The sequence below is a fragment of the Hippocampus bargibanti genome, linkage group LG02, assembly GCF_051943395.1.
Source record: "Hippocampus bargibanti isolate YZ-2025 linkage group LG02, ASM5194339v1, whole genome shotgun sequence".
NCBI classification, from domain to species: domain Eukaryota; kingdom Metazoa; phylum Chordata; class Actinopteri; order Syngnathiformes; family Syngnathidae; genus Hippocampus; species Hippocampus bargibanti.
In genome coordinates, this window is record NC_142735.1 from 15,326,966 (window position 1) to 15,903,681 (window position 576,716).

The following is a 576,716-nucleotide window of genomic DNA, read 5'->3' on the forward strand; positions in this document are numbered from 1 at the left end:
TTTTTGAACGTGGGAGGAAACCATGCAGAGTACCTGGAGAAAAATCACACAGGTGTGCAGAGAACCAGTGGCGGGCCGTGGATTTCATCGCGAGGCCTTCAGTAGTGCTACGTCTGAATCAATCCAGACTGAGAAAAAGTGTGGCGGAATTTACTACAAGTCTACTAGAGGGTAATCATTAGCCAGGAGATAACTGATCGACCTTTCTTAATGATGTCCATTTTTTATTGAAAAGTTCGTCTCCAAAATGCTTGAACAGTCAATCGCCAACCAAATCAATTTCTTCTCCTCCTTTAGACATTGTGGGTTGCAAGACTGCTATTAAATCAACAAAATATATTTGCTTATGCAGCTCGCTACCAATTGTGTGCGAGCTCTGGCCAGTATGCGCTTATCACTGGCGGCTAGTGATACCTTTAGTTGCCAACTCAAAATCTGATTGTTTAAAGCAACGGTTTCATCGCCATTGATTTTTATGCTCCAGAGCCTGCAAAACTGATTGTGAAGGCGTCCAGGTTAGATTTCTGACCCTGGTAACAATTGATGGCTGAAATGTGATTGGTTAAATGCTTAAACACGAAACGATACATCTGGAATCAGCGCAACAGTGGAAAAGTAATGAAAGAAAGCGGAAAAGCAATTTTGAATTAATAAGAATTCATGGACAAATACAATTAACAACAGTCAGTGATTCAGTTATGTTTAGGTCAGCAGAGAAGTCTTTGCAGACTTTGATGGTCCACCACTGCGGAGAACACACAAACTCCACACAAGGAAGACTAGAGAGCCCAGATTTGAATCTCTGGTCTTTGAACTGGGAAGCGAATGAGCTAACCAGTCTGAATCAGTGCCAGCGTTTTTGAATTAGCTTACCATGGGTAGCATTTTCCTCACCAAATATTGACGTTTTTATTGTGCTCTCTCTATTGTTTATTACAGTTTTAAATGTTCAATTTCTTCTCATTCGTAACAAGCAGGTAAATGCATGCTCATCCACGTATTGCCCCTGATTTTTGCTGTTTTGGGCTATCTCGCTGCATTTTTTAAATATCTCCCAATCAGTTTGAGTGCATCTTTTACAACATTGGCAGACAAAATGATGTCTAAGTTCATTTTACTGCTGAGGTCGTGTGTTGCATCAGTGAAGATTAATGACCCCATTCCAGAAAAAGCCTACGGAAGCCGGAAATATGACATTAGCTTTGTTTTGTGTGTTTTTGGGGATCATGAGAAGATCCTTACTTCCCACAAAATCATTCCATCTTTTGTAATCATCTTTGTTTCATCTGTTCCTGAATTTATTGAACATATTCAAGCTGCGTTTTCCTATTCTATGAGTGTTCATCTATTCAAGAAGTCTTCTGTAAGCAGCAGATTATGATGTCTGCCATCTGGAGGTTGCTGCAATAGCTGATGACACCCCACCATTCTGGTGTTTTCTTTTATAGCACTCCAAATATTTCTGCTGCTGTTTTCCGTGGTTTACCCATTTGACATCTGTTGCTTGCGACACTTGTGGTTTTCAATCTTGAGGACATTCCAAATGAATGAATGATTTTGCCAATATTTAAAAAGCATCCAATTGATTTTGCATCGCTGAGCTTCACAATTCCTTGTTTTTCACTCATTCACCCAAACACGTGGCTTTCATGTCGGTTACAGATTTCAACATCTCTCTCTCACACACACACGCACACATATGTAAGCCAGGTGCAGCGCCACGTGTTTAAACTGTTTGTGCTCCAATCATTTAACCTTTACTCCTGTAAGACAGGGGCCTGTCAGGGACCACATGCCAATGCACCTCTCTCCACAGACAACTCCCTCCCCCCGCCTACACACACCCTACTTGCTGACACTTTACTAGGAGCATGCATACTCCTTTCTCATGCAACATGACAATTTCTACCTATTGCTCTAAGAACACCCGCCAATGAAGATGTATGAGTCTGCGATCAGCGTTAACCAGCTACACTAAGTAACAGCTTAAAAGATAGCACCCACCAATAGAAAGTGGAGCGGAGGCAAAAGAATCTCACTATCCTGGAGGAGTATGTCTGTTTGATTGGTCTCTGGAAGAGAACTTAATAACTGTTAAACTGCCGTTGCTTTTCACATTACTCACTTAGTGTAATTCAATTTCAACCACAGCTGTTTTCACTCGAAACGTAACAGCTGATGTCAGTCACGTTCAATAATCCGACCCAATAAATAACAAGTTTTTATTAAGTTTGTCGAAAAAAGAGTATCCAGTGTAAACAAGATTCAGAGAGCCAATTATACAAGGCACGCATGTGTAAATCCAAGTGCTCGTGAGACACTAAACAGCAGCTATTATTAGAAGATGACTTTCATGCATGTGGCGTGTGTGTATGAGCAAAATGTATGTTAATCTAATGAAGGCAGAGTATATTTACACTTGCAGACTCGCTTCTCCCATTTCAGGATGCCATTTCACATGATTGGAAGCAAATGACTTCTGGGTTAAATTTCTCTCCTTTCACTCCTTGTCAATCAGACAACAGAAGTCCAGGAACCTCCTACCCGGTCTTGTTGCAAAGTTGAATCAGAATAGTTTGCTGATTGTTTTCGCCACCACCTTCAAGAATATCACAAAGACATGATTACAAGCAAATTACTCAGAGGGGTCAATTCTTCATACAAATAGAACATTTTAAAATGCCTTCACGAGGTAATTTTTACTTTCTTTTCACATTAAATCCATTTTACTTGTCAGAATTTCATATTTGCGGGTTAAAATAAACACACATCCGGCTGACGTTGAGAGTTGCCAAGCTTATTGCAGCATGAAGGAGAAAATGGAATCTAAATTAAGAATGGTCTTAAATGACAGAGATACTGTTTTTGCATGAACTCCTTTTATTAACAGAATGCAGGTTTTGTTCAATAACAAGGCCTTTACTATATTGCTCAATGTATTATCTTCATATCAAAAGCACCATTTACATGTAAGTGTGAAAGAAAAGGCAAGTCAATGTATTTATTTGTCTTTTTACCTCGTGAAAGAAAATGTCTCAACAACACATTCAGTACTAAAGACGCTTTATGACTGTGTATGTGAGCATGCGCTCTCGCATGTATTGAAAGGCAGGTGCAAAGTTCAACTCTGCCGATATGAAAGCAATTTGTCTAATTGAAAAATCAGGAATTAGTCGGGAGTTAAAACTGATTGTCCAGCATAGGCAAACGACAGACAGTATCAAATAGCAGCCCAGATTATGTGTGTCTGCAGACAAAGGGCAGGCTGTTTGATAGCAACGCACCTGACCACTCACTCAAACCCAGGCAATCCCCTTGCCTGAGTTCTTCAATTAACTTCTTCCTGCTATTTCCACGTCCAGCAAGCATTAGCTCACTGTCATGCTTGGCCGTGACAAGGTAATTGCTGTTTGGCTTTGAGCGTTTGTCGGGAAACAGGTCATTTCCCATGCTTTGCCCAAATCGGAGGGGCGCAAGTCTTGAGATTGATCGGGGAATTGTCACATCAGCGACAGACTATTTAAGATCTTGTTCTGAAAGTGTCAGAATTATTCATTTACTGACCGTTCTAAGTGGAGTAGTTTTCTAATAGTTTTTTGAAATCTTTTTTTTTTATTATTGAGGGGAAAGAAAGTATTGAAAGCTATCGGTTTTGTGTGATACAGAATGTGCCGCCTAAATTTAAGATTTGGTTGAACACCGTCAGCAGCCACAGCTGAAATCAAGACTTTTCTTGATCTGACAATGAGTCTTTCTCCGCAGAGATATTTTTCTCTACTCTTCCCTGCAGAATTGTTAAGCTTTTCAAGATCACGCCACTGCATTTCAAGCGGACTCAAGTTTGACAGGGCCATTCCAAAACCTTCATTTTGATGGTCTAAGACAGGGGTGCTCAATACATCGATCGCGATCGACCAGTCGATCACCAAGGCACTATTGGTAGATTGCATAACAAGGTAATGTGACATTGTCGTGAACAATACAAATGAAGTTGTCTAGACGTCAGCCTGTACAGCCATCCCATCATTTGATTGATACACCGGACAACCAATCAGATGACATTATGAGATACACAGCATGCTCAAACTGCGCCCGTGGGCTTTGCAAAGTTAACAAGCTAGCCGTTCGTTACATTCTAATTTTTCGCTTGTTTTTTTTCCCTCTTGAACATAAGATAGGGTATAAAAACGAGTGGGGGAGCTGTACCAAGTAAGAAGAAAAAAACATATCCCTTTCATAAGGAATGGGAGGACTTTTTTTTTCACGATGATATTTTCAAAGTGGGTTTGTCTCGTCTGCCAGTTATCAGGGTGAACTCAAGTAAGGGCAAATAATTTACACAACTATATTGTGTTGTGCGACATCCTCAATATTTTTGTCAATAAACATAAAGGGTAGATCATTTTGACTTGGTCATTTCAAAAGTAGCTCTCATGCTGAAAAAAGTGTGAGCACCCCTGGTCTAAGACATTCAGAAGTTCAATTGCTGATGTTTTTTCATTGCCCTTCTCCAAAATCTATCAAGATCTATTCAGTATCTGATCATAAACTGATGGCCAAACATTCTCCTTGAGCATTTTCCGGTATAGAGTTAAAGGACAACTGACATCAGAAAAACGTTTTATAGCATCTAAAATACCCAAAACGTGCAGTATGATATTTTTATTCAAATGCAAAACACCAATAAAAATGACTTAAAGTGTCAAAAATCTGCAAAAAATTGAGCTGCGAATTGGGCATTTTCAGAAAGTCCCGCCCCCAAAAAAAGGATTGCATTGAGTTTTGGCTTGGAACTTTGCCATGGATGTTATTTTTGCCCAGTCTCTTCCTTGTTTTTGAGTTTTGAACACTACTTTAACTGGGTGAGGGCAGGGAGGACTGTAGTTCTTTAGCTAATGTCTTGGTTTCCTTTGTAACTTCCTGTGTGAATCATCATTGTGATCTCAGAGGAAACTCTATCGGCCAGTCACTGTTGAGGTGGTTCAGCACTTTTCCATATTTCCTTCTATTTCTAACTAATCGCTCTCACCATGGCACTTCTGAAATTTCAACAATGGTTTGGTAACTCTTTCCGAATGGACAGATGTTGATTACTTAATTTCTCATCTGTTGTTTAATACCTTTGAATCATGGCAATAGATTGCTGATTTTTTTTTCCATTTTACTGATTTGTTGACTGAACATGTCTGTGGTTAATCAGGATTCGGTGTGGTTGGTGAAACCAATGCGATTAGCCACGGTTAATTTGTGATTTGCAATAGCAGTCATTTCATTTTTTTTCACTGGAACACCTTGCTTAGAATAATTTTTCAATTCATAAATAAAATCACAAAACTGCAATTTAAGTTTGATTGGGTTATCACTGTTAGAAATTAACATTTGTAAATTATATTAAAAATGTAAGTGTGGAATCTCCACAAAGGCAAAATAAAATGAGAAGAGGCAGAATTTTTTTTGCAATGTAGTTCTGCAAACTGATGTTGATGCTAGAGCGTTTCCTTTCATGACGTATTATAAACAAGAGAATTATTGAAACAGACGATTGGCCGAGAAAAATGTAAAGGTGCAAATAATTCCTTCAGTGACAGCACAGTTTTAACTCCTTCTGCTGTTTATCCCACCATATAGATGTAGCACGTTGGGCTTGTGACTCTCCTCGAGCTGGAGATGTCAGAGACGGCGGTTGCTGGCCAGATGCCATGAAGATTGCCATAGTAGGGCCTCTACGTTGTCTTCAGCTAATTTGGCATGTCGGGAAACAGTTGCAAGTTGAGGGTTCAAGGGGAAGCTATAGTGGTAAAGACAATATGGGCCAGGACTTTGTGAGAGGTGAGGCATTAACGAGGAAGCAGATCCTTGAGGGTTGTGGATTGGTATCAAGCATGAAGGGCTCGATTGAGAACGACCTGGATCCCGACAGTTGGAAGGTTTCTTTCCCTGCAGCAGAGAGAAGAGTGGGGTATCTGTAAGTGGAGACACTGGCGGAAGGTCTCCGAGTCTGTTGGCTGCCATGGCGGAGAAGGCTTTGCTAGCCAATGTGGGACTCGTTGAAGTTTTTCCATAGAAAGGAAGTGCAAGAGTGTGAAGAGCTGTGTCCTGGCAGGTGAGCGAAAGAAGTGATGATGATGTTGAGAGGGGCAGCAGACTCTTCGGCGGGGAGACAGCGCTGGTTGGGGACCCCAAACTCCCTGTTGATAAATTGCCCGACAACATGAATGAGAATAGCTTTGAAGAATGGAACAGACGCAATAATGCAAGCTGCAGTCATGGATACCTTGAAGCTGTATGGCAAATGGCTTAAAGTCCAAGCTGAGAGGGGACCTCCAGGGGTAAGATTCCAGAAAACCATCCAACACTCCTCTTTCCACACAAAGATAAACAGATAAAACTTGTAAAAAATATTCATATCAAGTATTTACATTGCGGCTGTGTGAGGTGCAACCTCCTGCGCTGCCCATGCCAAGAGTTTCATCTCCAATCTAACCATCTGGTTTCAGTGAACGTCTCTCTTGGCCCTAGTAGTGAAGTATTTTCTGCATCTACACTTAAGAAATGTTGATATTATCCAAAGCCTTCCGTACCTATTCCTTCCTGGATCCCTGAAGCCCTTGGCAAACGGGTTCCTGTCAATCTTCAGTTTTGTGATCTTGCAAAGAAAGTAATGAGGAAATGTGTTAGTTTGGGTAAATAGGAGGCTCGAAGTAAAATCAGCTTTACAAGAAGACAGCCCGCAGCACGCAAGACCCTCCGGCTGAAGTACGACATCTCCCAACAGCGTCGAAAGTGACCTATCGTCATGTCGTATATGCTTCTCGGGTAGATTTTTTTCACTGCCTTAATAGCCTTTGGACCCGAACAAGCAATCCAGTCATAGTTTTCTATTTAGTGTATGTCATAATACCGCCACTGATCGTAAATGTGAAACCTAATGAAAAGGCTTGGAACTGGTCGCGCTCGTGCTAGATGCACGTTGCGAAAGAAGAACAGTAACCAGCAACATGGTCGGCCGCATTTCACAACGGCACACAAACACACACTCTCACTATGGGCAACAAGTGCCACTGGAAACCAGGACATTTTATGATGTTACGACACGAACATGGACCTCATCACCTTCAAGATGTGGAGATTTTTTTCTTTTTTACGTCAGACAGACTGAAGCTAGTGACCGAATCAGCGAAATAATCATTTCACATCAGCGTTTGGGACAGATTTGGCATGGGAAGAATGGAGATTTTCTTTATTTTTTAAATTTCTAATTAATTGGCAAACTGGGTTGCTGAAAACCTGTTACATTTAATGAGCGTGCAGACCATTTGAGCATGGAATCGAGTAATGCTGTTTCAGCTAGCGTTACCTGTTGATTCTGATAGGCTGTGACAGTGGTGAACTCGGTTTCTGGAAAGGAGAAGCTGAACACACCCTCGGCGGGCAGCGACTGGATCTGGGACAAGTCCATCTTAGGGTCATGTAGGATGATGTGCACACGGGGCTTGTATTTATGCATGGACTGGAGAATTATCTGGATTGAGAAACGTTGCTATTATACAGTAGCTCCATTTTGCTGTGACTCAAATTTAACATTGCAAATTAGAATGCAAATAAACACGCGGAACTGGGTAAAGCAATGTTTCAAAAAAGAGCGGAGAAAAAAAAGTCTAATTTCCTTAAATACGTGATGTCAGCAGCCATTTAGCCAACAGTCCAAACATGTCATTTTAAAAAAGGAAATACAGAAAAGAGAAAGTTAATTGAAAAAGAAAATTTAGTTGTTTCCACGGGACACCAAACACAACTATATAGTAAAGACAAGACTACAAGAATTAAATGTGCAAAAATGCATTGTTACCAAAATAAACCCTCTGAGCCAAACAATTTCATGAATCTGTCTTAAATGTCTTCTGACATTCGACTTGGTATTCAGTGTACCATAGAAATTCATAAATATGATGTTTATTCGTCACCCTGATCTTTTTAGTTCAAAGATTGTAAAACAACAATGTTTTCCTTCTGCATTTGATGCTGAAAATGTCAAATTGAAAATGTTAAATTGAAATAGTTATTTTCATGCATCATAAATTCATGCATTACAATGACATTTGAAAAAGTATGATAAAATAACACCTAATGTTAGAAAATCTTTGCCTGAACAATCTTATAAACATGTATTTCATATTTTTTAAGTTGAAATTTCATGCTCATATTAAAAAAAACAATTTGCCGGTTTTTGTTTTAAACGTGCACATGGAGGGATCATGAAATAAGCACCAGGTTTTTTTCTTAAAGTGTGAAAGAAAAATGGCCATGGACATAAAATTCAAAATATGATAAAATGCCAATGCAAAATAAAATTATACTGACATTTTTAAGAATGTTTGACCTCAATTAAAAAAACTCAAAGTTTTTAACTCGTGATTGAATCAAAATTATACTGAGCGGTCTTAATAATCAATTTTTTGATTGTTTGGCGAATCAAAATTATACTGAGCGGTTTTAATAATCCAGTTTTTGATTGTTTGGTAACCAAAAAAAAAGAACCACATGATTTATTCATCTCGATTCATAAAACTATACAGGCCAGAGCAGGTTTGCCCACTGGTTCTTGTGGTTTGAATGACTGTTTACTTACATGTCCCTTGTCATCCATCTCGTTGTTGGTAAGTTTCACCCGGTCAAAGCTGATGACCTGACGCATCCAAGTCTCTCCCGCGCACGGCGAGTCTGCGTGCACGTAGAGCCTTGGTGAGATGCAAGAATGGTCGGTGTTGCCCGCCACCATCCACTGTGAACTGTGGTAAACATACCTGCGACATATTTCAAATGAATACCTTTGCTTTATTTCAAGAAACCACCGTGTTGCTTGGCATATCAAAGTTCAGACAAATTATTGACTGACAACTTTGCATTTGTTTTGCGTCCCACACTGAAATAAATCAACTTCTACAATGTAGATTGTACGATATTTCTGTGGATGTTTTTTTCTCTCTCTCGCGCGCGCAAACACGCACACACACACACAAACACACACACGCACACACACGCACACACACACACACACACACACACACACACACACACACACACACACACACACGCGCGCGCGCACGCACACACACGCACACACACACACACACACACACACACACACGCACGCACACACGCACACACACACGCACACACAAACACAGGGGCACACACACACACACACACACACACACACACACATTTATGGAAACGTTGTACACATGAAATAATGCTTGGTATCATCAAATATAAATAGACACACCTATATCGTTTCGAGTCTACGGGCATGACGTCCATTGCGATGTAATACTGCTGGCATGGATCCAGATTCCGCACTTTGACGCGGACGGATGGGAACATCCTCCTAGATGTGTGTGGGTGGCAAATGCAATTTCAATACAATGCAACTTTTCACGCGGATATATATATATATATATATATAATATTAATTAATAATATATATTATATATATATTAATAATATATATTATATATATATATTAATAATATATATTTGCAAAACGTTTTTCCTATGTTACGGACAAGTTTAGATCATAGGTTATTATCTGAGGCCTGGTGTGGGACATCAGCACTTGCAAGATTTATGACCTGTTTTCTTCTCGGTAATTAAATTAAACAAACGGAAGCCAGATTTCAGTGAGTTAACGACGCACTCAGTCTTTTCGCTGGAAATAAAATACATGTATGTTCAAAATTGAAACTGCAGATGCCGTTTGTCGTCCGTTATGCATTTCATAAAATGTGTTTGAAAATATGTTTTTAAATTAGGTAAATTTAAAATTAAATTTGACGCGTTGCTTTACCCCAAAGCAATTGCGATTTTAAATTCGCCAAAGTCGGTTTAGAACATACTACGGGATGAATTTTTTAGCTTGTATCATATATTTCGCCGTATTCGTTTTGCGTCCTGCACATTTACTTCTCTTTTAACTACGATGTACGGTCGCTAACACCGAGTTGTCTGCATTTTTTTTTTTTATGTAGATCATGCACCTGAAGCAATTTGAACGTCCTTTTTGTCATTTGTATTTTCGGGAGACCTTTCAAATATGGAATAGACAGAATATTACATTATATTCTATTATTTTACATTTTGGCTCGGCGTATATTATTTTTCACCATACGTTAATTTAAATAAATGATGTAAGTTACTCTATGCACATGCTTTCGAAAATGGATTTGTAAAAGCAGATTACCTTCCCGCTTTGGTGATGATCATTTCGGTGCCGATTTCAAAGAATCTCTTCCACAGCTCGGAGCCCTGCAACTCGACCTGCACTTCTCTCCGCGGAGTGCATTCGCTCTGTTTGGGCTTGCTCGATAACTCGACCGCTTCGGCCTCCAGGCCCTGAAAATCCTCTTTATGCCTTTGGATGAGCCGGCTCTCCAACGATTCTGAACAACGAAACAATTTAGTCCTCATTTTACTCGGATGCTTTAAACAACTATTTTGGGGGAAATAGTGATTTAAAATACCACTGTAAAATAGTTATGGGTGATTTGACAAGATTGAACCTTGTTTTTCTTCACTTTCCCGGTTGCAGTCATTTAAAAAAATATATTCGTTCTTTTAGGTTCCTCACCAGTGAAGATGCTTGCATTCCTGTCAGTGTGCCCACGTGAACTTGAAATCTGTTTCTCCGACACCTTCATCCTCTTGCAGGGTTTCCCCACCAGCGCTTCGACGGAAAAGGCGTGAGCTCTTGAGCTCAGACCTTGCATTTTAGCCGACGACATCCCGAAAGTTTTTTTTTTTTTCCAGCATTAACCTTGCACCTAGCTGGTTTCGGTATCCCAGCTCATAAAAAAATCCCAGCCGGACTTCAGCACCGCAGGGAGCTACTTCCCCACTCTCGCTTCGGGTCCTTGACGCTTCGTAATTAATCCGAGTCCATTCCACGAGTTCGCCAAGATGTTCCCTCGCATCCAAGTTTCTGATTGTTGACACGCCTCCCCTTTGCTCACGACGTTATCCCCCTCTCTAGTTCACTCGTTTCAGAGGTCCCCTTTCCACTGCCCCGGTGGGCTTGTTCTGTTCTGTGTTTCTCAGAAGAGAGAGAGAGAGAGAGAGAGAGAGAGAGAGAGAGAGAGAGAGAGAGAGAGAGAGAGAGAGAGAGAGAGAGAGAGAGAGAGAGAGAGAGAGAGAGAGAGAGAGAGAGAGAGAGAGAGAGAGCGGCGGTAGCGCACGTTCCCCTCCTGCGCATCTATTGTACATCGTTCAGAATTAGTTCCATTCGTCCAAAACAAATGTAAAGTCACAAATCTTAATCATCATATACATTAAACATTTTGGGTCACTGTATTTTCAGATTTCATCATCACCAATCAACAGGTTTTAATTTTTATTTGGGTGACTCGTTTGTTTTCTTTTTGCTTGTTCAATTCGAATTGAAAGGAAAATCAAGTTATTCATTAATACATCGTTTTATTATCGACAATCGTGGGAATGTGTGCACATGTGATAGAGTAGCACAATGTAACCGAAACGTTTGTAAACAAACAAACAAAGTACCCAACGGGACTTTAAAATGCCAACTAGCTTCTGGAGCAAAAATTGGAGCCTCTTGAGGCCACACTTGTGAGTTGGATTGAATTAAATGTTCCGATATGTTTTGTTTTAACTTGAATACTGTCGAATGCTTTTCCGTTGCATTTAGGCGCAAGCATAAATAAAGACAACATTTAGGAGCACTAATGGTTAATTAGCGGTCCACATATTTTTGTCTGTTTATTCGGGCCATCTGGAAGGTGGAAATATCATCACATTTCTTTCGAAGCAAACATTTCCGATATTCATTTGAATACTGCGTGGACCTGGATCGCGTGCCCCGTTTCCGTCGTGTAAAAAGTTGCTTTCTTTTTGACTTTTCGCTCTTGTCCGTAGCGGCCGGTGATTTTGTGAGACCGTCTGGTTCTCATAAAAGCGGAAATCAGATGGAGTTTGGCGCACTGGGGGAACTGGGTCGTAATGACAGCTCGGGATTATTACATTACTGCTCGACATGAAATAGATCCGCGTTACACAAATAAAACTCGGCGCGGGCTCTATTTAAAATGTTTTAAATCACATGATATAATTGCTCTGAGGAGAAAACAAATGAGCGCTGTGTTTACAGCATGGTTGGTTTGGTTAGTGATGGAAATCTCCAACAACAGCCGGGAAATGGAGAACTATGACCAACAGAAATCACATGTTCTCAGTCATCATAACCCTGTTTCGGACCGCAGCGTCGATTTATGTTTATTCACTTCCAGTTTGTCCCTCGCGCGCTCTATGAAATAACTCTACGGAGGCCCATCATGAACGAGTGTTTGGGTGTGCGTGCGTGAGTGTGTGTGTGTGTGTGTGTGTGTGTGTGTGTGTGTGTGTGTGTGTGTGTGTGTGTGTGTGTGTGTGTGTGTGTGTGAGTGAGTGTGTGTCTGTATGTATGTACAGTAGTTATGTATGTATGTATGTATGTATGTATGTATGTATGGATGGATGGATGGATGTATGTACGTATGTATGTATGTATGTATGTATCAGTGACGTGCAGTGAGGTTCATGGCTGGTGAGGCACTGACGTCACCGCTCGTCTCTACTTAGTATTTGAACGGTAAATTCAGCGATTTTGAAAAAAATCCTAAAACGGAGTTAAATGGACAAGAACTTTAAAGTACAAATCACTAAATACATCTCATCTCATTTTCCGTACCGCTTATTCCTCATTAGGGTCGCGGGGGTTGCTGGAGCCTATCTCAGCTGTCTTCGGGCATGAGGCGGGGGACACCCTGAATTGGTTGCCAGCCAATCGCAGGGCACACAAAGACGTACAACAGTCACTCTCACACTCACACCTAGGGACAATTTGGAGTGGTCAATCTGCCTGCCATGCATGTTTTTGGAGTGTGGGAGGAAACCGGAGGACCCGGAGAAAACCCACGCGGGTCCGGGGAGAACATGCAAACTCCACACAGGGAGGCCGGACCGGGACGCGAACCGGCGACCTCTGCACTGTGAAGCCGGTGTGCTAACCACTCGACTACCGGGCCGCCCTACCACTAAATACATCTAACTGTTTAATTTATTTTTTCATTTGATATTTCCATGACAGCTTTCCATGATGACAGGTGAGGCACTGCCTCACCTGCCTCCACTGACTGCACGTCACTGGTATGTATGTATGTATGTATGTATGTATGTATGTATGTATGTATGTATGTATGTATGTATGTATGTATGTATGTCATTCTTTAGACATTTTTAGCTCTTAATAAATGCAATACACAGTGTCGAATAGCATGAGGCTCAAATCCAATTTAACACAGACCTCCGATCGGCCACTAATACGGAAATAGTCTTACTTGAGCAATTTTGCATAGATAAACTGTATATTCTAACGTGTATAAATCAACATGGTTTGAATGCTTCTGGCCTTTCCAGACATGTCGCCTGATAGTAATGAAGACGTTACTGGATATTGGATATTGGATATGCCTTTATTAGTCTCACAGTGGAGAAATTTACATTTCACAGCAGCAAAGTGATGAAAGGAATACACATGCATTTATTGCAGTGTGTTTTATTCCATGAACAAATCAATTATGTCAATGCAGTACTTTGTAAATTGTGTTTCATTACGTTTTAATGATTTGCTGTACATGTGATTTGCAATATTTTGGCCAGTGTGCTTGGGAATTGATATCACTTCAATATGTGTAACAGTTAAAACTCATTAATGAGTCAAAAGTCATTAATGATGGGACGTTCTCCGCATGACTTGAGTGATTAGAAGTGAGTGCAAGGAACGGGCACTATTGCCAAACAGAATAAAAAAAATGTTTCAAATTAGGATTAAGAGGGCATTTATCTAATTATATTAATAATAATAACAACAACAATATCTGTATTATTCGAATGGTTGTTTGTCTCTGTGTGCCCTGCAATTAGCTGGCAACCAATTCAGGGTGTGTCCCCCCTGGTGCCCGAAGACGGCTAGGATAGGCTTCAGCTGCCCCCCAGCATTAATGAGGATGGAACGGTCTGGAAATTGGATGGATGGATATTAATTATAATAATACATTCATTTGCACAGTTCTTCAAGGACCATGTCAATCACAAATTGCCTTCATGCAGATTCTTTCATTTTCTTTCATATTTCATTCCCTTATTATTTTAACCATTTTGAACAGGAACAACAACTTTGACAATAAAGCTGACTTTGACTTTAAAAGTGAGTTTCCTTTTTGATCCCATTTTGAGCAGGCTCAATGGTCCTTTTCGAAAAAGTCTGTCATTAAATAAGATTGAGATTTAACATCTGAGATGTGTAAAAAGGGCAATGTAACACAAAATTATTACAAATCACTCAATGAAGCCCCCCCCCCCCACCCGGAATGATAATTTATACTAACATTGCAAGACTCCTAGATGAAAGAAGGGTGTCAGTACTGTATTTGTTTAAATCACATTATTTCACCTTCATCAGCAAAGCAATAAATGAGTGTTGTTTCATTAACATGGCAAGCGGTTCATGAATCTATTTGATTCACTGAGTGAGGCTGGACAGCACCGCTTGCGGGTCTGCTTATGTGTGGGAGCTGCGGTGCCAGGCAGTAATCACAAGCAACCTGGCACCCACAACAGGCGTCTTTCTGCACTTTTAGCGAGCACATGCGCACCGAAATAATACGTGAATGCGAGCGTATAAACAGGTCTGTCTGTCTGTTGCTAAGTGCTGAGTGGATGTGACGGGACCTCCTGATGGTTTGTTTTAACTTAGGTCCTGATGCTGAGCAGCTAGTATGTGTTTGTGTGTTGGAGAGTGGGTGGGTTATTCTGGGCATGGGCTACAGGAGCGGATGCCAGCTCGCTGCCAAATGTCAAACTTCCAGCAACCGTCAGCTGTGAAATATGCGGAGTGGTTTGAGTATTAAAATGCTGTGCGCACTTAGAGCATTGCAGCAAAAACAGGTCTGCACCGGGCACAACATTTCTAACTTAATTTCTCCTACTCCTTTTTCAACACAAGAAATGTGTTCAAGGGTGACATTTATTGCCCTTTCTTTTCTTTCATCTATCTTTCAAGTTCATTTGTTCCAATATCGCAATCAATCAGTCAATCATTTCGAGCTCATTTGGTGCGCACTTTATATGTTGCTCTCATTGTTTTCAACAGTTGTTCCGTCAGCCAACAAATTCAGTGTTTGTTATTCATTCTGGCACTCAGAGAGTACAGGAGAGTGTGCCAAAACCTCCAGAGTAGATGTGGAAGAATGATGAAATCAAGAGGATAGCACATGCAGTAAAATCTTCCTACATGACTGATTAGGGTGACAAATTCTTCTGACCATAACATTTCATCAGTTGCATGCATGTGTGTAATGTCCCATCTGTAACTCATCAACCCCTTCTTGTCCCTTGCTCGCTGGAAAGCCGTCTGCACAATTTCTTGACACGATGCAGTGGCTTGACAAAGAGTCAGTGGAAGCGTGGTCATTTGGTGCACTGAGGGGTTGGTTGACCCTTGATTTTCTGTAAAATATTATCAAATTCTCAGGCCTGAGGATCTCTCCTTTGAATGAAAAAAAATAAATTACACCACCAAAACATGACCGCTGCTGTAAACTGCTTCATGATAAAGACACCAACATGAAATGAATATTCCCCTTGAAGACTTTTTAAGAATATTTTGGATGCTTTCTGTGAACACATTTGTCTGTGGATTCGGATGTCATAAATGTTGGACCTAAACACCTGACTGACAAATGACTTGATGTTTACAAATTTTATATGAAGATGGATTCATAATCGGTCCCCTTTTATCTTGATTCACTGTTGTCTTTGGGAATGAATACTGTATAGATATATACTTTTGGGATTGACCAGAGTGGTCATCCAGTTGGATTTGGATTGGATTAGCCTTTATTAGTCTCGCAGTGAAGAAATGTACATTTCACAGCAAAAAAAAAAATGATGACAATAATAGAAAAGGAAAGGAAGAAGTAGAAAAGCAAAAATACAGCATCTGCTGTAAAGGCAGCCACTCTCGAGGCGCCATTTTGATGAAGAAAAAAAAGAATAATATGTATTGTATTTATAAATGTATTTTCTTTATTATTGTATCTATGCTTGGCTGTGACTGTAAAGTGTCCTTGAGAGCTTTGTGTGTGTATATAAAGATATATATATATATATGCTTGCACGAATATTGGGATGTACGTGGCCGCAAATGCATTTAATTCAGGAGAGTGAAGCTTGAATGAAATTGTGTTTATTTTCTAAAATACCCGTTCACCTCTTGCCCCCTTCCTCATCATCTTACTCTGGCTGGGTCTTTCATATTGGCACGAGATATGATTTCTTGTCAAATGTAAGAAAACCACAGCATAGTGTGTCGTTCAATATCCTAAAGACCAATTTTAAAAAATCACAAGGTTTCTGTTATTTCAATTAAGCAACCTCTTCTTTTCTGTCGTTCAACCACATGGAAACATTAAATGCCTGCCATAATCCTTTGATATGACTACACTGTTTCTACATTTTTAACTCTTTGAAGACTTCAGATTTATGGTTTAGTTTATTTTTTGGAGAATTACCCAGAATCGCTGGAGTCATCCTCCCTTAAGACTTCACATGTGTTGTCTATACTTTTAAAGTACCACCTCTGTGCTCCGACTTCAGTCCTGTGCGCAACCAGCTTGTACGAGCTTTCCCCTTTCTCACAGTTTGGGGAGATTAAATGGCTCATATGCCAGGGCATTCAGCCTTTACTGGTCGTGTCTATCTCACCTTGGCCTCAGGAATAAAGAGCCACGAGGGTAAGAGGAATAGAGGAGAAGAACCTCTCTGCCTCAACACAGTGTGTTGTGAATTATCCTAACCCTCTTTTGTCTCTTTCTTCAAAGCTTGTCACCATGCCTTGCTCACCCTCCTCTATTTTGACGCATATAGATCAGCGTCCAGCCGCAACACTTTCTCATCCTCTCCCCGGCTGCACGTTCTTCTTTTTCGGTTTGATTGCTAATTGTTTTTGAAGAAAATGGCTTTTTCTCCCCCCCGTCGCCCGACTGGCAGAGACCGTGATGTAAACGATTGTGGTTCAAAGAAAGAAAAACAGACGTAATTGTTAATGAAAGTCAGACACTGGATCTCAGTGGTGAGGCTTTCCTTTCGGGGCTGTTGCTAGCGAAAACGAAAACGGTCGGGTCTGCCATCCCAGATTCTAATGGAAAAGGGCACAAGGATTTGGATGGTAAGGAATGGATTCCTGGGAACGTGGATGCTGATAGTTGCCTCCAGATTAATGTGAGCGGGTGGATTAGCAAACCGCAGGGTGTTAGAGTATAATTTCCTAATGCCATAACGTAAAACCTGTATGATCGATTGCGCCATTTGGATGAAACCATTTCCAAACAATTTTGGCACCGTAATGTAAACGCACTTGCAAGTTGTTAGCAGACCTAAGCGGGATTTCCAAGCGCTACTTTGCATGCATGCGTGATTGCTCATTTAGGAGGAAATCGACTATGTTTTGCGTGCGTATGCATGTGTGGTAGGAAGTTGTTGTCGAACATAATGTCACAGACATCTTGGTATGTTTTCCTTCGACTGCGGGCAATCATTCTGAACCCTTTTTATGTTTTTATATATATATATATATATATATATATTTTTTTTATTGTAGCGTCACATTTTTAGATTGGTCCGATAAATGACGGGTTTCATATATCTGGATGTGGCTGGGTGGAGAAGTGAAAATTTCACAGAATAGAAAGCCAGCTGAGCCGCAAGCTCTTTCCAAACAACATGTGAAAAATCAGCAGTTCTTTAAAAGTTAGCATGTCATTTTTATTTGACTCTTCAAATGGTCACAGCGGTTGTCTTTCAGGCCGTGGCTGCTTGGATTGGCTTTTGGCAGAAAGACACAGGCCTGGCCCCGGTTAGCACACTTATTATCATCATCACCACACACTGTAATTCACATGTCAATCATGGTTGTGAGCAAAGCAGACCCGAGGCGAGATGAGCTGCTTAGAAGGGGCCACTGTCTGAGCTGAAGGGCTGGGAGGGGCAGGGGCTGCCCTTTGAATACTTCCAGCAGGTCCTAATCAAAACTTTCATAGCTGCGTCTCTGTGAAATGGTATTATAGGCTATGATTTGTTTGATACAGGGATGCTCGGAGTTGATTCGGAGCCGGACTGAATCTTGTATATGGAGGAGTGACCTCTTGGGAGAGGTTCAACTGTCAAAATGTGGAGGAGATTCTGGTCATGGGTTACAATTTGGATGTTGTGCACTAAGCATACAATTGGACTCGGGAAATACCAACCGTAGAGCAACGTTTTTTCTTTTGGAGCCAGGAGTATCCACTTTCAAGAAACCCTATCTGGTAACTGAAATTAAATGTGATTTTGTTACCCCTTCCTCTTTCAATCAGTAAAATTTGCATCGGTACTCCATCATTATGAATATTGCGATTATTATCTTTTTAAAAGATTGGATTTTGAGGGGTGCCCTATAAATGGGTATAACTATGTTAATTGGGAATTCAAATAAAGCATGACTGTGCACATATTCCCACAAACTCCAACCAGAAAAATAAAAGCTGCAGTTGAAGAAACCTGCATTGTCCACTGACTAACCCAACTGAACCTCTGTGCGGCGTGTAGGGTTCGCTAATTACTTTTTCTCATTAATACCGAAGTGTAAAATCTCAAACGAGCCTGAAAGCAAAGCATGTGGGGTCTCTGACATCAAAATGCACATGTGCATTCAGTGAATAAGGGGTATTTGATCACTGCCAACAGCCTCTCAAAATATTCACTTCACTTATTTGTGGTTATCCACCGTTGCTTGCCAGTCGCCCCATAACACTTCCTACTGTAATATAGTAATAATATAAAATTGCCTGGGGAGTTTCAAAACCTGAAATTGGCCGCAGTATTTCCATTGCAGATCATTGTTTGATGTGTGATGCTAAATTGCTTTCTGTCATATGTTCATATTTTTCTTGACAATCCATCACGTGTGTTGATTTTGTGATTTCATGAAACACAACAAAAAAGTTCAGTCGTGTTCAACTGTGTCGCTTGATGTGCTGCAGGCCAAACACTATTTTTGAAATTGATACAATCTACTTGTAAAACGTGTATAATATATATTCATGCTGAAACCTAGGGCATCCTGTTAAAATGAAAAATAGAATTCCAGAAGGTACCAGAAACATCCAGCCATTTATTATACAACATAGAGGGCAGCACTTTGCTGCTATGTTGCCCCCATTTTTTTTTTAATGATAAGGGTGGAGACTTATTTTTGTTGAGTAAATTTAAAGCTCATAAACACACACACACACACGCACACACGCACACACACACACACACACACACACACACACACACACACACACACACACACACACACACACACACACACACACAAAGACACACACACGCACACACACATTCTCTCTCTGTCTCTCTTTCTCTGTATCTCTCTCACTCTATCTCTCTTTTTCTCTCTCTTTGTCATTAATCTATCAGCGGCTATGAGTGTTAGTGGTGTCCTGATTGGAACCATAAGGGGACAAAATGATGTCACATACATGCACTTAACTGCCGGAGTGCTCATGTGTCGTTCTTCTCATTCGCATCATTACGCAGACGTGCATGGACGCACACACACTCACATGCATTGGGCTTTGTTCACTTAATTGAAAAAGTGAGGAAGGCCTGGGATACTTTTCATGGACTTCAAGAGCCCATAATAGTGAAATGTTTACTTTTATGATTAATAGAGAGGCTTAAGAGTTACTTTGACAGAAAAGAAAGGCTTACTACAGTATAGAAACTTACAAGCTTACAATATACATGTTTTTACTCCAATATACAGAACACAAGCCACATCTTAAGGTATTTTTTCGCAATTACAGTAATCCATGAGTATGGGCAATGACTTGAAACAGAGTGGATATCTTTATGAACACTGACAGAAGCTTATTATCTTTAAATTAAGGCGGGAACCACTAATAAATCATTTTAAAATCCTGATAGAGCACAAACCACATGGCATTTAGGCATCATGGACACTAACCACATATTGGCAGGCAAGCGGCATGCGTATGTGTGCGTGTGCATTTGTGTGTGTGTGTATGTGTGTATGTGTGTGCGTGTGTGTGCGCGTGTGTGCGTGTGTGTGCGTGTGTGTGTGTGTGCGAGCGTGTGTGTCTGTGCGTATGGTAGGCAAAGTGTAAGAGACATTTTGTTTCACTGTGATTTGGCAAACGGCATCAGCTGAACGTTTGATTGAGACATCCTGATTTTGTTCAATCATGTTCCCTTTTCTTCAACGCATAATTTACAGTTTTTCTACAGGGCTAAAGAAAGTCTGAATTACTTTCATCTATATGTGACGAGATTGTGGACACAATTTCAGAGATCTGAGTGCATTCTTAATGTACATTTAATATCAATCATTTCTACAGTGTCTCGTTGTGATTTTTATGATGCTTTAATGATTAAATGTTTTTATGAACTTATTCATGTGCTGTGCAAAAAAAGTCGGACAATGTAGAAAATGAAATCCAGATTTTGTGTGTGTGTGTGTGTGTGTGTGTGTGTGTGTGTGTGTGTGTGTGTGGTGTGTGTGGGCGTGTGTGTGTGTGTGTGTGTTTGCGTGCGCACGTGTGTGCGTGTATGTTTTGTGGGGTCCACAAAAAGTCTGTAATCAAACTTCTCGCAAATTAGCGCAACAAAACTACATCCTGAATGAGGCTTAGACTTCTGAAAGGCAGGAAAGTCCTGACGGACAATCAAGCACATGTGTGCTCACACATGCATGAGCAGGCTATCACTTTCTTTCATCTCATCACATTTATCATCTTTTGTAGCATGATGAAATTTGACACGGGGAGAAATACCTGGCATTCTAGATGTCACATGAGCGGTAGCCTCCATGCGTTATGATACTCCATTTGAACAAATATTTTCTTTAGGGCCATGTGGGTGTGTCATATTTTAGTTATTTCTTTTAATTGGAATATTTCAAGTAATATCAATTCAACCACAGAGTGTTGATTATACAACAAGGCGTCTTTAGATTATAGGTTCATGGCAGGTACCCATCCATTTAATTCTGTCTATTTTGCTTGTTATCTTCAACCTGTGTTTTCTGTACCCGTGCCCCTGGTACAGTATTTGTGACTCATCCAATTTTGGCTGAATGGAGCACCTACCTCAGGCACAAGTTCAAATTAATGAAACAATGCTGGAAATTCACATTTATGGAGCTGCATTAGCTAGCCTGGTAGCTAACTTGGGAAAAAAAGGTTGAAATTTGGGTGGAATTCTTTCATCTTGCTTCATGTACAGTACATTTTTGTATTAGAATTGTGCAACACATTGTCATTGGGAGACAGATCAGGACTGCTGGCAGGAAAGTAGTCAAAACACAGAATACCACATTGTTGTAATGCGGCTCAGCATTGAAGTCCAAGATGGCGCCCGAGCAGGCAGCCATCAGCAAGTGCTCTCTTGAGCCTTGCTTTTTTGTTGTTTTTGTGTTTTCTTTTGTCATTTTATGTTGATGTGCGCCGTGTGCAACAGATATGGATTGGTTTTTAGCATTTTTGGCCACCACATTCATCAAGGAGGAGACTGGGTGGATGGATGGATGGATAGATAGATTTGTACGTTTTATTGCCAATGATTTTTCTTTATGACTTCCAAATACCGACTCACAATTGCAATTTAAAAATATATATTTAACAAGTAATTAAGTCAACTCTGACATGGCTGATTTTAGGAAGTTAGATTTTTTTCCCTTGCTTAATCATTTTAAACTGGACAGGTCAACATATGTTTCCGAGACTGATTAGTTCAAGTCTAAACTATAGTTTTTCGACATATCTCAGCTTTTTGTGCTGCACCACGTCCACTGGCAATTCATCCATTTCAGACTAATTTAGGAAGGACTTCACACAAACATCCAGAAAGTCGCTGCAACCGAATCCTGATCTGCATGCCGACATCCTGCCCTCCCGACCACCACCCCCAGTTCTCTTTCAGTTGGGGATTATTTTGTTTCCCGGAGGGGTGTCAAACACTGAAGATAAAAAGGAAAGTAGAAGACAAGCGGGGATACGCAAGAGCGAAGGTAGCTTTAGAAGCTGATACTTACGGAAAGCCTCATTTGTCACCCTTGTCTGAGAGCCATATGTGATGACCAAGACTGTGGATGTGGGGCATGGATCATGTGAGTATGATCCAGGAAGGTTTGTCTTTTAAGCATCACTATTCGCCACCACATGTGCACAAGGATTAATAGTCTTGTGCTCCGTGCAACCACAGCATCTCCTGCATAAAAACACATGGAGCTAATAGTGGTTCCACATGAAGAAATGTCAGCAATGTTATTAAGCTCAAAGCGGTACCGAAACAATTTGGCCCATGCTCATATTTTAGTGTGTTCTTGTGTGTGCTCATCTGACACACGCAGACTCACATGTCGAGCAATAAAATAGATGATGGATGTGTGCACATGGAAAAAAATAAAAGTACATGACTGAAGTGTCAGTTGGACATGATTAAAATGTGGTCAACTGATGCCACTTTTTCTAAAAAATATTCAAGTGGTATATGTCAGGGAAACACATTTTAATTATGCGCAATCGGTGTTTTCGTCCAAATTAAGTACCAATGGTGTGTGTGTGTGTGTGTGTGTGTGTGTGTGTGTGTGTGTGTGTGTGTGTGTGTGTGTGTGTGTGTGTGTGTGTGTTTGTTTGCCTGGTGAGTGATGTCATAGTCAATATAATCTTTTTTCCCACTTTATGCAGCAAGCTACACACTGTCAGACGTTTGTAGGTTGATGACAAAGTGAGTATGAAGTTTGTCTGTGTGTGCGTGCAAGTGAGTCTATACAAATGCCAAACCAGATGTGTATGAGATGAGACATCCTTTATTCGTCTCAGATTGGAGAAATTTGAATTTTATTTTTATTTTTTTTAGAGCAGGCAAGAATGACATTTCACAGTGACATATTGGTATTTGGTACACAGTTGTATGACGTCCAAGGCAATGTGTACGCATCTTATTTTGGTCTGAAAAGCAAAATAAAAAACATTACCTGATATAAATTCCATGGATGAAGAGTTTAATCAATTTGTAAAAAAACTCCTTCAATGATCATGCTATTGTCTGTGCTATGGCACCTTGTGGATTTCTTTGATGTTCTCATCTTTACCACCACCTTTGTACAGGAGTTTTATCGGGGGGCCTGCAAAGGGGTGGCAAGAGGTTCAGTTGGGAGGGTGGAGGTTAGTTATAACACTCCAAACACACAAACAAACACACACAAAATCTGGATTTCATGTTTTCCATTGTCTGATTTTTTTACATGTCACATGAATAAGATGGTCAAATGTTAATTATTCATCCAGTCTGTGTCATAGTTATTTTTTTTTATTTAATTTTTTGATATTTTTATTTATTTATATTTTGCCATTTTGATAGCACAAAGCACTCAAATTCAGACCACTGGATAGGGGGCAGGATTATCTTTTTGAATTTCGTCAGGTTGGGAGCGTCTGCCTCAAAATTAGTTAAATCATTTTAACACATTCACTGCCAGACATGTGCAAAAATGTGTAACTCCAGTGCCAGGGTTTTTGTCATTGTCACTCAAATTCCAGAACACACAGAAAATTGAGTTTTAGGACTACATCAACATTCAATACAGTGTCAGAAACCTTAGACTCTCTTCTTTCATCGGAAAAAAAAGAGTCAATTCCTAAATTATGTGGGCTGGAGTCATATGAGCTTGAAATCATGTAATACATACATATTGGTTTATATTGCGCTTTAACAACGGCTGAAGCTGGAACAAAGCGCTAACATGGAAAAAATGGAAATGCTGCCCCTTTGTGAAAGGGAAAAACATTGCCAGAGATCTGGCCAGCGTTTTATCGGCCCCTTAGCAAGAAAAACCAAAACCGGACAAATTTGGGAATGGCACTCGACGGTCATTTTTCCTATTCCCGAATGGCGGTGAATGAGTTAATGTGTGTAGGCTGTTTATACTATTATTGTTAATGTTGGCTCTTTGTTTCACGGTGAGGTTGAGTATGTGTGCATGTGTCCATGCATCCATGTGTGGGCAAGTTTTCAGATCAAACACAGCGTAAGACGAGCCCATAAACAAGCCTTCGGGACCATTTAGGATTAGTGGAGAGCGTGCTGGGGGCTAAGAGCATTGGGACTTGGGTACAGAAATCAGTTGCTCTGTTTATGTACCTTTCAGTGGTGATTACCGGTCCAATCTTTCTGTTGAATGGAGGAAATATTATAACCTGGTGGCATGCATGCATTTGTGGGATGGAGAGATTCGTGTAGTTGCTTTATATACTGTATATGAGACCTGGAAATATGCCACAAATTTGCAAGGAGTTGGAGCAGTCGGTACAGCAGTAAGTGTTTATTTATTCATATGTAGAAGCACAACTAAGCCTAGAGAGTGAAAGCATTGGACCACCACAGACTGCGGAATTGAGGAGATGTGTCAGACTAAATTTAGTGCCATAACTCCAGCCAGTGGTTCCATACAGTGCAGTGAAAGCTGTTTCTTTGGGCAGCAAGAACACTGACAAGTTGTGGCCAGCTTGTGGAAGACAGCACTTTTGCAGGGTCAATTTACAGAGTGGTGTATTCATAGTGATGAATAGGTAGTATTATTCTCACAGTGGTTGTTTACATTCATTACAGTGCTCGATTAAGTCTTTTTTTCTTGTTTCAATGCATGAGGGAAACACATATTGGAATTATAGTAGTAGTTGCAGGTTCAACAGCATCATGTAAGGATGCTGTGTCCGACTTAATGGTTTTAAAAATTGGTTTATCTACAATATGAGTTTCGAAAAAATTGACTATTTATCATTTATTTTTGTTTCAGTCGCTGCAATGGCAAATCATGGGAGTCCTAACTTCTATGTGGAACTATTATTAATAGTAATAATATTAATTATTATTACAGAAGTCCAAGATGGCACCCGAGTAGGCAGCCATCAAGAAGTGCTCTCACGAGCCTTGCTTTTTTTTTTTTTTTTTGTTTGTTTTTGTGACTTTGAGTTGTTGTGCGTCGTGAGAAAAGGATACGGATTGTTTTTCAGCATTTTTTGGCCACGATATTTATCAAGGAGAAGACTGCTGAGCGGTTGCACCTTTTCAGCAGCACGAATATGCCAGCTCTGTTTTTGATTTTGGAGGAATGTTGGTGCCATTTGACTGTCATCGCTGGACAGCTGTGGAGCAATTGTGCTTTTTTTGCGCATGTAATGGGCAGTCACAGCGAGGGCAGGTCTGCCTATTTTTTTTCCCTTTTTTAGGTTTTCACTCGTAGCCACGTGATGGCGCCAGAGGCCACATCCCAAAATTCAACCCATAATACTGTAATAATACGGTACATAAAACACAACAAACGAGGCAAATGGAAGCATTTTGCTGGTTCGACGAACAATACCACGAAAACTCTGGAAATTTGCACCACACTGATTGTATGTATGTTTGTATTGCGAAATTAAAAGGGATCGCTTTCGACGCCATTTTTAATCCCACGGCCACCGGAAGTGCTCGATAAATCCTGCCTCAGTCTTGAAAGTGCGTCACTATCAGAGCTGCTGAGAATTAACGCTCAAATTCAACCATTCGGCACAGGCGCTCGACACAAATTTCTTTGTTCTTTTTGGAATCCAACGGGCTTGTGGCGCGATGGTAAAGATCGCTTTCAACCCGGCTTTGGCGCAGAAATCTCTCGTCAAGGAGCCTATTGTGAAGGTGAGTTATAGTTCATGCGTAGTAAATACACTGTTAGCAGGCCTGCACCTACCTCTTAATGCACTGGACCCGTTGCCTTTCTCGTCATTTGCTAACGTTAGTAGCGTTGCAGCTGCAAACGCGTTTTTGCACCCAGTGCATTTCGTCCTTGTAGAAGAGAGGGCAGTGTTTTCGTCCATGCGTGCGTTGTTGCATGTGGCGTTGCACAACGAATAACATGCGCGCCCGGTTCCGTGTGTGAAGGATCCCGAGCTCGCCGCTGCTCCGGTGGGCATCGCAGGCTCCACAGGTCGTTGTTTGGTCACGCTCCTGGGTGTCGCCTTCATCCTCAGTGGACTCATCGTCGGGGGAGCATGTCTCTATCGCTATTTCACTCCGAAGGTATCTCAATCGTTCTATTTATCTATCTGTCTGTGTCTTATTACTGTGCGCTGGTCATTTGCGTGTAATACAGCAAGAATGCTGCGCCACATTCGTGTCGTTTGGTGTGCGGTTATATTTTTCGTATGTTGGATATGTGCCGAGACTCTGACGTTTGGTAAACAGACGTACACAAAAATGCGCTCATTTTAACGCTACTGTGTGTGCTTTGGCTCCATCTGGTATCAAATTAGGAAAGAGCACACTATGAAGGCTGCAGTGAAATAAATATATTAAAGGTACAATTTTAGTCGAATAAAGTTATATATTTTCGAGATTAAAATTGTTTTTGCAAAAGGGCCGATCTATACAAATGACCATTTATCATATTATAATCATGTATTTTCATGACGCATTCCGCTAAATGATTATTTCATTTTTAGCATTGTTCTGTATGACTAAAGACTTGTATAAAATGTTTCTTCTCTGTAGTTATTATATTAAAAACGGCAATGTAAACATTATGGCTGAAGTATTGCTTAATTGTACTTAATATACTAAAGAACACAAGGCTGTTGCCTAATAATGTTCCTGCCAGTGGGGAAAAAATCATGCTGGAGTCTGCCCTTTTTTTGCCCTTCATTAGTTTCCCCCTCACTCACTAAAAATGATACACATCAGACATCAGTTTCAATACATTCAGGTGGCAAGACTAATTTTGTTCAGCGTAATCACCCACTGCTGCTACTGACGTTAACAACACTCATTTTGAAGGTTATAGAGGAGCAGTTAACTGGACAAAAGACTGTACAAGCCTACACAGCCCCTCTATCAGATACTTTGTCAAGATCTTAATCAGCATCTTGTAATTAAGGCGTGTTCTACCGGAGACAAATTCATTGTGTGTTCTACATACTTGGCAATAAAGATGATTCTGATTCTGATATCTTCTGTGCACCGTAAAGCTGAATTTTGTGCTTCGCTGTGTCGTTCCAGAGGCTGTATCACGGTACCATGCAGTTCAGCGACATGTCAACCATTGGTGATGGAGAGAAACAGCCTTATTATCTCCCACGGGTGGAGGAAGAGGTCGAAATTACAGACAGCATGGCTGTCATCAGCGTCCCACCTCCTCGTTTCAGGCCTGGGGAATCCGCTTACATCCTCCATGACTTCAACAGGGTCAGCAGTGGTACAACTCATGCATGGGTTGTGGTTGCATTTTACACTCTGTTTTGATGTGAGTGTGTGTGTGTGAACAGAAACTTACTGCATATTTGGATTTGAATCTGGAGACTTGCTTTGTGATTCCGCTGAACACGTCGGTGGTGCTGCCTCCTCAAGACCTCATGGACCTATTCTCACTGCTGATGGTGAGTCTCATTGCGAACAAATGACAACAAATTGTACTGACTGCCTCACAGTAAAAAAAAGAAAAGGATAATCCAGGGATTAAGAATTAGATTGCATGCCTATTTAAAAAAAAGGCACATGGTGTGCTGCTGTATATACGTGTTTAGGCTTGAATGTGTTTTTGTTATTTGTTTTACTTCACTGGATTTATTCATTCCTGAATGCGTGTGTGTATTTTATATAATTGTTAACTAATTTTTAGTGTTAATTTTAAAAAGTGGTGTGCTCTATATATTCAGATTGTGTGGTATGCGTGCGAAGTTAATCCAATTTCCTGTGATTGTGTCTCAGTCTGGCTCATACAGCAGCTACCTGGTGCAAGAGGACCTTGTGGTGACCGAGCGCATTGATGACATCAAGCCCCTTGGCTTCTACATCCGCAGACTGTGCGCTGGCAAAGAAACCTATAGAATGGAGCGCCGTGACAACCTGCCAGGTCTGCCCCTTTCACAACCACTGCAGCTGTCACAAGACAGTTTAAAATGCTATGTTTAAAAATCTGAAGATGGATTCATAAATAAGGCAAATCTAACGATAAGGCGCAGTTTGGCATAATTTTTGTACGCTTTTCACAAATGTGTCGGTAACATAGAGGAAGGAAGATTTGCAGCATGTCTAACTACACGTCACTCTGAAGGTGACATAAAAAGAAGGGATTAATTTCTTTGTTTCTGCCAGGTGGAGGCATCCAGAAACGCTCAGCCGAGGAGTGTCTCACCTTCCATCACTTTGAAAACAAGTTTGTCACGGAGACCCGGATCTGCAAGGCTTGATGGGAACGTGGTCCAAATGCGATGGCAATAAACCCGAGTGACGGAGGCAGAGAGGACTTGGTTGGAGTCGGCGGCAGAGGAAACCAAGTTCAACTGAAAAGTTACAGTCGTTATTCAAGTGCAGCCCAAGATTTTGGTTTGCAGTCCTCTGTGATGTGTTTTCGTCTCCTCTGCTACGTTCCCTTCAACATTTTATTGGTCTTATCTTTCAGCTATTAGCCTGCAGTGTTGTGCTACAAAAAAGGAAAAACCGCATCTTCCAGTTAACTGAAGAGTTACAAAATCTTTGATTCCTCTCTTTAGTGTCTGTAGCTATCTCCAAGCTCCTTGTTAGGCTTCTTATTTTCAACATGTGCATCATACATACAATTACTGTGTTTTCCGGTGTATAAGGTGCACCGAAGTATAAGGCGCACCCCCAATGAATGGTGTATTTTCAAACTTTTTCCATACATAAGGCGCGCCGGACTATACGACGCACTTTCAATGAATGAAAGAAGTTTTCCAAATATAATATATAAATACATACAAGTTTTCCAAATATAAGACACACCAACATTATAAGGCGCTGCAGTAGAGGCTGGGGTTACGCACTAATTGTTCTCAAGTGAATGGAGTCGGTGGCTGCTGACAGTCGTTGCGAGACCTATTGTGGCTCAAAATTACCTGCATTTAAGGCACAGGTTCATCTTTTGAAGATAACGTACTACATTATCTTCAAAAGATGACCCAAAGCCTACATTATTAATGTAGGCTTTGGGGTGCTCCTTATACACCAGAAAATCCAGTACCTGCTGGCTTGCAACTCCATTGTTGCAGACATTCAGAAAGAGTCATCAAACAGCTTTGTCTACTAATGAGATGTACAGTATAGTGTTGTGGATTATGTTCTCTTGTGGTGTGATAGCACTCATGACCTTGGAAATGCTGCAGTGGAGGCCATCTTTACTTGGAAGCACAAACCCAGAACCCGCTTCCCTACAGTCCTTGTTGTCCTGCTTATTTAATGATAACGTATCTGAGAACAGTGTAGCTCTCTTATGTGCCCTGTGTGTTTCACCTCATTTTATGTTTCAAGTCCTCAACATTCAAGTATATAGTTTGCTATTGTGATAATTTAGTTCTTATTTGTATTGTAAAATGTGAAACATTTTTCCCCCCAAATTTTTTTTTTGAATTTTCAAACAAATATATGTATATTTTTAATAACAATTCTGCTTATTGCTGTTTCACTGGAGTGTGAGTATTGATTTTCAAACAATGGTGTCCTAATATGATGCCCATCCATCAAGACAATCAAACATGATGTGTGCTCGTTAATGTTTGCCCATGTTTTTAACACAATACATGAAAATTCGATCCACATGTTCAGTCATTAACTGATCTCAATTTGTTTGCTGATTAAAGATGAATTGAACATTCATTTTATGTTTACTTGTCATCGTTGTGCAAATTAAAGCAGCATCGTGTGTTTGTTTTATACCGTATTTCATTTATGAGCGAGGCCAGTTTGAGGTGCTTGCATCTATTTTCTGACAGCTGTTGGAAAGATATGGTAGCCTTGTTAGGGTCATGGTTAATGAAGCAGGAATCAAAAGTAAAAACAAAAAGATTCCTTAATCTTTGGGACGGCACAAAATGTAACAGCCCACTCCAGAGGGGCAGACGGCACAGGGAGAACGAAAGGGAAAGAGCTGCTTGGGAGAGCTTTTATAAAGTCGGACAGGATGTGACTTCATGACAGGAAGTCCAAGAAAAACTAAAGACAGACAGAATGTGATTTTCCAAAGTAGACGGACAGAACCTCAGCCTCAGAAGAAAGATTCAAAAGAAGCTAACAAAATTTATGACGCTGCAAAACGTAAATTATCCCGTGACTGTTTGAAAGGCGCTTAGAAATTACATGTATTATTCTTATTATTAAAAGCATCGTGGAAAGAGGAGTTCACGTGGTTTGTAGCAGACAACGCAAACATTGCATTGTGCTACATGACAAAAAGTGTATGGACGCGCCACATTCGTGTCGTTTGGTGTGCGGTTATATTTTTCGTATGTTGGATATGTGCCGAGACTCTGACGTTTGGTAAACAGACGTACACGAAAATGCGCTCATTTTAACGCTACTGTGTGTGCTTTGGCTCCATCTGGTATCAAATTAGGAAAGAGCACACTATGAAGGCTGCAGTGAAATAAATATATTAAAGGTACAATTTTAGTCGAATAAAGTTATATATTTTCGAGATTAAAATTGTTTTTGCAAAAGGGCCGATCTATACAAATGACCATTTATCATATTATAATCATGTATTTTCATGACGCATTCCGCTAAATGATTATTTCATTTTTAGCATTGTTCTGTATGACTAAAGACTTGTATAAAATGTTTCTTCTCTGTAGTTATTATATTAAAAACGGCAATGTAAACATTATGGCTGAAGTATTGCTTAATTGTACTTAATATACTAAAGAACACAAGGCTGTTGCCTAATAATGTTCCTGCCAGTGGGGAAAAAATCATGCTGGAGTCTGCCCTTTTTTTGCCCTTCATTAGTTTCCCCCTCACTCACTAAAAATGATACACATCAGACATCAGTTTCAATACATTCAGGTGGCAAGACTAATTTTGTTCAGCGTAATCACCCACTGCTGCTACTGACGTTAACAACACTCATTTTGAAGGTTATAGAGGAGCAGTTAACTGGACAAAAGACTGTACAAGCCTACACAGCCCCTCTATCAGATACTTTGTCAAGATCTTAATCAGCATCTTGTAATTAAGGCGTGTTCTACCGGAGACAAATTCATTGTGTGTTCTACATACTTGGCAATAAAGATGATTCTGATTCTGATATCTTCTGTGCACCGTAAAGCTGAATTTTGTGCTTCGCTGTGTCGTTCCAGAGGCTGTATCACGGTACCATGCAGTTCAGCGACATGTCAACCATTGGTGATGGAGAGAAACAGCCTTATTATCTCCCACGGGTGGAGGAAGAGGTCGAAATTACAGACAGCATGGCTGTCATCAGCGTCCCACCTCCTCGTTTCAGGCCTGGGGAATCCGCTTACATCCTCCATGACTTCAACAGGGTCAGCAGTGGTACAACTCATGCATGGGTTGTGGTTGCATTTTACACTCTGTTTTGATGTGAGTGTGTGTGTGAACAGAAACTTACTGCATATTTGGATTTGAATCTGGAGACTTGCTTTGTGATTCCGCTGAACACGTCGGTGGTGCTGCCTCCTCAAGACCTCATGGACCTATTCTCACTGCTGATGGTGAGTCTCATTGCGAACAAATGACAACAAATTGTACTGACTGCCTCACAGTAAAAAAAAGAAAAGGATAATCCAGGGATTAAGAATTAGATTGCATGCCTATTTAAAAAAAAGGCACATGGTGTGCTGCTGTATATACGTGTTTAGGCTTGAATGTGTTTTTGTTATTTGTTTTACTTCACTGGATTTATTCATTCCTGAATGCGTGTGTGTATTTTATATAATTGTTAACTAATTTTTAGTGTTAATTTTAAAAAGTGGTGTGCTCTATATATTCAGATTGTGTGGTATGCGTGCGAAGTTAATCCAATTTCCTGTGATTGTGTCTCAGTCTGGCTCATACAGCAGCTACCTGGTGCAAGAGGACCTTGTGGTGACCGAGCGCATTGATGACATCAAGCCCCTTGGCTTCTACATCCGCAGACTGTGCGCTGGCAAAGAAACCTATAGAATGGAGCGCCGTGACAACCTGCCAGGTCTGCCCCTTTCACAACCACTGCAGCTGTCACAAGACAGTTTAAAATGCTATGTTCAAAAATCTGAAGATGGATTCATAAATAAGGCAAATCTAACGATAAGGCGCAGTTTGGCATAATTTTTGTACGCTTTTCACAAATGTGTCGGTAACATAGAGGAAGGAAGATTTGCAGCATGTCTAACTACACGTCACTCTGAAGGTGACATAAAAAGAAGGGATTAATTTCTTTGTTTCTGCCAGGTGGAGGCATCCAGAAACGCTCAGCCGAGGAGTGTCTCACCTTCCATCACTTTGAAAACAAGTTTGTCACGGAGACCCGGATCTGCAAGGCTTGATGGGAACGTGGTCCAAATGCGATGGCAATAAACCCGAGTGACGGAGGCAGAGAGGACTTGGTTGGAGTCGGCGGCAGAGGAAACCAAGTTCAACTGAAAAGTTACAGTCGTTATTCAAGTGCAGCCAAAGATTTTGGTTTGCAGTCCTCTGTGATGTGTTTTCGTCTCCTCTGCTACGTTCCCTTCAACATTTTATTGGTCTTATCTTTCAGCTATTAGCCTGCAGTGTTGTGCTACAAAAAAGGAAAAACCGCATCTTCCAGTTAACTGAAGAGTTACAAAATCTTTGATTCCTCTCTTTAGTGTCTGTAGCTATCTCCAAGCTCCTTGTTAGGCTTCTTATTTTCAACATGTGCATCATACCATACAATTACTGTGTTTTCCGGTGTATAAGGTGCACCGAAGTATAAGGCGCACCCCCAATGAATGGTGTATTTTCAAACTTTTTCCATACATAAGGCGCGCCGGACTATACGACGCACTTTCAATGAATGAAAGAAGTTTTCCAAATATAATATATAAATACATACAAGTTTTCCAAATATAAGACACACCAACATTATAAGGCGCTGCAGTAGAGGCTGGGGTTACGCACTAATTGTTCTCAAGTGAATGGAGTCGGTGGCTGCTGACAGTCGTTGCGAGACCTATTGTGGCTCAAAATTACCTGCATTTAAGGCACAGGTTCATCTTTTGAAGATAACGTACTACATTATCTTCAAAAGATGACCCAAAGCCTACATTATTAATGTAGGCTTTGGGGTGCTCCTTATACACCAGAAAATCCAGTACCTGCTGGCTTGCAACTCCATTGTTGCAGACATTCAGAAAGAGTCATCAAACAGCTTTGTCTACTAATGAGATGTACAGTATAGTGTTGTGGATTATGTTCTCTTGTGGTGTGATAGCACTCATGACCTTGGAAATGCTGCAGTGGAGGCCATCTTTACTTGGAAGCACAAACCCAGAACCCGCTTCCCTACAGTCCTTGTTGTCCTGCTTATTTAATGATAACGTATCTGAGAACAGTGTAGCTCTCTTATGTGCCCTGTGTGTTTCACCTCATTTTATGTTTCAAGTCCTCAACATTCAAGTATATAGTTTGCTATTGTGATAATTTAGTTCTTATTTGTATTGTAAAATGTGAAACATTTTTCCCCCCAAATTTTTTTTTTGAATTTTCAAACAAATATATGTATATTTTTAATAACAATTCTGCTTATTGCTGTTTCACTGGAGTGTGAGAGTATTGATTTTCAAACAATGGTGTCCTAATATGATGCCCATCCATCAAGACAATCAAACATGATGTGTGCTCGTTAATGTTTGCCCATGTTTTTAACACAATACATGAAAATTCGATCCACATGTTCAGTCATTAACTGATCTCAATTTGTTTGCTGATTAAAGATGAATTGAACATTCATTTTATGTTTACTTGTCATCGTTGTGCAAATTAAAGCAGCATCGTGTGTTTGTTTTATACCGTATTTCATTTATGAGCGAGGCCAGTTTGAGGTGCTTGCATCTATTTTCTGACAGCTGACTATTACAGCATTACATAAAATGAGGATACAATCTAACTTTCTCAACATTATTTCTAAATTAATTTAAAATTTGATAGAGAAGAAGAAAGGTAAAGAAATCATGATCTATAAAAAGAACAGTACCTGCATCATGTCTGCCACAGCCAGATTCATCATAAACACCACTGCCTTGTTTGTTTCTCTAATGTAAACCCTGAACACACATAATGCTAGTATATTCCCCAGCAAGCCTGTCACAATGATGACACTGTACATCACTGCATACACACGGTGCTGGTACAGTCACAGTTTCCCAAAAATTTGACAACTGCCGTTCATTCTTCTTCTCATTGTTATCTTATTCCCTACAGTAACAACAGGGCTTGTACTAGGCACGTTGGCCATCATCGTACGCTGATAGGTGGGTCCATGGCAATTATCATTTTGAGGAGTTCCTCTGACTTGGAGCCACAAGTCCAGTCCTCAGATGAATCACAGGGAGAAAAAAAAATCAGCATTCCAAAAGCAATCGTGGGAGAAAAGACAAATCTACTTCAGTTTGGTTTAACCATGTGATGATTGAAGGAAGCAAATTTCTCCTGCCGCTTCATTGAGACAAAACAGCCATCAGCATCATGCATTTGAGTGGATGTGACTTACTTATATCCGAAAGCTTGAAAACATGTTGCATACATCTGTCAGTCAACTTACCGGTTGCACTGAAGATACCCTGTTGATTCAAAAAGAAACTGATTTCATCGCTGTAAATACACCAGCACATTCACACCCACCTCAGTCTACATGCAAAACACTTGTGTTAACATTTGCGGTGATTATTTACAATGTTTGCAAATCCACCGACATTTCGACTCTTCGTACACCTATATTAAACGCTAGAGCAAAACGCAGCATGTCCGCTAGCGAAAACAGTTGGTGACGAACAGAGCGATACACCCGTGCGCCGCTCAGCTCCCCACCCTCGCGTATGCACTCATGCGTCGTATTGGCGTTCGAACACCGATTTGTTCGAACTGTGAGGCGTTCGAGAACCGAGGGACCACTGTATCTCTATTCCAAGTCAAAGTCACCTTTATTGTCAAATATGCATGACATACAGCACATATGAAATTACTGTCCTCTCAGACCCAGCGTGTAAGGCACTTTAACAAACATAATAAACACGAAAACGGCAATTTGCCGGGAGAGAGAGGGGAGCCGCTCCGTGTTCACGCGAAACCATCTTGAGCGGAACAAAATATTAAAAAAAACATAATATGACAACACAAAGACACAGAGAGTCATTCATTCTTCAGGACTTGCTGTACCCTCTCAATGAAAGAGAAGAGTATCAAAGCATCCTTTTCAGCAGTGGATCAGGGACGTCATGGTGGAATGTGCACGTCTACTACAAGCTAAATGTTGAAAGCAAATTGTCCCTAGTGCCCCTGAGTGCGGATGGTTTTTCCAACACCTAGCATAGGCTCCAGCATGCCCTTGTGAGGACACTTGTGAGGATGAAGCAGATAAGCAAATAAATGGATGGATGGATGGATGGATGGGAAGAATAAATGAACACCCTTGTCGTTCCGTGTGTACTGTGCCAATTAATGGCAGTGACACAAGACTGTGTTTAGTTAGCATGTGCACGGTGACATTCAGAGCAAGTGTGGAAAAAAATGTATACGCACGCACGCACACACACACACACACGCACACACACACACACACACACACACACGCACGCACGCGCGCGCACACACACACACACACACACACACACAGCCACTCTACATAACTGACATTCCTTGGAGAAACAAACATTTCTTCGTAAGAGCCAAATTCCAAGAATCCGGATGTTGTCAACTCCAAACAGCTTTTCTTCAGGAAGAGTTGGTTCATTAAAACATTTACAATACCTAACCTCTGTCTGCCTTCCATTTTGAGGGCCTGAAGCATCACGAGGTGGGGAAGTAGAAGGTCTTAACCATCACTCATCCCATCCGTTCTCCTTACTATATTACTCACTTTCCATCTTTGGTTCCATTCTTCATGCTTTGTTCTGAAGCTTGTTTTTGTTAAGATATCACTATTTCCTGTTGCTCTGATCGAACCATGTCCTTTTACGTCTCAGTGCCTTTGTCTCGCTTGCCTGCCTGCCCCAGAAGCCTTTTCGGTCCACACAGGGTTTCCTGTGAGTGAAGGACAGGGTGTGGTTTATAAGAATTCGCAAAACACATTGTCTGTTCAGGGGCACGTTGAAAACAAAAACAATTTGATGGATTCTTCAACCCCAGAAAAATGGAAATTGAAAATAAAATGAGATTATCTGTTTTTTGTTTTGAAATAGAAAGCATCTCACTATAAAATGCTGCAAAATAATTGAATGAGGACCATTTCTGATGCAATCCGAAATGCATGCACCATGCGTTGCATTTGACTCTATTCAATTGGTCCCAGTCTTTAACTTGTTGAAAGCGAATTTCAAAATATGTTGCTTGATGGGGTTGAGCAATTTTCACCAACTTGCATAACAGGAAGTAAACAGTTTAGATTGCCCTGACAGTAAAATTGCATTTCTTTACTGACTGCCGACAGCATTCCCACCATCTTTGACAATCGAACGAGATTAAATTAAAGAACTGTGTTCAAGGATGAGGCTCGATGGACACGGATGAGAGTTATTATTGAATAATGTGGTTATTGATGTGGTTGCGGTTTACAGTGGTACAGCAACACAGTTTCAAATATTTTAAGTTTTATTTGTATCCATTTGTGTATTGAACTTCATATTAAAAGTCTCAGAGTGCTCAAACCACGCCATCTCATTCTGCTCAGCGCAGACCATTTTATACATTTCTAATGTTGCATTTCTTGTCAGTCAACCATTACACAATGAAATAGCTGTTATGTCTGTGTGACTGGAAAAGCGGGATAACATTTTCATAGATGGCTGGTGGGCAACTGGTTAGCTGCGTTAGCACATCAGCCTCACATTGCAGAGGTGTTTCATTACTTTTCCCCTGTTGCGCTGCTTTCAGTTGTGTGTTTTTGTAAGCATTTAACCAATCACATTTCTCCCATCATTTGTTACCGGGGTCAGAAATCTAACTGGGCACCTTCACAATCAGTTCTGCGGGTCCTGTCGAATCAAATGTGTTGATCAAACTGTTGCTCAAACCAATCAGATTTCAAGTTGGCAACCCAAAAGAGGCACCAACGTCTTCTTGAAGGTGCTGGTCAACGTCAGAGTTTTCGCAAACCTTGATTGGCTAGTCACTAGCCCATCATAATTTGCAAGAAACCTCTGATTACAAGCCACTGGTGACAAGAACATATTGGCCAGAGCTAGTACATTGTATCGGTAGCGAGCTGCGTAAGAAAATATATTGTGTTGATTTAACAGCGGTAAGCCACAATGGTTGAAGGACTAGAAGAAATGGATTGGGTTTGGAGATTTATTGCCATTTTCAAGACGGAATTTTCAAGTAAAAATGGACAGTCGGGATTGATTCAGACGTAGGCCTGAAGGCCTAGCAATGAAATCCACGGCCCGCCACTGGTACATATATATGTTTTCATTTTTACTCTGACAAGATGTTTGAAATGAACTCGGTCACTCTCCTCTCATTTGGAAGAGCTACTCTCAAAGCTTAACAATCTGTGCATTACAGGATGCTGAGAGCTGACCAAAGCGGAAGCGAAAGAGGAGGTTTGCCGACTGAGGTGCAACCTGAATTCAGCTGTTAGGAAGTAGTAGAGCAATGGGTTAAGGCAACAACTCAGGCTGGCCAAGCACAAGGACACAGGGTGGAACTGGCGCACGGCCAACTGGGTGGCACACTCAGATACTAAGTTTTGCTGCACCATCAGATACAGGAGAAAATTAATGTGGTACGGGGCAAAGCACAGCAGGAAGACAAAGGTGCAACTCAGCACCATCCGCAGTGCGCGCTGTTTCTCCCCGCTGGGTTGTTTTGTCTCATCTTTCTTATCGGCGCGGGTGAAAGCGGAGGGTCGACTTCGACATAAAGTCCGGTTATTTTTCTGGTAAAGGGAGCAGCTGATGCAGATGGAGCTCCAACTGATGCAAGCCAGAGGAATCACAAAGCCAAACAACTCGGCGAGCACCATTAAGGTCACCGCCAGAGCGAAAGGCACGTGACGTATGGGCAAGTCTTTAAAACAGGGGACTTGAGTTCCATTCATTAATTCGCCGAGACTGGAGGTCAAAGACGTCACGTTGAGTGTTCTGTAAGATGAGGGCTGCCGGGTAACAGTGACGTTGAGAAAAGATGACTTGTTAAATATGAGAGGTGAGTGAGAAATGTTGCTGCTTGCACGCATGAGGATGAAGGGTGAGCAGGCCAGGGCAACGACTAGCCACACCAAAATACTGATCATGAGGTCATTGCGGCTCTTCCACTTTCGAGTAGAGAAGGGGTCAAGCAGGAAGATACACCTCTGTACGCTGATACACACCTGAGGTCAAAAGAAAGACAAAAAAAAATCATCAATTTTCTGATCTTCCGGACCGCGTTGTCCTAACAAGGGTCGCGAGGGGTGCTGGAAGCCATCCCAGCTGGTTTCGGACACTCGGCGGGGGACACCCTAACACATAAACAAACAATCATCCGCACCTATACGCCACACCTCGGGACAATTTTCAATGTTCAATCAGCCTGCCAAGAATGTTTTTGGAATGTGGGAGGAAACTGGAGGAACCGGAGAAAACTCACGCGAGCCGAGGCGGAACATGCAAACTCCACACAGGGAGGCCAGACCGGGTCTTGAACTCAGGACTTTTGCGCTGCATGCTATCCACTCAACTTCTGGACCACCCTATGCTGATAATATCTTTTATAAAAGTGATATATTGCTTCCCCATGACAACATCCATGTGGTCAAACTGACCTTGCGGATGATGATCGTGGGTCACTGCAAAATGCAGTAAGCCAATTCCCATCCCAGCCCTCAATGCTTGACTGCAGTATCAACTTTCCACCAGTAAAGGGAGTTAGTGGACTTTGAAATGTTCATTGGCAGTTTGGAAGCCGTTCACAATCTAGACTGAAAATGTCAATGTGGAAGATGGCCAAAAATCTGGTGCAGGCATTTCGTCAAGGCAGATTCGATGTCGAAATGTTTTTTATTACCCATCTTTACAGGGTCTTGTATTCTTGTATTTACGTGTACAAAGTACAAAGAAAAATCAGCTTCTGACTGGCTATTTTCAGGCGCCGTGTACGATTGCATTGCTTAATATATATGTGTTATCTGCCCATTTCTAAAACTGTGTCTGTGAGCAACCCATTTTCCACTTGTACCACATTGTTCCATAAAAACGGGGGACAGTTACACTGGATAAGTGCATTCATGTCCCCTAGTCAGCGAGTGGCAGCTTTGTGTTTTTGTTCCTCTACTTAGGCCGACAATTTTTAGGGGACAGAATAAGTAAATGCTCTTCCGCTAGACGGCGGAAAGTACAATTAATCTGTCACCATCTATTGCCTTCATACAACAGACTGGTAGCTTGAATTTGTTCAATTAAACAGGTCAATATTTCACACTTAGTACCATTTAGCCAAGATCATTATGTCACTTTCTTTTGGTATTTATTTATGTGGTTCTATGCTGTAAGATTTTTCTTTTGTAATAATTACCTAGGCTAAATAAAGTCTCAGAACTGCTGCTTTAAGTGAAACACACACGAACACGCACACGCACTTTAAGAAAGTATCATAAAATGATGTAATTCCTCAAATAAAGGTAATTAACTACAGGTTCTTAAAAAAATGTGCATGATGATCAATTCTCACAGCTTCTGCATACCAAGAATCCGATGGCTGCATACATGTTGAGATACTTAAGGTAGAAGCAGAGCAAGCAGATACTGTGTCCAAAAGGCCACGTGTGCGTGAAATAATAATAAATCCTTAAAGGCAGAGACAGGATGTGAACTAGATCTGCTAATGCCAGATTTATCATGAAGATCACCGTCTTGGTCTTCTTCCTGACATGCAGAAAAAACAAACATAAGATAAGTGTATTGTCCAACATGTACTTTGGGCTGTGTGTGCGTGGGGCGGGGTATACCTAATGTGTCTGCAGAGGACCCACAGTGCCATGGTGTTGAGGAGCAGCCCTGGGATGAATAGCAACAGGTAAAAGTATGTATACAACTTGTTCATGAGCTCTTCCCATTCAGCCATGTTTTGGCCACATGATAAATTCCCTTGGGATGAAGGCCCTGGTTGGGATGTATTGATCTTCATTCCCACTGTCACATAAACAAATATATTTTTAAAGCATTATGAATGAATAAGCATTATAAATATTGTTTTCAGTTGTATACAATGTACTGACAGGAAAACTGAAGAAAAAAAAAATCTCATTTTGGGTGTTAATTATAAACATAAGAAGACCTTTATTTGGCCCACAATGGAGAAATGTGTTCCTAACCCGAAAAAAAAAAACAAAAAAAGAATAGGCTGAACCAACAGGCTTATTATAATACCATCCCATAAATCTCCTTGAAATTCAATAAATCCAAAGGAAATCATTATAATGTCAAAAACATCACAGTCTTCGACTGTTTTACATTTTTTTCAGTGGCACGATGACGAAGATTTATTTTACGTTTTATTTTATTTTTTATCCACAAGAAAAAAAAAAAAAAAACGAAAACCTTCAACATATATATATCAAGTCCCTTCCACATCTGTTTTGTGTAATCTACACATTACATGAATATTTTGTATAATCTCCACATCACATGAATACAAATAAACCTCTGGAATTATAGTTTCATTGTCTTAATTTGAAAAAAAAGATGAAAAAATAGTTTCAAATATAGGTAAACGGGTCAATGACACAATTAATAGTTTCTTTTATGATCATCATATATCAATATTCAACACCCTGGATTGGTCGCCCTGGACTAGTTCGCCTGCCAATCGTCATGGACATAACTGATATAAATGATTATCTCCAAATTCTCCTTTAAGCATCATTTGTAAATTGTAAATAAAGAACACTAATATAAAATGTTATCATTCAGAAGCCTTGATTGCAATGATTACAGCAGGAAACCACAGAGCAGATCCACACATCATCCTTCCTCCTGCCATCAAGCCGAGACACCTCCCTTCCTCTTTGGACCCAAAGAGGAGAGGGCAGGCTGCACTCGATGTCAGATGGTGACCCTTATTTTCATGTACTCTTATGTTTTATGCCCTTTTATATTGGACAGTTTCCCAGTCAAGATTGCTTCACGCAAAGAGAGAATGCAGTCTTTGTCTGAATTGTTGTAATCACGTTTGCTTGTATGCTACCAAATGAAAATCAAATATCACTTGGAAATAATCTGATGGATCACGATGACAGTTGCACAGGTCTCAAATGTGTACAGCATCTTGAAGAGAGAACAGTGAGAGTGCCATTACCTTGTTTTTTGTCTTCTCCCTCGATGCTCCATGCAGCAGTGATGGCTTCACTGTCCTCTAGAAATGATAGACTGACACACGATGGTACTTTGTGTGGCAGGTGCCCGCCTTCTTACAGTTGTAGAAACCCGTCACGTGGGCATACGCGTTGCATTTGAATGTATGCCTCTCTCCAGCTGAGTATGATTTGTGTTTTTACACTACAAGAAGGGGAAGTGGCTACCTCGTGCTTTCATGTAATGCCACTGCAAATGCCACCCGGAACTTGCACAAAACTGTGAAATCTTATCGGTGTCAAAGCACATTGGCTCATTGCTGGGGAGAAATGTTTGTTTGATATGAACACTAATCTTGCATCAAAACATGCTCACAAATAGGAAGTCAACCTAGAAATGACTGCACTTTCTCTCTAATCTCTATCTTTCTTTCTGATCTCTATCTTTATTTCTGATCTCTCTCTCACTGTGTCCCCCTCTATATCCATCCATCCATGGATGGGTGGATGATCGATGATACATTTTTCAGATTGAAGAATGAACACATTTCTGTCAACAAGTCAACATTTTGAACCAGGTTTGACACTGTAATTAGCTCACTAACTTGTCATTGTCGGCTGTTGTATTGTGACAGGATGTGACGTGCTGTGGGCAAATTATCAAAGTCGTCCTTATTTTCTTTTATGTGTAATTTTAGCCATGTGATGAATGATGATTAGTGCCATTCCATGTGGATGTAATTCCGTTACATATATTTTTTTTTTTTTCAGAAAATCCCCAAGAGGTTAGCACTGGACAGCATCGCTCACGACCACGTACCTACTTGGAATTAGCCAAGTTTAACACACAGTGTTGTCCTCAGCAGATTTGATTTGGGCTCACCTGCCAATCGTACGTGTATGTGCGGCAGCCCTAAATTTGAACAACCTGACCCCTACTGTGAAACCAGGCTTTCCAACTGCAGTTGCTCATAGGGGGATAGATGGTGCTGTAGCTCCCCCTGTTATATAAATACAGTACAATATATTGTATGAACATATCGAGGCGGCCCCGATGGTCGTCCTGTTAGAAAGTCAGCCTTACAGTGCGTCAGTGCAGGGTTTGATTCAGACTCCAACCCTCCTGTGTTTGCATGTTCCCCCTGTATGTGTTTTTTTTTTGGTAATCTGGTTTTCTCCCACATTTCATAAATATGCATGATGAGTTAATGGAACACTAACTTGTCCCTGGGTGTGAGTGTGCGTGAATGGTTGTATGTCTGTGGGGCGGTTCAGGGTCCAGCACACCTCGTGATCCTTATGAGGATAAACAGATCAGAAAATTGATGGGTGGATCTATGATGATATTAATAGTGACATTGAAATATATTAATAGTGACATTGAAAATTACTATGGATTTCAAAATCCAGTTGTCCCCAGTGGCTTCTATAACTAAATAAAGATAGGAAAGGAAATAGACAAAAGGCAGCTGTCCAAAATACAGTAGCTCTTTGCAATGACATCATTATCAACCTGCTAACACGAGAGTTCAAAGTAACACCCCACAGCTTGTGTGCACATCCTTGCCTGTGGTTGAGCCAAGCCACATAATTCACATTGAAAAAAAATCCCATTGACACAAAAGCAAACAATTATATCGAGGTGTGTTTTTCGTGGACCACAAAGGCTTTCTTCTTTTTTATAAATGACATCAGGTACTCAGATTAAATTGTACCCTGTGCCATCATGCGGAAGAACATTTTTGATTTTCCTACCAGTATGACATTGACATAGATAACATTAGTTGGAGTAAATAAATCATTTTTAAGCCAATTAGATAATTTCCTGTGACATGCTTGATGAACCAAACAGGGGTTACTAACATGTGGCACAACGGTTAGAAAATATGTGCTATACTTTATTAATTTGGCTGGATTCAGACCGGATGCATGTTGACTATACTCTTGTTTCTAATAAAGAGCTAATTGGCTTGCAAGCGACTAAAGGATTTGTTTCTACCATCAAAACACCCACTTTTCTGTCTCAAGGAGGTCAATATTCCTGTCTGCTGGCAACCTATGAGGGAACTTGCCACTAATTCGATTCACTTTTGTCATATACGTATGTTTCAAAACCATTGTAAAGGTAGTAGAATCATCATCACGACCCAAACTCTGTCTGTGCAAGAGCAAAGTCAATCGCTGATATCTGCTGACTCATGTCTGATTCACTGTATTTGCACCCTGTTATTTGTGCTTCGGGGTGATTATTTAGTCGACGGTGTTTAGCCGTACTTTGGAGTGTGTACACATTGCTGTGAGACTTTGAGCAGATCTACAGTCTCAAGCCAGATTAGGACTGAGCGACCTCATTCAGAAGTGAACAATGGACCATTACTTGAGCCATCATAAGCATTTGGCCTGTGACACAGCACACAGGCCAGAGTCCTCCAGTGGATCCCAACTGCCTCTTGCACCTACAACGAGAACATGCTGGCTGCCTGCTGAAAACAGCTTCGGACACACTGCTATGTGAGTTCAAATATCCAACCATGCTGTTCGAGGCCAGTCTGCACTAGGATTGACCAAAATAACAAACTAAGAGGCATGGGACTGAAATAATAAACACAGCAATGAGAGCAAATCAAAACATTTTTCCTTTTCATTTAATGGCCCTGAACATGGCCCTGAACTTGACACAACACTTTCCTCTCTCCAAATTATCTATCATAATAACAATGAGCCTAATCTGTGTCTTTACTACAAAAACCTGAATTTAAAACAATAAATCATATGTATGGTTTTAGTGCGTTATAAAAGTCATTAATATCAAATCTGAAAATCCAGTGCATGAGAGTGCATATTAATGTCTGAGTCATTTGAGGTTCAAGTGTCTCTGTGTCACAACGACGATCACTGTTGTCCTGGCGTGGCTGATTCTCTGCGCAATAAACACATACATTCTTGGGCACCCAAACGGTGGATTAATTGGTAAAGCCCAGACCATAGTTTAGGATTTACAAGTGTACTAATCTGCCGAGTTATGCATTTGCCACTTTGAGGACCAAACATCTTACATTTCAAATCCAGCGTCACTGATACCAACTTGTCCTTATCATTTTGTCAAAATTGAGTCTCGGCGACTTTTGTGTCTTTTCCATTCCTCTCCAAAGTGTGTGTGTCCCTTGGTAGAGTGTTTGCTGCGTCGTGTGTCTCAGTATCGCTTCGGGGAATGCTCTCTGGCCGAGAGCCAGATCCTTTACTCCCCAAGGTCAAACTCTTTTGGAAGCTCTCGGAAGTGAAGTAGTAGACCACAGGATCGAGGCAGCAGTTGAGACTTGCCAGGCACAGCGTGATAGGGTACAAGGTCCGTGCAAAACGTTCCACGGAGCAGTTAGCCAAGGCTTGGGTCCTCACCAGGGCATACAGAAAGAGAATTGAGTTATAAGGGACGAAGCAGATAATGAAGATGCCGAGATGGACGAGAATCATCCTCAAAACGCGTCTCTTGCTGTCACAGCCATGGCCAATTGTCACTGGGCGACGTAGTGTCCTTAGAACCATCGAAGAACATACCAAGTTGGCCAGGAGGGGAAGTAGAAAACCCACAATCTAAAAAGACAAGAAACATGGAAGTGTTTTCTTTTATAAGTTTCTTTCATTTTTTAAGGGGTCATACAGGGCACTCATACATACATAGAAATTAAAAAAAAAATGACCGCAGACAAATCATTTTGTATTTTATACATGGTTTATACCAGCCTCGGTCGAAACCACAGTTAAGACACCCAGACAAAAACAAAACACACAAGCATAATTCAACGCTATGTTTCAAGTGTCTTGTTGGTTTGTTGTTTTGCTCTCAGCACAGCTGTAAATTAGTGGAGGATTTAGCACTTAACTGTGCAAAAATCAGCAGATCATTTGTGTGGTTTTTATACTGAGGGCATACAAGTGGTTTTTCTCATCACTTTTCACGACATGAAATAGTTCTGCTTTGACGTTGAAACAAATAAAAGTCATTTCAGTGGGACCGCTCTAATTTAAAAAAAAAGTCAACATACATGAACGTGTGGATTTTGCAAAACAAAATCACACAATGTGTTTTGAGTTTGAACCACCATCTTTCATGGTGGCAGAATACCAGGTCTCATTTAGAAGATGAATAACGTGTGTGTTCTTTTCTACTTTGAATAATTGTGGCTCCAACCCCTCCCCTTTTTTTAACGACCCCATAAAAAACCCAAGCGTGGGTTGTTCAAATAAAACAGTGAGAGAAAAATATAGCAGAGACTATGTGAAATAAATGTACTTCCAGTCAAGTGTTTCCATATACGTAGAGTACATCAGTTAATTTCAAAGTTAAGATGGAGGTTTTATTGTTTTGACATGTAAATATGTTTTGGTCCTTTTAGAAGACCGCGAGAAAAGAGTTTCATTGTTTTTAAATTTTCTTTCTTTATGTCTAGATAATCCATTTACAAGGTGTGTAAGATGTTTCGGGACTGGTGTTGCAAAAGATATATTTCAGATCCAAACTGTAAGAATTTCCCCTTCGACAGACCTTCCAAGCAAGCTCTGGCACACTTTAATGCACTCCCAGGACGTTTACTCTGAGATCCTTCATAGCATGACGTCACGGCTGTCTTGATGTTGTCCATATCTTCTACATTTGACTGGGAAATAGGAGGCGATTGCTCTTGCACAGAAACGTTGGCCAGGAATTGTCAGGAAATTGCAGGCATGATGCTCTTGTGATGTGGCCGTGAGTGGTCTGGCCACTTCTGGCTCATTTAACAAAGCAAGCGCAGCGGGATCTTTTTGTATACATGATGGTTAATCATTTGGCCCACATTTATGGTGAAAAGTCTTAGTTTGGGTTTCAAATGTAATGTGGGGCACCACTCCGGGAACTGTTCTAACACATCTTGGAATTATGGGCTGAGCCTACCTCCAAAGATGCGAGTGCCATCTACTAAAACGAAGGATCTCTAAAAATACACATTTTATTTTTGTTATTTAATTTTATCATCCATTGAAAAAAATTAAGTGTGTTCATCCATCCATCCATTTTCTGATCCGCTTAATCCTCACAAGGGCCACAGGGGGTGCTGGAGCCTATCCCAGCCGGCATCGGGTAGCAGGAGGGAGGCGAGGGACACCCTGATCTGGTTGCCAGGCCATCGCGGGGAATATATGTTAGTGTTTAATCAGCCGACAATGCATGCTTTCGGAAATGTGGGAGGAAACCAGAGTACCCAGAGAAAACCCACGCAGGCCCAGGGAGAACACTCCACACGGGAAGACCGGAGCCAGGATCTAACCCACTCCCTCTGCACTAACCACTGGGCAACCAGGGTGCCCTCCATTCTTCCAATATGTTGTGGTTGTACAAAGGAGGTAGACAGGGTGCACACTTCCACAAAATGACTGTCTCCATAAACTGAGTAAACAGGGTAGCATTGGTTCAGAGAAGCAGCCACGAGGCCAATAGTCACTCTGGAGGACCAGCAGTTTTAGTCAAATGAAACCATTTTTGGGACCAAAATACAAACAGTAATAATCACGCTAAACACACCCTTCTCCACTATGCAATATTGTGGTGACAATGTCACGCTGCTGGGTTGCATTTCCTCAGAAAGGATTAAGAAGCTAGTCACAATTGATGGGAAGATGGATATGCAACATACAGGATACAGACATGGAGGAAAACCTGTCAGAGGCTAGAGAAGATCTGAGATTGGCAAGGAGATTCATATTTCAACAAGACAACAACCTAAAACAAGAAGCCAAATCTATAATGAATAATTTAGATCAAATAATATCAATGTTTTAGAATGGCCCAGATAAAGTCGACACCTAAACCTCATTACACATTTGTGGAAGAACCTAAAAACTGCGGCTCCATCCACTGTCTGACCTTGAGCTTTTTTACCAATTAGAAGGGGAAAAAATGTCAGCGTCAAGTTGTGCTAGGTGAAATACAACAAAAGCCTCGCAGCTGTCACTGCAGAATACAAATAGGTGTACTGTACACACAACATTTTTCCGATTTTTATTGATCTAAAATTTAGAAATCTATTTATCAATTTCATGTAACTTTACAATCATCTGCTTCTTTGTCGTGTGCAGATCATTGAACATTTCAATAATTGTAGATGTAAGGAGGCACAATGGGAAAAAGTCCAAAGTCCTTTTTGAAAGCATAGACTCTAAAATAAAGAAATAAAATAAAAAATAAACATGCTAAAAAGGTTATTATAGTGATATGAGAACCCTACCTCAATAAAGATGGTGATTTTGGAAAGGTACGTCCTCCAGGTACTCTTGGAGAAGCCTTCAAAACAGGCCGTGGCTCTATTTGTGCTGTTGATGGTAGAGAAGAAGGTGACTGATATCCCTCCTCCCACAATGGTCAGCCACACAGCTGCACACACCATCGCGGCGTTCCTGCGCGTGCGGATGGAGCGGGAGCGAAAAGGGTAGACTATCGCCAGGAAGCGGTCGACACTGATGCAGGTGAGGAAGAGCATGCTGCCGTAGATGTTAGTGATGAAGGCTGTTCCTGAAACTTTACACAGTCCATCTCCAAAAGGCCAGTGGCGGTTAACGTTGTAGAAGACTTTAAAGGGCAACGTAAAAACAAACACTAAATCGGACAGCGCCAAATTTGTCATAAACATTGTGGTCTCGTTACGCATTTTCATGCGAAAGCAGAAGACAAAGAGTGCAGCACAGTTGGTGATGAGGCCCAAGACAAAGACCACACTGTAGACCACGGAATATAAATTGTACTTGAAGGAGTCGTCAATGCCGCAGTCCTCCATCCCACTCTCATTGAGCGCCAAACTCGCCATGGTGACGGTGTGGAGGACTCAGTGGAACGGACTCAGAATATTGTTGGAAGGGCGAAAAGGCGCCGATATGTGTGGATTTGAGGTGTCAGCCGGAGATCCCCCGGTCAAATCTTCTCCGTGCCATTATGGACAAAAACAAGAGTGGGGACAGGATGCTGGGTTCTCCTGTGGAGAGAAGAGAAAGAAATTGTCACAGGTCCCTCACAGTAATTATTCATAAAGCCAAGAGGTATCAAAGCTCTCTACACAAACACCCTGGGGATAAAGTTTTGCATAGTCCAAGTCGTTACATAGCTGCATATTATGGGTGTGTGTGTGTGTGTGTGTGTCGCACCGGTGTATTCACACAGATGCGAGAATGTAGCACACACAATACTTTTTACGCTCTTTCATCAGAAGTGAGAAAGGGAAAGAGCAGTTATGAGAGGACAGAGGTTTAACACACTGAAACGATGTCCACTCATGTGCAAACTCGGCTCAATCTAAATCCACTCACAACCATAAAAGTACATACGGAGAGAGGCTTGAAAAAAGGGAGCTTCAACTGGCATTGAAACCAAACGAGTGATTATGCTCTGACCACAACGAGAACTAGTGAGACATCTTCGAATTGACATGCTGCTCAGCTGTTCAATTTATTCAAGTTTTGCCTGAAAACCTACATGTCATTTTGCTGCTGTAGATTGCAAATTTCCCCATTGTTAAAGGCTTTCTGATTCTGACTCAGAGTCTGAAACCACAAAATAAATCTATGCTGTAATTTCGAAAAAGAATACACATTTGCATAAACTACCACCCCTATCAAGACACACACACGCACACACGCACACACACGCACGCACACGCACACGCACACACACACACACACACACACACACACACACACCTCTGCCCTCTGTTATTCAGCGCAAAACCTTGGTATGAATAGTTAAACTTGGATTCATTGACTCATTGCCACTCCAAGTAGGAGGCGTATCTCAGACGTTTCTCCATCATCGCTTTACGCCTCCGGAAGGACACACCACCTATTCAACAAATCACCAAAACCCCTTTGCTGTTTTCCACAGCGAGCACATGACACAAATAAGCTAGTATGAATATTTCAACATAGTAAATGGTCTGTCGCTTGCAGAGCGCTGTTCTATCTACACTTTCCACTGTGACCCGATTCACAGACCGATGACGCTGCACCAGGAATAACTGGGGCTTCAGTATCCTGGACCTCAAACAGCGGAAATCTACACATGATTGACGGCATTGGCTGGTAACCAATTCAATGTGCCCCGCAGACTGCCCAAAGATGGCTGGCATACGCTCTAGGATGCACATACCACTTGTGGGGATAAAGCATGTCATGGATGGGTTTTTTTTAAAGCTTGATAAGACAAGATGTGGATAAACCCCCTAAAATGAGGATGACATGCTCACTAGATAGCTAGATGGGTAGATAGATAGATAGATAGATAGATAGATAGATAGATAGATAGATAGATAGATAGATAGATAGATAGATAGATAGATAGATAGATAGATAGATAGATAGATAGATAGATAGATAGATAGATAGATAGATAGATAGATAGATAGATAGATAGATAGATAGATAGATAGATAGATAGATAGATAGATAGATAGATAGATAGAATGGATGGAAGAATGGATGGATGGACAGACAGGCACTTGACGTTTTTTTCCACAACTGATAATGAGGTGACGATTAATGTAAATAATGTTTAGCTGTTGTTAAAGTGCTATATTAACCAATATGTATGTATTGCATTGTATTTTGGACAGCCACCCTCATTTCCAGCTCACATACCTCAAGACCCATTAAATTAAGGAATTAACTCTTTTTTTTCTACCGAAAGAAGAGAGTTTAAGGTTAAGGTTGCATATTAGCATATTTGACAATAAAGCTGACTTTGACTTTGACTTTTTCTAATGCTATATTGAATGTTTATGTAGTCCTAAAACTCAATATTCTGTGGGTCCTGGAATTCAAGTGATAATGACAAAAACCCTGGTACTGGAGTGGACACATTTTTGCACATGCCTGGCAGTGAATGAGTTATTGACTTTCAGGCTTCCTCAGAGGCGCGCTCTCTCGAGTAAAAACCCAAAGTTAAAAAAAAAACTATTTGGACAATCTTTTTGATATTTTCAAAAGTTCAAACGTGCACGAGAAGAGATCTGCACATGAATGTTGATGATGATTAGTTGTAGCTGTGGAACATAAAGTGACCTAAAGCTAGAGAAAAAGGCTGAAAGTCATTGAAATGAAAAACAATTGCTGTTTGTTGGAATTGGATTCTGGTGAACTATTGACATCATTTTTAAGTCCAGAAATATAAAACAAGTACCAATGTCCAGACCACGAAAGAATACAAAACAGAGTAGAGACCCTTCTAATGTGTGGAGAAAGCTCAAATGTGAGTTTGGATGTGATTCACTCAATGTACACCATTCGGTAAATGCTGTGAGCTTGCGCAGTCCATTAGCAGTGTTCGGTGCCAGCAGCAGTGACATCTTTACGGTGTTTTCACATGCCTCTTTCAAAGTCTCAGCCGATGTTCACAATACCCTCACTGTGCCCGTCTCCACCAAACAACATAGTCTCAAGCAGGCAAACACGGACATGTGTCAGTCCTCACAAAAACACACACACACACACGCACGCACGCACGCACGCACGCACGCACGCACGCACGCACGCACGCACGCACGCACGCACGCACGCACACACACACACACACACACACACACACACACACACACACACACACACACACACACACACACACACACACACACACACACACACACACACACACACACACACACACACACAAACACAAACTCGGGAAGCCTGGCAGCAGCAGTTTCAATGACTGCTATGCATGAGAGAGCTACAGATGGACATCTCAGCATGCTGTGGTTTATGTTGGCCAAAAGATTACAGTCTCTAACATGTGCGTTTGGTTTCATGTACAGGTCAGGGACAGCTGCACTTGCAAGAACCCCCTCATCTGCAATGGTGACAAAAGAAGGCCTCTGGGATCTGCTGATCTCGGTGGCTTGAGTTCAGCTCGTACATCCAGCTGTTGCCTTCCCTCACTCACGTGGTTGGGTCAACGATACATTCAAGAATATCTTTCAGGAGAGCAAAGACTTCTCAGTAGTCATCGATATGATCTGCAGCTGCCACTTCATTGTGGCTATTTATTTCATATTGCTCAATCTTGAAAATGTGGAAATGTTTTATATTCTTTTTATATTCTCAGTTTTGTGTTGCTCCAATCTGTTCGCTTTTGTAAAATTTGATCCTTGATTTTGAGATATAATTGGACCTGATCTATTTTTTTTGTTATATTGAAAATGGAATTATTGGAACAGTTTGGACTGTAGCAGTGTCTAAAATGTATTTTGAAACATTATATAATCTTCTGCTGGTTACATTGATGGGTTGTGATAGAACACAGTAATTCATCAAACACATATTGACACTTGAAACCAACTGGACATGAAACAAACTACTTTCCACTGTAAACGCTAACCAATCACAAGTGCCTTCAGACGACTGTTGGATGAGTATCTGAGAGGCCCCAGTTACTGTGGTGCAGTCAGGGACTTGTAGTATTCACAGTGCATGTGTTTGATTTACAATGATTTACAATCTTTTTGGGTCACCATTTACATATCCACTGTGGGAATTAGTGATCCGGGACTGTGATGGTACACTGTGATGCAATAACCATGAGTATATTCCATGCATTTCTATGACTTCTATGACTCATTTAGTTCGCAGATGAGCCGAAGCCTGCCTCAACTGATTTTGATTCACAAGAGGCTGAGTACACACTGGATTGGAAGGAATGAGCCAGTCAACCACTGGGTTGGGTCTCATTTATGTTCATAGATTTCAGCTTGTCGTTTCAGAGGGAATTGCAAATGTTGGGAAAATAAACTAAAAAAAAATAAGCGATCAAGGAAAAAAATCGATATTAATTTTATGATGATGTTGTGAGTTCTGGCTATAATTCAGATAGCATTGACATATTGTGACGCCCGGTGCTTGTGATTTGCGTGTAAATGTAATGCCCCTCAGCGTGACAATATTTTATATGAACTTTTGACTTCATTGCTTTGTTTGCACACAGCATGTCTTTTTCAATGTATTCAAGTGACGATGTTCAAATACTGCACCGAAGTCACCGAATTGTTTTTGGCATCTGTTCTGGACTCATTATTTTTCAGAGAATTTCAAGTGAATCGATCATCGTGTGACACGCAACAGTGGAACTCTGGCGTGTTAACATAAACCACCCTCGTGCTGTATTCGGACACGTACAAACACAATCGAGAGCAGACTCACTGTAATGAAGGGATGGTGACAGCTCTCCTCTTTGGTAGCTGTGTAATATAAAGCAGCTGTCACAAGATAAACTCCATACTTGGCACTTCTTTCTCACTGCATCTGGCCGAGTGTCTGACACTTGACTTCCACGTAAAGTGGGATTCTTGTTTTCTTTGTTTGACACCTCGGGGAGCTTCTTTTACGGGAATCTTTTCAGCTGCGTGTGTTTTCTGCTTGTGGCGTCTACCGGGATCGCGTCTCTTGTTCAATCCGAGTGCGCGTGCGCGTGTGAGCAAGCCAAACTTCCACGGCCACAGGAAGCCAGACAATGGCACCTCGGTCAGGCCGCAGGGAGAGAAGGAGGAGGAAGGATAGAGGAGGGGGACTTGGGGGCGTTCAGTGACCAGGCTTGCTACGCTGTTTTAACTGTGCACAACCACCTTTATTGCCCACGACTGGTAGCGACGTTAACATTTCAAAGTCCAATATCAGGTACTTTTACTAAATGTGTCTGTGTAAGCTCTCAGTCGTACAGGAGTGGTCAATCAATGAAAATGTTTCTTCGGCCGTCATCTGTACTTCTTTGAAGGTGTCGGACGTTTCGCTTGTTATCCAAGAAACTTCGTCAGCAAACTAAAGTCTTACTGGTAGTTTAGGCCCTATATATATATATATATATATATAGGGCCCTATATATATATAGGGCTTTGCTGGAGATGAGTAGATTTATCTCGTATGCGAGACCCCGCATACATATATAGGGCCCTATATATATATGTAACGGAGTTGTGCGCTTAGATTATTAAATTATGAAGGAAGTGACGCAACGGCGCACAGTGTGGCACTATGTCCCGCCCATAGTTTCCAGAACAATCTCGAGGAGATTCAGGGTGAGTCGCAATTTTCTGTTGGTCTCGATTAACGCGCATTTTCATGACAATATCTTATTTTGTTTCCCCTTTTGTACTGTCTAGTGTTATCTAATTAGTTCCCTTATTCATTTCGAGTCCAGATTACTTTTTGTGTCATTATTTACTTCACGTTTTGTCGAGTGGAACTTTGGAGCGCATGTGCTTCATAGTGCTTTTCTATTGCTCAGTTAATCACAAGACGAAACCCATGCGACTTCACCCATCCCTTCTGCCATACTGTGTTGCAGGTAATAATTGTTTCATTTCGTTTTTATTGAACAATATTTAGTTTCTTGTGTCGTGTCTCATTTGCCCGTGAGTGTCCGTGGCTGGTTGAACTGTGCGCCAGCCATTACAAGCGCACCGCGTGTTCTGCTGAGTCTCCGCCCATGATGCGTTCAGGGACATCTTGTAAATAACAGTGAACTTGTGTTGTATTCTCTTTTTCTGTAAATAACCACTATACGATCACACGTTGTTAATTCTGTTTTGTTATCTACAATGTTTTGCATTTGAGAACAATCTCGAGGAGATTCAGGTTAATCACAAGACGAAACCCATGCGACTTCACCCATCCCTTCTGCCATACTGTGTTGCAGAAATAAAGGAAATGAAAAGACACATCCACGCGTCTCGTCTTCATTAATACAGCAGCATCGTGGAGATGAAGACAGTCACTGTTGTGACACCCGTCACATTGGTGCCGTGACCCGGATCACAAGTGACTCTCCACTTCGGACCGGGACCGCGATGCTGCACAAGGAAGACGCTGTGCAGTCCCATCACTCGGTGGACGGTGTGTCGACCCCCGTTTTGAAAATACATGTAGTGTGTTAATTGTCTGACCTGCTGTTTTGCAATTAGTGTGCTTTTTTTTTTTCATGTATGTGTTTTCATGTGTTAAGTCTAAGAATGAGCTCCTTACAAGTAACAAGTAGCACACCTTTGAATGAGTGTGTTGCTAGAAGTAGAGGCTTCCCAACCGTGTAACAGTTGTGTAGTGCAATCCAGAGTGGTGTAGGTTGTACAGAGGGGAATGGGCAGGTTCAAGCTGAGGCCACTTATGTTAGTGGGGACAGAGTTCCTTCCCAGACCCAGTGCAGTGCATCTACGACGAGCGCACAGACAACTGATACACCAGCAACAGATACCTTTCTCCAGTCTGTCACAGTTATGTAGTGCTATGCAGGGTGATGTAGTTTGTACAGAGGGGAATGGGCAGGTGCGAGCTGAGGCCACTTATGTTAGTGGGGACAGAGTTCCTTCCCAGACCCAGTACAGTGCATCTCCGACGAGCACACAGACCCTGACACACCGGCGACAGATCCCTTACTCCAGTCACCTGACGTAGTTGGTCAGATGAGTGACATAATTAGACAGCATTTTTGTACATCCTTGCCCGATAACCTTGTCTATTTTGCCTGTTGGTCTTTCTGTTGTCTTCCGTGTGTATGTTGCCTCACTTCTGCATAATTTAAGGGGGGTGTATGTAACGGAGTTGTGCGCTTAGATTATTAAATTATGAAGGAAGTGACGCAACGGCGCACAGTGTGGCACTATGTCCCGCCCATAGTTTCCAGAACAATCTCGAGGAGATTCAGGGTGAGTCGCAATTTTCTGTTGGTCTCGATTAACGCGCATTTTCATGACAATATCTTATTTTGTTTCCCCTTTTGTACTGTCTAGTGTTATCTAATTAGTTCCCTTATTCATTTCGAGTCCAGATTACTTTTTGTGTCATTATTTACTTCACGTTTTGTCGAGTGGAACTTTGGAGCGCATGTGCTTCATAGTGCTTTTCTATTGCTCAGTTAATCACAAGACGAAACCCATGCGACTTCACCCATCCCTTCTGCCATACTGTGTTGCAGGTAATAATTGTTTCATTTCGTTTTTATTGAACAATATTTAGTTTCTTGTGTCGTGTCTCATTTGCCCGTGAGTGTCCGTGGCTGGTTGAACTGTGCGCCAGCCATTACAAGCGCACCGCGTGTTCTGCTGAGTCTCCGCCCATGATGCGTTCAGGGACATCTTGTAAATAACAGTGAACTTGTGTTGTATTCTCTTTTTCTGTAAATAACCACTATACGATCACACGTTGTTAATTCTGTTTTGTTATCTACAATGTTTTGCATTTGAGAACAATCTCGAGGAGATTCAGGTTAATCACAAGACGAAACCCATGCGACTTCACCCATCCCTTCTGCCATACTGTGTTGCAGAAATAAAGGAAATGAAAAGACACATCCACGCGTCTCGTCTTCATTAATACAGCAGCATCGTGGAGATGAAGACAGTCACTGTTGTGACACCCGTCACATATATATATATATATATATATATATATATATATATATATATATATATATATATATATATATATATATATATATATATATATATATAGGGCCTAAACTACCAGTAAGATTTTAGTTTGCTGACGAAGTTTCTTGGATAAGAAGCGAAACGTCCGACACCTTCAAAGAAGTACAGATGACAGCCGAAGAAAGCTTTTCATCGTTTTACTAAATGTGTTCCATGCTTTGCTGGAGATGAGTAGATTTATCTCGTATGCGAGACCCCGCATACTCGCGGTTCGGGCACCGTGTATTCGAGTAGTCACATATCACTCATCGTCATATTTACTTTCTTGAAACCATATTCCGTTTAATACTGACAAACTACAAAAAAAATCATCAATTCTTGGGATTCTAGACTAAATCAAATTAGCTGAGTGACATCTTTGAGCAAGGTCTGTTTGGCAATGAATGACGGTTTGACACCTGTTATCATTTCACTCCCGACACTCTGAACATATTCTGTCTTTTTGATGTATTTTTCTTCTAGCCGAATATGAAAATGCAAAATGCCAATAAAGTACAATTGAAATGAGATTAGTTTTTCTTAAATACACTTTATACATTTGCCATGCCACAAAATGGGCTAGGAGGGTGTGTGATTGCAGATGTGCAAAATTTAGAGCAGAAGCACTGCTCCTTTGAGTCACATTCAGCCTGTTATACTGTACTTGTACAACAGTATATCCTTCACTACTTTAAACTACCTGATGTGTCAGGCCTCTCACAGTTTGTTGAAGAACCGATCATTTGAATACAGTATGTTGGAGCAGGGAGGAATCTAAAATAGGCAGGATGCGGCTCTCGAAGAACCGGAGTTTCGTAACCCTGGCTGAGAGGCAACATTGCAGAGAGAGTGTCACATTGGCTAAGGCCGGATCTGTATGCATGTGTATGTGTACTATGTACTGTATGTAGAAACCTAATTCCACTGAAGTTGGGACATTGTGTAAAATGTAAAGACAAATAAACTGTATTCCTATACAACCTACACATTTGGACAACGATTGTTGGTGATTACTCATCACAGAAAAAAATAATAATGATAACAACAGCAGCAACATTAACAATAACCATCATAGTAATAATAATAGTAATCATAATGATAATATGTTAAAAAAGAAAGAACATGAAACAATAAAAACAAATACAGTAAAGTCTCGTTATATCGATATTCAAGGGAGTCCGAAAAAATATCGATATAACCGGGACTATCGATATATCCGACCCTGATTGCATGTAATTTTCTCCGTGCGTGCATAGAAATAGTATCGATATAACCGGGACTATCGATATATCCGATATCGATATAACGAGACTTTACTGTATTACTTTTGCATAGTGGCTCGACAACCACAGCACACAGGACTGGATAAAAATGAGGGTACCCTTAACTTAGTAGTCTGTTGCATAATGTCCCATGACAATGATACAAATTTTTAAAAATAAACTTCCAGGGTAACTTGTACACCTCTCAGCAGGTATTTTAAGTTACCTCCACTGTTAAAAGACTCATGACCTGTGACTGAGACCAAGCCCAACAACAGTTCTTTTTCTGCAATACATTGACAGTTTTGCGGTATCATTCAAAAAGTGTTTGGGAATTTAAGAACATCAAGGCTACAAATTCCACAGTCACAAGCACTCGGCGTAAAATCAAGCGCATCCAGCTGACTGTGTTTGAGAATTTCGCATATCGCACTACGCTTCGCTGAACGTCCAGACAGACCCAGGGTGTTTTCACTTAAATGCCCCCGGCGCACCTGATTTGCAGATCTTATCTGTGCATGCATGAAAAGCCAATGAAAATAATAAGGCTACCAAATAACAAGCAGGTTTGTATGAAGTCTAGGTCTAAGTGCACACTTTAAAGCTTGTAGGTCTTCTGTAAGAAAACCAAAGGGACACTTTTTGGCTATTTTTCACAACTGTAAATGGAATTTGGTGAAAAAAAATCAAACAAAAGAGGAAAACAAATAAAGCATTATAAAGCTCTGTTCATTCTTCATAATTTCTTAACATAAAATACATCTTGACATAAATTACTTGACCATAAATATTTTCTTAGCCCTCATGGTATGTTAAAGGGTCAATTTCACCCTTTTCCATTTTTCTCTTGACTAAAGCACTGGATAGATATCCTTTCCTTTTCCTTTGTTCAAAACACTTCTAAAGTATCGCAATGGGATAGAAAATATGTTGTCTCTATTTTCAAGTATGCTTAAAACATCTCAGAAACAGTTGTTGCTGACGTCACCTATTATTTGACTGTTTTGTGTGGATTTTTACATACGGGTAAAAATAACCACAACATAATCAACATGATTTTTTTTCGACATAATATGAGGGTTAATGTCCTGAAACCATTTCTGGAAGAGACAGACAAACTATTTAGGGTAAGCAAGCTACCTGACAGCAAAACTATATTGAGACAAGAATCGCAAACTGTCACTGTCGCTATTTAAAATGAAAAAAAAAAAAAAACATTTCCACATTTTGTTGCTGGAAAATATTATTGTGGCATCATATTGGCAATTCATGACGCTTCCTCAAATCACATCACTCATGTCATGTTCAAAAAAATGTGTTTTGCTGGCAGTGTTGAGAGTTGCAACGTATTACAAAAGCCATTTGACTTTAATGCTCGCATGACCATGCTTGGATACTATAATGATACATCTGCAATAATAAATCATGTAATCATCAAATAATCATTGTAAAAAAAGAGTTTAATTGTATCATTTATACATGGCAGTCATTATATACGGTAAAATATTTTTTTCTTTCATGTGTGAACAAGTGATTACGTATACAAGCAGGAGCTGCATTTTTCTTCTCAACTTGACATCTAATGCCCATCTTTCTTTGATTAAGAACTTCCCATATAACAACCATGCACATACAGCATTTGTAACCACGCTTAGTCTGTGTGAAGCTTTTGTAAAATGCTGTAGCTACTGTATGTTAAAGAAGCCCGACAATGTCCTTTTCGCTCAGTGTTTTTTTTTTTCTTCTGATTTACCTGGTCGGAGTTCTTAATAACTCATTGTTCCTCAATGTTTATGTCATTGCTGGCCACATAAGTTATTTTTAGCGAACTGATAGGGTGGTGCTGGACAGGTTCCCATTGTGCTAAGGCTGGCATGAGATTGTGCATGTGTGGCTGAGATTGTGCATGTGCAAGGGAATATGTGTGTGTGTGTGTGTGTGTGTGTGTGTTAGAGAGAGAGAGAGCAAGAGAGAGCAAGAGAGAGAGAGAGAGAGAGAGAGAGAGAGAGAGAGAGAGAGAGAGAGAGAGAGAGAGAGAGAGAGAGAGAGAGACAAAGAAAGAGGGAAATTTAACTGAGGGGAAATGGTTTTGGGGGTAGCGTCTGGCTAAACCACAATAGCAGCAGGGAGGACAGGATATCCTGCTTACTGCATAAGCTGAAGTCACGCACACGTGCACACACATGCTCACACACTTTCGAAGTACAATACCCTCCATCAGATGTTTCACATCTCCATTGTTGAAGTTGCCTTCAGTGTGCAAGATGAGTCATGAAAATGTCATTGGGGGTACATCTCGTCTCACCAATGAAACACTTGCATTTCATCATATGATTTGTGTGCTCATCACACAGTTCAATCTTTATTGAACAATTTGGGCACCGGCAGCATAGAATGGATTGTGTTTAACATCATAAGTTTCTTCCAAGTTCTTCCAAGACAAACCGACATTCTCAATAGCATCACACAGTATTTTTAAATATGTCCTTATCAGTGGTCTGCCCGTGCATTGGAATTACTGTGAGCAACTCCTCCATCACTTCAAAATTGTCATCAACACCATGGACAGTAGACCTCTTCAAAATTGACCTTTTTCTTCAAACATATGGAAACTTCTATTATTCCCATTCTCCAAGGTCTACATTAGCTAAATATACCTGTTATTGTGATCTTGGACCTTGGCTATGCCTGCCTCAAGAGCCATGTAATTTTATTGTTGACGTTTTTCAAAAATGCTGCAAAATTTGGGATATTATGTCCTTATTTTCATTGTAGCTTTCCAGGGGTTGACGCTATAGCATTGAAAGTGGTACCAAATGAACCTAATAATTTTTTCTTGAATATGGTGGTAAGCACAATAAAACACATGAAAACCTGTGTAAATTTTAGCTAATTTTAATGCACAAACAGCTGGGACACTACAAAAAAAATCAGTTTGGTAGTATGATAGCACTGCACTGACACATATATTGCATAAGAAACTGTCAGATAGGATGTTACTAATACATGTATGTTCACTTGTTCAATGTGGCTTTCTTGAAACTGTCAATTTTTTCCTGTGGTACTCCACAACTTGTAGTAAGCGGTTTCTTTGCTCTGGGTCAGTTGTGATCTGAGTTGCAAAGTCACTCATTAGTTTCACACCTCTCTCAGCCACATCATTGGTCACTTTCACTGACCTCACAAACTTCTGCGCATTCCTGTAGCTGTCATTGTCCTCCCAGGTGTCAGCAGGAGTAGTAAGCCAGTCACATTTCACTCGAAGAGCATCAAACAGAAAGTGAGACTCTGGCCCTACCAGGTTTGTGAGAACTGTAGCTGCCTTGATGACAGGAAACACTGGCTTGCCTTTCCTGTAACTCTCAGGTTTCTCCGTTTCTGACAGCTTGACTGCAAGCTTCTCTTTTGCAGACTTGGTCATGCTGGCATGTGAACTGAACAAGGTTTCCTTGTGCACCGCAACTTTTTCAGTACAGATAAGACACGTCGTGTGCCCCTGTGCTCAACAAAGAAATATTGCACTCCCCACTTTGCCTGAAATTGTCTGTGCTCATCACCGACCTTTCTCTTTACCGGAGGCTTTGAAAAAGACATCCTTGGGGCTCTGTAATATGTGATTCCACTCGGTGTTAGTCTCGAGTTAAACTTAAACTTTCAGTTTGCGGGGCTGTGGCGCATGCGCACGTTCAATCTATGATGTTATTAAACATCAGATTATTAAAAAGGCGTATACATGGCAGAAAGATCCGGATAGCTAACGCAGTTATTTTCTCTAATCGTATCGGATAACGACAATTATCCGAATCTCTCAAGCGCCGGGTAAACACACTTACTGTTAAGTTTCAGTTTCACTCGCAACGTGCCTATAATAAGTAAGAACAAACACACAGCAGCTCTCTAAGCGCGATCGGCCAGGATGGACATGGCTACTAACACGGCACAGGCCGGATCATAAATCACAGCACCTTCTTCATTTCTGATCTGAGAGCAGTGGAGGACTATAGGAGCTGAGTGGAGTCGGCGGCTTCACAGTTTCTCCTCCGCCCAGCTGACTGGAGGAATGAATGAATGACAGCTTGACCGATGTGCCACCCTTCAGAACCTTTTACCTTACCGTGGTTTGTTCAGCTCCACACACTAGTTTCATTCATATCAATCATGTGGGCCACACTAACATTAATCTTTCATATCAAGGTGGGCCGCAAAATATTCTTTCGGGGGCCGGAGTTGGCCCGCAGGTTTGAGACCCCTCAAAGAAACCCATCTGGGAAAAATGAGAAACCTTGAGAAGCTGCCGTAGATGTGAGAATCCTCCTTACAAGCTGACTGGGCTGCAATGGATGCCAAGTGAGCAACGTTTGACACAAAATTGGCACACAAAGATAGAAGAATATCAAGATGAAAACACTGCAGAGTCCACCTTTGGGTAAGTGGGTCCCTCCTCTGAACCCAGCATAGTTGGTCAACAAATCAGAATCAGAATCAGAATCAGAATCATCTTTATTGCCAAGTATGTAGAACACACAAGGAATTTGTTTCCGGTAGAACACGCTGCACTAGTATCGTCGTCAAAAAAAAAACTGCTAATTGGCACTATACAGTTCCATTTTGGCTACTGTTGAAAGAGTTCAAAGAGTTCAAAGAGTTAATGGCTTGGGGGAAGACGCTGTTTAAATGTCTGCTGGATTTGGTGCGCATGGATCGGTAGCGCCTGCCTGAGGGGAGTAGCTGGAAAAGGTGGTGGGCAGGGTGCGGAGGGTCCAGTAGGATTTTCCGCGCCCTAGTTTGGATTCTTGCAGTGTGCAAGTCCTCGAGAGTGGGTAGGGCGGTGCCAATGATTTTTTTCCGCCGTCCTAACTGTCCGTTGAAGTCGGATTTTGTCCATTTTTGTGGCGGCCCCGAACCAAACGGTGATGGAAGAACACAGGATGGATTCGATGACAGCCGTGTAGAAATGTTGCAGCACCTCCTGTGGCAGGCCATGCTTCTTTAGCAGCCTCAGGAAGTACATTCTCTGTTGGGCCTTTTTCAGGATAGAGTTGGTGTTGACCTCCCACTTCATGTCCTGGGAGACTGTGATTCCCAGGAACTTGAAGGACTCAACGGTTGACACAAGGCAGTTGGATAGTGTGAGGGGTAGCTGTGGTGATGGATGTTATAAATAAATAAATAAATAAATAAATAAATAAATGCAGATTAAAGACCAGCACGATGTCAACAAAGAATTTTCAGTGGAACACGTATTGTCACTCAGTCTAAGAGATAGGAAGGTGCCATTCACACTTTACAAATCAGTAGGAAAACCTAAAATGCCACGATTGGACAAATGCTCCAATGAGGGGTCCTTGCTTTGACTGGAGGAGGACCGTAGCATCAGGCTCACACACATAACTTTCCTCGCACTCTTTTTCTGTGTTTGGTAACGGTAACTAAGCTATGTTGCCCCAACTAAGGCTTTGTGAATCACACCAATTACAACAAAGACTCTTTTGCAGCACCCTGCTCAGTACCCTCCTTCAGTCTCCCCTCTACTTCAAACCTGCCTTCATTTAATGAAATGATGAGTTTACTTCCTTTACTTTTCTGCCCTTGCCTGCGTCCATCTTCTCATTCATGTGCTCCAGGAGGCTTTCGCGGCAACCCCATCATGCCATGCATACCTCTGCCCTGACAACAGCAGTAGACAAAGCCAGCGAGGCGCTACATCTGAGGAGACTTGAGTTTTACTCGCTTTATGGACTAACTGACAGGACATGACTTATACTGAAGCCCGCAAATGGGGTTTGTCATGATGCTAAAAGAAATGTTAAATAATTTTGTGTGTTCTGGATTTTGGATGGGAGAAAGGTGCACATTTCTCCCCATCCAAAACAGTAGAGTTGGGCGACCACTAATTGATTTAGACTGATTGAGAAGGTGATTGCAACCACCTGGGAATGGCCAATTGCCGCTGGGACCTGATTGGCCAGAAGCTCAGGTGAAGCACCTTTAAAACTAGACTGAGCCAGTCACTTCGAGGAGGAAGAAGTGGGACAAAGGACAACCTGGAGAGCGGTGTTACCTGGGGTCTGCCGAAAACTGATATCAACTTCAAATCAAGAAAACTCACAATACCCTTCCTGCATCTGGGTGAGTGAACTTTTATCAACTTTCCACCTGCCTGCTGTCTCGCCGCACGACAATTGGTGGCAGTGGTGGGATGGTTTCACCCTGCATGAAGAAGGTGGGATCGCTACGCCTTGCTGAAGTGGAAAAGATAAGAGGAAGCCGAGAGGAAGAAGGTGGGACGAGTAAGAAGTTGTGTAGCACGGGCCAACCAAACTGGACTGAAGAGTTCTGAAGGGGATCAAGGAAACCAGAAGCTTGAGTTGCCCCAAGAAGATGCCGTTCTTCTTTTCCATGAGGCGTCTGACAGTTGCCAAGCCAAGGATGGAACTGAGCAGAGTGAGATGGAACCAGTGGTGAAGCCTAAGACTCAGACAAGAGGTGATGTTGATTGAACAGATCTAGAGATCAGATGCACCCAACAAGTAAGAATGGACATTTGACAGTCGATCTAGTTAACATTATCCTCCTCTGGGACCGCAGCCCCGGGGCGCTGACTCTCGAACAGCCAGGCCAACGAACCTTCGTCCCGCACAAGAAACTCCCAAGTTGGGTTACTTAACATGCCCAACCTCCACAGTTTCATCATCTAAGACAAGCTGCAATTCCCATGGTTTCTGAACCCAGAATTCCAGAAAGAAGCGGAAGATGCAGAACGTCAGAAGCTGGAAGAGGATCTCCAGCGAGAATAACGGCAAGAATTTATCAGGGAGAGATTGGCACCCTGGACAGAAGGTGTTAATATTGTTGCATATGGGATCAAGTAAGCTACTGGCAAAGTGGCAGGGCCCATACGCTGTGACTAGGAGAATAGGACCTGTCACATATGACTTTCTCTGCCCTGACAACAAATGTTATTGCTGATTATTTGACAAGAATGTCTGAACTCTGAGGAGAGGGGGTGAATGATGTCATGATGCTAAAAGAAATGTTAAATAATTTTGTGTGTTCTGGATTTTGGATGGGAGAAAGGTGCACATTTCTCCCCATCCAAAACAGTAGAGTTGGGCGACCACTAATTGATTTAGACTGATTGAGAAGGTGATTGCAACCACCTGGGAATGGCCAATTGCCGCTGGGACCTGATTGGCCAGAAGCTCAGGTGAAGCACCTTTAAAGCCAGCCTGAGCCAGTCTCTTGGAGGAGGAAGAAGAGGGACAAAGGACAAGCTGGAGAGCGGTGTTACCTGTGGTCTGTTGAAAGCTGATATCAACTTCAAATAAAGAAAACTCACGATACCCTTCCTGCATCTAGCTGAGTGAACATTTATCCTCTTTCCACCTGCTTGCTGTCTCGCCGCACGACAGGGTTGTGTGGTGTTTGTATGTGTTTGTCGACAACAGACCCTGTGAGCCCCTTATGAGCATTTATTAAACTCCGACCCCAACCCTCAAGGCTGCTGATTGTGGATCTCTCGATTTTGCCAAAACTGAACAAGTTCTTACCTCACATCACCGACATATGACGAACTAATGCCCATGGGTGAGCACTAAATGTGGCAACAGCAAGACTGACCGCGTCATCACCATGTGCAAGCACCTTCCATTATTGTAACTTTTAGCCACATGCATGGCAACATAAAGGTATGAAGAATTTTTTGTGGAAACAGCTGCACGCCAATGTGACCTTGGTGAACAGGCATCCAACTCGTGGGGATGCATCTTGCGTCCTAATGAAAAATTTGAAGTTCATATTGAAAATTCGATCTACTCCGTTTGTTCTTGGTGACAAATTTCGAAAATGATATTGTTAATTGGGTATTCACGAAGTAAAGCAGTGGGTGATTTGTGATGGGAATTAATGAAGCAATGACTCACAAACATAAAACTAGCTTGCTAGCTCTATACCACAGGTGTCAAAGTCAAGGCCCGCGGGCCAAATCCGGTCCGCCACATCATTTTTTTCGGCCCGCGAAAGCAAATCAAACTTGTTAAATTCCATGATGATTGCTAAAATCTGAGCCAAAATTTCATATTTTTGGATGTCAACCACAATAAGTCATTATTCTTGACTTCAGATTTGAAAACGAGCTATTCATTAATTTGCTGTGTGCTCTATATGTAATATTTGAAGGGATTTAAACATTCTAATGGGTTCCCCAAATTCATAACAGCCCTCGAGAGGAAACCATAACTACAATGTGGCCCGCGGCAAAAAATGACTTTGACACCCCTGCTCTATACCAATGGTGTCAAACTCATTTTTTTATGTGGGCTACATTTTTGTTACGGTTTCCTTTCGGGGCTGTTACGAATATGGGGAAGCCAATAGAATGTTTAATCCACTCCACATATTACATATAGAGCGCACAACAAATAAATGAAGAACTAGGTTTCAAATTTGAAGTAAAAAATAATGACTGTTATTGTGGTTTACATGGGACAATTCGAAATTTTGGTTCAGACCATAGCAAGTATAATGGCACTTGACATTCTCGATTTGCTTTCGCGGGCCAATTAAAATGATGTGACGGGCCAAGTTTGGCCCCCGGGGCTTGAATTTGACACCGATGCTCGAAATGCTCTTCCGTGGTAGCCAGTAATTGGGATGATTTTGACTTTCTTTGTTAAAACAAACCATTAATAATAAATAAATGCACCACAAAATGTGAAACCCGTTCCCGTTCATTTTGGAACTGAAACCAACACATAACCAGTGACGTGTGTCTTTGGAATGTCTAATAGCAATCCATTATGCTATATTTTGAACAGTTATCTTCTTAATTCCAGGATGACCAACGAGACTTGACTGTGGTGTCTCTCCATGCATTAAAAATGGAGTTTTGAATAAATGTGCCTATAATGTAATTATATATTTTTTCTGTAAGTGTCTTGGCAAACTACAAAGATGGCTGAAGCTGTAGTCCAAAGATGGGTGTCTTGGTAAAAAACTACAAATATGGCCGAAGCTGTAGTCCAAAGATGTGTGGCACCATTTTCCCCCAGAGGAGAGAGCTGAAATGAAGGCAGGTGTGCCAGCAGCTGAAATCTATTCAGTAATTAGGAAGGCTCTCAACAGAACAAACCGCTCCTTTAAAACAGTCAGTTTTCTACACTGCTCGGCGTTCGGTTCAAGTACTGCTCTAGGAGTTTACCAAAACAGTGGAGTTCAACTGTGTAAAGACCAGGGTGACTGACGGTGAGAGAATTTGTTATTGCGATTGTTTATTTGATTTGGCGGTTTAATGTCAAAACCAGCCTGTTAATCAAATGTAAACCTAATTGTTGTTTTGTTTTACCTTCTTCAAAGGTTTTTCACCTTGAAATCAGCTTGCAATCTTGCAACCTGAAATTGTCTTTTCAATGAGAAAAGAGACGATTAAGTCCAAAATAAAAGGAAAAAGAAAGGAGAAATCTGTCTCATCATTGGAGTCAAAGAGTGAAGTCCCAGTGTAACCCCGGTCAACACAGCCAAAACCCCTTTTCAAGTTGGGGGAGAACTCAAAAAAACAACATAACTTGACAGTAAGTGTAAGGGATTTTTTTCTATCCACAATATGTATGTACATGTATTCCATTATGCCCCAAGCCTGGGTATAAATTATTGTTTTTTTATCCCACCATCCCCAAATTTGTGTGCATTTGGCAGAGACATCACAACCACAAAAATGCAACTTGTGTTTCAACCAGTTGTTTGATTTTGAGCGTCAAATGATTAGTGACACTCCATTTTTCCTTCCTCACTCACACACTCAACAGCAATAATCGCCTTATTTTTTTCTACTCTGCCGGTTTGTATCAGGCGAGTTGCAACATCCAGGAAACCTGCTCTGGAGGAACGTAATTGAAGACACCGATTGTCGTGGTCATATTACGTCACTCAGAAGAAGATTCTCTCGACTACCTCCCTCTGCTGGACATATTAGTTTTAGCAACAAGAGAAGATACTATACACAAAACAACACGTCTCTATTTATATAGCGCTTTCACAGCAGCTCAACCAGAAACGAAACACTTCACATATCATATATCCTATATAATGCTAGGGTGCCTTGACACGTACGGATGAAAATTATAAAGATTTTTCCCCCATGGTTTTTTATAATGTACAGTTCCTCCACTGAGGCCTTCAAAAGAGTCATCCGAGAGCAAGGATTGTGGCATATGGCGCATGCCTACAGACCTCCTGTCCTCATGTATCATTACTTCAAACAAACATTGCAATTCAAGAATGACAGCTGTGGCTGGTGTGTGGCCTAAAGCTCTTTGTTGGTCGCTTAAGTCTGGTGTCATTTGCTTGACCCATGTTTAATTCATCATAGCAGGAAATATTTCTCTATAACATGCATGTGAAGCATATGTCTATTGTTAATTAAATGGTTGGATGGAAGACATTAGGCAAATTAAGATGGCGTCATTGCCATCAAGTGAGAGAAACGTTTTCCTGGCAAGTTCCACCAGCCAATAATGATTCAAATATTTCTTTGAAATGTAAAACAGAGGGGATTTTAAACAGGGTGTGTAAGCTGCAGTTTGACCAATATAGGCAACCCACGTCCACGCTTATGAAGGCCCTCAATCAAGGCCTTCCCCACTAGACGTCAGACATTTGTAACAGAAAAAGTGTGACGATCATAGAAAAAATGTTTTCCAGAAAGCCACACATAACCAAATAACCCTTTTGAGGTTCTTTACAGAAAAATGTCAGGAAACAAATAATAACACTATTAATGAAATAAATAATAACAAAATAACTCTCTCTTGGTTCTTCATTCAAAAAAACAGGAAATAAATAACACTATGAAATAGATACTAACTAAATAACTATCTTTGGGTTCTTCATAAAAAAAGCCATGGAACATTAACTTTCTGTTGTGCCATGCACAATCTTAACAGATAAAAGTTCAGCTCAGTTGTCAGAGCAGAATCTCTCTGACATTAAAGTTCTTGTGTTCCTTCCTCATAATGCTTTTGTAGCTTCCAGTAGGCTTGTAGACAATGCTGTTTACAGCTCTCTCTCTCATCAACTTCCCTGTGAAAACCACAAAGGAAGCAGGTTGAGAAAGTGAACTAAGTGATACAGCACAATATATTTCACTACCAGTATGGCTGTAAAGATGGATTTTATCCCAATAGATTCTATTATGATTATATTTGTTTATACTCAGAATGACTCATTCAAGTCAGAAAAGTAATCTTACTTATGTATGTTCGTCAGTGTGACCTGTGGGTCTGCATCTGGTTGGTGAGAAGTTGAATATCCGGTTCCATTCTATAGTTACAAGCACTGATGCATATGTTCATCTGTCAATCTTGATCTCATCGTTGATTTTAGCAGTTTCATGCGAGAAAAGCTTTTCTCGCAGATATACGTGCTCCCAAAAACTGGACATTTTCATTGCGTGTTTTTTGATGTTTGGATATGTGTCGTTTGGGACGGCGGCATCGAAGTCAATGAGACTGTTGGGCTTCAATGCGTCTTTCAGAACATCACAGTTCTGTAACTCAGGTCCAACTAATTCATGGTTTGGTACACTTGGTCAAAAATATCCTCTCCCGTGGTAGTCCCTTTGAGACTTTGGAGGACTGGCAGCTCCTCGCATATCTCAAAGTTTACGCTAACTCCACGAATTAAAATGGGCAGTTGCGCTGTGTCATGCACGTACGTGCTCTCGTCCAGTGCTAATGAAAAAAAAAGTCAAATCCTTTCGTCTTCTGCTGCAGCTGGGCATATACATTAATCCCGATTTCTTCACCGCGTCTGGTGATTGTACTCGCCGACAGATTTACGGCATTATATGCTTCTTTCTTCTCGGGAGACAACTCCTGCGCTACAGCATCCATACATTTCTTAAACTCTCCGTCCGTGAAAGGCTTGCCGCTGCCGTTTAGCAACCCGAAAGCTGTCCCGAACGGATGCCTTCTTCAGCTGAGCATGGCGTACAAATGTATTCTGCTGAGATAGTAGTTCACTTTTTCGCTTTGAGAGTTTGTCTGCTCGTATTTGGCCTTGCAAGCTATCGTACTTGTCTTTGCGACGGGATTCATAGTGTCGGCGAGGATTATATTCTTTGAATACCGCCACCGCCTCTTGACAGATAAGACAAACAGCCTTTTCTTTGCATTGAACATAAAAATAATCGTTTTTCCACTGCAGGTTAAATACCCTGCATTCTGAATCAATTTTTCTCTTACCTAACCTTTTTGCCATTATTCCGTTCTCTCTTTGACAGGTAGGTTTACAAAAGAAAATGGGTCGGGGACCAAATTTAGCACAAAACTGAGCGCACCTGAATGTACCACCGGACTCCCCTCCACTTCCTTATACGTCACTTTCTGGAGTCGTTTCGCATTATGACCGACTCCTTTAGCGCTCTGTTGTGAGCAGGCGTTTGTATTGTTCAATCACGATTATAAAAAAACATACATTGATTACATTGATTAAAATAGGAACAGATAATGATCGAAAACCGACCTTTGATTTGTGCAAAGTTGCTTACTGAGTCACACTGGGAGGGAAACGGAGCCAGAGGGCTTCCCTACATCACTCACATAACTTTAAACTTGTGCCTTTGTTCCACTCTGCCGACTGCCAGAAGAGTGCTTTGCAAATGTGCATGAGCAAGCTTTATTTGCCGGTGAGTCCTGGTAATCTATCGCTAATAACGGTGGCTCAGTTTTAAAAGGTTTCTTCAGCTGTCATCTTTTGACATCTCATGACTTTTTGCTTCTTATCCAAGAAACTTCGTCAGCAAACTAAAGTCTTACTGGTAGTTTAGGCCCTATATATATATCCCTACTGTCCAGACATGGCGGTGCCGGACTCTGCTATGATAGGTCCCTGCTCTCAGGTTGGGGGGAGCAGAGGACTACTCCCTGCCACTGCACTGATTGTTCCTATTGTCTGACTAACGACTGGCCTGAATGCCCCACTTCCACCGGTATCACCTCATCAGTATTCCTAAGCCTATTTTGCCTAAGTAGGCTGTTGTACGAACGATCCAAATTGAACCTCACCCCACCAAACCGGTTTAATGACGGATTTAGTTGTTTTATGAAAATTGCTCATTTTACTTCCCTTTCAAACCATCTATGTTCTTTCGCCAAGATTTTAACCTCATTGTTGTCAAATGAGTGGTTGCTAGCTTTTAGGTGCATATGTACTGCTGATTGAGGCCCACTAGTATTATCCCGCGATGTTGATAGTCTTTTTTTGAGAATTTGTTTAGTCTCCCCAATGTACTGCTCTTTACAATTTTCATTCTTACAATGTATTGAATAAACTACATTACTGTTTTTCATTTGGCGGCCTCTCTTTTGGATGCACTAATTTCTGCCTTAAAGTGTTTATCGGTTTGAAATAAGTAGGAATTTTGTGTTGCCAAAGGACTGTTTGAAGTTTTTCAGAAACTCCTGCAATGTAAAGTACTGCTATTCCTCTCCTTTTTGTGTCTTCAGAATTTTTGGTTTCATTCCCTATTCTTTCCTTCTGACATTTGTTAAATGACCACTGAGGGTACCCACAGTTTGTGAGTGCTCTCCTGATACTTTTTGACTCCTTTTCTCTACCTTCAACGAACACCTTCAAAGAAACACAGATGACGGCTGAAGAAACCTTTTCATCGATGGACCACTCCTGTATGACTGAGAGCTTACATAGACGTAATTTGAGAACATGTTTTCAATTTCAGCATATGAGCTTGTCAATTTTCAAAGTGTTACTGGTGTTGTTGATTTGTGTTTTACGTGAATTGCAAAATTAGTCTGCAGTAAATGGTCCGAGCATCTATCACTGTCAAAGCCAAAAGCCATCTTCTGCCATACTGTATGTGCGAACCAGCCAGGACATCTGCGCATAACAGGATAGCAGTGATGCCGGCATTAATGTTGAGGGTTGCGTGCAATGTTTGTATACATTTTATCACATACTAAAATGATCAGCTTGGATTGTTTCCTTCAAGTCATAATACAGACGCATATTATTCATGTTTGGCTCCAACATTCATTGGCTTGACTTCTTATGTCTCTACACCAACAAAGAAAATGGTTGATTTTATGTATATTTTCATGAAATGCATGCTGTGTGTATAACCCATCGCTCAGCTGCAGGCACACAGTATTTCTAATACTGGATGACTTTCTGTTAATTTTGCATTCTAAGGGGAGCACATGTACAACGCCAAAATTGTCTTTTCAAACGACTCTCAGATTAATTTGTCACTGGAATCTTGTCACAGATTTAAATTCTTCTGCTTGTTTGTACAGCTGCCAACAACGCAAGACGTCCCAAGGCGTGCAAGACAGTTTTCCATACAATGAGGGTTAATGATTGTTTAGAATTAGGGGTGGAAAAATATTACACCAAAAAGTCACATGTAATCTTATTTCTCCTCAAGAATAACCTTGGATTGTCTGGCTTAGTTTTCATAAAAAGAAAATAATCCAACATACTGCCAATTTTTTTAAAATGTACCTGTGATCTGATGATGTGGAATTTATTTTGTAACTGCAACGGATTACCTCATTTTTTTTTTCAATCCTTGATATGCAATGTCAGGAAAAAGCATTTAATGCTGCTGCAATTGCATTTAAAATATGTGAGGCCACCATGAAATTGAAAATTCTGTCAACTTGTGAGTTGACATTATCTGATCTGTGGGAAGTTGTCTGATTGAATAGATTATGCTTGTGTGCAAATGTTTTTGATTTTTACTGTCAATGTAGTTTTGGGTCCATGTGTGAGCCAGACTACAAGTTGTTTTTGGTGATCATGGCCCATGACAAATGTACTATGCATACAAAAACGCAGTCCCAGCAAGATTTTTTTGCTAACATAGGGAGACGGACTGCGTTTAGTGTCTCATAACTTACTACGATTCCTTACCAGAAACATGCATTTGTACCTTCTGACATACTCTTTAGTCCAGAGAAAAGAGGTGAGTAGCTAAGAATTTCTACATTTTTCAGTTGACGTGTTTGTGATCGGATTACTATGTTCGATTTGTCGGCTGATTAAACTGCGGAGCCAAGAGTATTTCAGAGATAACATGACCCATATAAATAGTTTCTTCTGCAGAGTATTGCCTGAACGTTCTGCATGTAAAATGAAACATTCAAAATGTTTCCTTGTATGTTTGATTGTCAGCAGGCCACCCAAAGAATTTATTGAGCGTCACTTCCTCAAAACAATTTTCAAACTGCACTTGGCAGTCAGTCATGTGTAAAAGTGAATACAAGATTGCAAAAATAGTCATGTCCAGGAATGAAAGAAGTCTCCACAAATGAGATCAGATGCTCTCACTTCCATGTATGGAGCCGCTGCTGTTGGCTCAAATACGATGACGAACATCGAGTAAACGCACAAGATCACATTCCTGTCCACGTGTATACAAAACACACACGCACACACACACGTGTTACAGTGCATGTGCAGTCATAAACTGTAGCTTGAAGACCTGTGCACCGTGGCCAATCCAAAGGCTAAAACAGCCTCTCCACATCTGAAGCTCTGAATCAACATAGCTCATAAAACAAATTACATACAGTGAGACCTCAACTTACGAACTTAATTGGTTCCCAGACAGAGTGTGTAAGGCGAAAAGTGTGTATCTCAAAAAAAATTCCCATAGGAAACCATTAAAATGGGAATAATCCGTTCCCGGGTTTCCATAAAATATACTTTTCAACTAAATGAGCCTTAAAACTACACACAAAATACCTTGTTCTATGTATAATAAATGTTCTATTGTATTGTAATGAAAGAAATACACTGCATTGTATCATAAAGTCACTTTATTTACATTTGTGATGGTCATTGATGGCTCGATGGAATGGCGTTGGAGGTCCGAGGTCAAAGGGAATTGCTGTTTGGAAAGAGTCACATTCTATAAGGACTGTAATTAAAGAAATAAACTGTGCTATAAAATAAAGTCGTTTTATTTACCTTTTTGATGGTCGTTGATGGCTTATGGAAGGACAGTCACCTTCCATAAGGACTGTTGGTAACTTAACCTCTGGTGTGGCTTCTCTTCTTTTTCTTTGGAGACTCCTCATTTTTGCTGATTAAAAACCTCTTAATTGACACCTGTTGCTTTCTGACTTGTAAGGTCTTACGAAGCTGAGGCATCACATTATTGTTTATCATGTTGATGATTGTCATAGCCACAGTCTTTTCTGTATGGAACTGTTCGGTAAAAGCCTGCACATAATTCCACTTTGCCAACATTGCCTTTATGAGCTCACTTGATGCTGCAGCCATCTCCTCCTCAGATGTTCTGTTACTGGCTTTAAAATCCTCAATAAGCGCCGAACTTCCAGGTTGGCGCATGGCGATATTGGCGTGAATTAGCCGTGCTTTCTCGCAAAAAATAGCTTTACTCACGTTGTCGCCGGATAGCTGCTTTTCGTGAATCCAAATTAACTTAGCATAGCCATGCTTGGGCACTCAATATCACAAACGCACACCTCGTTCGTGTTTTTCAATTATCTCCTTCTTCTCAGCGACTTTTTGTCTTCTTGGGCTGAACACGAGCCTGTGATGGTTTTTTTTTTCGGTCCCATCATAGTAAAATTATCAGCAAAAAGCTCCAAGTAGGCGATCAAGGTGTGGAAAGTAGCGCCGGCTGGAGCGCTATTCGGTCGTGTGCTTCCGCCGAAGATCACTCTGCCAGATCCGAAGGTCGTGTGCTTGATGGACCAGCCGTGATGGGTCTGTAATATGAAAATAATGCTTATTAAAAGTTTTAAATTTGACGTTCGTAAGATGAAAAGTTCGTAATATAAGGTGTTCGTAAGTTGAGGTCTCACTATACTACCTACAAAGCGAAAGCTTTAGTCATTTAAGTTCACTTTTGGAAAGCCTCTCACATACAATGTGTATCTGAAGACTTGGGTGGACCAAGTGTGGCCCGGGGGCTCACACACAACTTTCTTTGTACTTCAATCTGGCCCACTCACCTTAAGTTTTAGAATCCTTTATTTGTTCAATTTATTGAGCTGCTAAAAAAACAATAAACAAAAAAAACAAAGGTTTATTCAACGTTTGTTTTTATTTTATGTTGTTTTCATGCCTTTGTCATTAAATTATTGGCTATTTTCTGTCATACAAATATGAATCATCAAAACATTTATCCTTTAACAATGAAAAATGAAATAAAAAATATCGAACAATGAATTTATTTTTATATTTTTATCATTTACTAATATTATAATTGATCAATAAAAAAAAAGAAAATGCAAAAAGCCCTGCAAAAAATATTCTCGAACACTAAGTGAATGTGTCGCATTCTTTGTTTTTTATCAGGTAATTGGCAAATTAATTATAATATATTATAGAAAATATGGCTGAAATAGCAACAGACATTACTGTTTCTAATATTTAAATGATATATCCACATTATAAGAACTTATTGCGCATATTTGCATGACTGAGCTCATCTGGCGGATTTAAAGATCAAATAGTTGAAGAGCACTGAAGTCTCGCGGAAGGAATTCAAACACCTCTTGTGAGCAGGCAAATAGCACAAGACTTCAGTTTGAACACCACATGTACATTTTGAAACGTAAGCGCAACAAGGGAGTGTAAGTCAAACTTTCTTCACGTTGACTGAACAAACCCCTTGAGGTGTTGTAATTGGAGCATTTCCTGCTGCATTCAACTCAGTGCAAGTTACACAACTCCAACAGTGGTGATGGACATACTAAAAGGAAAAAATCATCGTCCACTGAATTGGACATCCAAAGATTTTATTCATAGTTTAAACAATTGTACACCCTGTGTAAATTGTAAGTAAAATGCTAAATGACACATAGAAGGAGTAAATGTAAAAAATGTGAAAATGTGATAAAGCTTTGTACAATACAACCCAGCCAATGGTTCGTCACTTTGAATAGTGGATTAATATGGTATCAACCTTTTCAGCCATGCAGTGTTTGAAAAGTTGATTCATTCATTCATTCATTCATTCATTCATTCATTCATTCATCATCTCTTTTCGTCAATGGATGCTACAGCTTCATGTTTGCTTACAACATTTAGCTTGTATAGCAGACGTGCACATTTCACCATGATGTGTCTGATCCACTGGTGAAAAGAACACTTTGATCCTCTCCTTTTTCATCTAGATCTGCTTCATACAACAAAGAGGGTGCAGAAAGTGCTTAAGATTGAATGACGGTCTATGTCCTTTGTGTGGTGTCAAATTATTTGTTCTTTCGTTGTTGTTTTTTTTTTTTGTTATTTTCACCTCAAGATGGCACTGTGAGTGCGGCTGCCAGGACAGCAGGTCCTGTATTTTGTTTTTCTACTTCTTCCTTTCCTTTCCACTTATTTTGCAGTAAAATGTATATTTATCCACTGCGAGACTAATAAAGACTAATCCAATAAATAAATAAATTCATTCATTCATTCATTCGGTTCATTTGTCCGTTCATTCATTCATTCAGTTATTTTTTTTAAATTTTAATTCAATTTAACCCTGTACCTCTGCACTGTGAAGTCTGGGTGCTAACACTCCACTCCTGGGTCGCCTTGTTTTAAAAATGTATACACAAAACAAACGTCTCTCACTACTATATAAAAATTAGGTGGAATGTTCTGTGAGTGTTTAAAACTCAGTTTTTGTGGTTCCTCACTCTAAAAATTTTGGTTCAATATTCAGTTTGGCTCGTGTGTAATGACTTTGTGAGCAGAATTGGTTGGCCCAGTCACCACCCAGGCCTGTCAAATGTGAATAGGAGTACAGTATATTCATTTCTACAGAGGCATCCGGACTTAATTTGCTAACCATAAAGCAAGGTCATTAAGAACTTCCAAAGGAAATGCTGCGGAAACAACCCACATCCTCAATAATCGTTGACAAGGAATCACTTTATTTCATCTAGTGTTCACCTTTTCTTAATTGCTTTTTCCTAATTCCCTAAAAAGATGGGGGGGGTATTATGTGATCTTCTGGTATTCATTTTACCTCTTGCGTTAGTTAGATGGGGAAAATAAATAAATAAATAAATAAATAAATAAATAAAAAATAAATAGATACATGCCTGTCCTCTCCTTATTCGATTCTTGCCAGGTAAAATCATCAGCGGCCCGACCTCAGTACAGTATTGCCGTTGGGAGGTCCAGCCATAATCAAAACTACTCCCTTCAGCGAATTCCAAGAGATTCTCAAAGGGTTGCATTTAGTGGATGATTGTTTCCACATTGTCCTCACTGTTTTGTGATGCAGGGACATATAGGGTATTACTCATGAATAAATACTGTTCACTTAGTCTCACAAAAGTTGCTAAAGTCTTGGGAAATTCACTCGATTGGGGTCAGGACAGATTATTGTCCTCCAGATGATGACATCACCAGCGATGATACACACTGGTCATGAAGTCCCTCCTTCAACAGATTCAAACTAGATGAAGCTGCGCAGAAGCAGCCACCTGCAGGAGCATTCTCCTTCAATCAAGGTTCTGACATCAGGGCATTCACAGAAGTGAAGAGCAAGCATTGTAAGGCATTGGTGAGCATTCAGATTCAAACACAATTCAAATGGCTTGTTTTGTTTTGTTACAGGAAAGTGAGAGTCCAAAATCCACAGGCAAAATGTTCTGATGATGTAATGCATGGTTCTTTTGTGTAGGTGTTTGTTTTAAATGGGGTAACCTCAGCGCAATGGGGTGCAACGGAATGGATGAAAATAATGATTTAATTCCAGGGCACTTAAAAGTGGTCTACTGCATAATATGACAAAAACTGTAGATGAATGATTTTTTAGCTGCATGAAGTCCCCCTCAATGGGATGCTGTGTGAAATCACAATTACGATGAAGAGCGGTCTGCTCTTATGGATCTCATCAATATGTGCAAATGTAGTGAGTTGAGATGTCTAGATTAAGATTGACTTTCCGATGTAGTGATCGGCTTTTGGTGAAAACACCCTTTGCTCAGGCTGAAAGTTACTCCAGAGAGCTCCACTTATGGATAGTTTGTAACCCAACTCCACCACTTGAAAAAAAATATTGGACGTTTTTACATTTATGTGACAGGAAACGTGTCCATAATGGTCAACATATTCATCCGCTTCTTCCTGTCTGAACGCAAAGTGAAAATCTGTCATCTAATCTGCCAACTGTGACTTCTTGTGGTGTTTTACAGCTGCAGATGGAACATGTTAATGAGCTGCGCAGTACAGACAGCAACTCTACTGTCTGTCCATCCATCGATGACTTCCGTAATCAGGTTTACTCCACGTCCTACTCCCTCATCACGGTGTTAGGACTGGCTGGAAATGGTTTCGCCTTGGTGGTGCTGATCCGTACATATCTACCTAGTTCTCCTTTCCAAGTCTACATGCTCAATCTGGCTGTTTCCGACCTACTGTGCGTCAGTACTCTGCCAATGCGAGTTGTTTATTATGTCAAAAAAGGAGAGTGGAAACAGGGAGATTTCCTATGCCGCATCACCACCTGCGCCCTGTATGTCAACCTTTACTGCAGCATTTACTTCATGGCGGCCATGTCTGTAACACGTTTCTTGGCCATTGTTTTCCCTGTGCAGAACCGACTTTTGGTGACAGTGAAACGTGCTCGCCTGGTGTGTGTAGGCATTTGGATTTTCATCTGTCTAGCTTCTTCCCCTTTCCTGATGTTTGGCCAGAAATTTGATCCTGCCACAAATAAAACAAAGTGCTTCGAGCCTCCAACGGGTGGAGATGTGTCCAAAGTCGTCATGTTCAACAATTTATCTTTGGTGCTGGGATTTCTCCTCCCTTTCCTCATCATACTTCTTTGCTATGCTGGCATTATCCACGCACTGTTGTCCCGCACTGCGGGTACGAGACGTCAGCAGCACACGGGTCCTAAAGCCATTCGGATGATCATCATTGTCCTATTGACCTTCTTAGTTAGCTTCATGCCATATCATGTGCAACGCTCCATCCACATCCACTCCTTGTACCGGACTGACACGTCCTGTTCTGAAAAAATTGCGATGCAAAAGTCAGTTGTTGTGACATTGTGTCTCGCCGCAGCCAATTCATGCTTTGACCCTTTGCTTTACTTTTTCTCTGGAGAGAGTTTTCTCAGCCGTCTTTCCTCCTTGCGCCAGTCACGATCGACTTGCGCCTTTCATAATTCGGTTCGGCTAAATGTTACGAGTACGGAGGGCGGTGTCAAAAGGCAGCTCAATGCCACTTCCTTTGTCCCCAACACAAATGTTCTCCATTAAAAGGGCATGACATTTTTTTTCAAAAGTTGATGATTCCCAAACAAAAGCTGCCTGTTTCAACAAGTACTATTTTCCATTTGTCAACCAAAATTTAAAGAGTGAATATTTCCCAAATGTTTCCGTACAAACTTTTCGAAATGTCACCACAAAAAATCAGCGAAATAAACAAAGGAAGTATTGGCAGTTTACTGTTTTTACTGTTTAAGTTTTACTTATCATGAAAAGTGTTGCATAAAATAAATATGTTATGTACCAATAAAAATTGTAACCATTTGGGTGAACTTGCAAGGCTCAGAAGCATTTGTTGTCTTATATTTTGACTGTGTAACAAACCTGACTTTAGGTGGAAAAGCGGTGGGTGTTTCTGTATACTTGCTAACCTTTTCTCCCATTATTTTCATTGAACTGAGAATAAAGCGCAAACAATCATGTTTAAAGATATTGTGTACAAGCACATTTATTTTGAATGACTGCAATATGATTTTTTTTTCTTCTGTTTTTTGTTGTTGTTGTTGTTGTGTTTTTCATGCATGCGCAAGGCCAGGAAAGCAATTAACATGTTGAGTACCCCATGCCTGTACTTGTAGTGAGTGTGTTTCCATAGACTTGGGTCTGGGTCACATGGCTGAATCTATAGCGCAAAAGGTCACCATTAGAGCCCACAAACAGCAGGCAGCCCATTAGGACCACATGAGTTGCCAGAGGCCTCTTCTAAAAAGTGCTTCTTGAGTTTTGTGACAGGCGCATTTCATCCTGATTGCCGGACAAGTTACAACTTGTGTCCACTAGGTGTTACACCAGCACAGATATCCTTGCTCTTCAAACCTCTGCCATGACTATTTTCCAACTTGTTTAAATTGAAATGAAATGACTTGAGGCGGTAAACTAACATTTGTAGCAACAACACTTTTTAAGTTATTGATTAAAACCTGTAGGCGACGGAGTGAGTGTTGTGCTCCATCTGTAAGTATGAAGGCTGGTGGCGCCAGAGTTAGTAACATATCTATAGGTTTGTAAAGAGACCACAAAAAAACAACAACATAGATTTAGACCTCAGAACATAAATGACATTGAAATCTGACTGCTGCGATCGACCATGGCTATGAGCACATAGAAGGCCACTGTTGTCCTGCTTCACAACAGATTATATCAAGCACATGATTAACTCCCGCCTCCGTTTGAACAAAAAGATGTTTGTTTTGTATCGGAAAGCACAGAAATGGACCGTGCTTACATTGTAAGCTCGGTTACTCCATCACCTGGCATTTAGAATCCATGGAAAGTACCTCAAAAACTGTTTTGCATGCACTGAAAAATCATTTGTTAATTCAACATCATCATGTGTTAATTTTCACACCAGCAAAGTTACTGTATGCATCCACACTATCTGATTGTAAAGTAACATTGACTTGTGTTTCGGGTTCGACACCGGATGGTGTTTTGGAACAGCAAAATACTGTATAGCAGTGACCCAATTATGAACGATTGAGAGTTCATGCAAACACTATACATTGTGGGAAGAAAACAAACCACTTCAAATAAAACACAAAGCAAACTGTTCAATTCCAAACATTTTGATGAAATCCATTCGTGACAGTTCAAAGAAAACAGCAGAAGGGTTCAATGTACAATGTACGGTATTTTATTTCATCATTTCCATGTGCAAACTTCCCAGTATTAAGTACAATTGTTGTATTATTATTAATATGAAATGAGTTGCGAAACATCAAATCATCCGGCCTTTTAAATCCATACAGGTAATCATCAAACCCTAATGAGTAACAGTTGACATTTGTGATCAAAACAATTGACTCACAGTCCTAAAGAAATATGTGAACATGTTTTTCCTTTTCAGCACCCGCACATGCCAACATTTCATTCTAGCATTCAGTTCCATCGTTTTTCACCCCGGGGGGAGTGGCAAGATTTGAAGTACAGTAAAGTCTCGTTATATCGATATTCTCGGGAGTCGAAAAAAATATCGTTATAACCGGGACTATCGATATATCCGACCCTGTTTGCATGTAATTTTCTCCGTGCGTGCATAGAAATAGTATCGATATAACCGGGACTATCGATATATCCGATATCGATATAACGAGACTTTACTGTATATATATATATATATATATATTACTCGCGACTTCTCCTAAAGGGGAAATGTCATCAGTGTCTTCTCACCTGTTGTGGCTCAATATTACTTCTCATATAAGGTGCACCTACGTATAAGGTGCAGGATAATCTTTTGAGGGAAATCAAGGCCTTTGGGTGCACCGTATACACCGGTAAATTATATATATATATATATATATATATATATATATATATATATATATATATGAATGGTGTATATATATATATATATATATATATATATATATATATATATATATGAATGGTGTATTTTTAATATATATATATATATATATGAATGGTGTATTTATAATATATATATATATGAATGGTGTATTTTTAATATATATATATATATATATATATATATATATATATATATATATATATATATATATATATATATATATATATATAATTTACCGGTGTATACGGTGCACCCAAAGGCCTTGATTTCCCTCAAAAGATTATCCTGCACCATACGTAGGTGCACCTTATATGAGAAGTAATATTGAGCCACAACAGGTGAGAAGACACTGATGACATTTCCCCTTTAGGAGAAGTCGCGAGTAACCCGCGCTTTACTGGAGCACCTTATAATGTGTGTGCCTTATATTTGGAAAAATCTGGTCTATTTATACTGTACATGATATTTGTAAAACGTTTCTCATTCTTTGAAGGTGTGCCTTATAGTCTGGTGTGCTTTATATGTGGTAAATTTTGAAAATACACCATTCATTGGGTGTGCGCCTTATACTCCGGTGCACCTTTTACACCAGAAAATACGGTACTTTGTGGCCAAAAATATGGACACAGTCGGACATAGACGCTTTGGGAACTCTGCAACAGCAACAATAACCTGTGTGATAGGATATTGTAAAGTGAAAGGTTAGTCTGTTATTGGAAAAAGAAATCCTGCTTCAGAGTCAGACATTAACAAATGTCATGCCACATGATTCGTATGCACGTCACTGAACAGAACCTTAATTGTCTTGATGTTATGTCATAAGTGTGGATGCAATACAGATGTCACTTGAAACAAAGAACTGATTAGAACATTTGAAAATGTCTAGGTGCATAAGAAAAAGGTGCTTTATGATTCTATTCACAATCACACAATGTTTCCTTGGCTGATTTCTCTCACTCTGACTTCCATTTCATACATTTTCTGTTCCCCTTATGAGTGGCACGACTGAGCTGAGCCTATCCCAGCTAGCTTCGGGCAGAGATGGGGTACCTTTTGGAATGGTTGCAAGGAAATTACGTAGCTCATTTAATGAAAATAAATACACTTTTTCAAAATCTTTTCAATATCAATATGACTTTCTTGATACTTGCACTATGTACAGTTTTTTTATGAAACAGTTTTGCACATTTACAGTACACAGTTGACATTTTTATTTTACTATGCCTAGAATATCTTGTTTCTATCCTTTCATCCCCCCACCCTATCGCCCTTTCAAATTGCTGCTGTGGACTGCAAATTTCCCCAGGGTTTTCTGATTCTGAAAACAATTCATAATCATTCGTAATGTCCAGAAGATTCAGTGTAGGCAAATTCATACTGACGTCAACACTGAGAGTGTGTGGCTAGTATTGTTGCAAATGTATTCTTTATTCAGCCTCAGTAAATGAGTGAGACATGTGTTTTCTTTATCCCTTTACTGACCACAAAGGTCGGTGCCTTAGGACAATAAAGCGAGATCACGGGTTCTATCTCAAGTTTTGAATGTCACAGCACTTGTGTGCATTTTCACAGTGCGACCACACGTTCTAACTACGCAATCCAAAGGCATGCACAAATTCAAACAAATAATTCATGCTTCGGAAAACTGATTGTGATTAGCTATATTCATAGTCAGATATCCCCAAATACTGTAAAAGAACTTAAAATGCTTACAAATTGGATTCGATTGGTTTGGATTTACCTTTATTAGTCGCGCAGTGGAGAAACTTACATTTCACAGCAGCAAAGTTATGAAAGGAAGATGTAAGGAATGAAAGAAGTAGAAAATATGTATATTATAAAATATATTCAAGCCTTCCTTGTACCCGATAGAATACAAGTAAAGAGCTGACAGATACGTACACTCAAACACAATATACACAAAAGTGACAAGCGTTACAAATACTGACTTGGAAATCTCAGAACACAACCTCATTCTGTCTGTAACATAATGTTCTGGACATTAAAGTGAAATAAATAAATCATTAATTCATAAATAAATCATAAATAAACATTGCTCAAATAGGTTGAAAAGCAGCAAAAATACAACTGTTGATGTTTGACATCACAGCACTTCTGCTCTTTGTTCCTGTGAAGTGATATATTGCATAAGCTAGCTTGCAAGTCATAGTTATTTGTTAATGCAATACAAGTGTGTAGTTCATGCTACTGGAGTTAAATGCCTTTTGTGTTTTATATGTTTGTCCCATAAAGATGATTCTGGTTCTCAGCGATGCAAACACACCTCATACATCCATGTAGTCACCTCCAAAGTAGGAAGATGAAAGCTACATACCAAATACTGCTAGTTAAGACATGCAATGGTCTGCATGTGCGCATGCATGTGTTGCATATACTTCAAATATGTTCACAGAATTTCAAAGGAACAATTCCCTTTGGAATTTATTTAATTTTAGTGTGCAAACTTAAAGGACATGACGACAGGTGGTGGTCATTGGGAGTTGATGCAGATAACATGGTTCTTTGCAGCTGGAGGTGGCGTCATTACACTCCAGCTGGTTTGAGCGTATGGATTCAATGAGCGAGCCAGAAATCTATTTACAGGGCAACAGGGCTAGTTAATAATACAGTTAATAATACAGCAATTATCATGGTTCATTTATGAGAATATCACATTCATGATCCTCAAGTAACTGTTAGGCTCTTCTATTGGTTCTGAATGGGGGCATGGGAATCGGCGGCTGTTCCGTGCTGAGCTGGATTTGGTGGCTGAAAGTAGACTTAACGATCGGCCTGCTGGAAACAGATCTAAGTTTTGGAAGGTCTGCTTGCACAGTACGTTATAAATGCATTTCAGTCTCCTGCTTGGACTTCAGGTCATCAGTTTCTGCATCTGTTTTGTTAACGACTGTGACTCTTACTCACTGATTTTAATAATACTGAAAATAATAGTAATACATTCAAAGAATTGAATTCCAACTGAATTCTAAAATGATTCAGACGGTTCTATGCCTGTTGCCATTTTTACGTAGACCATACAAATCCACTGAGCTCCGAATCCCCCTGCATGCACTTCGATCAAGTGCTCCCAAATTGTGTTAGCACCAACTGTGCCAAAATTTAGACTTACTTCCGTCAAGCATGAAAGTTTAGTCTCCATTTATCTCCCTTGGGCACGTTGTCTAGTGCACTGGGTGAACTGAAGAGAAAATGTCCTCTGTCATCTGCCAAATTCCCAAACAGCTAAATGAGACTTGCCCATGAATGAAAATCAACATGTGCCTGTTTTTTTCTTTTTTAAATGCCAAAGTACACAAGAACTGTTTGGCAGCATGTTTACACCAGTATCGTGCAACGTCATGAGGGCGTTTCCAATCAATTCCATTATTTTTTTTCTTTAAATTGGCAGACAAATTATGTTAGAAGACACTTAATTTCCATTTATTGTTGTCATGGGTTGCATCACTAAAGGTAATTGAGCAGTTGGCAAGGTTGTGCCTCTGGTGGTTGTTTTCTTTGAAACGGATGTCAAAATGTTTCAACTGCTCTTCCAGTGGTCCTCAAATGACTTACAAACAATATGAATGAATTTAAGGAAGTCTTCATTAAATTTTCGTGTGTGGTTACATTGGTAGTAATAAATTGTGTGCATAAAGGCAGCAAAATACATTTCTGTATTGAGATTTGTAACTTTTATGGCTATATTTTCAAAACACTGCTCCCGTATTTGATTATTATTGATTAAGGCGCACCCAAAATTTGTTTCGAAGGCATAAAAACACCCACCAAATAGAATAGGACAAAAAAATATTGTCACGTGCTATGATGCAGATGCAACAAAACTGAGAACATATGAAAACATCAATGACAATTAAAAATAATCATTACGACAGGAGTTGACTAAAAAATTGAAGAATGAAGATACATATTCCCAGACGGCTTCAAGACTGAGTGGCCAGCATCACCTCTCTTTGGCTGTGGACTGCAAATTTCCCCATTGTGGGACGAATAAAGGTATTCTGATTCTGATTCTGATTACCTTGCATTGAGGGACAACTCATGTTAGAGGCTTTGGAGAGAAAGTCAGAGAAGCCAGACTGAGATGGTTTGGACATGTCCAGAGGAGAGAGGGTGACTATATCGGGAGAAGGATGCTGAGCCTTGAACTGCCAGGCAGGAGACCGAGAGGAAGACCGAAGAGGAGGTTTATGGATGTGGTCAGAGGACATGAAGGTAGCTGGTGTGAGGGAAGAGGATGCACACAACCGGGATAGATGGAGGACATTGATTTGCTGTGGCGACCCCTAAAGGGATAAGCCGAAAGAAAAGAAGAAGAAGAAGAAAAGAAGAAGAAGAAGAAGAACTGCGGGGGAGGATAGGGAGAGAGCAGCTTCATCGTTCCATGGGGATCTGAGCAATTAAAAAAAACAAAGCTGGGCATGCTGACTTTGTCAATTCAATGTTGCAATGGGTCGTGACGTTGTTGTTTAACTTGAAATTGTGCCTTTTACCACAAGAGGGCTACGATGGGACAATTTACAGTATTTAAAGTACAGTAAAGTCTCGTTATATCGATATCGGATATATCGATAGTCCCGGTTATATCGATACTATGTATATGCACGCACGGAGAAAATTACATGCAAACAGGGTCGGATATATCGATAGTCCCGGTTATATCGATATTTTTTCGGACTCCCTTGAATATCGATATAACGAGACTTTACTGTACTTGAAATTTGTGTGTCCAACAAACAATTGAACCCCATCTCAATCAAATACATCAATCTCCATGTATTGATTGACACGTGATGGAGAATGTAAACTGCAGATCGAAATTGACACACCGACAGGTGACACAAAATTTTCTTTTGCAATGCCAAATAAAAAGCCTCCATGTTAATGCAGCTATTGCCTACCTGTACGATGCCTTCCCCTTGGGACAGATGATCGTGGCATACCCATTATTAGATTCGATTTGGGGTCGGATTTCCAACGGAGTTGCAGTTACAGACGTGTGTGACAAAAGATGCAGAGTTAATTGTTGTTGTGTTATTGTTGTGTTTGCTGTTATTTGCAACATAGAGAAAGACAATTGCTGGTATACGATATTTACTCACAGTATACATTTACCATTTCTGTACATGGTTCTACTCCAAGTGGAGGGCCTCCTTCACTGTGACCGCGTTGATGACAACGTAGTTTAAATGGCGGAGGAATGAGAAATATAAAGCAGATGTGCAGCAATAATAGCATTTTGGGCTATGTCAATTCTGACAGAATTCCGCAGTCATGGCCAGGATGGACTCAAAACATTTCTTTTTAAGTGGATCTGTTGAGCAGACTCATTGGTGGAACAACTCATCTCAAACGAGGAAAGCTTCAATTGAAAGTGAAGCGTCCAGAGCTTTAAATCCAGTTTTCAAATGCATTCCACAAATAGGAATGTTCGACTGTCAATTTGAGATCTCATTGCAAATTACCTTCCTGCCGCCAGATAAAATGTCATAAGCGTTTAAACGAGATTTAGATTGAATGCCATTCCTTCTATCAGTATGTCATGAAGCCAAACTCGCCTGTGACTCCGATGTAGCATAAAATAATAAACCGGATCTAATATCACAGTCACAGATGTTGACATTATGCCGATCAGGGACAAACCACGAGCGGCTTTGCGTCTTCAATTACACCGTGTCTACCAGTAATGCAAAACATGAGAACTTCATTAGGTCAGCGATGAGAAGCTCTTCTTCGAAATGACCTAAAGATTCTATGTACACAAACACACCGCAAACAAACAGAAGTGGACAAACTCATTCTCTCAAAACAAATACTTAACATTCTTGACAGGGGGCCCACACACATACTGACATGTCCTCCCACTGCGGTTGGCCATCATTCAAAGACCCTATCTCTCGAAAGTGGAGGGTGGACAACATTGTTGTCTGTGAGTAAGAAAGAAAATGTGACTTCAAACTGACTCCATGTCAGATAACAGGACTCCTGCACTTACCCCCGAATGGAGCAGGGGTTTTAACTATAACCTTCCTCTAACATACCTTACTTCACTTGAACTTTCACTTAAAAAAACTTTGGTAACCCTGTTGTTTTCAGGGCGTTTTTCACATGTCTCAGTTTGAGATTTAACATAACAGTCCACGTGTTTGCTGGTAAAGTCATAAGAATTGAAGTTTTTATCCTGACGGGAAATGTAAGGATTTAGTGTCCCAAAAACATTTTTTTGAGTCGGCTGAGATCATTTGAGGAAAAATTTCAGGATAATTTGTTTGGGTCCGATGTTGTGCTCAGTAACCATGTTTTTTCAACCCCAAACTCTTCCATGTCTTTATGGCCAAAGCACCTTGACAGAAAATAACCTTCCTGATACATCTGGATGAACAATGAAAAAAATCACATTTCTTATGAGGGTTTAATTAATGTTTTTTTTCATTTATAGAACAGAAGAACCTTGAGTAATTGGAGCAAATGCACCATGATGAAGATGGGTGGAACCCTTCAGGCACACTGCCAGATGCAGCTTGCATTCCAGCCTGGTATTTTTCTTAAAGCAGAGCAAACACCAACACACGTACAATGTGGTCGCGGATCCGTATCAATGGACCCCTAGGAAAAACTGTACAGATCAAAACACAGATTTCCAAAGTCTAAAGCATATGGTGGACATTTGACCCAACCCATTTGTGTTTGAATTTACGAAGATGATGCAGATCAAGATGCAGTCTTCCATCAAGCTTGCAAATTGAAACTGGGTAATATATTGATAGACACAAACATTTAAGACATCGGAAACTCAGATCCGATCAGTTGCCGATTTTGCACGGAGGCGGGTCATGCAACAGGTTAGGCCAACCAACCACATAACTCTTTTCAAGATTGGGGTTGATCGAGAGTTAGGGTTATCTGAGGGCAATCATCTGTTGCAAGGAGAGTGAGTGAGATTCCCCTGTGCAGCGTCAATCCATACAAATCCATATGGTACATATGCAGTATTTTACTTCATTTTGTACAACTACAACAACTTATCCATTCATCAATCAATTTTATAATCCGCTTATCCTGACGAGGGTTTTTTTGTGCTTGCGGCTATCCCATCTCAATTTGTGTTGTAGGCAAGGGACAACCTGATCTGGTTGCTAACCAATCGCAGGGCACACATTCACAAACAGCCGATCACATTTATAATCACATTTAGGGACTATATAGGGCAAGGGTTGGGAACCTTTTTGACTAAGAGAGCCATAAAAGTAAAATATTTAGAAATGTTTTTCAGTGAGAGCCACACTCACTCACACACACACATACGCATGCACACACACGCGTGCACGCAAACACGTACGATTTCAACAAAATGTCAGAATATATTATTTAAAATAACGTTGTGATAATACTCAACATATGAATATGAATAGTTCTCCGTTCCTCATGATTGGTAAAAAAAATTCGGAATGAAAGTCAACTTGCCGGGTGCTTTGGCGAAGCTACTGCTAGCTAGCCTGCACCCTGCTCATTAGCTTGAATGCTTGCTTTCTGCTGTCTCTCACAGAAGTATATTGATGCTAACGGCCATAGGTCAGTATCATCCAATCAAAATTGCGCTTTCTGCCAACTGTGGCACAAACAGGAAATGAACAGTGAAAAATATGTATTTAGTCTCTGTGTGCCCTGCAATTGGCTGGCAACAAATTCAGGGTGTCCCCTGTGTTGCTTTGAGTAAGCGGGTTCGGTAAATGATACAACTTCAGGATAGAGTTGAGGTTCTTTATTAGGACACTGTGTTGGTTGGAGGGAGAAGGCAATTGACGTGTGTGGCTCTCGTAGGCTCTCATCAGACTGACCTGCAGCAGAGCGTATGCTCCTTTGGTCTATAGCCAGGCATCACTAGTTGAACATGCAAATACGATTTCCTCATATCATTACATCCCTCACCTAGTGCTTGAAGACGGCTGGGATAGGCTCCAGCACCCCCGCGACCCTAACGAGGAATAAGCGGTACGGAAAATGAATTGATGGATGTATTTAGTTTTAGTTTAGAGCCAGATGCAATCATGAAAAGAGCCATAGGTTCCCGACACCTGCCATACGGTGTCCAATGAACCTATCACGCGTGTTTTTAGAATGTGGGAGGAAACAAGAGTACAAAACTTCAATACTTGTCATTTCAGACCTGTATGGAGTCTCTCACCTTTTAATATATTCACCCTATCCTCATCATTGTCGCCCACTACCCGTTCAGTTGCAGTGTCCATACATTAAGGTGTGGGAATGAGAAGCCAACTGTTATTTTTTGCGATTGTTTGGTTCAATTCAGGTTCAAAAGAATCATACCCAGAGCGGCAGGCCTACGTACTCAAGCCAAGTATTGTAGTAATCCACAAATCCGTGGACAAATTGATTGAAAACTATGCATCCATGGAGGCAATACATTTGTGTGAACATTTCCTCACATTGAATTGGGAAGGGAAATAGATCGATAGCTCAAAACAATAAAATAACTTGTTTGTTTTTTTGTCATTGTTTTTGGATTGGTGAGGTGAGGGATAGTGGGGTTGAATGTGCACCACAAGCGCTCATTGTGTATGAGCAGTTTCCTGCACAGAGACAGAGTAAAGAGGAAGCACCCCACATATCCTAATTCCTTTATGTTTATCCTGAGGCTGAATAGAGCACAGACCTTGTTGGCAAACCAAGCAATTTGTCTCCTTCCAAACATATGTTGGCCAATAATAAACCAGATGTATTCAAGTTTCAATTTGGAGATGTTTTTCTTGGGACGTCACCATTCCTGTTCTCCTGGCAGCACAGCCACATGGTTGGCTCAATTATTTATTTTTATACGTGTGGTAGTTGTTCAAGTTGTTAACACTTGAGATCGGTCTTGCTCTGATGACCGCATCTTGTTCTCAGTCTTGAAATGGCTGGACATTGAATTTTGGAGAGTGTGATAAATTGATTAATGTGATAATATGCAGACACACTTCATAAAACAATAAATGCCTTCAATTCATGTTTCTGGTTTATTGGAGGGAGCTAATTTTCCTGGAGCAGATATTTGCACAAGGCCGAACAATACAGAACTGCGTTAATTGTAATGATGCTAAAATAAAATAATACTAATCAATACTGATAAAAGTAGCCCATTGTCAGTTTGTTTGACGTGTTCCTGCCCTGCTTTTTCCACTTTTATAGACTTGTGACATCTGTTAAGTACCATTGTAGAGTCAGTGCTTTTTTTTAGGTCTGTGTTGATTTTGATCATCCATCAAACGATCAGTTTAATAAAATACCTGCGGCATGTGCTGGAAGGTTACGGGGGGAGGAGGTAACTTACATATCCTGCTTTTTTAGCTTTTCTGATGTCGTGTATACCGCTTCTTGAGAAACACGAAAACAATTGCAAAATGAACACATACATTAATAATAATAATACATTTTATTTCAAGCGCCTTTCAAAACACCCAAGGACACTTTACAATAAAAACAATAAAACAAAGCACATAACAATAAAACCATAAGTAAAATGATACATAATAAAATAGCAGATAGAACTATACATTGTATCATATAATACCATAGCTCTTCAAAAAAATACAAAACAAAATTGACAGGTAACTTTCTGGGGAAAATTTCATGTGAACAGTTTGTGGTTAATTGTGCAGTCGATTTATAGTGTGTAAAATGGAAGCCATATTTACCACCATGCCTGAAATGTTGTAGATCTGTCATCGCTGACTACCATACAAAAATATATCCATAAACCCATAAATAAATAAACAAATAAAATTACCAGAATTTAATTCAGCAATAGATGTCAACTAAATGAGTATTTATGATTTTTCATGAGCTATTAAGAGGAAACGGAATAATTGGACATCCTGCCAAGTCAACCAATCGACGACTCTGAAAGTAAGATAATTTGAGGAATGTCACGGTAAATTCAACATTGCAACATCTGGAACATTCCAAAACAGTGTATGAGGAGGAAAAGGGAAATTTTGGCATTGTGGAAGAATCCATAAATCATAATACACATTTCCACCTTCTTTAATGGCCATAGCACGAAGACTCAACCATTTTCAAATCAAGATAAGACATGCCATGATCAGTTAATGATGAATACAGTAAATCTTCCAATAAATTATTTGCAGAACAAATGTTATGCTTTCGTCATAGTTTTGTTGTTTGCTTGTTTGTTGGTGTACTGTCTTTTTTACTTTGATCCAAATCCAATGTTGGCTGCACGATTTTGTTTGATTTTAATACTAATAAAATTAGTGCCCAGACCAGTTAGTGGCCACAGCATTAGGTACATTGGCGATATTTATGAAGGGTTTGGCTCAGGGATTTTTTTTTTCATTTCAGGTGCTACGAAATCATCTGTGATTTATTTTTCTCATTCCACATTTGTTTTAATTATTTTTTTCCCCTCTTTCTTGGTTGGACTAACTGCTTTTTTGTCCATTCACTCCATTGAATGTCGCAACCGAATTTGCTATGATACACACATACACACATATGCAGACACACGCACACGGATGCACACACACACACACACACACACACACACACACACACACACACACACACACACACACACACACACACACACACACACACACACACACACACATTAATACCCACACACATTGTGGGCAAATAATCAGTGTGACTACAGCGCTTACTCCTTGGTGATTTATACTATCTTTGTGACTGCTTTATTTCCTGTGTATGATAGCTGTCCGTGTTAAGTGCTTTCTTACTGCTTCAAATTTTTTAAAAGCACTATAATAATCAATATGTATGTATAGTATTGTATCATTCCAGCCTCTTTGAGAATAGTTATATAAAAAGCCTTTCATGTTTGTGATTGCCACCCAAATATTTGCTTTTCCATTGCCATGACAACATTTAAAACCAAGCGAGACATTATGCGATTGACATGCTGTGTGTGTTGTTAAAAAAAACCCTCTGGTGCATTTTAGGTCTCACTCGACTTATGTTAAATAAGATGTAAGAAAAGTCATGGGCTAATCTGAAATGTTCATTGCATTGTTTTGACTCGGTACTTCGAATCAGGTGGCAGCCATGGCCTGATTTTAACCCTCCTTCTCGGTAGCTTCAATCCCTCTGCTGAATGCATATTTGAGATACAACTGAAAAATTGAAAGATGCTGGAAGAACAAGTGTGACGGATGTCAGACTTTCTACATGTGTTGTTTGCAAACTCAGGTGATGCTAAAGCATATCTCATAAGATAGACAAGGTTCTTTCATCACGTTTTCTTCTTCTTTTCCTTTCGGCTTTTCCCTTCAATGGGCCGCCACAGCAAATCAGTGTCCTCCATCTTTAGAGGATTGATCCGCATGTTTGTTTTGGCCAAGTCGGATGCCCTTCCTGACACAACACTCTGTATTTATCCGGGCTTGGGACTGGCACAAGAAGACTTATGTCCCTTTGTGGCTACAGAACAAGCAACTCACTCAGTAAAAGGCTCCCAAACACAAAATGGTCATCGGCACAGCAACATTCAAAAAAGCAAAGACTATACTCACCATTTGATGACAATGCTCTGGGTCTGTCATCCTATAAATGATTCATTCTCATTTTTTAAAGGAAATAAACCCCATTGTGGGACGAATAAAGGTTTTCTGATTCTGATTCTACCCAGGAATTGAGATATGCGAGTAAACAATCAGCCTTTTTTTTTCAACAAGATCACAGCAGTGATACTATCACTCAACCACAGTCATGTCTCATCTTCAAAGAAGCATCCTCTACCCATTCCCTATTATTCTTTGTCTCTCTAGAAATTGCACCCTTGTCTGCTGCTGATCAGCTATAAATACATGATCTGTTATCCGTGTCTTTATGATTACATCCTCATGTTCGGGGTTGTTTTTTTCCCATCAGTTGACATTTTGGTGAGAAAACAAGTGTTCATTTGAATGGCATCTACTGTCCAGACTGTCAAGTTGAGGACAAGCACATTTCCCGAATGAGAGAATGCAGAAAACTTGTGAAGAGTTGACGATTTACAACTTAACCACACATTAATTGTCCAATGTGATCCTTCTGCCCAGCTCACATGAATGAAGTAGGACAACGTGATGTTCTTTCCTGTTGCAGTACTCTATGACAACCTCACGCAACCAAGGGATTGTATTTATTTATTTTGCATTGAGACTTTAAAGGACAACACAGTGTTAATGACCAAAATAATTGACCAAGAACGGTCATTTCCTAAAATAGTTCATTAAAAAGAGAATACAAATGAGGCTTTTATGTGGTGTGGTAATATTCATCGCTGCTATTCATAAGGAAGCTGAGTCATGACTAATGTGTGGGATGTTTTCATGGATGTATTTTTGTGTGTGTGCTTGTGTTTGTGTGTGGGACCTCAAGAGGTGAGAAATGAACACAATTCATTTTTTCGTCATCAATCATATTCACACAAAATAATATATATATATATATATATATATATATATATATATATATATATATATATATATATATATATATATATATATATATATATATATATATATATATAAGGCAGTGGCTGGACTGACGAGTGGTTAGCACACCGGCTTCACAGTGCAGAGGTCGCCGGTGCGCATCCCGGTCCGGCCTCCCTGTGTGGAGTTTGCATGTTCTCCCCGGGCCCGCGTTGGTTTTCTCCAGGTCCTCCGGTTTCCTCCCACACTCCAAAAACATGCATGGCAGGCAGATTGACCACTCCAAATTGTCCCAAGGTGTGAGTGTGAGAGTGACTGTTGTATGTCTTTGTGTGCCCTGCGATTGGCTGGCAACCAATTCAGGGTGTCCCCCGCCTCGTGCCTGAAGACAGCTGAGATAGGCTCCAGCAACCCTAATGAGGAATAAGCGGTACGGAAAATGAGATGAGATGAGAGGTTCTATTGTTGTTGTTTTTTCAATTACAACCTCATGAATCAAATGTTGCTCATGACTCTTAGTGGAATAACCAAACTTACAATTGCAAAAAAAAAGACTAGAACAAAGGCCTTGTTTACCAAGTACGACAGCATAGTCATGTCAACACTACAAGGGACTTTGTTTGAATTGAAAACCATTGACCAAGAGGGTGAATTGCTCCCACGATAGATGTTTTACAAAACAACAGAACAAACTCTTCTTTCATCTCTCATTGCAGTGACTGGCGCACCATAACTGGAAGTGAGATATGATTCTGAAAAAGTAACAGCTGCAGCTGTTGTTAAAGTGTTATATAGATCAATATGTATTGTATGTGTTTTATGTATCGTATAAAAGCACAACATTCCAATACTAGACATACACAAAACAATAATGGAAGTAATGATACTTTAGCAAAGTTTAAAAACATGTATAGTAGTGGCCATAATTTTCCAAGAGTCCGTAAAAAATAGCTTAATCAAAATCTAAATTTTACCAAAAAAATAATATGTTGTGCTCTTGTATTTTTTTGTTTTTTTGTTTGTGCATTGGTGTATTTTACTGCATTGTACAAAAAGTGATATTATATCTTCGGTACCGCAAGAGCGTAATTTAATATTCATAGCAGGAAGATAGAAGTTCACTACATCTGTACAACGACAAAATGCGCAAAATACAATTTCGATAACATAATCTGGAAATTAAATTTTTGAAATAAATGTTTATGCTGAATGTTTTCATTGGCTTCTGAAGAAGGCATATCAATAAAGAAACACAGAAATATGTATGTTTTTGCAACATTTATAATATTGAACGTAAATAAAATCTTACCCCGCATTTCTATTGTACTTTTATCGATCGATCCATAGCTGAAGAGTTTATACATCAGAATACAAACAAAGGAAAAAACATTATGGATATTTCGTAACAAACAAACGATATAAAACCGAGCAAAATAATTTGCACTCACTTGGACGCCTGGGGTAATTCTGATGCAATCATGTGTTGATAGCCGGAAAAAAATGCTACATGTCGCTCGATATCGGAAAAATGGTATACTAACTCGTACCGACCGCAAATTTGGGAAGAAACTTACTCTACTTTGTTTTCTACGATAAACGTTTACGGCGGTACTCATTTGTACCATCAGTATCCCAAGGGTTATCAAAGTAATACTTTACAGTACAATCGAGGCTTATCCTCAATTCAGAAAATACTTTCTGATTGCTGTGACATAGCTCCTGATGCTCACGACAGGTGTCCCAAGTGTGGCTTTATAAACGAATGTACAGTATTGAGGACGATAGCATAAATTAAATCAAATGACCAAAACAGCATTTCTACGTGTACAAGTGATGGAGAAAAAAAATAAACGCGGTACACGAAGCTTCTAAAGGCTCACATCGGGTCACGTGACTGTTAGTGTGATTGCCGCTTATAAAGCCGCGCATTGTGCTCCTGAGCGACAGAGGAGCTCGCACAAGCAAGAGTGAAAACGAGCCAAACACCACGAGAACGTCCCGGACCCGACGCTCAAGACCCTGACACGTTTGATTCGTCAGACATTGATTGGAAAATATGGTGCAACATGAGGAAACTTAAACTGTGACTGCAACTCCCTGTATTTTGGTTATCCGGTAAGTTATTCAGCTGGTTTGGACGAAATACCCGCTCATTATAATAATGAACAAGAGAAATTGGGCACATTGGTAACACCACCTCTCGACAGGTTTGAGACAGATTCATAGTTTGTATTGAGGTGGCTGGCAAGGAAATGCACTTTATAAAACGTTAATCAGACGAGCCAAGTATCTGTTTTGGAAGTTACAGTGCAAAACAAATTAACGGTACTAGACCAAGACACAAGATAATAATGACCTACTTTTGCCTAAATGATTTATCTATTAATGACCTATTTTTCCATTGATTATTAACTGTCTGTCTGTCTGTCTGTCTGTCTGTCTGTCTGTCTGTCTGTCTGCCTGCCTGCCTGCCTGCCTACCCTATCTATCTATCTATCTATCTATCTATCTATCTATCTATCTATCTATCTATCTATCTATCTATCTATCTATCTATCTATCTATCTATCTATCTATCTATCTATCTATCTATCTATCTATCATCCACCCACCCCACCCATCCATCCATCCATCCATCCATCCATCCGTCTTTCTGTCTACAGGTATCTATCTATCCATATGTCTGTCTGTCTGTCTGTCTGTCTAGTTGTTACTCACATTGTCCCTCAAATTGCCATTCCTGTTAATTTCTGTCATGCGTGTGAGTTCATGCATATGATTTTTTCCCTCATTGCTATTTGACGGATCTTCTGCCTTTAATTTTTGGAGCCACCCCAGCAAATGGTTAGAGGGTTTTAGATGTAAAATCTGTAGGTTTAAGAAGTTCTTTCCAATCAAAACTCGCATCATACCAAATTGTTCTTTCTTTTTCTTTTTGCTCTTGAAGACCATGCCTTCAAATTGTTCTTTCTTTTTTTTTTTGCTCTTGAAGACCATGCCTCTTAAATAAAACAAGCCACCTCAAATCCGCTGAAGAAAGTAGTGGGTGCAATTTTTTTTGGGGGGGGTTGTTAAATGTGTGCAGGGGTGTGGTAGCCATTGGGAATATCAGTATGTTCTTGAGTGGCCAGTCCATTTCAGGAACTGTCCCCCTCCTGCAACCACTGTAGTACGTTTCGATGCATGACATTCCCCACGGCTACCCCCCATGTGGACGATACAGTATCATGATTTGGCAATTGCTCCATAACCGTTGATATACATTCCTGGGCTGGATTTTGTTCCGAGTACTTTGCTCATGCGCGTGAGTTCATCAATATGATTTTATCATTTTGTGTGGAAATACAACAAGCCTCTGTGTTTGCACAGCCATCAATGCGAGCATTGATTTGTAGGCTGTTCATGTGCACAAAGGTACTGCGTGTACATTTAACTACCAGATTATAATATAAAACAGTCTTGAAATCATTTGGTGATATACTGTGCCAGTATATGCCTGATATATATGTAATTATTGTCCTGTGAGACCTCATCGGCAAAGCCTTCTATCGATTTACAGAACAGAAAACATCAGTTTGAGTTGTTACAGGGACTTCAGTCGTAGTACAATAGAAATTCAGTTGTGTAGTGGTTTACATACTGAAGGTGGCATGGGATGAATGCTGAAACAATGAACACTTCAGAATTCCTCTACATGTGAGTGATTGCTGAGCAGTCTGGGGTGGATTCCACCCATCACTCTGTTTAAAATCATCTTTATTGTTCTGACCTTGTCACATGCATTTAACTGCGCTTCAGTTCAGCAATTTGGGGCCTTAAATGTCATGAATGTGAGGGTGCCCTCGGTGGCACTTTATATTCATAATCGCTCTGTCACAGTTGCTCCATAAATATTCCAGTGATTTGGGGTAGACCGTTTTTTATGAACCTGCAGAAGATTGACAATTAAAACCAAAAACATTGATTATGTTAAGGTCTGAGACACAATACTTAGCAACTATACATTTAAATTTGAAATGGCTAATAAATTCACACTGTGGTGAAACGTTCAGGCTATTCATGCAATAATTTTGCAAGGTTGTTTGAAAGCTCGCCTTTAAACAGAGGTATTTTTCGGCTTGTCCTGCATAATGATTTGTATATTTTCTCCGCAGGACACAAACATCTTGGGAAAGGGATCCAGACCAAAAGCATGTATGTTTGATTGTGTACGTTAAGACTGCCTTTGACTGAGGAAACGCCTCCCTGTGCAAAAAAGAAAAAAACAACTCCCTTGCTTCACAATGAAGGCCTTCGCTTTACTGTGCTTCCTGATGGTTGTGGAAGTTGAGGCCTCTCGGTTCATCCGGGACTCCCCGACTGTGCCTGACACGTCTGAAGTCTTCAAGAATAATACGTCCGTCTCACGCCAACCCCCACAGCCAGCCCGACCGAGGGGTTCCTTCCCCCCAATGTGCTTAAAACCCACAGAGATTAAGCACGCCTTCAAGTATGTGAACACCATTGTGTCTTGCCTGATCTTTGTGGTCGGGATCATTGGGAACTCCACGCTGCTCAGAATTATATACAAGAACAAGTGCATGAGGAATGGACCCAACGTCCTGATTGGCAGCCTGGCACTGGGGGACCTACTTTATATCATAATCGCCATCCCCATCAATGTCTATAAGGTAAAGAAAAAGCGGATTCATTGAGATTGCTTTCTGTTGTGTTCATCTGAGGTGGAGGAATGCAACCTGTCCCATTGCGCAGATACTTTACACTGTGAGGTGCTCACAAGCTAAGCAATACAATAAATAGTAGTATGGGTATTCATCAACATGTCATTAGCACTTTGACTTTAGCTTCTCTTACACTTTAAAATGTTATAATTAAGGGGGTGGGAGGTGGGGGCGGGGGGTTAATGTGCCGAATGGCAAGTTCCTGAAGTGGTGAAAGTAACCCGAATACACCACATTGTTGTCTTAGCATGCACTTTAGCTGCTTAATGGGACCCTCTGTGGAGTTCACTGTAAAACTAAACACGCAATAAACAGATTTACATGCATTGTAAATTTAATTACAAGACACACTTTTGAAAATAAAACTCACTAAAAATGATGTTGGAAGAGAGCACTTTTTTCAACTTAAAACTGTAAGAACTTTGATTCAATAGATTACATTTTAGCCAAAGTTTTGTCTGTGATGAAGGTAACTCAATTATGGACCATGTTAAATTCCAAAGATTTTCCTCACAGCTAATGGGCAGAGCCTCGTGGGGAGCTGTGGCCTCTGTTGTTGCAAATTAAATTGTCATAACTCAACTGCAAATTCTCATCCAAACTTTGTAATGAGTCATGACGAGAACCAATTTCTCTTGACGGGATGGTAATCTTCCCACCGCCCCAAGATGCACCTACCCGCAGTAAAAAGTATATCCGTCCCAACATGTACATAGACTCTATTTTACCGGTTTCATCTTAATTGATACCTAAAAGATCTAGAATATGTCATTTTGTTTGGCAACAATGGAGTACTTTTTTATATCACATAAGGCTTCTTCAACAGCTCACCTAATGTATTACACTAACCCAGTGGTCAGGAACCTATGGCTCTTGAGCCATATACATGTATAGCTCTTTTGATGATTGCATCTGGCTCGCAGATAAAACAAAATGTTCCCGCTTTTGGGCTGCTCATTTACTATTTAGGCTACAGTGGGCTGAAAGAGCAATTTTGATTACATGATACTGACCTCTGTTGCCTTTTGAATAGGCCCACTTGGTCATTAGCTCAAAGTAAATTATAACAAATAAAATGGTGAAAAGAAAAACACCCAGTAAGCTGACTTTCATTCTGATAGTTTGGCTGGTTTTCTTTACTAATCACGAGGAACGGAAAACCATTCACATTATTGGTGAGTATTATCACAAAATTATTTTAAAGATTAAATTCTTACGTTTTGTTAGAATAAATTGTATATTTTTTTTTTATTACATACCATTACTCCACTGAAAAAAACATTTTAAAATATTTTGCTTTTATGGCTTTCTTAGTCAAAAAAGTTCCCGACCCCCACACTAAAAGATCGCATTCAAGTTAATGATACATCCTCAAACCAGTGTTTGGTTCATTTTGAAACCGGTTTCCCTCCATGGAGTTCTAGTTTGGCGCATTGTGTGTGGTTTTGTGGCACTTGTATAATGAGCACTGGCAGCAATTGTATCAAAAATAAATTAAAACAGTTGTCTTGTATTAAGTGCAAGGGAAAGAATGGTGAGGTATGCCAATCTCCCAAAGTCCAAGTCAATACGTTTGGCCTTGTCAACAAAGCAAATTTGAAAAGAAATGTCTGTTGTTTCTGAGAGGCGCAACTTAGTCTTTAAAATTGAAATGTAATTTTTTTTTATTATTATCATCAACTGTCAGTATGTGTTAAAAAGACCACTGGGGTTGAAAAGTGATTTTTTTTTCTCGTTATCTTCTTTAAACACAATAACTTGAGACATTGCCCTGATGCTGAACTGATTTGATCGGCCCCTGGGAGAAATAGTTTATCTGAAAGGAGACACACTGCAGTATTCGTTTTGGCTTTACAGTCATCCAAGAAAAATAAAACCGACAAAGACAATTGAACCTCAATGCAAAATACTGTGTCCTAACTTCAAATTTCTCTTTTCTTTATTATTATCTCCAGCTCATAGCAGAGGACTGGCCATTCGGAGTATATGTCTGCAAGACGATCCCATTCATTCAAAAAGCTTCAGTGGGCATCACTGTTCTCAGCCTGTGTGCTCTAAGCGTGGACCGGTGTGTATGCTTGTAATCCACAAACAGCAGTGTAGAACCGTAGTGGTCAAATTGGCTAAAACTACCATATATGTATGCACTGCTTGTGCAGCTACCACGCAGTGACGTCATGGAGCAGGGTGAAGGGGATGGGCATCCCTGTTTGGAAAGCAGTGGAGGTGACACTCATTTGGGTGATTGCATTGCTACTAGCAGTCCCTGAGGTGCTTGCGTTTGACATGCTGGAGATGCCGTACAGAGGCAACAAGCTGCGTGTGTGTCTGCTGCATCCAGAGCAGAGCTCCAACTTTATAAAGGTAGCAGATATTAATGAATCAGGGGGTCACCAACTCAGCCCTCCAGGGCCTCCTCTGCATGCTTTCAATGTGTGCCTCCTCCAACATACCGAAATGAGCAGCTCATCAGTCAGATCTGTAGAAGCCCAAGAACAATCCTGATCATTTCCATTAGATGTGTTTTAGGAGGAAAACATCTAAAGCAAGCAGGATCAGGGCCCGCAGGGACTGAGGTGGTGATCACTATTTTATATACAATAAATCGTTGCATTTGCAGAAAAAAGCAAGTGGTCTAGAATTTACTTCAAGTTTAATAAAGGCCCGTTGTTATTTTAATTTATTATGCATACAGTTGTGCTCATTCAGTTCACATTCAAGTTCACATCCTTTGGGGAAGAGTGTCCAACTACAGTCCTTGAGGGCCCCTATCCAGCAAGTTTCAGATAACTCCCTCCTTCAACACACCTAATTCAAATGATCCGTATCATTATCATGCCTCCCCAGAGTTTGCTGTAGATCTGATCATTCAAACCAGGTGTGTTGGCATTGGAGAAATCAAAAACATGCCGGATAAGGGGTTCACAAGGACCGGACACACCTGCCGTAGGGTATGTGAACTAATGCACTAATGCATTTACTGTAATGCTCCTAGTAAAAAAAAACTAAAAATGAAAACGTCTGGAGTCCTGTTCCAAAAATTTAGGAACTTTCTGTTGCTCATGCTTAACAGTTTGATAATATCTGAGGCTGTTTTCCTCTGTCCAGTTCTACCAAGATGCAAAGGACTGGTGGCTGTTTGGATTCTACTTCTGCCTTCCACTTGCCTGCACAGGAATCTTTTATACTCTCATGTCCTGCGAGATGCTGAACCAAAAGAAAGGCATGAGAATTGCACTCAATGACCACATGAAACAGGTATGACTGCAATAATTGCAGTGAACTGTGGTTGTTCAGGGTGGTTGAAAAATAATGAAATGTTTGATGTGTTGCACGATTGAATATGAATTGCTCACTACATTGAAATAATTGATTATAAAAATAATGTCATACTTGCTAGCAAAACTTTGGGCTTGGTGAGGTCCGGGAACTCTGCAACCAAGTGTTGAGACAAATCCATTGTAGTGAGTGTTTGACTGGCAGTGTGCCAGTGTCTACCGGCTGTAACTGCAGGATGATTCACTGTATGATGGAATTCTGCGGATATATATTGGATTGGATTAGCCTTTATTAGTGTCGCAGTGATGAAAATTTACATTTCTCAGCAGCAAAGTTGTGAAAGGAAGAGAAAAGGAAAGAAAGAAGTCAAAAAACAAAATACAGGAGCTGCTGGAAAGGCAGCCACTCTTGCGGCGCCATCTTAAAGGCAAAAGAACAAAAAATAAATAATAACATGACAACACAAAGATGCAGACAATCAATCTTAAACACTTCCTGCACCCTCTTTGTTGCATGACGCAGTTCCAGATGAACGAGGATCAAAGCGTCCTTTTTACCAGTGGATCAGGGATCTCATGCTGTGAAAATACTGCCCATTACAGGGGCAGAAAAGCACAATCGTCCCAGAGCTGTCCAGCGATGACAGTCGGGTGACACAGACATTCCTCCCAATCAAAAACAATGCTGGCATATTCGTGCTGCCGAAACGGCGCAAATGCTCATCACAGTCTCTTCTTTGATGAATGTCGTGTCCAAAAATGCTGAAAAACAATCTGTGTACATTCCACACAACACACAACATCACAAAGTGACAAAAGAAAACACAAAAACAACAACAAAAAAAGCATATAGCTGCGAATGAGTACTTACGCTTGTACTTTGCTTTCCCCGGAAGACTAAAGGGCTTGTGACACTGCTTGCCCGAAGATAAACTGAGCTTTTGGTGGCGGTGCTGTTATAGTGTGATCAATTTGATCTAGTCAGTCCAGAACTGCCCTGCACTCAGTGAATGGTACTACTACTACAGGTATTACCTGATAAACATTATTTATACAGTGATCGTTACTCTACATGAGCAACATGGGACTAAATTTCATCTAAATGGATGGTCGATGAAAAGGTTTCTTCAGCCGTCATCTGTACTTCTTTGAAGGTGTCGGACGTTTCGCTTCTTATCCAAGAAGTTTCGTCAGCAAACTAAAGTCTTACTGGTAGTTTCGGCCCTAAATATATCCCTACTGTCCAGACGTGGCGGTGCTGGACTCTGCTATGATTGGTCTCTGCTCTCAGGTTGAGTAGAGCAGAGGGCTAATCCCTGCGGCTCCACTGATTGCTTCTATTGTCCTGACTGACGACTGGCCTGATTGGTCAATTTGCCCTGGTATCAAACCTGGTTTGGTTTGGTTTGCCCTGGTATCAAACCTGGTTTGGTTTGATACCAGGGCAAATTGGGCAATCAGCCCAGTTGTCAGTCAGGAAAATAGAAGCAATCAGTGGAGCCGCAGGGAGTAGTCCTCTGCCCCCCCCCCAACCTGAGAGCAGGGACCTATTATATGTCCACGTCTGGACAGTAGGGATATATATATAGTGCCGAAACTACCAGTAAGACTTTAGTTTGCTGACGAAGCTTCTTGGATAAGAAGCGACATGTCCGATACCTTCAAAGAAGTACAGATGACGGCTGAAGAAACCTTTTCATCGATGGACCATTCCTGTACGACTGAGAGCTTACACAGACGTATCTTCATGGATGACAAATCTCCAGCTCATTGAGGCCACATGATCAGGAAACGGCTGTTGAAAACGGGTGTACGTCCATTGGAATGGCCCTGCATTTTCTCATTTTCCCTGAGTTAGCCCCACAGCCTGGAAGCTCAATGATCACCGAAAAGAGTTGAATGTCATGCCGCAGCAAACAATATGTCAGTTTGTGGAAAGCATGAGACCTTGTTGTCATGCAGCTATTGATGTTGAAGGGCTCATGATGTTGTGTGTGATTTTTTTAAACGATACAATACAAACTGAAACGAAACATAGCCTTACCAATTATGCTGAAAGATTTATACCCCTTGTGTGTGGTCAAGCGGACAGCCCCAAAACTTGAGCATCATTTTGTCTTTGTGTAGAGGAGGGAAGTGGCTCAGACCGTTTTCTGCCTTGTGCTGGTTTTTGCTCTCTGCTGGCTGCCACTTCACCTCAGCCGCATTCTGAAGAAAACAGTTTATAACCAAGATGACCCCAACCGCTGTGAACTCCTCAGGTAGGCGTAAACATCGGCAAATAAACTGCACGCGTCATGAGAACACATTGTTCTGTGACTTGTGACTTCCTGTCGAATTCACCATGAACGCCTGTCACCACCCTCTTTCAGCTTCCTTTTAGTGATGGATTACATTGGCATCAACATGGCTTCCCTGAACTCCTGCATTAACCCCATTGCCCTCTATTTTGTCAGTCGCAAGTTTAAAAACTGCTTTCAGGTAAGATTCCCGAGACTGTCAAGCTCGATACAATTCAACAGAAACGATATATGTCAAACACATGTTTATTACATAAATAATTACATTCACAATTTATTTCTAAACTTAAAAAAGCACAGCAACTTTGTGCACAAACAAGTCACTGGTGGTTTGGTGCTTCAATTGCCCGACTCGTGAAGCCAGTGTGAGCTCATTTTCACATCAGGCACGTTGTGAATGTGAGTAAAATTTGTCAGTCTCAAAATGTGCCTTTTGCTTGACTGATTACTAGCCTAGGGTGGATTCTTTCAGAGTGTGACCTTTTTTGCAGGAACAGGATAAGCACTGTAGAAAATCGATTAAAAGATGACCCAGATTCACACACACGCACACATTCGCGCACGCGCACACACACACACACACACACACACACACACATAAAATGCTGGCATAAAACAGTATTTTTTTTTCTTACTTGATTGTGATTTCAACGCTATACAAAATCAAAGGTTTGGAGCTAGCATGTCATTGAATGGGAGCTAACTCCTTTACTTCTCATTCATGCGTTCATGATTAAAAAGTACTGTACGGTCAACTCATTGCTTCCCTGCTGATGAGCTCTTTCCTGGATGTGAAAACCCTAACCACTTTGTTATTGCAGTCTTGCCTGTGCTGCTGGTGTTATGGAGTATCGACATTGGATGAACGAGGTTCCATCCCAGGTTGGAAGGGTTCCTGTCACGGCAATGGAATAGATAGTTCCAGCTCCCGCTCCAGTCAAAAATACACAAGCGCCTCATAAATTTACAGTACATGCACACTTTGCCTGCTCTTATTTTCATACAAATCGATGGACTTGATATCGGCGCTAGATAAGAAGTCTTCAAAGACGAGAAGTTTAAGTTGGCCTGAAAGATATCAAAGGATGAGCCCAAACTGAACTGAACCTGCACAGGGACGACACCAATGCTTCATGCATTGGGACACATATATATATATATATACACAGTAAAGTCTCGTTATATCGATAGTACCGCTTATTACGATACTATTTCTATGAACGCAAGGAGAAAATTACATGCGCGCATATCGATATTTTTTCAGACTCCCGAGAATATCGATATAACGAGACTTTACTGTATATATATATATATATATATATACATATATATATATATATATACAGTAAAGTCTCGTTATATCGATATTCTCGGGAGTCTGAAAAAATACGCTGATATACCTAAATAAATACCCTATATATATATATATATATATATATATATATATATTCTGTAATTTGTAATGTATATTCTGGAGAGAGAGAGAGAGAGAGAGAGAGAGAGAGAGAGAGAGAGAGAGAGAGAGAGAGAGAGAGAGAGAGAGAGAGAGAGAGAGAGAGAGAGAGAGAGAGAGAGAGAGAATTGAATAAGGGAACACTAAAATAACACGTTATTAAAAGCATTTTTCTTTACAAAGTTGAATGTTCCGACAACAAAATCACACAAAATTATCAATTGAAATCAAATTCATTAACCCACGGAAAGCTGTATTCTGAGTCATACTCAAACTAAAAAACACTCGACAGGCTGATCCAACTATGATGTAATGTTCTTAAAACAAGGCTCATGAGTGTGTGTGTGTGGGCTCCACCTGTCTGGATAATTTCTGCACAACACCTGGGCCCTGATGAGGTGGCATTTTTATCAACTGAACGATGGCCGCCAGTCCCCCCAGACTTGGACTAAAGCATCTGCCAACTCCTGTAGTGCAGCCACAGTGTGGCATTGTTGGATCGAGCAAAGCATGAGATCCCTGATGCTCTCAAATTGATTCATGTCTGATGAAGGAGGAGTCCAGCCCTTCGGATCAATGCCTTCGTCTGCTAACACATTCTAACCACATGAGGTCTAGCATTGTCTTGCAGTCGAGGACCCTGGGGCCAACCGCACCGTATGATCTCACATGGCAAGCACATGGAAGACTATACGACAGCCCTAAAAGAAATGTCAACCCCAACCCAACCTGACCCACTGCCAAACTGGTCATGCTGGATGAAGTTACAGGCAGCAGAAAGTTTTCCACAGTGTCTGTCACACACGTGACAGACACTCAGAGTGTACCCGTTTTTATCTGTAAAGAGCACAAGGCGCTAGCGGCAAATTTGCCAGTTTTATGTTCTGTGGCGAATGGATTGGATTGGATTGGATATGCCTTTCTTTGTCTCACAGTGGAGAAATTTACATTTCACAGCAGCAAAGCAATGCCAAACATGCTGCACAATGTTGAGGTGTGAGCACAACCTCTCTTGCCACGGTTCACATTGATGTGCCATCTTGGATGAGCTGCACTTTCTGAGCCATGATAGTTTCGACCTGTTGTCTATTTCATTTGCATGAGAGCAAGAGAAATTGACATGCGAATCAAACCTCTGAAGATGGAGGACACTGATTCGCTTGAAGCTAAAAGCGGAAAGGAAAAGAAAAATTTGCTTCATGAGTGAACATTTTGATTTCACAAAAGTGACTTGGAGCTACATCATGTTGTTTAAGTGTTCCCTTTTATTGGTGTGTGTGTGTTTATAATATATATATATATATATATATATATATATATATATATATATATATATATATATATATATATATATATATATATATATATATATATATATATATATATAGTAAAGTCTCGTTATATCGATATTCAAGGGAGTCCGAAAAAATATCGATATAACCGGGACTATCGATATATCCGACCCTGTTTGTATGTAATTTTCTCCGTGCGTGCATAGAAATAGTATCGATATAACCGGGACTATCGATATATCCGATATCGATATAACGAGACTTTACTGTATGTGTGTATATATATATATATATATATATATATATATATATATATATATATATATATATATATATATATATATATATATATATACTGTATATCAATACTGTTAAAATATCTCGCTTAATATAGCCTTAGTACAGAAACAATACTGAAGTGTGCATCACCTCAGAGAGAAGGCAAAGTGGGGAAAGATTACCACGAGAGTCATTGCTTTATAAAAGCAAACCCTGCTTCTGTATATGAATAGAATCAGTATGTAAAAACTGAGCATTGTTAATGTCGGTGTGCCTTCAACATTATGCCTGAGAAATTGGGATTTCATGCAGTCAAGGGCAGCTGTTTTGAATGTACGTATTTTTATGTAATCAGATGGAAGAGGTTATAATGGTCACCATTATTTCATTATTTCTGCTTGTTATTGGTTTTTCTAACGGTGTATCACAACTTGTCTGAGGGTAGATGACAAAATTACGATGGTATACCTCTGTCGCAGTGTGGTAACTGTTGCAACTGTGGGCTCAGCCCATCAGTCACAACGGAACATCACTTGCATTTATTGTTTTATTATCTACTCGGACTACTATCGGACTGTGCTGTTTTTAAAAAGCACTTTTTTGCTCATGTTTATATTTCTTTACGAAACATTTTTATAAAACTCATTCTATTCAATGTGTTGTGTGGACGAGAAGTCAACCTTTAAAATCTTCATTTGTCAATGATAGATCATAGGATGTGAATTCAATTCACTTCAACTTTATTCGTGTCGCACCTGATCAGACACAATGCAACTCAAAGTGCTTCACAGTAACATAAAACCGCAAAACAAAGACCCCAGCAAATCCCTCGCTCAAGGCTCCCCAGTGAAGAGCAGTGGAGTTGAAACAAGGTAAAATGCGATCATACAAAATAAAACTGAGGAAAATGAATACATTAAATATATGAATGAACACAAATGTGAAAAAAGTCAATCAAAAACAAAAAACATGAATCAGCCAAACTCTGAACTAAAAAATATATATATATCTTGTGCCTCTCTAAAATATTGACAGCCCAGGAGGTCGTTTGGCGAGCCATTCCACAAATGCGGGTAGAGACTTGTGTTTTTGTTTGTTTGTCTCCACCTGTTCTTGTCATCCGTGAACATCGGGTTTAACCCACCAGCTCGCTCAAACCTTTGTGTCTTGTCCAGGTGTTTGTCATTCACCCGTCACCTGATTGTATTTAGTTCCCTGGCTTCATTGTGAGTGAAAATTATATTTTCAACCTAATCATGAATATAATTTTAAAAAAAAAACAATGTTTGTAACAAAATTGAAGATTTGTAATTAATTTCTTCCAATTTTAATTATTCAAATTTGTTTTTAATTTCAATTAAAAACCATCCTTTGATGCAATAAATGTGTTTTCAGAAATAAAACTCATACATTTAGTTCTAAAAAATTACAGCATATTGTTTTTTTAGTTGAGTCCAGCGGGGAAGAAAAAAATCAGGGAGGGTGCCAGTAGCATATAGATTTGGGGCTTGTTGATTGAACAAAACACATCTTACATGTAGTATGTAAATTAATTTGTATGACCCTTCCACAAGGCTTTGAATGCCATCACTTCAAACTTAATTTTGCCTTTGTCCTGCTCTCCCAAATTGGATGTGATGAAAACTATCAGAGCCAGCTATGGCCCAAAGTGTTTTCAATGCTTTCAAATCTGCTGCCAATTGTGCTGCGATCTTAGATCGTACTACATCACTCACCAACAGCACACGGAATCAGTTACGAGTTAGCACAGACATTTACATTGTGATTCTGATATAAGGGTTCCTGGACCCTGAGGCATTTGCAAGTTGTAACTTAATCCAAAAATAAATTGAAAAATAATAATGCATCACTTGAGAACAATGAATAATGTATAGGGGTCAGGTCAATGTGCCCATAGAACAAAACCAACTGCTTCTCCCTCCCTATCTGAGTTTTGGACCAGTTAAACCCTCTGATATGATTGACATCATTTATTGGATTCACTTGCTTTTTTTCAAAAGCAGTCGCAAGCGTGCCAAGTCACTAAATATAGTGAACACTTAGCCAAGTTGGCAAAACTGACTGTACTTTTGGCAAATAGTTCTGCTCGCACCCGTGTTGTTCGTGATGACTATAAGATATTATGTTTGTTATTTGAAGCATCGGAAAGAATAACTGTGATAATATCCTTAGATCGTACTACATCACACACTCCACTCACAAATAGTACACTGAATCAGTTACGAGTTTGCACAGACAATCCTGAAAAAACCTGGCTCAGATCCCAACGATTTCAATAACCTACGTCCAATTTCTCATCTTCCATTAATCGCGAAAATTCTTGAAAAATGTGTTGCCTCCTAGCTTCACTCTCACCTCACTCACAATAACCTCTACGAACAATTCCAGTCTGGTTTCCGTCCCCGTCAGAGCACGGAATCGACCCTCATAAAAATCACTAATGATCTCCTCATAGCAGCAGATGCCGGTTCCCTCTCTATTCTCATTCTTCTCGACCTGTCCGCAGCGTTAACACAATTTCTCCCCCCATCCTGCTCAACAGACTTTCACACACCCTACTTAGCTGGTTTCACTCCTATCACTGGCCGCTCACAGTTTATCCAAATTAACTCCTTCACTTCACTGTCCTCTCCTGTGTCTTCTGGTGTGCCCCAAGGGTCTGTCCTTTGGGCCCCTTCTCTTTATTACGTACCTTCTTCCCCTTGGCGATATTTTCCGCAATTTTGGCATTCACTTTCACTGCTTCGCGGATGACACCCAACTCTAGCTCTCCAGTAAACCCGACCCCTCTCTTCCACCTGTATCCCTTACACTTTGCCTCTCAGAAATTAAATTCTTGTTTTCCCATAACTTCCTCAAACTAAACGGCGAAAAAAGTGAACTTCTCCTTGTCGGTACTAAATCCACAATTCACAAAGCAAAGTTTCTCTCTCACCATTGACAGTTCGACCGCGTCCCCCACCCTTCAGGTCAAAAGCCTGGGTGTCAACCTCGATAGCTCACTATCTTTCCACTCCCATATAAATAACATAACTCAGTCTGCATATCGTCTCCGTCCCTCTCTCACCCCTCACACCACTGCTATCCTTATCCAGTCTCGTCACCTGCCGTATCGATTATTGTAACTCACTTCTTTTCGGTGTTCATTAAAAAAAAAATTCTCCATAAGCTCCAACTAGTCCAAAATTCCTCAGCCCTGATCATCACTAAATCCCCCTCCTTTCACCACATCACTCCTGTCCTCCAGCAGCTCCACTGGCTCCCTGTTAAACTTCGTATTGAATTCAAACTACTTCTGTTTACATTTGAATCCATCATAACCTTGCCCCCCCCCCTCTCCCCATCTGTCTGACCTACTTCAATTTTCCGGTCCCTCAGATCCTCATCCTCCCTCCACCTCTGTGTGCCCTCTGCCCACCTCACCGCAATGGGGTGCAGAGCTTTCAGCCACTCTGCTCCCAAACTCTGGAACTCACTTCCACCCAACATCCGTAATATGGACTCCCTTTCTACTTTCAAATCCCACCTCAAAACCCACCTGTTTACACTTGCATTGATGGTCTGGTTTAATCAGCTATTTTATTATGTATCATTTTATTCATGGTTTTATTGTTCTATGTATTGTTGTTTTATTGTAGTGTCCTTGTTCAGAAAGGCGCTTGTAAATTAAATGTATTATTATTATCGTTACAAGCAACATGGGGGCAGTTTGTCGCGAATAGCTACGCTGTAGAAGCTGTCCATCAATAAAATGACTTTCTAATTTTTTAATGTCTTCTGAATCTCTCAGTGGGGTAGACCTCAGATGAAAACACAAGAGAATGTGTTGCAGCATATACATTCAGACATTACATGTCTGAACAATTCCCAAAGCTGTCAAGCACAAATGCAGCCATGCGTCTTACATGCAACTGACGTATGGATCCGATTAACCCCAAAAAACGCAGATGCCATTATTTAGACGATAGCGTGCTCTTTTTTTCTGCATCTGTTTCGGCAACAAAGCGTAAAGTAACGAAGAGCGCATTCTTTGGCTAATTATGAAAACTTCAGAGCCAAAGTTTCCTTCAGAAATCAAAGACCTCTTCAAACGGACAGATGCAAACAATTTTGTGTTCCAAGAATGACATCAATGCTTTGAAAACCTTTGAAGGGGTGATACGCAAGCAGTTATGTCAATACTGTACAGATAGCACAGAAAAATCTTGTCGTGAGAGACTCAAGAATGGCAAATAAGGAAAAACGATTTTACACTGAACATTTGTTTTCTGAAGTTTAATGTTTTCACCCCTCATAGCAACAATTTAGGAAATGTGGTATGGAAAAGAAAAACAAACACAAATCAAAATGCCATTGCATTTCTGCACATGAACAACCTAGGTATGAAATAATACTATACAAATAATACAATAAGACATATTGTATATGCAGGAAAATATGTTATGTCATTTCACTTGACGGTCTTCATTCCATAGGTTGCTCCTGCTCCTGTTTGAACTCTGCCACTTTCGCCTGGAACAGTAGAACAGATAATTCAGCTTGAGTTGAGACATTGACACGACGGCTTGATACAAAAAAAGTGTATTCAGAAAAAAAGTAGTTAGGATTACATGACTGTTTTTGTCTGATGTGTTGTATTATTTTATCATTTTAGGTTCATTGTTCTGTTGAAAGTGGTGCGGGCACAGCGGCTCCTCTCTCTCCTGTGGTTAAGAGGAAATACATTTCACCTGTGCTCTAGGTTCCACATAGAGCACATTTGACAATTAATTCAGTTAAATTTGAACAATTACTAAAGTTGCGCAGCCCTGCTTTGAATTTCAAAGTGATTGCTTTTCACTTTGGCAGTGTTTCCAGAAAATGTTAGCTGACAGGCCAATGGCATCATTTCGAGGATTTTTAACTGCTGAGTTTCCACTTCGCTTCATTGAACATGCATGAGTATGTTTCTTTTGAAAACTACTCCAATGTAGACACTGGTAAACACAAGTGGTTTATATCTCATTGGCTTGTCCTAACTGAGCATGGTTAAACAAAGGCGCTCCTTGTTTTCCAAGAGAACTTCATTCTTGAGGTCGGGCAGTGAATATCATCACCATTTTGTGACTTATCCCAGCTTCGTCAAAGTACAACTCATGATTAACCGAACAACATCAAAGCTTTTCTTTACATATATTGAGCATGTGGTGTGACATGTTCCCAAGCCACAGCAAATCTCTCTCAGCTCTGAAGATTTTCTCACATTTTGGATCAGACTCTTGGTATCAGAAAAAAGAGGCTGTCACGACCAGCTGAGTAGTGGAACAGATTGTTGGAGCTGCAGGGCGTGAGAATGGCATGTGCCCAGGATATTGCTAACTAGATTAAGAAGCTGTCCATTTTGTTGGAATACCGCTTGTCCTGTTCAAGGTTGTCGAGAACTGGAGCCTGATCCGGCTGACTTGAAATGAAAGGGAATTTACACCTTCAACTGGTCGCCAGTCAGTCACACGGCACACAGAGTTAGAAATGGTTCCACCGCATATTGACACTGGCACAAAGAGGGAATTCATCATGCGCTGCTAACATCTAAGACGGTTGAATGAACCATTGTAGGCAGTCATGACTCATCCAGGAAATTATAAACAGTACATGAGTTCCTAAACTGCTTTTTTTCGACCCAAAACAAAAGTAAACCAAAGCAGCCAGTCTTACAGAGATTAAATCTGGTAACGCTTACCTCAAAGGTATTGAGAACATGCTGACAAACATTCCGGAGCTCATTCAGGCCTCTTCTCAGAGGTTCAATAGCAGGCGTTCCATCTGGATCAAAATGGAAAAAAAAATACAGCAGAAACTTATGAAAGAAGAGCCCAACACAACTCTAAAACAGCAATGAGCAATTTTAATGCTGAAATGTCAGTTCTAAAAATGCTCCCAAAAATGTCGACAACAACAAGAGCTGGACCCACATTTGTATTTTTCAACTGTTTTTTTAAGGTACTGATTGAGGCTGTTGGACAGGCAACATGAGATCAATTTCTTTGCAGCCACGCTGACATTTTTTTTTTTTTTGTTCATCAAAGCCTTATGTCATCACTTAGAGTACTGGATACGGGACTTGGAGATGCACCAAAATGAAAATTCTTGGGCAAAATGGACAAGTGAAACTGAGATCAATGCCAAAACCAAAACGGTGAAAGAAATTATAAGACACTTTAAAATGGTTTGTTTTTTTTTCTTACTCTGCCGGATGATTTTCTGCACTATTCCAAAATCGTTTTATGATGGATCATATTTTTTCCAAGTCAATTTGTGGATACAAAGTGGATATGTATCCAATGCAACTCAAGGGCCAAAAGCATAAAAGTAAATTATGTGTATTATTTTTAGGTTTCTTGCTAAAACGTGATACACGCTTGCTTGCGCGAACACGCAGTGGCTCCCCTCCCCCGGCAAATTGGCGTTTTCATGTTTATTATGTTTGTTAAAGTCATTATAAGTGCCTTGCATGCTGGGTCCGAGAGGACAGTAATTTCATCTGTGCTGTATGTCATGCATATTAGCATATTTGACAATAAAGTTGACTTTGACTTTTGACTAAAACACATAAATTGCAAATTGTCATTTTTAAACATGTTCAGATATTGCAAGCATTTTATGGTTTACTATCCCTCTGTTAAAGTGTAACATTTGAATAAACTGTCCTATGATTTCTAAACTACTTATTTATCAATTTGTTGTGCATTGTATATGCAATAGAGTGACCCTGTTACTTATTTTCACAGCTCAAGGTCTCTTGCAACTTGTATGGCATTTTTCAATAGTTTAATCAAATTCATCGATCTTGGGTTTGTGAAGATGAGTTCACTATGTTGCAAAATTGTAACATGGCATGATTTTGAATCCTCCTTATTGTCATCTTTCCAAAGCCCCCATTTTGTGATGCACCCAAAATGCATTGCACAACAAACGGAAGCAAAACTCGACCAAATAATATCAATTTTTAAAATACAGTAAAGTCTCGTTATATCGATATTGGTTATATCGATAGTACCGCTTATTACGATACTATTTCCATGAACGCAAGGAGAAAATTACATGCGCGCAGGATCGGATATATCGATAGTCGCGGTTATATCGATATTTTTTCCAACTCCCAAGAATATCGATATAACGAGACTTTACTGTATTTGATAACGATCGAGATCAACGAATATTTTTAAAAAATCAGCATTCATTTGTAAAAGCAAAAGCAGTAATGTAAAAGACTAAAAAGGGGCAGGTGGCCCAAATTGACCACATTTCTGTGTCACATTATGATAGGACTATTTTATAAATGCACATTCTAAAACATTCAATATTTATTATAAACCGCTCATTTATGTGTCAAAGTTTAATCTGGGTTGTTGTATATATGTATATGTGTGGTTTGCCTTATGGCTTCATGTGTTTGTGGTGTACACACTCATATCATGTTTCAGTCTAATGTTCCACGCCTTAAGTCACAGCCGATTGGTTCCCTTTGAAATGAGGTCATTCCCGCTAAGCCTTAGCGGGAATATTTATACTTTAGCGGCTAAGGTATAAATAACATCTGTTGGGGGAACAGCCCCCCCGCCCCCTTCTTCACTGGTCCCTTTGTCTCTCTCTTGCTCGGTGCTCTGGCTGAATAATAAATATTATTTTTTGTATATCACCTTACTTCCTGCTGATTGAATATTTTGACGACACAAATGAAGAACTGAACCGGAAGAAGAACAAGATTTAATCTGAAAAGATTCATAATCTTACACATTACAAAAATAATGTGCACTAGATAAGGCACATGTTTCCTGCTCCGGAAGAGATCATTATTTAGTAGGTCACGAGTTTGAGGCCCAAGGATATTTCAAGAATCCCTTCCTTAGGCCAAAGACAACAAGTTGTCTCCATTGTGCGTAGTTTATTCATGTGATAAAACCACAGTTGAAAAACACATTTTCTTCTAGTAAGTGCAGTCATTGCTTTCTTTCATCAAAAGGGAATGCGTAGGTTACTAAAACATCACGGGACATTTCCTTCTGGATCAAGTCACATTTAATATGCTACAGGAAAAGAAAATGGCTACTCCCTTGTTCTGTTTCACAGTTCTGTTCCAGCCAACATTAATGTTGGAAGACAAAATTAGAATCTCAATACAGAAGGATTTCACAATGAATCCATAAAAAAAATATTGGTTTGACCAATAGTTTTGCATTTGCACTCATGGGTGTAAACTGGGAAGAGCAAGTTTTCCCTTGTCATCCTTGCTACTCTACCACATGGTTGTATACAAAGACAAACAAAAAATGATTTGCAACTTTTATTTTATTTTTTTATCTCGTAAATGTAATGATTAAATAAAAGCCTTTTTCAACATTATGTCCTCAGTTGGGCTGGATGGTATGCTATAAAACAGTTTCCAATATGAGAATTTCCTAGCAGTTAAAACTGATAAGTACTGATTGACATGTTTTTAAGCGATGTGAAATAAGAAAAGCAATTACTTTGATTGAAAATCAAATTTAAACACAATTAAATGAAAGATAAACTTAAATAAGGCACAACTATTAAGAGAAACAAATAGTATTCAAAATATCAGTAGTAAAATACATTTATAACAAATGCACATTGTTTTTGCATTCATTGTAATTGTTTGTGTATGTTGTAGTGTAAAGCCTGTCTTTTGAGACTCATCACATTCAATCACAGGCATGCATTTACATATTTATCATTGTTTTCAAAACTTAATGTATAAAAAGGGGTCTGATAATAACCTTAGAAGCATAGCATCAATGTTATTATATTCACAAGGTTTTTCATCAAAGCGGGGTATCTGTTTCTGTAAGCCTGTGCCATAATGTTTTACCGCAGAGCTGAAGAAAATGGCGAGCCACTTGCTAAATTTCACATTTCTGGTCCAAAAAAAAATATGTATTAAAAAACAACTGTTGTGTCCTTTACCTCGTGTCTGAATGCGAAAGTTTATCTTGCTCTCTGATGGATGGGTGATGGTGTAGCCACAAAACTCGACAGACTCGCTGGGGAATATAAAGAAAGCAAAAGCATAATTATTGTGAATTGGGCAGGCCTGTCAAAAGCACTTCATGTAAACTAGTTTAACGTCTATTAATACAATAAAAACAGCATTCAATTGTTACAAAAATTCACATGCAAATCTTCTGCCCACATTAAAGTCAGAAAATATAATAATAATAATAATAATGCTAAAATTTTATTTTAAGTGCCTTTCAAAGGTCTCCAGGACACTTTACAGTGACAGAAAAGCATAGATACCATAATAAATAAAATACAATTATAAATAGAAAACAATAAATAAAATACAATTATAAATGCCTTTCCAGCAGCTCCTGTGTTTTGCTTTTCTACTTTCATTTCTTTCATAACTTTGCTGCTGTGAAATGTAAATTTCTCCACTGCGAGACTAATAAAGGCAAATCCAATCCAATCCAATCCAAATAGAAACAAGAGATAGAGCTACATAGAAAATGCGATTTGAAATAGGTGGGTTTTGAGGTGGGATGTGAAGGTGGGAAGAGAATCGATGTTACGAATGTTGGGAGGAAATGAGTTTGGGGGCAGAGCAGCTGAAAGCTCTGTCCCCCATCGTGCTGAGATAGGCAGGGGGGCCAACCCGTTACAAAATTCCCATACACACATCAAATATCAAAACGGACTGACCATTATTTGAGATTGTATGGACATTGACGACTTGGTCACTTAAGTTTAATGTCACTTAAAGGACAACCGACATCACTTTTTTGTTTACTACCTGACATCAGAAAACCGTTTTATAGCATCTAAAATACCCAAAACACGCAGTATGATATTTTTAGTCAAATGCAAAACACCAATAAAAATGACTTAAAGGGTCCAAAATCTGCAAAATATGAGTCCGGAAGTGGCCAGTTTCAGAAGGTCCCGCCCCCTTCTTCGTGGTGTCACCCCCAGACGTCTTGCCTTGCTGGAGAATCAAAACAATGGCTTCAGATTCTGAGAATATGCTTTCTTGTTACTCATCCAGTTATGAATATGATTCAAATAGTTCTGAAGAGGAAAGCATACATGTTTGCAATTGATTAAAGAATTTATTCTGTGCCATTTTGAGGCAATAGGGGGGGATGTATCACCAAAAAAGAGGCAGAAAATGGCGACAAAGCTCCGTGTATGGAATTAATCAGCCAGTTTCCAAGACTTCCGGAATATTCAGTGAGAGTCTTAAAACGTAAAATATAGCTATATGCGGTGGAATCTTTGTAAAATACGCTCAGGCGAAGTCATTTGAAGCCATTTTACAAATTAGGGACACAACTTGTCCGGACACGTCGGTTGTTCTTTAAGGAAACACTTAATGCAAATGAAATGTAAATTTCTACACTGCAAGATTAATAAAGGCAAATCCAAATCCAAACATCCAAACGACTGATGGGATTGTTTTGATCGTTTCAGAAATTGGTGTGGGCATTGGCAGAGATATGAATGTTTGATGATTGCTCATAGTTTTGTAACATTAAACCTTGTTACCTTTTCACTCTTGTGAATTTCTATTGGGATAAAAAAAAAACCTTAACGCTCATAAAATCCCAAATACTGGCGGTTTTGTGGATGTTTCCAGCGGTTGAAATGGCCAGAGGTGGTGCATGTAAAATCTTGGTTCTATTTTTCTATCATCAAACTACGTTGGAGCTTTTTACACACCCATTAAGCGCTTGAGACAACAACAAAACACTACTTTATCCAACTTGATCAAAATACACTGACTCTTTCATGATCATATATCGGAGCGAGTTCCCCAATGTATGGTCTTCATCATGCATCACAAATGTCACACTCCCATCATCCGAACCATCGGCTTGGACCTAAAAGGCACAGTAGAAAAAAATACATAGTTCAACTTCGAGGCAGTCATCAAACGTCCATCTAACAACAGCGCTCCCTCGTGGATCGCACGTCACTTGTTGTCGGGCTAAATTATAAAACGTAAACGAAGGAGTTTCTGTTACATTCTAGAGTAACAAATATTCAAGACAACCAATAATATGAAAATTGTTAATTTAAAAAATGTGTTGATCAAAGATAGTTTGATCATGAATGTTTCGGTGAAGGCAGGTAGCAATTTGATTTGATAGCCGCCAGAGATGCTAGTGTCGACAGTATTTTCGTGTGTTATGAACAGTTAAGGGCTAAGGGCATCGGTTGCCGAAGGAGCAGTCTGGTATTTCTCAAAATTACATGTGAAATTTTAAAAAAATTGTTGTGCGATGGATAAGCTCTTTACCATTTCCAGAATTCGTTTGTTCTCGCCTTCAGTAGCCATGCTGTAGGACAACTCTTGCAGTTGTAATACGAATACTCTCACCCGTATTTTGTCTGACAGGCAAAATTACACCTAGAATTTGTTTTACGATGTCACATATATGTTGTTTCATAATACTACATTTCTGTAGTCTTTATATTGGTGTTTATGTTATGAATATAATGTGGATGTAGAAGAATGTATCTTCAAAAAAACCTGTAAGAATAGATTGGGGGAGTATGGAGTATTTGACGACATATTCCTGCGTCATTCGAACGCTTACAAAACAACAAAGTAAGTGTAGTCCAAAATGTCACCAGTTACGCGGACCTTGCCCTTACGAAATGTAAAATGGACTTCATTACCCACCAACCGAGTAAACTGGGTTCCGGTCTGAATGTCCGGCTACCGTTTACAAAGCAGAAGTCACTCAAAGGGGATTTACTAGGTTTGGAAGTCTTGTGAGATTTTGGACATTTTTGTAAATGTGCATTTTTGAAGGCCACTTATTTTCAAGGTTTTGGAGTAAGCGTTGTATGTGACATTATACTGCTATTTCCGTTTATTTGTATCAGTATTTAATGTGTCGTGCCGAATGTTGTCTACATTGGCGAAAACGAACCAAAAAACCGTCAGTTGAGGCATAGTTTGTGATTGGGGGTGTTTTGTGTAGCTTGCGCGAGTAAATCTCCTCGAGTTGTTTAGGAATATTTCCGATTTGATGTGACACAGACATATTCATGAATTTTTACCATTAAAAGCGTTCAACTGGGAGTTTCAGATTAGCTTCCCTCGATTCTACAGTTATATTCTTCTGTTGACAGATCTGTGCCAGCTGTGGCCATGGCAATTCTCTTTGCCGTGGTGGCTCGTGGAACAACCATCCTAGCCAAGCATGCATGGTGTGGCGGCAACTTCCTCGAAGTGACTGAACAGATCTTAGCCAAAATACCATCCGAGAATAACAAGTTGACATACAGCCATGGAAAGTAGGTGTGCATTTGCTCCACCTACATGTTCTACGCTATCAACCTCAACCATTATTCCCACATGGGGCTTTGCATGTATTACTCGATAAATACAGTACTGTACTTTGACGAACATCCGACTCGTTTGCTGCAGTGTAGTGAAATACCATGTAATTAGTGCAACGTTTGTAAAATGTAAATTGATAGTTAGTAATTTCCTCCTCTCGCAAATTATTAAAATATTCTGTTCCTATTGCGTTTGTAAACAGGGAGATAGTTTTGATGGTAGTTTTGTTTATTTATTAATAAAACAAATATATTGTTTTTATTCTATTTTTGGCCGATGAGCACAAAGTAGGTCAATGGAATGACACAACATCTGCATGATTGTCAAACCGAAAATAATAGCTTCTTGACTAAACTTGAATAAAGAGTAGTGTTTACACACTGCACTCACATTCAAACACTGTAAAGGAAAGAGAGGCTTTTATTTTCTGACTGTAGGGAAAAAAGACCAGCTCTTGTTTTCACCTGTGTGTTCGTAAACATTGGGTATGTGAGAAAATATGAAATATAATCTTTGAAACACTCTTATCTTTCAGCTATCTCTTTCATTACATCTGCCATGACAGAATCATATACTTGTGTATCACTGATGATGTAAGTATTTGTTCACGTCATCATTTAATATTCTCTATGAGCTTTTTGACATCTTAGTGACTTTGAAACCTGCTTTCCAAAAAAACAAATGCATCGACTGTAATGTGTTTTGGCAGCACTCATTTGAACTTCAGACTTGTGTATGTGTTAATTGATATTATTCTTTTGTGTTTGTGTGCGCATGTGTGTGCACAAAAGGACTTTGAAAGGTCTCGTGCATTCAGCTTTCTCAGTGAGATCAAGAGGCGCTTCCAGACCACGTATGGTTCACGAGCACAAACAGCTCTGCCGTACGCCATGAACAGCGAGTTCTCATCAACGCTGGCTGCTCAGATGGTGTTTTTTATTTAGCAAACAAAAATGTTTATTCAAGAAACTTCAGTATGCGTGCTCTCATTTTACTTGCACTTTTCCTTGCAGAAACATCATTCAGATCCTTGGGCATCTGATCGGCTTACTGAAACACAGATGCAAGTGGATGATCTCAAAGGCATTATGGTTCGCAACATAGGTGTGTGTCTTATTAAAATTGATTATATAATTTTTACTTATAGTTCTAATCACCAATTTTTTTTGAATTATAGAAAAAAATAGCAAATTATTATCAATAATGTTCTTATATTTTTGTTGTTGTTGGAATAGTTTAATTCCTTTGGTGTGAGGTTCAGTGTTTGTTAAGAATGAATTAGTTTACTTTATTGTTTGTTATTAATAATGACTACATCCAGAATTCTAAGGCTTATACAAATAAATATTATTGTGCCTGAGATCCACAAAGTGCTGCTCTTACCGCTGGTCACCCGCAGAAAAAATATCCCGTGACTGTAGTGTCCTTCCTTGAGAGTTTTGAAAGGCACTTATAAATGAAATAGATAATGATTTATTATTATTATTATTATTATTATTATTATTATTATTATTATTATTATTATTATTATTATTATTATTATTATTATTATAGCTGAAGTTATTTTAGCTTTGTATTGCTTTTAGTGTAGGTGCATAACACAACCACAGCTACTATTGTACTTTCTATTCTATGCACCTCGAACTGTGGTGCACCCTATACAGCAGGGGTGTCAAAGTCATTTTGTCATTTTTATTTGAATGAGGAATATCAGGTGTAAATTATTGCCGTCTGGGTTTACGCATACAAAAGGCTTTATTTGTGAGGTTAAGTATTATGTGCATGTCTATGCATTTCAGATTTGGTTGCTCAGAGAGGGGAGAAACTGGAGTTGCTAATTGACAAGACAGAAAATCTGGTTGATTCCGTGAGTGTTTTGTCCATTTTTTCAATCTATACTTGATAAGAGCTGCCTATTTATGTAAAATTACTGAAACTCCTTTTCTGTTTTCAATTTAGTCTGTCACGTTTAAAACCACCAGTCGCAATCTGGCCAGAGCTATGTGTATGAAAAACCTCAAGTTGACCTTTGTTGTTGTTCTGGTGTGCCTGGTGAGTAACTATGTCTCATTTGTTGTTTATAATAAGAGCATCATTCATTAATTTTGTTCAAATAAAAAATGTTTATCTTGTAGGAATGCGACAAATATAATATTTGTAATAATAGTTGTTACAATTGATAACATTTTGTTATTGTACTCTGCCAGAGTTAAGTGCCATTAGAAATTGTTTCTGTAGACAATGCTATCGAGATACAATGTACATTATGGGACTTTGTTGTCAGAAAGTAACTTCTTTCTGTGCGTTTAAGGTAATCATTTACATCATTGTCTCTGCTTCCTGTGGTGGCCTTACCTGGCCTTCTTGTCTCAAATGAGGACACCGTCGGCATAACAAGACTGATGCGGAAGAAGAGGGGAGAAGCCACCGATTCAACCATGGTTGCCAGTGGACAGAAAAAAAGGACAATACTGTAATTACTTTTTTGTTTTGCCTCAGTTTGCCTGAAAGACAGTTCCTCCCACTGCTGTTGCTTTGATCATGTACATTTTCCCCCAACAGAGGACCCCTCCATTGCGGCAAGATGACGACACAGTAATCTTGTCTAAAACTATTCTATCTGATTTATGGCACTTTCACTGTATATCTGTATTCCATATGTTCCAACTGAAAACAAAATTAACCAAAAGAGGACTTTCTTTACATGCATGTTCATTAATGTGCACTGATGAACCTTGACGTGGAAACTAGAAGCTTCAGAAATGTAGAGATCAATACACTGTCCCTGGTCCCTTAACTGAGTACTATTGGACAAAAATACATGGAACAATAATATAGGAATACAGTGCTAAGAATATCAAATGCAGATATTGTTAATGTTTTGTGTTGTCTTATCGACCATGGTATATCATGCAGTAAATTATGTAAATCAAATTTATTAGACAAAAATATAATGTACATCTGAATGATAATGTGAATTCATATTAAATATTTGGCACGTGACTGATGACTGGCTGTAATTACTAATAGAAAATGTATTTTATTTTTCTGAATCCTGCATTCTTGACAAGTACAACACTATTTTAAGTTCTTATTCTTGAGAATCATTCATTCAATAATTCATTCATTTTCTGGACCACTTTATCCGCGGAGATGCTGGACGAGAGTCCAGCTGTCTTCTGGCGTAAGGTGGGGGACACCTTGAATTGGTTGCCTCCCAGTATGCTGGGAACACAGACAAGCAACCAGTAAAAACACTCACACAGAGGCTCAATTTCTATCAAGTGTTCAATCAGTCTACCATGCACGTTTTTTGGAATGTGTGTGGAAACCGGAGGACCCGGAAAAAACCCACATGCATCTGTGGAGCAGCAAACACCACACAGGGAGGCCGGAGCAGGACTGAATTTGCGACCTCGAAGCCGACCTGCTAACCACTTGATACCGGGCCGCCCATCAGGTTTATATGAATTACATTTTCCATGTAAAATATGCAACTACAATATCTTCAAAGCACATTGAAGACAGATTTAAAAAAAGTGAAACAAAAAAACGTTTTTTTTTCCCTTCCGCGCTGTTGTAATTGGATAGACGTAATTGTAACCGATCAGGCATTTCCTCAATGTGGAGAGGGTCAAAGTGCACGCAAGCCAAAACCAACTGTGTCTCGCGTGTGCAAATGAGTGTTTGAACATGCGCATCTCCATATGGGCATATGGGAGTTTTCACACACCTCATATTTCTCGCTTGTAGGGCTCGTTCACCGTGTTTGTGCACGCTCCTGCTGACAGGTACGCTCTTTGTACACTAGTGCAACACTCAACTAGTGCTTTGTTTTAGTTTCAATGCGTTTATTATATACCACTCAATGGTTGACTCCTTTAATCGTCACTTATAAAGTGCCCTTGCCACTCATTTTACCCGCGTTAATAATAAAAATAGGTTTTAAGGTGCATAATTTAATCGACATCAACGTGTTCTCTTGACTGCTAGCTGGTTATGTCACCAAGCTAATTGGTGCCTCTTATTTATCGGAAATGTAATTATAGAAGCTGTTTAAATAATTGAACCAATGATTGTGAGGCTTCAAAATCAAAAACCTCTGGCGTGTTGTGGCACTAAGTTGATTCCATTTTTGTTTTAGATAAAGTTCGTCACGCTTTAAATTAGCAGTTCACGTAAACTTTGTTTTGTGGGCTTGTATCAAGAACGTTTATCAGATATTTGTCGGTACACGACACGCCAGTCCTGATCCGTACACCGAGACCACTTGGAGGATAATCCCCCTCACTCTGTTATGCATATCTGGCAATCGCCTCGTGTGTGGAAGTAGGTGATTTTCAATAAGCGATATTGGAAATAAACCCGATAACATTGATCCAGATTTTGCTCGTTTAGTGACATTCATAGGCTACTGCTACGACTAAAAATGCCAGTGTCAATACCCAAAGTCCCATAGTCAATAATTTTTGGGGGATTTTTTTCCCCCTGATCTACCGCTAATCAGAAATCATTACTGTACAATTATTTAATGTACGGTTAATTGCCCATGTGCGAACGGTGCATTGCTGTTAAGTCAAACACTCAAATTAAAATGCCTTACAGGTCAGATAGTTTCAGAGCATCTCTAAATGTTGGTGAAGGGGCACCAATGTTTCTAACAGTTGGCATCTGGGAGCAACTATCATATTACTCAGTAGATGGTTCGGTGACATTAAATACCCCTGGGCATATCTGCACCTGCCATGTTGAAGACTGACATTTTGTTTCGCCGGTATTAAATTTGATAGCCTATATGAGTAAATAGTGAATAACTATACAACGTTTGCAACAATACAAGTGAGAGCTGCAAGGAAAATAGTTTTTTTTTTTTTTGCATTCGTGAATCAGCACTGCTGTTTACTTGGATCATTTATTCAGTCCATACCTATGTCCTGACTTTGTTCAAGGTAAGCTGTCACAGGTGTCAAAGTCAAAGCCCGGGGGCCAGATCTGCCCCGCCACATTATGTTATTAGGCCCGCGAAAGCAAAGTGTCAAGTCCCATGATGCTTGCTAAAGTTTGAAGCTAAATTTCAAATTGTCTCATGTAAACCACAATAGCAGTCATTATTCTTGACTTCTGATTTGGAAAGGAGTCATTCATCAATTTGTTGTCTGAAATCACGTCAATGCTTTTTTGGTCTGAAAATCTTCTGTTGCACCAGAAAGAGCCAGAAGAGGGCGTCCAAGCTCCATGGAAGGAATTTATCAGCCTGTGGAAACGGGCTGATTCATTCCTCACAACAGCTCGGTGGCCATTTTCTGCCTCTATTTGGGTGAGGCATTTACCCCCAATGTTGCCTCAAAATGGCACGGAATAAATTATTTAATCGATTGCAAACACGTATGCTTTCATCTTCAGAACTATTTGAATCATATTCATAACTGGATGTGTCACAAGAAAGCATATTCTCTGAATCTGAAGCCATTGTTTTGATTCTCCAGCAATGCAAGATGTCTTGGCGTGACGTCACGAACTGGGGGCGGGACTTTCTGAAAATGCCCAATTCGCAGCTCAATTTTTTTGCAGATTTTGGACACTTTAAGTCATTTTTATTGGTGTTTTGCATTTGAATAAAAATATACTGCGTGTTTTGGGTATTATAGATTCTATAAAATGTTTTTCTGACAAAAAAGTGACGTCGGTTGTCCTTTAAGAGTTTTAGACTGGTGACATACTTCGCCTCTAAGTGTGGAGATCAAATGCCAAGCCATGTGTGGCTGTCATCAGAACGTCACGTTTCAGTGCAAGATCATTTCTTGTGTTTTGTCACCAGGAGTCCCCGTAGGCTTACCTGCAATGCCCGTAGGCTTCCTGATCCATTCTCCCATAAAAGAAAAGCTTTGGGTGCTTAGCAACAGTCAATGGCATCTAAGCCTGACAGTTGACGGCCACTTTTTTACACTATGTACCCCCCCCAAAAAAAAAAAAAAATAAAATAAAAATAAATTGGCTCCCGAATTCCTCCCTTGAATGACTTGTTATTGTGATGTGTCATTGACCTATGCGTTCATCATAAACAAGATATAGATTTTATTGCCAATCGTGTCCACTGGGATTTTCACCCATAATGCTGAATTATTTTACAACTATTGAATAAGAAATGATTATTATTTATGCTGTGGAACTTTGCATTAATGGTTATTTAAAATGTCTTGTAATTTTTTGTTTTCCTCATTTACAGATGTTGATGCCGGATCAACTCCTTTGATCGATTAGTGCTGCTAAACGAAAAACAACGAAAAACTATTACATTGGCCAAACGTCTAAATGTCTAATTCAAGGCAATCCAGACACAATGGCCCAAAGATTTATTAAGACCAAGAGGAAAGGAAATAACAGAATTGTGACATCTCCTGACTCTACTGCTGAAGGCAAACTGAGTTTATGTGAAGCCTCTCAAAGAGGATCGACTGAGAATGATAGTTGCTCCATGAGTTCTGATGAAATGGTGTTCAGAAGCAGCAGTTTTTCTTTGGTGGACCAGAACCTCTCAGTATTTTCTTCCCTTGATGAGTCACCCAACTCAACATCTGCCGGGCATGCAGAATCGCATAATGAATCAAACATACTGACCATGCCCACTCTTTCAGATGTGTGTGAAAAAATGACTGAGAACACAGGGCATCCATACCTTGGCAAGACTTTCACACTCCCTGAAAGCTGCGAGCTGACCACCAAGGAAGATGATTTGAGTTTTCTTACCTCTATGGTTATACCAAATGCAAATCATGGGGCTCTTCAGATGACCTTTGTCTGTGATGACTCTCCAGATCATAAAAAATGGTTAACTTGTGTTGAATCAAAGCCATTGGTATATTCTTCCGAGCCCTATACACCAGATAAATATATTTTTATGCCTTCTCGACCAACTATACAGGACATGGATAAGGATAAACAGACTTCTACACCACTATCAATAATGGGGAACCAAATGCTTCCCTCCCTTTTCGAATCTCCTTGCACCGAAAATGTAGGCAGTCCAATATTTTACCCAACTGAACAGCAGCAAGCACTTGCTACGGCTATAAAACACAGTGCTGCGGGACTAACTCTCTCAACGAGAAAAATAAAGACAATGGAGATGAAATGTCCAAAATCAGACTTGAGTAATGACAACTCTCAAGTTGTAACGAGAACTATGACGGGAACAATGGTGTCTGGATCTCCACAGCATAACCAACCCCAATCAAAAGTGCTTGGTAAATGTGGAGAACGCCCCGAAGGAACAAGTAGGATTGTTTCAACTAAAGGAAGGAATAACAATGCATATGTTCCCGTTATGCCAGAAAGAGCCAATGGTGCTCAGAGAAGAGTAAAACCAAGGCCTGCTCACCTGGGTTTCACAGTCACACAGTCACCCGAGAACAATATGGGCAATGCAAAGTCTAATCGTAGCACGTCCACTACAGCAATTAATTCTCCTGTAGCCCAATGCACCAAGGCCTGGATGGAGACAAAGCAAAGCACTTTAAGTGAGAATTCTCCAGCTCAGGCTACTGTTAACCAGACTTTCTGCTTATTATCCCCTGATAAAAGTTTGCAGAAAGATCTAAAACCAACACGGAAAAATGCACCACACAAAATGGAGGTCAAATCATCCTCAGCGTCGCGTCAGGTCAAGACAAGGCCTCGGTGTTCAATGGAGACTTTGCCTTCTTCACCTCAGCCCCCCAAGCAAAGGAAAATCATTTCAAAGTCTTTGTCTAGTGTTACAATTCCAAGACAAGAGAATCAAATTAAACAAGCAACCCGACGCACCTCTTCCCAGAGTAAATTGGCCTTCCATAGAGAGGTTTTCAAAAAACCAGCTGCAAACCAGATTCCTAGAGAGAGTAATAAGATCAGCATAGTCGTAAGTGGATGTCATAAAAATCCAATGAAAATCAATGATCCATATATTTCAAAGTGCCATTTGTATGAATGTAGCTTGTAAGAATTGCTAATGGTCTTTCTCTAATGTATTGGTCTCAACAGAAAAAAAAGTAAAAGCTGGAAATATTACACCAAACTCTTTGCAGACAGAATCCGGCCTGGAGGGAGCAGCTTCTTCCGAGAACAGCAGAACCCAAAGACAAACATTTCCAAACCAACCACAACGGACGAATCTCACGCAACATGTCGCCAGTCACAGACCTGCTCAGTCTATCAGACAGCGACCAGAAGATATTAGGGGTGAAGCCACCCTGCAGTCAAAGCAGAATACGAGTATAGGTAAGACAATGACTACAATGCAGGTACATTTTAAAGGTGCTGTGGAAATCTAATTTACAACAGATTATTTTATTACAGACAGTGTTTTTTAGGTGTTCAATTACCTGACATGTTTCGGCGTATTCTTCCGCCTTCGTCAGTGTCACGCACTTGGAATGGAAAACCCGCTAAACTCACCAAACAATTGTAGCGACCTAGTCAATAGTTTATCATTTCCACAGCACAGTAGTTGTGTTAAATTCATCCTGTCAACTTGATATCTAATTTACAACAGATTATTTTCTTACAGTGTTTTTTAGGTGTTCAAATACCTGACATGTTTCGGCGTATACTTCCCGCCTTCGTCAGAGTGTCACACACTTGGACACTCTGACGAAGTGTGTGTAATTGAACACCTAAAAATCACTGTAAGAAAATAATCTGTTGTAAATTAGATATCAAGTTTACAGGATGAACTTAATACAACTACTGTGTTGTAGAAATGATAAACTATTTACTCGGTCGCTACAATAGTTTAAGTTTAGCGGGTTTTGCATTCCAGGGTGATCGTTACCAGTTTGGAAATCAGGGATAGGGACTTTCAAATAAAATCTAATTTCTGATTTCTTTATGCAATATTTATGTTATTTGTAGAGAACTTCTCATGCACTACATGACAGTGCTTTACACATTTAAAAACTATGGTGGGAGATTTTTATGTTTTTGTTTTTAACAAGTGCATTTATTATGACTTTTTTGTAAATATTTACTTCTGTCTGTATAGTGCTGAATTCATGACTGCAGACCCAATAACACCAATAATTACTAAAGCAAGGTTGATTTCCTTAATTTTTGAATAAAGTGGCATTGACTAAATGCTGAAAACATAAAAATGACCATACTTGTACATGCAAAAGTGATATACAAGTATGGTCATATATCATTTGAGAGCTGTTTAAACAAATGCTTTTACTGGTGCATTTTGTTATAGAATCTGCAGTTTTTAAGTCCTGAGGAATCCACTACAAGGTTTTCTGTTTCCATCCTAACAATATCTTCCTCATTCAATGTGACAGCGCGGAGCAGAAGGAATGGGGCAACAAGAGACTCATCCTTTGAACCAGCCTCAGCTGAAACGGTCAAGCCCCAACTGAATGTTTCCCAAACTTTCGCAACTCCCATGCGTCCCTCTTTAGTGCACCATACCTCCACTCCGGCTTCTAGACTACCGTGCAAGACCCCAGTGTCATCCAAGAGCCTCCACCGAGGAAGCATTCAAAATGATCAGAAGAAAGGTGCAGCACGTTTACAAGGTGAATCCAGCAAGGTTTTTACATTGAGGATGCCATGGTCTGGGTGTGATAATTGTATTTTGAAATGAGAATTTTGCTGATTGTATTCAAGGATCGGATCAAATTTGTAATTTGGACACGTTGTGAAGGAGAGGGGCCTTAAGAGTGACCCACTTCAAGGCATAGCCATGGCAAAAATCCCCTGCTGGCAAATTTTGCTCAGATTTAATAGGTCCGCATTTGCTCAGATGCTGAAGCTTAGCCCCATGAAAAAAAGCAAACATATTTAAAATCCCTTTTAATGATCTGAATCAAAGGACGCAAAGCAACCACTTACTGAGCCAAACAGAGACTATCACTGGCAAAGTGGTACACTCACATTAATTGACCTCAATATTCAATGCTAGTTAGTAAAGTTGTTGCATTGCAAGGACTTGTGGCGTTGCTGTCACGTGTTTCCCACTTGAGAACCGCTTACCTATGCTTGCTTGACAGTTTCAGGAGTGTCTGCACGTAAACAACCCCCTGCTAAAACTGTTGCACTGAAAGCAAGACTTGTACCAACCCCTGGGAGGAGGACTGCACCAGGTAAGATCACACTAATTTTTGCATTTTGTGAGATGTGTGATTCTGATTGGAATATTTCAAGTCATTTAAACATTTATCCCTAATACAGCACATCACTTTTTTGTCTAGACTTTCTGATGAGAAATCATTTTTTTTTACTTTTGCCTCCAAGATCACTCATAGAACTTGTATGTGTCCATCACAGTTGTTATCCCAACTACAAATACATCCACCTGTACCAACAGAGGCGCTTGTATTTCTCCTTTGGGACCTCCAAAAAGAACTCTGTCTTCTAAATGTGTTGGTTTAACACCAAACAAATCAGGTAACAGTATTTTCCATTTCTTTAACAGAGGTCACCGCAGTGAGCAATACTTAATCTGGATATGAATTACTAGTTTTCCATCGTGCCTTTCCTATCTCCCCCACCTCTTAAGTGACACTTTATCCATTTTGGTGAGGCCAGCTTTGTCATCATTTTAGCAAGACTGCTTTCAGTCAGCAAATAGTGACAACTTTGCCGAAAGCTGCTCTGTGATCTCTCTGCTCATCTCACTTTGCAACAGAAGTGAAGCAATGAGAAAGGGATTAATTCTGTGAGATCATGAATAGTGCAATTCCTATTGGCCACAGAATTCCTGCTTTCTCCTCCCATCACCACTGTTCCCCTGCGCCTGCCCCTACCTCTTCAACGCGCGCATGCACACAGACACACGCACACCTTCTGAGTATTATTTCTTTGATGCGGGTGAAGTACAGCTCTCCCCTTGCAGAATTTTCGTGGGTTACATTACAACAAAGAAATCTTTGTCTTCCAAATAATTTATATGTACACTGAGGTTTTCTACCTTGATTACCAAGAGATGTTATGGGCGCCAAAGCTATCACCCTCAAACATCCATGTGCGTCTGACTGCCAAAGGTTTACTACGAAACATTCAGCTACTATCAGGATTCTGGAAACACGGTGGTTTTCCAAGCAGGTTAGTCAACCTCATTTTGTTATATTGAAATTGGCATGGTTATCTGGCCTCGGGTTAGTTACATTTGCCAACATCTTGTTATTGAGAGGACATGAGCTGTGCCGTAAACTGTGTGTCTCTATGTTTAGCATGGCTGTGTACTTGTCTCTTAAGCAAGAGGTTCAGCTTTCTTCGAACTAGTGTCATTCCACACAGGCCAGTGTACTGCTGGAAGGCAAATGAGATTAGAATTTTACATTGCTTTTGATATAGATGTTCGATATTGCATACATGCATTGTTTTTTGTAAATTGTACAAAACTCGAATTACAGCAAGAAAGGCAGACACCAAAAGGACCTTTCCTCTTGACATGGAGAGAGAGCAACTGATCTGGTTTCATTCTGAAATGAACCAAATTTATTTAGGGTTATATTTAGAGCCCCAGTGAGTGGACATCAGTATTGTGGGAGAACGTATTTGGTTTTCCTTAAACATGGAATGCTTTAATTGCCATTTTGGTCTTTGATAATAGAAGGACACTGAAGTATTGCACTTCTTTTCATGGTATTCAATTCTTTAAACTAATTGAAGTACAAATATAATTTGGCTTGTGGCCCAACAATGAACTTGTATCGTTTCCCATGAGATATCAAGGAGTATGACGGAACAGAAATGTCTATAATGTGCGAACGAGGAACTCAAAGGAGCGGATTGTGATGTGAGGAATCACGCAATTCATCATTAGTTCTATGCTGTGAGGTCCCATGAGATGCCAACAAAATCCCTCAGTAACTATTATCAAGTCATTGATTTTTTTCCTTTGACATCTATGGTCAGAGCAAGAGGAATGGGCTGTATTATTTTGCTGGTTCGCATTTCTCTTGAGTCCCTAAAATGACTATGCACACAACTGGTGTGAAAAAAAGTTATCCAAAATGACAAAATATTTTTGTCAAGACAATACTGTAATCATGATAAATGATGGGTAAAAGATGCTATGGAAAGTGCTTTGCTCAAGGAAGTGTTGCGCTCTCCACTATAGTAAGGGAGATACGGTGTTGTGGGATCCAGAAAAAAAACACAAGACAAGCAATGTGATACGTCTTGACTCAACAGTGGTTTACTTCGAATGCCCCGATCTAATGCAAACGTACGCGCACAACAATTTCCGGTCCAACGATCTAAAGCGGTCCGACACGAAACACGAACCGAAGCAGGCGTTCCATGTTTAAATAAACATTTTCGATATATATCATTTGTAAACCAATAGAACTACGCGAATGTAACCAAAATAGGAAATACGATAATTTACAACCTGTCACATACTCCCCCTCAAAATAGATGTTGTCCCCAACATATGTACTAGTAAATACATAAATACGCTGGACGACGTGCCCAAAACAATGACGCACGGTATTATGAACTGCATCCAAATATGAACTATAATAATGAACAGTTTACAGACTGGAACTCTTTTCATACATTCTGTTTACATTATAACAATCAACAATTCACAGACTGGAACTCTTTTCATACATTCCGTTTTACTTATACAGGGCTCATCGGGGTCTTCTTGTTTCCATCTCACTGTTCTATTAAACCGAAGTGTCGATTAACCATTTCTGTAGTATTTCGTGGCATAATAGGGGTGTGCGCCATACATCCAAGGCATTGTCTGTTCACCATGATATGGTACTGTCCCTACATTGTAGCAAGATGGCGAACCAAGGCAATCATACGTGAATACCTTGGGTCTCCTGTGTTCTCGTCGTGGCCGTTGATTTCCCCCAATATCAGGATTACTGGGGGGTGGCTGGGGAAAAGGGGGACACACTGTCACAGGTGGATCATTTTCCGGACCAATGCTGCCCTCCTGAGATTGGTCAACTTCCGCAGCTCCCGGCTCCGTCCCCGGCAGTTCATTCCCCAGTTGATTGTCATCATGGTGGGTTGTCTCCACAAAGCTCACGTCCCGCGGTTCTGGTGAGTCTGGTCGGGTGCTCTGGCGATGCAACACTGGATAATACTCATCCTCCTCATCATCCTCTTCCGGATCCATTTCCGGCATCTTGTTCGGTCGTTGCCGAGTGGACTTTTCCTTGGACTGGGACTGTAGTGAAGTCTCTAATGGCAAATGATCACATGGCAGCAAGAGATTGCGGTGGAGTATCCTAGATCTGCCCTTCCCCCTCTCAGGTTTCAGCTCATAAACTGGAATGTCTTGGCTGACTTGACGAACCACTGTATGAACAACATCCTCCCAGTGGTTTCTCAGTTTGCCTGAACCTCCACGTGGGGTTAAGTTTCGAACCAGAACACGATCACCGGGCAACAGGGTAGAATACTTTAGTTTACTGTCATATAGTCTCTTACTCCTGGCAGCAGCTTTGTTGTTATTTTCTTGCGTGATCGCATACGCTTCCTCCATGCCCTGTTTCCACTTCTTCACATAGTCCTTCTGGTTGGTTTCACCCTGGTTAGAGTCTGGATTCAAACTAAACAACATATCAACTGGCAAACGTGGTGAACGTCCATAAAGTAAGTAAAAAGGTGAGAACCCTGTCACCTCACTTTTGGTACAGTTGTAAGCATAAACGAGTTTGTTTAGTGAGTCTTTCCAGTTACTCTTTTGTTTCTCTGTCAGTGTCTTTAACATCTGGATCAGTGTTCGATTAAATCGTTCAACCTGTCCATTTCCCTGTGGATGGTAGGGGGTTGTCCTTGAACCCGCAACCCCACAATATTCCTTCAGTTGAGCAAAAAGTTGATTTTCAAATTCACCACCCTGATCATGGTGAATTCGAAGGGGGAACCCAAACTTTAAAGCATAGTCATTAAAGATTTTGTTTGCCGCTGTTTTGCCAGATTTGGACGTTGTAGCATAAACTTGAGCGAAACGTGTAAAATGGTCTACTAGCACAAGCACGTATTCATAACCACCCTTACATTTGTCAAGATGCAAAAAGTCAACGGAGACAAGTTCAAAAGGCTGAGTAGTCACAATATTAGTGAGAGGGGCTCTGGTCTCACGGTTGGGCTTTTTGTGTTTTAGGCACACACACTCTCTCAGTACATAGTCCTCTATTTCTTTTTGCATAAAGGGCCAGTAAAAACGATCCCTTACAAGGGAAAGAGTCCTTTCTACACCATGGTGGCCCATTTCATCATGCAGCTCTTTTAACACTGTCACCTTGTGTTTTTCAGGAAGCAGTAGTTGGGTTCTGTTTGCCGTTTTTCTGTACAAAACACCTCTGTCATTAAAGTGTAGCTTGTCCCATTCCCTCACAAGACAAACAACTTGAGGACAATGCTTTCTTAGTTCAGTACCTAGCGGTTTCGTCTCCGCCAGTTTGTATCTAATAATATGTCCTATAATGGGGTCAGTCTCTTGATCGAGCTTGATCTGTCCAACAGTCAATGGGGCTATCGGTGTGTTTAGTGACACCTCGGCACACGTAGCTGAGATTCCCATAGACCAAGCTGCACTAGACTCGTTCTGTTGGTCAACCGCTTGTACGGCAGCACTCACAGCATCATATGACATTTCTTTTGTACATCCTTCCATATATGTTACCATATCAAGGGGCATCCTAGATAAACTGTCTGCATCAACATTTTCCTTACCGGGACGATATTTAACAGTAAAATTAAAATCAGAAAGTTCTGCGACCCACCTGCACCCAGTTGCATTTAACTTAGCAGTCGACAGTACATAAGTGAGTGGATTATTGTCACTATACACAGTGAAGAATGGTGCATAGTACAAATAATCACGAAACTTGTCTGTGATCGCCCACTTAAGCGCCAAAAATTCCAACTTGCCCGAGTGTAAGTTATAATTCTTCTCAGCTGCAGTTAATGTCCGAGAGCCATAGGCTATCACGCGAAGTTTGCCATTTTGTCTTTGGTACAACACAGCACCTAAACCCCGGTTAGAGGCATCTGTATGCAAAATGAAAGGATGCGCGAAGTCAGGAAAACCTAAAACTGGTGGTTGAACTAAACAGTCTATTAGCTGCTCTAACACTGACTGATGCTCATCACTCCACTCAATACGTGTGTTGGAAGACACACTGTTATGTCTCACTTTCCATTTTTGTCTTTGATGCTGCTGAGTCTCAACATTCAGAGGGGCTTTAAGCAAAGCATACAAGGAACTAGCGATACAAGAGAAATCTTTGATGTATTGCCTATAATAGCTTAATAGTCCCAAAATGGCTCGAAGCTCACCGACAGTGCCTGGCTGCTTGTTTTTCAGGGCACGCACTGCTGCTGTATCTGCCGGGTCCATTCGGCTCCCCTCAGCAGAGACAATCCTGCCGAGGTACCTCACTTCCGGCTTGAAGAGGTCACACTTTCGGGCTTTGAGTTTTATTCCATTTTCCCTGAGACGTCGCAACACTCGTCTGACGTCCTCAACGTGGTTGTCAAATGTCCCGCTGAAAACAAGAATGTCATCAAGATAGGGGACACATATTTCGTCCCGTAACCCCTCCAGACATTGTTCCATACACCGCTGGAACGCTGCTGGTGCATTCATGAGTCCAAACGGAATTCGAATCCATTCATAAAGGCCCCAAGGGGTCACGAAGGCAGTCAGGTGTCGGCTCCCTTTGGACATGAACCCCTGGTGGTATGCTTTGCCTTGGTCCAGCAGCGAGAAGATGGTGTTACCCCCAAGGCTATCCACCACGTCCTGTACCCGTGGGATGGGGTGCCGGTCAGGGTGTGTTTTCCGGTTCAGCTCTCTGTAATCAATACATAAGCGCAGTGTACCATCTTTTTTCCTGACACAGGCGACAGGGGATGAGTAGGACGAAGTGGACTTTTCCACCCACCCCTGCGCTATCAAGTCCTGTAAATAATCTTTCACCTCTATGTAAATTGGCTTTGGAACAGACATATATGTCTTTGAAACGGGCTCAGTGTCTTTCAACAAAATGTCCATTTGTAGGTTTTCCACACACCCTATGTCGTCGTCCGATTTTGAAAATGATGCCGATTCCTCTCTCAACATCTGCTGAACGGTCTTTCTTTTATCTTCGTCCAAATGAGAAAGGTCAATTGGGGGGTCCCACTGCTCACTGAGAGCGATGGTGGTATTCTGGACATGGACCTCATTGACAACCGCTGAAGGAAGGTCCCTTTTAAATATGTTAGCTGGGTAGACAGACCCTACTGACTGCACTGTACCAATAATAGCCTTTACTGGAAACCTAATATCATGATTAGTAGGGTTCTGGACACTAACAACTATCCTAGGGATGGAACCTGCCTTTGCTGAGACCAACGAGTCACAAAGCTCGAGGCCATCTGGCCACTGTGGGTTTTCACTTGGCTCAAAAACCAATGTAACATCTTCCTTAAAGGGCTTAGCCTGTACTTTGCATGGAATAATAAGTGAGCTATGCCTGGCTATAGTGAATCTCTCATTTGTTGTTTTTACACGGTACTCATGTGCTTGTCCCAGACTAACTGCTTTTATGAAAGTGGCAGCTTTATTGCGCTTAAGGTGGGGAAAAGCTAGTCTAACCGATTTCAAGAGCTTTTCTGTATCCCCTGTTTGTGACTCATTAGAGAGTCTATCTAACACAAGACGCTCAATGACATTAAACCCTATGATAGGACACTGTTGCTGGTCACCTTTTAGTACTAATACTGGTACAAGTAGCCCTGGATCATTAGCACCAAGTTTAAATGGTATCTCAAGCCATCCTACATAAGGCATATCCGTTCCATTAGCTGCCACAATATTGAGAGTGTTATCAGGGTCAATAAGTTCATTCACATTTTTCAATGACACGTCAGGTAAGTTTGTTTGTTTCCATAACTCATCTACAGCACACACCTGGGACCCCGAGTCCCAGAGTGCTTCAACCCTTTTGTTACCCAAAAAGCACCGAATAAGACATTTCTTTCCCACTAACTCCCTGACCGAAGGTAATTTGCCACACTGTTTCTTATCTGTACGCTCGACAAATGACTGCTTATGTCTCTTCTGAACGGGGCCACATGTGTGGGGCTTACATTCCATTTTCATAGCACCACTGTAATACTGGGACCTATCTGTCTCTGTGGTCACACCATGTCCCACTGGGGTAACCCTTTCTAGTTTAAAGCGTGGTTCCTAGCTGAGTTCTGTGCTTTGCAGCCTGCTCTGAAATGTTCACTACTTCCACATTTAAAACAGTGCTGACAATATTCTTCACCTCTCTGAATACAAGAATAACACCTGGGCTGAGGGCGACGGGGCATGTAGTACTGCTGAGGGGCGAACCGCTGCTGGAACTGTGCTGCCCCCCTCATCGGCCTGGGGCCTGGTGCTGGGTGGTACTGCTGAAGAGCTGATGGGGAGTGCTGGGTGTAGTAGTGCCTGGCTGGTGGATCTACCTGATATTGTGAAGGTGGAATGAAGGCGACCTGTTCAGGGTAGTGGTCAGGCAGGCGTTCAGGTCCTCCGCTGGTGGGCTGAGAAGTGGCTGTTGGTTTCTGAATAGTCTCTTTGATCTGGGACACTTCTGCACGCAGCTCTTTTAACAGCATCATCTCTGACCTCATCTCTTTGATCTCTGAAAGGAGTTCATTCGGCACAGTAACAGTATTCTGCTTTAAGACTGTCTTCTTCCCAATCGGGACTGGTGTGTCATCTAACTGGACAGTGTTCAGCGTTGTCACCCGTGCAGCAGCATTTTTCTTTTTTTCCTGTCGCTCTTTTTCATTTGCACATGCCATGTTTAATTTTTCTAACAGTACTTCATCTGATGTGGTGGTTAGCAGGAGGAAAGGTTGCATGTCACTCTTTACATTGTCACTGTAACCCCGTCAGAACTGTGTGCAGGAATAAACTCTGGACCAACGTGGGATCATACTTCACCCCTGATTCGGCTTCTTGAGATGCAAAAAGAATCCTTTGACGAAGATCCATTGCACGCAGTAGAAATTTCTGTGGGGACTCTTTATTAGTCTGCACTTCCGATGAGAGCTGCTTGTACAACTCAGTGGCTCCTCTCTCTTGATAGTGAGATCGGAGAATCCTTCGTAAAGAAGTTAGGGTAAGATTTTCTTTCCCTTCGAGGTAGCTTCTCAACTGCAGACCTGGTGTTATGGCACGAACCACTGCATCGATGATCTCATCCCCCTGGTAGCCTTTACTGAGCCCACTTTCTATCTGTCTGACCAAATTAGGAAATGTGAGTTTATCTTTTTGTCCGAGTTCCCCTATTTGTCCAGATATTTTGAAATCTTTGCGCCAGGGGGCAGTGTCTGGGGGCACTATGCTTCTCTTTCGCACTGCATCCCGACCTTTTTCACTTGGGTTGGCTATTCCTAGTTCAAAATCTTTTATACTTTCAATCAAGTCCTTTACACGTAGCAAATCTGACATTCCTCCATCTTCTAGCTCTAATTCAGCTCTTTCAATGTAGGTTGACACAATATTAATTAGTTGGCCTCGAGTCTTTCCTGTAAGTTGCTCTCTTTCCAGTCCAGATATTTGGATTTCAGCACATAACTCTGACAACTGTCGAAAATTCAGTCCAAATAACTTGCCTTTGATGTCCAACTGTAATTCCTCCAACGCCATTTTCGAGAGGGTAGACGCAGTTCAGCTGGCCGGATTCACTTCAAAGTCTTCCAGTGCCCTCTAGTGGTGGCTGTACGCACAGAGATGCAACTAGAGCACATGTAGAAACAAACCAGTAAACGGCGACGCCACTCCGACTGGGTTGATTGGGGATATTCGGCGCGAGCTTCTACCCACGGCGAGTAGACAACACTCGAACGCAAATATCCCAGCGGTGCCTCCAAAATGTTGCGCTCTCCACTATAGTAAGGGAGATACGGTGTTGTGGGATCCAGAAAAAAACCACAAGACAAGCAATGTGATACGTCTTGACTCAACAGTGGTTTACTTCGAATGCCCCGATCTAATGCAAACGTACGCGCACAACAATTTCCGGTCCAACGATCTAAATCGGTCCGACACGAAACACGAACCGAAGCAGGCGTTCCATGTTTAAATAAACATTTTCGATATATATCATTTGTAAACCAATAGAACTACGCGAATGTAACCAAAATAGGAAATACGATAATTTACAACCTGTCACAGAAGCAGCTTTATTAAAAAAAGGTCATTGCCGTAGTCCAATAGGTCATTGCCGTAGTCCAATCATGCTGCCTGTCCAGTTATTCAAATGAGTGAAAGCTTCAATGTTTAAAATGCAGTAGATATCTGTTGTTGTTGGTGTTTTAATGGCTATGTATTAAGGAACTATTATTTAGGTTTAAATCTGTACAAATTCAATTTTGCTTGTTTCAGAAAATGCTTTTTATGCTCCATTTCCTCATCCTACTCCACCCCAAAACCACAGGGTATACAAACATGGATTCATCTTAGTTGCTGATGTTTGAAAGTGACGGTTCTTGTGTCTGTGTAAACTCCCAGTCCTACAGGAGTGGTCCATCGTGTGGAAAAGGTTTCTTCGGCGTTCATCTGTTCTTCTTTGAAGGTGTGGGACGTTTCGCTTCGTATCCAAGAAATTTCGTCAGCAAACTAAAGTCTTACAGGTAGTTTAGGCCCTATATATATATATATATATATATATATATATATATATATATATATGATTCAGCCATAACTGAAAACTGATGATCAGGTTTCTTCGGCGGTCATCTATATAGTTATATATATATATATAATATATATATATATATATATATATATATGTATGTATGTATATACAGTAAAGTCTCGTTATATCGATATTCAAGGGAGTCCGAAAAAATATCGATATAACCGGGACTATCGATATATCCGACCCTGTTTGCATGTAATTTTCTCAGTGCGTGCATAGAAATAGTATCGATATAACCGGGACTATCGATATATCCGATATCGATATAACGAGACTTTATATATATATATATATATATCCCTACTGTTCAGACGTGGCGGTGCCGGAATCTGCTATGATAGGTCCCTGCTCTTAGGCTGGGGGGAGCAGAGGACTACTCCCTGTGGCTCCACTGATTGTTCCTATTGTCCTAACTAACGACCTTCCTGATTGCCCCACTTCCTCCGGTATCACCTCATCAGTATTACTAATCCTATGTTGCTTAATCAGGCTGTTGTACAAACGATCCAAATTGAACCTCACCCCACCATATCGGTTTAATGAAGGATTTAGCTGTTTTATGAAAATCGCTTCTTTTACATCTAAGTTCTTTCGCTAAGATTTTAACCTCATTGTCGTCAATTGAGTGGTTGCGAGCTTTTAGGTGCAAATGTACTCCTAAGCAATTGTGAGTTTTGTGTTCATGGGATTGTCTCTTATTTGATAGTTTTATTGTTCATTGTGTGTGTGCGCATGTGCACACGTGCGTGCGTTGAGTGATGTAAATCGAGACAGCACGAGCAGGACATGCTGGCCTTGGTGACCAGGTCCACAGGGCTTTCAATAGAATTAGGAAATGGAAAAGCAATTTTATTTGGAGGATCCATTCTTATGCTGGAAGCAGCACTGGAAATTGTCAGTGCACTTGATTGGCCAGTGCATCTGCGGATGGGAGAACGATGCACAACTGTAACAGTGGAGCTTGCTGCATCTTTTGGGTTGGGGGTGGTTTTACTGGCCTATATACTGTAGTGCACTTATGGAAAGGGGATTGATGATGATCATGAACGTTGTCACGATCCCCAATGCATATTATTTTACAGTACACAAGACCAAGACTTGCTCTCGGCAGCAAGCGTCGACAGCCCAAACAATACCGAATCATGGACCTTATAAAATGGTGCCACCCAGCACTCCATGGGATGACAGAAGTGATCAGAGGTTCCAGAATCTCGGGGAACTGCTTGCCACTTCTAACTGCAGATTTGAAGCCGTTAGTATCGTCTTGCAGCAAGCTTTGGCTGAGGTAATATTTTTTACTTTTGTTAACTTGTTTACTTTTTTAAAGTTCCTAAGAATGAAACAAATATGTGCAGTTGTTGTGAGAAAAACGGTCAATTCCATAGATAAAATTGAATTCAATTATTTATTTTTTTAATTACTGTGCATATTTCATTGAAATAGGACATTTTTGATCGTATCGCCGTTGGTAGATTCACTAATGTAACTCAACACAAGTCATTGACAAAAACTAATAATGCAATCCAAATGCCCTTTAACTTTACGGTACCGATATTATCACCTTATCTTTTTTTATTTTGTTGTATTTTTTTAAACATGGATATTTAACTCATTCACTGCTAGACGTAGAAAAATGTGTCCACTCCAGTGCCAGGGTTTTTGTCATTTTCACTCGAATTCCAGGACCCACAGAATATTGAGTTTTAGGACTACATAAACTTTCAATGCAGTGTAAGAAACCTGAGACTCTTCTTTCATCACAAAAAAGTGAATTCCCGAGTTATATGGGTCTGTAGTTATTTATATGAGCTTGAAATGAGGGTGGTTGTCCAAAATACAATGCAATACATACATATTGGTCTATATTGCGCTTTAACAGCAGCTGAAGCTGGAACAAAGCGCTAACATGGAAAAAAATGGGAAATTCTGCCCCATTGTAGAAGGGAAATCATTGCCAGAGGCCATGGCCGCCGCTTTATCAGCACCCAAACAAAAAACCAAAACCCGAACAAATTTGGGAATGGCAATGAATGACTTAAACACCTTGTTTGAATATGGTGTATCACGCAGTGTCATGTGACTTGCTTCCTGGAACCAGGTACCTCCGGGAATTATTCTTGTGTTATGTCAGAACACAGCTTAACACCAGTCACCATGCTTCCTCATTTTATTGTTCACTCAAAAATATGCCTTGTGAAAGTAGACTGTCATTATCTCTGGTTACATATGCGTTTTACTTTTTTTTTCTCTCATATGTATGAGCTTCTTGTGAGAGGGCAAAACTAAGGGGCTTTCCCCCTCATAAAAAAGTCTGAAAGTGACAATTGGTCTTCTGAATTAAATAATGAAAAGGTTTCTTCAGCCATCATGTGTACTTCTTTGAAGGTGTCGGACGTTTCGCTTCTTATCCAAGATTCTTCTTCAGCGAACTAAAGTCTTGCTGGTAGTATCGGCTATATATATATATATAATATATATATATATATATATATATATAAATAAATAAATCCGCGTCTCACACACCATGGGTGGTGTCTTCCCCCATTTTAGCTTGGGTCCTCGACCAGAGGCCAGGAAGCTTGAGGGTTCTGCGCAGTATCCGTGCTGTTCCTAGCAGTGCGCTTTTCTGGACCGAGATATCTGATGTTGTTCCCGGGATCTGTTGCAACCACTCGTCGAGTTTGGGGGTCACTGCCCCGAGTGCTCCGACCACCACAGGCACGACTGTCACCTTTACCTTCCAGGCTCTCTCCAGCTCCTCTCTGAGCACTTGGTATTTCTCGATTTTCTCACGTTCCTTCTTTCTGATGTTTCCATGACTCGGGACCGCTACATCCACAACAACGGCTTTCCTTTGCCCTTTTTCTATGACCACGATATCTGGTTGGTTGGCCATTACCATCTTGTCAGTCTGTATCTGGAAGTCCTACAGGATCTTTGCTTGGGCATTCTCTACTACCTTGGGAGGTGTTTCCCATTTTGACCTTGGGGTTTCCAGTGCATACTCCGCAGAGATGTTTCGGTAGACTATGCCAGCCACCTGGTTATGGTGCTCCATGTAGGCTTTCCCTGCCAGCATCTTACACCCTGCAGTTATGTGTTGGATTGTTTCAGGTGCCTCTTTGCACAACCTGCACCTTGGGTCTTGCCTGGTGTGGTATATCCCTGCCTCTATGGCTCTGGTGTTCAGGGCCTACTCTTGAGCAGCCAGGACGAGTGCCTCTGTGCTGTCCTTTAGGCCAGCCCTCTCTAGCCACTGATAGGACTTCTTGAGATCAGCCACTTCAGTTATGGCTGAATAATATATATATCTATAATGTACAGTAAAGTCTCGTTATATCGATATTCAAGGGAGTCCGAAAAAATATCGATATAACCGGGATTATCGATATATCCGACCCTGTTTGCATGTAATTTTCTCCGTGCGTGCATAGAAATAGTATCGATATAACCGGGACTATCGATATATCCGATATCGATATAACGAGACTTTACTGTATATGTATGGATGTATGTATGTATGTATGTATGTATGTATGTATGTATGTATGTATGTGTGTATATATATATATATATATATATATATATATATCCCTACTGTTCAGACGTGGCGGTGCCGGACACTGCTATGATAGATCCCTGCTCTCAGGTCGGGGTGTGCAGAGGACTAATCCCTGCAGCTCCACTGATTCTATTGTTCTGACTGACGACTGGCCTGATTGCCCAATTGGCCCTGGTATCACCTCATCAGCATGACTCATCCTATGTTGCCTAAACAGTCTATTGTACGAACGATCCAAATTGAACCTCACCCCACCATTACGGTTAAGGGAAGGATTTGCTGTTTTATGAAAATGGCTTCTTTTACTCCCATTTCAAACCATCTGTTTTCTTTTGCTAAGATTTTAACCTCATTGTCGTCAAATGAGTGGTTGCTAGCTTTTAGGGCAATATGTACTGCCGATTGAGGCCCACTAGTATTATCCCTGTGATGTTGATCGTCTTTTTTTTTAAATTTGTCTAGTCTCCCCTATGTACTGCTCTTTACAATTTTCATTCTTACAATGAATGTATTGAATAAACTACATTACTTTGTTTTTCATTTGGCAGCCTATCTTTTGGATGCACTAATTTTTGCCTTAAAGTGTTTATCGGTTTGAAATAAGTAGGAATTTTGTGTTGCCAAAGGACTCTGTAGTTTTTCAGAAACTCCTGAAATGTAAGGTACTGCTACTTCTCTCCTTTTAGTATCTTCAGAATTGTTGGTTTCATTCCCTATTCTTACCTTTTGACATTTGTTAAAAGACCACTGAGGGTAACCGCAGTTTGTGAGTGCTCTCCTGATATGTTTTGACTCCTTTTCTCTACAGTGTGTAGAGAAAAGGAGTCAAAACAGTCTCTACAGGGTGTAGAGAAAAGGAGCTGAAGAAGCATCTTGGATAAGAAGCGAAACGTCCGACACCTTCAAAGAAGTACAGATGACGGCTGAAGAAACCTTTTCATCGATGGACCACTCCTGTACGACTGAGAGCTTACACAGACGTCTGAATTAAATGCATACCATAAAATTTAAAATTTTTCTATGTCTGTATTTTTGTAAAATAGGTTACTGATTCGCTGTGGCGACCCCTTGAAGGGAAAAGCCGAAAAGAAGAAGATTTGAAAAACACATCATAGGTGGTGTTATGATAAATATGAATTTTAAAAAATTGGGTGTGCCCTGCGATTGCCTGTCAACCAGTTCAGGGTACCCAAAGACAGTTGGCCTTTGAGGATCAAGTGGCTTGGAAAATGGATGTATATGTGCACTCCACCACTAGGTCTTTGTCGCACCACTCCAGTGGTGTGGCACCAATTTGAAGCAAGGGGGGGACAGAGACTGTTTTACAAAGTGAAACGTTCACTGATCAGCGTTTATTCCCCCTAACTAGAAGCCAAATATTTTTTCTGCTTTGCCGTGTGACGCTGTTCTGCATAGTTACATTTGCATAATTTAGGCATCCAATCAAGCGAACTTCAAATTGGTTTTACAACAAAGACTACTTTGTTGTCAAAGCTCCCTGTGTTGAAGCTGTTCTGTTTACAGTACATTGTCCTGATGATATGTTTGACCCAATCACTGAACCCCACTGCTTTGTCCTTATACTTTGCAAGGTTGAGAGGTCGATTGCATCAATAAGTGCAAGACAATGAGCAGACCCTAAGTTGCTGTACTTCATGAAAATTCCATGAAGAGCATTGTGACATGAGGGATACTTCTGATTGGGACGGTTATTGTGTGCCAATAGTGCTCAGTGTAAACTAATGGTCATTCAAAGGCCCAAGAATAGATGGCTCTCCCTCACAGTGAGAACAACCCAGCTGTTGGTTTGATATGTTCAAATGAACTTGTGGCCATACCACTTAGCCAGCAACCCACATTGGTTCTTATCTTCTGTTTGGATGGTGTGATTATGGAGCGGACAACTGGGTGTAAAATGGCAGGCAGATGCAAATAACTTTAAAGTACTTGTCGACTTTGCCGTTCAAAATATTCGACAGAAATTATAACTTGATCTGAATTATTTATTAAATGGCAATTTAGTGCTATTCTGTGCCTAATGTGCATCATCGTTATGTACAGAGAAGACAATATTAAAAATAAAACATTAAGAGATCTTATAATGTTCTGTCAATGTCTTTTATGTGTATTTATGAAGTAATAAATGTCTAGAGTTTCATGGAAAACACGGGGGCTGTCCACACCAAAAAAATGTCACTCTCCACTGACATCAACCTTTGTTAGTTCTTCTCCCTGAAAGAGTGAGAGCATATTTTCCCTCACTTTGGTCTACAACCTGCATGTCATCATTGCCTGAGATTAGTTGCTATCAAGTGCAACTGGGCATCTGATCTGTCGCTGTCAGGAAAGGGTGTGTAAACAGTGGAATTGTGAGTGTAAGGTCCATCGAGGGAATGTTGCCAAGGTTTAAGGAATATTTTATTGCTGGTTTGGATGAGAATGGGTGGGATAGGAGTTAGTGAAAGGCTCTCTCCATATCCCAATGGGGAGGACACTTTGCATTTTAAGGTCTGCTTCGTCATCTCTCCAAATGATTCGGTTGCTCCATTGTGACAGCTTGCATGTGCTGTCTTAAAGTGACCTCACCTTAGTGGGGAGGAGCCTGTTCTTCCTTTTGGAAGCCTGCCCCTTAGTGTGTGTGTGTGTGTGTGTGTGTGTGTGTGTGTGCGCGTGTGCGATGCTCTTAGCAGTCAGTTAGCTCAGCTGCAAAAGCAGCTTGTCATGCAGGACAATATGAGTGGAGGTGGTCCGCCCACCTGGACAGCTGTTTGCCCTGGCTGACTTGGTAAGCCCAAACCCCAGCGGGGGACTTGAGTACCCAGAGATCAAAGGCTGATGCCATGGGTTGCACAGGCAGCAGAGCATGCCACATTGCTCCCTGTGCGGCAAAGCAGGTAAACTTACACTGACACCTCATTTTTTAAGGCATTGTTGTACATTGTAGATGAAAGGCGTTTCGACGTGTTATTTTATTGGAGAGTGATGTTTGGCTGACCTTTTGTTTGTATTTTTTTTAGTGTATGCTTCTCTTGGAACATCTACATTTATGATTGTGTGCACGATGGCATGTGTTTAGTGTTTCATAATAAGGGAGCTGTAGAGCAGCTGTAGATTAAGCATGAACAGTGAATGTGTTATCTGGAAACTTTCAAGAGCACTGCAGTAAGTGCTGCTTCCCCAATAGGATAGAGATAAAGAAACTATGCCAGCAAAAATGATTAGCTCACGCCAAACAAGTTGACGATCAAGTTTGACTTTTATCTCCTCCCCTTATTCCTGATGTTTACTTTTGACAGGAACTGCAGTGGTGAGCCTCTACTTTTATAAATTGCATTCATCAAACATTTGAATGATATCCTTGTCTTGTCTTCTCATTTTATTTTAGTATTCCAGGGTTTGCTGACCTATGAGAAGCTGAGAGCTAATTTTCGGCTACTGATGAGTGCAAAGAGCTACCACTTTGAAGGACTTTTCTGAAATAACAAATTTGCTCAAATTACATTTAATTTGATGTTATTGTTATTAGAACGACAAGGGGAAAATGAAGTCAGTCGAGCACATACATTGGTCTACAGTCATGTCTTCCTCAAAATGGGGTGTGAATTACCTCGATAATCACTTCTCGAAATATTTGCTTCAGATAGCCAAAGTTAAGAGGAATATTTCATTTATTTGAAGGCACTGATCATGTTGATTTCTCACAATGCTTGTTTGCCTATATGAATGATCACTGTTACACCGTTCTTAGAAAGTCACAATGCCCAATCACTATTGAGCTATTTATTTATTAGTGTTTGTTTATTGTTTGTTTATTTTTTGGACGGGCCTGCAGGCTACAGGTGTTCCTCAAGGGCTGACCCGGTGACTGCCGACACATCGGTGACTCCTGGTGTATTCAATAATACGGATGTTGCTTTATTGTGTTTAGAGATCGAAACCATGCTAAACATTTGTCGGATTTTATTCAAATTTGCCTCGACCTGACGTGTCTTGTGTTTTAATTTCTGTGCAGCGTGATGAAGTCACGGGTCAATGCAGAGAACTCTCTCAGCAGTTGGTCAACCTCCGAGGAGAGCTTGGTAAGTTGACACTTGCCATGCACTTGGCAAATATACACACCTATGGCACTTGTCTCATAATTTAAATGTTGTGTTTTATAACTGTCAACCTATCAATTGAGAAGGGGTTCAAAGTAGGGGTGTGCATCTCTCCAATAAAAGACGAGTGGATATGTTTGGTACAATACAAGTGCGTAATAATACATTTTCAAATCTACCGATTCAGTGAGGCTCTGATTCATGATGGTACGGTTGTAGCTTTTTCTTTTGGTTATCTAGATGTGACGGCAGGTAGCAGCTCTCCAAAGCCCACCCTACTCAAGTAATTTCAGTTCAAAGAAACAATACATCAGCAGCAGCATCTGACCAATTGATGTTGATTCATACCAGGGATGCATTTCTCATGAATGACAATTCGATCCTTTTCTCAACACATGGAGTGTGATACCAATGCAAGCACAGTATCCTGTTTCTGTTAAATGAAATCACCTTTCCAATTGAAATGAGGTTTCATTGCACCCTGAGTAGTAAGGCCCAAATGTCATGTTTTGTTTTGAGCAGCATTTTTAATCTGTTTTTTTCAGCTTTGAGCAGAACATGCACAAGCAAGACATTAAGTAGGTAGCCCTTCCACACCAAATGTTCTTTTTTTAACCACACCCATCACAGAACAACCACTAAAATTAGCTAATTTAAAGCAGATTCTTTACTTGCTGACAGTGTATTGTAGGTGTTCAAATACCTGACGAAGGGGGAAGTATACGCCGAAACATGTCAGGTATTTGAACACCTACAATACACTCTCTGTAAGTAAAGAAGTAAGTAAAGAATCTGCTTTAAATTAGATATCAAGTAGACAGGATGAACTTAGTACAACCACTAAAATTAGCCTTTTGTTCATTTAGCCATTGTCATTTACCGTTTTGGGGGAAGACCATACCTGTCACCCCATCTACCATGAGTGCCAATGTATCCTTGGTTTACTGTTCAGGAACATCAAGGAATTAGCCATATTTTGAAGTGTTGTATGTTCAAAGATCTGCATGTTGAGGATGGCTTTTGAACATCGGTGTTTGGCTGAGCTCTTATGTCCCATCATCGGCGTTTATTCCGTTTATCAGTGGGCACCTGGGTGAATGAGGTGAAAGCGAAATTGTGCATTGAGTATCTAGAATCTAGATACTCAACCTTCTAGATTGTAGAAGGTTTAAAAAAAATTCAAGTGAACCCCAATCGGTACTGAAGTCTCACTGTACTATATCTTAATATAATTTGGAAGTAACCCAACGGTGGTTTGGTAATGACAGCATTTTCATTTCAAAAGGCATCGATGTTTTGAAGGTGAATAGCTCAAATTCTGTCAATTCTGGTTTACAAGCTTTGACTAAAGAAAGGCTAATCTTTCAAAGCAGTTATCTATCAACTTACTTGAGCCTTCTGATAAAACCAACCTGCCCAAATTTATTGTCGTTAATCGTATTTTCTGTTCATGTTATGTACACACACACCTCAGCACAGCTCATTACAAGTGACGCGGGACTTACACATGACTGCTATTAAGTTTTGAGCACTGTTCTAACACATTGTTTTGTTGAATGTCATCTATCTTGACTGCTACTTGACCTTGCTATACGTACTGTAGCAACAACTGTTTGAAGCCTGCAGGTTAGCGCCAACACTTTCAAAGTCCTCCTAAAGAAATCCATTGATGTCTCCAGCTAGTAGCGCCATACCGTCAGTGCCACGCTTCACTCAATATGCCACACATTGCATCCACCCTTTCTGTAACTGTTGCTCTCTAAGGTCCATCCCATGTTTCGCTGCAGGCCAGAGCCTCTAACTTTAGTTCTGGGACAAAATAGACCTGCAGTCATCATATGAGCCAAACAGTGTTTGTTGCAAGGGGCGGTTTAAAGGCTCATGTGACCAGATCACAGTTACACATGGTTGCGGAATGCAACTTCTTGGCCTCTGAATGCCAGAGCCTGATACCTGGTCCCACTGTTGGTTTTGCCTACGCTCCTGGATCTGCTATGGTTATTCCACTTTTGCGGGGTTGATGCTTCATACTCCAACCGTCCTGTGTTTTTTACCTCTGCAGCACTGTCTTGGATTGGATTGGATTGGATTGGCCTTTATTAGTCTCGCAGTGGAGAAATTTACATTTCACAGCAGTAAAGTTATGAAAGAAACTGTACGTGTCTTCGCGTACAGTTGAAACAGTCACACTCAGACATCAGTGTGAATGACATACAAATGATGAAAACTGTATTATTGATTTATAATAATAATAATACATTTCATTTATGAGCGCCTTTCAAAACTCTCAAGGACACTTTACAGTCACATGATATTTTTCCTGTGAGTGAGCAGCGGCAGCCACACCCCAAAAAAAACACCATGCATAGTAAGCGGTTTTTGACCGGAAAAAAAAAAAAAAAACGTTTTTGGGCAGAAAAAAACGACCATGTATAGTAAGGCATTTTTGGCAGATCTATGTATCCACTATATGTATCTATCCGTCCACCCATCAGCTAGCGAGAGAGTACATATCAGCTAGCTAGCTGATACGTCAGCTAGCTATCTATGTATAAGCTAGCTAGCCAGATATTGATCTATCAGCAAGCTTTGTAACCGCTGACATATTTAGCTAGCTAGCTAGTCGATATATACTGTATATCTACTGATATATCAGCTAACTAGCTAGCCATCTATCAGCTAGCTTTATATTGGCTGATATATCAGCCAGCCAGCTAGCTAGCTAGTTGATATATACAATAGAGAGCTGATATATCGGCTAACTAGCTAGTCTAATTTACTGTAGTTACTCGCTATTGAGCAACTTGTTAAGACACCCTGACCTGAAATCTTTGACCCATGGTCCAGTTTCCCTAATGAGAAAATATGCAACTTGTGGCCGTTAATAACTTTGCCACAGTTGGCCGCTGTAGTTAAGCATGGACAATGCCACTTTTGTGTTTCCATGACATGAAAGAAAAAGTGCCACTTTTTTTATAATGGATTCCGTTTTAATTACAACGGTGCAATTATTACAACTTTTCTCATGAAAGTTGGCACACATCTACATAACCTCACCGGTCATTGTGGATATTAAAATAAGTCCTAAAATGCATGTTACAATTTGCAGAGTGCTCCGTCAATTCATCTGAACGGTTGGAAAAGGAAAAGCAAAACTTGCAGGATGCTCTGGAGCATGCAATGCGGGGACTGCAGGAGCAGCACCAGAAGGACCTAGAAGAGATGGAGCAGAGACTGCAGGCCTTCTATCAGGCTGAACGTGATAAGGTCCACCTCACCTACCAAGGGGAGGCAGACAAGTGCAAAGCACTGCTACAAAAGCAGGTTTGTCCACTTTCACACCCATTGAGTCTTGAGGCATCAGTGTGCGCTCATTGACAGTCAATTGCAAGCTTTCGTTAGAAACGTGAATGCACATCGACTTATTATTAAGTCATTCACTGCCAGTCACAAATTTATTCAGGAATTGAAAATATGACGTGGAGCGCCATTCCCGAATTTGTTTGGGTTTTGTTTGTTCATGCTTGGGTGCCGATAAAACGCTGGCCATGGCCTCTGGCAATATTTATCTTTTCCACAAGGGGCAGCATTATCCTATTTTGCATGTTAGCACTTTGTTCCAGCTTCAGCTATTGTTAAAGCGCTACATAAACTAATATGTATGTATTGCATTGTATTTTGGACAGCCACTCTCATTTCAAGCTCGTATAACTCCAGACACATATAATTCAGGAATTAACTCTTTTTCTGATGAAAGAAGAGAGTCTAAGGTTTCTCACTCTGTATTGAATGTTTTTGTAGTCCTAAAACTCAATATTCTGTGGGTCCTGGAATTCAAGTGACAATGACAAAAACCCTACCCTTGGAGTGAACACATGTTTGCACGTCTTGCAGTGAATGAGTTAATACTCAGATGTCATTGAAGTGTTTTGCACGTGTCTCGAAAAGATGGAACAACTCGAAGTCAGTCATGATGCCATGAAGCTGGAATTGGAGCAAAGCCATGAAGAGCAGCTGCAGTGTGTTAAACAACAACATGAATGGTCATTGGAAGGTGAGTAGAAACTTGCTTTTTAAACCTGCATGTAATTTCTTTTTTAATTTCACACCACATAATTAACTGGAGCTAATTGTTTGAATGGAATTTTTACCCCCTTTTTTCCTCTACAGAGCTCAACAAAATCCACACTCAGCAACTGGAATCTTTGGACGCAAGTGTGAAGGATGCAGAAACAGCACTCGCTGTCAGTTTTGTCTCACAACACAAATTTGTCATCACGTCCCGTCTTCCAGAAAGTACTAGTTTTTTTTTTCCCTGCAATTCTGTAGGCACAGATTGAAACGCTGACTCAGGAAAATGCTGATTTGATTGAAAGGCTAACGACAGAGGAGAACAAAAGGAGAGAGCTGGCAGGAAGTCAGGTACTTTTCTCCATGACTTGGTGTGAAAATGATCAACCAAGCCATGGCTTGCATCATAATCTTCATTGGGACAATATACGAGTATACTAAAAAAGCTGTCATTAAAAAAAAGGAATCTCTTCTATATGCATTGTTAAAATGAGCCTGTTTCTGATAAGATTGATTCAGAACCCACTCAGCATTCCGCCATTGTAGAACTCCATTAAACCCCTCCCACCATAGAATTGCTCTCTGGAATTAAATTGTGCGATCAGCAGAGGCAAAAAGTGGACCATATGTAGAAATTAAACAATACGGTTGCATAATTATCACTTGAGTGTTAATGATTTACCGGAGTCCAGGTTTTTTTTAACACCCACCATGTAGAATGACCCTCATACTGTGTATCTGAGACAAGAGCTGGAAAGCCTAAAGGTGGTGCTGGATATCAAAACCAAACAATTACACCAACAGGAGAAGAAAATGATTGAAATTGATGAACTGGTAAGATCTGAAACAAAGATAAGGGACTGCATATTAAATACAAATTAAATGTGTGATCTTTTCAAGAGTTGCATTGTTCACTTGTTTTGTCCGTCAGCTTGAGAAAAATGTGAAGTTAGACGAGAGACTTAACAAGGTCCAACAGGAGAATGAGGACCTCAAAGCTCGCATAGAGAAATATGCCACTCTTACAAGGTAAGTCGCTAACAGTCATGTTCCTGGAGGTTTTTCATCAGCAGTCGGCACATTGGTCTGTCAGTCACCATTCCGTCGTGAGGCTGTATGTCGTTCTGGACAGCCATTTAGCATTGAGAATGTACTCAAAGTGGACGCATCACAAGCAGACTCTCAACTAAATGGTTAAAACGATATCAAGTATACCTTTCAATGCCATTTACTATATTGTTCATTATTCCTTTTACCAATCGCTACATATTTTTTTCCACTTGGGTCTGTGTTCTGCTTGTGCTGAACCTGCATATGACGTTGTCTGCACAGTTTTCGTCTGTCACCATTCATTTCCTGTTGTGTTCATAGACGTATGTATTTGGTTGTCGAAGGTAATGTGTTTAACTCGCAGGCAACTGTCGACAGAGCAGGCTGTGCTGCAAGAATCCCTCCAGAAGGAGTCAAATGTGAACAAGCGTTTGTCAATGGAGAATGAAGAGCTGCTCTGGAAACTCAACGGGGAAACAAGCGGTGCGCGGAAGGCCTCGCCCAGCTCCACGTCTTCATCCGACTCCTTCATCTTGCAGTCACCTCGCAATTCCGGGGCCTGCTCGACCTTCCCTCTCTTGCCCAGATAACGACTGCCCCGACTGCTTCTGGGAAGCAGACAGACTTTTTGAAGGCGTCCGTTGTAAATGTCACCTTGTTGACCTATTGGTGCAGCACTGTTATCAGTTTGTGGGGGGTGGTTCGTACTTTTCAGATTAACTCTGAAATGATCTGTAATGATGCACACAAGCACTTAATAAGCGCGGCGACACTGTTCTTTGTCTATACAAAGATTTGTGTGAAGGGGGGTGTCAAACAATCTCAGTATCTGTCAGTCATGATATGGGATTTTTCTTGAAGCCACAGGATGCTTATTTGTTTTGAGGCTCAGCACGTGCATTGCATGCAGGTGGATGCACATATCTAGCCCTGCCATCATCAGGCTATGGATTTGTGCACCTTATGTCACATTTGAGGGTTTGACAAGCAGCTCTTTTCGAACCAGTTTCAGCAAGACAACAGGTCCATTATCCCACTCAGGTGTGTCACTCTTCCTTTTGCGCACGGGACCAATCCCAATTTTGAGTGTTTTTAGGCATCACATTCAACTTCTAGTCCCTCAAGGAATCCTAATGGCTTTAAACAATGGGGATGGCTAGCAGGAAGCTTTGCTTTTGCATGTCATCTTGGATGTATTGCACATCATCTTGAATGTAAATCCTATTTCTTGCGTGTTGGCGCTGTTTGAAATATGCAATGTTTGAAATATTAATAAACACATTTTAAACCTGTTTCATAGGCTACTTTAAAACAGTTGGCTATATTCTATTCATAAAGATTTGCACAAACTTCTTTATGCATGTGAAACTGTTTAACGTTGCAGTACTATGTGCACCGCAGTACTATGCACAACTTGCTATTCTCGAACAAAGACAACTTTGGTGAAATTCACAAGAGGTTTTCTATCCATGTAACTTGATGGTTCTGTTCAAATTGGCGATTCAACATCATGAAATCAAGACATCTGCCAATTAATCAACAGTACCTTGCTTAGTGTGGTATCAAAAGCGATATATGAGAGAGAGATAGAAATAGAGGGTGGGGTGGAAGAGACATTAGCAGGCATGGAAAGTCCCACAGAGGATCAACAGATGGCAATAGATTACGGCAGAGAGAATAGAAGAGTAATCCAAGGACATCCACCTCAAAAAAACAAAACATTAAGTGTCTCGTAGGACAGTGACAATTTTGTGTGCATGTTCATCTAAAAGTAACAACATTCACCTGTAGTGCATTTTACATCCATGCTGAACTTTATGCTGTAGATCAAGTAGCCCCAACATTTTCTGTGCGATATTTATCAACAATAAAATTACCTTTTTTAGGGCCCATAAATTAAGAAATACTGTACAAAGAAGTATTATGCTGTTTAATGATAGATGAAGAAGGTTACGCCTGAGAGTTTTATGTCCGTTGTTTTAGCAAAAAGCTCATCTGTTTGTCTTGACAAGTTCTGAGCTTTCTGCAGAAACTTCCCATTTAGAAAGCAACACTAAATCAAAACACGTTCTGGGCATGTGTAACACATTCCACATATGGAGCACATTAAAATATAAGCCTGGCAAAGTTTTCAACTTCTGCTCGTGACAAGCCACGAAGCCACGGCAAAGATCCTCATGCTGTCGTCTTCTTTTCCGGTGTCAAGCTTTCAGTATGAAAAAGAGCTGCAGAAAAGTCTGTCGGAACATTGCAGGAGATTAGACGCCATGTTGTCTTCTTGATTTGACTCATAATGTAGTCATTCAACTGTTGTGATTGTTAAAAACACCGAAGGGTTTAGCTTCTTTGGGTGCGCTATCAATATTCCAACTTAAACTGAACAGGGGCTATTTGGACATGATGCTGGTCATCACAAGTGTCTCGCCGCGTGGGTTCTTGGCTTTACAGGTGTACTTTCCAAAATCGATAGTTTCCATGTCCTCCACGCTGAGGACGCTTTGTGTGATACGTGTCGTCTGACCGCGGCCTCGATTGACGAGCCTCCATGTCGTTTGGATGTGAACGGGGCGCTGGCCCTGAAACAAAACAATGAATCATTCAGACCGTTAAAACAATTACAATTTGTATTTTTAAAACACTAATTGTGTTTGGAATAACTAAAATATAAATGATTGACCTTGGTGAAAACGCCATGAGTTAGAAAAAAAAAACTAATGAGTGAACTGCAATCAAAATGAAATCATAGTTCACTTTCCCTAAGCGACTGCAAAAATGTCAGCCTTGTATTTGTCTGGACTATTTCCTTTCAGATGGACAAAGAAGATGACCACAATGTTTTTTTTTTCATTTTCCATTTCTATGATATTGCTGGCATCTGTCCCAGTACTATCTGCTAGTCTTTTGGAGATTCTTAGAGCCAAAAGAGCTCCATTACTCAGTTTTGTCCAACCTGCAGAAATGAAAGCTGCTCCTCAATAGGCCTGTTTTACTACCACTTCCCCTCTCTGGCCCCTTCCTCTCTTGCTTGGAGAGGGGCCGGATTATGATGATAGAATCTGATGCGGGTGTCAAATAGATTTTGCACAACCTGGCCAGAAGTGGGCCACTTCTGCAGCGCCATTCCTATAGACAATTTTACAACGACAGATAGGGCTGAGTCTTGAAGGAGAACCATTTCCCCGACGGTGTCTTCTGGTGGGTGTCACCTCATGTCATATGATATTGTTCTCTTGAATAACTCCAGATTGCCTACGTTTGTGTAAGATATCAGTCGTACAAGCGTGGTCCATCGATGAATAGGTTTCTTCAGCCGTCATCTGGAACTTCTTTGAAGGTGTCAGACGTTTTGTTTCTTGTCCAAGAAACTTCGTCAGCAAACTAAAGTCTTACTGGTAGTTTAGGCCCTATATATATATATATCCCTACTGTCCAGACATGGCGGTGCCGGAATCTGCTATGATAGGTCCCTGCTCTCAGGTTGGGCGGAGCAGAGGACTACTCCCTGCAGCTGCTCCACTGATAGTTCCTATCGTTCTGACTAACAACTGGCCTGATTGCCCCACTTCGACCGGTATCACCTCTTCAGTATTACTGACCAGATTGCCTATTAAATGTCACCCACTCTGTAGCTCACATATTGTTCCTTAGCCAGGTGAGGGAATTTAGAACACCTTACCTACTGATGTCCTGGTCCAGGATAAATGTCCTCAAAATTCAACTGGCTGCTAAATTTGTTTTTTCAAGCAAAATGTTCCTCTCACCTCTCCGGGATAAGACCAGGTGAAGCTTACGTCGATGTCCGGCTCCCCTATCACGCTGCACGTCACGTTGACGTTGTCACCTCCACTGACCAGCTCGGAAGAAGCATGCAAGCTCACAAAAGGTGGACTACTGGGGACTGGACAGCAGAAAGTATCCAAGAATAGTCAAGTCCAGTGTGCTTGACCTTAGTTGAACCACTAAACAAGAGTTAACAGGCATAAGTAAAAGCGGCTTGACCTTCTACATAGAGCAGCTGATATTTAGTCGAGATTTGCGGTGTTCCTTGCGCCACGGCCTTGCAGTAGAACACCCCCTGATACTCGAGGCCGGGTGTTTGTAGGACAAAACCCTTGGCGGGATCATAGTTGACCAAGGTCTCATTGGCTTTGATCTCCTCAGGCGGTACTTCTCTGTGCAGCGACACTTTGGACTGCGGAGTGGTCACGCGACACGGTACCACAGCTGGCTTGTCCGGACGCAGGTATACAATCTGGAAGTAAATATCTGATGGGACAAAGAGGTTGTCCTTGTCTGGAAAAGATTTTGAGCACTGATTAGTCTTTTAATTTTACAATGAAAGTAAATATGACCGATAAAGCTTGTAACAAAAAATAACCCCATAATTAATAAATACAATATATTTTATTATTAGTGCTATTATTTTTAATTTTTTATTATTATTATTATAGCATCTGAATAATAATAATAGCTAATGTGCTTGAGAAAATTATGAACTTTGGCAAATTCGAAATCAATGCAGAAAATATCTTGAAGATTTTTACTGCCATCAACTGATTTCAAAAAGTGCCGTATTTTCCATTGCCGCATTCCAGTGATGCCATGTTTAGATGGGTTAAATCCATCCAAATATGCCTTCATTATTTGAAGCATACGAGTTGAGAAAAGAAAGTGCCCCTAATTTTAAAAGCCGTTTGTTCATTCACCTGCAAAATAGATGTTGGAAGAGTACACATGTTCGTGGTCCTTTTCACAGTCACGACCATCGCACACGATCACCCAGCAACTGTACTGTCCTGTATCGGCAGCTGAGGGTGACGTCAGGGTGAGCTGACTATACTTGTCACTTTGTACGATGCTGAAGGTGGAAAGGAGAAGAGTATGGGAAGCCATTTGAGTGTTATTATGATAGTAAACGATTTTTTATGTATAGATGCATTCTCAAGCCAAAGCTGACAATGATTGCGCTTGCTGGTCACCTGAGCCGAGAGTCGTTGAAGGTGTCCAGGTAGGCGGGGTAAGACCACCCGATGTTTTTGCCTTTGCAGCGCAGCTCCATATTATTCCCCGGGGCCAGAACCGTGCTTTGGCCCAGACGCAGGAAACGCCCTTTTTCCAACACCTGCGTCAGTAGGCTGTGACCTCTCCCACCTCCTTCCTTCACTTTGGGTTGACGTATCTTTCCTCGTTTCCCTCCTGGTCTAATGCGGTTCTCCCCTGAATCCTTTCTTCTCTTGGCTTGCTGGCAGTTAGCTGCAAAAGCATTAGCGAATAGATGACTCAATGACCCCATCGCGATTTAACTGATTTATTTCTTAATATAGTACTGTATTTAAATACACCACACATGCGTACCCTTTTTGGTACTCCTCTGTTAATGAAAGATGCACTGGGGTCCTGCACCAAACTACCACCGTGCAAAATTGACATAATTCTTTGAGAAAGAAAGTTGAGGTTTGTCAAAATCATGTAACTTTGAACTACAGACTCAGAAAACCACTTATGTGATTGTGCAAATGTGCCAACAAGGCAATAATCTACTTCAGTCTTTCAAGATTTCTGAGGTCATGGGTGGGATGTGGCCCACCTATGTCATTGGGCTAAATGCGAAGGGTATTAGGAAAACAATCACCTCCGCTCGCCGAGAATATTTTCGAGTTGATTGACCCATAACGCATGTTTTGGGAATATGGGAGGAAGCTGCTGCAGGACCCGTGGATTAAAAAAGGAGGAGAACATGCCAACTACTACTACAACTACTTTCATTCCTTTCATCACTTTGCTGCTGTGAAATGTAAATTTCTCCACTGTGAGACTAATAAAGGCAATCCAATCCAATCCAATCCAAAACTCCACAAAGCAGGCTTTGACCCAACAAACCTTTGAAACTTCAGGTAAAATGCGACATCATCATGCTCACACCAGTTCCTCATCAATACACAAATACGCCCAAGTTAATTGCATTGTGACAAATGTTGTTACAGACTCACCATGTTGAAGCGCCACCCAAAACAGTGCCAGGAAAAGCACAACACGGAGCTTCATGCTGTCCCAAGGATATGCAGGGCAACTGACCTCTCAAGAGGAGGCTTTAGAGTGTGAATGGAGGTCGGATTCTGATTTTTGCTCAAACTCAGCAAGCTCTGGCTGTACTCTTCAACTTTCCAGTTACAGAGGGATCGGAAAAAGGGGAGGGGGATTGAGTTTCCTCCCTCTGATGGCTTGGATTTGCTAAATCAAATGTTCTTTGACGCTCTCTGCTGCCCAACAGCAGTCATGACACCTGCCAGCTGTGCTATTCACTTTTTACTTCTTACCTAAATTGTCTTGGACATGGCACAGAGGTGAGATCTATGTCTGGTGAGTGATCTTTATCACACAGTGTACTGCTCTATGTGCCATTAAATTAGCAGCTTTTTCTTGTTTTCTTTTGCATATACTTTCAAGCCTTCAATAATAATCATCATAATAATCACAATACATTTCATTCATAAGAACCTTTCAAAACTCTCAAGGTCACTTTATAGTCACAAGATAAGTTTTTCTGTTGATGAGCAGCGGCAGTCACACTCGCCAGTGTTCACTCAACCCAGAAGTGACTCAAATAAATAGAAAGCTAATAGATAGCCAATAGATAACCAGCTCTATCGCTAATAGACAGCCATCTAATTAGCTCACCCGCCAGATAGCAAACAGCTAGTTATCTATATTCGAATAGAACGTTTAAATGTGACTCACATTACAGTTGGACTTGTCATTTAAGTCCTTTTAAACAATGCCTACAGCATTTTACTTCTTTAATTGAAAATATCAATGAGCAATCATTTATTTGGTAGCCTTGTTTTAAAACTCGATCCTCAAGCATGCGCAGATAAGATTAGCGAACCACTTGTGGAGTCGTTGGTTGTAGGACAGTATTGTAATTTTACCAATATATAGTCCTGTTGCTACGTGTCTTCACTGGGTTTAAACTCGGCCTAGCCTCCATCCCATGACAATACATCATTGTCTTAAAAAAAACGTTTTTCTTAAAGGTGTATGGAGCTTCGCATATACTGTACCGTTCAATACACACTGACATTGTACAGCTACGGGGTTCTATGGATTGTTTCAAAACTTGCAATTTTGTGCAAGTCACTGTCAATACAGTGACACAGAACTCTAAAATCCAAGTGGAAAGCATGTACGGTATGAACCCTGAATCCATCTTCACACCAGGAAGCGACACAGCCAGCATAAAGACAACACATTCCACATTTTTAGAAAATGTAATACATCTTAAAGGCTGCATGAGTATTGTACACCTTTAAAACCCAGTTTGCGATAATGTAATAATCAAAATTCAATATACACAATTACTGAAAGTATTTAGAATCAAATCACATATTCATTCAGACTGTAACACTATAGATGCATACAGAAAGGATACTACACAAGACCCTTGCTGACAGCAGCAGAGAATAAAAAGACAATTGTCATACAACACGAAGATAAAACATTTAAAACGATTAAAGCAACAATTAGGCACCTTATAAAATAAGACTGCACATTAAACTACACATTTGTTTTTTTGTCAAAGCATTATTGTAACATGATACAATCGTGGAGAAAATAAATTGAAGGACATCTTGAGCATTGTGCAAGAGAAAAGAAAAAAAGTCCTTTCAACAACACTCAGTGTTTACAACCTCGGGTATGCCCCGGACAAATGAATATGTAATGCAAGACGTGTAAAATAATGTGAAAGATAAACAAGTGTCCCTTTAATGTCTTTTTTTTACATTGTGTACGTAAAGTTGTGCCAGATAGCACAAAAGTGATGTATCAAAAACCTAATAACATACTTGCCTGATTCAAGGAATGGAGGAATTTTTAAAAATACAAAGGCAACCTGCTTATCATAAAAAGCTCTCACGTTCATTCTAAAATCGTCGCAGTCTTGCCATGACTACATGGATCTCAGAGAACTAAATCTCCAGTGTGTTACCTGTCCCTTCCATTGTGCACAAAACACAACTTTTCATGCAGTGTGTGTGGTTTGTCACCGTGAAAGAGGTCAGATGAGAGCAGCCCCTTGTAGTGTGACTACTGACCCAAAATACTGACATGGCTTTTATGGAGGCCCTGTGGGTCAAGCTGGTGATACAAGCTCTTGAAGTCATGTGCGTCGTACAAGCGTTTCACACTAAAACTGTTTTAACACTAAAACTAAGACTAACTCTAAAACTGACTGGTCTTCTCCGGGCAGATACATTGCTCCAGTTGCTTTTCTATTGCAGGTGACGTGGTCTGCTTGGCGTTGCTGCTCTTGCCCCGAAGAAAGCGCAGACGCTCCACACTGTGCCATATTCCGTAACCAAAGTAGATCAAGAAGCCTGAGAGAAAGTTTATGGAAGGAGACAATTAAAACGATTTAGTTGGTCGAGACAAAAAATGAGATCAGCATTTGCTGATCAATTGCTCAGTCAAGACGATTGACAAATGAAAGAACAGGGAGAAGTCAGATCTTGATCCCGCCTTAATGTTGTTCCCTTTTTATTTTTGAAATAGCATTGAGGGAGAAAACAGTCTCATTAAAAGTGTTTAGATTAAGGTATTGTGCTCTTTTTTTAACTGAAGCTTTTTGTGCAGTTTTGGACCAGATTTTAAACCTCATAATCATATGTAGTTTTTTTTGCACATACACACAGCAGATTTATACTCGAAGGAAAAATTGGAATTCATGTAAAATCATCTTTTTAAAAAAAGTCTATTTTGATTGAAAGGCTCTTATACAGCATTTGCTTCAGTTGATCATTGAATACAAATCTGTAAAATACAACTTTTGGACAAAGCAGTCAAAAGTGCATGAGCTTTATAGACACCTCTCTTTTCCCTCTTGTCCTTCAAAAGGGATACACTTTTCATGCCCTTGCACATTCATGCTCTGATGGTGGTAAACTACTTTTTGTAGCCTCAACTACCATAGTGCAGGCTGATGGAAGCGTGCCAGTTGTACGCCTATGGCCCCTACAGATACCACCAAACATTTAAAAACGAGTTATTCAATTTTTGTGCTCTGTATGTATTATGTGGAGGGGATTAAACATTCTAAAGTCATCCACAAATTCATAACGGCCCCCGAAAAGAAACCGTAACTACAATGTGGCCCATGGCAAAAAATTAGTTTGACACCCTTGCTCAAGGACATGATGAGACATGAGTTGAACATAGCGGAATTTGAACAGTCAAGCCTTTGTTTTTTCGATGGCACACTCTCCCTCCTAAAATGCAATTTCATACATTCTTAATTGCATACATGTACACATAAATATGTAACTTTCGGGTTGAGTGAACGCTGGCGCGTGTGGCTGCCGCTTCTCACCAGCGGAAAAAGTATCCTGTGACTGTAAAGTGTCCTTAAGAGTTTTGAAAGGCGCTTATAAATGAAGTTTCTTATTCTTATTCTTATTCTTATTCTTATTCTTATTCTTATTCTTATTCTTATTCTTATTCTTATTCTTATTCTTATTCTTATTCTTATTCTTATTCTTATTCTTATTCTTATTAAATTACGTTTTCATTTGTTAGGGCGGCCCGGTAGTCGAGTGGTTAGCACACCGGCTTCACAGTGCAGAGGTTTGCGTCCCGGGCCGGCCTCCCTGTGTGGAGTTTGCATGTTCTCCCCGGGCCCGCGTGGGTTTTCTCCGGGTCCTCTGGGTTCCTCCCACACTCCAAAAACATGCATGGCAGGCAGATTGACCACTCCAAATTGTCCCTAGGTGTGAGTGTGAGTGTGAGAGTGACTGTTGTATGTCTTTGTGTGCCCTGCGATTGGCTGGCAACCAATTCAGGGTGTCCCCCGCCCCGTGCTCGAAGACAGCTGAGATAGGCTCCAGCACCCCCCGCGACCCTAATGAGGAATAAGCGCTACGGAAAATGGATGGATGGATGGTTTTCCTTTGTTAAAAATCATGTTCATTTATTTTTCAAAATTTCTTATTGCATTTGTTTTCCATTTATAATTTTGGGTATTTTGTTAGTTTTTGTTGATGATAACAGCCTTGCTTATGACAAAGAGACTTACCTATTGCCATCCAAACAGAGAAACGTATCCAGGTGTCGCCACTCAACTGAAGCATGAGGTAAATGTTAACAAATATGCTGAGAACAGGTAGAAATGGCAAAAAGGGAACCTGTTGGAACAGACACATTGTTACCCACAACAATAATTAGCTTTTAGGTTCAACAACCAGAAATTTTAAATCCAGTGGTGTGGAAAATACCATGAAGGAAACCCTGTGAGTGCTCTGTGGTTGTCTGCAGATTACAACAACGCAACCGACAAAGATGAGAAGGCACACAGACAGGAATGCCAGGATCCATTCTTCTTGACCAGTGATGGAGTCAAAGTGGTAAGTGGTCAGGTAGCTGATCACACACACGAGCAGCACTGGGTTTGGACCAAAGAAATACAGGCCAATACTTTATTCAGGCTCATGACAATATCGCTTCAGTTGATGAAAAATGAGTCCGGCAAATGCACTAATTGTACTATTTCTTCTGGATGCCCTGTTAAAACATCAACATAGAACATCAAATTAATAACACATGCCTCACCTAGCACACAAATGAAAATGTTGACTGTGCTGGATGAATGCTCAGAGGGGGACACAGGTGGGTGCACTATCGCCTGCAGAACTGAGCCTTCTGCTTTTAGCGTGTTGAGGTGGGACTCTGATTCAGTCAGTTCAGATTCACCCTCCTCAGACGACAGATCGTCCCTTTTACAGTCACCCCTCTGTTGCTGCTCCAAACTGCTATCAGGCTGATACCTGGTGGTGAAAGCTGTTAGATCTGACAAAAGCCTTGATAACATTTATACTTCGCATAGAAGATATATGCCATATTCTCCAAACTAATAATGTCTGCTGACCAGACATTAGAAATACCAAGAACTAAACAGAGGTTCAGAGGGGATCGAGCCTTTTCCGTTGCTGATACCTCTCTTCTGGAATGAACTGCCACTGAACATTCGGCAGACCCCCTCGCTGCTTAGCTTTAAATCCTACTTCAAAACTCAGTTGTACTCTTTGGCATTTGACTTAGCATGAACAGACTTGGTCTTAGTTTAACTCAGAATCAGAATCAGAATCATCTTTATTGCCAAGTATGTAGAACACACAAGGAATTTGTTTCCGGTAGAACACGCTGCACTAGTATCGTTGTCAAAAAAACTGCTAAGTGGCACTATACAGTTCCATTTTGGCTACTGTTGAAAGAGTTCAAAGAGTTAATGGCTTGGGGGAAGAAGCTGTTTAAACTCCCTGGTGATTTCTACTGTCTTTGTGACGGATTTATTGCTTTATTGTAGAGTGAACACTGGCGCGAATGGCTGCCGCTGCACAAAAAATAATAAAAAAGAAAAATCACGTGACTGTAAAGTGACCTTGAGAGTTTTGAAAGGCGCTTAAAGTGACCTTGAGAGTTTTGAAAGGCGCTTAGAAATGAAATGGACAGTATTATTATTTATGTATTAGTTGATCCATGTACATCAGTTTGTATGCAGCAATGGCTGGTGTAAAGTGCTTTGTAATTACAGTTGAGTAGTTTTGAAGAAAAAAAAGGTTAAAAATGCTCAATTTTAATCAAAGTATAAGAAAATGAGGAATATATTGTCGATACTTGTACACAAAGTAAACTTACAGTGTTTCTTCATATTTATACAACAGTTACATTTACAGATCGTATATCACACTTCAAATGGGTAATCATTCCTGTGGCTTGCCATGTAGAAAAAGAAACTCATGTTCCAAAAACAAGTTTGTTGTTATTTCCAGTTTAAATGTACCCACCTCAGAATCAGTACACACACAGCAACCAGTGAGTAGGCCAGCAGGGTCCCAATAGACATCATGTCAACCAAAGCTTTGAGGTCAAACAGGAAAGCCATGATAGCTATATAGCAAGCAAAGACAACACAATTAGCGCATGTTATGTAAAAGGCATCCATATGAACGCATACCAAAATACATACACAAATAGACACGAACACTTTTGCAAATTGAATCATTTCCCGCAAATAGACTTGACCAGATTATACCAAGCACTTTAATCCAACAAAACTGTATTCCATTGCAAGCACAATTCCACACAAAAACAAGACATATTTTCCTTTCATTTTATTAACCAGCAAGCATCAACTCCATACTAAGTTTTCATATGATGTGGCACCGCGGTCCTGCTTACAGCTCCATCTCTAGTGTCCCAGGAGATGAACCCGGTATTGAGTTGATAGTCCATGCATTTCTGGTGCTTTTGCAACATTGTGTGTTTGATACCATAAAACTATAATTAAAATTTGTTTTATATCCCATGATGTCACAGTTATGTATGGTGCATCTGCCACACCAAAAACACATTTGTCACAAGTTGAAATAGAAGCATCTTAAATAAATGACAGCAGTTTTACGATAAAAAAATAGCAAAATATAATTAGGATGCAAGGTAGCAGTTTTGTGTAAAAAACGAATACGTGTCCCAGCAATAAAGGCAAAACATAAATAAATAGAATACAAGCAACAACGAATTTACAGTGCTGCTGTTATTACTACTTGACCTTGTTTAAGTAACCACAATAACTTTACAAATGTATTTTTAGAGCGTGTTCATAAACTAACTAAAAAGTGACTGTGATGGGTAATTCTGTTCATTTTTATTTGACAAATTTGACACATTATGACTTATGATAATTATTATTCTAATCATCTTTTATTTTACAATGACACCCACGGCTACTGCAAAGTTGTGACTCTGCGGGTGGCTACATCGAGGATCAGGGTGAAAGTGTTCTCCAAGTCTTCTGTGATCGCCTGTGATCGCCCTGGTCAACATTACATCATCCGAAAGTAAACGTTCACTTGCACTCATCAACATACTTTGTGTTCATATGTCAATCTCCTGCATGGAATACAGTAAATCAGTCTATGTTCCCTCCATGAAAAGTATCGTGCACCTCCCATTGATTTTAAACAGAATGGAAGGAGCCAGTTCTTTTGACTGTAAATCAAGTCAGTTATGTTCGCACCCATTATGGCGCAAGATTACCATTTGTTCAAATTAGCCCAGCCTGCATGTGTGCTATGAAATTCGTCGGCCCCATATATGGAGCATTGATAGCAAAAAAAGAAAATACAAGACAACTTTTGTCATGGGGGGGTCTAATCCAGGTTTAGAAAGTAAACTTCAGCTTTAGCCAAAGGTGCTTCTCCTCCCAGAGAGTTCCTTTAGTCGAAGCACCTGCGGCCGAAGCCAAATTTGGCAGGGTTTTGAATTTCCAAACCTGGGTTTGATACCTCTGTAAAAAAGTAGCAACTCTTATGATATTGCAACACTCCATGTTGTTTGACTGAATAGACACAATCTTCTCAATTTGTAGGCTATTTGAGTGACAATCGTATTATGTCCAAAGATAATGATGTATATTTACCCACCCATCATCAATATTGCTAATACTGAATAAGTTGCAGGTGAGCTGGAGAATATGGATAGTGATTAGCTAGTGCAAGATCACAATGGTCATTTGTTGGCCAGCGGACTTGATTAAAAAAAAAGGTTTGGGTAAAAATTTACTCATCTTTAAAAAATAATAATAATAAAAGGGGGTTTCACATGCTCTTCTGAGTACAATCACAAATTTCAACATGCAGCCATCACCACTGACACCGATTAAAAGCCAAACCAAGTCCACACCACAAGGCTGTACAATAGGCTGTTCCTTGACTTGGCTGCTTACCCGCGATGGTACCTGCCGCCATGGTGGCAGCCACAGGCGACTGCCGCTTACTCACTTTGGACAAAAATTTGAACAGAATGCCATCTCGTGCCATGGCAAAGAGAATGCGTGGTAGGGGGAACATGGCGCCCAACAGGCTACGGAGAAGAGGGCTCATGGTTAAGTGGAGAACACTCTGAAATTTTCGGACACATTTCACCTGCACAACTGTGAAAGCACACACTGCAAGGAGGGATAATGGACATGATGGCCAATGACTTTAATCAGATACAGTGCGAATGGCTAGTTAGGAGTTTTTGTTGTTGGGGAGTGTCTTTCATAGTCAACTGGTGGAAAAGCTTGACGGTCCCCAGCTCTCACCTGCTACTACACCGGAGCTCATAGTGGCAATAAGGGGGGTCTTCGTCTTAGGATTGATTTGGGCTAAGGCTTTGAAAAGCACCCCATCCTCTGCCATAGCATAGATTACACGAGGCATAGGGAAAATGGAGCCCAGCAGACTGCATGAGACAGCAGAAACATGCAAGATCAACACATTAGTCAAGACGCCCAAAAGCAAACACCAGGACACACAGCAAACACAATCATCTTCATCTTAAAGGTTTGACAAGTGAGAGGGATGTGCCTTTCTTTTCTGATGGGATGCAGAAATAACACCAATTGGATTATATTTTATTGAATATGATTTGATCCTCCAAGGGAAGCATTCCTTGGTTCTATTTGTCAAATGTTATTTGAGATGTTGCGGCAACAGCAACTAGCAATCATTTAAAACAGTTAAACAAAATACGAAAAAAAAATTGGTGTACTGTAAAATCAGCAAGAGCCAGAATTGCCCACAATCATTAATAGCATACAATGGGAAAAAAATAACCCATCAACCTTAGTTAAACTTAATTTTTTGGGGGTCAAATGTCATTGAGCAGCTTTATGTTCACTTCAAGAAATATGATGAGAAATATGAAAGAATGACTTAAAAGTAATAAACCATCAGCAAAGAAAGTCACAGTGGGCTTCAGACCTGTGTTTTACATTTTAGTGCAGATTATTTAGTTACCCTTGTGTTCTTTTACACTTATCTGATCTGATGAATTTGAAATATATATTCAGATGAGAAACACGGTCTGGAGCTGGAGCCGTCCAACCATGTGACATTTATATTTCCACCACCCACTTTCAATGCAATGTGGATATTTGGAAAAAAAGAAGCCCTTCACCCACATTATCCCATTTGGCGGCACATATCACTCCAATAGCAAGACAGGCAGCATGCACCATTAGAAAAATTTGTGTTCACTGCCAAGTGGATTCAAATAATCATACTGTAATTCATCTTCATCTACAAAACAATCAGTTGGTTACCTGGTGGACAGGGCACACAGTGAACCGACAGCAACAACATATTTGGCAGGGTTCCATCCCACATATTGAAAAGCCATGGGAAGAGGGCTTTTCTCATCCAAAAGGTAGTAAGGCATCATGAGCGTCAGTGCGGCAGAAACACCAAAGTACGCCAGGAAACACACAGTCAGTGACACCACAATGCCAATGGGAATGGCCCTCTGCGGGTTCCTCACCTCCTCACCTGCAGTAGTTAATTCACGTTACTTTTTTTGTTGCAATTTCTATTTCAAAGTCATCAAGAATCGTGGGACAAATACATTTTTGTGCTGAACTTTCACAAATGATCTGTATGAAATGTGGTCAACATATCAAAAAAAAAAACCATCTAGCAACCAACTCAACACAATTGAACTTGAAACCAACAACTTACAACCATAAAGCCAAGCTCATACCTGTCGTCGCGATGCAATCAAAGCCCACAAAAGCATAGAAGCATGTGGCGGCTCCAGCTAATGTCCCACTGAAACCGTATGGCATGAATCCTCCAACTCCATAATCACTGCTCACATTGCCCACGGTTGAAAAGTTCCTAAGACAACGATACAAGAATGTCATCATGGATTGTAAAATGGACAAAGTACAGTGGGGCCTCGGTTTACGAACACCTTGCCTTACGAAATTTTCGGTTTACGAACGTTAAATTTATGAAAATTAAACCTTGGATTAAGCACTACTTTTCGGGATACACAATGAGCGCCGCTCCACCACGGCTGGCGGAGTAATCTTTGGCGGAAGAACACCAAAGCACACGATCGAACAGCGCCCCAGCCGCCCTACCTTTCCACACCCCCTTTATCTGAATGCACACGTCGATCGTCTTCAAGGATACTTTTGCTGTTATGGGACCGAAAAAGACCCCACCACAGACTCGTGTTCAGCCAAAGAAGACACAAAACAAAATTCCAGTCGAGGAGAAGTAGGAGATCATTGAGAAACACGAACGAGGTGTGCGTTTGTCTGATTTAGCGGCTTAGCGGATATGCTAAATCCACCATTGCTACCATCCTTCGCCTAAAAGCGTTACACAAAGACTTTATTTACTCGATGCTTTCACGTGACTAATGATACCGAACTATCCCTTCGGGCAGGGGTGCTCTATTCGTCGATCGTGATCAACCTGACGATCTCCAAGGTACAATTGGTAATGTCACATTGTCATGAACTGACGCTATACAAATAAAGTTGAGTTGTTTAAAAAAACATGATGTCAGCTTATCAGACATCCCTTAACTTGATTGACACACCGGACAACCAATCGGATGACATCTCATTATTAGGTACACTGCGTTCTCAAACAACGCAAAGTTAACAAGCTAGTCATTAGTTACATGTTAATTTTTCACTTGTTTTTTTTTTCCTATTAAACGTTAAATATGGTATAAAAATAAGTGGGGGAGCTGGAACATGTAAGAAGAAAAAAAGTATCCTTTTCATATGGAATGGGAGGAGGACTTTTTTTTCACGATGCCCTTTTCGTAGTGCATTTGTATCGTCTGCCAGTTATCACAGTGAACTCAGGTAATGGCAAAAATGGACATCATTATGTTGTGTTATGCAACATAGCGGTTATACATCAATATATGTAAGTTGCAAGAATCCTAGATAGTTTTCTCAATAAATAAAATGTGTCGATCATTTTGACGTGGTATTTCAAAAGTAGCTCGCATGATGAAAAAGTATGAACACCCCTGCCTTAGGGATTATTGGACGGACCATTTCAATGTGTATCTGTCACGTGCGAGTTGACAGCTGGGGCGGGGCCGCCGCTCCAAACCTCCGCCAGCTGCTGTCAATCCCCAATCACCGATACTGGGACATTAAAACTAGTGTCTCGGACTTTTGCCAGTACGAGGATTTTGCCATTTTATTTTCCGAGCTTGTTAGCCTGGACGGTTCACCCCCGCCCGCCTAATCGATGTACCCCTTTTTGTGGTTTATTTTGTCACATTATTCCGGGTCCGTGGAGTCATCGGACCCGCTCTTTTTGTTGTAATAAATCTCTGCCAGCACCTACGTCTGATCTACGAATGATAATATGATGCCTCAGTTTCGTAAGACCTTACAAGTCAGAAAGCAACAGGTGTCAATTAAGAGCCATCAACGACCATCACAAATGTAAATAAAGTGACTTTATTACACAGTGCAGTGTATTTCCTTCATTACAATACAATAGCACATTTATTATCCATAGAATAAGGTATGTTGTGTGTTGTTTTAAGGCTTATTTAGTTGAAAATTATATTTTATGGAGACCTGGGAACAGATTATTCTCATTTCAATGGTTCCCTATGGGAAATTAATTTTTGGGATACACACTTTTTGCCTTACACTCTGTCTGGGAACCAATTAAGTTCGTAAGCCAAGGCCTCACTGTACTGCATTATATTTTTATTTGTTTCAAAATAATTACCTGATGACGATGGTGACGTTGACCAGAGATTCCTCACTTATCTGCCAGTTATTTGTGTCTCCTTTCACAAAGCCCGAGATGATGACAAAGAGGAGTACAAGCACATTGACAGAAGTGAAGACTTTATTGACCCAAGCTGACTCTTTCACTCCAAATGACAATAGTCCTGCAGGAGCACAAAAACTGTAAATCTTAATAAAAATGTAGCAATATGGCTTTGCATCGAATGGGAATGCACTTGGGTTTGACCAGTGGTTCTTAACCTGGATTCGATTGAACCCGAGGAGTTTGGTGAATTGGTCTCAGCAATTTGATCGAGCTGTGGAGATGAAGACATGCCCGATTCAACATCTCATCACTGGTTGCAGATGATCACATTACATTTCCTGTCCAATCAGTGCAGCGGGAAATGTAGTTCTCTTAGTAGTCGACGTGTGACCGTTGTAATATTTCATCGCGTTAAAAAAACCTTATACTTATGCCTTCAAATTTGTATTTACTTATTTTAATACATGTGTTTTTATGCCTTTAATTTTGAAAAAGTCTTATTTCAGTTTTTCACAAATGAAGGGTTCCATGAATGTGCATGTGAACTAGTTGGGTTGAGTACCTCTTACAAGATTAAGAACCACTGAGTTGTTGATACTATCACCCAAACAGCACGTTATCCTTGATTGCAATAAGGGGGAGCAGGCATGTAGAAACTAGTTGTTTTCCTTTTTTTTGACTTCTTACCAGACAGCAGTAGAATCAGGCAGACTGCAAAGAAGTCAGGGTACTGAGCCAGACCAGGAGAGTTCATGCTGAAGTAAGTTTTGCAGAATAATTCAATATGTCCCCCTGTCATTTCATCAAATGTTCCGCTCCATGCCCGAGCTACTGAGGAGGTACCTGGGGCAGAAGATAATCGGAAATTGGGCTCGACACACCAATATGGATCAGTTAGTTTGCAGTTTGTAACTCACCAATCACATAGGAGAGTATCAGGTTCCAGCCAGTGATAAAGGCCCATATCTCCCCTACGGTTACATAACTATAAAGGTAAGCAGACCCCGTTTTTGGGACACGAGCTCCAAACTCGGCGTAACAAAGGCCAGCCATGACAGAAGCAAGGGCAGCAATGAGGAAGGAGATGACTATGCTGGGTCCAGAATCTCCTTTGGCAACTTCTCCAGCCAAGACGTAGACACCTGCACCCAGAGTGCTGCCCACGCCGAGGGCGATCAGGTCCGCAGTTCCCAAGCAACGACAAAGCTTGGACTCCTCCAAACTGCTCATATCAACTATCTTTCGCCTCACCAAGGAACGGCCGAATGATAGAACCTGCTCTAACATCTTGTCTCCTGTTAACACAGAGAAAAAAAACATCTGAAACTGTGCAAGCATGAATTATTGCACAATGCAATTCAGCACGTTGAAAAACTTGAGCATCTCTGATGCTGAAAGTTTCATCCCAAAACATATCAAGATGGAAACATAGGGAGGAACAAGCTATTGAGGGATTTCACTCGAAATGGCGAGCAGTTAAGGAATGCCTTCAAGGTGTGTCTTGGAAAAAACATTCAATCAATTGTTTGGCGTTACAGCGCAGATCTGACCATATTCACAAATTGAGCATGGATGCATCACAGTGACCCAGAAAAAAAGAAGAACCTGCAGACTCTTCTTCTTTTCTTACCAAACCACAGAAAAACTGTAAAAATACAACAATAACCCGCTTCATTTTTTTTCTCGTGTTCTAATTCGTCTTTAGGCATAAAACAAGAATGAAAGTGTTCAAATAAATACATTCGTCAATACAATACAAAACCAGCAACTACATCTCCTTTCTATTTAAAAGAATGGTTTTGCTTTAGCTCATTAAAAGTTTTTGAACCAACATTTGGAATGCTGTATTCACAAATTCACCCCGATGACTACCTGAATGCACATTTATCCCCATTAGAGAGACATCAGAACTTATTTTTTGTACGGAAACATGATGATTGAATGCAATCTAGTTCACGAAAAATGGAGACCATAAAGCCCCAACTAAGTCTTTTAATCTTTGGTTTTACAATATTTTAGTTTTTTTCACTTATCTTTCTGATCTCCCATTGGATTTCAACACACTCACACAAAAGTAAACCGAAGGCAAAATGAACTTGTTTGAATAATTTATAATCATAGAACGTCATAAATAAGGTCCTACCTGTGAATATGATTCAACGAGGATAGTCCAAAAGTGTGACGAAAAACCAACAAGTATCAGGATGCTTCTGCACGGAGTATTTGTGGGTCCCTAAACGTCAGACCTGCAATCCTTGAGTTCTGACTGAACACTGGGTTTCACATTAAAACCTCCCCAACTGTGCAAACTGCTGAGCAGGATTTTTACTCCTCCCCTTTGTGCTCAATATTGCTTTGTAGTTTCTGCCTGGCTTTGCCTGTGGGCAGAGGCCCGAGTCTCATTTATATTCTTGTCATTTGAAATATTACCATAATGCAACAAAAGTTGCCGTAATGATCATGATGGAGCAGCAAAAAAAGCAAACAGAGTCAACACTGTTGTAATGGATATAATGGTTGTTACAGCCACTTGAGGCCAAAGCAGGTCTACAGCAGATGTTTAGTAAGGACTGATAAGTAGTTAAGCAACTGGCGTTGACAAACAATGTGTCACACACTTCTGTTTACCCAGTGCAGGCAAGAGGAGTGCTGCTAAAAGCATACCTGCTGATTGGTCACTGAAGGATGGATGCACAATAGCAAAAGGGGTTAGTTGCCCTGCTCGTGGATTGTGGGTATTGCTCAATGTCCGATGAGGTACTGGAGCCATATGACGATCTGTTATGATTGTATGTATGTATGACAGCATTGTCGAATGTTTGATGAAATGTGTGTTGATTAATTACTTTTTTGATTAAAGTTGCAGTTGTTGTAAAAACATAACATGAATTAAAAAAAAAGATTGTCTTGCATGGATGCGAATCGATATTCTGGACCACTTTTGTTCACTGAGGTCACATGAAGGTACTGTATTTTCTGGTATTTAAGGCGCACCGGAGAATAAGGCACACGCCCAATGAGTGGTGTATTTTCAAAGTTTTTCCAAACACATGCATAAGGCGCACTGGACTATACTCCGCAGAGATGTTTCGGTAGACTATGCCAGCCACCTGGTTATGGTGCTCCATGTAGGCTTTCCCTGCCAGCATCTTACACCCTGCAGTTATGTGTTGGATTGTCTCATGTGCCTATTTGCACAACCTACACCTTGAGTCTTGACTGGTGTGGTATATCCGTGCCTCTATGGCTCTTGAGCAGCCAGGATGAGTGCCTCTGTGCTGTCATTTAGGCCAGCCCTCTCTAGCCACTGATAGGACTTCTTGAGATTAGCCACTTCAGTTATGGTTCAGTGGTACATCCCATCAGCTCATTGGTTTCCGTGATCGTTCCGGTCAGGATCGCTCTCAGTACTGCATTCACAGTTTCCATGAGACTTTCAGGTGACATAGCCGTCGTAATCGGTTTCTTGGTTGCCCAGTTTTCATTCATGCCATGACCTCTCGGGTCAGTTGCTGCTTCGCTCAGCATTTCATTCATTGAGTGTTCTCATCATTCATTGGGCCTTGCCTCCCAATCTCTGGTCTAACCTCTTCCTCTGATGTGGCAGCCTGGGGCTCTTTACCACAGAATTCGTGTTGTACCTCATCAATCTCACGTTGTCTGGCAACTGCCACAAATGTTATCGCATCCCGTCCATCTCCGCTTTGTTCCAGTAGCCCATTTTTCATCAAGGTGCTCTGAGCCGGCATGTCATTCGATTTATTGTCTCTCATCATTGTATGAGGTAGGATGTTTTGTGCAATTTTTTTCTCTGACCCAAGCGGGATTCGAACCCTCGTCTCGCGTATGCCAATTCGATGCCTTATCAACTGAGCTATCCAGCAATCCATATACCATATATATATATATATACAGTAAAGTCTCGTTATATCGATATTCAAGGGAGTCCGAAAAAATATCGATATAACCGGGACTATCGATATATCCGACCCTGTTTGCATGTAATTTTCTCCGTGCGTGCATAGAAATAGTATCGATATAACCGGGACTATCGATATATCCGATATCGATATAACGAGACTTTACTGTATATATATATATATATATATATATATATATATATATCGATAGTCCCGTTATATCAATATTTTTTCAGACTCCAGAGAATATCGATATAACGAGACTTTACTGTATATATATACATATATATATATAGAAATCTTCTGACTGTAAAGCGACCTTGAGTGTTTTGAAAGGCGATATCCGATATCGATATAACGAGACTTTACTGTATATATATATATATATATATATATATATATATATATATATATATATATATATATATATATATATATATATATATATATATATATATATATATATATATATATATATATATATATTGTGATGTCACGAGAGGCTGTGTCCTGGAGGGCAAATACATCCCCCTAAGTTGGCTCCACCCAGAGAGAGTCTTGGCCCCACCTGGTGGATGGCAGTATTTAAACCCACACACCTGCAGCTGATCGGGGCTTGATTGGAAAGCAGGGCTCTTAAGGCAGAGAGCCTCTGAGTGTGCAGCTTGCGGAAAGACAAGCTCGATTGCTGTGCTCTGTGGAGAAGTTGATTGCTGCGTGGAACTCATTGCCAGTTGGGACCCCACGACTGGACACTGGATTTGAACCTAGCTAAGGTGGCTAGGCTACATGACGAGGACGTCAAAAGGGGTGAGGCCTAGAGACTCTTGTAAAGAACTCCGTCTTCAGTTTTACCTCCGACGAGACTTTATTTGGATTTAAGTAGCAGAAGAGACTTTATTTGGATTTAAGTTGCAGAAGAGACTTTATTTTGATAAGTATTGGAAGAGACACTATTCAAACCTTTGTTGCTTGTGAATTCCCCCTGGAACCCTTGATTAATACCTTTTTCTTTGCATCCAAACCTGTCGTCCATCGCACCTCTTGTCCCGTCCCGCTGAGATCAAGCCTCTCATGATATCACATATATATATATATATATATATATATATATATATATATATATATACACAATAGAAAAGCCTGTAATGGTTCCCCACAGTAAGACTGTTACCAGGGAACCCTTGGAAAGTCACCCGTTGCTCCTCCTATCTCCTTGTTGACTTGCACTAATTGTGTGAAGCCAATTGAATTCATTTGCCCACCAATGGCTGAGTGACCTGACTTCAAAAACCTAGATATGCTCAACAGATTGAGCAGTGTTTGTCTTGGGCCGCCGGTCTGCTCGCTCCAGTTAACACTGATGTCACGAGGTATAGATTGGGTGAACTTTCACCAAGATGGCAGACAAGAACTCCAAATGTTTTAGTAAAATAATGATTAAAAATGGGTTTTGGGGCACAGTAACACATGAAAATACTACAGTTGAATTTGAAAATCTTATCATTCATAACCTACCATAATTTGTTGGAGAAATATGCCTTAAAGAACACATGCCTTTTATTTTCTCAACAAAAGGTAAGTACGTATTTGAATGTACTGATTACCAAACACATTGTCAAAGTAGTGAGACAATACCAGAAGATGAAAACCACATAAAACCTAATCTGGAAAACTCAGTGGAGGTATAGATTTGTATGAGATGAGGTCGCTAATCTTCATTGATTATGAAACATAGGGGTGGGCAAAGCATCGCCTCTGGGCCACATATGGTATTCACTGTTCTCTAATCCGGCCCCCTGGATACTATTATCTAGAGCAGACATGGGCAAACTACGGCCCGCGGGCCACATACGGCCCGTCAGGCTTTTTAATGCGGCCCGCCGAACTTGTCCAAATTATAGTAAAAACAATGTCTGAAACTCATGACAAAAAGCTAGCGGACACCAGGGCAGACAACTCTGAAAAGTTGCTGGCCCCATATTCCAGGTATCTGTGAAATATTATGTACAAGCCATATCTTGCATATTCCTTGAGACAAATGTATGAACTGCTAAGGGCTATTTTTGACGTTTGAAAGACAGTTAATAAATTGGGTTGTCGTGTTTTTACTGTGCTGAGGTTTGCACACACTACATTTAATGCTTTAGTATATCCGGCCCAAACACTCCCGCCAAATGCTCCTGGCCTCTGTCAAATTTTATAACCCATTATGGCCAGTCAAAAGGTTTGCCCACCCCAGATCTAGAGTCTGGTAATTGTTGAATTCATAGCTGTTTTTTTTTCCTCTCTAAGATTGGTTTTCTACAATTCATGTATTATTTTCACCTTGGATGAAAAAAATGATTTTCCTGCACTTGAGGTAGGACACAAATTGCACGCCATACTTCTTGAATTGAGGTCAGCGTATTTTTTCAACATCAACACAGGAACCTGCAGACATTACCTGTGTTTACTTAACTTAATTCTCTTTTTATTAAACGGGACATGGTCTTATCTGTGCGTCAGATGTTCCTTATGCCTATCTGAGTACACGACTGGAGTGATTTCCTGTTTTTACATTGGTCACTCACTCTTGGAGACAAATCCTTCATTTTTTTGCTAATACTTGTATGGGAAGAGAATAAATAGAGAGAGAGAGACTGAGAGAGAGAGAGAGAGAGAGAGAGAGAGACTTACACACACACACACACACACACACACACCTACACCCAAACACACACATACACATTAGCGCCATATTTTGTGATTTAAGTCAAAATTCTTTGATTAAATGTGGGTCATGTTTGTCCTAGATTGTACTACATCATTCAATAACTGACCAAATGGCGTTTTATAATGTTAACTAACCCGAAGATGATCAAATATTTGTTTTAGACTCTCTCTCTACACTGTCAATATAAAGATAATGTCCAAGGCCCTTGCTGACCTTTTGTGCACGACTCAATATTTCCTAACCTTACCGGTGATGCAACAAATATCAATCATAAAACATATGTTCCATAAACAATATCAGATTGTTAATTCGCTGAAGCGCGTAAAAAGGATTAGTCAGTGAAGCAGACCTGAGGCATTTAACTCATGTTATGTAATGACATCACAGTTTAGTTTTTTTTCATGCATGGGTGCAAAGCAGTTAAGATAGGGCAGGTACAGTGGCTGCCAGGCATCAGTCGGTTAATAACATCTGCTTAGTTTAACTGACCACTTACATTTTTTTCCTCTACTGCCCAGAAACAGATGACCGATCTACCAAGTGGTTTCCAAAACAATGACCAGTCTGATAGATTGACATGAGCCAAGTCATGTGAGTCAAACCCTCACCATTTCTTAATATTACACTAAATATACCTGCACAAGATGGGACAGTTTGGGCGCACCAACTCCCATACTCCAATATTCACTAGAACGGAAGCAAGGAGAGATCAAAACACTCGAAGACAGAAAACCATCAATGAAAGACAGAAGATGACACATCTGGAAGGTTCATATTAACTGTCGGTATTCTGACAACACCTTTGTTAAATTCGCAGAAGAAAAAGGGCCACTAGACCCAAGTCTGTGGATAGAAACAAGAGATTGAATGCAGTGGTCCCTTCCAAGGGACCATCTGAGTTTGTCAGAGAAACTTCTTGATGCATTTAAGACCCACGAACATGCTCATAAAAAATGCTCAGTCTAAAATCTTGAGAAACTTTGCATCACAGAAGACCCATTTACTTGAAGGCAATGGTGTCTAAATTCTCAATAATGAAGTTTGCTACTTTGAAAAAGATGTGAACAAAGCCTGCTTCAATATGACAACATACTGGCAGTGATTCGTGGGGTGACTGAACAAACCAGACTTACTCAAACCTCTGAGCTGTATTTGGGGTTGATCAGAGGCACATTAATTCATGACAGGTGAACTGACTGCCATTTAAAATAAGTTTGGATGTTACGGATTAATTTCTGAACACAGCTACACCCCCAGTAAAAAGTATTGCTTTTTGAAATGATGCTGATGATTATTATTCATTAATTGTACCGGTTAAAGGTCACATTAGTGGACGAAATGTACAGATTTGAAAATAATTCTCTTTATTTTGTTTGTTACATCACACAAGAAAAGAAAAACACTTGGCATTTGAATATGGGGGTGCAATCTTTAACATTCACTGTGTTTGACATCATCGTGATTGGATGGGCTTTAGGACCTCGCGGTGTACAGCACTGCCAGCTTCCATAGCGCATAATAATGGTCGTGGATAAACTGTGGTGTTTATGTGATCCAGCTGACGACGATTTTCAGAATGAACCTAACTGTTAGCGTTGCCGTTTATGCCTCTATAGTATATTATCGGTGGTTGTGGAGGGTGTGACTGTGATCCCGGCTCGCTTGATACCTGCCAATGGAGCACATCCGGCTTCCAAAGGTAAAAACAAATCTGAGTCATCATTTCCCGCAATGCGTCCACTGATATTCACCCCTGTAAAACCATCACTCGGTCTGTTTTTTTCTACTCCGTAATATCGGATAAACACGACGGGAACCACGTAGACGAATCGTTGGGGAGCGTTTGAGTGTAAACTGTATCCATGACATGGCTAACCCTCCCAGAGGGAAGCGAATGATGTCATTCGGTGGGCAATGATGGTTGTCTCTGATTCTTCTTTATCGTCAACCAGGTGGAGAAGGTGAGGCTGCTCGACAGAGTGTTCACCAAAAGAAGCAGGTTGGGCACCCTCTATCTGACGGCCACCCACACTATCTTTGTGGAGAGTGAAGGTAGAATGCGCAATGAAACATGGGTAAGTAACCGATGGATGCATGGAAAGGGAATAAGGGTACGGTTTTTTTTGGAAAGACAAAAATATCTCAATTATCTCACGCTTTCCTCTGGTGGCACGGTAAACCAGTGGTTATCGTGTAGACCTCACAGTGCAGATGTATCGGGTTCAATTCCAGCTCTGTCCTCCCTGTGTGGAGTTTGCATGTTCTCCCTGGCCCTTGGTTTTCTCTATGTACTCCTGTTTCCTATCAAAACACAAATGGCAGACAGATTGAACACTCTATATTGTCCTTAAGTGTGAGTGTGAGGGCGGATAGTTGTTTGTCTCTGTGTGCCCTGCGATTGGCTGGCAACCGGTTCAGTGTGTACCCGAATACAGCTTTGATAGACTCCAGCATCCCCCATTTACCCGAGTGATGATAAAGTGGTTTGTGAAATGAACGAATTAATGTTATTTCCTCTGTTTCTAAGAGTTTCTGAGCAGAAATTCTTCATATACTGTATTGTTGTCTTCCTAGGTGCTTCACAGTTTGGTTTTCAGCGTGGAGAAACAAGCGACTATGCCGTCTGGATCTCCTCTGCTGATACACTGTAAAAACTTCCAGGTTCTTCATTTTGTCATACCTCAAGAGCGAGAGTGCCATGATGTACTTGTGTCCCTGTTGCGTCTCTCCCAACCAGGTAAATTGCTTGTCATTGCTACCACCAAGCACGAAAGAACCAGAGGTGGAAAAACACATTTTTTGTGCATCAATTGGCGCTTCCTCTTAAACGACAATTAACATCAATGCTTGATGGGGAACGGTAAATGGCCTAAAAAGTCCCTTCCTATTTGCAGGGGAAAAGGACCAGCAATAGCAAACATCTGCTTAGAATTGATGTCCATTGAAATGCATTGGAGGGGGGACATTTTGCTTATAAATATTCAATGTGTGTTTTTCAGTACAAAGCTCCATGATGGTGCCTTATGAAAACAGCCGTGTTTCAACAGGGCTGTTAACGATGCACGACATCAAATTAAATAATTACAAACCATTTGTCATCATTTCTACATTATTCTAATTTGAATATTCAAGATTTTGCTGAGTGGCTGTTCTATAGAGCAGGGGTCCACAACCTTTTTTGCGCTGCGGACCGGTTTAATGTCAGACAATATTTTCACGGACCGGCGGATAAATACAACAAAATAAAATGATACAACAGGCATGGAAACTGTTTTTACTTTCTTTTAAATATAATAATAAACGTGAATCCATTGTGTATTTTTATCCAACTTTATTAACAGTCCTGGTAACATCGTGCTCACAACAACAATGTAACATCGTCTCTGCCTCTTAAAGGACAACTGACGTCTCCGGACAAGTTGTGTCCATAATTTGTAAAATGGCTTCAAATGACTTCTACTGAGTGTATTTTACAAAGATTCCACCGCATATAGCTATATTTTACGTTTTAAGACACGCGCTGAATATTCAGGAAGTCTTGTTTTTGAGTTGGTGACGAGTGCGTACGTGACGTCACTAAAGGACCCCCCCCCCCCCCCCGACAGACAAAAAGACACATTGTAGCAGTCCTTCATCACATCAATGTATTTTGCTGTACTGTTTGTCTGAAAACCTTGATATTGCACCCAAAAGCCGCCAGAAGAGGGCGTCCAAGCTCCATGGAAGGAATATATTAGCCTGTGGAAACGGGCTGATTGGCTGGTCGCCATTTTTGGGTGCGACATTCCCCCCCGCCCGTTTGCCTCAAAATGACACGGAAAAAAATCTTTAATCGATTGCAAACTTGTATGCTTTCCTCTTCAGAACTATTTGAATCATATTCATAACTGGATGTGTAACAAGAAAGCATATTATCCGAATCTGAAGCCATTGTTTTGATATTTCAGGAATGCAAGACGTCTTGGCATGACGTCACGAACTGGGGGCGGGACTTTCTGAAAATGCCCAATTCGCAGCTCAATTTTTTGCAGGTTTTGGACACTTTAAGTCATTTTTATTGGTGTTTTGCATTTGAATAAAAATATCATCCTGCGTGTTTTGGGTATTTTAGATGCTATACAACTGTTTTCTGATGTCAGTGAACAAACAAAAAAGTGACGTCTGTTGTCCTTTAACGCTCAATGGTCACCATGGTAATGTTTAAATGTGCCTTCAAAATAAGATACAGCACAATATATATATATATATATATATATATATATATATATATATATATATATTACACAACTCATAGTTATCACACTGAACCTTGGGGTTGCTCTTCAGCAGGCTGCTATTTCTCAAATGCATTTGGCCACTAAATGAAATAATTAAATGCTTGTGCGTTTTTAAAGTTCTTCATAAGCTCTGCTTTGGCATAACCACAACAATCACGGTAGATTAGAAATAGTTTATCAATCTTTGATTTCCTGATTGAGCCTGTGCAATTCCGCATCTCAAACTGACATTTATCCACCTTGATTGTACTTTGTAGAGCTTTATGATGAGCTGTATTGCTTTTCATACAAACCAAACGTGGAAGAGAAGGAGAGACGACAGGAGTGGGACTTCTTGGACCTCAAAACTGAGTACAGCAGAATGGAAATCCCAAACTCCCTCTGGAAACTATCCTCAATCAACCGGCACTACAAGGTCAGGGCACTGAGATCTGCGACTGAGCAAATGATCTTCATACTCATGTCGACCTTACAAAAAACACATTTTGTTTGTTTTTGTAGGTGAGTGACACTTACCCTGCTGAACTTTTTGTACCCGAGTCAACAACTCCGTCAGTCATCACCGGAAGTTCCAAGTTCAGGAGCAGAGGAAGATTTCCTACACTTTCATACTACTACAAGGAAAATCGTGTAAGTGGATGGCATTAATTTGTTTTCGCCCTGTGTGACTCCTCATAAGAACTTTTAATTCACAAAAAAAGCAAATCTTACTACATTTTACAAGTGGTGTCGTTGCAGGCGTGTTTAATTGATACAAACTTGGTTTGTGACTTGTTCCGTCAAACAGTCTGATGACTGTCGTATGATTGGAATGGGTGTCACATTTTCCCTTATATCATTTGGTCAAGTGTGATACTGTGTCTTTTTGGTGGGGAGGTTTTGGATAAAAACTTTTTAAAACAGCATTCTGATGGAGTATCATAAAATCTTCTCCCAGTTGAATTACAGTGCGACTCTTGAGAGAAAGCATCTTGGCCATATGTATGCTGATCAGCCTTAATGCTCATAAATCATTCTATTAGTCCTTAGCGCAACAGTTGGTAGTGCTTTATGAGTGCAAGGTCAAGTTCCCAGGGTTGAGGGTCCAGTGTGTGAAGCTCAAAAACATTACAAATTTGGTTAATGGGTCTGAAGGGAGAACCGAATAATAATACGTGGCCTTTTCCCAAGTGGATAGTAACTGGAGATATGAGACGATTATTTCTCTTAATGTGCATGTCAATGAAAAGTGCTTCAAATGTTCTTTTTGCCCAGCCCCCAAATATCAATTTAAAGTAATAATTGACAAAGATGACCACCGTCATTATTCAGTGTGAAAGCATCCTCACGTGAAGCTTCCTCTCGCCTCCTCTTAGGCTGCCATCTGCCGGAGCAGCCAACCTCTTTCAGGCTTCAGCGCGTTGCTTGGAGGATGAGCAGATGCTGGAGGCCATTCTGAGGTCCAATCCCTCCAGTGATTACATGTATGTGGTGGACACCAGGCCCAAGGTGAGCCCCATGGATGGAAATAATGTTTTGTAATAATACAAGTCATGCAGTATTGTGGTGTATGTTCAGGTGGGATTTATTTTCCGAACAACATTTGCAGCTGGATCTGCTCTTAGATAAACACTGGGAGAACCTTAGCTCCTGTCTCGGAACACTATGATCAGTAGTATGTTCGTTCTAATCATCGGTGTAAAACATCAAAGAACAAACAACAAACTCATCTTCTAACAACCAGCTAAATATCTTTGCAGTTAAATGCGATGGCAAATCGAGCAGCAGGAAAAGGCTATGAAAATGAGGACAACTACTCCCATATTAAATTCCAGTTCGCCGCCATTGAGAACATCCATGTGATGAGGAACAGCCAACAAAAAATGCTAGAAGGTACAATGATCCCAAATTCTCACAGAGTCTCAAATGCCTGAATGTTCTGTTGCCAGTGCACTCTTTGCTGCTTCTGAAATGTTTTCATCACTTCATTAATTATGGAAAAAAGTACAATATTTGGCAACATCTTTCGAATTTTGTTATTTTCACATGACTCAAAGCTCCGCACAACCCTGTGTTATCCCTTTGGCTTTCAGACGTACTCAGCCGGATTGCGCTGCATTGTGCAGCAATCAGGCCTCAATTGACCCCAGAGCAGAATTTCTGGGTATTGTGCTGGGGTGATCCCAGGAAAACTTTGAATTCATCTGGGGTTTATTTGTGAGCTATTTTGGTTTCCTGGAGTGCACAATCTGTGACCTACCCCCAAAGTAAAACTGAGGGCGTGAGAATGATGTGGTTCAGAGTAAAAAAAAGTTGTAGCTGCTGTCCACTTGTTATAACTATTTGCCTCCTTGAAGCTCTTAAAATGTTGAGACAAAGCTTCTGACCTCCCATCGCATTCTTGAATATAATTTTAAAGACCCTCGCGCGGCTTCTGGCATTAGCTTAAGTCTTTCATTTAGGCCTTGCTCTCCCTTCCATGAAGTTATCAAAGTCATGATGAACTTGTTCACCTGCTCTCCCTGTCCTTTCACTTCCCCAAGAACGTACAAAAATCTGCACAATTTCCTGGTGCTGGTGAAAATTGTTACAATCCAAATGTACATCTAAAGTATTTAAGGATTTTTAAAATAGCTAATTTGTTAGACGGCGAAACATGTCAGGTATTTGGACACCGACAGTACACTGTCTGTAAGATAGGAATCTGTTTTAAATTAGACTCATGATTCACTGCAAAGTAAATTTGAGTTTCCGTCACATGAAAGGAAATGTGTCTTAAGCAACAATAGATGTGTGTTGTTTAATAAAGTCGCGTATTCTCTGTGGTTCCTGCCGATGAGACAGCTGTTTTGTGAATGCAGTGTGTGAGCTGCGTTCCCATTCAATGTCTGACTTCCTGGAAGGCCTGGAGAGCTCAGGGTGGCTGAAGCACATCAAAGCTGTTTTGGATGCAGGCATCTTTATCGCCAAGGTCAGGCTGCAGATACACCCCCCTGCCCCCTGTCTTCTCACTACTATTAAAAATATTAGCATACTTTTACCTTGCAAAATCATGCTGTATAAATATGACATTAAATGTTTCACTGCTCCGCTGTTCATCTGCCAATGGAACTGGTTCCCCTGTATTTATTGATGTAACTTCTAACTAAATCGGCTGGTTGAAGTCTGAAATGTTTCAAGAATTATCATCTCCTCATATTCAGCCCACTGCTTCAAAAGTCATCGTACAATGACCCAAAGCATCCCGTGGAAGCGACGACAGAATTTTTTTAGGGCAAACACACATTATGCAAATGCTAAGTCCGATTGTGTTGATTCAGTCATCACTTGCTAAAGATACAATTGAAGCCCCAAGAACGAGCTAGATTTTTTCCTGAGCCCTTGCACCTGTGGGGAGTTCAGGTGTAATGTTAGTGTAATATCCTGCGTGTGTGTGCGTGCATGGGTTTGTGTTGCAGGCCGTAGCAGAAGGTATCAGCGTCCTGGTTCATTGTTCAGATGGTTGGGACCGTACTGCTCAGGTGTGCTCTGTGGCCTGCGTGCTGTTGGATCCATACTACCGGACCATCAAAGGACTCATGGTACAAACCAACTCTGTAAAATAAACATTGTTACAATTACAGCATGGTCGAGGTGGATTCTTGGCTTTGACATGCAGTATTGTACTACAGAGAAGTAACATTGCCATATTCAGAACCAAAGTAAGAACATTCTATATTAACCCAAATTTGACACGCAGCATAAGGTGGAGCAAACAATGATGTGTCATAGTGAATGGGGCTTGATTTGTGGTTGACAAAGAAGTGAGATGTGAGAAGGAAGAATGTGTTCTCCTGCCTTGCCATCCAGCGTAGACAGTAAGTAGTGCAATCCAGACAAATGGTATTGGTATCGTTATTTTTTTGACATGCGGCTAGGCTGACCACTACAGACACATGCCCGTAAAAGACCACTGGGCCTGAGTTTGGTCACTGCGGTCCTAGTCCAACTCCCTGGTTGATTTAGTAATTACGAGCTTGTGTCCATCATAGCTTGTTTTCCCTCACCTGCAGGCATGAGGTGTTACCATTCGATAATATTCTCCGTGGTGGTCATAATATTGACAACAAAGTGGGCTTGAACTTGAACATTTTTACATGCTCATAACATGACTTGAACCTACAGGAGTGTGTAAAAGTGATTGACAACTTTGTCAGACAAGTACAGGATTGCTTGTGGACATTTGGAACACATCTTGGGAAAGCCATAAATTGACTCAAAATTGAGAGAAATAGCTGAAACTCTATTGAATGGTCTTCAATAAACTGAATAATGTGTGGTTGTAATTTGAAATAAGTAGCTTTTTAATCAAAGCCACAATTGAAATTTTCATGGGTATGCATCTTTTTGGGTCACTCTGTATCTTTTATTAGGTTCTCATCGAAAAAGACTAGGTCTCATTCGGCCACAAGTTTTCTCACAGGTTTGACTGATAATTGTTTTTAAAGCATAATCCTTTGAGGACTCTTTCAAGGTTTCGTTTAACATTCCTGACTTTTTATGCAGATGTAACCACCTAAATGGAGACCCAAAAGAAGTATCTCCTGTTATCGATCAGTTCTTGGAGTGTGTGTGGCAACTGATGGAACAGTTTCCTTGTGCCTTTGAGTTCAATGAGCGTTTGCTAATCACCGTTCATAGCCATATCTACTCTTGCCAGTATGGCAACTTTATTGGTAACAACCAGCGGGGAAGGACAGAACTCCGGTAAGAGCTTTTTTCCCTGCTTTTAACAGTGTAGACATTTCTCAATGTTTTCTTGATTCTAAGTCATTTTATATAATGCAGACTTTGTGAGAGTACCCATTCTCTGTGGAGTTATCTGTGGACAAACCGGGCAGATTACACTAACCTTCTGTACAGACCCGATCACAGCCACACACAGGGACTCCTTCGGCCATCTACCGCCCCCTGTTGGTTCAAGTACGTCACAACGTTTATCAAGTTTCACTCGATGGAAACATTGTTTTATCCCTTTGACAAGAATGTGACAAATTATTGTCCTGTGCAGATTTTGGAGGGGCTTGTACAACCGATTTGACCGTGGAATGCATCCTCGTCAGTCTGTCGACGATTACCTGCGGGCTATACAAGAGGAAACTGAACAGTTAGAGGAGCTGCTCGCCTCACACAAACATGTATTTTTTTTTTATAATTGTAAACATTGTCTTGATCTTGATAGCTTTAATGGTGTAGATTGTTTTGTCTTATTATATCAACAGAAAATTTCTCAACTGAGGGAGAAACAGGTGTGGAATGGTAGCCCAAAAGCAGCCACCCTTGATAAAAGCCCCACAGCTTGGGTTTTTGGTCATGATCTCAGCCTGGCAAACACCCCTCAAGACTACATGTCAAACTTCCTGACCAACAGCCCTTGTCATCTAAAGACACCACGTAGCAGCCTGACCCTCTCACCCCAAGATTTCAACAAAACATATGACTCCAGTCACTCCAACGGCAGTGATCAAGAGTCTGCCATAACAGACCTCAGCTGTCGTTCACCTTTTACTGAGAAGAACACCAGGGATCAAAATACTGACAATGCTGTCTAAACTAATGCAGCATGGTGTGGAAGGTGTGACACAGCCATTGATCAAGCACTAACAACGTTTTGCATTAAAAATGCAGGCTTGTAGCACATGTCAGTCAAAACATTTTCTTTGTTATGCGAGTATAGTGTCTGACGCTCCCTCTTGCCATAAACGAATTCCTTTGCTCGAGTTGACTATATTCATTTTACACACTATCAAGAGATTCATTGCTCTTGGCTGTAATGGTTGCGGACCGCATTAAAACTTGCTGACAGAATGTAAAATATTGAAGTGCATCATGGTCTTGCTGGATTGTTTGACTGGGTGCCGTTCTGCACTTGAAAACCATTATTACAGTGGGCTACTTCAACACATGCTTCTGTGTTGAAGTGGATGTGGAAGTCCATCACCCTTTTCACAATGGTCTTCCTTTTTATGTATCAAACATCTTAACAGTGTAAACACACACACACACACACACACGAAAATGCATTTCTAAATAAGAAATGACACACTGCTACAAATATGAAGCACTTGACATCAATCAGTGGAGGAGCATGTTGGGTTAGAAAAGCTTTATCTAAATAAATAACAGTTTAAATAAAAGTCCCGGTTGAACAAATCTAACCAGGTTTCAAGGTAAAGTTCACATTATGCAGGCTGGCATGTGGGACTTTTTGTTTACATATTTTGTGGTCACCTGAATCAGTGTGGTTGAAGAAAACAAATTCTCTAATACAATGTGTTTCAATGGGACAAAACAACGTGACTGAACATCGCTACAGTAAATTTGTCAGCTGCAGCCACTGTATATATGAAGATATGTTGTCCATATGACTTGTGCACAATGATGAATGGAGTCAACACTTGAGAGCATATTGTGTCACACTCGTGTCTGCAAATCAGGTGTTTTGGTGTTCTGTACAATCCTGCTCATGAAAAATACAGCATGCAAATATATTTTTGTACTTTTATGTATCTATCTCCTTCACTATATATAATCAGAATCAGAATACCTTTATTCGTCCCGCAATGGGGAAATTTGCAGTCCACAGCAGCAATTGAAGAGGGATGGGGTTGGGGTGGGAGTGAAAGGATAGAAAACAAGATATTCTAAGCATAACAAAATAAAAATGTCAACTGTAATGTTATGCATGTATGTCATTTATTTTATTATAAATAGTAAAAATGCATTTGAATAATTTAAAATGTTTTAACTATAGATTTATTCATGTGGCATGAAATCCCTAGTTGTTTATACTGTATTATTCAGAATGTTGTTTCTTGGTTTATGTGAAAGGATATGAGCTATTGTTCTTGCCAGCACTCCTCATAAAACTGTATTATGACATTTTCCACTAAATGGTTTTAAGTCGGTTAAAAATACATGATGCATGATGATGTATTGTACCCCAGTGGTTAGAGGAAATCTGACTATACTTATAAATTTAGGCTTAGTTGGTGGCTGAGGACCAAATACGAGTACAGGTAATTGCAGTGACTACCTGAGCACTACAAAAAAACTGAATGGGAAACAGTTATTAATGATGAGAATTACACATGGAGCAAAGCAGTCAAAAATATGTGAAATGTGTTTTCCTATTATATGTACTGTATGTAGTATAGATTACTCCTACTCCACTCCTGGATTGTTTCCCAAAATAGCATCGTGGAGCATTCGGATGATATGTTAGTACAGGTAATGCACATTTCCATTTCTGTAATAATATATGATAAATTGATGAAATATATACACAGGTACAATTTTTGTAAATGCAACACGTTTTTTTCTTTTCAACCCACCCCTTTCAATTTTGCTGCTGAAGATTGCAAATTTGGATTGGATTGATTGGATGTACCTTTATTCCTCTCACAGTGGAGACATCCATTTCACAGCAGCAACGTTATGAAAGGAAGAGGAAAGGAAAGAAAGAAGTAGAAAAAATGCAGGAGCTACTGGAAAGGCAGCCACTCTTGCGGCGCCATCTTGAAGTCAAAAAACCAAAACTAGAATAATAATATAATAATAATAATTATTATTATTAAAATTATTATTATTATTATTATTGATGAGAAGGTTTCTTCAGCCGTCATATTGTACTTATTGAAGGTGTCGGACATTTCGCCTCCTATCCAAGAGTCTTCGTCAGCGAAGTTCGACACCTTCAAAAAGTACAGATGACGGCTGAAGAAACCTTCTCATCGATGGACCACTCCTGTATGACTGAGAGCTTACACCGACGTATTATTATTATTATTATACATTTCATTTATAAGCGCATAATGTGACAACACAAAATGTGCCTTTGTGTGACTCTTAAAGACTTTTTGATTCTGATTGTGCTAAATTAATCCCAAGTGTTTTATAGCGTGGAGGTCACTTTGGCGTTTCTTTTTTATAATTTTATGTTTGATGGATGAAGCCATGATTTTTTTGCCGATTGTTTGCCATCTCTGAACAATACGTATTGGTATTCTCAGAGAAATGAATGTGTGCAACGTACGCACGTGCGCAGTGGTCTGCGCGGTTACGTCACGTTGTAGGTTAGTTAGGATGGCAACCGCAGGTTGAAAACAAGTCAATGCTTGAAAACAATTAAAAGTTAGGGCTAAAACCACAGCGTGGCGAATAAGGTGAATTTAAGAGATAGTGTACGCTTGAAACACACACAAGTGGGCGTTTTGGGGACGGGTAAGTTAACGAAGCTTCAAAGTTCAAGTGGCACCCGAGTGTGAGTGAGATCATCTTGTGTGAGTCCTGCTCAAACTTGGCTTGTCACGTTAACACGCTCTTGCTTCTTCCCTGGGACAAATGTAAACAAGAAACAGTCGCGCAAATGAAATACACACAGGAAAGCCAACTGACTTGCACACGTTAGCAGATGCTTAGTGTGCTAGCTGCTAGTTAGCCTAAAGTGCGGTTGCGAGCTAATGTCAACAGACAGCTTCCAAAGTGAACTCCACAATGTTTGCTTGATTTATGAATTTCGCTAAGCAGGTCAGCGGGCACATAAATGTTGTCATCGTCACTATTGATAGAGGATCTTCTCTGTTCACAATGCGTTGGTTGACATCCATCCACCTATTACTTTAAGCACGTCTCGTCAACTCAGGACTCATTTTAGCGGCATTTTATAAAATTGTTGTTTCTTTATCTGTTTACGTGTTGCAGTGGCACTATGCCCGCAGCTACTGTGGATCACAACCAAAGAATATGCGAGGTATGGGCCAAGAACCTGGAGGAGGAGCTCGAGAGAATTAGACATGTTATTCGAAAATATAACTATATCGCCATGGTGAGCTATTGTATGTGTACAGCCCCCTGAAAACAACGTACTATAGGCATGATGGTTTCCTTTTTAGGTAACACGGTTCTATTCCACAGGACACAGAGTTCCCAGGTGTAGTAGCCAGACCGATAGGAGAATTCCGAAGCAACGCTGATTATCAGTACCAGTTAATGTGCTGCAATGTGGATTTGCTCAACATAATCCAACTGGGCCTCACCTTTATGAATGAGCAAGGGGAATATCCTGCTGGAACTTCGACTTGGCAGTTCAATTTTAAGTTTAACCTCACGTAAGATGATTGTTCTCTTTCTCTGAACACGTGTGGGCCATGGTGTTGAAATACAGTGACATGCCTCAATGTTTGACACAACTGTGGCCAACCATAAAATGTTCATGTTCTCCATCTCCAATTCAGGGAGGATATGTACGCTCAGGACTCTATTGAGCTCCTGACAACTGCAGGGATTCAGTTCAAGAAGCTTGAGGATGAAGGCATCGACGCATTGTACTTTGCAGAGCTCTTGATGACTTCAGGAGTAGTACTGTGTGATGGGATCAAGTGGCTGTCATTTCACAGGTATTCACTGGACTCTTTTCATTCCAATCATTTCAAGTCTGGATGGCTGTCACAAAAGTACATTACTCAAATGTACATTATTGAGTTTAGTGTCATCTAACGGTGACATAATACAATGCAACGACCTGAACTCAACGCAGTGCATTTTGAAACGTGACATTTTGCAAGCCTACTAGCAATTACTTCAGTAGAGTTGCAAGCAAAATGTCATGACAAATCACTTCTTGTTTTTCTTCAAGTGACGAATCAAGTCCATAATACAGGTAACATCCAAGTTACGATCGGGTTCCGTTCTGACAAAACGGTCGTAAGTCAAATGGTCGCAAGTCAAAATCCATTCAGAATGGCCGACGTGACATTTACACGACAGGATAGTATACAATGTCAATCTGTTGTTTTTAAGCAACGTTTTCTATTAAATACTATTATATACCAAACTGTTTAGAGTTCATATATAAATTTTAAAACTTTTAGTGTCATTCTTATCATTTTATATTTCATATTATCGATTTTAATAAAATAAAATAAAACTGTACCTGCAATGTATACAAAACTCTTTACTGTACAGTTCATTTATAAATGTTATACTTACTTTTTAGTATCATTTTTATCATTTTATATTTTATATTAGCGATTTTTGTGACTGTATAACTGTACCTGTAATGTATCTAAAAGTGTTTACTGTACAGTTCATTTATAAATGATATGCTTACCTTTTTGTGTCGTTTTTATCATTTTATATTTCATATTATCGATTTTTATCAATGTATAACTGTACCTGTAATGTATACAAAACTGTTTACCGTACAGTCCATTTATAAATGTTATACTTAACCTGCTCTCCTTGCTAACGGCAAGAAGAAGTCGCCCGACACACATGCTCGGACTCAGGCAGACGCCGAAGGAAAAAAAGCAGTGTACAGTACTACAGCAGATGTTTCAGAGACGGTATCTGCACTGTATAACTACTGTATTGAGTGCAGTCACGCATTGCTGTGCAAGTGTGTGACATGCTGGCTGGCCAAAATTGTAGTACACGTTGCCGGCTGCTTGTGCGTTGGGGTGCCAGGCATAGAATTTAAAAGAAAAGGGGGTCGTGGTCGTAACTCGCACCGGTCGTAACTCAGATGTTACCTGTATTTGTTACCCGTGCGGTAGTTGGATTGATAAGGAAATCCATTCACTAAGTTTGTCTCTTTCGTTTGTCTGAAGTTGAAAAATGGTGGTGAAACATGGTAGGCTCCTATTGGGAAAAAATCAATAAATATTTACACAGTTGTCACTTGGGATGGGATAAGAATTTCTGTCAGAGATATTTGAGATGAAGGCAGGCCATTATCTGTTTCATGTGGTCCTTTGGGGTTACCAGGTGGCTTAACCTTTTAGTTCACTCCCACTTGTCAAAGCTCTATCAGATATGTGATGAAAAGGCCTCAGGAACCCATCTGACCAAATTTATGGAATTACACTACGGGGCCATCAGTCATCATGTTTAAAATAATTTACATGATTATGTCTCAAGTCTCAAAATTAGCCAAATTCACATCAGCATTGGAGAATAAAAATAACAATAATTGCCGAACATTGTGAATGGACGTCTGTGTAAGCTCTCAGTCGTACAGGAGTGGTCCATCGATGAGAAGGTTTCTTCAGCCGTCATCTGTACAAAAGTGAAGGTTTCGGACGTTTTGCCTCCTATCCAAGAGGCTTCGTCAGCGAACTAAAGTCTGACTGGTCGTATCGGCCCCATTTATATATCCCTAATCAGCTAATTTAAAGGTGGCCTTTTCTAAGTTGCGTACCAGCAGAAGGATGTCTCTCCCAAAGTTGGCAGCAATACGTCTGTGTAAGCTCTCAGTCGTACAGGAGTGGTCCATCGATGAGAAGGTTTCTTCAGCCGTCATCTGTACAAAAGTGAAGGTTTCGGACGTTTCGCCTCCTATCCAAGAGGCTTCGTCTAGATATAGGGATATATAAATGGGGCCGATACGACCAGTCAGACTTTAGTTCGCTGACGAAGCCTCTTGGATAGGAGGCGAAACGTCCGAAACCTTCACTTTTGTACAGATGACGGCTGAAGAAACCTTCTCATCGATTGTGAATGGACCTTTATTTATTTATTTTTTCAATGTTTATTTCAACATTGTGAATGGACGTGAATGGATGTATGGCTGTGTTGCAGCGGCTACAATTTTGGATACCTGAACACAGACCTGCTAAAGGTTCCAGAAATCACTGAATGCTAACTCCCTTGTTGCATCTATAAAATGTTGGAGTTAATCTGGATGTTAAAAAAAAATCTCAAAGAGTGACCATGACCGAGGCTTTAATTTGACATATAGATGATTGGCTAGTCATTTGATTGTCGTGTGCTCCTATTAGCTCTGCGGCGCATGGTCGATGGACTGCCAAATTAATGTTGATTATCACATAATTATGTTTGACTATTTTTAAATGGTCTAGGTTTTTGAGTTGAAGCCACACAAATTCTTTTCACACCTTATAATACATGGCTGTGTTGCAGCGGCTACGATTTTGGATACCTAATCAAGGTTCTCTCCAATGCCAAGCTGCCTGAGGAAGAGATTGATTTTTTTGAGCTTGTTCGCTTATACTTTCCAGTAATTTATGATGTCAAGTACCTCATGAAGAGCTGCAAGATTCTCAAGGTACACAACGTTCTTCATCAGTCGTACGCTTCATTTTGTGACATGATTGACAGTCATTTCATGTATTCAGGGTGGATTGCAGGAAGTAGCTGAGCAGCTGGAACTCGAAAGGATTGGACCACAGCATCAAGCAGGCTCTGACTCTTTACTTACAGCCATGGCTTTTTTCAAGATGAGAGAGGTAGGCCTCTTAGCAGAAAAAAAACTCTCTTGAATACTTATAATAATAATAATAATAATAATAATAATAATAATAATAATAATAATAATAATAATAATAATAAATGATGATGATACATTTAATTTCTAAGCACCTTTCAAATCTCTCAAGGACACTTTACAGTCACTGGATTTTTTTTGTGCGGGTGAGCAGCGGCAGCCATTCGCGGCAGCATTCACTCTACCCGGAAGCACTGGTGAGATCCAATATTCGAATTGGGCCATGCTGTAAGTCGCATGCTGCCAGACGCTGACTGGATTCAACACGGTGCATAATCCAGAAATGCTTAAAATGAGCTAAGTACAGAAAAATAACTCATAGAGAGCTGCGAGTTTCAGCTGCCATTTCAGCCTTCACCTGAGCTGTCAATGTCGAGGCTGTGAAACAAATACCCGCTGTCGCCATTGAAGTAATTGTGTCACAGCTTAACTAATCAAATTAAGCTATCACGTTAAACAAAAAAAGTTAGCTCGAACACAACACTAAAATACAGTATGTGAGACAATCAACTGACAAATCGTGATGCCAGCCAATCAGCACGCCGGATAAATCCACTTGTGCTGTCATTGGTCATTGTTGCGCCGGGAAACAAATACCCACGTTGTTAGAGTTGGCATGTTCAAATCCTCTGAGGCATGTCAGCTTTTTGTTCGGCATGAAGGAAAACTTTCTCTGTCAGAACCCGTCTTTCCGCAATGTAGGTGCTGATTTGGCTGTATTTTTATTAATGTATTTATCTTGGGGGTAACCTGACTTGTATGCTCGGCTGGACAGCAAGGAAGGCGAGACTGATCTTTACATGCTGGCGAGACAGAGAGACAAATATGGTAAGGACCTGCGGCAGGTTCGAGTGATTAAGGATAGAGATGGCAATATATTAACAGGTGCCAGTAGTGTGATGGCAAGATGGAAAGAGTACTTTGAAGAATTGATGAATGAGGAAAATGAGAAGGAACAAAGAGTAGAAGACGTGACTGTTGTGGACCAAGACGTAGCAAACATTAGCAAGGATGAAGTGAGGAGGGTGCTGAAGAGGATGAAGGGGGGAAAGGCACTCGGGCCTGATGATTTACCAATCGAGGTATGGAAGTGTCTTGGAGAGGTGGCGGTGGTGTTCCTGACCGGGTTATTCAACAAGATCTTAGATAGTGAACAGATGCCTGAAGAATGAAGACGAAGTGTACTCATACCCATTTTTAAGAACAAAGGAGATGTGCAGAGTTGTACTAACTACAGAGGAATAAAGTTGATGAGCCATACAATGAAACTCTGGGAAAGAGTGGTTGAAGCAAGACTAAGAGCAGAAGTGGACATTTGTGAGCAGCAGTATGGCTTCATGCCAAAAAAGAGTACGACAGATGCAGTGTTTGCTTTAAGAATGCTGATAGAGAAGTACAGAGAAGGTCAGAAGAAATTGCATTGTGTCTTTGTAGATCTGGAGAAAGCGTACGACAGGGTGACCAGAGAAGAGCTGTGGTATTGCATGAGGAAGTCTGGAGTGACAGAAAAGTATGTCAGAGCGGTGCAAGACATGTATAATAATAATAATACATTTAATTTAAAGCGCCTTTCAAAACACCATATATCATGACTGTAAGACAGTTGTGAGGTGTGCTGTCGGTGTGACGGAGGAATTCAAGGTGGAGGTGGGACTCCACCCGGGGTCAGCTCTAAGCCCCTTCTTATTTGCTCTGGTGATGGACAGGCTGACAGACGATGTTAGACAAGAATCTCCTTGGACCATGATGTTTGCAGATGACATTGTGATCTGTAGCGAGAACAGGGAACAGGTGTCGGAGAAACTAGAGATGTGGAGATATGCCCTGGAAAGGAGAGGAATGAAGATGAGTCGCAGCAAGATGCAATATGTGTGTGAATGAGAGATATCCAAGTGCAAGAGTGATGCTCCAGGGAGAAGAGATAAAGAAGGTGGAGGATTTTAAGTACTTGGAGTCAACTGTCCAGAGCAATGGAGAGTGTGGAAAAGAGGTGAAGAAGAGTGTCCAGGCATGCTGGAGTGGCTGGAGAAAAATGTCAGGTGTGATGTGTGATAGGAGGGTTTCAGCTAGGAAGAAAGGAAAAGTGTATAAAACTGGTGTGACCAGCCATGATTTTTGGACTGGAGACAGTGCCACTGAAGAAAAGACAGGAAGCTGAGCTGGAGGTAGCAGAGCTGAAGATGCTGAGGTTTTCTTTGGGAGTGACCAGGTTGGATAGGATCAGGAATGATTACATTACAGGGACAACTCATATTAGAGGCTTTGGAGAGAAAGTCAGAGAGGCCAGACTGAGATGGTTTGGACATGTCCAGAGGAGAGAGAGTGACTATATCGCGAGAAGGATGCTGAGCCTTGAACTGCCAGGCAGGAGACCGAGAGGAAGACCGAAGAGGAGGTTTATGGATGTGGTCAAAGAGGACATGAAGGTAGCTGGTGTGAGAGAAGAGGATGCACAAAACCGGGATAGATGGAGGACATTGATTCGCTGTGGCGACCCCCGAAGGGAAAAGCCGAAAGGAAAAGAAGAAAGAAGAAGATCTTGGGGGTAACCTCCCCACCCAAAAAACAACAACAAAATAAACAAAAACACCAAGCACTGAAGTTGGAAAACTTGAAGTGTAAAGTGGTGACGGACAGATCACTGAACATTCAGTCAGTCGGTTAAACTTCACACATTCTCTATAGTTTAATTTTAGTTTGACCCTGTTTGACCCTGCTTTGAATACTGTATTTAACCCTCTTAGTGTGACTGAAGAAGGTGCCCCAAATATCTGATACATGCAGTTTGGCACTGCAGCATTTTGTTAAATGTTTAATGCAGCTCTTGCAGGGTGTGTGCGTGTTTGTGTTATTTGTAGATTTCTATTCACAGTGTATGTGTTTCCACCAGATGTTCTTTGAGGATCACATTGACGACGCGAAGTACTGTGGCCACTTATACGGGCTTGGCTCAGCATCAGCTTACGTCCAGAATGGCACAGGGAACACATATGAAGAAGAAGCTAACAAGCAGCAATCTTGACATGACCTCACCCTCGCACCACGCTGCTGCACTTTGCAATGCGGCGCAGAGGCCGAGCTTGGACAACCGGAGGATTAGAACGATAATCACAGAGGAATTGCTTCATTCGCCCAGCCTGTTTGTCATTGGTTCGCCTTGTGTCAGATGACTGAAATGATTGCTAACAGTGAGACGTACAATGCTTTTCCTCACACATGACACAGCTGCGCTGGTGTGATCTTAATCAAGTACAGTACTCTCGCAAAACATCTGGTTGGTTCAGTACCATTTAACATGCTTGAAAAAAAATGGCATTTTAGTTTGACTAAAATGATCTGTAGAATTGTTTTGCACTTTAAAGCTCTAACTTGATTTTATATGGAAAGTATGTGCCCTGACGTCTCTCTCCTCTCGGTCGCTTTCTCCACGTTCACATTTTACGTGGAAAACACCCAGCACTCACTGTTCAAATTTGCCACACTCAGCCTTAATATTAGCTGCATTCTTTTAAATGTTTAAGTTATTGTGTGAGTCATTGAAAAAGATTTACAGTCCTCCACACTACCTTCTTGCCTCAAAATGAGAAAGGGAACTCCTCGATGTGCTCGTGGGCATACAGATGGCAATCCTGTCATTTCATTTCCACCCAAACACTCCCAAGTGAGAAGTCTGTATTTCAAGATAATACAGTTTTTGCATGTCTGTGTCCGAGAAATGTTAAAGCTGAGTTTGAATTTTGTGTGCACAAAAATTCTGTTTTACACTCGCTCGCGATTTCAGCCATGCTGTTTGCCCACACTGTGGCGCAATGATCTCCAAGTCAAAAAGGTAGTTAAGACTCACCCAATGTAGCACACAGTCGAGGTCATCATGCTGGAGTACTCGGATGTGAGACCGTTTTCTTTAGTTTTATTTTCGTGAAAGTTATTTTGGTCGATTTTTAGTGTTGTAATAAAAGAATATAAAATAAACACTTTTACTCATTTGGAAAAACATCTAACATGCATCCTCTGAAGTTTATTTTGGTGGAGTTCATGTGGAGCGTTTGCCTTTGGATATGATTGTTTGTTTCTGCTGCTTTCCTGCTCTAACATGCTGCATTGGGGATTGTGAATACTTTCTTTCAGAAGAGACAGGAACATAGGATGACCTATAAGAGTGAAGGCAGAAGTACACAGGTAGACTACATTTTGTGTCAACGGCGCCATCTAAAGGAAATCAGGGACTGCAAAGTAGTGGTTGGTGAGAGTGTAGCCAGACAGCATAGGTTGGTGGTGTTTAGGATGACGCTGGCAGTGAGGAAGATGAAGAAAACAAAGTCTGAAGTGAGGACAAAATGGCGGAAGTTGAAAAAGGAAGAGTGTTGCATGACATTTAGGAAGGAGGTAAGACAAGCACTGGATGGGCAAGAGGTCCTTCCAGATGACTGGCAAACTACAGCGAACATAATCAGAGACACAGGTCGGAAAGTACTTGGTGTATCGAGTGGAAGAAAGGTAGATAAGGAGACTTGGTGGTGGAATGGGGAGGTGCATGAGTGTATACAGAGAAAGAGGTTAGCAAAGAAGTGGGACACTGAGAGGACGGACGAGAGTAGACAGCCGTACAAGGAGATGCAGCGCACAGTTAAAGTAAAGGTGGCAAAGGCCAAACAAGAGGCCTATGATGACTTGTATGCTTGGCTGGAGAGCAAGGAAGGCAAGACTGATCTTTACAGGCTGGCGAGACAGAGAGACAAAGATGGTAAGGACCTGCAGCAGGTTTGTGTGATTAAGGATAGAGATGGCAATGTATTAACAGGTGCCAGTAGTGTGATGTCAAGATGGAAAGAGTACTTTGAAGAATTGATGAATGAGGAAAATGAGGAGGAACAAAGAGTAGAAGACGTGACTGTTGTGGACCAAAACGTAGCAAGCATTCGCAAGGATGAAGTGACGAGGGCGCTGAAGAGGATGAAGGGGGGAAAGGCACTCGGGCCTGATGATTTACCAATCGAGGTATGGAAGTGTCTTGGAGAGGTGGCGGTGGTGTTCCTGACCGGGTTATTCAACAAGATCTTAGATAGTGAACAGATGCCTGAAGAATGGAGACGAAGTGTACTCGTGCCCATTTTTAAGAACAAGGGAGATGTGCTGAGTTGTACTAACTACAGAGGAATAAATTTGATGAGCCTTACAATGAAACTCTGGGAAAGAGTAGTTGAAGCTAGACTAAGAGCAGAAGTGGACATTTGTGAGCAGCAGTATGGCTTCATGCCAAAAAAAGAGTACGACAGATGCATTGTGGGCTTTAAGAATGCTGATAGAGAAGTACAGAGAAGGTCAGAAGGAATTGCATTGTGTCTTTGTAGATCTGGAGAAAGCGTACGACAGGGTGCCCAGAGAAGAGCTGTGGCATTGCATGAGGAAGTCTGGAGTGACGGAAAAGAATGTCAGAATGGTGCAAGACATGTATCATGACTGTAAGACAGTTGTGAGGTGTGCTGTCGGTGTGACTGAGGAATTCAAGGTGGAGGTGGGACTCCACCAGGGCTCAGCTCTGAGCCCCTTCTTGTTTGCTATGGTGATAGACAGGCTGACAGACGATGTTAGACAAGAATCTCCTTGGACCATGATGTTTGCAGATGACATTGTGATCTGTAGCGAGAACAGGGAACAGGTGGCGGAGAAACTAGAGATGTGGAGATATGCCCTGGAAAGGAGAGGAATGAAGATCAGTCGCAGCAAGACGGAATATATGTGTGTGAATGAGAGGTATCCAAGTGCAAGAGTTACGCTCCAGGGAGAAGAGATAAAGAAGGTGGAGGATTTTAAGTACTTGGGGTCAACTGTCCAGAGCAATGGAGAGTGTGGAAAAGAGGTGAAGAAGCGTGTCCAGGCAGGCTGGAGCGGCTGGAGAAAAATGTCAGGTGTGATGTGTGATAGAAGGGTTTCAGCTAGGATGAAAGGAAAAGTGTATAAGACAGTGGTGAGACCAGCCACGATGTTTGGACTGGAGACAGTGCCACTGAAGAAAAGACAGGAAGCAGAGCTGGAGGTAGCAGAGCTGAAGATGCTGAGGTTTTCTTTGGGAGTGACCAGTTTGGATAGGATCAGGAATGAGTACATGAGAGGGACAACTCAGATTTGAGGCTTTGGAGAGAAAGTCAGAGAGTCCAGACTGAGATGGTTTGGACATGTCCAGAGGAGAGAGAACGACTACATCGGTAGAAGGATGCTGAGCCTTGAACTGCCAGGCAGGAGACCGAGAGGAAGACCGAAGAGGAGGTTTATGGATGTGGTCAAAGAGGACATGAAGGTAGATGGTGTGAGAGAAGAGGATGCACAAAACCGGGGTAGATGGAGGACATTGATTCGCTGTGGCGACCCCTGAGGGGAAAAGCCGAAAGGAAAAGAAGAAGAAGACAGTGAATATAAAGAGTCCGCACCACCCGTTTAAAGGGCATTTTTGAGATTCAACTAAAATGAGGTCATGGTCAATCATTTCAAAACATTTTCCACCATGAATGTGACTTGTATCCTGGACAACTCTATAGTGAATAAAAGACAAGTCAGTAAAAATAAAGTCAGATCAAGTGTGAGCGAACATATAGAACTGGCCATGTTTGTTCAAGCTCAATATCGCAGTAATTTTTTTCACAATCTCAAAATATTTTCTTGTTCAATAATGTTGAAGTGCCTGCAGCTGGCTTGGTTTCTCTTTTTTTTTTTTGAATCACAAATAATTGGAATTTGATCAGATCTGTTGTGATATCTGCTGTTGGTATGCCTCCTTCCAGTGTCTTGTTGAGAACGGATGTTTTCTTGTTTGCAGTGTGCACTTGACATTGTCATGAGCGAGAGTATGCAATATAATAACAAGGGTTGTTTTTAGATTATTTTGTATATAAAGGCTCAAAGCTTTCATGATGGAAACACTGTTTTGAATCATTGACTGAATGCCTGAAAATTTGGCTACAGAAAGTGCGACACAGAATGGAAAAGGTGAAGAAATAAGCGCTTCTGTTTTTATTTATTTTAATTTGTTGTAAAGGTCACACTGCATTATGACTCACAGACAGAATACAAAAATAGAGCAAGACCAACATAATTGGGTCTTTGACGACGTTATTCAAATTTTATATACTTGTTAAGTTTGATAACCTACAGATGCACATCACTCAATTATGATGTTAAAAGGGTTAATGCATTTCTGTGCTTCCAAATTAAAGTTTTACTCCAATATTTTGGGATGCTTGTATGAACTAAAATGCACTTTAACCTTTTCACTGACCTTGATTTGATGGCTCCATTTTTTAATACATGCCCAGCTGTTCATTGGTCCAGTCCTTTTGGCACAACTTACTTTTCTCTGATGTAATATTTCTTCAATGTGAATTTTATCTTAATCATAAACATTAAGGAAACCTTTAAATGTGTGTCGAGTATCGACAGTACTGTATCTAGTGAGTTTCACTGTTACATTGGCACTGTTTCAAATGTTTTTTCTGATCATCGACTTTTTTGAAATGCATCATACAATCGTGCGATGCAATCAATAGAGCCTGTTCAGTTGAGAATGAAAACATTGTTCCAAGACCTCTATTTACAAACAGTCAACACATTTGGGCAGATTGTCGACTTGTTTTATCCAAGACAAAATAGTGTTTAGAGTTTCCTTCGGAGAGCCATTGTATATGAACATACACAAATGCCCCTGCATTTTAATGGTATACATATAGTATAACAAACAACTAAACTGGAACTCAGAAGACATGGAAAATGGGAATAACCAAATATCAATGTTCAAATTATGATAAAATGAAATAAAGTGCATAGGATCAGTAAAAAGTGAAGACAACATTCAAATTTGGTGCATGTTCTCTGCAAAAATGAAATGAACAACATTTTACAATAAAGAGGAAGTGGACACTTGGATAGGGTTTTTTTGGGCTACAAAAACTGATGTAATGTGGTGGTCGGATTTGGACCTTGGGCCTTGACAATTTAAACCCAGATTAACGGATGGAGTCAGGGAGGGCGGGAACAGGGCCAGATGTCACACTTTTTACATTTTTTGATGATGTTGGAATCACTACATCATATAGAAACAAAATGTTGACCAGAAAGACCACAATCTCATCTCTACCTTATGTTCATTTTCATATTTTGTGTATGTGCAGAGTTACAAGGACTCAAAGAAAGAGTGAGAATATGAGACATGATGCCCCACCACCAGGTAAGTTGTCCCTCTTCATGGGGTGAAAATGTAACACTGGATTTTGCAACTCATAAAAAGGGACAAAAGAACAAATATTCACACGCAACATCGCAGCAATTAACTAATTGTGATCACTTAACCTTCTGTCTATGTTTATGAAATGTTGGAAGAAACCTTGTTTGGCATTAAGAGGTCCAGTTTTAAGGTAGTTTAAATCAATAATCTGGAATGTATTTTCCCCCAAAAAATGCTAAACGATTAACCTTAGTGCTCATCTTAAATCAAAACGTGCTATCGGACATGATACGACGCCTAACCACATATACTATAGGAAGAAAACAAGTATCCCAGTACATACTTGCATCCTCTGGTGCAGTTGATCATTGCAATGTCACAACAAACCTCCTAGGCACACATTCCGTCCATATTACAAAAAATCTACATATAGCCCTTTATTTTTTTTAACTTTCATTGCTATTTACTACGTCATGTTGTTGTTTCCATGAATCCCGTGGTAAACTTAACCACGTAGATACATTTGTCTTGATATCCTGAGATGAAAGCATGCAAAAGTTCTCTCTCCTGCTGCCACCACCAAATGAACACAAGGATCTACATTTTATGTGCAAATATTTGGCAAGCTTATAAATGCATACTGTACTGAAGTTTAGGCATATTCCACTCAATGAATAACCAGCATGAGATTGACAACTACGCAGCACTCCCACATGTGTTTTTATCACATAAAGAGTATCAAAAAAGACATTGAGATCACTGGAATGCAAATTGGGAAGGATCATCAAAGTCAAAGTCAGCTTTATTGTCAAATATGCTAATATGCATGACATACAGCACAGATGAAATTACTGTCCTCTCGGACCCAGCATGCAAGGCACTTATAATTACTTTAACAAACATAATAAACATCTCATCTCTCATTTTCCGTACCGCTTATTCCTCATTAGGGTCGCGGGGGTTGCTGGAGCCTATCTCAGCTGTCTTCGGGCACGAGGCGGGGGACACCCTGAATTGGTTGCCAGCCAATCGCAGGGCACACAAAGACATACAACAGTCACTCTCACACTAACACCTAGGGACAATTTGGAGTGGTCAATCTGCCTGCCATGCATGTTTTTGGAGTGTGGGAGGAAACCGGAGGACCCGGAGAAAACCCACGCGGGTCCGGGGAGAGCATGCAAACTCCACACAGGGAGGCCGGACCGGGACGCGAACCGGCGACCTCTGCACTGTGAAGCCGGTGTGCTAACCACTCGACTACCGGGCCGCCCCGACATAATAAACATGAAAACACCAATTTGCTGGGAGAGGGGAGCCGCTGCGTGTTCACGCGCCGCCATCCTAGGAAAAAAAATGTGAAAAAATAACAAATATGACAACACAAAGACACAGAGTCATTCATTCTTCAGGACTTGCTGTACCCTCTTTGTGATGACATGAAGCAGTTCTAGTTGAAAGAGGAGTGGATCAAAGCATCCATGTCAGCAGTGGATCAGGGACGTCATGGTGGAATTTGTACGTCTACTACAAGCTAAATGTTGAAAGCAAACACGAAGCTGTAGCATCCATTGACGAAAAGACATTGTCTCACATATCCTGTCCCACATAAATCCGCTTCAATTCCAAGCCGCGACAGTTCCACATATGCATCGGCGCTCTGCGCTGACGCTGCTTTCTTCTTCTCGCGGGCTCCTCAAGCCATGCATCCATCCAACCGCAGACTGTCCAACAGCACTGACCTTTCCGCTGAACAAAGCGGGGCTGTGAAGATGCTGCCCATTACAGGCACAAAAAAGCACAATGGCCCCAGAGCTGTCCAGCGATGGCAGTCAAATGGGTCCGACATACCTCCCATTCAAAAACAGTACTGGCATATTCATGCTGCCGAAAGGCGCAACCGCTCAGCACAGTCTCCTCCTTGATGATTGTCGTGGCCAAAAATGCTGAAAAACAATCTGTATCCGTTCTACCTGACGCACAACAACATAAAGTGACAAAAGAAAACACAATAACAAGACAAAAACAACCAAAAAAGCAAGGCTCGTGAGAGCACTTGCTGATGGCTGCCTACTCAGGCGCCATCTTGGAAAAAAATAAAAATAAAAAAATTGTCATACTTGACAATAAAAGTCCACAAGCTTCCAGAGAGCATTAGGCCATGCTGCCGACATTCAAGTTCACACTCCATGTTGAGATGTCAGCGAAATACATTTTATACCGGTGATGTCGCCGTCACAACAGAAGCCACTGAAAGGGGAGCAGCACAGATGTTAAGGCAATTCGCTATACGAACACATTGTGAACATTGTTAGATTTTCTCGGACCTCTATTTTATGATACATGCTGTCAGTTACGTCACATCCGCCAGTCTTAACAAAAGCTCTCCCAAAACAGCGAGGCTCTCTCTTTCGCTCCCACCATCTGCGGGATGGGATAATCTATTTGTTCTCACTTTTGATTCCTGCTTGATTAATAAATGACCCTATCAACAGACATATTTAATTCGAAACAAAATACCTGTGACATTAATTTTGGAGGATATCTGCAGATAATTGCTTTTTATGGCTGTAAACTTACATTTCTCAAGAGGAGGTCCGTCTCCCTACGCCACATTTTCTGTTGTCATCAGCGGGTTATTAGTGCCTGAAAAATACCCAAAGTAGAGGAACAATCACCTCAAAAAATATAATCACCCGAAACCCACTGTAGGGTACAGTACAATATACCGTTCTTGTTGTCTGCAACAACGTCACTTTCAGTCCAAGAGGTGTTACTGCTAAGCAGACGACTTTGACTCTCCCTCATTGGCTTGAAATGGAAATGGCAACTGTCTGTTTTACTGGTGGCATAAATATTAAACATTAAAATACACTAAAATTTTTAAAAAGAGTATCACAATAATCCACTTTAAAAAATATGTATGTGTGATTATAATTAAGTGGTGTTCAACACAAGGTCTGAAATATTGCGATTTGACCTTTAAATGAACCAACACAGTTCATGTGGATCAGTTCAAATCTCCAATTCACCACTGGGATTTCAAGATAATAATAACAATGATTTATGAATAATGTGCAGAAACAATTCGCTTTCGACTTCATACATATGTGAATGTGAAGATCTTTTTTTTTTTTGGGGGGGGGGGGCGATAATTGCGCTCAAGCTTCTTTTCATAAAAGTCACAATGTAGTTTGTTTCTTTCCTGACCTGCTCAAGCTTTGTTGAAAATTTTGACTGGGGGTGGGTAGCAACAGTGATGTAGGCATTTACTACGATGGTGAGGATACCAGGTTCTTCCTTTGTTGCTGAAAAAATATTTTCTGCACTACATTGTGCCTTGGAATATCAGACGTACCTTATGAACCTAATCCGACGGCCTATTTTATTATACAGTGATTGCGGTATAATAGCCTTGAGTTTTGCTATATGCCAATATTTTGAATGTACCTCTTTGGTGCGGGCTGGAGGCTGCTGGGAGAATATTGTTGCTCAGGGTCAATATTCACCAGACATGTTGGGAATGAGCAACCATCCCCTAAACTGTTGAGAAGAAATGGGTGAACACAAACAAAAGGCATTCTATACAGACAGTATTGGAAGGTGTCAGGTCATGAAGTCTGAACATGTTTATTGTCTGATTTAGTGGGAGGTGGAGCACCGTGGTGAGCATGTCTGCCTCACGTGCTACAGGTTCTGTTTGCATGGGGTGCCTGGTGACTCAGGCATTCTCCTTCATTTGTCACCCAAAGCCAGCTGGGATAGGTTCCAACTCATCTCTGAGCCTCAACTTATTATTATTATTATTATTATTATTATTATTATTATTATTATTATTATTATTATTATTATTATTATTATTATTATTAACTGTTTCTAGAGCACTTTAAAACAAGCATTGGTGGACACAAAGTGCCATTCAAGGAGTAAAAATCAGAGAAAACTATAAAATACTAGCACAAATGCAAACAGTAATTATTAACCAATTAAATAATCACTATATTTGTGAAATAATCAATTTAACAATGAATGCAAACACATAATATAAACACCATAAAAAACACCAAATTCATGATGTGGCTCAGACCGAGTCAAAAGCCATAGAATAATAATGTATCTTAAGATGAGGTTTTAAAATGGACAGAGAGAGGGTTTGTAAAAGGTCATCCCAAAGGGAAAGAGCAGCAACCACCCCCTTGTGAGCCTCCGCCTAGTCCTCTATCCCTCAAATCAGACTTGCATTTACTAACGAGCTTACATCAGAATTGATAATTGCCCAAGCAATTTTATATTACTGAGGACAGAAACTGCGTGATAAGGAAATGCGGATGGCTTCATCGAGTGAACCACATCCTTGAAAAATAGTAAGAAAACGTCTTCAAAGGAACAGGTCTGACTGGAAAAAATATCATCCTCAACACGCACCACGAGCACTGGAGCCCCACAGGGATGCGTCCTCTATCCATTGCTCTTCTCTCTCTACACAAAGGACTGCACTTCAACGCACCCAGCTGTCAAATTCATAAAGTTCGCAGACGACACCACAGTCATCGGTCTCATCAAAGACGGCGACGAGTCTGCGTACTGACAACAAGTGGAGCAGCTGGAGCTCTGGTGCTGCCGTCACAACCTGGAGCTGAACACGCTCAAGACGGTAGAGATGATTGTGAACTTCAGGAAACATCCATCACCACAGCTGCCCCTCACACAATCCAACTGCCTCGGATCAACCGTCGAAACCTTCAAGTTCCTGGAAATCACAGTCTCAGAGGACATGAAGTGGGAGGTCAACACCAACTCCATCCTGAGAAAGGCCCAACAGAGGATGAACTTCCTGAGGCTGATAAAGAAGCGTGGCCTGCCACAGCAGGAGTTACGACATTTCTACACGGCCGTCATCGAATCCATCACAGTTTGGTTCGGGGCCGCCACAAAAATGGACAAAATCCCACTTCAATGAACAGTTAGGACGGCGGAAGAAATCTCTCGATTAACCTTAGTGCTCCCTCAGGCAGGCGCTACCAATCCATGCACACTAAATCCAGCAGACTTCCAACAGCCTCTTCCCCCAAGCCATTAACTCTCAACAGTAACCCAAATAGAACTGTATAGTGCCTCCATTTTACTTATGATGATACTATTGCAGTGTGTTCTACCGGAGACCAATTCCTTGTGTGTTCTACATGCTTGGCAATAAAGATGATTTTGATTCTGATTTAGGGGAAACTAACAGGTCAAAAGTTCTTCTGTACAACAATTAGTGAACAACTTAAGAAGTGTGCCCCAAGAAATTATCATGTACCTGGACCACCTACCTGGAGAAAATTGGAAAAGGCCAGTATTTGGCTTCATCACCAAAAACTTGGCGGAAGTTCTTACTGGAACCCAGACTGAATCCGTTCTTGTCTGTGCCATGACGAAAAACCGGCGCGCGAACAGCCTCTGATAAGGAGATCCACAGAGAACAATATTTTATGTGACACAATAGGATTGTATATAACATAGGGGAAAACAACATAAGCAATGAAGGTCTGATGTTGCCGCAGCTGTCTTCCTGAGTGGCCGTGTCGGGAACATCTTGCCCTTCTGAGCCTTCTGTCTGGCTGCAACATTCCCACAATTCTCCCTAGATAATTCATCCGGTCCAACCACTCACACACAAGCCTGTCTAATAGCCAAAGAGGCTCCCGAAACAACTGCACTGATGAGGGTGTTGATGCTGAGACAGCGCAAACAATCACAGACAGCAGATGTTTCAGATCCACATTTAGCAGGCAGACAGTCACAACACAGGCGAGACCTACCGAGGGTGGATCGATTCTTGAAGACAAGCCAGCAGTGATAGACGAAAAGTGAAGCGAGGCTGACAGAGAACATGGAGGCAGAGAAGAAGAGGAAGAGAATGTGGAATTTGGCCTGGGTGTCTGGAAAGCCATTCTGTAGGGATGGAAGAGGGATACAAATCCACAAATTGATGTTAGCAGAGCATGTGCTACCTCTAGTCAAGCACAGACTACTGTCAGTCATTGGGAGTTATCTACTCTATTGTATTAGCCGTTTCAGCGCCAACGGCTACTACAGTGGACTGACTATCCTGTTGTCAGGTTATCGGGCTGCATGACGGGGTTTCGTGGCTCAAATAGTTACCAGGTATTCTTTCAGGCGGAAATGGGCTTTACCCCCAGCCTTGTAAGGCAGGAAAAAATGTACAGTTTGTTATCAGCACACATTCCAACTATAACGTTGTTTTTGTTTCGACTTGTTTTTCTACGAATTGAATGTACATGAAGCTATGCACATACCATCCAAAACTTAATGAAGTATTGAAGGTCTGTCGCTGTTATAAAAAGGCAGTAAAGTAGGGAATACGCCAAAAACAGCATGAACGACTTGTAGTTGGAAAATCCCACACAATTGTTCACCCTGAGAGAATACAATAAAGCAGCAGTTAGAAAAACACAATTGTTTTCATTTTGTATTCAACGCAGCAAACGCTCATCTTTCTCTGGAATTTGTTCTCTGGACAAAATGTTTGAACACAGAACAGAACGGAATCAAATGAACTGTTTCAATCACAGGCATGTCGACATACCAGGGGCAGTGGTGATCCATTTTTAAGATACATCTGGAACACAGGATGGTCAGATATCAGCATCTTTCAACATTATTTTGTCAGTCATTCAGATATATATATATATATATATATATATATATATATATATATATATATATATATATATATATATATATATATATATATATATACAGTAAAGTCTCGTTATATCGATATTCAAGGGAGTCCGAAAAAATATCGATATAACCGGGACTATCGATATATCCGACCCCGTTTGCATGTAATTTTCTCCGTGCGTGCATAGAAATAGTATCGATATAACCGGGACTATCGATATACCCGATATCGATATAACGAGACTTTACTGTATGTATATATATATATATATATATATATATATATATATATATATATATATATATATATATATATATATATATATATATATTGTGATGTCACGAGAGGCTGTGTCCTGGAGGGCAAATACATCCCCCTAAGATGGCTCCACCCAGAGAGAGTCTTGGCCCCATCTGGTGGAAGGCAGCAATTAAAACCACACACCTGCAGCTGATCAGGGCGGGATTGGCAGGCAAGGCTCTTAAGGCAGAGAGCCTCTGAGTGTGGAGCTTGGGGAAAGACAAGCTCGATTGCTGTGCTCTGTGAAGAAGTTGATTGCTGCGTGGAATTCATTGCCAGTTGGGACCACACGACAGGAGACTGGATTTGGACCTTGCTAAGGTGGCTAGGCTACATGAGGAGGACGTCAAGAGGGGTGAGGCCTAGAGACTCTTGGAAAAGAACTCCGTCTTCAGTTTTACCTCAGAAGAGACTTTATTTTGATTTAAGTATTGGAAGAGACACTATTCAAACCTTTGTTGCTTGTGAATTCCCCCGGAAACCCTTGATTAAAACCTTTGTTTGTATCCAAACCTGTCGTCCATTGCACTTCTTGTCCTGTCCCGCTGAGAGCTAGCCTCTCATGATATCACAATATATATATATATATATATATATATATATATATATATATATAGAGAGAGAGAGAGAGAGAGAGAGAGAGAGAGAGAGAGAGAGAGAGAGAGAGAGAGAGAGAGAGAGAGAGAGAGAGAGAGAGAGAGAGAGAGAGAGAGATATATATATATGTGTGTGTGTATACTTCTAGGCACAAGCAAAGAAAGGGAGATAGACATACTTATCACAAACTGAACAATGGTGACATCGATCAGGCTTAAGCAGCTGGCAGCGGTCACAGAAACGGATGGCTGAGAAAACAGACAATTTCATCAAACTATCTGCAAGTAGTTGACCAATTAATTAATTAAATTACTGCATTCGTCTCATTTTGCTGCCTCTTGGTTGATCGATTTTCTTAGTCTGAGTCAGTCTCAGTTCTTGTTCCTGTCCCCGCTCTGTGCAGGCTCCACCACCGACAGCCTGAGCTTTGTTGTTCAAAGGTTGTCTTGATTGCTTTTGGTTTATTTGATGATTAAAATGGGTCAGATTTCCCAGTGAACGTGAATTATCAAAACAGACAGAAAAATGCAAATAGGAGAAACAAATCGGGAAGCAAAAGAAGTTTAACCGCATAATGTTTGCGCGGGTTGAATTAACTCACAGTAAACAAAAAAAGAGGCCATGTGTGGTATGTTGCCACTTTACAGAATGTGGTGAGTGACCACCTGTTATTTTTCCACGTCTCACTTGACCTACCTCCAGAGTTGGTGCGTGTGTAGATTGGCAACTCCTTAGCTATTCTCCTCAGGATCTCCTGCTGCGACTCGCCCCGGTCTTCCCGCTCCAGCAGCTCCTTGTCCGAGTAGGACAGGCAGAACTTTGTCGAGCAGGACGCAACCGAAATACAAAACAAAGCTGTGTTGGCAGTGCCGGATGCTTTCTCCTCATACATTTGTCAATGCTAGTGAAAACATTGCAGCCTGTCTGTATAGAAACATGTTCAAGCACGCAGCGGTAGCCCAAAATATAATATTTTTTTTTTCAAATTACATTTCTGAATCCTCCATTTGTTCTTTTTGTGCCCCACAAAGCAAATATCAGCAGGGTTGAAATCTCAACCTGACGTATTTTCCGGTTTATAAGGTGCACTGGAGTATAAGGCGTACCTCCAAGAAATTTTGTATTTTCAAACCTTTCCATATATAAGGCGCACCAGAGTATAAGGTGCACCTTCAATTAATGAAAAAGGTTTTCCTAATACAGTATCATATATAAATATATAAAATTTTATTAATATGAGGCACACCACATTATAAGGTGCTACAGTAGAGGCTGGAGTTAAACACTCATTCTTCTACAGGGGGAAATGGAGTCGATGACTGCTGACAGTAGTTGCGACCCCTGCTGTGGCTCAATATTACTTCAACTGTAAGGCGTAGGGTCATCAGAAAATATGGCACTGTAATTCTAGCATCACAGTAATTTTATTAAAATGCACTGCATGTAAAAGTTAAAATTGTATACAAGCAAATGTTTGAAAGAAACCATTGTACAAGATCAATTAATTGTAAGCGCATTGGTCTAGAAAGTTAAATAGAACTGAACTGTAGTTGGCGTACAACATTTCAGCAATCACTGATCCAGATTAAAATCACCAAAGTGGAACTGGAGTCGTGTCAACAAACTAATTGCAGTTTTCTTTCAATGATGAAAAGGTTTCTTCAGCCGTCATCTGTACTTCTTTGAAGGTGTCGGACGTATATATATATATATATATATATATATATATATCCCTACTGTGCAGACATTGCCGGGGCCGGACTCTGCTATGATAGGTCCCTGCTCTCAGGTTGGGGGGAGCAGAGGACTTCTCCCTGCGGCTCCACTGGTTGTTCCTAATGTACTGACTAACGACTGGCCTGAATGCCCCACTTCCACCAATATCACATCATCAGTATTCTGAATCCTATTTTGCCCAAGTAGGCTGTTGTACAAATGATCCAAATTGAACCTCTCCCCACCATATCGGTTTAAAGGACAACCGACGTGTCCGGACAAGTTGTGTCCATAATTTGTAAAATGACTTCTACTGAGTGTATTTTACAAAGATTACACCGCATATAGCTATATTTTACGTTTTAAAACTCACGCTGAATATTCAAGAAATCTTGTTTTTGAGTTGGTGACGAGTCCGTACGGGACGTCACTAAAGGACCGCCCTTGACCGTAAAAAATACGCTTTGTAGCGGTCCTTCCATCAGGTCAATGTATTTTGCTGTACTTGTGTTGTCTGGGGACCTTGTGTTGCACCCAAAAGCCGCCAGAAGCCCAAAAGAGGGCGTCCAAGCACCATATAAGGAATTTATCAGCCTGTGGAAATGGAGGTGGCCACAGGAGGTCGCCATTTTGTGCCTCTTTTTTTGGGTGAGAGATTTTCCCCCGATGTTGCCTCAAAATGGCACAAATAAATTCTTTAATCGATTGCAAACATGTATGCTTTCCTCTTCAGAACTATTTGAATCATATTCATAACTGGATGTGTAACAAGAAAGCATATTCTCCGAATCTGAAGCCATTGTTTTGATTCACAAGCAATGCCTTGGCGTGATGTCATGAACTGGGGGCGGGACTTTCTGAAAATGCCCAATTCCCAGCTCAATTTTTTGCAGATTTTGGACACTTTAAGTCATTTTTATTTGTATTTTGCATTTGACTAAAAATATCATACTGCATGTTTTGGTTATTTTAGATGCTATAAAACGTTTTTCAGGTGTCAGTTAACTAACAAAAAAGTGACGTTGGTTGTCCATTAAAGAAGGATTTAGCTGTTTTATGAAAATCGCTTCTTTTACTACCCTTTCAAACCATCTGTGTTCTTTCACTAAGATTTTAACCTCATTGTTGTCAAATGGGTGGTTGCTAGCTTTTAGGTGCATATGTACTGCCGATTGAGGCCCACTAGTATCCCTGAGATGTTGATAGTCTTTTTTTGAGAATTTGTTTAGTCTCCCCAATGTACTGCTCTTTACAATTTTCATTCTTACAATGTATTGAATAAACTTTACTTTGTTTTTCATTTGGCAGCCTCTCTTTTGGATGCACTAATTTTTGCCTTAAGGTGTTTCTTGGATAAGAAGCGAAACGTCTGACACCTTCAAAGAAGTACAGATGACGGCTGAAGAAACCTTTTCATCGATGGACCACTCCTGTACAACTGAGAGCTTACACAGACGTTTTCTTTCAATGCCCTTGGCAATATTTGTGTCTTATCACTGTCTGCATGCAGAGCTGAATTAAAAAGTGGAAGCTTCAAGCACAGCATTTGAGCAAACCCCTTGGCACTGGGGCAGGAAATAGACTTGAGTCCAAAATACGGCATTTAATCATACGGGTGAGACCACTGTCTACTTCTGCACTTCCCACAATGCCTCAGCTCAACGGTATCACCACAGCTTCCCGGGTCATCTCACTCACCTCCCTCAAAGGGTTCATCGGCTTGGTGAAGATGGTTTGCCAGTAAGCCCAAATAAACATGATGAATATCACGTGGTACACTATTAAATAGACAACTGAAAAGGGAGACGAATCCAAGTGATGGTTATCAGTCAAGACAAACGGTCGCATACAATTGGAATATTTGAAGAACATAATCATCCTCCTAAAGAAGCATCTTTCAATGTCACTATCATGACTGAAGTGTCTTCCAAAGCTGCAGAAGATATTTACGAGTTGGAATAGCATGGATATAAAAAAAAATTAATTTAATTGCATTTAATTCTAGATCGGAGGCTTTGAGGCAAATCATTTATCTTGATTTTGGGAATAGATTTCATGAAACACTTGCCTTTTTCCCACGTGTCTTCAATTGAAACTACAAAAGGAAAGAAGGAAATAAATGTAAAGATGGTTGGCGGATTTATTTGAGATCAGATGACCTCTAACCTACATGCTTGCAGTTTATCGACAAGAGTTTAGGAATTACTCAGTGACTCGTAATTCCTGTCCAGAGTGCAGAGCTAAATAATGGCATCATTTTGACAGATGTATTGAACACATATTTTACCTTGATATGAGGCACTGAAAATATTTGTGCAGCATAATAGCATAGTGTGACATAATGTGAAAATTGCTTTTGATTTCATGTACCGAGATATTCATACTTCCATTTTCCATCCTAGTTTTCCACACTCGGGCCACGGACATGTTTGAACCAGAACCAGAACCAGAATCTGAATAGCATATTGTCTGAGAAACTGACATGGCTTCTTTAAATTATACTCAAATAAAAAGTCACTGCTTTAGGTTGTTCGCCTAACCTTATGCTAGTGTGCATTTTCAATAATCGCTACATCTTGTAAATAGATGGTCCAAGTGTTGGAAGGCAGATGTTAGTTGCTTTAAAAAAATGGGTCAACCGCAGATTGCTGGAGGTGGATTAACTGAGCCGCCGAATGAGAGCGTCAGCTGATGCCAGCTCCACACAACCGTGTCTGTGTCTGTCTGTGGAGCACATGTTAGCCACTGTCCCATCCTCTTGTTTACAATCCATTTCAGCTTCGCCGGTTGTTCATATGGATGAAAACATACTTTTTCTTGGACCTTGATTTCCCGTGTATAAATAATGTCATGCTGTGCATGAAATAAGTTGTCTTCAAACTACAGAAAATCATTCCAAGAGACTCACTCAACTGGTCTGTGTCACGGTCTGAGAGTGTTTATTCTGCATTACCCCCCAGTTTTATATTTTTTAAAGGGATATTTTATTTTAATACATATTATTACACAGGTCAACTGCATGTTCAGCATTCAGGGATTTTACATCTCTGCACCTTCAAAATTAATGTTCAGAAGAATAGAGGAAGCGTATAAACAAGGCAGGCCTCGCACTGTTGGATTTAACATTATTAAGAGTGGCCTTAGCATGCCCGTAAATCTTTAAACTGTTTAGGGGGAGTTAGTGATTTGTATGAGCACAATGTAATTAAAAAAATGGAAACAACGACAAAATGCAGAAAATATGTATGAATTTCAAAATGGTGCCCAACTGTCAAGACCATGTGAGTCTTTACACACACCGCCCACAATATGTATCGACAATTGGAGCTTGGGCGCATTCAAAAAAGAAACTCCTTCGATGATCAAACCAGACGGAGGTCTGACAAAGCCCGCACACCCCTGCCACACATGCACACGCAGTGCTCCGACGTGCGTTTTCTTACCCAAACAAAGCTGCACAACGAAGGCGTAGTACGACCAAGCCACTATGAGTGCGATGAATAGGACCGGGATCCAGTAAAAAACTCTTTTGCAGCCCCGTTTGACATTACATGAACCTAACGGTGCCATAGTCGTGGATCATATCCAGTCTGGTAATACAACGCGAGTGTTTTTTTTTTTTTTTGCGTGCGCGTTTACTCGCTGACGTCCACGCGCGTCCCGGTGTCTACCCGAGGACTGTCAGTGCAGCCTCTACTCAGATGCGATGAGCCTCATCAATCCCAGAATCCCCCCACCATGTGATGCTGCAGCATGCTTCGGCTCAGACACTACACTCTACGAGACGCCAGTAGCTCCACCTCCAGTAGCCATCGCCGCCCACCCCCTCGCGGGTTGCCATGGCGGCCGCTGGATGCTGCAAGGCCGGCAACTTTTTTTTCCACTTGAACCAGATGGGTTCACTGAGTTCATGCTGCAGTGTTAAAATCTGACACTGACTTTCTTTTTTAACAAACATTGTTTTCTTATTTGCTACCTCAGGCTGATGACTCTTATGAATCAAATTCAAATTACAATAAAAAAAGACTCCATTCAGCAAAATGTTTTGTGCAAACGACACATGAAAAGTCAAATAGAACAGTTTTTTTGTGTGTGTGCCAGTGATATTTGAATTTCACAAATACAACCACTTCGTATTTTATTACCTGTTTTTAGTGAAAAAATGTGAGAAGTGATCAGCAACGGAATGTTTTCTTAAGTAGTCAAGTACATTCCAGACTACTTTTTTTACGTCACTCGAGGACAAAAGTAGCAGCCATTTAGCCATTCGTTTTTAAACACGTTTTTTCAACTATACTTTACTTTACAATGCGGCGTGTGAGTGTTTTTTAGTGTCCGTGACCATAACAGTTACGTATTGGAGAATCCAATCTAGAGTGTGTGCTTGTTTCGAGGAACCGTTGACATCTTTTGCACAAGTGCCCGCCCGGCCGGGCCGCATAGACAATAAAACGAGCGAGCCCTTCTTCGCGAGACAGCACGTGCCTCCCCACAAAAACATCCCGAGCAACTGCATCAAAAACAGCGCATGGTGAGACCTCGCAGCTGCTTTTGCAAGCGGACACGACACAATCGGAGCTCAAACTTCTAACTTCGTTTGCAAACTCAAAACGTGGAGACGCTTCCCACCGGGACCCCCTCGAAGGCTGGTACTGTTTGTGCGAAGAGTGACACCAAGCGTCGTGAATTCTGAGGGGGATTTTCAAACGAAATCTCTTAAACCTCCATTGGCTGCTCCGACCAAAAATCGAACATGTCGACGAATCAAATGAAGAGCTGTCCCATTCCTACCAGGGTTCTCACTCTGAAAGACTGGTCTCAACTTCCAGAGTGCTACAGCCAGACACCCGGAGGGACTCTCTTTTCCACTACGCCCGGTGGTAAGAAATGTTGGAAGGCACGCTTCTGTTTCACATGTGACACATTACCCTTAAATAGCTTACTTTGCTGGAAATTACCTCTCGAATATGGGATATACACAAACGTTCAAAAACGCATGCACACGAGATGATGCAAGTAATCACCTGCAATCTTCCCAACTCGTGATTTATGGCGCACCTGTGTCTAACTTATAAATAATACGGCTTTGAATCGTCACAATTTGAGGAAAGATGTGTGGAATGCTTCCATGGCATTTGATGTCCAACTTTCCAACTACATGTATGTAGTTTTGCAACGTTCGTATTGAGTCAACAATTCTTCTATAATGTAATGTCAGGTCTCCATACACGAGTAGTTTTGAATAAAATCATGCAAAGTATGGTATGAAACACCGATTTAGATAATCTACTCGAAAATATGAATAACGTATCGCAGAATTGTGTACAGTGAAGTCAACTGTTTCTGTTGGTACCGCCCAGTCTTGGGTTTTCAAGAGGGTGTTTATCTTGTTTCCAGTAAAGTCAAGTGATTGGTTGGAAAGAGGCTGGAGGCTGTCTTTTCTCTGCTCTACATTGCAGCAACACTGAACATTTTGTTCATCGACCGAACATAAACTAATTGGAATGATGAATAAAGAAAAACCTGACGACCAAAACATTTCTCAACAGATTGAAATGTATAATCAGCACCACACGGTAGAATTACTGAACATTGACACACATTGATTGCAGAACCTGCTGTAATTTAATCATTACTATGTTACAGTCTGGCTTTTATTTCTTGTGACCAAATTTATTAGCCCCCTCCCCGACGCCTCCCCCCATTCCTCTTCCTTTTTGTCCTGTGCACATCGGCCATAGTGCAACCATTGCGTAACATGTTTTTACCCCTACCCTCCGCCCCCCAACTGGACAGGCTGATCAAATGTACCAAATAGGTCCAACTTAAAAAAGACAGAACATAAGTAGCAAATGACAGCACTTTTGTCATTTCAAACTCAACACAGCACTTTATGGCTAAGCTCTTGGAAATTGGGCTCGGTCCAATCCTTGACAGACTCTAAACATGGAAAATATACTGACTGACTTATGATGTCTGAGACTTTGATAAATAAAACCTTGATGAGTTTCTTTTCCACTAAAAAAACTGCTTCAACAAAGCCAAAAACCAAGGCACATGCTTTAATCTCCCGTAGTGTTTTCGAAAGGGAATGTTATGTACTCTCATTTCCTAGAAGTCATTGCTGGGACAGCCGCAACCCCTCCCATTCGCCTGACCACACTTGCGTGCATGTACACACGCTTGTGCCTTAAAAACAATGGTTGTTTGCAGGAGGAAATTTGATTTGGTTTGATTCATCTTGAACATAAAACAAATGCAAATGTTTTTCATTACTGCAGAAGCAATTAATTGCAGTTTTGCAGTAATTTAAATGATCCGAATTCACCAAACTGCTGACTGCAGTATCTTGCCGTATAAAAAATGGAATTGCCATGATTGTTGTTTCAAGAGATAGGGGAGGGTCAGAGAGAAGGGGGGGGGGGGGGGAGAGTGAGAGAGAGGGTGGAGAGGGGGAGAGACAATGCCAGCTGTTTGAGCACACAAAGGGTACTCTCAAAGATTTATTTTCACCATTTCAGTTGTGCAGGTAATGGGTCACAGTGGTGGTGTATATGTCATGATTTATGTTGGTTTAATTTAATTTAATTTTAACACGTGCATGCACGTGTTAAAACGTGTTAACACTTTTTATATTCACTGTATACAAATAACTATAGGACATTCATTCACATACGGAAAAGGTCCATTCCTCATACAACTGATAATGCATATTTTGGCACAGCTGTGTTGCAATGTGGAGAGAATGGGCAAACTGTAAGATCTGAACTCTGGATTGTTAGCAGACGTTCTAAACTGTTGTACTGTGTTACACCTCTAAATCCATCCATCAATCTCTCACAGGTACCCGCATCATCTATGACAGGAAGTTTCTTTTGGATTGCAGGAACTCCCCTCTTGCACGCACACCCCCGTGCTGTCTCCCCCAGATCCCGGGGGTGACGTGCCCGGCTACTCACCCTGTAAGCAAACTGCAGGATGTGAAAGAGGAGGTTGAAGAGGAAGAAAAGGATATTGCAGGTAATTTTTGTGCACTTCCAATTCGCTCTTTGGAGATTAATATGCCAAACTTGTAACCGATCTAGTTGTCTATACGTGCCTGCGGCTGGCGTATTCACTGAAAAATGGATTTTGACTACCACTGCTAAGGAAAAGTGAATTGGAATGCTTGCAACATTCATTCGTATTGTCACAGAGAAGATCAGAACATCTCGTTTTCACATAGATGAAGACATTTAACATAAACTTGCCATCAATTGAAAATGTGAAATTAGTGTTGCTGTATTTATATCACTTCACATTTTGTTTACAACTAGTGTTTCCTAAATGTAACACCATATCAACACCATATCCGCATGGAGCATTTTATAGAAACACAGCAGTATGGCTTTTAAAAATACATGCAAAACTCTATAAAGTTTAAAAGACAACCAACACCATTTTTGTTTACTAACTGACATCAGAAAAACGTTTTGTAGCATCTAAAATACCCAAAACATCCAGGCTGATATTTTTAGTCAAATGAAAAACACCAATAAAAATGACTTAATGTCTCCCAAAATTACTTCAAAATGATTCAAAGTTTCAGTTTCAGAAGGTCCTTGTTCGTGACGTCACGCCAAGACGTTTTGCCTTGCTCGAGAATCAAAACAATGGCTTCAGTTTCTGAGAAGATGATTTCTTGGTACTCAGTTATGATTATGATTCAAATAGTTCTGAAGAGCAAAGCATAAATGTTTGCAATCGATTAAATGAGTCCTCCCATATCAATTCGAGCTGTCAAGGACAGCATGTATAGTGTCCCATAAAATGCAAAAGATGGCGCCAAAGCTCCGTTGGAAATGGGCTGATTTGTCTGCTAGGAATTTGTGTCAGCGAATATCAAATAGTAGTCTTGGTGCAACGCACGATTCACCATCGCGTTATTTATGTGTTTTCCTTCTAATTTCACGGTCACGGGGCGTTCCAAATGTGACGTCACGTAGGGGATTGTCATCAACTCGAAAAAAAGACTGCCTGAATATTCAGTGCGAGTCTTAAAACGTAAAATGTAGCTATATGCGATGGAATCTTTGGAAAATACGCTCAGTAGAAATCCTTTGAAGTGATTTTACAAATTATGGACACAACTTTTCCAGAGGCGTCGGTTGTCCTTTACATGGGCATGTTTGCTGGGCCGTGGACAAAGCTTTTGTTTCTTATGGTGCTCCCCGAGCAGAATGAATTGGCCGAGCGAAATGTGAATGTCAAATAGCAGTTTGCCATGAGGATCATTTCTATTCTCCCGCTATTGTCTGCGCCGATCTGGACAGTTTTTCTAAGATCCTGTGATGGCCATGTCCTCTCATGTATTTATTTTGTCCTGTCGATTGTGGCTGTATTGATAAGGGAAGTTGTCCATTCTCGTCATTGTGTCGGTTAAGGTGTGGCTTTCCTCGAGGGGCTTGTCAGTGTTTTGCCCGCTTATCTCCATTCCCTCTCTGTCTTCTTTGTCCCTCTTTTGGAGCAGATGACAACCAGTTTGAGATGGACATCTGAGCTACAGTTTTACTTCCTGTCGGGAGTCTTCGATCAAAACACCTCCATGGTCAGGACTGACCGAAAAGTGTTGCCTGTAAGCTTTTTTCCTTTTTTTTATTGTTTGAAACAAAGGCTCTTCTGTGGAACCAAAAATAATGGAGGCAAGATAAGCAGGATGTTTCAATAAACCCTCATGACTTTTTGCTTAGATGTGGTACTGGTTGCGTTGCTTAGTCTCTTGAGCAGTTGATTGAATTTGGAAAAGGAAAAAAAGGATGTAACATTTTATATATTTTGTAAATATTGCAGTGTACTTCGGAGTTTTTTAAGTTGGCAAATTCAAAATTGCAAGAATTTACATTTCATTGGATGTAAAGTCAGCCTTTTTACTGCAGACTCTTTTCGTGTTTGTATGTGTGAGTTACTTTCACTGACTATCTAAGGCTACAAAACTACTTCCTTTGAGGGGTCTATTGAACATCAGCTATTTTCACAGATGGATGGATTAAATGTGAATAATTCCAAATAAAGGCTGCTACAAAAATGACTGTGTGTTATTTTTTTGGGTGCACTTTTGATACATGTATAGTATATCATGTTTTCGTTTGAGTATCTGTGGTTGTGATTGGTTTACATGTTCACTTACACTTGGTTTTAAGATTATTCCAATTACTGTACATTGTTTGCTTGAAGAAGATGTCACTTTTACCAGCACACTAGAGTCATGAAGGTGCAAATGAACTGCTGCAATGGCAAATCATACACATAATTCTTCATGTTCTTACTGAGCAATGTAAACTCTTATATAACTGCATTTTGTAGGCGACTTGTTTTTTTCACTGGTGATGTTGAACCCTGAACCCTGAGTCAGGCATAGACAGACAGTGCATTCTGACAAGAGGGCCAAAAAGCTGTCACTCCCCCGACACTACGTATTTGATGAATGTTCTACACATGAATGGTCCCAAACATTATATATGGGGATAATGCGGAATCAACATTTACTTTAATGTAGCACTCCAATGCAATGCAACAATGAGGGTGGTTTCTAATTTGTTGTTTGCTTCATATGAGCAATTGGAGGAGTCGAGAAATAAAAGCAATTTCCTCTGCCGTCTATAAAGTCGAAAGGCAAATGTTTGTTGGTGTTCCAGGCTTTCTAAAGTGCATCAGCTGGTTGCTGGGGGGGTCGTGGGGGGGGGGGGTGAAGCACAGCGCCTGAGATTAGGAGAGTGGCTGGTTTTAAAGAATGAGGGCAGCTGCAGCCTAAAGGACACACAGATTGCATCCTCTACAATGGGTGGAAATGTTTAACATATTTTTGTCATCACTCATTTTATGAAATGTGGTATTCACCAGGAATTTTGTGAAGAGTCTAATACAAAACTGGTGCCACTATTCACCTCAAGGTGATGCATCATGTAGGTCTGTAGCCAATTTATGATATGACAACAGGCCGCAACGCCCAAGAATGGAAACTTAATGGTGCGCAGTATCTCAGTTTACTCAGATGTTCTTTTCTCACGAGGTTTCATCCATCACCCAAAACTATGTTTGTGATTTCACACGCACACAGTGTTGCTTGAACTTTATAGCACTAACCAATTAGGCGACTCAGCTTCACAAATCAACGTGTTTCAATGACACATGCAGTAACGTGCGGTGAGGTTCCTGGCTGGTGATGCACTGACGTCATCACAGTCAGATTTACAAACATATGACCTCCACAGAATACCTTATGCACCATTTAATTGGCAACAGTTAACGTGTTTTGTTTAAAATGTCATGTCAGCATTCTTTATATATTGTATACAAACTAGCATCGAAACAAAACAAATAATTAAAAAAAACGTTATCGTGTTACCTTTGCTTATAAATGAAGTCCAAGTCTCTCTGTCTCAATGGAGATCACTGCCAGTGAAGAAAGTCGTCCTTGATTGGATTGGATATGCCTTTATCAGTCCTGTTCCGACTGTATGTTTTCAGTCTTTTGTGCTGAGAATGACCACTCCACTGATGCTGTAGTAGTGTAGTAGCTGGAACAATGAGCACGAGCTGGAGCAACTTTGTCGCTTCAGGAAGAGTTTCAATGAGAACCTTCTTGGCCGAGAAGCTGTCCAGGAGATTTACATTGATCCCTCACCTTTTGTGAGCTATACAGTCCGGTGTTGGTCTTCCTTTAATTATTATCTCCTGCTTCGATTGAAAGTCCAGTTTAGGAAATTCTTTCGATTTCCATATGTAATCCACCATTCTGAAAATAAGGCCAAGCAACACAAAAAATGACTGGATGGTTGCACTTAACTTGCTAACCGTTTACTGTAGCTTGCTGTCTCTAATTCTATTATTCTGCAGCCGTGGAGTCGCAAGAAGAATCTAGCGCCGCCTGTCATGAGGCAGGAGAACTGTGTGCCTCACCTATGCACACAGTTTTGATAAAAATAAAATAAACACTGTAGTATAGTGTTTATAATGTACAGTGACTGTACATTATATACACCAGCTAAACTGTAGAAATTTAGTTCATATACTAAAAGCTTTTGAACACTTTAATAGCGATATGCAGAGGGACAGCAATGCGGTCTCACTGCAGAGCAAGCCAGCACCGTTAGCATAGTGATTGCGCAATCCATGGTGAGGCACTGCTGCCTCACCACTCGTCTCCACCTAGTATTTGAATGGTAAATGTGAAAATTCGGCGATTAAAAAAAATATATATATACAAAAAATGGTGAAGTTAAATGGAAAACAACATTAAAGTACAAATCACTAAATAAATATAACTGTTTAATTTATTTTGTCATTTGACATTTCCATGATGACAGGTGAGGCGCAGCCTTACCTGCCTCCCCTGACTGCACGTCACTGGACACATGCCACATACGGCATGCAAAATAAACAACACATCCTGGAACTTGTTTTCGAAAGCCACGTGATAAGATTGAATTCTTCACATTCAGACTGCAGTTTGTGCACACTTGAATGTTTTTGTGAAGTCTGCCTGTTGACCTACATGTGCTGTTTGGACAAGAGTGTGGGAATGCACGTGACACCAACATCAAATGTGAGTGTTGAAAAACAAACTTGAACAAATGCTTCCAATATGAAAAACCTCATATTTTTTTTTGTGGGGAAACCAAAAGTAAACCACTCAGCTGCTACATGCGTATTAAAATGTTTTGGTGAAATGTTTGGTCATTGCATCACTGTAAACAACTTCACTGGAGACGGATACTCCAACCTTCCCTCTTGAGTTTAAAGTGAACTTGAATAAATTGCACATTTCTACATTCCACAGTCAAAATATTACCGTCTTTCTATTGCCACCTCCTCCTCTTCCCTCTTCTAACAATCCAATTTCAGGGGGTGGTGGGTTAGGTGCTTGAACCGGGGTTGGTCAACCAGGCTCTATTTTTGTTAGCTGCTGCTGTTTGAGGTGTTGGAGGAGCATTGCTGGGGTGACAATGTAAACATACACTCAAACACACAGCTTTCTTGGTTGCATGTATCACAGTGGAATGGAGACTTTGAGTAGCCCACTGACCATGAGTGTATAGATAGAGTGCAGTATGTGTATGATACACACCACTTCCACGTTCGAACCAGCAGAATAATATACAATGGAGAAGATGTTAGGTATTCTACACCTACTAAAAACATTGTAACGTCCAGTGCTTGTTATTTAAAGGACGTCTCCGGACAAGTTGTGTCCATAATTTGTAAAATGGCTTCAAATGACTACTCAGCGTATTTTAATAAGATTGCACCGCATATAGCTATATTTTACGTTTTAAGACTCACGCTGAATATTCAGGAAGTCTTGTTTTTGAATTGGTGACGAGTCCGTACGTGACGTCACTAATTAGCGGAATTCCGCTTTTTTTTCGCCCAAGTTATATTTTTCTATGTTCATATAAAAGTTATTTTATTTCCGTATACAACCGCTAAAACATTTGTTTTTAAGGGTGATGGGTTAATCCGAATGCGCCGTGTTTGAGTTGGCATGCTTTCGTGTGTTTTAGTCGATGTCGGTTGCTTCCGTTCGGCGCCTCGGTAGTCTAGTGGTTAGCACACCGGCTTCACAGTGCAGAGGTCGCCGGTGTGCGTCCGACCCCGGCCTCCCAGTGAGGAGTTTGCATGTTCTCGCCAGGCCCGATCTCCTCCTAGCAAATTTTTACAACGTCTGTGTTGGTATTTCAGGATCAACATTTTTATCATCTTAGTTTGTACATTTTGACATCTTTGTTTTGTAATGTTACATGTGGAGTCCCACAGGAATCAGTACTTGGGGCTCTACTTTTAAGTGATTACAGTCTTCCATTTGGTGATATGTGGAAATATAACACAGGTTTTCTCTGTCCTGCCAATGATACCCAGTCATCTATGCCAATAGAATTAACAAACCTGTGCAATGCCTGTAATCTTGAGAGTTTTGAAAGGCGCTTAGAAATAGGATCAGAATCAGAAAACCTTTAATAGTCCCACAATGAGGAAATTTGCAGTCCACAAAAGCAAATTAATAAAAATAAATACAATTTAAAATGAGGTGGCCCGGTAGTTGAGTGGTTAGCACGCCGGCTTCACAGTGCAGAGGTTGCCGGTTTGCGTCCCGCTCCGGCCTCCCTGTGTGGAGTTTGTATGTTCTCCCCGGACCTGCGTGGGTTTTCTTCGGGTCCGCCGGTTTCCTCCCACATTCCAAAAACCTGCATGGCAGGCAGATTGAACACTCTAATTTGTCCCTAGGTGTGGGTGTGAGAGTGACTGTTGTGCGTCTTTGTGTGCCCTGCGATTGGCTGGCAACCAATTCAGGGTGTCCCCCGCCTCGTGCCCGAAGACAGCTGAGATCGGCTCCAGTACCCCCGCGTGAGAGTAAAATATTGCGCGACTGTGCACGATGAAATGAGAAAACAAATATGGCAGCTCCCTTACCACGCTTGTCGCCAGTAAACTTCCGCGAAACATTGTCACAGTTTTGGTACTTATATGTTTCATGTCTTAATAGTATATACCGTATTTTTGAATGCTGCTGTGCCGATGACCATTTTGTGTTTGGGAGCCTTTTCCTGAGCATCTTCATCTTTATTAACGTGTCCAAAATCTGCACACAAAAAAATGAACCCAGAAGTGGCCAGTTTCAGAAGGTCCCACCCCCTTTTTCGTGGCGTCACCCCAAGACATCTTGCCTTGCTGGAGAATCAAAACAATGGCTTCAGATTCGGAAAATATGCTTTGTTGTTACTCATGCAGTTATGAATATGATTCAAATAGTTCTGAAGAGGAAAGCATACATGTTTGCAATCGATTAAATAATTTATTCAGTGCCATTTTGAGGCAATAGGGGGGGAAATGTAGCACTAAAAAAGAGGCAGAAAATGGCGACAAAGCTCCGTGTAAGGAATTAATCAGCACGTTTCCACAGGCTGATTAATTCCTTACATGGAGCTTTGTCGCCCTCTTCTGCCTCTTTTTGGTGCAACACAAAGTTTTCAGACCAAACAAGTACAGCAAAATGCATTGACGTGTTGGAAGGACTGCTACAATGTGTCCTTTTTTCGGTCAGTGATGTAGGGTGAGGACTCGTCACCAACTCAGAAACAAGACTTCCGGATTATTCAGCGCGAGTCTTAACACGTAAAATATAGCTATATGCGGTGGAATCTTTCAAAAATACGCTCAGTAGAAGTCATTTGAAGCGATTTTACAAATTATGGACACAACTTGTCCGGAGACGTCGGTTGTCCTTTAACAGTGTCATCAGCAGGTCGCCACCAGAGACCAGAGGATTCACAGAAAGAAAAGAATCAAAGTGGACATCCCTGAAATAAATAAGTACTGTACATTGATTAATAAATAAGCAGCTGTTGTGAATTTTTCCATTCAGTCCTTTCTCGGGAGCACGATTTGTGGTTAAAGAACTGAAACGTGGAACAGTGGAGACAACCCAGTTCAAAAACAGATCAGATAGTTGTGATTTTCTTTTACCATTGTATCTACACCGTAGAATGCTTTTATAAAACGAGTGCTATTTTACACTGAGAAGATGCTTCCATCTACTGCAAAACAATGTAACCACACGAAACTTGATACGTTTTTTTAATTTATTTATTTATTTATTTATTTATTTATTTATTTATTTATTTTTACATAATTTAAGATTTGTCTTTACGTCATAGAAATTATATAACTGCAAATTACTCCTCACCTGTTATTAATTAAGATGAATTACAGACTTGTTTTTTTTTCTGGACTTGGTGCATCTCGATGTTGTCGGATGTTTATGAGTCAGGAATTTCGCGGAGGGGTCGGGTCACTTCATTTCCCGAAAGTCCCTCCTTGCTTGTCAACTCTAATCTCTGATTGGACAATCATGGGCGGTCGGGCCACAGGTGGAGATCCGTTTGTTTTTACAGCTGCCTCGCTGACTGACGAATCATACGGGCTCGTCGCCGCCTTATTGGATGTGTCGCGGTTTGTGGGCATTCACATTTGACAGGCAAATCATGTGATCACAGCCCTCCCGGTGACCCTTGTGAGAAAAGGAGAAAATGGATGGATGATTTACACATAAACCTTTGTTTTGTATTCTAGGTCAAATCAACGTGCTTTTGCAACTCCATGTTTGTAACCCTTATGGTGATGACAATATATGATTTATGTTTTTGATTCATTTTCTAAATATGAACCAAAAACGCGCGCGCGTGTGTGTGTGTGTGTGTGCGTGGATTAAAAAATATTTTCATGAACTAACAGGCAGAACTGACACATCCAATATGGCGGATATGAAAAACAACGATGCAACGATTCAACCTTTCGTGAGAAGAGTCCTCTATGTCTATGGTCGCGGTATCCAATCACGTGTTTCATTCCCCACAAATAGCGTTTTTTCCCCTTTTCAATAATGTCACGTCCCGCTAGACGTACTCGACGTTAGGTTTGAAACCTAACGTAGTCTGATTTTAGGAAAAGCAACGGTCGAGGAATACGGGATTTTTTTTGCCGTAACAAAACAAATTCAGCTACCATTCTCTCGAAGGTAAGCTTTGCTAAATGCTCATCATGGCCTACAGTTTGTTATGAGTGAAGCGGAATCATCACCAAGTTCAGTATTTACACAGCGGGTTGGGCTTGGCCTACAGGTGCACTAAAACAGTTTCCTCGGCGTCTGAATAATATTGGAAACCCGGAGTCATTCTAATACTTGCAGGTAAACATAATTAAATCTTTAATGTCACAAAAATCGTCGATGGTGGAAATATTGTATTATAACGGCTTCATTTACACGGGGCAGCCGAGAGGGTAATGTTTGCTGTTGTTTTACCTCATCCGAGGTAGAAAGGAGCAAATAAAGACTTTTAGAGGGCAGTGTGACATTATTGATGCTTGCTCAAAGGACTTGAAAACGTTGAAATTTTTATTGTTGTCAGTACATAACAAAATAATCGCATCAATATGGAGGCAGAAAGGCTGGATACACACAAGGCATGAGAAGAGGGGTTTGAAAAAACAACAAATTGACCGAAACTTCAGCATTACACAATACCAATAAATCCCGATTCGTATAGCACTTTCACAACAGCTGCAGCCATAGCAAAGCGCCGAACAAAAGATTTAACATAAAGTGAAATAATAAACACAATAAATAACATTTAAGATTGACAATCGAGCAATCCGTATCGCTTTTTGTTTAAACGCTTTGTGGTTTAAACCAGTTTGAGATGAAAGAGGTCAGACCGCGTTCTTCACCAGTGGATAAGAGACATCATGCTCAAAATGTGCAAACGTCAGCTACAAGTCAAGTTTCAATTCAACAAGAAGCTGTAGCAATCAATGATTAAAAAAAGAGATTGGTTCACTTCTCCTGTCTCATGTAAATCCATTTCATTTCCAAGTGGCGACTGTTTTAAATGTGCATTTGTTCTCCACGCCGACGGTCCTCTTTCCCGATTCTCAAGTTCAGCATTGAAGGCCAATTTATTGTTGTTTCTGGTGTTCTTTTGCCACAATCAACATTTGACCTTTTTTTAATAAGATTAAATACGTTTGTAACCCTCTGCCCGTATAGCTGAATTTGCTGTTGCCATGGGTGTAGGGCTCATTGCCTTCAGGTGAGACAAAGCAAAGCATTTAGACCTCAGTTTCCTGCTCTCAGAGTAGCGTTACCACAGTTACAAAGCTTTGCCATCTGTCACTAGTACTGATAAGGTAGGAGGTAAAAGGTCTAACACATTTAACAAAAGCATAAATTGAGGAACCATGGTCTGGGAAGTTTTTATTATGATGGAAAACTCTGGTCTAATCACAAAATTCCACAATTCTTTGACCATAATATGTGGTTTGACACCATTCCATTTGTGTGTGAACCTCTAATAATCAGAATCAGAATCATCTTTATTGCCAAGTATGTAGAACACACAAGAAATTTTTTTCCGCTTGAACACGCTGCACTAGTATCATCATCAACAAAATTGCAAAGAGGCACTATACAATTCAATTTGGGCTACTGTTCAGAGTTAATGGCTTGGGGGAAGAAGCTGTTTAAATGTCTGCTGGATTTGGTGCGCATGGATTGGTAATAAATACTGAAGCTACCTTTTGGAGGGGCGAAAGTGAATGTAGCTACATACTGTAGGGTGGCCTGAAAGCAGTTATTAGATGTTTATAGTGTAAATACTGTATAATGAGCGACCGAGGAAGCTTTCGTTTTCCATTGCTATGGTTGTTCTGCATGAGCAAATCCACCCAAGGAGGCTTGAATGACAGTTGTGATGTTCCAGGTGTCATTAGCAATTTTGCTGCATAGGCAGGTAATATTTCTTGGTCCCATTAGAAATTCTCAATACAACTTCCTACCCACAAAGCCCAGAGTGAAGCAAATAACCTTAGGACATTGCTTGAAATGTGTGAAAGTGGGTCTTCACGTCGTATTGAACTCACTATCAGGTGTCTTTGGGCTGACTCAAACTTTGAGTGCTATCACCATTGGAATAAATAAACACATTGCCCATCTGTTTTGCATTTTATCTCTCTCCCATGGTGAATGCCAATTAGCCTTTCACAGTGTCCTGTGACTTCAGATCTTCCATTTGTGAAGTCTGTGTGAACAGCAAGATGGTGGTCCCTATATGCCGAGATATGATTCATCATTGAATCCCATGACATTTTTGCATTGGAAAACTGTCTTTCTCTGTCATGCAAAAACTGCTGCTCATATTTATTTGTGACTACAACAAGCATGAAATATGCTGGATGGATCAATGAAAACCATTAATGCCCCGTTGTGAGTTGCATCACTTTAGTGGCTTTCAACAGGGAGCCCCTAAGGAATTCATTACTTCGTGTGGCTCTGGAGGGCAAGTCGCAGCACACAAACACTTGAATGCATGTGTGACAACCAAGCAGCAAAAACAAAAAAAAAAAACAACAACAAATGGTGCTTCTTCAGCAACATGCCGCTGTTTGGTGCATGTTATATGGCGCTGCAGCCTGCAACCTACAGGCTTGCTAGCATATGTGGCTCAATACGATGCAGAGGCACAAATTCACTTCCTCTTGTGTCAACACGGCACAGAATAACTCATTGCCCTCACGGGCAGCCAACAAGCTGCTCTTCAAACTGGGATATTTTTTTTATAAGTGAAGGGAGATAGACGGAGAAGCCATGACAGATTTTTAAGATGACCTGAAGATGTGATACACCTAAATATGGGATTTGGTGATACCATAAACAGTTTTGGAAATGAAGTGCCAAAGGCACATTTAATTGGACTGCAATACACAATAGAAAAACTAACTGAACAAACCAAAAGTTAAATGGGCGTTTTGCCACAGTTTTTGTCCTTTCTCAAAACATCATTGCCTTATAATGGTTTTCTTCATTTCAGTTGGAAAAAAAAATCCATTACACCCCATGATCTGTAACGTCTTCTCAAACAAGTTGTCTTTATTTTAAAAACATCAATTCAATACTTTCACAGTGTGCTGATATGTTCAGCATCGACCTCACCCACCGTCTCCCTCACCACAACTGTACAAGACACGAGAGTGTTGGTAACATGAGGATCACTGTTGGAATTCTCCTTAGCTGGATCTTTTTTTGCACAATAGTCACAAAAGGGGTTAAAAATGGCATTAAATGTCAACATTTTGGCCGAGTGGGCAGAGCGAAGACGCAAGTGCTTGCTTTTGCTTGCCCTACACAAGTGTACTTTCAAAATAAAAGCACAGAGTATAGTTGACATTTTATTTTGCCTTGATGAAAGACTGCCAGAGTGGGTCAAACAGACCACGGCTGACCAGACTGTTCCGGTCTGATACGGTGTATTTTCTTTTCAGGCGATTGCTGAGAGATGAATCCAGACCAACCGCCTCCATACCCGGGCCCGTCCGCTCCGGTCTACCCTGCCCCGGGCCAGCCTCCTCAGGGCTACCCGCCTCAAAGTTATCCTCCGCAGGCGTACCCTGTAAACATGCAACAGCCTAATCCAAATTACCCCAATTACCCACCTGGGCCAATGGGAGCCGGAGGTCCCTATCCAGGGCCAGGTCAGCCGCCTTATCAGGGATATGCTGGACAACCCCAATACGGCTGGCAGGGTGGACCCCCACCCGGACCCATGTATGGAGAAGCTCCTAAAAACACAGGTAGGCGGGAAGCCGGGGCACCGACATGCTAATGAGAATTATTTTGAAACTGCTGAAGCGCTTCAGATAATGGATGGATTAAAAACATGTACTAATTTGAGTACTTGAGGCAAAATAGATACATTTTGAAATGCAATCTATTCATTTTGAGGTGTTTGGGAACTCTCCGTTCGTTTCAATGCTCACAAATCGTTACACAGTTGCTTTGAAAAATGAGCATGGTTACCTAAGGCATCGCTTTACCTGGTTGTTGTTAGCGACAACATTAAAATGTGCCAAGGTCCAACTATCTTAAGATATCACTTTTCCCTCTGCCACACACTCGTTAGTAATTAACCATAACGCACATGAATCACATCAGAGGTCAAAGTTCATCATGCATTCTCTTGTTCAAATTTAAAAAGCTGTTCCCCTGCCTCCCCATAAACTATTAATCCCCAATACGTGGGTGGAGACAGCTGGTTGTCACCATTGCTTTTTGTTTCACCTTGTCATGAATCAGCGACCGGTAACCTAATCCCGCCCTTCCCCAGAAAGCGTGAAAAGGATCTGGCTGGTGATCCCCTTTAGCAGTGCCAGTCTTCCTTCAGTCTATAAAAGTTTGCCGTTACAATGTTGATGTCCTCTTTGACGAGCTTAGTTGGAGGCAAATCAAACTCGCCGCTGGACACTCGCTGCTTAGTTTCTGTCTATCCTTTGATTTGATCAACCTTTTGCGAGGACGTTTGGAAGAATAACCTCTCTCTTTCCAATGCAGTGTACATGGTGGAGGACAGAAGAAGAGACAACTCTTCAGAGACGTGCCTGACAGCCTGCTGGACAGCCCTGTGTTGCTGCTGTCTCTGGGACATGCTGACATAATATTTCTCTGCACCTTATTCTGCTCTCCATTTTTTGCGTGCCTCAAAACAGTCTTGTCCTTTCTTGGTCTTGCCTTCGTTTCCTTCAACACGGTGCCTCTTGCGCGCAGTGTTCCTCACTTTTTAGCAGCAGAGTTTCATGATCTATCCTGAGCATACAATAACAGCAAAAACAGCATCCGTTTGTTTTTGGAATGTTTTGCGTATACATGATGACATGTCAAAAACAATCGGGCAAACACAGATCTGCAAAAATCGGAGGGGGCGGGTGGTTGTTTTGGTCTGAACTACTGAATGAACACTGACATGCATGCACGCACAGTTTTAACCAACAACCATTTTGACTATTTATAGTGAAACAATAACAACAATAGCAAAAGTCAAAACAATGTCTATTACTGCTGAGAATGGCTTTGTGTAAATGGTCCCTTGTCGCCATCTTTGTGCAATCGGCCCGCCGCGTAACGTGAAATAATGCGCAAAGAAACTCGAACGCACATGCAGCTTCTTTTACGCTCAAGCTGATCTCACGAGAGGGTCTCAAGCACTTTATGATGATTACCTCGGCCTGTACGTTCCAACTCGCATCTGCTTTCCTCACTCTTTAGTGGCTATGTTCCTTCACCTTGATCCGTCATTGTCCCATAAACCGGCAAGTCACAATTGTCTACAGTTGAGCCGCAGGGTCTTCTCTTTAGAAGCTGACAATAGGAATATTTTTCCTTGTGATTTTCACATTGTCTTTGGGTAAAATCAAAGGACAAATATTGAGGATCACGCTGATTCATGCTTTACTTTTACCAGGTTAGCTTTTAATAATCACAATTCTTTTCCCAACACAATCTTTGTCTTTAAAAACAAAATAAGTGAAAAACACAACTGAAAATGAGAAACAATGCTGTGATCAATAATGCGAATGACCCATAACATGCCTGTTTGCTTGAAATGAACATCTTACATTAAAATATTTTTCTTTCCCATTCAGCCTTGTGATTTTTATTTGCGTCGGAAGACAAGGAGAAGCCTCTTCTCTGTTATTGCGTGGCGCAAACTAAACGGATACATTCAAAGCATTGGCCAGGCTACTTTTGGTGTGCAAATTTGCAAATACCATGACCCCAAAATACCCCGAAAGGAAACGTATGGGCGACGGGATAGGAACGATGTCACGGTTTATGGCTGTTCTGTCATCGTTATCCTATCTTTATGGCAGCCCATAGAGTTTCCAATAAAGCTTTCATTTTGGGCATTGTGGGAGAGGAGGCTCAGTGAGGCAGTGTTGAGCTGTGCACAGTTGGTTCCCCTATTGTGTCTTTCTGTACGTTTCATTGTATCTTTTTATGTCTGTTGTTTCTTTGATAGTAGTTAGCAGTCTTCCAAAGCATGAACGGACTCAAGTGGATCCAGGAGATGCCCGTAAGTCAAGCCAACAGCACGTTGGACAAACTAGTGATACAATTACGGCTTTTTAGAGAGCCGGATTTTTCGGCCAGCTCTTTCAACTCCCAAATGGCTCCTCAGTTTTTGTTGTTGTTGCTTAAATTAATTTACTATCAACAGTAATGTAAAACAAATTATAAATGCACTAAAATTTACAATATATGACTTATTTGTTGCTTTATTTGTATTCGTGTGTGTGTCTTCTACCATGGATTTTGACCAATCACGTGTGGTTTTAAACAAAGGTTTAAACAGTTTAAATGCGAGGAAAGGGATTGATTCGTTGACCTGACCTGGACTTAGATGTCAATGAGATGGATCGAGGAAGAACATCAAAAGTTATCTCCTTGATTATTTTTGTGTGTGTGCGCGTGTGTGTGTGTGTGTGTGTGTGTGTGTGTGTGTGTGTGTGTGTGTGTGTGTGTGTGTGTGTGTGTGTGTGTGTGTGTGTGTGTGTGTGTGTGTGTGGGGGGCGGGGGGATTGGCGCCTAAAAGTTGCTGCCTATAAAGATGCTGCTCCGGCCGTCACTTCTCAGAGCCAGCTCTAAAAGCCAGTACAACTTAAATTTGTCAGTGGTGTGTAAAAAAATGGTGGTGGTGGTGGTTGACACAGGGAGGAATCCGGCGTCCAGTTACACCGATCTGAAGCATGTGGTTGAATTTGTTTCACCGGAGCAAGTCGGCAAAAGCGTTGAAATTTCGCAGGGCCAGTAGTCACAATGTGATGCACAACGTCGCGGGGGCCAGTTGGGTCGTCTGACTGGTGTTGCTCAAGTCGGGGAATCAACAAAGGAGTATGAGGAATTGAGAAGATGATGGGTTTGGGAGGTGCGAGGGATGAAGGAGTGTGGGGTTGGTCGTGCTGCCTTGCACGGACAGGCCAGTCTTCGCATCAGTCAACCTCTTCTGGCGAATGTTAACGGACAGGTCAAACTCGTGCAGGAAATCAGCGCCAAGGATGGGGTGAAGATGAAAAGGAAGGAGCGACATAGGCCCAAATGGAGGTTGAGAAACCTTTGGCCATACGTCTTGGTGGCGGTGCGGTTAGCAGCTTGCAGGGACACTCCAGCATCGTAGTTATGGCGCTTTGCAGGAGACGGAGGAAGAACGCTGACGTCTGTGGCCGAATCGACCATGAAGCGCCTCCTCAATGTTCGGTCGTGGACATAAATGATGCGGCTGGTTCCTGTTGCAGCGAGGGCTGCATCCTCGACTGGGGCTGCATCCACAACTACGGCAGCGTTCCCAGATTTCAGTTCGAAGGGCACGCATCTTGTCGACTAGCAGTTACATCAGTCGAGGGCCCTGGCGACAAGACGCTGAACGGCAGAAACGGGGGGCTGCACTGCGTACGCCTCTGCAACTTAGTCGGTGAGGTCGGCCACCAAATGCAAAGTAGAGTTGGCGGGTGCGGCCGCGAGGACCATCGGGGGCAGCTTCTCGATGAGGACATGCTGCAGGAAATCCTGGTCGTTGATTTTGTCCCCCGCCATCGTCTCGCGGCCTTGCAGGAGCTGGGAGGGCCGACCGTCTCCCAGCTTGATGTCACGCATCAGGGCAGCATAGCTTTGACGTTCCGTGAGTGTGGTCTGCTTCAGGATCTCCCGTTTTAGAGCAGTGGAAAGATTTTCGCTTGGAGGGTTGAAGATGATTTGGGGCAAACGACCAGCCAACTCTGAGGTAAGGGCAGCGACCACATCGTGAAATTTGGTGATCTCTTAGCTGATGCCACGGTTGAAGAATTGAGAGTCGATGACTTGAAGCCAGAGCTCCATGTCGTTGAGCCAGGGGGAGGGAAGTTTGAGGGAGACGGCAGAAATCTGGTTAGGGGTACACTCCAGAAGTCGATTGGGCAAAGGAGAAAAAAATGCTCAAGATAGCTCGCCAATAAAGAGCTTCTTGTGCTCTTTAATCGCTCCTACGCTAATTGTCAAACCCCAAAGAAAGAATGACACGAGGGCCAAAGACAATTGTGTGGAGAAAAGGTTTCCTCAACAGACAAAGTATGTCCAACAGCTTAATCGCGGCGTGGAGTCGAGCAAGTCGCCCTGCCTTGCTGCCTTTTTCCTTCGGCGCCCGCCAGAGTCCGAGCGTTTGTGTAGCGCAATCACTCTTCCTTCGCCGTTATCAGGGAGAGCGATTTTCCAACAGCATGCATGCGTGGGAAGCCGTGTGCACTTGCGTCAGCAGTACGCGCGAGCGCCGCCAACGTCCCATTAACAGTGATTATGCTAAAATGTAACTTATTTTGAAAGTAAATCGGCTTCTGAAATTAGCAAGGGGTGCATGAATATTTACTGTCTCTTCTTTTCCTTTCGGCTTTTCCCTTAGGGGTCGCCACAGCGAATCAATGTCCTCCATCCCGATTTTGTGCATCGTCTTCTCTCACACCAGCTACCTTCATGTCCTCTTTGACCACATCCATAAACCTCCTCTTCGGTCTTCCTCTCGGTCTCCTGCCTGGCAGTTCAAGGCTCAGCATCCTTCTCGCGATATAGTCACTCTCTCTCCTCTGGACATGTCCAAACCATCTCAGTCTGGCCTCTCTGACTTTCTCTCCAAAGCCCCAATGTAGCCACAAGGGGGCACAAGCCAGTGTCTTATTGTGCCGGTCCCAAGCCCGGATAAATACAGAGGGTTGTGTCAGGAAGGGCATCCAACGTAAAAAAAATTGCCAAAGCAAATACGTATCCGAATCAAGCATGAATATTTACTGTGTAAGGCAAAAAAGAGAGATGAAAGTGAACTAGACATTGTTGGGTTGAATTAACAATCATGTTTTATTCATAAATTCCCAGAAGAGTCTCGTTTTAGTGAGTGTACGTGTTATCCTTTGATAATACTGATTTGGTACAGTTTGACATCCATCACGAGTCTCTCCACAGTGAGGAGGATCCATTACTGCTACTGGGATATAGGTTGCAAATCCACCTGTTTCCAAAAACAAAGGAAGAAAACAAAAGCAAACATCAAAACTGAAGACTGATGCTGTAGATATGCAATATTAGAGTGCCACAAAACTCTAGAGTAGTAATACCAGCCAAAGATTTTGCACGTTACAAGCCACTTCTTAGAAATATAAAACTCGATATTCTGAACAATATTCTACTGTGCTGCATAAAGGTAGATCTATACACTGTACATTGAAATATATATTGAAAAATCATTTTCACAGTTTTAAAGACTTTTATTTAGAGTATAAATCATTTTAAACACTTTATTACATAAATTATTTTTTAGAGTGACTATTATTTGCCCTGTAGCAATCTAAAATCATACAAAAACAAAACCAAGACAAAATGAACATTGAATACATAATTTACAAAAAAGAAAATGAAGTCATATGCTAAAATTCATTTTGAATTAAACTGACTGACTCATTCATGATTGTCATATATTACTAAGAATAAATAAATAGAAAATGTGTAAATTAAAATAAATATGAACTTAGTTTTCTGGACTCTGTGACGAGTGGTTTCTGTACAGAAGTGCCTCTGTGAAGGTCTCACAATCCTACTGCGACTGAAACATACAAAACTACAGCATCTACCGCATCAATACGCAACATCCCGAAATTTAGTGTAATTGGACACATATGTAACATGTTTCTTCTCCCGGTCTAAAATCAACAATGTCGCGTAGCGCCAACATCCACACGTATCGCCGTCTTTTTTCCCTTCTGCTCTGGCTGGTGCAATTTCTGGTCCGTTCGTAGCAGTTCGAGGAGGGCTTGTGTGTTTCTTTGCTTGGTGGTGAAGTGCATCAGCAGACTGCTCAGTCAGTTATGGGAAATGGGAGGCCTGAGACAAGGTGACGACGCTGGACAAACTTCAAACATTGCCTTGTCTCTCTCTAGTGTCCTTCTTTGATGTGTTGGTGCCATGGCAACACTTTGGAGCGTTGCCGTGCACTCTCATCCTTTTTCCTTTCAGCGTCCAATAGAGCCACAGGAGCCAGCGGAGCTCCATTGAATGCTCATGGGCGCTCTCAGTATGACCCAAAAAATATGGGTGAAAATAGCAATCATCTTTTTTAAAAAGGGGAATCTTCTTAGATATTCAGTAGTGCCATCTCACGTATTCAGTTTTTTTTCCTTTAAAGAAACATATTTTATTTGTCTGTTTTGTTTTTGCCTGCGGCAGAAAAAAACGAATAATAATGTTGTGTCACTCTTTTCAAAAGTCCCTGCAGCGTTCCATGAGTAACCCCGTGTGTTAATGAAATCTCCAGAGAAAAAGGGTCGAGGAGGCTGGGAAGGGAAAAAGGGCTTCAGAGGATTTGGACTGATTCATGGTGGGCTGTTACCTCCTGCCCATCTCATTCTGTCGAAGAAATTGGATATTGTTGCTGCTGTCAGCCAGTTCTGGATATTGCTCCACAGGCAGTACGTAGTAGCCATCATAGCCTTGTACCCTGCCCGTTGTTAGAAGCTGTTGTCGCTCTCCCTCAGTCCAGAGGCGACTGCCTCCTTTTCCGTCTCTGGCCCTCTGCTGTTCCTTGTACCAGGCTCCCGCCAAGGCCCTCTGACGAGCCAACTCCAACAGTCTTATCTTCTCCTCATCCACCACATCGACAGAGAGCCCGTAGCGAACGCTCAGAAGAAAAGACGGCACCGCAAACTCCACCGTCACCCCTCTCCTGGAGCGGCCGCTGACTGTCACGTTGATGCCGCTCTCCAGTGACTTGCGTCCGTTCGTAAGCCCCAAAGCCAACAGGTCGCTGTCAGCAGAGCCAATTTTCGCAAAGTAGTGGCAATCCTTCCCTTCCTGCGTGTAGTGGGGGCCTTCCAGGTACTGGGCGCCGTTCAGCACCAGAGCTACTTTGCGGCTGTCATCGCTGGCTAAAGATGAAACGCCGGCCACCGCTTTGCCCTCCTTGATAGCCAGCATCACTCCACGACCGATGATGGGGCTGCTAGTGCCGAACCAGTGTCCGGGCTTATCCTTTCGTCTGCGCCGCTCCTTGTTGAGTAGACGACCCTCGAGAGCCATGAACGCCTGGTTGTGACGCTCTGCCGCCTGCTGCACACCAGTGATGAGCTGCACATTCCAAACCCAAAAAATGATTGTGAGATACATTGATGAAAATTGACTATCATAGCCAACATTGTCCGATTCAGTACCTGTCCATTCTCACAGTGCTGAGTAGCCTGCAGCTCATACGGTGGCTCTACAAAGTAGAGCGAGTGTCGAGGGAATCCTGGGATTATGTTACTGAGCTGGAAGCCAAACATCACCAGCCAACTCTTTACATCTACAGGATCAGATTCAATTTAAATGACATTTCTCAATTGCAACATGGAGGAATCATTTAGGAATTTCATTTCAAAACATTTCTTTTGTGACTAATACAAAGTGCATGCAAGGAAAACGCTGCTCATGTGTATAAGTACATTATTTTTTTCCATACCTGTGACATAATTTTTTACATCTAACATGTCGCTGAGGGGATTGTTGTTCTTGAACATGTACAGATTAAAAGGAGAGGGATCTTTTCCAATATTGGGCCAGATGCTATAGTCAGGTGAAGTCCAGCGTCCAGCCAAGACATCGTAGTCACGCTGGGTGAAGTGGACCAGCTTGGTCAGGGCATCATACAGGCCGCCATGAAATCCGACTACCAGCTGGAATTCTGGGTTGGAGTCCAGGTAAACCTCCCCATATGCTGTGTATTGAACCTGAGTGAGGAGAGCATTGGCTTGTTTGGTATGAGGATACTCAGAAAAGACTTCAAGCTGGTTGGAGAACTACCAATTTGCATTTACAATACCTGCTTGATCATTTGTCCATTGCTGCTAAACACAGCCAATGGTGTGCCGGTGTTGTCAGATGCTATGTAGTATTCCTCTCCGCTGCTTACCTCCATGGCAAACACATGGCCCTGAACAAAAAACAGGCCAATGAAAGTGGATTTGTTTTAACGTTGCTTGGAACATAGAGCTTTAATTTGCAAGTTAAAAATCATTATATATGCTGTGTATGAAAAACAACAACTTTTTGTTGCATATCATATAACTAATAAACAAATAAAGCAAAAATAAATAAAGAAATCTTATTTTCCCCTTCGGTTTTTCCCCTCAGGGGTCGCCACATCGACCCAGTGTCCTCCATCTTCAGAGGTTTGATTCACATGTATAAATAAATACAACTACAATAAAAAATGACAACAATAAAGTAAATGAAAAAAATAATACAATGAAAATAATGTAAATACATAAATAAATACACAAACAAATGAATAAATGAATAAATACAGAAAAATGAATAAATAAATGAACAAACAAACCAACCGACCAAAACAAACAAACAAACAAACATATATATAAATAAATAAATAAATAAATATATAAATAATAATAATATAAAAATAAAACTCAGTCTATGGGGATACAACTTCAGGAGTGCGGCACTTTTTGCGCGCCTCATCACTCTACAATTCTCACTTGTGTGTTCTGGTTCTCTGTGTGATGTGCAGTCAAAATATACATCATATTGTAAATCTGATATGCCCAGTAAAAAAAATGTATAAAATATGGAGCCATGGCCAAATTTCCATTAGTTGGTGCATTAAGTTCTTGCCAACATTTTGACAATATTTTGTCACATATGGTTTGAAAATTGGACGACTCCCCAGAGGTCAATGTTATGTGTTAAGATATGTCATGGTCAATGAAGCACTCCAAATATGCTCATTAAAATATATTGATGTCATCAGTTGACTTGATTCTTTTGGTAGCATAACATTGCATAACCTTGACTGGAGCAAATGAAGCAAACCCAGGCCATAACATTGGCCCCATAAACTTCATGATGAACACTGCATCACTTGATCCACTCTGCTAACTATGATGCGACCATCACATTGAACCAAGGTCAACTATTTTGACCAATCATGTACTTATTCCACCTGAAACCACCCGATTAAAAAATGGCTGATAATGCAAATAGACTTTGGGTGAACTTTGACGATTATCCATTTGTGTCCCCCTGGTATATGTCAGCTTCAGTGCAAATCAAATCCCCTTACTACATATGAGCAAAATCTACACATGCAAACCTACCTGAAGGTCATAGTAGAGTGAGGAGATTTCTGAGCTTGAATGGTTAAAAATGTGTGTCACCCTTGTCGGGTGGTTGAGGTCAGCATAGAAAAATTGAAGGTGCTGTCCAAGGCTGTTCCGTGTTGAGACCCTCCGGCCTAACCCATCGTAGTGATAAACAACACTCCAGCCACCAGGGACTCGATTGTAGACCCTCAGCAACTGACCCTTGGAATTGTAATCGAAAATGTCAGAACCGCGCTGGCTGAGGTAGCCGTCCTCGTCCACACGGTACTGGACATCTCCCAGCCGTGTGATGCGATCACGGAGGTCATAGCGGAGCGGCATGATTCGGGCGCTGTTGCCAGGGTTCAGCAGATGAAGGTTGCCATTCAGGTCATAGCTGTAACGCCATGTCGACCAGTCGTTCACCTGAATACAAAAAGAGTGTCGGTCATTTGCGCATACAATGGGGACATCACCATCTCGGTGTCTGATAACACAAGACCATAAATCATCTTGATATGAACTCTTCCACGTGGGTTATTCACCTTGACGCCAGTGAGCTGTCCGTCTCCATCATAATCATAACGATACTGAGTGGTGTTGGCATAGGGCCCGATTTTCAGCTCCCTCTTTACCACTCGTCCCATGCTGTCGTACTGCACCGTCATCCAGTACATGAGGGAACGGAAGATCTCATACTGGACCTCCTTGATTCGTCCGTGGGTATCGAAATGCTTACTCAGCGTCATCACAGCTGTGGTGATGATCTGATTAATGTCGTAGTAAATAACCCCAAACTTTCCAAAGTGCTCCACCTAGAACAGAAAGGTTTGCAAATTACATAAATCTGATGCCACCCAAGGAATGCACTAGTGTCGTAGTTTCTGCACTAATAGGCGCTTCGGACTAAAAGTCACACTGACTGAATTGCCTATATTCAAATTGTTTTCATATTAAGCGCGCATATAAATAACATAGAATAGACACAACAAGAGAGGTTGAGTTTGCATTATGCATACACTCGATGAAGCTACGCTTAAAGGAATACAATACAATTCTGTATGATTTACACAGCGCTTTTATGACTGCTGCAGCACTAATTGCTTTACAGAATATTTAAAAGCACCCAGATGAGAAAATTGATCCATATATAAGGCCCATTGGATTATCAGGTGTACTGTTAACATTTGAGAATATTGAACACATTTCGTTGCGCTTTGTTGTTTGGAAAATACCGTACTTAAAAATGACTTTGAAAAGTATGCATATCTATGCTGAAAGATAGCACACCTTGCCAGAGATTTCATCATATCTGTAGAGGTCCACAGGTAGAGGTGTTTCGCTGATGACTGGCTTCATACTTGCAATTCGGAAGCTGTTGTCGTGGTAAGTGTAGTCGAACCTTGCGTTGACCATGCCCTCCTCACTGAAGCGATAGATTTGCTTGTCGATGAGCGGGCCCATTTTCCGATAGCGAATGGTGCAAGAAAATCCACCGCTCTGTAGATTGACCATCTTCAGCACGCCCGCTGTCTCATCGTAGCCAAAGGTGACAGCCGTGCTGTCATACACAATCTCGGACAACTTGGCCAGCTTGCCGTACTTGTAGAGGACGCGGCGGCCAGTGCCGAGGTAATGTATGGCCTGAGGCCTGCCATCTTCACTGAAGTCGTGGATGATGGAGGCGTTGCTCTCTGGTGGGTTGTAAGTGTTGCGGATGTACCCGATGGACACGTGGGTGAACATGGTGTGGCGGGCGACGCTTGGCATGGTGACTGCCGTGACGCGGTTTGAGGTGTCAAACTCAAAGATATACTGCTTTTGGCTCTGCAGTAACAGCACCATGGACTAGGCAGAGAAAGCATTTTGAGTGGCGTACCTTTCCCCCCAGAATGAAACCAATAAGAAAACTGTGCTTACTTTATCGAGGTAACTGTAATTCCAAACCTTCCCGTCCACAAACGAGCGAGACAGGATGCGTCCGTGGGGATCAAACTCAGTCCTCTCGCTCATGCTCCCCCTCTGCAGGCCAACAAGTTGACCAGTGGATGAGTAGGACACATTGACCACTGCCAGGCTGCTGCTGGGCAACCACATAGCTGGCCGGCCCTGAGCGTCGTACATGATGCGTAGGGTAAACTTGCGATGATCATCGTAAATCTTCTCTGTGCGTGTGTTACGGTCAAAGTCAATAGAGAGGAGGTTGCGACCGTGTGCCTGGAGGAAAAAGTACACATTTACAAAGATGAGTTCGATAAATATGTATTTTTTTCCCCGTTTCCTTTGGGGTTATGGCTGGAAACTGATCAACTCACTCTTAGCTTCCTGCCAAACACTGTAATTTTTCCTTTGGTTTGCTCTTTACGCAGACGCCATTCAATGGAGTTCAAGCCATTATCTGTGGGAAGGGTTATATTCCTGCGGCCGATGGTTGGGCTGACATATCCTGCCAGGATGTGGGGCTCTGTGTGAAAACTTATGCCCATCCCATTGGCGTACATCACTCTCAGGGTCCCATTGTTGCACATCTGGTAGTTGTTCCTGACTTGGTCTTAAAAGAAAAAAGAGGTACCAATTTCAAGAATGCTTGCTAGGTCGTAATACATTGATTCCAATGTTAAATGCAGCAAAACAGTTGTACGGACTGTCCTCTCAGGGAAACAAAACTTTTTTTCCAGCATTACTTCATGCTTGTTAAACAAATACATTTTTTAACACGGACAAACGAGACCAATTCAACAAAACGTTTTTTCTTCACAATGTTGTCATTCGCCAAAATAGACACACATTTGATCTAGCACATTTTCTCCATTAAGTCTTGCCAGGTCTTAATGTGGCCATATCACACAACTTTCATCTTCCAACAGTTCACTATAAGCATAGCTATGATTTGCACAGTGGCTATCTAATTTCTTATAAAATGTAAGTTGTTTTTGAGGCTATTTTTGACACTCTGAATAAGACGCCTGGTTAACTGGCAATTGTTTCGGGAATTGAAAAGCATGACGTGGAGCGCCATTCCTGAATTTGTTAAGGTTTTGGTTTTTCTTAGGGGGAATCAAGCTCCGGTCAGACCTCTGGCAATATTTTTCCCTCCCACGAGGGCGCAGCATTTACCGCCCCCACTTCCACTGCAGATAACTCTATAACCAAATAAGCTTGACACACTTTTTTCGGTTGAAAGAAGAGAGTCTAAGGTTTCTTATTCTGCATTAAAGGTTTATGTAGTCTTAAAACTCAATATTCTATGGGTTCTGCAATTTGAGTAAAAATGATAAAAACCCTGGCAGTGGAGTTAACACATTTTTGTACATTGTCTGGGAGTGAATGAGTTAACCTGGCTAAAAAGTCACGATAGTTAATTTAGCAGGCATGATATGGTCCTTTTAATATTAAATCGATTCCACAAAAAAAATCAAATAAATAAAATGGACAGATCCAAATGATCAGTTGATCCACTGCAACACCCGTTTTACTCTAAAAAAAATATCAACATGTTGATTTGTGATACGATTGTGTCTGCTCCATACAGTATTTATGACTAATTTGACTTGAGCCGAGTTGAACAATCTCTCTCGTCTGCTGAATAAAATCTCACATCTCTCTACACAGCCCTCCACGTTCCTTATCACCACAGTGTAATGAATCCCTGGCAAACACAAGGATGGAATCAGATAAGACCACTGCAGATGTTGAGCTTAAATTCTCTCTCTCAGGACAGAAAACACACATCTTAATCACAGTGAAGTGACTGAAAGGGAGATAAAATTGTTTTGGGCTCAGAACAATCTAGCGGACAGGAAAGGGGAAGCATATTCTTTTTTTTTTCATTTAGAAAAGGTGAGGGCGATTGGAAAGAGAGCAACTTACAGGAAAGACTCGAGGCCAACTAATTAATATTGTGTCAACCTACATTGAAAGAGCTGAATTAGAGCTAGAAGATGGAGGAATGTCAGATTTGCTACGTATAAAGGACTTGATTGAAAGTATAAAAGATTTTGAACCAGGAATAGCCAAACCAAGTGAAAAAGGTCGGGATGCAGTGCGAAAGAGAAGCATAGTGCCCCCAGACACTGCCCCCTGGCGCAAAGATTTCAAAATATCTGGACAAATAGGTGAACTCGGACAAAAAGATAAACTCACATTTTCTAATTTGGTCAGACAGATAGAAAGTGGGCTCAGTAAAGGCTACCAGGGGGATGAGATCATCGATGCAGTGGTTCGTGCCATAACACCAGGTCTGCAGTTGAGAAGCTACCTCGAAGGGAAAGAAAATCTTACCCTAACTTCTTTACGAAGGATTCTCCGATCTCACTATCAAGAGAGAGGAGCCACTGAGTTGTACAAGCAGCTCTCATCGGAAGTGCAGACTAATAAAGAGTCCCCACAGAAATTTCTACTGCGTGCAATGGATCTTCGTCAAAGGATTCTTTTTGCATCTCAAGAAGCTGAATCAGGGGTGAAGTATGATCCCACGTTGGTCCAGAGTTTATTCCTGCACACAGTTCTGACGGGGTTACAGAGTGACAATGTAAAGAGTGACATGCAACCTTTCCTCCTGCTAACCACCACATCAGATGAAGTACTGTTAGAAAAATTAAACATGGCATGTGCAAATGAAAAAGAGCGACAGGAAAAAAAGAAAAATGCTGCTGCACGGGTGACAACGCTGAACACTGTCCAGGTAGATGACACACCAGTCCCGATTGGGAAGAAGACAGTCTTAAAGCAGAATACTGTTACTGTGCCGAATGAACTCCTTTCAGAGATCAAAGAGATGAGGTCAGAGATGATGCTGTTAAAAGAGCTGCGTGCAGAAGTGTCCCAGATCAAAGAGACTATTCAGAAACCAACAGCCACTTCTCAGCCCACCAGCGGAGGACCTGAACGCCTGCCTGACCACTACCCTGAACAGGTCGCCTTCACTCCACCTTCACAATATCAGGTAGATCCACCAGCCAGGCACTACTACACCCAGCACTCCCCATCAGCTCTTCAGCAGTACCACCCAGCACCAGGGCCCAGGCCGATGAGGGGGGCAGCACAGTTCCAGCAGCGGTTCGCCCCTCCGCAGTACTACATGCCCCGTCGCCCTCAGCCCAGGTGTTATTCTTGTATTCAGACAGGTGAAGAATATTGTCAGCACTGTTTTAAATGTGGAAGTAGTGAACATTTCAGAGCAGGCTGCAAAGCACAGAACTCAGCTAGGAACCATGCTTTAAACTAGAAAGGGTTACTCCAGTGGGACATGGTGTGACCACAGAGACAGATAGGTCCCAGTGTTACAGTGGTGCTATGAAAATGGAATGTAAGCCCCACACACGTGGCCCCGTTCAGAAGAGACATAAGCAGTCATTTGTCGAGCGTACAGATAAGAACCAGTGTGGCAAATTACCTTCGGTCAGGGAGTTAGTGGGAAAGAAATGTCTTATTCGGTGCTTTTTGGGTAACAAAAGGGTTGAAGCACTCTGGGACTCGGGGTCCCAGGTGTGTGCTGTAGATGAGTTATGGAAACAAACAAACTTACCTGACGTGTCATTGAAAAATGTGAATGAACTTATTGACCCTGATAACACTCTCAATATTGTGGCAGCTAATGGAACGGATATGCCTTATGTAGGATGGCTTGAGATATCATTTAAACTTGGTGCTAATGATCCAGGGCTACTTGTACCAGTATTAGTACTAAAAGGTGACCAGCAACAGTGTCCTATCATAGGGTTTAATGTCATTGAGCGTCTTGTGTTAGATAGCCTCTCTAATGAGTCACAAACAGGGGATACAGAAAAGCTCTTGAAATCGGTTAGACTAGCTTTTCCCCACCTTAAGCGCAATAAAGCTGCCACTTTCATAAAAGCAGTTAGTCTGGGACAAGCACATGAGTACCGTGTAAAAACAACAAATGAGAGATTCACTATAGCCAGGCATAGCTCACTTATTATTCCATGCAAAGTACAGGCTAAGCCCTTTAAGGAAGATGTTACATTGGTTTTTGAGCCAAGTGAAAACCCACAGTGGCCAGATGGCCTCGAGCTTTGTGACTCGTTGGTCTCAGTTAAGGCAGGTTCCATCCCTAGGATAGTTGTTAGTGTCCAGAACCCTACTAATCATGATATTAGGTTTCCAGTAAAGGCTATTATTGGTACAGTGCAGTCGGTAGGGTCTGTCTACCCAGCTAACATATTTAAAAGGGACCTTCCTTCAGTGGTTGTCAATGAGGTCCATGTCCAGAATACCACCATCGCTCTCAGTGAGCAGTGGGACCCCCCAATAGATCTTTCTCATTTGGACGAAGATAAAAGAAAGACCGTTCAGCAGATGTTGAGAGAGGAATCGGCATCATTTTCAAAATCGGACGACGACATAGGGTGTGTGGAAAACCTACAAATGGACATTTTGTTGAAAGACACTGAGCCTGTTTCAAAGACATATATGTCTGTCCCAAAGCCAATGTACAGAGAGGTGAAAGACTATTTACAGGACTTGATAGCGCAGGGGTGGGTGGAAAAGTCCACTTCCTCCTACTCATCCCCTGTCGTCTGTGTCAGGAAAAAAGATGGTACACTGCGCTTATGTATTGATTACAGAGAGCTGAACCGGAAAACACACCCTGACCGGCACCCCATCCCACGGGTACAGGACGTGGTGGATAGCCTTGGGGGTAACACCATCTTCTCGCTGCTGGACCAAGGCAAAGCATACCACCAGGGGTTCATGTCCAAAGGGAGCCGACACCTGACTGCCTTCGTGACCCCTTGGGGCCTTTATGAATGGATTCGAATTCCGTTTGGACTCATGAATGCACCAGCAGCGTTCCAGCGGTGTATGGAACAATGTCTGGAGGGGTTACGGGACGAAATATGTGTCCCCTATCTTGATGACATTCTTGTTTTCAGCGGGACATTTGACAACCACGTTGAGGACGTCAGACGAGTGTTGCGACGTCTCAGGGAAAATGGAATAAAACTCAAAGCCCGAAAGTGTGACCTCTTTAAGCCGGAAGTGAGGTACCTCGGCAGGATTGTCTCTGCTGAGGGGAGCAGAATGGACCCGGCAGATACAGCAGCAGTGCGTGCCCTGAAAAACAAGCAGCCAGGCACTGTCGGTGAGCTTCGAGCCATTTTGGGACTATTAAGCTATTATAGGCAATACATCAAAGATTTCTCTTGTATCGCTAGTCCCTTGTATGCTTTGCTTAAAGCCCCTCTGAATGTTGAGACTCAGCAGCATCAAAGACAAAAATGGAAAGTGAGACATAACAGTGTGTCTTCCAACACACGTGTTGAGTGGAGTGATGAGCATCAGTCAGTGTTAGAGCAGCTAATAGACTGTTTAGTTCAACCACCAGTTTTAGGTTTTCCTGACTTCGCGCATCCTTTCATTTTGCATACAGATGCCTCTAACCGGGGTTTAGGTGCTGTGTTGTACCAAAGACAAAATGGCAAACTTCGCGTGATAGCCTATGGCTCTCGGACATTAACTGCAGCTGAGAAGAATTATAATTTACACTCGGGCAAGTTGGAATTTTTGGCGCTTAAGTGGGCGATCACAGACAAGTTTCGTGATTATTTGTACTATGGACCATTCTTCACTGTGTATAGTGACAATAATCCACTCACGTATGTACTGTCGACTGCTAAGTTAAATGCAACTGGGTGCAGGTGGGTCGCAGAACTTTCTGATTTTAATTTTACTGTTAAATATCGTCCCGGTAAGGAAAATGTTGATGCAGACAGTTTATCTAGGATGCCCCTTGATATGGTAACATATATGGACGGATGTACAAAAGAAATGTCATATGATGCTGTGAGTGCTGCCGTACAAGCGGTTGACCAACAGAACGAGTCTAGTGCAGCTTGGTCTATGGGAATCTCAGCTATGTGTGCCGAGGTGTCACTAAACACACCGATAGCCCCATTGACTGTTGGACAGATCAAGCTAGATCAAGAGACTGACCCCATTATAGGACATATTATTAGATACAAACTGGCGGAGACGAAACCGCTAGGTACTGAACTAAGAAAGCATTGTCCTCAAGTTGTTTGTCTTGTGAGGGAATGGGACAAGCTACACTTTAATGACAGAGGTGTTTTGTACAGAAAAACGGCAAACAGAACCCAACTACTGCTTCCTGAAAAACACAAGGTGACAGTGTTAAAAGAGCTGCATGATGAAATGGGCCACCATGGTGTAGAAAGGACTCTTTCCCTTGTAAGGGATCGTTTTTACTGGCCCTTTATGCAAAAAGAAATAGAGGACTATGTACTGAGAGAGTGTGTGTGCCTAAAACACAAAAAGCCCAACCGTGAGACCAGAGCCCCTCTTACTAATATTGTGACTACTCAGCCTTTTGAACTTGTCTCCGTTGACTTTTTGCATCTTGACAAATGTAAGGGTGGTTATGAATACGTGCTTGTGCTAGTAGACCATTTTACACGTTTCGCTCAAGTTTATGCTACAACGTCCAAAGCTGGCAAAACAGCGGCAGACAAAATCTTTAATGACTATGCTTTAAAGTTTGGGTTCCCCCTTCGAATTCACCATGATCAGGGTGGTGAATTTGAAAATCAACTTTTTGCTCAACTGAAGGAATATTGTGGGGTTGCGGGTTCAAGGACAACCCCCTACCATCCACAGGGAAATGGACAAGTTGAACGATTTAATCGAACACTGATCCAGATGTTAAAGACACTGACAGAGAAACAAAAGAGTAACTGGAAAGACTCACTAAACAAACTCGTTTATGCTTACAACTGTACCAAAAGTGAGGTGACAGGGTTCTCACCTTTTTACTTACTTTATGGACGTTCACCACGTTTGCCAGTTGATATGTTGTTTAGTTTGAATCCAGACTCGAACCAGGGTGAAACCAACCAGAAGGACTATGTGAAGAAGTGGAAACAGGGCATGGAGGAAGCGTATGCGATCACGCAAGAAAATAACAACAAAGCTGCTGCCAGGAGTAAGAGACTATATGACAGTAAACTAAAGTATTCTACCCTGTTGCCCGGTGATCGTGTTCTGGTTCGAAACTTAACCCCACGTGGAGGTTCAGGCAAACTGAGAAACCACTGGGAGGATGTTGTTCATACAGTGGTTCGTCAAGTCAGCCAAGACATTCCAGTTTATGAGCTGAAACCTGAGAGGGGGAAGGGCAGATCTAGGATACTCCACCGCAATCTCTTGCTGCCATGTGATCATTTGCCATTAGAGACTTCACTACAGTCCCAGTCCAAGGAAAAGTCCACTCGGCAACGACCGAACAAGATGCCGGAAATGGATCCGGAAGAGGATGATGAGGAGGATGAGTATTATCCAGTGTTGCATCGCCAGAGCACCCGACCAGACTCACCAGAACCGCGGGACGTGAGCTTTGTGGAGACAACCCACCATGATGACAATCAACTGGGGAATGAACTGCCGGGGACGGAGCCGGGAGCTGCGGAAGTTGACCAATCTCAGGAGGGCAACATTGGTCCGGAAAATGATCCACCTGTGACAGTGTGTCCCCCTTTTCCCCAGCCACCCCCCAGTAATCCTGATATTGGGGGAAATCAACGGCCACGACGAGAACACAGGAGACCCAAGGTATTCACGTATGATCGCCTTGGTTCGCCATCTTGCTACAATGTAGGGACAGTACCATATCATGGTGAACAGACAATGCCTTGGATGTATGGCGCACACCCCTATCATGCCACGAAATACTACAGAAATGGTTAATCGAGACTTCGGTTTAATAGAACAGTGAGATGGAAACAAGAAGACCCCGATGAGCCCTGTATAAGTAAAACGGAATGTATGAAAAGAGTTCCAGTCTGTGAATTGTTGATTGTTATAATGTAAACAGAATGTATGAAAAGAGTTCCAGTCTGTAAACTGTTCATTATTATAGTTCATATTTGGATGCAGTTCATAATACCGTGCGTCATTGTTTTGGGCACGTCGTCCAGCGTATTTATGTATTTACTAGTACATATGTTGGGGACAACATCTATTTTGAGGGGGAGTATGTGACAGGTTGTAAATTATCGTATTTCCTATTTTGGTTACATTCGCGTAGTTCTATTGGTTTACAAATGATATATATCGAAAATGTTTATTTAAACATGGAACGCTTGCTTCGGTTCGTGTTTCGTGTCGGACCGATTTAGATCGTTGGACCGGAAATTGTTGTGCGTGTACGTTTGCATTAGATCGGGGCATTCGAAGTAAACCACTGTTGAGTCAAGACGTATCACATTGCTTGTCTTGTGGGTTTTTTCTGGATCCCACAACACCGTATCTCCCTTACTATAGTGGAGAGCGCAACACTGGTGTCTCCCTTTGAAACCCTACCATAAATGACAGTAATCCATAAAACCAATTTGTAATAAAGCTCCAGGCGCATTTTAACAATGCCTCAAACAGACAAGTGAATGTATTTTTTCCCACTGACTTGGCAGCAACAGCCCTGAGATAAATCTTTTCTGCACCGTCTGCCTGAACAAGCTTGTAATAAAACAGAAGCAATGGAGACAGAGGAGGGGTGAAAGCGAGAGAAATGAGACCTTGAGGGCTGAGTAGAATTTGCTGCGCGAGGGTTAATGAAGAGAACGAGAAAGAGCAGAAGAATGGGAGGTGGTTAAGTGAGTATGTCACCGGAGAGCTGCACTGAAAGCCCACACAGGGTGGTGGAAACCTTAAAGTACTTACGGCTCTCTGAACACCTCGACCCCCTTCTTATCACAACACAGGTGGATCACTGACTACATCTCAATCGTATTTTGCCTGGGGCCTTTCAGCCTTCGAGAACGCCGTTTACTGTCACAATATAGTCACGTTGGTCAGAGGGGGGTTGGGGTGGCAATTACTGTCTTTGTTCTTCAGCTATGGCCAGACCAAACAAGCTAAGGGATAATGAGAACTGGCCGAGAGCTTCGTTTGCATCTCTTTGCGTGGATGTGCGACAAAGCTTGCGGTGCTCAATAGGATTCAGCGCACACTGCTAATGAATTTTGCCGCTATGATATATTCAAATACACGGGATGATCCCGGCTGAATATTAAATTGCAATATATCCGACTCAGACCCTTGAGCTCACATTTACTGTTCACTTTGCATCATTTGCATCACCTTGAACTACAGTGTATGAAGCTTCTACAGAGGAGAGGTTGGTGACGACAGTAACGTCGTCATCTCTGCTGGAGCTTTCTATATCGATGGTAATGGCACGTTCAATCTCACGATGGAGACTCGTAACCATGCCTGTGGGGTAGGTCACATTGGTCAGGCGACCCTCGCTGTCGTACCTGGGGGTGGAAACAATTCATGGGGTCAATATATGTGTTGAAACACATTTGGTGCCAAACATCTGTGGAAAAAAAGATGAGATGCAGAAAGGCCTTTCAGCTTTTGACTGTAGTTTAAAACCTGCCACCAGGGAGCAGTAGTATCCTGCGCAGGCAGTGATAAAAGTGCACGCGGTTCTCGTCTGGTTCCAAAATACACATCAAAACCACTCATGTCCCACACACAGACTCACTGGTAGAATGTGGTCCATCCGGTCTCATCAGCTTTGGTGGCGAGCAGGCCTGTGTTGCCGCTGTAACCCATGAGAGCCACCTCTTGGCCCACGGCTGAAACACTGCGCAGTCCTCCACTTGGGTCCAGTCCTAAGGTCACCACTTGATTCTCTGGCAGGAGCACCAGTCGAAGCAAGCCGGAGCCTCCTCCCTGGCCCAGTCCTTCCCTCCTGACTTTGACTGTATTGTTGCAATTGTCGACCAGACTTGCCAGTTCTCCATCAGGCCCATAGGTGAAGTTATAGAGCGGCTCTCCGGTCACAAGACTGATGGTTTGGACGTGCAGACCCTCCCTATTGAATACATACAGCTCCTGTTCCCTTGGTGATGCTACCTCATACCGCGGCCCACCAGATCCTCCAAAAGCGGGGCTGGAGAGGGCCGGGCCGGGCCGATTGGCTCGAACAGCTCTAATTCGTATGTTGTTGAGGTCTGCAATAAAAAGTGTCCCGTCAGGGGACACGGCCAAAGAGGTAGGAGAGTTCAAGCCGGCATCTGGGGCGTAGCCATCGTCGCCATAGAAGCAATTGCAGTTGACATCATTCTTGCAGTCGCAGTCAGATGCAGCTCCAGCCAGAAGGGAGATTTCGCCATTAGTGCTTACCTAAAATGCACGCGGAAGAGGGCATAGTTTAGAAAAAAAATCAATCTCTGAGAATATAAAGAAAGCGCAAAACGTCCATGACCGACCTGTCGAACTCGGTTGATCTTTTTCTCGTCTGTTTCAGCGATGTAAAGAGTGCCAATGTGAGACAGCGCAATGGCCGTGGCGCTTTCAAGAGCAGCGTGGATTGCCAGTTTGCTGAGGCTGTAGTCAATCCCTGGCACCTGGCAATGCATGGGCCGACCTGCTATGATACTAACCTGTAAGTACATCAGTGAAAAGGCATTTAAATGCACACAATTATTTCTAACAGTTTTGCAAGTGTCCGTAAAACTCAACGCATTGTCCCCGTAGGTCAGGTGCTGCAATTCTTAATGTAATTATCCTACCTCATGCAATTCAGTATAGCTCACTCTTGGCATTAGATTTGCTTTTTCAAAAAAGTACCAGACTGAACAAGGGGATTGGCGAGAACAACGAGAAAAGACACGGACAAATATTCACTACACTACTACATTCACATTTTGATACCCTCATTCTTGTGGCACCATAGGCACTGTCCTTGGCTAACAACCTGAAGGCAGAGTGTTTTATTGATTGTACATTTTACAGATTGTCCGTAAAGATTGAATGTTTACTGAATTTTTCCACGGCCGTGGTGGTTAATAGTGTTTACAGCTCTGTGGCAGTGAAGAATACATCAAGTCGTCACCTTAAAAATTGCCACCAGCATTAATCAATGTAAATCTTTTATGATGGTTTAACGCTAGAACATAATTATGAACATTTTTTTTCCTTTGAGAAATCTGAACAAATAGAAAGTCAAGCAGAATCCCAAAGGGCATTTTGTCATCAGGTTCCACTGCAGTTGAATATATTTTAAGCTAACTGGCAAGTAGCGTAAAACTGTTGTCCGCCAACATCTAAAGAAAACAAAACTCACTTTTGGAAGGATTGTGGTACAAACCTGGTGGTTCTCTGTAATGCGCAGAATGACATTGTTCTCCAGGACATAGAGAGAGTTGTCCATCGGGTTCACTGCTAAGTCTGTGGGCCACTCCAGTCGTACCTAGCATGAAGACGCAGAAGATTCACGTTAGATAATCGACACTACAGTATACAGTAATGGTCACCATTTGAAAAGAGGCCAAGGTCTCCTCTTAATTTTGGAAATGAAGTGCATTCTCCACTCTCTTTTGATCCAGTCATTTATCCGTGGACTCTTTAAAGGTCCTTAAATCAAAACGTCCCGTAGCTGCCGGCTGGCGCCGTTCCACACAATTGTCATAGCTCAGCACTCACAAAGCTGTTAGATCATCATCCATCATGCCGTCACCTCCTCGCTTTTCCCCCACTTGTGAGTCACTCTCTCACCTGGCTCACGTCCATGCTGGTGTCACAGCTCAGTGGTCGCACGGCAGTCAAATCGTTGGCTCCCAGTAAAGTGGAGATGATGCCGTTTTGGTCCACCTTACGGATCATCGTGGCATCCACAAAGTACATGAGTCCATTTTTATCCACAGCGATACCTGCAAAGTACAGACGAGCGTCATGAATGATGAACGGGAATTCCTAATTCACAAATGTCTGAGTCATCTTAAGTCAATTAAAGCTGCGCCTTTCCACCTGCAGTAAACGGATGGCAGTCTAGATTGCTGATTCTCACAATTTCTCATCGGATGCGAAGGACCAAAGTGTTTCAGTGATGGAATGGGTGCTGAAATGTTTTTGATAACTATTAGTTTTGGGATGAGTCATCAAATGAGGACGTGAGCTGATGCTGTTCCCAAAGGGAAATTCAAGACTACAAGTGCTGCCACTGATGACTTTCTCACCAAACCGCTTTTCACCCCGATTCCCAGCCTGTACTTGTACTTTGTTTTTGTTTTTACGTTTTATTTTCAAACGGTGCTGTGTCATCCTTACTCGTGCTCCAAAATACCTTCCTGGCACACTGATATATAAGAAGAGATGGGGCCACATCCAAGGGCATGCATCAAATGAGAAACTGAAACAGTGACCAAAAAAGAACAAATACTGCAAGCAAAGACGTTGTGTACAGGCTTTGGTGACAGGTAAAAGTGACTCATTGCCTTTTTTTTCTCTCAGTAACACAACTCAACACAGCTGAGAATCCATTAAAGTATACGCCACACAAATTAGTGCCACTGTCGGAAACTGTGATGTTGTGACACCTTTGACAGTTTGGTGTCACGATTGGAAGATCCAATAATCTACTGAAATTATTTCATTCCAGTATTAAGTTTTTCATTAACCTGATTTATGGCCTGCTTTTGTCATCGCCTTGCTTAAGTACAAAATGTATGCCCAGAAAAAAAAGAAAGACAAGAGAATCTTAAGCAAAACCATCTACATCTTACGTCTGAAACAGTAATTTCCCATTCAAATCAAAGGCTAAGTGTAACCTTTGAATTTTTAAACTTTTACTTTCAGGGTATTAATACGTTGAATGGAATAGAGGCGATACATACTTTGCAAAATGTACATTCTGTTCCATCAAATAGATCACAAAAAAAACTGACCATCATCACCAATGAAAGTCCCTCAGCAGGAGAGGTAACGGCACGATTGCTATAATCTGCACGTATTGTCAACTGAAATGATCGACACAATAGTTTGCATAAATATGCGCCTTTGCTAAAGTGAAAATAATGAAAACCATTACCCACAGTTATCCTCATTCATCATTTGATTACATAAAAATCTGAAGAATGAGATCAATCAGAATCAATGAATGTAATGGCAGCTCTGTAATCATGACTAAATAGACCTTTTACCCGCTCCACATGGGCTCATTGCACTTCTGCTGAGCCGCTCACCTTTTGGGCTCATAAGTGTAGCTTCAGTGGCTTTGCCGCCATCTCTGCAGCGTTCATCAAAGGGCAGGCACTGCTCTCCGGTCCCAGCCACAACTCCTGCATTGTCAGACAGCAGACGGCCACCAGTTAATGAGCGAACACGGTAAATTCGCCGGGAGTTGGTGTCTGAGATGAACAATGCCCCGGATAATGGATCAACTGCCAGGAAGTACTTATTGGTTGGATTGTTACTGCGGGGGAAAGAGAAAAAAAACTGATCACCTTGGGGAGTAGTTTTCAATTTACATATTCAGTCACGGCTTCGAGAATTGTAATTTGTTTCACGGCAATGTCAGATGAAACCGTCTTACCTGTGTCTAAAATCTTTGTTCCTTCAAAGAAAAAAGACAAAACCAAAATTAATCAAAATGGCCGCTGACAAAACCCATGATGAAAAAGTGATTCTTCCAGAACCCTCCCAGACGTTCAATGTGCTGATTTTACCTTAATTCAAGGATTCCGGTGGTGTTCATAGATGGGAAAATCCTGCGTACAAAATTGAGATCCCCTACATAGAGGCTACCGTCGACCCCCATCGCCAAGGCAACCGGTGCGAGCAGTTTGTTGCCATCCGCAAGGCCGTTACAACTGGGGCAGGAGATGCTTCGTCTGCGGCCGTTACCCATAATGCTGCTGATGACTCGAGGCTGCTCAGTAACAAAGATGTTTTCTCCGCTTCCCTTGTGAAGAATGCCTGCACACACAGATAAAAAGATCAGACGTGGATTCTTTAAAACACACATACACACACACGCACACACAACCAAACGGGAAAAAAAATCCTCATGATAGGGAGTTTGAAGTTGAGACCGAGACATTTCTGGACTAAATCTGTATGCACAATATGCTTGTCGACTTACTGCTTCGTGTGTTGAGTATATGGTGCTTGTCCAGTGACCAGCCACCGAGATTGGTGGGATCGAGTTCGTAACCTTGCAGGATGACAGTCCTTTTCTCCCATAGAATGAGACTAGCACATGACTCGTATTCGTAGCCCACGGATACTGCATTTTCAAAAGTCAAACAAAGAAACAGAGGAAATATTGGAGGTGATACAGAGAAAAGGTGCCGGTTCAATTAAAAAAAAAAAAAAAAGCACCGCACCGAAGCTAGTTAGCACCCATGCACGATTCTGCATTAACACCTTACTAACACTCGCAAACGCTGCTAAATCAATCAGCCATTGTGTTAATTGGGCTGATTAGCTGCAAGACTTTTAACATTACATGTCACACTAACTGTATACAAAAAAGATCTGCACAGTTTAACAATCAAGGACAAGTATCAGGCTCAGAAAAGGAATAAGACAAAATAGTAGTTTGGGCTGAGTCGAGATGCTGTGTTTATGGCAAGTACAATGCATTTGCAAAAGAGAGAATATACTGTAATTGTTAAAAGGAAGAAAGTGTTCAAACACTAAAACCCATTTGAGTCTCAGAGAGAGTGTTGTTTTCAACATTCCCATCCCTTTCACTATTAAAAACAGGGATGCTGCACGGGCAGAAATCTGACCCAGAGTCCATGATTGACAGGGGCCAAAAAATATTGTCTTTAAATTGGCAACTTTAAAGTGGTGGGGACAAAAACTGTCATATGTGGCACCGTTTCCAAACAATAACATCGCTACGGTATGCTCATATCTTCTCATGGGAAAATCCATTCAACCACAAAGATGCGAGCTAGGGCGTTGACATTCATGGAAAATTAGGTTTCACAAAGTGAAAAGGTTTCCCCAAATGAAGCCTTTTCATGTTTACGGTCAATGTTGGTGCTGTTTTGTCTTTTTGTGCGCTGAGGAGTGTGTGTGACAGCAGAAAGTAATATCACAGAGTAATCTGCCCGCTGTTAACTGCAAACTCACTCTGATAGCTAATAACCGTTCTCTAAAATTCCGGCTGAATAGCTAAACCAAATGTGGTTGCAACGAAATATAGACGTTATAAAAACACTTAACTGTGGCTTAACTGCATTGTAGATTGAGGCTGACGTTTTGGTGGAAATGCCAGTTTCAGGCTCCCTAATTAGAACTCTCTCTGTCGTGCCCTGTCCGCTATTAATGGCAACGTTTCTAATCATCTCAGTCACAGCAAGGTTTGAAATAACTAAGGCTCTGGTGCCTTAGCAACTGTAACATTCATTTTTTTTAATTCATACTCACCAACAGCCCCGGAAAGCCCGTAAACCCTCTGCCCGTAGGCATCGGTTTTATCCCAGATGTAAGTGTAGGCTAGATTAGGCGAGGCGTGGAACCACTTCTGAAAGAGGTGTCCCTCCACCGCGACCATGAGGTGGATTTTGAGCAGACCCATGGACACTGTGGCAGGGGTCATGGTCACCTTGAGCAGGGAGCGGTAACCCTGCGTCCTTGAACTCAGGTAGCACAGCTTTAGGCTCGTGCCGGGTATCTCAATCTGCTCATGCAGCACCTAGAAGACAGAGAGAAGAGATGACAAGAGAATAGAGATTAGCGGAGGGATTAGCGAGAGGGGGGGAATAATGAAGGTCACGGTTCCACTGACGGCTGAAGGACAGAAGTCGGGAAAATATAAGGAAATAAAGAAGGAGGAAACGAAGGAAAGAGGGAATCTATTGAGGCGAAAGTAGAAAGACAGGCATAAAGAAGAGCGGGAAGAGGGCGGGGGAACCAGAAGGAGGATTAGCCGGCTGCCAGGGGTCAGTGGTACTGCACCTGTGTCTCCGGTATGATGGGTTTCTCCCCTGGCTTGGAGCTGAAGAAGGAGGAGAGAGGGGATGCAATCACAAGAGGATCAGGCCTGATGAAGCCACTCAGGTCACAGCCAGGGATTGTGTTCTCCTCTGTCTTAAGCACCACAGTGTCCATAGCATAAAACTGGCTCCAGGGCAGCCACACGGTACGCTCCTGGCTCAGGAAGGGGGCGCGTTCGAATCGCAGAGTCAGTGATGCGCCACCGTTAGCTATCAGGTCAAACCTGGAGAGGTTTGCAAGGAGAGGGCGGGAATGAGGCACAAAGGAGGGAAGTGCTGCAGAAGATGAAATGTTACACCAACTCAAACATGACAGCGCTTCTCTTCTTCTTTTAACACTAACTTGAGGAAAAACTGAACAAACAAACATAGCACACACACAAAAAAGACCTGAAATTAAAGTGGCACAAGTCAGTTCAGATCAAGTCCAAAACATCTGAAGGCAATAGCAAAGAATGGCACATATTTGTGTCTTGAACATTTTGTCAGCGGTTCTTCTTGCCGCGAGTTCATTACAAATCAGAAGCTTGAAAGGAGATATTTTTATTGTTATTATAAACAGTGGAAACTGGGCTTCCGGAAGTGTGATTTGTCTCAGGCACCAACAACTGCAAGAGAAAAGCATTCATTTATGACAGGTTCACAGAATCCGGTGAAACTGTCCCTGAAAGCCAAAGTCACCCGTCACGTTAACACCTTAACACAAGTTTTATGTTCAGATGCCACGGCATCGGTTTCATCAAACTGAAAAAAAATCTGCAAAGAAAGCGCTGATAAAACTGCAGACATGTCGAACAATGCTCAACAGCCCTGAGAAAAGAAAATCTGAATTTGCTTCATGTATGAGAGGAGGTCAGTTTGAAGTAGGCGATGAATCTTCATTTGATTAAGTAGCTGGCAGTCTGACTTAAATCCAATTCAACTTTCCAGAACCAGACACCCCATGTGACCCCTTAAACAAGTCCTGCAAAGAGTAATTTCTGAAAAAAGAAGGGAAGAATACTGCTGAGGGTTAGTGAACAACTTGGTACAAATGTCACCCCATGCAAATTTAAAAAGTGCATCCTAAACTACTGTTATGCTGGATGATTTTGGAATAAGAACAGCTCAGGATGAAATTATCGTCATGTTGAGTGAGTTTAGCCCCACTCGAAAAGCTTGAAAAGTAAATAAGAATCTTGTTTGTTTGATTCGCCAGACAGGTAATCGGACCCCAAATTGGGTATATTTTTCACACAAAATCATAATGTTGCATTCAGTCCTTCCTTCCCATATTTCTTGACATCTTAAACGATCAGGCATTGTCTGATGAGGCTGCATTTGCGTTTTGCAAATCACAGTCTGATGGTTGAGAACCTAATCGAATCAAATTGAATCTAATCTCATTTTAGGGAACCTAATGAGATAGTTTCAAATGCTCAACAAGGATGTCTAGTGTACATACATTCCATCCTGTCTCGTCAGCGTGTATCCATAGTGGGGGTAGTTGACAAAAGACACGTTCACCCCCACCAGAGGCGTTCCATCTGTCGTCAGCACCTGACCGCGGATAAGAGATGCCAAACTGGAAAAAGACAAAAGAGATAGAATTCAAAGAGTGGTGGGCAATATGACAGAATCAAACCATTTATCATTCTATTTGATTAATTGCTCAGGCTTTCAATTATTTCATTTGCCCTTTTATCTATGTTACTGGCTTTCGACCACTTTCTAATTAGCCACAATCAGCAGGCCCCATAGTTTAGATTACTATCAGTCTATCTCCTAAATACACAGTGACAGTAATGGTAAATATGTATGGATGTAAACCCCATCAAAAAAATCCCCAAAATGGTGGTATTCTATACATATACTCATGGGATCATTGGGGTACTGGTGATGTTAACTTGCTGTCAACTTTTCCCTGGAACTACGGTTGTGATTGACGTTCGTATGCCTAGTAGACCAACAAACACACGTCTAGTTGGTGTATCCATCATGGAAATTTGTCTCCTGTAATCATTTCTGATGTAATATTCATGAACAAAAATCACATGAAGCAGGATCGTGGTCTTTAAACATTTGACTTTTAGACACTTGTCAAATGTGTCGCCTGAGAGCTTTAAGTAGTACTATTTGATCCTGCCCGGCACAATCAGTAAGCCCCCCCCATATCCCTCATTGTCAAAAATTGTAACACTAAATTGCAGATGAACTCATGAAAGTCAAATGATCAGGATCATTTTCAGGCTTCTCGAGAGCTTGCTGATGAGCTGATTTTTGTATGAGGTGTGTTGGAGGAGGCGGAATACATGGTCTGGTCCCGCCTTCCTGTGTGGTGTTTGCATCTTTTCACTGTGCCTGTGTGGGTTTTCTCCGGCTACTGCTGTTACCTCCCCCATTCCAAAAACATGAATGGCAGGTTAATGGCAGGTTAATGGAACAATGTCTGACTTTGAGTGCAAATGGATGTTTGTCTATGTGTGCCCTCTGATTGGCTGGCAATCAGTTGAGGGTGTCCCTACTTTCCCGAGATAGACTGCATCATGCCCGCGACCCTCATGAGGTTAAATGGATTAGACAATGGATGGATACTTTATTCACCCACACTAATCGCATTGTGAGCTCTCACATGATCAAATGCTGTTTTGTTTTCAACGTGATGTTGAATTCAGTTAACATTACGGGGCGATGCAGGATAAAATGTTCTCCCTCTGAGATCGATCAAAAGAGTGGGATTAGTCTACTCAATTCTTCTCCCACAAATGCAATATTAATCATGCTAGATATTTTTTTTATCAACCTTCGTAATGGATCACTGTTCTTCCAATTAGTGGCTGTATTTGGTAATTTGGTCAAGAAGGTGCTGCGAGTGAGACAAAATGTCGTTGTCAAGGTGACTGCTCCAATTCTTGGAATTTTGACATTGACGATGAGTTTACAAGTTTAACCACGGCCACTTTGCACCAAGCGAAAACATTTGAAGCGGCGCTGGCATCTGATTAGAATCTCTCGGTAAGAGACCCAGTTGAAGACATTACATGGCTTAATTGGCTCGGGATGTGTCGTTACTGAACTGTTTCATCTTCTCTGGTTTTCTGTCACTGTGACCAGGGACCAGAAAATTATGGATGTGAAACAGCTATACAGTACCATATTCTCGCGCAAAGTGTAAGATTTTGCATTCATTTTTTTCATGGTTAAAGGACAACTGACACAATTTTTTTTTGTTTCCTAACTGACATCAGAAAAACGTTTTATAGCATCTAAAATACCCAAAACACACAGGCTGATATTTTTAGTCAAATGCAAAACACCCATAAAAATGACTTAAAGTGTGCTAAAACTGCAAAAAAATTGCGGTGTAAATTGGGGATTTTCAGAAAGTCCCACCCCAGTTCGTGACGTCACGGCAAGACGTCTTGCCTTGCTTGAGAATCAAAACAATGGCTTCAGATTCGGAGAAGATGCTTTCTTGTTACTCATCCAGTTATGAATAAGATTCAAATAGTTCTGAAGAGGAAAGCATCAATTTTTACAATCGATTAAAGAAGTCCTTCCGGGTTATTTTGAGGCGTCAGGGCTGATGAGTAGCGTCCCAGAAAATGCAGAAGATGGCGCCCATGATGTGTCTGCTGGGAATTTACGCAGAATTTACGCGAATATTTGTCTTGCTGCAACACATAATGATTCACCATCGCGTTATTTATGTGTTTTCCTTCTAATTTCGCCATCAACACCAAGTTTTCAGACGAAACAAAGTACCCCAAAATGCATTGTGTGTCGCTTTCTCGGTCAGGGGGCGTTCCAAATGTGACGTCACATAGGGGATCGTCATCAACTCGAAAACAAGACTTCCTGAATATTCAGCGCGAGTCTTGTGGTGGAATCTTTGTAAAATACGCACAGTAGAAGTCATTTGAAGTGATTTTACAAATTATGGACACAACTTGTCCGGGAGCGACGGTTGTCCTTTAAACCCGTTGTCTGTGAACAAAATGTGTCTTTAGCTTAATACTTGCACACTTAACACCTGCACAAAATAACCTCGTCAAGTGACATAATACTATGTGAAACAGCTACAGTACAAACATACATTATTCCGCAGTCCTTGTGTCATTCATTGGCGATACTTGTTTAGAGAAAAAAAAAATCAATTTTCAAGCGTTAAACTCTTCATCAGCTCAGTGGAGAAAAGTCAGGAGACAAGTCAGGAGACTTAAGTCAATCGCCAAATCAGTCTTTGCTTGTCAGTTCTCCTTACCTGGAATTGAATGGGTTTTCTCCTGGAATGACATGGGTGCCATCCCGTGACACAAGCATCTTGACGCGATCGTAGAAGGAATGGACACGGGTCTGGGACAATGGGACCTGTTGAATAACTTGCAGAGGGTCACGGGAACCACGGCACAGTGGGCTGTTTTGACAAGGACTCTGGATACAGCAATCTGGGTCCATGCAGTCAGTTAGCCCATCTGAGTGGGGCAGAAGCAATAAAGTTGTGCATAATGAAATCAAATTGGGCATAGTTATTTAAACAATGAATTAAACATGAGCAGTCTTTATGATGGATTCAAGTTGAGATTACTTTAAATTCATGAAATGCAATTTATAACTTTCCATCAACTTTTTTTGTTTGTTTTGCAAATTTCCATCCCTGCATTTTTTGTCTTCTGCTTGCTCCCATTCACCTCCTTCGTTGTCTTTGTTGTCGGCGCAAGATGTCTCCATGGCAACACTGCACCCAGTGCCCCTCCAGCCAGTCTGACATTCACAATGCCAACTCTGCTGTCCCATGGTGCATTGCCCATTCCCATTACATAGGTTAGGACAGCCATCTGGGTACAATAGGGGGCAAGATAAGAAAGGTCCAGGGAATGGGAAGATGGAAGAGAGGCAGGATAATGACTTATTTAATCATTAAAAAAACAACTAAGACAGTGTTATGCAATCTGACATTTGCTCACGTGGTTTTGATGGATGGATGAATTCCTTAAATGACTAAATGGTTCAATGGTGTTCGTAACGATGGGTCAATAATAAAATTCAGCATACATATTATATTTAGTATACACAGTAAATTAGTCTTTGTCCATCTGTCTGTCCATTGCTCTCATTTATGAATCAGTGCATGTAATGGGATTTTGATGGCCAGGGAGTCACGCTTTCAGATGGGACAATACAAGTGTATTCAATTAAATGTGAGCATTTGCATGCATGTGTACGCATAAATGGGCGCACTCTATAAAACATGAATTTTGACCGTTATAACCTAAAGCCCTAGAGCTAAGAGTGTTTTGCCACTAGCATGGCAAAGCTATCATCAATTTAACAAGATTGAGTGAAAATCAGACATTCAAAGCAAAAAAAGACTTTGCATAATTCAAGGCTGGTTGTCAAAGCATGAATAATGGAAATAGAGTCGCGACAACAAGAGGCAACGTCAAAAAGGCCATGACAACAGTACATTGGGTAAAGCTGTGTAAAACAACAACATAAAAAAATAAACAGTTTAGTATGACAATGAAACCACTTCAAATGAAACTGTATCATTATCATAGACTACAATTATCATGAGCAGGATTGTCATGCTATTTAAATTATGCAAAACACAGAAAATGGGAGCAACACGTGTGATTTTGAAAACCATTGTTATAATACCCACAACCCATGGACAAAGAGCAACAACCAATTGTTTTCACCTCAAAAGGTTCGACATTTATAGATGGTCATCTGTGTTCTTGCGCACAAGTCGACACAACTTAATTTTTGTGAGGCTTGTTGAGGGTTTGGGGGCGTGTGGGGTTTGGAAGGGGGGTAGCAGACAGCTCTATGCGTTCTGGCAAAATGAGGCAACAGTAGTTGCAGTCCTCTAAATCATCGAACAAATTACTTCACTGGAGACGTTGCAATTATAATTATGGTCTTTTCTAAATCACTCCACTGCCATGACACATGTATGTGGATGTAGATCCAAGTTCCTTCTTCACAGCGGCACAGCAAGATTTTTGGTCGCTTTAGCCATCTTGACACATCATGCGACTGTAGAGGTCTGCACGCAGTTCCCCATACACATGCTTGATGTGCTTTGATCTCCTGCGTGGACTGCAGCAATTCGATTGCTACGTACTCATAGAGACGCACGAACGCGTGCGTACACCCGGGCGCACACTCAAGATGAGCTTGAAATGTGTGAAGGCACAGAGTGAAGAGGACAGACTAACTGAGGGAGAGATTATGAAAATGGAACGTTTTTCATTGAGTCCTGCTCTGTAGATTAATGACCACAGTTTCACTCAAGTTGCAGTCCGGGGTTTTGCCCTCTAACAAATCGCTATGTCAATAAAGTCATGCATTATGAATATAAATAGTGCAATCTAAGCTATGGCAGCAGCTAAATTAACACGAGTTCCTCCCAGATTGGCATTCTATCATATGTCTAAAGCGGCAGCAGATGAGAAAAAGTCAACAAAGGACTTTGAGAAAGACTATGTGCCATTTTGTTTTAACAAGAGGTAATTCTGTGGATGGACAGGCCGGGGAATGGTTAATGACTGCATTTTTTTGAGGGGGGGTTAATGTATAAATATTACTAGTCTCTGCATCAGTGGAACGTTCATGAAAAAGCTGACTTTGACTTGATGATTGCGAACTATCGGTAGGAAGTTTATTGTTCTTCAGCATTGAACTTCAAGGACAAAGGCAGTAAGCAGTGATTGCCTATTAAATGCAGCTGTCATTTAAAATGGGTGATACTTATGATAAAACGAAACAGGACAATCCAAAGCGGGCATTGCTTGAGAATCAAAACAATGGCTTCAGATTCGGAGAAGATGCTTTCTTGTTACTCATCCAGTTATGAATAACACACACATGAGTCCTGTGTGTGTGCGGGCGCGCGCACACACACACGCACGCACACGCACACACACACACGCACGCACACGCACACACACACACACACAAACACACGAGTAGTTTGCCGCGTGTGAACAAAGAAAGATCGTTTTTAAGAAGTGGGGAAGATAATGAGACAGACCGATGGGAAGAATGAGAAATTTAAACTTCACAATGATAAAAAAGGGGAAAAAACACCTTTCGCATTGACTTTGTTGGGCCTGAGCTTTTCTAAAGGTCATCCACTAGAGGTAATAGAGGTGGTTGAATAAAGGTAGATCAGATAACACACTACACTCCAACACAGACAATCATAGGAAGTTGTAACATATTTTTGTCACTGTCGTTGGATTGCTTCATTTGTTTCCCTAATTATCCCTGGTCTGTCTTTAACCCTGATCTTTACATTTCTTTTTCCTGCCTGTAAAGATTTTTAATAAGAGCTATTGCATTTGGTGTCGAAGGTGAGAAGAAGCTCTCAACATTGTGTACTGCCGTGCAATCTGCACTGGTCCCATCATAAATTCATCTGGAAGGTTCTTATCTCTATGCCTCACCCAGACAATATCTGTGATCCCATTTGGATAGCGGTGACATTATTGTAAGCAAATCAGGGTGAATTTGGGAGGGTGGTCTTGATGTCACACAGAATTTTCACTACATATTTGCTCAGAAAATACATTGATTCACTCCTCTAGCACAAATGATCATGGAAGGTGCCACAAATACGCAAATATTTGTGACACAAAGACACTCAACAGCTCTGTAATGTTTGCATCAGTATGCTCAGAAAATTTTCCAGTGACTTCAAAATGTTCTTTGGGGCTTTCATCATTTGCTGCTTTTGTGAAGCGGCACAGTTTCACCTAAGACACGACTCAGAATACCGGAGCTATTTATTGGCATATTCTTTGTGCGTTATAGAGAAATGCTCTCATACATATTATCATATGCATATGCATATTATTCTTATTCTTATTCTTATTCTTATTCTTATTCTTATTCTTATTCTTATTCTTATTCTTATTCTTATTCTTATTCTTATTCTTATTCTTCTTCTTCTTATTATTATTATCTCATGCATATTAGCATATTGACAATAAAGCTGACTTTGACTTTCACTTTCTCACATGCATGCACATCCACACGTTGACTGCTGATTCTACGCTCGGCTCTACAAGCCTAACCCACCTTCCCCCGCTTCTGTGGTCAATGACACCGGACTCCTGCAGCAGTGCAACGCTGCGAGAGGGAGTGCACTACATGTAGGGAGTCATCATTGAGGCTGGCACCCACCCTAATCGATGTACAGATAGCACCACAGAGTCTACGGAGCCAAGCCAGGCCAAGAGACCACACATGTAGCAGCTAGCTTCTACCACCACAGGCTAATGAACAAAAGACCAGAGTCAAGATACGGTACCTGCTTTGTCAAACATGCTCCCATGGTCTGCAGTGGGAGGAAAACGTGCAAAAGGTAAGAGAATGGGAAAATTGGCAAATAAATGAATAAACCGATGCAAGAAACATCATGCAGAGCTGAAATGAACAACAGGCAAACTGAGATAAGCTGTGAGTGTCTGCTGCTGGTGAAGTTTGCGCCCCGCCAAGCTGAGGCCTGACAATTCTTTCATGTCAGGCTGATGGCGCAGTCAAAGCTGCCCTACTTTCTGATGGAGGAAAATGAGGAGATCATAAACTGCTATTCCCCTGTGCTTTCCTATGAGTCGGAGGGAGTTGTGTGTGTGTCTATGTGTTTGTGCGTAAGCGTATGTAAGTGTTAGTCTGATGGGTGTGTGTATCAGGTTGCTATCACAGCACTTGCAGTGACAGCAAAATGAGACATTGTGACTAAAAGCACTGTGGGCGAATCCAAAGAAACTGGCACTCATCCATCCAAAGTGACAGTGATGTCACTATGAGACATTGATTGATTGACATTGGGGGAAACACACAAACAGGCTAACCATTTTTTGGGTGCTTTTCTTCAGTCAGGTGATAAGTTTCACCTTTTGTCAAATACTCTGGTGCTTGAAGGGCTTCCCCAAGCTTACAAAACTGATAATGCTTGTTACAGAGATTCGGTGGCACCCTTTTTTGTTTTGATTGATTCTTGGTCTTGTTAAAGTTCTTCCAGCCTCATTTGTTGATGAAGTTTGACGGGCTTGACAGTTTAATTTGACTTGGTGCTGCTGCTCGGTGTACAGTGAAACACATTAACCACGCCCCCACCTCCACACACCCACACACACCCATACACACTCAGTAAATTGCTCTCACCAATAGTGCAGTGCTCTCCATTCCATCCCTGGTGACACTGACACTTGCCATCCTTGCAGGTTCCATGTTTGATGCAAAGCGGGTTGCACACACGCTGGTCACAGCCTGCGCCCGTCCAGCCATCCTCACAGCGGCAAGCTCCACCCATGCACACTCCGTGTGTTCCACAGTCTACGGAACACACCTCTGCAGGAGATTGGGAGATTTGACTCGGTATCAGATACGCCACAGAAATTAAAAACTCTGTAATGAACAGTGATGAGAGTCAAGACACGAAGTACAGTAGGGCCTCGGTTTACGAACACCTTGCCTTACGAATTTTTCGGTTTACGAACGTTAAATTTATGAAAATAAAACCTTGGAATACGCACTACCTTTCGGGATACACATGGAGCGCCGCGCCACAATGGCTGGCGGATCTGGTGTTCTTCAGTGGAAGAACACCAAAGCACACGACCGAACAGCGCCCCAGCCGGCCTACCTTTCCACACCCCCTTTCTCTGAGTGCACACATCGATCCTCTTCACAGATTTTTTTACAGATACTTTTGCTGTTATGGGACCGCAAAAGACCCCACCACAGGCTCGTGTTCAGACGAAGAAGACACAAAACAAAATTACAGTCGAGGAGAAGAAGGAGATCATTGAGAAACACGAACGAGGTGTGCGTTTGTCTGATTTAACAGCCCAGTACCAATATGCTATGTTGCGTGTGTTGCGAAAGATGTTTCCGTGCTGTCAAAGCAACGGTCTGGGGCTATAGAAGAGGGTGAAAAACCATGCTTAATTTTGAACGAAAAGCAGCCAGCCGGCGACAGCGTGAATAAAACAATTATATCTGAGAAAGCACGGCTAATTCACTCTGATATCGTCATGCGGCAACCTGGAAGTTCGCCGTTTATTGATACAAGGGATCATTTCTCGAAATGGTGAAAGAAGAAGGCTACGTTCCTCAGCAAGTATTTAATGCAGATGAGACCGGCCTTTTTTGGAAAAAGATCGCTAACTGGACTTTTATAACACAGGAACAGAAGTCTGAACCCCATTCCATCCAGCCATCAACAACCATCACAAAAGTAAATAAAACAACTTTATTTTACAGTACAGTTTATTTCTCTAATTACAGTCCTCATGGAATGTGACTCCTTTCAAACAGCAATACTCTCCGACCTGACGCTCTTTTCCATCAAGCCATCAACGACCATCACAAAGGTAAATAAAACGACATTATACAGTGCAGTGTATTTCTTTCATTACAATACAATACCACATTTATTATACATAAAATAAGGTATATTGTTTGTAGTTTTAAGGCTTATTTAGTTGAAAAATATATTTTACAGAGACCTGGGAACGGATTATTCGCATTTTAATGGTTTCCTATGGGAAATTAATTTCTGGGATACACACTTTTTGCCTTACACGCTGTCTGGGAACCAATTAAGTGCGTACGCCAAGGTCCCACTGTATTGCTTTATAACGGTCAAAAGCTGTATCGTCATTGCGGCTTCAACAAATATATTCGCTTTCAGTCTTCGGCGACACTGTGAGTTATGGTCTTGAGGCTGTGCAGCTATCTGAACTTTGCAATGGTGTCGGATTACATTTTTTTTTTACAATTCTTTTTTTTGTTTTCATAGTGTTCAAAATGTGGTGAACTAACTGTGGATAAAAGGAAAGTCTGGTTGTTGTAGGTTCCCATAGTTGTTAAATGCAATCCAATATAAATATACAATATTCTACAGTATAGCTCCAATGTAACATTATTATGTAATATTACAACATCGGAGGTGGTGGAACACCTGATGTAAATCATGGATTGAATGTAACCAATAATATTACAGTACTTTATTATTTCGAGTTTTAAATTGATTGCAGTCTTTATTGCAGTGTAGGTGACAAGTTCAATTATATGGACCAATAGAGATGTGCACATTCCCTGCACCCCCATTACAGTGCCGACGCTTAGCCAGATGCATGTGATGAGATGCTGCAAGTTTGATTATGTGTCTGAGACCCTCGTGTGCTCGGGATGCAATATGCGCAGATGTTTGGAATGCGATATACTTGCTGAGGGATACTGCTGAGTGGAACAATGTTGCTTATATTAAAGTCAAGCATTGCTGCACTTTTAATGAATGCCGAAGTCCTGTTTCTGAGAATCGCTGCTGGCTCTACTTTATGAAAGACACTGAATATAAAACAGCATGGGACGGCTTGTTTTTTACTTCACAATGGAAATTTACGAGAACATAGCATACTTCAAGCACAATAATTTGGGTTAAAATAATTTAATTTGGGTCAAGAACTTGTTTTTACTGACGTCTTACAGCCTGTCACAACTGAATTGATAATCTTAAAAGGGTGCTAAATTCTCCCTAAATCCTTTGAGAGTGGAATAGTAGAAATAAAGACATTTATTTTCACTCTGTTTCAATTTGGTGTTTTGTAATGTTGTTTTCTTAAATATAGCTTTGCTCTCACAGCAGCAAGGGGAGGTAGGCTATTTATTATTTTATTTTTATATTACTTTGCCAGGCCATACATTTCTTTGAAGGGTGCACTGCATCTTCATTAAATATGCTGACATTAGCAATATTATTTTGGTTGTTATCATATTGTTATTTTATTGGGGTGGGGGCTATCAATAAATAATTCATGTACATACCAGTTTTGACCTTAATTGTCTGCATTTCCTTTAGTTGTGTTAGATCAAAGCGTGGTCACACTCAATAGGTGTCACTTTAGTCGTCATTTTGTGTTTGCTTTTGTGTTTTTGTATGACCTGGTTATGTTTGCATTAAAAACACAAATTCAAGACTTCACCACAATGCTGCGCAGCGTCACAGCGGTTATTCAGGTGCTCAGATTCATTATTCTATATGTTAATTGGCAAAAAAAGCTGTGAGGATAAATAGCCTTCTATTACTTATTACACAAGACTATATAATCGACTAATTAAATGACTGGTAACATCTGGACGACTTACCCATAGAGCAGTCAGGTCCCATCCAGTTTGGGTCACAGCTGCACAGCCCAGTGTCTGGAATGAAGGCACCATGACCGTGGCACTGGTCCGGACACTGGGCACGAGGCAACTCGCAGTGGAGTCCTCCCCATCCTGGCTTGCAGTGGCACTCGCCATTCACACAGATGCCATTGTTGGAACACGTCGGGTCCAGGCAATCCACTGCATAAAGCAAGAGAAATCCAATCCAAAACAAAGACCACCGCAAAGCACATGGCACATCACAGTTTACGCTTCAAAACAAAGAAATGTTATGAGTAGGTGTTGAAAGACAGAAATGACAGGAAGCATCTTTTCATCCTTTGTGTATGCCAAAAGATAAGGCAAGAAAAGACGAGCAGACATCACTAAGGCAATTAAAGCACACAATCATGAATAACAGCATCTTTTAATTGTGTGCTATGAAAGAGCAACATGTGCATGTGATGTTTACTGACAAACGGACTTGAAAAAAAAGACCAGTTACCAAAGGAAAAAAAAAAAAACAATTTGACAAATGACCTCCTCTCAAGTTAAAAGACCCCCCTCGACCCTGACCCTTCCTATGGCTTTCCCTTTTTGCTCTGTCTAGCTAACTCAGCCTCACCTTGTCCACTTTCCTCTCCTCAGCCACGATTGCTCACCCCCACTACCTTTTTGCTCGCCTGCTCCCACATCGCAATCTCCATTTGTGTTTGCCCGGCAGAAAATGCGACTCACAGCTATTGATTTTCATGTCAGCGGCACTCCAGGTAAATTGTTTTGAGGGACTCTGCTGGGATGAATATCAGATATGAAAGCAGAGGAGAAGAGATTGATTTAAGGTGAAGACCAGGTGCAAAACTGACCCCGTTTCGCAACCTATTCTCTTGACCTGTTTGGCCTTCCAATCTCCTAAACACTCGTTCTACTCCACTCTTAATCCTTCTCATTATTCCCACTGGGACACACTTCCTCATGCTCACTGAAAGCCTCCCATTCTTACTGACATGGATTTCACCGTATATTGCTGCTCTGACCCCTTAAACTTCGATGTCATTTTTTCAACTCTTGCTCGTCCATCTCGGTGACGACCGAGAGTGTGGCAGGCATGTACTTTGTAACGGAGATCAATAGATACCATTGAATCCCTTAATAAAAATGTGTGATGTGTTCGGCTGGGGTACCATCCGTCAACTTTGTGTATATATGGAGGGAAGGGATGCTCGCTCAGTGTGAGATCAAGCGATGATGATCTGTCACAGTGGCGAGAGCCAGAGTGTAGCAGTGAATGTACGATGTGTGTTGTTTGTCTGCAAACAACCATGTTTCTTATAAAATAATCACCGTATGTGCAGATATTATAGCTGGGAAAAGGAATGAAATATTGATGTGTCTTTATCCAGCCGATGCTCACAAGACTTTAGCAGAGTATCCCATGGGCAGAATGATGCACTCTATCATTTGAAATCAACTTTTAATTCAGTTAAGAAATTGTATTCCTCATATTTAATATATTTCATTCTGGGCAGCTGTCCAAGTTTTATGACGAATTACAAAGTGAATGCACATTTTTTTTATTCCCAAACGGGCTCACTTGGCTTCACTGAGAAGAAATTAAACAATATAGTCAACTAAGAACAGAATTATACAGTAAAACTACAGTGACAACAAATATCAATAGGCTTTAATGCAGGTATGCATTAGGAAACAAACTGATAAACTTCGCATATCCTACATGTATGTTAATGACGAGCAAATTTGCCTCGGTGCACACTTTATTATTGGCAACCATTCTCTGTGATTCTGCTCAGTTTTGGTGCTCAGGTCAAAGCCATGTCTAATACTAAATGACGATATTGCTCTTATTACATCTTGAAGCATCTTGACACGAAGAAAAAAACGGTGAAATGAGGGGAGAGGCTTTGGTTTGTGAGATCTACAATCTAGCCCCAAAAAAAAATGCTTAATTTAAGACTTGTTCAAAATCTACACAATGCACTTGTTTACGTTCTGTATAATTGTTATTTTTGTGGCTAAGAGGAGTATTCATAAAATACATAATGCACAGTTTTTTGTTTTGCCTAAAATAAAATGAAAACACATTTGTTGTTTCGTCGACCTCTTGAACCTCACACTGTAAAATGTTGCCCCATTACTAGAGATATGGTCATTCTGAAAAACGGACGCTGGGGGTGATCCACAGTGTTGCTTTGAAAAACTGGCATATAAAAAGTAAAATTGAGTATCTATTTCACAATAGCAAAAAGAAGGATTTCCAAAACCGGATCATCCAGATTACATTTTGCAACGGCTGGTCCAGTTTGAGGAGAATTCAGCTGCATCATGAGCCGGGTTGGACACCTTAAATGTTCTCAATACTGGACTACAGTGTATAGCAGCTCATGTATTTTGTTTTTCAACTTTTTTTTTCTTTCCTCTTCCTTTCATAACTTTGCTGCTGTGAAATGTATATTTCTCCACTGTGAGACTAATACAGGCTAATCTAATCTAATCTAATCTAATCTAATCTAATCTAATCTAATCTAATCTAATCTAATCTAATCTAATGAGTTTAAATGTGTGCCATCATCCTCTAAAGTCTAAATCTAATTTCTAAAGATTCTGGCCAGATTGGCCAAATTTTCATTCAGCCACCTTTGAAATATTTCATCCTGAATTCCCCCATGGCGAGTGACTATACTTCAACCTTCCTAAGTATTTCACAATTGTTGAAATGGACCTCCTCTTACCTTCAGCACAGCTCTGGCCTTTGTAGCCGATGGAGCACACGCAGTTACCATTCGTGCAGCTGCCGTGGCCGCTGCAAAGAGGGTCAAGGCATTGCGTGACCGGGACATCACACTCAGGTCCTTTCCATCCACTGTAACATGCACAGGAGCCTTTGTCGTACTGGCCGTTTCCACTGCACAGCACCGGGCATGCCGCTGCCAGAAAACAAGGAGCAGGGGGGAAATATAGTAAAATCTGATCAGTTTTGCAAGGACTAAAATATACATCCCAATTCAAAGTTGGGAACTATGAGAAAAAAAGTCAAACATATGGATTTATAGCACATATCATACACAATGTAAATCAATACAGTTCACATACTGTAATTAAAAGTAAAACAGAGTTAAGGGTGATCTGAACGAAAAGAAAAAAAACAAGAAAAATTGGCCACTGAAATAAGGGTGTTGACAAGATTTACAAACACTACATTTTTTACATTTACATTTTTAAAACAGCGAGAAACTGGTTCACTCATCCGGCGCACAGTGTAGTTTTTTTTTTTTTTGGTCTCCTCGTGCCTGCTTGGGGTTTCCCTGGGTACTTTGCTTTCTTCCCACTTTCCCACAACATGCTCAGTAGATTAATTCTCTAAATCTTGATTGTGAGCACCCATGGGGGTTTGGCTACGGGTGGTTGCCTTGCAATTGCTGACCAGGTGAGGGTGTGCCCCTCCTACTGCCCGAATACTGCTGGGATATACTCCAACATGCACATGGCCCTGGCCCTAATAAGGATATGTGGCTCAGAAAATGGATCGATGGATACTTTTACAATATTGTGAAAACATCAAAGGTACGGGAAAAGAGCATATGACTGGATTTAACAACATTTATATGTTACTGGTTTGTTTTAAATATTTATTTATTCATATCATTCACTGTAATAATAAAGGACAGAAGCACATCCATGGACAGTATCATCCACACGTAGAAAGAAGGAAAAATGTTTTTTTACAGGACTTTAAGTTCACCCAATTTGAAAGACATTGGTAACACGTACTCTGTGCCATCTTCCCATTACAGTATCTAAACTAAATTGAGTGGTTAGGAGGTAGGAGTGTGCCGCTGACACAAAATGTAATTACAGGCAAAAGGGAACAAAACAATTCATCAAAACTGTCTATCTCAGGTGAGCACAGAGCAAGGGAGACAATGGTTCAATGAGCTGCCATTCATCATCAGTCATCTTGTCATGTCACTTAACTGTCCCAAACCTCATCTCTTTGATGATGTTTCCCTAATTAGACAACATCACAGTTGTGTGATGGAAGAAATGTCATGGTAAGTAGCCAATACCTTTGGAGCAGTCCATGCCATGGAATCCCGGGAAGCAATGACATACGCCAGAATTGCACTCTCCGTTCCCATGGCAATTGCGCGGGCACTCTTGAACAGAATCTGTGAGGAAGACCAAGTGTGACAGAGACATGGGGAGAGTAAGAAGGTGGTGAGAAAGCATCAAAGCAATAATGAAACCGTTGCCACTATTCACTTGTTCAGATTCTAGCGGAGCAAAGCTGCTTGAGATCTCACATTTGTACACATACAGTATCAAAATGAATTATACAGTAAAGTCTCGTTATATCGATATTCAAGGGAGTCCGAAAAATATCGATATAATCGGGACTATCGATATATCCGATCCTGCGCCGAACTGCATTAAACAAAAGCCGCCAAAAGAGGGCAGCCAAGCACCATATAAGAAACGGAGCTGGCCATTAGCTCCCTTTTTTTTGGGTCAGAGATGTTCCCCCAATGTTGCCTCAAATTGGCACATATATTTCTTTAATGATTGTAAACATGTATGCTTTAATCTCCAGAACTACAGTGTATTTGAAACATATTCATAACTGGATGTGTAACAAGAAAGCATATTATCCGAATCTGAAGCCATTGTTTGGATTCACAAGCAATGCAAGACGTCTTGGCGTGAAGTCATTTTTATTTGCATTTGAATAAAAAGTGACATCGGCTGTCCTTTAATACACAGTATGGAATGTTAATAATTTTCAAAATCATCGCGCTTCAGCAGACAAAACAAGAAACGATTGCATTCATATACAGTACAGTGGGCATGTACATAACACAACAGGGAAACTGCAACGCTTACATCTTACTGTATTATGTATACAATTTAAAAAAGTCATCAATCTTCTTCTGCTTCCCATTTTTACCTTTTAACACAAACACTTCAATCTCGTCTGCTACACACGAGCTAGCGTCTGAAAATGAAAATGGCTCTGCTACACGGGTGCTGGGCACGTAACCAAGTCACCTGACCAAGTCGACCAATGGCGCGACTGATGGCGTGACACGTAACCAAGACACGTGACCAAGTTGACCAATGGCGCGACCGATGGCGTGTCACGTGACAAAGTCACACGGCCAAGTCGACCAATAGCGCGACCGATGGCGGCTCATGTGACCAAGTCGACCAATGGCGCGACCGATGGCGGCTCACGTAACAAGACACGTGACCAAGTTGACCAATGGCGCGACGGATATATCGATATAAACAACAAAAATGGCCGGTGGGGGATGAAAAGGAGCACCGTAATAACCGGATTATCGTAATCACCGGGTATCGTACTAAACGGTACTAATTATACATAAAAAGACTAGAAATGTGCAAGGGAAATGAAAATAGTATCGTAATAAGCGGTACTATCGATATAACCGATATCGATATAACGAGACTTTACTGTATTTCTTTTTTTTTTCTTGAGACTTTTACCAATGCGGAAAGTGAATGCATTCATTTCAGCAAAGGGTTTTCTTCTATTTATCTTGATCACAGAATTGAATTCAACAAAATTACTTTGTCTCTCTCAATTACTTATTCAAAAGAAAACAATCTTAACATTTTGGTAACGCTTACCCCTCATAGAGGTCACAACGGCATTTTTATCATAACCAAATAATTGCGATGTAAGTTGCAGTGTTACATTTCGGTGTTCGCTTTGACTGTTGATGTCAGGAAATCCGCTGAGAAGAGACTTCAGCCGGGTTTGCAAATTCGGTCCCATTATGTTCTTGTCAGATCCCGCTCTTGCTACGCAAGTGAAATCCTGCCTTTCCTTCTTTTCTATCGGTGTCCTCATCTACTTTCTCCGAATCTCCAGCACTCGTCTGCCTCTTATCCTAATGCCACCTCTCTTCCACTCCACGCATACTTCCCACCACTTCACCCCATTGTGGCTTGCCCCTGACAATTATGGCTTCCAACCAGCTCCCCATTCTTGACACACTCCATTGTGCCCTTGCCACCTCTGCCTCTGTTTCTCGACAGTGACCCTAGTTTAAAAGCACTGACTGAGACCGCAACACTGACGGTTTCTTTCTCTCTCTGCGTGACTTATTCTCTCATGTTCTTATCATGGTGCCCCAAACACAGTAAAAATTTATTGCAGTCCCTTCAGGTGCTCAAAACAATTCTTTAGGATGTCAAAGCAGCATTCCGTTTCTGTTGGGTTTTGATTAATCCAGGACTTTTATTGATGATGATTTAAAATTACTGAGTGGCTTAGCCTATTGCGTCTTGGACAACAACAATACATACAAATTGCACACTTGTCAGGGAAAAAAAATAAAATGAGCCTTTACAAATGCTCAGTTTTGATTGACACTATAAGCGGGTTATTAAATCAATCATTATAGTTCCTCTTACCTCATTACAGAAGTAGCACATGGAGGGACTACAAAAAAGGTAATTAGTTGAGTAGCTCACCAACCCCGTTATGAAACACTGGTCGAGTGCCTAGGCGAGACATCAACCTTATTATTTTGTTTTGTTATGACATTGACTCACCCATTATATTTGTACTGAAGGAAACTGTCTCTCTCTCACGACCATCATTGTAAAAGGCCAGATGCCAGGCTCCAGTATCAAGGTACTGGACAAACACTGCCTCATTAAGAACCACGGTCTGGATGCTCCTCCTCTCTCTTGGAGATTCCACCACACTCCATTTTTCCTTCCCATCCAAGCGCTCCATATAATCATACTGCAGGAAAATGACAGGGAGAAATTTAGATGAAAGGTGAGGAATAAGAATCGTATGAAATCTGGAATTCGGTCGTGACGTTGCTTTTTTGCTGTTTGCTGTGTTGCTTTTTTTGTGTGAACATGATATTTCACTGGATGGGTCAGGAAAATACAATAAATGTGAAATAGTGGCCTGAATCTAAGGAAAGGCTGCAGAAAGAAAAAAAAGAGAGAATCCCAGGGACTATTGAGCTTACTTGCCACAAATGACGGTTTCAAAAAAACTACCCTGTCAAGAAAAGGAATGGGTTATCTACAAATCGACATGGCTCTGAGCTGAACATTTTGTAATTAATCAAAGGATCACATTGATGCAAGATTTAATTCAATGTAACACGTGGATTCAGTGAGTTTTTTTTCAAGTAACAAATTGCCAAGTATCCCACGTCAGGAGAAATGATACTCATGGACTAAATTACAGTATAGTATAAAATGCTGTTTGTGTGATTAGAACGTAGAGACGTGTCAGAGGAAGTTATATCTTCCTTTGCTTTTGCGGTTACTTACCTGTGCATGTGAAGGGGCCAAGCCCTTTCGAATATATACTCCGAACAGGGCATCCTTGCCCAAGGAAATGTTGAACTTGAGGAACTGCGCTTGACTGAGGTATAACAAGGATCTCCAGAATACACCTGGCGGGACTTCTTGCGTCACTCTCCTCCCGACATCAATGTTGCCAGTGTCTATACTGCTATTCCGTCCCGTCCACGGACCTGGAGTGAGGGGGAAAGAAACTGCATAATCAAAATAAACTCATGTATGTTGGGACATTTGAAAAGTGGAGAGTGAGAACTTTAAGATTTCTGCCCCTTGGGGACACATAATTCGATTGGGACCTTGTTTTGACTCTTTTATCAAGTTGCCTTCTGCCTCTGCATGCCTAAATACACTAAATTCAGCCCTGATAAAACCAGTTAAGACTTCAGTCACACAAAGTAAAACTCAAACCCGGTAATGGGTTGTGCAGCTTGACACTGTGGGCGTGGCTAAAAAGAGGAGACCATTCAATCCAGAAGTTCAGATGGAGCCGAACAGAACTTTTAGTTATTAAAGTGATATAAATGTAGTCCGCTATGAAATAGAGGTGCAGTTCGATACTGTTGTATATCTAAAAAATATATATTATTGGTCTTAAAGACTGAGGATAAAGCAGATACGCACACAAAATTGCAGGACGAAAATCACAGCAGCCTGCAATCAGGACGGCCATCTAACACTGGCGGCTTTGGAGCACGGAGAGGAAGTTATACCCGTAAGAAGAACGTGTGTGTGCAGAATAGTGAAGCAATCAAAGTAACACGGCAAATAACATCTGGGGAAACACAGCCCTCTCAGTCATACTGCTGATCTTAGGCACAAAGTAGCTTCCACAAGTCGGCCATGCTGTGTAAGTATGCAGAGTAAGTGAAAAAGGCACGAAGTGTGCCGACTTAGAAAACCGGTCCACTATCGTGAGAATGACCGTCTTACCACGGGATGGGGGGAGGCCGGTGATGAAATCCACTGATATGTGGGACCAAGGGCGCGGGGGGACAGGTAGGGGGCGGAGCAGTCCTGCCGGAGGCTGATGGGAGACCTTGCCACAGGCGCACTCCGGGCAGGCCTTAACAAAGTCCGCCACGTCGTCGCGGAGCCGCGGCCATGAGCGAAGAGTCAATGTAGTCCCGGAGAGCCTGTTGTTCGGGTTGGGAAACGTTGTACAGACGAGAACTGGGAAACGGAGCGTTGGGCTGAATGTCAATGGCGCAATCATAGGGACGGTGCGGTGGTAACGACAGGGCGCGGTCCTTGCTGAACGCCTGTCGTAAGTCGTGGTAACAGGGCGGCACCCCCTCTAGGCTAATCTCCTCCCTAGGGTAGCTGTGAGATGGTGCCGGCCCACCCGCGGCCGACCGGAGGCAGTGAGCGTAGCAGAGGGGGCTCCACCCCTGAATGGTAGGTCCGTCCCACGAAATGGCCGGATTGTGGGTCCCCAGCCAAGGTAACCCGAGCACGATGGGAACCGAGCGTGAACGCATCACGAAAAAACCGCCGGTTTTCCACGTGATTGCCCGAGAGTACGAGTCGAAGCGGCACGGTTTCTTGCGTAACCTCGGCGAGTAACCGACCGTCGAGATCGAGTATGCTCCGACTCGCCCCCAGCTGAACAACCCGACACCCCAACGCCGACACGACGCGCGGGTCTATAAAACAGCCGTCGGCCCCCGAGTCCACTAAGGCCCGAACGGACATTGTCCTGGTGGGACCGTGTATAACGGCATCCAGCTCCAGTCTCCGCGACGTGAACCCCCCCGCGGACCTTAAGGGAACCCGTTGCTTGTGTGGACGGGGTAACTTACAGTCACTGGGGGTCTTTCCGGGAAGCCCCCAACTGGGACAGTCCGGGGCTAGATGACCCAACTTGCCGCAGAGCTGGCATGCCGGGCCGGTGTTGCGTCGCTCCGGCGCCCGCTCAACGGCCCTTTCGACCCCCATCTCCATCGGCTCCACGGCCGCGTGCCCCCCACGCGGAAAGGTCCGGGCACCCCCTCGGGTCCCTGCTGGCGGCTCGAGTTTTGCCTGGGCAGCCCGCTCCCGGGCCCTGTCTCGCATCCGGTTGTCCAGCTGCAGCGTGAGGGAGATCAGCTCGCGAAGGCTGGAGCACTCGTCGCGGGTAGCCAGCTCGTCTTTCAACGCCGCGCTGAGCCCGCGCCGAAACATCCCTCGCAGCGCACGGTCGTCGTACCCGCTGGCGGCAGCCAGGACGCGGAAGGCGACGGAATACTCCGCCGCCGATCGGCTACCCTGCTGGCAGATCCACAGCTGGGACTCCGCTGCCTGCCCACTCACCGGGAGATGGAAAACCTGCCGTAACTCGGCGACGAAGTCCGGGAAGGAGGCTCGGAGCTCCGGCCGAGATTCCCAGACGGCCAACGCCCAAGCGGCTGCGGGTCCGGCAAGCAGGCTGGTGACGTAAGCCACTTTGGCCGCGTCCGTGGTGTATACGGAGGGTTGCTGGTCGAAAACTATGGAGCACTGCAGCAGGAATTGCGCGCAGCGCCCGGGCTCCCCTCCGTAACGGGTGGGATGTGGGATGTTGGGTTCGCGGCTCAAAGTCTGGGGAGGGACGGCCCCCGCGACGAAGGCGCCGCTGGCCTCAAGTCTATCTACCCGTTGGGCTAACCGGGTGATGTCGCGGCGGATCTCCGCGATGGCGGGCACCACTTGGCCGAGCTGCTCCGCCTGCTGAGCGAGGACGGAGAAGATTCGGTTACTGTCCGCAGGATCCATGTTGGTCGGAAGATTCTGTCACGTTCCGGCGGCGACAGTGGCAGCTGGCGAACAGGAACGTGTGGTATAGGCGGTGGATCGTAGAGCAGGACAGAGGCGTGGGTACCGGCAAAGGATTTATTAACATAAAGCGCGGGTCCGAAAATACGCGGACCCGGTAACAACTCGTGAAACAAACTCAAAATGACAACTGACAATGTTAGTGGGTGAGTGGCGGCAATCCACCCAACCACACTAACCAAGAAAATAAAGTGGCACACGAGGGTGCAAAACAACCTACGACGCGGTGCAAACAACAAACGCGTTCGTGGCTAAAATCATTCCTCGGGCGAAGCAAATAACGTACTGGTAACAAGTTCCACGTACTAGCTTGGCGTAAGGCGAAGTATCTTCCGACGCTGGGTGGATGCCAGCGTCGGGTTTAAATGTCCACAGTTAATGAGGAGGGAATTGACAGCAGCTGGCGAGCGGCGGGAACGGAGGCCCCGCCCCGCTGTCAACTGGCTCATGACAGGATGAAAAGGAGCACCGTAATAACCGGATTATCGTAATCACCGGGTATCGTACTAAACGGTACTAATTATACATAAAAAGACTAGAAATGTGCAAGGGAAATGAAAATAGTATCGTAATAAGCGGTACTATCGATATAACCGATATCGATATAACGAGACTTTACTGTATTTCTTTTTTTTTTCTTGAGACTTTTACCAATGCGGAAAGTGAATGCATTCATTTCAGCAAAGGGTTTTCTTCTATTTATCTTGATCACAGAATTGAATTCAACAAAATTACTTTGTCTCTCTCAATTACTTATTCAAAAGAAAACAATCTTAACATTTTGGTAACGCTTACCCCTCATAGAGGTCACAACGGCATTTTTATCATAACCAAATAATTGCGATGTAAGTTGCAGTGTTACATTTCGGTGTTCGCTTTGACTGTTGATGTCAGGAAATCCGCTGAGAAGAGACTTCAGCCGGGTTTGCAAATTCGGTCCCATTATGTTCTTGTCAGATCCCGCTCTTGCTACGCAAGTGAAATCCTGCCTTTCCTTCTTTTCTATCGGTGTCCTCATCTACTTTCTCCGAATCTCCAGCACTCGTCTGCCTCTTATCCTAATGCCACCTCTCTTCCACTCCACGCATACTTCCCACCACTTCACCCCATTGTGGCTTGCCCCTGACAATTATGGCTTCCAACCAGCTCCCCATTCTTGACACACTCCATTGTGCCCTTGCCACCTCTGCCTCTGTTTCTCGACAGTGACCCTAGTTTAAAAGCACTGACTGAGACCGCAACACTGACGGTTTCTTTCTCTCTCTGCGTGACTTATTCTCTCATGTTCTTATCATGGTGCCCCAAACACAGTAAAAATTTATTGCAGTCCCTTCAGGTGCTCAAAACAATTCTTTAGGATGTCAAAGCAGCATTCCGTTTCTGTTGGGTTTTGATTAATCCAGGACTTTTATTGATGATGATTTAAAATTACTGAGTGGCTTAGCCTATTGCGTCTTGGACAACAACAATACATACAAATTGCACACTTGTCAGGGAAAAAAAATAAAATGAGCCTTTACAAATGCTCAGTTTTGATTGACACTATAAGCGGGTTATTAAATCAATCATTATAGTTCCTCTTACCTCATTACAGAAGTAGCACATGGAGGGACTACAAAAAAGGTAATTAGTTGAGTAGCTCACCAACCCCGTTATGAAACACTGGTCGAGTGCCTAGGCGAGACATCAACCTTATTATTTTGTTTTGTTATGACATTGACTCACCCATTATATTTGTACTGAAGGAAACTGTCTCTCTCTCACGACCATCATTGTAAAAGGCCAGATGCCAGGCTCCAGTATCAAGGTACTGGACAAACACTGCCTCATTAAGAACCACGGTCTGGATGCTCCTCCTCTCTCTTGGAGATTCCACCACACTCCATTTTTCCTTCCCATCCAAGCGCTCCATATAATCATACTGCAGGAAAATGACAGGGAGAAATTTAGATGAAAGGTGAGGAATAAGAATCGTATGAAATCTGGAATTCGGTCGTGACGTTGCTTTTTTGCTGTTTGCTGTGTTGCTTTTTTTGTGTGAACATGATATTTCACTGGATGGGTCAGGAAAATACAATAAATGTGAAATAGTGGCCTGAATCTAAGGAAAGGCTGCAGAAAGAAAAAAAAGAGAGAATCCCAGGGACTATTGAGCTTACTTGCCACAAATGACGGTTTCAAAAAAACTACCCTGTCAAGAAAAGGAATGGGTTATCTACAAATCGACATGGCTCTGAGCTGAACATTTTGTAATTAATCAAAGGATCACATTGATGCAAGATTTAATTCAATGTAACACGTGGATTCAGTGAGTTTTTTTTCAAGTAACAAATTGCCAAGTATCCCACGTCAGGAGAAATGATACTCATGGACTAAATTACAGTATAGTATAAAATGCTGTTTGTGTGATTAGAACGTAGAGACGTGTCAGAGGAAGTTATATCTTCCTTTGCTTTTGCGGTTACTTACCTGTGCATGTGAAGGGGCCAAGCCCTTTCGAATATATACTCCGAACAGGGCATCCTTGCCCAAGGAAATGTTGAACTTGAGGAACTGCGCTTGACTGAGGTATAACAAGGATCTCCAGAATACACCTGGCGGGACTTCTTGCGTCACTCTCCTCCCGACATCAATGTTGCCAGTGTCTATACTGCTATTCCGTCCCGTCCACGGACCTGGAGTGAGGGGGAAAGAAACTGCATAATCAAAATAAACTCATGTATGTTGGGACATTTGAAAAGTGGAGAGTGAGAACTTTAAGATTTCTGCCCCTTGGGGACACATAATTCGATTGGGACCTTGTTTTGACTCTTTTATCAAGTTGCCTTCTGCCTCTGCATGCCTAAATACACTAAATTCAGCCCTGATAAAACCAGTTAAGACTTCAGTCACACAAAGTAAAACTCAAACCCGGTAATGGGTTGTGCAGCTTGACACTGTGGGCGTGGCTAAAAAGACGAGACCATTCAATCCAGAAGTTCAGATGGAGCCGAACAGAACTTTTAGTTATTAAAGTGATATAAATGTAGTCCGCTATGAAATAGAGGTGCAGTTCGATACTGTTGTATATCTAAAAAATATATATTATTGGTCTTAAAGACTGAGGATAAAGCAGATACGCACACAAAATTGCAGGACGAAAATCACAGCAGCCTGCAATCAGGACGGCCATCTAACACTGGCGGCTTTGGAGCACGGAGAGGAAGTTATACCCGTAAGAAGAACGTGTGTGTGCAGAATAGTGAAGCAATCAAAGTAACACGGCAAATAACATCTGGGGAAACACAGCCCTCTCAGTCATACTGCTGATCTTAGGCACAAAGTAGCTTCCACAAGTCGGCCATGCTGTGTAAGTATGCAGAGTAAGTGAAAAAAGAAAAATGCGTGGAGGTTGGTCCTTAAAAGAATGCAGTTGGGGGTGCGGGTGAATATACTGATATTTTATTTGGCTGGTAAACGGAAGATTGCTCTCCATAATTTAGCAGAGTGGTTAAAAAGCTCTTAGTGATGGTATAGCTCACATGGTACTGTAATTTATGGACATCTTTGAGTTGGTATGAGCCCATTTGGGTGCAAAACACTATTAGCAACAGACAATATTATTTAAAAGCTTTGAAGGCAGGGGCAGTGGACTGTAAATTGCGCTATTCTTTTTTTTTCTTCGGCAAACTAAAAAGACAACAACACATTCAGTTGAAGGTCCATCATTATATCCCCCAAAGGGAACTGCACAAGTGCACGCTTTGGTTACTGTACTAAAGTGGATTTCTCAGTTATTGTATATTTCTTTCTGCTCGTTACTTTTTCGACATATGCGGATGACAATATTCTGTTAAAAGTAAAGAGGCTACAATGATGATTTGTGGGATTACAATGTCTAGTGCTAGGCTAAAAACCACCAGCTTCTGGCATTGAGGAAAATATCAATTTTATCTGAAAAAAATACAATCAAGTGAATTTTCTTCAGTTGTCATCAATTCAGCATTTTTGTTGTGTCTTGTGGTTTTCATCTATTACATGGACCAAATTATTGAGTTATTTTATTCTTCTAATATCAACAATTTGTAACTCAATAAAAGGGGGAGCTTGCATTTTTTTATGTTGAATAATATGTTGTATGTTTAATTGACAGTAAAATTTAAACATGAAGCCATGGAGTCTACATATCTGGTTTGTCTTGTCCTTCCCTGTTAAGTGTTTTTGCTTACAATGTGTCCGTCCGTCTACTCTATGCAGTCAGTGGAGAGGCAGTTTCAGAGGGCGTGTGTGTACTGCAGTTCATACCTCTGCCTCCAGAAGGCAGCGTGGCCACATCACTGTTCACAGGCACAGTGGCCCCCAGTCCGTTGTTTAACACCGGGTCGTCGGACGGCTTCAGTTGCCACGTCAAACCCAGTAGGTTGATTGCTGCACACAAACGGGTAGAGACAGAAAGGAGGAGAGTGGCGGTGTGTTTGAGGGCGTATGTCATGAACAATACACTATAAAGTTTGGGATGCGAACAGACATGCTTGAAAGCTCATCACGCCAGAAAGATGCGTAGGGCCAACCCTCTAAGTATAGATTGTCATTTACACTGTGACAAGGGCAGCTCTTTTTATTCTGTGTCACAGCTATCAATTAAAAACATGAAGAAGCCATTAACTCTGCGTGAAACATTTCAAGTATAAACCTGACAAAGTGTGACAAAACTGGCAGCAAACCTCTATGAAAGTTGTCTTTTTTTCAATTTTTTTTTTTACATTTTCTTCCTCTATACCTTAGCATCTCACAACCGTCTTTCAAGTTGACAGTGTCTCCTGCTTTTATTTGGGGGCCTTTACTCCATCTCTCGGAGAACAGATGACAGATTGCTCTCTGAAGAGATCACTCTGTGACTCCTTCTCTTGTCCTCTTCTTTGTCTTCCATGTTCTATTATTGTCTGCTGTGGGGAAGGGACTGTGTTTGTACCTCATGCTCTTAACTTTTTTTTTTCTCCCTTTCTGTGTCCTTATTCAAAACTTTAGTTGAGGGATGAACTCCCCCAGACTACCTCATCTCTATCTCATTTCCAAGAGGTTTCTTATAGTACATACCCTGAATACTAGCACCTTTATCTCCATGCCAATATATGTGTATCAGACAGTCATAAGAAGGGAATTTATGGATACCTTGAATTTGATGGAATATATGATGAACGATACACTTTTAGTAGGATGCCCGACTAAGGCAGGCTGATTGAGCTCTCGAAATTGTCCCTGCGTGTTAGTGTGAGTGTGGATGGTTGTTTGTCTGTGTGTGCCCTGCAATTGGCTGGCAACCGGTTCGTGTTGTATACTGCCTGACGACGCTTGGCATGGGCTTCAGCAAACTCCATGACCCTTGTGAGGATAAGCGGATCGGAACAATGCAACATTGTAAGGACAAAACAAATTGCAGGGATACATTTTACATTTCACAACCATAAGCCATAAGAACATAAAGTGCCGATCTCTTGCAGGCACCAGTGTTTCTTTTTGACAAAACTAAATGATGACCATTGACCAAATATGGTTTGATTCCTGGCCATTTTGACCATGTGCAAGACACACGGAATCCCCACCATTTGATGCTGCGTCATCAGAAGATGAAAGGCGTAACAGAATGCAGTAGTTTGAGTACCCAAGGTAGAATTTTCAATTCATGTCAAATCATCAATTAAAAGTTTAATCAATTCAAAGACTAATCAAACAATTGTCTTGGATTCTTGAATACATTTCTCCCATCAAACCACCCATATTTGAATGTGCTTCTGCTCACGAGTGTACAGGGCGAGTTGGATCCAATACCGGCTGTCTTCGGGCAGTCGTAGGATATACACTGAACTGGTAGCCAGTCAATCGCACAACACACAGACAAACAACTGTTTGGGCTCACAATCACACCTAGAGACAATTTTGACAGTTCCATTAACCGCGAAGAACATGCAAACTCCATACAAGAAGGTCGGAGCAAGGAATCTAACCATGAAACACTGCAATGTGAGGAATAAATGCTCATGACTTAACCGATATGCAGTCACAATGTCTACCTCTCTCTGCCTGGACATCCATCCCTCCCTCCCTCCCTCCCTCCCTCCCTCCCTCCATCCATCCATCCATCCATCCATCCATCCATCCATCCATCCATCCATCCATCCATCCATCCATCCATCCATCCATCCATCCATCCATCCATCCATCCATCCATCCATCCATCCATCCATCCACCCAAGCTGCCTTGTTATTGTCAATTAAACAAGCCAGATTCATCACATTGGTACATTCTAAGTCATATTTTACTGCCATTGTAAATTACTTTGTGGTGCGCCATGCATGAGAAGGAAAATGTGTTCCCTGGCTCCCCCAAAAATAGGAAAACACAGAACGATGAGGCACAATGCTTTGATTCACAATTCAATCGCATCTTAGGTAGAATACAGGTGTTATTTATGACTTGCAGCCTTGGGCACTCCCACGCTATGGGAATCTGCAACACCTGCATCAGAAACGCAAGAATCAATTTCGCTCTTGTCAAATTCTTTCTCCACTTGTCAAGGCATTGCACATACAAGGAGGAGTGTAAACGTTGCTGAAAAGGTGGATGTAGCTTCAGGATTCGCTGCCAGGGCACACTCATTCTCACTCCAGATGTCTCATCACTACTTGTCTCTTTTTTGTGTCTTCTTTATTATTCATTCTTCCCTCTCTCCCTTGGTCCCAGGCGATGAAAGGTGCTGACACTTGGGCTATATGCCTGGCCTCCACCACCGTCAGCTCTTTTTATTCTTCTGGGGGGAGCGAAGGAGGTGTGCATAAGAAGAAAAGCGCCTGGGCAAAGGATGGGGGAAGGACAGTGTCCTTTCTTGTCTCTCACAGCCACCTCTCGCCCTCTTCTCTCATCGTGCCGACCTTCATTTGTGTCCCTCTTTTCCATTTGAAGTCTTCGCCTTTCTTTCTTATCTTTTGCCTGTCCTCCCCAAAGATAAAAGTCTTGCATCTCCGAACGCATTCAGTGACAGACGCACACACAGATAGTATCAGAGGGTAGAAGTTGATGGAAAGATTACCCATTGTATCAGATGAATCGTAGTCTATTGTGACGGTGCTCTCAATCTAGGTCATGCCCACCGCCGTGCCCTTTGCTGAGCTGTGTGTGTTGTTTCCTGAATGACATTAGTTCTCAGGTGAAATGCAAAAGTTTCCCATAGGTAGCACTCTTTCTGTTTGGTGATGGGGATCCAAAGCAACAGGTGTCTTTGCAATAGCGCAGTAGACAGAGGGCAAGCAGTAATCACTCTTTTTTTTTTGAAATTGCTTCTTTGTCAAGGAATGATTACATAAAACCGCCCTATCTATCTTTGTTGCCATAAATGTAACCAATTTGAAATGGCTATAATTTCAGTTTTTAAATTTGTACTACAGTTAGCTGAGATGCAACAAACCATGAACACACAATTTAATTAAATTCAAGTGACATAGACAAGGAGAAGTCTCGTCAGATTCAAGTTGTGATCCTTTTAACTCGAGTTTCCCGTTTTTCATGTTCGATTTGTCACACGTGGATGTACACACACACACACACACACACACACACACACACACACACACACACACACACACACACACACACACACACACACACACACACACACACACTCACACACACACACACGCACGCACGCACGCACACACATGCACACAGACACACACACATACACGATCACAGAGAAACAGGTTTAACAAGCAAACGAGTTAGATTAAAAATAGATCAGTTGCTTCATGTGGTTTTTATGTAATCTCAATGCATAATTCAGAAAGGCAAAGTGCTTGCCGGTATCATCTGCAAAAGACAGCATCGGAAGCAACGGCACACGTGATGCTGTGATAAAAAAAGAAAAAGTGAGGACCAGCGGACAGAGGAAGGAGGAGGGGTGATGAAAAAGGAGGAGGTGCCCGCTGAGCACAGAGAAGGCCAATGGTCAGGGGCCGAAGCAAGAAATCATGTCACGATTTCCAAAGCTCTGCAGTGAGAAGAGGAACAGAGAGAATATAGAAAGACAGGAATAACTGAGAGAATATTAATGCACAAACCCCCCGAGGATGAAAAAGAGCAAGAAAACAGGCAGAGGATGGTGTTGCGGCAAAAAGAGCAGATGAATGATGGCCATGCAGACAAAAAGAGGGAAAGGATGATGTGGAAAGGGAAAGATTTAAGTGACAAATGGCTCCATATCAATTGACTGGTTGGGGAAGAAAATGATCATGATTCATGGTCTCACAGTAAGTGGTTCCCAACATTGGCGATCAGACAGAAATACCAACTGACTTGTGTTTGGGAAGTATTTATATGTTCCGAGTAAAAGGATGTACATGGATTTCTGCTTTAGAGGACAATGCAGAGTGGAAGAGAAATAAATAAGGTGAATTTTTGGAAGACTATGCATCAAATGATTCCCTGAAGTTGGGAAATGGTGAGTCTGTTCTCTGAAAGGCCTCCTGAATTGTCATTTTTCTTTCTTGTTCTCTCTTATCTGGTTTCTTTTGACTTTTTGGCAACTGACAATTTAATACACCAGAACAACTACAGTTGGATAGGATGAATAATGAAAGAACTCCTGGGGCTCCAATAGGTTTTTTAAAATCAGCTGTAAATCACAAAATTACAGCATTGATTATAGTAAGAAGGGGATTGGAATAATGAGGTATTAATAAGTGGTGGGAATAAATAAGTTTCACTTGTTCTCACTTCATTTCAAACTGCACTGAAAAAATGATGGGTTGAATTTAGTCAATTTCATTCCATTAAGTGTCTTCACAAAATAAAATCATTTGTAGTTTAAAATATTGTATATGTATCGTCAACTTTAAATACAAGTCTTGGATCCAAACTTTATTCTGTGCAGCAACAATTTCAGTGCACTTTATTTTCTTTGTATTTTATTGGACATGAAAAAAATATTTTGCAAATATTTTGTTCCAATACTATTCCACAAAAAAAAAATCATGGGAGTAGAAATGCCTGCCTCCTTTGTACACACAAAGGCAGCCCAATATTTGCCCATCTCTCATGGCCTTCCCAATAATAACATAATAACTGTTTTAAATTGCCACTAAATGAACAACTCTGACCTCTATTAGGATGGTAATTGTAGCTGAGACCAGCCCTCTATTCTGTTAATTAGTTTAGGAAGCCTCTAGCTTGCTTTTCTACCGGACGCCCCAAGACTGTCCATCCGTCACACTCACTCTCACTCTCTCTCACACACACACACACACACACACACACACACACACACACACACACACACACACACACACACACACACACACACACACACACGCACGCACACACACACACTCACTCACTCACTCACTCACTCACACACTCACTCACACACTCACTCACTCACACACTCACTCACTCACTCACTCACTCACTCACTCACTCACTCACACACACACACACACACACACACACACACACACACACACACACACACACACACACACACACACACACACACACACACACACACACACACACACACACACACACACACACAGCACGCACACACACACACACACACACACACACACACACACACACACACACACACACACACACACACTCACTCTCTCACACACACACACACACACACACACACACACACACACACACACACACACACAAGCACGCACACACACACACACACACACACACACACACACACACACACACAAACACACACACGCACGCACACACACACACACACACACACACACACACACACACACACACACACACACACACTGTATGGATAATGAATAGATATATAAGTGCCCCGCAAAAGTATTCGGGGCCCTTGAATCTTGCTACCTTTCGCCACATTTCAGGCTTCAAACATAAAGATCTTCTTCTTTTCCTTTCGGCTTTTCCCTTCAGGGGTCGTCACAGTGAATCAATTCCCTCCATCTATCCCGGTTTTGTGTATCCTCTTCTCTCACACCAGCTACCTTCTGTCACGGTTTGCAAGGTGGTGATGGCGGGTGCGGATCCCAAAAAGCAGGCAGGAGTGAGTAGGAGGTTGTTTGACAAATTGTATTAAATTAAAGTCAGCAGGAACAAAATGTAAAACATCAAAATCATCTGAACGGAAAAAATACAAAGTAGCAAAAGAAGACCAAAAGTAAAAGTCCGCCCATGTTAAACAAACACGTACACGATGCATGCAGCAACCAAGCAGCAAACAAACAATGAATCGGCACCGGATGATCGTGCCAGGTGTCCTTTTAAGTGTCATTGATTATAACGACCAGCACCTGCGAGGCTGCCGGCAGGGCTGACGTCGCTACCCGCTGGTCGCCAATCTGATCGGGACGACCAGCACCTGTGCAGGTGCAGGCGGGGCCGACAGCGCCCCCCGTTGGTCGCCAACCAGATCATGACAGTACCCCCCCTTCAAGGGGCTGCTTCCAGAAGTCCCAACAGTCTCCCAAAAGGTCCACTCGCCAGGGAACGGTCGGTGGAGAGGGCAACCGCTGCCTCTCCAGCATACGACGGGCGGCGGCCTGATGGGAACGGGACTCGGCCGGGGGTGGACGAAGACGCGGCACGGATCGTCGTGGGCGTGAGTGCGATCCCTCTCGCACGTTCACGCGACGGCGCATGGCTCTGCGTGGACGTCGAACTGCCAGGCGCAGAATGGCACCCCGTACGGCCGTATGGGACCAGGTCTCGGCCCGACGCCGACGTGGGCGTGAACTGCCCGGCTCCGGGGGAACGAGACCAGTCCAGAGCCGCTCCGGGATCCAGCGGTGAGTGGGGTCTCGGACTGACGTTGACGCGGACGTTGCACGGCTCGTCGTGGATGAGACTCAATTCGTCATGGACCACGACAGCGTGGCTGGACGTGGGCGTGCAATGCCAGTCACCCAGTTTCACCCTGGACGGCCACCTGGAAGGAGGTCTCGGCCGGACGTTTACGTGGACGTTGCGCCTCGTCGAGTGACGCGATTCAAACTCGACGAGGCTTGCGCTAACGTGGACGTAGCATTGCCAGGCACAGGGTGGAAATGAGACGGGTCCGATGTACCTGCGGGATCCGATGGTAGGCCGATTCATTCTGTCACGTTTTGCGAGGTGGTGATGGCGGGTGCGGATCCCAAAAAGCAGGCAGGAGGGAGCAGGAGGTTGTTTGACAAATTGTATTAAAATAAGGGTCAGCACTAACAAAATGTAAAACATCAAAATGATCTAAATGGAAAAAATACAAAGTAGCAAAAGAAAACCAAGTGTAAAAGCCCGCCAAGGTTAAACAAACACGTACACGATGCATGCTGCAACCAAGCAGCAAACAAACAATGAATCGGCACCGGATGATCGTGCCAGGTGTCCTTTTAAGTGTCATTGATTATAACGACCAGCACCTGCGAGGCTGCCGGCAGGGCTGACGTCGCTACCCGCTGGTCGCCAATCTGATCGGGACGACCAGCACCTGTGCAGGTGCAGGCGGGGCCGACAGCGCCCCCCATTGGTCGCCAACCAGATCATGACACCTTCATGTCCTCTTTGACCACATCCATAAACCTCCTCTTCGGTCTTCCTCTCGGTCTCCTGCCTGGCAGTTCAAGGCTCAGCATCCTTCTACCGACATAGTCACTGTCTCTCCTCTGGACATGTCCAAAGCATCTCAGTCTGGCCTCTCTGACTTTCTCTCCAAAGCCTCTGAGTTGTCTCACTAATGTACTCATTCCTGATCCTATCCAACCTGGTCACGCCCAAAGAAAACCTCAACATCTTCAGCTCTGCTACCTCCAGCTCTGCTTCCTGTCTTTTCTTCAGTGGCACTGTCTCCAGTCCAAACATCATGGCTGGTCTTACCACTGTTTTATACACTTTTCCTTTCATCCTAGCTGAAACCCTCCTATCACACATTACACCTGACATTTTTCTCCAGCCGCTCCAGCCTGCCTGGACACGCTTCTTCACCTCTTTTCCACACTCTCCATTGCTCTGTACAGTTGACCCCAAGTACTTAAAATCCTCCACCTTCTTTATCTCTTCACCCTGTAGCATCACTCTTGCACTTGGATCTCTCTCATTCACACACATATATTCCGTCTTGCTGCGACTGATCTTGAAATGTATTTTTTTTGTCAAGAATAAACAGGTGGGACACAATCATGAAGTGGAACAACATTTATTGGATAATTTAACCTTTTTTAACAAATAAAAAACTGAAAAGTGGGGTGTGCAATATTATTCGTCCCCTTTACTCTCAGTGCAGCAAACTCAGTCCAGAAGTTCAGTGAGGATGTCTGAATGATGCACAGTTGTCCTTAACTGACTGATGATGATAAATAGAATCCACCTCTGCGTAATTAAGTCTTACGATGTTCAAAACGGATAGAAACATACCCCAAGCGACTTGCAGCTGTAATTGGAGCAAAAGGTGGCGCTCATCATCTCATCTCATTTTCCATACCGCTTATTCCTCATTAGGGTCGCAGGGGTTGCTGGAGCCTATCTCAGCTGTCTTCGGGCACGAGGCAGGGGACACCCCAAATTGGTTGCCAGCCAATCGCAGGGCACACAAAGACAATTTGGAGTGGTCAATCTGCATGCCATGCATGTTTTTGGAGTGTGGGAGGAAACCGGAGGACCCGGAGAAAACCCACGCGGGTCCGGGGAGAACATGCAAACTCCACACAGGGAGGCCGGACCGGGACGCGAACCGGCGACTGTGAAGCTGGTGTGCTAACTACTCGACGACCTATATATATACAGTAAAGTCTCGTTATATCGATATCGGATATATCGATAGTCCCGGTTATATCGATACTATTTCTATGCACGCACTGAGAAAATTACATGCAAACAGGGTCGGATATATCGATAGTCCCGGTTATATCGATATTTTTTCGGACTCCCTTGAATATCGATATAACGAGACTTTACTGTATATATATATATATATATATATATATATATATATATATATATGCCCCCCGCCTAGTGCCTGAAGACAGCTGGGATAGACTCCAGCACCCCCTGCGACCCTAATGAGGAATAAGCGGTACGGAAAATGGATGGATGGATGGATATATATATATATATATATATATATATATATATATATATATATATATATATATATATATATATATATATATATATATACAGTAAAGTGTCGTTATATCGATATTCAAGGGAGTCCGAAAAAATATCGATATAACCGGGACTATCGATATATCCGACCCTGTTTGCATGTAATTTTCTCAGTGCGTGCATAGAAATAGTATCGATATAACCGGGACTATCGATATATCCGATATCGATATAACGAGACTTTACTGTATATATTTGAACCTCATATTGCCATTAAGACAACACACACAGACAAAAACACACACAAACACACACGCACACTCACAAACACACTCCTATACCGATCCCCAACGGGACCTTCTCACCCAGCTGATGCAACCCATCTGAAACTTCCTGCAACACAAAAAAAAGGTTGCTCATGGCAGCTACTACACCTGCATGGCACGTTAGAAGTAAGTCACTTTATCACACACCCAAAGTGTCTTCTCTATTGGCAAGATATTGAGACAACTATATGCAAATGCGACTGCGCATGTACGAGACTCAGGTTTTTTTTTGTGTGTAGACGATGGTCCAAATGAAAAGAGATGTGAATCTGGGCGATGTCCTCCTTTGTGAATACTCATTTCCTTTTCGGATATCTCTCCCTCTTCCTCCCCTCCCTCCTTTGCTTTGCCTCCATTTTCTCTGTTCCAAATCCACCCATTCTACCACGTCTTTTCCAACCAACCCTTCTCCCTCTCATCGATCTGTATTAGAAACAGGATATGAGGAACTATGCTATCTTATCGTAGATCAGAGAGCGGGAGAGAATGAGTGAGGGCCAATCAAGGACGGAGGACAGGCGAACATGTTTTGCAGGCCGAGAGACTAAATGGGAAAAACACAGACGAAGAGAGCAAAAGGTATTCTCTCATCTCATCTCTCTCCTGTTGCCAACACATGGCTATTGAAGCACTGTGGGCCTAATTGGACTGATAATTGAGCCCCGATAACACCCGCACTTCTCAGTGCGGAATGAATGAATGAGAAAATAAATGAATCAAACAAGCCCTTCCACGCTAATGCAAGCAATACAAACGCTGTTCGGCCATGACGTCAATGAGGCTGGTAATTAAAAATGTTGCAGGTTAACTGCACAAAATACATCACAAAATACGAGCTGATGCAATCAAAATAGGCAAGGATAGTTCAAGGATAAACAGTGATGATACAAACACTTTGGCAAGCTGTCTTCTTGTTTCAATTGGATAATGGCGATGACCATTTACCCCCCTGGTACAGATGGTATGGCACCTTGCGCACGGCCCAGGCTCTGCCCTTTTTTGCGGAGTGTAGTAAGAGTCTAACCTTTCTCGGTACAACAGGCCCTGCTGCTACGGGCACTAGCGCCATGGCTGATCCTCATGCCCAGGATTCTGCTTATTACCATATGCTCCAATGCAGCTTCACAAACTCACATTAAATAGATGTGGACGAGGAAACACACACACACACACACGCACACACACGCACGCACACGCACACACACACACACACACGCACACGCACACACACACACACACACACGCACACACACACACACACACACACGCACACACACACACACACACACACACACACACACACACACACACACGCACACACACACACACACACACACACACACACACACACACACACACACACACACACACACACACACACACACACACACACACACACACCTCCTCACAGGTACTGGCATATGGGACACATCCTGACCTCTAGCTGTTCTACCTTGGAGAAACAGAAGGGAAGCCACATGTAGATGGAGAGGGGCACTTTGGGGTCAAGGAGCTTGGTTTGGAAAGAATTCCAAAGAAGAACATTGTGAAGGCTCGAGTTTGGACACAGTGACACATTTCTCGCCTACGAGCTTGATTTCAGTCTTAGTGCTCGTTAGGAAAATGGCAGAAGCCAATACTGCAAAAAATAGCGGATCTTGTTACTCATAAAAAGTATGAGGCATTTTTGACAGACCACCGGTATGAGTTGATTTGCATGTAGAGGGTTTTGACGGTCCTCTGCAGATTTTCAAAGAAAATGTTAATGTTCACTATATGGCAACTTAGACGCTATTCTTTTTCTTGCAGGAAATTGTCATTCCAAGAGCCATTTTGTTTCCTGATTAATATCAAACGGTACTGTTTTAAATCGAGATGGCTCTTTCAAAAAAATTGACCAGCGTCGATGTGGTCAAATGAGGGTTGTTTGAATTTCACCAACCTGCAACTACTGTGTGTGTTTGGAAAACAAAGAATATTTACCATACTACACACTGCAGGAGCCAGGCTACTAATAAAGCATGAAGAACCAGAATTGAATATGATTAGGTTTGAAATGTGTGACAGCCATGATTGATTGAAAGTTGCTTACAGGCATGAAGGTCAGACCCGATGACTATGTGTCTGCACATCTCCATACATGTATGGAGAGTATATGGGTGGTGTATACAAAACACACACACACACACACACACACACACACACACACACACACACACACACACACACACACGCACACACACGCGCGCACACACACGCACACACATACACACACATGCGCACACGCACACACATACACACACACGGAGACACACGCACATACACACACACACACACACATGCACACACGCAGACACACACACACACGGTGAGAGTGAGAACTTGAGAATTGTTTCTATGAGAATTTTATCTCATCTCATCTCATTTTCCGTACCACTTATTCCTCATTAGGGTCGCGGGGGTTGCTGGAGCCTATCTCAGCTGTCTTCGGGCACGAGGCTGAGAATTTTATAAAAGTGCCATTTAGTTCCGAAGACACACAAACATGGCTGGGTACTGCAAAGGAGTGTGCATTAAAGAGTACGGTTCTTATAATGAAACATATGCATTTATTTTGACATGACCTACATCTGTTATGTGGAAATCAAACAGGCATCCTCCCTTTCACTCTGTTCAGTTTCAATTTTCACGTTGTGTCATCGTGGCCCTAGTGGTGTCCTTCACAGTCCCTCTGTCCTTTCTGTGACTCACTGAAGTCACTCGCCGTCTGTTCGGTGCTCGCCGTGATCAATTTAGAAACATTAGTGTCACTGATATTCAGGGCGACCTAAGCTTGGGAGGCTGCATTCCCTTCCATCTCTCCCCTATTCAGTTGCTCCTCTCTGAATCTGGTTTTCTTGCCATTCCTAATACCAGCTCCCATTTCTACATGCTCTTGTCTGGGACGCGAACAACAAACCCTTTTTGTCACCACATAGTCTTTTGCCCTGGCCTCTTAAGAAGCAGCCCCAGCCTCACTCACTTCTGCGTCTTCAGTCATCAATTCCCCTTTCGTTTCCCGCTGAAGTTTTGGCAACATGGTGACAATGACACATTTTCTTTCTACCCATCTGCCCTCTCTGCTCCAAACCCCATGACAAACATTTCTCTCTTTTTTTTTGCCCTTTTGCCTTCCGCTATGTCGGCAGTTTGCCGTGCCTCATGACGGACCTGTATCTGCTCCTGTATTCCAGGCGCTCACCTGTATCCTAGCAACAACCTCTCCTTTTGCTCTGGTGCTCGGAACAAGTATAGCAGGCGTAGGGAAAATGAAGAACAAGCTTTGTCATTTATTTAGTACAGTTCTACCTCGTCATGAGGCCAACACAAACAACAAGAAGAGGAGAGCAATAGGGAGGCACACACGAACGGCAGGCGTCCTCACAGTTATGTATACATGCCATCGACGTGCTTTTTGCAAGACATCAATCTCAAAATGTTCTCTATTGGAGTCTCTCGTCCACTTAAAGCAGGTCTGTCCATTTCTGTCCGAATTTCTGAAGCACTGTGTTGAAAAAAAATATATATAAAAATATTATTCTATACATTTTGATAACTCCAAGTATAATATGTAGTATTAGTCATTTTAAAAAAATAAGGGTTAAGTTCAATAATATCTAAAATTGCGTCAGATGGTGGAATTTTTATGTAGCAAACTTCTATCGGTCAAACTTAAAAGCAAAAAACAAAAACATCACATGTAATGTGTGAGAAAAAAAAATGTGGATTAAAAAAATTACCATCAACTTTAGGGACACATAAAGCCACCCCTGATCAAAATGTGCTTGTTGACAGGGAAAGAATACTAAAGAAGCCCAGGACACTCGTGGTAAAACAATGAGAATTGAGTTCCACGTGACATCTTGTCACACGTGCTCAAACAAAAACATGCATGCACCAACAAAGAAGAAAAGTGCTGTTCAGGCACAAGTGTCCTGGTGTAATTTATGAGGGGGGCTCCTTGGCAAGCGCCTCAGAGAGGTCCTCTTCACGCTGCATGGCTCTGGGCACTCTGTTCAATCCTGCCTGTAAGCACCAGGCTCTAAATACACACACACACACACACACACACACACACACACACACACACACACACACACACACACACACACACACACACACACACACACACACACACACGCAAACTCACACACAAACACATGCACACACACACACACACCAACACACACACACCACAAAAACGATGTAGAAAATCCCCTTATGAGCAGTGAACTCTTTCGACTGAAACGCACCGCACGATTACTGCAACAAAAAGCTAGGTAAACACAAGGGTTTCAGGCTTGGCAGCTCTGCTCGAATTCTGTTCAGCTCAGACAAAACATCAAAACCATCCCTTTACAACAGCCGAAAAAAGGCCTTGGAGTTTTCCAAATTAAGAAGAACTGAGCTATTGTGTGTTATGGGCTCAATTATAACCAACTGAGCTATTATACAGAAAAACTCATGTTTAAAATTGTATGAAATATTCTATGAATAGTGAAAGAATTTCATTCTCCAATTTACATAGGTCAAATAAAATACATTTGACTAGAGCAAACTCATAACTCCACTGAGTTCTTGTTATTTGAAGCGGGTAACCTTGTTTTATTGTCACATCCAGGAATATATGACTTTTATGACGAATTTCAGCCATCACAAGAGTGCACACAGAGAGCAGCAGTGAGTCGGGCTTCAGGGCAACTGACTCATGATAGCGGGATAGATAAATAGCTATATTAGAGGAGGGATATGAAGAGATGGGCACATTAATCAATCAATCCAACCACATACACAAAGGCACACCCTCTCACACTTTGCCAGTCAGGAGAACCGAGGCCAAAATATTTGCCATTCAGCTAAACTATGGCTATTTAATTAATCGAATGTCTATTTCTGAAAATGTAGTCCACATAAACCGAGGAATGTTCCTCATTAGACTCAAGAATCATTTTATTACGGTTATCTGAACTCATATGTCATGGAAAAAAAATGAAAAAGAATCCAATGAATAACAAAGTGGTCAAAATGATAAATAATCTGCATTGACGGTATGTGTTGCTTTAACATGATAGGGGAGGCATTTGAGGAGGGTTGATACCCACCGCCCCCCACACACCCTTTGCAATCCCAGTTGCATCGCTCCATATGTGGTTGTCCAGTGCAGTGTGACCGTGAAAGCCCAGGAGTGAAAGGATCTGTCTTAAAGCCAGGGGCAAGGGGCCTTGATCTGCTCAGGAGGACTCTCAAGGGCACTCTGTGGGGAGAGGTAAAGTGTGGAACACCCCTCCCCTCCCGCACACACACACACAAGCAAACGTAAAACACCCAAATACAGATGCACAAATGGACACCAAAACTAATATGGCACATGCTATTCATGCACACACAGTCGTATTCATAGTCACATTCTGGATAAATCCACAGAGGGTATCTGGGGACCTGAGAGAGGTGGACGGTGATGTATACATACGGCCATATCAATAATGTAAGTCAGATATTGTAAATAAGTGATGTGAAGACGATAAAGGATTGGGTAGGGGTGTGCATTTTTGCTGATGTGACTTTGGCTTCATAACCCCTTTCCGTTGATTCAAGTCTCTGGGGAAAAAGGCCAATCAACGGCTTGGTGACGCAACTGCCCGCACCTTCTACCACAAAACCCACAGACACACACTTGATCCGCTTGGCTTCCTGTGCTGCTGTTCAGTGAATCTTGTGTTCCAAAAGTTCTGTGTGTGTGCGGTTAAAATGAAGCAAATTTACGAAAATAGATGTGGGCAATCTTACCACGTAGCACATCATTGATGACCTTTTATGTTATGCTTGTGTTTTAATGGATGATTCGAGCAGCAGGTTGATTTCAATGTGGATCAACAGAGCAGCTGCTGGTGCCGAGATTTATACGGTGGAGTGGTGGAAATTGGGGATTCTCTTCTAAATTTGTATTGTGTCAGGGAAGTGCCCATACAACAGAGAAGTGTCTAGTCAAGTCGGATGATTTTGTGCGACAATACATTGAGTTTACTTTCAAGTAGCAATTCTTTTTTTTCCAAAAGAGGAAAGCAACAAGAGTTGTACAACTGAACAATATGTGACGATGGCAGTTTTGCGGCATTGTCATCGTTCATTTATTTGTCTTTCAGTGCTTCTTTTGAAAGTGACATCACAGTGTGTGATATAATGTGCTCCATTTTGCTGATGAGGGTTAAGGTGTTGTGACACTAGTGAAATAATTCTTACCAATAAAGTAGGACAACAGGATGGCCAGCAGAGCAGCTCCAGCGATGGCCGTCACCGCTGCACATTTCCAGCTGCAGTACTTGGACGGCTTCTTGAGCTTAAAGGCTGAGCGGGAAAACGTGTTTCTGGGTAGCAAACGAGGTGGTGGAGAATACACAGTTCCAGAAGTGAGAGGGTAGCCAGGAGAGGAGCTACTGAACAACGGGGTGGTCCCTGACGATGTCTTGAATAAGAAGTGCCTGAAGACAAGAAAGCAACATGTAAAAAATGTTGGCTGTCAATGCCTCAGGGTGTCTACAGCATAATACCTGCTAGCTGATTTTTATTTTTTTTATTCCCTTTAGTATATTAATTCAAAGCTCATAGTTCAACTCAATGCCTTTTCAAGTGGGTTGATTTTTTAATTCACTATGTGTGCACATATCGAAGTTTTGACACTTAGGAACAGGTAAAGTATTTTAACATATGAGAGAAAAAAATGATGAAACGACGTGCAGACTAAGCATTGTAGGGGAAACATGAACTGGACATGAGAAATGACCAACGGCATTTGAGGCAGTTGGGTCACATATGTGCAATTTTTGGACCAATTCCTCCCTCCAATGAGTTTGAACACGCCTGAAGTGACAGTATCTCCAGTATAACCAGCTCAGTTCCAAGGTTGTTTTGGAACCTTCAAATTCCCTTTCATTTTCACTAAATTCCTTTGTTGTGCTTCTGTTCACACATCTTACATTATATAGCTGGTTTTTCACATATATTTATACACATATATTTTCACATGTGGAGAATCTTTGTTTTTCCTCTCGCCTGTTCTCATTGCCCCAATGGGGTCAAGGCTCAGTGAGAGGATAAAAGAGGAATCTTAACCGTCATCCCTTTGCTCATATTATCCATTATCCTTTGCTATTGCTGCACCTGCTCACACATCGCACAGTGCCTTCTGTGTTCTCACTTTCCATTTTATTATTCTGCAATTTCCTCTGTTATTATTTTTCAGAAAGCATCACAAAGCATCTTACATTATGCATCTTTTCATTCTCCTATAAAATCCATTTCTTCTCTTTCATTTCAGACTTACGTTGCTCTGACTTCCAAAGAACATTGTCGACATAAAAAAGAAAGTGAAACAGGACTTGAAGAAACTTTTTCAAAGGACACGGGAAATAATTTGTTGTAACATCTTTTACAAAACACTTCCACACATGTATACTGTACATGAACTGATGAGCCACCCCTGACTCCACTGATGTGACTGATCTGAGAAGGCCAGGTCAATCCAACCTCAAAGACGATGTTCTGTCAGAATTGCTCGTGTGTGTGCGTGCGTGCGTGTGTGTATGTGTGTGTTTTAATGTGTTTGTGTGTGCTTGTAAACTTAGTAGGAGTGCGATGACAGTCTTGCAAAGAGAGCATTTCTGCAAAAGGACACCTGGATAACACTACTCTACTAATGATAGTGAAGACAATAACATTAATTTTGATCAAATGTAAAACAATCAAGTTGTTCGTTGGGTAGCAAATTCACATTGATGTGCAGAGGTGTAGATTTTGATTCCGGCTTTGGACTTTCTGTGTGGCATTTACATCTCCTTGTGACAATATGGGTTTCCTCCCATATTCCAAAAACATGCATGAAAAGTTATGTTAGTAAAATGTATCACTCTAAAGTGTCATTTGGTGTAATTGCAATGGCTGTTGATCTATGTGTGCCCTGTAATTGACTAACAACCAGTTTATGGTGGACCGCACCAGGTGCCCAAAGAAAGCTAGAGGATAAGCAGATCAGAAAATGCATGGACTAATGGATAAAATTCTGTCTGTCACACCTATATTCATGTACCACACAAAACAATTTGGGAAAAATGACGTAATTGATTGTAGCAATGTAAACCCGAAAATAGTTCCACAAATGAAATTGATCAGCTCTTTCCATTTGTCTGTGTGCTTCATGTGTCATAAGTCTGGTCAAGTTGAGAACTGAGGTTGACACTATGCACCGGCATTAATGTTTTGGACATATCGTTTTGTTTTTATCTCCAAACCTTGAACAAAGTGTAGTTTTCTTATCTTTGTGGGTGTATATGCCATTGTGGAAAAGGTTAATTACAACTAGAGAACTAGAAATAGAACCAATTGTGATAAAATAAACAAGTTCAGATATGCTAACCTTGTCTTTACAATCCAAAATGACTTGCCAAGAAACTAAAAAGGGATAATTGAATGCATTGTGGAATGAGAGCTGTGCATCGCTGTGATGTGGAGGATTGGCAGTTAATCATCTTCTGCATAACCATCACCACACAGGTCATTTTTTTTTAGTTTATCATAGCACCTTCACTTATTATCACTATAAATTGCACAATAGTCCTCAAACTCTCATTTATTTGACTTCAATTTTATTTGGAATCATTTTGTCCACGTTACACGCAAAGCTTAATTGAATTTAGCCTCAAATGTAATGTAAAACATACACACAAAGACACAGTAGTCTACCTTTTGATAGCAAGTGACAAGCAAACGACAGCTAACTCCCTGGGAGGCTAGCTCGCCCCAATCGTTAGATGCTAATATAGCATTGTATAACTTCATTCTGTGCACCTACTTGTCAAGTAGAATAAGTATCCTCAAACCAGTGCTCATTTCAGAATTTATCTACAGGCGATTAGTTCTGGGTCACACTGAAACCAGCTGTATAACAGTCAAGAAAGAAAATGATTTCAAAACGTGTCACTTATGATTTTTGCCAAATATGGCTGGCATCTTTCTTTCCTTGGCTGCTTTTTTCCTCTGTTTCTTTACATTGTTGAAAGGCTCACAAAGGATCAAAAAGAGAGACTTTGAAAATTGAACTACTTTTTCTTAATCAGGCCGGAAGCCTTTCCCTGCTGCAGGCAAATGTCAGACACCCCTTTGAACCAGCCTCCAGACAGTGATGGGACACATACCGAAGTACGAGCACACACTCTCACATTCACTGAGTAAAAACTAGTTTTAAATGAATAGCAATTATAACATACTGTCGCTGTACGGAGAAAACCTATATCCAAATATGATATATGTGGGACAATTCAATACTGATGGCCCATCACCACTTTGTTTATTTATTATCAACCATAATGAAATGGTGACGACCTGAAAGAATGAGTTTGCGAAGATGACGTAGGACAAACCTGTGTTTGTCTGCTCGAAATACTATATGTGTTTTTCCAAGCACCATTTTAATCAATGCCAGCGTAATGAACTAGCATTTTTCCCAGCATATTTAATTAGTGACTGAATGTATTTCTGGCATGGAGTTGTGTGAGTGGGATTGTGCATTGGTATATGACTGTGTTATGAGGTATAATAGAGCAAGGACGAAGCAATGAACTCAAGAAAGCTGGCATTTTGGGTAGATATGCTGAAAATTTGTCATTTTGACCATGTGAGGATTCCAGTAGTTGCTCCCTTACAGGCCCCCTAGGTCAGTCTGCCATGTATCCTGCATTTTAGGAATTTTGTAGCATGTTTCTTGAACGATAAGAATAATAAGAAAGCCTTTAATAGACCCACAATGGGGACATTTGCAATCTATAGCAGCAACATTGAAAGGGGTTTGGGGTGGGGTCAAAAAGAAAAGCAAAATATTGCATGCCCAAAAAATATTCAGAAAACTGCACAAAAATGTTCCAGGAAAAAAAAATATAGTGTCAAAACAATTCATATTGCTGACATTCAAAGCACCGCTTTAAGAATACTTCATTGTGATCTGCTTCTTGGCCAAAATGCTAACATTTTGTGTGCATTTAAAATATGCCTCAATGTTCCCTTTCCACCATTCTTGACAAAAACAATTGACAGTAATCCACCACAGTTTGTGGATTTCAGGACTGCTATTGAAAATATGCTATACCACTCCAACACCCTGTATCCTTTTGATGTCTTTTATAACTGCTGTTTCATATCGGCATGTCTACTCATCTAAGAACAGTCAGTGAAAACAGGTGATGTGCTCTGAGCATGGCAATATTTTGTGAGAACAGCATTTCTCTCGCTATCAATTATTCATTCAGCCTCGACTGTCTCTCGCCCTCTCATCATCACATGCCACTGATTGCTGGATTGGTATCCTACTGGATTATTTTTTCCCCCACTTGCATGGGACCCTTTTTACCTGTCATTTGGGTTTCGTGACAAGGCAAAACAGACTGGAGACCGCAGGAGAGAAAACGCCTCTGATCGAGGCTGAACGAAGGCGCGCACAAAGAAACACACGGTTATTCTCTAAAAATAACTGCCTCTCAGTGACAAAACCATCAATATTAATATGCATGCATAAGCTTACAAAAACCCAAGTGGAAGAGCCCCTGTGTGTACATGCACACGCATATCAAGGTCAACCAGCAAGTGCCTTCGCTACAATTCATTTTCACCATGCGCTGCTGGCAAGGATGAGACACAATGCAACTGATATGTCCAACACGACTTGCATTCCATCTGAGACAATGTGCAGTACATGATCTGCATGTATTTTATTCTTTTTTTTCTTCCTTTTTTCTTAGCATTGCTGCATGAGAGAGGGACCGGTAGAAGCTTGGCGTGAGATGAAAATATGTCTGCAAGCCATGCCAGGGATGGAAAGTGTCTAATGCGCTCTGGGGAGGTAATTGACATTGATTTATGTTGCAGAGGACCACGAAGGGTTTCTATCATAGCAGGCAGCTGGCAATCACAGCTCTGTATCATTAAGCTTTGCTATTTGTATGTGTGTGTGTGTGTGTGCTCGGATGTGTGTGAGCGCTGTGGAATTGTCCTCGGTGGTCCAGCATGGAAACGTCACACATAATTAGAGAGTGCTGACAGAGACCCCTCAGCAACACCCTTTTCCTCCCGCATGGCTGAAAGCAGCAAGTAACAAGCGCAACCTCGCTGTCATCTAATGCATGCAACACACTGGCACACACGAGGAGCAGGCAGACACTCGCATACATGTAGACGCAGGAACTCCTGCCCACGCACAAACAATCACAACTGATGTGATTTTCTTTTATGTGTATGCACCAGATAACACTTAATTGGAATTTGCATGAAAAAAGGAATTATGGGGATGGACAAGGGGCTGAAGATTAGAAGAGCGCATGGTGTATTTTCTCACTGCTTTGCAACCCCATTGAGAGAAAAAAAGGACCTGGACAATTAATCAGAGAAAAGAGAGCATGCCGGGTAATTAGCAGGAAGTCAGAGCAAGCAATTCCCTTGAGCGGAGACATTTTTACAACCATACTCATGCGTCTCCATTTCTTCAGGTCTGCAACATGTGTTTGCTCTGAACTCTACTCAGGGAATGATCATCATCAGAAGATAACTAATGGGAAGTCAACACTGGATGAAGCCAGATCTGAGCGTTAAACAAAAAACCCAAAGATATTGCCCCGAGAATTGTTTCCAACCACAATTGTGGGAATTGGAACAAAGCAGAAGGACAGATGGATGAAGAACAATGGCTGTTTATTTGATTCATGTTCCTTTGAAAGAGGACGTGATTCTTTCTGAAAGATCAAATGCATCAGTTACCTCGTAGGGTGCTTGAGTCACTTGCATATTTTGATTTTAATTGCTACAATATAACACCGATGCCCAACGGAAAGAGCTTGACACTGAGTTATTTTCAACACGGATTGTAGCAAGATAATTGACCATATTGGCGTCGCTCCACCACTCGCTATAAAGTCATGAAAATACAGTCTGGATCGTGTTTCCTGGAACAAGCGAAGGAGGGAGAGAGAAAACTTGATCCGTGCGGACACATAGGACCAGAGCTGTGAGCGTCTGTTGCAAGGTGCTTGGGAGATAACAGCGGGAATAGTGTGGGTGTTGAAACTCTCTCACTGGGAAAAGTGTGAGTGTTGACATGCTTTCCCCACCGGAATCCACCACAGTATCAATGTAAAGCTGTGATGTTCCCACTGCATTATTTTTGTTGCTTTGAGCAAATAATTTGTATGAGCTAAAAACGGCCTCCCATTTTGGGGGAGGCACATAATGAATGGGAGATGCTGATTTTTTTTCTTTGCAGGTTCATGTCCTTCTGTCTTGCACAGCTGCTACCAATTATTCATCTCCTGCCATTTTTGAAGGCGGCATCTCCAAATCTGGCCCACCTTAATGCATTTGATGGTAACCCTGCAGCTCTGCTACTCTATCCAGATAAATTGAGGTGCCGCAGCCATCACATTGATCGTATTTCTTTCCGTGATTTGGGGCCCACGGAGGAGTGAGCAGGTGTAAGCCCATAGAATATAGAATGAAAACCCATGTCGGATTCCCAAGCGAGGCACAAACCGGAAATCGGGTGTTTTATCACAAAAGTTCAGCACAAATGCGAATGTGCACTAGCATGAATATTTTTTTGGCAGTCTTGCTCACCAATATAGACAACACCACATAAACGCGACTGTCTAATCACACACACATAAAATAATCCACGTTCGAGCATCTACCCAAACAATCTCCTGCTCATTTGTCTCCCAATCAAAAAAAAAAAAAAAAAAAAAAAACACATCGAGCCATTTTCTGGCCCCTCTTCTATTCCCAGGTTGTATTTCTGGGCAACATCACCACACCGACACCCCCTCCCTCAGTGTCTATTCATCTCTTTCTTCCATTGCCAGTCATCCAGACCCTGGGGTATTCTGAGGTGATCAATCTTCATCCTCTCAGTGCTGTCACGCTATAGGGTCAAGCCAAAAGACACACACGTGCATCCAATTGCAATGAGTCAATGACAAATGCCAACATTTACAGACATTCCCAGAGAAGAAAGTTTCCACTCAGAGATACATACACAAAGCATACATACATGTAAAGACACACATTGTTCCCTCATAGTTCCTTTTGATAATTAGATATGTTGCACCAATGTATAAAGTAAATGTCTAGGTTCTCAAGGAGTGAATAGCCATCGCCATGCCCTAATAAGAGGTCCTAGTTTTTACAAAGTGTAGGTTACCGCTGTACAATCCTCAGGAAGCTTCACACCTTTGCTCGAACCTTCCCTAAATGTACAACATGACAGAATATCAGGACTGTAGAGCGAATGGCAGTAGTGGTTGTTTCTGTCTCATTAATATAACAGTCAGTCACGTCAGTGAAAGGAATCACTGAGACACAATGCGTTCCGGAGATTTTCACAATATTGTAATCTTTCTCCTGGCTGGGAAAACCCAATTTGGGTAAATTTCTATTCAAATAAAAATGCATTTTTTTGTGGGTTGAAGTGCACAGCATCATGACACCATAGTTTGTAATATTTCAATCTTAACTCATTCACTGCCAGACATGTGCAAACAATGTGTCCACTCCAGTGCCAGGGTTTTTGTCATTTTCACTCAAATTCTAGAACCCACAGAATATTGAGTTTTAGGACGACATAAACATTCAATGCAGTTGAAGAAACCTTAGACTCTCTTCTTTCATCATAAAAAAGAGTTAATTCCCTAAATTATATGGGTCTGGAGTAATATGAGGTGAAAGTGGGGGCTGCTGTACAAAAGGCAAATGCTGCCCCCTTGTAGAAAGGGAAAAACATTGCTAGACATCTGACCAGCGCTTTAATGGCACTCCCCGCAAGACAAACCAAAATCAGAACAAATTGGGGAATAGCGCTCCACGTCATTTTTTCAACTGCAGAATAAATTCGGGAATGAGTTAATAAGATCTTCCTAGCTTCTAGTATGACGCAGTACATTACAAATATACATGATAGTGATCCCCAAACCACTGCCATTGGGTGGTCAGAAAGTTGGCTCTGTTAACACCCTCAACGGCAAAATCTTCACCAGTGAAATACCAAAAATACAAAATCCTCTCATTTGCCCTGTAAGACTGCGGTGTGCACTGGATTTGCGCTGGACATGAAACGAGGGCCAATTAAATTTAAAGCCTCCATATACTGTATTACATTTTTCAAATGTACCTTCTTTTTTAGCACTCTTTCCTATGTATGACAGCAACAATGACTGCAAATAACTATTGAGTGCTAATGACCCCTTCTGAAAGCCATAGCTCCACTGGCCATCCACATGTACACATGCATCAGTACAGACTGAGCATAAAGCTGCGATCAGCGAAGTTGAATTAAACATAGCCAGGCCTCATTAATTTTGCAAAGGGCCAGCACACTGGGGAGCGTGTCCAAAACCATCAGTGCTCGAAGCTTCTTTGCCCAGCAGGAGAATCACAACTACAGCTTACGGAGTAAATGCTCAAAAACGTGCAAATGCATGTGAGCATATGTGCTTCGTCACTCTCATCATGTGACATATGAAGTACAACGCCTTGCAGGAGGACTCCACCCCATAAACGCGCTCTTGAACACAGAGAACATTTGTTAGCCTGAACGAATGGCTTGTAGTGCCTCCTCCTGAGCAGGTAGCATGCCAACAGAGTGCAGACTAGTGGCAGTGAGCTAGATAATGTTATTCCTCAAGATGAAGAGGAAGATACATGGGAGTGGAAGGGTTTTGTGAATCATAAACAAATATAAATGCTTTTCACAAAATTGTCATATTTTCTTCCGCTCCACTCCATTCATAAAATGTGGACATTCGTTAAGTGTGTAACTCTTAACTCTCCTTTATAATATACCTGTTATAAGCAACTCATATAGTCATCATGAAAATGTCACTATTTGCTTTTAACGTGAACATTGTTTATTGATTGTGACGTAAATGACAGCGCAGTGAAAAACAAATAAAAGGGACATTCCTAGACCGCCCCACCTTAATAAAGTTGTAGATTAAGCATTTCCCTTTATTGAAGCACATCATTAATGGCTAAACTGTGCACAATAGTTTTAAATAATATGTAAAGAATAAAAGCAATGGGTATTTTATTAATTTTTTTCACCAACAAATGATGACACGGCTGAACTATAGTTATGGTTTTTATAGTGGTACTTAGAGGGCTAACGCCTGTATACGTACTGTATAACGACAGGTATTTCTGGAGGAGGTACTTGATGTCAAAGGTTTGAGAACTACTTCTCTAAAACATTCTGGACCAGTAATACATCCTCTACAGCTCTCATTATTTCTCTTAACAGTCCTTTCTAACACCATCACCCTGTGCTGACAGCAATGCTGTTAAGCAGCATGTCTCTGGACTTTCATTCCTCGCTATTGATTATAGGGCTGCGCTTACTGTCAGCAGCTCTCGAAATCAGCATCGGGTAGACACATGGACTGTAACAATAAAAGCAAAGAAGAACTGACCTGGTTTCGAGTGGAACATTGCTGTTGAGTACCCAGCTGTCTTGGAGCTGCACAGACTCAGGAGTGGTCGGTCCGTCTCCGGTCCCTGGAGCCGGGGCGTGAATGGGGTTACGGCCACCTCTCAGAGTATTTCTGTTTAGGCTGTTTGCAGACTGGTGTGACAAGGTGTGGTGGTTGTGTGGAGGGGGCAGCGGAGGCCGGAGTTTGGACTGGGTGTGGTGGTTAGCAACCCCTGAAAGAAGACAAGTCAAATGATTGAAGGCACGTTCATTCATTCATTCATTCATTCATTCATTCATTCATTCATTTTATCATCACAAGTTCCCGGGGGGTGCTGGAGCCTATCGCAGCTGTCTTTGGGCAGTAGGCAGCGGACACCCTGAACCGGTTGCCAGCCAACCACAGGACACACTAAAACGAATAACCATTCACGCTCACACTCACACCTAAGGAGATTTTGGAGTGTTCAATCAGCCTGACATGTAGTGTTTTGGAATGTGGGAGGAAATCGGATGACCTGGACAAAACCCACACGGGCCCAGGGAGCACATGCAAACATCACACAGGGAGGCCGGAGCTGGGATTGAACCTCTGCACTTTGAAGTCGATGTGCTAACCACTCGATTGCCGGGCCAACTAAAACTACGTTAAATAAATAAAAACATAAATAAATGAGCGAGTGAAAAAAAGACAGCGGAGAGCGAATGTTAATGTTGAAGCACCAATGTTTGGACATCAGGTGTCACATTAATTGACACATCAACAACACAAAAGTCCTAATTGCTTGTTATATTTTTTCCAATAGTATGGCGGCTCTTTAATCTCACAGCAGACATAAGATGTGTGTGTGTGTGTGTGTGTGTGTGTGTGTGTGTGTGTGTGTGTGTGTGTGTGTGTGTGTGTGTGTGTGTTGTGTGTGTGTGTGTGTGTGTGTGTATGTGTGTGCATGGGGGTGGAGGAAGGTGTCAATATGATAGCACTCAGAATGATCCCTCCCTCCTCCTTGTTCTTTGACTTGGGCAAAATATGTCAGCTAGAATCTAATACTGGCCCTTCCAGCACCAAGCTAATGGACTGTTGAGTAAGGCAACTGGAAAAACAAACCCAGATGACCCAGACAAGAAAACCCATTCACACATCCTTTGTCTCTCTGATGCTCTGTGTGTGCTTTATACCCAAGAGCTTGTGCATAAATGTACTTGCGCATAGAAATTGTAAAATGAGGAAGGGCTCCACAAAGTTCCTGCATACCATTGGGATTTGCAATCACTGTGGTGCATGCTGCAGCGCCACACACACACATATACAAAATAATATAATCAGTAAAAATCCCATCACTTTGCAGCAAATATTTTCTCATCTACTAGTATTATGAAGTCGGGATAGACATAATGGTATTACTGCATCAATTGTAATACAATTGACTTTGAACTTTCTCCACATACAGCTTCGCTCTTGCCATTGAACACAACGAATTGGACAACACATTATAATAACTGTTTGCATGTTACCTTCCTAATAAAAATGAAAAGAGGAGATGCAGTTGTATAGTAGATGCTCCTTGAAGTGGCATCTGAGAAATCTCATGTAATGTAGTTTCATAAGGTCCCCTTCATTGATCATCTCTTGGCTTGATGAGGAAAGAGGACAAAAGAATAAGAGACAAGAATTGGCTGCTTTCCTTCTTCGACCTTTGAAATGAATAAGTCTTCCTGGGTGATCATTCACATTACATGGAAGGTAGTGAGCTTTCTTGTAGTTTGGGATGCTTAGAAGGTGACCCGCTTCTACCACCGCGGTGATGCGTGTGCCACCCGAATGCTATCGAAGAACAGGTGTTCATGAAAGCAGACATGAAGAAAAAGAGATACCAGGAAGATGAAGTAGGCCTGACCTATTGCTAACAACTGAGACAAAAAAACATCTGTTTACACATGCAGGGGCGCTCTTGGGACAAAAGACACACAGTCACTGTCAAGTACTCTGCATCCACTACTGCAAACAAACCCACACATGAGCACCCCCGCAAGACATTTTGCAATGAGTTCTTGCATCATCTATGCAGAGGGTGTAGATTGCTATGAAAGTAGGCGGACGTCTCTTGTCCTCTGCTTGTCCTATTTTGCCTGATATCTGTTGCATTGCTTCCCTTGCTGTCAGTGGATATTAAAAGAGCAGCGATAAAGCTTGATTTAAAAAAAAAACTTTTGGAAATTTGCGTCTTTGTCATAGACATAGAGATGAACAAAATATATGTAAAGGGATAGATAAACCAAAAGTCCTTGCAACACAAATCTAAGAGCCATAAATTCATTCCCTTACACACCTGCCTGCGTATTGATATATATATATATATATATATATATATATATATATATATATATATATATATATATATATATATATATATATATATATATATATATATATATATATATATATATATATATATATATATATATATATATATATATATATATATATATATATATATCGGACCGAGTCACACTAATTTTTGCGTTACTGTGCCTTGTCTCCACTCTGGTAAGTAATCTGTTCCCTTTCATTACTTCTGTAGAAATGAAGGTAAACAAATAGAAATGATTTGTTTCTTACATCATCACAAGAGCGTTGTTTGAATAATAATTCAAAACAGATAAAAATTTAAGGATAAAACAGGACAATGTCATTTTTATGACTTACAACCAGTGTCCAAGTCTGCATAGAAGGTCATCTTGCCCTAGGACTTGTAACTCTGAACAAAGGTTTCATTTCATGTTTTTCAAAATGTGTCGATGTCAATTTCGACACACAAAGGAGAACGATTTCAAATAAATTAATGGACCCACAATGTTGACATTTAAAGAGTGAGAGATGAGCTAACATTAGGCTGTCTGTATGAGTAACAAGGCAGATCCAAATCATTTCATTTGTTTACCTTCATTTCTACAGAAGTAATGAAAGGGAACAGATTACTTACCAGAGCGGAGACAAAGCACAGTAACGCAAAAATTAGTGTGACTCGGTCCGATATAATAAAGTTAGCAGACTGATTCATTTGAATTGTCTAGTACTACAGAACAAGCCACAGGTATAGGCTAATAAGCTGTTTTCCCAGAAAGTCATTTTGACAGAAGACAAAACGTGTGGGATAAACAGAGCAATTAGGAAACAGCTGGCTCTCCTTTTATTCTTCTGTTATAAAGTCCAAGAATGGCGCCCGAGTAGGCAGCCTCAGCAAGTGCTCTCATGAGCCTTGCTTTTTTTGGTTGTTTTTGTCTTGTTTTGTGTTTTCTTTTGTCACTTTATGTTGTTGTGCATCGTGTGGAACGGATACAGATTGTTTTTCAGTATTTTTGACCACGACATTCATCAAGGAGGAGACTGTGCTGAGCGGTTGCGCCTTTTCCGCAGCATGAATATGCCAGTACTGTTTTTGAATGGGAGGAATGTCGGAGCCATTCGACTGCCACACCAAAGGGGCCATTATGCTTTTTTGAGCCTGTAATGGGCAGCATCTTCACAGCCCCGCTTTGTTCAGTGGAAGGTCAGTGCTGTTGGACAGTCTGCGGCTGGATGAATGCATGGCTTGAGGAACCCGCGATAAGAAGAAAGGAGCGTCAGCGCAGAGAGCCGATGCCTATGTGGAACTGTTGCGGCTTGGAATTGAAGCAGATTTATGTGGAACAGGAGATGTGAGACAATCTCTTTTCGCCAATGGATGCTACAGCTGCGTGTTTGCTTTCAACATTTAGGTTGTAGTCGACGTGCACATTCCACCATGATGTCCCTGATCCACTGGTGGAAAGACGCTTTGATCCTCTCCTCTTTCATCTAGAACTGCTTCATGTCATCACAAAGAGGGTACAGCAAGTCCTGAAGAATGAATGTCTCTCTGTGTCTTTGTTTTGTCATATTGTCTCTATGCTGTCATATTATTTGTTATTTAGTTTTTTTTTTGTTATTTTGACTTCAAGACGGCGCCGCGAGAGTGGCTGCCTTTCTAGCAGCTCATGTATTTTGTTTTTCTACTTTCATTCCTTTCATCACTTTGCTGCTGTGAAATGTAAATTTCTCCACTGTGAAACTAATAAAGGCATATCCAATCCAATCCAATCCAATGTTTGTTTTCTTTCTCCCTCAATGCACGGACAAACAAACATTTTTGAAACATTTTCTCAACAATCTCTGTTGGGGTTTCAGTCCCAACAAAAGCGCAGAGCCCCTCTTACTGCTATGTTGACTGACCCAATTTAGTCCCACCACATCCCTGTCGCTATAAACACGCATTCAGCAGAGGAAACATCCAGCTGCAAACCCGCTTCCCCTGTAAAGAACACCGTCTTCAGTGTGTGTGCGTGCGTGCGTGTGCGTGTGTGCGTGTGTGTGGATTACCAGCTGGCAGCAACAACCATCTGAGGTGGTTTGTTTCACAGACTTTTGCAGTGTTTATTAACATTTCCTGTTGTTAACAGAGAAAAGTTGCTGGGTAGATGTGTGTGTGTGTGTGTTTGTGTGTGTTTGTATGTGTGCTTGCATGCTTTCATGTACTGCAGAAATGCCCATTCAGCAGATTAGCAGGATCATTGCAAAGCTTTGCCACCCCCTTCCCCTCATTGCCAACCCTATCCCTGTCCTTTTCACTCCATTTCTTCATCTCTTTACCACATTTGTTACATCCTAGTTCAGTCTTTCCTTGACAAAAAAGACACATTGATTATTTTTAGTAGGACAATAGCCATGCTCTCCAGGTATTGCATCATAATCCCAGGTGCTCTTCGTTTATCTCCTTTGTCTGAGCAAATTAGACCCCGCCTATTTATCATTCTTCCCAGGCAAACTGGAAGAGAGATTGAGGTGCAACACACATGCATACAGGATATCTTTATAATAAATACAGTCACAATATTTAATTTGACCGCTGATGAAAAAAAATTGTAATTCATCAACATTCTTGTTCAATATCATTGCAGCAGAGCTAATGTGATGCACGTGGACCGTCTACGGCAAGGATTCAAACGTTGCCATTTGCATTTCAATGAAGTTATATTTATTTATTTATATTTATTGATTGATACAGTAGTTAAGGCTACATCTAATTCCTAAAATGCCTTTTCCATTAATAACGTTTTATATTGCTTGACACTTGTCATTATTTTCAATGGCAAAAAGTTATTCTGAAATTTGTCCACACTCACTTGATTTGGATTGTTTCTGGACGTTTGTGCATGAAATGATATAAGCATGAGCAATGACAAACTGACACACACACACACACACACACACACACACACACACACACACACACACACACACACACACACACACACACACACACACACACACACACACACACACACACACACGCACGCATGCACGCACACACAGACAGACACACGCACACACACAAACACACACACACACACACACGCACACGCACACACACACACACACACACACACACACACACACACACACACACACACACGCGCCGCCTATGCCTTGGCTAGTCATCTTTGTCTAATTAGGAGGCAATAATCCGCTCGAGAAGAGTCATCACGTTCAGCCAAAAATATGCTATGAGCACAAATGCAAGTGTGTATTTCACCCACACTCACACATTTGCATATAAATACACACATGCTGTTATGCGAATGTCACCCTCATATAAGCGCTATTAGAAAATAACATTCGCGCACAATAAGCAAACATGTCCTTTGTGTAGCTTTGTTCAAACAAAACCATTAAACATTGATCACATTCGCAATGACTTAAGGTGACTTCCCTAGCAGCCGAAGGCTAGTCACTTTGGACTAAAAATAATTTAGCTTTCCCCCCCATGCATAATGAATGAGTGGAGACAGCGCTAACGTTCGCTCTTTCCAGGAGTGATTTGCGATGCTCTGTTTGGTCGTCTTAGCTCTCCCGTCATACTGAGGAAATGTTCCCAGACTGGTATCCGCGCGAGATATTATTCCCTGATAAACATTTGAAACCCAATTCAGTCAATCCAGGGCAATAGCGTTCCGTCCCATTCACCTGTCATGCCTGGCTGAAAACACAAGTCATGTCTGTCCACCTGTTAGCTCTGCTAATGGCAGACTACTTTGCCAAAGTGTGCGTGCACACTCACACACGCACGCACACACACATACGCACGCACACACACGCACGCACGCACTCACACACACACACACACACACGCACACGCGCGCACACACACACGCATGCACGCACGCACACACACACACACACACACACACACGCACACACGCACACACACACACACGCGCACACACACACACACACACACACACACACACACACACACACACACACACACACACACACACACACACACAATTGCAGGGACATGCATGCATGTAAACAGCACGCAGCTTCCTGCAGGATTATCTCACAGTGGTAACTTTCTGCTTGGATCGGTCAGGCCCATTTCCTTTTGAGCATCCACTCTCAATGCACCACCATTTCCAACATGCATATGGTCACACAGACAGACATTCAGTCATATGTGGACAGTTTTATTTAATTGCCGCTATTTACATGTCCTTCAACATGCCAGGGAAGTGCCAAGCTGCCGCTCTAAACTCATTTAGAATAAGGCGTAGCCGGTGAGAGCTTGCTTTTTGAATTACTGTATTGAGCCGCTTTCGGACACAGTCCTTTTCGGCCTGTAATCCTTGTTTCTTTGACTCCTATACTCTCATTCCATTTCGGTAACTCGAATTGTATTCATACTTTTACCTCCTTTTAAAATTCAGTCTTTTATTGCTTTCAAAAGGAAGTTTCACGAAAAGAGTAAAGAGCAGTACATTGTACAGTACATAAAGAGCAGTACATTGGGGAGACTCAACAAATTCTCAAAAAAAGACTTTATCAACATCGCAGGGATAATATAAGTGGACCTCAATCGGCAGTACATTTGCACCTAAAAGCTAGCAACCACTCATTTGACGACAATGAGGTTAAAATCTTAGCGAAAGAACATAGATGGTTTGAAAGGGGGGTAAAAGAAGCGATTCTTATAAAACAACAAAATCATTAAACCGGTCTGGTGGGGTGAGGTTCAATTTGGATCGTTCATACAATAGCCTGCTTAGGCAAAACAGGTTAGGCAACTTTCGCAATGCTGATGAGGGTCGTTATGCTGATAAGGTGATACCGGGGGGGAGTCGGGGTAATAGGCCAGTCGTTAGTCAGGAATGTAGGAACAATCAGTGGGGCCACAGGGAGGGGCCCTCTGCCCCCCCCCCCCAACCTGAGAGTAGGGACCTATCATAGCTGTGTCCGGCGCCACCATGTCTGGACATTAGGGATATATAAATGGGGCCGATACGACCAGTCAGACTTTAGTTCGCTGACGAAGCCTCTTGGATAGGAGGCGAAACGTCCGAAACCTTCACTTTTGTACAGATGACGGCTGAAGAAACCTTCTCATCGAAGTTTCACGAAAGAACTTAATATTTTTTTTCCGCCCTTGTTTGCAGCCTCTGTGATTATAAGCTCAACCGAGACTTGAAAGAGGCCTCTCGAACACAAAGTGTAGGTGTATATGAACAAGAGCAAGATATTGAGAAAGTGCACCTCTGCACCTCACTTTCCCTCTTTGCCACAATCTACCATTAGGGTGTCAGTGGCAGAGTGAATTTATTTGCTGAGCGGTTACTGGGCTAATGATTGATGTTGCCCCAGTAAACAGTAAACCAATTAGAAGGCTGATGTAACGTCATTTTAAAAGCCTCCTAATCACGTTCTTCTTGAACCTGGGACCCGGGCCTCACCTAATGAAGATTTATATTGGATCAAAGGAGAGCCTAACGCCATTAACAATAGATTGTATTCCACCAAAAATCGCATTAGGACTTTGCCTTTCCCTCCCATCAGACCGCTGCTAAATATATCTGCTGATTACAAGTGCAGAGGCACAGAAGGGAGGAGAAACAAGGGTGGAGGGATGGGGGGTGGGTACACTAAGATAGATATAGTCGCCCCACAGTAACTAATTGTTGAGCGAAATGTGTATGCCGCAATTGTGTGTGTTCAAATGAGGAAAATAAATACCTGCAACATGCTTATACCAGCACACAGGGCCTGTAACTACCACCTAGAGAATTTCAAGTGACATCTGAGAGCGCTCATTTTGGAAAAAAGTATTTTACTTTTATTTTGTCAGAAACAGTCTACGACTTTTTGAATCCATCACCCATTTACAGTTTACTTTTACAATGTATAGTTTACACCTGCATCATTTCCTAGAACATCTTCACAAAGAATTTGCAAATTTCCCCATTGCGGGACGAATAAAGGTATTCTGATTCTGATTCTGATAACTCCTCAATGGCATTAAAACTTGCCGATACAAAGAAACAGGTGGAAAGTTTGACCATAATCTGTGTGAAAGTTTTCGTGCACGATTTTTTTAATTATAACCAAATAACCAAATTTAATATTTTGGCCTTCAAAAATGTGGTCTAAAAATGAATGATATATATATATATATATATATATATATATATATATATATATATATAGCTTGGGTCCTCTACCAGAGGCCAGGAAGTTCTGCCGCAGTATCCGTGCTGCGTTTTTCTGGACCGAGATATCCAATGTTGTTCCGGGATCTGTTGCAACCACTCATCTAGTTTGGGGGTCACCGCCCCGAGTGCTCCGACCACCACAGGCACAACTGTCACCTTTACCTTCCAGGCTCTCTCCAGCTCCTCTCTGAGCCCTTGATATTTCTCGAGTTTCTTATGTTGCTTCTTTCTGATGTTTCCATCACTCGGACCGCTACATCCACGACAATCACATCACAACCATCTCCGACTTTAGATCATACAAAAAAAGCCAATGCTAATCCACTAATCATTCAACATCTAAAACAGAACTGCAAATGTCACACATAATGACCGAATGCAGAACAGTGATGGATGGCACATATGACTTCATACAATTAAAGACTGATTGAGATGGGGATGAGTCAGTAGATTTCTTACCAGTGGAGGGTGGCTGGGCCCGGAGCAAGTATGAATCATCTGGGTGGGACTCCAGGTGAGAATGGGTGGTGTTTTTCTCCAGAAGTGGAACCTGACACTCCCTGATGGGCGGAGATGGGCCAGGGGAGGGGTTGTGTGGGGCAGACGAGGAGGACGGATGGGAAGGAGAAAGCAGGGAAGAGGAAGAGGTTGGAGGCATTGGGCGACCTGGAGAATGGAAGGAGAGAAAGGCGAATGGTGAAAGCTAGACAAAGACAAAACCAATGCTGTTGACTGACAGTGATGTGGTTGGTCTATTGTGGGTTGCCGACATCCAAACATTTAATGCATTAATTGAAATCGTCAACACAATGTTCTTGAATGTGGTGCAGGGTGGGGGTGGGGGGGTGAAAAAGAAAACACAAACTCACTATCGGTTAGAATAAATGTAAACAATCAGCCTCGCCGGATGTCAACCACATGATACTTTGGGCTTTTCAGATTAGTCTCTGTTCGTCCTTGCAAAATTGATGCATGACAAATCAACACGTGCTGTCTGTGCAATTTAGCAAAATGTGAACTTGCCCGCTCTTCTTGACTTTTGCATTCATCCTTTCATTGACCAAAGAGAGAACATTCTGTTCTTCTCATCAAATGGGAGAATGCAGATTATGTTTCATTTGGACCCTGTTGTACAGTCATTCTCTACTTGGGTATAACCTGAGAACAGCCACTCTTTTAATAGCCAGAACTATAGGGACATGTGGACACAATCAGGCTGTCAGATACACCGGAGACACAAAAGGGATGAAGACAAAGTTGCTCTACTCTCCGAAGATTTGCACTTCAAGGACAAAGACAAATCTAATAGATTATAATTAGAGTCAGCTCAAAATATAGAGTAATTATGTCTGCCATATTTGTAGCTCAATAAATCAACAACATTGTTAGAATGAGGCCATCGACTTCAGCTAATCCACTAAAGAACTCAGGTTATTATCACCGCTAATTAAATAGTCACACAGAGGTGCAGCGACACACAGATAATTATTTATTTTCTCTTGAATTCAAAATCAAAATTGTAGCGTTTGACTCCAAATGACAGCTATTTATTTATTATATTTATTTAGTACAACTTTCAAAAATGGAAAAAATAAAATTATCAGAACATGTGCGGTTGGTAAAATATATATACATAACTGTGTGATTATTCTTTGCTTGTCACAGTTCAACCTTTCATCTTTTGTTAACATAACAGAGAAGTTATAGTGAAGAATGACCTTGTTTTCTCACTTTCACTTTTGATTCAAAAAGACTTTGAATAAAGAAGTAAGATTCAATGAATAAAAATGGGTATGAAGGTGATTGTCCAAGGCCATGTTTCTCTCCAGGAGCCCTGCGATAGGCTTGTAGTCACTTCAGGGTGTATCAAGCTTCTTTTGTTAAATTATGAGTGTGATGTCATTTATTCTCATTGACCAAATTAGTCTCCCAAAATATATTTTCCACCACAAGTATTTCTTTGAAACAAAGACATTGGCGTGCGTCATTATTGAGGCAGGGGCTCGTTGGTAATGACTTGATCTTGGGTACCGCAGAGTCGCTGTATGAGTCCTGCCTCGGGTAATTATCATCACACATAGAATGTCTTATATTACAAAAGTGGACCTTCCACTTACAGTGCATTGCCTGATTTAAAATGGAGACCCCCCCCCCCTCCATTTGCAATATTGTGCTATGAAATAGCGCAGGGTATAATCAAACAGCGCAAATGGATAAAGTCTCATCTATACGAGGTGCATTTAATCAATACTAGCGCCATCACGGCTTTATAGAGATATATTTGATCGAAGAGGAGCTGGAGCGATGCCTCTACTCTGTCCTATTGCCCAAACTGCCCTATCTTGGAGCCACGTGTCATGGAAAGCAGAGCTGGAATCGATCCTCGGCTCTGCATTAACTGCACCCAAGTGCTTGTGTGCCAGTGTCGGCAGGCACGTGTGAGGTGTGAGCTTCCGGTCAACCTCGCCAAGAAAAATTGAGTAAAAATTATATATATATATATATATATATATATATATATATATATATATATATATATATATATATATATATATATATATATATATATAAAAATCCTCGTCTTACCCACCATGGGTGGTGTCTGTCCCCATTTCAGCTCGGGTCCTCTACCAGAGGCCAGGAAGCTTGAGGGTTCTGCGCAGTATGCGTGCTGTTCCCAGCACTGCGCTTTTCTGGACCGAGATATCCGATGTTTTTCCCGGGATCTGTTGCAACCACTCGTCGAGTTTGGGGGTCACTGCCCCAAGTGCTCCGACCACCACAGGCACGACTGTCACCTTTACCTTCCAGGCTCTCTCCAGCTCCTCTCTGAGCCCTTGGTATTTCTCGATTTTCTCACGTTCCTTCTTTCTGATGTTCCCATCACTCGGGACCGCTACATCCACGACAACGGCTTTCCTTTCCCCTTTATCTATGACCACGATATCTGGTTGGTTGGCCATTACCATCTTGTCAGTCTGTATCTGGAAGTCCCACAGGATTTTTGCTCGGTCATTCTCCACCACCTTGGGAGGTGTTTCCCATTTTGACCTTGGGGTCGCATCTGGACGAGATGCGATATATATATAAAATTACGAAATAAGTGCTGCGCATGAGCAAATAGGTGTGAGGGAAGGTGATGTACCTTTATTCGTCTCGCAGTGGAGAAATGTACATTTCACAGCAGCAAAGTTGGTGCCTAAACCAGCTGTATTGGGGCAATTGGCGGGGGGACACTCTGAACCATGTTGCCAGCCAATCACAGTGGATTGAAACAACAGTGGTGAAAAGATAGGACCGACAAAAATAAAAGACAACAAGAGAATGATGCCAAGAAGGCAATGTGAATGGATGAAGAATGACAGGAAAAAGAAATGAAGAGAAAAGGAGGGAATAGGCGACCTTTACTTATGTAAAAAAGCAATTGATCCTCCAAAAATCAATCACGCCCTTGTATTGATGTTTGAGATGGGATATAGCTATTTGCATATTTTACAAGGCCTCTAATCAGACTGTTGATGACAACATGTTGTGGTAAACATCCGCCTGAATAATTGTTTATGCGTGTGTATGCGTGTGCAATCCTGTGTGTGTGTGTGTGTGTGTGTGTGTGTGTGTGTGTGTGCGCGCAGCAGCACAAATTCAAGCCTGCTTTACTTCTGCATACTATTAACGTATGTGGACACAATTAAATGAGCCTAAAGTCACTCATGTAAGCTTATGTATTTTCTGGGGTCGTTAATATTTCAAATCACTTTAATTACAAAAATACACCCCTCCCAAAAAAAAGAAAAAAATGCTATAGTTGGCCAAAAGCAATTAACGGAACTTTAATCTCTTTAGCAATTATGCTGCAGGGCATTCTTAACTCAGTCATTTCTGCCCGCTATATTTCCGAGAAAGGTCAGATAAAATTGGTTTGTGTTATTAGAACAAAAGCTTGGCAATGAGTTCATGTGGTTCTCTTGACAATCAAATCATTGCCATTTTCAGCCGCCTCCCTGACCATCTGTATATGATGGATAAATCATTTCCAGACATTGTTTAATTCACATTTTCTGCCTCTCCACAGAAAATATCAGATTTCTGTAGTCCTCTGTGAAAGCAGACTGATTTATTCTTTTCATGAGAATTTGCAAACATCTGCTTTTACTAAAGATTATTATTCTTGTGTGTATTCTGGCATTTTACAGACCATTCCAGAAAATGAATCCATTCATCCATTTTCAACACTATTTGTCTTGCAAAGGGTTGTGCAGAGTTGCTCGAGCCCATCCCAGCTGACTTTGAGTGCAAGATAGACTGGCCAGTCGCAGGGAACATGTAGAGGCAAAAAACAATTCACATCCGCACAGTCACTGAGTGGGAAGGGCAAACAAGTCCAGTGAGAAAACCCACGCCGACACAAGGAAAACATGCAAACTCCTCAGATTGTTTTTGAATACAGCATTTTGAAAACCAGCTTAGTAGAACTGAAAAAAATACTTGATACTTGACAGATGAACGAATTATTAAAATAATCATTTGCTACATATAGGTTAGGACATTGTACCACGAACCATGTTGTCAAAGATGACTTGAAGGTAGCTGGTGTGAGAGAAGAGGATGCACAAAACCGGGTTAGATGGAGGACATTGATTAGCTATGGCAACCCCTGAAGGGAAAAGTCAAAAGGAAAAGATTGTACCACTAACTATACGTGTCATTACACAGGCCTCTAATATCACACTGTGGTGATGCCTCTCTGCGCTGTCCTTGTCGGTATTTCTATCCCTCCTTTACCTCCTCCCACCCACCTCGCTCTGTCCACCCATCTGGCTGAGGTGAGGTGTGGAGAGAGAGCAGGGATGGAACGACAGCTGGAGCCCCGTCAGAAAAGGAAAGACAAATTACTCCTCTAACGAGAGCCGTTTATCATCTCTTCATCGACCTCATATTCCCACCCAGCCTCAACTCCACACGGCTACATACCTGGATGACGATACCGTGAAAATATCATTTGACTCTCGATAATGCTCTTATTTCACTACTGGTGTGTCGTCATCAGTCTGTTTGTGCTTCGATTAGGGAAATAATGACAAGAATGGAAAACGGTCCAGTGATTTGTGCATAGGAGGTTGAGTAAAAAGAGGACTGGGCACACCTATGCTGGCACATGTGGAGAGCCATTATTCGAGCTGCTGTCAGCACAGATGTTAGACTGAAGGGGAGCTGTCAGTCAGTTTGTGTGCCTCTGTATGCCTCCAGTCCAATCAATCTTTGTTACAATGTACCTCGACGCACATAATGTATTCGTTTGTTATAACGGTACATTGTTGAAACAATTTCCAATGAAATGGACAACATGATTTCAAAATGCATAAAATAAATAAGTGCAGGGTTTGTACATCATCCCTGAAGACATTCAGTTGACAAATGTTCCCCGCCATAGGCAATTGGAAGTGCCGCCAACCAAGCCAACTGTCAATTGGTAGTCTCGGCAAACACAGCTAAGCCGCAGCTGGGATTGGACGCATGACCTCTGCACTGTGAAGTCGACGCGCTAACTACTTGGCTACCCGGATACCGAGAGAGAAATCAGGACTCTGAAACGTTAAAGGGTTGAAAATGTTGTAAACGAGGTATGCTGAAATAAGGTTCAACTGTACATGTTGCAAACATGCAGTGTGTATGCGATGTCATCTGAAGGGTTTATAAAGCTTCTGACACAACCGGGCCCTTTTACTAGTTATCTACCTCTTCCATCCCATCTTCATCACTTGCTTTCTCTATTCAGGTCTTTTCTTGACATCTAATTGTGTGGTGTGATGCACACCTGTTGTCTGACTGAGCGCAACAAATGGATGTCACACATTGCAACTATCAATAAGTGCTTCCTGTCAGCTTTGCAAATGCTGAATGTGTGCTGTCACAACCCCAGCATCTCTCGGTAATAAGTTCCACTGCAGGGAATAAAGGAAGTATACGATGAGCAATGAGAAGAGAGATAAGAGAGCCATTCCGCAGACGTGTGCTTGCGCAACAGACAGCCCTCTAATGAATAAAGTTGGGCTATGGCAGCCTAAAGAGGTGATTGTATCACCGGCTCTGTCTTTGATGTGTAACACGGCCTGGGTTCTTCTCTGGCCTGGAGCTCCCCTTTTTGCTCCCCTTTTCATCTTGTTTGCATTACTCCATCACCCCAAAAGTATTTTGCCAGGCAAAAAAAAAGTAGTCTTCTGACAAAGCCCGCCCCTGAAGCAGGACGGTGGGAAAACGCAGCACAGATGAAACATCATTTTTGCTCACTGGCCAGGTTAAATAATTTTCATGCGGTTCACCAATACATGTTGATTGCAGCTGTCGATCTGGTAACTGAATATGGGCTGGAATCCCCCCACCCTACTATCACATGTGCTGGTCTGCGTGTAATGTATTTGAGTGTACGCTGATCAGAATCAGAATCATCTTTATTGCCAAGTATGTAGAACATAAAAGGAATTTGTTTCCGGTCGAACACGCTGCACTCGTATCATCATGATCTATATCCATCCATCCATCCATCCATCCATCCATCCATCCATCCATCCATCCATCCATCCATCCATCCATCCATCCATCCATACATACATTCAAGCCTCCTCACACACACTCACCCACACTTCAACTTCAATGGTGTTGATGTTTTTGCTCTGATTGTATTGTTTTCCCTTTCAAAAACCTGTGTCGTTCAGATGCTATTTGAAGTGAAATGTGAATTAAACTAAGCGAAAAATAATGTGTTTGTTTTCAAAGTAGTTTATTTTGTTCAATGTTGATTTTGCAGAAAATTTTGCCTTTGTTGGTTCTTTCTTGAAACTAATTCGTGATGAATACACAATAGCAACTCAACAACTGCTGCAGATATCAGAATGATTTAGATGAATAAAATGGGGATTATGATTGATCACAACAATAATATGATAATATAATTTGGAAACACCAGCAAATCCAGAGTCGCTTACTTTGTCATGAAGCCAAAACAATGTCTTCTAGTGACAATGTTTTTTTCCCCATTAAGTGTAAAACAAGACCGCAGATAAATGATAAGGTGTCCATAAGCATTCTGCAATCTGAGCAATTTAAGGACATTAATCACATTACTTGTGATGTTCTGTTCAAGTGGCAGTGATTTTATCTTGAGAGGAGAAGAGCAAAGGCAGAAGATAAGAAAAATAATCAAAACTCTCACCCTTTTCACCGAGCTGCACAAACAGAACCCAGCACCTCTCTGCATCTGCTAATTGAAAGATGCCTTCTCGGGACTGAAAAAAAAACGAGTTTTTATGTGTGTGTTTTCAAGGCTACATATTAAGATGCTACAACACATTCACGCTGTCCACTGTCAGATGTCCCCTCTCTAACTTGGGGCAACCCTGGAGGATGCATTACCATATAAATTACATATATGTTGTTTCTGCAGCTGTGGATTTATGGAATTGTTATGGATTATTGCTTTGGACCCTTATTGGAAGGAGTCAAAATAAATAGCCTCCTCTTTCCACATAAATGCAGTCACGGGCATGGGCGCAAGTAGATTCACCTTCTGTAAGTGCACATGTGTGTGCATGTCATACACACACCAAGGCACCGACAAAAAGACAGTCATTCTCTCAGCCTTCCATTACTTCAAAACATGCTCTTCACAGCAAGAGATAATCATCTATATTTGTGTGTATGCTTGTTCGAGCGCGACCATTTTGTATGTATTGAGACTGCACTGAGTTCAATATGACTCCAACTCCATGCAAAAAAAATAAAAATAAAAAAAAGGTACTCATAGGATCACAAGAATTAGGGATGCTGATCAATCCCACATGGAAATTCAAATGCATTTTTAGACAGTTATTTGTCTTAAAAAAATAAAAAAACATCCTGCATGGATCAGTCACTCAAGCCTGTTTTGTATTCAAGGTGAGGCACGCTAAATGAGAAGAAAAGGGATTTTATGATTTAAATATAATAAGAAATGATTTGAAATGATGCATTAAGTCTTCTGCGCAATGGAATTTCTGCCACATTTGTGGAGTTGTTGTGCAATTATGAAGGTACAACATATCATCCTGGCAAACATGGCAGTCGGTTTAGTAATGCTGTATTCCATTTTAATTTTGATCAGAACATCTGTATCAGTTGGAGGTTGAATGATTCAAAAGAAAAAAATAACACACACCATTTATGTGAGTGTGTGTGTGTGTGTGTGTGTGTGTGTGTGTGTGTGTGTGTGTGTGTGTGTGTGTGTGTGTGTGTGTGTGTGTGTATGTTTTTGTTACTTAATATCATGGTGATACTAAGTAGCAGAAACACACATTACAAAGCATTATTACCAACATCATTTAGAAGAAAATGAGGCCTTGTTTTACAATTCCTAAGAGACTAAGAAATTCAGTGCCCAGCTATAGAATTGGAAGTATATATTTATTAAGACGCACACTAATGTTGGTAGCCGTTTTTATTACCAGCAATCAGCCATTCTGTCTATTCAGCTAGGAACAGGAAGCCATTAAAAATCAAATGCATACAAATTAAGTCTCACAAATTAATAGGGAAATCTAAACACAAAATTGTGGAAGAAACACTTACCCGCAGTTTTTAATACTGGGGGGGGTCAGGATATCAACACAACCTGATCCAATCAAATTCCAGATCCCCAAAAAATATGATCACTCTCACAATGTAGTTCTCCAAACAGTTGGTTAAAACAGAGGCAGCAAAAAAAAAAAATACCCGAGATTATAAAAACCATCAAAGAAAGAGTGATAAATCGATGAAAAGGTTTCTTCAGCCGTCATCTGTACTTCTTTGAAGGTGTCGGAAGTTTTGCTTCTTATCCGCCATGTCTGGACAGTAGGGATATATATAGGGCCTATACTACCAGTAAGACTTTAGTTTGCTGATGAAGTTTCTTGGATAAGAAGCAAAATGTCCGACACCTTCAAAGAGGTACAGATGACAGCTGAAGAAACCTTTTCATCGATTGACCACTCCTGTACGACTGAGAGCTTACACAGACGTAAAGAGTGATAAAAGCACTAAAATTATTTGATTGCCTATAAATACACAAGGGATATTGCGTCCTTGTGCAGGTACAATCAGAATTGTATATTGCTGCAAAGTCCAGAATTATTTCCATTTCAGTATAGATTACATGCAACATGATATGAAGTCGGTATATGTGGGCCAGTCAGAAATATTTTCACCGACAATTAATAAGAAGGCACCCAAAACTGGAGCTACTGTGATCAGCATGCACAAGCTGTATTTTGTAGCCTCAGGATGAAGATTACTCTGAAGTTGAGAAAAAAAGTCTGCCACTCTTTGATGTTTCATCTATTTTTAGGAACAACAGAATCATAAGCGATATGGAGAAAAAAAAACAGTCAAACCTATTTAGTCGAATTACCTTTCATTCGAACTGCGTTTCTTGAACTGAGTAGCTTGGATGACTCATACTTTTGTATTCCAGATGTGCTTCTGCCTTGTTGGCTGTGTCATCTATTACCCAGAGACACCCGTGCATGTGTTTGTCTGGGACACAGAGCTCCGTTTTGTAGCTCTTCTCTGGGATCCACCTGCTCTTCCAAATGGAATAGCTCAACATTATCAAGTACACATTTAAATTAAATCATTGCCAAATTAAGTGAGGCCCTTCAAATTGATAACATCTGCTCATATAATAATGCAATAATTGCAACTTTCAATCACATTGCTGGCTAATATGTAGATATTCAAATCGAATTAGCCTGAAATGACTCTTCATAGATCTAAACAAACACCATAAAACTGAAATTGTGTTACAGATTTGACTTTTGACTAACTTTTAATTGGTTAAGTCAGTTTAATTGCTTTCCAGATTAGTTCCACAGGCCTTCATTATCACCATTTTATTATATTACACCCCCAATTTATTTCCCAGTTTGTTTCACTATGGATTTAGGGGATTGGATGTTCTGGAATGTCATCATATTGGCAATGTTGTACTTTTTTTCAGACAAATCCTGTACCTTGAGCTCTTCATTACTTGGGGGGTGTCCTCATTCTGAACGGCAATTTTCGCTGTTGCTATGGTGGATCCGATGTTTAACCAGAATGGCATCCTAAATCCTATGTGTTGCATGTTCCGCATTACACTTGAGCTGAGGTCAAAATATGCCAACTTGCATCGTACGTTTGTGTCAGTGTGATGGGAGTTGAGTGAAGTTCACTCTGCAAGGGTAAGCCCTATGTGGGAGTAGCTGCTCTGGCCATGGATGGTTGAGTTGAAAAATCTTTGTGATGGAGAAGCGCACTGAGTGACAGGCCTCTGAGAGTCATTTCAGCTAATACCTAAGAAAGAGGTTTGTCATCCATCTATCTGCCAGTTTTTCCATCCATCCACTCTTCCATACTTAATAACATCAATACTTCCATGCATTGGTCTGTATCATCGGAGCTCACTGCAAGGCAAAAGGAGGCTGACAGTGGTGGCCATGGACAGCGTGAAGCCGAAACCCAAGCGATAATCTACCACACAAATTGGATTGGATTGGATTTGCCTTTATTAGTCTCACAGTGGAGAAATCAGCTGCAATTTGTAAATATATATTCGACCATCCATGTATCCACATATTTTTGATTTGTAGATGAATCTACACATCCATTGATGATCATCTTTAGTTGTATAACTCATTGAATACAGACATACGCGCTCCCAAAACAATGCCAAGTTGTGATCCAGAAGAGCATATATTTATGTATGTACGTATTTACATATGTACGTACGTACGTAAGTGTGTGCGCGCGCGCATGTATGTATACATGTATGTATGTATGTATGTATGTATGTATGTATGTATGTATGTATGTATGTATGTATGTATGTATGTATGTATGTATGTATGTATGTATGTATGTATGTATGTATGCATGCATGTGTGACGGGTGTCACAACAGTGACTGTCTTCATCTCCACGATGCTGCCGTCTTAATGAAGACGAGACGCGTGAATGTGTCTTTTTATTTCTTTTATTTCTGCAACACAGTATGGCAGAAGGGATGGGTGAAGTCGCATGGGTTTCGTCTTGTGATTAACCTGAATCTCCTCGAGATTGTTCTGGAAACTATGGGCGGGACATGGTGCCACACTGTGCGCCGTTGCGTCACTTCCTTCATAATTTAATAATCTAAGTGCACAACTCCGTTACATATGTATGCATGTACATGTATGCATGTATGTATGCATGTACATGTATGTATGTATGTATGTATGTATGTATGTATGTATGTATGTATGTATGTACATACACAAATGTATACAAGAATACATTTAAACATATGTACTGTTACATACATACAGTACATACATATAATATCTTACAATAAAATATTGATTTATATAGCACTTTAACAACAACATCTGAAGCTGTAACAAAGCCCTTAACATAGATAGTAACAAAGATAGTAAAGATAGTAGGAAGCACCAGGGAGTGAAACCAAGATCAAGTCAGAATCATGCTGAGTCGAATGCCAGAGTACAAGTGCGTTTTAAGACAGGTTTTAAAGATGGGCATCGAAGGGGGTTGCCGAATGTTCCGTGGCAGGTCATTCCAGAGAGGTGCATACAGACACAAACTTTAGTGCAATTTTTAATTTTTGCCAAAGAAACAATAGTTGACATATCAGTCTTTATTCATCCCCGGATCCTGACAAGGGTCACAGGTGTGTGGGAGCCTATCCAAGCTGTCTTCAGGCAGTCGGTGGGGTAAACCCCGAACTGGTTGCCAGCCAATCGCAGGGCACACATTGACAAATAATCATTCGAACTCACATGGACATAATTTAGAGTGTTCCATGAACCTGTCATGTATGTTTTCGGAATGTGGGATGAAATTGTAGTACCTGGAGAAAACCTACACGGGCACATAGAAAACATGAAAACTCCACCTACCTTCCCACCTTCGTACCTACCTATATTTATCTACCAACTTATGTTTACATTTTGCTGAATTTGTCATTCAACCTTACAATTAACTCAACTTGCATCAGCAGACACCAGAGTACTCAGAGGAATACATTGGTTCCCATGCTAATAGACCTCACATGCCATTGTGCATCCACATGTGCACCAGAGCGTGTATTTGTGTGCCACTTTTACAAAAACACTCTCTTGCAAATGTGATGCAACTCTCCAAGGCCTGACCTGCAAAACCTATTGCACCAGGTCCAGTCAGGCAAAAGGTAAAATGCTAGGCTCAAGCGGAGAGACAAGCAGCACCTTCAAAATGTGCATCGTTTGACATTAACTCCAAACTGCTGCACGCTTTTTTTGCTCCCTATGAATTACACTGCATAGCTGTAACAAAAAAGAAAAACTGATTTTTGTAGGGCAAAATCCAAGTCAATCAATTGAGGATGAAAGGGTTGAACGAGATTTTTAATTACAACATGACCTGGGGTATATTAGCACATATTAATGAGGATCATTAACCTAGAAGTAACTAAGACACTTCCTCTTTAACTAAAACATATAGCACCTTGACTGCCAGACATGCCACGATCCCGATGTGCGTGTCAGGATGAGTGATTTGATTTGAAAAGAGTTTTTAATGAATAAATAGCAATGAACAGCAACATTGATGTCATACTTGAGTCAACATGCTTTTGTCGTTAGTTCTGCTGAGCCTTGGGAAAAAAAATACGCCATAAAAAAATGAACGAGACAAAATGAACGCCATAGTATGACTTCTGGTCAAGGTGTTTTGAAGACTCCGGAATGGCACAACAAAATATTTCAGTCTCCTTTAAGATAACACACTTATTTCACTGCAGTGTTGGCCAATTTAGAAGAGGATGGAACAGACATGCACACACACATATGAACAATCTACTGTACTTCATGCACCATAAGGCGCACCTTAAAGTATTAAATGTTCTCAAAAGTCAACAGTACTCCTTTATATATACATAGACAGTGTGTCTATCTATCTATCTATCTATCTATCTATCTATCTATCTATCTATCTATCTATCTATCTATCTATCTATCTATCTATGCATCACCTCGAATCAAATAGTAATAGTGAAAATATCAATAGTATCACAAACACAGGGCCGACGTGAGAACTGTGTCACAGGCACACACAGACACAAAGGGTGTACGGATGAACTATATAGCAACAAATCCAAGCGAGGCAGATTTCACTGTGTTGTGAAGCCAAAGGAAAAAATTAGAAGCGTGTTGATGGTTACATGCACAATAGAAGCAATCACTTGAACTCAATGCTATCCTGTCTGTTGCCCACAGGGAATAATGGGCTATAATATGACTCTCTCGCAGCCATTTACATTAAACGCTCTGATGGTATGTGCAGTAAGGGTGAATGCGACATATTACTTGCACTTTCTTTAATCCAACCATGGTAAACGGGACAATTGTATATGTTCTGTAAATGGAATTCCTGAATGTGTGTCCCACCCAGTCTGTGTGGCTGTATCCATCTTCAGCACATTAATTGCCATTCCCGGGGGTGTCAGAACTCCAGTGGGACATCTGCACCTTCATTAGACTCTACTGATCATCATGCTGCAGTAGCAAGAGAGGGCCTGTTTCCCTCTTTCATCACTCTTTCTCTGCGTCTCAGCGCCTCCCACCCATTCTGCCACCCCTCATTGTTTTTTATATGCCGCTATATTCTCAGCCAGCTCTCGCACTCTTGTTTTCTTTAAACATCATCCGAGGCATTTCTTGGTTTATCGGCCTGATGCATGGTAGAAAAAAACATTGGGAAATGGCGAGAAGCTCTTGCGACAAAGTTGTGGACGAGAAGTACTTTGACGGAAGTCTTTTTGTGCTTCATCTGGAAATGGCTGCTCGGTGGTATTTTCATTTTATAATTTCACCACCTGCCCTGTCATCCTTCAACATTTATGTCACTTTTTCTGTCATTTTCTGCACATCCTCCACGCCCACATCTTTGCACATTCTTCAGCATTTTTACTCCCATCAGCTTTCCTTTCGTCATTATCTTTGTGTTAAAACTTCTTTGTGTCCCTCCCCAGCTCAAGTGGTTCTGAGCCCCATGAGGTACGTTCACGAGCACTCCACAGAGCCCTACAAACATGTAATGTACCGCTGCCTCCCCCATTGCCTGATTTGCATGCTCCTCCTCCTCTTCATTCTCCACAGCGGATGGGTGATGCCAGCTGGAGGAACCAGAGAGAAATGGGCCCAATTACAGCATTGGGAACGGAAAGTTGGCTAATTAACTGAAATCCGTAAAAAAAAAACAGATTTTTCAATAAGAAAAATCTCCCCCTCTGCCACATGACAAACCCATGTATTACAGTGCACATTCACATGCATAACTGTGTACAATCTCACAACCCCACCAGCAAAAAAAAAAGATATCTACCTGATGCACGGCACACACGGATAGTGACACAAAGACATTGAGCCCTTGAGCTTTCACATTTACCAATCCAAGCTCACATCCCATACAAATATGAGGTGATCCACTTGCTCAGCTGTATTTACTGCAAGGGAAATGTGTTGATTACATTAGAGCGGCTGATTATTGCGGTGTGACAGTAAAGGAAATAAATATCTTTCATGGTCAGGCATCGATCTCAGCGAGAGGGCTCCCAGCTATAGACTACAGCGCAAATGAGTGTGCCGTGTGCAGCTATGACAGCTACAAAGAGAAGGCAGGAAGATGAGGAAGAACGGGAGAATGAAAAGAAGTGAATGATGACACAAATGAGAACAAAAAAGTTACAGAGGCGCCAGATGGAGAAGGGGAAACAGCTGAATAAAGAATGAGATGAAACCATGGATGGATGGAAAGAGGAGTTGAATTAGGAGCAATTCTCCTGCTTTTGTGAGACAGTTTCCCCCCAACAAAGGGATAATGATGGTTTGAGGCAGGAACAAAAGGTTTAACGACACAAAATATGCTATCTGTGGTTGAACACAAGAAATGCCACCACCCATGTATGTATGAGGAATTTCAGGTGTCATTACCTATGGTTATGAAATAACCGAATGTTAAATTTATGAAAATTAAATCTTGGCATACGCACTACTTTTCGGGATACACATGGAGCGCCGCCCCACCATGGCTGGCGGAGTAATCTTCACCGTAAGAACACCAAAGCACACGACCGAACAGCGCCTCAGCCGGCCTACCTTTCCACACCTCTTGAGTGCACACGTCGATCGTCTTCAAGGATTTTTTACGGATACTTTTGCTGTTATGGGACTGAAAAAGACCCCACCATAGGCTCATGTTCAGCCAAAGAAGACACAAAACAAAAGTACAGTAGAGGAGAAGAAGATCATTGAGAAACACAAACGCGGTGTGTGTTTGTCTGATTTAATAGCCCAGTACCAATATGCAAAGTCCACCATTGCCACCATCCTTCGCAAGAAAAAATACATTAAAGGTGCGTGTGTTGCTAAAGGTGTTTCCGTGCTGTCAAAGCAACGGTATGGGGCAATAGAAGAGGTTGAAAAACTTCTGTTAATTTGGTTTAACGAAAAGCAGCTAGCCGGCGACAGCGTGAATAAAGCAATTATATCCGAGAAAGCACGGCTAATTCACTCTGATATCGTCATGTGGCAACCTCGAAGTTCGACGTTTATTGATACAAGGGATCATTCCTCGAAATGGTGAAAGAAGAAGGCTACGTTCCTCAGCAAGTATTTAATGCAGATGAGACAGGCCTTTTTTTGGAAAAAGATTTTCATAACACAGGAAGAGAAGTCTGAACCCGATTTCATCAAGCCATCAATTATACATTATACAGTACAGTTTATTTCTTTAATTACAGTCCTTGTGGAATGTGACTCCTTTCAAACGGAAATTCTCTCCGACTTGCCACCCCATTCCATCAAGCCATCAGCGACCATCACAAAGGTAAATAAAACAACTTTATTATACAGTGCAGTGTATTTCTTTCATTACAATACAATAGCACATTGATTATACATAGAATATGGTATAATGTGTGTAGTTTTAAGGCTTATTTAGTTGAAAATTATATTTTATGGAGACCTGGGAACGGATTATTCTCATTTTAATGCTCTCCTATGGGAAACTAATTTTTGGGACACACACTTTTCGCCTTACACACTGTCTGGGAACCAATTAAGTGCGTAAGCCAAGGTCCCACTGTACATATCTTTCTATCTATGAGCCTATTTCAAAGAACATGGTTGTAGCTTGTATCAGTGCTAATTTTACTTTTATCTCACCCCATAGTCTTAAATCTTCCAGCAAACATTTGATCAATTCACAGTTCTCACGGCGATTCTGCTAGAATGAGTCTGACTCTCTCTGGTTCTGTGACACTACCTCCATTTCAGTTTGCACTTGCTCACACACGTAATGGGTTGAGTTGAGTGATGCAGGATGCATTCACTGTTTCTTTCTGCATCCTTCGGCAGCATCCTGTGCGTCTGAGCAGCCCTATTCAGGGTCCGCACTGCTCACCCCTTATCGGGGAAGGGTCTAGAAAAGGTGACCTAAACATTGCTTGTTCCACCACACCTGGGTGGCCCACCGCAGCCACCAAGGCATCCCCCCTCTGCGGGCGAAAACGAAATATAATCAAACCCATGACTATGAACCTGGCTTCCTGGAATGTTCGCACCCTCCTCGATGCTCGAGACGGGATGGAGAGACCTCGAAGACGAACTGCCCTCATCGCACATGAGCTGAGAAGGTACAACATCGATATTGGCGCACTGCTCCCACCTTGGATGCTGACGATAACACCAAATATGCCTTCTACGAGTCCCTGGATGCTACCATATCCAAAATCCCTGCCTCTGATAAACTTGTTCTGATGGGTGACTTCAATGCCCGAGTAGGTACTGATGCCAGGCTCTGGAAACAAGTAATCGGAAGGCACGGGACGGGGAAAATAAACAGCAATGGCCTCCGACTCCTCACTCTGTGCTCTGAGCATCAGTTGATTGTAACGAACACCATCTTTCAGCTGAAAAAGAAATACATCACATCATGGATGCACCCCAGGTCCAAACATTGGCACTTACTGGACTACATCATCACAAGGCAACGAGACCAAAATGATGTCTGCATCACGCGGGCCATGCGTGGGGCTGAATGCTGGACTGATCATCGACTGATCAAGTCCAGGCTCAAGCTGAGAATTCGACCTCCTCATAAGAAACAGCAACCCCAAAGGCGTCTTAACACCACGGCCCTGGAGTCCCCAGAATGTGCAGCCAGCTACCGCCACAAGCTGGCAGAGGGACTTGCCAGCCTGGACAACAACACCAGTAACGGCGACCTTGATGTTGAAAGCAGGTGGAAAAAATTGAGGACAACAATTCATCAAGCTGCCTCTGAGACCATCGGCTTCACTCAGAAACGTCATCAAGACTGGTTCGATAACAGCTCAGCTGCCATACAGGAGCTTCTGGAAGCCAAGCGCAAAGCCCATACCACACTTCTCTCCAACCCTCATTCTCCACTTCTCCTCTCTCACTACAAGGCCATCCGTGGTGAAACACAGAAACAGCTGAGGATGATGGAGAACAAGTGTGGCTCAGCAAGGCCCAAGAAATCCAGAGGCATGCAGACAACAACAACACACACGCCTTCTATGATGCTGTAAAATCCCTGCACGGCCCACGAAGACAACACATTGTCCCAGTTAAATCTGCAGACGGTTCTGTACTACTGAAGGACAAACAGCTAATACTTGAGCGCTGGGCAGAGCACTTTGACTCCCTGCTCAACCAAGTAAACCCTTCAGACACATCCGTCCTTGACTCCCTCCCAGAGCTTCCATCAGTTCCCTCCCTTGATGAACCTCCTCAGTTCACCGAGGTCCTCTCTGCAATCCGGAGCCTTAAAAACAACAAAAGCCCTGGCCCTGATGGACTTCCAGCTGAGGTCTTCAAGAGCGGCGGTTACCTCCTGACACGGAAGCTTTACCACCTCATCTGCAACATCTGGCAAAACGGGACACTTCCTCAGGAATGGAAAGACAGCAACATTGTCACCATTTACAAAAGGAAGGGGGACAAGTCAGTCTGCGGCAACAGCCGTGGCATCTCCCTACTTTCTGTTGCTGGCAAGTTTCTTGCAAAAGTAATGCTGTTCCGTCTTACATCGCACATTACCGAAGACATCCTCCCAGAGACACAATGCGGATTCAGGAAGGATCGAAGCACTCTGGACATGATCTTCGCTGCGCGCCAAGTTCAGGAGAAATGCAAGGAACAAAACAAGGACCTCTATATCACCTTCATTGACCTTACAAAGGCATTTGACACAGTTAACCGTGACATTCTCTGGACCATACTGCAGAAATTTGGCGTCCCCTCCAAATTTCTCGGCATCCTAAAACAGTTCCACAGCGGCATGCAAGCAACTGTACTTGTTGGTGGCCAGCAATCTTCCCCGTTCCCTGTGGAAGTCGGGGTGAAGCAGGGCTGTGTACTGGGCCCTGCTATATTCAACCTGTTCCTGATGGCAGCTACGCTCCTCTTCCATAAGTCCATCCAGGAAGGTGGCGGCGTACAAATCCAATTCCGCCTGGATGGTAACCTGTTTAACATCAGACGCCTACAGGCCAAGACCAAGACCCTGATCAGCGGCATCCACGAGCTACAGTATGCAGATGATTGTGCTCTGCTGGCCCACAGCCCAGCTGCCATGCAAAATGCCCTTGATACCATGTCCTCCGTCTACCGATCACTCGGTCTCGTGATCAATGTAACCAAAACGGAGGTCATGGCAAAAGAGAGTTCTCCAACCCCAGCGTTCACCCTCAGTGGCACACCCCTCAAGGTTGTCCAACAATTCAGCTACCTCGGCAGCATTCTAACACCCTCCTGTCTAATTGATGATGACGTCCAGGCCCGCATCCATCAAGCCTCCAAAGCTTTTGGCAGATTGCGTACTCGTGTGTTCGAAAACAACCACTTAAGAACTCCAACAAAAGTCGCAGTCTACCAAGCAGTGTGTGTGTCCACGCTGCTATATGGCGCAGAAGCCTGGACCATCTATCGACGCCATGTGAGACGCCTTGATGCATTCCACATCAGGTGCCTCCAACGAATCCTTGGCATCACCTGGCAGGATCGTGTTCCACACACCGACATCCTTCAACGCACTGCCTCCACCAGTATCGAGGCCATACTGGCAAAGAGGCAACTTCGGTGGGTTGGACATGTCATCCGGATGCCTAGCTGCCGCTTGCCTCGACAGGTGCTTGTGTGTGTGTGTGTGTGTGTGTGTGTGTGTGTGTGTGTGTGTGTGTGTGTGTGTGTGTGTGTGTGTGTGTGTGTGTGTGTGTGTGTGTGAGAACCGGAGATGAGTTTCCTCCGTTGATCCCATATTGTTGTCCAGGTCCTGCTGTCCTCCCTGAAAGAAAATCCGATGGTAATGCGATCCCAATCAGGTACAGTGCAGACATTGTGAGATGGACAAATGGACACAATTGCAAATGCACATACACAAAGCAACCTGCTCTCATACCACTTTCACAAGCGAGGCATGCAGAAAAATTGTGGACATGGTGATTGTTATAATTAGTTAGATACAAATGCTAAATACATCCGATGTTATTTCATTTCTACGTATTCTTATCAATTGGTAAGTCCATATATGTATGTAGATTAGTTTTCTGTATATGTTAATTAGTATACATGTCATCATCATCATCTTGTACTTAGTATAGAATTAAGCCATCAATGACCATCACAAATGTAAATAAAGTGACTTTATTATACAGTGCAGTGTATTTCTTTCATTACAGTACAATATCACATTTATTATACATAGAATAAGGTATGTTGTAGTTTTAAGGCTTATTTAGTTGAAAAGGATATTTTATGGAAACCCGGGAACGGATTATTCCCATTTTAATGGTTTCCTATGGGAATTGTTTTTGGCTTACACACTCTGTCTGGGAGCCAATTAACTTCGTAAGCTGAGGTCTCACTGTAAATATTCATCATTGTATCTCGCAGATTATAGGTCCTTTCCAATGTGACATCATTCCTGTTGTTTATAAATGTTTGAGACGCGCGCTTGAGCGCGCTCTTGTCTCTCTGTCCTTTGGCCTAGCTTCTCCCCTGGAGAACATCCTCGAGCTGCCTGATAATAAATATTCCTTTTTTTGTATATCATCTTGCTTCCTGCTGATATAATATTTAGACTATACAAATGGAGAGCTGAACCAGGAAGAACAATATTTCACGCAACAGTGATGAGGAGGTTGTAGTCCATGTGTGGTGACGATGGACTTTTTAATTTACATTTTTTATGCAAAATATCATTCCAATAGAGAAAATTAGGAATCTCATTATACTGTATTGCTTCTTTATAACACACAAGGCATATCCGTCTCACTGATGTGTCCTAAAGAATATGCACCACACACATAAACATTGGTGTAATCAACCTGCAGGGCCCTCCAGCTATAATCACCACAGGAGGAAAAAAAGGCTCTTCCGCCAACATCATGAATACAGGGAGGAATAATCTACTGTTTTCCAAATATCATTAATCAAGTCTAATCTACAGTACATCTGTGCTGCCACGCCACCAACCAACAAACCACCCCAGTGATCCAGGCAGGGTAAGTGCAAAGGTTTGTTGAACACCAGACGATGCTGATGGAAGTTATGCAATTAAGGAGTTACATGACGATTTAATGCTTCAAGCAAAAATTAAGAGTACTGCGTGAAACCTTCTCAGTAAGTTTCCTCTTTTATTTCTTTTTTTCCTTTTTTTAAGAGGAACTCCAAGCTTGGTAAATGTGAACAACTTAGTAGAAATGAAATTTGTTTAAATAAACTGCCGTAAATATATATGCTACACGATGCAGTGAAGTAGCACAGTAAGGAAAATGTAGGACTTCAGAATGTCATATTAGAAGCAGAATATAAACCCATGAGCAGACAGGTTACAGATATGGAAAAATACCAAGTGAAAATAGAGAGCATGATTGGATGCAGAGGGCAGCAAAGAAATCTTCACACACATGGGGTTTAAATACTGATCGACATTGGGCCATATCCGATCCTATAAGTTCAAATGAACAACATGCCAAAACAGTTCACCACAGCGGCTGACAACAAGATAGACCCAACCAAAAATCCAATCACAACCAGTCAGAACAGTACCTCCCCATTAAAGGGCACTACCTGGTGATTCATCCATATTGTACAGTCCTTATAGAAAAGAAAAGTCAATGGTGAGCGACCTTGAGACCCATACACATTCTTTGGGGTCATTTGGTCAGAGGGTGGAAGGGGCGAGAGGTAAAAGGGGTGAAAGGAGAGAGAGAGTACAACCGCCAACTCAAAAAGCGAGCGCACGGGCCTTTAAATCACTGCGTCACTGAAACAGGTTTGGGTGCTGGTGTGATGTCTTTTGCAGGATTAGGGTCTGGTGGCAGCTGCGGGTTATGCATCACAGAAACTGAGAGGATTGGCTGCTGTGCTTGAGCCCATGGGAGTTGAATCATGTAGCGGTCGCAGCACCACCAAAGCAAAGTTTGGTGGCGGCTACAGGACTTGTACCATGGAACCGAGACTGATGGTAGCCACAGGACATGCGCCACTGGAACAGGAATGGGTAAGGATAAGTTACAGTCTCTAGGGGTTTTCCATCAATCACACTTGTGGTGAGTGTGAGTCCAAAGTCTGGTTCCAGTTGTTCAAGTTCGACTTCTCACGAATCCAAAATGGGACTGTATAGTGCCACTTAGCAGTTTTTTTGACGACGATACGAGTGCAGCGTGTTCTACCGGAAACAAATTCCTTGTGTGTTCTACATACTTGGCAATAAAGATGATTCTGATTCTGATACTACTCCAATGAAGGCTGCTTGATCTTGGCTGGATGGTCATCGTGTTGATGGTGGTGGAAAGGTTGGTCATGTGTTGGTCATGTGTGCTGATCAGTGCTTTGAGTCTACTAGGACCATGGCAAGTCAGAATGTACGGTCACTTGAAGATCACAATTTGGACCCGGACATTTTAGTGGAAAAATAAAAAGACATTACACACACAAATACAAAATAACAACAGAGAGCACGGCTGAATAAAACAGTCACGGCTGAATAAAGCATGACCTGACAATGTGACACTGATCAAGACAAACTTAAATATTGAGAGACGTCAGGCCATGCCCAATCAAACAACATAAAAACAATTTAAAAGACCAAATAAACTAACCAAATCAACTGACAAAATCAACGACGAAACTCAAAACTGTTGCAACCACTCAACACAAATAATCTACGTATTAAAATTAACTATACATACTTGTAAAACATTAACAGTTTACACTTCTTCCTGCATATTTGGCCTTCTACCAATGTCCACCTATCTGCTCACTTAAATTAAATACTTGCTGCAGATAGGGACCTCCCGCCTTCAGGGTCAAAGCAAGTCAGTGATGTCATCCAGAAGAAAAGTCGGTGGCCCTCTAGGAGCCTTTGGGGATCCCTGTGGCGTGCCTGTGTCAAGAATGATCATCAACGAGCCATCAGACTGACAGGCGGTGGCGCAGCCACCTGCAGGAATACAAGTACTCAGGCCACTGATGGAAATTGTGCAAGAGTTTGCCATGTTTTCATCTGTACATGCTGTCAACATACCTGCAGAGTCTATGCAATCCTTACAGGGGTCTTTTGGTTTTAATTTCATTTAACTTTGATGTGGATGAAATGAAGAAATACTGTCTTTTTGAAGAATTTTAAAACGGAATTCAGCTTAATCTGGTGTCAAACTAGGAGAATTTGTGACAGCACTCCTAATCATCTCATTAAGACCCGCCATGTCAAACAAACGAACGAACGAACGAACGAACGAACGGACGAATGAATGAATGAATAAATAAATAAATAAATAAATGCAAACAAACTCAAAGCAACACTTGTTCTCCTTTTTCCCTGTTCCCTTTATCCAACCTCATTTCATGCTGTTTTTGTCCTCAATAACGCTCCTGAAGTTCCGTAAGGCCGGGATAGCACTGCAGGAGTAACATCGATTCTCTTCCCACCTTCACATCCCATCTCAAAACCCACCTATTTAAAATTTTCTGTGTAGCTCTACCTCTTGTTTCTATTTATAATTGTATTGTATTTATTGTATCCTATTTATAATTGTATTATATTTATTATTGTATCTATGCTTGTCTGTGACTGTAAAGTGTCCTTGAGAGCTTTGAAAGGCGCTTGAAATAAAATGTATTATTATTATTATTATTATTATTATTATTATTATTATTATTATTATTATTATTATTATTATTATTATTATGAGCTTGATCAGGACATATGTTACATTGTTTGTGCTCTTTGACAAGAGATGACCATTGTGGTAACGATAACTTGCGCGTGAGTTTGATTAAAGTGAAGGAGAGTTGCACAATGTCATCTGCCTCAGTCTCTCTTCCCAGCCCATCTGAATCCAGTGGCAAGACAGAGTCAAGACGGCTGGGGATGGGTCGGGATGCAGTGGATGACCACAGTGTTCTACGTGTCTCACTGTGCCGCACTTGTGCTCCACAACGCTTTGCTGGGCCCACCTTCATGCCCGTTGAACCAGTCTAGTGGTTTCCTCCATGCAATCTGCTCGGTCCAGGCTTTACATGTGTAGGTAGACAGGCCCTACAATAACCTAATGTCTTTGTGGCATGCTCACTTAGACAGGGAGGTGGCTGGGACGCTCTATTTTTATTCCAAGTGCACGTCTCGCGCATTGCCCAGTCTAACTGCGGGTGGAGTTTTTTTTCTTTGGGTATTTTGTTAGACTTTGCTCCAGTACCATTGGAGTCAATGGTGTTTCTGCGTTTTTCATGCAGATAATGATAAACTTTAGTGGCAATCCTCATCTTCAGGATAGTCAGAGCAGAGTATCCCCAACACCCTGTGCTTGAAAGCACTGAATCAGAACTAGTCTTGCAGAGGTCAGAGCATGATATTGAGAGGTAAACTTGGAGCTTCTGATTATTTTAATTTGTTCAATAAATTAATTTCAACAATGACCCTGAAGGATTGTCCCACAATGGTGACATCTTTATAAATGAAATGCTACGACACCAAACTTTCACATCGATGGCGCACTGGGTTTATCTGCCTGCTCCTTGACCAAACAAACATACAGTAAATGGCATAAGACCATCTGTGCTTCAATTTAGACCAGCTTTCTGCAAGTCTACTGAGGCATAGCGCATCTACCAAATTCACAAACATTTTGAGCTAGACCACTGTCCCGACACGAAAATGTCAACATGCCTGCTTATATGCTGAGCACAGACAACTTTCTGTTACTAAATTGTTAAATGAGTCCATGGTGAAGTAATTTGTGGGCCGGAACGCCTCAAAGACGCAAGACTAAACTTGCACTGGCAGGAACACGACGTTTTGCCTATTTATACACAAAGAACATTCGTGCCAGTCTAATTGAGAGGCACATAAGATATTTTCTTTTTAATGTTGAAAATACAGATATTCCTTCGCTGAGTTTGTCCAGGTTTCTCCATTTACTTTGTTCGCTGAAATGAATTTGTTGCTGAGTGTGGTTATTCCGAGGGCTGAACATTTACTTATACTTTATGACTTACTTATGCGCAAATTAAGCTTATGTCAAATTTACTTTCAAACTCAGTCATTTTTTCTCATGCCCCACATTTCATTGTCTACCAAATAATGAGTCACCCATCCACACATAGCTATACGAAAACAAACCAAGTCACACTCCCACAGAGGAACCGAATGAACATAAAGCCTCCTTTCTAATTATTCACAAAGTGACTTGTGAGTGTTGCAGTTAATGGATCACAGAGTGAGTCACAACACGTTCAGCTTGCCGTCATTTTCAGAGTAAAACAGACGGACACACATAATCAATTAGCTGGGGAGCACACATATGCCTGTTGCACGACTTGGGATCATCATAAGGTATCAATAGCTGCGGAGGACAGTCTGGCCACACACTGATGGCAATGCCTTCCATATTGGGTCAGTGCAGTCAAACAGACAGACGGATGTCTGGAATTGCTGATGGCTCCACACTGATTAATTCGGGGAGATGATGAGGGAAGGGTGAAATCTGAACACAGTGATGGGAATAATCAGAGGCAGTGAGCTGTACTTTCCCCGACATTTAAATACGGTGACCAGAAGCTATTATAGTCTCTGTTCAAATTCATCCTCAGCATCACAGTTCACCCACAGCAAATACCGCCCCCACCCATTTGAAAACACTTTTTCACCTTAGATTCCCCTTTGAAACTTTGCACGCAAATTCTGCTTGAACTCGTTTTGTTTGTAGCTATTGGGCTAGAAGTACATACCATCCACATAGTTCCAACAATTTCAACAATAACAACGCAAACAACAATTCTCGAGTTGCCGTGAGGGAGGTGGAGTGCCTCATTTCTCCATGGTTCCTCGCTTGATTACATTCCTTCTTTTCCGCATTTCTATTCCCAATGTTTTTATGATTTTGTTTCAAAGGTGTGATGGTTTATCCTTTCCATATGGAAGTGATTTGTGGAAATAAAAAAAGTTAATCAAGAATCAATCAATCAATATAGTAAGGTAATGTAAGGTATAGTAAGGTAATGAAAAACAAGATTTTTACCTCTGGCTATCCTTCTCACCTCTCTACTCATCCCTCACCTCATTTTTTTAACATCCAAATCCTTCCATCACCCTCTTTCTGGTGGAGCATAGTAATCCCATTAGGATCAATATTCCAGGCGAGTGAGCATCCTTTCACTGCAGCAATTACAAACCTTTAGAGACATAAAGGAGAGCATTTCTTCACAGCTCAGATCATCAATCAACTGTTTAGCTTCAGAGGCACAGGCTTTGCATGTGTGTGTGTGTGTGTGTGTGTGTGTGTGTGTGTGTGTGTGTGTGTGTGTGTGTGTGTGTGCGTGCGTGTGTGTGTGTGTCCATATATGTTTGAGTGTGTGTGTGTGTGTGTGAATGTGCTTTAGTGAGTGTGAACATCTTTATTCTGAATTGTTTTGTTTGTGTTATTTACATGACTGTTGTTACAGATCATATTATGGGGAGCCGTGAATACATGAGAGTTTCTCCTCATCTGCTGCTACACCAGTGTTAAATCACATCCCCTGTGTATGGATGTATTAGTATTGTCCACAGAGGGAATGCACACACAGCAAAGCTTGGGTGTGTAATAGCCATGGGTTAATATTTGATGTCTTCATGCTATCTCCCACACTCATGTTATCCCTCCGCCATTCTCTTCTTCCACACCACTATGCGATTCTGAGCCGTATCGCCCACCCCTTTTTTTTACAGCGACAATCTTTGGCATGTGCGGCAAACACACTTAATGCCAATTCAACCAAATGGTTGAACTACTTTCTTTTGACAGTTGTGGAGCCTTCCTGTGATTGTAATTGCACAAAAAAGCAGTTTCTTGCCATGATGAATAGCACAGCTAAAACATTCTCTCTGTCTCCCTCTAAATAGCCTTGGTTCCTTCGTCTCTGCCTCTAATGAGGTGGCATGACTGACAGAAATGGCGAGGGCATATCAGTTCTCATCTTGTCAGCTCTGTGGCCACTTGTGCCCCTCAATGTCATAAGGCTGCTCTTTGCCCAAAGGCCTCTCCGCCTTCCAACTAGCTAACTGCTCCACGACCCCCATCTGGCACGTCTCGCCCAGAGACAAAGTCAGCCTCAGTTGGTGTTTCTCTGCAGGCGCAATTGATGGCCAACTCCAGATTCCGGGTTGGCCGCAACAAAACTAGGGTCACGGGAAAAGACACTTTATCAAATGGAATCCGCATCGTGACTCTACGGAGGAAATGCAATTCGAGTCCAGGTCAGACTTTTAAGAGAGTATAACAATTTAATCAGCTGTTTATCGGCGCATAAAATAGAAAATGCTCCACTTCAGGACGAATGCCGCTGTGTGTGTTACAGTGAAAGGCCTCTTAAAACAAGTGCGTTCGGAGACAACATCAAGAGCGTCTGAGTAAATGACAGTTCCAAATGGTGTTCTATTTTTATTGAAAATGCAGAATTCCATTGTACCCTGTGGCTCACACCGTCATTCAGATTATTTGCCATGAAAAAAATCAATTAGACTATCATTAGACCAAGCTGATGATGAGGTTCTGTTTATCGTTAACTGCACATTAGTTGATTCTTCATTTAACAGGCAGCGCCTCATTTACTGATGATCCATTTAACAAATGTTGTTCTAAAAGTTTCTCAATGCGTTGAGTTTTGAATGTATTTGTCTTGTGTTGCACACAGTTTCCATGCTAATTTCATTTTAGAGACGACAGATGCAGTAAAAAGTGAAAAACAAATGGAGGGGCTGCAGGCTTTCTGTTATAAGGTTGTTCTACAAATGAGCTACGATCGTAAGTCAATATGTAAAACAAAAACAAAAAAAACATTACTATACAGCACATAAAAGACCATGTGAAAGATGGCATCCTGGTTGGCGGATTAAACTGTGAGTCGGACAGGCTTCTCTGCAGCACCGGAGCGCCGCAGGGAACAGTCCTGGCTCCATTCCTCTTCACCCTCTACACCTCGGACTTCAACTACAACACCCCAACCTGCCACCTTCAGAAGTTCTCTGACGACTCAGCTATTGTCGGCCTCATTACAGAGGGAGACGATAGGGAGTACAGGGGACTGACAAAGGACTTTGTGGACTGGTGCCAGCAGAATCACCTCCAGATCAACACTGGCAAAACCAAGGAGCTGGTGGTGGATTTCTGCAGGAAACAATCGTCACCTGCACCATTGAACATCCAGGGTTCGGACATTGAGAGGGTGACCTCCTACAAGTACCTGGGTGTTACTCTCAACAATAAACTGGACTGGACAACAAACACGGATGCCTTAATCAAAAAGGGACAGAGTCGCCTCTTCCTCCTCAAGAAACTGAGGTCTTTTGGAGTTCAGGGGTCACTCCTAAAGACTTTCTATGACTCTGTGGTGGCATCAGCCATCCACTATGGCATTGTCTGCTGGTCAGGCAGCATCACCACCCGGGACAGAAAAAGACTGGAGCGCTTTGTCAAGCGGGCCAGTTCTGTCGTGGGCTGCTCGCTGGACTCTCTAGAGGAGGTGGGCAACAGACGGACGCTAGCTAAACTAAAAGCTATGACGGACAGCCCCTCCCACCCCCTCCTGCCCATCCTGACAGCTCTGGGTAGCTCCTTTAGCCAGAGACTATTACACCCGCGCTGCAAGAAGGAGAGGTACCGCCGCTCGTTCCTACCGACTGCTGTCAGGCTTCACAATTCCCAATGATCACATGTGAAAAAAAAAAAAAAAAAAAACTGGACACTTGTAAATACGGGTTGTTGCAATATATCTAAATGCATCTCTTGATTCTGCACTATGTACAGTCTTGTTTATAGAACGGTTTTTGCACATCTACATTTGCACAGTATACAGTTGACATTTTTATTTTGTTATGCTTAGAATATCTTGTTTTCTATCCTTTCACTCCCACCCCAACCCCATCCCTCTTCAATTGCTGCTGTGGACTGCAAATTTCCCCATTGCGGGACGAATAAAGGTATTCTGATTCTGATTCTGATTAAATGCTAACAATATTAATGACAGCAAATGCCAGCGGGACTAGGCCAAGTCGAAAGCCACGCCATCATTCAATTAGGCTTTCCTTCTACACACCACAGAACTAGGAACAGATTGGATCCTATAGAGCCAGCACTGGCTGTTCTTTGCCTTCATCCCAATTCTGTAAATCTCTAAATACTAACACTCACAAAATGGACACTGCAGTTGTGTGAGGATCACTTCACAGCCTTTTGATACCAAACTTGGCTTTTTGTCCTCTTCATCCATTTTTGGTGAATATAGCAAATTCTACTAATGTACAGTACACCACAGTCTATTACATTATCTCACTCCCACAAGACACCAGAGTGCAAAATCTAATACCCCCTATTTCTTCTTACTTCTTACAAAATAAAGAAGATATTTCATGAAAGTTTTGTGAAGACAAAGTATTTCTTCTATTCAAATTCACAATAAAACATTTCAAGGCCCAATCACCGAATTGACCATTATTTCATTTTGAGAAGTTGTTTCAAAACATGTTTGGATGCCATGGTCCAATTCAAGTCCAAAACAACTTTTGTAAAACATTAAAATAATGATACAAGACATATTTAAAGAAAATGGAACATTGCAATTTGGGCTGAACACAGTAAAATCGAAAGAGTCTGTGTTCTTCTGCCCTGCTCATGTTTATGCTGTGAATAAATATGCACTGACATTCTGAAAGCCACAATCAAAGCTCTGCTTGTCTATCGGACGACTGTCTTGGTTGACCGATGAAGAGAAAAGTAGCAAGAGGCTGAGGGGCGCACGAGAGAAAACAAGAACAGAATGCAGCATGTGCTTGTTTGCCACAAGAAGAGAGGTGAGGAGATTCTGCCTTCTAAAGATAGATGGAGGTGACAAAAACTCTGGCCAAACAAAAGAGGAGATACTGTTAGTTTGTATGTACCTGTGTGCGTGCTTGTTTGTGTGTGTGTGTTCGTGTGATTAGGTCATATGTGCACACCAGCAGGGAATTGTGTAGGTGAATGACAGGGTGTAATAAGAAATGTGACCTATTGATTGGTTGAAGAATGATGTCTCAGCTTTTGAGAGCAGCGATGGTGCTGAGACTAAAGAGTTTGTCAAGACAACAACACAGCAACATATTACATTCCAGTTGACTTTAGCTTTGATTTAGACACATTTAACTTCTAACATGCATGTCTGTGACAGATAACATCCGTTCATGATATAACGATATTGAGTTGTGTGAGTCTTAAACAGAAGAGTCAGTGGTCTTTGCCAGATTGGCAATCCAGTAAAATGACTGTGCTGTTAAGAGGATCAGCAGACCATCCAAGAGAACAACACATGTTGAAACTTTCTGCTCCACTTGTACAATTAAACCACTTTGATTTATAAGGGCTTTGAAGCCTGTGCCGACTCATTCACGGGAGAAGATGAACAGTACCGAACTGCACTATGAACACAGAGCAAAAGTAAAAAAACATTTTGCGCCTTTGATCTCGCCACCTTTTATAAAAGGAGGGAGTTGCTGCCAACGAGACAGGGAGGATAAAAGAACACAACTTGACCTTGATGATGTGGCTTGACTTTCGGGATTGGTCATGAGAGAAGATGACAAGAGAACGCATGACACACCTGATAACGCTCGCTCTCCTTTGACTTGTGACCCGCCGTGTAAACAGAGATAAGAGGAGACACAACACCGGAATCCTATGGATGGACCAAACAGTTTAAATGCGAGGAAAGGGATTGATTCGTTGACCTGACCTGGACTTAGATGTCAATGAGATGGATCGAGGAAGAACATCAAAAGTTATCTCCTTGATTATTTTTGTGTGTGTGCGTGTGGGTGTGTGTGTGTGTGTGATAAACCGCGTGGCTCTTGGTCAATTATTAACAATTATGTTTAACATCCTCAGGGGAATCAGAAATATTTTTTTATCTAATGAAGAAATAGCATAGTTCTATTCAGGCCAATTTCCCGCGGAATAGGACGGCTATGTTAACTCAAACACAAACGTTGGTAAAATGACAGAGTTGGATGGGCTGCAGGAGTTCAATAATGAGACATGATTGTTTAAAAAAAATATAGAATCCTAGTTGCACTTTTAGATTTTTAGAGCATTTAATTTATACTTACAATTATTGATTAGGGTAAATTATGTGTCCTTTTTTTGCACAGCGCAGAGAGAAGTGGACCACATGTTGGTAACCAAAGACAGATGTCAAAGTGATGGGACACACACACAGTGACTGCACCCCAGAGTCTTGTGGGTTAATCGTACCATCTGTTTATTTTCATCCATACAGCCAACCAGATTGTTTCTTCCACTTAACCTTCTCTTCCAGAAATGTTTCAGCACAATCAGGATCGACTGTCCCTCCATATGTGATGTGTTGTGATCACTAAGACAATCTTGCATTACCGTGGCCATGTTTTGGTCCGTTTATTATCCTAATTCATTTTATATATACAGTATGTTGTTGCACCGATGACCATTTTGTGTTTGGGAGCCTTTTACTGAGCATCTTCATCTTTATTAAGTTCATAGAGCTGCTTGTTCTGTAGCCACAAGGGGACATAAGCCGGTCTCTTCTTGTTCCGGTCCCAAGCCCGGATAAATACAGAGGGTTGTGACAGGAATGGCATCCGACGTAAAAGCTTGGGCAAAACAAACATACGAACCAAACCTCTGAAGATGGAGGACACTGATTCGCTGTGGCGACGCCTTAAAGGGAAAAGCCGAAAGGAAAGGAAAATTTAATATACAGTGATACCTAGGTTTACGAACCCCTTGGCTTACGAACTTTTCGGTTTACGAACATTAAATTTACTTTGGGATACAAACTATTTTTCGGGATACACACGAAGCTGCCACAATGAGTAATGTGTCATGGGGTTTACAGAGAGAGAGCGAAGCCGTTCTCCAAAAAGAAAATGACTGCCGACTTTTTTTTCTCCTCTATTCCCCGGCCCTTGTCTTCGGTTAAAGCCGTGTGATTGGTCAAGAAGGCAGCAATGAGGGGAGGTGGTTTAAACATTAAAGAGACAGGTAGACGACAGTGAGAGAGTTTCAACTTTGATAGTTCAAAGGCATAACGTAGACTGCAAGGTTAAAATATCCCATCAATCAGGCTCCACAAACAACCTGCACAAGCCATCTGTACACTTGATGCAAAAAGCTAGCAACCCAGCTAAACAGAACACAATTGACGAGGAACTAGATAAAATTATCACAGAGAAAGCACCTACAAGGGATCATTCCTCAAGATGGTAAAAGAAGAAGGTTATGTTCCTCATCTCTGAACAGTAGCCCAAATGGAAATGTATGATACTGATGATACTTGCGCAGCGTGTTCTACCGGAAACAAATTCCTTGTGTGTTCCACATACTTGGCAATAAAGATGATTCTGATTCTGAAGTGTTTAATGCTGAGGAAACTGGCCACTTCATTCCATCAAGCCATCAACGACCATCACAAAGGTAAATAAAATGACTTTATTATATAGTACAGTTTATGTCTTTAATTATAATGCAATAGCACATTTATTATACATAAAATAAGGTCGATTTTGTGTAGTTTTAAGGCTTAAAAAATAAGAAAGTAGAACATTATGTTTTATGGGGACCTAGGAACGGATTATTCTCATTTTGATGGTTTCCTATGGGAAATTATTTTTTGGGATACGCACTTTTCGCCTTACACACTCTGTGTTGAAACCAATTAATTTCATAAGCCAAGGTATCACTGGATATTTACTTGCATCTTTAGCTGAATTGAAAAGTGCCTGAAACTGTACCAACACCAAAACACGACCCAGCGTTAGGACATAAGCAGAGAACAAAAGTCTTGGGACTAGGTTCGAAACTGTTGCAATCTGTTTGCATAGCATCATCCACTGTGGCAACCCATCTGTTGAGAAAAAAAATCATGCCCATTGTGTTGAGATCACGTGATATTGGTTGGTGTGATATTGGTTGAAGAGAGTATATCATGACTTCATTGGCCCTTGATTTCAGAAGATCTGTTATCCATAAAATAATCTCCAGTGTTTCTTCCTTCCAACATTTACAACTGAGCATTGACAACCAATTCCCCATCCAGTGTCCATCAAGACAATCTGGCTATCTGATGAGATCCAGTAGATGGATGAAGGAAATGCATATACACTATTAGGAATAAGATTGGAAAGATGAAGGTGAGGGTAGGGAGTAGGCTCAGAACAACAATGAAGAAAATCACGAGATAAATGGGTGCTATTTCGGTGGCGGGATTTATGTACTGTCAACATTACCCCCATTATTAGGGGAATCCAATTACTGGGTGCCGATCCTCTCCACTTTCCTCCCAAGTAAGGACGGGGGAGCAAAAGAGTGAAGGATAAAATGTACTCATACAACTTGTGAGGACGGTCAGAGACACCTCTGTTTAATTTGTTAAAATTCCATCACATATTTCAAAATTAAAAAGACGGGAGGTGGAGCACACTCCAAGTAGATAGCTGGCGATCGGGAATTGAGCAAGACAAAAAGAATATTTTTAAAGGACAAAGCTGAATACTACTGAATATGTAAGCGCTGTAAGAAATTATGGAATGGAGATAGGGAGGGGTGATTTCTAAAGATGGAATCTCCCACTAGATTTATTTGCATGCACCTCCACTTTGTCGCCTGATAAATTATACATGAAGGATGCAAAGACAATAATTATGGGGCATTTCAGTGCAGAACAACGGGATGAGGACAGACGTGGCGGCAAAGGAGCGGAAAACTCCTGTCGGCCAAAAAATTCTCAGTGGAAAGATCTCTAGAGGGTGCTAAGAGGGAAGGAATCATAGTGCATTATGATAATACAATGGATGCTGCTTAAGTATACTGTACGTGGTGGGTGGTCCAAGTTAGTCTCCACACTGAACAATGCATGCTCTATTCATTTAAAAAAAATGCCCTCAGGTAATGACAACTTTTGCCTCATTTGAATGCTTTTATGACTTTACCTGCAGCTCCACGCCAAAGACATGTACATAGCTTGATGAAACTCCTGTCTGCACCATCTACTCCCTGTCTCCCCCAACCCCTGCATGTATGTGTGTGCCTCTTCACAATGCATACTTTTACTTTGCTCTGTATAATCGTAATATCTATTAAACCGTCATCGTCTGGATGAACATTTGGCATGCTGTGTGCAAATCCCAAGTGTGTATGCGCGAGTGTGAATGCAAGTGTGTCGTGGAGTGAGCGCAAAAGAGAGACAGCGAAAAGCTGCACAATCTATAAATGAGAAAAAAAGGGGTGGAAATGGAAGCAATACAAATTGACAATCTAACACACACAGACACAAAAAAACAACAACAACAACAAAAAACAGCTGACATAAAATCAAGGAGCGCCTCCTCATGTACTGCCCCCTGGTTGAGGTGTACCAGCGTGTGTCTGCTCAGCATTTCATCTCATATTCCATGAGGGTCGTAGCAAAGCTGGGACATGAGCAGCCAGCGATCGCAGTGGTACTGTGGTACCCTTACGCACAGCCACTTAACCCAGGTGAACTCTCTCACTCAGTGCACTCAATAGCGAAACTGGCAAAAATGGAAAGCCCGCAACAGCATGCTGCTTAACATAAAAGCTATAGAAAGACGCAGAGGCTTGTTAATACTATGTCCATGGTCAATGGACTCATCCTCTATGGATAAGTGTATAAGGCAATGTGAGGTTGCGTGTGTGTGTGTGCGCGCGCGCGCGTGTGTGTGTGTGTGTGTGTGTGTGTGTGTGTGTGTGTGTGTGTGTGTGTGTGTGTGTGTGTGTGTGTGTGTGTGTGTGTGTGTGTGTGTGTGTGTGTGTGTGTCTATGATCCACAGTGGCTAGCTGGAGGCAATGCCTTAGTACATGGCACCATCAGCTCTAAGGTAAATAGCGCTGCAGTCTTAACTGTGTCCTCATCCTAATAATGCACACACGCACATACACATACACACACACACGCTCACATGCACACACAAATACACACGCACACACTGAAATGAAAGGTCAATTTCTTCCCACACCACTGCTCTGGCCAAGAAACCTAAAGTGATTGATTTGACTGCATTCTATTACACGATGAATGAGAAGAATGGAGGAAAATAAAACAAAAAAATGAGAATGACACTCAGAGACAAACGCCAAGAAGTTATTGAATCGAGTCAGAGGTGGCCAGTTGGACAGGAAGGAAATCAATTCGCAATTCATGCTGTATGATCGACACTGGCCATATAAATTAGCAGAAACCATCCGTGTCATCATGCGATATTATCTGTGGCGCACACTTGAAATTCTGTGTGAACCTGGTATGGTTGACGCGTGAAAAGAGAAGTGCGATTGGATCACTCTATTCTGGTCATGGTGTCGGAAGACGGAGATTTGTGTGAACAGATGGTGTTTACCTAGTAGCAGGTTGGTCGGATCACCTAACCACCCCCGGTCGGCCGACCATACCATTTTAGAACACGTACACCAAATACAAACAGACACGCAGCCACCTTGCTATGTGAAGAACAAAAATGGACCGTTATGCATGACACTCCTCTCGTGTGAACGAGCGCTGATAAGTTGCTGTCGGGGAAAGGATTGGGATAAACGAGGGGTGACGGCAAAGATAGTAAAAGGCATAGAGAAGAGCAGCAGAATGGGGCCCTTGGTCTCTCTTTCCTGGTCTGTAGTTATGTAGGTCATGTTTTCCTTGGGCTGCAGAGTATAGGAATTTGTAAATCTAACGTAATAAGGCATTGGGCCTGCAGCGACGCCTCCAAAAATGGTCTCTCCTGCTCATTTTCTGCAGCCCATTGCGCAGCTAGCCAGGCGGCGCCAGGTGATCTGGGAAGGGAAAATAGAATGCGGATGGATAAATAGACGAAGGAGGGTTGATTGATTTTCACTTTCAGAGGATGAGAATATGAAAAAGTATGTAATATATTCATATTTCCATCAACAGTCAATAGACTCAAAGAGCGTGCAATCTTCAAAGGATATATTTGCGGCCTGTGAATTTGAGAATAACCAGACGTGTATTTGTATTTCATGCCACCTTTCAGAGACATTTTTTTCTTTGCTCTTTTATGTTGGAGTTGGGTAAGAGGACCGAGGCAGAATGACAATACCCTCTCATAAATAATGTACCTATCGCTTTGACCAAAAGGGAGAAAAGAGAAAAAAGGAGGAAGGGCAAAATTGACCACTTCTACCCCATTTGGGGATGCTTTCTTGATGACTGTGCATGTCCTATCTGTGTGCAACACACACACAAGCAGACAAAGAAGGCCTCACGGCAGGGTGTGGTTTGACAGCGCTCTCCACCGACCAGTTTGTGTTGCTAAAATAAGGCAGTCTGGAAAGAGGTGAATTCCCCTTGAGTGGGACGCAGTAGAGCACTAAAAGCTAAGTGGAGATGGAAAAAGCCTCTAGAACCAAGGTAGAGAGGGAAAGATGAAAGACTAGTAGAGGAGGAGAGGAGTTGAAGAGGAGGGAAGACCATTGGGGGTAGTTGCTTGGGGAGAGTGCAGGAGCGCAGAGGCATATTCGACGATATGCATTTTAGGCGTAGTTTGTGGTCGGAGATACGAAATCCCGATCGATGAAACATGTGGGACTGTTGCACTTTTTCCTCATTTGGAATTGAAACATTTCACACATTCTCATATTTGGTAAACATTGATTCATGATCTAAATCGGCACTTAAAACAACGCCTGTACAAAGCTAAGAATGCATACCAACTATGACAGTATGTTGTGGGTGACTTAATAGAACACTTTTGATCTATTCGGCTCACAGCAACCAGCCTCCCCACATACTTGAACTTCAATGTCACTCCCTATCTCGCTGCCCTCGGTCACTCTGTACATCCCTTTCCCATTACAATCCTTTGTACCCCTGCAGGAAGGCCTGGTAAATAAGTAAGAGGCGGTAACACCTTGTCTACATGACCGGAATGTTTCGACAAACATACTCAGGAGATTAATACGTGGTTTTATTAATTTGCAAGGACCGATATTTTCAATGCAGCTCATCTTAAATTGAGAGGTGACGGCAAAATCTTTGCTTGACAATTCGGAAATGACAAGTGAGGCTTTGTGTGTGTGCGGTCATGGCTGGGTTATGAAGCAAAAACAAGCCAGCCGAGTTATGGTCTGTGTAGTAAGGGGCTTTTAGCACTTGACTGCTGACTCTACTCTTACAGCTAGTCTTTTTTTTTTGGCCGGCTATTCTAATGAAACATCAAGTCAGATGTCGACTCAACATGGATGCTCTTCTCACCCCGTTGCAGTACCACTGTTTCAATCTTACGGTCGGTGCAAATATAACTGATAGTGAGATATGGGTGCATGAGCACGAAGGGAAAGGCAAAAAAAAAAAAAAACGCCTGTAAACAACTTTTGCCTGATCTCAGACACACAGAGTTGTTGCTCTGGGAGCAGCAAGGGACCAAAGATAAGTGATAAGACGAAGGTGTTTGACGGGAAACACTCCACATACCGTTGTTTTTCTGTTTCCATCTGCAAATTCTTTTACCCCTGCAAGCCACCGTGTGTGTTTTAGTGGGTGAACGACTGCCACAGTCCTATAGCCTCCCGAGAGAACTCACTTCAAACAGACTTGAGAAGCATTGCTGAGGGTTCACTCAATGGCTGCGTGTATGTGTGCACAGCGCACACATTTGTATCCAGACCATACCGCCAATTTACCTTTTAGGTACCTCATCTGCTCTGTTATCTCTCTTTTCATTCCACGACACACATATATTCGGATCAAAGTAGTACTGTGTCACATCATATTTAATGCTCCTCTCGTTGTCAGATATAATTACACAATGATGTCCGTTGAGCAGGGGATATTGAGTCCTCCCTCCCCCAAAAAAATAACACTAATAACAAACAAACACCCCTGATTGCTCCCGGGCGTGTGCATGTGCTGTCATCTCATATCAGAGATTTTTTCTACAGAATTACAGACTCTTTTGCCCACTGATGTTCGTAACTTTCCATGTTCTCCACGTAACTTTTGGGGGAAAAAAAGCCAGGGGAGGCTTTGAAGCGTTGTGCAGCTCCAAATTAAATACATATAAATACAAAACGCTTTGAACAGTCAAATGGCAATGACTCAACTCTCATTACATTTGAGTGTCGCTACACGTGAACAGCCATGTGTGCAATTAGGGACGTGAGAGAGCAAATACTTTTCGCGCACAAATAAACAAATACACTAAAGGTGCAGGGAGGATTTGTTTCCATTCTCACATTGCAGAATCGTTGCAATGTGTGAGTGATGTGTCGTTCGTGCATGAGCCCGTTCTCCAAACAAGGAAATGGTAGCGGACTTTTTTTGTCCTCTATTCCATATATATATATATATATATATATATATATATATATATATATATATATATATATATATATATATATATATATATATATATATATATATATATATATATATATATATACATACACACAGTGATACCTCGGTTTACGAACCCCTTGGCTTACAAACTTTTCGGTTTACCAATGTTACGTTTATGAAAATTTTACCTTGGCACACTAAATATTTTTCGGGACACACACGGAGCTGCCACAATGAGTGATGTGGCGTTCGTGACCGAATCCGTTCTTCTAACAACAAAATGGCAGGCGACTGCATTTATTTCTCTATTCCCCGCCCCCAGTCTTCGGTTAAAGCCACGTGATTGATCAAGAACCCAGCAGTGGGGTGGGGGGGGACATTAAAGAGACAGGCAGACAGAGAGAGAGTGACAGAAAACACACACACACACGAAAGGAAGATGGCCGAGTTTTAAACCAAAAAACAAAAGTGAAAAATAAAAGAAAAAACATAAAAAAGGTTAGAAAATGGATAGAAAACAGTGAAATTTAGACTGGTTTCAACTTTGAAAGTTGTAATGAGTGTAGACTGGTAGGTTAAAATATCCCATCAATCAGGCTCCACAAATAACCCGCACAAGTCATCTGTACACTTGATGCAAAAAGCTATCAACCCAGCTAAACAGATCACAGTTGATGAAGAAGTAGATACAATTATCACAGAGAAAGCACCTACAAGGGATCATTCCTCAAGATCAGGGGTGTCAAAGTCATTTTTTGCCGCGGGCCACATTGTAGTTATGGTTTCCTCTCGAGGGCCGTTATGAATTTGGGGAATCCATTAGAATGTTTAAATCCCTTCAAATATTACATATAGAGCACACAGCAAATTAATGAATAACTCGTTTTCAAATCTGAAGTAAAAAATAATGAATTTTATTGTGGTTGACATCCAAAAATATGAAATTTTGGCTCAGATTTTAGCAATCATCATGGAATTTAAAAAGTTTGATTTGCTTTCGCGGGCCGAAAAAAATGATGTGGCGGGCCGGATTTGGCCCGCGGGCCTTGACTTTGACACATGTGCTCAAGATGGTGAAAGAAGAAGGTTACGTTCCTCATCAAGTGTTTAATGCTGAGGAAACCGGACACTCCATTCCATCAAGCCATTAACAACCATCACAAAGGTAAATAAAATGATTTTATTGCACAGTACAGTTTATTTCTTTAATCATAATACGATAGCACATTTATTATACATAAAATAAGTTATATTTTGTGTAGTTTAAAGGCTTAGAAAATTAGAAAGTAGAAAATTATGTTTTATGGGGACCTGGGAATGGAATATTATCATTTTAATGGTTTCTTGTGCGAATTTTTTTTGGGGGATACACACTTTTTGCCATACACACTCTGTCTGGGAACCAATTAAGTTCGTAAGCCAAGGTCCCACTGTATTAGCCTCGACTATCTTTCCAATTCTTTCACTCCGACTTCTTACATCTCTGGATATTTTCTCCCTGCTCGCATAGTTTTGCCCGTGTACTTTGTCCGCTTACCACATTCCACAATTCTTACAGCATAGAAAAAAAATCCATAAATGACAAGTACAAACCTTGAATAAATAAATTGTTCTGTATTGGCAAGGCATGTTCAGATCATTTTCCATCCGTGTTCGCCTCAATCACCCTACCATCTCGATTCCACCCTTCTACCCGTCCAGTTTTTTCTCTGCAGGAAAAAGAGAGATGTCTACTTGCGGGTTAATCCTGAATTACATACCTAATCCTTTCATCATGTTGGGAAAACACATATGGTTGCAAGCACACACACACATACACATCAACGTTGACACATTTGCTTGTGCCTCACAGTTATAAAATTCATAACAGTCTATACATTAAATTATCAGATGTAATTTTTTTCAAATCAAATTTAATCTTAGCGGTGGAGTGGGTTGCGTTAACGATGTTGTTTGGGAGTAACGATGTTACTCAGAAATTTTCACCGGTGCACAAAGCCTCTGCCCTTAAAAAATACTCAGTGTTTTTACTTTCAGTTTGTGATTGTATGGTTTTGTGTGTGTGTGTGTGTGTGTGTGTGTGTGTGTGTGTGTGTGTGTGTGTGTGTGTGTGTGTTTCCGACTAGCTTGTAAATAGAAGGCGTAGTTGATCAATAGCAATCTCCGGCGAGCCTTCTCAACACAAATAGAAGCCCACCTGAGCTGGCATTCGGCCAATGCCATCGTTGCTGCATCAGGCTGAAAGCAAACATGTGCGCACGAACAACTATGCTTTCAGACGTCCATCAAAGATGCATTAGTGGAACAAAGGCAGAGAATCACAATGTGTGTCAATGAGAGAGCTCAAAACAGAGAAGTGAATACAAGTCCAAGAGCCATATAAATATTATGTGTGATGTGGTTAATTTGATCATTTCACGGTCTCATTTCACAGCCTCTTATGGCTCATTGTGTTTGTTCAGGTTTACCTCCATGCATGTATTTCTAATATTTCTAATATTAATTTTCAACATCCTATGCTGTGTCCTTCAAAATATCCTCTGGATTAGCCATTTTTTTACTTTAAAAGTAAAGCTGACTACCTGATTAGCCGTGATGCTACGCTTTCGTGTACCAGCCGCTGTCCTCAGCCCGTCCCTTAGAATTGGTCTCACATGAACGAGGTAGTGACAATCAGTGAAGGAAACACGAGATGGTGGCGTGGGGTGACTCAGTCCAGGTTGGAGACAGGAAGGCTCTCCTCCTCTTTTATTTTTTTAAATAATATGAATCACAAAGACCCAAAAAGAACATTTGTGGGAGGAGGAAGGAGGGAAGATAGCACAGAGAACGAAAGGGTTGAATAAGGCAGTTAAGGAAGCGTCATGAAGTCAGTGCTTTTGGGAGAGAAGGATATTAAAGCTGAAGAGTCACGTGTGAAGAAAATGTGAAGCGGCGGCAGCACCAGTGAGGCTACGGTGGCAGTGGAACATTATTTCAAAAGAAGAATTCGGGAACGGCACTCTACATCATATTTTGAATTCCCAAATAAATTTGTGAATGGCAGTGAATGAGTTAATTGACTCACTTTACCCCACTCAAGTTTTTATTTCACAGATATTGTCAAGGTTACATTTACAACCCTAACCTTCTTCCATTAAAACCCAATACATCCCCCTCTTTCACGGAGTGAGAAACCTTGAACGGAACCAAGATTTGCTCACACGGTAGGCAAATCGGAATTGTTACATCAATCCAGAAGTGCGTCTATGATCAGATCATCTTGACGGGGGTCCACCTACCAGCACCGTCTGCCTGTGCGTATTGCTAGGATTGCTGTGGTATGTCGCATGGGATAGGAAGAATCATGGTCACAGATTTTCAATCAAAAATATTTGAGTAGTGGAAAAGTGTGAATAAAGCATCAAAGCTGTACAAGCCTTTGCATTGACAGGTTGGTGCGCACAGGCATTCCGTGATATCACAAGTGCACAGATGCAACAAGCAATACGGAAACTGGAAGTATGTGTCAGTGACGTGCGGTGAGGTTCATGGCTGGTGAGGCACTGACGTCATTACAGTCAAGTTTACAAACATATGAACTCTACAGAGTAGCTTATTCACCATTTGATTGGCAACAGTTAACGTGTTTTGTTTAACATTTCATGTCAGCATTCTTTATATACTGGATACAAACTGTAGCATAGAAAAAAGAATGAAAAAAAAACCTCATTATCGTCATTATCATTTATAAGTCAAGGTAACAACCTTGACTTATAAATGAAGTCCAAGTCTCTCTGTCTCAATGGAGATCACTGCCAGTGAAGAAAGTTGTCCTTGATCAGTCCTGTTCCGACTGTATGTTTTCAGTCTTTTGTGCTGAGAATGAATGCTCCACTGATGCAGTAGTAGCTGGAACAGAGAGCACGAGCTGGAGAAACTTTGTCGCTTCAGGAATAGTTCCAATGAGATCCTTCTTGGCCAAAAAGCTAAGAAGCTGCCCAGGAGATTTACATTCATCCCTCACCGTTTGTGAGCAATACAGTCCGGGGTTGGTCTTCCTTTAATTATTATCTCCTGCTTCGATTGAAAGTCCAGTTTAGAAAATTCTTTCAATTTAGATATGTAATCCACCATTGTGAAAATAAGGCCAAGCAACATGAAAAAATGACTCTGATGGTTGTACTTAAAGGACAACCGACATCACTTTTTTGTTTCCTAACTGACATCAGAAAAACGTTTTATAGCATCTAAAATACCCAAAACACACAGGCTGATATTTTTAGTCAAATGCAAAACACCAATAAAAATGACGCTCTGTCCTCTTTTATAATTACTTTACAATCCAAAAAGGCTAATTGGTTCTCTTTAATGTCCTCACGCGTAAATTTAATGTTGATGTCTACTGAGTTGATGTGATCGGTGAAGGATTGAATTTCTTGTTTTTTAATTATGACAAAAGTATCGTCCACATATCTAAACCAGTGTCTAGGTTTTGTACCCGGGAAGGATGTGAGGGCCTGTTTCTCCATCTTTTCCATGTACAGATTAGCCACTATGGGTGAAACTGTTGAGCCCATAGCACAACCATGAATTTGTTTGTAAAATGTCTCCCTAAATTGAAAAATGTAGCATTAAGGCAGATTTCCAATAATTGGCAGATGTGGTCCGGTTTAAGTTTGATTCTTTCATGCAGAGAAACGTCCGCCAGCAGTCTCATCCTCACCACTGAGACTGCTGCTGGGGTTGGGACAGATGTAAAGAGAGAAGTCACATCGCAAGATGCCAATGTTTCCTCAGGTAGCAATATGAGGTCTTTGATCCTCTCTACAAACCCTGTGGTGTTCTCTACGTGATATTCTGTGTTACCAACCAACGGAGCTAAGATAGTTTTTAAATATTTGGCTACATTGTATGTAGAGAAGTCAATGCTACAAACAATGGGTCTGAGGGGGAACCCTTCTTTATGTATTTTTGGCAGGCCATAAATGCATGGTGTGGCCTCCCCTGGGTATAATCTAAAATACATATGTTTGTCTATATGTTTTCCATGATGACAGGTGAGGCACAACCTCACCTGCCTCCCCAGACTGCACGTCACTGATGTGTGTGTCTCAAACAGAAAATAATGGAAACTCATCAGCAAAATTTACACTTTACAATTTAAAGTTTAAATCATTGCATCAAGGAAGTCAAATGACACCATGAACTACAACTTGGATAAAAGCTGCATCTGAAGAAAAAAAGGCATCATCAAAAAGTAGCTATTCTAAAAATCCCATGATGCCAAGAAAAAAACACCAGTGTGAAGCTGTTTACAGCATAAATACATGAATGTAAGTCTATTGGATATTTGGTTTCAGGGCAATACCATGACATCAAGTAGGCATCTTCTTTTGTTGCATTCGATAACCTTGAAAAAAAATGAAATATTGCGGATCCAAAGTGAAAGAAACCAACGATGACTGTGTTGCCATTTACTTGACATAGTGTGAATTCATTGAGAAACCTTCAACTCAGATGTTAAATGTTTTTTATTTTCTTTTTCGGCAGCACTTACAAAAGTGTGAATTTTTGAGGATATGCGTTCAACACCGAGAGAGCGCAGAACCTGATGAGAAGGTTTCGGCCGAGGATGGAGGGTTGCTTTGAGGCACGGGAGGGGTGGGATATGTTTGGGGTAGGTGACACAAATGGCAGTGCCACATGCAGATGGCACACATGGATGAACAGCCAGCGTGGTGAAGCATGAAATCAGCCACCTCACTGGACCCCCTCCTCTCAAAGCCCCCCTGCTACCTCCTTTCTCCGACAACACATACACACTGAGAAAAGCAGCCAGACTGCCAATCGCCTCACCCTAATCACTACTGTGAAAATTAAAACCAACACGCCAATGCAAAAAAACAAAAAAAGCAAACAAAAAAACAGCATCCCTATAACCACCGAATAACCCCCCCAAAAACACACACACACACACGCACACACACACACACACACACACACACACACACACACACACACACACGCACGCACATGCACACACACACACACACACACATGCACACACACACACACTAACGGAAATATCATCGCTACAGTTATGAGGACATGAATTTTCAGAATCTGACAGAAAACATTTTTTTTCACATCAACAATTTCCATTTTTTCAAGTTTCTCATGATGTGGCTACAAACAAGACGGTCTAGCTGGGTGACTGCATTACCATCAGAAAGATGTAAAACCTCCCACTTGCGCACCCGACAAGAGACTGGACAGATTGGACATGCAAAAATAATGATCAACATTTCTCTCACAAACGCAGAATTTAACATAGAACTGCCAGGCCGAATGTATAATGAACAACAGTATAGGTGCTGATGGTCCTGAACACAATAAAGTGCGCTGCGTCTCGGAAGGACACATGGGGGCTGAAAGCAATCTTCCAGTTGACCTTGAGTAGGGAGGACAAAATGTGTGATGGAAGGGAAGAAAAAAGCCAACACAAGGAAAAGGAGTGAAATACATAATCTATCTCCAGTAGTGGATGGAGAAAATTCTTTTAGGTGATTGAGGACGAATCAGCCTCACTCACCGGATAAATTGAAAGCATGGAGAAGGTAATTTTCCTCATGCAGAGCACAATAGAGAAATTAAAATGGGGGGAGGGGAGAAGCAGCTGAAAAAGAGGATGAGAGCAGTGGGTGGAGGGGAAGAGGCCGAAGTCGGTGTGAGCGCCTACAGAGGGTGAGTGAAGCAGACAGAGACAGATGGACGGAGTAAAGAGAGGCAAAGCCAGAGAGTACAAGAGAGCGGCCTTTGTAGATGACTGTCACTGTTCACTTTCGAGTCAGCATTGCCTTTTAATGACTCACGACCCAAAAAATTTCACACTGTGCCTGTCTGTGTGTGTATGTGCGCGTTTGTATGACCCACTAGTTTTATATCAGATTTTTTCTTCACCATCTGGTGCCACACATGCTAATTTTTTAGACGGGACATGCACATTTCAAATGCTATTCTACCTCTTTCGTGCCTTGTGCTTCCTTCACTTCCCTTACCCTTTGCAGCTTCCGTTTCCCCGTATTTCTATTTATTTCTACACTGCTCATCCTCCTTAGTTTTTTTGGGTGAGCTAACTTTGGGTGAAAGTTGGGTTGCAACCTGACATGTCTATATGTTTCCATGATGGCAGAGGAGGCACAGCCTCACCTGAGGCAGGTGACATGTCAGGTTGCATGTCAGGTTGCAGTTGCCAGCCTATATTTTTATATAGTGTGTGTGTGTGTGTGTGTGTGTGTGTGTGTGTGTGTGTGTGTGTGTGTGTGTGTGTGCGCCTGTGTATATGTATGAGACACCTGTTCAAACAAGTGTCTGAGAGTGTGAGTGAGGGATGTCGACGTGTGCACTCTCAGTTCCTTAGGTGGCCGTTAGGTGGAGCTGGTGCCTGGCAAAGAGATGAAAGGGCAGGCTGGACAATTGAAGGATTTACCTCTATTTTTCCTCAATTTCTGTTATTAATTTTTCTTGTATTTTTTTGTTTGATATACGTATTTGTGCATATTGTCTAAAATGCACAAATGAATGAATAAAATACAGACACACACCTAGGCGACATGCACAGACCGCCTTGGCATTGTGCAAAAAAAAAAAAAGAAAAGAAAAGTGGATTACACCAAGAGGAGGAAGTGCAGGTCCACAGATGACATTCTGTCTGTATCAACTTTATTTTTCCTTCTACTTCTGTTGCACAGATGGACTCGGACTTGGATTACACCAAGAGGAGGAAGTGCAGGTCCACAGATGACATTCTGTCTGTATCAACTTTATTTTTCCTTCTACTTCTGTTGCACAGATGGACTCAATCACACCTATTTCACTTTTTCAGAATGCCCTTGGACACATTCTCATTCAGCATCGGCATTTATTCATGTCTGTTTTGTTTAGTGTCACAAATGGAGGTGGTTGATCAATCTGTCTTCATTTACACAAGTAAATTGGGAGCATGAGTAGAATTCAATTTCTTTATTACATGTGACATTTGAGGTATCAAATGTGAATGGGGGTAACTTGAAAGCAAAGAGCAAAGTCAACTACTAATCTGTCATGTTTCTCCAGTAAGCGCCGAGTCAGGACCCTCCCAATTAGTCATCATGGGTAGCACAGGAACTCTTTGGCCTACCATGTCGATGATTGCCATTCCATGGCAGCAATCAGCAATTTATCTACCTGTGTGATTATGAAACGAGTGTCACAGCTGAACACACTGACATTATTATTTGATGGGTAAGTGCAAGCTATGGTGTCACACTCACAACACAATTGATCCAACTGTATGAAACACATTGTTGAAAAAAAGTCAAATCACACCTTCTTCTTCTTTTCCTTTCGGCTTTTCCCTTCAGGGGTCGCCACAGCAAATCAGTGTCCTCCATCGTCAGAGGTTTGATTCACATGTTTGTTTTGGCCAAGCTTTCACGTCGGATGCCCTTCCTGACACAACCCTCTGTATTTATCCAGGCTTGGCACTGGCACAATAAGATACTGGCTTGTGTCCCCTTATGGCTATAGAACAAGCAACTCTATGAAATGAAGATACTCAGTAAAAGGCTCCCAAACACAAATGGTCATCGGCACAGTGGCATGCACACAAAGTCAAATCACACCAAATAATAAAAATAAAATGATCCAGATTTAGTCCATGTCATAATGTCAGTATTGAATTAAAAAGGCAAATAACTAAAAGTAACCAAGTCTATAGCACACTGACGTGCTCACACATATTAATTAAACCAAAAGAAAGAGTGTAATCGGAACCCCATACTTTTCTTGCCATCAGCTATCTGCCACTCAATATCCTGACAATCAACTGGAAAGGTGATCACCACTAGGCTGGAGGGCACTGTATACACACACAGTACAGCAGCAACTTCAAACGAATGGCCAAACTGCACACATATGCACAGGCAATTGCAGAATCGTGTCGACTGAACGCTCAGATGGCAATTGGAACTTTTAAAGGGCACATTGAAGCCAAGTTTGTCTGTGTGCACACGCACTCCACACACTCAAATGGTAACGCACAAGGAGAAGTGAAAAAAAACCCTCAAAAACCGAATCGACAATGAGAGGTATCCACAGCAGCAGATTGGCGAAGTGAAATCAAGGCTCTATTGTTCCTGATGATATTGTCAGGAGACGCCGCAGCAAAATAGTATGGGACTGATGTCAGGTGTCTGGGGGTCTTACCTGTCTCGTGAGAGAGGGTCTTTGTTCTTCCCATGTTGCCCGAGTGATGCATCGCTCTACACTTGTATCGCTTTGTGATTAACCCTCTAAACCCTGATGTCCTCTGCTCTCCTCCACTCCGCTCTCGTCAGAGAGCCCTTGTCTTGTTTCTCAATGTTTATTGCACCACGTTTTCTTGCAATGTCTGACCCCTTGGAATTCTTCTATTTTCTCTCCTTTCTATTTGGTTTTGAGGCAAGCTTGGAGAAGCTGAGTCCATTCGCTGAGTGCCAGAGTGCCGCGCAAGACAGGTGGAGGGGAAAGGAGGTCTACAGGCGCACACTCAAGCAGTGTGGGACAAGACACTAAAGCACACGTGGAGCTGTTGCATTGCGGAGACGAACGCTGCACATCAACATGCTTTAGGAAAAAAAAAGATCAGCACGGCGCTCGGTGCATCTATACCCTTTGCCGGGAGACCGCACGTCTTTTTGTTCCACTCTCACTTCGTGTCCTTACTCCTTTTTAAGCTCAATCCATCAGACATCAAGGTCAAGGCGTTCGCGGAGGACTAGATGGATGAGGAGACACTGGGAGCGGAAAAGAGAGAGACTTTCAGCCTGTGGCAGGCAGAGCAGAAGGGAAGGAAAGATGTGGCTGCAGCTCCATCCTCCATCTGGTCACGGCTGAGACTGAGAGCACACTCGTCAAACACACACACACTCCCCGCTTCCCTCACCCCCGCCACCCTCTCTCTCTCTATCTCTCTCTCGCATTCTCTGGAATCTAGTGAGATGCAGTGGGAGAGAGGGCGACCGTGAGAGCTAATGAGTGAGCCGAAGGGAGGGAGAAAGGGACAGGAGACAAAAACAAAGGAGTGTAGCCTTGAAAGAAGGGCATACAGGTGACAATGGAAAGGCAGAATGTTAGGGACCATAAAAACGCCAACTGTTAAGCAAATAAATACCAATGTGTTGAGAAGTGATTGAAGCCTGTAAGAGAATAATAATACATTTCATTTCTAAGCGCCTTTCAAAACTCTCAAGGTCACTTTACAGTCACGGGATAAGTTTTTCTGTGGGTGAGCAGCGGCAGCCACACGCGCCAGCGTTGGATTACAAGAAAAAAAAAATCAAATGTGAACAAGGACAGAGGGCACCGTAAATATTCAGCCGATATGATGTCAGATCTTTCATGGGGTATACAATACAGTCTCAAAACGACGCAACATGAATTTGAACCAAAAATATCGCTAAGGACAACCTTGAGAAACAAAATGAACACTGCAGTAACAATTGCACACATTAGCAAACGACCAATTTGATACACCACTTGACTTTAAGGAGATTAGTAGATTGATTATGAATAAAATGAGCCATGAAACATTGATCAATCCCATATTATGAAGATGAGCAGCAACACTTGTCACCATGCTTTCAAGTGACTTGGAGTCCCCCCTATTATCCAGCAGAGGGCAGCCATCCTGTCATATTTTAACCAGTCGACTGATATTATTTGAATTCATCATAATAGTAATTGCAAACTTTGAAGAAGTAACTCAACTCTTTGTCAGGAATGATGATGTTCGACAAGCCTCTAAAAGCATGTCAATTATTCCATGCTTCTGACATGGATGTGGATAATGAACCATACACAGCAAAAGAAGAATGACACAGAGCTTTAGGTGGACGGTGATTGAAAGCTGAGAGAACAAGAATCAACCCACTTTGAACAGCAGGCCGACATCGGAAGAAACCATTGGGCAAAACTGTGTGTGCGTGAGGAGCGGAAGTGTCGGAACCATTGAAAAATGCCAAGCTCTGTGTCATAGCTGCAGAAGGCCATTGTTAGCCTCATTTTCGACCTCCTCATGTGACATTGCCAGATATCATCTGCGGCACCCCGGCGTTCACATAGATGGTTTGTATGTGTCAGCACGTACGTACATGTTCACACATAAATATGTGGGGATCAAGCCTGCCGTGAGCACATACAGTTCTGCTCCCTTGGTATACACACTTGAGTACACAGGTGTTGAGACTAGATTTACAGCAGAGGCGGGGCAAGGTGGAATGGGTGGGGGAAGAGGTGGTAGTGGTGGGCGATTGCGGCTATGACTTCATCCCAATAAAACAGAGTGGCACCCAGGTAGGCTCTGTGGGAGGCGGCTGATTTTTAGATGAGGTTTACATCAATTTGTCATGATGAAAAACTCATTCGAGACAGAAACAAATTGCTTTCTTGACAACGCCTTGTAATACTCTATCATGAGCACATGGGCACATTCACTCTCAAGAGCCCCCGCTCGGCACATGTGCTTCCGCATGCACGGTTTGCGTGGCATAGATGACTGAGAGATGTTCTTCATCTAGTTATTTATCATTGCCACATTGCATCGTTATGCCTACACATATTCCTAAAACCTTTTGTCTGATTGTGCAATTGAGGCTACTCCTCCCACTTGCCACAATGACCAAGTGATTGTTTTTAACGGTTGTATGACATTGAAAAATAATACACATAAGGTGTATCAGTTATTTTTAATGTACCCTCGTCATATTTTGTCCAATGTTTGACTTTTGAACAGTTATGTTCAGGGGGGCTAGCTGCTCGGAAACTCTAAGTGTTTCTCCTCTCTAAAGAGAATGATAACAGCCCCACAATTATAATGCAAAAATGTGTGTACTGCAGTACCAGTCTTTTTGTACTTTTCACTCAAATTGCACAGAATATTGAGTTTTAGGACTACATAAACATTCAATATAGCGTTGGAAACCTTAGACTCCCTTCTTTCATCGGACAAAAAAGTTAATTCCGAAGTTATAATGCTCTGCAGTTATCTGAGCTTGAAATGGGGCCGTCTGAACAAAAGGAAAATGCTGCCCCCTTGTGGAAAAGAAAAACATTGCCAGAGGTCTGAACATACCTTTATCAGCACCCCCTCGCAAGAAAAAACAAAACCCGAACAAATTTGGAAATGGAGCTACACGTCATGCTTTTCAATTCCCGAATAATTCGGTAATGGCAGCGAATGAGTAAAGATTATTTAACTGTGCGTTATTTTTAACAAGCCCCCTTTTCCTTAAAAAAACTAAATAAATCGCTGCATGAAATTATCAATCCAGACATGTCAAATCAATGTTGAAATGTAACTTGCTTGTCATTATGCAGCTGCTTTTTGTTTACAACATTTACTGTTTGATCAAGTCACTACTGAGAAGTAAGTCAAATTTTATTTTCAAGCTATGAATGATGTACGGATAAATGTATTATGGATGTGTTGTGTGTCTTATTAGATGGTGAGGAGAAGGACAGCCTTTCAATCAAATTGGCAAACAATTCAGTTCTTGCTGTAGGCAAGTGTAGGGGTTTGCTTTTCTCCAGAAACAATGTTGCTGTTTCAAAATATGCAATTTTCCAGATATTAGGGTCACCATTTGGTGTGTTTCTCCATTTCTCCAATCTTTTTCTGATTTGCTGTGCATCATTTAAAGAACTTATCAGATTTGGTTTACTCACAGACTTATCTAAACTATTTATTTTGGAATGGCTGGGAGAATGGATGCCAATGACACCTTGATTCTCAAAATTGTTGATTTGATTTGTCAATGCAAGCGTCTGTGTAATTCGAAGTTTTTTGGATGAGGAGCGAAACATCCGAAACCTTCAAAGAAGTACAGATGACGGCTGTAGAAACCTTTTGATTGATGTCAACGCAATATTAATTTTAATTCGAGTCAAAACCTAATCAAGTCAAAACCTATTGGGTTCAACCTCGGCAATTCTAGTCATGTTCTCCAGGCTCTACTAAAAACCCTGCAAAAACAATTTCCGCAGTGATACTTTTTCTACGTCTTCTCTTGCCCTCCCCCATCTCTACGTGCACATCCCCTTCACCTGCCTCCCGAACTGAAATATTGTGGAGAAGAAAAGGAAGGAGGGAGAAAGGGAGGGAGCGAGAGGGGAAGAAATGGAGAGGGAAGGTGTGCTGTAAGGTGCCCCCTTGGGTTGAACATGGTCATTTGTCATCAGGCTGAAAGCTTAAGAAAAGACTAGTTAACCTTTACAGCGGATCCCCGTGAGACACAGGAATAAACACAGCGAAGCAAAATGCCTCCTCTCACCAATGTATCAGCAAACACACACACACACGCACGCGCGCGCACACACGCACACACACACACATACACACACACACACGCGCACACACACACGCGCGCGCGCGCGCACGCACACACACACAAACCCTTGCAAGATCCTTCTCGCAAGTTTAAAAATGCACGATCAATAGTGGGGGGAAACATTGCAAAGCCACCTGCACCTTTTACACCCTCAAAAAAGTCTGCTTGTCTCGGAAGTCATTTTACTTCCCCATACATCGTCCTCCCCTAGACTCATGATTCCCAGAGCCCAAGAAACCAGAGTAATTAATCAACTTGTGCTAATGAGCTATTAACTAATCACAGACTGACATGCCTCTGCCTGCATGCAACCGCGTGTGTCTATGCAAGCATGTGCGAGTGTCACCAGGGCCACCCCTCAACACACTCATGTGATTAATAAGGTTAAGCTCTTATTAGGCAGGGGAGCGCTGGATGTAAACCCACAAGCCCCTTGTGCATGCATTAAAAATAACACACACATTTCCCAATATTTTCATCGGCATAATTGATGCAGTCCTCATCTAAAGCACAATTTAAGGAAAAACAAACTAGGGCATGGCTTCATGATTTTTTCATCCTAGAATTATTACATTACCAGTAAACTGACACGAAACATATTCATTCTTTTCTTTGTCATCTCAACACAGGTGAATTTATAAAGTGCCGCAAGTGCGAGCAATTTGTATTTCTCAAACAATTGTAGATGCGTAGGGATTGATGATATTGATACAACTCCTATGATAACAATTTATTACATGAAAGATCGATTGATCTAAAAATAAGGAGAAAAAATACTCAAAATAATGCCCTCTAACCTGGCAATCACTTTCACCTCTTAGTACATTTCCATGGATAGCAACACCATAGGGTTCTCTCTTATTTTTTATTTTGTTTATTGGAAAGAAGTTTCCTTAGACTGATGCCATTGTTTTGACCACACACAGATTTAGGCACACATACAAACACGCACAAACACAGGTACAGAAAACGCAATAGCATTGTAACATTACAAATGCCACAGTGTGCACAAACACAATGTGCAGTTTGTGTACCGTTACAAATATTCACTTTTAAATGTCTCTGACGCAAACAGTATGTCCCTTTTGCACATATCGAGACTCATTTGCATTCTCCCTTTCCCCTCATTTTTTTTTTGTGCATGTGCAGCTCCCGAAGTGAACAGCTGCTTAATGGTCATCGCTCTTCAGAGACAGAGCTTTGGGAGGCACATTGGGGTCTGGGGGCCAGTATCGTTTTGTGAATATGCACACCCACACACACACACACACACACACACACACACACACACACACACACACACACACACACACACACACACACACACACACACACACACACACACACACACACACACACAAACACACACAGACGTGCACACGCACACAGGCACGCACAAATACAAATACTTAGGCCGTATAGTCTTGATCAGCTCTGTAAGCAAATTGTGACCATTGACCAGATGTTTTCCTTTCAAAAACTGACATTGTAGCATTTTCATGCAGTTGAATTTCACTGCAATGGAAAAGCAAGACTGACACATGCACTTAATAGCAACCTATAAGGGACAATGGGTTAGGTTCTCAAAAATATTGTAGCGATAAAAAAAGTTATTATTAAAATAATTCTGAATATCGATGTCGCCGGATGTTCCAAGCAGCTGATTGAGGGCCCAATTTTGTGCCAGGCTGATATCATTGACATCTTTGGGGTCTCTGAGCTAAATGCATGGGTGGCTGCACAGAAGGAGCAGTGGAGCGTGTGTGTAATACCTAATTTAAAAAGCAAAAAAGGGGATTTGAAGTAGGATTTTGTGGAGTACCGGAGGTTGAGTGCTTCCGACAATTATAGGGATGGCTCAAAATTTTGACATTTTGCTTATTTTTAGTGCACACCAAGTCCGTATCCCAAAAGAAAGAGATGCACTTATTCTTGATGCAGCCATTTGACGGCTTGACTTGAACAGCATTAACGCACACACACACCACGCACACTCACACAAACACGGACACACACACACGCGCACACACACACACACACACACACACACACACACACACACACACACACACACACGCACACGCACGCGCACGCACACACACACACACACACACACACACACACACACACACACACACACACACACACTCACGCAGATGCTAAAAGGAAGGAGTTAGACAAGTCACAAAGAGTAAGAGAACGGTCAGTGCCTTGTAGTGTGAAGCATCGAGAGCCGTGGCATTAATTTGCCCAGGGAAGTGTATGTTTTGGTATTACGTCATCTATAAAGCAGACCTCTAACTGCTAAGGTAAATATACTCTAATATAATAGTTCTAGTATGTATTATCTCTACATGTGGAAGCATGTCTAACTTTTGTTTGAGTTCTATGGCAAAGCTTCAAATGATATTTTCTGGTATGAAGTTGAGAAGCTGTTGAGTAACATTTACAAGTAAAGGACAGGAATAAAATGCAAAATCACATCAAGGATAAGGCAGAAATTATCTGATTCATTTTATGCATGCGGCTAAAGTAGATTTGATTCTTGCCAACGGCTGGCTCAAAGACAATGATCGCATTTTCCAATTGAGCATTCTCTTTTCAACTGAAACAATGATTGGAGCAATATTATTTTCGTTAATTATGACCACTACATCATAAGTGGCCCCATTTTACAGCATTCTAAAAAGATGGGTATGCATTTATGTATTTATTCATGTACATATTTATGTATATATTTATTTCTTTTGTTAGCCATTTGTTTCTTTATTTATTTATAGTCACTGGAAGGGAAAAACATTTAAAAAAGGTTAAAAGCAGTTCATATTATCTTCAGGGCGGTCATTGCCCTTTGTTCCTTTGTTTCATTATCTTTCATAAAAAAAAATGCAATTTTCTTTGTTAAATGAGAACCACATTTATGTATAAAATCATGGATATATAGCAGGAAAGCTAAGTAGTTTCATGACATAGGTTGGACCATTATGTGCATGTTCTTTGTAAGAACTCCCCTGAGCCCACTCGTGAATTGATGCGTTTCAAACTTTGAAAGATGTTAGTGTGCCAAAACAAGAATACATTGATTTTGACTGAGCTTGAGATAGAAGGAACATGGAGGCTTTAAAATGTCTTTTGCTTTTAGAGAGAGTTTGTCTTTGTCAAAGCAAGTTCCAGGCGAATTCAGAATGCTAATGGTCATGATGTGGGAAAAGGTGCCGCAATCACATGCTTTATCAGAAAATGTCAACCCACAGCGAGTGGCCATTTCCAAGGCGCAGCCAACGCAAAAAAAAAAAAAAAAAAAAAAGAAGTTGAGGTCAGTTCATATTAGTTGAGGTAGAAGTTCTCAGTTTTAGTCTCCCTGACTTAAAAATGAACACGTTATTTTTCTCACACACATTTTCCCTTCACTACCATTTTCATTTAATATGACACCATTCATTTCATTTGAATATAATGTACATTTTGTTAGTTTAGCAACTTGAAACATAACTTTTCTCCCTCCTTTTTGTTTCCTTCGCAGTACGACCTGTCAGCACGATTTGTATATATTAAACCATTTGTCATTTGGGCAGAAACACCACAATTACAGTTCAGCCCATCGTTTGGTGCTGATAATGAGAGGCAGAGTTTGGGGGAATCAATAGGACAAGCAGGGGATATGGGAGCTCGAACATGGAGACAAATGACCTCCCAACATCACAGAATTGGTAAGCCTGTGGAGAGGCAAGTAAATAAAAACAGCCTGGATTGTCAGGCTCAAGAAGGCCTGAGAAATGCTGAGCAAGATCAAACAGAAGAATGGATGGCCTTGTAATTTTGTCTATTTCCTCTAAGAATGATAGATCTCTCTATAGGGATTTTAATCAGACCCCAACAAGCATCGCCGCAACAGACCTGTCACGGCTAAGTAAACAGCACAGAGTAAAGAAATGAAACGGTCGTGTGAAGTGCTTCTCGACATGAAAGATACACAAATTCAAAGCCCAAAGTTTTCTCTCACAGCTCAATATCATTTTTAGTCATTTGGAGGGACAAAACCAAGAGGGTCGCAAAAAAAATGAATTCTTAGATTAACATGCTTATGTTTCACCAACTAAGGAAGGTAGGGCTGCTTTAAACCTACAAGACAAACACAACCTGTGAGAGGAAAATTCAGTCGTGGAGAGAAGGGCTGCATACACACGGGAAGGCTCGGGTGGGGTGCAAATTTGTGCGAGTGCATTGTCTGAATGACTTGTGCATGCTCCAAATAGTTATCTGAGGTCAATAAGTAATTTCAATGTGCCAGCCTTGTAGATCACACAATATTAGTTCCTTCCAATTAGACACGCTTGAATACCCAATAAAACAAAAAAGAAACACAAGTATGGGATCAAGTAAAATAATGAGGGATGGGTGTGAAGTAAGAGGGGCGAAAAAGGGCCCGCAAATGAGTTTGAGGGTTTCTGACATTATGATACATGAGGAGAATGTTCTCCCAAAAGGAGATGTGTAAAAATAGGGTTGCATCTTTCCCCTGACACTTTTCCTGTCTGCCCATTTATCCAATCATGGCTTTCTCATCCCTCTCCTCCCGCTCTCCCTTCACCTATGACTCCCGTGCTTTTCTCTTGACCGTCTCTTACTTAGAGCAGTGGGTTTCATTTGTCTTCATTTTAAAATACTATGTACACCGGAGCGGCACGGTGGTCCATTGGTGACTGCACAGTGCAAAAGTAACAGGTTCAATTCCAGTTTGGCCTCCTTGTGCGGAGTTCACTTGTTTTTCCTCCCCTATTCCAAAACAACCACGGCATGCTGATTGAACACTCTACATTGACCCTCGGCGTGAGTACCCTGTAATTGGCTGGCAAGTGATTCCCCCGCCTTCTGTTCGAAGACAGCTAATATAGGATCCAGTGACATCCTGTGACCTTTGTGAGAGTAAGCAGATCAGAAAATGGAAGCATGTCTAGATCAATTCAAGATGAAAACAACCACATGACTTGATGAAGAAAAAACATGCAAGACACAAAATGGCTACCGTAGGTAGCGTAAATGCTACATAGCAATAACAAATTGACTAATCAAAGAACATATTTCTGTCTTCTGAAAAATCTGAATTTATATGCAGTACTGCCATGGCTAGCGAGAATGCACTAGGTCCAATGTTTATATAATTCTTTAAAGAAAAGACATGGTGGAAACGAATAAAGCACTTTCCACCAAGTGCTTCCTTTAAAAAGACATGTGGTTTGTCTCTCTGGAGTGCCAGCCCGAAACCATCAAGCGTGAAATTAAACAATCAAGTACATAATTTGTTATCTTCCTATTTCCAAAAAAAGTGACAAAGAAAAAGCTGTTTGGCACTTCTGTCCCACTGTTACATAACAGTGGGTCTCATTTTCATGATGACTGTAGACCCTCATGATGTTTCTGAGCTCATAAAACAATCAGCTAGGCTGACACACACACCCTATTTTTATGGGCCTGCGCACCTGCACTGTATATGGGCGCAGCTTCCGCAGATCGAAACTACTCAACTAATAACACCCTTTGACCCAGCAGTACTCCAGGCCTATATGAAGCGGGGTGTATAGTCGCTTAACCTGTAAGAGGCAATTTTGATTTGAAAACATGCACAGGACGTCACCTCTGCCAACTATACTTTACTTGTGAATGAACTGTTTTTTGATCAAAACACCATTCCATTCCTCTCAAGCATTACATGAGACAAGAGCACAAAAAATGTTATTGGAATCGATGATGCTCTATTTGTGTTTAGAAATAAAGACATGTGTTGAGTTCAGCAATCCTGTTTTCCAAAAGACAATCTTCATATGTCACATCTCATATGTTTCAGAACATCTCTCCCCATTTCTCTGCTGCTCTCTGGGGAGGAAAAAAACAAATAACTGTCAGGGTCAGGTTTCCAGATGAATTCCAAATGACTCCAAAGGGCAGAGGGGCCAACCAACTTTGTCAAGAGAAAATGCTGTTTCATGACACACACGCACTAACGTAGAAGCTTGCACACAATCTGCGATATATGAATGTGGTCCACATGGTGACACTCCACCCCCTTATACATTGAGAGGAGTTACTTTTTGAATCAATACTGAATTTTAAGCTGTGGCAACTCTCAAGGTGAAGAAGATGAGTGAGTATGTGGCGTCACACGTGTGTATGATTTTGAAGTGCGCTTTTCAACCCTTTCATGTTTTTCAATTCTTTGATCTCCTTGATGTGCGTCTCACCCTGACGCATAGCACACGCTTGAAAATGGTATAAAAGGAGCTGTCGCGGGACAGATAGATTGGGCGAGCCACGGGGCAGAATCATCTCAGACTCATCTCGGACTCACAGACTCAAAGAGACTTGCAAAGCCCCGCAAAGGCACGGACATCACAGCGCGACTTGCTCAACTCCACGCCGCGATCAAGCTCTGCGCGTCACCTGTCTGGGAGATCTGACAACGAACCTACTTACAAAGAAAGAGAACCATAAAACTCTTTAAGTACAAAGCATGTGGGCACAAATCTGGACAGGCATCTGATAGGCACCCACTTGATGAGTGTGAAGCTTTAAAGCTCAGTCATCAGTGAAAACAGCTCAACAGAAACTTTCCATAAAATACAAACATCAATTTATCTCTTCATGCATGGCTCAATTTTCACCCAAGATGAGCAGATCAATCATTTTTCATCCTATCAATCATTTTCATGCATCATCGTCTGACTGTCAACCTTGTCCACTTCGGCTTTGCTTTCTATTCATCCATCACGGGTTAGATAAAATGCAGTGAGTAAAGGTGCAGGCTAAATAGCTTTAGTATTTCTGATCATGCGTAAGAGAAGATAACACAATGAGCTCTATATTCGAAGACAGAGAACAAAACTGCCACACTTTGATTTTCATGCTGGTGCAAGCATAGTTCATGTATCTGTGCTCTATGCTTGGTGTTCCTGTGTTTTTTTTTTGTCCCCGGCACACCTGACATTTTGGTGGCTGAAAATGGACTACGCGTTATGGTTGCTAGGAACAAATGTATGTTGGTGGTGGCGTGACATGATTTTGATCGGGACACATGCACACAGATTCTGCGGTCCGAGTATATGTTTGATGAATGTTATTGTTTTTGATTTATACAGTTGGCAGTATAAATCATTATTATTATTATCCAGATCCATCCTTCCTGTGTGGAGGTTGCATGTTCTCTGACAAACAGTGACCGCTTTCAAACACTATTTAGATCATGACAACCAAACCCCATACACTGCACGCTGGTTTCTGCTGTATGTGTGGCAGACCTTTTTTTAAATTCCTCTCGCTTTGATTCCAGCAACCAGTTCAGATAAATACGTGTGTGACTGTGTTTGTGTGTGTCTGTGTGTGCAGCCTGTGTGTATGTGTAAGTGAGAAAGACAGAAGGAGAGCAAGGGAGCATGCGAGAGAGGGCAATTCACCTCGAACACATTTGCCGTGCAGGATGAGCCTCTGCTGTGTGTCTGTGAACTGCAACCCTCTATCATCCTCCTAACACATGGCCTCTGTGTAGGGTCTATTTCATTTTTTTTTACTGTGTAGATACTGTAATAGGTAATGACTCGGTCATAAGACACAGCCACAGATCGAGTTTCACTCTAAACTTGGAGCTTCATGTGTGGGCCTAAAAACACAAAATGGGATTTTTTAAATCACATGACATAGATGAGGGGAAGGGGCAAACTTGGACATAGGTGCGTGGGTGAACCAGGAAGAGTGAGTAATCTCTCAATTTTCATACCTCTCTCATCCCACAGCAGCAATCTTTCAAACGGTCCTTAACGCACAGTGTCAAAAACACTCAGGGCTAATTGTGAATAGCTGTGTGTGTCTATTTGTGTAAATGTATAAACGCAGGGTGAAGATGCAAGGAGGAATAGGTTAAAACAGAGAAAACTCAATCTGACATGACACAGATGATTTGAAAGTAAAATGAAATCACTTAGACAAGTAGCGACAATGTTGGTTTCTTTTTTTGTCTTCTCATCTTTCTTCATGTCTGGCTCTCAGTGTGTGACTTCATGCTATTGTTTTGACCATTTGCCTTGAAGTAGTCCGAATGTCCTCATTGATGTCAGGTAGTGACATTGTTAGAAGTAGTGACATTACCAGTTTAAGTTGATTTCTTGTTTTTTTCAACATCCAACTGCTTTTCAGAAGTACAGCTACTTTCGTGATTCTATAATGCAGTCAAGTAACAAAGAAGCTGCATTATGCAGGTTTGAGAAGTTCATGGGGTACCATCACTTGGTCATAATTGCAATAGTATACGAACAGTAACTTGACAGACAGCATTATTTCACGAGTGCTTCATCGATGGAGAGACAGCCATGGAAAACTTTTCTGGTGGATGCGAAAGGACATCTCATCTGTCCCAAAAGACTTCCAATTGTTGATATTTGTGAGTAGCCCCCACACAGGTCTGTGGTTCAGGAAGCATAAAGTCTTGCAAAATAACAATGCCTCCTGCTATATGGTTCAAACTTGGCATGTATACACCTTTAAAGATTGATAGGAAGACGCTTCAAGACTACACCTGAGCAAATTTACAACATTATGCATTTACAAAACTGTTTTAATGTTGCAGAGTTAACAGCAACTTCCAAACAAAGCTTCTGTCAACATCTGAGAACGTTGATTGGCTTATTACAAGGATCAACTGGGGACGTTTGAACCGCATGCATTGTTATTGATGATGGTGATTTATTGTTTTCTGCCTTGAAATAAATAGCCATGACTTTGAAAAGGTTCTCTGAAAAACAGGCTTGGACAAACATACCCTGAAACATTGATTCAATTTTAAAGGTGACAGGGTTGTGCTATTGATTGCAACAGTCTGGACAGGTGTGCGGCTGTCTAATGGCCAAAGCTTTTAATGCAGAGAGAAGGCACAATATGCACCAAATAGCCTACTTAAAAACTTGACATGGCCAGTAAATAGTGATATACTGTATCTCAGCATTTTATTCCAGCCAAGAAAAACGATTCATCAAAGATTTAGAAATTGATGAAATGCAGGTTTCTCTTTGAATTTGGTCCAGGTGACCACACTCAGATACTTATCTGCTGATTAGTCAGCTCTGAGCATTAAACATCTAATGTGACAGTTTTCACAATCAGGGTTTAAAGATGAGAAAACTGGATTAACTCATCTATTCTCTTTCAACCCATCTGAGTGTCTACAAAAACAAAGTCAAGCTATTAGAGTGAGTATTGAGTGGAGACAAAACGGTTTGAAGAGAAATATTGACATGAGTAGCCATTTTTGTTTGCCTTTTCCCTCCCAGCAGTTTTTAAATTCGAATCCATTTCTTTGTTTGGCATCCACGCTGTGACTGAACAGCAAGGATGACTTCATGGATTTATATGGGTGAAATGCCACCGGTCACCCAAGGACAGTTTGATGGGACTATTGTCCGCACAGTGGAAAGGACAGTTGGAGAACAATTCATTTTCATACCCAATACTCAAGGGTAACACACAAAGGTGGACTTTACTGATCGTGTTCCTGTTAAGAAAGTGACCAGTTGGGTATACTTTGAGGGGCAGGATGCAGATGCTGCTTCCAGTTCATTTATGCATCTCCCTCACAACCGTCTACTCTACATAGATATTTCTGTGACTGGACTCCAAGGGGACTATTTGTACTCTTGCCATTGTAAAAGTGGTACACATTTTTTTTTTACAAGTGGCGTAAGATTTTGTGTATGGACTTTTGAACTTACTACTTGCAGTGTGGTAGTGAAACAAAGAACCTGATAATTAGCATTTAGACATCAGATCAAAAGCAATAACCCAACAACATGGAACTGCCCAACCGTAATTGAGTAAGCAAATAATGTACGAGCAGTAGCAGATAAAGTAAGGAAGCAATTTGCACCTATATTTGTGAACAAAGATGGCCTTTGATGACCCCCACAACACATTGAGATGTACTGTAAATTAAAAATGAGTATTAAGACACTCGGTCAAGTGTTAATGGGTTTTCATGGGTGGAAATGGTCTTCTGGGACAATTCAATATTATGATGCACTTTGCATATTTTGCCCATATTTTAATAATATGCAACTGTAAAGTCAGAGGCTGCAATATTTGGTCAAGCCTCAACTCATCTTAAAAATGCTTTGCAAAAAACAAAGCTTAACATGTCTCAATGGGGACACGTTGCAAAGATCAAAGAATCAAGGAGACCTTGATGAAATTTGCCTAATCCTTAATTAATTCAATAATAGCTTCTGGTCGACCTTTGTCCATGATGTAGTTTTGTTTCCAGCATTGTCTCACTCTATACCCATTTTATAAGAAAGGGGTTCATCACAGGAGTACATACCACGAAGCGGTGGCAAGCCTCGACTCACCACACTGTGTGGGGGGGCCACAGCACTGGGCTCCATTCGATGAGACAGCATGGGGCTCAGATCGATATGGATTAAAACTCTGTGTGGAGCTACTTATTGACTCCCCCCCAATTCCGTCTGAAGTGAAATGTGCTGAACTATTATCAGCGATTATATAATTTTAACCTTTTACAGCATAGCGTAAAAAGTGGAGTCTGGATGGTAAACCAGTGTGAACTGAGGGCCATTACGAATTAAAAAAATTGAGCTCAGCCACATCCTCTTTGTGCCACCTATAGGGCAGTTATATCAAGCTACTTAGAACGCTGCTTAGTGGGGGAGCTGGAATCTTGGTCGCTTTCCACTTGCCACACCTCAGCGGAGACACACACATACAGTGAGCGGTATAGGTCTCAATCCCCCTGGCAGTGCTGGACTCCCCATAGAGCTCGGCAGGATTTCAGAGATAATCCAGGCGCTCGCAGACAGTCACTGAATGTTAATCCGCAGCCATCGCTTTAACTGCACTGTTAAATCTCAATCGGACTCTCAATCATTCCTCCTCCATATAGCCGCTCACCCCCACCTTTTTATCCATTACTCTCCTTCCTATGGCTGAGTCTACGAAAATCTTGCCCACACAATCTGACCCTCTTTCTATCATCTGATTTTAACTCTATCCTTTCTCTTCATCCCTGATTTTCTTGGAATCTATCAAACCTTTGCCCTATTCACTATTCTCTCACCCGACTCTATTGTTTTCTATTGCCTGACAAATTGGCCTCTAATTTTCAAGGAAAAACAAAATAAACATCTACCAGACTGTTGTAATTATTCAGAAAAAAAAGAAAATGATTTTCTTTTATTAATGATGACACAGATTCTAATTTAATTTTATTTGTCTTTTGGAGCAATAAAGTGACAGCACAAGAACTGTTCCTTCTCAAAATTAGATAAACAATCTCTTAATTTTAATCAGAAAAAATATCACAGCTGCTCTTTCAGTGCATCTCAGGGTTCATTGATCATAGCTTTTTATTTATACTGTTTGTGATTAATTATTTGAATAATGAAACAAGGGAATGAAACAGAGAAATCTGTCGCCGATATGCAATGGAAATGAACTTTTTTTCTCACAAAGAAGAAAAGAGATTCATCTATGCCCAGATGTGTGTGCACCACATAAATCAAAATGAAAATCTTCTTCCAACCGTAAGTAGGCAATAAACCCTTTTGCTTTTGTGTTCCTCTGTTACAATTAAAATAACTTTTTGGATAACGTTGCATGCTTTTCATTCTGACTTAAATTTCATATTGGAGAAGAAATGTTTATTTTACATTAAATTTAGCTACTTATTACTGATGTGTTCATCTATAAAGGCTTACACAATCACAATCAACAGTGACATCTCTGCCCCGTGTGTTGTCACGACTCTATCACAATGTCAGCATAATTCCGAGCAAATCAACTTCATTAATCAAGACAAGCAGTCTAATAGTTGCACAAAACATATAACACAGAATGAAAGTTCTCATCCATCCATGCATCCATTTGCAACAAGCTTTTCAGGAAACATGATCGCGCGTGCGGGTGCTGAAGCCGATGCTAGTTAACTTTGGCCGGACATGCAGACTATTAGGCTGAGTGGTTGATCCCACTCAGCCTATCTACAAGTCAGGAATGTGTCCCAAAACAAATTGTTTCGTTTAAGTATGGTAGAAAGGAGAATCAGAAGAGACACAACAATTTATGATTAGCCTAAGCACAAAGAAACAAATCAGCTATGTAATTCAGAAAGGTGTTGTTGCTGTTCATATCTACTTTCGGTGCCTGGTGTGCAAAAAAATTTCTTGTGGCTGAATTTACTTTTAATATAGTGCGTGTCAGGAAGATATTGTTAAATATTGTTTAAATTAGAGTGATATCTCAACATTTGCAAATCTGCTCACCTTTATTTTCACTCAAGTCATCATTTGGAGGGCAACTGTGCTTTTTTTAGTCTTTTATTCTTAAGAGTACTTACAAGAATTCTGGGGAAACAAAATTATTGTATCATCTTGCTGAAATCCCCAGATCTTTCCCCGGTGAGGCATCTGAACAAAATGTAATGGAACAATGTCGGGTGTGCTGAAGTGATGTACATTTTAGGACAATTATAACAACATGAGGGATTTTCATACCTTAAAAGGCTTTTCAACAGACTGGAGGATAATGTTATGCTCACATTTGGAGCCCAGATAAAAGCTATTACACACAGTGCAACTGCCTCTATTATCCAGGTATCAACTATATAAATAGACAAAAGGGGTCAATTACAGAGGGACAACATCACAGGAAAGACAACCACAAAATAAACACATAAACCTAGGTGTTGGCCGGATATTTAAGGGAGGCTATTAGCAGCCATGACTTACTGATCACATAGTCTCCAAATGGATCATCCTTCTCCTCATCATCTAGATAAACTGAAGAGAAAGGAACAGAAGGGGAAAAAAGAAAAACAAACACAAAACATTATGCGAAATCAAAACAGGATGAAATGGTATAAATGGAAAATAATGAAAATGAAATGGAAACTAAGCAACAAATAATGCTCCACTTAATGTATTTAAAATGGATCAAAACAGCCACAGACAACACCTTCATGTACATTCTGAAAATAAATCTCCCCTACAAAGCAAAGCCCTGAGCGTTAAATTTCAGTCTAAAACTTTTAAGCACCGTGCAGAAGTAAATATGATGGTTTATAATTGACTGGAGGACTCTTATTTTTCTTCTCTCGCTCTGTTCCCCATCGTCTTGCTCTCTGGTATATTTGATGATGACATGAGAGGCCATTATAATCCACTAAATTCTCTATTAAAGCAGCAGTGTAGCAGGCAGCGACTTAAAAGTCTGGCGACAACAATATGTCACTAGGCCGGCAACTGCATTTACCTGATGATTATCATGACTTCATGCTGCCAATTAGTCACGAACCGCTTTAGTGTTTGACATTGGTCATCTTGCCTACATGATCAAACCATCTCCCATCCGACTGCACTTTTCTCTTCATTTATTGTCCATGTATACTTTTCTGTTTTGGATCTTGATTAAATTGTCCATCACTAAAATATAAATATCCACCCTCCTTGGTCAGAAATTCTGTCCTTGTTAAATGTTCCATGGTGAGCAGTCAATAGTATTTTTGCAAGGCATTTAGAAAGCACATCAACTCAGAGTGAGATCAGTGAGCACCAAGGGACGTACAGCGGAGCGTAAAAGTCACCACCACTCTGCTGACTCAATAACTTAGGAGTTCCTGCCTTACTCCAGCATTAACTTCAGTGGGGGGAAAAAGTGCAGTTGGAGTTTCACGGTACGACTCTCTAATGCCTGCTTTGTGATATATGACCAAGATTAAAGTCGAGGTTTGATGGAGTGGTGTGTTGCCAGTAGACTGCGCGGCAGTCTTAACACCTGGGCAATTATTAGCGCTCGTGACTTTGTTGGATACAGGAGAAAAACACTCTCGCTCATATACTATACTTATATATATATATATATATATATATATATATATATATATATATATATATAATACACATGATCTTAGCCAAAAGGCTGAGAAGCGGCCTTTTGTGGAAGTGGAAGGTAAAGGTGACAGTCGTGCCTGTGGTGGTCGGAGAACCTGGACGAGTGGTTGCAACAGATCCCGGGAACAACATCAGATATTTCGGTCCAGAAAAGCGCACTGCTAGGAACAGCACGGATATATATATATATATATATATATATATATATATATATATATATATATATATATATATATATATATATACAGTAAAGTCTCGTTATATCGATATTCTCGGGAGTCGGAAAAAATATCGATATAACCGGACTATCGATATATCCGATCCTGTGGGATGTAAATTTTCTCCTTGCGTTCATAGAAATAGTACCGTAATAAGCAGTACTATCGATATAACCGATATCGATATAATGAGACTTTACTATACATATAAGATATATATATACAGTAAAGTCTCGTTATATCGATATTCAAGGGAGTCCAAAAAAATATCGATATAACCGGGACTATCGATATATCCGACCCTGTTTGCATGTAATTTTCTCCGTGCGTGCATAGAAATTGTATCGATATAACCGGAACTATCGATATATCCGATATCGATATAACAAGACTTTACTGTATATATATATTGATATATATATAACTGGACAGAGGATGCACAAACAAAACAAGAACAAACAAATTGTTCATAACAATTGTTCTTTTAGTTGTACAAATTACAAAAAAAAGAGTGATGCCGTCGATCCAGCAATGCAATTTTAGAGCTTCCAAGAAAATTGAAGCCCTACTTAAACCATTCACAAACCTTATGAGAATTGCTAAAATATTGCGTTGTTCTTTGGAAACTCATTTAGACTCGAATGTGTGAAGCTTTCCAACACACATACACATAAGCTGATTTACACTCAGACACAGGCAGAGACCCTGAGGTGAAAAGTGTTGGTGATGATCCCATCAGCCAAACAATATCAGTGCTTCTAGAATTTGAAGGACAGGTAGCACAGTCAACTATATGACTGGTGGAAAGATGGGTAGTTGAGTTCATCTTAGGCAGCCGGCGAAAGTAAAACCTCTTTGTAAGCCAATCCTCCATTAAAAATCTCCAGTCTGTTCTGCTGCTAGCCTCCTGGCAGGTACTTGGAAGTGTGAGCACACATCACGTCGACTTTGTCATCCTTTTTCTGGTTTCCAATACATTTTAGAGTTCTTTTGAGGATTTGATTGTTGGTTTTCAAACCGTGAAATGGTCTCACCCCACCTTAACTCTCTGACCTTCTCTGCCTCTACACACCTGCCTGGTGCCATTTAGTCAACGGTCCAGACAGTATTAGAGGTACCAAAGACTAAGTGAAGGGTTAGAGGGGATAGGACATTTTCTGTTGCGGGTCCTTCTCATCGAATGTCGTTGAAACCTTTTAACTTGCCAAGAAGCAAGCAATGATGGGCAATCAGGTAACTGAGCATCCTCAGTTGAAAAAGCGGTTGGACAGAAAGGCCAGACTAAATTTAGCACCACCTTTTCATTCTCTAATTATGACATTAATACATCTCGTCACACCTGTCTCAATGCTAGCTTGTGAATTATTATCTTGCTGAGCAGATGGAAAGATTGAGCCAGAAAGGCAAAACTGAGCGAAATATTGTCTGAAGGCAGCTAATCAGCATGCCCTTGCGATTAAGCTAGCCCGGACCAAAGTGTATGCAACCATAACGGGTGTCTTTGAAAACCTATAGTGAACAATAAACCAAGATTAAGTAGCATCAAGCAACTGGGAAGCATTGTGCAAAAATTGGCAATGACATCGGACAATCTAATTTAAACTGTAAAAGTTAGTGGTTGATGGTAAAATTAAATGAAGAATACATTTTACATGTGTAGCTTGATGGGGAATCATTAATTCATATAATTGATTAAAAAATATACTGTATGTGCTGAAAAATACACCTTGATATGATTCATTTCACCTTGATGGGAATATTTTCAAGGCAGATGCACATCTTTTGGTGGATCCAACATGTAACGTGCAATTTATCGGTAGACACAAAATGGACAACAGGAAGGAAACAAAAGAAACACAAATGCATAGCAAATTTTTAAACGGCAAACAAGATGCATAGTTATTGCTATTCCACATGCTATTACAAATATGCTATATGCACATGCTATACCTATGCTATTCCAAAAATGTACTTACACTCAAAAATGTACTTATACTCACTTTTGTTGAGCCGCTGGTGTGTACAAAAGTAAGCAGGCAAGTGCGAGGAGTCATTTACAGTTGGAGATGAGACACACTGCGCAAGTGATATTAAAAACAAACGCCATGAAAAGCATATTTTAACGAACAAGACATGGGAGATGAGCGTAACTGCCTCAAGGATGCCTTGCTTTTGCTGAAAACTTCTGCCTTCTGGTGCAGGTAGCCGCATTGTGTACATAAGTTATGCCCATAATACGAGCTGAGTTTGTACTTTAGCTGCTGATATACCTGACTGAAGCACCAGTCAAATCCTCGTGCACATAAGGTAGGAGAACACTGTCCATGCGTGTGATCTAACCCATTCTCCAATGTATTTGTCACGTCCGCTCGAGGAGTGGTGACAGAACTCGAGGGACGACGGGAAGTAGTAAGGGTTGGATCCGAAATACACGGTGGAGACAGTGATTCAATAAGAGTCTTTACTGAGACACATAAGGCAAAACTGGAAATCAGGCAATGGAGGGGACAGTGAAACACCCCTGCGTGCAGCTGGGTGACGGGGAACTTCAGAGAATACACCGGCACTGACCAAACGGTATGGGTGGCTTTTATAGCCAGAAGGCACAATTAACGGAATGAGGAACAGGTGAGTGAGTCCGCAGAGTAGGGAGGGGAGGGGCCCGCTGCAAATGTTGTTATTTCTTCATGTAATTTACTTCACACAATCAAGGAAGTATGTAAGAATTGGAGAGTGGGTTCAAAGACAAAACATTGTCTCGGGAAAAATAACAAATGGCAGCAGCACCATATTTATTCATTTCGCCAAACAAAAGCCACTGATAATTAAAAGCTTAGTATCTGCCTGTTTGCTTTTTTTCTAATTAGAGAACAAGGATTGTGCTGCTTAAAGTGTTGTAAGAAAAAAAGACAACTGGAAACATTGGCAAGAAATGTCTGACTTCACAGTGGATAAATAGACCTAAGCATTTAAATATTATGCCATGAGGAACAATGGCATATACTCTAACCCAAAATATAACATCAGCTACTAAATATCACACACCCCTGTGTATATTACGACCTGCCCAAAATCCCCCCGATTTTGAAAACTCATTTTGATTTGGATTCATGTATAAATAAGATGCCACCTGATTTGCTGGTTGCTCCCTTGACTGCTCCATTGAGCTTATTCAGCTTGTACCTTTGTGGCTATAGCTTCTCTTAAAGTGTGTGGAAGTACAGTATAAACACAGAGATGCAGCATTGCCATGCATTAAACTCTTGGCTCCCGTCCATCCTTCAAAAGCCCATAACTGAAAGTTATGGGCTACACATGCAGCTCAGAAGAACTGGAGCCCGACCCCCATCACGACCTCCTTCTACCCCAGTACCATTGAGAGCATACTGGCCGGCTGTATGACCGTGTGGTACGACGCCTGCACCGTGTCCTGCCGTAAGACTCTGCAGCGCATCGTGAGGACAGCTGAGAAGGTCATCGGTGTCTCCCCCCCTTCAGGACATTTACAACACCCGCCTCACCAGCAGAGCCATCAGGATTGCTGGCGATCCAACCGACCCCTCCCACGGCCTCTTCAGCCTGCTGCTATCGGGTAGGAGACTGTAGAGCAGGTATGGGCAAACTATGGCCCGCGGGCCGCATACGGCCCGTTGGGCTTTTTAATCCGGCCCGCCGAACCTGCCCAAATTATAGCAAAAACAGTGTCTGAAATTCATGACAAAAAGTTAGCGGACAACAGGGCAGATAACTGAAAAGTTGCCTGCCCCATCTTACACAACTTGAAGGACAATGTGAGAACTAATCACATTAAAAACATTGTCACAAAGTATAGTTTTTTTTAAATGAAGAATGTACCTACTACAAATGCTACCTTGCTTAATTTACGGTAAATGTGCATGGCTAGATTTTGCTGCAGAAGTCGATTGTCATTGTGGCGCACAATTCAACGTTTGCATTGCTTCCTACGAGCCACTAAGCCCCCTTCATAAGTCTCACGTACATTTTACAGTCACTGTTTAATGTAAATTTACGTTTTGTAGCGTCACATATGTTGTTAGCTTCTTTTGAATCTTTCTTCTGGGATGAGGTTCTGTGCATCTATTTTGGAAAATGATATGCAATTGCACGACTTTATAACGCTTGCGAAAGTCCGGAAGAAAGCAGCAGGCTTCTGATTGGCTGCCGTGCCGAGTATGCAAATTTCACTGCAGGTAGCCTATGTCTGTGTGCTCGGCGACGGTACAAGTGTATTGTTTGCGCGTGAAGGCGAGGGCGTCAGTGAGGAGTTTGTTGAGCGCGCGGACAGGACAAACCATCTATGATTTGGCGGAATTTTAACACAAGTAGGTATTATTGAGCTTGAATATTTCGTTGTGGAATAATATGTTTTGAATGTTGAAAGTGATTCCATTTTTCAATAAATGTTGATTTCTTTAACTTTGCCCCTTCAATGAAAACCTATTAAAAACAGACACAATCTTGATGAATCACAGTGCATATGTTATTTTAATCTATTTCCATTTCCTCCTCCAAGTATCTGCGAAATAGTATGTAAACGCCATATTCCTTGAGACAAATTTATTAACTGATCAGGGATATTCTTCACATTTGAAAGACAGTTAATAAATTGGGTTCTTACTGTGCTATGACACTACATCTAAAGGACAACCGGCACCATTTTTTTGTGTTTCCCACTGACATCAGAAAAACGTTTTATAGCATCTAAAATACCCAAAACAGGCAGGCTGATATTTTTAGTTAAATGAAAAACACCAATAAAAATGACTTCAAAATGAATCCGGAAATGGCCAGTTTCAGAATATCCCACCCCCTTGTTCGTGACGTCCAAGCTCCGTTGGAAATGGGCTGATTTGTCAGCTGGGAATTTGTGTCAGCGAATATCAAATAGTTGTCTTGGTGCAACACACAACGATTCACCATGGCGTTATTTATGTGTTTTCCTTCTAATTTCGCCATCAACACGGATCAACACGAAGTTTTCAGACTAAACAAAGTACCGCAAAATGCATTGTGTGTCGCTTTCTCGGTCAGGGGCGGTCCAAACGTGACGTCACATGGGTATCGTCATCAACTCGAAAACAAGACTTCGTGAATATTTAGCGCAAGTCTTAGAACGTAAACTATAGCTATATGCTGTGGAATCTTTGTAAATTATGGACATAACTTGTCTGGAGGCGTCTGTTGTCCTTTAATGCTTCAGGTTTAGTATTTCCGGCCCAAACACTCCCTCCAAATGCTCCTGGCCCGGCCCCTCTGTCATATTTTAGAACCCAATGCGGCCCGCGAGTCAAAAAGTTTGCCCACCCCTGCTCTAGATTCTCAGAGCCAAGACCAGCAGGCTCAAGGACAGTTTCCGCCACCAGGCAGTCAGAGACTCAAATCCGTCCCAGCCCTGCCCCCCCTGCCCCTTCCCACTGCCACACTCACCGAACTCTGAGTAGATGCTCCATGCTGTGCTACCACCCTGAACTATATATTTTGTCTTTTTTTCCGCAAGACCTCACTTCAACCTTTTTTTTTTGTTTTTGCATTACTATACTACGTCATGTTACATACGACACTACCTCACTTTATATTCACAAATTACATGTACAGTGAGACCACAGCTTACGAACTTAACTGGTTCCCAGACAGAGTGTGTAAGGCACAAAGTGTGTATCACAAAAAAAATTCTCATAGGAAACCATTAAAATGGGAACACTCCGTTCCTAGGTTTCCATAAAATATACTTTTCAACTAAATAAGCATTAAAACCACACACAACATACCTTATTCTATGTATAATAAATGTGTTATTGTATTGTAATGCAAGAAATACACTGCACTGTATAATAAAGTCACTTTATTTACATTTGTGATGGTCATTGATGGCTTGATGGAATGGCGTTGGAGGTCCGAGGTCAAAGGGAATTGCTGTTTGGAAAGAGACTCACATTCCATAACGACTGTAATTAAAGAAATAAACTTCAGCCAATCCTGGAGGGATCGCAATTGTCTTAGCTCTTTGTATCGGGAGTTTGACGCCAATGAACTAGGTTGACTGTAACTGATAGAACTATTTGAAAACGAGCCAACAGTAACAATAGCTAGAGTGTTTTAATAGATCTGAATTCCTATTCAGTCATTTTTTTCATTCACATGTTTTCTGTTTCTGCTGTTGAACAATGGAGCAAGTATGTAATGCTGAGTGAAATGCGGCTCAGTAAGACTACCTGTTACCCATCGCTATCTCAAAGCCGTTCTCGTAGTCGCGGCAGTTCTACTGAAACAAGAGTCGTATTTCATCTCAGAGCGCACAGCCAAAAGTGACGGCAGGCCTACTCCAGCTCACTGTCACTCAACAGAGAAGACAGAGAACGGGAGAAAGACCTCACAGTTGATATACAGCCCCACACCAACACTCTTGATTATAAAGTTGCCAGTTTGAGCGCTTCTTTGGCAAAAATAAATCCTTACCTGGATTTGAAATGCTGGTAAGTCCAGCAACAAAGTCACATGAAAACACGCAGTAGGATTGAAAGGACGATGCAATTTGATTGGTTGATCATAACATGCACAGTGCAATCTAGAAGCAGAGATGAAGCATAAAATTGACATACCCAAGAGTCAATGTCTTTGCACAGATACATGTGCACACACATCACTTAGCATGAGCCTGGCAGCACTACTGGCTTTTATATTAACACATCCACATTACATAAGTTTACTTCTGTCAAATTTTCAAGCTTGAATAAATCCTCAGCTACAAACTCTATCAAGCTCGATTTAAAAGAAACAAAAAAGACCTGGGATTTCATGGGGAGAAGGCAGTAGACAGTTTGCACTGCAGGTTCTCGAAAGCAGAGGTGGGAAGGGTGAGGTTCATCCAAACTTTTTGCAATTTTGGTTGCAATGTTTTAGCTTGTTAAAAAGAAAACATGAAAAAAGTATCTCTAAAATCTGGGAAGCATCTCTTCTCTGCTTGAGCACCCAGAAAAATCGTCTTGACCACACTCAACAGAAAGCACTCGAGAAACCTGATATTGACCTTGAATTAGGAGTAACAGAGGAAATAAAAATCTAAAACATGCAGATTAACGGCCCTTCAGCACCAAAGTTAGCCAATGTTGGGTAAGACAAATCCATGTGTTACGATCTTTGTATATTGCATCTATAAAAATAAACATGTCCAATGAATATTAAAAATGAAGAAAAAACATATTCGAATACTGTGTGACACCAATATTTTTTTTGGGGGGCATAAATATTGATTGTAATTCACAGTATATTTCTGCACTTTTGCTAGTGGTGGGCCGCCAAGGGCTTGCAGTGCGTTCTCTGCTGGCCTAAAACTCTCTGAAGACATAGCACTACTGAAGGCCGAAAAGTGACGTGCACGGCCGCTACTTACTTTTGAATTCTATCATTTAATAGGAATGCGAGTGAAAATTTCAGGCCTTTTAATGAAAGAGAAATACAGGGTATATGAGTGGACCTTGGTACACAAACACAAAGTGGTGGACTGTGGAGCACAGCTGTCTGGTCAGTATAAATCAATTCCAAAGCTTAGTGTTTCATCCAATGCATGTTTTAATCAATTTTCCTTCTGATCAATGCTGTTTGAATGGGGCTATCTGGCGCAACTGTGGGAATTTACAAGCTCTCCTTCTCCTGCTTGTGTTTCCAAGCGAGCATTTTATGAGGCAGTGCATAGTAGGGCAGTAAATCTTTGGTTCTACTTTGGCAAAATGAAATCTCCTGATGCTGCTTTTCACACACATACTTGTTTGTCTCACCATGGTGCTTTGACAAATTGAACTTCTATCAGCTTTGCCAAGTCAACGTTCTATTCACTTTGTTTTAATAGCGTCTGGGAGGGGCAATAAAAGTGAAATGTCAAGATCCAAAACTTGACAGTAAAATGGGAGGTAGGAAAACTTTAGAATGTTTTACCTGCCTTTGGAAAACTAATTGAAAAACATATGTACTTGGCCCTTATCAAAATAAAAAATGACTCACTAAAGCATCATCATAATTGTTACCATAATTGCTCCTTGGACAACGATAATCAAGAATCAAGTAGAACATTACAGTTCCCCTGAATCATTCAGATTATAAAATCCATCCATCCATTTTGCACTCCGTTCATCCTCATCCAGGTCGCGGAGGTGTGATAGAAACTATCACAGATGTCTTAGGGCAGCAGCGCGAACACCGTAAATTGGTTGCCAGCCAACTCCCTGGCACACAAAAACGAAGTGCCATCGATGCTCACAATCGCCTGAGGGTAATTCATACCTGGAGAAAACCCACACAGGCAAAGGGAGAACATGTAAACACCACACCGGAAGACCAGAGCTGGAATTGAACCCTTCAATTCTATACTGTGAGTTTCACACCAGTCGAACAACAGATCCCCCATATTTTAAAATGACTCGAATTTTCAATAACACGTGCACTGACTCATGAATGGAGAGGAATCATTACAAAATGTTTGTCAGCAACACGCAGCCGCTCCCATCCAGCAGAACTGCGAAGTGAGTGCGTGGCAGATAAACCGGGGCCTCTCCCCACTGACCTCTCTTCCTCTCGGTTGGCCCTACCGCCCGACCTGGCACGGCCAGCTGGCAGCAGCCCTGGAGGTGCGCCAGCAATTCTCACAAGAATGAGATTTTATGTGCTTTCATGTTACATTGTTTATTTTTTTAGAATAATCACTTGAATCAATGTACATGAATACAAATCATAAACGACTGACATTTTTAACCATTTAGACAAAGTGTATATCTTGATCAACAGGATGATGACAAGGAATCACAAAAAATATGAAGCCTACTCAGTTCTGTCAACTGCTTAATTTAGTGCTGGAGAAATGACGGCTTCTCATTTTTAAAACTCACTTTTCATTCTGACACTGTATGAGATGTATTTAATTTAAAATTCAACATTTGACATGGGCCTTGGCAGCCCTTCAAATTCTGTGCAAACTTCTACGGCCATGCTTTCAACAAAAAGCAGACCACCCTATCTATCTATCTATCTATCTATCTATCTATCTATCTATCTATCTATCTATCTATCTATCTATCTATCTATCTATCTATATATATATATATATATATATATATATATATATATATATATAGTAAAGTCTCGATATCGTTTATATTGATAATACTGTTTATTACGACACTATTTTCATTTCCCGTGCACATTTCTAGTCTTTTTATGTATAATTAGTTCCGTTTAGTGCGATTCATGGTATTTACGATAATCTGGTTACTACGGTGCTCTTTTTCATCTCCCGCCGGCCATTTTGCTATGTTTATATCGATACACGCCATCGGTCGCGCCATTGGTCGCGCCATTGGTCGACTTGGTCACGTGACCTGGTCACGTGAGTTTGTTACGTGACCAGCTCCCGTGACGCTAGCTCGTGTGTAGCAGACGAGATTGAAGTGTTTGTGTTAAAAGGTAAAAATGTGAAGCAGAAGAAGATTGATGACTTTTTTTAAATTGCATACATAATACAGTAAGATGTAAGCGTTGCAGTTTCCCTGTTGTGTTATGTACATGCCCACTGTACTGTATATGAATGCAATCGTTTTTTTGCAACAATGTTTCATGTTTTGTCTGCTGAAGCGTGATGATTTTGAAAATTACCATACATTCCATACTGTGCATTAAAGGACAACCGATGCCACTCTTTATTCAAATGCAAAACACCAATAAAAATGACTTCACGACAAGAGGTCTTGCATTGCTTGTGAATCCAAACACTGGCTTCGGATAATATGCTTTCTTGTTACACATCCAGTTATGAATATGATTCAAATACACTGCAGTTCGGAAGAGGAAAGCATACATGTTTGCAATTGATTAAAGAATTATACGTGCCATTTTGAGGCAACATTGGGGGAACATCGCTCACCCGAAAAAAAAGAGGCACAAAATGGCGAGCTCATGGCCAGCTCCGTTTCTTATATGGCGCTTGGATGCCGTCTTTTGGCGGCTTTTGTTAATGCAGTTCGGCGCAGGACGGATATATCGACATTTTTTGTAACTCCCGAGAATATTGATACAACGAGACTTTACTGTATATATATATATATATGTAAAACATAAACTGTGTGTTTGTGTAAGCAATCAATTTACAAAAAACTCTAAATGGATACATGACATTTTGTCATGTCATTTGGTAATCTGAACAAAAATAAATTATACCTAATCATAATAAAGCTTTGTGACACCATTTTGTTTGTAATTAACAGTCAGGTGTTCTGCAAACACAAAGACTAGGAGAAGCCCAAACATGATTGATCTGATATCTGTCATTGTTTCTATTTTGGTATGGAAGAGCGACAATCACATACATGTGTGTACTCAACCACACTAAGACGTCCGCCTTGGGAAGCGGAACCCTAGACCTTTAAACCGACACCTGTCAGTCATGCCAGCACGCTGCATAGATCGTGGCTGGTGAGACACACAGCGTGAGACAAAAGAAGACAGAGGGAGAAGCTTGCAAGATGAAAAAGGAGTTGCAGGAGGTGATGAGGAGGAGGAGAAAAGGAAGCAAGACTTTGGAAGCTTATGGGAGACGCTGTGAGATGAGAGAAGTGCAGCTTGGCGTTTTGGCACATCATCATCTTTTTGATTTGTTAGCTTGTGTTTATGATGTTTCTCTGTCTGCCTCAGTCAATATCTATTATTAGATTCTCAGATCCTCCCCCTGCTTTTTTGACACTCTTGTAGCTCCTGCTTCACACGTACACACATGAACGAGATTCATACCCACACATACCTGGAGCCACGGAAAATGAGATATTTTATTTGGGCCTGCGGGAGTCAAATTGTACTTCAGAGCACTTTGAGGTGCCATCATTGTCAGATGTTATGTTTGGACCGAGATTCAGGAGCATAGGTGTTTTTCTCAAAGCAACTAAGTAGCTTAGCAAGTGGCTTTATCGGACACACTCACACACACGCCGCTCACTTTTATCTGGCTTCTTCTTTGCCTCTTATCCCTCCAGTAGTCAGGCCCAACACCCAAGCCACTGGACGTGAGTATGCATTTGTGTAACTGTACACTGAGTGTACGTTTAACACACACACACACACACACACACACACACACACACACACACACACACACACACACACACGCACACACACACACACACACACACACACACACACACACACACACACACACACGCACGCACAAACACATGTTCGCATTCACGCACTCACACACACACACACACACACACACACACACACACAAACACACACACACACGCCCACCAATGCATGCGCGCGCACACACACAAACACACACACGCGCACCAATGCATGCGCGCGCACACACACAAACACACACACGCATGCACACAGCAACACTAATTCAAATTGTGACTTTAAGCATTTCAAATTCTATTGAGCATCAGAGAACCATGAGCCATTTCATCCTTAATTAGAAGAGAACATCGACCAAAACATGTTTCCATTGCCAAACCAACAATTAAAAGAGGCTGTAGCCAACATACATTTATGAACACTTTGGTCACAGATACATACACAGATGCAACACAGCACTGATGTGGTCACCTTGCCCATAGAGACAAACTTCACTGTCATAGAAAATACTGGAGTCAGTGACACCATAGCAACAGTAAGGACTGACTAGCAATTGTGTTTGAATTACAAAGCATCACATTAATCCACAATTCATTTTGATTGATTTTCTATTCAGTTAAGTATTTCATGCTAGTTCCAATTTCACTTTCGTGTGGAAGACATTGATTTGATTGAACGTGGCCTGATCAAAATAAATAATTTTCATGAATTCCAACCACAGAACAACGTAGAGTGACAAAAAAATCCTGACATAAAAAGTATCTAACGTTTTATGAATCAATATTGGGTTATGCAATGATGAATATTTGTTTAAACCCAGTCCTTGTTCCAGTTAAATCGCTATTTGTTTGCTCCTTTTTTTAATCACAATGATATTTTTGCCCTGCTCTCAACTTGGTTGAGCTTGACTGTTATGTGCGGACAAGAATGTCTCCCCAGGTATATATACAATGTACCAATTAAAAAAACAATCAGCATTACATCATCTCCTATTTGATTATGGGAAATTAATTGATTTAGAACAGGCTGGAGCGGCTGGAGAAAAATGTCAGGCGTGATCGGAAGGTTTCCGCTAGGATGAAAGGAAAAGTGTATAAAACAGTGGTGAGACCAGCCATGATGTTTGGACTGGAGACAGTGTCACTGAAGAAAAGACAGGAAGCAGAGCTGGAAGTTGCAGAGCTGAAGATGAGGTTTTCTTTGGGAGTGACCAGGTTGGATAGGATCAGGAATGAGTACATTAGAGGGACAACTCATATTAGAGGCTTTGGAGAGAAAGTCAGAGAGGCCAGACTGAGATGGTTTGGACATGTCCAGAGGAGAGAGAGTGACTATATCGGGAGAAGGATGCTGAGCCTTGAACTGCCAGTCAGGAGACCAAGAGGAAGACCGAAGAGGTTTATGGATGTGGTCAAAGAGGTCATGAAGGTATCTGGTGTGAGAGAAGAGGATGCACAAAACCGGGATAGATGGAGGACGTTTATTCGCTGTGGCGACCCCTGAAGGGAAAAGCCGAAAGGAAAAGAAGAATTCATTTAGAACCATTTACATTTCCATTATGATGTATCAACGAATCAATTATTTCTTCCATCCCTACTTTTTAAGTACAAGGGAAAAAAATATCACAACAATAAGACACACTCACATTATCAGGCCAGCAGAGCTAATCATAATTTACTGCCATATTAAAAGGCTAATTTTAAAAAGCCCCAAAAGGCTTACACTGAGCGAGTGCGTGGACAGCGTCTGCAGAAGATATTGTGGTTGTGTGATTAGTTTGGTAATTAACCACAAACCAATTATCAGATACATATTTGGATGAGAGGTGCATTTCAGGTGAAGTGTTTCATGCTGTGCTGAAAGGGTGTTGAGAAGTTTGATCAGTTGACACAAGTCTCATATTTTGAAGCCCGGCAGTCAGATAGAGGTTTAAGCACATCTGTTCAAGCAGCTGATGAAAATATAATTAATTAGGTTTTTGTTTGTTTCTTCAATCCACTTTTCATTAACCCCTATTGACATGTGTGAGAACCTCACATGGCGGTTTGTGATTACTTCAGGATTAATAAGGAAATTGGATTATTGCAACAAACAACGTTTCTGGAAGTATACCCCATTCCCTTTGGGAACCTTTCAAACTCAAACTGCTGGGAAGCAACACTTCAGAAACACTCGATTTAGTTTTCTTCTAAAAATACAAAATTATGTTTTGGCTGACTAAAATGTGAGCGGTGAGCTCTCAGCAAACCTTAGGGTGAAGAAGAAGTGTAATGCAATGCGACAGAAATAGATTCATCCAACAAATCCAATCCACTTTTGTATCATATGGGGACTGTGCTTGGCAGAAGGCAAAATCATGATTTAAACGCAGCTCATCAACATAGTTCACCCATTCCACTATACTTGAAATATTCAATCCAGCACCACAAATAATACCATACTTGATATTGCTTTACATAAAAATCGTCAAAACGCCAACCCCATTGCATGATATCAGAGTCATGACAATGCGAGACGACACACAATAATTGGAGTGTGACAGCTCAGATCTTCAAGGCAAAGCTGCAATGGTTGAATAGGTTCTATAATGTATCCTGATACGTTATTCAGGAGATACAGATTGTTCATGTGGTACATCTGATAGCATCACAGTGTAATGCAGAAAACCACACCATGTGGCTACATGATGCCTGTGTGTTGAATAAAAAATATTCTCGCTGGAGAGTTGGCCGACCTGTGTAATTGAATAATGTTAGCACAAGCTTGATTTGGAGAAAAAATCCCGACAATCTTATGCAAAGGAGTTTAACAATGATTAAAGACTGCATTCAGGCACTTATGTTTCGTGTTTGCTTTCAACATTTAGCTTGTAGTAGACGTACAAATTCCACCATGACGTGTGTGTGTGTGTGTGTGTGGGTGCATGTGTGTGCGTGTGTGTGCATGCCAGGGCTGGCAGATAGAGAAAGCCAGGGAGTAAGAAAGACAGAAAGAAAGAAAGCAGAACAAAGAAAACGGAAACCATCACATGGCCTAGCTCATATCACCTCACAACCTTCGTGACATAGGCCTATTTTAATTAACCACACAAATTAACAATAAACATGTTGTGAATCAATACTTCATTCTGTGACAATGTTTAAAAAGTGAGTTTTTTTGTTGTTGTCATTGTAGAATTGTAAAATTACTGTATATTGGATTGAATTTAATTGACCCTTATGAATTGTTTGATAACATAATGATGCTTGTTTTGTTCGATAAGTGTGATCTTAATGGGGTGTCATTTGGGATGATTCTGGGAATTGTTAAACAAGTGTTCTTCAATTTGGTTATAAATATGATGGTGTCTGCATGTTATCTCGTCAACCCATCGCAGAGTCCTACCAGATTCATCTTCCGACTTGTTGTCATTCTCAGAGTCGGTGAGGGTCAGGGCAGAGTTTTCGTGGCTGGACACTCCGGAGCTGCGACGGGACTTCACCCTTCCTCCTCCAGCCCAAAGCTGGATGACTCTGTCCGGGGATAGGGAGCCGTCTGGATCAGAGTCTGCATCGGAGCCAGCGCTGAGGGAATAACCCCTTTTGAGGAGGCTCAGTTCAGGACAGTAGGGCACAGCGTTGGCATGAGAAGCAGGTGTTGGATCGCACACTCCCAGTTCAGCCAGGGTAAAGTTCCCTCCTACGAGTGAGACACAGCAGTTGCACAGGTGGAGTGAAGGAATGAGGTTGCTAAGTGCAGTAAAAGAGGTAAATGGAGCCATTTACACGAATGCTTACACAAACAAACACGCCAACTGGCATACAAATCTACAACCACATGCAGAGAGGCAAACTAATTATAAAACTATGGAGGAGGTAGCTGAGAATTGTAATTGTTGATGCACTCAGGAGAGGAGAGATGACACAGCATGAATCAGCCACACACTACAAAGAGCTGTTAGAAGGAAAAACGTTTGAGGTGGTCTGCAGGCTTGTTGTGAGCATCTTCTATGGAGTTGCTCCATCACTTTGTGTCTCCTCATTTGCACTCAAGAGACGTTGATCAAAGCGTTGTTAGAAAGGAGCTGCGATACTGCCTTCTGGTCAAAACATCTGCCCTGGAAAGTTCTGCGCACGGCATCTGAAGGTTAAGCAACCCAAATGCAAGTCTGAAGCAACAGCAACATTGATTCAGACAGTTCCCACCTCACCCGGCAATTTGAGACAAACTGACTTGTCTATCCTCAAATAAATATAGAAAATCATACAAATTAAAGCACATCAAAGGAGATCAATAGCTAAGCACTGCAGCCCAATTTCAAGCTGAAGTAAAAGCAATTACGGGAAAAAAAGGCATGCTCAACCAATGTATCCTTTATTGTAATTAAAAGACTACCGTGGATGCAATCGCTCACGATCAGCTGCTGGGGTCGAGGTATCGGGGAGAAAAAACAGTTGTGTTTAACTTCATTAGCGGTTTGTGAGGAAGGCGAAGGGGGAGGCGGATGAAACTGGCGACAGGTAACTGTTACGTTGGTGGCTTTCTATATGAATGGCCGCGCTGAGAATCTCACAGCTACGTGACTCGGTCAACTGTGACTTATAAGGAGCAATCAGAAGGAGAAGAATTAAAGTGATGAAATTAATCAGCTCGGTCTCCTCGTATGCTCTTCAAAAACTTGGGGGGAGGTGGGGGTGACTGAAAAAGTGGGCTGACACACGGAGGGGGAGGACCTCTCGGGAAAGTTGAAGAGGTTAAAGGAAGTTATTTCTATACACAGCCACAGTGAAAAAATATCTCTACATCTAGCAAAACCTTGCTATGGTTCTAACCAACTACATGGAAGCAAACCATACATTACATCCGTGAATATTACCATTTGCTGCCTTCTTCGGTTGTCTTCCTCCCACTTTTAAAAAGCAAAACAAAAAAAAACATCCAATTCAATCCATCTCTATATGTACATTCAGTACAACTAACAAAGTGTTTGAAATAATATTTAACACGAAACAAGAAGGCAACACGTAACATAAAAGTATACAATACAACTATAAAAAAACTATACAATAACATCAACAATTCACAACTATTCCTAGATATGCGCTATTGTTCGAAGTGGTTATCAATGAAAGAACACAATGGTCAGCAACCTAACTCTAAAATCATTTTTTAGTGCAATGCTATTCTCTAAACACAAGCTTTATATCCTTGTTGTCCTTGTTGCTGTTATCATACCTGAGATGAAGTATCGAAGGACGGGAGAAAATTCCAGGAGACCTGGGACAGTTAAGCAGACGAACAACCTGGTGTGAGGGATGTAATGTAGTATCGTACAAAATATTTTAGACCCAATTTGTTTTCAACAACCAAGCGAAGATGACACAGAAAACATTTCCCCTTTGCTTTACACAGTGAAATCTACTGCGCATATCTACTTGCGACATCACACAGGCTGTCAATCCACACAATTAACATCCCACACGCGGTGATTACATATGAAACATCCAATCAATCTGTAATCCCAGGAGTGGTAGGCCTAGTCTTGCGCTCCAGCAATCTACATGAAGTCAAAGAAAGATGGATTGGCGCAAGAGTCTGCGGCAGACATGAAAATCTATCTCAGTTAGTTCATAACTCGACACCCAATAACATGTTTGTTACTTGATATTATGACAAATGAGTAAGGGGGCAATGTGCCACATTTTAATCCAATCAATGTCCTTCTCATCGAAGCCATATTCCGATAGTGTATCGTGTACGATATCGTTTCACCCTTGTGGGCCGCAGTATCAGGTAGACCAGCATAAAGGAAAGGTAGAGACGGATAAAAGGCAATACCAATGTAGTCAAGTCAGCTTGTGAAAATGCTCCAAACTCTATGTGCTGCCGAAAAGGCGCAACCGCTCAGCAGTCTCCTCCTTGATGAATGTCGTGGTCAAAAATGCTGAAAAACAATCCGTATCCATTCCACACAATGCACAACAACACAAAAGTGACAAAAGAAAACACAAAACAAGACAAAAACAACAAAAAAAAAGCAAGGCTCATGAAAGCACTTGCTGACGGCTGCCTACTCAGGTGCCATCTTGGACTCCTTATTTTTTATTCATTATGTTCATGTTGTTCCTGTGTTTTTTTACTCAACATTGAATATCAATGGTTCAATTGCATGTGCTAGTTACAGTAAAAAAGTATAAAACTATATGTGTAAATGTAGATTATCGTAGGGGTAGTAATGACGACAACATTTCTATAATAATTAGCAACATAATGTCACAATATGTATTTATATTTTGATTCATTATTATTTGTTTACAAATACATGCATTTCATAAATGTCATTTTAATTTTGTTCACGTCTTTTGACACAAGGAATTGTTGCGTGACACAGAGGGCCCCATAAAGAGTTGCCTCTCATCATTTGGGGTTCAAGCTTCATAGATCATGTATAAGTACAAATGTATTAGGTTGGTACTCTATCGTAGTTTGCACTCATCCATTACACTAAATGTACTTCCCCTGATAAAAGTCATGATGGAAATGTGTGGTGACAAATGTGTGTACATTGCTGTGTGTGTGTGGGTGTGTGTGTCCATGTGTAATTGTTTGTGAGTAGGCACTCTTGTGGGATCTTACTGCACGTCATTAAAAAAATATTTTATGCTCGTAACGGGCGGAGGGACGGCGGAGGGAGGGGCGGACGGACGGACAGACAGACAGACAGACAGCTCAGTAACATCTGATGATTTGTTAGCTGATAGAACGTTTCCATACACATCCGTAAACATATTATGTTATTTCATGTCTAGTTTAGTCTATATGGGTGTATGTAGTAGTTTATTAGATAACTTTGTGTTTCTTTAGGGTGTACTGTAATATTTTATTTTCAGTCTAATACCTTGAAACACCATCCTCATTGCACGTTTTTATACACATCCGTAAACATCTTATGTTATTTCATGTCTGGTTTAGTCTATATGGATGTATGTAGTTTATTAGATAACTTTGTGTATCTGTAGGGCAGGGGTCGGGAACCTATGGCTCGTGACCCATATATGGCTCTTTTGATGATTGCATATGGCTCGCCGATAAAATTAAATACATATTCTCGCTTTATCGCCGTTCATTTCCTCTTGGGGCTGCAGTTGGCGGAAAGCACAATTTTGATTGGATGACACTGACGTAGGTTGGCGGAAAGCGCGATTTTGATTGGATGATACTGGCCGTCATGTTGAAACAATGACGAGTACACTCCAGCTTGAATGCACCGGAGGATTCGCGATCCTAATTTGCAACAACAATAACGACGTTAAACAATAACGTCAATGAAACAGTCGAATATCAGTGATATTTTAACACGCCCCATGTTAACGTTAGCCTCAATATACTTCTGCAAGAAGTATATTGCAGAAAATAAGTGTGGAAGCTAATGAGCTGTGTGCAGGCTAGCTAGCAGTAACTTCGCCTGTGGACCCGGCAAGTTGACTTTCATTCATATCGTTTGGCTGGATTTTTACCAATCATGAGAAACGGAAAACCATTCAAGTTAACGGTGAGTACTGTCACAAAGTTATTTTAAATAATACATTCTGACATTTTGTTGAAAAGTGGTCGCGCGTGCGTTTGTGTTTTCGTGTGCGCGCCTGTCGTGTGTGTATGTGTGTGTGTGTGTGTGTGTGTATGCGTGTGTGTGTGTGTGTGCGCGCGCACTTGCGTGTGTGTGGCTCTCACTGAAAAAAACTCTAAATATTTTACTTTTATGGCTCTCTTAGTCAAAAAGGTTCCCGACCCCTGCTGTAGGGTGTACTGTAACATTTTATTTTCAGTCTAATACCTTATAACACCCTCCTCGTTGCTGATAGGCCCGGTCGAGATGATGTCATCATCTCTTATATATCTCTCATATTAGACTGAAAATAAAATGTTACAGTACACCCTACAGATACACAAAGTTATTTAATAAACTACATCCATCCATGTAGACTAAACTAGACATGAAATAACATAGGATGTTGACGGATGTGTATAAAAACGTTCTATCAGTAGCCATAGTACACACAGGGGCTCTTGCACCTGCTGCACCTGCTAATGAGCTAGGTCGCTGGCTCCAGCAGATACCAAGAATAACATCAGGCATCTCGTACATAGAAGCTCGATCGTGGGAACAGCTATCATCCTGCCCAATATAAATATATCAATTTGTGAGATAGGAGTCACACACATACACACACACACACACACACGCACACGCACACACACACACATGAAAACTCACCAATGAATGGATAGATGTATGTATGTATGGATAGACGGACAGACAGACGGAGAGACAGATGCTCAGACAGACAGAGTCCCGGTTGTGCTGGTGCCTATCTCATGTGTCTTCGGGCAGTACAGTGCGCTCCACCGTGAAATCGTTAACCAACCTTCATCCATGATCATAGTGCCCCTTCATGATACAGCACAGATTCATAACTGTTGAGCAAACACAATTATGGACTGGAATGATCTTGGGTAAAACAAATCCTAAAAATAATGTGCAGTATTTCTCCTTGAGTCAAGAGCATACAGGAGCAGCTGTATCTCAATGAAATGTGACGCACGGTAACATCAGCCGGGCAGCAAATCATTGGCATAGGTATAATTTGTGTGACTGAGGCAAGGGGAGAGTGAGTATCAAAAGTGACGTATGCATAAGAAATGTGAATGATATCTGAACACAAATATATATGCATACACAAAATGTGTGGCAGGGGAACAAGTTTAATTATAGCTTTGGAGACAAGTGAGCCAACCGAGGGTGGTGGGTTGAAAGCACTTGATAACAGTGACATTTACAATCTGCCTCATTTATCAAAGGCTGCCAAAGCAGAGTCAAAGAGGGCCATTACCCAGTAAACATAGATTAACTCAATCACGTAATCAGCATAGTTTAGTGATAATTTATTTTAACTCTTAGAAAGTCTCGAATTAGTGAGCATTCTGTCATTTGTCTTGAGTCTCCCTTATATTTGCAAGAGTGTGTACTTGGCATCTTTGAAGTTAATGTCTTTGTTACTCAATAATTGATTTGGTTGACCTTTAAATCTGCAATTGACATTAGGTGACATATGTAAAGAGAGATCAGAATCTTTTACTGCTCAGGCAGTTACACGCTAACTACTGTGTTAAGTTTTATTCAAGACCAGAGCATCTTCTGTCCATACGTACTGTATGCAAGCCAATTCCACATGCATACTGTGATTGGAAATATAAATAAGTGCATGGATGCAATACAGGGTGGATCTCCTCTGACAGTCGACACACATATTATCTGCAACACAGATCCACAAAGCCAACAAAGACAACACAAAACACGGATTGTCTGCCTATAAAATATAATTAAACATTGATAGCATATTACTGAAATGTGGTTGAAGAAACTTTCAGATATGTGCTATGTGACCTCACTTTAAGAGTTCAGTCGACCTTCAGAGAACATTTATTGTATTTATATTGTTCAATTTGGTCTACACTACTACACTACAGTTGATGTGCACTACTTGTCACATCAACTGTGGGGGTCTAGTGCCAAAGAACTCATACAACAAACGTTGATTGGTCAACAGATATTCTTCTCACACCTCTATCAATATCCGCATAGAAATAACTCATGCTAACAGGAACACCAGAAACAAAAGAAATCTTACATTTAACCTAAACTTTTTGTTTCTGTGTAATATGCAGCCGCATGCCAGGAAGGAATAACAAAGGGTACTTTTGTTCGGTGATGCCTTGTACTGCTCTCCAGTTTGTTGAATTCAGACGCAGGTGACAGATGCTGGTTCATGGGGTATTTGTTCATGTGTTCATTCAACCGTTCTCCACACCGCTCATCGCACAATTACTTTTTTTGTGGGGAAAACAGTTTGAAGAATCAAATTTGTACCATATCCTGTCTATCAAAGAACATATGCAGGCATCAAATGTGTTGGAATGAAACAAGAACCAGAGCACTTGTAGTGACTTCTCTGCTTTATGGCTGTAACTATGGTACGTTTTAGAGTGTCAGCAGCTGGCAGAGGCACCGGATGCCGGCGAGAAGACAAAGAGGGGAGAGGGGATGAATTGTAGATCATCTTTTTTTACATTTATTTGTAATAGTTTGCGGCTATGTTGTATTCAAATTGACAATCAGTTTCCTGATTGGTCTCCAAGGGCATACAAAAATATTAACTTGAGTGAATGCAATGTAATTTCGTATTCAATTCAAAATTCATATTAACTTGTAGACTTGTATATTATTTGAAGATGCAAAATGGTGTTGACAGTAAGATACACCAGAGTTGGCATATTTCACTCGACGTATGTACCCGACCAGTACTGACAAAATGTCAGAGACGGATGTCCGTTTTGATAACGAATGATGACGGACGCATGTGAGTTTTTATCCGTCCCTGTAATCATCACTAACAGGGTCAAGTACCGGCAAACCTCTCACTCCGTCACAAACGGATGGCCAGAATTTGATGGACTCTCAATGACAAAAGCTCACGATGAATGACAAATGGCAGACCGGCAGAATTGAGTCAACTGCCCACCTCTGATATGAATAGCAGCAGAACTATAGACCGTATACCACATATGTGGTATACATATTTGGCAGCCTATCTTTTGGATGCACTAATTTTTGCCTTAAAGTGTTTGAAATAAGTAGGAATGGTTTGAAATAAGTAGGAATTTTGTGTTGCCAAAGGACTCTTTGTAATTTTTCAAAAATGAAAAACAAAGTAATGTAGTTTACTCAATACATTCTAAGAATGAACATTGTAAAGAGCAGTACATTGGGGAGACTAAAACAAATTCTCAAAAAAAGACTTTATCAACATCGCACGGATAATACTAGTGGGCCTTAATCGGCAGTACATATGCACCTAAAAGCTAGCAACCACTAATCTGACGACAATGAGGTTAAAATCTTAGCGAAATAACATAGATGGTTTGCAAGGGGAGTAAAAGAAGCGCTTTTCCTAAAACAACTAAATCCTTCATTAAACCAATATGGGGTGAGGTTCAATTTGAATAGTTGATACAATAGCCTGCTTGGGCAACATAGGATTAGTAATACTGATGAGGTGATACTGGTGGATATTTTTTTCCGACTCCCGAGAATATCGATATAACCGGACTATCGATATATCCGATCCTGCGGCATGTAAATTTTCTCCTTGCATTCATAGAAATAGTATCGGAATAAGCAGTACTATCGATATATCGAGACTTTACTTGACTTTACTATATATATATATATATATATATATATATATATATATATATATATATATATATATATATATATATATATATATATATATATATATATATATATATGTGTGTGTGTGCATATATATATGCATGACAGGTGCAGCGCTGGAGGGAATGCTCTTCACTTTGGCAAGAAACTGAAACCAAACAGAACCAAAACAAAACGATGACATGAAATCGTAATTGTGTTATGTTGACTTTTGGAATAAAACAGAACACATCCCGATTCATAGGCATTTCCAGTCTGACCGGAAAAATGTAGGCCCTGCATCGTGTCCTGAATGGGACCCCTTATACTTCCGGTGGGACGTGTCCGAGGGAGGACTAAGAACATAGATAGAATGGTAATTCCATAATTTAACCTTTTGGCTCAGTTGCTTCAATACTGCAGACATAAAACATGTCAAGCTCCATTATCCTCTTACTCATGGCTCCTCCACTTCTGAAAGGATCTGATTTTGGACCTGTAGAGGATATTCCACCTGTTACTGATTGAGGAGGTGTTTATTCTCACCCCAATGGTTCACACCATTGCATTGTCAATGCCTTAGCCGAGAAATTATCTTCATAAAGGCTATGACAAATAAACTAGTAAATAAGGCCAGCTTTCAAGGGAGATGGAGGACTTAACTCAAACAATATTTCTGACAACATGGACCAAACTCTTTACACAAGATGCCTGGAGGTGCATGGTCGAATGGCTTCTTTAAATCCACCAAACAAATGGAGACTAGTTGCGCGAACTCCCATGCACCCTTTAGGACCATGCTCTTATCCCCCCCCCCCCCTCTCTACACCAGGGGTGTCGAAAGTCGGCCCTCAAGGGCCGCTGTCCTGCCTGTTTTCCAGCTCTCCCAGGAGCAACACACCTGATTCAAATCATCAGGACTGTTTTGATGCTGCTTCAGAGCTGGCTGATGAGCTGATCATCTGAATCAGGTGTGTTGCAGCCGGGTCAAATGGAAAACAGGCAGGACAGAGGCCATCCAGGCCTGGAGCTGGACATGAAAAAAAAACTTTATTTGGAGCAGTATACATGCATTAATCTGTTCAAAATAACAAACACGTGATGAAAATGCTATTTCAGTTAACAATATGAGTCATCCAATTCTAAATTATTCAGATGGTGATTTTTCTCACTTTGTCTCTCCCACTCTTCCTCATTGCTCTCTACCTCCTGTGGTGTCACAGTCCTTATGGTGCTGCAACACTGTTGGTCTCCTGTGGCCACACTTCCCACAATGCATCTGTGGCTCTGGGCTTTTGACAGAATTGATAGACTGAGAGGACTTCAGTATTGACCATCCATCGCCTGGTGCGATGTCGGCTTGGTGCAGCATTGAAGTATGGCTCACCGACACACACCACTGATTTTCAGTCTTTCATCCATGATGCCATTCAATCTTTTTCCCCTTGCTCTGCTATTGCAGCCACAGAACATGTATTTATTATCTTATGCTCACATTTTGTTTGCTGTTAAACATAAGTATAAATAGTAACAAACATAAGTAATTGTTTGCATTGTCATTCTGTGTTCATAAGCAGAACATATTGATACAATTCAGTCTTGATCCATACTGCCTGATTCATGTACCCTGGTAATAAAAATGTGAATGCATGTGCACTTGTGAACTCATATGATTTTAAAGACTTGTGAAAGAGCGGGCACACTCTTTCAGAATGACCATCTGTATCTGCCTATTAACAAAACCAGGTGATGCAGAAATTTTAAGTCACAAGATTACCATTGCCAAATATCTGTACTGCGTGCCTAAAATAGCTTGCCAAATTACACGAGAGGACTCAAAGTGTCAACAGTTAAAGAATGAATTTTATGTGTACAATAAAACTGGAAAATGTCTCGTAAGTATGAGCCTATGTGGGACTCAAAAAAGTGTGTGTAAGGAAATGTTAATCTGTTTGATTACTCTGTTAAATTGGTCTTTTTTTTGCATCGGGTAAACACATCCATATAAATATATTGTAGTATGTATATCATTTTTGCTATGTCTTAACTTTGTCCAACAGGTAAAACGTATATCTTATACAAACCGGAAATCACTCACGACCACTGAGACATGCAATCACAGTAATTATTGGTTTGGGGCAAGGGGCAGCAAGTAAGCATGATAGTTATGGCGAGATCATTGATTTTTGTGAAATGTATTTTGTATGTTTTATTTTACACACCATATTTCCCGTACTAAAAGGTGCACTTCAAGGTGTTCAATTTTCTCAAAAGATAACACACATTGTCAATATTGTGATCAATATTCAGATTTTAAATGTTGTGTACATCACCTAGTTCCAGCTGCAGCTGTTGTAAAGCTGTTGTCTATGCACATATTCCCAAAATGCTTTGGCCTAACGACCCACCTTGCCTTGGGTACTCATCAGCCTCATGGTGAACAAGGTCAGTCACACAACCGCTGTAGTGCAGCCTCTGCTCATGCTCGAATGCCTTAAGTGTCTCGCTGGAGCTGTACGACTTCTGGGTTGGCACGCGACACTCATCTGCATCCAGGGATGTTGTGTTATAAGGTGGGTCCTTAGGGCAGGTCAAGGAGTGCTGCCTTCGATCCTTCAGATCCATGATGGTGTTTTTCAGGGCGTTGGAGCAAGTGCACGACTGCGAGTAGACCTCACTTCAGTTTATCTGCACGGTAACCTGGACAATGGAAATGAAGGGAATAGAAGTAATACGTTGATTTCCTTTTTTATTTATTACACAATAATTATTGTGTAATAATAAATACAATAATAAATATTGCACAATAATTTTGACCAAAGTGGTAATTATTAATACTGTACAAGAAGAACAATTACTTAATTAAAAAAACCAAAAAAGAAAATTATGAATACAAAAGAATAAAAAGGGAAGGAGGTCGTAGAGGTAGATCGATGCAAGAGGAAGGATATAAGCATAGGAGAAATGACTTTAGGGTATTGCTAGTCTCTCCCTCATTATCACAGTGAGAATGAATTCTACTCCCTTTGCGGCTGTAAGGGATAATCAAACACCACCAGCCAGAAATCTGCACGAACCAAACGTCACAAACACAAATATATACACACACAAATTCACAACTGGTGGATGGAGCTACCTACAGTATATACACACACAAATATTTGTTTCATGAATATTAACCCAGCCAAAAAAGAACTTTGAATGCAGAAGAAACATGTAGACACTGTTGCCTCTATTGTCCATTGTGATTGCATCACAATCAACCATGCAAATTTAAATATATTCATATCGTATACATGTGGACACAGATTATACATTGTGTTGCTAACACAGCATGACACGAGTGCAAGAGCCTGGAGCAATGTCGTATATTAGCAGCCAAAGATCAGAGTGCACCATTACAACAACCAGGAGTAATTGACAGCAATGCCTACAGCAGCTGCCAGTTACAGGGTATTTAAGGTCATAATAGACTGGCTTGGTTTCACTTGCTTGAGGTTAAAGGAAGTCTGGTCCACCCACTGCATGACAGCAGCCCATCACAATTTCACAACTCCCAGTTTGTAGAGTATTTGATGATTCTGATTCTGATTCTGATTTGTCAATAACAGAGCAGGCAAGAGCTTTCCAAAAATGAGATATACAGTGAGACTTCAACTTACAAACTTTTTGTCTTACAAACGTCAAATTTATGAAAATTAAACCTTATAATAAGCACTATTTTCATAATACACACCCACCACGGCTGGCGGAGTGATCTTCGGCGGAAGCACACAACCGAACAGCATCAGAGGTTAAGTTACCAACAGTCCTTATGGAAGGTGACTCTCCTTCCATAAGCCATCAACGACCATCAAAAAGGTAAATAAAACTTTATTTTACAGCACAGTTTATTTCTTTAATTACAGTCGTCATGTAATGCGCCTCTCTTTCCAAACAGCAATTCCCTTTGACCTTCGACCTTCAACGCCATTCCATCAAGCCATAAATGACCATCACAAATGTAAATAAAGTGACTTTATGATGCAATGCAGTGTATTTCTTTCATTACAATACAATATCACATTTATTATACATAGAATAAGGTATGTTGTGTGTAGTTTTAAGGCTTATTTAGTTGAAAAGTATATTTTATGTAAACCCGGGAACGGATTATTCCCATTGTAATGGTTTCCTATGGGATTTTTTTTTTTAGATACACACTTTTCGCCTTACACACTCTGTCTGGGAACCAATTAAGTTCGTAAGTTGAGGTCTCACTGTAATTGGAATCTGAAAGTGTGAAATAAGAGCACATTGGGGCAGCTTGAAGGAGACTCCGTGGAAGGAAATAGAGAGACATGGAGAGAGAGAGAGAGAGAGAGAGAGAGAGAGAGAGAGAGAGAGAGAGAGAGAGAGAGAGAGAGAGAGAGAGAGAGAGAGAGAGAGAGAGAGAGAGAGAGAGAGAGAGAGAGAGAGAGAGAGAGAGAGAGAGAGAGAGAGAGAGAAGGGAAGTCAATCCTTTCATTGAGGGCTCATTTTAAAATGCTTCGTAAGTAGTATTGAAAAGTGCCCTGCTATATGCATTGATTAACAGTAGGATTTAAGTCTCATAAAGAGCTCATTATGCTCTGGTATCCATCACACAAGCTATTAGGAGTTCAACCTTAATGTGTTTGTACCTTGAATGGAGAAATCCGAAGTAATATAGTGGGGGCACTAGCTGGCATTACGTACATCAAGTGCAAAGAAAGCATTGTGCTACTGTGTGTGCACAGTTAAGACTAGCATCGTGTTTTCGACAAGTTACCATTCAAAACGTCTGTGTAAGCTCTCAGTCGTACAGGAGTGGTCCATCGATGAAAAGGTTTCTTCAGCCGTCGGACTTCTTATCCAAGAAACTTCGTCCGCAAACTAAAGTCTTACTGGTAGTTTATGCCCTATATATATATCCCTACTGTCCAGACATGGCGGTGCCGGACTCTGCTACGATAGGTCCCTGCTCTAAGGTTGGGGGGAGCAGAGGACTACTCCCTGCGGCTCCACTGATTGTTCCTATTGTTCTGACGAATGACTGGCCTGATGGCCCCACTTCCTCCGGTATCACCTCATCAGTATTGCTAATCCTATGTTGCCTAAGCAAGCTGTTGTACGAACAATCCAAATTGAACCTCACCCCACCATATAGGTTAAGCGAAGCATTTAGCTGTTTATGAAAATCGCTTCTTAACTCCCCTTTCAAACCATCTATGTTCTTTCGCTAAAATTTTAACCTCATTGTCGTCAAATGAGTGGTTGCTAGCTTTTAGGTGCATATGTACTGACGATTGAGGCCCACTAGTATTATCCGTGCGATGTTGATAAAGTCTTTTTTTGAGAATTTGTTTAGTCTCCCCAATGTACTGCTCTTTACAATTTTCATTCTTACAATGTATATAATAAACTACATTATTTTGTTTTTCATTTGGCAGTCTATCTTTTGGATGTACTAATGTTTGCCTTAAAGTGTTTATCGGTTTGAAATAAGTAGGAATTTTATGTTGCCAATGGACTCTGTAGTTTTTCAGAAACTCCTGCAATGTATGGTACTGCTACTCCTCTGCTTTTTGTATCTTCAGAATTTTTGGTTTCATTACCTCTTCTTTCTTTCTGACATTTGTTAAATGACCATTGAGGGTACCCACAGTTTGTAAGTGCTCTCCTGATATGTTTTGACTCCTTTTCTCTGCCTTCGACGCTTGTTGGTATTAGTTTAGCCCTATGCTGGAGGGTTCTGATGACTCCTAGTTTGTTTTGTAAAGGGTGGTTAGAATCAATTCTGACCACCCTTTACCGGCACCGCCATGTCTGGACAGTAGGCATATATATAGGGATTAAACTAGCAGTAAGATGTTAGTTTGCTGATGAAGTTTCTTGGATAAGAAGCGAAACGTCCGACACTTTCAAAGAAGTACAGATGACGGCTGAAGAAGCCTTTTCATCGATTAACATTCAAAACATTACAAATAATCTGTCAACTTCAGGACAATATAATGACATGGAAAAAAAAGTTGTTTTCCCGGGAAACAATACATTTCATTTCAATTTCCCCACCCAATATCTGAGCACATTAACCTCACGAGGGTTATCACAGCTGTTTTGGAGCAGTAGGCTGAAGTCACTCTGAAGAAGCAGTCATGCTCACACTCACACCTCAGGAAAATTCAGAGTGTTCCATTTACCTACCATGCACGGTTTTAGAATGTGAGAGGAAATGGGAATACATGGAGAAAACTCACACAGGCACAGGGGAAAAAAAATTAAGAAGTCTACTGAGTCGGGAATTGACCCACAGACCTTTGCACTGTAAGGTGTTCGTGCCAACCAGTTAACCTCAAACACAATTTAAAAAAAAAATGTTTGATACTAGTTATATTCTAAATTGCCAGAGTATCCCATTTATTTGCCAGAATGAGAGTGTCAGGATCTGGTTGGCGACCAACGGGTGGCGCTGTCTGCCCCGCCTGCAGCTGCACAGGTGCTGGTCGTCCCGATCAGTGGCGGACTGCCACGTTCGGATTGGCGACCAACGGGTAGCGACGGCAGCCCTGCCTGCAGCCTCGCAGGTGCTGGTCGTTTTAATCAGTGACACTTAAAAGGACTCCCGGCACGACCATCCGGTGTCAGGTCATTGTTTGTTGCATGCTTTGTCTGCAATCACATGCATTGTATGCTGGGCATGTGTTTGTTTAACCTTGGCGGACTTTTACACTTGGTTTTCTTTTGATACTTTTTTCTGTTCAGATCATTTTGATGTTTTATATTTTGTTCCTGCTGACCTTTATTTTAATACAATTTGTCAAACAACCTCCTGCTCCCTCCTGCCTGCTTTTTGGGGATCCGCACCCGCCATCACCACCTCGCAAAACCGTGACAGAATGAACCGACCAACCATCGGATCACGCAGGTAGAACGGACCCGTCTCATTTCCACCCTGTCCCTGGCAATGCTACGTCCACGTTAGCCCGAGCCTCGTCGAGTTTGAATTGCGTCACTCGACGACCCGTAACATCCACGTCAACGTCCGGCCGAGACCTCCTTCCAGGTGGCCGTCCAGGGTGACACTGGGTGTCTGGCAGCGCACGCCCACGTCCAGCCACGCTGTCGTCGTGCATGACGAATTGAGTCGCATCCACGACGAGCCGTGCAACGTCCGCGTCAACGTCAGTCCGAGACCCCACTCACCGCTGGATCCCGGAGCGGCTCAGGACTGTTCTCGTTTACCCGGTGCCGGGCAGTTCACGCCCACGTCGGCGTCCGCCCGAGACCTGCTCCCATACGACCGTCCGGGGTGCCACTCTGCGCCTGGCAGTTCGACGTCCGCGTTGAGCCACGCTTCGTCACGTGAACGTGCGAGAGGGATTGCACTCACGCCCACGACGAGCCGTGCCGCGTCTTCGTCCACCCCAGGCCGAGTCCCGTTCCCATCAGGCCGCGCCCTTCGTATGCTGGAGAGGCAGCGGTTGCCGTCTCCACCATTGTTCCATGGCGGGTGGACCTTTTGGGAGACTGTTGGGACTTCTGGAAGCAGCCCCTTGAAGGGGGGGTACTGTCATGATCTGGTTGGCGACCAGTTGGCTGGTCGGCCCCGCCTGCACCTGCACAGGTGCTGGTCGTACCGATCAGTGGCGGACTGCCACGTTCGGATTGGCGACCAACGGGTAGCGACGTCAGCCCTGCCTGCAGCCTCGCAGGTGCTGGTCGTTTTAATCAGTGACACTTAAAAGGACTCCCGGCACGACCATCCGGTGTCAGTACATTGTTTGTTGCATGCTTTGTCTGCAATCGCATGCATTGTATGCTGGGCATGTGTTTGTTTAACCTTGGCGTACTTTTACACTTGGTTTTCTTTTGATACTTTTTTCTGTTCAGATCATTTTGATGTTTTACATTTTGTTCCTGCTGACCTTTATTTTAATACAATTTGTCAAACAACCTCCTGCTCCCTCCTGCCTGCTTTTTGGGGATCCACACCCGCCATCACCACCTCGCAAAACCGTGACAGAGAGAAATGCTGACTTCCACCAAGCATCACACTCCAGTGCATTTGTTTTGGCGAGCCATAACTTCGTCGTACTTTTACACCATTCATTTTCCCAAAATACATCTACAATCCCAAATTAACCCAGCTAAAAATAATTTTGAACATAGAAGAAACAGGGAGACACCATTGTTGACATGATTGATATTCATTGTGTCTTTTAAATGTCATCTTGTGTGTTTGTGTGGGTGTGGGGGGATCTCTGCCAGATATGGGATTCATACATTCACAATATAACAGTTAGAAACAGGTGTTGTACTTGTGTGAAGGAGACAAAAAGACTTTGGAGTTAACACCTTCTTTGAAAGTGTAAGTAGGTTTAAGTGCTAGATAAGCAGGAGGGGTAAGGTCATCGAATGAGAGATAGATGGATAAAGTGAAGAAAGCCGAGGGGGTAAATCACAAGATCATGATCGCATGTCAATCACATTCCACCTACCTGTGTTTTCCTCAAGGTCACCATGAGAGCCATTTCTACAAAGAAGCAAGTGCCTAACTTGAGCTTGTTAATTATTCTGGTGACAGCGACCTGACTTCCCATGCACATCAGACAGAAGTGGATTATCCTATTTATAAGAATGGCACTCGCTCATTATCATGTTTGCTGCCATCGTAGAATTAAGTATTATGGTACCAGCGAGGACCTCAGATATTTGCATTTTCATGTACAAATACACAGAAAGTGTCTGCACAACAAGTAACACAAATGTAAAATTGTGCAATACACATGCAGAAGGCTCCTCGATTATGCTCAGAATGAGAGTGACAATAGACATGCCCGCGACCATGAAGTGGCCGTGAAATCCAGGTACAATAAGATATGTCATCGGAAGATAATGGAAAAGATGGATAAATCAGTTTGGAAATTAGAAAGTTGAGTTATTTTCCCCTGCAAATAACATTTCTAAAAGTGGCACAATGTATGGTAGATACGCTAACGAAAATTACATGAACCGAATCGAAGGCTCGTGATAATATAACTCGCAAAGCAGTATATGACACGGACTAAAGGGATATGTTGTAAATATTAAAAGGGGGAACAACAGTAGAACTTCACCTTCACCCCCCCTCATCTCCAATATCTGACTGAAATCTTGCCCCTCAATAATGGGAAAAGACGTGCACTACCCAAAACATGCTTCATGATGCAGATAGCAGAACTTGACTGGGAGGCAATCAGACAGAAGGACACACATATATGTTATGTATGTTACAATACAGTAGAGACAATAGACATGCCCGCGACCATGAAGTGGCCGTGAAATCCAGGTACAATAAGATATGTCATCGGAAGATAATGGAAAAGATGGATAAATCAGTTTGGAAATTAGAAAGTTGAGTTATTTTCCCCTGCAAATAACATTTCTAAAAGTGGCACAATGTATGGTAGATACGCTAATGAAAATTACATGAACCGAATTGAAGGCTCGTGATAATATAACTCGCAAAGCAGTATATGACACGGACTAAAGGGATATGTTGTAAACATTAAAAGGGGGAACAACAGTAGAACTTCACCTTCACCCTCCCTCATCTCCAATATCTGACTGAAATCTTGCCCCTCAATAATGGGAAAAGACGTGCACTACCCAAAACATGCTTCATGATGCAGATAGCAGAACTTGACTGGGAGCCAATCAGACAGAAGGACACACATATATGTTATGTATGTTACAATACAGTACAGACACACCCCCAACTTACGAACGAGATACGTTCCGAGCGGTCGTTCGTTCGGTGAATTTATTCGTAAATTGCTTGAGTGCTATATTTTGTATTGAATGTGTTTAAAGGACAACCGACGTCTCCGGACAAGTTGTGTCCATAATTTGTAAAATGGCTTCAAATGACTTCTACTGGGCGTATTTTAAATAAGATTCCACTGCATATAGCTATATTTTAGGTTTTAACACTCGCGCTGAACATTCAAGTCTTGTTTTTGAGTCGGTGACGAGTCCTCACGTGACGTCAGAAAAGGACCGCCTCCTGACCGTAAAATAGACGCATTGTAGCGTCTTTCCATCACGTCAATGTATTTTGCTGTACTGTTTTTTTGAAACCCTTGTGTTACATCCAAAAGCCGCCAGCAGAGGGAGTCCAAGCTCCATGCAAGGAATGTATCAGCCTGTGGAAACGGGCTGATTCATTCCTCACAGGAGCTGGTCGCCATTTTTCTGCCTCTTTTGTGGGACGCTACATTGCAGTCCAGATGCCTCAAAATGACACGGAAGGACTTCTTTAATCGATGGCAAACGTGTATGCTTTCCTCTTCAGAACTATTTGAATCATATTCATAACTGGATGTGTAACAAGATTGGATTGGATTGGATTGGATATGCCTTTATTAGTCTCACAGTGGAGAAATTTACATTTCACAGCAGCAAAGTGATGAAAGGAATGAAAGTAGAAAAACGAAATACATGAGCTGCTGGAAAGGCAGCCACAAGATAGCATATTATCCGAATCTGAAGCCAGTGTTTTTATTCTCCAGCAATGCAAGACGTCTTGGTGTGACGTCACGAACTGGGGGTGGGACTTTCTGAAAATGCCCAATTCGCAGCTCAATTTTTTGCAGATTTTGGACACTAAGTCATTTTTATTGGTGTTTTGCATTTGACTAAAAATATCATACTGCGTCTTTTGGGTATTTTAGATGCCATAAAACGTTTTTCTGATGTCAGTTAAGAAACTGAACACTGAAGGGGGAAGTATAAAACACAGATGCTCTAACAGTCGTAAAATAAATTCCTACTGTAGTACGACGACATGTCTTTGGGTCTTCAGTAGGCCATTACTGAAGCTGCCATTACTTTTTGTAATCGCGTCCCCATCGCAGCGTCAACTGGGAAGAGGGATTTCCTCCCCGCCCACATACTCTACACCGCCAATCTTAAGCGAGCTCGGCACCTCCTCCTCAGGGCGTCAACTGGTAAGAGGGATTTCTACCCCGCCCACATACTCTACGTAGCCAATCGTAAGCGAGCTCGGCGGATTGGTGCATGAACTCATTAGCACTCATAACATCAGGTTAGCCGGTACTGATTGGTCAGCCTTGTTGTCCGTCTCGTATATAGCCAGGCCTTGTAACCTCGAATGTGTCTGTGTGCGTGCGTGTGTGTGTGATGCACAGTAGCAGGCAAGCGAGCGAGCTTGGCCGGAAAAAGGCGCGCAATACAAAATCTAACTTACAGCATTTCTGTGCAAACAATTTTCGACATACAGTACCCACAAAAATGTTCATATGTACCGTTTTGTCATAACTCGAATGTCCATAAGCTGGGGAAGGTCTGTGTATTGTATCTGTTTTTTGGTTGCTTTTATTTGGTTGTATGTATGGCACTAAATGTTTTCTTTTTTCAACAATCAATTAAAAATCAAAAAGAGGCCCCATATTTGATTGAATGTTGCTCAACCACGTCACTTCAGAATTTTCTTAGTTGCTTGAGAGCCCTTTGCTCTGGTTATGTTTGTGAGGCTTATGCCCTGTTGTTCACCCAGAAAGGGCATACTTTGGTCTTTTTGAAGGTGTAATGACGATTAGCAGAAAAACATCAGTTAAAAAGAAACCTTATCGGAGCTCAAGGGCAGCTGTGTTGAGTAACTGTGTGGTCATTTTTATCTCTCTAGCTTCAAAAGAAATGTGATTCATTAGACTCAATAGATGTGTTTCCTGATAAAGTTCAGCACCTCAGTAACAGGTAGCAATTGAGTGATACAGCAACTACATCGGTCAGCCAAGTTTTTCTCCAAATGATACATGCACCGACATTGAGTCTTATTGACTAACGTGTCGATACACATCACCCATCTCGAGCAGATATATCCATCAAGTGATGACATCAAAGATACTATTATAGTTGTTTGTCTGGTTATCAGAATCAGAATCATCTTTATTGCTAAGTATGTAGAACACACAAGACAGCCAAGGAATTTGTCTCCGGTTTATTTACAAAATTACAAAGAAGTTACCAAGCTCTATACTTCATGTCAGCGGATGTAATGTGGTTTGAGGTGTGGATTTGTACGTATTGTCGACTCTATACGTTCTCCTGTGCTCATCAAGTAACCTCAATACACGTGTATTTCCTCTCGCCTCACACATTTGCCATCTCTTCCCTCGTGGATGAAATTTCTTGTGGAGGTTGCATGTGAACATAGGACATAAAAACCTAGGGACATGCACAAATGAGATGAGCCCATAATTAACGCGGTCCAATCAAAGGACCATGCCGTGTAAAATTCTACCTGCAAATAAACAAATACATGCTGTGTTTTAATCAGTCATCACTGAAACAAGAGTACATCCGAATGGGACTGAAATGGTCGAGCAGTCCTTACATGGAAAGTGATTATAACAGTGACTGATGAAAACCCACTTCCTTTGGCACATTGCGCAGTACATCCTCATGTGCTTTTGTCTTTCTTATTTAGATTTATTTCGATCAAGTTTTTTGTTTTCCAGTGATGGCCTGCCAGTGTTATGTGTTCACTACACCTTGCCTCCCCTACCAACCGGCTTTTATTGGGCCCAGTACCTTCACACAAAGCATGACAGAAATGAAGAAACGAAAATTAGAAAGCAAAGCCGAGGACGGGTGATGGCAACAAAACAAATGTTAAAACAAAACCGGGTACGTGCGCTGCTGAATTAGGGATGGTTACCATCCACAATACATGCCCTGACAAAGCAGCCACTGGTTTTGGTCACAAGATGTTCTCTGTTGAAGACCCAAAAACAAAACAGAAACAAGACGTGAAATGAAGGAAAGGTATTGGGGGGAAGGGGAAACTATCCAAAATGTATAGTTTTGATAACAAAGTAATAAACTTACAAAAAAACTAAATGAGACAAAGCAATGTGATCGCAACAAAGATCCGACGAGGACATCACATTGCTCTCCAATGTGAACCTGGACAACCCACAAAGGGTTGAATTAGTTGATTGGTTGACACATGGAAACAAAACCAATGTAGAGAGACAAAAAGACATAAGGAAACAAGGCTATCTAAACCAAAACAAATACTGTTCCATCATCAGTATTGATGTAAATACACCATTCTAACCAGAAATTGTGTAGGTACATATTTCACCTTCTACCTTCTCCTTAATGTCCTCTCTTTCTGCCTATTGAGAAAGTATAAACAATTGGGCGAGGGACAATCCAACCGGGTGATATAGAGCCCATGTTTATTAGATTAATCTTTCAATCCACATTCTTCAGGCCTCAGAAACTCCTCACATAGTCTTAATCTGAGTCAAAACAAAATGATTCAATTTGACATGGTCGCTCTCTCTGTGTCTCTCCACAGTTTAGGTGCCAGCGTGGGTTTGGGGTTATGTACAAATGCTGAAAAACCCACTGGCACTGTTGCATGAGCATTTTCGTCACACCCATATTTGCTGAAGACCGATTTGTGCAACCCACATCTTGTGTGCTATGAGTGCAGACTGGCTGCGACGAGTCAGGCAGTTAGAGCCAAGATGCAAACAAACTGGGTAATGACACATAGCTCAAAAACTCACGGGAGGCATGACAGGGAAGAAGAGAATAAGCTGTGGTAAAGAAACAAAGAAACAGCGGGGAGAATATAGCCAGAAAAACTAAACAAACCAAGCTCATAATATAGACACAACATGATGGCGGTGGAGGGCAGTGTACTTGATTTGCAGTGAATGCCAAAGCACACATTTGTGCATACATGACTGCAACAGTTCATAGTGAAAAAGCAAATACATTGTCAGCCAGTCAATGTGGCAGACACACAGTGAGCATTCAGACAAGGTCGCCGGGATATGCTCAAATCCAAACCAAGTATTAAAAAGGAAAACAATAAAGAGACTGAGTTTGGGATTGATTTCTGATGCCAGATAAGTTTGAAACAGTTGATCCACTTGGATTTTCAACACAAATATAAATATAGTATACATATACTTAGGACCACGACCGCCAGACTTAAAAAAAAAAAATCTACGGCTTCCACCGCTACAGCCAGCAACGCGACAGAGACAGAGGTCCGTGCAGGGTGATTTATTAAGCTACAACACAAAGCGATGGTCCCAAAAAGAAGACCAGGAGAATAATCAAAAATACCAAAACGACGTGTGGGGGGGGGCATGGGAAACCCGATTATGGCAAGAAGCAACTCGCACACGGTGGTGCAAAAACGGAACAATAATAATAATAATAATAATAATAATAATAATAATAATAATAATAATAATAATAATAATAATAATACATTTCATTTTATACGCGCCTTTCAAAACTGGGAGGGGGGCTCGGACGAAGATATTGAAAGTCTAGGGTAATACAAAGTACAAATACAAGTTGACAGCGTCCAGTTTTCGTACCCGCTGTCCTTAAGAAGTGGTTGTAGCGGGGAGGCGTGGCCGAGCGCCCAGCTGTCAATCCGAACGTGACAATCGGGGGGAGGGAGGTGTGTCCACCGACGCCAAGGCGGAGCAGGTGGGATCGAGGCGACGGAAACACCGCGTCGGGCTCACGGTCGGCGCCGCTGCCTCTTTGAGACAGGTGACCTCTTCTGGCTTCTCCGTTAGCAGGGAGAGCGATTTTTAGAAAGCTTGCATGCGTGGGAAGCCGTGCGTATTTGATTCAGCAGAAAGCGTGTGCCCCGACACAGTAATAAAGATCGATAATAAGAAATATAAAATAATTGAAATGACACAAACACTTAGAGGATTTATAAATGAACTGTTGTGGCGGGCACTAGGACCAGGCATCTCACCCAGCAGGTGCAAAGGAGAGGGCGGGTGCATGTTACATATATTTCACTGCATTTTATGTTTGAGTTAGATCCACTTGTTAGCCGTTGAAATAACACACGGCAGCCGTGGCCGCCGGCAACGAAAGCGAGCTGCTTTTCATTACGGACTCCTCGTCAGGAAGACATTTTCTTGTGGACAGCGGGGCACAAGTAAGCCTGCTGATGCCCACTGCCGCGGACAAGGCGGCAGGTGGGTGAGGGCCTCCCCTGTGCGCAGCTAATGTCACATTCAGTCGTGTGTGCTCCTTCCTCAACGGCTACACTGGTGACCCAGACGTTGGAAATGTTCATGGAAACAGACGAAGAGGTGTCTTCTACGGCCATGTCGCCACGACTGGCGCCCTAACTAGTAGCTCCCGCCTACGCCGCGAAGCTGCCCGAGTTCTGGCACAGCGATCCGGCTTCGTGGTTCCAGCATGTGGAAGCACTTTTCCACCTACAAGGCATCACGGCGGATGAGCCGAAATATTACCTGGTCGTGGCGTCTCTCAACGAGCAGACTACTTGTCGTGTGCCGCCGCTCTTAAGCGCGCCTCCACAGAGCGAGAAATACACGCCGCTCAAACACCTGCTGCTCCGACGGTTCACGTTATCAGCCTCTGAGAGAGCAGACAGGCTTCGCGTAGAGTATTTCATCCCCAAAGTTGGCCCGTCAGTTTTTGCCCGCGCTCGTCGCGGCATCGTGAGGCATTCCAACAGCCCGTGGGCCTCACCATTACACATGGTGCCCAAAAGTGACGGGTCTTGGCGACCGTGCGGTGATTTTCGTCGGCTTAATAACATAACCACACATGACCGTTACCCCATCCCGCACATTCAAGATTTTTCCGCACGTTTGGCCGGCGCCGTGATCTTTTCTAAAGTAGATCTAGTTCGTGGTTATCGCCAGGTGCCGGTACGGGCAGAGGATGTACCAAATACTGCGGTCATTACCACCTTTGGCCTCTTTGAATTTCTTCGCATGCCTTTTGGCCTGAAGGGGGCGGCACAGACCTTTCAAAGAATGATGGACTGAGGCCTTGATCAGAATCAGAATCAGAATCAGAATCATCTTTATTGCCAAGTATGTAGAACACACAAGGAATTTGTTTCCGGTAGAACACGCTGCACTAGTATCGTTGTCAAAAAAACTGCTAAGTGGCACTATACAGTTCCATTTTGGCTACTGTTGAAAGAGTTCAAAGAGTTAATGGCTTGGGGGAAGAAGCTGTTTAAATGTCTGCTGGATTTGGTGCGCATGGATCGGTAGCGCCTGCCTGATGGGAGTAGCTGGAAAAGGTGGTGGGCAGGGTGCGGAGGGTCCAGTAGGATTTTCCGCGCCCTAGTTTGGATTCTTGCAGTGTGCAAGTCCTCGAGAGTGGGTAGGGCGGTGCCAATGATTTTTTCCGCCGTCCTAACTGTCCGTTGAAGTCGGATTTTGTCCATTTTTGTGGCGGCCCCGAACCAAACGGTGATGGAAGAACACAGGACGGATTCGATGACAGCCGTGTAGAAATTGATTTTGTATTTGTCTACCTAGATGACATCCTTGTGGCCAGCCCTTCACCGGAGGAACACCTGTCGCACTTAACTAAGGTTTTCACGCGTCTTGATTCGCACGGCCTTATCGTTAACCCTGTGAAGTGCCAATTTGGTCTGTCCAAGATCGATTTCTTGGGGCATAGTGAACATCGCGGCTGAGCGATTTGGAACTGAGGCACCAAAGCCCACGCCAACGGCCTATGCTCCATGCCACAGAGCAAGGAAAATCCAGAGCCCGAGGGAAGAGTTGAAGCTGTTGAAGAGGCAGTATAAGATCGCAGGGGAAGTTGAGAGAGCTGGCCTAGCGGACCTGAGTGCAATCCTCAGGAAACAACTCTTGACCTCAAGGAGAAGGCGGAAAGAGAGAGCCAGAAAGAGAACAGCCTTTCTGGCCAATCCCTTCAAGTTGACCAGGCAGCTTCTTGGTCAGAAGAGGGCTGGTCACCTTACCTGCTCTAAGGAGGCTATCAACAACCACCTCAAGGCCACGTACAGTGACCCTAGCAGAGAACAACCGCTAGGTCCATGCGATGCACTGACAACACCACCAGAGCCTACATCAGACTTCAACCTCAAGGAGCCTTGCCTAAGTGAAGTGGTGGAAGTCGTGCGGAGAGCAAGGTTGAGCTCAGCACCAGGCCCAAGCGGAGTACCGTACAAGGTATATAAAAACTGCCCAAAGCTCTTACATCGGCTTTGGAGGGCCCTGAAGGTGATCTGGAGGAGAGGAAAGATCCCCCACCCATGGAGGTATGCGGAGGGAGTATACATACCCAAAGACGAGAGGTCCGAGAACATCGACCAGTTTCGTGTCATCTCCCTGCTGAGTGTGGAGAGCAAGATCTTCTTCAGCATTGGAGCCAGAAGACTCTCCAACTTCCTCTTGAGCAACAAGTACATCGACACGTCAGTGCAGAAGGGAGGAGTACCGGGCGTTCCTGGTTGCCTGGAGCACACAGGCGTGGTAACCCAGCTCATCAGAGAGGCAAGAGAAAGTAGAGGTGACCTGGCAGTATTATGGCTGGACCTCACCAATGCCTATGGCTTCATACCCCATAAACTGGTGGAGGTTGCACTGGTGAAGTATCATGTACCCCAGAAGGTGAAAGACCTAATCCTGGATTATTACAGCAAGATCAGCTTGAGAGTCTCCACTAGCCAGCTGACATCTGACTGGCACCAGCTGGAAGTAGGCATAATCACTGGGTGCACCATGTCAGTCATCCTATTCGCACTGGCTATGGGCATGCTGGTCAAGGGGGCTGTAAGGCAACCTCCCATCAGAGCCTTTATGGACGACTTCACAGTGACAACAACAGCTGTACCAGGAGCCAGGTGGATCCTCCAAGGGTTGGAGCGTATCATGGCGTGGGCACACATGAGCTTCAAACCCGCAAAGTCCAGGTCCTTGGTTCTAAAGAAGGGGAAAGTCACAGACAAGTTCCGTTTCAGGCTGGGACAACACCAGATCCCCTCAGTGTCTGAGAAGCCAGTGAAGAGCCTTGGCAAGGTCTTCAACTGCAGCCTGAATGACAGTGTGTCCATCAAAGTAACCAGCGCTGAACTGGAGGGCTGGTTAAAAACAGTGGACAAGTCTGGGCTCCCGGGAAGATTCAAGGCCTGGGTCTACCAGCATGGCATCCTCCCAAGAATTCTTTGGCCGCTGCTAATCTACGAGGTCCCCATGACCGTGGTGGAAGGTTTTGAGCAAAGGGGTGAGCAGCTATCTGCGCAGATGGCTGGGACTGCCCCGCAGCCTAAGTAGCATTGGGCTATACGGGAAAACCAACAAGCTCAGGCTCCCCTACAGGTCAGTCAGGGAGGAATTTATCGTAGCACGGGCACGGGAACATCTGCAGTACTCTGGATCCAGTGATGCCAAAGTGTCCGGGGCAGGGATCGTTGTGAGGACAGGGAGGAAATGGAGGGCAGCCGAGGCAGTTGAGCGTGCAGAAACTCGACTGAGGCACAGGACCATTGTTGGAGCAGTGGCGCAACGTAGAGCTGGACTGGGGAGCCGAACAGCGACCTGCTATGATGCTGCCAGCGCGAGGGAGAGGCAGAGGCTGGTGCAGGAGGAGGTCCCAGCTGCAGTCGAGGAAGAGCGAACCAGCAGAGCAGTGGCCATGCGGCAGCAGGGTGCCTGGATTAAGTGGGAGCAGGCGATGGAGTGCCGTGTCACCTGGAAGGACATCTGGTCATGGAACCCACAGAGGATCAAATTCTTGATTCAGGGGGTGTACGATGTCCTTCCAAGCCCATCTAATCTGTGCACTTGGGGCACCACAGAAACACCAGCATGCCCCCTGTGTTCCAAGATTTGGACTCTGGAACACATCTTGAGCAGCTGCCCCAAGGCCCTGGGTGAGGGTCGGTATCGGTGGAGGCACGACCAGATCCTCAAATCGCTGAAGCAAGTAGCAAGGGGGTTTGCGGCAAGCCGTTAGACCCGAGCCACTGCGAAGACCATTCACTTTGTCAAAGAAGGACAAAGGTTGAATACATCAAGCAACCGCTCTACTGGTTTGCTCTCCACAGCCCGAGACTGGGTGATGACAGTTGACCTGGAAAGGCAACTGAAGTTTCCAGCACACATCACCCAGACCAGGTTGAGACCTGACATCATCTTGGTCTCTGAGGCCACAAAGCAACTCTTCTTGCTGGAGCTGACGGTTCCCTGGGAGGAGAGGATGGAGGAGGCTTGGGAAAGGAAGAGGGAGAAGTACCAGGAGCTGGTGGAGGAATGTCGGAGGAACGGGTGGAGGTCGAGGTGTATGCTGGTGGAGGTGGGCAGTCGGGGATTTGCCAGCCACTCCCTGAGCAAAGTCTATGGCACACTGGGCATAACAGGTGCAAACCGAAGAAGAGCCATAGGCAACAAAGTGGAGGCAGCAGAAAGAGCCACCAGATGGCTCTGGCTGAGGAGGGGAGAGCCGTGGGGGCAGCGGAGCAGTAGCATGTCACTTGGACACAGGCCGGGGCCTTGCAAACCCCAGTCGGGTCACCTGGAGGAGGGTGTCTGTTGAAAGACCCGAAACACCCAGTGATTCTAGGAATCAACACTGATGATGTGTCCAAGTTTGTGCATCAGCAGATGTATTGTTAACATTCGCCATGTCGAAGGTGACTGAACCGTGGTCGGCCCGACAGCAATGGCATTTAGCGGCCATTTCGGAATTTACAATAGACATTCATCACGTGGCCGGCAAAAGTAACTGGCCGGCAAATGGCACTGTGTGAAGGGGGTCCCGCTCTCCTCTGTGATGTGGTTCCGCAGGAGTGGGGTCTACGAATTTTTGATTTTATTCATTCCCTCTCACACCCTGGCGTCCGGGCATCAGTCAAACTACTTGGGGCCAAGTTTGTCTGGCCTGGGTTACGAAAGGACGTCAGGAAGTGATCGGACCACTAGATGGCCGGAAGCAGTCCCCTGTCCTCCACGACCTCGGCAGATATAGCCCACGCATTTCTGTCGTCCTGGGTCGCACGTTTCGGCACGCCATCCGGTATCACTTCGGACAGGGCCATTTTGTGTCCGAGCTCTGGTCGGTCATGGCACAGTCCTATGGTGTGCAGGTACATCGCACTATGGCCTACCACCCGCAGGCTAACGGGATGTGTGAACGTTTCCACCGGTCACTCAGAGCCGTGCTACGGGCCGCGCTATCGGACGGTAACTGGGTCGGCCGGCTTCCGTGGGTCCTGCTCGGGTTACGTTCGCCCCCTAAAGAAGACTTCCGGCAGAGTGGCGGGCACTAGGACAAGGCATCTCACCCAGCAGGTGCACGGGAGGGGGCGGGTGCATGTTACATATATTTCACTGCATTTTATGTTTGAGTTAGATCCACTTGTTAGCCGTTTGAATAAAAACGTGTACACATTCAGTCGTGTGTGCTCCTTCATCAACGGCTACAGTGTCAACATTTTGGTATATAATCGTATTCAATAGAAAATGTTGCTTAAAAACAAGAGATTGACATCGTATACTATCCTGTCATATTGGAGATGCCAGCGTGTCGTCATTTGTTATGATCACGTGATCCTCGCGTCAGCCATTTTGAATGCTTTTCGATTTACGACCGTTTCACTTACGACGGTTTTGTCGGAACGGAACCCGGCGTAACTCAGATGTTATATATATATATATAGTAAAGTCTCGTTATATCGATATCGGATATATCGATAGTCCCGGTTATATCGATACTATTTCTATGCACGCATGGAGAAAATTACATGCAAACAGGGTCGGATATATCGATAGTCCCGGTTATATCAATATTTTTTCGGACTCCCTTGAATTGGATTTGCCTTTATTAGTCTCGCAGTGGAGAAATTTACATATCGATATAACGAGACTTTACTATATATATATATATATATATATATATATATTTGTTGTTGAAGGAATTCCTATTCAGATTAACTCTGTTCAATCTAAATTGTTCAGGCCAGTTCACCTCTGGGCAAGAGTACTGAGTGACGACAAGCTAGGCATTCTGTCAGCAAGGGAAAGGTCCAAGGCATAATAACTCATTGTCACACCTTGACGTTCTTACCATCTGTCTGGGTAAAATATTCATATGTGCAATGAATGTTGCTGGAGGACAGACGGTGACACTGTCTAATTAACACTATGACAAAGGTGACACTTGAAGGGCTTTGGCTGATTTGAAATGTACAACATGTTTCACTGTGTCCATGTCAAACAAGAATCGTACTGTATTTGCAGAGATGAGCCAGTGAGGATCACGGAAGTCAGCTCAAAACGACATTCATCAAGGAGGAGACTGTGCTGAGCGGCTGCGCCTTTTCAGCAGCATGGATATGCCAGTACTGTTTTTGAATGGGACTGTCATCGCTGGACAGCTCTGGGGCCATTGTGCTTTTTTGCGGCTGTAATGGGCAGCATCTTCACAGCCCCGCTTTGTTCAGTGGAAGGTCGGTGCTGTTGGACAGTCTGCGGCTGGATGGATACATGGCTTGAGGAGCCCGCGATAAGAAGGAAGGAGCGTTAGCGCAGAGCGCCGATTCGTATATGAAACTGTCGCGGGATGGAATTGAAGCTGATTTATGGGGGACAGGAGATGTGAGACAATCTCTTTTCGTCAATTGATGCTACAGCTGCGTGTTTGCTTTCAACATTTAGCTTGTAGTCGACGTGCACATTCCACCATGATGTCCCTGATCCACTTGTGAAGAGACGCTTTGATCCTCTCCTCTTTCATCTGGAACTGCTTTATGTAACAAAGAGGGTACAGAAAGTGCTTAAGAATGAATGTCTCTCTGTGTCTTTGTGTTGTCATGTTATTTCAATCCAATCCAATCAACTTCCACACCATCTCTCGGAGGAAAGTTTACCGATTGTTGAACAAAACTGCTAGTTGGAGAAATAAGACAGACATCAAAAGGTGCAAGTGACAGCAGTCTGTATAGAACCCAAGAGTAAAATAAACCTGCAGTGAGGATCTGCCAGAGAAGAGTAATTTCCTTGGGCGAAATGTCAAAGAGTTGCAGAAGGGTGAGGGGTGATGTTTGTCTGACTTAGACAACATGACTTGCTTCAACCCAGGTAGACACATCTGGGTCACAACAACCCACAGTGATTCATACCTGAAACTGAAAGAGGATTGTCACTGCCTGAGAGGTACACACCATCAAAGGTTTAAAAATGTTCGTGTTGTTTGTTAAGAGGAATTAAAAACAAATCAGAAGCAGTACGAGTGGTTTAAATGGAAATTATTTTGAAAATCCCTGTTGCATTTACATTTATCTTCTCATGTCTAAAACTGTAATTTTAGAGCCATCACATACAGGGGTTTGCATATTTCATCACTTCAGATCAATTGTTTACAGGATTGCTGATTATGTCGTATTTTACAGCGCTAACATTCATATGAATGTTAGCGGAGCTAGATCGTTGCATCAATGGTTGTCGGTGACTTCCCCGATTTTCATATAAGCACAAGGCTCGTTGTGCATGTTTCCCAGTTTGGCACACCAGTTCATGCCAAGCTGAGCAGGCAAGAATAGCAAAAGGAATGCCTTGGAGATGTGCATGGCACAGTGACAATTTGATGGTAGAAAGTCCACCTAAATCTTACGCCTGCACAAACCAGGTCAAAGTCGCTAGTACAGTAAAGACAGCTGGTCAAACTTGACGTATTTAAAAAATTGTGAACGGTGTGACTCAAGCCCTCTGAAATATTGTCCTTTTCATAACAGTATATTATAGTAGTTCGGCACCTGCAGATTCAACCATTTGTGGATTTTTTTTTCAATGCATTTATAGTGGATATCAATAGCTGGTGGATTTTCACATGGTGGCCATGTCCCCCAAAAATAGTGGGGACTCATTCTATTTTCCCTTTCGACAGTAAAGCTATTCGGGCCACATGAACAATCAGGCTGGGGGCGATTTCCAAGTGCCCACTTCACTGTCCAGATGTGCTTCTGCCATTTCACGTCTCTGGTGCCCAAATACCGTGCTGCAAAAGGGAACAAAAGCAGCCACCTTGCTTGGTCATTACTGAATTCAGCTGTAACTATTCCCACAGTGGCGCAGACAGACCTCTCATAGTCAGCCAAGCTATACTCCTCTGCGAGACTCTCAACATTGGCTCTAAGATATTTCAACCCTACAAAAGATCAATATGTATTTTATGATATTTGTCATAAGGAGTGGTTGCAACACAACAAACCTTTTAAAAAGCTCAGATAAACCCACAACACAGAAGATGATGTATTGATAAAGCATGCAAAAGAGAGCACAGTGTCAGGTACTGCTGTTAGGGCAAGGCAGATGTCTTTGACGCTATCAGGAAAAGAAAAAAAATGTTGAGCTTCAAGTGGCACTCAGCACTGTTACCACTGGGGTTGTTATAATTCATAAATAGTGTTATTAATATATATATATATATATATATATATATATATATATATATATATATATATATATATATATATATATATATATATATATATATATATATATATATATCAATAAATGAATACAAGCTTCAACAAATACGACTCAGGTTCATCTTGAAACTGTAATGTGCCTCACTGAGACCATCTCAATCAGGCAAAAAAGATTATATATACACTAAAGGAATGTTTTCTAAATAATCGATTGCATTAAGTGAATTCCATCAAAGAGGTACATATCTTACCTAGTACGAGATCGGAACAGAAATATTTTGCATCAAAAATCTCTACAGGGAGCTTTTTTTTCAAATATCGAACAATCAGGGGAGTTAGGTGTCTTGCAGTGCCTTGAATGCAATGTATCTTATTTTGTCACTGCCAACCCAGAGGCAAGCTGGTTCAATGTTCACAAATATCATTGCTAAAAAGAATTGTATTCAACAATACTGATAGATTCAATAGGGCACTGCTTAACTGTCCATAAAATATGAAGTTCTCGTCAATGCCTTTTGCTGTACATGTTTGGTCTGAAAACGTCGTGTTGCACCAAAAAGAGGCAGAAGAGGGTGACAAAGCTCCATGTAAGGAATTAACCAGCCTGTGGAAACAGACTGATTAATTCCTTACACAGAGCTTGCTCGCCATTTTCTACCTCTTTTTTGGTGATACATTCCCCCCCCCATTGCCTCAAAATGGCACGGAATAAATTCTTTGATCTATTGCAAACATGTATGCTTTCCTCTTCAGAACTATTTGAATCATATTCATAACTGGATGAGTAACAAGAAAACATATTCTCCGAATCTGAAGAAATTTTCCATTTCCAGCAAGGCAAGACGTCTTGGGGTGACACCGCGAAGAACGGGGCGGGACCTTCTGAAACTGGCCACTTCCAGGTTCTTTTTTTTTTGCAGATTTTGGACACTTTAAGTCATTTTTATTGGTGTTTTGCATTTGACTAAAAATATCATACTGCGTATTTTGGATATTTTAGATGCTATAAAACGTTTTTCTGATGTCAGTTAGGAAACAAAAAAGTGATGTCGGTGGTCCTTTAAGGGTTACGAGAACAGAATTGTCCCACTTTCAGCCCTGTCTGTACACTTACCTCCAATGCCTGATCCTGAGAGAGGCTTTTGTATGAATCACTTTTAATGGGATTGTGAGTTATATATTGGACTTCAAGATCAGTTTTGATACACGGTGTGTGGATCATGCGTGTACACTCTAAAGTGTGTGTCTTTTTTGGATTGTCATGTAGGGTGCTTTATTATGCCACTTTCACCACTTGTGTTACTGTGTGCACTTACACTCCAAAGCCATTAGATATGGAATCCCAAAACTGATAACCTGGAAGCTGAGAGCAGTGTAATCAGTAGGCTGGTAGCCTGCGGAGTGCGTCTCTGCACTCTTGATCTGTTACAGGACATTTCCTGATTGATGGTGCTTTTGTACTATAATATGCAATCTTTAAAACTATGGCATTATCTGTTCTTTCAATCCCTTTGTATGTGTACCTTTTTGTTGTTGTCAGTAATAGAGGTATAGTAATAATATTATATTGTAGAGCTCGTATATGTATCCTATTTTCTGACTGGACATATATGTCCACTGTACTACAAGTGTCTCCTAAGGAATCGGCTTGGTGTCTTCAAATGGCGTTTGTGCCTTTGGGGCCGGCAGAAGACAGCTACAGCCACTGCAGCACCAATGACATAGCTGACTGGTTCCATTTAGCATGCTAGATTTAGCTTCATTAGAGAAGACGTGGCTGGGAAGGCACACGGAATATATTAAATGAGGGATAAGATAGGGGGAGCTGACAGGGACCGTAGGCCAGGGCACGACTACTTAGCAAATTGGCTGAACAAATGCAACCCAAAAAAAGGCTCGATGAAAAACTTCCAGGTTGCCTCTTGATGATATCAGAGTGAAGTTGCTGTGCTTTCTCTGCGATGATTTTACTTAGTTCCTCATTAATTGCGTTCTGTTTAGCTGGGTTGTTTTTTGCATAACGTGTCTCAAGGAGCACTGGGTTGTACATCTTGGAAGTTGTGATATTGCAACAGCAACAAATGCAGGCAGACACTAGAAACTTCATTAATAGCTGGTTCACTTGCTTGTCTTTTCTGTTCAAGTTGTACAGATGGCTTGTGTGGGTTATTTGTGTAGCTTGATTGATGGCAGACTTTAACCTTGCAGTCTACACTCTGCCTTTGAACTATCAATAAAGTTGACTTTACATATCAATGAAGTCCATGCGCCGCTCCCTCTGAAGAAAGGCATCGATAACTTCTTTGTAGAAGCCTTCCTTATCTTTCTTCAGTTTTAAAAGTATATCTATCTTAATGGAGATCACTGCCAGTGAAGAAAGTCGTCATTGATCTGTCCTGTTCCGACTGTATGTTTTCAGTCTTTACCGTGCTGAGAATGACCGCTCCAATGATGCTGTAGTAGCTGGATCTGTGAGCACGAGCTGGAGCAACTTTGTCGCCTCAGGAATAGTTTCAATGAGATCCTTCTGGGCCAAAAAGCTGAGAAGCTGTCCAGGAGATTTACATCCATCCCTCACCGTTTGTGAGCTATAATGTCCAACGAGCTCCACCTTTAGCTTCACAAAGTCGAAGAACCTGGCATATTTTGACAGGCTCTGCAGTTTCGCAGTTCATTTCTAATGACATCACCAACTGCTTCGATTAAATCACTTTGTATTCTGTTTGACAGGCAAGAAAATACAGTGCATGTCTCCAAATGTCTCGCGAGCCTGTCATCTTTCTCAGCATGTAAAAGTTCAACATAGTTGCCACGATTAGCAGAGCCTTTACTTTCATCATTTCCACGAAATGCCAGCTATTGTTTGGCAAGGAAGAAGGTGGCATTGATGAGATACGTCTGTGTAAGCTCTCAGTCGTACAGCAGTGGTCCATCGATGAGAAGGTTTGATGACGGCTGAAGAAACCTTCTCATTGATGAGATATTTTAAAATCTCTCGGCTCTCCTTTACCTTAGCATTGTGGATGCTGATGTTGAGTCTTCGCTGATCATACAAAGCCAAGTCGATCCTGGACATCCCGAAGCACAATTTGACTTTGAATGTGCGCGGTCGACTGCTCATGTTTGATGAGGCTTCGTTGTAAAATTTTCAGGTCACAATATCCCATTTGAGTCCAGACATTGTCACAAGTTGAGAACAGAAGGCAGGAAAAGCAAAAAAAGGTTATATATATATATATATATATATATATATATATATATATATATATATTCGTACATAACTGCAGGGTGTAAGATGCTGGCAGGGAAAGCCTAAATGGAGCGCCATAACCAGGTGGCTGGAATAGTCTAACGAAACATCTGTGCGGAGTATGGACTGGAAACCCCAAGGTCAATGGGAAACAACTCCCAAGATAGTAGAGAATGACCGAGCAAAGATTCTGTGGGACTTCCAGATACAGACTGACAAGATGGTAATGGCCAACCAACCAGATTTCGTGGTCATAGATAAAGGGCAAAGGAAAGCCATTGTCGTGGATGTAGCGGTCCCGAGTGATGGAAACATCAGAAAGAAGGAACATGAGAAAATTGAGAAATACCAAGGGCTCAGAGAGGAGCTGGAGAGAGCCTGGAAGGTAAAGGTGACAGTCGTGCCTGTGGTGGTCGGAGCACTCGTGGCAGTGACCCCCCAAACTTGACGAGTGGTTGCAACAGATCTCGGGAACAACATCGGACATATCAGTCCAGAAAAGCACAGTGCTGGGAACAACACGGACACTGTGCAGAACCCTCAAGCTTCCTGGCCTTTGGTAGAGGACCCAAGCTAAAATGGGGGACAGGCACCACACATGGGAGCTGAGATGAGGAATTTACATAAAATGTAGTGATGTACCTGTTAGAGATAAATTATGATTGCAAAAAATATATACAGGTACCATCCGATTTACGACCGGTACGAGTTACAACCACCTGTACTTACGACCACGACCGTCAGACCCTTTTTTTAATTCTACAGCTGGGACCACTACTGTTGCAGACCAGCAACGCTGTTGAGATCTGCAGCGTGTTTGCGATGCATTTGGTAGAATACAGACTCAGGATGGCCCTTCTTGTTTAGATTGAACAAGTATGATGTGTATTTCTCTCAGCATTGTATAATAAATATTTTTTATCACCGTCAAAGGACCATATGTAGCGTTGTGGCTGCGTTGCCAGATCTGCTCAACATTCAGCATGCCTCATTTATCTTAACAGAGAATATTACAGCATCGCACAAAATGAGGATACAAAATAACTGTTTCTTCACAAATGTGTGCAACAATTTTGGCCAGCCAGCACGTGATGGTGTTGTGCTATCTTGTGTCACATTGGCATCGGCGGGCGGAGTGTCCACTGACGCCGAGCCGGGTGGGCGTCGGGTCAAGGGTTCGCCTGACGCCGGCCAGGGCGAAAGCCGTGGAAGGTCGGCCGTCGGCGCTGGGACGCACGGGGTCGGTGCAACGAGAACGCCGTGTCGGCCCACGTCGCCACCCCCGCTTTGGGCCTTTTTTCCTTCGACGTCTGCCGATGTACGAGCGTGTGTGTTGGGCGACCTCTTCTGGCTTCGCCGTTAGCAGAGAGAGCGATTTTTCAACAGCGTGTATGGGTGGGAAGCCATGCGTATTTGGGTTAGGAAAACGACACGGAAAAAAATTGATCATAGAAAATATAAAATGATAAAAATTACACTAAAAGTTATAAAATGTATCATTGAATTGTAAGTAGTTTGGTATATAATAGTATATAATAGAAAAACTTCTTTAAAAACAATTGATTGACATCAAATAATATTCTGTCGTATAAACCTTGCGTCGGCCATTTTGAATGTTTTTCGATTTACGACCGTTTGATTCACGGCAGTTCTGTTGGAACGGAACCCGGACGTAACTCGGATGTTACCTGTATCTATATATAATAAAAAAAACAAACTGTTCCACTTGTTGCCAAAAGAAAAGGCAATTTCAGTGCATGATAAACAACCAAACAAGTAAATACATAGCATAGCATAGCTAGAGAGCTAATCCAACTAAAATGAGTCTACCTTTGTAAAACCTCTCACTTCTGAAACTTCAAAGCTGCTGACTTGCCGTCCATTGTTCCCAACCCAGCGCCGTCGTGTCGGCACTGATTGGAAGGATGAATATGTGGGAATCGGATGACAAAAGAGCCGCCACCGTTACACCAATGGGCGGAAAGGTTATACGACACATTGAATCATATGATAACATGATTGCACAACAGAGCACTGGACTAGGAGTTGCTTCCTGTGCTTCCACCTCGTACATGGCGCTGGAGTGGGACCTGATGGCTCGCTACCAACTGTGCTTCTCTGACTAATTTTATGAAGTCTGTTGTTAGCTCGACATGGAATGGTTGAGCAAAATGACACTCATATAGCCTAAATAATACAAAATTAAGTAATTTCTCCAAGTCTGTGAAAAGGACAGTGAAGGGTGAAGCTTATCAATGCACCGGTCTTTAATAATTCAGCTTTGGGACAGTTTAGTACCGGCGCTTGGTACCAATCCCTAATCAAGTTAGATTTGTGGCTCTTTGGTCTTGGCTGTATCCAGCTCGACTTCACTTAGGCATGGGAATACAATTTCTCCACTGACATTAATTAATCTATGAATGTCATCACTACACTGTAATTCTTTTCTGAGTACTGAGATAAGACTTGATGAAAAATGTTGTTTTTTTTATACTAATTATAATGAAGGATTCAATTTGACTGTTCTCATAGGCAGATATTGAATTACATGCTCACTACACATTCACCTCTGCAGTATACTTCCAAATCAAGAGCTCACAGTTGTATTTGTTTACAATGTTTAGGCTTCCCACAAATAGCATGTGACAAAGTCCCAAACTGCGAGTAGTTACATTTAGGCAATCGACTGGGCTTGTTTCGTCATGAGAGCTGCAGCTCAATTCATTTGGAATGAAGCAAAAATCCAATTGAGTTTTCTAAGTGGCTCGACAAAAGTCGAGAGTCAGAAAAATGTTGGGGAATGGATAAAGCGTGAGGGTTATGGTGGTTTGCTCATTCTGTAATTTAAAATGGATAACCTGCCACTGGTATATTTGTGAAAACACATAGACTGAGCAATGCTGCCTCTCCAATTGCATCTACTCGACTTAAATATGAATGACAGATAAAATATAGATGATCCGCCACTTCTGTCAGTTACTGAACCCTTCTATCTCTGAGTGTGTCTGCAAAGACCTCCCACTCAACCTTCTGTACCCCTCTGGCAACAGCAAAAAACTTGTTGGAGAAGCCAACAGTCCGTGCTCTCTTCCATTACTAGAAATTATGACATCTGAGAAAAATTCCCTAGAAAAACTGCAGCACTGATGAGCGATGGGGGCGGGGGGGAATTTAGCCACGGCAGGGTTGCAGTGGTTTTGCCTCAGTGATGATGGCGTCTGAGAAGTGAACTGGTGTTAGTCATGGCACCTCATGTGTCATGTGAATAATTACTGCATGCATGTGCGAATCTTCGTCACGACCCCACACTCCTTGTCCTCTGTAAGCTGCTCAGCTTCTCACTCCATTTGCTGCAGACTTCATACACATCTGCCCACAAAACGCATTTCTCTCCATCCATCTCTCTCTCTCTCTCACACACACACACACACACACACACACACACGCACACACGCACACACACACACACACACATGTACACATAACTGAGTCACGCAGCCTCAGAACACTTTTTTTGCTGTCTGTGACACAACAGCAGCCTGCTCTAAACAACGTCAGCCCAGAACTCCCTCCCGGCTGCCTAATTACATTCGCCTTTGCAACAGCTCATTCACACACCACTGTGTGTGTGTGTGTGTGTGTGTGTGTGTGTGTGTGTGTGTGTGTGTGTGTGTGTGTGTGTGTGTGTGTGTGTGTGTGTGTGTGTGTGTGTGTGTGTGCGTGTGTGTGTGTGTGAAAGAGAAAGTATGGTAAAAATGCAACACCATTGAAAACTTTAGGCAAGTCAGACATTCATTTCTATGTAGTTGAAGACATGGCACATGAAAAAAAGTCTGAAGCTTCCAAAAAGCTCTTGTGAAGTCAAGGATAAAAAGGCAACTAGTAAGTGAGTGGATAGAAAGATGGGAGGAGGGGGATGGATACACCCTCTGAGAAGAGCATGTGAGAAAATGCAGTGAGGAGAAAAGTATCCTCTCAAGGGAAAATAATACCTCATTGATATAACAATTTCTCCTTAAACTCAAACAAAGCAGTTCTGAGCAAAGAGGGACAGAAACCTGGGAGTTTTCTTGATAGGGAAAGAAAAAAAAGGTCCATCCGAGTTCCTTTCTCGGATGCACAGCGAAAGCAGTCCCTTTTTTGGGTTTGCTTTAGATGGCCTGGGCAGGAGTGCGAAAATCTCCGGGTGAAATTACATTTTATTCAAGTTTGGCGCTGTGATTAACCTGCTCAATTTATTAATTTAACAGTAATCAAGCTTTTCTTCTCTCCCAGAGGAGTTCCAAAGCTTATGAAAGAGATAAATCAGTAGTGGTTAGTAATGAGATCTATTCTGAAATGTTCCCGTTTATCTCGCCTTCAAATAAAGAAACAAACATCTTTTTGGAAACATTTTAAGAAGTAATGTTTGATCCATCCAAAAATCTAAAATCCATGGTGATGGGTTAAAAGTGATCATTCGTTCCTGGTTCATCGCTTTCCAGGGTGTTAGAAGTGGGATGGTGAAATCAGCAGGAAGCCAGGTGTTGAAAAGAATAAGCTATTTTAATCTTGTAGACAGCAGAGACATTGTGGGGTCGGCCGAGGAGGGACAGAAAGGAAAAGAGAAAGATTGACGCGCTGGAAGAGCATTTATGTAAGACGTGGAGATACGATGTGTGTATCAGGAAGTCCAAAACAAAACAAAACGATGCAAAAAGATGTTTAAAGATGTTCGCATAGCGAATTACCCCAACACAGGGCACAACAGAAAACCGACCAAGATGTGGCTTATCTAAAATTAACAGAGCAAGCGAGGAGACCACTATACGGAGAAGAACCCATTGTCACTCTGGAGGAGCTGCAGAAATCCACACCTCACATGGCTTGGGACCACCATATGCCATGCGCTCCACAAAGCTAGCCTTAATAGAAGAGTATCAAGAAAATTTAGGCCAGTATCCGTAGGGAGAGAACTGTTTTAATCACTTCTCTCAATAATATATTTACCAAATGTATTCAAACACATATTGTGTTAACAATGTTGCATATTAATGTTTAAAATGTATCATGTTGATTGATTCAATAAAATGTGTTTTAAAAAAGGGCAAAATGGCTTTAGAATCTCAATAATGATTATTTAGGGAGAAAATAGTTTGTTGTCAAGAAAATAAAAAATATTGAGTTGTTATGCTTTTGTTTATTTATTTTTTTGTATTTATGTGAAATAAAAAAAATCTAGATTATTTCTATACATCCAAATACTAAATCACTCAATGGAATTTTATGAAGGATATAAAAAAATACAAAATCAATAGTTGTGGCCCTCCATGTGACTAATACAAACAAAACCCATATAAAACAAGACTTAGAGTCAAACACATGAATACTTCATTCTTGTGAGGAACTACATTCAAATAAAATATCAGGGCATATTTTACATTCATTTCAGATAAAAGCTATTACATTTTGTTGAAGCGAAGATTTATGACCCATACCCCTCATTGTGAGATATAAAACAAACGTCTTCTGAAGCAGTGTCACTTTCTGCCCACCTCTGCTCTCACACAGATAAAAACAGTCCATCTAAGTTTCAAAGTGTGTGAAATATTCATAAGTACCCAAAGTAAAAAAAAAAAAAAAACTTTTAATACACGTAAGAAGACACTGCTGCTTTTGTCGTCGCTCTCACTCACATTTCGCTCTTCCATCTCTCCTGTCTCTTTCGTGGTCCCGCTTTCTGTGGTTCTCATGAATAATGGACACTAACAGAAGCCAATGCCTCAGATTGTTACAGCATTTGGATAGAGTTCTGACTGCTGCATTGATCAAAATTGTCTTCTCAATTCACTGAAAAAGTCTTTGTCATGCAAATGTCTAGCCGCACAACAGTGACTATGTTGCACTTGTGAGTTCAAACTAAAGCAACGTTGAACACCTGCAAACAAGTAGCACCATACAAATAAATTCATGTGAGGGCATTCATGTGTAACCATTGAAATGCAACAACAAAATAATAACACAAATACAACATGATGCTGTCACCATCTCAAATACAGTAACAAAGAAACAACATATTTTTTAAATGTATTTTTGTACAGCCCACCCTTTACAAAAACAGCTCCCTTGTAATTTCATCACCAATTGATGCACAGACAATTGATAGATAGTATGAGCTAAGGTATGAGTTCCACATTGTGAAGTTTAAAGTGTAGAATTTTGAATTTATTTGCTGACAGTTTTTTGTGTTCTTCTTTAATTGACCCCCCAATGAGACTGACTGAAGCGCAACTCTCTTGAGAGATCGGGGACAAGCATAACACTGATTCTTGCCCTGATTCATATTTAAAGGCTGCCGTATTATGTTATTGTAATCAGACCTGCAAGGCAACTTAAGGAGGGTTATAACCTGAACATTCACATTTTCTGACAAGGTAGGAAGATAATTGGTGCCAATTTTGACCGAAAAACATTTATTTCCTTGATGACTGCACTCCTCTATGTCAATGTGTAGTCGATCCTCTTTTAATCCTCTTGTCTCTTCATTATGCTAATTAGAACCAAACTCAAAAAGATCACACTAGTAAGTGCTCTTTTCTCTATTTTCTTCTATCTGGCTCGTTTTACCCTGCATGGTGTACTATACCCATTTAATCACAATGGCTCAGACTTATGAGCATGAAAACACAGTTTTAACCCAGCTGCCATTAATGTACTGTTCACTTAATGGCAGCTGATCTCACTGCAAATTAAATGTTAATTTTGCTCAGAGAGTTTCAATTCAAGTACACTGGCTTGTCTTGTACCTGTGAGTGTCAATTTAAATAAGCCTTGTTTCAGAATATGCCCTCACTTGCATTTAGTGATGCAAGTTGCACTCTGAACTCTTACAAATCCTGTAAGGCAATGCACCGAGCATTTTGCTCATGATCACTAAAAACAGAAGATATGTTCTTCCTGCCTTTCATGTCACAATGCTAAATGTTGTTTGATTTATATGACACAATTCAATGTCGCCTCAACAAAATCAGTTAACAAAAAATAAATAATTCAATTATTGACCATATTTATTCGTGATATACTGTTCCCACTGAAGACAACACCACAGCGTTATCCTAAGATTATGTCCAATCGCTGAATAAAGTGCCTTAAAAATGACTTAACTGGCTGACAATGTACAGTGATACCTCGGCTTACGAACGCTTTAGCTAACGAACTTTTCACCTGACGAATGTTAAATTTGTGAAAATATAATGTTGGCATACAAACTATTTTTCGGGAAACACATGGAGCGCCACAATGAGTGATGTGTCGTTCGCGAACGAGCCGGTTCTTGGAGCTTCTGAAATGGCAGCCGGCTTTTTTTCTCCTCTATTCCCCGCCCCGAGTCTTCGGTTAAAGTTGCATGTGATTGGTCAAGTTCCGTGGTAGAAGAGGGAAGAAACACACGCAGCAGTGACCTGGGGCAGGGGTTACAAAAACAGAAACACACACACACACACACACACACACACGAAAGGGAGACGACAGAGCTTGAAACAAAAAAAAGTGAAAAAAAAGTGAAATTTGGACTTGTTTCAAGTTTATTGATAGTTCAAAGGTTAAAATATCCCATCAATCAGGCTCCATAAGCCATCTGTACAATTTGAACAGAACATACAAACAAGGGAACCAGCTATTAATGAAGTTTCTAGTGTGTATGCCTGCATCTGTTGCAATATCATAACTTCTAAGATATACAACCCAGAGCTCCTTGAGACACTTTATGCCAAAAGCTATCCACTCCATCAAGCCATCAACGACCATCACAAAGGTAAATAAAATGACCTTATTACACAGTAAAGTTTATTTCTTTAATTAACATACCATAGCGCATTTGTTATAAATAAAATAAGTTATATTGCGTGTAGGTTTGAGGCTTATTTAGTTGAAAATTATGTCTTATGGGGACCTGGGAACGGACTATTCTAATTTTAATGGTTTCCTAAGGGAAATTAATGTTTCGAATACACCCTTTTCACCTTACAGACACCGGGAACCAATTCAGTTCATAAACTAAGGTATCACTGTATTTTTTAAAAATATGACATTCAGTATTACATGCAAGAACATTTCACCCATGCATTCCTTTTTAATTATGTGATTTATTTCACACAGTCCAGATTAACACTGAGATTAGCATATACACTTGAATCTATCAATCAGTTAACTGACTGTCTCAGCCCACCTTTTGCTCTACGCCTCCCACTCAGTTATGCCTGATGAAACAATCATTGCCCTCAGCGACATTACTACTCACTGGCTGCATTTAGTGTACAAGTACAGAGTGAATCCGCGCTTGGCAGATGCCAGGAGAATAGAAAAGGGTGTTCGTGTGATCCCAAAATGAAAAACATTAGATATTCTTAGATATTACTTTAAAAGAAACACATACAGTAAAGTCTCATTATATATATCTCTCATTATATTGATATTCTCGGGAGTCGGAAACAATATCGATATATCCGATCCTGCGGCATGTAAATTGTGTCCTTGCGTTCATAGAAATAGTATCGTAATAAGCAGTACTATCGATATAACGAGACTTTACTGTTCTGATGAATCTTGGTTATCTGAACCACATTATGACAGAAAAAACAGACACATTGTCAGGGAAGGGGTTGTCACATACAATTGAAGCAATGTCAAGATAGGAAAATGTCACAAGAAAAATAAATAGGAATAACCAGATTAAATTCAAAAGAGATATTTGCGAGCGTTAACTCAGCACTGCATGTTTGCTGTGAGAGGTCATGTCTAATGAGGTGTCTGGGAGCACTGTGGGTGTATAGTATTGAACAATAATATGAAATGAAAGCAACATAAAACCCTGCATATGAAATGACTGGCAGGGTAAGGCTGATAAATACACACTAAAACCTTTATAGAACTCAGGAAGTTCACGAATCCATGGTTTAAATGTAAATGGTAATAGGCAGCAAAAAGTTCTGGATGTATAGAACACATGCTTTTGAATGACTATTTCAAGGATACCTTTGTTTTATTTTTAAAAACATTAACACGAGTTGTGCTAGGTTTCCAGTCAACATTTCTGGTCATAGTTTTCAATAAGCCTTTGAGTGACAAACAACGTGAAAAAGGGAAGTTTGAATATGTACAGGTATTTCTGCAAGAGGTTCAAAAGATCTCACAAGTGTAACATCACATTGGTTTAAAAAATGTAAATGAGACTGAGTAATTGCAGGAAATAGAAGGGGAGCCGCAAGTCAACTTCCAGAGCAAGTGCAAATGTGTACGAAATATCATCTGTTACTGACAGAGCTACAACAAATGAACTTTAAATTAATTTACATTTGCTCACAATTATTCCTTCTCAAATTTACACTGCCGCTGTTAGAGGGAACTAATGAAAGCCACGATTTAGCATGGCAAATGCCTAGCCTCATCTTTTTACTCGTATCTTTTTAAATATGAATCGATGAACTAAGTTTAAAGTGCGGAATTGGTTTTAATGATTTGCTTAGATAGCTGGGCATGATAAAATTAAGCAGGTTATCTTCGTCATTTTTAGTCGCTCACATGCAAACAACCCACAAAGGTTTTGAGTATGTGATGCCGTTGACCAGTAATTAAAATATTGGAGCCATACATGACCTTGCCAGGTACCATAGAAAGATGTTTTTAAAAAAGTATAAAAAATAAAAACGCACAAATGAGGCCCTCACTGACATGGTTTGTCAGAGATTGGAAAGGTATGAGCACTGTTTGGCGACTGAGAAGAAAATTTGAATGAACGGATGGCACCCAGAACAACTCCCTGTCTGCAAACTCAGACCCATGTTGAGAGATAATTCTCCAACCTTACCGCACAGTTCCCTTGAGGCCAAAATATGAGGTTTGCGATGGCATTGGGACATTTCACAGACTACCATAATTGATGGAAGTGCTCTCTAGTTGATCGTCCATTAAATTGAGGTCATCTTTCTTTTTGGTGTGTGTATGGGGGATCCAAACAAATTTGTTGAAGTTGAGGGTCAGTGTGTTAATCCACCCCACCCAAATGTGGAACTCAACAAGTTTTTGGAAATTGGGATGGGGAAATTGGAATTGGGAATATTTTGCCTTTGAGAATAGTTATTTTTCAGTCTGTGTGTCAGTCAGTGTTAGTATGTGATTTATTTATTTTGGAGGAATAAATTTGATTTTCTAACATGCTAATTTCCTGTTAGCATGTCAGGGGAGTTTACATTGGCTTAAGCATTAGCACTGGTGATTTTTTTAACAAATTGTGTCTTATGAAAACATACAATTTGTGTAATTCTTTTTGTTGTTCATTTAGTTTTATATGAAACTCCAACTGGGGTAGATGTAAACTATGTAAAGCATGCTCAGTGTGGACATAGTCACATATACAACACAGGCCTGTCACACATGCAACACAGTGCATTCAGGATAATTGCACAACGTCAGGAACTTGATGAATTGTTATTCTTTTATTATATTTTATACGATTGTTTCTAAGACCAAATAAGAATTGTAATTATATTCCAACTGACTTCACAGCCCTGGTTCATTTTATAAACTATTTATAGTGGACATGTGCTATTTTACAAGATGTCTTAAGTAGCCTATGATCAAGATAAGAAATAGTCCACCTGATTTAGCACTGTATAATGATTATTGATGAAGTCGCTCAGTTAAATACAGACCAACAATTAAGAACCTACCATACAGAGTCCATGCCACTAATGAGCGGGAGCATGCCCAGGCCTGTGCACCTTTGTGCTGAGGTGTATGTCAAACCTAATGGAAGCGCTTGTTTTAATCACACCAGAATCTTAAAGGCTTTGCTGTTGCTGTCACTGTCAATGTCTGTACAAGTTTTATCTCTTGGGGCTGAAGCTCGACAGATGGGTGGGGTTCGGGAGGGAAAAAAGGAAAAAAAGTGTCCTTGACTGAGCCCGGGGTGGTTGTTGTTGCATTCGGCTTTTCACATCTGCTATTTACACACGGGCAACCTGACCTTACCTCCCATTGTATGAGCCAATCAAATCACCATGATCTTACTGCCGTTGGCATTTCCAAGCTTATCGTATTTTTTAACCTCTTTTATCATGGCATCTGATTTAGTCATTGTGTCTCATTACCTGCATCTCCCCTCATCTCATTTGTGTAATGTAACCTTTTGTTTTTTTAGATAATTTAGATAAAGTCAATCTTGTTCTATGCAGAAAACTGCATAGAATTTAAAGTGTAACTACTGTACTTACTGGTTGACCTTTTCCACCACAGATGTTCTGCCATGTTTTGGAATCAGTGATGTCCTCTGCATGTCTTTTCCTCTTGAATCAATCTTTTTTTTAATAGAAAAGTGCAAGTAATGATATATTCTTCAGTCTGAGTATTTCAATGTATTTTGTCATTGATGTAATGTCACATTTCAAGTTAATCAAGACTAGTCCGTGTTTGGAACCACATTGCACATCACAATCCGGTGGACTGAGCGACTGCGACCCTCACACATCTATAATTTTGGTTGCAGAAAATTGAAAAAGTAGAAAATATACTTCAGCATAAAATAGAACATATCTTAATTGTCCTATACTATCAAGAGTAGTTTCGCATCAATGTGCATTATTCTAAGCATTGTTGTGCTTACAAGATCTTGTTTTTTTTTATCTTTTCACCCCCCAATACCCTTCAAATTGCTGCTGTGGACTGCCAGTTTCCCCATGGTGGGACAATTAAAGGCTTTCTGATTCAGATTCTGATGTGAATTATGTAGACGCACCATGTGTCACTCAGTGTTATGTTTTATGTGACGGGCCCGCAGGTTTCACCGTTCGCCCTGTTGTGAAAGTTGGATGTTATCATTCCATTTCATAAATGGGTCAAAAGCATGACACTAGATCATTTGTAATTGGAGGATTTGTTGTTGACAAATATCAACACACTGCAAAGTGCACTTCCATCATGCGGGTGACCAATTTAATTGACTGCAGGTTTGCTGCCTTTTGCCCAATTGTACCTGTGCAAAGTCGATTAAAGTTGTATTTATTCAAATGGGCAATTTTCTCCATTGAGGGACTAATAAAGGTTTTCTAATCTTATGTTATCTTACAAAGCAACAAATACAGAAGTACGCAGATATGCCGGTTGCAAATGTCACATGATATTAATCAGAAAACAGGCAAACCGTTAATTGGTTGCAACTTTGGGCCTGAACAACTGTGATGTTATTTTAACTTGAGAATGGCAAAATGACTGCCCCTTGACATGGAAAGGATTTTCCAATATTTATCAGAATACTGTGTTTAGACGAGTGGGCCTGAATAGAACATCTTTTCAAGAATAATGTTGACTTGACATTGCCTTTTAATACATTGCAAAGATATCTGATCGGCAGGTGACTTTGACAAAGATCGTGACAGTCCTAGACAAGGATTCAGATCAGAATCAGAATCAGAATCATCTTTATTGCCAAGTATGTAGAACACACAAGGAATTTGTTTCCGGTAGAACACGCTGCACTAGTATCGTTGTCAAAAAAACTGCTAAGTGGCACTATACTGTTCCATTTTGGCTACTGTTGAAAGAGTTCAAAGAGTTAATGGCTTGGGGGAAGAAGCTGTTTAAATGTCTGCTGGATTTGGTGCGCATGGATCGGTAGCGCCTGCCTGAGGGGAGTAGCTGGAAAAGGTGGTGGGCAGGGTGCGGAGGGTCCAGTAGGATTTTCCGCGCCCTAGTTTGGATTCTTGCAGTGTGCAAGTCCTCGAGAGTGGGTAGGGCGGTGCCAATGATTTTTTCCGCCGTCCTAACTGTCCGTTGAAGTCGGATTTTGTCCATTTTTGTGGCGGCCCCGAACCAAACGGTGATGGAAGAACACAGGATGGATTCGATGACAGCCGTGTAGAAATGTTGCAGCACCTCCTGTGGCAGGCCATGCTTCTTTAGCAGCCTCAGGAAGTACATTCTCTGTTGGGCCTTTTTCAGGATAGAGTTGGTGTTGACCTCCCACTTCATGTCCTGGGAGACTGTGATTCCCAGGAACTTGAAGGTCTCAACGGTTGACACCAGGCAGTTGGATAGTGTGAGGGGTAGCTGTGGTGATGGATGTTTCCTGAAGTCCACCATCATCTCAACTGTCTTGAGCGTGTTCAGCTCCAGGTTGTGACGGCTGCACCAGAGCTCCAGCTGCTCCACTTGTTGTCGGTACGCAGACTCGTCGCCGTCTTTGATGAGACCGATGACCGTGGTGTCGTCTGCGAACTTTATGAATTTGACAGCTGGGTGCGTTGAGGTGCAGTCGTTCGTGTAGAGAGAGAAGAGCAATGGAGAGAGGACGCATCCCTGCGGGGCTCCAGTGCTCGTGGTTCGTGTTGTGGATGATATATTTCCCAGTCTGACCTGTTGTGTCCGTCCTGTCAGGAAGCTGAGGGTCCACTGGCAGATCGTGGGGGACACACCAAGCTGGAGAAGTTTGGGGATGAGGAGTTCTGGGATGATGGTATTGAACGCAGAGCTGTAGTCCACAAACAGGATCCTTGCGTAGGTTCCTGTGTTGTCAAGGTGGTCGAGGATGTGATGCAGTCCAATGTTGACTGCATCCTCCACAGACCTGTTTGCCCGGTAGGCAAACTGAAGAGGATCTAGCAGAGGTCCGGTGATGTTCTTTAGGTGGTTCAGCACGAGGCATTCAAAGGACTTCATGACCACAGACGTCAGAGCAACAGGTCTATAGTCGTTCAATCCCGAGGGTGCTGGTTTCTTTGGAAGATAGTAGAAAGACATAAAATAGGACAACTTAAAGTTGTCTGATGTGACATTGCACCAGATTTTGGTGTTTCCTCAAGGGATTCCTTTCCAATTAACCAGTAGAACATGTGAAGCCAGTGATCATATATCCCAATGGTGTTTGGAGAATACCTTAAATGTCAGGGTTCCCAATTTCCTGCACATCGTACTCATCCAACCATGCCTTAATGATCCTTCCTTTGTGCAAGGATGAGGTTATAGTTCCTCTGAAGTTGGAAGTGTAAAACATTCAGGGGGAGCAAAGGTGACATCGTCTGACTGCTTTTTGTTAATTATTTTCAAAATGTGTGTTCTCGACTCCCCCCCCCCCCCCCCCCCCCCCCCCCCCCCCCCCCCCCCCCCCCCCCCCCCCCCCCCCCCCCCGCAGCCACAGCATTTTCTCAGTGTTTCTCTGTGTCCGTACATTTCCCTGAAGACATTTTCATCCAATTACCAGCCTGGCAGTCTTTTCCAAATGATTTTACTGAAGTAGTTCTCCTCCGTCTCCCTTCTTTCTCTTAATTGTGCTCTGACATCTTCATATTCTGTTCACGCTTACTCTGTCAGCCTGCAGCAGGCTTTATTTCTCCTTTTTGCATCGCAGTGTTGTTTGACTGTGTATCAGCTGTGCACTGAGAGGCAGTTTCAGGCTGATTAAAGAGATGATTTATCAGGGCAAGATGTTGAAGAAATTCCCTGATCACTCCTCAAATCACATCCCTTCAAATGAGCTCTATCCACGCAACCAACCACAGAAACTACTCAGTCCCAAGACGCATGCATTTACATTCTTGCACATTTTTTTTTTTACTCTTGCGCTTGAAGCACATTGAGCGTTGTAACTAATGTGATGTGAACAATGTAAATTAAAGTACTTTCATATCTGACTCAATGAAGTTGCCAAAGCACCCAAAGCAACATAATAAATAAATAAAAATACAAATAGATTTCTATGGAATTCATGTCTCAGAGAAAATGCCGCAATACTGGACTTGCAGACATTCACACAGTTCAGTGGCTCAAGCCTTCTGGATTGGAAAAACACTGCATCTTGAATTTAATGGGATAAATTTGACGCTTTCAGCTGCAGATACAGGAGTGGCCATTGTCGTATGGAAAACGTGGAGTGGACTTTAAGTAAAGATGACACTCAAGTGGAATTGGACAAGAAACCATGACAAGGGCTCGCTCCACCTAACAGTATGAAGTGAAGAAAATCAATTGATTTACTGTCATTACAAAAGTCATTCATTTTAGTCCATCCTTTAGGTTATTTTCCTTTACAATTTGTTGCTTTTGCTTGGCTTGTCGGGGCAGTCTTTGCTAACAGAGGGATGAAATGCAGCAAACATAGACACAATGAAAACATGAACCAGTTGGATGATTTATTTATTTTTTATGTTATAAAATAATTCAGGGAGGCTAAACAACATTTTCATGAAGTTTTATTCTCACTAATATAGGCCAACTGATACTTTAACAAACAAGGTACAACAACACATACGGTGATCCAACGGATGGAATAGACCAATATTCAAAGATATATTACCTCTCCATCCAAAAGGAAAAGCAATTTTTGCTAGATATTTTCCACAAGATGTACATTTATATCCAGTGCAATGTGGTTCTACACTGTTGTACCGGATATCAATCTACTCGGATGCTGTCAAGTCAAATGTGTATTGCTTAGAAATCATTGCGTGGTCGGTGCAAAGAATCGATCGCAATTTGTCTCGATACTATAGCTTAAGACATTCATGACAGTAGGTAGGAGCGATCATTTCTTTCGAATATCCTAAAACGTTCTCTCATCTCTCATTAAAAGCATGCATTGAATGAAGTCGACAGTCCGAAGTCCACGGTGGTTTATAAAAGTATCAGAATCAGAATCAGAATACCTTTATTCGTCCCGCAATGGGGAAATTTGCAGAAGTATGATAGTCTCAAAGTAACCTCGCCATCAAGAATTCATGCCTTCTAAAATAAGCAGATTAAATGAGAAGGCCACTTTTACTAAGATGTAGCTTCAATTTTCTCTTTTTTGTGATTAAATCGTGACAAACTCACCTTTTTGTTCAAGGAGTACAAGATGGTGCCCGAGTAGGCAGCCGTCTGCAAGTGCTCTCATGAGCCTTGCTTTTCTTTTGTCACCGTGTGCTGTTGTGCGTCGTGTGGAATGGATACGGATTGTTTTTCTGTCACCCATCCCTAATCTACTTCTGCCTCTGTTAGTGATTTCCTTTATTTCTCAAGGAGCCTTTCACATGCATACAAAACAGTCAATTTTATGAGAAGCCAAAGCCAGCACAACTGTGGATCGCAGCTGATTGTCTCCAGTGCATCAACACCTTTACATGTCTCATCAGTCCAATGTTTTTCATAAATGCATATAAAACTATAATTGTGTATCAAAAGCATATCCCCATACCTAGACAGTTGAATGTTTGAAAAAAATGTGTTTTTTGCACACATTTAGAAGAGCATGGTAATTTAATGAAAAGCAGTTTAATAGGGTGGAAGGTAAAAATCTAGCAAAGTCCCAAACTAAAAAAAATGTATCAAACAATTCTGTCTCCACTCTTAACACGTTTGCTGTGGATTTAAGGCAGGTTTTATTTGCTTCGTCCTTTCAAAAAGTGCTTTGTCAAAGCTGGGCATCTCAGCGCACATTCCCATCAGTGGTGTATTTTGCCACAGTGATGTAATTAGATGTACAGTATAGCAACATCAATGCAACAGCACCAATTCCTAAGAGGCGTTGAGAGTGACCAGCTCTGGGAATGGGAGACATGCTGTTTCCGAGAGGACAGTAATTTCATCTGTGCTGTATGTCATGCATATTAGCATATTTGACAATAAAGCTGACTTTGACATGCACATGCTGTTAGGTAATTAGGATTTATTTTTTTTAAAGGAAACTGAATTTTGCTCCAGTGACAATTGCACACACACACACGCACACGCACACACACACGCACACGCACACGCACACACACACACACACACACACAAAGCAACAGGTGTCAATTAAGAGCCATTAATGACCATCACAAATGTAAATAAAGTGACTTTATTCTACGGTGTAGTGTATTTCTTTCATTACAATACAATAGCACATTTATTAAACACAGAATAAGGTATACCGTGTGTAGTTTGGATTGGATTGGATTTGCCTTTATTCGTCTCGCAGTGGAGACATTTACATTTCACAGCAGCAATGTTATGAAAGCTTATTAAGCTTAAAGTTTGAAGGCTTATTTAATTGAAAATTATATTTTATTATTATTATTATTATTATATGTTATTATTATATTTTATGAAGACCTGGGAACGGATTATTCTCATTTTAATGGTTTCCTATGGGAAATTAATTTTTGGGATACACACTTTTCGCCTTACACACTCTGTCTGGGAACCAATTAAGTTCATAAGACAAGGCCCCACTGTATTTGGTGCCTGTACTACTGTAGTACAACCAGGAGAGGCAATATTTGTGTTTGATGGAAAACGGAAATTGATTTGGTGTATTTCAGCTAATTTATACTTCAGTCACTTTTGCAGTGTCTATCGTCCCCTTTTTCCTTTTGCAGCCTATTTAACTCATCCGATCAGGCAAAGACAGTGTTGGCCTTGAATAGCGGTGAGTGTGTGCTGCAATGTAAACTATGTCAGATGAGGGATTTGTTTTCAATTTGATTGTCTTTTGAAACAAAATTACCGAGTCAGGGCAGATTCATTTTTTTTCTTGATTATTGTATCTAATATTTAAAAGTGCCATTTTTTCTTCACAGTGTTATACTTTTACACTTTTCACACTATTCCTCCAAATCTTGAAAGTAACAATTTTGCACCTTGGCTGCATGAAAGCTGTGTGAGTCATTAGCTTATTCCTGTGGTCAGCATTTGGAGCAAATGGAACTGTGTCAAGAGGCTTGCTGCCCTCATGGCACATTGCGTGGGAGGACAACAGGGAGTTTAATGACAACAGACATGAATTCTCTGCCGGGTTTGTAGAGAGCTGTTATTCTAGCACATGGTCACACATGCGCTGAAAAGAAACCCAAGTTAGTGAAGATATAAATATATCTATAATATATATAAAAATGTCATCAGTTTTCTTGTACTGTTTTTTACAGTATTATTATTATCAATAGCTGTTGCATTACCTGGTGCGTCCATTTGGTTATAATGTGTGTTAATGTGTGTGATTGTATGCACATTTTTAACTGAAGAAAAACTTGTATTCATTTATTTGGGTCTTATGTTCTCCTGTGTATATAAATTGTTCTTGAACCAGGCAAAAATATATTCGATCAGAATATGCAATTATTCTAAAGATGTTCACGTAAAAATTCTGAAAAATAAAATATTAAATAGTGATACTTCAGCTTACGAATTTAATTGGTTCTCAGAAAGCGTGTGTAAGGCGAAAAGTTCATCTTACAAACATTTATTTCCCATAAGAAACCATTAAAAATGACAATAATCTGTTCCCAGGTCCCCATAAAAGATAATTTTCTAATAAATATGGCCTAAAACTGCACAAAATATACCTTATTTTATTTATAATAAATGTGCTATTGGATTGTAATTAAAGAAATAAACTGTACTATATAATAAAGTCGTTTTATTTACCTTTGTGATGGTCGTTGATGTAGTTGCCTTTTGATAATTTCTGAGTGAAGTTGCCGTGCTTTCTCGGCGATAATACCCTTACTCACACTGTCCCTGCTAGCTGCTTTTTGTTAATCCAAATCAACAGAAGTTTTTCAACCTCTTCCATTGCCTGAGACCTTTGCTTAGACAAAACAGTAGCACCCTTAGCCACAGGTAACAATGGTCGCCTGAGCATACTGGTACTGGGACGCAAAGTCACACAAACGCACACCGCGTTCGTGTTTTTCGATGATCTCCTTCTTCTGCTCGACCCTAATTTTCTTTTTTGTCCTCTTCGGCTTAACACTAGCCTGTGGTGGGGTCTTTTTCGGTCCCATAATAGCAAAAGTACTCCACTCGATAACAAACCATGTCAGCACTCAAAGAAAGTGGGTGTGGAAAACTAGTCCGCCAACCACTGTGGCGCTGTTCGACCATGTGGTTTGGTGTTCATCCGCCAAATACTATTCTGCCAGCCACTGTGGCGCTGTGTGGTTTGATTCGTTTGCCGAGAATGGTTTGTCTGCCAAGATTATTTTCTCGCGAATTTAATGTTTGTAAGGCGAAAAGTTCGCGAGCTTAAGCGATGAGGTATCACTGTATCGTTGTACTAAATTCATCATGTCTACTTGATATCTAATTTTAAGCAGATTCTTTACTTACAGACAACATGCCAGCTATTTGAACACCTACACTGTCTGTAAGTAAAGAATCTGCTTAAAATTAGGTATCACTGTAGTTACTAGTTACATACCTAGAATGAATCGGTGTTGATAATTCGTGTGACAAATTATTCATATGATCAGTGTCTCTGTATAAATACATATTGTTACTTATTCCTGAAAAGAAAAGTAATATGAGTAAATGTGTTATTTCCAAGATGTTTGTCAACATGATAGCTCTTAGATGAATCAGGATTCAAGAAGTTGCTCTCAGTTTCAAAACGGTTGGAGACCCATGCTCTTTATTTCACTTGTTTTGGATTTCCTATTATGTCACATAGGCAAGATGAAGGTAACATTTTGTCATGACCTGAACAACAGCCACGCGCACACACACACACACACACACACACACACACACACACACACACACACACACACACACACACACACACACACACACACACACACACACACACACACTCACGCATGCCCACGAGCACACACACGCACACGTAAGACGACGTTTAAAAGTGACAGAGAAACCAGGCTTAATTTGTCCTGGTACCGTGGAGGGGAGTTGATGTTAGTGAGGCTGGCAGCCATGGATGGCTGGGAGCCATGAAGGCTTTGGTCCGCCCTGAAATGCTGCACAACCGTGCAGTCATGTTTGACTGTATGACTGCGTATGTGCCTGATTTATTTTGTATTCCATGTAACAACGTATTCATTCATTGCTCCCCAAAAAAGAGAGAAGCACAAGCAATGTTGGTCGCTGTGAGAGATTGTGGTAATCCCAGTGGATCTAAACGCTGATCCTCTTTGACTCTCAAAGTGTAAGGGGGTCACATCAAGCTTGAGCTGGGAGCAAAAATCACAGCAGATAAAATATTTGGGAGCTGAACACACCAACGGCACACTTATCAATGCAGGGAAATGTGGATTAAGAAAAAAAATCCAAATTAGCAGTCACTTTATCTACACATACACGTGTGCGTGTGCATGCATGTGTGTGTGTGTGTGTGTGTGTGTGTGTGTGTGTGTGTGTGTGTGTGTGTGTGTGTGTGTGTGTGTGTGTGTGTGTGTGTTTAAAAAAAATGAGGTGAGAAAAACACGTCACCCCCATCATCCACATTTTGCAAATTAATAACAGACCCACACACACACACACACACACACACACACACACACACACACACACACACACACACACACACACACACACACACACACACACACACACACACACACACACACACACACACAAAGCCACAGACAAACTTCAGAGGTATATTGGGACATTGTCGATGAAAATATTTTGACATCTGCTCTGCCAAATTGAAGACCATGGAGATGTGCTAGTGAACTCCAATTGTAGTCTAAGGATGAGGGTGAAGACCAGCAAACAGTCCAGATGGGTGAGCAGCACATGTCCAAATCCATCTTTATCCAGCAGGATCGGGGTGTCCTACCTCACAACGAGAAGGCCAGCAATCTCCCTCATACACGCACATGCACACACACACAAATAACCAAATGGAAGCTAACTTCTATACAAATGCAGTAATATTGTATCTACCCTTATTGATTAGCTACCATAAAAACAGGTTTGTGTCCCTTTAAGTCCCCTGCAATATAAGGTATTAAGTCTTTTTACAAACTTGTTTCTTTTTATATGGGCTGGAGTACTTCAGATGCCAAGTGGGTTTCTCTTATATTAAGCATATTGATTCTAAAACATTTATGCAACATTGCTCCACCTCACTGCTTTTAGAATATTCTCTGGGGGAGTGAGTCGGTGCTATGAAAGCTTGTAGCATTTGCCTGCCTGTTCATTCTTTTGTGAACCATGTTGTAGCAGGAATACTATATACAGTACTTGTACGTGTAACAAAGTCATTTTGTACCTGCTCAACCGACATCTTATAATTGACTTAGTCGAATGAGTTCATGATGATATTTAGTAACTCTTAATGGCTTATTACAGAATCGACTGATTGTCATGAAAGGTTCCGAGTTGTCAGACGAGAGGTTTAGAAAGTAGTTCTCGCTCCCCCGTCTTGAAATGTGTGATTATGCAAATCAGTTACAGAGTCTTCGTTATTGCGTCACAGGAAAAGCTGAGATATTGAGACAGAATGCCAACAATTACAATTACATTTTGTAAGAGTATTTGTCAGACAACTGCAGGGAACATTTAAAAAGAAGGGGAAAATGAGCATGAATTAGGTTGGGGGCAAATTGTTATCACAGATGTTCCAGTGCCACCACTGAAATCAGGAACCCAGTTTCTCTGCTCTCAAAAGAACACTCACCCACTGAGAATCTATTTCTTTAGTTCAGCTTAGTGGGATTCATTTTCCAATGGTACCAAATGCTCTTTTATTGCATTCATTGGTAACACCAGAACGGCTGACACTTCGAAAGAAGTGAAAGGGTTTCCATTGTGCAATATTTCCACTGAATTGTTAGTAATGTGGCTAAGCAAAGATGACACCTGGAGATGAGAAAAAAAGGATGAAAGAAAAGACAATATCAATTGGATGACTATTTTTCTGCGAAAATACAATCGCCATTATAAAGGAAGCAACCACATTTTGTTCCCTTATTCCTCCCACCTATGACCAGTTTAGGACACAAATAGATGAGCCGAGATATCAAAGAGCTGCGGGATAGATTCAAACAATTTAGTCTAAGGATGACACCATAAATTTGACAGTGGAACAAAAACAAGTTGTCATGCAACGAAATTACATTCACTGATTTCGGTTCTACTTTTGATGTTCCTTTTTTTGTAGAAGAAAGAAAAGGAAATACAGTGCGGAGAATAAAGTCAAATGAAGAGTTAATCTTAAAACAATGTATGCATATTTTTTTCAATCACGATCGAGGTAGTAATTAGAATATAACTGAAAAGAACAAATTTGGACTACAGAGACAAACCACTCAAACGATCAACAAACAGTTAAGGTTGGGCTGGGTCCCTCAGATCAGTTTGAATCTTAACTCATTCACTGCCAGACGTGCAAAAATGTTTCCACTCCAGTGCCAGGGTTTTGTCATTTTCACTCAAATTGCAGGACCCACAGAATATTGAGTTTTAGGACCACATAAGTATACAGCGTAAGAAACCTTAGCTTCTTTTTGAATCAGACAAAATAAAAAATGATTTAATTCTGAAGTTATATGGGTCTGGGTGAGGTGCAAGTGGGGGAGGCTGTACAAAAGGCAAATGCTGCCCCTCGAAAAAACTTTGCCAGAGGTCTGACCAGCGCTTTATCGGCACCCCCTGCAAGAAAAAAACAAAACCCGAACAAACGGGAATGGCCCTCCACGTCATATATCCAATTCCCGAAAAGATTTTGGAAAGGCAGTGAATGAGTTAATTTAGTATTTTATCAAGGCATTTTGGACACTTCCATGACTCCATATTTGGGAGAAGAGTTACATAAAAAAAAAATGGTTGTTCATTTCTGTTTACCCTGCGATTGGTTGGCAATCGGTTCAGGGTGTCCCACACCTACTGCCCGAAGACAGCTGGGATAGACTCCAGCACCCTCCACAACCCAAATGAGTATGCCAGTGTCTGAAATAACGTCTGCCCGGATGCCCAGGGAAAGCGCAACTTTTACGTTGGGCGTACAACTTACAAAACGTCTCCGCCTGGGTGGCTGACAACTTCTTTAAGAAAATGAAAAATACAAAAAAAAAAAAAAAAAACACGGAAAAAAAACGTTTTTTTTTTTTTTCAAATCAATATTCGTTCAAATGTTTGCTTTATTCAATAAGGCAAACGTTTGAATGAATGAATGAATAAATTAATACATTATTCCAATTTCGAAATCTTCGTTCGGTTTGGGAACTACCGAATTTCGGTTCGTTTGGCAATTTGCATACTCGGCACAGCAGCCAATCAGAAGCCTACTCAATGCTTCCAGACTTTCCCGAGCGTTATAAGGTTGAGCATTTGCATATCATTTTCCAAAGTAGATGCACAGAACCTTAGCCCCAGAAGAAAGAGTCAAAAGAAACGAACACAATTTATGACGCAACAAAACGTAAACCTACATTATCCCGTGACTGTAAAGTCTCCTTGAGAGTTTTGAATGCCGCTTAGAAATTAAATGTATTATTATTATTATTATTATTATTATTATTATGAAAAGCATTGTGGGAAGATGAGTTCACGTGGCTTGTAGCAGACGACGCAATACAAACATTGCATTGTGCAACATGACGAACAGTGAATGGACAACAATAACTGGAGCAAAATCATCAGCATGGGATATTTATGAAAAATTAATCAAGGGAGCATTTGTGGAAGGTACATCCTTAATAAAAACAATCCTTAATACTTTCCAACAATGTTTTTTTTTTGCGATTAGTCGTCTTATTGTGTTTTAAGTAGTGGAAAATGGGGCAGGCAACCTTTCAGAGTTGTCTGCCCTGGTGTCCGGTAACTTTTTGTCATGAGTTTCAGACACTGATAATGCGGTGCAGAAAATGAGCGAATGAAAAAGAAATTAAAGGCATTGAAATAGTTGCCCACATATAATAATCAACTCAACTGTACAATATTTATAGAGCACTTTCAAACAGACAAAGCAGCATACAAAGTGCTATATGTGAAAACTATCATATACAAGCAATAAAATAGTCGCAAAGCCCGCGTTTATAAAATGCAATTTGAAAGCACTTTTCTGGCATAGATTTGACCTTTCTCAATGAAAACACACCCCACTCCCACCCCCACAGCAAATATGGTTATCTACATTTGCTGGCATAAAACTCTCATTCATACCAATAGAAAATGTAAAAAAAAAATCAAAATTTGTTCATGCATGTGAAAGTTGCTTTTCAGGATCAACGAATTAGATTTTTTTTCCTCCTTGCTTCAAACGACCACTGGATTTAAACAAACACAGAAGGCTGTTTAAGTGATTTTGTCGGCACGCACTCACATGCTAAATCCATGAAAATCCCTGAAACAAAATCCAGAAAAATAGCATATGGCTTGAACATTTGCTGTTTGATAAAGGCTACGCAAACAAGGATAAATTATTTTTTTGGCACCAGCACGTTTTTAATGCAGATATTATAGCTGATGTTGGTTTATTGTTATAATACGGAGGGCATGAGACTAGACTCACTGCTTCCCGATACACGGATCTGGGTGAGGTGCAAGTCGGGAGGCTGTACAAAAGACAAGTGCTGCCCCTCGAAAAAACATTGCCAGAGGTCGGACCAGCGCTTCCCATTACACTCGTGACGTGCGGTGAGGTTCATGGCTGGTGAGGCACTGACGTCATCAAAATCAGATATACAAACATGAACTCCACAGAGTAGCTTGACCACCATTTGATTGGCAACAGTTAACATGTTTTGCTTAAAATGTCATGTCAGCATTCTTTATATACTGTATACAAATTGTAGCATAGAAAAAATAATTTAAAAAATGTTATTATCGTGTTACCTTTATTTAGAAATGAAGTCCAAGTCTCTCTGTCTCAACGGAGATCATTGCCAGTGAAGAAAGTTGTCCTTGATCAGTCCTGTTCCGACTGCATGTTTTCAGTCAAATGTGCTGAGAATGACCGCTCCACTGTATTGTAGTAGCTGGAACAGTGAGCAGGAGCTGGAGCAACTTTGTCGCTTCAGGAATAGTTTCAATGAGATCCTTCTTGGCCAAAAAGCTGAGAAGCTGTCCAGGAGATTTACATTCATCCCTCACCGTTTGTGAGCTATACAGTCCGGTGTTGGTCTTCCTTTAATTATTATCTCCTGCTTCGATTGAAAGTTCAGTTTAGAAAATTCTTTCACTTTAGATATGTAATCCACCATTCTGAAAATAAGGCCAAACAACACGAAAAAAATGACTGGATGGTTGTACTTAACTTGCTAACTGTTTACTGTAGCTTGCTGTCACTAATTCTATTATTCTGCAGCCGAGGAGTCGCGAAAAGAATCTCTAATCACCAGCGCCCCCCGTCATGAGGCAGGACAACTGTGTGCCTCACCTATGCACACAGTTTTGATAACAATAGAATAAAATAAACACTGTAGTACAGTGTTTAAAATGTACAGTGACTGTACATTATATACACTAGCTAAACTGTAGAAATTTAGTTCATATACTAAATGCTTTAGAACACTAATAGCGATATGCAGAGGGACAGCAATGCGGTCTCACTGCAGAGCAAGCCAGCACAGTTAGCATCGTCATGGCGCAATCCATGGTGAGGCTTAGCCGGCTGCTGCCTCATCTCCACTTAGTATTTGAATGGTAAATGTGAAAAGTCAGCGATTTTGAAAACAAATCCAAAAATCGTGAAGTTAAATGGAAAAGAACGAAGTACAAATCACTAAATAAATATAACGTTAATGTATTTTGTCATTTTATATTTTCATGATGACAGGTGAGGCACAGCCTTACCTGCCTCCCCTGACTGCACGTCACTGCATTACACGCAACATGTTTTTCCTGCATTTGAAAAATAACTCATTAGACAGAAAGTATACCAAAGTCAAAGTCAAAAAAGTCAAAGTCAGCTTTATTGTCAAATATGCTAATATGCATGACATACGGCACAGATGAAATTACTGTCCTCTCGGACCCAGCATGCAAGGCACTTATAATTACTTAACAAACATAAACATGAAAACTCCAATTTGCCGGGAGAGGGGAGCCGCTGCGTGTTCACGCGCCGCCATCTTGGGGAATTTTTTTTTGAAAAGATAACAAATATGACAACACAAAGACACAGAGTCATTCATTCTTCAGGACTTGCTGTACCCTCTTTGTGATGACATGAAGCAGTTCTAGTTGAAAGAGGAGAGGATCAAAGCATCCATGTCAGCAGTGGATCAGGGACGTCATGGTGGAATTTGTACGTCTACTACAAGCTAAATGTTGAAAGCAAACACTACCAAATTGTGTATTCCGTGTTTGACCAATTAATAACACCAAATATAGCGGTCTATGCTAATTATTTTATTTTAATTGAGCATGTATGCTCATCAATAATTGTGTGCACAGGCCCAGAAGAAAACTTGCATAACTGGTGCTTAGTTGAAAAGTAGAAATGATTGGAATCATTTCTTATATAATTGGAGTTGTGATTAATCATTCAACAAAGATCAGGAGAATCCCGCATCCTTAAATAAACCATCAAATAGGAACAATTCAAACCTGGATGATGACAGCGACTTAACAGCTATAAATAAAGACACTGAAGACCTTTCCTACAATCATATTTTTCAATCTGCGTGAATATGATACAAAGGCAGTGGGGTAGATTAACAAAATTACACACTTCGCTGAGATAAACAAAAACACACATATACACAGTAGTGACGTATTCTTTCTATACACGGTGCCACAGGCCCGAACAAAAAGCTATCTTAAAGCGAGATGACGCCTGGTCACAACTGGAAGCTGGGGAACAAACTTCAAATGTGGTTGGCCGAAATATCACTTATCTAATGTTTTACACTCTGGGGGTATATTAATGTAAGGCTCCATAAGCATCGACAGTGAATGATGAGATCCTTAACTGTGAGCCTTTGTTTGTTGTTTTGTTCGTGTTAGGTGAGATTAGGATGATTCACCATGATTTGTGGAACATTCACCTCTTCTGCACCGAAGTGAGCAGGAGACTGAATGGGGTTGGTGTGACATAAAGGAACCTCCACAAAGGGTGACGTTGCAGTCCTCTTTATGTTGCCTTACTTTCTCGCTGCCACAGTGGTCTTCTGTGATATCCTAACACAATGTTGTGTCATTTAAGCATCATTACAGACTGCCTATGTTATCAATTTTAGCATAATAATAAATTCAAGGAGTTTGAATAGTGTGTTCTCATGTGACACTGTTAGTGAGTCAAAAGGAGCACTACCCCTCCCCATTGGCCTGGAACTCGAACAATGGTTTTTTTGTTATAGTACTTTGTCACAGTCACTTTGTTGATCAATAAGGTATTAAAATATAGACATCAGTAATTGTGAAATTATTTTGTTTGATTGACGGCAAGTCTTTCCAGGAGGAGTCTATCATAGCCTGACTGAAAATAATGTGTGGCGCACAGACCTTTGCGCGACAAATTCCTTCACGTTGGCGTGCAAGAGCCCTTTGAATTTTTGAATACTGCGACTTTTCTTTTGTGTCATTGTGTTGTGTGGCAAGATATGTTGGTAATACATGAAAGTATTTGGAAATAATGAGAGCTGAAGACACAGCGGGAGACTGACATCGGGACAATCGAAAACATCACTGTAAAAATAGCTTCTCACCTGCAACTGCGATTGTGGCATTGACATTTCAGATTTTTTAATTGATAGATGACCATGCCAATACTCCCAACTGACGCATTGACGGATAGGTAGATAATCTGTTGTACACACAAACACAGCTGTGGGAGACATATGGAACAAAAGTCCCTCTTTCCCACTGTGCTTATTAAGACATTACAGCTCTTTGCACCTAGCTGCACTAATCCTACAGCCTTATGCTTATGGGTACTGCAGCCAAGTGGCTTTATAGAGAGGCTTTCTCCCTCATCCCCTTTGTACTATCGTAACCTCTCTCTCTGTGAGATTCTGTGACTATGATGAATAGACAAGGCGAAAGGGTGAATGTGGGACACCGCACAAGTGAAGTCGCTGAGGATAGAAAATGCAGAGAGCACGGATAGGGTAGAGAAAAGAGGAGGAATATGAATACAACAATTACATACAAAAACACTACAAGCACTCTGCCTCTGCATTTATGTCCTTCTGAGACATGTGCCTGTGCGCCCAAATGTGTGTGTGTGCTTGTGTCTCTCGTTCGCGGTTGAGGCCGGGGTAGGTTAAATTTGTACTCCTGAAGTGTTCCCAGAAGAGATTAATCATCCTGTGCTAGAATGCGGCATCTTGATCATAAATCATCACCTGACCCCCCTTGCTCTGCTGCTGCCACACGTCGCCGTGAAGTCAGGGTAAAAGGAATGTCAATCTATAGCCAAGGTGAACCAAAAAATATTTGATTGATACAGGATGTGAGAGTCAGGTAATTAAGCCTGGAATTGCCATGAGCAAATATGTGTTCATTGAAATGACCAATCAAAAGAGTGACAGAAAAAAACATTTTTCAGACATTTTCAGAGATGAATGTGGGATAGCAAAATAAATCCATAAGGGCATCTATCTATCTATCTATCTATTGGTAACACGCTTCTGCTTCACACTTCATATCAGAAGCCTTCAAGCCCTTAAACGATGCTGTCTTACAAATGATGTGTTAATGGTTGGGACACAAAAGACAAAATGGGGAGTGAATCAACTAGCATGATTGCCACTTGATTCATACTCGTGGCAACAGGAACACAGATTAGAACCAGGGCAGTGGTGCAAAGTGTCACCAGAATATTATGTCCAATAATACACTGACAACTACTGCATGCCTAATTTCTCCACAGTAAACTTTGTATTCCCAAGAAAACAAAGTGGACCAGTCTCTAGTTGGTTGCAGAGAATACACTATCGAGAGACAACCATTCACTCTCACACTGATGCTGTCTTTGAGTGGGAACTAATCAAGCAATGACTGCATCTTCATCATGCGAACAAATTCAATTCAATTGTAAATTCTTGACGCACACACATACGCAGACACAAACATACACGTGAGGAGGGTCTGGTTCCATCTAAGGCCACCCTGTGTGGATTTTGCATGTTCTCTTCGGGCTCGCATGGGTTTTCGCCGGGTCCTTCGGTTTCCTCCCACATTCCAAAAACATGCTTGGCAGACTGATTGAACAATCTCAATTGTCACCAACTGTGCGTGTGAGCAAAGACGGTTGTTGTTTTCTGTATGCCTTGTGATTGGCTGGCAAACGGTTAAGGGTGTCCCTTGCCTACTACCCAAAAGCAGCAGGGATCAGTTCCAGCAACCACCTCACAAGCTCTATGAGGATAAAGTAGAACGGAGGGATGGGTGAATGGATAATTTATACTGCAAGGATTTATAAGGAAAACAAGGAAATGGAAATTACTTTGTAAGATAATTTACCTTGTGCACCCGCCATTTTCTTACACTGTATTATACATTATATTTCCAGATATTCCTCCAATTTTGAATTGCAGTGGAGTCCATCGGACACCCATTGATAAAGTTTTTTACACCTTCATGCTCACATTGAATTTTGTCGTACATGTTGCGATTCAGCCACAAATAAGATGTCTGTTCTCTCAGTTATGTTCAAGTGCGGGAAATTGATTCTTAATAAAAATTCAACAGCCAAGTTTCATTACGTTTCAGAGCATATTCTCTTTCCCTTACGGAGCAGAAAAATATCAGTTTATTAAATTACTTTTCTGAAAAGTCTCAGGGGATGCCATCTTAACTCCCGCCCTCTTTCACAAGGCCTTTTTAAACTGTAACTGGGCATGTCTACTTAGAAATGCAGGCGGAGAGAAGAAGCGAGCGCATGGAAGCGAAGCATGGAAGCACACTACATTTTCTGAAATCAATGGCTGCCAAAGAATTTGCGGTAATTCCATTGAATACAGCAGGGAACTGAACGCTCCTATAAATCAAGGTCGAGGGAGTTTGCATGCCATAAATGGAAAAGCTGCTGCAATTTGAAATTGCATTTGAAGAACATGTGTACAGATGCATGCATGGTTGCACACAGTACATGCCTGGATGTGTCCATTGCTAAAGGGGGTAGATTCTTCCCTCATTTATTACTGCACACAATTTGAGGAACCTGTGCATGTGTTTCTTGGCATGTGAAAATATGTTCGTCACCTATCGTGACTTACTCAAATTAAAAAAAAATATTAATACCTACCTACCTCCCTCCCTCCCTCCCTCCATCCATCCATCACGTCCCTGATCCACTGCTGAAAAGGATGCTTTGATCCTCTCCTCTTTCATCTGGAACTGCTTCGTGTAACAAAGAGGGTACAGAAAGTGCTTAAGATTGAATGACTCTCTGTCTTTATGTTGTCATGTTATTTGTTATTTAGTTTTTTTTTTGTTCTTTTGACTTCAAGGCGGCGCCGCAAGAGTGGGTGCCTTTCCAGAAGCTCCTGTATTTTGTTTTTCTACTTTCATGGCTTTCATAACTTTGATGCTGTGAAATGTAAATTTCTCTACTGCGAGTCTAATAAAGTTAAATCCAAATCCAATCCAATCCATCCATCCATACATACAAGCGGCTGGAGCCTATACCAGCCGTCTTCGGGTACTAGGTGGGGGATACCAGCCAAATGCAGGGCATATATATAAATATATAGAGAAAAAGAGAGACTTATACACGGAAATCTAAAGTAAGCTTCTTGTGCAAACATTTTTTTCCCAATGTGTCACAAAAACATAGAAGAAGCTCCTCAAAAATAGATGCCTGGTCAACACGGTATTCTATGGAATAAATGATTGACGGTTCGCTTTATTGCTAACACATTAACACAAACATTGTATGTACCTGCAATTCCTCTTAGACATTATTCATGACTTCATATACTCGAAAGCACATACTGGAGGTTGGAGACGTGAGACTACTTAACATGAAGTGCAGCCGTAAGACCACAAAGAGCCAGAGGCATGGTGAGGAGGTTGAGTTAAAACCAGTCAGTCAGTTGAATGACAGATGTACAGTTGTAACTATCATCCCTGATATCATCGTGGAATGCCATCATTTGACTGCTGTCAGAAAGCTTTACTTTTTGGAAAGCATGATGAACGTTGAATTTCACAAGTCACACATTCATTTGAACACACAAATGATTATCAGTATTCTTCTGAATGTTGTATGAGCCACACAATGTGAGACACCATATCAAAATCAGACGAGAACATCGCATGTTGTTCTTCATTTACTGGAGGTCACAAAGAAGATACATAGAGGGGAGGAGGCATTCAAGAGATTCAGATTTGAACATATGGTCGGATCAAAGCAAACTAATGTCTGAAACAATTTTTCTGCCAGTCCTCAAGTTATCCATGATATTCTGAAGGTTCTTTTCTTCCTTTAAGATAGGTCTGGGGTTGTTTTTCCCTCTGAAGTAAATGTAATAATTTGTCTTGAACGATTTTTTTAAACGATTGGCATTCCAATGAATATATTGTGGAATCTTATCTGGCAGCATGTTGCACGTTAAACTTCTCCATTCAAGACAATTAATTGGCAATCAACCAAAGTGTGCTCCAAGTGCAAGTACACACTAGAGCTGGGAGAAAATAAAATACAGATTTTGTCACGATACAGGCCATCCCAGTTTGTCGAAGGCATAACTCTAAATTAAAATTCCTGAGGGTAATGAACATTTGCAAAGTATTTGCAAAGATGGCAGTACACGTGTTTCCTAATTTGGGTATCATTCAAAATCCTCTAATGTACCATATGCCTTTACCGGCAAAGCATTAATATTAAAATGTTATTACTGAATTCGTCAAGTCACATGTGCCGCCCTGTGTCCTAAATTGTCTTCTTAATGAATCTGTAGATTACTTCATGTTTGTTTATTTATTTGTTTGTTTGTTTTTGAGATGTTTTAGTTCATGCCAGTTGTTAATAGTTGGTAATACCAAATTTGATAACCCAGCTGTTGGCAGACATGAATTATACAAGAAGAGTAACAAGCTGACGTAACATCAGCTCAGATATAAAATATGCTCAAAGACGGAATGCAACGGCAACTTGTCTTGCTTTTACACAGCAATTCAGGATTATGATTTTGACAACTACATGCCTAAATACATCACATTTTCCAGCTTCCCAAAACAAAATGACTCATAAAAAAAAACAATGGTTAAAAAACAAAAAAGGATAAACAATTTTAGCTCACTAAAGATGGACAACCATGAGAATGAATGGATGAATATGATAAAATTGTGCCACTTCACTTCATTCACATCCAAAAACAACTTTCACTCACCACACACTCCAAGATAAGGGGGCCCCTTTTCTTTAAATGTCAGAGTTCTTAATTAATCAGTGGTGACACAACGTTATTTCTCCTTCCATTACCACAATGATGTGTACAAAAATAACAAAATGCTTCAGGGGTAATGAAATGTACCGCACAACTCTGAGTTGTAATTCAAAATTTTGTTGATGAAATAGCATCCATGCCATCAATTCCATTTACCAATGAAATACTGACCACCTACTGAGGGCTTAAAATGGATATGATAAAAAAATAATAATTAAAAAAAAGCTTTTGGGATGCAGGTGATTGAGACTGCTCAGTATGAATCAACCGTATGAATATACCGTATACACGTGTGTGTGTATATATATATATATATATATATATATATATATATATATATATATATATATATATATATATATATATATATATATATATATATACACACACACACATATATATATATATATATATATATATATATATATATATATATATATATATATACACACACACACACACACACACACACACACACACACACACACACACACACACACACATACATACATACATATATATATATATATATATATATATATATATATATATATATATATATATATATATATATATATATATATATATATATATATATATATATATACACATACACACATAATCTGTTCCCGGGTTTCCATAAAATAGTTTTTAACTAAATAATCCTTAAAACTACACACAACATACCTTATTCTATTTATAATAAATGTGCTATTGTATTGTAATGATATATATATATATATATATATACATATATACACACACACACACATATATTAGCCGACTCGGAGCAATCAGAGCCAACCTTTCATATACATCAGCATACAATAAGGGAACATTGTCTAGGACAGGGGTTCCCGTTACATTCATTGCAATCAACCGGTAGGGCGCGGACTGGTACTAAGTTAAAGTCGCAAGGGGTATAGATGAGAACAAAACAAAAACAAACAAACAACCATTTGAGAGTCTCCATGCATGTTAGTTATATATTTGTTTGTATTAGTAGTAACTGCACCATAATCATCCTACCACACAAATTTTAACAGAGAGATTAAATAAAGAAGGTAAATCTTTAATCTTTGCAAGCGCATGACATGCATCACCCACCGGAGGTTTTTAATGCTTGGTAGCTGTGATCAGTACTATTGTGCTATATCATTTATTGGTATCATTATTCTCATTGAGTTTGTTCCGTGTACAATTCCACAATGGCACTGGCAAAGAATAGGAACCTAGAGGAAAGAGAGACAAACTGTGGTACGTGTGAACTACAATAGTTCACAGGCTGCAGTACTGCATCGCATGCCTCCATGCTGGTGCTCATCATGACATGCGTGTGTATGATTATATTTTTAGGCAATGGCCTATATATTTTTACTCAACAACACTATCAGGCATTTCCACACTTTGTTTGCAAGTAATCAAACACACTTTATAAAAGCACATATGTTTGTGCATGAAATTGAGCAGAAGAATCTGATGTCCAAATAAAATAATCGTTTCATTTTGTATTTCTGGACAGAAAAATATCAAAAGGCAACAATTAAGGGTCCATTACTGTAGTTATGGTAATTAAAACTGCATGCATTGATCGTCATTGATGCAATTGTGCTTTTTTTGGGTGACATCTGACTAATTTGTCAATAGCATGATGCTGGACAAGCGATAAACACACAATGTGGGTTCATTATCTAACTCTGAGTGGGCTCTGAATTGGTTTGGAAGGACAAACGGTTAGCTGGGCTTGCAGTACCAACATGGGTCATTCCTAGTGAGAAAACGGCATTAGTGAAATTGGACCCTTGAGGTTTTTTAAATAGTCTTTTCCATCTACTTGCCTGTGTGAATGTCATGTATTGTATCTACGCAACTAGGCACAAGATATAAAGCACAAGGGGTCACAATGGATATAAACGCCCCTGAAGAAGGCACATTGTCCCAAGACGGTGTTCATTTAATATGCATACCTATTTATGTGCATACAGCGTATACTGTCGTGGTTACGCATTACTGTTATTGTGTGAAGCCTCGGTCTCTAATCCCCTAATCTGCTGAACCTGGAAATCACTGCAGTTATCTATCAGGCAGGTCAGAAAAGAGATCAACTCAATAACACATGCACACGCGTACACACACAGCCAAGTGCATTAACACACCTACAAACACACGCACAGTGAGAGTAATTTTGTCAACGAGGTCAGCCTCATTCAGTCTAATAAAGATTGATGCTCCTCCGTCCAAACCTCACAGGTGTTGGAGTAAACTGTAGACATATGTAACCTAAATAGAGGTATTGAGAGCGGGCAGGAGGAGGTAGACACTCAATCCACTTATTTTCCCCACTAAATTAAAAACTTCACCTTCGGAGGGCAGTCAGGAATTGTGTCTCTATAAAACATAATCTGTAAAACTTTCTCTGAAAGATGGATCTCTCATGTTTGTTTGATACAAAATGCCTCCATAGGTTCAATGTATTTGTTTGGTTTGCTTATTGAGTCCCCCATAAGTGCATGCCTTGTCATTATCACCAGTTTCCCCATTCAGGTCAGATTTGCCGCACAACGTTTTGATTTCCATTTCCTTCCTTCCTTCCTTCCTTATTATCATTCGGGCCATGATGAGTTGTTATTTTTAAAAAGCTGGTTTCAAAAAGGAGGATTAAGAAATACTGATCAACATGGTGATGGCAGGCAGTTAAGCTTCTGGCACATAAGGTCCAACCAGGACACAGACTCTGAGAACTTCTAATGCCCTGACGCTTGTGTTGGTTGCAAAGCTCTGAGGTCTGTCTGTTTATATATAAATAAACATGTGTGTGTGTGTGTGTGTGTGTGTGTGTGTGTGTGTGTGTGTGTGTGTGTGTGTGTGTGTGTGTGTGTGTGTCCGCGTGCGCGTGTGTGTGTGTGTGTGTGTGTGTGTGTGTGTGTGTGTGTGTGTGTGTGTGTGTGTGTGTGTGTGTGTGTGTGTGTGTGTGTGTGTGTGTGTGTGTTGATGGGTATGCACCAAATAGGACACCCTGAGGGTTTGTCTGGAGCATGTGGTTGACATGGCCTGCTGCTGTCCAGTGTGCTCTATTAGGAGCACACGGACACATGCAAACACATACTATAAATACAAACACACAACACTGCATGATACAAAGGTGACAAATTCTTGTACAGTCTGAGTATTACATATTTGGAATTACTGTAACTCATTCACTGCCATTCATGAATTGTATTTTTGACAGCCGCCCTCATTTCAAGCTCATATAACTCCAGACCTATATAATTTAAGAATTAACTATTTTTTTCTGATGAGAGAGAAGAGAGCCTAAGGTTTCTAATTGTGTATTGAATATTTATGTAGTCCTAAAACTCAATATTATGTGGGTCTTGAAATTCATGTGACAATAACTAATACCCTGGCACTGGAGTGGACACAGTTTTGCACGTCTGGCAGTGAATTAGTAAAAAAAAAAAGTAAAAAAAGGAAAAAAGGAAAATAAATGACCATGTATGTACACAATTCTTAGTCCATTGTGATCGCACTGCAATGTGAAGGCTCGGATTTCCTTTTGAATTGTACAACGGTGTCAAAAGCTCAAACTGGTGGGACAGGAAGACTACAGATAAAGTAGATCACACAGACTCAAGACTGCTTGAAGAGAGCTAAAGGTGCAAGGGGCGAACTTAACAAGTGAAACTGTGTCGGTTTCATGGATGTGTGATCTCACCGGGATGGCTCATCATCTCTGTGTTGTCATGTCATAAGTTAATGGTAACTGCTGGACGATGGTACCCACTGGACAGCTAGTGGGTGGTATTTTACCCCTTCATATAGTCCTACCACAAAGCTTTTGTACCGCATTGTGATGCAATCTTCACTTTCAAAAACATTTGTACGGATGGAAGGCAAAGCATCAATCTTCTGTCACGACAATGGATTATGTCCACCCACACCTCCACCCTCCATAAAATTGGCCAAATTAAATGTTTATATCATTAATGCTAAACGGATCTGTCGCCATTTGCAAAGGGGAACATGCGTAGGCAATTGCTTGAGGAGCTGATGGCAAGCTTGTTCCGCCACCCACCACTGTCCTACTACATAGGTGGGATGTATTGTCAGTTTTGACTCATAAAGATATAAAATACATCCAACCACTGTTATTTAGAAAACAATAGATTGTATTAAGTTCACTTATGATGTGTGTTGAATTGAGGCAACTTGATGCTTTTCTGGTACACTCATTTTAGCGATGCGTGCTTCAAAGCTACATGGCTAAAGCAGTTATCACGTTTGAGCGCAATGTGACATTATTATTCTGGGAAATGCCAAATATAATTAAATAAAGACAAACAAAATGTGACATTCAGTATTGGATCATATTTTACGAAGTAACAATGAATGGCCGCAAGAGGCACTTGATATTGTGAGTCACTGGCTTATATGGTAAGCACAATTAAATGTTTCTTTACTTTGAAGCAGGGATAGCTCCAGGATTTGTGTTCTCTCTGGGGTTTTAGGGAGGACTTCACGGAGTCATATGGGGTGGGCTGAGAAAAGAAATTCTAATGGATTCCCAACATCTTTGTTTGCGACAGCCCTCAAGCCAGAACATGGAATTGTGTTAAAATGTCACAGTCATAAAATGAACCGCTGATGAATACTTGGTATTTTGACAGTAATTTTATTAAACCATAGCACCAATACTATGAAAGCTTAGACAATGTACTTAATATGAGGGCACTAAAAGCACTGTTTCAGAATCAAATCAAGAGTAATCCATAAATTTGTGGGGAAATGAGAATACAAATGTGACCATTAAGCACACAATAGTGACTCTCATGGGGGGGGGGGGGGGGGGTGAAGGGTCTCAGTAATGATAGGTCAAACATCAAATTAAAGCCCACTGGTCACCCAGTCCATGTCATGATGACACAAGAGCAGCTTTATTAAGTGCAGAAACTCTGACAGTGGAGGTTGTGTGTGGGTGCACGCGTGTGTATAAGCCTTGGAAACTGTCCCATACATCTTGGTTTATCATGAAGATGCAGACAGTTGAATTAATTTCATTTTCATTGAACAATTAAGTAAGGCGTGCGTGATGGCACTCGTGCATGTTTGTAGCATCCCGGACACCAGCCTTTAAAAATATACATGTCCACTTTGCACACACAACGTTGTATCGCATACAGGCAAAAGGAGCACGATCCAGCCATTGTCAGCCAAGTGCAGTCGCTCCCCACACATGACCGTGAACATTATTCCATGAAAGGCACCTCAATATCATGACACCGCTCTGCGCTACCCGCATTCTCTCTTGACAGAAGACTGCATCGACGCATCGCATGAGCGACGAGCATCGACAGAAGCTGAACACAAACAGTCATTGTAAGAATCTCTGTCGCGTTTTAAAACATCACGTACCTGTTTTCCAAGAGCGTTTCAACGCATAATCCCCCGTCTTCGATTAGCAACTTTTTTTCTTGACGCCCAACAAAAGGGTTTGACACTCGTATTCACTTTTCTTTGTCTATCCAGTCTTATTAAATATCTACACTACGCGGGCAGTTTGCAAAAAAATATTCCGCAAAACATTTTAGCAGACGTGGGTCTCAAACGAAGAAATCCATCCGGTGTCAAAGGAGGTAGAATGGAAAAACACACAGGGGAGCGCTAACTTTATAAAATAGCCATACAGGTGACACCTGGAGCAGTGTGAAAACGTCGAATCCTCGCAGAAGCGAACGAGTCAGACACTCGGTCGGACATACTGTGAAGAGGCATCAACAAACGGCATTGACCGAGGCTCGGGAACGCGCGTTCACGGTGGAGCCAGCGGTCATGATTATTATCTGGGCATGCAGGCTTTAATCCGCTGTGCACTGTCGGTTGCAACAGCATCCTTGCAAGCAACGGGAAGGTGCAATTGCAGCCATTCATCCCGCTCGTTGAGTCATTCTGATTGACATTTGCATGCTAAACGCTTCAACTCGTACCTGGGTGTGTCCACTTATGTAATTAATAAAATGGTCTGATAAACATTGTGATATTTATTGAATGGAAAGAAAAATACAACTTGATATACATACATTATGGATCAATCATAGTGTTCTTCATCATTATCAATCCAGCTTCCATTCACTTCATACATGTATTGAATAAAGACAGGCTTTTACTAAATACGTATTTGCACATGTTGATTGAAGTTATCAGAGGGAGGTAAATTCCAGTTCGTTTTTTGCATGCATTTTACTTTACAAGGTCTACGGTAGATTGACATTGATGGCTATCCATACACATCAATGGAGACTAAGCAACCAGTCCACAATATCTGGCCATTCAAGCACCTGCAAATGTCGAATTTTTAAATTTCAATCAATGGATTAACATGTCTAAGACCCAGATTGGAAATATCACTTTCAGACAACAGACAAAATCATCCTGATCAACATTGTATATGTGCATTGCATTCATGCTCCAAAATGCTCTTATTTCTGTGATAATACTTTCATGATTTTTTTTTTGTCTTCTAATATAGACATTCATTCGTTTTGCTCTTATTTCTTCGTCATCTCTGATCTGATCTAGCAAGGGTGGGCAATCCCAGTCCTGGAGGGCTACCATCCTGCATGTTTTCCAACACTCCCTGTTGTAACACACCAGATTCCAATTATCAGATCATCAGCAAGCTCTGTGGAAGCCTGATATAGAACCTGAACATTGGAATCAGGTGTGTTACAACCGTGAGAGTTGGAAAATCATGCAGGAATTAGCCGTCCAGGACTGGGAATGCCCACCTCTTGAACTACAGGTTCACATTTTAAATTATACCCCCTGGTGTTCAGACCTAAATGTCAAAGTTTTGCATTCCAAGCAGGCATTTGAAGATGGAGGACACAGATTCGCTGTGGCGACCCCTTGAAGGGAAAAGCCGAAAGGAAAGGAAGAGGAAGACAGTCTGTTGAAAGACCATGAAATTGGTTGTTAAAATGTCAGTGTCGACAATGCATTCTGATTTAAAAAAAATAACTGTTAAATTTAATTTGCCATGTTCGAGAAAGGTTTGAATTGTATTTGTTGTCATCGTATTTGATGAAACATAACCACAACTCCAAAATGCAAAGGCTTGGGAAATTATTGGCAAGTACTTAAATGTAAGTTTTTGTCAGGAAAAAAGTGGTATCAGTGGATCAGGTTTCAGATCTTATCATGTTTACCCATTGTCACAGCTCATTAAAATATTTTTAGCACACACGTTGACTCTGTTATGTTTTTTTTCAGAGCTTGAGCGTGCCTGGTCAGTACAGTCTCCACCTTCCATGTCCCACTGATCACCACATTGGTCTTCATGCATCTCGATTCAAACCGTGCACCCCCTACACTGCATGACACTCTTCACATTAGTGCACTGCCTAATGGGCTTTTGCTATATTAGCAGCAATAGAAAGGTGTAATATATTTACGCAGAGAACGCAATCATGCACCATAACAAGGGAAAGCATAGTTAACAGTTACACTATTGCTACCCCCTCTACGAGCAAGCTGTAAATACATATTTCCCAGTGGAGGTATGGTAATAAGTTCTGCTTATTTGAAAACATCCCGTAAAGAGAACCTTGTGGCTCTTTTGATAAAGACTTCATTTCAGAGGCATTTTAATGCATAACTGGGGATTGACATGGAACACGAGACATCATTGTGCCTTATACTTCATTTTATTTATTTATTTATTTATTCCAATTTTGTGTTGGTTTTCTGCTTTCTAGCCCAGTGTATAATATATGTTAAGAGTGAAACTGTTCTTTTACCAATGAAATATGAATCAATCTAAGGCTTAGTGATTCCACACCAAGTAAAATATACATTTTCTTGCAAATGATAATGAAGGATAACTCAAAATAAACTCAACTGATTGCCATTTCATTGGATATTATATCAAAATAAACTGAGCTTTACGAATTCCAAAATGTGAAAGTCACCATTGTCATCAGATCAAGCTAATTTCCTAAATGTTTTTGCAGGAGAAAAATTAAACAAAACAAGCTAATTCTCTTTTCAAACATGAACTTTTTGGGAGAAATATGTGTTTTTATCAGAATCAGAATCATCTTTATTGCCAAGTATGTAGAACACACAAGGAATTTGTTTCCGGTAGAACACGCTGCACTAGTATCGTCGTCAAAAAAAACTGCTAAGTGGCACTATACAGTTCCATTTTGGCTACTGTTGAAAGAGTTCAAAGAGTTAATGGCTTGGGGGAAGAAGCTCTTTAAATGTCTGCTGGATTTGGTGCGCATGGATCGGTAGCGCCTGCCTGAGGGGAGTAGCTGGAAAAGGTGGTGGGCAGGGTGCGGAGGGTCCAGTAGGATTTTCCGCGCCCTAGTTTGGATTCTTGCAGTGTGCAAGTCCTCGAGAGTGGGTAGGGCGGTGCCAACGATTTTTTTCCGCCGTGCATCAAAACATCAATGTAAACAAAGCCTTTTGGTACAATGCTTCATATAATTGAATAATATTAAAAAATGTGTTTTTGGGGAACCACAAATTACATACACCGATACAACCTGTATATTTTACAATTGTATTAACATGCGGCTGTGATTGTTTGGTTTAAAGAACAGATGTACAAAACAGTAAACAATTTTGTCAAAGGGTTGCATTTTTTTTCAAAAACAACAATTGGTCTGAGAACAAGACAGTTTAATACGTTTTTAGAGTATAAGGAGATTTATGATTGCGTTTTACATTAAAAAAAGGCAGCAACGTCTTCTCGCTCTGTTAAGCTGTTTATTTCACCCGGCATTTGCAAAGGCTACACACGGCAACCATCTCCTTTGTTGCTAAATCCAAAGTGCTTCCATAGAAACCAATACCTTGCTTAGTTTTAGTAATCTCCATCCTCGCCGCCTTAATCTATGTTGATCTGTTATTGGCTATTCTGTGTGCATGATGTAAGTGTCGACCAAAGATGATATGCATCTGGTTAGACCTACAGATTGGCCTTAATATGCCCTTTAACACACACTGAGTAAGCATGGATGTGGAAGCTCGCCAGTCCAGATTAGATCATACAGGGGCAGGCTGGCGCTTTGTCATTTTGTTCATCCCTTTAAAACCCGTTTCGAGGCAAATAGCTGCCAGCTTCTGCCTCCAGGATGCCCGCGGCATTCCATTGAACATAATGCAGAAGTTCCAACTCTCTTTTTTGACATTGTCGATCAAATCCCCAATAGATCAAGAGCCGTTGATAAATCTCCTGTTCTCTGAATTGCCATTAAAAACACAGACATCGATCCCTTCATAGGTGAAGACTTCAGTTGCTTATTTATTACTGCTTTCTACCCGTTTTATGTTAGAATTCAAAATTACTCATTTCAAAAGTGATGGATCAGCACAAAATCTAACCCTTGAAAGAGAGTCTTGCTTGAGTCATGTTGAAATGAGAAAAAAAAAAATGCCACGCAAGTTGTTGGGTGTGATATCTGCAGATAAGTGAGCTGACCTTTCTCATTTATGAGCCAATATTAGCACAGGCCATTATAACCTATCAAAGTGTAATGCCGAGGGGTCCTTCAACCTTGATACGCTCAAGTTCTGAATTGCATTATCGGTGCTATATCAACAATTACCGGCGCACATTGTGAAGGGTTCTCTTTAACCTTGTGCAAGGGTTCTCCCCCAGACATCGATCACAAGCAATAAGAGCCGCACCTTTAAGGGTTAAATCTCCATCAAGTGAACAGCCAAGTTCTCTGCCAGTGCCCTGGCAAATATGTAATTGGGGATCATTGAGAAGATTCAACCCACTGTTATGGTAATTGTATCATCAATTTGATTAACTCTCAAAATGCAAATTACTAATTTAAGCAACGGGACTTAAAGAATTGCCACTGATGAAGATGGAGAAGTGCTATCGTTGCTCTTTTATTGAAAACACACTCAATAAAATAGAATGTTTGTATGTTGTACATTTCTTACACATACACACACAATTACACACACACTGGAAGATTATTTGCCCATGATATGTCAAATAAATTAATCAGCAAGTCTGACGTACATCGACGTCCAGTGCAAATTGGATTCAAAGGAGATTCAAAAACTTTCTAATCATGCAAGAATGCAAACAAGGGCGTGGAAAATCCTACTGGACCCTCCGCACCCGTTCCATCACCTTTTCCAGCTACTCCCCTCAGGCAGATGCTACCGACCCATGAACACCCAATCCAGCAGAAATTTAAACAACTTCTGCCCCTAAGCCATTAACTCTCTAAACAGTAACTCAAATAGAACTGTACAGTGCCTCTTTGTAATTTTATGATGATACTCGTGCAGCGTGTTCTACCGGAGACACATTCCTTGTGTGTTCTACATACTTAGCAATAAAGACGATCCCGATTCTGATTCTGATGAGAACTTTACAGGGACTTATCCACTGACTCTCCTTTATCGTTAGATTCTTAATCTTTTGATTAGCTGGCAAAATGTAGCTACAGTAGCCGGGGCACTCCCCTTTTGCCCTGTGACTTGTAAAATAATAGAGCTGTCTCTTCAAATCATTGTTTTCTGATCATAACAGAGATCAAGTTTTCTTATTGCAGTGAATTTGGGACTGTCAATAGGTGCTTGATTGCCGTTGCTGTATTTTATTTATGTATTTTTCTCCATAAGATAGTCCAGGTCCGTCCACTTCAATCGCATATCTTTCTGTGAGGCATGATTTAGAGGTTCTCACCAGAAACAGTGCCGTATCAGATGATGTGGCTCACTGACTTGATTCCAGTCAGTGAGCCACGTCATCTGAGTCAACAGTTTTCTGGTGAGTCCTCTAATTGAAGTCCTTGAACCAAACCAAATGACACGAGTTTGCTGTCTTTCTTCGAGTCCTCAAACTCCCCTTGTGTACTTAGCAGCAGTCAACTACAGGACTCAGAGCATCCGGGTTAATGGAGACCTCAAACTCTTTTTTTCGACCAAGATTCAAATTACCCATCTGGATAACTTATAAAAAGTCTACTCTCGTGGACGGGTTTTCTGACGTATAATCAGCAAAGATGCTGAAAAAAATGTGACCATGTGATGTGATAAGGGAAGACTTAATTAAAAAACAGCTGATGCCTATCAGGCAGTAAGCCCCACTGACCCCCACCAACCCACAGTCCCTTCATTTCTCATCTCCTCCATGCTTTTTTTAACTGAGCCATGTCTCCAACTTTTTTTTCTTCCCACCTACCTCAAAACCCGCTGCTCTGTAAGCCGCCTGAAGCTTCTCGATGCATGCTGGCTGTTCTAATGCACTTCTGAAGGCACAGTGCACACATGTAAACACACACACATATAGACACAAATACACACACATGCACACACTAGCATAACCTACCCCTCAAATACTGTAAATGCTCATTTACCCCCCGCTGCTTGATGCAGTTTTGGCAGATGGCGGCAGCTCGGCTATGCAGCTTGCACCACTGTGGCTTTCTCCGCTGTACCTATTAATGACCAACATCAGCAAGCTCTCACCGCGGTGGATGCAATTAAAGTAGTAATTGACACCAAAGCAGCGAAAAACCACCTCAAATGAATGCAGTTTTAAATGGTGCACCTCATTCGTAGGAAACATATGTCGAAAAAAAAAAGATATTTCTTTCATGGTACTTTTGCTCGGAATGAAAAGGTGATGTTCATTCTGGTAAAAAAAAATGTCGTAAATGCATGCACAGACAAAAACACTTTGTCACTGTGGACCTGCAACATGAACAATGCAACTCCTGCCCGTGTTTTTTTTTTTTCTAGAATCAAATCATTGAACAAAAATACCAAAGACTGATGTGTGAGAAGCCTTTTGATTGCACAAAAGTAAGCCTCCGCCAAAAGATAACTGTGATCACATCGAGATGTGATTCAGACGTGAGGATTGTGTCACTGCTGAAAGATGTTTCTTAAACCATTTTGCAACAAGTCTTTCAGAGTTTGTCAATGCTCTTTGATGAGTCATTGACGGATTGCCAATATGTTTCCTCAAATGTAGTTGAGGATTCAACCACCAAATAATGTGTTTTAGATTTTTAACAGTGAAGTACAACACAAGAAGTGAGTACATTTAATCTGGATTTTCATATCTGCAAGACCTCAACAATTGCAAACAATATTTAGTTACCAAAGTAACATTTTCAGCAATATTGGAGGTCTGGTAGGTATCCCTCGCTTCCTTTTTTTCACAGCTGTGAAGGTCAATCCCTGTCTTAAAAATCAAAGCACAAGAACTGACTGGCATCAAACAAGAATCACGCTTGACTGACAGAAAAGTTAACATTCATCCACATTTTCCCATGTCATCTTGACATGCACGTTCATGCATGTATGGTCAGAATGATAACAAAAGGTTATTGTGTTTGATGGCTTTATGGTTTATCCCTCCACCCATCCATTATCAGAAATTGCTCATCCTCAGGAGGTTGCTGGAGTCTATCCCAGCTGTCATCAGGCAGTAAGCAGGGTACACTCTGAACTGGTTGCTCGACATTCGCAGGGCACATAGAAACAACAATCACACTCACACTCACACCCACGAACAATTTGGAGCGATCCATTAACCTGTCATTAATGTATTTGAAATGTGGGAGGAAACCGGTATACCCGGAGAAAAATCACACAGCCAGAGATCAGACGGAACCCACAAACAGCATATTTTTATGGTTTGAATCTGAGTGTTCAATTTAGTGGCATTGTGTATGAATGTATGTGATTTGTATGCTTGTGTGGACACGTACTTTGCTTACCTTATTTGTATGTCTGTGTGACTGACACTGAATTTAACGGTTCTTCGCCATGGACATAGGCCAATTTTCTCTGGAAGGTGTTTTGTGACTGTTTCGAAAGAGAAGATGGAGATTCCTCTTTGCTTCATCTTGGCCAGTAAATGGCGCATGCCTCCCTTCATCAATCACAGAGCTATGCTATCAGACAGGTTGCTGCCTAATATACACCTCCATTTGGGTTCTTGGGGAAAATCACTTGAATCTCAACTAATATTCCAAGCAGCCACAACCCAAAATCAGGTAAATGCAGTTTGTAGACAAATAAAATACGTTGTAATACGGCACCACGCTGGGCAGTAATTTGTTCATTGTTCTTACTGAGGGTTGAATGTTAGTTTGCAATTTCCACTTTCTGCCTTTGTTGCCAGAGGTCTGTCTGCCAGAGGTTTTCTTCATATGCTCAAGCTTCCTCCAACCTTCCCAAAAATATGCATGTTAGCTAAATGTAATCCTCGAAATTGGCCATACCATAGAATGTGAGTCACAATAATTGTGTTTCGGTATGACTCCTGATGGATGGAATAAATCAAGAACAATAAATACTTTTGAATACACTACAATATATATGTCTTATGGATAGACGGACGGACGGACGGACTGAAGATGGATGGGTGGATGGATGGGTGGATGGGTGGGTGGGTGGGTGGGTGGGTGGATGGATGGATAGATGGATGGATGGATGGATGGATGGATGGATGGATAGATGGATGGATGGATGGATGGATGGATTTGAAACGAGCTCAGCGCCTCCTCCTCAGAGCGTCACATCGGTCCAGACTAATATTAAATTACCCCTCCAGTCTTTTTAGCACGAACACCAGACAATTACATAATACTGGGAGAAAATGATTAATACATGTGTGACTGGTGTCACAGCAGTGATTGTCTTAATCTCCACGATGCTGCCGTCTTAATAAGACCAGGCGCGTGGATGTGTCTTTTTATTTCTATTATTTCTGCAACACAGTATGGCAGAAGGGATGGGTGAAGTCGTATGGGTTTCGTCTTGTGATTATCATAAGTCTCGTCCAGATTGCTCTGAATATGCAAAACATTGTAGATAACAAAACAAAATGAACAATGTGTGATCGTACAGTGGTTATTTACAGAAAAAGAGAATAAAAGCCAAGTTCACGGTTATTTACATGATGTCCCTGAACGCATCACACGCAGAGACGTCGGCAGAACACGCGTCGGAGGGAACACGCGGTCCGTAATGGCGGCAGTTCTACCCGCCACGAACACTCGGCCAAATGAAACACGACACAAGAAACTAAATATTGTACAATAAAAACGAAATGAAACAATTATTACCTGAAACACAGTATGACAGAAGGGATGGGTGAAGTCGCATGGGTTTCGTCTTGTGATTAACTGCGCAACAGAAAACCACTATGAAACAAAGATGCTTCAGAGTTCCACTCGACAAAACGTGAATTAAATAATGACACAAAAAGTAATCTGGACTCGAAATGAATAAGGGTACTAATTAGATAACACTAAATAGTACAAAAGTGGAAAGAAAATAAGATATTTTCATGAAAATGCGCATTAATCCAGACCATCAGAGAAATGCAACTCACCATAAATGTCGTCCAGATCTCGTCGACACTTCAGCATGGCAGGGCGCTGATTGGTCAGCCTGTGTGTCCGTCGCGTAAAGATTTGGCCCTTGAAACTACCAGTTTGTTTGTGTTCGTGCGTGTGTGTGTAGCACAGTATGCAGCCAGTCGCAAGCGAGCTCGACCGGAAAAAGCCGCGCAATACAAAATCTAATTTACAGAATCTCTGTCCAAACATTTTTTTGACATACAGTACCCGCAAAAAAATGTACCGTAACATCGTAACTTCATACATTGGGGAGCGTCTGTAATGAGAAAAATACTACAATGACACATCCAAAAGTATTAAAACCATGGTTGAAGTGATAAATGTTCTCATGATTTTGCAAATAGTGTGATACCTCAGTTTACGAACGCTTTAGCTCACGAACTTTTCACCTTCCGAATATTACATTCGGAAAATGAAAAATATAATCTTGTCATACGAACTACAGTAAAGTCTCGTTATATCAATATTCTCGGGAGTCGGAAAAAATATCGATATAACCGGACTATCGATATATCCGATCCTTCGCCGAACTTCATTAAAAGTCGGCAATACATGGGGGATCTTTGATATGGCATGTATTTTCCTCCTTGAGTTCATGGATTGCGTATCTAGCATGCTTTTGTACTGTAGTGATGTGAAAAATAAACGTATGCATTAAATAAAAAATATTTATTATTTTCATAACGCACTCTTGCAATAGTGACCCTGAGTAGCACTCGGCATTGTTCTATACACACGAGAGAAACCAGCGAGAAATGCCAGCATGTACATACTGTATGAAAAATAGTAATTATTGTCAGCGATAAAGATATCTGAATACAACACAATTAAATACATGTATGGAAAACAAAAATTGCAATGTTTACATTACTTACGTGGATAAAGTATTCTGCGGCACGTCGAACTCTTTTGCGATGGGGTATTTGCTCTTGTTGGATTATCCTCCACAGCCACTATTGCCTTGTACTTCGTTCCGATATCACAATTGTTACGTTTCCCCATGGTTGAAATTGGTGTTGAACAACTGTACTATATATATGAAGACTACAGTATTGTAACGTTCGGAGCTTGTGTTGTGTATGTTTGGGAGCTAGGTTTGTCGGGGGGAGCGCATCGACACACGGAGAAGGGAGGACCCAACAACGGGGTTCGGAGAGTGCCTGAGTAGAATGACTGCGCGTGAGTTGTGGCGTAACAACAGCTCCTGTTTCTAAGTGATAACGTTTTACGTTTTGTTTTACGTAATATGTTTTGTTATTAAAAAGACCAACCTGCTATACCAGCGACTGTGCGCATCATTTGCCACGCTGAGGGGCATTACAGTATGTTTCAGATGCAATTGCAGCAGTAATGAAAGATGTGAGCTCTGCTACACCGTTTTTATAGTGCTCGAGGATGACAGTGCAAGACACGGAAGCTGGTCACATGACCAACGGTTTGACCGATACAGATATCGCTAATGGTGGTACTGTATAGAAACCCTAAAGCAAATATCGATTCAGCTTAAGCTCTTTTGTATCGATATAAGCACAGCAAAATGGCTGGTGGGAGATGAAAAGGGCACCGTAATAACCGGATTATCGTAATAAACTGGTATCGTACTAAACGGAACTAATTATACATAAAAGACTAGAAATTTACCGGGAAATGAAAATAGTATCGTAATAAGTAGTACTATCACAATACAATACAACCGAGATCGATATAACGAGACTTTACTGTAGTTTTCAGCGGATGAACCAAACCACACACCGCCACAGTGGATGGCGGACTAGTTTTCGGACTTAGCGTAAGAGTACCAGTGTAACTGGCGGGTATATTGTCATTGGTTGCCATGACAACAAAATATAATTTTTTTGGACTTGTTCTATAAAAGTGTTTAATGTTTCTATGCGAACCTTTATATGTATGTTTTTCTAAAAAATCGTCTTTGATATTTTATTTATGTTTTGTCATTATCACTTCCACTTCCGTGTCATGTGTCTAGATAAAAGCGAATAAGGCGAGACAGACACAACGAGACTAATGATGGAGAGGCAGAAGCAGAGCAACTGCTAGAGAGAGAAAGACAGTCGAAAGTCTACATCAACGTTTATCTATTTTTGGTTAATAAGGTGCACACGGTACGTTATTAATTTTCTTATTGACTGAATGTTTTGTCGAATGTTGTCATTTTAATGTCCTATAGTTTTTACGGTGTTCCAAGTGTTTCACAATAAACGTTGTAACATCAGTACGAAGCGTCATCCTTGACCGGGGTAAATACAACCAGTTTGCTAAGTCGACCAGTGCTACGTGTCGCTAAGGGTGTTTCTCTGTTGTCTAACCAACGGTCTCAGGCAATAGAAGAGGTTGACAAACTTCTGTTGATTTGGATTCATGAAAAGCACCGAGCAGGGGACCATGTGAGTGAGGATATTATTGCCGAGAAAGCATGGCAACAACACTCGGATATCCTCAAGAGGCAACTACATCAACGACCATCACAAAGGTAAATAAACGACTTTATTATATAGTACAGTTTATTTCTTTAATTCCAATATAATAGCACATTTATTATACGTAAATTAAGGTATATTTTGTGCTGTTTTAATGCGTATTTATTAGAAATTTATGTTTTATGGGGACCTGGGAACTGATTATTCTCATTTTTAATAGTTTCTTATGGGAAATAAATGTTTGGCAGACGAACTTTTTGCCGAACACACACTTTCTGAGAACCAATTAAGTTTGTGAGCTGAGGTGTCACTATTCACTTTTTAATTATTATTATTATTATTATTATTATTATTATTATTATTATTATTATTACAGTGAAACCTCAATTTACGAACACCTTATATTACGAACTTTTCGTCTTACGAACGTCAAATTTATGAAAATTAAACCTTATAATAAGCACTATTTTCCTATTACACATCCACCATGGCTGGAACACCAAAGCACATGACCTTCGGATCTGACGGAGTGTTCTTCGGCGGAAGCACACGACCGAACAGCGCTCCAGCCGGCGCTACTTTCCACACCCCCTCTCTCTGAATTCACACGTTCATCGCCTCCGAGGAGCTTTTTGCAGGTATGTTTACTATTATGGGACCGGTTCGAGACTTCTTATGACTCTAGGCTGTTTGGAAAGCATTGTGCAACTGAATGAGCAGGGACAAACACTTGCCAACGTTTTTGTGTTGCTACACTTGAACCTGTCAAGATGCGATAGAAGTGATTGGCTCAAGGGTAGAGTCATGTGTCATGTTAAGCCAATCAGAGCTCGTGTTTTCACACATACCGGAACAGCGTGTCAATAGTCACGTGCGAGTTGACAGCTGGGGCGGGGCCGCCGCTCGCGACACTTCAATTTCATTTCATTTCAACGAGTCACTGTCACCTCACCAGTGACTGATTACGACGAAGTGAATCGCTGTGTCTTGTGCTGGCAAATCTAACAGTTTGCTTTGCACAAGGTGATTGTTAGACGCGATCGCATAAGTTTGTTTCCGGTTTCCGATCGCGAGCGTGCCATTTTATTCGCCCCGCCCACCTTCTTTTGTCGCGTTTTATTCCGCGTCCGTGGAATCATCGGACTCGCGCCTTTTGTTGTAATAAAATCTCTGCCAGCACCTACGGGACTCGAAGTGAATGCAGAAGACATCGAAGAGCTTGTTGCTGACCATAAAGACTGTTTTATTGAACAGTTCCATCCAGAAAAGGCTATGAGAATCAACATGATTAATGATAATGTGATGCCTCAGTTTCGTAAGACCTTACAAGTCAGAAAGAAACAGATGTCAATTAAGAGCCATCAATGACCATCACAAATGTAAATAAAGTGACTTTATTATATAGTGCAGTGTATTTCTTTCATTACAATACAATAGCACATTTATTATACATAGTATAAGGTAGGTTGTGTGTAGTTTTAAGGCTTATTTAGTTGAAAAGTATATTTTATGGAAACCCGGGAACGGATTATTCCCATTTTAATGGTTTCCTATGGGATTTTTTTTTTTTTAGATACACACTTTTTATTTTTTCATGAAGGTAGCTGGTGAGAGAAGAGGATGCACAAAACCGGGATAAATGGAGGACATTGATTCGCTGTGGCGACCCCTGAGGGGAAAAGCCGAAAGGAAAAGAAGAAGAAGATACACACTTTTCGCCTTACACACTCCGTCTGGGAACCAATTAAGTTCGTAAGTTGAGGTCTCACTGTATTATATTGATCTCTGCAACACGGTACAGAATGTGTTTGAAGTCTGGCGCCTGTCGGATATGACTAAATCTTGAGTTTAAATCCTTCAAATTTTCCCAGGCCATCGCTGCAGCCATTGTGAGCTACTTCATGCTTGTGCCTCTGGCACTATTGGGGTTCTTGGAGAGTATTGAATTGGTGTTCCTTTAAAATGTTGAGTTGCTTTTTCAGTGGGGTCACGGCTATTACTCATCTGCCGTTTGAAATGGGATCCTAAAAGTTGCCATCATTTGACCAAGTGTAAGCACATGTTATCGCTTATTCACCTCAAAATTCAGCTTGCTAAATCTGAGACAGCAGTAACATCATCTAATAATAATAAACAAAGAGTTTACTCCATTAGCAGGAAATTATGGTGATTTCACTGCCCCCACCGAGCTTGACGGAAATGTGGGTTTCTTTTTATCTTGAGCTATTCATTTTCTTCTTATTCTTTTCAGCCATTCTGACTTAATATTTTATGGTATATGTCAATATAAAATGTTTTACTATTTCTTTCCTCATTCAGACAAACTGTATGACTTGACAAAATGAAGATGATTCCAAATGCCAGTGACCTCCTTTTTGTTTCTTTAGTGGAGCTGCAAGATGTTTTTTACACACTTATTTCCACCCAACCATGTTCAGTTATCAAATACTGTGCAAATTATTGTTCACATAAATGAACAGTGTTAATTGAGAGTGGGAAGGCGCTACAACGCACTTCTTCACACACACAATACAAGCATTGTAAAACAGCCGCAGCTGGAACAAAGCCCTTTCCATATAACATGAAATAACATTTATACAACGACATAAAAAGTGAGATCAGATAATTAAAACAGCACAGCAATTTGTAAACACAATTTAAATCTCATTCGCTGTGTTCAGCCTTTTGCTTATTGTTCAGAAGCTGTCACCAGTAGATGGGATACCTCAATCGGGAAATGTTCACCTTGAGAAAGACCAACTTGTCAAACTAATGCCGGCCAGTGTGTTTTTTCTTTGTCTGGAGGATGACATCGGCTGTCGTGTACAGTATTTAATAAATAAGTCTAACCACGCCTTCCTGAGTTCAGTGGGTTCATTCCCAATGCCGTATGCGCTGTTGGGTGACCAGTGACACATTTCTAGTATTCAAAAGTATTTTTTGTCAGAAGATCCGTCTAAAATGCACTTTTGTCCGCCTGGCTTCAGTCTTGAAAAACATGCCAGAAGACCATTTCATCCGAATCGTCTGAAATGCACAACTTCCCGCCAGGCCTTGAAAAACATGTTTAATATGTCAAATGCATGCACATGAATAAGCAGACATAGGCAAATAAAGTGAAATTTGTATTATCCATACATATTTTTTTTATTTTTTTATTTTATGAATGTACAAAAGCTTTCTATGAAGAATCTGTTTGAATCTAAATCTAAAATACAGTATCACAGCTATGCAGCCTTAAAAGCAGAAGATTACAACTCTGTTCCAGCTGACATTTTGAAAATTCCTTTCTCAACCCTTCCAATACATAATTCTTGTTGCAGACATTGCAATAAGACATGGCATCTTGTTTAACACATTACCAGTTCTGGGTGTATTCACTCTTGACTAATCCTCTTCCTGTGATCTGTGGCAATGCTCTTGCATCTACCTTTTGTAATGCTTACTGTATGGTGACAGTCAACTCAATGTGGAGCCCACACCGTTTCCATTGATGTGTACAATATCAACCTTGCATAAATCTATGAGTGCATCTTGAAACTGTCAAGAAAAGTGGACCTCATGTTTGAAATGTAGCCTCTGTGTATTAAAACAAACAAAAATGGGGATCATTTATATATGATTGACGAGAATCTTTTTCATTGAACTTGTGGTTATTTTTAACCGAAAAAAAATGGTATCTCATCATAGGGGGTCTTTGAAATGGAGCAGTGATATGTTGAAGCTGGATATCAGGTTCACTCATTCTACCCTTCTTTTTTTTAATGCTCATCCTGTTCAGGATCACGGGGAAGCTGGGGCCTGCCATAGCTGATTCTGGGCGAGATACGGGGTTGAACCCTGACTGCTCAGCAAGGAGTCGATTATAGTCTGCTGGGCATGTATTTTAACTGTGACACAAACTTGTGCTTATTTGTGGGGGCTTGCATGCTGAAAAATAATTTAAGCATCTGCCAGGATGTAAGGTTGCTTTTAACTGTTGGCGTGAGGACATGAAGGAGATCATACCAGAGGGACACAGAAGGTATCTATTTGAGTCCAAAGCAACTGTTGGCCGACGAGTGTCAGTTAGAAAAAGGATAAAAGCGATTTTCCACTTGGGCGCTCTTTTTAGGCTGTGACGTGCATAGGGGTATTGAAACAGCAAATTCTCCTATTATGCACTCCTTTATTCAGTCGCAGTGATATTTTAAAGAGAGAAGAAGACATATAATGGTGTGGGTGCTTTATGTGCTAATGTGGTGAATTTGAAGAGAGGACAAATACCAATTTTCCAGGGGCTCCTCTCATTTGTTCCCCTTTAAAGGTTTGGACACGCCACCACTAGCCTCTAACAAGCATTCTACTGATTGTGTTTTTATCTCCTTAATTTATGGAGAGGAATGGGGTGGGATATGCTGTCAGTGATAGGGAGAAAGTGCTTTCCTTCTGATATGTCTTTGGGTACTTGCTACTGCATGTGCAGTTGAGAGCAGGACAAATGAATTTGTTATTCTAAGTTTAGACCACCCTGAAACTCTTTTGCAGACCCACAGGATGGCTGCAATGAAGACTTGACACATACATTTTCTACTTACTCCCTGCGGCGCACACAGTGGAAAAGCACACAGCCATTTTGCGTTCGTCTGAGTTGTTATGTCTGAGAGATGGCCTTTTCTAGTTATCAAATTAATCATCTGCTAGAAGCAAATTACTGCTCTACATGGACACGTCAGAAAACAGCAAGAACTCACAGGGCACCATGGACAGATGGCTTCCAGAACCACAACGGGATTTCACGTACCACTGTCTCGTTCCACGTTTCCTCTAACTGGTGTTTGTATCATCTGTTTCATCACTAAGTCTACTAAATGTTCTTTTCCCTGGCATTATTTTATGCTTGCACGAGATCCAGCCCACCTCTTCTGCTCTTACTTTTCTTATTTGACTTCTTCTTTGCTGACTTTCTCCTCCGCTGGCTGAGTGAGTGCACCTGCAGACAACAAGCATCAGTATTAAACCAATCCATCTACCCTTTTAAGTTATATGAGAGGATGTAAAGCTGATTTATTTTCTAAAATTGTCTGCCCTTTATGATACTTTCAAGCAGACTGCGGCACTACTACCCCATTGAAGAAGCAAGAGGAGCAGAGTCTCTGACCTATTTAGGAAACTGGCAAGAGAGCAGCCAGGGAACATCAAAATACTTCAAAGGCTCCCTTTGAATCCATCGTTACGGCCAACTTAGTGTGAGTGTGTGCATGCACAAGTGCACCCACACAAGCACATCCAAATACACCAACTTTGAGCGTGCACAATCTTCATCAGCTTGTAGTCTCATTCCTCTGCCCCCCCCCCTCTCTCTCTCTCCCCTCCTTCCCCTCTCCTTCTCTCTGTCTCACATCCCTCTCCCAATATATTCTGTCTGAGCTCTTCGTTTGAACTGTGTCCCACATTGCTAAGTACGGCGAAGTCAGAGAAATCACATTTAACGGTAGGTCTGCCACAAGCATCATGACTCAGGCTGCACCATGAAAATTATTTCCCTGGGCCGGATGTATAGAAACACATCAGCACTTTTTTACATATGACCTGACAGCCAAAATCAAAGTTGTAGGTCATCAACAATGAAAAATGAGGAACATGATTCTCAAGGCGGTATTTCGGTCAACTGGTGAGCATGTCCGTGTCACAGTGAGGATGTTGTGGGTCAGAATTGGGCCCATGTTCTCCCGATGCCTGTCTGTGTTTTCTCCAGGTACTCTGGTGCCCACCCACTTTCTAAAATCATGTATGGAAGGGCAATGTAACAATATGAAATGTGCCGAGGGGTGACTGTGTGAATGGTTCTTCATCTATGTATGTGCCCTGTGATAAGTGGCAACCAGTACAGAGTGTACCCCGCCTACTGGTCATTGTTTTAAAGCATTGTTCTCTATGCCTCCATACATCTACTTGGGTATGCTACATTTATTTTATATTTTACCCAATCAAATTCCAGAGTCACCAAATAAGGCACATTATGATCTGCATTTCTTGATCTTCTGTATTACACGTGCTTCAATTGTAAAATCTTGTCAGTTTTGACTGATGACATGACAGACAATTCGGATTTCTCCATTGCACAGCCTGGCCAAAACGATTTCAGGACAATGAACAGTTCTCCACTGTGCATTTCAGAACCTCGGACAGAGTCGCTGCTTCCCGAGACTTTCTGGCAATTGCTGCAGGCTTCTATAGCAGTATTTTTCAATCTTGTTTGAGCCAAGGCACATTTCTTTCATTGGAAAAAAAAAAAAATCCCCGGCACATCAATACCTAAAAATGTACCGAAAAAAAGTATTATTTTAACAAATAAGTGTTATCTTGTGACGATCAGCAGTATGTTATAAAACATTGAATAGGAATCAAATTAACATCAATCCAATATTTGATGCATTCGTTGAATAGCAAATTAAATATTGTCAATTACAATTTGAACTTGCTGAGGCTGCATTATGTGTGACAACTGGTACTTTTTCCCCTTGTTGCTTGCGCTCTCCAGCAATATTTACTCTTTTCCCACCTTGAGTCTTTGTTTCATTTCAACCTCGTTTAAATGACTTTTTCTCAATTTAGTCCATATTTTTCTATCGGCAAATTAACATCCAACTTTAACTTTGCATGTTTTCGCCATTAAATTGTTTGTATTGTATAATAAGGGATTGTGATTAGCATCACTTGTCACCACCAAACTGTTATTATGATGCATCAGTGAACATGCAACAGTACTGTGAATGTGGTGATTGGCTGCAGATAGTCACTGTATTGTATCGTATGATTGGCTGGACTCCTATCACTTTTTGACGTACTGTACACAGCAAAGTGTTAGACCGCCGATCATATCCATCCATCCATCTTCTGCCACTTATACGGGGTCAGGTCGCGGGGGCAGCAGCTTCAGTAGGGAAGCCCAGACTTCCCTCTCCCCAGCCACTTCTTCTAGCTCGTCCTGGCATTCCCGAGGCGTTCCAAGGCCAGCTGGGAGACATAGTCTATCCAGCGTGTCCTGGGTCGTCCCCGGGGTCTCCTGCTAGTGGGGCATGCTCGGAACACCTCACCAGGGAGGCGTCCAGGGGGCATCCTAATCAGATGCCCGAGCCACCTCATCTGGCTCTTCTCTATGTGGAGGAGAAGCGGCTCGACTCTGAGCCCCTCCCGGATGACCAAGCTTCTCACCTTATATCTAAGGGAGAGCCCGGACACCCTATAAGCTCATTTCGGCCACTTGTATCCGGGATCTCGTTCTTTCGGTCACAACCCATAGCTCATGACCATAGATAAGGGTTGGGATGTAGATCGACCAGAAAATTGAGGGCTTTGCTTTTTGGCTCAGCTCCTTCCTCACCACGACAGATTAGTACAAAGTCCGCATCACAGCAGACGCCGCACCGATCCACCTGTCGATTTCTCGCTCCCTCACGCCCTCATTCGTGAACAAGACTCTCAGATACTTAAACTCCTCCACTTGAGGTAAGATCTCCTCCCCGACCCGGAGAGGGCACTCCACCCTTTTCTGACTGAGAACCATTGTCTCAGATTTGGAGGTGATGATTGTCATCCCAACCGCTTCACATTCGGCTGCAACACACTCAAGAGAGAGTTGGCGAGCTCCGCTTGAAGGCCCCAACCCACATCATCTGCAAAAAGAAGAGATGCTCTCCTGAGGCCACCAAAACGGAATCCTTCAACGCTTCGGCTGCGCTTAGAAATTCTGTCCATAAAGCTTATGAACAGAATCAAAGGGCAGCCTTGGCGGAGCCCAACTCTCACTGGAACCAATTCCGATTTACTGCCAGCAATGCGAACCAGACTCTGACATCGGTCGTATAGGAACCAAACGGCCCGTATCAGGCGCTCCTGTACCCCATACTCCCGAAGCACCCTCCACAGAACTCCACGAGGGACACGGTCAAACGCTTTCTCCAAGTCCACAAAACACATGTAGACTGGTTGGGCGAATTCCCAGGGACCCTCGAGGACCCTGCTAAGGGTGTAGAGCTGGTCCACTGTTCCATGGCCGGGACGAGAACCACATTGCTCCTTCTCAATGTACCCCGTGTTGTTGGAGTTGAGGAGGTCTTCGAAGTACTCTACCCACCGGTTTACGACGTCCCGAGTCGAGGTCAACAGCGCCCCATCCTCACTGTACACAGTGTTAGTGTTGCACTGCTTTCCCCTCCTGAGACGTCGGATGGTGGACCAGAACTTCCTCGAAGCGGTCTGGAAGTCGGCTTCCATGGCCTCACCGAACTCTTCCCATACCCGTGTTTTTGCTTCGGCGACCACCGAGGCTGCATTCCGCTTGGCTAATCGATACCTGTCAGCTGTCTCAGGCCATAGATGCCCGATAGGACTCCTTCTTCAGCTTGACGGCATCCCTTAGTACTGGTGACCACCAGCGATTACGGGGTTGCCGTCACGACAGGCACCAACCACCTTACGGCCACAACACTGATTTGCCGCCTCAGCAAGGGAGGTACGGAACATGGTCCATTCGGACCTCCCCCGGGACATGTGTAAAGTTCTGCCGGAGGTGGAAGTTGAAACTCCTTCTGACAGGGGATTCCGCCAGACGTTCCTAACAAACCCTCACAACACGTTTGGGTCTGCCAGGAAGGCACCATCTATTCTGGTATGTGTGAAAGCAGATCTGCCTTCCTGGTCCGCCAGGTCGGACTGGCATTTTCCCCCACCAACGGAGCCTACTCACCACCAGGTGGTGATCAGTTGACAGCTCCGCCCTTCTCTTCACTCGAGTGTCCAAAACATGAGGCCGCAAATCCGATGATACAACTACAAATTCGATCAATATACAATAAGTCGATCAATATCAATATACAATAAGTATCAATACAATAAGTATGCCGACACCTGCTCTACGCCTCTCAACGTGGGCAACTCCAGAGTGCAAGAGAGTCCAACACTTCTGGAGAGGGCTGGTACCAGAACCCAGGCTGTGTGTGGAGGCAAGCCCAACTATGTCTAGTCGGAACTTTTCGACCTTGTACACCAGCTCGGGCTCCTTCCCTGCAAGAGAGGTAACATTCCACGTACCAAGAGGGTCCCCGCCTTTGGCTGCCGCCCAGCTCACAATGCACCCGACCCCTCTGGCCCTTTCCATGGGTGGTGAGCCCTTGAGAAGGGGGACCCACGTTTCCTCTTCGGGCTGAGCCCGACCGGACCCCACGGGTGTAGGCCCGGCCACCAGGCGCTCGCCAACAAGCCCCAGAGATGGGCCCCGGTGACCCGTGTCCGGGCAACGGAAAACCAAATTCATTTATGTTTCTCTTCATTAGGGGTCTTTTGAGTCGTACTTTGTCTGGTCCCTCACCAAGGACCTGATTGCCATGGGTGACCCTGGAAGGGGCATAAAGCCCCAGACAACCTAACTCCTAGAATCATTGGGACACACAAACCCCTCCACCACGGTAAGGTGACGACTCATGGACAGGTGCAGATCATATATTTTGGATAATTCCCCATGGCACACCCGACAGTTGAATGCTTTTGTTGTTATTAATTATGTTGGTTAACCTTGTCTTGTTGGCTACTCTATTTTATTTTTGACATTTTCATGTTGGAGTGGGGGTAATTCAAGAAGGGCAATTTCTTATGTGACAGTTCAGCTGTATCTATGTTTGTGCAAGTAGCATGAGTGATTATTTTGGGTCACAATATCTAGAAGTTGATGTTGATATGTTTGTGAGGCCGTGTGTACCCAAGGGCATTTCTTTGTGAGGCATTCCTCCACCATGGGACATTACATAAATGGATGTAAAAGCAATAGAGGGCCTTTTAGTGTATCAAAAGAACTAGCAGGTCAATAGAACCACAGTGGTACTCACTGGTCATATTGTATACAAGTAAAAAAAAGTTGAAGTCATCATTTTTTTCTCCTCTTTAACATGAATATTTCAGATGGATGTGTATGTGCTCCAAGGTAGGGAATGTGGATACGTTTAAGCATGTTTGCAGTGTTACTATTAGAGTTTGAAGATATTTATGCATCTGTATGTGTGTGGTGAAGCTAGCCTCAAAGTACTCCATGTTTTATTTCATCCTGGAAAGGATTTGGGACAAAGGTGGGGGCTACTTGTTTTAGGCGGTGGGACTTCGGGGTGACTTTGGGTAATATGCAAGATAAGTGGGTTCTCTGGGCTGGAGTCATGAATACATTCAGGGCAGTGGAAATAGAGAGTGTACTGAGTGTGCCACAGTAGGGGAGTGCTGAAGAAATGATTCAAACACGATGGGCAACTCGGAAAACCAAAGGAACATGTTGACAGTAAAGCTGTGTACCTCCCTACCATATATCTAACTTGAGATCAGTGATTGGAAAAGAAAAACAACAACTCTGACTCTTTTGCAAACAAACTTCAAACTTCGTTCATTTATTCCTTGTATTTATATCATTTTAGCTTACCAGGTGTGGATCCTTGTCTATTTGTGTTTTTTTAAATGGCAGTCTAGAAATAAAAACTCGGTATCTTGACCTGATGCTTTGAAATTCTACACAGTAGATATACTTTGGTACACCTACACTAATAATGAAGTACATGTACTCAAACACAGTTCTGAAAACCACACGGAAAGTAACAAAAACCTATGGGAAGAAAGAAAACGAGACAAGAGCATACAGACACTCACATACTCATATTGATCAAACAAAGTCTGACAGAACACAGGCGACTAAATAAAAGCAAAGTGACAAGACAATGAAAAACACCTGGACAAGACAAAAAGGGCTAAGGGAGTTGATTAGTTCAACACAAGGGACACAAATGACGAAAATAGGTGCAGACAAAAATGGTACAAGAACAAAATCAAATGTAATCTGAACAAAAACATAATATGGTGACGTAGAACTCATGCCTTTTTCTTTTGATGTCCATGGGGAGCGGTACGCTGTATCAATATAATTGACCAGGAGAACATTGTTTCCTGTTGTTATCGTCAGACTTTGTCAAGTGATATGATTAAAAGAAACTAACAAAAGACATCCTGCTGTGTGTCATCAATATACTTCGGCACGAAGCAGTCGGACAACAATGGTTACATAGACACTCCAGAAACCCAACTATTTGCATACAACAATGAACAACTCAATTTTCTTTAGCGTGTTCTCTTTCAGATCCATTATCAAGCTTTCATTGCATCCATTCATTCACCAATTCATTTTCTGAAGTGCTTTATCCTCCTTAGAGTCGCGGGGAGTGGTGGAGTCTTTGGGCAGAAGGCGGGGGACACCCTGAACCGGTTGTAGTTCATTCGCAAGGCAAAAACAGACAATCAACCATTTTCGCTCACTTTCACATTTCAACATTTAGTGTTCAATCAGCCTGCCGAAAACGTTTTTCTAGAATGTGGGAAGAAACTGGAGCAACCAGAGAAAACCCACGCATTTACTAGGAGAACATGAAAACCCCACACAAGAAGTCTGAAGATGGAATCGAACCAGGTACCACACCTGTGTTTGAAATTATTCACTGTCATTAATTTGGGGAATTATTTTACAGAAGATGCTTTAGCCCTTAAAAAGTTGACCTCTTTTGTTTCATTTTAATATATGGCACTACAACTTTTGACTGATTGGCTAAAAGCAGTCATAGGTAGTCTACCAGTTTTAGTGCCAAGGCTTTTTTGCTCCAAGGCAGAAGCAGGCAGGCATGAGACCCAAAGCCACACTATATCCGCGGGCTGTGTGACATGGCAACCATGGCCACAACACTGACATACGCCCTAGCTAACGATGACACAAACACACACACACACACACACACACACACACACACACACACACACACACACACACACACACACACACACACACACACACACACACACACACACACACACACACACACACACACACACGGAGGTCTGTCATAAGTAAAATCTGATTTGATTAATTTGAAAAATCTTTCAAATTGTGCTCCATGCCTCAGATTTTATTTTGAAAACCCCTTTATAAGACCTGTTAAATTTTCCAATGACAGGGTGGTTTTGACTTAATTTATTGTATTTATTGTTCGCTTCATTTGGAGAATTATGAAGCTGGACCCCCCAAAAAGTGCAGTAAACAAGGCGAATAACAAAGAAAGTGAAATGGTGCCGAAAGAGGACTATCCTCAACTGTTGGTTCATCACATCTACAATCGTATCTGTTGCCAATGCTGTGTGGCCGAGAACGATTTGTGGCTCATTGTGGTGATATCTCTCCAAATATTTAAAACAAAAAGCCATGAGATCCACGCTGAAATTTGATTGAAAATAAACCAAAATAGACGAAAAGAGTTCTGTAAAATTAAGCACTGACCTTAACTTTGGATTAAGGTGGATCATTGTCAGACCATTTTGTAACTCCTTTGATTTCTTCTAATGTGGTCAATTATTTCAACCTGTCTTCAATATCCCGATACAAATTGCCCATGTACAGCTTTGTGCAATAGCAATCAAGGGAGCACAGATCATGAAAGCCAAGACGTCATTCAATACCATCTCACCTTGTGTGGTTTTTCAGGTGGCTATCTTTCCCCCGAAGATGGAATGCATTGCCCACCATAGACATCAATTACTGAATATGGATTGTCAAACACAGGCACACATCTTTATTTTCTTACTGAAAGTCTCTAATGACAGAAGCAAGACATCTGTCCTCGGATTGCTGTTGGATCAGCTGACTGATGAGCTCATCTGAGAAAAATACATTAGGCTTTTCTTGCTTAATTCTATGGGGAACAAAGTCAGATAAAATCAAATACCCAAAGTCGACACGCCTGAAGACTTTCATCAGAAGTCTGGCCAGGTTTTTTTTCTTTTGTTTTTGTCCTTTGGCAGGAGTTGTATTTGCTGCTTTTCCAGGAGTCAGACATCAAAACAGATTGGCATACAAAGTTTGATAGAAGCCTCATTAGATGAGTAATTGCCGCAGTATTCTTTAGAACTTAATTACATGACAGGACAGCATTGCAGCAGTCATGTTATCTTGACTGTTTAATGTACACCTGCTAAGTAAATCCAAAACCACATCTAAAAAGTAAATTGAACAAGCACATCTAAAACACTAGAAAAATCAGTAACCTGAATAATATTCCAAAAATACATTCTGATTTGAGGAAGCAATAAAAATGTGTGGTAAAAGCAAAATTAACTTTTGGGGAAATGAAGGTATACTTTCTCAACAAAGACACTTTGAAGAGGAAATTCCTACAGATGGTCGTAAAACCACGGAACACCATTTTTTTTGACAGAAAATCCAAAGAGACAAAGAGATGGGTGACAAGCCGACGAGAGACAGAAAGAGTGACCCATCCTGTGATGGATCCCTTTGGATAGTCCCAGGCGTGCAAAGGGTGTTGGGGCTGGTGGACCAGCCCAACAAGTAACTGGAGTATGCATGACAAGATGCATTGGAGCCACTGACACATCTCTGTTTCTGAACATTGACTCAAGCGGACACCACTGTCTGCAACGCGACTTGAATCTCAAACATCGCCACTGAGGCAAGGCCGTATGAGTGACACAAATATATACTTTTCCAAAATGGTCTAAATCAATTCAACTGCATCTCACCATTAAAGCCATAAAAAAAAAATAATAATAATAATAATAATAATAATAATAATAATAATAATAATAATAATAATAATAATTTCTCATAAAAAAAGAAGGGTGTTCAGATGGCCAAAATGTTATACAATCATTTAGAAAAGTGCATATTAGTGAAGGTAAAGTTGGTAAGCTAGTTCTTGCTTTATTTATGTTTTATTTTTCATTTGGTAATACACATTTTTTCAACAAATGGCTTGGATTTGGGCTTGCAACCTGGTTTAATTGACCACTGTGCCACTAGAATACTTTTGTGATGCAACACAATCACAAAAACAAACAAACAAACAAACAAACAAAAAAAACACAAATTATAAACATCACAAAATTAATAAATTGTCTTTAGATTAATAGATAAAATTGTGAAAGAATCACTGCAATGAAATATCCTTCTTTTCCTTTCGGCTTTTCCCTTTAAGGGTCGCCACAGAAAATGAGTGTCCTCCATCTAACCAAGTTTTGTGCATCCTCTTCTCTCACACCAGCTCGCTTCATGTCCTATTTGACAACATCCATAAACCTCCTCTTTGGTCTTCCTCTCGGTCTCCTGCCTGGCCGTTCAAGGATCAGCATCCTTCTTCCGATATAGTCACTCTCTCCTCTGGACATGTCCAAACCACCTTAGTCTGGCTTCGCTGACTTTCTCTCCAAAGCCTCTAATATGAGTTCTCCCTTTGATATATTCATTCTTGATCCGATCCAACCTCGTCACTCCCAAAGAAAACCTTAACATCTTCATCTCTGCTACCTCCAGCTCTGCTTCCTGTCTTTTCTTCAGTGGCACTGTCTCCAGTCCAAACATCATGGCTGGTCTCACCACTGTCTTATAAACTTTTCCTTTCATCCTAGCTGAAACCCTTCTATCACACATCACACCTGCCATTTTTCTCCAACTTTTCCAGCCTCCCTGGACACGCATAATCACTGCAATTAAATGGTTTCAGTAATTTTCAATCAGACTTTGCAGTCAGTCTTTCCATGTATGTTGCCCCATTATTCTTAGGCCAAGTTTATCAACCTTCTCAAAACGTTCTCCCTCCCATTTATTTATTTATTTATTTATTTATGTATTTATTTATTTATTTATTTATTTATTTATTTATTTATTCATTTGAAACATTGTCCCTGTTTTTTTTTTTCATTCATTCATTCATTCATTCATTCATTCATTCATTCATTCATTCATTTAATTACTGTGGCCTTCCTTTTATTTATTTTCTTTAATTAGCTGTGTGCTTGTGACTATCCTTGTTGAACAATTTTGTCATGTGTACTGAGTTTACTCTCCAGATTCTATAATCCTGCATTGCTTTAGAGTGGAGACTCTGCTTGATGGACATGATGGACATGGCTGATGCCTGGGATCAATAGCAGCAAATTACAACCCATATTGATCGAGAAGGCCCACTAATTTAGAGTCCAGCCCAGAGCCGCTTTGTACAGAACAGTTGAAGCAACTCTCAGAAGTCAGCATCTCATTATCTGTGAAGAGCAACTGGTTGTCTATTATTAGTGGGCATTCTTTTGGGGAGAGGACATAGTGCTGGCTGATTATAGTGCTGTCTGAAAACATTTGTCTGTCTATTATTAGTATTATGAGTATTAACTTCATCACTGCAGGATTGTACACCTTGACTGGAAATGATAGAGGTTCTCAAATGCTCGCTTCACTTTTCCGTGTCTTTTCTCAGCATGGTGACGGAGACTATTCTGATGACAAACTTGTGTCTATTAAGTTTAAATGGCATACTTATTGGGTACTGAATGAAGCGAAAGACTAGCAGTTTGAGTCACACTGAATTTGCTTCACTTGTTTCACATCTCTTTTTATTTTTTTAAACCTGCCAGCTTTGTGCTCACCACATTTTTTCTTACACAGGCCACTTTTTGGCCAAACCGCTATTTAATTTACAGGAAACCAACGTGCTACACAGCAGACATTAGACCATTATTTGTCGACAGGCTGGGGCTAACAAACACATCCATCGGGGTGATAATATCCATCTGAAGCACATAAAATCAAATACAAAAGAGGAAAAAAAAGAAAAAATACATTTAAGTAGCTGTGCGACCTGTGAAAAAAAAAACAACCTAAAAATGGTTGGGGACCACTCCCAAAGTGTGTCTCTGTAAACACTGCGGGCCCATCATGCGTTACAATAATGACCCTTGAACGATACTAGATTATTGTCAATTCCCGCTTTTTTGTGTATCAGTCCTTCATTGTTTGACTCTTGACTCAAGAGTCTTGAGTCTTGTTGCATTCGTCACAGTGTTGGTTTGGCCAATTGACTGTATATTCCAATCAGTCATTCTTGCCTTAATATTCAAGTGGAGTATAGCATTGCCTCGCTATGGAGCTCATTGGCACTTTTCCAAATAGAGCATTTTCACTCACACACTTATTTCTTTCATCGCCTCTTTCTCACCACTCTCACCTCATTTCCACCTCTTGCTCCAAATGCAGGATCACCCCAAGCTCCCCTTAAAGTCTACATTCATTGCTGATGAACTTATCCGGGGGAGAGCTGGGAATGTAATTGCTTTTCGGACTATGGCGTGGTCCTTTAATGGTATCTCACAGCACAAGGACATAGACATACATGAACATACCATACATTTCTCTTTTGATCTGCACATTTCACATCTTATCTAAAACATCTTAATATACGGGACCAACAGTGTAATTCCCTATCAAAATATAAAACTTGCCCATAGTCAGCTGGGATAGGCTCCAGCAACTCCCCACAATCCTGTTTAGGAAAAGCGATTGTGAAAATGAATGAATGGAAAAGTGGGTAGATTGGCAAGAAGTAAGCCATATTTTAAAAAGAAACATAAGTAATTAGAGGCACTTTATATCAAGACAGTTGTTTACTGACTCCCATCGGACATACTCTTGAATGGATTTGTTGATTTTGAACGGAGCCACATGCCAATTATATTTGTGCACAAGAAAAGCATTATTGCTGCAATGCTGAAATAATTATCAGAAACAGAAGAGGAGAACACATTCAAAGTAAAGACAATATAACATGTGTGGAACAATGTTAATTGATGCTCCTTGGTATGTTACTCAACCTGAAGCAAAGTATGCTGACAGCTCACCCGAAACAGAATAATTAGGTAAATTCAAAGGAGAGTCGTCCTTGCTACTACTGTGCTGTTTTATACAAGTGTCATATAACAGTATCATGAGCAATGATGAGTCGGAATACAGACATGAGGTAAAAATCTCGTCAATTTGTGAAAATTGGACTTCTGGGTGGATGGACACATTTCACCAGCAAATGCAGATCCCCCCACCCCCACGTCTGCATCATCAAGGACGCCTTCTTCTCCATTCTTAAATAAGAGGAGTATCTGCTCCAGGAATACTAGGCTAAGGAACAACAGTTTGCCACACCTCTGTTACTTTCTTGTTTATTTTGCATGTTCAACCTATTTTTTATTGTGTTAGGCTGTTGACTTTTAGCTAATGTATTTTTTTAAGCGTAGAATGCCAGTATGGTTTGTTTATAAGACTACGACCATGACAAGTCCTAATATAGAACCCGGGCGACTATCATTCGGCAAAGAATTAATCCTGGAGGGGATAAGGAGCATGGCAAGAGCTGGCGCTATTGTCGCATAAATTAACTGGAGGGAAGGAACTAAATGGGACAGGAACATTTAACCAATGTATCTATGTGTTACTTGCCAGTGGATGAACAATCACCTCTTGGAATACTGCAGTTATTTGTGAACATTCAAACTCATTTAGGAATAAACGTGAGTGGTATCATACACATTATGATCAAAAGGTCGCAATTTCTGTGCCCAACAATTGGATATATACGATATGATGATACTGATTGCTTCAAATTGGTTGTGGTAGATTAGAGTCTCCGGTGGAGGCTCCACTCATCAGGCAAGTACGAGCGGAAAATAAAACTGAATCCGCTATTTGCAAAATGCCAAGCTCAAGGAAGGGAAACAGATATTTTACATCATTGTTTTTGTAATATTGTTATTATCTGAGTTTTTTCAAATGTATTTTATGTAAAGCACTTTATAATGACATTCTTTGCTCTTATAATGAATTTGACTTGAGTAATAAACACAATTACAGATGCGAATGGAAAGATGGTACAATATATGTATATATAAAAAACAACAATCGACAAAGGTCGCTAAGGAAGATAATGTCCTGCAAATTCTGAGCATGTCATTGTAATTAATGTAATAAATGATAATAATATTAAATGAAAGTAAACAAAGTCTGAACAAGCCTAATACGACACTCAGACATCACAAACATACACACACCACTGAGGTGTGGAATATAACACATTTCAGCAAACCAAGTCATTTCTGACATTGAGCGCTGCTTCAAATGTACGTGTGTCTTTAATTAACAGTTACCTCGAAATACAGTATTGAAAAGACTTCTAACATGTTTGACTTTGACAGTGCTCATTTGCTGCGCGCTTAATAACTTCGAGTGAGGTAAAAATTCAATTAAAATGGTTTGTCTTGCACAATGACAAACCTCATGCTAGACTTCTCATTTCATTCAGAGGTCAACGTTGTGTTACTGTTATCCAATGAAAATAGTGAATTTCCGTTGTGCAATGTGAAAAACACCTTTCGCTTGAAAAATGCAACATTGATCATTTACAGTCTTTATGAGACAAAACTTGAAATGTGATTCAACCTGACAAGACAATGCTAGAGCATTCTCAGGAACTGTGCAGAAAAGGAGTGCAAAAACAACCGAGCGAGTATTTTAGTACAGTAAAGTCTCGTTATATCGATATTCAAGGGAGTCCGAAAAAATATCGATATAACCGGGACTATCGATATATCCGACCCTGTTTGCATGTAATTTTCTCCGCGCGTGCATATAAATAGTATCGATATAACCGGGACTATCGATATATCCGATATCGATATAACGAGACTTTACTGTATTTTGAAATGTAATTCAATACTAAACTGACTTGATATTTCATGCGGCATGGATCAGCAATTTAAAAATGGCAATAATGATGACATCACTTTTATGGGTGGGATCTTTTTCACACACACACACACACACACACACACACACACACACACACACACACACACACACACACACACACACACACACGCACACACACACACACACACACGCACACATACACGCTGCTTTTAATTGTTGAAGTTCTATTCACAAAAGGTTATTTCAACAAATCCGCACACCTAGGCCTTTCTATTATCAAGATGAACTGCTGATGTGTCCCCACTGAAGACAAATGGGCTAAATCAGACAGCACTATATCCTCTCCCCAAATGAATGCCCACTGTCGGAAAATGCTTTTTTTGAGAGAATCTCCTCTAACACTTCCCTGCTGACAAAGACATAAAACTACAAACTAGAAATCACAATGCATGATCAAATAATACAGACAAAATAAGCAATGTAGAACATTTCGGCATAAAGGTCATGTTGCGAGACAATTGTTTTCCTGTGATGAAATGTTTATCTATTTGTTACATTTTTATATGACTGTAATTAAGGCACCCAATACACATTGCATTGTTAAGAATTAGACAGAAAAAAATATGAGGGCCTGAACTCTTTGTTTGGAGTGTCAGTGTTTTTTGTTTGTTAGAATTTAACCTGGATTATCTTTAAAACAAAGTCACACATACAAACTGTTTTGTTATCTTTTTTTTTTCTCTCTGATTTTCCATTTCAAGCCGATTGGCAAATACAGCATAAAAATGGATGGGGATGATCCATCTTTTAATCAGTCCAGTTATGCTCCTGTAACACAGCAACTATATGATGGATTGCCACAATTTGGCAGCAGTCTGAGCCCAAATTACTTGGTGACCCCCAGACTTTTTCACTTGTGTCACCAACAGTTTGACATTTATGCATCTTGGCGAAATTGCTTGACTTGTTATTGAATGGCACTTTGCACAAATAACAATGAAACACAGTAATTAGCACTAATTAGCAGATGCTAGTCTACTCACACTCTACTGCCGCAACATATTAAAATATATTAGATACAGTAGCATCGCCACAGTGGCATTTTCCTTGTGAGTGCATTGCAATAATGCCATTAACATTTAGCCAGGCGCTAAGCTGTGCCAAAAATGCACTGTCAAATAAAATCTGGCTTAATGTTCTGTGTTGCATTCAGTGTTCTGTACTTAACTAGTGCATAAACACAGGCGTACAAGACAACATCAGTGAAACACAGTCATTCCTCACTGCCTTAATTTTGACTGTTGCCATGAATCTTTTCACAAAAAAATACCAATGCCACAAACTACCAGCTAAAAGGCATCAAATACAGCATCAAACCTGTCACTATATGTGGCCTAGTTTCCATCATCCACCGCTGGAGAAGCATAGACCATAGTGTGGAAGAAGAAGAATGAGCTCATAAAGACTCATTCAGCATTTTATTATATGTACTCATACACTAAACGGTGTGTATGGAGCAGATGGATGCATGAGCTAACAGAAACACCATTTGCAAGCATTCAAGGAAAGGATGATTATCAGAGGCTAACATTGTTGGTTAATGCAAAGTTGTGCATCTAACCCTGACCTAATGAAGCTGGGCTTGGTTTTGGGAAACTTCTCTTTCTGTATATTACACATGCGTGATCACACCCACACACACACACACAGACACACACACGCAGACACACGCATACACATACACACACACGCACATATGCACAAAACACACATACACACACAGACACACACACACGCATACACACACACACACGCACATGCACAAACACACACACACACACACACACACACACACACACACACACACACACACACACACACACACACACACACCATCATCATCATCAAGAAAAGTTAGACAGCTCCAAAACTATCAAAAATACCAAATAATATTGCAATTTTATGAGGTCATCATGATTGCACACTTTCAAAGTAAATTTCGAACAGTTTATTGGGAGTATTTCTTAAATTATTTCTTGATATAAATTTATATAAATTATATAAATTACAGTAAAGTCTCGTTATATCGATATTCAAGGGAGTCCGAAAAAATATCGATATAACCGGGACTATCGATATATCCGATCCTGCGCCGAACTGCATTAAACAAAAGCCGCCAAAAGAGGGCAGCCAAGCGCCATATAAGAAACGGAGCTGGCCATTAGCTCCCTTTTTTTTGGGTCAGAGATGTTCCCCCAATGTTGCCTCAAAATGGCATATATAATTCTTTAATGATTGTAAACATGTATGCTTTAATCTTCAGAACTACAGTGTATTTGAAACATATTCATAACTGGATGTGTAACAAGAAAGCATATTATCCGAATCTGAAGCCATTGTTTGGATTCACAAGCAATGCAAGACGTCTTGGCGTGAAGTCATTTTTATTTGCATTTGAATAAAAAGTGACATCGGCTGTCCTTTAATACACAGTATGGAATGTTAATAATTTTCAAAATCATCGCGCTTCAGCAGACAAAACAAGAAACATTGTTGCAAAAAACGATTGCATTCATATACAGTACAGTGGGCATGTACATAACACAACAGGGAAACTGCAACGCTTACATCTTACTGTATTATGTATACAATTTAAAAAAGTCATCAATCTTCTTCTGCTTCCCATTTTTACCTTTTAACACAAACACTTCAATCTCGTCTGCTACACACGAGCTAGCGTCTGAAAATGAAAATGGCTCTGCTACACGGGTGCTGGGCACGTAACCAAGTCACCTGACCAAGTCGACCAATGGCAATGGCGCAACCGATGGCGTGTCACGTGACAAAGTCACACGGCCAAGTCGACCAATAGCGCGACCGATGGCGGCTCATGTGACCAGGTCGACCAATGGCGCGACCGATGGCGGCTCACGTAACAAGACACGTGACCAAGTTGACCAATGGCGCGACGGATATATCGATATAAACAACAAAAATGGCCGGCGGGGGATGAAAAGGAGCACCGTAATAACCGGATTATCATAATAACCGGGTATCGTACTAAACGGTACTAATTATACATAAAAAGACTAGAAATGTGCAAGGGAAATGAAAATAGTATCGTAATAAGCAGTACTATCGATATAACCGATATCGATATAACGAGACTTTGCTGTATTTATTTATATAAATCATACCACACTCGCAAGCTGTGGATTGATTCAGATAGAGCTCTACTGAAGGCCGAGGGTTGACATTGTGCTAGCATTAGCAGCGTAATGTGGAATAGGCCTCACTGGCACACAGGAGAAAGCTCATAATGAAGATGCCAAAGTCACTGTTAAGCTTCTGGCTCTAATGTTGTCACACAATGTGACTGCGGTCAATACACACTACCACATGGCATCATTGGCATGAAGCACCCTTGGACACTTAGGATTATACACCTCGTGGCATGCATGAAGATAATATAACACGATATAGGTGTAAAAAACATTTTTTTCTCATACGAGCACTGGTGCTCATTGCTGCTTGTTGCTGTTTTTTTCCCGAACCCTCAGATGGCATTGGATCAACTTTCAGACCTAGTGTATAATCTAAGACTGCATTTAGCTGATTTGGCGCAGTTCTCAATGGCAGTCATCCCCATTCTTTTTTGTACCACAGACCGGTTTCACCTAATGGCACTTCCTAAATGATAAATGCTTATTTAAAGGATAACCGACATCACGTTTTTGTTTCCTAATTGACACCAGAAAAACGTTTTATTGCATCTAAAATACCCAAAACACGCAGTATGATATTTTTAGTCAAATGCAAAACACCAATAAAAATGACTGAAAGTGTCAAAAAACTACTTCAAATTGAACCCGGAAGTGGCCAGTTTCAGAGAGCAGATCCACTTCAAACGCATGACACCTTCAAGGCCATTCACATCATCCCTCAGTATCCCTTCCATCCGACTGCACACTTTGCCTGTCTCAGTACTATGGGAAGCAGAGCTTCCCAGCTCTGTAAATATATGCCACCGACCTCCATAACACTGAATCTCACATTACATTCACATAAAAACTCAATCTGTTCAGTATAACGTACTCACTTACACTTCTTGTGTCCTTGAGGACTTAAATTATAAAGTTTCATGTAATATTTTAATTTTTCTTCTTATTATTATAATTATTATTTTCACCCATCCATCCATTTTCCAATATGCTTATCCTTATAAGGGTCGCAGGCGTTACTTGGATGTGAATGCTTGGTGGTGGTCGGAAAAGTGGGCACATCTTGGCAAACTTTTTTCTGTCAGCCTGCTCCAGGCCAGCTGTTTCTGCAGAGCATCGTTTTCCCACCACCGCAGTATCAATGTATGAGAGAATGAATAATGCATCAACATTTAAAGGACAACCGACATCACTTTTTTTTCCTAACTGACATCAGAAAAACGTTTTATAGCATCTAAAATACCCAAAACACGCAAATGATTTAAAGTGTGCTGAAACTGCAAAACATAAAAGTGAAACCGGAAGTGGCCAGTTTCAGAAGGTCCCGCGCCCTTGTTCGTGGTGTCACTCAAGACATCTTGCCTTGCTCGAGAATCAAAACAATGGCTTCAGATTCGGAAAATATGCTTTCTTGTTACTCATCCAGTTATGAATATGATTCAAATAATTCTGAAGAGGAAAGCATACATGTTTGCAATTATTTAAATAATTTATTTCGTGATCCTTTTAATCCTTTAAATAATTTATTTCGTGATTTTTAGGCAAACGGGGGGGTGTGGGGAATGTCGCACCCAAAACAAGCAGAAGATGGTGACAAAGCTCTGTGTGGAAATTGGCTCAACATTTTTGTCACAACACACAAGGATTCACCATCGCGGTATTTATGTGTCTTCCTTCTAATTTCGCCATCAACACGGATCAACACAAAGTTTTCAGACCAAACAAAGTACCGCAAAATGCATTAACTTGATAAAAGACTGCTACAGTGTGTTCTTTCTCGGTCAGGGGCGTTCCTTCAGTGACGTGACGTGAGGACTTGTCACCAACTCAAAAACAAGACTTCCGGAATATTCAGCCCGAGTCTTAAAACGTAAAATATAGCTATATGTGGTGGAATCTTTGTAAAATACACTCAGTAGAAGGCATTTGAGGGATTTTACAAATAATAGACACAACTTGTCCGGGGGCGTCGGTTGTCCTTGAAGCATCTTTTCGCGTCCGGAAACGCGCTCTATAACCTGATGCATTATTGTTATGATAATTTGTATTATTATTGTATTGTATTATAATATTATTACTTTGTACATCTGTGGGTTACTCCTACCTCTGGTATTTATGCATGTTCAAGAGTGCTGAAATATCAGACTGCTCCACCCGTATATTTAACATGCAAATTCCTCCCATGGCTGAACTTGTGTTATACTTCCACTCACAAAGGCCTTGGTAAATTCTAATTCTAGACGGCTCGGTTATGTATCCATCCATGAAGACCCAATTACCAACGATGGAGTTGCTACTTCCTGTCTGACAATCACATCTGTTATACAGTGAGCTTTTCTGCCTGAAAAAAATACATCAATTAAGGCGATTGATAAAGATTTTAATAACCACTCCGCAATAAGTAAAGGCTGCAGAACACTGCTGTTGATTGGATTGAAATGAAACTGAAACATAAGGATGACAATGATCAATTTATTGGTCCAGATTGGTAACTTGTTTACACTTTATTACGTCTTAAGCATTGACAACAAGTAACATGGATAATTGCTGTGCAATGTCATCTATGCGAGCCAAGAAAAATTATTTATGTGGTGGTAGTGGACATGTACCATGGTTTAATGACAAAGAACCATTAATCCTGCATCGTTTTAAGAGATGCTTAGCAGCCACGGGTCAGTGACTGGACGATCGAAAAAAAATGGAATGTGCATGTGTGTTTTGTAAATAGTGCAGTTAAGTGTTGATTTCTATTTTCATCCGGTCTGGTTTTGCATATGAACTGGAGGTTTCTTTCTAGCAGACTCATTCTTTCAAATCAAAGGACCTCAATTCATTGTTAAAATACACGAGGAGCTGAAATGGAAGCAATTATATTCCCAAATGAAATATCATACATTTATTGTGTGCTTGAAAATATTTTCTCTTTTTACCTTCATGTTGATGATTAGAAAGAGTGAAGAGTGGTGCACTCACCCATTACCCACCCTCCAATCCCGCTTTTAGTTGTCCCATTCTTTCTCCGACATGGCCACGCATACTCATTTAATTTCTCATTTACAGACTGATAATCAGAATGTCATTACAGTGTTCACACTGGGCTACAGTAGGGGTAATTGAGCAGCATAAAAAGGCATTGGAAAAGGGGATGAATAATAGGACTGGAGATGTGGGGGGCTGAGTAGCAATGTGGTCCTGGGCCCGCTTCCTTCAGGTTTTTGGCTTCATTTGAGTCGCGTCCACCGTGGCATGAACAGTTTGCCACAGCTGCTTCAAGTAAATTTTTCAGCCACGGCACAGCTGAGGCTGAAAAGGCATCCACACTCATTTGGAAGAAAGAGAGAAAATCAATAGAAGATTTTTTTTTGTAGGTCAAAGTCAGGCGTGAACAATCACTTTTCGTCATGCAACACCTGTAGATTAAGATGCAACGGCAGATTATTTTACCCTTGATGGGACTGATTTGATGACAAGTGCCCCTCATGACATTTATACAATGAGCACGTCAACCCAAGTGGTGGCAAAACCCATTTCTCACTAGGATACTACAAAAACTCTCTGACAACGACTCCATTAGGGCTTTCGATGAGAAGGTTTCTTCAGCCGTCATCTGTACTTTTTGAAGGTGTCGGACATTTCGCCTCCTATCCAAGAGGCTTTGTCAGCGAACTAAAGTCTGACTGGTCGTATCGGCCCTATTTATATATCCCTAATGTCCAGACATGGCAGCGCCGGATACAGCTATGATATGTCCCTACTCTCAGGTTGGGGGGAGCAGAGGACCACTCCCTGTGGCCCCACTGATTGTTCCTACATTCCTGACTAACGACTGGCCTATTTGCCCCACTTCCACCGGTATCACCTCATCAGCATTACAAATGTTGCCTAACCTGTTTTGCTTAAGCAGGCTATTGTATGAACGATCCAAATTGAACCTCACCCCACCAGACCGGTTTAATGAAGGATTAAGTTGTTTTATGAGAATCGCTTCTTTTACCCCCCTTTCAAACCATCTCTGTTCTTTCGCTAAGATTTTAACCTCATTGTCGTCAAATGAGTGGTTGCTAGCTTTTAGGTGCAAATGTACTGCCGATTGAGGCCCACTAGTATTATCCCTGCGATGTTGATAACGTCTTTTTTTCAGAATTCCTCAATGTACTGCCCTTTACAATTTTCGTTCTTACAATGTATTGAATAAACTACATTACTTTGTTTTTCATTTGGTAGCCTATCTTTTGGATGCACTAATTTTTGCCTTAACATGTTTATCGGTTTGAAATAAGTAGGAATTTTGTGTTGCCAAAGGACATTTTTCAGAAACTCCTGCAATGTAAGGTACTGCTACTCCTCTCCTTTTTGTATCTTGAGAATTTTTAGTTTCATTCCCTATTCTTTCTTTCTGACATTTATTGAATGACCACTGAGGGTACCCACAGTTAGTGAGTGCTCTCCTGATGTTTTGACTCCTTTTCTCTACCTTCAATGCTAGTTGGCATTAGTTTAGCCCTACACTACAGGGTTCTGATGACTCCTAGTTTGTGTTGTAAAGGGTGCTTAGAGTCAAAAAGTAAGTATTGGTCAGTGTGCGTAGCCTTCCTAAAGACTTCTGTTTTTAGCGCTCTGTCCTCTCTTATAATTACTTTACAATCCAAGAAGGCTAGTTGGTTCTCTTTAATGTCCTCACGAGTAAATTTAATGTTGATGTCCACAGAGTTGAGGTGATCTGTGAAGGATTGAATTTCTTGTTTTTTAATTATGACAAAAGTATAGTCCACATATCTAATCCAGTGTCTAGGTTTTGTCCCCAGGAAGGATGTGAGGGCCTGTTTCTCCATCTCTTCCATGTACTGATTAGCCACTATGGGTGAAACTGGTGAGCCCATGGCACAAGCATGAATTTGTTTATAAAATTTCTCCTGAAATTATTATACTCTCCCTGTGTGGAGTTTGCATGTTCTCCCCGGACCCGCGTGGGTTTTCTCCGGGTCCTCCGGTTTCCTCCCACACTCCAAAAACATGCATGGCAGGCTAATTGACCACTCCAAATTGTCCCTAGGTGTGAGTGTGAGAGTGACTGTTGTACGTCTTTGTGTGCCCTGCGATTGGCTGGCAACCAATTCAGGGTGTCCCCTGCCTCATGCCCGAAGACAGCTGAGATAGGCTCCAGCAACCCCCGCGACCCTAATGAGGAATAAGCGGTACGGAAAATGAGATGAGATGAGATATTAAGGCAGATTTCCAATAATTGGCAGATGTGATCCGGTTTAAGTTTGGTTCTTTCATGCACAGAAATGTCCGCCAGCAGTCTCGTCCTCACCACTGAGACTGCTGCTGGGGTTGGGACAGATGTAAAGAGCGAAGTCACATCGTAAGATGCCAAAGATTCCTCAGGTTCCAATATGAGGTCTTTGATCCTCTCTACAAACCCTGTGGTGTTCTCTACGTGATATTCTGTGTTACCAACCAACGGAGCTAAGATAGTTTTTAAATATTTGGCGACATTGTATGTAGAGGACTCAATGCTACAAACAATGGGTCTGAGGGGGAACCCTTCTTTATGTATTTTTGGCAGGCCATAGATACATGGCGTGGCCTCTCCCCGGTATAATCTAAAATACATCTGTTTGTCTATATGTTTTCCTTTCTCTAACGTTTGGAGACAGTCTATCATTTCTTTCTTGTATCTATTGGAAGGGTCCCTTTTTAGTTGCTCATAAGTGTTAGAATCACTGAATAACCTATTTATTTTGTCTTCCTAATCCAATGTTTGAGAAGCACTGTGCATCTGCCCTTGTCTGCTGACAAAATAGTAATATTTTTGTATTTTTGTAGAGTAGTTAACGCCTTTCTCTCTTCTAATGTTATGTTGGACGGAGGTAGTTTGGCACTACTGAGAAGGGCTGATATTTTAATGCGTAGATCATCTGCCTCTGCATACGAAAGTTCGTTATTTTTAATAGCCGATTCAGTAGCTGTGATGTAATCTATTGTAGGTATTGTTTTAGGAGTTACTGAGAAATTTAAACCTTTGGTTAGTACCGCCTTTTCTGTCTGTGAGAGATCTCTGTCTGACAAATTTTTGATCAAATTCTCCCTTGAAATGTGCTCATTCCTAATTTTTCGCATGTTTACCGGTGGCTGAGATTGTTTCAGTAAAAGTAATTTTTGAAATGTACCCTTTTGTCTCTCTTTGGTTTTGCTGTGGTGCCTCATATATTCGGATTTAGTAAATTCACACACTTCCTGATAGATTTTGTGGGTAAGTTTAGTTTGTAAACGCTGATAATAAGTTTCTATTTCTGACTGTTTGTTTTTTATCTCTATGTTAAGTCTCCTAATTCCCAAATTTAGTATTTTCCTAGTATAATTTTGTTGCATTTTATCGGCTAAGTATCGGCTCCATTAGAGCTGTTTACGTGTCTCTCCTACAAAGTGACCGCTTAATTGATTGCTGTGTCAATGGGATTTTTTTTTTTTTTTTTTACTTCTGGTGACCTAAACAATGCGTTGTGTCACATTCTGAATAATGCCAAAATAGACACCTTCAAATCGAATTGGCAAAACATAAATGTAGCTTTCATATTGGCTTGCCAGTAATGTGGCGCATTGGTTGTTAATGTAAAGATGGGATTTAATTATTATCGCCTATTTCAGACAGAACTCATTAAATAAGGACAGCAACTTATTTGAATTGTGCGTTCACATAGCTGTTATCTCTCGGTTCAATGGCTGAAGGATATGAATGTGTGTGATTTGTGGGTTCACAGAACTTAATGCCGCTTGGTGCAAAGAGCTAATCAGGCATGTGCGATATAAATCAATATCTGTTCTATTGTATTGTATTGTGTGAAGACATGAGCCCAAAAGCATTAATACTGAGCGCCAGTCGCATGTTAAACTGTCCACATTGCGGATGATGTCATCACACATCTGACACCATTTATACAAGTTCGGAAGATGCCAAATAAACTGGTCAATTTCATCCCTCGTTTCATTCGGGTACCTTACAAATGAGAACGGTGAGCTGAGAAAAAAAAGGCAAATGGGAGCTCTCGTACTATCTAATGTTATTTGTTTAGCTGTCCACCCCTCTCCAACATTCACTGATTGTAGTGTGGCAGCTTGGAACTGGGCCAGGACTGTTTGGCCATGGTGGTACATCTCCATCTCATACATCACATAAAGACAGATAATCAGAAAGTCATTACAGTAGCTTGACACCAGTGCTTGCCCCAGGTAGACAGAGTAATTGAGTACTACAGATGGGGGCGGGAGCAGATGGAGCCAAGGCTTGTGGTAATGAATGAGAGATGTTTACATAAGTGTGTGTGTGTGTGTGTGTGTGTGTGTGTGTGTGTGTGTGTGTGGAGGTGGGGGGGGGGTCACACTGGTGTCCAGAAAATCAAAATCACAATTAAGGAGGGCATGTATTTTTTAGTTTGTGGATTAAGACAATAGTTTGAAATAGAAGCCAGTGAGGATAGGTGAGGATAGGTGAAAAATTTAACCCTTAAATTTTCATTTAAGTACAAGAAACACTGTACTATTTGAAGCTTTAAATAACCCTGAAGTAGGTTACATCTATCGTGGTTCATCAGGACCTTGAGAGGCATTACAGCAGCCAAGAATGTGCGTCCGTCAGGGATGTACCATTTCGGTGACTCCCACATTTTTCATATATGAAAGTAAGACGATGGTGATCTTAACTGGGCTCTCTGTTGATTAAAATATGACAAGTGGTCTATAGGTTTTTGCTGACGAGACAAAACTATTGACAGTGAAGGTGTTTCTCGTGTGGTCTGTCAGATGGTCAAAAATGATGTCACCTCTTCCTATTGTGCATGTAATCTGTCTGTGGACAAATATCAGCAATGCTGCCACAACCCATTTTTGTTTGGTCACGATCCGCAGGCACAACTCAACACGTCTGTGGTCAATTTGTGACTGTTGTTATAGTTGGAGTAAAAGATGATTTTTTTTTGTGAAACATTCAATGTGGTGAGGTTGGTTTGAGGGTTTAGTAGCCTCATTAACAAGGCGAATGCCACATATTTCAAATGCAGGTGTCGTATTAGCAATGATAGGGGACCTTCCCTGAAAAGTGTTGTCTTGTGTGCTGTAAGGAATGTCGGATCCGTTTTATGTGTCCGTGTGCCCACACGTGCACATGCAATCCCATTTTTCTCAATCCCAGTGAAATGTACCATTTATTTTAAACAAAGCATACCATTTGTTTGCCAAATTACACCTCAGCATAAAAAAAGGTTGGCCGCAAAAATCAAATACCTTTTAAAATTTTCAACTAAGGTGGACAAAAACTAATTAAAATTGTGCTGTTTTTTGTTGTTTTATTTAAACTATGAGCAAGATACATTTTGAGGCGGGTGGTAGCGACGTCAGCCCTGCCGACAGCCTCGCAGGTGCTGGTCGTTATAATCACTGACACTTAAAAGGACACCCGGCACGACCATCCGGTGTCGGTTAATTGTTTGCTGCATGCATTGTGTATGTGTTTGTTTAACCTTGGCGGACTTTTACACTTGGTTTTGTTTTGATACTTTGTATTTTTTTCCGTTCAGATGATTTTGATGTTTTACATTTTGTTCCTTCTGACCTTTATTTTAATACAATTTATCAAACAACCTCCTGCTTCCTCCTGCCTGCTTTTTGGGATCCGCACCCGCCATCACCACCTCGCAAACCATGACAGTGAGAGAGAGAGGGGGGGGGGGGGGCTGGCACCATAATCACAATTGCTGATTTTGACAAATGTTAACTTTCTCTTAGGAGTAGAAAATACTGTAATTGCATAGCTAGCAATAATAGCTAGTTATAATTAATCAACAGGGCAAACCTCTAGTATGTTAAGAAAAAAAATAAAAACTAAGGTTTTAATCTGACCATATGCAGAACAGTGTATGAGTCTGACATTCAGTCAAGGCTATCTACGTCATAAAAATCTGAAAGAGATGACTGCAGTTGGCTGGCAACCGGTTCAGGGTGTCCCTTGCCTCCTGCCCGAAGACAGTGGGGATAGGCTCCAACACCCTTCGTGACCCTCGTGAGTATAAAGCGGTCCGGAAAATGAATGAATGAAAGATAAATGAGGTGACAGATCTTTGCACGGTCCAATCTTTTTGGAAACTGTCGGATATTATCAAGTCCATCATATTGTGCTTTCTTCTTCTTCTACCATGCTAAAAAGGCAAACTTTGAACAAAGATTGAAGTTGAAAATCCTTCAGACAGGGGACTCCTGCTGACAGATATTCTCAGCACATTCTCAGATTATATTTGAACCTTCTCGGTCTCGCCAGCGGGGTTCCTCACCAATGGTGTCAACACAGTTTCAAGTGGTGATATGTTGAGAGCTTAGCCCTTCTCTTAACCCAAGTGACTGAGTTAGTTCAATTTTTTTATGCCTGCCCTGCCCTGACCTGTACTGTACAAATATACGCATATACAGTAAAGTCTCGTTATATCGATATCGGATATATCGATAGTCCCGGTTATATCGATACTATTTCTATGCACGCACGGAGAAAATTACATGCAAACAGGGTCGGATATATCGATAGTCCCGGTTATATCGATATTTTTTCGGACTCCCTTGAATATCGATATAACGAGACTTTACTGTATAACAGAAGTACATGATTTACCGTGTCATTATTTAAGGAAAACTTGTGCATGTGTTGTAGACATGCCAAATCAAGTCCAGCATTATTTGTACGTGCGTGTGTGTGCGTGTGTGCGTGTGTGTCTGTGTGTGTGTGTGTGCGGGCATGTATGTGTGTGTGTCCATATTATTACAAAACAACATTACCATATTTTCCAGACTATGAGGCACTTTGGAGTAGACAGTGCACCTTCAATGATAGTTTTTTTTTAAAAGCCTAAAAAAATCAACAGCCTGAAAAGAAATAAGAAAAAAAACGTGCCACTGTTTGCGAAGTGGTGATGGTGGTTGTGGATCCCAAAAAAGCAGGCAGGAGGGAGCAGCAGGATGTATTTGACAAATTGTATTAAAATAAAGTCAGCAGGAACAAAATCTAAAACATCAAAGTCATGTGAACAGAAAAGTACAAACCATCAAAGAAAACCACGAGTAAAAATCTGCCAAGATGAAACAAACCTGACAGGGTGAAGCAAACACATTCACAGTACAATGCAATGACCTGACCCTGAATTGTCGTGCTGGGAGTCCTTTTAACTGCCACAGATGAGGACGACCAACACCTGTGCAACTGAGGGTGGGGCCGTCAGCGCTATCCATTGGTCGCCAACCAGAACGTGACAGTCTGCCACGGATTGGAACGACCAACACCTGTGCAGGTGCCGGCGGGGCCGACAGCGTCACCCATTGGTCGCCACCAGATGGTGACAGTACCCCCCTCCAAGGGACTGCTTCCAGAAGTCCCAACAGTCTCCCAAAAGGCCCAACTCGCAAGTGAACGCAAGAGACGGCAACCGTTGCCTCTCTAGCATATGATGGGAACGGGACGAGGCCTGACGTGGAGCGGTACGGCTAGTCATGGACGTGAGTGGGACCCTTCTCACACAATCACGTGACGACGCATGGCTCGACGTGGACGTTGCACTGCGAGGCGCAGAGTGGCACCCCGGACGGCCGTATGGGAGTAGGTCTAGGCCACGTTGACGTGGACGTGGCACGGCTCGTCGTGTTATGCAATTCAAACTCGACGAGGCATGGCCTAACGTGGACGTGAACTGCCCGGCACCGGGGAAACGAGACCAGTCCTTAGCACCTGCGGGATCCAGTGGTGAGTGGGGTCTCGGCCTAACATGGATGTGGACGCGGCAGGTATAGTCATACCCAATTCTTATTGATCACAGTTCCCTCACCCTATGATTTCTGTGTGACATGCGCTTTCCTGACATACTGCTCGTCTTTTCTTAAAGGACGGTGGTGTTAATTAATGAGGAAACACTAAGAGAAAGAGAAAGTATGTGTAAGACAAAGGGAATGAGGTTGAAAGATATATTGTAGAGGAAAATAGTGAAGTGAAATGGCGAAGCTGTCTCACTCAGCTCTGAGACCGGGTCATGTCAGTCTGATCTCATTATCCAGCACTTAGTCCTCGAACAAACAGCCAGTGGCCTTCTTACTTCCCTTCATCTCTCCGTCTCCCCCTCACTTCATCCTTTCCTAACAACTACCACTGCTCATGTCCTAACAACTCGTTTGGCTCACTTACTGTCTAATGACTGCCACTCCTTATTGCATTCGTTTCAAATCCCATTTATCTCCACTATTGTAGGATGACATGCAGACCATTCTCTAATGCCCAGAGAGAGCACAGAGGAGATATGGGGTTGGGGAGCGAACTGGCTAAAGGAAGGTGCTGGGATCGCAGCAAGAAACATTCCCCCTTTATTCGGCACAGAGGGAGTATTGTTCCCGGGTGCATCAACAACTGTATCCTCAAAAATAGTTAATTGCCGTATTCACTTTATTTAGCGCTACATCAGACACAACAGGATGTATTCCACTATCTTTTGCCTCCATGTCATCTACTTTCACATTCCCCCTTCACTGCGTTACATGTCCCCGTTTCCTCTCCGTCTTTGTCCTGAGTGTGAATGTGTTTGATGGAGGTCTTTCACTCAGCAAGCACTATTAAAGTCATTTCCTCTATAATGTGAATGAAGGCAATCCATTATTTATCTCAGACATGCTCATTACTCCCGAGTCCATCCTCTCCTAAACTTTCACAGACACTCCTCCAAATGGTTTTCCTCTGGCCCTGTATTTGTGAGCATAGCAAAGCATGGCAAAGTTTATAATCGCCGATTATGACTCGCTAACCGATCCATGCGCACCAAATCCAGCAGACATTTAAACAGCTTCTTCCCCCAAGCCATTAACTCTTTGAACTCTTCAACAGTAGCCAAAATGGAACTGTATAGTGCCACTTAGCAGTTTTTTTGACGACGATACTAGTGCAGCGTGTTCTACCGGAAACAAATTCCTTGTGTGTCCTACATACTTGGCAATAAAGATTCTGATTCTGATTCTGATTCTAAGAAACCTCAAGATGCCTAATTTTATAGTGCAATGAGTTAAATGTGCAAGTTTAAGTTACACTACTACCCCTGTGGAAAATGAAAAAGAAAACATTCATATTCTTTGTTTCAATGAGAGCAATGTGTTTATTGTTAATTACCAGTCATTTGGAAACGTATTCGCTAATCACAGCAATTTATTATGTTTTTTTTTTTGTTTGTTTGTTTCAAATATACTGTCATGATCCTCACAGGTGCTGGTCATTACAATCAGTGGCAGTCAAAAGGACTCCCGGCACGACCATTCGTTGTCGGGTCATTGTATGCTTTGTATGCAATTGTAAGCATTGTGCATTGTGTATTCATTGTATGCTGTGAATCTGTTTGTTTCACCTTGGCGGACTTTTAATCTTGGTTTTCTTTCGATCCTTTGTATTTTTTCTGTTCAGATGATTTTGATGTTTTAGATTTTGTTCCTACTGACTTTATTTTAATCCAATTTGTCTTAAATACTTGACTCAGCTTGATTAGAAACAAGAGACAGGTGCGCCACTGAACAGGCATTCCATCCACTCTAGTTGGTGCAAAAAAAGAGCAAAACCATGACTCTTACATTTTGTTCAATAGTTTCCCCAACATTTTAAATTCACATATATAATAAATAAGAGAGCAATTGCAAGCATTGTCATGAATAATCCCTTTCCACAAGGAGAAACGACATGGAGCGCATACTTAAATAGTTGAAGAAACCATTATTTGTGACTGCTTTAAATAGTTTCACAATCACAATGACCCTTCAAAGGAAATAGTAACTACAATACAATATTATTTGTTATTTAGTTTTTTTTGTTCTTTTGACTTAAAGACGGCGCCCCGAGAGTGGCTGCCTTTCCAGCAGCTCATGTATTTTGTTTTTCTACTTTCATTCCTTTCATCACTTTGCTGCTGTGAAATGTAAATTTCTCAACTGTGAGACTAATAAAGGCAAATCCAATCCAATCCAATGTGGCCCGCGACAAAGATGCATTTGACACCCTTGCTCTAATGGGTCTTCTTGTTCATTGCTTCTCAGAGATCAGTTGAATCCAACATTAACTCATTCACTGCCATTCACGAATTTTATTCGGGAATTGAAAATATGACGTAGAGCGCTATTCTCAATTTGTTGGGGGTTTTGTTTATTCTTTTGTTTATTCTTGGTTGGGTGCCGATAAAGCGCTGGCCATGGCCTCTGACAATGTTTTTTCCCTTCCACAAGGGGGCAGCATTACCCCCTTTTCCATGTTTGTTTTGTCCCAGCTTCAGCTGTTGTTATATAAACCACTATGTATGTATCGCATTGTATTTTGGACGGCCACCCTTATTTCAAGCTCATATAACCACAGACCCATATAATTTAGCAATTAACTTTTTTTCTGATGAAAGAAGAGAGTCAAAGGTTTCTAACACAGTATTGAATGTTTATGTAGTCTTAAAACTCAATATTCTGTGGATCCTGGGATTCAAGTGAATATGACAACAACCTTGGACACATGTTTGCCTGTCTGCCAGTGAAAAGTTGACAACAATGACAATGAAACTGTCACGAAATTTGCGCCACTAAAATAAACATTGCAAAAAATGTAGTTGGAGGATATTGACCATGCATTTCTTCTCAAGTAAAAACCTTGGCATATCTCACTAGCTCTCAGCAGAGTGGGCCTTTAAAAATGAATTCCTCAAGTATGATTTGCTTTGCTTTGTATTTCATGAATATCATTTTTCCAAATGCAACCACAAAAGAATAGCAGCCATTGAAACTCGAAAGGGGAAAAAAACTTGGTCCAATACAACTATGTCAACACGTTACAAAAAAAGTATTAAAAATGATATACATAAATGAATAAAATAACATCATGTACTTTGAAATCTAGAATGTGTGTGTCATTTTTAAGCAAGATGACTGACACCACGACTCATGCAAGAATGTCAGATGAACGGAGCTACACACGAAGCACCTGACAGGCTTTGGAAGAAGTTAACCAGCTCTTTGGCAACCAGTCACTGATTCCATAATGTGGTCCGTAATGGGGCTTGAACAAAAGTTACAGAGACATTTTATTTCATTGATGCAATCAAAATGTCAGGTTCTCTGTTGCTTTGTGATGCTTACCTTGAAATAACACTTAAAAGTAGTTCGAAATGTTATAGTACTGACTGTGAACTTTCACGACAACAGGAAAATTGTCCTTGCTGCCCTGCATCACAGAGGAGTCACAATAACTTTGCTCGATGTATCCCATAATGGGAGCAGTCCATTTATGGAGGAAGTTAATAGTCGTTTAGGATGTCAGCTTCACTCCAATACATTTTCAGATTTCCCGGACTAGCGGCGATTATGGAGAGTAATTCCATGCTAAATAAAGCCGTTACATTACAAGACATATATCTAAGTTTGCAGATGGGAAAATCAATAAGCTCAGTGATGGAAATAAGTCGACACCATGAGTGAACATTGTAGCATTATTGTGCGGTAGAAGTGGGGAAAAACATTTAAAATAATATCCATAAGAAAAAAAAATCAGTTTTAACAAATGATTTTGAACCTTTCATGTTTCATGTTACTTATGTATGTAACTGACTTTTTTAAAAAAACTATGACATATTCTCTTTTTATTTACTCCTGTTTCATAATAAATTAATAACACTCATGTAATTTTTGGAGCACGTACAGGAGCTTTTTTCCACTGTGTACAAGGATCCATTTCCTTCTACTGACTATTACAGCTATCAAGCTCATGAGCCATCTTTAACCTCACCCACCGTACACAGCTGTCTCTGCGAAGCTTTCAAGCCACACCTGATACTCCCTCTGTTACTTGTGCATGTGACAAGTGCAGGAGCAGACGTTCCAGAAAGCACCCCCCCTAACACACACACACACACACACACACACACACACACACACACACACACACACACACACACACACACACACACACACACACACACACACGCACGCACGCACACGCACACAATCTATGCTGTCAGGACAAGCTCAGTCACAGTCTCTACTCCTGTCTCGTATTGAGGTGTACGCACACTGCAAATTAATCCCTACGCCCTGTCTACCGCACATAGTGCTCCTGTCAAAAGTAGTAAGCAGTGTAGACATTTCGGTGACATTTGAGCAAGACAGACACACGATTGGAAGGCATAATAGTTAGAAACAACACGTCGAGAGGGAATAATGGCGGGCGGCAGGCCTAATGAATGGAGAGACTTAGGGAAGAAGAAAACGAGGATAAAACATGCAGGCTAATGAAGGGTAAATGAAAGGACACAAATATAGAGGCTAATGAGACAGATGCATCAACCTGCTGTGACCTTTCCCTCTTTATCTAATCATGCATGGCTTAGCATTTTTTATTCCACTGCCTACCATAAATAACACTTTGTAGTCGACTATTGGTGAAGGCCCCTTACATACATATTCACACATATTACGTCTGGAAATAATCACTGTTTAGTTTGAAGTATTTACTTTATCCCCTAACTACATTATTTCCATGCACCCAAAAACAGATGTCAATTGCAGAATGAAAAAATGAATAAAATGGTAAAATTTCTTGGTTCATAAAATTTACTTGGATTTCAGTTTGACTGTATTAGAGTCTCCAAATTCACTTAAAGGACAACCGACGTCTCCGGACAAGTTGTGTCCATAATTTGTAAAATGTCTTCAAATGACTTCTACTGAGCGTATTTTACAAAGATTCCACCGCATATAGCTATACAGTAAAGTCGGATATATCGATAGTCCCGGTTATATCGATACTATTTCTATGCACGCACGGAGAAAATTACATGCAAACAGGGTCGGATATATCGATAGTCCCGGTTATATCGATATTTTTTCGGACTCCCTTGAATATCGATATAACGAGACTTTACTGTATTTTACGTTTTAAGACCCACGCTAAATATTCCAGAAGTCTTGTTTTTGAGTTGGTGACGAAAAAAGACTGAAAAAAGGACAGTGTAGCAGTCCTTCCATCACATCAATATATTTTGCTGAACTTTTTTGGTCTGAAAACGTCATGTTGCACCAAAAAGAGCCAGAAGAGGGTGATCAAAGACCAAAGGGGCCATTGTGTTTTTTTTGCTCATGTAATGGGTCAGCATCTTCACAGCCCCGCTTTGTTCAGCGGAAAGGTCGGTGCTGTTGGACAGTCTGCGGCTGGATGGATGCATGGCTTGAGGAGCCCGCGATAAGAAGAAAGGAGCGTGAGCGCAGAGCGCCGATGCGTATGTGGAACTGTTGCGGCTTGGAATTGAATCAGATTTATGTGGGACAGGAGATGTGAGACAATCTCTTTTTGTCAATGGATGCTACAGCTGTGAGTTTGCTTTCAACTTTTAGCTTGTAGTCGACGTGCACGTTCCACCATGATGTCCCTGATCCACTGGTGGAAAGACGCTTTGATCCTCTCCTCTTTCATCTAGAACTGCTTCATGTCATCACAAAGAGGGTACAGCAAGTCCTGAAGAATGAATGACGCTCTGTGTCTTTGTTTTGTCATGTTGTCATATTATTTGTTATTTAGTTGTTGTTTTTTTTTGTTCTTTTGACTTCAAGACGGCGCCGCGAGAGTGGCTGCCTTTCCAGCAGCTCATGTATTTATTTTTTCTACTTTCATTCTTTTCATTACTGTGCTGCTGTGAAATGTAAATTTCTCCACTGTGAGACTAAAAAAGGCAAATTCAATCCAATCCAATCAAGCTCCATGTAAGGAATTTATCAACCTGTGGAAACGGGCTGATTAATTCCTTACACGGAGCTTGGTCGCCATTTTCTGCCTCTTTTTTGGTGATACATTTCCCCCCCAATGTTGCCTCAAAATGCCACGAAATAAATTATTTAATCGATTACAAACATGTATGCTTTCCTCTTCACAACTGTTTGAATCATATTCATAACTGGATGTGGAACAAGAAAGCATATTCTCCGAATCTGAAGCCAGTGTTTTGATTCTCCAGCAATGTAAGACGTCTTCGCGTGACGTCACGAACTGGGGGCAGGACTTTCTGAAAATGCCCAATTCGCAGCTCAATTTTTTGCAGATTTTGGACACTTTAAGTCATTTTTATTGGTGTTTTGCATTTGAATAAAAATATCATACTGCGTGTTTTGGGTATTTTAGATGCTATGAAACGATTTTCTGATGTCAGTTAGGAAACAAAAAAGTGACGTTGGTTGTTCTTTAAATGTGAATAGTCCAGGTTTGCATGTAATAATCGAACCCACCGCCCCCATTTGCCTTACTGCATAAATGGATATAAGGGCATGTAAAATATCTAACCTGTGAGAAAAGACTTTCAGGTTGCATTTCAAATCCAAATTAGAAGTTTGGGGCCACAATAGACGACTACCACATCTATTGCCAGATTCCCTGGATTTTTCTTCAAGCAGTGTGAGGTGAGCATGACGGCAGGACCTCTCGGGGCTGATTCACCATGACAATGCACTGGCTCATAATTGTCATGGTTTCCAAGGTGGTGATGGCGGTTGCGGATCCCAAAAAAGCAGGCAGGAGGGAGCAGGAGGTTGTGTTTGACAGATTGTATCAAAATAAAGTCAGGAACAAAATCTAAAACATCAAAATCATCTGAACAGAAAAAATACAAAGTATCAAATGAAAACCAGGAGTAAAAGTCCGCCAAGGTGAAACAAACACATGCACAGCATACAATGCATACACAATGCACAATGCATACAATTGCATACAAAGCATACAACAATGACCCGACAGCGAATGGTCGTGCCGGGAGTCCTTTTGAGTGTCACTGATTGGGAACGACCAGCACCTGCGAGGCAGCAGGCAGAGCTGACAGCGCTACCTCTTGGTCGCCAATCCGAACGTGGCAGTCCGCCACTGATCGGCACAACCAGCACCAGTGCAGGTGCAGGCGGGGCCGACAGCGCCACCCGTTGGTCGCCAACCAGATCATGACAATAATGGCTTGCATATCTGTCTGTTTCAAGTGAAGAAAAAATACAGTGCAGTGTTTCAACTACCTCAAGTGTTACCCGCTTCTTGTGGTATCTCTCACTGCCACGACCCTTTCTCAAACTGAAATGAGATATTGAAAAGTACCTAGATTAAAGATGTGGAATGACATCAACATAGTGTTGATGACTTTGCAGCAGAAGATGAAAGCATAGAAAGTGTTCTTGACTCCAAGGAGGATAGGTTGATGGAAAAAAGCAAAATAAAACAAATAACAGTAGTTTGGAGTTTGTTTTGAAAGATATGTTGCAACTGATTTTGCTGCATTCTGGTTCCCTATGAAATATGGAAGAAATCAAAATTAAGCAAAAAAATTTTTTTTTTTTCATTTTATCGGTATATAGGAGAGAAATGTATTCCTATTTTAGAATCTGTAAAATAGATGAAGAAAGAAATGAAGAAATACATTTCAAAAACAACATTTTTAGGTTGTTTAAACAACGACATATTGTGCAAACAAACTGGAATTGAAATAGTCGCAAACTGGAATTTAAGGAATAAAATCTCCACTTCTTCCGAAGGTTTTGCAATTACAGTCGTCAATTTGTTCATAGTAATGAAAAAATGCATAAATGACAGGGAGGAATAAAAAAGAAGAAAAAGTTAGGCACAGGTATTTCACGTTAATCTTAATGGACAGAGTAATACCTCGAGAACATATACTGTATGACTGTCCCATGAGATCCGTGGCCTATGCACTACATGTCGTTTCTCCTTGTGGAAAGGGATTATACATTATGGCAGAGTTTGTCTGCAGAATTAGTCAAACAGAGTAATGGCAGAACAATGCCGGAACACATTGGCATCCTACTGGGTACATGGCTACCCAGGTAACCGTGCCTTGACCAGTAGAAAAATTGATGTTATGAGAAGCAATGCAAAGAGCGTACAAGGAGAAATACATCCTGTTGACGTCTTTTTCACAACTACCGGAGGAAATTTATCTGCTACTTTATGCTTTTTAGAAAATTATTTGTGTTCCAGAGGCTTCAATAGGGTAAAAGTAAAGAAAAAAAATAACAACATGGAGAAATGTGAAAGAATTGTGATAGGAGGAAATAGAGCTAATGAGAAAAGATGGGGTAATGTAAAAAGGGTGAAGAGAGGAAAGCAAGTCATGTAGACTTGCTAATTGGAACAACAGCAGCAGTGCTCAATTCCTATGTGACTAATTCTACGCAAGGAAGTATTGTTGGTGACATTGTGCACTAAGTGTAGTTCTTCCCAGCTATAAATGTTAAATATGGTGGCAAAAATACCCAGTAGAGGGAGTATTTCGTGACCCCATCATGTCCCTATGGAATATGGTCCTGAGAGAAAAAGAAAACTCCAAACTTGGAACAAATAAAGAAGTGTGAATCATCGAACAAACTCGGATTCCAAATTAACATGGATCAAACATGACCATATATTCACCTTATTTATGGTATCAGTTATTTGAAAACACATTCAAAATAATACCAATATTTAAAAGAGAGCTATGTTTTTAAACGAATACACCACATGCATATATAGTAAGCATACACAGACTTTATGATTAATAAAACTTTGTTTTGTTTTGTTTTTTTATATGATGCCTCCTGTTTGACATATCTCTCTTTGGCCAGTTTCCCCATTCCTCGCGGCAGCACCTCTGAAGCTCTATCAATTTAAATTGGGAATGTTGGTGTAAACATGTTTTCATATCGGTGTCCAGAACAGTTTAATAAGAATCAAGTCGGGGCTCTGGCTAGGCCACTGAAGGATGTTGTACTGTGAATGATTCGTCGTTTCCTAAGTTTGAGGCGATAAGATCTCTGGAGCCACAGGCTTCAGGTCAGCACTTCTACCCCACCAGCCTCTCCAATGTCAATGTGTTGCATCACACTGACGGAAATATGGACACTCCATTATATGACCCCATGGGCCTGGCTTTCGATAGTGAGCTGGTTCCAGATAGTGGTGGTTATGCCCTGCCTCCCAGGAAAATCACTTCAGTCTCCCCTCTTGTACTCTTCTTCTTTCTTTCCTCTTTTCCAGCTCACGTGGTCCACTGGCTTTCCAGTTGCGGGCTGTTGCCCCTTCACCGTACCCTGGCCATATGTGGGATCTATGTTTCTCCTGGTGTAGTCACCCTCATTTGCTTCAGAAGACAAATTAATCTGAAAAAACTGACTACCTGAGAAGTGTCTTGTGCGAACCTTTTCGATGCATGCAATTCATCAGTGTATTTTCTGTCAACAAGCTGGAATGATGACAACAAAATTTAAAAAGACAAAACTGTCAAAAGTTTCAAAAATGACATAACTGAAATATGTTGTTGGTTAAATTGAAATAATTGCGTCTCCCAGTCCATCAAATGAGTTCTTGTGACACAGAAGTAACGGAATGAGATTGACCCATTTTATTTTGAGAAGGCATGTGGAAATGTTGTATACTGCTTGTGCTTATCCCTGCTGCGATACAAGCATTAAACTGAGTAGTCACCATAATTCTCTTAGACGATTCCCTGCTTTCAGATTGTTTTCATATCAGTATGATGGAAAGAGCTTGAAATGAAAGGGTAATTTCATCTCTTACATGCATTTATCTGTGCATTTGCCTAGAAGCCATACCTGTCCGACTGACAAAGGCAAGCTTTCCATGAGGTGTCACCGGTGCTGATGTGAAGGTGCTCTGATCTAAGCGAGTATTAATGAAGATGGAGAGTCGTGGGGATGGAGGGACCGGGGTTGTGTCCGATCAGTTAGCACTGTGAGGGCCTCTTGGGTGTAGGAAGCCTGCGTATCTGTGTTTTAAGAGGATTTAGTTATCTATTATGTATGGAGAATTAGGCTCCTTCTCATTCCACGGGTGAGGATATTAGATCCTCGATAGCGTCGACTGCCAGACTCCACACTTGTTTTTCAGAACCAAAGCTGCACACCTTTACTCACGCTGCTCCCAAAGTTCCGTTTAACCTTGAAGACAGAGGTCCTGCTTGCAATCAGTGGTGAAACGCTGCTTGTGGTCTCTGATGCATAACTGTAGTTTCAGGTGCCTGGGACAGTGCAGGGCTATACAGAGATGTGACGTGTGTACACATACACATAAACATGGCTGCTGTATTGTGCAAATAGCATAATTGACAACACACAACATCCAGTAGTTGGTTAAGAAGAAAATAATTTAAAGGGCAACATCTAAAATTGGATCACACAATGAATGGAAGTGTGTCAAATCTATTTTCACCCAAAACAAAGCCTTTGGTGTTTCAGTCACACAATACTTCATCACATCAACTCTGCCTGATCTCATTTACTCTCTTGGAAGAATCAGTCACATAAAAAATGAAAGTCAGACACAACGGTTGTCATAATTATTCTATGTTGAGAATATGTTTTTCTTGCACGTGAAACTAACAATAATAAATTCTCACACCGTCTAGACAATCCGGACATATAGCCTTGTTTTCAATTTCTGAGCATTGCAAATACAATATCACGTAAAGGCCTGCATTAGCTTTCAGTCAATCACTGGGGACATTACCCACTTGAAACAGATATGTGCCTCACACCAATTAAACACAATTTCTCTTCTGTGTGAAATAACAACAGAAAAAAATGCAATGAAGAACAAGAAACACGAGGTGGTGATATGATAAATGTATATTCTTGCTAGTCTGATACCATTACAAATAATGGTAAATAAGACAGTATGCACACAGAAATAGCGACTGAGCTCACGAGCAAACCAAAATATCAGCACTTACCAAACAAATCTGTTGAAAGCATTAACTTAGTATAGAGGTTGGTATTGAAAATGACTTTAGAAGAGGTTGAAGGGACTAGGTCTTGAAGTAATGTTCACACGATTTAAAAATAAAGAAATTCTGACAGATTGTTCAGGAAGTGAATTTCTGTTGGTTGACAAAAGTTGATCTTCCTAGGTTCAATTAGCTCTACAGCATTCTACGTATAATAATACATTTAGGCTTGATCTTAACAAACTAAGTAAAAAAAGACCATTGGGAGGAAAAAAAAAGAACCAATGCGTTCAAGGCAATGTCCATCACAGCAACTTTCTAATGAGATTGTAGTTTCCATGGTGACAGGGTTTATGAGACTTGTGTGTGTGTGTGTGTGTGTGTGTGTGTGTGTGTGTGTGTGTGTGTGTGTGTGTGTGTGTGTGTGTGTGTGTGTGTGTGTGTGTGTGTGCGTGTGTGCGTGCGTGCGTGCGTGTGTGTGTGCGTGCGTGCGTGCATGTATGTGTGTGCATCCGTGCCTTGGACACCATGTCACGTGTTTACAATACATCTTGACCTTTCATGAATATCTAATTTGATTTCATTTTCATTGAACTGTTAAGCACCTTTGTAGCCTTGCGGATACATGCCATGAAAAAATATCACCACTCTACACTGTCCTTAGGCATGCTTGGAGGCTATGAATGTGACTGAGGAAACAAGGCGGTGATAACATTTTACCAGGAACCTTCAGTGCAGATCAGTGGCCTTTTTCCATGGCCGAGCAGTCTTGGCAATCTCTCTGCGGCCAATCTAGAAAAGCCACACCATGGGAAGGGAATGTCCAATCACACTTCTTGATTTGACCTTTTATTCTTTATATACTCTAAAATACATAATAACTGTGCTCATTAGATAACAGATCACTTGTGTGTTTTTTTTCAATCTTCTTTATTTATATCATCAAAATAGCACAGAGTTAACACATACACGTTACACACTGTTGGAAGAGATTACTTTTGTGCCCTGTGAGCAGTTCATTGTATCAAGGCCAGTACGTTGTGGCTTTAGTCGTCTTGAAACCAGTGCCCCCCACAGTGACAAATGACATTGTGAACCTCTTGTTCATGGATTTCTACTTTGTTCACGGCCGTCAACAATTTACACACACACACACACACACACACACACACACACACACACACACACACACACACGCACACTCACACACACACAAACACAGGTCATGGGTTCGATTCCTGGCCCCCTGGCCCCCTCCTTCATGAGTGGCCTTTGATTGTTTTCCGTGTTCACGGTCCGAAAATGGACCAGGTGGCAAGTGGAACCCACAAACGAGTTATCGTCGTCAAGGCACACTCACACTGACAGCTCAGCAATTTATCTTTATGTTAAATGCCATACTTTCATTCACTATTGTTTTTTTATGATGGGCAGATATTCTTCCAAGGATTCTCCTTTGACATCCATAATGTCACAGAAAAATCATATTGATGGGCAGAAATGGATGTTCCAATCTGGGTATACTTTTACAGTCTGCATCCTGGGAAAAAGCTGTCAGATTGCACTTTGTCAAAGACAATCTTTCTTCTCAGCACTTTATTAGATCTCATTTGATTTTGCAGATGTCTCCCCAACATTCTTAAATTGATATGAGAACCCTATGAATCTCTGGAAGAACAAAATTGCATGTATTCCAAGCCGTCTGTGTAAGCTCTCAGTCGTACAGGAGTGGTCCATCAATGAAAAGGTTTCTTCAGCCGTCATCTCTACTGAAGGAGGAATGTATTCCAAGCATTCATAAATCACTGCTTTTGACATCATTGAAGAATCTGTGAAGTACTTTAATGTGAGTTAGAGGCTCCATCCCGGTGTTCTGAGATTAATAACACAAGACCAAGAATGATAAAGTGAAAATGCATTCCGGTGGGGCAGACAGAATACAAACCACTTAATTCAAAACTCCTGTAACAAGCCTGCACTGTTTTGTTTTTGTAAGTAAGGCTTCTGTTTACACATAACATAAGATAAACAAATAGAGGCAATTTCATCCACTGGTTATCCAGTGTTGGGTCACGGAGACAGCAGCTGCAATGGGGGGAGCTCAGAGATCTCTTGAACCAGTAAACCTCTTCCCATTCTTCTGGAGGTATTCCGAGATGTTACCAAACACTCACCAGCATGTCATCGGATCCTCCTGCCGGTGGGAGATTCCCAGAGCACCTCAAAGTGTCTGGAGGCATCTTAATCAAATGCCCGAGCCACCACTTCTGTCTGGCTCCTGTCAAGTTGGAGACGAAGCAACCTTGACTCGAAGTCTGTTGACCAAGAGTCTAACCCAGGGGTGGGTAAACTTTTTGACTCGCGGGCCGCATTGGGTTCAAAAATTTGACAGAGGGGCCGGGCCAGGAGCATTTGGAGGGAGTGTTTCGGCCGGGAATACTAAACCTAAAGCATTAAAGGACAACCAACGCCTCCGGACAAGTTATGTCCATAATTTATAAAATCACTTCAAATGACTTTGACTATGCGTATTTCACAAAGATTCGACAACATATAGCTATAGTTTACGTTCTAAGACTTGCGCTGAATATTCACGAAGTCTTGTTTTCGAGTTGATGACGATCCCCATGTGACGTCACGTTTGGACCGCCCCTGACCGAGAAAGCGACACACAATGCATTTTGGGTACTTTGTTTGGTCTGAAAACTTCGTGTTGATCCGTGTTGATGGCGAAATTAGAAGGAAAACACATAAATAACGCCATGGTGAATCGTTGTGTGTTGCACCAAGACAACTATTTGATATTCGCTGACACAAATTCCCAGCTGACAAATCAGCCCATTTCCAACGGAGCTTGGGCGCCATCTTCTGCATTTTCTGGGTGCTACATTGCTGTCATTGACGGCTTGAATTGATATGGGAGGACTCCTTGAATCAATTGCAAACATTTATGCTTTCCTCTTCAGAACTATTTGAATCATATTCATAACTGGATGAGTAACAAGAAAACATCTTCTCCGAATCTGTTTTGATTCTCGAGCAAGGCAAGACGTCTTGGCGTGACGTCACGAACAAGGGGGTGGCACCTTCTGAAACTGGCCATTTCCGGATTCATTTTGAAGTCATTTTTATTGGTGTTTTTCATTTAACTAAAAATATCAGCCTGCCTGTTTTGGGTATTTTAGATGCTATAAAACGTTTTTCTGATGTCAGTGGGAAACACAAAAAAATGGTGCCGGTTGTCCTTTAAATGTAGTGTGTACAAACCTCATAGCACAGTCAGAACCCAATTTATTAACTGTCTTTCAAATGTGAAAAATATCCCTGATCAGTTAATACATTTGTCTCAAGGAATATGGCGTTTACATACTATTTCACAGATACTTGGAGGAGGAAATGGAAATAGATTAAAATAACATATGCACTGTGTTTCATCAAGATTGCGTCTGTTTTAATAAGTTTTCATTGAAGGGGCAAAGTTAAATAAATCAACATTTATTGAAAAATGGAATCACTTTCAGCATTCAAAACATATTATTCCACAACGAAATATTCAAGCTCAATAATACCTACTTGTGTTAAATTCCGCTGAATCATAGATGGTTTGTCCTGACCGCACGCTCAACAAACTCCACTGACGCCCTCTTCTTCACGCGCAAACAATACACGTGTACCGTCGCCGAGCACACAGACATATGCTACCTGCAGTTGAAATTTGCATACTCGGCACGGCAGCCAATCAGAAGCCTGCTTCTTTCTTCCGGACTTTCGCAAGCGTTATAAAGTTGTGCAATTGCATGTCATTTTCCAAAATAGATGCACAGAACCTCAGCCCAGAAGAAAGATTCAAAAGAAGCTAACAACATCTGTGACGCTACAAAACGTAAATTTAGATTAAACCGTGACTATAAAGTGTACGTGAGACTTATGAAAGGGGCTTAGTGGCTCGTAGGAAGCAATGCAAACGTTGTATTGTACACCACAATGACAATCAAATACTGCAGCAAAATCTAGCCATGCACTTTTACCGTAAATTAAGCAAGGTAGCATTTGTAGTAGGTACATTCTTGATTTAAAAAAAACTTTATACTTTGTGACAATGTTTTTTAATGTGATTAGTTGTCTCATTGTGCTTCAAGTTGTGAAAAATGGGGCAGGCAACTTTTCAGTTATCTGCCCTGTTGTCCGCTAACTTTTTGTCATGAGTTTCAGACACTGTTTTTACTATAATTTGGGCAGGTTTGGCGGGCCGGATTAAAAAGCCTAACGGGCCGTATGTGGCCCGCGGGCCATAGTTTGCCCATGCCTGGTCTAACCTCTTAGTGGGAGTCATCGCGCATATTTATTCCTCACTGTTTAAGGGGAAATCCATCTCGTCGAAAAATATGTTTGTGGTCCCAGTAAAAATGAATTGTCAATGAAATGTGCTAAATGAAAGTTACAAGTGGTTTAAAGCCATAAGTTCAATGGAACCATTAGCGACCCACTGATAAAATAAAAAATAAAAACTACTGAGTGAGCAGACTGTGTAAAGCAGATTGCTGAATTACTGTTTCAGTATTTTGGACTGCCCCTTCATAATATCACTTGCCCCATGTCAGTCATCTCGGCAAAGCAAACAGTATCCAAAAAATGTGATGCTTGGTGGCATAGATCTGTGGTAGAGTGGTCTTCTCAAAACCCACATGGTGTGGGTTAAATCCCCCCAGTCATTGTGACCATGTAGAAGTGTCGTTGAGCAAGACCCCCAAACTCCAGTTGCACCTGATGCTGCACAATCATAAGGTGACTGAGGAAACTGTGTAAAACACTTTCAGTACCTGAGGCAGAACGGCACGATACCAGCCAATTTCCCTTTCATCAAAAGACACAGTAAACAATCAAATTAGGATCAGGGCTCACTTAAGGCCAATGATGCGGAATAAGAAATGCTGGAACACAGTGGCTAAGTATCAGAAACCGGAGACAAGATGGAGGGAGCTAAAATCAAGTACATGAGGTCATCAGAGCTAATGGGATGCAGGTGCGGGAAGACTCAGAAGACAGGGCAATGGAGGGCAAAAAAAAAAAAAAACAACAACAACAACACAAACATGACGTGCAGGCCGACAGCTAATCTACAACAAACTATAAGTAATGCTACTTGAATCTCCAGTTGAACCCAATTGGAGGGGAATTACATGTTGTTCCACATTATTAAGCAAGTATATACAGCGTGGTGAAAATATAGATTATGGGTCTTATATAAAAAAGGTGGACGATCTAGCAGACAAAAACACATACAACAAGAATAGTTTAAGGTGTAATAATTTATGTCATGCATGTCTGTGTTTGTTTTTGTTACAGCTCCAGGTGGAGTGAAGGTCCATATTCATCACATCTTGTAATTGAGGATTTATTGACCATCCTTTCTCTTTATGCTCAAGTGTTGTGTTCTAGAGCTCGTTCATAGCCATGTTTGTCCACTTACTTCCTTGTTTGTATGTATTGGTATTATTTCAGCATTTTGATCCTGCTGATTGTTTTTCATATAAATTGGATTCTCTTCATTTCATTCGTATACTTGGTGTTACTATTACTTTGCGTTTGCAAGGCCATTTGTTCTTTTTTCTCCTTTAATTTTTGCAACCAGCATTTTTAGTATGGACTTGGTCGGTTTTGGGTTTTTGAGAATAATTATTTTGTTTGTTCCAGGATTGGACTGCTTCATGATCATCAAACACCACCAACAGCATGTATAAGAGCATAGTTTGATTTTTATGCAACTCCAAATTCCACATTTTTTTTAATCAAACATGCATGGAATCGCCATGGAAAAATACATATATTTCATGTTTTTTAATGGTACAGCTCTGATTCAAGGGTCTTCTAAAACCAGTGAGCTTATGCAAGTTTAACTTGCAGTCTCCCAGCATATTTTGAGTTTCCATATATCTGGATGGAAAGGAGTTTTTCTAAAATTTCCTTCTAGTCCTGAAGGTTCTCTCGATAAAAGTCCCCCAAGCTGCCGGCTTGTGAGGGGAATACTGAGTTCATCTTCACAAGGCATGGAGAAATGGAGTGGGCAAATCTTCAAACAGATCCCCCTGACATGGCAGACCTTAACCCCTGAGGGCACACTTACTTCACAGCCATGATAATTGACTCTGGCACATGTGAATGCAGGCCCACCAGAGAAAGAATACATCATTTCATGCAATATATAAAACGACAGAATCAGAGTAAAAGTGAAGCCATGTCATGCACGGCTTGATTTATTTGGTGGACGACGGAGCGGAGGACTGTGATGTGCATGCTTCAGATCATTGCTTGAATCAGCTAGGATTCATCTGGAAACAATTCTTAGAATAACTCTCAGAGTAGGCAAGGTATCATAGCCTCGCTTGTCCGTCGTATACCTCTTCCCGCTTGTATCAAAGGTAAGATCCCACTTCTCGGCTCAAGATTGAGATAAAGTCGACTTCTTGATATGTAATCATCCTTTTCCTCACAGGTTATAGATGCAGTGTCAAAGGATCTCTCTCAGCACATGACAATAACGTGTTTGCAGACAGAGGAGGGAAGAGGTCAGCCATGAAGCAAACAAGCAACCCTCTGCAAACACATTTCAGCCATTCACCTCAGCATAACCCCTGTGTTTGCACCCATGAACAATATTTTCACTTGCTCTCACTCTGCCTGAGGATTAATTCACTGGATAAAGTCTGATAGTGTAAACCTATAAAATCTGGGGCTCCTCCTTTTACAAACGTCAGATAAAGTCATCATCATTTTATTACACAAAGCCGATTACTCCTCCAGCAAGCTGAATGTCGGAATGAAAGAGGGGATCGGTTGGAGAGCCACGTCGCAAATTGGATTTCAACTCTTTTAGGTTCTTAAATACAAATTTAATATCCATTAACACCATAGTATCCCATACCAGTTGCAACATGAGGATTCAGTCTCATGACGAGTAAACAGGCAGTTTGTAAAATGTGCATCTTGACTTTTGAGGGTAAAACAACAAACACAACATCCAGTAGTTGGTTAGGAAGAAATTTGTGTGCGTGTGTGTGTGTGTGTGTGCGCGCGCGTGTGTGTGTGTGCGTGCACGTGAGTGTGTGTGTTTACCTTAATTTTCCTATTCTCAGTACAGTCTGGATGGATTGCGGGGTCACAGTTTGTTTTTCTCCCTGGCTGGTTGCTGTTGGCGAGATTAGCACCACAACAAGATATCCAGTAAAAGCCTGCTTCCAAAGATGCCAAACATTGCATCAAGCGCCATTTAGTGCAGAAAAATTTCAGGATGTACTCCCAGACTCTGACCCCTGGGTCTATTTTGGACAGCTGACAGTGTCCAAGTCCACAGTGTACAAGAGCAGATGGATCATGTCTGCGTTAATTTCCAGCAGTTAATGGCTAAACTATGTTTTTTGCTATCCATTTAATACGTCTGTGTAAGCTCTCAGTCGTACAGGAGTGGTCCATCGATGAGAAGGTTTCTTCAGCCGTCATCTGTACAATTTTGAAGGTTTCGGACGTTTCGCCTCCTATCCAATAGGCTTCATCAGCGAACTAAAGTCTGACTGGTCGCATATAAATAGGGCCGATACAACCAGTCAGACTTTAGTTCGCTGGATAGGAGGAGAAATTTCCGAAACCTTCAAAATTGTACAGATGACGGCTGAAGAAACCTTCTCATCGACCTATCCATTTAATGTTATGTTTTGGTCACAGTGAACATTTTATAGACAAACTAAATAGGAACAGCTGTACAGGCTATACATACTCAATTTAGAAATATAAAGCTTGGATTAAGGTACAGTAGCCACAGTTAAAATTACAGTACTGTTTTTTTAACCATAATATATTATAGTATCTTATTGGCATCAAAATATTGTCATCCAAAATCAAAAATACAATAATTATGGTAACTGGAAATTAACATATATTATTATAGCGTCGATTAGAGATGCAGGAATATGCAATAGAAAATTACCTTTGGGTAATTTATTGGATCACTGCAGCTGGTAACATATTGTAGTAATTTTTACAGTGAAAATCTGTCTCTCCTCAATACAGCACCTTGCTGATGTGATGCAAAGTCATCTTTACATCGAGCTGCTCTCATCCAACCCCTTCTGCACCCTCCCCTATATTCAAAGCATCTCTTTATTGACTTCTGCTTGTCCTTCCACCCATCCTATCCATCTCCCCGGGCTTTTAGAGTCAATGATACAGATAGATGCTCTCGGCACCCTTTCTCAAAGCTCTCACACCCAATCAACAGCTTCTGTACTCAGCAGTTCATTGTACCTCTCTCTCTCTCTCTCTCTCTCTCTCTCTCTCTCTCTCTCTCTCTCTCTCTCTCTCTCTCTCTCTCTCTCTCTCTCTCTCTCTCTCTCTCTCTCTCTCTCTCTCTCTCTCTCTCTCTCTCTCTCTCTCTCTCTCTCTCTATCTCACTCATCAACACTCAAACGCTGCATGGTTTCTTTTCTCCAGGTCCATCAAACACCTGACCAAAGATTGAACAAATTGAATTAAAATAAACACTTCATATAACTAGTCATTAAAGTACACTATATCTTTGATTTTAGTCTAAATGTCTCTATACATTTGTGTTGAACATCTAGCTCGAATATAATGTCTGTTCATATTTACCTATAGGAAGTGAATGAACATTTTTAACTGCTTTATTTGTTCAAATTTTACCTGGACATATCTGTTTTTAACTATATTTTATACTGCAAACACCACCAGCATCACATACCCCGATAATAATTGTAATAAAAATCAAGTATTTTATTTTAAGTAGCAGACATTTTCACAAAAGTAGTAGTAGTAGTAGTAGTAATAGTAGTAGTAGTAGTAGTCATAGCAGTGGTCGCAGTAGTAATAGTAGTACTAGCAGTGATATTAGTAGAACTAGTTGTAGTAGTAGTAGTTGTATACACATTTGAAGCAATGTTTGATTTGTCAACCCTAAACTGATTGTATTCAAACTACTATGGTAAGTGTTAATCCTTCTCACAATAAATACTAAGTAGTGGAGGAATACTGAAGACCAAAGCTGGGTTGATTGTTTGGAAAACGCACAAGATGGCAATTACGATTGTTGATTCCTATCCTCTGAAACACACGCATATACCCTGTGCAAAGTACACCAAGCCACTTCGATTCAGATGTAGAGTATGGTGGTAATGAACAAGTTGTGTGTCATTTACAGTTTAATAAAGTCCCTCAACTGTGCTTGCAGAAGATTATTTTCTGAACACAATAACATTCAATAACAAAGAAAATAATAAAAAGCTCGATAGGATACAGTTCGACCTTCCATGCAACAAATCGTATTTTGCTTCCACCACCGCTATGTTTATTTCCCTCTTGCCTGTATCTTAAATAGCTTTAATCGCGACTCTCACCATAGCAACCTGTTCAGACAACCAGTCCATCACTTATAAAGTCTCTGTCGGTTACCTTCAGATGCTGCTATCACGAGCAAAAAGGACCTTCTTGGAGAAGATTAAAGTGAAAAGCATTTGTGATTTTTTTGTGCATCATATGAACTTATTCACTGCTGATTGTAACATAAATTTCACCAATTTTTTCACGGATACATTATTTTCTCATCCTGTCTGACAGCTTGATTAAGACACACATTGATACATGCTATTAAGTACAAAAACGTTGTCAAAATGTTGTTTCTGTAAGTGGGATTCTTTTTTTCCTGACACATTTTAATTGGATTGTTGGGATTTATCTCAGGATGGCCAAAGCAAATGGACCTTCTTTTTTCCTCCCTTCTTGTAATGCAATGTAACAAGCAAGAAGTAGCAAAAATAAATGCAGACTAACCGAGAAACTCTCCTTTTCAGCTTTCTGTCAAATACCAACGTGTCCCCATTTGCAATTTCTGTTGCCAATTTTGAAACAACAATTTGTTTTGAAAGGATGATTAAAATCAGATTTTTTAATTTGCGTTTGGGAAGGGTTTTCAGCAAAGACATGGATGTAAAATGTATTCAAACCAAGTCAAAATTAGAGAGAGTAAACTTCCACGTTTTCATGGTTTTTAAAAGTGTTTTTTGTCTTTGTCTTGGCTTTGGATTGCATTGGTCCCAACTCAAAAATGACAGATATGACTAAGGGATCGAGCCAAGCTTTCATTGCCTACTTAAAAGGCGGGTCTACGGAGTCCCTTTTGTTGTTGACAATTAAGCTGCTAAATATTACAAAAAGAACTAAATGTGCACTACGATTACAGCAGTATAAATCTGAATGTGTTCTAATTAGGCAAGACACAGTCTTATTCCCCTTTCCCTGTGCATTCCAAAAATGTTTCCACAATGACTTCTGAATAAGATGGAATGGTTGAAATGGAATGTGTCATTTATTCAAGTCTTTCAAAATCTCCTCTGGCCACTTTATTCCTGTTTTGTTTCCTTAAATGCCTTGCCTGCATCCTCATCCATCTTTGCAACTCTTGCATATTACCTTGTACTTCACATCCTTATTGTTGCCATTAAAGTCTTACTGGCCATATGTACTGTAGAGTATGAGGAAAGATTTTTAATTAGGTAAGCAAATCTAATTTACCCCCTGGAGGAGGGATATCAAAACACTTCTTGCCCTTGACAATCAGGGGTAAAGGTTCAGTTCACCCATACCTTGGTGGTTCTGGCACAAGGTGTCCGCACACGCGCACGCACACGCACGCACACACGCGCACGCACGCACGCACGCACACACACACACACACACACACACACACACACACACACACACACACACACACACACACACACACACACACACACACACACACAAACTCCCACGTGTAGTGAGCCAATCCTTGTCCAGCTGCTGTCTCAATCGCAATACCTCTCCGCCATTCATTTTTTTAAATTCCACTTCTAATCCAAGATTGTGAAAGATGCCTCATCTGCACCCTCTGCAGTTTCTTCTTGTTACTGTATTTATCAAAGAAATTGCGTCTCTGCATTGGGACACCTCAGCCATTATTGTAATTGTTTTTGGTAAATGGTGATGTAACTTGGAGATTGCAGTCACTGGCTTGGCAGTGGCTATAAATGACACATCCCATAATGCAGCTCGAAGTTCAACAAAGATGGCGTCAAGCCACTGGAGATACTGTCAATATAAAGTGGCCCTATTGGCAATTATTTGTGCATTTTGAACATTTTCAACAGGCACCCGTAAAAACACACAATACGCACATTGTAGCAGGTGTTCACTATCGGATGTGAATGAAGACAAATGAGATGTAATCACTCATTAAAGCTGTGATGAGCTCCTGTGAAGACATACACCTGGACCACTGCTCACGTGGGCACTGGGGAGACAAAAAGAGACCTCTGTGAGAGAGACAAGATAAGCGAGATAAGCACGACACAAAAGATTTCTTATCAACTGTATAACCTGCAGATTTTTTGCACTTTGGGAAAATCTGTCAATTTGAACAGCAAGATTATCTGGAAACGATTCTGGCTGGACAAATGTTATTACCACATTGCACAAAAGAGGATGTATACTTTCGGTGTGAATGCTTGTTTGAAAGAGATATTATTTATGGGGATAACATGTCTTTTGAAAACATCAGCAGCAATGTTAAAATGATAATTGACACAAGATTAATTGCACTGCTTAAAATACAACAAAAAGTATTTCTTTTTCAGATGTGACAAATTTGTCAAAAGGATGTTGTCATAATTCACATTGTTAGCTCCATAATTTTTTATCAAACATTCTAATTTTCATAAATAAATAATAAGGCTGATTTCAATCACTCATGCATGTGAGCGTGTGTGTGAGTGCGTGTGTTTGTAAGTGTGCATGCTTGAGGAAAAGATTGATTGGACAGGGTCAGAAAAACTGACCGAAATCATTTGTTGATTGACAAATTGTCATCTAGCGCCATTATCTTTATGTCTCCCAACCTTGCCGGTTGCTAATTTAATCTCATCTCTGATAGAATGTAATTTTATTAAAAATGAGACCCTTATTAACATCAGAATCATTTTCAGCCCCTGATGGGAAGAGAAACTTTCATTACAGAAGAGAAATTGCAGCAGAAAGATGGCTTTGAAATGGGAGAGAGTGAATGTGATGAATGTGTGACAAAGATGTATGAGAGTATAGATGCAATAACAGACCTCATTAACTTTAATCAGTAACCTGAATAAAGGTGGGGGGTGGGCATCATGCACACATCCAGGTATGCACACACTCATACACTCTTTCCTAACATAATTTTTGCCTGGATAAAGACGCATGAATAATCAGAAATCACACACACACACACACACACACACACACACACACACACACACACACACACACACACACACACACACACACACACACACACACACACACACGCACACGCACGCGCACGCACACGCGCGCACACGCACACACGCACACACTCACACGCACACACGCACACACACACTATTTAATTACAATCTTGTTATTTCTACCAACTCTACCACTCATGCATGCTTTCATTAATGGACGTCATGGCGGGAACCGATCATGTGCCTTCAATGGGTGCCCGTTACCAGGACAGTACAGGACTTTACCAAACCTCAGGGTCGTTTGGCTTTTTTGTCTTCCCGAATTCAGTACTTTAGGGGAAAAATACCATGTATTGAAGCTGCGATAAATAAAGCACGATATGGAGAGCAACCACTGTTTGTGAAACGCAACACATTGCTTTCTGTCATAGCAATTGGTGAAAATACTTGGAAAGGAGACTACACTGATAAACATCTGTGAATTTGTTTTTAAGAACAGTTCAGTAAAAAAGCAGAGTGAGCGTTGCCGGATTTATATGTTTTGGGGGTTGTGGGTATGTGTTTTTGTCAATAACTAAGGCGTTATTAAAATGAATTCAATCACTTAATGCCCCAACTCTTGAGGCTAATTTCACCCTACCCAAGTCCCACATTACCCCCATTTTTTGGCTTGCCCCATTTTCACTGCTCCTGCTCCTCTTCTTTTCTCTGTTGCTGATTAAGAGCTCATTTTAGAAAGCAGCCTTCCAAGTAAAATGTCACCGCATGCATAATGCAATATAGCATTTATGTTTCCAGCAGCTACCATTCCAGCTTCTGCAAAAGTGTTTTATTGTGTCTTTAAATGAGGAATAGAGCCAAGCAGCAGGGAATGTGTACAATGGTTCCTAACTATTGTATTAACTATTTGTCTTCTGTCTGTGTACGCTCTCAGTCGCACAGGAGTGGTCCACCGATGAAAAGGTTTCTTCAGCCGTCATCTGTACTTATTTGAATATTTGTCTTCTGATGTCAAAAAGTGGACTAGCAGTGTGCAGTCTTTTCTCAAACTACTTAGGTTTGATTTTTTCCCCATTTTGCCATTTTAATAGATCACAGGAAACTCAGTATCTGCTTGTACTAAGTACTGAATGGATCAAATGAATAAACTTTGAGATTCTACAAGTACATGGGTACTATGTTGCTGCTTTGGAATTACTGTTAATCATTCAATACATTTTCTTTCTCTACACAATGCAAAGTCCTTTTATTTGCATTGCAAATAAGCCTTTCCACATAGTGTTATAAATACAGTTGCAAATCCTGTAGCTTCAATCATACATTCCTCCATAAATGATATCATTGTGCTGCAGAACACCCATCTCCTTTTGTCTTATCCAGCCATTTTGCATAAAGAGTTTGGCAGATCAGTTCTGCTATGTGACCTTTGGAGGTGGCCTTCAATCTCAAAGCTTGACAGTGGGATTCAGACCTTAGAAAGATTTACTGGGGTCGCCCACAGGAGTGGAGATATATTTTTTTCTCTGTACATTTTTTAAGCAAACGGAGGTGATGTAAGAAAGTAGTTTTTTGAAACAGAGGCACTTAGACTGCTGGAGTGGATGAAAAGAATAGAAAATAATTGCATGAAGACCAGCAGAAAGGACAAGAAGTGCTTGATTATGAGTGAGCCCTCAACTAAAACGTAAATGTCACTCACTGGATTATGGCTCTTTGTATATCCGTGCAACACATTTTTTTATTCACTTTCTCGCCCCACTTTGGCTTAAGGTTAGCGAACTATTAGAATGAAAAAAATGTTCTGACCATTTTTATTTTTTTTTGCGGGGGGCATTTTAATGGTACTTGGAGGACAATAATGTATATTGCATTTATCTGTCATTTTTTTTTCTTCAATTGGATTTAGGTGCCATCCATTTATTTTGCCATCAATGTGTGTGTGTGTGTGTGTGTGTGTGTGTGTGTGTGTGTGTGTGTGTGTGTGTGTGTGTGTGTGTGTGTGTGCGCGTGTGCGTGTGCGTGCGTGTGCGTGTAAAACCTGTTCAATACGGGGTCCCCTTGCAGGTGTCTTTTAATTTTGCTCCATTTGCATATATGCAATCAGGTTGAGTAATTGGGGGTTTGCGAGTTAGCATGGGGAGGCATGCACGCTGTGGGTGTTAGTCTGTCCCAGGTTGCAAGAAATTTGCAGCAGACGAGCTGATGAGGCTGATAATTGTGGCACTGAGTGATGGTTCTAATCAACAATGGAATCTTCCTAATCAATCGACTTTAACCACCCTCCACCCATGCCTCCATCTCTCAGGCTTCAAAACAACTTTGTCCCCACATGAAAGACATCCACATGCAAAGTGAGCATGGATTGCTTCAATCATTGACCTTGACAGACTGCTATTTAAATAAAGCATGGTGATAAGAACTGCAAGGGGAGAAATTGTCAACATGGAACTCGATAAATATGTGATGCCTGTCAACTGGGCTGAGCTTACAAAATAATAGAACATGTCAGGTTATTTGTAATATTATAATTTTGAAACTCACACTGCATTACTATTTTCACACGTCAATACATAGCCATGTAACTCCTTGAATTGTCACATTATCGTGGTGGAGGGCTTGGCATGCCTCAGTTATCCAAGAGAATCAGTTGTGGTGGAATTCCTGTGCCGTCCGCTTCAGCAGTATGGAGCATCCACCCTTTGACTCATGCTTGGCAGTCCCTTTACAGTGTCAGACTTTGGCCTGTGTTGCTGGAAATAACAGATTTGTTGCTTGTTCGTGTGACAGATGCCAAAGGTGAGGCCTTTAGGGGAACCAGTTTCATACTCTGAGTATGCATGTACAGACGCTTTTTGAGGACGATGTTTCTTTTGGCTTCATGGCATTGCGATTGTTATCTCTCAATGGAGAAGTTTTCTGGAAAGTGTGAAGCAGCTGAGGTAAGAGCCATCATCCACACACAAGGCTGGAATGACCAAATGGTCTACAAGACAGTTGTGGGCTGCCATCTTTTGAGGCGGCATGCCAGTAAATTATTATTGCGTCCAATACAGTATAGCCTATCCCACATACACAAAGAACCAATTGCACTTATAATCACACATAATTTTAGGTTGGTCAATTAACCTGCTGGGTATGTTTTTGAAATATAGGAGGAAACTGGACTACCGACAGAAAACCCACACAGGCACCTGCAGAATAGGCAAACACCAAATCTAGCTAAACTAAAAGCTATTATCGACAGCCCCTCCCACCTCCTCCATCCTACCCTGACAGCAGTGGGTAGATCCTGCAGCCAGAGACTGTTACACCAGCGGTGCTAAAAGGAGAGGTAGCGCCGCTCGTTCCTACCGACTGCTGGCTTCTTTATAATCACATGTGAATGAAAAAAAGAGAAAAAAAACCTGGACTCTTATACTGTAAATAGCACAGCCAATCTATATTGACGCAATCTTTGTTTCCTTTCGGCTTTTCGCTTCAAGGGGTTGCCACAGCAAATCAGTGTCCTCCATCTTTAGAGGTTTGATCCACAAGTTTGTTTTGGCCAAGCTTTTACGTCGGATGCCCTTCCTGACACAACCCTCTGTATTTATCCGGGCTTGGGACCGGCACAAGAAGACATGTCCCTTTGTGGTTACAGAACAAGCAACTCGCTCAGTAAAAGGCTCCCAAACACAAAATGGTAATCGGCACAGCAATACAGTTCATCTCATCTCTCATCTCATCCCGTGGCCTAGAAGGCCGTAGGGGTGCCATGATGGACGTTTGGGCAGTCAGAGATCTCCAGCGCTCTCGGTCTTCAGCAGTTCGTAGCAGGGTGTGGAAGCTGCAGCCTGTCCATTCCTTAATGTTGTCCATCCAGCAATACAGTTACATATATCAAAAATGCTTTTTCATACCTGAACTATGTACACTTCTTTATGAGACATTGTTGAACAGTTACAGGATACATCTCAGTCCTCTGACATTTCCTATATGCTTAGAATACTCTTTAGAATTTTTTTTATCTTTTAACCCCCCCACCCCCTTTCAAATTGCTGCGGTGTACTGCAAATTTTCCCTTTTGTGGGACAAATAAAGGCTTTCTGATTCTGATTCTGATTGGAAATATGGGGACAGAATCAAACACTGCAACTCTGCATTGTGAGGCAGCCGGCCACCATGCCACCTATATTTATACAATACAATACAATACATATTGATTTATATAGCGCTGTAACAACAGCTGAAGCTGCAACAAAGCACTTAACATGGACAGGTATCATATACAGCAAATAAAGCTGTAACTAAGTTAGTAAAAAGCACTAGGGAGTGAAACCAACATCAAGTCCGAATCATGCTGAGTCGAATGCCAAAGAGGACAAGTGAATTTTGAGACGGGTTTCAAAGATGGACAGCGAGGGGGCTCGCCAAATGGCTCAGTGGAAGGTCATTTCACAGAGTGGGCCCAGCAACGGAAAAGGCTCGATCCCCTCTGAGCGTCCGATTAGATTTATAGATAGATAGATTTTCGAAACCCGTCCCAATTTTCATTCAAAGTTATTGTTTTATTCATTTCCTCTTTTTCTTTACATATAACATGTTTCGTCATTTTTGTTTTTTCTTCACGTCTTTCAATAAATTTCTCCATTGCGAGACTAATAAAGGCAAATCCAATCCAATCCAATCCAATAACCCTCTAAGCGTCACTACATAGTTGATGATGTAATCCGTTTCTAATGTGAGTCCTTTTGAGAAAAATACGTACAATACAATTTATTACGCCAAGTGCATTGTTTTTATTATACCTGATAAAAGAAAATGATTGCTTATACATTAATCGGCCTTTCACACTTCCCAATTGACAAATGTGTTTTGGTTTCTGTATTTATTTTGTTTGCATAATAATCCTCTGTTCTAAGTTCATGAATCGTAACGATGTTTTTTATTGAATTAAAAGGGTATTCCTTTGATTGGGTCAAAAAGGGAGAGTGTGTCAGCAATTGCTAATAATGTAGTTCTTGCTCACAGTGGAGTCATGATGAAAAGGGCATGTGGTTATAATGACATCTTACTTTAGAGAGTGTGACAGGAATTGTGGTTTGTAATGCTTTAGCTGAATCTAATCAAAATAAGGACTTCAGAGGAGAAATGTCGAAAGAAAACCATAATTACCAACAACCAAACAAGTGGGCCATCTAAGCATACAGCCACTTAATTGGTAGTTAGCATTTTCTGTGGAAAGGCACAAAAGCACTGACGATAATTTCTTAATGGGGACCATTAAGTCTGAGAACCTGGCATTTAGGCCTCACGTAGAGACAAACACTGAAGCACATACAAAGTACACCAAGCACACAATGTGATTTCATGGAAATCAGCTTGTGGTTTTGAAATGTCTTTCTAACGTCTCTTTATACTGATATTCTCAAACAGCGACACAAGGTTCAAACTTGCTCACATTTACCGATGCACGTGAGATCCAATGTATTTGGACAACAGCAAAGGTTTCCAACATTACCCTAAAAATATGGAATTGAAATAATTTGCACCTTCCCACATCAATGTGAGAATGGTACAATAAGTGCTACCTGGTGTTTATTGGTGAGGTGACTGCATACAAATATGACAAAATTGTTGAATAACAGGTCAGTTTGTAAGGGCAACAACCCTGAAGATACAGAAAAAGCATCTCAATATTTTTGGAAGGCCAATATGTTAATTGGGTGATCTCAAAGCAACACAGAATGATTTTCACCTCCTGATGAGAAAAGTAAAGGGCGCAACATCCAACCAAATGCTTATCCTCACAAGGGTCGCGGGCGAGCTTCAGCCTATCCCTACGTGCAAAGTTTTGGCGCTTATTTGGAGGAAATACATCTTTACTTGGGTCTGAAACATTCGTAAAATTACCAACTTAGTCGGATAGGAACAATGAGCAGAAGAAACTGCTCAAAGAAAATATGCAATTTTACTGTCTGATAGCATCAGGTGGGATGATGTGCAAATGAGAAAAGAAAAAGCAGAAATGTGTTATGTTGGGCATTGAGGGTGACTGAAAACCGATGTACTTTAACCATTTGGGTTCACCCATGAGGCAGAGAGGCGCAGAGGGAAGAATTTTACATGACTACTCAAGCAGCTTCCTGGACATTTAACTTTTTTCTCACATTTTTTTCTTCCTTGTTTTTCCATTTGGTGAATGCTTTGCCAGGCTACAGAGAAGTTGAATGTCCTCCAGCTTCATTTGGACCACAGCACACAGGTGGAAAGAAAATGGCTACCACAGGAGGCAGCTATGTCATGGAGTCTTGTAGAGAGGTTAATGATGCACTGGCTGTCATTCCCAGAGAGATGGAGATATAGTCTTGTTGACCACATAAAACGACGAATGTCAGAGAAGAGAGTGATGCATGTCACGCTTAATGTTTCTGACAAGTCCTGGCATTCGGGCAACAAAAGGGCATACGGCGTGATAACTGACACATGAATATGTGAGAACACGCCAGAGATGTGCTTCCATTGTAGTGTTCTGTGGTTGTAATGGAACATGACCAGTAAAGACCTTGCACATGTCTTGCAGCTCCAAAGACAAACAGACACTACTCATAGCAACAATTGCCATTTTATAAGGGGATATAAAAGTCTTCAAACTCTATATTTTACATACATATTTATGTATGTTTGTGTTGACATTTCTCAATGTATTTTTAACAATGTTTTGAGAATATTTTTATTTTTATAATTCCCAATATACACTCAGTGCCTCCCTCCATCTCTAAATCACAGTTCGCCTGGTGTGCATATGTGTGGTGGTCTGCAGAGAGGATAGGACCCAGCTGCAAGATCTGTCAATCACTTTGCGATGAGATGAGATTGGGATGTTCAAAGACACAGCACCTATCTGGCTCTGCAGATAAGAGTACCAAAAGGAGATCTTTTATTATATATATATATATATATATATATATATATATATATATATATATATATATATATATATATATATATATATATATACACACAGTAAAGTCTCGTTATATCGATATTCAAGGGAGTCCGAAAAGATATCGATATAACCGGGACTATCGATATATCCGACCCTGTTTGCATGTAATTTTCTCCGTGCGTGCATAGAAATAGTATCGATATAACCGGGACTATCGATATATCCGATATCGATATAACGAGACTTTACTGTATATATATAAAATATATAAAAAATATCCTATCCCCAGACCCACCACACATATGCACACCAGGCGATTGTTCAAGATGGCGCCCCCCTGTGTGGCTGCCTCCACAGCAGCTCTTTCCCTTTCTTGTCTACTTTTTCACTTCTTTACTTTTCCGTTTTTGTTTTGCCTAATCTCGTTCCATAAACCTACGGAGAGGAGATGGGCATCTTTTCTTTTGCTCATCGCCGTTATTTTTTACTTTTTCATCGCTCCTGTGAACGGGGAATCCACGCGCACGCGGAATCCCATTGTTTACAGTCGAGACCAGCTACTAGCGTGGCGGGCTAATAGCGGACTAGCGGCCGCCGCACCAGACATCCCCGATGAATTGAAGAGGAGGAAACGAGGATGTCGGGCCGGGAAAGATCGCCGCAAAAGAACGAGGAAATACCGACACGTTCTCCCGTCCGTCATCATGGGGAACGTGAGATCGCTCCCAAATAAAATGGACGAGCTGGCGGCGCTAACGCGACATCAGAGGGAGTACCGGGAAGCCAGCTTGCTACTCGTCACGGAGACATGGCTTTTGGCAATCACTCCGGACGCCCACGCAGAGTTGGAGGGCTTCCAACTCGTACGAGCGGACAGAAATGAAGGCAGCGGTAAGCAGAAAGGAGGGGGGATTGCTGTATTTGTGAATGACAAATGGTGCAATCCTGGGCACATCACGGTGAAGGAAAAACTTTGCACTCGGGACATCGAGCTGCTAGCCGTTAGCCTTCGGCCGCATTACCTGCCACGGGAATTCTCACACGTCATAGCCGTGACGACGTACATTCCCCCTACGGCAAATGGCGGCGCTGCCTCCGATGCCCTCATATCTGTTGTAAACAAGCTGCAAACCCAGTCCCCCAACGCCTTGTTTATCATCTCAGGGGACTTCAATCACATTTCCCTGAAATTCTCCCTCCCAACATTCACACAGTATGTAACTTGTGCCACCAGAGACAATAACATATTGGACCTATTTTATTCAAACGCCAAGGATGCATACAAACCCTCCCCCCTCCCCCCTCTCGGAAGAGCAGACCACAATATGGTTTATCTCCAGCCTGTGTACAAACCCCTTGTCCAGAGGCAACCAGCTGTGACCCGCACGATCAAAAGATGGTCCACAGAAGCTGAAGAAGCTCTGCGGGACTGTTTTGATTCAACCAGGTGGGAGCTCTTTACTGAGATTCATGGGGAAGACATTGACTCACTCACCAACACCATCACAGACTACATTAACTTTTGTGAACAAAACACCGTACCCACCAGGACTGTGCGGTGTTTTGCCAACAACAAACCATGGATTAATCCCGACATAAAAGTCCTCCTGAAGGAGAAGAAAAGGGCTTTTGTGTCGGGCAACAGAGAGGAACTGAAGGCCGTGCAGATCCAACTGAGGAGGAAGATCAGAGAGGGGAAGAAGGCCTACAGGATGAAAATGGAGGAGCAGCTGCAAGCCAGCAATGTCGCTGGTGTCTGGAAGGGCCTGAAAAACATCTCAGGCCACAAAAGCCCAGTGACATTGAACGAAAAAGACAAGGACTGGGCAGATGAACTCAACCGCTTTTTCAATCGGTTTGACAAGACGCCAGCCGCCCCCGGCCCACCGTCAACTTCACCTGTAGCTGCACCTGCACCAACTCTCACTGTGGCCTTACCCTCCCTGCCCCCTCTCACGACCAGCTTTCCACAACCAACATCTGCCCTCCCAACCGTTGTCACACCCTCAGTCGCCACTCTGCCTCCTGGTTCCTGCCTGTCTGTCACAACTGCGCAGGTGAGGAACCAACTGAGGTGGATGAAGGTGAGGAAGGCAGCAGGTCCGGATGACATCAGTTCCCGACTCCTCAAGACCTGCTCCGACCAGCTGTGTGACATTGTCCAGCACTTGTTCAACCTGAGCCTGAAGCTGGGCAGAGTTCCACAGCTGTGGAAAACGTCATGCCTGGTCCCAGTGCCCAAGATTGCCAACCCCAAAGAGCTCAACAGCTACAGACCGGTGGCGCTGACGTCTCACCTGATGAAGACGCTGGAGAGACTCGTCCTCGCCCACCTGCGACCGCTGGCAAGCTCATCGCTGGACCCGCTGCAGTTTGCCTACCAGCCCAGCATCGGTGTGGAGGATGCCATCATCTACCTCCTCCATACGGCGTTGCTGCACCTGGAGAATGCTGGGAGCACGGTGAGGATCACATTCTTCGATTTCTCCAGTGCCTTCAACACCATCCAGCCCAGTCTACTGGGGGACAAGCTGCAGCATGCCGGAGTCGACCATCACCTCACATCCTGGATTACAGACTACCTCACAAACAGGCCACAGTACGTGAGGGTAAAGAACTGTGAGTCGGACAGGCTTCTCTGCAGCACCGGAGCGCCGCAGGGAACAGTCCTGGCTCCATTCCTCTTCACCCTCTACACCTCGGACTTCAACTACAACACCCCAACCTGCCACCTTCAGAAGTTCTCTGACGACTCAGCTATTGTCGGCCTCATTACAGAGGGAGACGATAGGGAGTACAGGGGACTGACAAAGGACTTTGTGGACTGGTGCCAGCAGAATCACCTCCAGATCAACACTGGCAAAACCAAGGAGCTGGTGGTGGATTTCTGCAGGAAACAATCGTCACCTGCACCATTGAACATCCAGGGTTCGGACATTGAGAGGGTGACCTCCTACAAGTACCTGGGTGTTACTCTCAACAATAAACTGGACTGGACAACAAACACGGATGCCCTAATCAAAAAGGGACAGAGTCGCCTCTTCCTCCTCAGGAAACTGAGGTCTTTTGGAGTTCAGGGGTCACTCCTAAAGACTTTCTATGACTCTGTGGTGGCATCAGCCATCCACTATGGCATTGCCTGCTGGTCAGGCAGCATCACCACCCGGGACAGAAAAAGACTGGAGCGCCTTGTCAAGCGGGCCAGTTCTGTCGTGGGCTGTTCGCTGGACTCTCTAGAGGAGGTGGGCAACAGACGGACGCTAGCTAAACTAAAAGCTATGACGGACAGCCCCTCCCACCCCCTCCTGCCCATCCTGACAGCTCTGGGTAGCTCCTTTAGCCAGAGACTATTACACCCGCGCTGCAAGAAGGAGAGGTACCGCCGCTCGTTCCTACCGACTGCTGTCAGGCTTCACAATTCCCAATGATCACATGTGAAAAAAAAAAAAAAAAACTGGACACTTGTAAATATGGGTTGTTGCAATATATCTAAATGCATCTCTTGATTCTGCACTATGTACAGTCTTGTTTATAGAACGGTTTTTGCACATCTACATTTGCACAGTATACAGTTGACATTTTTATTTTGTTATGCTTAGAATATCTTGTTTTCTATCCTTTCACTCCCACCCCAACCCCATCCCTCTTCAATTGCTGCTGTGGACTGCAAATTTCCCCATTGCGGGACGAATAAAGGTATTCTGATTCTGATTCTGATTCTGATTCTGAACTGTGATTTAGAGCTGGAGGGAGGCACTGAGTGTATATTGGGAATTATAAAAATAAGTAGTCGAGTGGTTAGCACACCGGCTTCACAGTGCAGAGGTCGCCGGTTCGCGTCCCGGTCCGGCCTCCCTGTGTGGAGTTTGCATATTCTCCCCGGACCTGTGTGGGATATACATATATATCCTGACTAACTCCAATGGAGATTGATATTGAGAAAAGTGTATGGAAGTAATTTGTTCTTTTTTCATAGTGATTAGATAGACGTTGTCAACAGGAACAAAATCTAAAACATCAAAGTCATTTAAACAGAAAATTACAAAGTCTGCCAAGATTAAACAAACACATGCACAGCATACAATGCATACACAATGCATACAATTGCATACAATGACCCGACACCGAATGGTCGTGCCGAGAGCCCTTTTAACTGTCACTGATTGGGTACGACCAGCACCTGCGAGGCAAAAAGCAGGGTTGACAGCGCTACCCGTTGGTCGCCAATCCAAACGTGGCAGTCCGCCACTGATCAGGACGACCAGCATCTGTGCAGGTACAGGCGGGGCCGACAACCTTTTCATCGATTTTGAAAATATAGCCCACTTTCATTGTTCACGTAACTTGTGCCAAGGAGCCGGAAGTTATCGTCAGAAACGCATGTCAGTGCAGCTTCTCTACAGGCTACGTTGAAATAGTCTCCGCTGTCGCCCACTCAGATTTTAATGAATCCAAGAACAACAATTTAAACATTTAAACATGAGAGATGTTTAAATTGCACATTACCCAGCACTGCAAACTATAAGATGAGTCCTGGAGGGGCAGCAAAAAAAAATAAAAAAAAAAAAATACAAAATGATACGCAGCAGATAATTCCTACAGTACAGGGACTCTCTGAACTGCAAAGTGTCATCAGTCGTTATTGAGTTGAGTAGCGAGAGAAAGTGGGAGGCAGGGAAAGCAGTGGAGGTGGTAGAGTCACGCCTGAGACAAAAGGCAATTGCAGAGTAGGCTGTTGGGGTTTTGGTGCCCAAGACTAAAAATAGATAGAAATTCCAAAATGACAAGTTAGCACATTATTTTAAATAGTGAACGGGCAATGTGGCTCTTTCTCAATAATTACTCGAATGTTAAGAGGACCAGCGTGGTATGTTTCGAATTTGGACATGGAAGGACAAATCCACCTCGAACCTTTCCTCTTGAGGTAATAAAGAGTTGTTTTTTCTTTTTAAATGCCATTCCATTGATTTTCTTTTTCTGTCCCCTTTTGTGCCAAAGGTCAGCATATCATCCTATACACCACTGACTGCAAAACACCAGAATGGATGCATGCACCATACCAGAGTGCTGTTCCTGGAAGTGTTTGGCATGCTGTGACAAAAATACATGACTTACCGCGGTCATTACTGCAATGCATAGACCATTTTTGAAACCAATCAAGTGATTTGACTCAGAGAACCAAACTCATGGTTTCTGGTTTTGTTTTGTTTTTCTTCGTAAAAACACTAAAACCTTTTGTGTCCAATTTAGTGTTCAATTATCAAATCACCCAAGCCCATTGGAATCTTGTTGGACATTGTCAGACAGGACCAGATTCAAGTCAGCTCAGAGGGCAAGTGACACTTTGGAGAAGAAGCATGACATGAACATAACTGAAGATGAGAGAGAAATATTGAACAGAGGAGAACATGTTCAGCCTCCCACCCTTCTCTCCGAGTGCGCGCATACTTCCACTTGCATATCAGAGGGAACCATAGCGCTGTTAGATGTTTTGATTTGCATTTAAAAGAGGCTTTACTGGACTCACTAGGATGAGCTTGACTTGCTGGAATTAAAATACTTGTTTGTCTTTACTGTAACAGCTGATGAATCTTAGAGAGTGAGACCACCATTCGAGTTCTCCAGTTCTACCGGGATCACTCACATTTTAAAATCCTAGTTTTCCGTTTCAGTGGCTTGTCAAGCGCAAACCCAAAGGGAAAAAAAACTTGTTCAGGCCAACATTATTATATATTGTATTGTATTGTATTGTATTGTATTGTATTGTATTGTATTGTATTGTATTGTATTATTATGCAACAAGCTGACTAGAGGCTACTGAATTTTATGACTTTGAGAGAGTCAAGCCAAATCGTCCCGAGGTTTCCGTCGTGTTTGTTTTGTGAGTTTGTACTTTTTCATTCATCACAGTGAGAAGACCGAAAGGAAGTGGGGAATTTGATAAAACAGCACCAGTAAATATCCAACAAACCTTGCCCGTAACTTTCTTGTCTCTATTGCAATAGATACAGGTAGATTGGTTTTGTGTTTTCATGGCAGCTTTATTAACTACTCACATTTAATCCCCTTAATCTATCTTTGTTTTTTTCACCGTAACTGCCAAAATACTTTTTTATTTAGCCAATCTTCCATCTTTGAAAAGCTCTATGTCGAGATTGTGTTTCTAAGAATTAGTTGAATATAGTGAGGGAAGCTACAGCAATGAATGGGAATGATCTAAAGCCTAGGGGACTCCTTTCCATTTTAATACTGTAAATAACTCAATAACTCACTTCAATGTTTTCTCCAAACGAGATGGAAAAACACTTTCAGATGTGTGCACAAAAGAGTGGAGGCTTTAAATTAGATGTTGTTTAACTACGGCTCACGGGCCAGATTTGGCCCGTTGGCCTTTTTAATTAGGCTCGCCAAAGGTTGGTACACAATTGAGAATCAATATAAATAATTGCATTAATTTTATTTGGTCTTGTAATGACAGGCATTTTTATGCCAGGTGATGCAGTTACTTCAAGTTGCAGAGCACAGGGCGGGAGGTTTAAACAAAATCTTGTTGACCATGGCATCCAGGGGAACAGAGATGATCGCGGAGGAGAAAGTGATATGTATCTAATTAGACAAAGCGGGTAACAAATTAGGAAGTTTTCAGGACAAGCATATCTACTCGTCTTTGAAAACCAAGGCAGTGATTGTTGCTCAGTCTGACTCAAGCAATTTTCATGCTCAGAATGAATTGCATGCGGCTCAACGGACAGTCGAGTAAGTGTGCATTACTTTGAATGGTATGAGTGTTATTGTGTTAAAAACTTTCCACTTACTGGACTGCTAAGTTCTATCGCGCTGACAATGGACATTGAAGTGTCCCGTGACGAGCTTCAAAAGTTCCTTGGTCAGCTGAGCAATGCTGTCATGTGTGCTGATCAAGGTGACTTGAGGAAGACTTCATTGAGTGAGTGGAAGGAAAAGCCACCAGGTTTCTCACTCGTCTGATTTTGTAGCAAATAATCATAACTTTGTATTTATTTTGTATATAATTAGGTTTTTTATTATATACCTCGACTGTATACTTCAGTTTCTGGACAATATACTGTTGCACTTTGTTGCTCGCTTACCCACACATGGAAGTTGTTAACATACTTTGACGTTCATACAGTCAGGGGAGGCAGGTGCTTCTCCTGTCATCATGGAAATATCAAATGAAAAAAATAAATTAAACAGTTATATTTATTTAGGGATTTGTACTTTAAAGTTCTTTTTCATAACTTCACCATTTTGGGATGTTTTTTCCAAATCGCTGAATTTTCACATTTACCGTTCAAATACTAAGTAGAGACACGCGGTGAGGCACCAGCCGGCTGAGCCTCACCGTGGATTGCGCAATGACTATGCTAACTGTGCTGGCTTGCTCTGCAGTGAGACCGCGTTGCTGTCCCTCTGCATATCGCTATGAAAGTGTTCAAAAATGTTTAGTATATGAAGTAAATTTCTACACTTTAGCTGAAATATATAATGTACAGTCACTGTACATTTTATCAAAACTGAGTGCATAGATGAGGCACACAGTTCTCCTGCCTCATGACAGGGGGTGCTGGTGATTCCAGATATTCTTCTTGCGACTCCTCGGCTGCAGAATAAGTGCCAGCAAGCTACAGTAAACAGTTAGCAAGTTAAGAGCAACCATCCAGTCATTTGTTCGTGTTGCTTGGCCTTATTTTCAGAATGGAGGATTACATATCTAAATTGAAAGAATTTTCTAAACTGGACTTTCAATCGAAGCAGGAGATAATAATTAAAGGAAGACCAACACCGGACTCACAAACGGTGAGGGATGGATGTAAATCTCCTGAACAGCTTCTCAGCTTTTTGGCCCAGAAGGATCTCTTTGAAACTATTCCTGAGGAGACAAAGTTGCTCCAGCTCGTCAGCGGAGCGGTCATTCTCCTCACTGAAAAGACTCAAAACATACAGTTGCAACAGGACTGATTAAGGACGACTTTCTTCACTGGCAGTGATCTCCATTGAGACAGAGAAACTTTTAAAACTGAAGAAAGATAAGGAAGGCTTCAACAAAGAAGTTATCAATGCCTTTCTTCAGAAGGAGCGGCGCATGGACTTCATTTATAAGTAAAGGTAACGCGATAATAATGTTTTTTATTCTTTTTTTCTATGCTTCAGTTTGTATATATAAAGAATGCTGACATGACATTTTAAACAAGACACGTTAACTGTTGCCAATCAAAGGGTGAATAAGCTACTCTGTTGAGTTCATATGTCTGTAAGTCTGACTGTGATGATGTCAGTGCCCCACCACCCATGAACCTCACCGCACGTCACTGTACAGGACATATACTGTAGCATGATTGTTTCACTGTTCGAATGAATAAAAGTAGGTAAATACTTTAATGAGTTGGTTTTGTTTAGATTTTGCATGGACTGTCAACATATGCATTTTTTTTCGCTACCATATCTCGTGCTATCTTGATTGTTTCTCGGCAATGACATATAAAGAAAGGCTGTGCTGGCTTTTTCTCCAAGTGTGTAAAACGAATCAAAGTTGACACCCGTTACGATTTCCCAGGAGCCAGGGCCATGCACAGCTGGCTTCGGCGGAAGCCCGTAGGGCAGTACTTGCCTCTGTGGTGTCCTGGAGGCATGGCACACCCTGATGCTGCCCTGCAGGCCTCAAGATGTCTAGCAACATAGGCCAACGTGAGTTTAGGTTTGTGTGTGAGTGTGTGGCACGGGTCTGCAAATATTTGCATTGAAAGTGCAACATTTATACTATTTCTTTTGTCCTTACAGGTACAAAGATAGCAGTACACGTCCAAATCCATCCCATTCAAATTTTATTGCTTGGTTAATAACATCAGTCCTGCCTCAATTACAAACACCACATTGTTGTTGTCAACTGCAGGTGCAATCATTTTTAGCAGTTATTCGCAAACCTTTTGCGTCAAGTGCCACTGGAAAAAAAGCGTTACTCTCCAAGAATCACTGTAAAGGCCACAGAAATGTCGTAATGGGCAACACTCCTTTCAACAAAACTGTTTTTTTTTTGTTCTACAATTGTTATTTGAAGCCATTGCGGTCTATGCACAGTTTGAATTCTAACACAGGGTAAGAGAAATGGAAATTTGAAGATGGAAGTTGTGTTGTAATTTATCCTCTTGCAAAATGCAAACGAATCACATTTATTCCATTGATTAAAAAAACAAACTATATTGCCCTCTTTCTTTGTGTCTTTATCTCTCGCATTCATTCACTTTCCGGCTCAGAAACATAAATCTCTCCATCAGGACAGTAAAGGCATACGCAAAGAAAAGATGAAAAAGGCTGAACGAGTGAAAGAAAAAAGAAACAACAGAGTGATAGTCCTTTTGATGTTCTCGGCAGCACATCACAAAGTCAACTCAAAGGGTTTGTTAAAAATGCATGACATGAACACAAGTAGAAAATAAGCAATGGACTTTGAGAAATAAAGATCAAGTTATTTCATGCATGCTCAGACTTCAAAGAATTACTGTGACTGGAAGAAAACCGACTAGAGGAAGAAAAGTACATATCATCATTTCTTCTCCTTGAAAATGTAGACTAATTATCCGCTTGCTTGCACAGACTGAGCTGGACAGAGTTGGACAATGATAACAGTGAAACAGGTGTTATGGGTAATTTGAACTTTTTTAAGGACATTTTAGCCAAACATGCGGCTTGTATTCATTCAAGAGTCTGTTGGTGTTATAAATAAATCCGGCATGCCTTGGGGTGTGCAACAGTGAAAGTCTGACGTTGCACTTCTGCAATTTTGCAATGCCGCTTCAAAAGAAGCAGATCATTTGTGTGCAATACGCAACGGCAGCGATGCTCAAACTTATTTGATTTGTGTGTGTGTGTGTGTGTGTGTGTGTGTGTGTGTGTGTGTGTGTGTGTGTGTGTGTGTGTGTGTGTGTGTGTGTGTGTGTGTGTGTGTGTGTGTGTGCGAGGGAGGGGATGCTGGATGGTTCGTTTGCTGTGACCCTGAGAAGAGTAAACAGTGGTGCACTGTCATGGTGTAGACGTTCTCAACACAAATGAACAAATGGATGTAAACTTTCAAAAATTTCAACACATATGAATAAGGGGGAGAAACAAATAATTGGTTGTTCTCTATAGCGAAGGAAAAATTTACTGCACTCAAAGAAAAACAGCAGTAGTAAAACACGCACAATAGATAGGGGCTGACAAACACAACAAGACAACATGCACAACACAGGCCTGCCCCAGGTACTGACACTGACAGGACACAAAGCAATACTTTTTTTCTGCTCTCTTGTGTATAAATATGTGACAGATTAACTCTCTTCCATTCTGTAAACTGATATAATTTAGGGTTGCTGCAACAGTTGTTTGCTCGTGCATCCATCCATTTTCCGATCCGCTTTTATCCTCACAAGGTTCGCATGGCTTTCTGGAGCATATCCCAGCTGTCTGTGGGCAGTAGGACAGGGATAGCCTGCACCGGTTTCCAGCCAATCGCAGGGCACACAGAGATGACCAATCATATGGGCTTTACACTTTAACCTAGGGACAATTTCGAGTGTTCAATCAGCCTGCCATGCATATTTTCAGAAGGTGTGAGGAAACCAGAGTACCTGGAGAAAGCCCACAGGCACAGGGAGAACATGCAAACTCCATACAGGGAAGCCGCAGCTGGAATCAAATCCTCTTTGAAGAAGTGGTTAACTGATATCACAATGTGTTGACATCAATACCAGAAGGGTGTGTATTCTTTTATTTTTGAAGATTGTCTCACTTTGGCGTTTGATTTTGCTTGGGTTCCTATTAAATTGTTGTTATTGTTGTTCTGTTGGATTGTATTGTATTGGATTTCCCTTCATTAGTCTCACAGTTGTGTTTCTTATGGCAGAGGGAACATCATAAAGTAGCCTTTTAGTTAACTTATTTACTCTCATTCACAAATGTATTTGGGCATTGAAAATATGACGTAGAATGCCATTCCCAAATTTTTTGGGGTTTGTTTTTTCTTGTTTGGGTATCAATAAAACACTGGCCATGGCCTCTGGCAATGTTTTTTCCCTTCCACAAGGGGCAGCTTTTCCCTTTTTTCTCCATTTTATCGCTTTATTCCAGCTTCAGCTGTCGTTAAAGTGCTATATAAACCAATATGTATGTACGGCATTGTATTTTGGACAACCACCCTCATTTCAAACTCATATAACTCCAGACCCAGAGCTTTGGAAAGCGCTTAAAATGTAATGTATTATTATTATTATTATTATTATTATTATTATTTTATTATTATTATTATTATTATTATTATTATTATTATTTTATTTTATTTTTTCTGATGAAAGAAGATAGTCTAGGGTTTCTTACACTCCATTGAATGTTTATGTAGTCCTAAAACTTAATATTCGAGTGACAATGACAAAAACCTTGGCACTGGAGTGGACACATGTTTGCACATCTCTGGCAGTGAATTAGTTAATATTGTGTGCAAATGCATTTTAGATTCAGAATTGTCATTGTCACTCGACAACAAATAAGTGGGAGACAAAAATTGTGAAACAACACTGAAGAGTTTCAATATTTCCCTCCAGATCAGCTTCTTCTTTAGACATTTGTCACGATGTTCAATATTCCCAAATGTAATTCATTGAATTTGAAATAATTTTCAGCTCAAGTCAAACAATGCGACCATAAGCCTGTGGTGGATAAATCTCAGGAGCACATGAATAAATCAATACAGAGTGAAAGAAAAGGAGGAAACGGGAGGAGGAGTTGGAAGGGCTGAAGAATGGAGTGGAACAAACTCAAGTTCTTTTCACCCCTCAGGTCTCTGCGCTCACAAAAAAATGTAATCGGCTTAACCAGTAGTGCTGCCGTGAATTTTCTCGGATGAGTCCAACTGTGCCCATTCAGATCTTAACACCAACAGCAGGGAGAAGTGAAAATCAATGCCATACAGCATCTGACTAATGAGATTTCCTCCATTGTGTTGTGTGTCAAGAGCATCCAGACGTGTGTAATTGCGTCCTTGAGCGTGTGTCTGCATTTATACCCTCGTGCTTTGTTTGAGTGCATTTTGGGAAGGAGGGGAGAGGTTGGTGGTAATCGTCTGACATTTCCTCACAGCTGGGGGCATCTCGGGTATGCTCGGGGGTACAAAAATAACGTGTACTTGCAGAGAGGGTGGGATAGAGGAGAGAGCAGAGAGTAAGTGGGGCGAGAAAAGACAAAATAGCCCAGAGGCTTGCGACCGTGGCGGCAATGCAGGTGTTATTAGTAGTCCCTTTGCATCTCTCTTTATCTTCTTTTCAGCAAAGGTGCATCGGAATGATCACATTGTACAGAAATACAGATATACTGTACAATGAGATGTGACAAGTGGGATAGGGATGAAGATGGTCTGCAAAAGGCCGATATATAGCTGGTGTCCACACATTCAGATGTAAAACTGTTCTGATTTTTTTTTTAATTCAAATTAATGTCAGGGTCACAGGTGAACTACCTTCACCTGCCCAAACGTGCGCACAGACACACACATGCACACGCTCACACTCGCATTGACACCCCCCAACACACAAACAAAATTAGATTTGCTAACTATAATCATGATCGTGTGTTTTTTTTAAGTGTCTTCAGAGGATATCAAGAAATTACCCGTTATGGGGAAGTACACACTGTTGATGATGAAATTCCAGGGGGAAAATATGAGTGAACAAGACGTACCAATGTGTCGTGGAGAACTAAGAAACACATGAAGTACAATCTCACAAAACAAAATAAATAAATGATTTATTTTATTTGAAGAAGTGGTTAACTGATAATAAAATGTGTCAACATCGAAACCTAAAGGATGAGAATTATTTTGTTTTTGAAGAATGTCTCACTTTTCCGTTTGATTTTGTTAGTTGTTGTTGCCTTGCCTACATGAGTTGTTTTTTTTTTTCAATGAAAGAAAGATCTAATTGAAATCTACTAAACAGTATGCACTGATGCTCGTGCTTTTAAAGAGGGTGATATTATTCTGTTATTTTGTGGGGAATCATCTCAGGGAGGAAGTGGATGTTACCACAATCCCCATCAGCCGTAGCAGTGACCTTTCCTTGCGTATTTCTGTCACCCTCTGTTGGATGTTAGTCTGGCTCTGACTGAATCCGTATATCCATTGTTTCTTATTGAAACTCTTCATCTATAATGTTCACAAATTATTCTGCAAGGTTCCAGATAATTATTGCAGCTTCCTGATGGGACAAGGGCTCCAAAACAGTATGTACTTTCTGATTCACAACGTGCCACAATAGTGATGATACATGTTTAATTGGTTGTGTTGCACACATTGTGACTTAGGGAGCTGTGCTAATGACCTCACAATAAAATGTTGAACACAATCTGATTTACCTTCAGGCAGTCCTACTGGCAGATCATGTTTATGCTGTCGGTGACATCTGCACTGGAAACACATTGTGGCAGATTTGCATGTGGATTCCCAAGCCCAACTTTAAAATTGATTGATTTAGGTCTTCGGATTGGTGCAATGCACATCATACTTTTTCAACAATGTCTGCACCACTGGGACACTCAAACTGTTATTCCCTATCATAACACCCTGATAAGGCAAGATATGGCCAGAGGACTCACCCAAGTTCTCGATGCATTGCTGTCTTTTTCCATCTGCATCACAATAAGATCAATTTGCAGTGTTGAGTTAAATTGAAAATATTTTTTTCCAGTCTCTAGCATTCAATCTTCCACATTAACAAAGGTGTAACATTCAATTTAGAATAGTAACATGAACAAAATGTAACATGTCAGGTATTTGAACACCTACACTGTCTGTAAATAAAGAATGCGCTTAAAATTAAAATGTTATCAGGTTTGTTTTTCACAGTAGAGACTATACAATCAAAATGCCTAATTCAACATCTGATACTTGACCTTCTAATGCCACACACAAGTTTTATATATATATATATATATATATATATATATATATATATATATATATATATATATATATATATATATATATATATATATATATATATATATATATATATATATATATATATATATATACACACAGTGAGACCTCAACTTACAAACTTAACTGGTTCCCAGACAGAGTGTGTAAGGCGAAAACTGTGTATCTCAAAAAAAAAATCCCATAGGAAACCATTAAAATGGGAATAATCCGTTCCTGGGTTTCCATAAAATATACTTTTCAACTAAATAAGCCTTAAAACTACACACAACATACCTTATTCTATGTATAATAAATGTGCTATTGTATTGTAATGGAATAAATACACTGCATTGTATCATAAAGTCACTTTATTTACATTTGTGATGGTCATTTATGGCTTGATGGAATGGCGTTGGAGGTCGAAGGACAAAGGGAATTGTTGTTTGGAAAGAGGCGCATTACATGACGACTGTAATTAAAGAAATAAACTGTGCTGTAAAATAAAGTTTTATTTACCTTTTTGATGGTCGTTGATGGCTTATGGAGAGAGTCACCTTCATTAAGGACTGTTGGTAACTTAACCTCTGGTGCTGTTCGGTCGTGTGCTTCCGCCGAAGATCACTCCGCCAGCCGTGGTGGGTGTGTATTATGAAAATAGTGCTTATTATAAGGTTTAATTTTCATAAATGTGACGTTTGTAAGACAAAAAGTTTGTAAGTTGAGGTGTTTGTAAGTTGAGGTCTTACTGTATATATATATATATATATATATATATATATATATATATATATATATATATATATATATATATATATATATGGTGGCCCGGTAGCCGAGTGGTTAGCACACCGGCTTCACAGTGCAGAGGTCGCCGGTTCGCGTCCCGGTCCGGCCTCCCTGTATGGAGTTTGCATGTTCTCCCCGGACCCGCGTGGGTTTTCTCCGGGTACTCCGGTTTCCTCCCACATTCCAAAAATATGCATGGCAGGCAGATTGACCACTCCAAATTGTCCCTGAGTTCATATATATATATATATATTGTGTTGTATTGTAATATATTGTCATATTTCAAGCACCGGTCCATCTCGTGAATCCACAACACAAATGAATTACTAAGACCTATAGACTATGTGCCTCATATTGAGGTGTGGCTCATATATGAAAAACTTTTAAAATAGGCCATTAATTGATGGTGCACCTTATGATCCGATGTGCTTTATAGTATGGAAAGTATGGTAAATCATACAATCTGTGATGGCATTTTTGCACCAACAGAGATTTTTTTTAGGGAAAATCTAAATGTGTTTTTGCAGGCGAGCCTGTTACTATTCCTGGCCAATACTGACTGAATACAGAAGTTTCTTTCAACCAACAGGCACAACAATGGAATGTTTTCTTGAATATAGATGAAAGTCACCAGTTGTTTCTAACAGAATAACCAAGTCAGTTTTGGTACACTAAGTATGTTTAGTACAGTGTGATGAGAGATCTATCATTGTATTACCTGTGTAATTCAATATCAATGCCTAAAGTCTCTGTATTTCCAACACGAGCACACTTGCTTTACTGTAGTTATGTTCAGTGGTGAAATTCCCCATTGAGAGATCCAGCAAACATTCGTCCTCCCAAGAGCAACATAGCAACATGTCCATAACTGCAAATACTTAGAGGATGTTTTCAGCATCAAAAAGGGACAGAGTCGCCTCTTCCTCCTCAGGAAACTGAGGTCTTTTGGAGTTCAGGGGTCACTCCTAAAGACTTTCTATGACTCTGTGGTGACATCAGCCATCCACTATGGCATTGTCTGCTGGTCAGGCAGCATCACCACCCGGGACAGAAAAAGACTGGAGCGCTTTGTCAAGCGGGCCAGTTGTGTCGTGGGCTGCTCGCTGGACTCTCTAGAGGAGGTGGGCAACAGACGGACGCTAGCTAAACTAAAAGCTATGACGGACAGCCCCTCCCACCCCCTCCTGCCCATCCTGACAGCTCTGGGTAGCTCCTTTAGCCAGAGACTATTACACCCGCGCTGCAAGAAGGAGAGGTACCGCCGCTCGTTCCTACCGACTGCTGTCAGGCTTCACAATTCCCAATGATCACATGTGAAAAAAAAACAAAAAAAACTGGACACCTGTAAATATGGGTTGTTGCAATATATCTAAATGCATTTCTTGATTCTGCACTATGTACAGTCTTGTTTATAGAACGGTTTTTGCACATCTACATTTGCACAGTATACAGTTGACATTTTTATTTTGTTATGCTTAGAATATCTTGTTTTCTATCCTTTCACTCCCACCCCAACCCCATCCCTCTTCAATTGCTGCTGTGGACTGCAAATTTCCCCATTGCGGGACGAATAAAGGTATTCTGATTCTGATTCTGATTCTGATCAGCCGTAGCAGTGACCTTTCCTTGCGTATTTCTGTCACCCTCTGTTGGATGTTAGTCTGGCTCTGCTGAATACGTATATCCATTGTTTCTTATTGAAACTCTTCATCTATAATGTTCACAAATTATTCTGCAAGGTTCCAGATAATTATTGCAGCTTCCTGATGGGACAAGGGCTCCAAAACAGTATGTACTTTCTGATTCACAACGTGCCACAATAGTGATGATACATGTTTAATTGGTTGTGTTGCACACATTGTGACTTAGGGAGCTGTGCTAATGACCTCACAATAAAATGTTGAACACAATCTGATTTACCTTCAGGCAGTCCTACTGGCAGATCATGTTTATGCTGTCGGTGACATCTGCACTGGAAACACATTGTGGCAGATTTGCATGTGGATTCCCAAGCCCAACTTTAAAATTGATTGATTTAGGTCTTCGGATTGGTGCAATGCACATCATACTTTTTCAACAATGTCTGCACCACTGGGACACTCAAACTGTTATTCCCTATCATAACACCCTGATAAGGCAAGATATGGCCAGAGGACTCACCCAAGTTCTCGATGCATTGCTGTCTTTTTCCATCTGCATCACAATAAGATCAATTTGCAGTGTTGAGTTAAATTGAAAATATTTTTTTCCAGTCTCTAGCATTCAATCTTCCACATTAACAAAGGTGTAACATTCAATTTAGAATAGTAACATGAACAAAATGTAACATGTCAGGTATTTGAACACCTACACTGTCTGTAAATAAAGAATGCGCTTAAAATTAAAATGTTATCAGGTTTGTTTTTCACAGTAGAGACTATACAATCAAAATGCCTAATTCAACATCTGATACTTGACCTTCTAATGCCACACACAAGTTTTATATATATATATATATATATATATATATATATATATATATATATATATATATATATATATATATATATATATATATATATATATATATATATATATATATATATATATACACACACAGTGAGACCTCAACTTACAAACTTAACTGGTTCCCAGACAGAGTGTGTAAGGCGAAAAGTGTGTATCTCATCCCATAGGATCCCATAGGAAACCATTAAAATGGGAATAATCCGTTCCTGGGTTTCCATAAAATATACTTTTCAACTAAATAAGCCTTAAAACTACACACAACATACCTTATTCTATGTATAATAAATGTGCTATTGTATTGTAATGAAATAAATACACTGCATTGTATCATAAAGTCACTTTATTTACATTTGTGATGGTCATTTATGGCTTGATGGAATGGCGTTGGAGGTCGAAGGACAAAGGGAATTGTTGTTTGGAAAGAGGCGCATTACATGACGACTGTAATTAAAGAAATAAACTGTGCTGTAAAATAAAGTTTTATTTACCTTTTTGATGGTCGTTGATGGCTTATGGAAGGAGAGTCACCTTCCATAAGGACTGTTGGTAACTTAACCTCTGGTGCTGTTCGGTCGTGTGCTTCCGCCGAAGATCACTCCGCCAGCCGTGGTGGGTGTGTATTATGAAAATAGTGCTTATTATAAGGTTTAATTTTCATAAATGTGACGTTTGTAAGACAAAAAGTTTGTAAGTTGAGGTGTTTGTAAGTTGAGGTCTTACTGTATATATATATATATATATATATATGGTGGCCCGGTAGCCGAGTGGTTAGCACACCGGCTTCACAGTGCAGAGGTCGCCGGTTCGCGTCCCGGTCCGGCCTCCCTGTATGGAGTTTGCATGTTCTCCCCGGACCCGCGTGGGTTTTCTCCGGGTACTCCGGTTTCCTCCCACATTCCAAAAATATGCATGGCAGGCAGATTGACCACTCCAAATTGTCCCTGAGTTGATATTGTGTTGTATTGTAATATATTGTCATATTTCAAGCACCGGTCCATCTCGTGAATCCACAACACAAATGAATTACTAAGACCTATAGACTATGTGCCTCATATTGAGGTGTGGCTCATATATGAAAAACTTTTAAAATAGGCCATTAATTGATGGTGCACCTTATGATCCGATGTGCTTTATAGTATGGAAAGTATGGTAAATCATACAATCTGTGATGGCATTTTTGCACCAACAGAGATTTTTTTAGGGAAAATCTAAATGTGTTTTTGCAGGCGAGCCTGTTACTATTCCTGGCCAATACTGACTGAATACAGAAGTTTCTTTCAACCAACAGGCACAACAATGGAATGTTTTCTTGAATATAGATGAAAGTCACCAGTTGTTTCTAACAGAATAACCAAGTCAGTTTTGGTACACTAAGTATGTTTAGTACAGTGTGATGAGAGATCTATCATTGTATTACCTGTGTAATTCAATATCAATGCCTAAAGTCTCTGTATTTCCAACACGAGCACACTTGCTTTACTGTAGTTATGTTCAGTGGTGAAATTCCCCATTGAGAGATCCAGCAAACATTCGTCCTCCCAAGAGCAACATAGCAACATGTCCATAACTGCAAATACTTAGAGGATGTTTTCAGCATCATTCACTCAGCATCATTCATTTCAGCATCATTCATTTCAGCATCTGTTACAGTGTACCTTTTTCTGTGTAAAATAAAATTCTCTACTTTTCCCTTGTATGCCACTATGAGCTAGAATTTGTGTCTATGTTTTAGTCTTATTCGTTATGCGATGCGAACATGGATTTATGCAAACTTTCAAGTGTCTCTGTTTACCCACCTTATAAATTCACAACTTTTAAGGCCAATTGGGGGGCATTGGAAAGCATTTCCGTGCAAACGAACACAAGAATAATGATCATACTAAAAGGTGGTGGTTGAGGTTTGTCTGTGTGTATGTGTTTTAATGCAGGGGTGCCGTGCACATTCTTCACTCCCCCACTGGGCAGACTGCAGCTTTCAAAGTAACATTGTGGATGACTGGAGGAAAAGTGTCGTGCCAATTAGGTTGCAGAGAGTGAAAGAGGTAGCTGCGATAGAGAGCGAAATTTAGAGGAAATGCTTGTGAAGAAAGGTACAAGTGAGAAAGGGGGGAAAAAATAATAATGACCTTACGCTGTCAAGGTCGATGCTGCAATACATTACATTTTAAGCACAGAAGTAAAGAAAGAGGCAAATACTACTGGGACAAACAAGTCAGCGAGCACGATAGAAAAAAATCAAATCGGCCTCTCTCCCTGGGGTGCACTGGAACACAGCACATTCGCCCAACATGTGGCAAAAACAGTTGGTGTGTGTGTGTGTGTGTGTGTGTGTGTGTGTGTGTGTGTGTGTGTGTGTGTGTGTGTGTGTGTGTGTGTGTGTGTGTGTGTGTGTGTGTGTGTGTGTGTGTGTGTGTGTGTGTGTGTGTGTGTGTGTGTGTGTGTGTGTGTGTGTGTGTGTGTGAGAGAGAGAGAGTGTGTGAGTGTGTGTTTAAGTGCGCGCACTTACCGTGTATAGTGTGTGAATATAGACATTTCTTAATTTGAAATATTTCTACAATTCAAACAAACTGAAAAGCATTCAATTACTTCTACTTACATAGCGCCAAAGGGGCTAAACAAAATCAAACATGGAAAAATACTTTTTTACTAGTTTTGGGCCAGTTTGGTCCAATGACTCGGTGCATACAAGACCCGCATTGTAGATTTCATGCGCATCAAACACATGTCAGAAAGAGAGAGATCCTTCAAATGGTTATTACATTCCATGAAAAAAGACTTGGTTGGTGTAGAATTAATTCACTAAACTAATAAGTCAGCACAAAACAAAACTTGCAACGGAGCTAGAATTTCCAAATGGAGCCAGAAGTACAGTAAAACCGATGAAGCGGTTTCTTCTTGCTTCCGTGTATCCTCTGGGACTCTGTAATCATAAACATTTGCACCCAAGTAACCATTCTATAAAGACCACTCTCTAGTTGCATGGCAGATCTTGTATACATTGGTAACCATCAAACTTTTTTTGTTGTCTCGAGAAACCAAGGATGAGTATTCTTCGCATGTTAACAATACTTTAACGGTGGCCTATTGATTCAGTATTTTACCACGGTGGTCCCAAACAACATCATGTTCAGGCTTTACAGACAAGAAGAAAACTAAAATAAAAAATAAAGAAAGCAATGTGCCCTCAGTGAACAGTCAAACATCTGCAGTATGCTTTGTTTGTCTGTCAAAACCATATGAATGACTCGTACTAAATTCATCCTGTCTACTTGATAACTAATGTTAAGCAGATTCCTTACTTACAGACAGTGTATTGTAGGTGTTCAAATACCTGACATGTTTCGGCGACTACTTCCGCCTTCGTTGGACACTCTGACGAAGGCGGAAGTAGTCGCCGAAACATGTCAGGTATTTGAACACCTACAATACACTGTCTGTAAGTAAGGAATCTGCTTAACATATGAATGACTGGCCACCCTCCTCGACTTCCACTGAGATTGCCTTTATATACAGGTGCATTTGAAATGGATGGCTGGAACGAGTGGTCACAATTGCCTCACATTTTGATTTGTTTTCTACATTTTTCAGTTTGATAAATTGTATTTCAAAATTACCCTCATTGGAATGGACACCCAGTAATAATATAATAAAGTTGTTTTATTTACCTTTGTGATGGTCATTGATGGCTTGATGGAATGGGGTGGGAGGGAGGAGGGGGCAGGTAGTGGGAGGAGGGAGGGAGTTACTGTATGGACTGTTGGTAACTCAATCTCCGGTGTGGCTTCTATTCTTTGCTTCTTCTGAGACTCTTTATCATTTTTGCTGACTAAAAACCTCTTAATTGACACATGTTGCTTTCTGACTTGTAAGATCTTACGAAACTGAGGCATCACATTATCATTCATCATGTTAATGATTCTCATAGCCACAGTCTTTTCTGAATGGAACTGTTCAATCAAAGCCTGCACATCATTCCAACATTGTCTTGATGCTCTCAGTTGATGATGCAGCCACCTCCTCCATCCATTGCTAGCTTTAAAATCAACAATAAACGGTGAACTTCCAGGTTGCCGCATGACGATATTAGAGAGAATTTGCTGTGCTTTCTCGGATATAGTAATTACTTTATTCACGCTGTCGCCGGCTAGCTGCTTTTCGTTAATCCAAATTAACAGAAGTTTTTGAACCTCTTATATTACCCGAGACCGTTGCTTTGACAACGCGGAAACACCTTTAGCAACACACGCACCTTTAATGGCTTCTTTGTTCCGAAGGATGGTAGCAATGGTGGACTTGGCACTGGGCCATTAACTCAGACAAACGCACACCTAGTTCGTGTTTCTCAATGATCTCCTTCTTCTCCTCGACTATAATTTTGCTTTGTGTCTTCTTCGGCTGAACACGAGCCTGTGGTAGAGTCTTTTTTGGTCCCATAACAGCCAAAGTATCCGAGATAAATCCTTGAAGACGTGAACAACGTCTGCACTCAGAGAAAGGGGGTGTGGAAAGGTAGCGTATGTATGTGGCGCTGTTCGGTCGTGTGGTTTGGTGTTCTTCCGACGAAAATTACTCCGCCAGGCATGGTGGGGCGGCGCTCCGTGTGTATCCCGAAAAGTATTGCGTTTACCAACGTTTAATTTCATAAATTTAACGTTCGTAAACCGAAAAGTTCCTAAGGCAAGGGGTTCGTAAACTGAGGTCCCACTGTACTTGGATAATAAAATGATATTCTGATTCTGTTGTTGTCACCCTCCCATACCAGCATGGGAGGGTGACAACAGCTTTGCCTATTTTCTTGCCCTGTCCTTCTGTGTCTGCTTGGTGAGAACAAAGTAGAGGACTGAATTAAATGAGTCACTGTGGCTCAAATGGCAGGAGGTGAAAGGGGACTGAACAGAGAGCAGTACAAAGCTATACACCACTGTTGCTGTTTTCGCTCTGTGAAACTCCTCTATGAATATATAAGGAATATATAGGAAGTACATCTGTGAACAAAATGAGTGAGTGAAAATGCATTTGTGCTTTTTTTTACAGTTCAAGATATCCAGTTGTATTTGATAGATTGTTCTTGTTAGTTTACAAAAAACTAATGAGAACATAATAAAGATAATATGGAATAAAATTAAAAAAATGATGCTACATACATACATACATACATACATACATACATACATACATACACACACACACACACACACACACACACACACACACACACACACACACACACACACACACGCACACACACACACACACACACACACACACACACACACACACATACATTTACAGGGTGGCATTTGATTTTTTAAAGGGACTGTTGATTGAGCGGAACACTGGCACTTATGTAACATATCTTAATTTCACCTGGAAAAAACATTTTTCCTATTTTCACTATTGTCAGGGGTGAAATGTTTGTGTTCAATGAGATGACAATTAAGTGAATACCACTTTTGTAGTCACATCAAAAATAATTTAGAAAACTTTATAATCGTTATCTAACCTGATTTAAAAACCTGTCATCTGACATTCTATAATTTCCGTTGTATATCTTGTAAACATTCTTAGAAGAAAAAAAGAAAAACAGATTAGTATTCCATTTCTTTCTCAGCAACAGCTTACACGGTTCTCATCAGAGATCTTTGATCGTGTCTTCAAAGGAACATGTCATCAAAGTCTATCAAGTCAGAGCTGAATTGGAAAAAGAGAGCGAGTGGGAGAAAGATCGCAAATGCCTCTGGGATACAGCGCAACGGGAAGCAGTAATGGGTCAGTAATTACTAATTAGAACCCTGGTCAACACCAATGCAGCGGCAGATGATTTTCTTTGTAGATTGCCCGGAAAGCAATGGTTGGGAACTTGATTCTGATAACTTGTATTAGCAAATTTAGCACTTCAGATTTGCTTGTCTAATACATGTCAATTGTTTTGTTTTGAACGATGTCTGTGTTATCACCGCCTTCGCTGACTTATATGAACCCTGCGATGAAACCTGATCTGCGGTCAGACTGCTTCCAGCATTACCCCCACCGTCGCTTTTTTTCATGGGATCAAGGCCATGACTCCTGTTTGCAGTCAAGGTCAGCTGTTCACACTTCTCACTAATACTATGACAATTCCTGGAAAGTGGACTGACATTGCCTGGTGAACTGTACAGGAAGCGACAGGGATGACATCCCGGTGATGCAGGTCGTAGATGCCCATGCGTTTGTTTTCTGAGGGAAAGTTGGATCTATCCCAAGTCGTAGCCTGGATGGGCTGGCAGTACTGACTGGTCACGTGTGAGGCACTTATACCGGTGAAGGCCCTGAAAACAGCTTAAACTGGAGCAAATTTAACCTTGCTCAGGAGTTGGTTTAAACATTTACCATGGGCCATGTGAACACTACAGGGGTGATTTGCTCTGTGTGAGAAGAGTTGATTACATACGATATTACATGCTACGCTGTACTTCCGCCATATTTCCTTTCTCTCGCTAATCCTTTTACGCTGTCCAATTGACCACAGCGCTGATTTATGTGGAGAAGTATAAATCATGGTTTTTTGATACGAGGAAACGGAAGTACACTGTATGGGTATTTTTGTTTTACTTCTGTATTATCGTATTACATGGCCACAGAAACTATCATGTGAACGCAAAGGGCTGCTGCACCGGGGGTTCACACTTTCTCTAAGCAGTTTTACATGTGTGAACGCTCCACAAAATTTACACTGGTGTAAAATATATCACAACAAAATAAATCGGTGCAGCACTGATGCAAATATTTGCCATGTGAACACCCTTTTTTTGAACCGGGTTCAGCAATCATGCTCTTCTGCACATAGAATGTGTCTTTTCTGTGTCCTCCTTGAATGCCTGTTATTTTGTCTGTTCCAAGCATTATTCCTGCAACATGGTAACATGACAAAATGTCCACTGTGGTAACTGCTGTCATTAAAAGGGCAACATTTCTTTTTTATCTAATCGCATACTGTAATTCAAGAGAGTTCCTTGGATTACTTATAAAAATGCTAGGACAGCTTTTCTTTGGATGCCTGTGTCATCTACCTGAGCTCCATATCACGTGCAACACAAACTATAGACATTACAATAAAGTTGGTGGATTAATATTAGAGGTATACGTAGCATGTCTCTCTGTGTCTTTGTTTTGTCATATTGTCTCTATGCTGTCATATTATTTGTTATTTAGGTTTTTTTTGTTCTTTTGACTTCAAGACGGCGCCGCGAGAGTGGCTGCCTTTCCGGCAGCTCATGTATTTCGTTTTTCTACTTTCATTCCTTTCATCACTTTGCTGCTGTGAAATGTAAATTTCTCCACTGTGAGACTAATAAAGGCATATCCAATCCAATCCAAATCCAATCCATAATGTACCAAATTCAAATCGGATATTTGCACCCATACTCATTAATTTTTGATTACTTTGTTGTTCATGTGTGTCAAAAGTCAAAGTCAAAGTCAGCTTTATTGTCAAATATGCTAATATGCATGACATACAGCACAGATGAAATTACTGTCCTCTCGGACCCAGCATGCAAGGCACTTATAATTACTTTAACAAACATAAACATGAAAACGGCAATTTGCCGGGAGAGGGGAGCCGCTGCGTGTTCACGCGCCGCCATCTTGGGAAAAGAAATTTGAAAAAATAACAAATATGACATCACAAAGACACAGAGTCATTCATTCTTCAGGACTTGCTGTACCCTCTTTGTGATGACATGAAGCAGTTCTAGTTGAAAGAGGAGAGGATCAAAGCATCCATGTCAGCAGTGGATCAGGGACGTCATGGTGGAATTTGTACGTCTACTACAAGCTAAATGTTGAAAGCAAACACGAAGCTGTAGCATCCATTGATGAAAAGACATTGTCTCACATCTCCTGTCCCACATAAATCCGCTTCAATTCCAAGCCGCGACAGTTCCACATACGCATCGGCGCTCTGCGCTGACGCTGCTTTCTTCTTATCGCGGGCTCCTCAAGCCATGCATCCATCCAACCGCAGACTGTCCAACAGCACTGACCTTTCCACTGAACAAAGCGGGGCTGTGAAGATGCTGCCCATTACAGGCGCAAAAAAGCACAATGGCCCCAGAGCTGTCCAGCGATGGTAGTCAAATGGCTCCGACATTCCTCCCATTCAAAAACAGTACTGGCATATTCATGCTGCCGAAAGGCGCAACCGCTCAGCACAGTCTCCTCCTTGATGATTGTCGTGGCCAAAAATGCTGAAAAACAATCTGTATCCGTTCCACGTGACGCACAACAACATAAAGTGACAAAAGAAAACACAATAACAAGACAAAAACAACAAAAAAAGCAAGGCTCGTGAGAGCACTTGCTGATGGCTGCCTACTCAGGCGCCATCTTGGAAAAAAAAAAAAAAAAAAAAAAAACAACAACAACAAGTTTGAATTAACATAGCAAACATTTCAGTAAAACAAGGCGATCTGTGTGTGTTGTTTATGAAGAAAATAATAAACATTCTGTAACGAGCTGATATAATGTATGTTGATTTTACAACCGAGTGAAGTGACGAATTCTGGGACAAAGGTAAAACCATCACTCACCTATTAGATTTCCAAGCTTGGGGAGCTTCCATAGCTAGAGGGGTGGAATTCTGAATTACACACCTTCACTTAGCACCAGCTGCGGGCCCCCCACCAACCCTGAGATAGAGTTACCACAGGGGGCGAATTGAAGGCTAAATGTCCTTTACACCGAGTCTCCTTCGGGCTCTATTGTACATTTGTTCCTCGGTGGGAAACCTTGCTATAGCAATCCCCAAACAATTACCTTCCAAGAAGACTGATTTTGTGTACATCCCAAGTGAACATTGTGTGAATGCATATGAACATTCACAAACTAAGAATCAGATTTATCTTGATTTTGTAAGCAAAGAAGTTTTGTAATCACTTTTTTTCAAATCTTCAAATTTGTAGTTTGGAATAAGATACAAAGTTTGTATATCAACATTTGGAAAACATTTGCAAAGTATTAGTATCTTCAAAGAATGGGAGATTTGCGAAAAATTTGTCACCAAATAAGGGATTTTACATACAAAATCAATTGCGACCTTAAGGTTCTGTCCCCTGCAGAGATCCCGAAAAAGAGAAATCTTGATGATTTTGCCAGTGATAGGGTTTGGAATCAGGAGTTATGTTACCTGTCCCCACTTCGACAACCTTCACGAGTGGTGTGTCTTAAACATCCAGAACAGTGATCTAGTCAATGATGTTCATCCCACATATACTATTCAAGCCAATATAGACTTAATCAGGTTGCTTTTATTAAACAACATAATACTTTAATTTGAAACACAATTGTCACCAAGCTTTTGCATGGGCAATGCTTTCTGGGATGTTGGCATGATGAGATCCCTCCCCTCTTACAGGGAAACCAAGCCAAGTGGGAACTACTACTAGCATCAGGCGCCATGGTGTTGCTCAGCTCCCACTGAATGTCCAGATTTCAAAATCACTAACCACCACTGATATATAGGTGGTGCTACATTCATAATGAACACTCATGTCTGGTAAGAATGATCCTCAGACGCCTCTGTGATAATGCAAGGACACCCTGGGGACGAACCAGGACTCATTGTAAATGCTACGGCTCTCAGGTGTTTGGGATCCCCTTGGAAAAGCTGGACAGAGGTGAGTGAGGTCTGTGCGTCCCTGGTTGAGCTGCTGCCCTTGTGACCCGATTACGTGAAGCTGTTGTCATTATCCCCACTATTTTTTTTCTATCCCCGCTGTAATTTTTCGAAGGTAAGCATGTCTCCTCCACTCACAAACACCCACTAGTACCATCATATTCGCAAATGTTGTTTGTTTATTCGTATGTCTTGCTGAAATCCTGTCAAATAATGTAAAACTGTTTATTTAACAGAATGAATACCACGTGTTTGGGTGGTGCAAGAAACACAAAAATTAAACTCCAAACAATAACTAACTGATGATTATTTCACTTTTACTCAGTTATTCTACTGGCAATTTCTTGAAAGTCTAGAGTGAATGCCTGTAGAGCACTGGTTCTTAACCTGGGTTCGATCGAAACCTTGTGGTTCGGTGAGATGATCTCAGGGGTTCAGCGGAGCCTCCGCTGACACACTTCTGTTAATTACGGAACATTTCGTCCGGCCCCAGAGGTCGTTTAGTCCGTTATTATACTCATTTAGCAATCGGTAGAGCGCGGGCAAAACGGAGAAATACCACAGGAAATCGTGTGGGCAGTATAGAGTCAGAAGCGTACCAAAACGGAAAAATGAATACAGAGAGAGAAGAAGAGAGGCCAGGTAGACTGCTGCTGCTTCCCTCATTCCAACGAATGAACAGGCTAGCCAGAGGCTAGCAGTAATAAACGTGTGACTGTCGTCGTAGTACATCGTTTTTATATTTTATCCATACTATGTCGGGCAAAAGAAGAAAGTGGTCGGATGAACAACTCTAGACTAGCACCAGCAACACTAAAGGAACACTTGATCGAGCTGCTTGGAGACGGGGAGTACAAGAACACAACACTTGCTGAATTCAAGGTGAAGAGAGTTGCTTGTTCTTGAATTTGTACCTGTTAGCAAAGCCATCCTCACAGCGCCGTTCGAAGTTGCTTAACTGATCGCAAAGCAGGGCAAGCCACACACCATTGGCGAAACACTGGTGAAACCAGCTGCGGAGAATCTGATACTCGGAACAGCGGCCGAAGTTAAATGATCCCAAATTCCCCTTTCAAATGACACCGTCAGTGGCAGAATAGAAGACATGAGTAAAGACATCTTGGCTCAAGTAGTTGCAGAACTGATTTTAAGCCCGGCAAAATTCAGTGTTCTATTCGACGAAACCACAGACGTTGCTGAATTACGCCAGTTTGCTGTTTTTGTGCGCTACGTGAAAGACGACATGATAAAAGAAGAGTTTTTATTTTGTTAGCCTCTTACAACAACAACAAAGTAAGCAGATGTGAAGAAAAATCATAGAAATTCGGCATAGCCAGGTTCAACAGCAACTCTTCAAAACAACAATGCTTTCAATGTTTTGGTGTCAACAAAAGAACAAGTATCCAGTTGTTGCCAAGAAAGCCCTGGATTTTTTGATACCATTTGTTCGACATAAAATCGAAGAAAAGGAAGAGACTTTTCTGTGAAAATGACATGAGAGTGGCACTTGCGAAGGATGGCCACGCATATCTGAACTGGTCTCTCAAAAGCAGCAGCAGAAATCACATTGATTTGCAGATATGTAATTTGTGCATTGTGTTGGTTTTGTTCTTAAAGGTGATGTTCATGCACGGCTCATTTTGCGTAGCAATAAAAACATATGTATGTCTTGAATTTGAAAAAAAAAATCACATTTTATTTTTCACACAAGAGGGGTTCAGTGACTGCACACTGCTGTTGAGTAACCCAATTTAGCTTATGCATATTTTTCAGGCTGCGAATTATTGGAAAATTGCAATATTAATTGTGCTTCTGCTACCACTATTTATAATCACCATCACATCATATGGTATGTGAAATAAAATAACATGCACAGTTTGTGCTCCGAATATATAGACTAGCTTGGACAGATTGAGAGTGCCCTGGGGCATACAAATCAATTATGTGGGTTCTTGAGATCAGCTCTTCAATATTTGCTAAGATAAGCACTGTTTCAACAACATGCAGGCCTGGTTTGGTGTAAAAGGATATAGGTATCATTGAGACGCATCACACGCATTGTGAGCGTAATAGAAGCACTGTGACATATCCCTGGTTCAAGGTTTGTCCCAAAAATGTGAAAATGCGTGTCACTATCATGAGATGTGCGTACCTGGAAGATCATAAATAAATTGAAGTAGCTGCAAAACCCTGTTTTTAGGTGTGTTTCCACAAACAATGGCACTAATATGTATGATCCCGACAGCTGTTATTGAAAAATGAGATTACATCTTCACTTCCCATTCTCTCTTCATTTAATATGAAGTCTATTTATAATTTAAAATCATTGTGAAACATTTTAAAAGACAGTAAGTCTGTTTGTTTTTCAATGCATCAAAATAATAAAGCAAACAAAAAAACAAACTACCGTTTCCGAGTAAGAATGTATTTTTGGGAGAAAAAGAGTGATTATCAGAAATCACTGAACACTATAACTGATCAGCCATTAATGTTTACTGTGTAAACTCCTGACAACTGGAAGAACCCTTCTAAATTACGTATTGACGTCTTATAGCTTGCTTTCAATTTGATTGATCTCATGACCTGGTTATCCAAGATCAGACAAGATGAAAAAAAAAAACACAAACGAGTCAAGTGACATGTTGATCTTGCAATAATCTCAATTAAGACCAATCTGGCAGGCTTTTGAACTGTTGAATGTCATTAATTACACTGATTGAGACATGTGTGGCCTTATTTTTTTCCATATATATGGTTGGATTTCATTTGTATTTTACAATGGCTAAAAGGATGAATTAAAGCAAGATTTACAGAACTGGCTCCTCTGTGCTGGCTTCTAATATTAATCAACTAGAGTTAATTTGGGTCCCATAATGCTTTTATTTGCTGGTGTTTGACCGGTTAAAATGCCTACGATGATGCAGGGTTTGATTCTAAATATGCATATGTTCAGTATTTCAGTTGACATTTCCCTTATTGATTTCCAGTTGATGTCTAAACTTTATATTGAAGTTTCTGTCAGCCTTCATTTTGCGCGGAGCATGCATTGCCTTCTGTCTTCTTATTAAACACTTTATCCAACTCTTTTCTTTGTTTTATCTGTTTAGGAGAGCGTTCATGTGTCAATTTCATTTATCCTCCGAGATGGGCGTGAAGACAATGGGTCACAGCATATCCCCTCATTCTGTCTCTGCTCAGCAAAACATGACTGAACAAATGAACCAATTAAGTGTGTTCGTAGCTCGGCTGTCCCGGGAGATGGTGGGGAGAGAGCCCGATTAGCTCCACGGTAGGCCTGCCTGAAGACAGCCAGCTAAGAAGACTACAGTCAGTCACATTCCCCAAAAACTCAATAGTTGACCACTTTGTTTGGGGTTAATTGGTGTCAAAGCGGTTAATGTGATGACAATTTTTCAAAAAGCATGCATGTTCAGTATTCCAGACTTTCTGTGTGGAATCTGCATTTTATACAGATACTATAATGTTTGAAAGTGTGCTGCTCTATAGTGGCCCATAACAGTTGCAAATTTCTGACCTTGTTAAACCCCCCACCCCTCAACAAAAAAAAAAATGGGACGATGCGAGAAGGACAGAGCCCCAGACATTCACAAAGCAAAGTTAGAGCCCAAGCAACAAGTGTGAATGTCAATCAAAATCATTTATGTTTTACAGCAAACAATCAACATGGTCGATGTTATGGAAAATAATTATTAATTACGCACCAATACAACATTTTTATCATTGATTATGGCCCCGTCCTTAACAAAGAACCTGGTACAGGAATATTTCCTTTAAAACTATAACAAGGCGACCGTGACTGATAAGCGTGTTCAACACAGAAGTCCCTCTCTGTTTTTCATATTTGTCTTTCCACTTTTCTTTTTGTTCGCACAACCTCACCGACAAAAGACATTTCTGTGAGACTGGTGACTATTTAAAGGTTCACATATAAAGAAACCCAAAAGACAATTTGTTGTTTGCAGACGTTTTTTGTGCCTCGCCTGAAACTATAAAAAAACAAATCCTTAACAATTTAGTGTCAGAAGTTGGATCGCAGAAGATCCGTCTCGGAAACTCATGGCTATCGGTGTGTGGCCCCTGGGGTCTAATTAGCACTCCATTCTACCTCAATAAAAACTTATAGCGACAAGAGGACCGACTCCTTGAGTGCACACGGTCGACTTCACGTCCAGCCAACAAACTCAAAATGTATTTGGTGGCCTGTACACTTTCTAAAACCTGTACACTTTCTAAACTTTGTTTTCAAACACAATTTGATGTTTTAGTATATATAAATTACGTATTGACGTCTTATAGCTTGCTTTCAATTTGATTGATCTCATGACCTGGTTATCCAAGATCAGACAAGATGAAAAAAAACAGAAACGAGTCAAGTGACATGTTGATCTTGCAATAATCTCCATATATATATATATATATATATATATATATATATATATATATATATATATATATATATATATATACATATATACAGTAAAGTCTCGTTATATCGATATTCAAGGGAGTCCGAAAAAATATCGATATAACCGGGACTATCGATAAATCCGATCCTGCGCCGAACTGCATTAAACAAAAGCCGCCAAAAGAGGGCAGCCAAGCGCCATATAAGAAACGGAGCTGTCCATTAGCTCCCCTTTTTTTGGGGGGTGAGAGATGTTCCCCCAATGTTGCCTCAAAATGGCACATATAATTCTTTAATGATTGTAAACATGTATGCTTTAATCTTCAGAACTACAGTGTATTTGAAACATATTCATAACTGGATGTGTGACAAGAAATCATATTATCCGAATCTGAAGCCATTGTTTGGATTCACAAGCAATGCAAGACGTCTTGGCGTGAAGTCATTTTTATTGGTGTTTTGCATTTGAATAAAAAGTGACATCGGCTGTCCTTTAATACACAGTCTGGAATGTTAATAATTTTCAAAATATTCGCGCTTCAGCAGACAAAACAAGAAACATTGTTGCAAAAAACGATTGCATTCATATACAGTACAGTGGGCATGTACTTAACACAACAGGGAAACTGCAACGCTTACATCTTACTGTATTATGTATACAATTTAAAAAAGTCATCAATCTTCTTCTGCTTCCCATTTTTACCTTTTAACACTTTTAACACTTCAATCTCGTCTGCTACACACGAACTAGCGTCTGAAAATGAAAATGGCTCTGCTACACGGGTGCTGGGCACGTAACCAAGTCACCTGACCAAGTCGACCAATGGCGCGACTGATGGCGTGACACGTAACCAAGGCACGTGACCAAGTTGACCAATGGCGCGACCGATGGCGTGTCACGTGACAAAGTCACACGGCCAAGTCGACCAATAGCGCGACCGATGGCGGCTCATGTGACCAAGTCGACCAATGGCGCGACCGATGGCGCCTCACGTAACAAGACACGTGACCAAGTTGACCAATGGCGCGACGGATATATCGATATAAACAACAAAAATGGCCGGCGGGGGATGAAAAGGAGCACCGTAATAACCGGATTATCGTAATAACCAGGTATCGTACTAAACGGTGCTAATTATACATAAAAAGACTAGAAATGTGCAAGGGAAATGAAAATAGTATCGTAATAAGCGGTACTATCGATATAACCGATATCGATATAACGAGACTTTACTGTATATTGTTCTACTCGGAAATACCAGAACTGAACGTGTAGGGGGTTAGAAACGACCTCTGTTATTGTATGTTAGTCGATTAGACTACCAAGTCAGGAGAGGGCGCTACGCGCCTGTGATTGGAACAGAGGAAGGCGATGTAGGCTCAGCTCACGCATGCGCAGTTGTCATAAATGCCGTTGTGTGAAGCTGATTAACACGGTTGTCTCGTGTCGTCTTTCCTCGTCGTTCACAGGTATTCAAAATAATAAGTGTTAGACATTCTCAAGATGTTAAAGTAATTGGGGACTTATTGGGCGATGCTAGATATGAAACTTTGTTTTGTGGCTTTGATGAATATTTTGTGGCTTAGATGAATTTGGATTTTTGGATGTCAATTGTAATTCCCAGTACAACACACACGAGCGGGCAGACGTGCATAAGCATGTGCGAATGTGGAGGATATATACAATGTATAGATGTTGAATGTATAGATCTACACGTGAATTTATTCTGATATTGAAATTGCTGAATTGATGTTTTGATGAGTAAATGGTCATAAATGCCGTTGAGTGAAGCTGATTAACACGGTTGTCTCGTGTCGTCTTTCCTCGTCGTTCACAGTGCTACCGGCTTGGGAAGAGCTTTGGACCGACCCAGGTATCCCCTAGGCCTGAGGCCGGTTACAATTGGGGGCTCGTCCGGGATCGTGGGCAGAGTGGGAGCTGCTACGAAGAGAACCTGTGCCTAAAGCTTCAGGGAAGACTGTAGTGCTGTCCGTTCTCCAGAGAGTAGAGGCTTCAGGGGCTAACGATGGCTCCCACAACTCCACGACGGGTTTTGATTTTCAAGATCCAAAAGAGACTGTTGGCTTTGAATGTCAATCAGCTACTAACTGTTGCCGGCGCAGTGGATGAGAGTGATACTGAGGACCTTGCGGCCCTTAGTGAACCAGAACTGTTTGATGTGATTATTGACTATGTCAGAGGTGACAAATTAAGACACATAGAAGATGAAGGCATGTCTCAACTCCTTCACCTCGATGACATGATCAGCGAGCTCCTAGATGCCCCGGAGGAACCTACTGGGGAAGGAGCTGACCTGAGAGGAGAAGTTGAGGTTCCATATCTTCCACCGAGAGACATCCACACACCGGGCAGGATCATCGCCAACAGTTCAGGTGGTGCTTCTCCTGAACATGCCGGTTTATCCTCCGGTATGGGGGAGCAGGTGGTGAAGTACACAGATGTAGTTGCTCTGTTTCCGGGGAGGGAGTTCAAAATTTATGGTGGTCAGATTTCTGACACCGGGTCTGAACTGTCATACCGTAGCCTGTGTAGACAAATGGATGAGGGACTACAAGAAGGGTTTCGCGAGTCTGAGGTTATCCGCACTGTGTCGAAGATAACTAAACCTGGAACATTCCGAGACATGCTAAGTGATACAGAGGGTCTTACAATGTCACAGTTAAAAACAATTTTACGATCACATATCAGAGATAAGAGCAGCTCTGAGCTCTTCAACGAACTCAGTACCGCTCAGCAGCGAGACAGTGAGTCCCCACAGCAATTTTTATATAGACTGATGGGTTTGAAGCAAAGAATTATGTTTGAGTCACAACAACCAGGTGCAGATTTTGGTTACGATCAAAAACTTGTCCAAGGTACATTTCTGCACACACTCTATCAAGGGCTAAATGAGAAGAATTATCATGTCAGATGTGATCTCAAACCATTCCTTACCGATTTACAGGTTCGTGATGATGTCCTGTTAGAACAACTTACCAAGTCCACAAGTGAAGAGGCTGAGAGGGTGAAACGCCTCAGTACTGTGACTAAAAATCGATCTGTGAATGTCCATGCTGCTCAAACTAATCAAACTGACCAGACCAAAGTTGACTCTGAATTACAGGCTAACCGTGCTGCCATTCTCGAGCTGACTGCACAAGTGACCGCACTGACCAAACACTTTGCCCAAGTTGTTAAACCTACAGAATCGGCGCCTCAGGTAGATCCAGGTCCGTCCCTGACTCGATCCTCGACGCGACCCCAGACACCAACGAATGAGACTAGGGGCAGGTGTCAGGCCT

The 576,716-nt window shown here is 41.3% G+C and overlaps 18 protein-coding genes, 4 long non-coding RNA genes and 2 pseudogenes across 38 annotated transcripts; 14 read left to right on the forward strand and 10 right to left on the reverse strand.

Moving 5' to 3' along the window:
* Positions 1 to 2,902: 2,902 nt before the first annotated feature.
* Positions 2,903 to 11,038, reverse strand: tbx22 (T-box transcription factor 22). Its single transcript, XM_088989576.1, has 8 exons — positions 10,628 to 11,038; positions 10,241 to 10,439; positions 9,287 to 9,388; positions 8,630 to 8,804; positions 7,358 to 7,522; positions 6,582 to 6,646; positions 6,275 to 6,360; positions 2,903 to 6,188 (listed from the first exon to the last, which is right to left on the reverse strand). The coding sequence occupies exons 1-8, from the start codon at positions 10,779 to 10,781 to the stop codon at positions 5,671 to 5,673; spliced, it is 1,464 nt and encodes a 487-aa protein (XP_088845702.1). The 5' UTR covers positions 10,782 to 11,038; the 3' UTR covers positions 2,903 to 5,670.
* Positions 11,039 to 13,519: 2,481 nt separating this feature from the next.
* Positions 13,520 to 26,085, reverse strand: LOC148901670 (uncharacterized). Its single transcript, XR_016114155.1, has 4 exons — positions 25,904 to 26,085; positions 23,150 to 23,299; positions 22,205 to 22,380; positions 13,520 to 15,558 (listed from the first exon to the last, which is right to left on the reverse strand). It is a non-coding gene; the product is annotated as an uncharacterized LOC148901670 (long non-coding RNA).
* On the forward strand, positions 25,648 to 29,820 carry LOC148901671 (integral membrane protein 2A-like). Its single transcript, XM_088989577.1, has 6 exons — positions 25,648 to 25,851; positions 26,095 to 26,232; positions 27,208 to 27,393; positions 27,474 to 27,584; positions 27,916 to 28,060; positions 28,303 to 29,820. Exons 1-6 carry the CDS (start codon positions 25,786 to 25,788, stop codon positions 28,395 to 28,397), a joined length of 741 nt encoding a protein of 246 aa, XP_088845703.1. The 5' UTR covers positions 25,648 to 25,785; the 3' UTR covers positions 28,398 to 29,820.
* A 1,460-nt stretch (positions 29,821 to 31,280) lies between these two features.
* On the forward strand, positions 31,281 to 33,912 carry LOC148901672 (integral membrane protein 2B-like). The gene is made up of 4 exons (XM_088989578.1): positions 31,281 to 31,484; positions 31,563 to 31,673; positions 32,005 to 32,149; positions 32,392 to 33,912. Exons 1-4 carry the CDS (start codon positions 31,317 to 31,319, stop codon positions 32,484 to 32,486), a joined length of 519 nt encoding a protein of 172 aa, XP_088845704.1. The 5' UTR covers positions 31,281 to 31,316; the 3' UTR covers positions 32,487 to 33,912.
* A 2,675-nt stretch (positions 33,913 to 36,587) lies between these two features.
* On the reverse strand, positions 36,588 to 42,665 carry p2ry10 (P2Y receptor family member 10). Of its 3 annotated transcripts, none has more exons than XM_088989599.1 (4): positions 41,455 to 42,665; positions 40,106 to 40,289; positions 40,007 to 40,022; positions 36,588 to 38,491 (listed from the first exon to the last, which is right to left on the reverse strand). In XM_088989599.1, the coding sequence occupies exons 2-4, from the start codon at positions 40,282 to 40,284 to the stop codon at positions 37,637 to 37,639; spliced, it is 1,050 nt and encodes a 349-aa protein (XP_088845725.1). In that variant the 5' UTR covers positions 40,285 to 40,289; positions 41,455 to 42,665; the 3' UTR covers positions 36,588 to 37,636. The 3 variants fall into 3 exon arrangements, with proteins under 3 accessions (XP_088845725.1, XP_088845724.1, XP_088845723.1); XM_088989598.1 differs by having other exon boundaries at positions 36,591 to 38,491; positions 39,842 to 40,022; positions 40,106 to 40,154; positions 41,455 to 42,662; XM_088989597.1 differs by having other exon boundaries at positions 36,594 to 38,491; positions 39,842 to 40,022; positions 41,455 to 42,662.
* A 1,397-nt stretch (positions 42,666 to 44,062) lies between these two features.
* Positions 44,063 to 52,967, reverse strand: lpar4 (lysophosphatidic acid receptor 4). Its single transcript, XM_088989600.1, has 3 exons — positions 52,658 to 52,967; positions 47,710 to 48,450; positions 44,063 to 45,040 (listed from the first exon to the last, which is right to left on the reverse strand). Exons 2-3 carry the CDS (start codon positions 48,283 to 48,285, stop codon positions 44,552 to 44,554), a joined length of 1,065 nt encoding a protein of 354 aa, XP_088845726.1. The 5' UTR covers positions 48,286 to 48,450; positions 52,658 to 52,967; the 3' UTR covers positions 44,063 to 44,551.
* Positions 52,968 to 61,686: 8,719 nt separating this feature from the next.
* Positions 61,687 to 78,752, forward strand: LOC148901675 (cysteinyl leukotriene receptor 1-like). Of its 3 annotated transcripts, none has more exons than XR_016114156.1 (3): positions 61,687 to 66,419; positions 66,531 to 66,745; positions 67,023 to 67,125. XR_016114156.1 is itself a non-coding variant. In XM_088989602.1 (3 exons), exon 3 carries the CDS (start codon positions 77,369 to 77,371, stop codon positions 78,431 to 78,433), a length of 1,065 nt encoding a protein of 354 aa, XP_088845728.1. In that variant the 5' UTR covers positions 61,687 to 66,419; positions 66,531 to 66,745; positions 77,363 to 77,368; the 3' UTR covers positions 78,434 to 78,752. The 3 variants fall into 3 exon arrangements, 2 of the variants coding, with proteins under 2 accessions (XP_088845728.1, XP_088845729.1); XM_088989602.1 differs by lacking the exon at positions 67,023 to 67,125 and adding an exon at positions 77,363 to 78,752; XM_088989603.1 differs by lacking the exons at positions 61,687 to 66,419; positions 66,531 to 66,745; positions 67,023 to 67,125 and adding exons at positions 76,642 to 76,728; positions 77,363 to 78,752.
* A 16,434-nt stretch (positions 78,753 to 95,186) lies between these two features.
* LOC148901676 (endothelin receptor type B-like) lies at positions 95,187 to 105,109 on the forward strand. The gene is made up of 9 exons (XM_088989604.1): positions 95,187 to 95,344; positions 97,384 to 97,899; positions 99,906 to 100,018; positions 100,110 to 100,314; positions 101,059 to 101,208; positions 103,356 to 103,489; positions 103,601 to 103,709; positions 104,350 to 104,596; positions 104,907 to 105,109. Exons 2-8 carry the CDS (start codon positions 97,513 to 97,515, stop codon positions 104,488 to 104,490), a joined length of 1,239 nt encoding a protein of 412 aa, XP_088845730.1. The 5' UTR covers positions 95,187 to 95,344; positions 97,384 to 97,512; the 3' UTR covers positions 104,491 to 104,596; positions 104,907 to 105,109.
* A 5,724-nt stretch (positions 105,110 to 110,833) lies between these two features.
* polr1d (RNA polymerase I and III subunit D) lies at positions 110,834 to 118,082 on the reverse strand. The gene is made up of 5 exons (XM_088989608.1): positions 117,873 to 118,082; positions 117,356 to 117,453; positions 115,538 to 115,614; positions 112,293 to 112,375; positions 110,834 to 111,085 (listed from the first exon to the last, which is right to left on the reverse strand). Exons 1-5 carry the CDS (start codon positions 117,909 to 117,911, stop codon positions 111,038 to 111,040), a joined length of 345 nt encoding a protein of 114 aa, XP_088845734.1. The 5' UTR covers positions 117,912 to 118,082; the 3' UTR covers positions 110,834 to 111,037.
* Positions 118,083 to 118,189: 107 nt separating this feature from the next.
* vamp7 (vesicle associated membrane protein 7) lies at positions 118,190 to 121,928 on the forward strand. Of its 4 annotated transcripts, XR_016114157.1 has the most exons (9): positions 118,266 to 118,424; positions 118,715 to 118,879; positions 119,461 to 119,518; positions 119,717 to 119,854; positions 119,939 to 120,029; positions 120,725 to 120,792; positions 120,885 to 120,977; positions 121,237 to 121,398; positions 121,488 to 121,928. XR_016114157.1 is itself a non-coding variant. In XM_088989607.1 (8 exons), the coding sequence occupies exons 2-8, from the start codon at positions 118,734 to 118,736 to the stop codon at positions 121,300 to 121,302; spliced, it is 660 nt and encodes a 219-aa protein (XP_088845733.1). In that variant the 5' UTR covers positions 118,190 to 118,338; positions 118,715 to 118,733; the 3' UTR covers positions 121,303 to 121,928. The 4 variants fall into 4 exon arrangements, 3 of the variants coding, with proteins under 3 accessions (XP_088845733.1, XP_088845732.1, XP_088845731.1); XM_088989607.1 differs by having other exon boundaries at positions 118,190 to 118,338; positions 121,237 to 121,928; XM_088989606.1 differs by having other exon boundaries at positions 118,264 to 118,415; positions 121,237 to 121,928.
* Positions 121,929 to 122,578: 650 nt separating this feature from the next.
* Positions 122,579 to 128,372, forward strand: LOC148901679 (uncharacterized). Of its 2 annotated transcripts, XM_088989609.1 has the most exons (4): positions 122,579 to 122,716; positions 125,152 to 126,822; positions 126,993 to 127,181; positions 128,237 to 128,372. In XM_088989609.1, the coding sequence occupies exons 2-3, from the start codon at positions 125,266 to 125,268 to the stop codon at positions 127,179 to 127,181; spliced, it is 1,746 nt and encodes a 581-aa protein (XP_088845735.1). In that variant the 5' UTR covers positions 122,579 to 122,716; positions 125,152 to 125,265; the 3' UTR covers positions 128,237 to 128,372. The 2 variants fall into 2 exon arrangements, with proteins under 2 accessions (XP_088845735.1, XP_088845736.1); XM_088989610.1 differs by lacking the exon at positions 128,237 to 128,372 and having other exon boundaries at positions 126,945 to 127,054.
* A 1,347-nt stretch (positions 128,373 to 129,719) lies between these two features.
* On the forward strand, positions 129,720 to 152,688 carry LOC148901680 (microtubule-associated tumor suppressor 1 homolog A-like). Its single transcript, XM_088989611.1, is given in 11 exon segments — positions 129,720 to 129,977; positions 129,979 to 130,001; positions 139,699 to 139,901; positions 146,191 to 146,257; positions 149,385 to 149,599; positions 150,224 to 150,329; positions 150,446 to 150,519; positions 150,605 to 150,697; positions 151,064 to 151,180; positions 151,278 to 151,375; positions 151,761 to 152,688. Coding segments are annotated over 11 exon segments (1,353 nt in total). The 5' UTR covers positions 129,720 to 129,846; the 3' UTR covers positions 151,987 to 152,688.
* Positions 152,689 to 153,312: 624 nt separating this feature from the next.
* pdgfrl (platelet-derived growth factor receptor-like) lies at positions 153,313 to 157,573 on the reverse strand. The gene is made up of 6 exons (XM_088989612.1): positions 157,387 to 157,573; positions 156,376 to 156,649; positions 156,103 to 156,254; positions 155,396 to 155,689; positions 155,158 to 155,294; positions 153,313 to 153,972 (listed from the first exon to the last, which is right to left on the reverse strand). Exons 1-6 carry the CDS (start codon positions 157,439 to 157,441, stop codon positions 153,784 to 153,786), a joined length of 1,101 nt encoding a protein of 366 aa, XP_088845738.1. The 5' UTR covers positions 157,442 to 157,573; the 3' UTR covers positions 153,313 to 153,783.
* Positions 157,574 to 158,645: 1,072 nt separating this feature from the next.
* Positions 158,646 to 171,412, reverse strand: slc7a2 (solute carrier family 7 member 2). Of its 2 annotated transcripts, none has more exons than XM_088989615.1 (12): positions 171,176 to 171,412; positions 169,950 to 170,327; positions 169,720 to 169,875; positions 168,985 to 169,150; positions 166,967 to 167,103; positions 166,533 to 166,755; positions 165,171 to 165,307; positions 163,231 to 163,333; positions 161,996 to 162,210; positions 161,662 to 161,828; positions 161,463 to 161,571; positions 158,646 to 159,771 (listed from the first exon to the last, which is right to left on the reverse strand). In XM_088989615.1, exons 2-12 carry the CDS (start codon positions 170,317 to 170,319, stop codon positions 159,617 to 159,619), a joined length of 1,938 nt encoding a protein of 645 aa, XP_088845741.1. In that variant the 5' UTR covers positions 170,320 to 170,327; positions 171,176 to 171,412; the 3' UTR covers positions 158,646 to 159,616. The 2 variants fall into 2 exon arrangements, with proteins under 2 accessions (XP_088845741.1, XP_088845740.1); XM_088989614.1 differs by lacking the exon at positions 165,171 to 165,307 and adding an exon at positions 165,531 to 165,670.
* A 5,755-nt stretch (positions 171,413 to 177,167) lies between these two features.
* On the forward strand, positions 177,168 to 185,778 carry LOC148901683 (phosphatidylinositol-3-phosphate phosphatase MTMR7-like). Its single transcript, XM_088989616.1, is given in 15 exon segments — positions 177,168 to 177,367; positions 177,621 to 177,743; positions 178,243 to 178,405; positions 180,203 to 180,360; positions 180,447 to 180,575; positions 181,301 to 181,341; positions 181,343 to 181,433; positions 181,685 to 181,817; positions 182,786 to 182,895; positions 183,383 to 183,505; positions 184,337 to 184,386; positions 184,470 to 184,670; positions 184,752 to 184,886; positions 184,975 to 185,101; positions 185,186 to 185,778. Coding segments are annotated over 15 exon segments (1,938 nt in total). The 5' UTR covers positions 177,168 to 177,343; the 3' UTR covers positions 185,516 to 185,778.
* Positions 185,779 to 188,025: 2,247 nt separating this feature from the next.
* On the forward strand, positions 188,026 to 211,457 carry cnot7 (CCR4-NOT transcription complex, subunit 7). Of its 3 annotated transcripts, none has more exons than XM_088989621.1 (8): positions 188,026 to 188,186; positions 188,667 to 188,790; positions 188,880 to 189,073; positions 189,200 to 189,361; positions 191,886 to 192,030; positions 192,101 to 192,211; positions 200,412 to 200,467; positions 211,077 to 211,457. In XM_088989621.1, the coding sequence occupies exons 2-7, from the start codon at positions 188,674 to 188,676 to the stop codon at positions 200,436 to 200,438; spliced, it is 756 nt and encodes a 251-aa protein (XP_088845747.1). In that variant the 5' UTR covers positions 188,026 to 188,186; positions 188,667 to 188,673; the 3' UTR covers positions 200,439 to 200,467; positions 211,077 to 211,457. The 3 variants fall into 3 exon arrangements, with proteins under 3 accessions (XP_088845747.1, XP_088845748.1, XP_088845746.1); XM_088989622.1 differs by lacking the exon at positions 211,077 to 211,457 and adding an exon at positions 208,201 to 208,215; XM_088989620.1 differs by lacking the exons at positions 200,412 to 200,467; positions 211,077 to 211,457 and adding an exon at positions 195,140 to 197,234.
* zdhhc2 (zDHHC palmitoyltransferase 2) lies at positions 200,457 to 213,521 on the reverse strand. 4 transcript variants are annotated; one of them, XR_016114158.1, is made up of 15 exons: positions 213,212 to 213,521; positions 211,837 to 211,863; positions 211,467 to 211,561; positions 208,749 to 208,869; positions 208,231 to 208,300; positions 207,057 to 207,089; positions 206,767 to 206,887; positions 206,612 to 206,650; positions 206,269 to 206,401; positions 205,780 to 205,906; positions 203,915 to 204,007; positions 203,194 to 203,306; positions 203,045 to 203,110; positions 202,792 to 202,888; positions 200,457 to 202,714 (listed from the first exon to the last, which is right to left on the reverse strand). XR_016114158.1 is itself a non-coding variant. In XM_088989618.1 (14 exons), exons 1-13 carry the CDS (start codon positions 213,336 to 213,338, stop codon positions 203,070 to 203,072), a joined length of 1,140 nt encoding a protein of 379 aa, XP_088845744.1. In that variant the 5' UTR covers positions 213,339 to 213,521; the 3' UTR covers positions 200,457 to 202,888; positions 203,045 to 203,069. The 4 variants fall into 4 exon arrangements, 3 of the variants coding, with proteins under 3 accessions (XP_088845744.1, XP_088845743.1, XP_088845745.1); XM_088989618.1 differs by having other exon boundaries at positions 200,457 to 202,888; XM_088989617.1 differs by lacking the exon at positions 202,792 to 202,888 and having other exon boundaries at positions 201,397 to 202,714; positions 213,212 to 213,520.
* Positions 213,522 to 214,260: 739 nt separating this feature from the next.
* Positions 214,261 to 218,835, forward strand: eif4ebp3l (eukaryotic translation initiation factor 4E binding protein 3, like). The gene is made up of 3 exons (XM_088989623.1): positions 214,261 to 214,648; positions 216,612 to 216,788; positions 218,278 to 218,835. The coding sequence occupies exons 1-3, from the start codon at positions 214,522 to 214,524 to the stop codon at positions 218,304 to 218,306; spliced, it is 333 nt and encodes a 110-aa protein (XP_088845749.1). The 5' UTR covers positions 214,261 to 214,521; the 3' UTR covers positions 218,307 to 218,835.
* A 6,327-nt stretch (positions 218,836 to 225,162) lies between these two features.
* LOC148901687 (uncharacterized) lies at positions 225,163 to 230,769 on the forward strand. Its single transcript, XR_016114159.1, has 3 exons — positions 225,163 to 225,321; positions 228,621 to 228,929; positions 229,687 to 230,769. It is a non-coding gene; the product is annotated as an uncharacterized LOC148901687 (long non-coding RNA).
* Positions 230,770 to 233,961: 3,192 nt separating this feature from the next.
* LOC148901688 (teneurin-2-like) lies at positions 233,962 to 468,275 on the reverse strand. The gene is made up of 40 exons (XM_088989625.1): positions 467,796 to 468,275; positions 406,189 to 406,480; positions 397,744 to 397,785; positions 397,385 to 397,417; positions 395,914 to 396,207; positions 380,012 to 380,062; positions 316,341 to 316,547; positions 307,324 to 307,555; positions 298,070 to 298,308; positions 282,641 to 282,763; positions 280,826 to 281,031; positions 280,082 to 280,277; positions 272,278 to 272,379; positions 270,943 to 271,137; positions 268,193 to 268,393; positions 265,205 to 265,390; positions 264,348 to 264,374; positions 260,719 to 260,865; positions 260,292 to 260,502; positions 257,493 to 257,612; positions 256,011 to 256,272; positions 255,480 to 255,747; positions 254,182 to 254,325; positions 253,766 to 254,015; positions 253,633 to 253,653; positions 253,283 to 253,512; positions 251,817 to 251,971; positions 251,410 to 251,511; positions 250,529 to 250,702; positions 249,799 to 250,442; positions 249,390 to 249,565; positions 240,590 to 240,825; positions 240,195 to 240,491; positions 239,565 to 240,122; positions 238,820 to 239,089; positions 238,290 to 238,700; positions 236,999 to 237,109; positions 236,639 to 236,906; positions 236,352 to 236,482; positions 233,962 to 236,268 (listed from the first exon to the last, which is right to left on the reverse strand). The coding sequence occupies exons 2-40, from the start codon at positions 406,403 to 406,405 to the stop codon at positions 235,531 to 235,533; spliced, it is 8,475 nt and encodes a 2,824-aa protein (XP_088845751.1). The 5' UTR covers positions 406,406 to 406,480; positions 467,796 to 468,275; the 3' UTR covers positions 233,962 to 235,530.
* LOC148901689 (uncharacterized) lies at positions 286,274 to 338,707 on the forward strand. Of its 3 annotated transcripts, XR_016114162.1 has the most exons (5): positions 286,274 to 286,636; positions 286,744 to 286,827; positions 300,940 to 301,021; positions 302,614 to 302,714; positions 337,298 to 338,707. It is a non-coding gene; the product is annotated as an uncharacterized LOC148901689 (long non-coding RNA). The 3 variants fall into 3 exon arrangements; XR_016114160.1 differs by having other exon boundaries at positions 286,274 to 286,827; XR_016114161.1 differs by lacking the exon at positions 300,940 to 301,021 and having other exon boundaries at positions 286,274 to 286,827.
* Positions 381,032 to 381,212, reverse strand: LOC148901690 (U2 spliceosomal RNA; annotated as a pseudogene).
* LOC148901691 (uncharacterized) lies at positions 418,788 to 423,172 on the forward strand (annotated as a pseudogene).
* Positions 468,276 to 565,059: 96,784 nt separating the features above from the next.
* Positions 565,060 to 565,748, forward strand: LOC148901692 (uncharacterized). The gene is made up of 3 exons (XR_016118080.1): positions 565,060 to 565,183; positions 565,341 to 565,413; positions 565,491 to 565,748. It is a non-coding gene; the product is annotated as an uncharacterized LOC148901692 (long non-coding RNA).
* The last annotated feature ends 10,968 nt before the right edge of the window (positions 565,749 to 576,716 follow it).

Bases quoted from the DNA above. Each gene is read 5' to 3' on its own strand.
- tbx22 (XM_088989576.1), bottom strand. From the start codon at position 10,781: ATGTCGTCGGCTAAAATGCAAGGTCTGAGCTCAAGAGCTCACGCCTTT. The intron at 8,805-9,286 runs GTGTGTCTATTT...AATATGTCGCAG, and splicing joins GTAGACTCGAAACGATATAG to GTATGTTTACCACAGTTCAC. The intron at 6,647-7,357 runs GTAACGCTAGCT...TTTCTTTGCAAG, and splicing joins CAGCCTATCAGAATCAACAG to ATCACAAAACTGAAGATTGA.
- LOC148901671 (XM_088989577.1), top strand. From the start codon at position 25,786: ATGGTAAAGATCGCTTTCAACCCGGCTTTGGCGCAGAAATCTCTCGTC. The intron at 25,852-26,094 runs GTGAGTTATAGT...CCGTGTGTGAAG, and splicing joins TCAAGGAGCCTATTGTGAAG to GATCCCGAGCTCGCCGCTGC. The intron at 27,585-27,915 runs GTGAGTCTCATT...ATTGTGTCTCAG, and splicing joins ACCTATTCTCACTGCTGATG to TCTGGCTCATACAGCAGCTA.
- LOC148901672 (XM_088989578.1), top strand. From the start codon at position 31,317: ATGCAGTTCAGCGACATGTCAACCATTGGTGATGGAGAGAAACAGCCT. The intron at 31,674-32,004 runs GTGAGTCTCATT...ATTGTGTCTCAG, and splicing joins ACCTATTCTCACTGCTGATG to TCTGGCTCATACAGCAGCTA. The intron at 32,150-32,391 runs GTCTGCCCCTTT...TGTTTCTGCCAG, and splicing joins GCGCCGTGACAACCTGCCAG to GTGGAGGCATCCAGAAACGC.
- p2ry10 (XM_088989597.1), bottom strand. From the start codon at position 40,284: ATGAAGATCAATACATCCCAACCAGGGCCTTCATCCCAAGGGAATTTA. The intron at 40,023-40,105 runs GTATACCCCGCC...TCTGCATGTCAG, and splicing joins GTCCTCTGCAGACACATTAG to GAAGAAGACCAAGACGGTGA. The intron at 38,492-39,841 runs GTATGCAGAAGC...TTTTGACCTCAG, and splicing joins ATGCAGCCATCGGATTCTTG to GTGTGTATCAGCGTACAGAG.
- lpar4 (XM_088989600.1), bottom strand. From the start codon at position 48,285: ATGGCGAGTTTGGCGCTCAATGAGAGTGGGATGGAGGACTGCGGCATT. The intron at 45,041-47,709 runs GTAGGGTTCTCA...TTGTCTTTTTAG, and splicing joins AAATCACCATCTTTATTGAG to ATTGTGGGTTTTCTACTTCC.
- LOC148901675 (XM_088989602.1), top strand. From the start codon at position 77,369: ATGGAACATGTTAATGAGCTGCGCAGTACAGACAGCAACTCTACTGTC.
- LOC148901676 (XM_088989604.1), top strand. From the start codon at position 97,513: ATGAAGGCCTTCGCTTTACTGTGCTTCCTGATGGTTGTGGAAGTTGAG. The intron at 97,900-99,905 runs GTAAAGAAAAAG...TATTATCTCCAG, and splicing joins TCCCCATCAATGTCTATAAG to CTCATAGCAGAGGACTGGCC. The intron at 100,315-101,058 runs GTAGCAGATATT...TCCTCTGTCCAG, and splicing joins AGAGCTCCAACTTTATAAAG to TTCTACCAAGATGCAAAGGA.
- polr1d (XM_088989608.1), bottom strand. From the start codon at position 117,911: ATGGCTACTGAAGGCGAGAACAAACGAATTCTGGAAATG. The intron at 112,376-115,537 runs GTAAAGGACACA...ATTTTGATCCAG, and splicing joins CTTTCGCATTCAGACACGAG to ATGGAACGCCTGCTATTGAA. The intron at 111,086-112,292 runs GTAAGCGTTACC...CTACTGTTCCAG, and splicing joins ATGTTCTCAATACCTTTGAG to GCGAAAGTGGCAGAGTTCAA.
- vamp7 (XM_088989607.1), top strand. From the start codon at position 118,734: ATGGCAATTCTCTTTGCCGTGGTGGCTCGTGGAACAACCATCCTAGCC. The intron at 120,030-120,724 runs GTGTGTGTCTTA...TATGCATTTCAG, and splicing joins CATTATGGTTCGCAACATAG to ATTTGGTTGCTCAGAGAGGG. The intron at 120,793-120,884 runs GTGAGTGTTTTG...TTTTCAATTTAG, and splicing joins CAGAAAATCTGGTTGATTCC to TCTGTCACGTTTAAAACCAC.
- LOC148901679 (XM_088989609.1), top strand. From the start codon at position 125,266: ATGGCCCAAAGATTTATTAAGACCAAGAGGAAAGGAAATAACAGAATT. The intron at 126,823-126,992 runs GTAAGTGGATGT...CTTTGCAGACAG, and splicing joins GTAATAAGATCAGCATAGTC to AATCCGGCCTGGAGGGAGCA.
- pdgfrl (XM_088989612.1), bottom strand. From the start codon at position 157,441: ATGAAGCTCCGTGTTGTGCTTTTCCTGGCACTGTTTTGGGTGGCGCTT. The intron at 156,255-156,375 runs GTGACCAGCAAG...TTCCACCTTCAG, and splicing joins TTCAACGACTCTCGGCTCAG to CATCGTACAAAGTGACAAGT. The intron at 155,295-155,395 runs GTCAAGCCGCTT...TCTGCTGTCCAG, and splicing joins TCAGCTGCTCTATGTAGAAG to TCCCCAGTAGTCCACCTTTT.
- slc7a2 (XM_088989614.1), bottom strand. From the start codon at position 170,319: ATGTTAGAGCAGGTTCTATCATTCGGCCGTTCCTTGGTGAGGCGAAAG. The intron at 169,876-169,949 runs GTGAGTTACAAA...CTTCTGCCCCAG, and splicing joins GATACTCTCCTATGTGATTG to GTACCTCCTCAGTAGCTCGG. The intron at 169,151-169,719 runs GTAAGAAGTCAA...GTGCTCCTGCAG, and splicing joins CCTGATTCTACTGCTGTCTG to GACTATTGTCATTTGGAGTG.
- cnot7 (XM_088989620.1), top strand. From the start codon at position 188,674: ATGCCCGCAGCTACTGTGGATCACAACCAAAGAATATGCGAGGTATGG. The intron at 189,362-191,885 runs GTATTCACTGGA...GCTGTGTTGCAG, and splicing joins AAGTGGCTGTCATTTCACAG to CGGCTACGATTTTGGATACC. The intron at 192,031-192,100 runs GTACACAACGTT...TCATGTATTCAG, and splicing joins AGAGCTGCAAGATTCTCAAG to GGTGGATTGCAGGAAGTAGC.
- zdhhc2 (XM_088989618.1), bottom strand. From the start codon at position 213,338: ATGGCACCGTTAGGTTCATGTAATGTCAAACGGGGCTGCAAAAGAGTT. The intron at 211,864-213,211 runs GTAAGAAAACGC...TTCCTTTTGTAG, and splicing joins CGTTGTGCAGCTTTGTTTGG to TTTCAATTGAAGACACGTGG. The intron at 207,090-208,230 runs GTATGTCTATCT...CCTGTGTTCCAG, and splicing joins CATTGTTCAGTTTGTGATAA to ATGTATCTTAAAAATGGATC.
- eif4ebp3l (XM_088989623.1), top strand. From the start codon at position 214,522: ATGTCGACGAATCAAATGAAGAGCTGTCCCATTCCTACCAGGGTTCTC. The intron at 214,649-216,611 runs GTAAGAAATGTT...AATCTCTCACAG, and splicing joins CTTTTCCACTACGCCCGGTG to GTACCCGCATCATCTATGAC. The intron at 216,789-218,277 runs GTAATTTTTGTG...CTTTTGGAGCAG, and splicing joins GGAAGAAAAGGATATTGCAG to ATGACAACCAGTTTGAGATG.
- LOC148901688 (XM_088989625.1), bottom strand. From the start codon at position 406,405: ATGGATCTGAAGGATCGAAGGCAGCACTCCTTGACCTGCCCTAAGGAC. The intron at 255,748-256,010 runs GTGCAGTACCAC...TCTGTCTTCTAG, and splicing joins CCATCATACCGGAGACACAG to GTGCTGCATGAGCAGATTGA. The intron at 253,513-253,632 runs GTAAGACGGTTT...TTTCCCCCGCAG, and splicing joins AACAAAGATTTTAGACACAG to TAACAATCCAACCAATAAGT.